Genomic DNA, 467600 nt, shown 5'->3' with positions numbered 1-467600 from the left:
AAGCTACTTTAATCTATGGTCCATATTCCAATTTTTTTTCAAATATTTTATTTATTTATTTGACACAGAGAGAGTTCACAAGTAGGCAGAGAGGCAGGCAGAAAGAGGGGGGAACCAGGCTCCCTGCTGAGCAGAAAGCCCGATGCAGGGCTTGATCCCAGGACCCTGAGATCATGACCCGAGCCGAAGGCAGAGGCTCAACCCACTGAGCCACCCAGGCGCCCCCATATTCCAATTTTGTCAATTGTTCCAATAAATCTTTTCTAGCATTTCCCTGCAACTGATACAACTTCTAGTTTAGGATCATGTATTAACTTCATAGTTAAGTTTTTATTCCCTTTCAACATGGAACAGTTAGTTCCTCAGACTTCTTCTTTTTCCCCCTTAGATGATGGTTATTTCAGAGAATGTTCCCAAGTATGGGTTTGGTTGATGTTTCCTCATGATTAGATTCAAGTGATAAGTCCTTCTCAGGGTATCACATCAGGAGGCACATGATCACTGATGAAAGTGTTGCCTAGTTTCTCTACTGTATTTTTCCCTCCCAGAGAATACAGTATGTAGGGAGATACTCTGAAAACAAAAATATGTTGCTTCTCCTCAAGGTTTCCCCCTGGATTTAGAATCGATTCTCCAAATCATTCACTTCTGATAGGTGCAGTGACAAATTTCCAACTCCACCACTCTCTCTGTATTTACCATGGACATTCTCCCTTTAGAGACATTTCTCTTTTTAGAGACATTTCTCCTCTTTCCCCCACTCATCTCTTTCTCATTAGTATAGACTCATGGATTTGTTTTTTATTCGATGGATCATAATTCATCATTGTTTTTATTTTGATACTCAAGTTATCCCAGTTATCTAAGTTATCTAAGAAGCCCTGGTTACTTTTCATGGGGACAGGTATTTAAAAATTAAGATCTGTGCAGGGAACCTTTAATTTTGAAGTTAGTTTTGATCATAAATCAAAAGGAATACATATAGATTTGTAGAAATCATATTTATGGCTGATTTAGCTATTTCCTTTTTTTCCCTTTGTGGTAAGAAAAAGAAGAAACTTAAGCTTGTTTTTTGGATTTTTCTTATTTACTTCAATTTAATCAATTCTGGCTGCAATTATTAGCAAAGAACACTCACTATAACAGCAACTATGGACCTTAGGTCTTTAGATAGCTATTGGAATATAATGTATCATCAGAATAAATTTGTGATGGAAGACTGCATAGGGTTTGAAATACTATAACATAATCTGTGAAACCCTGAAAAGAAGTGTAATGAAACATGAGATATCTCCCTGAATTCATTTTAAAGAAATTGAATCAAAGCTCTATAAAGTAACACTTTCTGCAGTCAGATGCTTGTTGCAAAAGATGTTTTGCTTTTTACAGTGGTGTGATGTGTGGAAAGCTGCTGTGCTAATATCTCACATTATTATTCTTATGTGATAAAGGCAAATGAACTATAAAATGTTTGAAATAAGTACATCAACTTCTATTTTAACTGAAATTAAATATGTACTGTCTTGATAACACAGATCTTTCAACAATGACATACTTTCGAAATACTGAAGATGAAATAAAGAGATCGTATTTTATGTGTGATAGCACTGGGGCGAAGACCAAATTCATTTGTTTGATGCATGTATTTCTCATTGCATGGGAACTACCTTGGTCACGTTTTAAAAATCCAAATTCCTGGGGCGCCTGGGTGGTTCAGTGGGTTAAGCCTCTGCCTTCAGCTCAGGTCATGGTCTCAGGGTCTTGGGATCAAGTCCCGCATCAGGCTCCCCACAATGGGGAGCCTACTTCTTTCTCTCTCTCTGCCTGCATTTCTGCCTACTTGCAATCTCGGTCTCTCTGTCAAATAAATAAATAAAATCTTTTTATAAATAAATAAATAAAAATTCCTGAGCCCCACCCTGGTCCACTTCAGTATTATCTCATGATCCAGGAATCTGTATTTTAAAAATCTCCCCAGATAATTCTGAGGCATTTGATCATTAAGCTGATTTGGGAACTTTTGGACATGGCAAAAAAATACCTTTATACCAGGATGTAAGTCTCATTATATAAATAAGCTGCCCAGGGACAGGAACTGTGCTTATAAATTTTTGTAAGCCCAGCACCTATTATGAGCCCCAGATATAGTAGGCATTTGATATATACTTATGAAAGGAATTTTGACTTCAAATTTTATTAGTCTTAATATCTAGTTTGTGCATGGAATGCAACCCACATTAGGGATATTCTATATTCATGTGAGAGGAAATACTTTGCACAGCAGGCTGAAAGACAATATTGGATCGTTGGGCTGATTTCTAATGCAGAAATGGCTGTGTTCAATTATAACCTTGAATTCTAATTTACTCTATGCTTCTGGAAAATGAAGAAAGAATGCTCACATTTATGATTGAGCTAGTCTACACATTTCTCTGTTTTTTCCCCTCTTTTCTCTAAATGTTCTACTTGTTGCCAATATGGCTAGACAAAAAGAAAATAGTAGCTAACGTTTGTATGGTATGACACAGTGGTTCTCAAAGCATAGTCCAAGGAGTCCTGGGGTTTCTAAAACACTTTCTGGTGATCCATAAGGTCAAGACTTTTTTTCCTCATAATATATTAAGCTGTTATTTGCCTTTATCACTCTCATTCTCTGAGTGTACAGTAGAGTTCTCCAGAGGCTACAGGATATGTGTACTGAAACAGATTAAGGGTGCTTGGGTAGCTCAGTCGGTTAAATGGCTGCCTTCAGCTCAGGTCATAATGCCAGAGTCCTGGATCAAGCCCCACATCGGGCTCTCTGCTCGGTAGGGAGTCTGCTTTCTCTCTCTTCCCAGCCTGTGCACTCTCTCGCTATCTCCATCTCTCTCTCTCAAAATCTTTTTTTTTTTAAATTTTTAAAAAGATTTTATTTATTTATTTGACAGAGAGAGAGATCACAAGTAGGCAGAGAGGACATGCTTCTCTTCTATGTTTTTTGGAAAATGTAGTTATTATTATTCATAAAAATGTTATTTTATGTCAGCATATAATGGGTTTACTATTTGTAATGACTAAATATTAATTCTAATTTCTAATATGTTAAATTTTAATTTCTAACATGTTAAGTATTGATATGTATAATACACATAAACAACAGTTGCTTGGGATCCTCAATCATTTATAGGAAAGTAAAGGGTTCTATAAAGACCAAAAAGTTTGAGAACCAGTGATTTATGTTTCTACATTCAGTTTTACATAGATAAATATCGCCTAAAAGTAGATTAAATTACACCAACCCTTATTAATGGATTTTTGTTCAACATTTATGTAATGATGATTTAACTTCCTTTTTTCCTTTTTCTGAGAAATGGTGGACTTAGCTACTACTTAAAATTCTATGGGACCTTCAGGATGTTCCATAGTAATCTGTAACACAACTTGAAATTTCCATTATGAGAGTTAACAGACATACTGTCTGGGAAGGATACCACTAAATGGGGAAGGATTTCTTTTTCTTCCTTCCTTCACTTCTTTTTTTAAGATTTTATTTATTGGGGTGCCTGGGTGGCTCAGTGGGTTAAGCTTCTGCCTTCCGCTCAGGTCATGATCCCAGGGTCCTGGGATGGAGCCCTGCATTGGGCTCTCTGCTCATCGGCGAGCCTGCTTCCCTCTCTCTCTGCCTCTCTGCCTACTTGTGATCTTTGTCAAGTAAATAAATAAAATCTTTAAAAAAAAAGATTTTATTTATTTATTTGAGAGAGAGAGTACTAGCAGAGGAGAGGGGCAGAGAGAGAGGGAGAAGCAGACTCCCCACTGAACAGGAAGCCCAAAGTGGGGCTTGATCCCAGAATCCCAGAACCATGACCTGAACCCAAGGCCCATGCTTAACCAACTGAGGGGCTGGTGTTCAGAAAGGATTTCTTTATCAGGTTTTTCATTTAACAGTGAGCAGGCTCTAAATGGAGAGAGAAACAGAAAAGGTTATTTTGGTGGTTGAGAAGCAAATAAGCAAAGATCTCTAAAACCCCTATGACAGGTAGATCCAGAGGACAACAGATAAGAATACTGTTACCAGTTCAGACTTTGGTGTCCTTCAGATCAGAACTGTGTCCCAGTTGCAGAATTTACTGCATTGCCTAGAGTCTTAGCCGGCTTCCCCACCTGCAATTGAATACAAACTATCCATCCCACAGGGTATTTGTAAATAAACACTGAGTTGTGAGTAAAGTGCTAGCACAGTGGCATGAACACAGTGATTTTTTTCTTAGGTTAGTGGGGAGGGAGGGTTCTTTGAAAAGAAATGGAGAAAAGAGTTAAACTTAATTTCACAATTCAACCCAGTTATAGTTGTCTGCTGCCTTTCGCTTCTATGGTTGTAGCCTTTTTCACAGCTCTGCTAAGGAAACTCCCGAAGAAGAATTTTTTATTTGAAAGCCCTCTGGTATCATAATCAAAATATTTTTATTCTATTTCTATAGCAAGAAAGACGATCCGTTTCCATCTCCACTTCTGACAGCAACAACTTCGGAGAAAAACACGTTATTAGTAGCTTAGGGGCTAAACTCTCCCACAGTGTTACTTTGCAAAGAGAACAGCTGAAAAACCCACAGCGTAGAGGAAGTGGGGAGGTTTCTAAATGCAAAGAAACTTCAAGGTCAGGAAACAGAAATTTTACTAGAAACCTAAACCTAAATACAGTTCAAAAGGAATAATTCCCAACTCACTGCGGTTGTTTTCTTTTCACTGACTCCTTTATGTTTAGTCAACAGGTAAACGTGTACAATAAAGTCGCAGCAGGCACAAAAAATTCAATTTAACAAACTTTTTGTGTACACTCATGTGTGTTGGAAGGAGTGGAGCACAGAGAAAGGCAGAGAGCTTCTACGAGCTCTCCCGCTTTCCCGCCTTAACGTTGAGGAGGCGGGGCCCGAGGCCGGGGCGGGGCCCGAGGCCGGGGCGGGGCCGGCGGGGCGGGTTCTCCGTGCCCCTCCCACACGTATTTCGCCACTATCCCGACAGGCTCAGCGGCCCGGAGAGTCACGTGAGGGTGGGCGGTGGAGGTGGAGGTTTTTCCTCCGCCGGTTTTTCATCTCTATGATTGTCAGAGGCGGGCTGCTTTGACCCGAGAGCGTTGGCAACCCTGCTGCGGACAGGTGAGTCCTGGACTCTGAAGGGTGTGAAGGTACAGCCTTTTAGGGAAGGCGAAAGGGAAGTCAGGGCGAAGCAGCTTAAGGGATCTGACCTCCCGCGTCGACCGTTTGCCGGCTCTGGGCTCCGGCGACTTTTCGGGTTTGGCGGCATGGCTCACACGCTCAGCTCAGGGGCCTGAGAAGAGTCCTTAGTCGTGTCTGCTTCCCGTCCTCCGCTTTCCTTCACCTCACCTCGTCCCTTTTCGCTGTCCCGGGAGATGTCAGTGCCAAGCTCCCAACCGCAGGGTTCACTTGGGCGCCGTCGTCTCTCGCTTCTCGGGCAACCAGAAGACGCACGGGTGGACTGGACTGGACTGGTTCCGCTGGGATTTGTGGATGTGGATGGAAGTGGGTGATCTTAGATCTCTGATGGGTAGAAATGTTAATCATTAAATCGGAAAAAAAAGAAGTAGAAAATCAGCGGGGACCCGAAGGAGCAAAACAAAGTGCAGCCTTCTTGGACTGTTCAGTTTTTATCTTTTCCACTGTCTTCTCGTTCTCAGTCTCGCTCAAGTTTCCTTCACCATCCCATCCTGGCCCACCGTAGGATTTTTGAGAATGAGCCGAGTGTTGCTCTGTGTGAATGTTGAGAGAAGAGTTTAAAACGGGCTGTTCTTAAGTTACTGTCTCTGCAATCTTAGGGTTTATTTCTTTTTCTTCCCTTTCAGATGCCTGAAGAGTAGGTATTTATAAACCTAAGCAGAATACCCGTTTTGTGGCTAAGGGACTAAAGTATTCCCCCTGTTGTATCTGGAAAGATCTATTTTCTTTGTTAATTTTATAAACGTGTTTATTTCAGTTTCTAAGGTGGTTTGGATATACCTTTGTTCATGTTAAAGCATACCTTGAGTCATGCAAGTGACCTAGCAGTAGAAGAGAAGAGTTTGTAGACAAAGTAAATCAATTTGGGGTTTGATAGATGTGGGAGGGTTAAGGTTTAGAGTTAAGTTAAACCATATGACCAATTAATAAAACATCTGCATCTTGAGACATAGGTATTGCCCAGGATGACGAACATGCTGTCTTTGTGGTATTGGACAAAGTAATGAGCTGGTTGAGTATCACCTTATCTTAAAAACTTTTTAGAATTTGCAACTTGTTTGTAAGAAGATGCCTGTGGCCTCCAGCTGTTCTCTGTGCTCACCCTTGTTAGGTGATTATCTCTCCAACCTAAGAACTTCACTCTTACTCTTAAAGAACCAACTGAGTGTTGGGGAAGTGGGTAGGGAATGGGCTAGATGAGCTACTTGTAATGATGAGGACTGGGTATTGTATGTAAGTGATAAATCTGAATTCTTCTCCTGAAACCAATACTGTAATATGTTAACTAATTAGAATTTAATTTAAAATTTGAAGAAAAAAAAAGAACATCACCCTGGCCATCTAATTATGTCAAGAAAGTGTCATTGGTGTCTTTTAAGTGTCCTTACTGAAGATTATAAAACAGAGTAATACTAACAAAAAGAGAAGATTCAGGAGTGGGTTCTGAGCTTGGGAAGAAAGGGAAAGAGTGATAGAAGCTAACAAAAGCAAGAGAACAAAAACATGTATTGCTATTTTCCTTTATAATTTATAGACTATTTACTATATTCAGTAGACCTTTTACATTCCCAGAGACTGACTTTCCTATATTTCAGAAGAAACAATGGTATGTAACTTCTCCTATAGTGCAATATTATGTAAAATAATTATAACTAAAATATTTCACTGACCTTTCAGGTTTTATATTATTTAGAATTATAGGACTAAACTAATTGATAAAGTTATTAAGCCTAATTTGGTCTCCTTCCTTCCTTCTGTAGGCTCCCTAATCAGTGTGGAGCCCAGCTCAGGGCTTGAACTCATGACCCTGAGATCAAGGCCTAAGCTGAGCTTAAGAGTCAGGAGCCTAACTGACTGAGCCACCCAGACCCCTCCTCCTAATTTGGTCACTTTTAATCTTTAGTTTTAGTGAGTAATTTTTATAGTGGCTGTAACACTTGCTGGATGTTAACCAATTTCTTCCCATATAGAATTGTTTAATATATTCCTTTTAAAAATAGAACCTTTTTTTTTTTTTTTGAAGATTTTATTTATTTATTTGACAGATAGAGATCACAAGTAGGCAGAGAGGCAGGCAAGAGAGAGGAAGTAAAGCAGGCTCCCGGCTGAGCAGAGAGCCTGATGTGGGCCGGATACTAGGACCCTGGGACCACAACCCGAGCCGAAGGCAGAGGCTTTAACCCACTGAGCCACCCAGGTGCCCCAAGAACCATTTTTTTAAGAGAACCAATTTTTTTTTTTTAAGTTTGACTTGCAACTACCCCCCCCCCAACACACTCAAAACAAAAATAGCTTGGTTTTGTGCCAACTGAAAAATCTATTCTTTTAAAATAGATATCCTCTACACTTTGAAAATTATGATAAAATTGTTAATGCTTTTAAGACATTAAATACTGATAGCTGAGCATATTTAAGAAGAAAACACAGGGGCAGTATTTTAATATATATTTCCTATTATAAGAGTGTTTGTGCCTGTTTTTGAAAAATGGAAACATTATGGAAAATATAACCCTGAAAGTCAAAATCCTAGTTTATCTTTTCCCCTACCAGCAGGTAACCACTAGTCCCCTTTGGATATTTGGGAATCAGTGTGGAAAAGTAGAGTCTCAAGTGAAACTCCTTGGGAGAGATGATACTAATAGCACCAGACTTACATCCTACAACCTTAGAAACTCCAAAAGAGAGAGAACGTCGTCTCTTTCTCTTTGATTCCAAGAGACTACTACAGGAATTTCATTAACCTGACTCTGTCATTGCCCATCCTAGAAGCAGTCTGTTATGTGATGGAATGCTTTGTGTGGTTAGGATTGGCTCTTGTTCTCACCGTGGTGTGATAGGAGCATACAGTTTTATTTTATTTTATTTTATCGTACAGTTTTATACTACATGAATTAAGAGTAAGCAACATCGGGGTGCTTGGCAGGCTCAGTTGGTAAAGTATCCCCCTCTCGTTGTGGTTGTGAGTTTGAGCCCATGTTGGGTATAGAGTTGACTTAAAAAAAAAAAAAAAGTAGGCAACTAAAGTATGGTTCCTCTTTACGAAAACTGAGGTGTCATTTCCTGGAGAGGAGAGAAAAGTTGCTGGACAGACAAAACCAACATATGTTCACTGATATAATTTTACGTGTATTTTTCTAATTTAGAGAACTTGCTTTCCTTTCCCAATATAAATTAATTGCATTTTACAGTTTGAGTGTTATTTTTTTTATTTTTATTTTTTTTTAAAAGATTTTATTTATTTGAGAGAGAGACAGTGAGAGAGAGCATGAGCAAGGAGAAGGTCAGAGGGAGAAGCAGACTCCCCATGGAGCTGGGAGCCCGATGCGGGACTCGATTCCGGGTCTCCAGGATCATGACCTGAGCCGAAAGCAGTTGTCCAACCAACTGAGCCACCCAGGCGCCCGAGTGTTATTTTTTTTAATGTCTATTTTTAAAAATGTCTATTAACTAATGGAACTTGGAAATTTAAACTCTTCAAGTAGCTTGTATTTGTTATATGTTTAGTACCTGTGCTCTGGAGTATTTGGCTTTTTTAACTTTAAATATATTGTGTATTTAGCCCATTTGTTAAAATCATTTATCGATAAGTATTTTTATTACTGTGGGTAAACTTGATTAACAAATTGCAATTTATAAAAATAGTAAATAAAAATGTTCTGAGTAATTTAAGTATACGTAGTTACTATGGTTGAACGCTTGATTCTTTTAATTATTATGTATTTTAAAATCTGTTTGTATAGAAAACCACTTCATTTTGAGTGTTTTATGAAAAATAAATCACGGTACTTGTCACAACTTGATGTCACTGGGTATTAACTTCAAAACTATAGTCGACATTATGCCTACTTTTGTATCTTTATGGATTATTCTGATGCTTCATTACATTTTAAGAGAAAATATAATTGAAGTAACATTGTTTACTCCACTGCCTTGATTTTGTTTAAAAGAAATGTTAGTAATTCAATTCATTGGGCATTAGAACTTAATTGCTAACACAAACTTTAGTTTAGACAGATTTATATTCTCAAACCAAATTCCATCACTACTCGATGTTGAGCAAGTTATTTAATCTCTCAGAATTTGAGTTTATTCCATCTGCAAAATAGAAATAATAATACTTATCTTATAGGGGTCTTGTGAGGAGTAACTTAATGTATGCCAAGTGCCTAGGATATAGTAGGTTCTTACTGAATGTAATTGTTAATAGTAACTACAACAAGAAATAGTGTCTAAAAAGATTTTATCTCCCCAGTTTCAGAATATTTAGCCCCAGGAATTTAAATGTATTGATAGGTGTTAAGGAATTAATCAGATTGTTCTTTCTTCAGATTTGTTTTTATTTTAGCAGGGTTGTGTTTTTGTTTTTGTTTTTTAAGTAGGCTTCACACCCCCAGCATGGAGCCCAGTGTGGGATTTGTACTCAAAATCCTGAGCTCAAGACCGGAGTTGAGATCAAGAGTCGGTCTCTTGGGCCTCTTGGTGGCTCAGTGGGTTAAGCCTCTGCCTTCCGCTCAGGTCATGATCTCCCAGGGTCCTGGGATTGAGTTCCACATCGGGCTCTCTGCTTGGCAGGGAGCCTGCTTCCTCCTCTCTCTCTCTGCCTGCCTCTCTGTCTGCTTGTGATCTCTCTCTCTCTCTCTCTCCCTCTCTGTCAAATAAATAAATAAATAAATCTTAAAAAGAAAAAGAAAAAGAGTTGGTCACTTAACTGACTAAGCCACAATTTTAGCAGATTTTTAATACCATGTTGCACATGTAGCAAAAACTTTGTTTAAATTACTTAATTATTGGTGGACTGCCCAAGTATTTGAAGATTGCCTGGCCCAAGTGTGACGACTATTAGCCTGGAGGAATGTATTGAGAGATTTTTGCACAAATGCTCAGAAAAGCTTAATATTAAGTAGAAGGTCTCACATTCCTTGACTATACAAGGGGAGTTAGGTGTTGAGTACCTTGGGTGTTCAGATCAGAATTTATGATGACTTGTGGTAGTAGGCAGAAATAATAAAAATGGATTTTTTTTTTTTAATTTTTTGGATTTGTTTTTATTTTTAAATATAAGTTCAGGGAGATACTTCTGTGAAGTAATGCTTTAAGAACATGTTATATTGGGCACCTGCAGGTAGAAGAGATAGATAGCAGTTTGGAATGTTACTTGAAAAAACAAAAAAAGTAACTGTGAAATTGAATAACTTTGAAAAGTGATAGACATTAAATATAGTTAATGTTCTGGCATTGGGAAGTTGGTAATTGCCATATTAGAAGGAGAGGTGTTTTAGCCCTATTTAGCTCTACTTTACCCTCTTTAGCCCCGAGAAAATAAATAGGTAGAAATGGATTTATCTTCTTCCCCTCCTCCCCCGCAACTAAGAATTAATTTTTTGCAAATTATAAACATTTCCTAGGCTGCTAATAAGTTCAAGGTAGGTTTTACTCACTATGAGAAGATTGAAACTTTAGTGTAGTCTTGGAGAAGTATATTCCCATAATTAATGTCAGATATACAAATAATGTTTACATTTCTCTTCAAGGTGGTTTAATGTTGGTCATTTAAAACTAAGTGCTAGGGGTGCCTGCATGGCTCAGTTGTTAAGCGTCTGCCTTCGACTCAGGTCATGATCCCAAGGTCCTGGGAATGAGTCCCGCATCGGGGTCCCTGCTTGGTGGGAAGTCTGCTTCTTCCTCTCCCACTCCCCCTGTCTGTGTTCCCTCTCTCGCTGTGTTTCTCTGTCAAATAAATAAAATTAAAAACAACAACAACAACAACAACAACAACAAAACTTAAAGGGCCTATCCTAATACCTTGCTTGGTCAGAGTTGAACAGTTACTTGGTATCTCTTATTAGTACTGCTTATAATTTTGCTTTTGCTTTTTGAAGTTTGTTCATTGAGTAATGGAATTAAATCTGTCTGCTATATTTTTCCCTTTAAAAAAAAAAAAACAAAAACATTAGTACTTTACTGTCCTGTTAGGATTCTATAACATGGCACATAAAGAGCATTAGAATTTGCTTTAATCCAGATCTTCCTTGACTTAAAATGGTTATATGTTTGATAAGGCCATTGTAAATTGAAAAAACAAGTGAAAAATGCATTTAATACGCCTAACCTACTGAATATCGTAGCTTAGCCTAGCCTACTTTAAACACACTTGGAACACTTACTTTAGCATACATTGGGCAAAACCATCTAACACAAAGCCTGTTTTATAATGAAGTGTTGAATATCTCATGTAACTTACTGAATCCTGAAAGTGAGAGAATGGTTGTTAAGGGTCCAGAATGGTTGTAAGTGCTGGTTGTTTATCGTCATGATTGCCTGGCTGACTGGGAGCTGCGGTTGCTGCCACTGCCTAGCATCAGGAGAAAGTATTGTACTGTGTATCATTAGCCTGGGAAAAGGTCACAATTCAAAATTAGAAGTACGATTTCTGCTGAATGTGTATTACTTTCACACCATTGTAATGTCACACCTTCATAATTTGTGGACCATCTGTGTATCTTTCTAGTTTAGTTCTTATGACTACCATGGCTTCCCTCATGTTCTAGTCATAGTGAACTACTTTTTGCTTCTCCCAACAAGCCATGCCTTTTTGTGTGTTTTTGTTTTGTTTTGTTTTTTATTTTTTTTTGCCTTTGCATAGGCTGTTTGTTGTGTGTGGAATGCCTAAACAGCATCCTACCATCTTTCGGCTGGTGAGCTGCTGTTCATCTTTAAACTAGATTGAGTTGTTCTTCAGTTTGTAAAACTTTCCTCTGCCTTCAAGTGGTTATTTTTTTTGGTGGTTCCCATAATAATTTTTTACCTTTTAAAAATATTCTTATTTTCTGGAACAGTTGCATTTATTTTCTGTGAGGTGGAGTGATTCTTGATGCCACAAACAAGTCTTATTCATCAAAATATCCTGAACATGGAACGGAGTGCCTGTAGTCTATATAAGTTCAGAACATGTTTAGTGAATATATGAGTAAGATATTTCATCTGCTTTAAAATCAGAATAGATATAATCCGATAGATTAAGCCTATACATTGTAACCTGTATCAGCCTGTAGCATTTAGAAAACTTATTTGGACACATCTAGTAAATTCCATCCACACATTCTACCACACATCAGTAAATGTGTTTTTCTAATATATACCAGTGCACTGGAGAGAGAGACAGGACAAACATTCCATTCATTAAGGAGCTCAGTCTAGTGGTGGAGACAGATGAGTTGATAATTACAACTTAGATTTATGCTAATTAAGACTCAGGTTGAAAAATCACTTTACCGGTTTCAGTAGACACATTTCAGATGGTCAGTAGCCACATGTGACTAGTGCTTTCTGTGTTGAACAGTAGATATAAAACATTTCTATCATTGCAACATATTCTGTTCGACAGAGCTGTTGTAGAACATACACTTGAACCTATATTCTCTAGTTTCAGATGATAGTTAATATTCATTTCAATCATACTCTTTATTCAAGTTAAACTTGCTTTTAGATTTGAAAGTTCTATTTTTAAAAAATTATCAAGTGAATTTTATTATAGTACACTTCAAATAAAGCAGCATTTCTCATTTTTTTCAGGTCTTGGATCTGTGATAGTATTTAAATTAAGTAATTTCAAAATTTGATTTTAACTTCAGCATTGATAACGTCTGACTTTCTATCCTACTAATTCCCGAGGTGGCAGTGAATCATAATGGTTAAGAACAATGGCTTTGGGACCAGAAAAGCTTTCGTCTGTCATCTGTTGGCTTTGACTATAGGCAGATTTCTTAAAAGCATTGAGCTATGGTATCCTTGGTGAAATAGGAGTAATAATATTTACTACAAGGGTTATAGAAGATTAAATAAGGTAACAGATATTAGGCATTTAACATAGTACCCCTCACAGAGTAGTGTTCATTAAATGCTAGCATTAGAGTTTTGAACAACCAGATGTTTAAAAGAAAACTACTTTTTGAGGCAGTTGGAGAAATTGGAATAGAGACTGGGTATTAGAACATACCAAAGAATTAAAGTGAAATTTGTTAAGTATAAAAGTGACATGATTGTGTGGAAGGAAAAGTCCATATTTTTGGAGACATACTAAAATATATAGCAGTGAAATGATAGAATGTCTGAGAGTTGCTTAAAAATAATTCACAAAGACATAAGAATGAAAGGGACAGAAAAACTAATAGCCATTTCTGGTGAAGAAGGAATAACAGGTACCATATTTACCCTCCTGCCTGAAACAGCTTAAAAGGCAGACAAAAGACACAAAACAGTGGTTTCCTAGATTTTGGACATTGTACAGCAAAGGAAAATGATCCCTGAGAGATGGGAAACAAACGAGGTAAGCTCCGTGACTGCTCTGTTTCGCTGCCTGGAAAGTTTCCCAGTGTAGAGCAGGGAGGGAGAGTCCATGCAGAGGGCACAGTGGTCTTCTTGAATTGAGTCAGTCTGGGGGAGGTCAAGGCAGGTGGAGTTTGTGGGGCAGAATACTAGAGATGAGAAAGTTAAAAGGAATCTTCCACTCAAGTATTCAGCGGAGAACTGATCAGTGAATACATGTGAGGAAACTATTGAAGTTAGGTAAAGAACCACCTGAAAAGAACATAGAACAGTTCTCAGAGTCTTTGCAAAGGCAGAAGTAGTGTTTTTTCCCACCAGCCTGAGTGGAAAATGTCTTAACAGGTCGTCATGTAGACTACTCAGGAGGGTTTTGTCTTAGTAGTGGGATAAAATTGGGTGTTCCAGTCCAACCTAGAAAGCTTAAAAGCAAGACCTGAAAGGGTCAAACTGTTCCCAAGAAACTTAATTATGTCCCAGAATTAAGCTCAAGAATACATATAGGAATACAAAAATAACCAACACCCAACAAGGTAGAATTCACAGTGTCTGGCATGCAATCAGAAATACTAGACATGCAAAGGAGGAGGAAAATATGACTGACCTATGATAAAAAAAAGTCGGTCAAAACCAAACAAGTGACAGGTGATAGAATTAGTAGAGAGGGATATTAAAACAGTTTTTATAATTGTATTTCATATACTTAAGAAATGAGAAGAAAGATTGAAAAAAACTTTTTTTTCTTTTTTTTTCTCTGAGAAAGTGTACAAACAGGGGTAGGGGGAGGGACAGAGGGAGAGAGAGAGAGAATCTCAAGCAGGCTTGTCGCTCACCGCAGGGCCTTACTTGGGGCTTGATCTTAGGACCCATATTAGATTATAACCTGAGCTAAAATTAAGAGTCAGACACTTAACTAACTGAGCCACCCCGGTGCCCCCAGAAACATTGAATATGGTAAATAGAAACATGGAAGATGAGGAAAAGACCAAAACGAAGTGGGCGTTCAGGGATGTGCAGGGATAGGCAGAAAGTGGGAAACTCCTTTTACCTTCCACTCAATTTTGCTGTGAACCTAGAAATGCTCTAAAAATTTTATTGGGGTGCCTGGGTGGCTCATTTGATTAAGCTTCTGGCTTTGGCTTGGGTCATGATCCCAGAATCCTGGGATTGAGCCCTGCATCTCTCCCCATGCTCCTGCTCTCTCTCTCTCAAATAAATAAAATCTTTTAAAAAAATAAAATTTATTAATTAAAAAGAAAAAAAAGAAAAAGACCAAAATGAAACTTTCAGAGATGGAAACTAAATTTTCTGAGATGAAAGATATGCTAGATGGTATTAGTGGCAAATTAGACATTGGGGGAGAAAATTTATGTCAAAGTTCATAAATATACAAAATAACCTATGAAGAATTCTTGCTAAAAGTACTTAACTTGACATTAATCATGCTTTTATTTTTTTTTTAAAGATTTATTCTTGAGAGAGCAAGGGAGCAAGTGGGTAGAGGAGCAGAGGGAGAGAGAATCTCCAGCAGACTCTGTGCTGAGTACAGAGCTCTACACCAGGCTCAGTCTCATGACCCTGAGATCACGACCTGAGCTGAAACCAGGAGTCAGACTCTTAACTGACTGAACCACCCAGGTGCCCCTGTAATCATGCTTTTAGATGTAATTTGAGAATATAGGAAATAAAGGGACTGGAGAAATGTTTAAACCATACTAGGAGGAAGCAACTAGATAAATCCAGAATTTGAGAAATGATGTACTGTAGTTGCCCCTGTTCTCTGAAAATTAGGGTTGTGTTGTGATTGCATGATGTGGTGGATATACTTAAAGTAATTAAATTGATACTAAAAAGTTGATAAAATGGTTAGTTTTATGTGTATTTTGTAACAGTTTTTAAAAATGTATCATTTTAATCATTTTTAGATGTACTGTTGGGAGGCATTAAGTATATATGCATTGTTGTGCAGCAGTGACCACCAGTCATTTCCAGATCTTTTTCTTCTACCCAAACAGAGATACTATACCCAGGAGATGGGAACTCTCCTTTTATTCTTCTCCCTGATCGCTGGCATCTTCAGTCTACTTTCCATTTCTATGATTTTACTACTATAGATTCCTCATCTAAATTGAATATTACATTATTTTTTTTGGGGGGGGGACTGGCTTATTTCACTTAACATAATGTCTTTAAAGATTGATCCCTTTTGTAGGATGTATCAGAATTTCCTTCCTTTTTTAAAAAATTGTTTTTATTGTGGTAGAACACACATAATATGAAATTAACCATCTTAACCATTTTTAAGTGTACAGTTCGGTGGTATTAAGTACATTCAGATTCTTGTGATACCATCACCAACATCCATCCCCAGAACTTGCAAACATATATTAAATACATCTATTAATTAGTAACTGTCTATTACCACTTTGCCCCAGCCTCTGGTAACCATGATTCTGCTTTCTGCCTCTGTGATTTTGACATTCTAGGTACCTTATATAAGTGGAATCATACAGTGTTTATTTTGTTGAAACTGCCTTTGTAAATTTAGCATAGTGTTCTTAAGATTCATCCATGTTGTATAGTTTGTCAGAATTTCCCACCTTTTAATGGCTGAATAATATCCCATTGTATGTATCAACTATTTTTTGTTTATCCATTCATCTGTTGAAGGGCGCTTTCTGGTTATTGTGAATAATGCTTCTATGAGTATGGGTGTACAAATAGCTGTTCAAAGTCTCTGGCTTTCAGTTCCTTTGGATATATTCTTCAAAGTAGAATTGCTGGATCATATGGTAATTCTGTGTTTAAGTTTTTGAGGACCTGCCATACTGTTTTCCATAGCAGCCGCACCATTTTACATTCCCATCAATGGTGTACGAAGATTTCAGTTTCTCTAATACTTGCTTTATTCTGTTCATTTCCTTGATTAGAATAGCAGGGTTTATGGTTAGAGTCTTACTGTGCATTTTAATTGTTCGCATTAAAAGGAAGATATTTAGGTGTAATGTATTTATATGATGTCTTACTGAAGTTTATGTTACATAATACAGTTTTTATTTGAATTATCACCATCAGCTGCACCTGTTAATTAACTTCCAAACAAATATTTGTTCATAATTTACTGTGTTAGACACTGTGCTCAACTTTATACAAGTGTTTTTCTCATTTAATCCTCCTTACAGTCATTTGCAGTGAGTGTTATTATCCCTGTTTTATGGAAGTGTAACAAACACAAATCTGACTGACAAATTAATGGCCAGTAAGAGGTCAAGTTAGTAAGTTCTAGTATCTAGAATTAATGAATTAGCTAGATTACCTTGACACAACTTTCTGGTCCTCAGCTTATAAAAACAAAAGAGAATAAAACAAAATACACAGCAACAATACAAACTTACCTATATGTTCAGTAAAGCTTTAATTTACAATTTGATTTTGCTTTAATTAAATCCTAAAGTTGAGGGGCGCCTGGGTGGCTCAGTGGGTCAAGCCTCTGCCTTCAGCTCAGGTCATAATCCCAGGGTCGTGGGATCGAGCCCCACATCGGGCTCTCTGCTCAGCGGGGAGCCTGCTTCCCCCTCTCTCTTTGCCTGCCTCTCTGACTACTTGTGATCTCTCTCTGTCAAATAAATGAATAAAATCTTAAAAAAAAAAATCCTAAAGTTGAAAATAACATCTCAAGTAAGCAAGGGAAAATCTTTGAAAAAAAAGAAGTACCTGGGGAAATAGAAATTTGAGTAAAGGTAAAAAAGGCAGGACAATATGCAGTGAAATATCTGATATTGCTGTCAGCCTGGCAGGTTCATTTCTAGAGAGAACATAAATACAGACATTGTTATAAAGGAATATCTATAAAGATGTCTGTTGCTGTGAAGACAAAAAAAATCCCACTGAAATTGTTATTTATGTAGAAACAGACTTCCTTTGGCAGAAATATATATTATTTTTACACATTGGTCCATAGCACTGATGAATTCTTTGCTGTTGAATGGGACTCTGAGTAACATATCGTGGACCCACAGTGGAGTTCTGACATGGAATTATTGTTCATTTTAATCCTGGTGTCCCATTTTCCATATCTGAAAATCAAATATAGTACAGATGAGAGAATATTCATTGGAGCACTTATAGAGTTCTCTGCAAATGCAAGGTAACATGGTTATTAAATATTGATTCCTTTGTTCTTCACATATCATTTCTATATCACAGTAGGATTTAGAGCTTTTAATTTAATGGCGAAGCCTGTAAAGTATCTGAACTCTGTGTTCTGTGGTGTTTATAATGCAGTATTGTTGATCAAAGTTTTATATTTTCCTTATTTAAAAAAATTTGCTCTTCAGTCAGTCTCTGACTTTTGTAGAGTTAGGCTTAGTCAACTGGTACTTTTATGATACATTCCCATGTTAAAGCTTTATGGACAAAGCAAAGAGATTCAGCAATGAATGAATTAGCTAATTAGCAGATTACAAATAGGGACATGGTTTCAATAAACCATTTAGGCTTATGCTTTTGTGTGATTAGATTATCTTGACCTAATAACAGGTTTTTGAATGGTTGCATGTCACTGAAAAATAATTTTATATTATCTATATTACATATAGATATTTGAAACATATATATATATATACTTTAAAGAATAATTATAAGAGTGAACCATGTAGGTAATCATCACTCAAGCCAAAAAACATCCCCATCATCCAGAAGTCACCTATCTGCTTTTTCCTAATCAGAACCCTCTTCAGCAGACAGTTCACTACCCATGATTAAGTGATAATCCTGATATATGTGTATCACTAATCGCCTTATTAGTTTTGCCTTTTTGGGGGCCATGTATAGTTGAAATCTTACTATATATATTCTTCATGATTTGCTTACTAACATTACATTTGTGAGACTTACCATTTGTTACTTGTAAAGCATTTCTGGAGGGATGCAAATTTTCCTAAAATTAATTTTGTGATTCTCTTTTTTTCTTCTAAGTTTATTTGTTTTTTAGTAGTCTCTGTATTCATTGTGGGGCTTGAACTCATGACCCCCAGATCAAAAATCACAAGCTCTTTGGGCTGAGCCAGCCAGATGTCCCTCAAATTTTTTTTTTCTTTTTTGGAACTATTAATAAAGTTCAGTTGTTAGTCCTTTGATGGTTTTATGTGTACCAACTGTTTTGTCCCTCTCTGGACTTAATAGTGTTTTTTTATGTTGTCTTTTATATTCTTTTTTTATGGTACCTTATGACACCTTATGTGTTGTTTTTATGGTTGTTTTTAATATGCCTTATCAGTCTTTTCTATTTTTTGTATTGTTTTAAGTTTTTTCCCCTACTATAATGTCATAGAGATGTTCTCTTATATCATCAGCTACAAACTTCACATTTTTTCTTTTTTTTTTTTTAACTTTACTTATTTGACAGACTAAGGTCACAAGTAGGCAGAGAAGCAGACAGAGAGAGGAGGAAGCAGGCTCCCCACTGAGCAGAGAGCTGGATGTGGGGCTCGATCCCAGGACCCTAACCACAACCCGAGCCGAAGGCAGAGGCTTTAACCCACTGAGCCACCCAGGCGCCCACATCTTTTCCTTTTATACTGAGTGTTTAATCCACTTAGAACTGATAACTTGTGTATTGTGAATTCATCTAATTCTTTCTCTATGTATATATACTCAATGTTCCAGGCCCATTTATTGGGAAGTCTTCCTTGTCCTGCTTATTATTGTATTTCTGTCATGCTTAAAGCCCTAAGTCTTTAAAATTTTTTCTTTTATTCTGTTTATACCTCTGTGGCAATATCACATTGTCTTAGATACTAAGATTTGTAATTAGTTTTAATGTTAGAGTAGGTTCTTCTGCCTTGTAGTTGGGTGTGTCATTCCCTTCCCCCACCCACCAGCATGTATTAGTTTTTCTTGGTCCTTTGTACTTCTTTATTCATTTTAGGGTCAGTTTGTTAAGGTCCACTAAAATCCCTTTGAGATTTTCATTGGGATTGCATTGACTGTGTAGTTTAGTTTGGGGAGAATTGCCATCTTTACAAAATTTTGTTTTTCAGTTTATTTTACATTTGATTTTACATTTACTTATTTACAAATGATTTTACATTTATTTAGGTCTCCTTTAAGGAGGTCTTTCAATGATGTCTAATATTTTCTCTATCAATATTTGCACATCTTTTTTTAGATTTATTCCTATGTACTTTATATTTTTGTTTTTCTTCTATTTTAATCTTATTTTTAAAATTTTATTTCTTTGTTTGAGAGAGAGAGTGGGAGAGAGAGCACAAGTTGGGGGGATAGTCAGAAGGAGAGGGAGAAGCAGACAGTCTGATGTGGGACTCAGTTCCAGGATCCTGGGGTCATGATGTGAGCCGAAGGCAGACACTTAACTGACTGAGCCACCCAGGCACCCTAAGCACCTTTTTAAAAGATTTATTTATTTATTTAATTTTAATTTTTTTTTTTAAGATTTTATTTATTTATTTGACAGAGATTGCAGGTAGGCAGAGAGGCAGGCAGAGAGAGAGGAGGAAGCAGGCTCCCTGCTGAGCAGAGAGCCCGATGTGGGGCTCCATCCCAGGACCCTGGGATCATGACCTGAGCTGAAGGCAGAGGCTTAACCCACTGAGCCACCCAGGTGCCCCTAAAAGATTTATTTAGTTTAGAGAGAGAGTGTGCATGTAAGCAAGGGGAAGGGCAAAGGAAGAGGGTAAAGGAGAGAATCCCAAGCAGACTTCCTGGTGAGCGTGAACCCCCATGTGGGACTGGATCTCATGACCCTGAGATCATGACCTGAGTCAAAATCAAGAGTTGGTCCCTTAACCAACTGAGCAACACGCACACCCCACTAAGTATTTCCTTTTAAATAGTGTGTCCCACAAGTATTTTATAAAAACAGCTATATTGAGATTTATTGAAGTATAGTTGACTTACAATAAAATTTACCCTTTTTTTGTATACTTGGAAGTTTCAGTAAACATAGTCATGTATTTATCACTATAATCAAAATATAGGGCTGTTCTGTTCACCCCCAGAAATTGTCTTATGTTCCTCTTTAGCCAACTTCCAACCTAACTTCCAACCTGGCAGCCAGTGAGCTGTTTCCTGTTGTTAGTGTTTTACCTTTCTTACAGTGTCATGCAAATGGAATCATACAGTATATAACTTGGCTTTTAAAACTGGTTTAAGGGGTACCTGGGTGACACAGTCAGTTGGGTAACCAGCTGTTGGCTTAGACTCAGGTTGTGATCTCAGGGTCCTGGGATAGAGTGGTCCTGCTCAGGAGGGAGTATGTTCCTCTCCCTCTGCCCTTCCTCCCAGCTCTTGCACACGTGCACGTGTGCTATCTCTCCCCCGACAAAATAAATTAAAAAATAAAATCTTTAAAACTGCTTTAAAATTTGTCATATAGTAAAATTAAGTTTTTTTCTCTTGGTGTACAGTTCTGTGAAATTTAATATATGAATTTTAATAATAGAGATTCATTTTACTACCACCACAATAGGATACAGAGAAGTTCTCAATCCATAATAAATATTTAATTTATTTATTAGAGAGAGAGAGAGTGTGAAAGAGAATGAGAGGGGAGAAGGTCAGAGGGAGAAGCAGACTCCCCATGGAGCTGGGAGCCTGATGCAGGACTCCATCCCGGCATTCCGGGATCCTGAGCTGAAGGCAGTCGCTTAACCAGCTGAGCCACCCAGGTGCCCTCATACTGTCTCTTTATAATCATATCCTCCACCTCTGTTTCTTGACAGCTTCCTATAAGTTCTCTATTGATAAGTTTTTTCTTTTTAAGAATGTATATACATGGAATCTTACAGTATGTAATCTTTGAGTATGGCTTCTTCCAGTATAATGCCTTTGAGATTCATCCAAGTTGTTGCATGTATCAAGACTTCATTCCTTTTTAAATGCAGTTATATCCCATTGTATTGTTATACCATGGTTTGTTTATCCATTCAGCTGATGAAAGATACTCAAGTTGTTTCTAGATTTTGGCAATTAAAATAAATGTAAAATTCAAATACAGGTTTATGTGAGCACAAGTTTTCATTTCTCCAAGGTAAATACCTATGAGTAGAATTTTTGGGTCATATGGTAAATATATGTTAAATGTTATGAGAAAATGTCAAACTGTTTTCCAGAGTGGAAGTACCATTTTGCATTCCCACCAGCAATGTATAAAAGTTTCACTTGTTTTACATTCTTCCTGAATGTAATATTGTTAGCAATTTTTCTTTTAACCAAATAGGTATATAATGGTATCTCATTGTGGTCTTAATTTGCATTTTCCTAATCGCTAATGATGTTGAATACCTTTTTATATGCTCATTTATTTAGGAATAGAGCTGCTAAGAACATTAATTTACAGGGTTTTTTGTGTGTGAACATGGTTTCATTCTCTGGGGTAATTACCTAAATTCAGCTAGAATTTTTCATACATTGCTAAAGATCAAGTTTGAGGTAGTGCTAGAGTATGGAATCTCTAGAAACCATAAGACACACAAAAGTTTACACCCACGTGCAGGCTCCTCTCAATAGATCTCACCCAGAGGTTTACCTATAACATTGGTGAAAGGGCAGGAGACAAAGTGCTTCCTAAGGATTTAGCCCGTATTAGGGGAGCATCCACCACTGGTGAGAAAAGCAAAAAGCTCCTTTCAGATCTAAATAACAAAAGGCTTAATCCAGCGGGGAAGGATAGCAAACCCTGTAACCTCGGGTGACAGTCCATTGAATCTAGAGGAGGGGAAAAGAAAAATAAATCCTTAATCCCTGAGGGAGGGGCAGAAAACTGTCAGGAGCCCAGAAGTCTGTATCTGAGGAGAGACAGGGCTTCTGAGAAGTCCCCATGCACAAGACCCAGAGACATAGTCTCTCCTGAAAATTGTGGTTGGACCAAGACAACGGAGAACCCATCACCGTGCTAGCACCCATCAAGTAACACTCATTCAGGGAAAATGACATCTACTAGCTACAAAGGAACAAAGATAAGAATGACAGCAAACTTCTTAGAAATGACAAAAGCCAGTTTCTGTTGCTCTTCCTATGTTCCTGAATTTCCAGGTTTCCTTCCAGTATTTGTTTTTTCCCATCTGAAGAATTTTTGTAGTTTTTTATTTTTATTTATTTATTTATTTTAAAGATTTTATTTAGGGTGCCTGGGTGGCTCAGTGGGTTAAGCCTCTGCCTTCGGCTCAGGTCATGGTCTCAGGGTCCTGGGATCGAGCTCCACATCAGGCTCTGCTCAGCAGGGAGCCTGCTTCCTCCTCTCTCTTTGCCTGCCGCTCTCCCTACTTGCCATTTCTCTCTCTGTGTCAAATAAATAAATAAAATCTTAAAAAAAAATTGTTAAAGATTTTATTGACATTTGGCAGAGATCACAAGTAGGCAGAGAAGCAGGCAGAGAGAGGGGGGAAGCAGGCTCCCTGCTGATCAGAGAGCCCGATGTGGGGCTCGACCCCAGGACCCTGAGATCATGACCTGAGCCGAAGGCAGAGGCTTTAACCCACTGAGCCACCTGGGCGCCCCACATTTTCACTTTTTAACAATAGCCATTGTAGTAGGTATGAAGTGGTATCCCAGTGTGGTTTTGATTTTTCTTTCCGTGAAGACTAATGATTTTGAACATCTTTTCATGCACTTATTAGCCATTTGTATATGTAATTGGAGAAACATATATTCACATCCTTTGTGCATTTTTAAATTGGATTGCTCTCTTTTTGTTGAGTTAAATCGGATTGCTCTCTCTTTGTTAAGTTAGGAATTCTTGATATATTCTGGATATTAATCCCTTACCAGGTACATGATGTGCAAATATTTTCTCCCTGTCGGTTGTCTTTTCATTCTCTTGATACTATTCTTTGATGCACAAAACTTTTTTATTTTGATGAAGCCAGTTTCTGTTTTCTTTTTGTTCCCAGTGCTTTTGGTGTTCAAGAAGTTTCTGCCAAATCCAATGACGTAATGATTTTCTTCTGTGTTTTCTTCTAGGAGTTTTTTAGTTTAGCTGTTATGTTTAGGTCTGTGGTCAATTTTGAGTTAATTTTAATATATGGTGTAAAGTAAGAGTCCACCTTCATTCTTTTAAATGTGGGCATACAGTTTTTCCAGCACTGTTTGTTGAAAAGAAGTCCTTTCCATGTTGAATGGACTTGGCACCCTTGCTGAAAATCAATTGATCATGTAAGTGGTTTATTTCTAGGCTCTCTATTCTATTGGGTTGTGTATTTGTCTTTATGCCAGTTCCACAGTGTTTTTCTTACTGTTGCTTTGTATTGAATTGTTTTTGTTTTTAAGATTTCATTTATTTGGGGCACCTGGGTGGCTCAGTGGGTTAAGTCTCTGCCTTTGGCTCAGGTCATGATCTCAGGGTTCTGGGATGGAGCCCAACATCAGGCTCTCTGCTCAGCAGAGAGCCTGCTCCTCCCCAGCCCCCCCATCCCCCACCTCCCTCTCTGCTTACTTGTGATCTCTCTCTCTGTCAAATAAGTAAAATCTTGAAAAAAAAAATTCATTTATTTCAGACAGAGAGCTTGGCAGGGTGGGTAGGGGAAGAGGAAGAAGTGGACTCCCCGCTGAGCAGGGAGCCGGACATGGGGTTTGATTCTAGGACCCTGAGATCATGACCTGAGTGGAAGGCAGGCAGTAAACTGCTCAACCGGCTGAGCCACTCAGGCACCCCTGTATTAAGTTTTGAAATCAGAAAGTGGGATCTTCTTTCTTAAGATTTTTTTGGGCTACTTGGGGCCCCTTGAGATTTCATATGAATTTTCTAAGAAATTTTCTTTTTTTTGAAGAGCCATTTTATATTCACAGCAAAATTGAAGAGAAGGTACCGAGATTTTCCATATACCCTCTGGCCTCACATGGGCATGGCCTCCTCCATTATCCACTTCCCCATAAGAGTGGCACATTTATTACAGTTGATAAACCTGCTGATACATCAAAATTGGCCATAGTTCATAGTTTACATTATGGTTTATTCTTGCTGTTGTACATTTTGTAGATTTGGAGAAATGTATAATGACATGTGTCCATCATTGTGGTATCATACAGAGTATTTTCACCTCATGAAAATCCTCTGCAGTTTGCTATTTGTCCTTCCTCCTCTCCCAGCCTTTGGCAACCTGTGATCTTTCTATTGTCCCCACAGTTTTGCCGCTTCCAGAATGTCATATAGTGGGAATCAACAGCGTGTAGCATTTTCAGATTGGCTTCTTTCACTTAGTAACATGCTTTTAAGGTTCCTCTATGTCTTTTCATGAACTGATAGCTCATTTATTTTTGGTGCTGAATAATATTCCATTGTCTAGATGTACCACATTTTATCAATCCATTCACCTGCAGAAGGATATTGGTTGTTTCCAGGTTTTGGCAGTTAGGAATAAAGCTGCTAGAAACATATATGTGCAGGGTTTTGCGTGGACTTAAGTTTTCAGCTCCTTTGAATAAATTCTAAGGAGTGCAGTGCTGGATTATATGGTAAGAGTGTGTTTGCTTTTGTGAGAAAACACAACTGTCTTGCACCGTTACTGTACTGCAGGAGTGCTGACAAGACTGACTCCATCTTTGGCCCTCCATTTTGTTCTCCCCTCTGGTGCACAGATGGCGCTACTGTAGATAATTAGTATAAAGCCTCTCTGGCTTACATGTGGCACCACTTTAGATAACTAGTGGATCTTCTAGCACACGGATGGCACCCCATTAGATTACTACCCTATGACATCACCACCATGCCCTTTGCTCCATAAAAAGCTGGGTATTAAGGTCCAGATAGGGGTGGAAGGTAGGGGCAGAGAACAGTGGTAAAGGATACCTATGTACTTCCTGGATTGTCTGTCCCCTGGTCCTCCCTGTCTTGTAAGTTACCCTGAGTAAAACTCTGTGTAAGCTGTATGTGGTGACTTTCTTCTTTTTTCCATATTGAAGTGTCTTCTCAGTCTGGAGGATCCATTTCTGACTCCCCTCCACCTTCTAACATTCACCTTTATGCATTCCTATCAGTAATGAATGAGAGTTCCTATAGCTCCACATCTCCTCCAGCATTTGGTATTGTCAGTGTTCCATATTTTGGTTACTATAACTGGTGGGTATTATATATCAGTATTTTAATATACATTTCCTTGAGGACATATAGGAAAAGATGGTGTGGAGCATCTTTCTATATGTTTATTTTCCATCTGTATATCTTCTTTGGGGAGGTGTCAGGCAATTCATTATAACTTTTAGGATTTATATGTTGTGTTTCTTTTAAATGGTAGAAGTTGAGGTTCTTTTTTTTTTTTCAAGATTTTATTTATTTATTTGACAGAGAGACAGATCACAAGTAGGCAGAGATGCAGGCAGAGAGAGGGGGGAAGCAGGCAGGCTCCCTGCCGAGCAGGGAGCCCAATGTGGTACTCGATCCCAGGACACTGGGATCATGACCTGAGCCAAAGGCAGAGGCTTTAACCCCCTGAGCCACACAGGCACCCTCCACCTTTTTTTTAAAGAAGAAACCACATATATCCCATTTCCTAGTTTTCTTCCTTATCTGCTGTAACGAAATCTTTTTGTCCCTGTTCAGTTTCTTTTTTTCATTGTCTGTCAGTTAACACCAGCATTTTAATGTTTTGATTCTTAAATAATTTTTTTATGTGGGGTATTTATTTTTGTAATGGATGAATTTCTGTTATATTGTTTGCTCTTCTAGTCTTTTGTTAAAAAATAACAAAGCGAGAAATACAGATTTCTAGAAAGACAAATAAAGGGATTTAATTGAGAGATTAAAGGGGAGAGACTAATGAAATTTACAAGTGCTTTTTCAGGTGACAGCAGAGGTCACCTGAAGTTACTAGGCAAGCAAATTGAAAGCAGAAGGAAAAAAAATTATGTGTCTTGCTTATTACACCTTAAATGTCAGCTGTTAAATTCAGAATCAGGGATTTTTGCTACTTTTAATATTTGAAATTTTATTAAAAAGTTAGAATGGGGAAGCCTCATTGTACTGTGTGGTTGATAAAATAAAGTGGAGTTATTTCAGGCAACAAAGATTGTAGGCTAGGAAAGTAGAATGTCATGGCTTTTTTTTTATTTTACTTTTTATTTTTATTTTTATTTTTTTTATTTTTTTTTTTTTTAAAGATTTTATTTATTTATTTGACAGAGAGAGAAATCACAAGTAGGCGGAGAGTCAGGCAGAGAGAGAGAGAGAAGCAGGCTCCCGCTGAGCAAAGAGCCCGATGCGGGGCTCGATCCCAGGACACTGAGATCATGACCTGAGCCGAAGGCAGCGGCTTAATCCACTGAGCCACCCAGGCGCCCCTATTTTACTTTTTATTTTTAAAGATTTTATTAGTGAGCAGGAGTAGGGGTGAGGGAGAGAGGGACAAGCAGACTTCCTGAGCAGGAGTCCGTTGCAGGGATTGATGCTAGCATCAGGAGATCATGATCTGAGCCCGAATCGAATCCAGTGCTTAACCAACTGAGCCACCCAGAAGTGCCTCTATTTTGGAGATTTCTAATGTGCATTTTTAAAAGATTATTCTAGAAAAAAGAAATTACTCTGGCTAATGTACAGAATGAAAGCAAGGAGTCGGTATAGGAGACGGTTGCAGAAATCCAAGATTGATAGGATTGTGGTATCGACTTAGCTGCTAACAGTGGAAATAGAAGTTTATGGATTAGCATACTGTTTAGAAAACTGTGACTTACAAAAATAGTTCGAAATAATTTCTTTTGATAGAATATTTAATATTTAAATATAGAGAGATCGTAATATACAAAGGAATGATTTTATTTTTAGTAAAAGGCTTCAGGTGCCACAAGGAAGGCCAGAAAAGCCTTACATCCAGTATATGAGGAAATGTTTATTAGTGGAATATGTATTGGGTTCTCACATCTCTGAAGCTTACATTGTTGTATGGCTTTACCTAGTTCAGATCAGATTGGGCCTGCTGTTAGAAAAGTACAAAGTGGTGAACTGTGTACTAGTTTATTTCTGTGTACTAGTTATTTCTTAAAACTAGACTATTTATTTTAATGGCTGATATCATTTATACTTCTTGGCTTTAGCAAGGTAGAACCAGCATTCAAGGTCAAAATAACATTTATGATTAAGAAATATATAAAGATTACCCTGTTTATAAGACTATCTGAAAATAATTTATTTTCTAAGTACCTTTTATTTATAATTATTTATAATAATAATAATTTTTAAAAGGTCTTTTGACTTAGATGTGGGATCCTATCTGGTTTTTACCTTTATTTACCTTCTTAGAGCTACTTAATGTTTCCTTAAGTACATTTTCATCACCTGAGATTGGTAGAAATAGATAATTTAAACCAATCACTAGGGGGAAAACAAACATTTTGTAGAGAACTGCCTCTCAAAATAAAAAACACAATGATCATTAAATGGTTTAACAGGAATGCCAAAGAAACAGTTTATTACTATTTTTAAAATATTTATTTATTTATTTTAGAGAGAACGAGTGAGCATGCACTGGTGCGGAAGGGACAGAAGGAGGGGGAGAGAGAAACTTGAGCAGACGGCTGAGTGTGGAGCCTGACACAGGACTTGATCTCACAACCCTGAGATCAGGACCTGAGCCGAAGCAGGAGTCCGATGTTTAACTGACTGTGCTCTCCAGGCGCCCCAGAAACATTTTTTTTAATACTATTTTAAACTGCCTAGAGCTTAGCAACCAAATTATTGCCTTACTACTTTATTTAAATTTGAACTTAAGCAAAACTTGATGGAGATGAGAAAAATAAAAGACTACTACTATCTATAGTAAATACAGATATAGAAAAATGAAATAGAATTTAAAAATCTTATATTTTAAAAAATTGTATATATAATAGCATTGACTTATATTTTGCTATGCATTTCTTTGAGCTTTAGCATGTGTTTAGATTTGTATGACCGTCCCACACAGAATATAGAATTTCCATCAGGATACAGGATATCCCCTCCAAAATTTCTTTGTGGTTTCATTGTAGTCAAATCTTCTACCTACCTGTAACCTCTGGTAGTCTGATCTGTTTTCCATCTCTACTGTTTTACTTTTCCAGAATCTCATATTAAAGTGTGGAACCTTTTGAAACTGATTATCTTTCATCATCAGCATAGTATCTTTCAGATTCTTGTTGAGCATGTCAGTAATTCATTCCTGATTACTGGGTAGTTTTCCATTGTATGGATGTACTGGAGTTTGTTCATTCAACTGTTGGAAATCATTTAGGTTATTTACAACTTTGGTAAGAATGAATAAAACTGCTGCAAACACTTCATGTACAGGTTTTTGTGCAAACCTGAGTTTTCATCTCTAGAGTGTCTTGGAGTGTATCATCTTTCATTCCCTCCAGCAGTGTGTGTGTTATAGTTGCTCTGCATCTTTGATATTGTCAGATACTGTTTCAGTTTTGTTTTTTTTTTTTAGCCATTCCAGTAGGTGTATAGTAGTATCTCATTGTGGTTTTCATTATCATTTTCCTAATAGCTAATGATGTTGAGTATCTTTTCAAGTGCGTATTTGCCATTTATGTATCTTCTTTGATGGAATGTCTGTTCAGATCACCTGCCCATTCTTTATTTGGGCTTTTTGTATATAATTTATGATGATAGAAAATTCTGGGAAGTGCAAATTCATCTATAAAGTAGTGGTGGCACTGGCACTATGTAGGTATCTAGAGTCTGAGAAGGGGAAACTCTTCTTTTTGACTAAGGATCCCAAGAATGTAGGGAAGATAGTCCTATTTTTTTTTTCCTTTTCTGTCCTCTGGCACAGTGGTTTTAATCTAGGCCTAATCCCTCGCCACCCTGCACTGTCCTGGGAACATTTGCCAATGTATGGAGACATTTTTGGTTCTCACAACCAAAATGGGGAAGACGGTGCTACTAGTGAGTAGTAGCACCTACCTGGATAGAAGTTGAGGTTTGGGCTAGAGGAGAAGAGTGAAGTATAGAAGAACTGAAGGGCTTTGGGAATTTGGGGCTTCTGAGAATTTGGGATAGGTAATGCGTTATTTTTGTGAATTTTCAACCTTTACATCACAGAATCACAGATTGTAGATAGACTTTTGGAGACTTTGTAACCTGATTCCCTTAATTGTATAGGTAAGAAAATTGAAACTGGATAATATCCAGAATTTAAATTGAATAGCTGGAGTTTGAATTTAAGACTAATAAGTTGAGGCGCCTGGATGGTTCAGTCAGTTGAGCACCTGACTTTTGATTTCAGCTCATGTCATGGAATCGGGGTCATGGGATAGAGCCTAGCGTCTTCAGGCTCCCTGCTCAGCGGGGAACCTGCTTCTCCCACTATCTCTGCTGGTCCCCCTTCTTGTGTTCTTTCTCTGTCAAATAAATAAAATCTTTTAGAAAAATCTTTAAAAGTAAGACTTGTAAGTCCAGTGCACTTTGTTTTTTTTACACACCATTGCTCCCTTCTCTCTTTTTCATTAAGGAATACTTTCTGTTTATCAGAAGGCCAAGATGATTGCTGCAAGGCAGGAAAAGATGAAGGGAGGCATTTAGATTACCATCTACTTTGGCTTACCTAGCAAAAGCTCTGTATAAGGGTGAAGATTGAGCATTTGATTTTTCCTTTGTGCTCTGACTTAGAAACCTGACCATGGATGATAGAACAGGAAACTCAATTTTTAGAATGTGTTAGTGTTGAGAACTGTAAGTGAGGCTAAAAGTTCCTTGGAAAGACTTGTAAGCTTAAGGTATGAATATGAGTAGGAGAGAAAAGAGAAGAAAATCAATAAGAAAAGAAAGAAGGAATAGGGTTGTATTTCTTTGGTAGAATGCACTGAGATTGTTTTTTAGACTCTAATTACAAATAAAATTTAAGGTGGTATTATTTTAATATTTCATTTTTAGGAGATTCCTGTGTTGAATTTGGTCAGACACTAATCTTGGCCTTTCCTTATAACTACCATCAGGATTTTAGTGTACTCTCTCTTGTAGTTATGTACATATCAGGAAAATCTTAATGGTTATTTTCTGTTTATGGCTATATTTGATTAAACTGATTAGTAGAGTTTAGCAGAGGCAACTTATTTTTTTTTTTTAAGATTTTTAAAGACTTATTTATTTGAGAGAGAGAGAGCACAAGCAGGGAGAGCAACTGAAGGAGAAGCAGGCTCCTCACTGAGTAGGGAGTCTGAGGTGGGGCTTGATCCCAGGACCCTGGGATATGACCTGAGCTGAAGGCAGATGGTTAACTGACTGATGCCATGCAGGCATCCCTTAAGATATTTTAAAAGATGTAGTTTAGGGGCACCTGGGTGGCTCAATCAGTTAAGCAACCAACTCTTAATTTTGGCTAGATGTCGTGATCTCAGGGTTGTGAGATTAAGCTCCATGTCAGGGGTCCACACTGAGCTCAGAGTTAGCTTGGGATTCTCCTTCTCACTCTTGCCCGTTGCCCTGCTTATTCATGAGTGCTGTCTCTCTTTAAGATAAATAAATCTGTAAAAAAATAAAAGATGAAGTTTAAGTAGCTCATTTACCTGTCTTATCCCAGTGTTAACATGTATGTTTTTATTTTGTTAGGTCTTCTATTCTCTGTACAAAATAAAGATGTAATGACTAATAATATTAGCTACTCCTAATGCTGTAAGTTAGTTCTGCATAGGTTTTCATAGCTCTAATGGTCTTTTGCAACCAGGGTTGCCCATCTGAACCACAGACCAAAGTAAATTATTTCAGTGACAATTTAGGATTGAGAAATCATAATCCTATTTGTACAAAACTACTGCCATTCTAGATTTATAGGAGAAAAGTTAAGTCATTGTCCAATGGATACATTAATTCTCTTGTGTAACACCTGTTGAGAAAAAGCTGCAAGAGGTCAGTAACTATGCTGTGTTGTTAACTCCATACCATTGCTATGTAGGGATAAAGTAGATCACAACTGGTGAAAGAGTGCAAGTAAGAAAGATTGTGCATATTTTTATCTATTTCATCCTGTTTGGAGAAATATTGTGAGCACTCATAAGTATAATTATTTCCTCAAGAAATATGGAACATGTGTAATCATTGTGATTGAATTCAGGTAAATGATGTTTATAAATGGCATATACCTTACATTAGGAAATACTTTTTTAATTAGTAGATTTTTTCCAGTGTCTTTTTTTAATTTAAATTCAGTTAATTAACATATAATGTATTATTACTTTCAGAGGTGGAGGCCAGTGACTCATCAGTCTTATATAATATGCAGTGCTCATTATATCATGTGCCCTCTTCTAATGTCCCTCACCCATTTATCCTATCCCCCCGCCACCCTCTGCTATAGCAATCCTCAGTTTGTTTCCTGTCATTGTCTCTTATTGTTTGTTTTCCTCTCTGATTTTGTCTTGTTTTATTTTTTCCTCTCCTCCCCTGTGATCCTGTTCTGTTTTTTAAATTTCCACATATGAGTGAGATCGTATGGATATTTGTCTTTCTCTGGTTGACTTATTTTGCTTAGCATAATACCTTCTGATTCCATCCGTGTCGCTGCAAATGGCAACATTTCATTTCTTTTCATGACTGAGTAGTAGTCTGTCACACACATGCACACACACACACACACACACACACACACACACCCCTTCTTTATCCATTCATCTGTTGATAGACATCTGGACTCTTTCCATAGTTTGGCTGTTTTAGACATTGTTGCTATAAACATGGGGTGCAGGTACCCCTTCAGATCCCTACATTTGTTTATTTGGGGTAAACACCCAATAGTGCAGTACTGGGTCTTAGGATAGCTCTATTTTCAGCATTTTCATACTGTTTTCCAGAGTGGCTACATTAACTTGTATTTCCACCAACAGTGTAGGAAGGTTCCCCTTTCTCCACATTCTCACCAACATCTGTTGTTTCCTGACTTATTAATTTTAGCCATTGTGAGATAGTATTTCATTGTGGTTTTGATTCATATTTCCCTCATGCCAAGTGATATTGAGCATTTTTTCATGTATCTCTTGGCAATTTGTATGTCTTCTTTAGAGAAATGCCTGTTCATGTCTTCTGCCCATTTCTTGACTGGATTATTTGTTCTTTGGGTGTTGAGTTTGATAAGTTCTTTATAGATTTTGGATACTAGTCCTTTATCTGATAAGACATTTGCATATATCTTCTCCCATTCGGTCAATTGTCTTTTGGTTTTTGTCTACTGTTTCCTTTGCTTTGTAAAAGCTTTTTAACTTGATGAAGTCCAAGTAGTTCATTTTTGCCTTTGTTTCCCTTGCCTTCGGAGACATTCTAGCAAGAAGTTGCTGTGGCCTGTGTTCTTCTGTAGGATTTTGATGGATTCCTGTCTCACATTTAGGTCTTTTATCCATTTTGAGTCTATTTTTGTGATTGGTGTAAGGAGGTGGTCCAGTTTCATTATGCAGGTGGCTGTCCAAAATTTTCCCAACACCATTTGTTGAAAAGATTGTCTTTTTCCATTGGAAATTCTTTCCTGCTTTCTTGAAGATTAGTTGACCATAGAGTTGAGGGTCTATTTCTGAGCTCTCTATTCTTTTCTGCTGATCTATGTTTCTGTTTTTATGCCAGTACCATACTATCTTGATGATTACAGCTTTGCAATAGATCTTGAAGTCTGGCATTGTGATGCCACCAGCTTTGGTTTTCTTTTTCAACATTCCTATGGCTATTTGGGATCATTTCTCATTCCATACGAATTTTAGGAATATTTGTTCCAGTTCTGTGAAAAAAGTTGATGGTATCTTGAGAGGGCAAATGTATATGGCAAATACACTGAATGTTTTGCTGTAGGTAGCATAGACATTTTAACAGTATTTGTTCTTTCCATCTGATCATTGAATGTTTTCCATTTCTTTATGTCTTTCTCAATTTCTTTCATTATTGTTCTATAGTTTTCTAAGTAGACTTTCTGAATATCTTCTGGTTTTGGGTGCATCTGTAAAGGGGATCAACTCCTTAATTTCTCTTTCTTCTGTCTCATTGTTAGTGTATAGGAATGCAACTGATTTCTCTGCATTGATTTTATATCCTATCACTTTGCTGAATACCTGTATGAGTTCTAGCAATTTTGGGGGTGGACTCTTTTGGGTTTTCTAGATAGGGTATCATGTCATCTGCAAAGAGTGAGAGTTTGACTTCTTTGTAGATTCGGATGCCATTTATTTCTTTCTGTTGTCTGATTGCTGGGGCTAGGGCTTCTAGTACTGTGTTGAACAACAGTGGTGATAGTGGATATCCCTGCCATTTTCCTGACCTTAGGGAAAAGCTCTTAGTTCTTCCCTGTTAGAATGATATTCGCTGTGGGCTTTTCATAGATGGCTTTTATGGTATTGAGGTATATTCCCTCTATCTGTAAACTATGGGGTTTTAATCAAGAAAGGATGCTGTACTTTGCCAAATGCTTTTTCTGCATCTATTGAGAGGATCATATGGTTCTTGTCCTTCCTTTTATTATGTGGTGTATCATGTTGATTGATTTGCATATGTTGAACCAACCTTGCAGGCCAGGAATAAATTCCACTTAATTGTGGTGAATAATCCTTTTAATGTACTGCTGGATCCTATTGGCTAGGTGAGAATTTTTACATTCATGTTCATCAGGGATATTGGTCTATAATTCTCCATTTTGGTAGGTTCTTTGTCTGGTTTTGGGATCCAGGTAATGCTGGTCTCATAGAGTTTGGAAGTTTTCTTTCTGTTTCTATTTTTGAAACAGCTTCAGGAGAATAGGTATTATTCTTCTTTAAATGTTAGGTTGAATTCCCCTGGGAAGCCATCTGGCCCTAGGCTCTTGTTTGCTGCAAGATTTTTGATTTCTGCTTCAATTTCCTTACTAGTTATGGGTCTGTTCAGGTTTTCTATTTCTTCCTTTCCACTTTTGGTAATTTATGTTTCTCAAGGAATGCAATCATTTGTTTCAGATTGCCTCATTGGTTGGCATATAGTTGCTCATACTATTTTCTTGTAATTGTTTTTCTTCAGTGTTGGTTGTGATCTCTCCTCTTTCATGATTTTATTTATTTGGGTCCTTTTACTCTGCTAAGCCCGGCTATGAGTTTATCAATCTTACTCTTCTAGAGAACCAGCTCCTAGTTTTGTTGATCTGTTCTACTGTTCTTTCGGTTTCTATTTCATTGATTTCTGCCCTGATCTTCATTATTTCTCTTCTCCTGCTTGGTTGAAGCTTTATTTGCTGTCCTTTATCCAGTTCCTTTAGGTGTAGGGTTAGGATGTGTATTTGAGACCTTTCTTGTTTCTTGAGAAAGGCTTGTATTGCTGTATACTTCCCTCTTAGGAACACCTTTGCTGCATCCCAAAGGTTTTGAACAGTTGTATTTTCATTTTCATTTGTTTTCATGAGTTTTTAAAATTCTTCTTTAATTTCCTGGTTGACCCATTCATTTTTTAGTAGGATGCTCTTTAGCCCCCATGTATTTCAGTTCTTTCCAAATTTTCTCTTGTGATTGAATTGAAGTTTCAAAGCATTGTGATCCAAAAATATGCAAGGAATGATCCCAGTCTTTTGGTACCAGTTAAGACCAAATTTATGACCCAGGATGTGATCTATTCTGGAGAATGTTCTATATGCACTCAAGAAGAATATGTATTCTGTTGCTTTAGGATGAAATGCTCTGAATATATCTGTGAAGTCCATCTGGTCTAGTGTGTCATTCAAAGCCCTTGTTTCCTTGTTGATTCTGCTTAGATGACCTGTCCATTGCTATGAGTGGGGTATTAAAGTCCTTTACTATTACTGTATTTTTGTCAGTATGTTTCTTTAATTTTGTTAATAATTGGTTTATATAATTGGCTGCTCCCATGTTAGGGACATAAATATTTACAGTTATTAGATCTTCTTGTTGGATAGACTCTAATTATTGATAAGGTATCCTTCCTTATCTCTTATTGCAGTCTTTGGTTTAAAATCTAATTTGTCTGATATAAGTATTGCTACCCCAGCTTTCTTTTGATGTCCAGTAGCATGATAAACAGTTTCCTGCTCTCTCACTTTAAATCTGGAGGAGTCTTTGGGTATGGATGTTGCTTTTTTATCCAGTCTGATACCCTGTGTCTTTTGTTGAGGGCATTTAGCCCATTACGTATTGAAAGATTTGAATTTAGTGCCATTGTATTACCTGTTTGTGTATATTGTCTCTGTTCCTACCTCTCAGTTATCCTATTTTTAATATCTTGCATTATTATGATACCTATATTATAATTGGTGATCCAATATCAAAACATTAACTAAAGCTGTTTGTTAATAATAATCAACATTCTTTGTTGATATTCTATTTTTTTTTATATTGTGGTGAAAAATACATAACACTGAATTTAACATTTTAAATATTTTTAACTTATAGTATAGTAGTTCTAAGTATATTCACTTTGTTGCACAACAAATCTCTATAACTTTTCATCTAGAAATAAAGATTCATTTATTTATTTGAGAGAGTGAGTGAATGAGGGAGAGAGAGACAAGCAGACTCCTTATTGAGCAGGGAGCCCAATGTGGGGTTTGATCCCAGGTTTCTGAGATCATGACCTCAGCTAAAATCAAGAATTAGATGCCTAACTGACTGAGCCACCCAAATGTGCCTAGAAATAATTTTTTAAATGTATTGCAGTTCTGATATATATGAGATTGATTAAATAATGAATTTATTTCCTTTTGTTTTTCCAATGTTCTGTATCATTAAAAAAAAAAGAGGAAGAATAATAAACCTCTGGAAGATTGCTGATTAGTGGTAGTGTTAGAGATCGTCTTTTCCGGAAATTGGGACTTTTTTTTTTTTTTTTTTTACCTTGACTAGTCCTGTGTGATCCTCCATGGGTAGTTAAAGATGACAGAAAGTTTAATGCCTCCTGTATCAGGAGCATGGACTTTGGTTTTGTGATCATAGTGGTGAGAAGTGGTTGGAACAAGTGATTGTTTAGATTGGTATGATCAAACAATAGTAGTCTTTGTCCAGATTCTGCCTGTATTTCTGCTAATCATCTTGGCATTATTCCTTTAAATACTGCTTTTATCCTAAATGTATGGTCTTATAAAATTGGAATGACTGTCATGATTCACGTCCCTAGATAACTCTCTATTCTTGGATTTGACAATGGAGAGAAACAGAATTTCAACTCTAAGAAGAGTGCTCATATTTTCAACAAACTGAGAGGGATGTACATCAGTATACATATGCCATATATGACAGGCCCACAGCTAACATCGTAGTGAACCGTGAAAAACTGGAAACCTTTTCTCTTCCCTTCTTCTTCTTCTTCTTCTTCTTTTTTTCTTTTTTAAGATTTTATTTACTTATTTGACAGAGAGAGACACAGCGAGAGAGGGAACACAAGCAAGGCACGGTGGAGAGGGGGAAGCAGGCTTTCTCTTGAGCAGGGGTCTGATGCAGGGATTGATCCCAGGACTCTGGGATTATGACCTGAGCTTAAGGCTTGAACCACCAAGGTGCCCCTGGAAACCTTTTCTTTAAGAAGAGGAATAAGACAAGAATCCCACTCCTGCCATTTTTCCCCAACATAGAATTGGAAGTACTAGCCAGAGCATTTGGGCAAGAAAGAGAAATAAAAGGCATTCAAAGTGTACTATTTGCAAATGACATGATATTATATATTGAAAACCCTAAGCACTCCACCAAAAAACTATTAGATATGGTTGTACATTTATATAGTTATATGCATTTATAGAACACATCCAGATTGGTAAGGAAGAAGTAAAACTCTCACTATTTGCAGATGACATGATACTGTATATAGAAAACATTAAAGATTTCACACATACACAACCAAAAAAAAAAAAAAAAAAAACCCACCAAAAACTAGAGCTGATAAAGGAATTCAGTAAAGTTGCAGGATACAAAATCAATGTATAGAAATTTGTTGCAAACCTGTATGCTAATGACAGAGCAGAAAGTGAAATTAAGGAAACAGTCCGATTTATATTTTCACCCAAGCCAATAAAATATCTAGAAATAAATAACCCAAGAAGTGGAATAACTAAGAAATAAATAATAAACCAAGAAATAAATAACCCAAGAAGAAATAACCAAAGAAGTGGCAAACTTGTAATCTGAAAACTATGAAACATTGAGAGAAATTGAAGTCAGATTCAAAAGAATGGGAAGACATTCCATAATCACTTTTGGAAGAACATTGGTGAAATGTCTGTAATATTGCCTAACTCAATCTACAGATTTAATGTAGTCCATATCAAGTTACCAAAATTTTTCACAGAACTAGAATGAACAAATCTTAAATTTGTATGGAACCACAAAAGCCCTCAGATAGCCAAAGTAATCTTGAAAAAGTAAAACAGAACAACTCCAGATACCAAGTTATATTATAAAGCAGTAGCAGTTAAAGCAGTATGTTACTGGCATCAAAAAGCAGAGAAATGAATCAATGGAATAGAATGGAAAACTCAGAAATAACACCACAATTATATGGTCAACTGATCTTCAACAAAGGAGGAATGAATATACAATCAGAGAAAGATAGTCTCTTCAACAAATAGTGTTGGGATCATTGGACAGCTACATGCAAAAGAATGAAACTGGACCACTTTCTTTTACCGTACACAAAAGTAATCTCAGAATAGATTAAAGACCTAAATGTGAGATCTGAAACCATAAAAATCCTTAAAGAGAGTACAGGCAGTAATCTCTCTGATACTGGCCATAGCAATATTTTTCTAGATATGTCTCCTTCAGCAAGGGAAATAAAAGTAAAAATAAACTATTGGGACTATATCAAAATAAACATTTTCTGCACAGTGTTAGAAATAGTCCACAAAACTAAAAGGCAACCTACTGAATGAGGGAAGATATTTGCAAATGACATATCTGATAAAGGCATCCGAAATTAGCATCCAAAATATAGGAAGAACTGATACAACTCAACACCCAAAAGCCAAATTATCCAATTTAAAAAGTGTGCAGAAGACACGAACAGACATTTCTCCAAAGAAGGCAGACAGATGGCCAACATGTGCATGAAAAAGATGGTCAGTATCACTCATCATCAGGGAAATCAAATCAAAACTACAGTGAGATATCACCTTATGCTTATTAGAATGGCTAAAGTAAAAAACAGAAGAAACAAGTATTGGTAAGGCTGTGAAAAAGAGCCCTTGCATTGTTATTGGGAAGTCAGACTGGTACAGAGACTGTGGAAAATGGTATGGAGTTTCTTCAAAATGGTAAGAATAGAACTACCCTAACAATCCAGTAATCACACTACTGGGTATTTACCCCCCAAATACAAAAACACTAATTCAGAGTGATACATGTACCCTTTTACTTGTAGTAGCATTATTTACAATATCCAAGATAGGGAAGCAGCCCAAGTGTCGATTGATTGATGAATGGATAAAGGCAATGTTTTATGTCTGTACAATGGAATATTACTCAGCGATAAAAAGAATGAAATATTGCCATGTTGTTTGCAGTAACATGGATGGAGCTAGTGAACTAAGTCAGAAAGACAAATACCATATGATTTTATTCTTATGTGGAATTTAAGAAACAAAACAAAGACTTAATGGAAAAAGAAACCAAAAAAACCAGACTCTTAACTGTAGGGAGCAAACTGATGGTTACCAGTATGGCAGTGGGTGTGGGTATAGGGGAAATAGAGGATGGGAATGAAAAGAGTACACTTACCATGATAAAAATAATTAAAATAATTAAAAAATATTTTAGATTTAGTGTGGACTTAGATCACCCTTTGAATTTTCAGATCAACCTTGGGCCCTATTCCTAGTTTCTCTCCTTCATTACTCCTGACATGCTTTCTCAGTCTACTGTTTTCACCCCAAAGCCTTGAGAAGGAAAAGTGATGGGGGAGGCACATGAGATAACACACCAAGATTTGGTTATTTTTCTCTTTTTACTTAGTATTATTTTAAAGTTTAGACTGTCTTCAAGTTATGCAGAGGACATGGTTTTAAGACAGCTCTTTTTTCCTTGTTTTTGTTCTGTATTGTTTATGGAGAAAATATTGTTAAACTGGGGTGTAAGCATCTACCATTGTCTTCACCTGCCCCTGTTGTCTTTAAATCATATATGCATCATAGCAGAAGTTAATCTAACACTTTATACTTTGGTTTAATGATAAAGATCAAGATTTATGCTCCATGGGAGTTTGGGCTTACAAAGTCTCAAGTGAATAATCAAATATTAATTAACAGCATCTTACTGGATTAACCCTATAATAAAAATTGTTTAAACAGAAACATTTTATTTATTTATTTACTTAGATTTTATTTATTTATTTATTTATTTGACAGAGAGAGAGAGTGAGTAAGAGAGGGAACACAAGTGAGGGGAGTGTGAGAGGGAGAAGCAACAGGCTCCCCGCCCCACTGAGCAGGGAGCCCGATGGCAGAACTTGATCCCAGAACCCTGGGATCATGACCTGAGCTGAAGGCAGATGTTTAACGGCTGAGCCACTCAGGTACCCCAAACAGAAACATTTTAAATGGAGTTTTATGTTATATGTTTAAATTTTGATGGCTGGTATCGCCATAAAATATAGCAAAATAGCCATAAAATGTGTGAGGCTTAGAGTGGCTTGAAACTGAAATATGTCTTCGTTTTTGATAAATTAATATAAACCTAAGAGTTTGGGGAGGATGGAGAGTAGATGGTTTTTTATGGGATCCCTGGATGGCTCAATTGGTTAAGCATCTGCTATCAGCTTAGGTCATGATTCCAGGGTCCTGGGATAGAGTCCTGCATCGGGCTCCTTGCTCAGAGGGTACCCCGCTTCTCCCTCTCCCCTCTCCCTCTGCCTGCTGCTCCCCATCTTGTGTTCTCTTTCTGTGTCAAATAGGTAAAATCTTAAAAAAAAGAAAAATGTTTTTCACAAAGCTTTTTCTAGACTATTCTGTATCGCCTTCACTTTTACACACCCTCACCTTTGCTTTATACAAGTTAATACTTTATTGACACTAATTTCTTTTATAGCAATGCTTAAACTTTCCTTATTGATAGCCATCCGGTATTTTTCTAATGGCGCTTAGGTACATTAAAAGTATTTATTAAATATTGAAACTCTATAGTTAACGTATTTTCTAAGACTTGAATTGAAACAAGGTGGAGATTTTGTTTTATGGAAATTTTAAATATTGAGAGCTTAATCATGATGTCAACACATTAGCACATCCTAGAGTTTTAGAAAATTTATATTGATCATCACTGTTTCTGTAGTTTTGGGGTAGGTTTGTTTTTAGTTTAAAGTATACTTTTTCTTTGGTTGAGTTATTTTTTCTTTTCCCTTTGTGCAGTTTGTTCTTCCATGCGGTTATTCAATAAGGGAAATTGTCACTCTTCACTAGACATAAGTTTATGTCTTTCTTTCTTCACCAGACATAAGTTTCAAGTGTGTGTATGTGTGTGTGTGTGTGCTTATGCACACAGAAAGTGGTCATGGAGGTACTCAATAGATGAAAGAATATTTCCCAGAGTATCAAAAGGATAGTGACATGCTTTTCTTTCCTTTTTCTTTTTTTTTTTTTTAAGATTTTATTCATTTATTTGACAGAGATCACGAGGCAGGCGGGGGGGCGGGTAGCAGTCTTGCCGCCGAGCAGAGAGCCCAATGTAGTGCTTAATCCCAGGACTCTGGGATCATGACCTGAGCCAAGGCGCCCAGTGACCTGCTTTTCCATAGCATCTTCATTTAGCAAGAATATGTACCAAAAATTTTTTGTCAAACCTAACACTTATGTTAGGTGATTCTTTTTCTTATGGTTATTTTTTTTTTTTTAACTCTTAGGGACTTATATAACTTAAATTAACTCTATTCTTACCTATATCATTTAAAATAGCTTTCTTTGCTGTTGGAAGATACTTCCCAGAACAGAGTTAGCTGAGGTGTGAGCTTTCCTCATTGAGTCTGTCAGTAATGTCACTTTGAGGTATGAAAATGCATCTTTTCTAGACATGAACGTTAATCTCTACTGTATTTTGGCAGTCATCCTGGTGTCTTCAATGCAGAACTTTAAAGCTGATTCATTTAATCTAAAAGAAATGTACAGAGATGTTTTCAAAATTATCCAGTATAATTAAAGTCTAATATATTGTTGCATTTTTAATAGTGCTATAGTTGTGCAGTGAAGATTATATTTCTAGTAGTTTAACCCATTTCTCAGATAATATGACAAAGGCTTCTAAGCTAGTGCATTCAGCCAAACTCTTTTATAAAGAATGCTTAGTCGTGGGGGGGGGGGGCGCCTGGGTGCCTTAGTCATTAAGCATCTGACTTCAGCTCAGGTCATGATCCCAGGGTCCTGGAATTGAGCCCCACATCAGGCTCCCTGCTCAGTGGGAAGCCTGCTTCTCCCTCTCTCACTACCCCTTCTTGTGTTCCCTCTCTCTCGCTGTGTCTCTTTGTCAAATAAGTAAATAAAATCTTTAAAAAAAAATGCAAGCTGGTGCAGCCACTTTGGAAAACAGTATGGAGGTTCCTAGAAAGTTGAAGTATGACCCAGCAATTGCACTACTGTGTATTTATCCCCAAAATACAAATGTGAGGATCCAAAGGGGCACCTGTACCCCAGTGTTTGTATCAGCAGTGTCTACTATAGTGAAACTATGGAGGGAGCCGAGATGCCCATCTACAGATGAATGGATAATGAAGACATGATATATAAATATATATATATGGAATATTATGCAGCCATCAAAAATGAACTCTTGCCATATGCAGTAACATGGATAGAACTAGAGGGTATTATGCTAAGTGAAATAAGTCAGTCAGAGAAAGACAATTATATGATCTCACTGATAGTGCAGAATTTAAGAAACAAAGCAGAGAATCATAGCGGAAGAGAGGAAAAAATGAAAGAAGATGAAACCGGAGAGGGAGACAAACCATAAAGGACTGAAGACTGTTGGAGGGGAGGGGGCTGGGGTGGCTGGGTGATGGATATTCAGAGGATATATGTTGTGCTGAGTGCTGGGTGTTGTGTGAGACTCATAAATCACAGACCTGTACCCCTGAAACAAATAATAACTGTATTTTAAAAAAATGGTTAGATTTCTCCTACCCTAAGTTAGTATTCCTCCTTGGAGCTTTTTTTGAGCCCTTTCTACTTACTAGCCTAATGTAATTTTTCCTTTTTTTGAACCCCTGTTAATATGTTCTTGTAGCCCGTACATTTTTTTGTCCTTTGCATAATGGATATTCAAATACTTGTTTTATGTCTACTACCAAATGATGAGGTGTTTGTGGGCAGACTGTGCCTTGCTCAATAAATACATAGCTAATGACTTGAATGAAATAATGGCAGTTAGACATTATGGATTATGCGTAATTTGCCTCAGCTATTGAGGCAAATGGTGATGTTGTCTCATTCATAACCACTCAAGGTGACTTTCTTCTTCCAGAAAGTTCAAAATACTTTTATATTTTGTTTTTCTGAAATGAACTCTTAAAGCCAGAAAAAAACTTAGAAATAAATACCACCTGTGCCCTTCATCTTCCAGAGTTCAGTCTCAGAGAGGATAAAACTTTTACTTGTCCCATAGCAAGCTGGAGCTAGAAAGAGAACCTAAGTTCCCTGTGTCTACTCGTGTAATTGAGCAGTAATACTTGTTACAACTGCTAATAATAACTTTAAATTCATTAATTGACACTGAGGATACTATGAAGCCTTTCGATTTGTAGTCTCCTGCATAAGTTGACAGGTATACATTAAAATTATTTCTCAAGTCAGGTACCAGAGTAGTGGTAGAGGATGTTAATTCTATAGGAATTTAGAGGAAGAAATCAAGAGCGATAATGGTTTTATGTAACTGTTACAGATGAGGTAAACCTTAAGAAGGGCTGGGCTGAGGAATAGTATACAAATAGTTTTTCATGTTAAGACATGTAGAACCAGGGGCACCTGAGTGGCTCAGTGGGTTAAGCCTCTGCCTTCGGCTCAGGTCATGATCTCAGGGTCCTGGGATCGAGCCCCGCATCGGGCTCTCTGCTCAGTGGAGAGCCTGCTTCCCCGTCTCTTTCTCTGCCTGCCTCTCTGCCTGCTTGTGATCTCTTGTCTGTCAAATAAATAAATAAAATCTTAAAAAAAAAAAAAAAAGACATGTAGAAACAGGGGTGCCTGGGTGGTTCAGTCGTTAAGTGTCTGCCTTTGGCTCAGGTTATGATTCCAGGGTCCTGGGATTGAGCCCTGCATCAGGTCTCTGCTTGGCGGGAAGCCTGCTTCTCTCTCTCCCATTCCCCCTGCTGGTGGTCCCTCTCTCACTGTCTCTCTCTCTGTCAAATAAATAAAATCTTGACACACACACACACACACACACAAAAAAAAAAGACATGTAGAAACAATGACAAAACTTAGCCAGAAACTTGAATCTCCTCATTTCTAGTCCAATAGCCTGTTATATAGTCATCATATTTATAATTATTTATGATTAGTGAACTTCAGTTTCCATTTAAATCAATAAATATTTAGATGTGTTTAATACCCAAAGTATTGTATTAGACTTTGTGGTTGTATTAGGCATAGGAATCACGTTCGGCATCCATGGAGATGCAGAAGCCCAATTTGGTGAGTTCTTTGAGTATATAAACTATGAATATGGAGTCCATTATGAAATTATATTCACTATAGTAATTCTTGTAGACTGCACAAGGAATAACTCAACTGGCTAAACTGAAACTACTTAAATCTGCTCTCAGAAGTCCATAAATCTTAAATCTAGCAGTAGCAGATGCTTATTTTTTCTGTTATTTATTATCCTATGTTCATGGCAACTATTGTTCATAGTTTGCACGTGTTTTGGGAATAACACACCCTTTGCAAAGAAGAAGTGCTATATATATCAGTGAAATAAATACATTTATTTATGTTTGCACTACTGCCTAATGTGTATTTAGTAAGTTTTAGGATGTAGCTTTAGTAAAAATAAGAAAAAGTGCATCCATCTGTGTTATGTCACTATACTACAGTTGAATTGGGCATACTGTAATTTTTTAGTATAGCTCTGGCATTCCTTTTTTTTTTTTTTACCATTTTAATTCAGTCAGAATTTCATTTGTCATCTCTTTTCTGTTTTCAAAAGGATAAATATGACAGCAGAATGATGTGTATTCTCACTTTCCAGTAGTGTGTAAAGATGAAACACTTGCTGAATATTTTTGAGACCTTTGTTGCTGTTTACATTAAATCATTCTTGAGGTGTTTGGGTGCCTCAATCGGTTAAGTATCCAACTTGATCTCAGCTCAGGTCTTGATGTCAGGGTTGTGGGTTCAAGCCCTACATTGGGCGTGGAAACTACTTAAAGAAAAAAAGAATAAAATATTCTTTTCAGCAGCGTAATGAATGCATAATCCATTCAAGTATTTTGAAAGTATAACTAGCCATTAGAAGACAAATGTTAAGGATGCCCGCATGGCTTAAGCATCTGCTTAAGCATCTGCCTTTGGCTCAGGTCATGATCCCAGGGTCCTGGGATCGAGTCCCACATCGGGCTCCCTGTTCACCAGGGAGCCTGCTTCTCCCTTTGCCTGCTCTGCCTGCTGCTCCCCCTGTTTGTGCTCTCTCTCTCTCTCTGACAAATAAATAAAATCTTAAAAAAAAAAAGAAAAGAGAAGAAAAAGAAAACAAATGTTAGATGGAAGAAATATTCCCAGTCAGTTCTGGTAGAGCTCAGTAAGATTGAATTGGAAAAGTATTGAAATGGTTCATATTGGGAAAGTTTTATCTTTTTTTTTGGTTAGTAAAAACATTCTACTAAAAAATAACGGTGGATGGATTGGTGTTAATATTGCATCTGACCTAAAAATATTTTATATCTAAAATAAATCTAGGTGGAAAATATGACTCCTTTTTAGAGGAAGGAAAGCTAAAACCTCAGGATTGGGGAATATGACTGGAACAAAAGAAAATAAATACAGTTTAGTATTCTAGTAGTCCTCAGAACAATAGGGATGAACTCTTGAGAACTAAGCAAAGATTATGAAACTCATTTATTATAGGTAAGGTACAAATTAAATTAGATGTCATTTTTAATCCACCATATAAATTGAAGAGATCAGCAATAGCAAATATAGGAAAAGAAGTACCCTGATAAACTGTTGGTGGTATATAAATTGGAATGTCAGTTTTGAAGGGTAATTTGACAGTATCTTTCAAAGTTAAAAGTGATCACGTGACATTGCCTTTCTTTCTTTCTTTCTTTCTTCTTTTTTTTTTTTTTTTTTGAGAGAGAGAGAGAGATCATGAGAAGGCTGGGGCGGAGAAAAGGGGAGAGAAAAGGGGAGAGACTCCATGCCCCCACTAGGGGCTCCATCTCACCACCCTGAGATCATGACCTGAACCGTAAATCAGCAGTCAGATGCTTAACCGACTGAGGTACCCAGGCACCGCATGAGTTACTTTGAAATAAGTGGTTTCATTTGTAGATGTCTGTCCCACAGATTTACTTGCATAAAAATAAATGCATAGGAAATGTCTCTGTAGCTAAGTTTGTAATGGCAAAGTATAGAAACATCTTTAATTAATTAAGGATTAATTGCCAGATAGTTGAATTGTGTATTAACTGCCAGTTAAATTGTGGCATAATCATAGAATGAAATACTCTGTTAGAGTTAAAAAGGCTATCTCCTGTTGGAATGATTTTTAAGTTGTATTTAAAAAGTTTTAAAGATTTGCAGATTTGTATGATATGACTTCATTATATAAAACAAAGAATAATGCAAAGCATTCAAATGCTGAATATTTGAGTATATACATACGTATATACATATGAATATTATTTATATGTAAACAAATAGAACGATTTCTGGAAAGATGCATACAGACTTCTTTCTGAGTTTACTTCTAGGGAGACTGGTGGGGTTTCAGAAAGATGAAGAATAAGACATAGTTTCTTTTTTATACTTTTGTACAGTGACTTTTTCCTTAAGATTTTATTTATTTGACAGCACACACGCGTGCACGAGTGAGAGAGAGAGTATACAAGCAGGGGCAAGGGCAGGCAAAGGGAGAGGGAGAAGTAGGTTCCCCTCTGAAGCAAGGATCCCAAAATGGGTCTCGATCCCAGGACCCTGGGATCATGACCTGAGCTGAAGACAGATGCTTAATTGACTAAGGCATCCAGGCACCTCTGCAGTGACTTCTTTCAAAAGATTTATTTGAGAGAGAGTGAGAGAGAGAGTGCTTGAGTGAGAAGGAGTAAGGGACGGGGCAAAGGGAGAGGGAGAGGGCAGCTTTATCCCTGCTGAGTGAATCCCAGCACCCTGAGATCCTGATCTGAGCCAAAATTGAGTCAGAGGCTTAATGGACTGAGCTACCTAGGCGCCCCCTACAATGACATTTTTGATAATAAAAATGTGCTCCTATCTTACTTATAAACAGAATGCAAGCAGTCTTGCTTATTCTATTCCAAATCAATATTCTTATAATTTTTCCATCTTTAGATTCTTCTTTTATTGCTGTCCTCTAACTTCAGTACCCACGGCAAAGGGGAGGTGAGTGTGGTTCCCTAGGTTCAGTGACTCTGGCCATCCAAAACTTTTAGGGCATTCTTACTGGCATCTGTTCCCAGGTGGAAATTTGAATGAAATGGCAAGGCAGGGTGTCAAGATGTCCCGATGGTGCAAGGTTGAAGGTTGGCCCTTGAACCTTGAAAAGTCACCAAATTATAACTTAAGTCTTAGAATTGATCAGATTCAGAGAAGCTTTTTTAGGCAAACTAGTATCATAGGAGATTAAACCAGATTGCTAATATATTAGTTTACCATGAGAAATACAGCTGGCGTGGAGATCTAGGATACTCTCATCTTCTGATCAGCATGTTCTCTTTTGAAGGCAGTCTAAACAGGAAGCTCTGTTAGAATCATAACATACTTAGTAAGCATGGTAACAGAATAAAGAGGAGTTAAATATATAATTTGGATACTTTTTTTTTTTTTTTAAGATTTTATTTATTTATTTGACAGAGAGAGAGAGATCACAAGTAGGCAGAGAGGCAGGCAGAGAGCGAGGGGGAAGCAGGCTCCCTGCTGGGCAGAGAGCCAGATGTGGGGCTTGATCCCAGGACTCTGAGATCATGACCTGAGCCGAAGGCAGAAGCTTAACTCACTGAGCCACCCAGGGATACTTAATGGCTGAGGCTCTGATGACCTTCAGTTCCAGTGTTAGTATATAGCTGCCACTGGGATGAATAAGGTGAATCTTAGTGGGCACTCTTGATCGTGCTGATTTTACAATGTGGTTCTCAAAGAACAATCCTATTTCAGTTTCTTAGAGTGTACTGAGCCATCACGTACATATATTATATACGCCAGATGTTGTATTAGATCATGGAAACACAGGAAGGACACTCGGTTCTTGTTTTCTCAAGCTCTTAGTTCATGTAAACTAAACACTTTGGAACCTTGAAGATTTATTTAACTGAGGTCTAAATTTTGTTGGTGGCCAAATTTGGGTAGGTCTCAGAAATTTGTCTTGGCCTCAGAATTAGTAGATGTTGCGCCTTTTTTTTTTTTTTTATGATGTTATTTATATACTTGAGAGAGAGACAGCATGAGCAAGAGAAGGGGCAGAGGGAGAGGAGAAGCAGGCTCCCCACTGAGCAAGGAGCCTGATGTGGGACTCAGTCCCAGGACCCCAGGATCATGGCTTGAGGTGAAGGCAGCTACTTAACTGACTGAGCCACCCAGACGCCCTGCAGATGTTGCTTTTAACAGTAGTGCTGTTGGTAATAGTATACACCAGAAGTTTATTTAGGCCAGTGTGAGGATTGGAAGAACTAAGCAGTCCTTCTTTAGATGTGCAATTGTCAGAGATCAGAAATAGAAGGCAATTAATCATATAGAAAAGTGCAAGCAGTTATTTTAAGTCAGGATCAGGATAAGGTGTAGAATTCTAGTAGTTTAATAAGTTAAATCAGGATGTGCCAATAATCAGGGTTTTAGGGAATGAATTTGATTCAGGTAAAACTTAACCTTAGTAGGGAACCCTGCCATGATATGGGTTGATTGCTAAGACATTATTGGGCCTCTGCCCACTGTTAGGGCTGGTAAATGATAGTCCCTAGCTGAGGAGATTGAAACACCAGTCTTCTGGACCCGCCTTTATTTTTCTTAAAATGTAAAGCATAAAGAGAATCTTTCCTCGAGTATCATTAAATTTTATTTGGATCACCTAATTTTTTTTATAATTAAAAAAAGCACATTTATTTTACTTTTTTTTTTTTAGCTGCATGTACATATTCTGCTTTTTAAAAAAAGTTTATAAGAGGGCAGCTGGGTGGCTCGGTTGGTTAAGTGTCTGCCTTTGGCTCAGGTCATGATCCCAGGGTCCTGGGACTGAGCCACCAGTTAGGCTCCTTGCTCAGTGGGGAGCCTGCTTCTCCCCCTCCTCCCAGCTTGTGCTCTCTCTGTCTCTCTCTCACTACCTCTGGTGTCTCTCTCTCTCCCAAATAAACAAATCTTTTTAAAAAAATGCTTAAAAATGAAGTAATACATTGTAGAAGTCTACCTCTTAATATCACTCATCTTCTACCCCAACCAGCCCCACCACTGTTAACTTTATTGTGTGTCCTTCCAGAGCTACTTACTAGAAACATGCACATATGCATTCTTCTTGCTCTTCATTTTACATAAAAGGGTAACATACCATATATGCTGTTCCACAGCTTAGTTTTTTTTAAGATAACAGTATGTCATGAAACTCTTCAAATCCATACACAGTTTTTTCAATCCCTGTTTATTGCTACATGGTATTGCCTTGTATATATTTATCATGGTTTAGCCAGTCCTCTCCTGGTGAACACTGAGGTGGATTTAATCTGTTGCTGTTACCAACCACGATAGGATGAATAACTGTGTTTGTGTGTATATAACTTCACAGGTGTTCAGGTATATCATTAGGAAATTTTATCAGAGGTACAATTGCTGGCTGGCTGGATGCAGTTTTATATTATGGGTGATTTTCATGGATATTTTAATGGATATTGCCAAATCGCCCTCCATAGATTGTACTATTTTTCTTTTAGGGAGTACTTTGTACCAGCTTAACAGATTCCTTAGCAGTGCCATTTCTATAGTATTGCCAACCAGTATGTTTTCAAACTTTTGGATTTTTTGATAGCTTGATGAGCGAAAAGCAGTATCTCAATATAGTTTTAATATGCATTCTCTTAGTATCTTTTCATAGTTCTCAGAGCCATTTTTACTTCTTTTTTCCAACTGTTTAAATTTCTTTAGCCCAACTTTCTTGGTTTGTGAAATGATTTAATAATATTTTATGATTAACATATTTAATATTTATATTACATTGTATTATGTTATACTATTGTTTTTTTTTTCTATGGTTGGGCATTTGATTTCTTTTTGGAATGTGGCTATTATATTTATTTTGCTGAGAACAGTTATTAAAAAGTGTTTTCCCCTTTAGGTTATTTATTTGGGAACAAGAATTCTAGGATTTAGTGTAGGTTTTTGTACTAATTAGCTGTGAGTAAACCACATAACTTATCTGGATCTCTTTTGTTTATCTCTAAAATAAAGATGCTGGGGCACCTGGGTGGCTCAGTGGGTTAAGCCGCTGCCTTCAGCTCAGGTCATGATCTCAGGGTCCTGGGATCGAGTCCCGCATTGGGCTCTCTGCTCAGCAGGGAGCCTGTTTCCCTCTCTCTCTCTCTCTGCCTGCCTCTCTGCCTACTTGTGATCTCTCTCTGTCAAATAAATAAATAAAATCTTTTTTAAAAAATAAATAAATAAAATGAAATAAAATAAAATAAAATAAATATGCAGAGTTAAATGATTTCCTGGTCCTGTGACCCTTTGAAAGTTATCAAAAGCAATATATATATTTTTAAATTTTTTTAATAAACATATAATGTATTATTAGCCCCAGAGGTACAGGTCTATGAATTGCCAGGTTTACACACTTCACAACACTCACCACATCACCTACCCTCCCCAATGTCCATAACCCCACCACCCTCTCCCTCCCCCTTTCCCCCCAGTCACCCTCAGTTTGTTTTGTGACGTTAAGAGTCTCTTATGGTTTGTTTTCCTCCTGATCCCATCTTGTTTCATTTATTCTTTTCCTACTCCCCAAACCCCCCACATTGCATCTCCACTTCCTCATATCAGGGAGATCATGATAGTTGTCTTTCTCTGACTGACTTATTTCGCTAAGCATAATACCCTCTAGTTCCATCCACGTCGCGAATGGCAAGATTTCATTTCTTTTGATGGCTGCATAGTATTCCATTGTGTGCACACCATCTTCTTTATCCATTCATCTGTTGATGGACATCTAGGTTCTTTCCATAGTTTGGCTATTGTGGACATTGCTGCTATATACATTTGGGTGCACATGCCCCTTCGGATCACTACGTTTGTATCTTTAGGGTAAATACCCAGTAGTACAATTGCTGGGTCATAAGGTAGCTCTATTTTCAACTTTTTGAGGAGCCTCCATGCTGTTTTCCAGAGTGGTTGCTCAAAAGCAATATATTAAGCTTAATAGTCTTATAATAGATATAGAAACAGCAATGTTATCTCGTTATAGGTTTTAAAAATCTTGTTCTGTTTCTTGTTGGATAGATAATGCTTTTCTTTGGTAACAAAATTATGTTTCCACTTGCTTCCCTTGACCTTTCTTGGATGGAAATATATCTTCATCTTTTTTTTGAATTCACATGAAAAAAAGGTATGCCTTTTTGAAGGGGGTAGGTAGTGTTGGGAAGAAAAATGTGCTCCTTTTGTTTTAATTTAATTCTTCTCATAAACATGCTTCATTACTGCATAACTGCTGCCAGTTGGTCTATTCAGTTTTCTAGACTCAGTTGGAAAGCTGATCTCCTTAAATCTGTTTACGTGATCTCGCATCAAAAATTAATACATTCAACTAGTTACACTCTTTCTTCACTACAAAGTTAGGAATGAAATTATAATAGTCTTTTTTCACTGTTTTTTTTTTTCTTTGTTGACTTGTCAACTGAAAATTGCACTAGAGAAGATGAATAGATACATCTTTTTTTTTTTTAAGATTTTAACAACTTTTGAGTAATGTCTACACCAAATGTGGGGCTTAAACTCATAACCCTGAGATCAAGAGTTGCATGTTCCACCAACTGAGCCAGCCAGTTACCCCTAGATATATCTTTTGACATGCACTTTGGGGAATGAGATTAAAACCAGTGGTGAAATGAGATATAGACAGTAATATTTGAATTACAACATCAAAATGTAAGTAGACTGTTAGTAGAATTCAGAACTTTCAAAATTTAAAATCTAGCACCAAAACATACAGACATGGATTCTCAACACTAATAAATCTTGATTGTATGATATAATCTTACTCCCCCCTCAACCTCAAATGAAATAGATTAAAACTCTGCCATATAGATTTTCACCATGGTTAGAGAGCATTAGGAGATAAAAGGAACCCTAAAGCTCAATTAGGCAGTTCTCTCATTTTCTCAAATTCTTCTTTAAGGAAGAATAAGCTTCCTTTGTGCACAGCTGTTTAGTACTAGAGTTGAGCCTAGGTCATTGGATCATTGGATTCCTATTCTATTTCACTTTCTGCTATCTGCTATTTAGTGTTGTTATTATTTTAATCTCTTTCTTCTTTCTGTCTTCCATATCTCCTTCACACTTACATATTAATGTGTGTTGGACAGTGATATCTGATGGTTTTGTCTCTCCTTAGACATTTTCACTTTATTTTTGGTTTCTGTACTTATCATCTAGGCATCCAGTACTTAGGTTACTAATTGCCTTCAGGCTGTATTCACTACTCCTATTAGCTTTCTCTGCCTTTATTGTTTGCAATTTATTCTTTTTTGTTTGTTTGTTTGCAGTTTATTCTGTTCACTACTGGTAAATAGCTATTCTTCAAGAAAAAATCTTCCATCATGTATTTTCCAATTTAAGGTATGTACTAGTTACCTGTTGTATATATGATCAGAATTCTCAGTCCAGAATTCAGATGACCTTCTCAAGTGATGATGCCTTACCTATTTGATCATTTGTGTATTTATTTATTCTTACTGAAAAATGTGTTTATTACACTGATGAGCATATTTCTATTTCTGAGATGTCTATTATTTGGACACATGTCTATTTATGGAGAATATCTGATTAATTGTGAATTTATCTTCCAGTCTTACTCCTTGTCTGTTCCAACTTTTGAACTGGTTAGGTTACTTGCCTTTCACAATTGGAAACTTCTGAGTACTCTTTTCTTTCTGTTGTCAGTGATGAATAATGTTTTCTCCAGATTGATGTTTTAGATGTGCTCATTTTTACTATAAGGAGAGATGTATTTGATCTGAAGAGAAACCAGAGTATTCATTTTTATTATAGACAAGAGAAGTGCTATGTATCTGAATGCACTGTGGGTTTAGAAAATGTTATTTTAGAAGTGTATCTGTTGTTGACAGGCAGGAAGAAAATATAGTGGACAGTCTCCTTGGTGCTATATTTTGCTAGAATATGTGCAGTAAAATGAAATGATTTCTGAGGTTGGAGAAGGTTATAAGAATTGTATTGCTGCAGGTCATAGGAAATAGGAGAGAAAAATAATTCTTTTCCTACTTTGTCCATAAAGTGGGAAAAAAGCAGGATTTAGCTTCAACTTTGAAATTGGGCCTAGGTTGAATGAAGAAGGCTATGGGAAAGGTTTACTTAAGAGATTATAGGTGTAGGTCCCAGAGAAGAGCTCATTACTGGTTCCGTGATCTTAAGAGAAAGCTAAATAATCTAACTTGATTTGAACCCAAATGGTAAAGGACATACTTTTCTTAGTGTATTGGGGCTTAGAAGTATACTTAAATGTTAGGAGCCAGTACTTGTGTGATTTGTACCTTTACCTTCATGTGAAAGTACGTTACATAGTCAGATATTTTAAACACCTATAATGTAACAGGCCCTGTACCAGACTGTATGTTTATGATGAGGAAAAAAAATAATTTTGGCCTTAAAGGAGGCTGAGAGGCAAGTGGGGAAAACAAACTTACATATATATTAATTGCCATAGAAAGATATGTATAAAGTGCAAGATAATTTAAATTAGGAAGCAGTGAACTGTGCTTTGGGACAGTCAACGGGGAAGAGAATGAATACTTCAAGTGATTTGAATGAATTGTCATTGTAAAAAAGTTATATAACCAGGTTGCCTGGGTGGTTTAGTTGGTTAAGCCTTTGGCTCAGGTCATGAACCCAGGGTCCTGGGATTGAGTCCCACATCGGCTCCTTGCTCAGCAGGGAACCTGCTTCTCCCTCTACCCTTCCCCCCCTGCTTGTGATCTCGCTCTCAATCAAATAAATAAATCTTAAAACAAAAAAAAGTCCTATAACCAGGATGAAATGCCCCTTTCTCTTTTAGTCTGCCTGGTAGAATAAAAGAATGAAGACTTTACTCTGTCCTCAAGATACTGTCTAGAGGAAGAAAATAATTTTCTATCAGTTCTCTGTATAGAGGCCAGAAATGATCCTGTCATTTTTTTGGTGTCCATGAAATTTCTGTGACTTGATCAAATTGTTTACCATTCTGAGTCTCAGAACTAAACAAAAGCCTTTGCTGACTAACCTAGTCTTACGCTGCTATTTAAAAAAAATTTTAATTCTCTAATATCTATACTTTCAATACTTCTTCAAGATACCAGCTTAAAAACATATCATTTAAAAAATGTTTCATATATATCTTCCCTAATTAGATTGTAAAATTCTTTTTGACCTTTCAAGTCTAATAAATAGTATGAACTTAAAACATTTTTGTTGAATGAGAACTTCCCAGTACTTCTCTTACATGCTGAATTAGTTAGCTTTTGCTGTGGCAGTAAACAACTCCCAATTTTAGTGGCTTACAATCAGAAACATTTATTTCTCACTAGCATTCTGTAGGTCGGTTGCGCTCTGCTGGCTCAGCTGGTCTTCACAGTGCCTGGCTCCAGGCTGAGATCTGTTCCTTAGAGAACCCAGCTTAAAGGATCAGGTCCATCTGGGGCATGATCTTCTCTTCATAGAGTGCAGGAGCACAAGAAGGCTAATAGCAATACTTCTTAAAAGTGCTTTGTGGAACTGGCCCACATTTTGTTGGTCAAAGGAAGGTCAATGGCAAAATACATACCCAAAATGAAGAGTGTGGAGAAAAATATTTGCCTTTGGGATAGGGAATGGGAGAGTGAATGTTTTTTGAACAATAATGTGACCTAATACAGGTACTTCTGAGTTAAACAGTGAGAGGTCCAGGTTAAGTTACAAGTATGAAACTAAAGAATTTAGTGGGTGGGAGGCCTTCCAAGGACCTGGGAATGGTCACCTGGGTGGCTCGGTTGGTTGAGTGACTGCCTTTGGGTTGGGTCGTGATCCTGGAGTCCTGGGATCTGGGATCGAGTCCCACATAGGGCTCCCCGCTGGGCAGGGAGTCTGCTTCTCCCACTGACTTCTCTCCTCTCATACTCTCTCTCTCTCATTCTCTCTCTCTTCCAAATAAATGAATAAAATCTTCAAAACAAAACCAAACCCCCTCAAAATTAAATTATTTTAACAAAAACTGTATTAGCATTACAAGGTGGTGGGGGGAGCAAAGTATCCTAGTTAAAAACCTGGATTCTGATGTTAGTCCATTTATATTAGATTCAGGATCTACTGCCTAGCTGCATACTCTAGAGCAAGTCACTGTATCTCAGTTTCCACATGTTTAAAATGGTTGTGCCACTTATAAATCTGTTGCTTTATAATTCTAAGTCCATATTTCATTGTCCTTTTTGTAATACTGGAAATTTCTCTCTTGCCACCTTTTGTTAAGGTTTGTCAGTGGAAGGGCTCAAGGGAGACTAGAGAGAGATGAAGTTTTTCTTCCTGATTCTTGTATGCACTGTAAGACACAGTGGCCTGTGGCATGTGGGACACCTTGGGGCTCTTAATCCCTAGGTAGTTTTAGAGGCGGTACTCCCAAACGCAGTTTTTTCAGTGAGTTCCATACTCTGACATCTCCCCATGGATACTTTCCTGAGTTCCACTGGCATACTGAGTTCTCCTACTAGATGACTTTATAGTAACTTCTGTTGGCCTGGCACTCTGGTAAATTTCTCAGACATCGATGGTCATGTCCTCACCACAGACCTGTATCTCAGCCCTGTTGAGAGTGACCCCTTCATAGATTTATTCTTCTGTTGTTCCGCATCAGTCCTTGCAATAGTAGCTGCTCCCTATATATGTTATCTCTTTAGCCCTTAGGATTTTACCCCTGTTAAAATTAATAATGCTTTACGTTAAACTTTCCCTGTTCAAATTATCATGTGGTTTTTTGGTCTTCCAATTACACTTTGACTGATATATCAGGTTTATAAGTAGTATTTTTCTCATACAACTGTTCTGAGGATTAAATAGGATACTGTATGGTATTGCAGAGTGTTTACTATCTGCCATTGAGTAAGTCCGTAATGATTATTGGTGACGTTGATACTTTCATCTTCATCATTTCAGCATCACTGTTGCCACCACTAGTTAGGAGTAACATTTCTCCTTTTTATCCACAGGATGTTTCGTCTTAACTCCCTTTCTGCATTGGCAGAACTGGCTCTGGGCTCTCGATGTTACCATGGGGGATCACAGCCCGCCCAGATGAGGCGACGACTCATGATGGTAGCTTTCCTGGGAGCATCTGCAGTCACTGCAAGTACTGGTCTCCTGTGGAAGAGGTTCGTGTTAGTTGGAGAATGTTAGAGTTAGTCTCCTGCACGTGCTTTCGTTTTTCTCATTGTCTCTGTTATGTCAAAGGATTGCATGGATTTCTGGCTTAACTTTGTGCCAAAATTTCTTGCACAAATCATTTGCCGTTGATAATAATTTGTCTATTGAGATAGGATGTTTCAAAGAATTCAGCTATTGTGTCAAAGCAACAAATAGGCAGTATTCCGTTTCAAGGTCTGCCTGTCTCCTCTGCTGAACTATTTCAACAATAAACCGATTTAATAATTTCAATAATTTTTAAATAAATGATATATAATAAGAAACAAATAAATTTCATAATTTACCAATTTAGCATGTACATCTTTTAGTATATTTACAAAGTTGTACAGCCATCACCACTATCTGATTCCAAAAATTTCCATCACTCCACAAAGAAACTCCATGCCATTTAGCACTTACTTCCCAATTTCTCCATCCCTCCTAACCCTAGGCAACCACTGATCTACTTTCTGTCAATAGACAGTACAATGGGGATAATGATAACACCAATCTCTAAAAAGAATAAATGAGTGATTATTTGGGGTTATTTATTTCTTTATTTACTTTTTTGTTTTCTATAGATTTTATTTATTTGACAGAATGCGAGAGAGCACAAGCAGGGGAACAGTAGGAGAGGGAGAAGCAGGCTTCCCACCGAACAGGGAGCTCGATGATGGGCTGGATCCCAGGAGCCTGGGATCATGACCTGAGGCGAAGGCAGATGCTTAACCATCTGAGCCACCAAGGTGCTCCCGGGGCTTTTTAAAATAGCATTTTATTTTATTTAATGTTAAAGTAGGCTTTTCACCCAGTGTAGGACTCCATTTCACAATCCTGAGAACAAGAGTTGCATACTCCACCAACTGAGCCAGCCAGGTGCCCCAAGTTATTATTTATTAAATGCTTTAAAAAGTGCCTGGCATATAGCTTTGTAAATAAAAAACATTTATGGAGAAAGTACTTGGTACATAGTAAGCTATCATTAAATGTTAACTGTTATTACTGGATATAATATGAAGATGGGAAGTGAAGGAGATAGAGTACTAGCAGAAAAGACAGTTTCCAAAAAAAGTTGGAGTTGTGATATAAAAGATCCTATATACCATGCCAAGAAGTTGCGATTTTTAAGTTTTGAAGGTTTTGAAGAAAGAGGCTGATCACAGACAAGTTTGAAGAGAGATTAATATAGCAACAACAGTGGAATAAACTGGAGTGGGAAGAAGCTACAGACAGACACTATTACTTGTTTGAGATGATGATGTGGGTACTGGAATCTTAGAAAGAAGTGTGTGAGTTTAAAAAATTTCCAGGTAAGAGATGCCTGGGTGGCTCAGTGGGTTAAAGCCTCTGCCTTCGGCTCAGGTCATGGTCTCGGGGTCCTGAGATCAAGCCCCGCATCGGGCTCTCTTCTCGGTGGAGAGCCTGCTTCCTCCTCTCTCTCTGCCTGCCTCTCTGACTACTTGTGATCTCTGTCTATCAAATAAATAAATAAAATCTTTAAAAAAAAAATTTCCAGGTAAAATGGACAGGAAGAGAGGGAGAGAAAGATCTAGACTGTGGGACACAGACAGAAGGAGGAAGAGAGGAAGGCAAAAGAAGGAAAGGAGGAAGAGGAAATACACCTTTTGTCCTTTCACTGTAATAAATAGTAAATGCTTAATTTCTTCAGGGATGCTTTCCTGCAGTGCAATTAGAGGACCCCATGCAGGTGCATATAGCATTGTCTTTGGCTTAGTCTAACATCGAAGGTGACAGCAGCTGTACCTTGAGAAGTTGTTTGATGATTTGAATGTTTAAGAAGTTACTTTAAGGGACGCCTGGGTGGCTCAGTTGGTTGGGCAACTGCCTTAGGCTCAGGTCATGATCCTGGACTTCCAGGATCGAGTCCCACATCAGGCTCCCAGCTCCTTGGGGAGTCTGCTTCTCCCTCTGACCTACTCCTCTCTCATGCTCCTCTCACTCATTCTCTCTCAAATAAATAAATAAAATCTTAAAAAAAAAAAAGTTACTTAAAGAAAGTTTTTTCTTTCTGAGTCACTTTGTTTATACTATTCAGGTTAAATGCTGATTAACAAGTTTAGGTTATTTTACTTTTATTAATTTATGGTATTTTTGGGTGATATCATCCCCAGAAAAAGAATAAGAAGACAATCTTATCTTCTAAAGCATCCAAAAGCAGAAAAATCTACGTATTGACAGTGTGTCTTCAATATGATGCTTCTTCTAAAGCATATGCTTTTACCACAGATTCTAATTTCATGAATGTTTCAAAATCATAAATATACCAAGTGCCGAGATTTTAGTGTTCAAAGATTGTTAGTTTTGTGCCTTTGCTATGGCATATAAGAAGCTATAAAGAGATGAACTTATAATTATTCTCAAGTTTTGAAATAAATATAAATGAAACTTGTTGCGATTTTCATGCTTATACTGAGCTCAAGATCAATAACAAAAACTCTCTAAAATGATTGTGAGTTATCTTGTTAGATTGCAGGCATACAATTTGCCATTTAATTTTATATCTTTTTTCCATCCTCTTAAAAAATTGGGAAATGAGCAGAAATTAAAATGTTTTCCTAAGAAGTGAGATTTAGAGTTCTTTTTGAAAGAGGGCGGGATATAATTTTAACCCTCAAAAAATTTTAAATTTATGAGTTTTAAATTTTTAAACTTCAAAATTCACTGATTTAAATTATAAAGAACAATATGATCTTTAAAAAAAAGTCTAATACAGAAGTAAAGAAAAAAACTTTTTTTTCATCTCCAGTTCCTGTTCCTGTACAAAAAATAATTAATAGCAATACAATACAGTACGATACAATACAAAAATACAGTTTTGAATCATGTAGGTGTATAACAAAGAATACAATTTGGAATGTTTGCCTTCAAACCCAAGTATGTTCTGGGATATATAATTAGGTATAGGTAAAGACCAGATATACTATTTAAATCTGCTAATGTAAATTAAGTATGATTTTTTAAAAAAGATTTTATTTATTTATTTAACAGATAAAGATCACAAGTAGGCAGAGGCAGGTGGGGAGGGCAGGCTCCCTGCTGAGCAGAGAGCCCGGTAAGGGGCTCAATCCCAGGACCCTGGGATCATGACCTGAGCTGAAGGCAGAGGCTTAACCTACTGAGCCACCCAGACGCCCCAAGTATGATCTTTAGAAACCATATTGTAGTATTGTTAGAGAAGGAACATTTGTCATTTTACTTTTTTTTTTTTTTTTTACTTCCTCAGTCTCAAAACAGATGCTGAGATACAGTGGTGAGGATTGAAGTCTGAGTATGTGGGTTTAAACTTGTTATATAATCTACCTAATGTCATTCTTCTACAGCCTAAAGTACTTCCTTCACTAGGAGTTCTTATCTGCTAGAGATAGATTCTGTCTGCTTTTGTCTGGAAATGTCTCTATTTTGCCCCCCCCCCCTTTTTTAAAAGATTTTATTTACTTATTTGACAGAGAGAGATTACAAGTAGGCAGAGAGAGGAAGGGAAACAGGCTCCCTGCTGAGGAGAGAGCCTAATGCGGAGCTCGATCCCAGGACCCTGGGATCATGACCTGAGCCGAACGAAGGCAGAGGCTTTAACCCACTGAGCCACGTAGGCGCCCTTTGCCTTCCCTTTTGAAGGATATTTTCACTGGATATAGAATTCCAGGTTGGCTTTTTTCTTTCCAGCACTTTAAGTCTGTGATTCTGTTGTGTTCAGTTTTGATTTTTGTTTTGTTTTCAGTATGGTATCCTCATTATATTCTAGCATTTTTTTTTTATTGTGGTAAGCTATATGTAGCATCAGATTTACCATTTTAACCATTTTTAACTTCATTATCTACATTCACAGTGTTGTGTGACCATCACCACGATTTATCTAGAATTTTTTCGTCATCTCAAACTGAAACTCTGGACCCATTTAACAGTAATTCCCCATTTCACATTGCCCTCCATCTGTGGTTATTCTGCTTTCTCATTGTATGAATTTGAGAATTCCAATATATGTAACCAACTGAAGCACCCAGGTGCCCTGAGCATGCACCTTGATCTCAGGGTTGTAAGTGCGAGCCCCACATTGGGTGTAGAGATTACTTAAAACAAACAAACAAAAAAGACAAAAATTTAAAAAAAGTACGGGACGCCTGGGTGGCTCAGCTGGTTAAGCGGCTGCCTTTGGCTCAGGTCATGATCCCAGCATCCTGGGATCGAGTCCCGCATCGGGCTCCTTGCTCAGCCGGGAGCCTGCTTCTCCCTCTGCCTACCACTCTGCTTGTGCTCACTCTCGCTCCTCTCTCTCTCTCTCTGACAAATAAATAAATAAAATCTTAAAAAAAAAAAAAATTAAAGAAAAAGTACCATTTAGAAAATATGTTAGAAAGTACCATTAATTGGAGGATCTGGAAAGATGGCAGCATAGGAAAATCCTGAACTTACCCTCTCTTAAACACATTAAATCTATGGATACATGTGGATAATTTCCCTTTGCGAAAGATCTAAAAACTATAGGAATTGGTGCCCATAACAAAGAATATAAGGACCACACCAAGATGAGTAGGAGAAGCAGAGACACAGTCCTACAAAAACCCCATCCCCAGAGTGGCAACATTCAATAGAGAGGGAATTTCACCAGGCAGTGCTTCTCCCAGAGGGGAGAGGGGTTGGTGCCTCACATTAGGCACCCTAAAAACTGGGATCTGTACTGGAGAGACAAGCCTGAGAATATTTGACTTGCAAAACCAATGGGTTTGACATCCAGGGGTCCCAGAATTCTATAGGAAAGTGAGATTCCCTTCTTAGAGGGCTCATGTGCAGTCTCGTTTGCCCTGAGACCCAGAAAAAAACAAAAACCAAAAAACCTCAGCAGTTTGAAAAGGACTTGGCAGTGATTCACAAACAGAAGGCATATAACAGGTATGGAGGTCCTTCCTGAGGAGCAAGGGATTCAAGTCCTGCACTGGGCACTCCCTGTACCACCCCTGTACTGGGAAGACAAGTCCCCATTTTGTCTGGCTTTGAAAATCAGCAGGGCTTAACTCTAGGAGAGGTAGAAGGCCTTGGGAAACCAAAACTGCTCTGCTATTTAAAGGCCCATCGGGATGCCTGGGTGGCTCAGTGGGTTAAAGCCTCTGCCTTCAGCTCGGGTCATGATCCCAGGGTCCTGGGATCGAGCCCCACATCGGGCTCTTGCTTGGCAGGGAGCCTGCTTCCTCCTCTCTCTGCCTGCCTCCACCTACTTGTGATCTCTGTCAAACAAACAAACAAACAAAAAATTAAAAAAAAATTTTTTTTAAAAGGCCCATCAACAATCTTACTCTGAGACCCAGCATATTGGAAGCAGTTTCAAAAGCACCTGGGCCGTATATGAGAGTTTATTTACTAGTTGTAGGGCTTTTGCCAGAAGGGCAGGGTTCCATAAGAACTTTCTCTGGAAATGGAACTGCTCGCAGCCACCTTTTCTTTTGCCTTCCTTCAGCCTAACTGGCCCACTGAAGGTGGGTAACTGGGGAGTTGTTGGTCAGAGTACAAACTACACTCAGAATATAATATGTTCTGGAGTCTAAGGCAGCACTGTGATTATAGTTAATAATACAGTATTGTATACGTGAAAATTGCTAAGAGACTGGATAGATTTTAAATGGTCTCAAAAAAAGTGATAATTATGTGATGTAATGGAGGTTTTAGCTAATGCAATGGTGGTAATTGGATTGATACACATAGGTGTATCAAATTAACACATTGTATACCTTAAACTTATAAAATGTTATCATCAATTATATCTCAATAAAAACTGCTTTGAAAATATGCTTATGTGTAAAATATACTTTCAGGTAAGGGTAAAGAAAACTAATTATAATAATAATTATAGAAATGAGTGCACAAAGCTTGTGGATATCTTGTGGAAAAAGACCTTATTAATTTGCTGACTATTCTAGTTGATGGCCAGTATAAAAAGTAAGGATAAATTAACAAAATGTGTGGGTTGTTTTTTTTTTTTAAAGATTTTATTTGAGAGAGAGAGAGAGTGTGAGAGTAAGTGAGCACAAGTAGAGGGGAAGGGCACAGAGCAGGGAAGAAGCAGACTCCCCGCTGAGCAGGGAACCCAATGTGGGGCTCGATCCCAGGACCTCAGGATCATGACCTGAGCTCAAGGCAGACACTTAATCAACTGAGCCACCCAGGTGCCCCCCAAATATATTATTTTTAGAAAGTACAAAACAAGTTAACTTCAGTCACATACAGATGTTCTGTACTGTTATTCCTTCCTTTTTCACCCTTTATTTTACTGATGTCACAAGTTAAATCTTTTATACTGTGTATCCATTAGCATATTTTTATACTTAAGATTTTTTTTTTTATGTTTGATCTTTGAACTTCTGTTACAGAATTTAAAGAGATTTACACATCATTATAGGACAACAGTATTCTGTATTTGTCTATATATTTGCCTTCACCAGTGAGCTTTATACTCTATGCTTTCATGTTGCAGTGTAGTTCATTTCAACTTGAAGTACTGCCTTTAGGGTGTTTTTGTTTTGTTTTTTTTGGTAATGCAGGTTTAGTGGTGTGAACTTCCTCAGCATTGTTTATCTGGGAACATTCTTTCTTCTTCATTTCTAAGGATAGTTTTACCAAATATAGCATCTTTGGTTGGTAATTTTTTCTTTCAGCGCCTTCCATCTTACATCCTATTTCTATATGGCCTACAAGGTCTTATAGTTTTATGGGTTCCCCTTGAACATGATGAATCAGTTTTCTCCTCCTGTTTTAAAAATTCTCTTTGACTTTGGCAATTTGATTATAATGTGTCTTAGTGTGGATTTCTTTGGGTTCCTCCTCTTGGACGTCTTGGACGTCTGTTCTTCATTCTGGATATCCATTAATTTCCCCAAATTTGAGTTTTCAAATTTTCAAGTTTATTGCCATATTTTCTTTAAATAAACTTTTTTTTTTTTTACCCTTTTTTTGTCTTCTTTCTCCTTCATGTATATATTGGTTTTCTGTAAGTCCCTTAAGGCTTTTTCCTTTGTGTTTTGTTTCTCTGACTGGATAATATCAAATGATTTATCTTTGAGTTTACCTTTGAGTTTATCTTTCTGCTTCATTGAGTCTGCTTTTAAGACACCCTAGTGAATTTTTCAGGTCTATAATTGTACTCATCAGCTCCAGAATTTGCTTTTTAAAAAAAACTCTCTTCAGGCTCCTGGGTGGCTCAGTGGGTTAAGCTTCTGCCTTTGGCTCAGGTCATGATCTCAGGGCCCTGGGATCAAGCCCCCACATCAGGCTCTCTGCTCAGTGGGGAGCCTACTCCCTACTCCCCCCACCCTTGCCTGCCTCTCTGCCTACTTGTGATCTGTCAATTAAATAAATAAAATCTAAAAAAACAATGCAAAAAACTCTCTTGATGGTAGTTTCTTTAGTGCAGTGTTTTCTTGAGCTTATAGAGCATCTTTATGATGGGTATTTTGAGTTCTTTTTCAAGTAGTAAATATTTCTGTTCAGTTTCTGGAGATATATTTTGTTCCTCTTCTTGGGCCACATTTCTGTTACTTCCATGTATCTTGCAACTTTATGTTAAGATTCACATTTTTGAAGAACCAACCACATATCCCAATCTTTATAGATTGACTTCATACAGCAATCAGCCCAGTTACAGATTCTGGTGCCTCTGAAGCTTTTTTGGGAGAGGATACAGCTTCTCTGGGTTTGTGAGGGCAGTTCTCAATTGCAAAGCTTGCCAATTTCTTTTTCAAGAGCTGTTCATCTCTTGTTCCCTCTGGTGTTTCTCTGCAGCAGTGCAAGTTCTCTGTGCATAGCAGCAAGGCACCTCCTGTCTCTTCTCATCACCTGCCAGGCAGGCAAAGTATGCCAGCTCCCCATTCCCACCCCAAGTCAGCTGAGGCACACACCAGTCTTTCAGACAGCTTTCTGAAAAACTGGAACACCAGACACACCTTCCACTTCTTTCCCTCCCTCCTGAGGGAGAAGGCTTGTTTCGCATCTTTTTCTGATTGTGCCAAGCTGTGCCAGCTCCACAAACCACCTCCCACTTTTCTTTTTCTTACCCACCCTCAGGAATGCAAACTATGCGACCTTCCATTAGCACTCCAAGTGAGGTGAACAGAAACCAGTCCCTTGAGCAGCCCTCTGAATTGATAGAATGTTGAACACACTTCCATTCTCATTTCTTCATGTAGGAGATGCTGAGCTGTTCCTGCCTGGGGGGAGGGGCTGACAAGGGTAAAGTGAAATTGCTCCTCATACGCATTTCGGCATTGTGTTTCTCCTGGTGTACTGCAGCTTCTTCATTGGATGTGGGGAATCTCATAAAGGTATTTTGATCTGTACATCGTTGTTAAATCAGTGTTTCTGGGGTCGTCAAAAGCCTAGGACTTGGTATTCTGCCATCCTGCTGACATCTGATAATTACTTTATTAGATATTTTTCATTGTGTATGTTAACATTTTTGAGTGCCTGAATTTTTTTGTTTTCCTTTAAAAGTATCTTGATTTTTGTATTGGTAGGCCATTAATTTATTGAAGACTCTGATCATCCATAGCTTGTTTTTAAGTTTTTTTGTTGTTGTTGTTGTTTGTTGCTGTTTTATTTTTGTCAGAATGGTTTAGATAGAGTATTCTTTGCTCTAGGGCTAATTTAGCCCTACTAATAAGACATGGCCCATCTGTTGTGTTTATTAAATGCTTTGAGTGTTCAATGATTTATCACATGTTGAACATTTTCTGCTTGTAAGTTCTGAAAAGTTTTGGCCTATAGCTCTTTGGTAATTGTTCTTTGCCCAACATTGAATATTTTAATCCTTAGAATGCACTACTTACTATTAACTTAAGGGAGACTCCATTAGGTTCATGGAACTTTGTCTTTGTGTAACTTCCTCCTCTGTGGTCCTCTTCCCCACACATTCCTGCCACCTCAGCCTCTCTAAACTGTGATCTGTCTCTTCTCAACTTAGCATGGTCACTCCATATTGCTTGGGATTCTGCTCCTGATCTGGAAAATGTCGCCAAATAGAACTTCAGGACAGTTATAAGTTTAATTTTTTTCAGAGAGTTGCTGTCTGTTATTTAGTGTCTAAACATGTTTTATATATTTTGTTAAATTTTCTGTATTTTTCCTTACACTGGGAAGGCAAGTCAGGTGTATTTACTCCATTGTAGTTGAAAGCAGAAGTCTTCTTTCTATAGATCATTATATGTCACCAACTCTATAATGTTTAAATCACTGTATTATTATATCTTTACCACTCTTGGAAATGTGCAGTTCCTAAGGTGGTAAAAGTTGTAGGGATGTAATAGGGTATAACCCACCTACTACACATGAGCAGCATTCAGGTCAGGTTTTTCAGAAGAGATTATGAATGCTGTTTAATGAAATGAACTGAATAAAGCAGTGTGGTTAGGAGATTATACCAGAATGTCTGTAGATTTTCTTTTCTAGAGCGTTAGGTTTTTGAGAAATCAGGTTATGACTCAACCTTTCCAGGAGACTTTCCCTGATCCTATTCTCTGTCTTTATATATTCTTTACCATTTGACTTATCTGTTTTCCCTATTTACTGTGACTCTCTTAAGGACAGACAGTCTTATTTATATTTATCTTAGCAACTAGTGTAGCTCTTATAGCATTTGAATGAAGAAATGAATGAACGCTGTCCCTTTTCTTTGTGAATAAATACCTTAGGTCTCCACTTTATCAGCCCCTAATCATTTGGTTCCACAAACTCTTCAGAGGGAAATAAACAGGAAAATGATCTAACCTTGATGAGTTAGGGTCAAGGTTGGAAGGAAATTTGAGCTATGATGAAAAGATTACTTTTGGGGGCACCTGGGTGGCTCTGCTCAGTCGTTAAGCATTTGCCTTCAGCTTAGGTCATGATCCAGGGTCTTGGGATCGAGCCCCGCATTGACCTCCCTGCTCGCCGGAAGCCTGCTTTTCCTTCTCCCACTCCCCCTGCTTGTGTTTCTTCTCTCGCTGTGTCTCTCTCTGTCAAATAATTAAATAAAATATTTTTTCAAAAAAAGATTGTTTTTGAACCAGGTGGGGAGTTAGTTTTTTGTTGCTTTTTAAAAATGTGTTTTTAAGGCTTAACCTTAAAAAAAAAGTTATTTTTCTTGCTTATAATTAAAATACTTCTTTGCCTTTGTTCGTATGCATAAAATATTATTTGTAAGTAAATGAAATAGCTATTGGTTTATATCTTATTTAAATAGTCATATGAAAGGAATGTGTTAAGAATTTTCTCATATTGGGCGCCTGGGTGGCTCAGTGGGTTAAGCCGCTGCCTTCAGCTCAGGTCATGATCTCAGGGTCCTGGGATCGAGTCCCGCATCGGGCTCTCTGCTCAGCAGAGAGCCTGCTTCCTCCTCTCTCTCTCTCTGCCTGCCTCTCTGCCTACTTGTGATCTCTCTCTGTCAAATAAATAAATAAAATCTTTAAAAAAAAAAAAAAAGAATTTTCTCATATTGCAGATTTTAATCCCAGTGTATATTTTCCAATCCCTTTTCTGATCAGTATAGATGAAGACTTTGATTTTTTTTCCTTAATCAGCCATAGACACATTGAATACTTTGTGTAAGGCACTGGGTTGGAAACTCTGGATGATTAAAAGAATAATGTCCATTCTCTTCTTATTTTTTTTTTAAGTTTTAATTAATTATTATTCCAGTATAATTTACATACAGTGCTATATTAGTTTCATGTTTACAATATAGTGATTCAGCAATTCTATGTGTTACTCAGTGCTCATCATAATAAATGAACTCTTAATCCCCTTTACCCATTTTACTCGGCCACCCACTCCCTTCCCCTCTGCCAAGCGCCAGTTGTTCTCTGTATTTAAGAGAATTTTTGTTGTTTTGTCTCTTTTTTCCTTTGTTCATTTGTTTCGTAAATTCCGTATGTGAGTGAAATCCTATGGTTTTTGTCTTTCTCTGACTGATTTCACTTAGCAGTACACCCTTTATATCCTCAAGATCGATCCATATTGTTGCAAATGGCAAGATTTCATTCTTTTGCATTGCTGAGAAGTATTCCATTGTGTGTGTGTGTGTGTGTGTACACAACACATCTTCCTTATGCATTCATCTATAGGTGGGCATTTGGGTTTCTTCCATATTTTGGTTATTGCAAATGATGCTGCAATAAACGTAGGGGTGCATCTGTTGTTTTAATTAGTATTTTCATATTCTTTGTGTAAATACCCACTAGTGGACTTACTGAATCATATGGTAATGCTAGTTTTAACTTTTTGAGCAACCTCCATGCTGTTTTCCACAGTGACTGCACAAGTTTGCATTCCCAACAGTGCACAACGGTTCTTTTTTTTCCACATCCTTACCAACATGAGTTGTTTTTTGTGTTTTTGATTTTAGCCAGTTTGACAGGTGTGAGGTGATACCTCATTGTGCTTTTGATTTGCGTTTCCCCAATGATTAGTGATGGTGGGCATCTTTTCAGGTGACTCTTGGTTGTCTGGATGTCTTCTTCAGAGAAATGTCCGTTGATGTCATCTGCTGATTTTTTAGTTGAATTATTTGTGTTTTGGGTGTTGAGTTGTGTAAGTTTTTTTATATTTGGATTCTGACCCTTTATTAGATATATTATTCTCTCGTTCAGTAGGTTGTCTTTTTTTTTTTAAATTTTAATTTATTTGTTAGAAAGAGAGAGCTCACAAGTTGGGGGAAGGAGTAGAGGGAGAAGGAGAAGCATATTTCCCACTCAGTGGGGAGCCCAATGTGGAACTCAATCCCAGGACCCTGGGATCATGACCTGAACCGAAGGCAGATGCTTAACCAACTGAGCCACCCAGGCGCCCCATGTCTTTTTTGTTCTGTTGTTTCCTTTGCTGTGCAGAAGCTTTTTATTTTGATATAGTGCCAGTAGTTACTAGGGTTTTTTTGTTTTTATTCCCTTGCCTCAGAGACATATCTAGAAAATATTGCTACCGCCAGTGTCAGAGAAATTATTGCCTGTGTTCTCTTCTAGGATTTTTATGGTGCCAGGTCTCATATTTAGGTGTCTGATCCATTTGGAGTTTATTTTTGTGTATAGTGTAAATGCTTTGGTTTCATTTTCTTGCATGGAGCTGTCTAGTTTTCCCAACACCATTTGTTGAAAAGACTTTTTCCCATTGCGTATTCTTTCCTTCTTTGTTGTAAATTAATTGACCATATAATTGTACGTTTATTTCTGTACTCTTTATTCTGTTCTCTTGATCTTTGTGTCTGTTTTTGTGTCAGTACCATATTTTTGGAATATTTTGAGAAAAATAGGTTTTAACTCTTCTTTAAATTTCTGGTATAATTCACCTATGAAGCCATCTGGTCCTGGACTTTTGTTGGTTGGAAGTCTTCTGATTACCAGTACCATTTCATTGCTGGTAATTAGTCTGTTCAAGTTTTCTGTTTCTTCCTGATTCCGTTTTGGGAGGTTTTATGTATGTTTCTAGGAATTTATCCATTTCTTCTAGGTTATCCAGTTTGTTGGCACATAATTTTTCATAATCCCTTAGAATCCTTTGCATTTCCCTGGTGTCAGTTGTTAATTCTCCACTTTCATTTCTGATTATGTTTCTTTGAGTTCTCTCCCTCCCTCCCTCTCTTTCTCTTTGTTTTTGATAAGTCTAGCTAAAGGTTTATCAATTTAGTTGATCTTCTCAAAGAACCAGCTTCTGGTTTCATTGATCTGTTGTTGTTTTTTTGTTTTTGTTTTTGTTTTTTAGTTTCTCTCTCTCTCTCTCGTCTGTATATATATAGATATACACACTCTAATTTTTATTCTTTCTTTCTTCTGGGTAGCCTGTTTCTTAATGATCATACTATGTTGAACCACATGACAGTGCTGATATTTGACAGTATTTGGTTGGTAAAAAGAACAGAGTCATTTGACCCTAATAGTTAAAGAGCAAGGTAGATTCTGGAAATATAAAATAACAAATTGTGTGATATGGTTTAGTCACTAAGTCATGTAGCAATTTGAAAAAATAGAGTCATTAGCTTGGATAAAGAAGTTAGGAAAAACTTTCATAGAATAAAGTTTCACTTTCAATCTCTAATCAGCTAGAGGGGCTTCTCCTGAACATTTCAGTCTTTTTCTTGCTATTAATAGTTGAATTAACCTGATAAGTCCATTCTGTCTTAATGTAGAATTTTTTTATGTATGTGTTTTTATTTAAATACCAATTTTTAAGTCTTTTGGCCCCACATTTATTCTTTCAATTCATTTTTTCATGTTTAAAAAAATAACAGACTTTATCATCCTAACCTTTTTTTTTTTTAAAGATTTTATTTGTTTATTTGACAGAGAGCAAGAGTTAGAGAGAGAATACAAGCAGGGGGAGTGGGAGAGGAAGAAGTAGGCTTTCTGTCGAGTGGGGAGCCCAACATGGGGCTCGATCCCAGAACCCTGGAATCATGACCTGAGCCAAAGGCAGATGCTTAATGACTGAGCTACCCAGGCACCCCATCCTAACTGTTTTTAAGTGTACAGTTCGGTTGTATTCACACTGTTGACAAACAGGTTTTTAGAATTTTATCATCTTACAGAAATGAAGTTCTTTATCCATTAAATACCTCTGTTCCCCCTCCCTGCAGCCCCTGATTACCATCATTCTATTTCCTGTCTCTTTGAAATAGACCATGTTAGATAACTCATATAAGTGGGATCATAGATTATTTTTCTTTTTGGCTCATTTCACTTGGGATAATGTCCTCAAGGTTCATCCATGTTGTAGCATGTGGTACAATTTCCTTTCCTTTTTTAGTTTCCTTTCAGAGAGTTACTTAAAAATTTTTTGACATACAAAAAGCTGTACATAACTAATGCAGACAAATTAAAGGAGTTAGAGATAAGTATACACCAGTGATCCATCATGGCAATCTGTGCCATAAATCTGTCCGTCACTTTTAGAAGTTTTCTCCCACCCTCTTATTTGTTATTATTATAGGCTGTTTTAGTGATAAAACACTTAGCATAAGGCCTATCCTCTTAGCAAATTTTTAAGAGAGTTTAATTATTTATTTACTAGAGAGAGAGAGAGAATGTGGAGGGCGGAGCAGAGGGAGAAAGACAAGCAGACTCCGCACTGAGCTCAGACAGCCACTGAACACAGAGCCTGACTCAGGGCTCAATCCCAGGACCCTAAGATCACTGCCTGGGCGGAAATCAACAGTGGACGCTTAACCCACTGAGCAACCCAGGCCCTCCACCCCCGCCCCCCACCCCTTGGCAAAGTTTTTAATATACAGTAGTTTTTTTTAACTATAGGCACTGTGCTGTTCAGTAGATCTCTAGGACTTATTTACTTAGTGTAATCGAAAATTTCTACCCTTTGATTAATATCTCCCCTTTCCCCTTCGCCCATCCTCTGGAAAGCACCATTCTACTCTTTGCCTCTATGAGTTTGACTGTTTTATATTCATAATGTAAGTGATATAATATAGTATTTGTTCTTCTGTGTCTGGCTTATTTCACTTACCATAATGTCCTCTAGGTTCATCTGTATTGTCATAAATGGCAAGATTTCCTTTTTTGATGCTGAATAGTATTCCTCTGTGTGTGTGTGTGTGTTGCACATATCACATTTTAATTTGTTGACTGATAGGCATTTAGGTTGCTTCCATGTCTGGGCTATGGTGAATAATGCTGCAATGAACGTGGGAATATCGATCTCTTTGAGATCCTGATTTCAGTTTCTTTGGATATATATCCAAAGTGGGATTGCTGAATGATATTGTACTTCTATTGTTAGTTTTTTTGAGAATCTTCCATCCTGTTTTCCAAGGTGGCTGTATCAATTTACATTCCCATCAACAGTGTACCAGGGATCCCTTTTCTGCACATCCTCACCAACACTTGTTATCTTTCTTGTTTCTTTTATCATATCTGTCCTAACAGGTGTGAGTGTAATATCCCATTGCAGTTTCAATTTGCATTTCCCTGATGATGTTGAGCACATTGTCATATATATGTTGGCTATTGATGTATCTTTTGTTCACTTCCTTTGCTCATTTTTACTCAGGTTATTTGGGGGGTTTTGCTATAATGTTGTAAGAGTTCTCTATATGTTTTGAATATTAGCCCTTTATTAAATATATTGTTTGCAGATATTTCCTCCCATGTCATAGGTTATCTTTTCATTTTGTAGATTGTTTCTTTTGTTGTCCTCAAGTTTTTTAGTTTCATGTAATCCTGCTTGTCTCTTCTTTTGTTGCCTGTGCTTTTAGTATCATATCCTTTGTTTTAGGCTGAATGTTACTCTTTTGTATGTAGATGCCACGTAATCCTTAATCCCTCATCTATCTGTGGACATCTCAGTCACTTCAAACATTTTAGCTGTTGTGAATAGTGTTGCTATTAACATGAATGTGTAAAAATCTCTTCATGACTCTGCTTTCAGTTCTTTTGGATATAAAACCAGAAGTGGGATTGTTGGATCATATGATTGTTCTATTGTTAACTTTTTGAGGAACCTCTTCATGTAGAAGTTTTCACAAATTTCATTGCTGTTGCTTCTGCTAAACTATCCGAAAATCTTTATTTCTTGATTAATGCAAATTTATCTTTTTGCATATCCAGGGCCCTTGCAGAATCTCCACCATCCATTAACAACCTGAAGAGTGAAGTTGGTGAAAAAGGGAAGAATAAGGATGAAGGAGAAGTTGGTAACAATGAAAAAAAAGCTGCAGATGTTTGTATTGAGTCTCATCCAGAAGAGAAAAAGAAGAAACGTTCTGGGTTCAGAGACAGAAAAGTATGGAACACAGTCTTATAAATTAGTCAAAGCTCTTGTTAATTCTAATTAGAATAATGCATTTGAGTATCTTTTATAGTTTATTTCAGATGGCTCATATTCTCCTTACAATGATAGTCACCTCTCTGCTTTTTTTTTTTTGTCATTTTCTTTTTTTTTATTAATTTTTAATTTTTTTATAAACATATAATGTATTTTTAGCCCCAAGGATACAGGTTTTTTCTGTCATTTTCTAAAAAGGCAAATATAGTCCTGGAATGTGAAGTTGATGGGCCTAGTGAAAAGATCTAGAATTGATCATCAGGATTTGCATATATTTTCTTCACTCTTTTAATGCTGCTATTTTAGTTGATTCTTGCTTTCCAGATCTTTCTGATGCTAAGTGTTCTTGGAAATGTTAAGTCTTTGGTACAATTGATTTATGATGCCAAATTTGTAAAGGCAGAATAACCTCTCTTTGGAAATACACAAATATTTCCAAAAATTCAACTAATTTTGATGATAGTATAAACGTTGAATGACTTCAGCTTTTAATATCTTTAATACAACTTGCTGTTACAGAGCTCTACCTCAGAAAAATTTCAATTCCAGTATAGTATTCCTATGATACTGAGCATTTGAATTCATCAGACATGAGTAATGAAAAGTCAAAAGGATGAATTTCTTAGACATCTGCATGTTAATGTTGAAATTCAGGGAATTGCTTCCTTTGATAAAATGTAGCTAATAAGTGTAGCACAATAATTTGAGTTATTTCTGTGTTGCATGCATGTTTGTGTGTGTGTGGGGTATATATTTGCAAGAAGAGTTCCTTTGAGAAATTTGGATTGTTTGTTTAGATGAAATTATTAAATATGTTTTTTCATTTCTCTAATCTGTTTCTGATTGAGGTGAATTTGAACAAAAATGATATGTTATAACTTACACAAAGTGATATAAGTCAACTCTCCCAGTGTTTCCACAATGATATATTTATTTGATCTTTTGCCCTGAGTGAATTTGAGTAAAGTTTCAATTTATCTTGTGCCAGCAGTTTCATTTATAGTTTTTACATTTTACAAAATAGAGCTAAAATTACCCAAATAAACATTTATTTTTGAACTTTCCGTTTTCTTCTCCTGCTTTCTGCTTAGCAGTGACCATATATCATACTTTGCAGATAAAAATGAAAGCTTGATCAATATAATTTACTTAATTTGTAACTCCCGTGGCTATAAAACCTTTCTAATCTATTTCTGAAATAATTCTTTTTTCACTATAGTCTCAGCGGAAGAGCTTAGTTTTCCATGTTCAAGGATAACCATTACACATGTCATCCTGTTTCCCCAAGAACCTGTTTCAACACTTATTTTTTCTTCTGTCCAGTTTCCTCAGTTACTCTTAGTCTTTTCATTTATTACATAGTTTACATAGACATGTTAAAGATTTTTCCACCTTTAATAAAATAATAAATTGCATTTTTGAGCTTTTTTTTTTTGCCATTCACCTTCTTTCCTACTGCACCAAACTGTTCCAGCCTCTACAGCTTCTCTTTGCCATCCTCACTTTTCTCTTAAGCTTTTTGGTTTTGTTCTTTTATATTGTTTTGATTTTTATGTAATATTTCAAATATTCAGTGAGGAAAAAAATAGGGACTACTATCATGATAATGTACATATCTGACACTTATTTTTGTCAAGTTTTAACATTTGACTATACTTGCTTCATTTATTTTTTAAAGAAACAAAATGAATATAAAAAATACATTGCTGTATACTTTCCCCAGTCCCATTTTTTCCCTCTTTTTCAGAGGTGAGTCATTTGCTTTAATTTGTGATTTATTAATATCACGTGTGGCCTGGTGGTTTTGTGTGTTTTAGTTTTAATTAAAAAAAAAAATTCCCAGGTCCAAAGAGTTAGGACAGCCCTGTCAATCAGTTTATGTTATACTGTTGTTATATGTGCTTCTCTTTCATTTAATATTTATATGATTTTATCTTCTTTCATTTTATTTTTGATTTTTAATTTTTAATTTTCAATTTTCTTGTCCCTTCTGACACATCAAGTCCTGAATTCTGAAAAATTCTCACACACTGCTTCAGTATTGTTTCATGGCCATTTCTTTTTTCTTGGAACTCTTACCTTACATCCTCATAACCTATACTGCATATCTTATAACTGTTCTTTATATTTTTTTTGAGTAGTTCTTCCCCTACTGCCCTGGGGCCTCTTTTCTTCCCACCCCCCCTTTTATTTTATGGTGGTAAAATAGTTAAAATGTCACATTTACTATGTTAACCATCTTTAAATGTACATTTTATCACAGAGTATCAGCATTTTCTTACCACCCATCTCCATAACTGTTTTCATGTTATAAAACTGAAAATCTATACTCATTAATCAGTAACTCTTTACTACCCCCTTCCCTAGCCCCTCGAAACCACCTTTCTGCTTTTTCTCCATGATTTTGAATGCTAAAAGAACCTCATACAAGTGGAATCATAGAGTATTTGTATTTTTGTGACTGGCTTGTTGCACTTCATGTAATGTCCTCAAGGTTCATCATGTTTTAGCATATGTTGGAATTTTCTTACTTTGGGGGATGTTACAGGGTATGAATATACTACATTTTGGTCATCCATTCAATCTCTTAATGGATATTTGTGTTGCTTCCACATTTTAGCTGTTTTGAAAAATGCTGGAGACCTTGCTTTCTCTTCTTTTGGGTATCTACCCAGAAGTGAAATTGCTAGATCGTATGGTAATCCTATTTTTAATTTTCTTATGGAACCACCATACTGTCTTCCACAGTGTTAAGCCATTTTGCATTCCCACCAGTGTTAAGCCATTTTGCATCCTATTTTTAATTTTCTTATGGAACCACCATACTGTCTTTCACAGTGTTAAGCCATTTTGCATTCCTACTTTGTCCATATCTTTGCCAACACTTGCTATGTTCTTATCTTAGATTAGCCATCCTAACAGATGTAAGGTGCTATCTCAGTACAGTTTTCATCTGCATTTCCATAATGTCAGTGAGGTTGAACAACTTTGCATGTGCCTAGTAGTCAGTTGTATGTCTTCTTTGTAGGAATGTTCATATCCTTTGCCCATTTCTCTGTTGTTGTTGTTTTTAATTGTTGAGTTTTAGGAGGTCTCTCTATAAAATCTGTTAACCACTTATCGGATATATGATATATGATTTGCAATTATTTCATCTCATTGTATGAACTTTTTTTTTTCTTTGTTGCTTATGCCTCTGGTGTCATATCTAAGAAATCATTACCAAATCTAATGTTGTGTTGCTTTCAACCTATGTTTTCTTCCATAAGTAAATAGTTTTAGGTCTTTCATTTTGGTCTTTGATCCATTTCAAGTTAGTTGTTTTAAAATATTTATTTATTTATTTTAGAGAGGTAGAGAATGCATGAGAGCAGGGATGGGATAGGATGGGTAGAGTGGAAGGGAGAGGGACAAGCAGATTCCACGCTGAGCATGGAGCCTGTTGCAGGCCTCAGTCCCACAACCCATGAGATCACAGTCTGAGTCGAAATCATGAGTTGGGCACTTATTAACCAACTGAGCCACCCAGGCACCCCCTTAGTTTATTTCTTATTATGGAGTTAGATCTTATCTACTGCAGCTTCATTCTTTTGTATGTGGATATGAATTTTCCTGGCACCATTTGTTGAAAAAGCTATCCTTTTTTCCATTAAATGGTTGTGGCTTCCTTGTCAAAAATCATTTAACCATGGATGTGAGGGTGTATTTTGGGTCTGTATTCTATTCCAGTGGTCTATATGTCTGTCTTTATGCCAGTACCACATTCTTTTGGTGACTGTAGTTTTACAAGATTTTATTTATTTGTTTGAGAGAGAGAGAGCGAGCGAGCAAGCAAGCACAAGCAGCAGGGATGGGTAGAAAGAGAGGGAGAAACAGACTCCCTGCCAAGGAGGGAGCCTGATGCGGAACTTGATCCCAGGACCCTGGGATCATGACCCTAGCTGAAGGCAGCTATTTAACTGACTGAGCCATTTAAGCACCCTGTAGTTTTATAATAAATTTTAAAATCAGGATGTGGTAGTCCTCAAACTTTGTTCTTCTTTTTCAAAATTTGTTTTGGCAGTTCAGAGTCCCAAGAGATCCCGTGACACATATTAGTTATTTCCATATATTGGCTCTTGTGAATCATGGTATATTGAACATGGGAGTACAGATATATCGTCAAGATACTGGTTTCACTGGACCATTTCCTTATACCACACACGAAAATGGACTCAAAATGGATGAAGGACCTCAATGTGAGAAAGGAATCCATCAAAATCCTTGAGGAGAACACAGGCAGCAACCTCTTTGACTTCAACCGCAGCAACTTCTTCCTAGGAACATCGCCAAAGGCAAGGGAAGCAAGAGCAAAAATGAACTATTGGGACTTCATCAAGATCAAAAGCTTTTCCACAGCAAAGGAAACAGTTAACAAAACCAAAAGACAATGGAAGAATGAGAGAAGATATTTGCAAATGATATATCAGATAAAGGGCTAGTATCTCAAAATCTATAAAGAGCTTAGCAAACTCAACACCCAAAGAATAAAAAATCCAATCAAGAAATGGGCAGAGGACGTGAACAGACATTTCTGCAAAGAAGACATCCAGATGGCCAACAGACACATGAAAAAGTGCTCCATATCACTCGGCATCAGGGAATTACAAATCAAAACCACAATGAGATACCACCTCCCACCAGTCAGAATGGCTAAAATTAACAAGTCAGGAAATGACAGATGCTGGTGAGGATGTGGAGAAAGGGGAACCCTCCTACACCGTTGGTGGGAATGCAAGCTCTTGCAACCACTCTGGAAAACAGCATGGAGATTCCTCAAAAAGTTGAAAATAGAGCTACCATATGACCCAGCAATTGCACTACTGGGTATTTACCCTAAAGATACAAACGTCGTGATCCGAAAGGGCACATGCACCTGAATGTTTATAGCAGCAATGTCCACAATAGTCAAACTATGGAAAGAACCTAGATGTCCATCAACAGATGAATGGATAAAGAAGATGTGGTATATATATACAGTGGAATACTATGCATCCATGAAAAGAAATGAAATCTTGCCATTTGTGACAACATGGATGGCACTAGAGGGTATTATGCTTAGTGAACTAAGTCAATCAGAGAAAGACAACTATCATATGATCTCCCTGAAATAAGGAAGTGGAGATGCAACGTGAGGGGTTTGGAGGGGGTAGGAAAAGAATAAACGAAACGAGATGGGATCGGGAGGGAGACATACCATAAGAGATTCTTAATGTCACAAAAACTGAGGGTGACGGGGGGGCGGTGGAGAGGGTGGTGGGGTTATGGACATTGGGGAGGATGTGTGTTATGGTGAGTGCTGTGAAGTGTGTAAACCTGGCAATTCATAGGCCTGTACCCCTGGGGCTAATAATACATTATATGTTTATTAAAAAAAAAAAAGATACCAGTTTGATTTTCCTTGCATATTACGCAGAAGTGAAATTTCTGGATGATGTGGTAGTTCTGTTTTTAATATGTTGAGGAACCTCCATACTGCTTTCCATAGAAGTTGAACCAATTTACATTCCCACCAACAGTGTAAAAAGTTCCCTTTTCTCCATATGCTCATGTACACTTGTTATCTTTCCTTTTTCTCTTTTTTGTTAAAGATTTTATGTATGTGTTTGAGAGAGACTATGGGAGAGAGCATGGTGGGGGGAGCAGAAAGAGAAGCGGTCAGGGAGCCTGACATGGCACTCAATCCCAGGACTCCAGGATCATAACCAGAGCTGAAGGCAGACACTTAGCCAACTCAGCCCCCCAGGTGCCCCTCTTTTCTCTTTTTTTTAACGTTAAAAGAAAAGAAAAACCTACCAGATTTATTTATTTATTTTGAAAGAGAGAGAGAGAGAGAGCACGCATGTGAGAGCATGCAAATGCACAGTTGCATTGGGGGAGGGGCAGAGGGAGTAAATCTTCAGGCATACTCCTTACTGGACATGGAACCTGATGCAGAGCTCAGTTTCATGACCCTGAGATCATGACCAGAGCTGAAACCAAGAGTCCGATTTCCAACCAGCTGAGCCACCCAGGTGCCCCATCTTTTCTCTTTTTGATGATAACCATCTAACAGGTGTGAGGTGGTATCTCTGTGGTTTTGATTTGCATTTTCCTGATGATTAGTGATGTTGAACACCTTTTCATGTATCTATTCACAATTTGGATGTGTTCCTTGGAAAAATTCCTATTGAGGTCATTCTGCCCATTTAATTGACTTGGTTTTTTTTTTTTTTTTTAAAGATTTTATTTATTAATTTGACAGAGAGAAATCACAAGTAGACGGAGAGGCAGCCAGAGAGAGAGAGAGAGGGAAGCAGGCTCTCGGCTGAGCAGAGAGCCCAATGCGGGACTCGATCCCAGGACTCTGAGATCATGACCTGAGCCGAAGGCAGCGGCTTAACCCACTGAGCCACCCAGGCGCCCTAATTGACTTGGTTTTTGTAGGGTTTTTGTTTCCCTTTTTAAAAATTTTTTTTTATTTTTTGGCTTTTAAAGTTTTCATTTTAATTCCAGTAAGTTAACGTAACAATGGTATATTGATTTCAGGTATGCAGTATAGTGATTCAGCAATTCCATACATCATCCAGTGCTCATCATGACATTTGCACTCCTTAATAATCCTACCACCTCTTTAACCCCTCTCCCACCCCCCTGTTCTGTGGTAACAATCAGTTCTCTATATTTAAGAGTCTGGTTTTTTTTGTTTGTTTGTTTGGTTCTTTGTAAATAGACTCCTTATGCAATGTGGAACCCATTGTGGGGCTTAAACTCACAAACCTGAGTTTGAGCTGAGATCAAGAGTCAGGCACTTAACTGACTGAGCTACCCAGATGCCTTAAGAGCCTGTTTTTTTTGTCTTTTTTCCCCCTTTGCTTGTTTGTTTTATTTTGTATATTCCACATGAGTGAAATCATATGGTGTTTGTCTTTCTCTAACTAACTTATTTTCATTTAGCCTTTTACCCTCTAGATCCATCCACGTTGTTGCAAATGACAAAATGTCACTTTTTCATGGCTGAGTAGTATTTTTGTCGCCTGCGCGTGCGCGCGTGTGTGTTTGTGTGTACACACACTTCTTTTTCCATTCATCTATTGATGGACACTTGGGTTGCTTCCATGTTTTGGCTTTTACAAATAATGCTGCAATAAATAGGGTGTTTATCTCTTCAAATTAGTGTTTTTGTATTCTTTGGGTAAATACCCTGTAGTGGAATTACTGGATCATATGGTAATTCTGTTTTTAATATTTTGAGGAGCCTCCATACCATGTTCCATAGTGGCTGCACTAAAAGTTTGCATTCCCACAAGCAGTGTACAAATGTTCCTTTTCGTCTATATTCTTGGCAACACTTGTTTCTTCTGTTGTTGATTTTAGCTAGTCTGACAGGAGTGAGGTGATACCTCACTCTGGTTTTTAAAAAAATATTTTTTAAGATTTTATTTATTAATTTGACAGAGAAAGATCACAAGTAGGCAGAGAGGTAGGCAGAGAGAGTGGGGGAAGCAGGCTCCCCACCGAGCAGAGTGCCTGATGCTGGGCTTTACCCCAGGACCTGAGACTATGACCTGGGCCAAAGGCAGAGGCCCAACCCACCAAGCCACCCAGGTGTCCCCCTCATTCTGGTTTTGATTTGCATTTTCCCGATTAGTGATGTTGAGCACTTTTCCTGTACCTGTAAGTCATCTCTATGTCTTCTTTCGAAAAACACCTTTTCAGATCTTGTGCCTATTTTTAAATCAGATTTTTTTTTAATTGTAGGAGCTCTTTAAATTTGACAAAATACAACAGCTTTTTGTGATAAAAGCCCTCAACAAATTGGGTTGAGAAGGAACTTAACTTCAACTTAAGAAAGGCAGTATATGACAAACCCACAGCTAACATATTGAACACTGAAAGGTTGAAACCTTTTCCTTTGTAATGAGGAAGAGGACCCACAGGGGTGCCCACTCTAAACAGTCTTTCACTAAATAGTACTGGAAGTTTCACGTAGATCAATTAGGAAAGACAAAGAAATATAAAGCATCCAAATAGGAAAGAAAGAAGGAAAATTATTGTTATCTGGAAATCATATGATCTTATATAATGATAATCCTAAAGACTCAATCAAAAAGCTATTGGAACTGATGAACAAACTCAGCAGAGTTGCAGGAAATAAACTGAATATACAGAATTGATCATACATGTTTGTATATACCAGCAATGAATTACCTGAAAAGGAAATAAAGATAATTATTCCACTCAGAATAGCATCAAGAACAAGAAAATACGTAGGAATAAATTTAACCAAGGTAATGAAAGATCTGTACAATGAAAACTTTGTCTTTGATGAAAGATACATAAGAAGACACACAAATGAAAAGATATCCTGTGTTCATGGATCAGAACAATAAATATCATTTAAATGTTTTTGCTACCCAAAGCTATCTGTACTTTCCTTGCAATATGTATAAAAATTCCATTCACATTTTTCACATGAAAATTTTTCACAGAAAAAGAAATGCTAAAATTTGTATAGAACTACAAAAGAACCGTAGAAAGAAGAGCTAAGCTCGAAGAATTCCACTTCCTGATATCAAATTATATAGTTATATTAAAACAGTGTATTCTGTCATTAAAATAGAACATATAGACCAGTGGCACAAAATGAAGATCCCAGAAATAAACCCCCCACTGGTACAGTCAGTCAGCATTTGAAAAGGGAGCCAGGAATACTGTAGGGGCAAAGGATAGTCTTTTCAATAAATGGTATTGGAAAGCTTCATAACCACATACAGAAAATGAAATTGAACCCTTATTTAAATCATTTGCCAGATTTAACTCAAAAGTATTAACTACTTTAACATAAGACCTAAAACAATAAAACTTGTAGACGTTTCCTTAGAAGGAAACTCAAAGAAGGGAATATAGAGGAAGAGCTCCTTATCTTTCGTCTTGCAATAAATTTTTTGGGCATGACACCAAAAACACAGCAAGAAAAAATCAACAAATGGAACCATTTCAAACTGACAAGCTTCCGCACAGCAAAGGCACCCCTCAACAAAATGAAAAGACAGCCTACAAAAAAGTATTTGCAAACCATATATTGAATATGGGGTTAATATCCCTTTTCTTTCTTTGTTGATGAGTCTAGTTAAACATCTGTTTTATCTTTTAAATAACTAGCTCTTATTATCACCAATCTTTTCTATTGTCTTTTTATTCCCTGTTTCCTTTTCTTAAACTCTCATCTTTGTTATCTCCTGCCTTTTGCTGGGGGCTTAGTTTGTTCTTTTTCTAGTTCCTTGAAGTATTTGAGATCTTTTTTTTTTTTTTAAAGATTTTTATTTATATATTTGAGATAGAAAGAGAGTGAGAGCGAGAGAGAGCATAAGCAGGGGGAGCAGCGGGCAGAAGGTGAAGCAGACTCCCTGCCAAGCAGGCAGCCTGATGCGGGGCTCGATCCCAGGACTCCAGGATCATCACCTGAGCTGAAGGCAGACCTTTAACCGACTGAGCCACTCAGGTGCCCCGAGATTTTTATTTTTTAAAATATAGATGTTTATTGGTATGAATTTCTCTCTTAGAAATGTTTTTTGCTATATTCTGTAAGGTTTGGTATGTTGTGTTTCCATTTTTTTTTTGTTTCAAGATGTTTTAAAATTTTTCTTTGTTGACCCATTGGTTTTTCAGGAGCATGTTGTTTAATCCCCATGCATTTTTTAATTTCGCAGTATTCTTCTTGTAATTGTGAGTTGCTTAGCATTATGGTCAGAAAATATGCTCAATATGATTTTAGTCTTCTTAAATTTATTATGACTTGTGGCCTAATGTGATCTCTCCTGGAGAACGTTCCATGTGTGCTTGAGAATAATATGTATCCTGCTGCAATTGAATGGAATATTCTGTAAATGTCTTTTAAAATTCATTTTCTTTAAGTCCAGTGTTTCCTCATTTATTTTCTGTCTGGGTGGTCTGTCCATTGTTCATAGTGGGATGTTCAAATCCCCTACTCTTATTGTATTGCTGTGTATTTTCCCCTTCAGTTCTGTTCACATTTGCTTTATATATTTAGGTGCATAACTACTTAGAAATGAATTGGTCTTGTATCATTATATTATTCTCTTCTTTGTCTCGTTATGGTTTTTGGCTTAAACTGTATTTTGTTTGGTAGTATAACTATTCCTGCTTTCTTTGGCTCCCATTTTCATAGAATAACTTTTCCCATCAACTTTGCTTCAGTTTGTGTGTGTCCCAAAATCTGAAATGAACAATAAAGTTGTTTTTGTTTTTTTGTGTTTTTTTTTTTTTTTTTTGTATTTTGGGGGGGATTTTTTTGCCATTTTGTTTCTTTGATTACATTACACTTAAAGTTGTTATTGACAGATATGGGTTTACTATTGCCATTTTGTTTTCTGAGTATTATCCTTTCTTTCTCTCTTGTTCTCTTCCTTTGTGATTTGATCATTTTCTTTCTTTTTTTTTTTTTTAAAGATTTTATTTATTAATTTGATAGAGAGAAATTACAAGTAAATGGAGAGGCAGGCGGAGAGAGAGAGATAGGGAAGCAGGCTCCCTGCTGAGCAGAGAGCCCGACGCGGGACTCGATCCCAGGACCCTGAGATCATGACCTGAGCCGAAGGCAGCGGCTTAACCCACTGAGCCACCCAGGCGCCCCTTGATTTGATCATTTTCTATAGCAGTGTGCTTAGGTTGTTTTTTTTTTCTTTTTACCTTTTGTGTATTTGGTATAGGTTTCTGCTTTGTAATTACCATGGGGCTTACATAACACTGTTAAACAGTGTATTTTAGGCTACTAACAGTTCAGCTTCTAATGTACACAAAAGCTCTACATTTGTTTGCCCCCAGTGTTTTATGTTTTTAATATCACAGTTTGTATGTTTTTACATTGTTTATTCAGTTACAGATCATTGTAATTCTTTTAATACTTTTTAAAAATCTTCATGCTAGAGTTAGAAGTGATTTATCCACCACCATTACAAAATTAGAGCATTCTTTTTTTCCTTTAACATTTATTTATTTATTTGTCAGAGAGAGAGGGCACTAACAAGTGGAGTGGTAGGCTGGGGGAGAAGCAGGCTCAAGGAGCCCAATGCTGGACTCGATCCCAGAATCCTGGCATCATGACCTGTGCTGAGAGCAGACACTTAACTGACTGAGCCACACAGGTGTCCCCCAAAATTAGAGCATTCTAAAGTTAACTATACATTTACCTTCACCAGTGAGTTTTACATTTTTGTTTTCCTGATACTGGTGTCTTTTGGTTTTAGGTTCAGGAATTACCTTCCTTTTTTTTTTTTTTTTTTTTAAAAGTAAGTTCATTTATTTAAGTAATCTAAGTAATCTCTACATCCAATATGTGATTCAAACTTAGGACCCCAAGATCAAGAGCCACATGCCGTACTGACTGAGTCAGCCTGGCTCTTCAGGCTCAGGAATTACCTTTAAAATTTCTTGTAAGATTAATCTAGAGTTGATGAATTCTTCAGCTTTTTGTTTTCCTGGAAAACTCTGAAGTGTCTCAATATGTGCTGCTTTGAATTCATTTTGTTTAGAACTCTTGGAGCTTCCTGCATCTGCATGTCTGTTTCTTTCCCCAGATTAGGAATGTTTTCAGTCATCGATTCTTTGAATAAGTGTTCTCCCTCATTCTTTCTCCTTCTGGGACCCCAGTGATGCACATTTTGGTCCATTTGATGCTGTAAGTCCCTTAAGCTATCTTCATTCTTTTTCATTCTCTTTTCTTTTTGTTCCTCTAATTAGGGAGTTTCCTTAATTTTGCTGCCCCAAAAATTGGCTTTTTATTTAACGAGACTGGTATCATTGGGCCTGGAATTTCATAGAACTTCAAGAAGTCATCTTATGATAGATTGTTATTATGGATGGCCCATAATTCACTAGGTGAAAAAGAGAGGGAGTTCCTAACATAAAGGACAGCTGTTGGGGGTACAAATTAGCTTTTATTAATCACATCTAGAGAGAAAGTGTGCCAGACACTAATTTATTTACGAAATCTTTCTGCCTGCTGCCTTTTCCAGGGTCTGGCTACAGTTAGCATTCATTCAAAGCCTGTGTAAGATTTCTATTATCAGGGCCCACAGGGATTCACTGTCACTTGCGTTCACTTGGCCCCAAGATATTATAGCCTTGATTTTCTTTAGGCATTATACCAAAATTGAACCATAGAACTGGTTTCAGGACCAGCAGTTTTATTGAAGAGAACTGACTTGACATCATGAAGTTCAAGAATGTTTTAAGTAAATGATAGAATGCAACTATTATAATTCTCTTAGTAAATCTTTTCCCCAAGCTAACCATTTCAGTCCTACAGTTTGCTGTATATCTTGGCTTCTGAGCCTTTGTTACCTTAGATGCTGTATTCTAAACCCTTTATAGTTTGCTAGCATTACTTTGAATATAACCACTCAGGGGCGCCTCGATGGCTTAGTCAGTAAGTGTCTGTCTTTGGCTCAGGTCATGATCCCAGGGTCCTGGGATTGAGCCTCACACCAGGCTCCCTGCTCAGAGGGAAGCCTGCTTCTCCCTCTCCAACTCCCCCTGCTTGTGTTCCCTCTTTTGCTTTGTCACTCTCTGTCAAATAAATAAATAAAATCTTAAAAAAAAAAAAAAGAAAAGAATATAACCACTTAAAAGGAGGCAGCTTTATATAATTTAATATGGTACAGTCTCCAATATACATTGTTAAGTGAAAAAAAGTAAAATATGTACTGCACAGTGTGTCTATATTAAACTTTAATATTGGGGAATGCAAAAAGTCTATTCTTTGGCCTATTGTTTTAAACTAAAACTAATAATATTCAGCAACATAATTTAGGGACTTTTAACAACCCAGGAATCTGAGGAGTCTGAAAATTACTGACTTTTAACGTGTTGTCTTTCTATCTTTATCTTGTATAGGATTGACTTAACTTTTTAGTTCAGAAAAACATCTTTTGCAGTAGCTATAGCTTATATCCTAAACATAGCAAACTGAATGTTTTTATTGCTGTTGTTCAAAAGAACAAGAATACAGATGTCCTAAAGTTTTTTCTTCTGTAGCCAGTATTATCCAGCAGGTAGTTGTAATATAATAAAAAAATGCCTTTGAGTTAAGACTTGTAGCTGAGTTTTAAAGCCGCTAAAGGGTTGAAAAGCTCCTTAGTGTATTTGCCACATACCAAATATTTTGATAAAATCTCTGAAGTCAGCACTCAGATTTTAATGCAAATTAGCACTGAAAGATTTCCTGTCATGTATAGTTACAAATTAGCAGTCCTTTCATTGTTACTGAATGTACATCTGGTAGTGGGATTAAGACCACCACAATTGCTGTTGTCAGTGACCTCAAAATGACCAATTAGCCAGGACTGGCAGTTATGGTGTTAGTACAACTAATATGGCAAATTAAAAACATTTTTTCATAATATTAGCAAATGACTTTTAGACATTGAACTATTAGATATTTAGATCATATTGCTTTGACACATTTCCCACCAGTTATCTATAATATATTATTTATTTTTGCCACCTCAATATCTAGAATTCAGGTACGAGAGAAATCTTTGCACCAGAATACTATGTAGTCAGTGTTCTGGTAAAAAAGATGTCTCTCATTCTTATATTTGGAAAAGAATATTATATAGAAGGTATAGTGTTTTGTATGTTCCATGCACAGAATCACAACTTGGATGCCAGGTTAAAAAATGGGCATATTAATATACTCTTTTAGTAAAATGTGTACCATATTCTATTTTGTTACTATTCAAGTACTATTCAAGTATTGTGTTCTTCCCAGCTCTGCTTTTTCCTAAATATGGTGTTTGTAAAATATTAATCTAATAGTCAAAAGTAAAAGTCTTCTTGCTTCAGACTTGTTAACCGTTTGCATGATATGTAATTTTATTTTTTAATACTATTACTTAATATATTTTGTGTTTGAAAGACTATTACCTATTTAAACCTATGAATTTCCGATTCTGCTTTGTTTTGGGATTTAAGAAATTGCATCAAAGTAAAAACTGTAAAATCAGTCCCTTTTTAAAAATTTGGTATTTAAGAATCTATAGGCTACCCTGTTCTTGTATAACACTTCTCATTTTTGTTTTTTTAAATGATTTAAGAAATTAGGAAATTATTTGCAGAAAATTCTGAACAAAAGTTACACAAGCATTGCCTCAACTGAAGTATGAATAGTATATTGGAGGGGAAAGGTTCATAAGTTTTTGAAATTCAAGTTTATATCTAATATAAAAAAATTCATTTATGGAAAGAATATATAATAGTATATTTCCAGAAATAAGATAGAAAATAAATGAAAATGAGAATTGCTTAATACAGTAATACTCTGTATTTCTAATTTTAGGTGATGGAATATGAGAATAGAATTAGAGCATATTCTACACCAGACAAAATCTTCCGATATTTTGCCACCTTGAAAGTAATCAATGAACCTGGTGAATCTGAAGTGTTCATGACTCCACAAGATTTTGTGCGATCCATAACACCAAATGAAAAACAACCAGAACGTAAGTGCTAAAGTGAAAATTGAGATTATGATATTAGTTTTGTTATATTATGTTTTGTTTCTTTCTTTGTATTGCCTAGCCATTGTAGTTACATGCAGTAATTATACTCATTGTGTAGGGACTGAATATCAGGCACTATTCCAATGTTTAGGAGTACAGAGGAGGAGTCAACAGTCAATGAGCCTATCCTCAACCAGAGTACTGAGTTGAGGAGATTGTACCCAGGTGTTATCTACTAGAAAAATTTAAAGTCATATACTTGTTGCCACTGGGCCAAGGGAGCACAGATGGGGTAACCTCCACACAGACCAAAAAGCCTGGAAGGGAGGAGACTGAGAAGGAAGACATTTCAAGGAATAGGAGCTTTGAAGGGCCACTGCACACACCTACCTGGAAATCCAGAGTATGCCCAGGGCCAGAGATGTTTGGAAAAGACATGAGTGGGCTTGTACCCCTTGTTGACCTTTGTGTTCCATGTGAGGAGGTAGTGAAAGTTAAAGCAGAGTCGTAGGAGGAGCTAAAAATCAAAGGAGGTTCCCAGCTTAGAGCCAGTCTGCAAATGTTAGGAGATATTGGGGTGTTTTTTTGTTTTGTTTTGTTTTGTTTTGTTTTCATTCTTTTCGTCTCCAATATTTAAAGAAGTCTCTGTCATGTCACTTGCTGACTGTGTGGATAATAGAATAGAAATTTCAGTAGTGGCACATGACAGAGAACACAATCTTTGCAAAAATATTTTTGGAAAAAAATTACTGAACATTGATGACTGTAGTCCTTAACAAGATACATAAATTAAACAGTGGAAATAGGGAGAATTGGTTTTAATGACCACATTGTAATATTCAAATATCCAGTTCTAATAAATTATATGACATACCAATAATCAGGAATAAATGACCCATCAACAGAAAGAAAAAGAAATTAACAGAAACTATCCCTGAGGAAGCCCAAGCATTGCATTTACTAATCAAACACTTAAAATCAACTGCCTTGAATATGCTAGATGAAACCGTTGACAGAGAACTGTAGGAAACAAGGTAAACAATGTGTTTAATAGAGAATACCCATTAAGGAATAGAAATGACAAAAAAGGAACCAAATAAGAATTCTTGAGCTTGAAAGGTACAGTAGCTGAAATAGAAGAATTCACTGGAACTGTTCAACAGTAGGTTTTGAGCAGGGAGATAGATTAATCACAGAATTTAGATTGATTGGTACTGTCTAGTCAGAGGAGCAGAATTCAGAAAGAGTGAATAAAAATGAACATAAGCTAAAATATATGAGAGGCACCATCAAATATACCAACCAATGTTTAATGGGAGTCTAAGAAAGAGAAATTAAGACATTTCCAGATAATCAAAAGTGACGAAAGTTTCATGTTTGTGGTTCTTCTATACAAGAAATGCTAAGTACAGTTCTTTAGGCTGAAATGAAAGGATGCTAGACAGTAACTTGATGCCATACAAAGAAATTAAAAAACAATAAAGACCATGTGGCGCCTGGATGGCTCAGTGGGTTAAAGCCTCTGCCTTTGGCTCAGGTCATGATGGGATCGAACCCGCGTCGGGCTCTCTGCTCAACAGGGAGCCTGCTTCCCTCTTTCTTTCTGCCTGCCTCTCTGCCTACTTGTGATCGCTCTCTCTCTCTATCAAATAAATAAATAAAATCTTTTAAAAATAATAATAATAATAATAAAGACCAGTAAAGCTAACTATGCAAGGAAATATAAAAGCCAGTATGCTTTATTTTTTGTTTGTAACTCCCTTTGGCTTCATTTATGATTTAAAACACAAATTCATAAAATAACAGTTATAATAAGTATGTTACTATTGAAGCAAACTACATTGTTTTCAATTTAAGATGTTATAATCCCCAAGTTAACCACTAAGAAAATAACTTTGAAATATACAGAAAAGAAAAATGAGGAGAAAAGAGGAATGGTACACTAGAAAAAATTAAACACAAAAGGGCAAGATCGGAGGATTCAAGGGACAAAAAATATGTAAGACATACAGAAAACAAATTACAACATGGCCAAAGCAGATCCTTTCTTATCAGAGTCACTTTCAAGATGGCGGAGAAGTAGCCAGCTGAGACTACTTAAGCTAGCAGGAGATCAGCTAGATAGCTTATCTAAAGATTGCAAACACCTGCAAATCCATCGGCAGATTGAAGAGAAGAAGAACAGCAATTCTAGAAACAGAAAAACAACCACTTTCTGAAAGGTAGGACTGGTGGAGAAGTGAATCCAAAGCGATGGGAAGATAGACCCCGGGGGGAGGGGCCGGCTCCCGGCAAGCGGCGGAGCAACGGAGCACAATATCAGGACTTTTAAAAGTCTGTTCCACTCACTCCAGAGGCTAAACCGGGGTGAAGCCCATGCGGAGTCAGCATGGCCTCAGGTCCCGCAGGATGACAGAAGGATCGGGGGTGTCTGAGTGTCGCAGAGTTTGCGGGTACTGGAACAGGAAAGCCAGCTACAGAGACAGAGCCAACAGTAAGCTCACAGCTGGGGGTTACCTTACACCGGTCGCAGGCTCGGTGAGCTTGGAGTGCAACCGGAGGTCAGGCAGACGGGAGTTACTGGGCGCTGTTCTCTGAGGGCGCACTGAGGAGTGGGGCCCCGGGCTCTCGGTTCCTCCAGGCTGGAGACCAGGAGGCCGCCATTTGTATTCCCGTCCTCCGGAACTCTACGGAAAGCGCTCAGGGAACAAAAGCTCCTGAAAGCAAAGCTGAGCGGATTACTCAGCCCGGCCCCTGGTAAGGGCAGTGCAATTCTGCCTGGGGCAAAGACACTTGAGAAGCACCACACCAGGCTCCTCCCCCAGAAGATCAACAAGAAATCCAGCCAAGACCAAGTTCACCTACCAAGGAGTGCAGTTTCAATACCAAGGAGAGCAGCAGAATTCCAGAGGAGAAAGCAAAGCATGGAACTCATGGCTTTCTCCCTGTGATTTTTTAGTCTTGCAGTTAATTTAATTTTTTTCTTTTTCATTTTTTTTCTCTTCTTCTGCTAAAATTTTTTTTAACTTTTACCCTTTACTTTTTTAACTAGTTTAATATATATATTTTTTCTTTTTTATACTTTTCTTTATTCATTTTCTTTTTTTAATTCTTTTCATTTTTTTTTCTTTTTTTCTTTCTTTCTTTTTGTACCTCTTTTTATCCCCTTTCTTCCCCCTCACAATTTGGGATCTCTTCTGATTTGGTTAAAGCATATTTTCCTGGGGTTGTTGCTACCCTTTTAGTATTTTACTTGCTCCTTCATATACTCTTATCTGGACAAAATGACAAGGCGGAAAAATTCACCACAAAAAAAAGAACAAGAGGCAGTACCGAAGGCTAGGGACCTAATCAATACAGACATTGGTAATATGTCAGATCTAGAGTTCAGAATGACAATTCTCAAGGTTCTAGCCGGGCTCGAAAAAGGCATGGAAGATATTAGAGAAACCCTCTCGGGAGATATAAAAGCCCTTTCTGGAGAAATAAAAGAACTAAAATCTAACCAAGTTGAAATTAAAAAAGCTATTAATGAGGAGCAATCAAAAATGGAGGCTCTCACTGCTAGGATAAATGAGGCAGAAGAAAGAATTAGCGATATAGAAGACCAAATGACAGAGAATAAAGAAGCTGAGCAAAAGAGGGACAAACAGCTACTGGACCACGAGGGGAGAATTCGAGAGATAAGTGACACCATAAGACAAAACAACATTAGAATAATTGGGATTCCAGAAGAAGAAGAAAGAGAGAGGGGAGCAGAAGGTATACTGGAGAGAATTATTGGGGAGAATTTCCCCAATATGGCAAAGGGAACGAGCATCAGAATTCAGGAGGTTCAGAGAAAGCCCCTCAAAATCAATAAGAATAGGTCCACACCTCGTCACCTAATAGTAAAATTTACAAGTCTTAGTGACAAAGAGAAAATCCTGAAAGCAGCCCGGGAAAAGAAGTCTGTAACATACAATGGTAAAAATATTAGATTGGCAGCTGACTTATCCACAGAGACCTGGCAGGCCAGAAAGAGCTGGCATGATATTTTCAGAGCACTAAACAAGAAAAACATGCAGCCAAGAATACTATATCCAGCTAGGCTATCATTGAAAATAGAAGGAGAGATTAAAAGCTTCCAGGACAAACAAAAACTGAATTTGCAAACACCAAACCAGCTCTACAGGAAATATTGAAAGGGGTCCTCTAAGCAAAGAGAGAGCCTACAAGTGGCAGATCAGAAAGGAACAGACCATATACAGTAACAGTCACCTTACAGGCAATACAATGGCACTAAATTCATATCTCTCAATAGTTACCCTAAATGTTAATGGGCTAAATGCCCCTGTCAAAAGACACAGGGTATCAGAATGGATAAAAAAACAAAACCCATCTATATGTTGCCTCCAAGAAACTCATTTTAAGCCCGAAGACACCTCCAGATTTAAAGTGAGGGGGTGGAAAGGAATTTACCATGCTAATGGACATCAGAAGAAAGCAGGAGTGGCAATCCTTATATCAGATAAATTAGATTTTAAGCCAAAGACTATAATAAGAGATGAGGAAGGACACTATATCATACTCAAAGGGTCTGTCCAACAAGAAGATCTAACAATTTTAAATATCTATGCCCCCAACGTGGGAGCAGCCAACTATATAAACCAATTAATAACAAAATCAAAGAAACACATCAACAATAATACAATAATAGTAGGGGACTTTAACACTCCCCTCACTGAAATGGACAGATCATCCAAGCAAAAGATCAACAAGGAAATAAAGGCCTTAAACGACACACTGGACCAGATGGACATCACAGATATATTCAGAAAATTTCATCCCAAAGCAACAGAATACACATTCTTCTCTAGTGCACATGGAACATTCTCCAGAATAGATCACATCCTCGGTCCTAAATCAGGACTCAACTGGTATCAAAAGATTGGGATCATTCGCTGCATATTTTCAGACCACAATGCTCTGAAGCCAGAACTCAAGCGCAAGAAGAAGTTTGGAAAGAACCCAAATACATGGAGACTACACAGCATCCTTCTAAAGAATGAATGGGTCAACCGGGAAATTAAAGAAGAGTTGAAAAAAATCATGGAAACAAATGATAATGAAAATACAACGGTTCAAAATCTGTGGGACACAACAAAGGCAGTCCTGAGAGGAAAATATATAGCGGTGTAAGCCTTTCTCAAGAAACAAGAAAGGTCTCAGGTACACAACCTAACCGTACACCTAAAGGAGCTGGAGAAAGAACAAGAAAGAAACCCTAAGCCCAGCAGGAGAAGAGAAATCATAAAGATCAGAGCAGAAATCAATGAAATAGAAACCAAAAAAACCCCAATAGAACAAATCAACAAAACTAGGAGCTGGTTCTTCGAAAGAATTAATAAAATTGATAAACCCCTGGCCAGACTTATCAAAAAGAAAAGAGAAAGGACCCAAATAAATAAAATCATGAATGAAAGAGGAGAGATCACAACTAACACCAAAGAAATACAAACTATTATAAGAACATACTATGAGCAACTCTACGCCAACAAATTTGACAATCTGGAAGAAATGGATGCATTCCTAGAACCATATAAACTACCAGAACTGATCCAGGAAGAAATAGAAAGACTGAACAGACCCATAACCAGTAAGGAGATTGAAACAGTCATTAAAAATCTCCAAACAAACAAAAGCCCAGGGCCAGACGGCTTCCCTGGGGAATCCTACCAAACATTTAAAGAAGAACTAATTCCTATTCTCCTGAATTCTTCCAAAAAATAGAAATGGAAGGAAAACTTCCAAACTCATTTTATGAGGCCAGCATCACCTTGATCACAAAACCAGACAAGGATCCCATCAAAAAAGAGAGCTATAGACCAATATCCTTGATGAACACAGATGCGAAAATTCTCACCAAAATACTAGCCAATAGGATTCAACAGTACATTAAAAGGATTATTCACCATGACCAAGTGGGATTTATTCCAGGGCTGCAAGATTGGTTCAACATCCACACATCAATTAATGTGATACAACACATCAATAAAAGAAAGAACAAGAACCATATGATACTCTCAGTGGATGCTGAAAAAGCATTTGACAAAGTACAGCATCCCTTCCTGATCAAAACTCTTCAAAGTGTAGGGATAGAGGGCACATACCTCAATATCATCAAAGCCATCTATGAAAAACCCACCACAAATATTCTCAATGGAGAAAAACTGAAAGCTTTTCCTCTAAGGTCAGGAACACAGCAGGGATGTCCATTATCACCACTGCTATTCAACATAGTACTAGAAGTCCTAGCCTCAGCAATCAGAGAACAAAAGGAAATTAAAGGCATCCAAATCAGCAAAGAAGAAGTCAAATTATCACTCTTCGCAGATGATATGATACTATATGTGGAAAACCCAAAAGACTCCACTCCAAAACTGCTAGAACTTGTACAGGAATTCAGTAAAGTGTCAGGATATAAAATCAATGCACAGAAATCAGTTGCATTTCTCTACACCAACAATAAGACAGAAGAAAGAGAAATTAAGGAGTCAATCCTATTTACAATTGTACCCCAAACCTTAAGATATCTAGGAATAAACCTAACCAAAGAGGTTAAGAATCTATACTCAGAAAACTATAAAGTACTCATGAAAGAAATTGAGGAAGACACAAAGAAATGGAAAAATGTTCCATGCTCCTGGATTGGAAGAATAAATATTGTGAAAATGTCTATGCTACCTAAAGCAATCTACACATTTAATGCAATTCCTATCAAAGTACCATCCATCTTTTTCAAAGAAATGGAACAAATAATTCTAAAATTTATATGGAACCAGAAAAGACCTCGAATAGCCAAAGGAATATTGAAAAAGAAAGCCAAAGTTGGTGGCATCACAATTCCGGACTTCAAGCTCTATTACAAAGCTGTCATCATCAAGACAGCATGGTACTGACACAAAAACAGACACATAGATCATTGGAACAGAATAGAAATCCCAGAAATAGACTCTCAACTCTATAGTCAACTAATCTTTGACAAAGCAGGAAAGAATGTCCAATGGAAAAAAGACAGCCTCTTCAATAAATGGTGTTGGGAAAATTGGACAGCCACATGCAGAAAAATGAAATTGGACCATTTCCTTACAGCACACACAAAAATAGACTCAAAATGGATGAAGGACCTCAATGTGAGAAAGGAATCCATCAAAATCCTTGAGGAGAACACAGGCAGCAACCTCTTCGACCTCAGCCGCAGCAACATCTTCCTAGGAACATTGCCAAAGGCAAAGGAAGCAAGGGCAAAAATGAACTACTGGGATTTCATCAAGATCAAAAGCTTTTGCATAGCAAAGGAAACAGTTAACAAAATCAAAAGACACCTGACAGAATGGGAGAAGATATTTGCAAACGACATATCAGATAAAGGACTAGTGTCCAAAATCTATAAAGAACTTAGCAAACTCAACACCCAAAGAACAAATAATCCAGTCAAGAAATGGGCAGAGGACATGAACAGACATTTCTGCAAAGAAGACATCCAGATGGCCAACAGACACATGAAAAAGTGCTCCAAATCACTCGGCATCAGGGAAATACAAATCAAAACCACAATGAGATATCACCTCACACCAGTCAGAATGGCTAAAATCAACAAGTCAGGAAATGACAGATGCTGGCGAGGATGCGGAGAAAGGAGAACCCTCCTACACTGTTGGTGGGAATGCAAGCTGGTGCAACCACTCTGGAAAACAGCATGGAGGTTCCTCAAAATGTTGAAAATAGAACTGCCCTATGACCTAGCAATTGCACTACTGGGTATTTACCCCAAAGATACAAACGTGGTGATCCAAAGGGGCACGTGCACCCGAATGTTTATAGCAGCAATGTCCACAATAGCCAAACTATGTAAAGAATCTAGATGTCCATCAACAGATGAATGGATCAAGAAGATGTGGTATATATGGGGCGCCTGGGTGGCTCAGTGGGTTAAGACGCTGCCTTTGGCTCAGGTCATGATCTCAGGGTCCTGGGATCGAGTCCTGTATCAGGCTTTCTGCTCAGCGGGGAGCCTGCTTCCCTATCTCTCTCTCTCTCTGGCTGCCTCTCCGTCTACTTGTGATTTCTGTCAAATTAATAAATAAAAAATCTTTAAAAAAAAAAAGAAGATGTGGTATATATACACAATGGAATACTATGCAGCCATCAAAAGAAATGAAATCTTGCCATTTGCGACAACATGGATGGAACTAGAGCGTATCATGCTTAGTGAAATAAGTCAAGCGGAGAAAGACAACTATCATATGATCTCCCTGATATGAGAAAGTGGTGATGCAACATGGGGGCTTAAGTGGGTAGGAGAAGAATAAATGAAACAAGATGGGATTGGGAGGGAGACAAACAATAAGTGACTCTTAATCTCACAAAACAAACTGAGGGTTGCTGGGGGGAGGGGGGTTGGGAGAAGGGGGTGGGGTTATGGACATTGGGGAGGGCATGTGCTTTGGTGAGTGCTGTGAAGTGTGTAAACCTGGCGATTCACAGACCTGTACCCGTGGGGATAAAAATATATGTTTATAAAAAATAAAAAATTAAAAAAAAAAGTCACTTTCAAGTGAGTTAAACTCACTAGTTAAAAAGAGAGTGAGAAGAGAAATATGATTTAACTTTTTGTCTACAGGGGACTTACTTTAGATCCAGAGACACAAGTATGTTGAAAATGAAAGTGTACAAATAGTAACCAAAAGAGAGCTGAGGTGATTTTACTCATTACAGAAAAAATAGATTTTTCTATGAAATTGTTATACAAGACCAAGCCATGGATAAAAGGGCCAGTTCATCAAGAAGATATAACCATCATCAATACATACCAAATGACAGACCCCAAAATATATGAAAGAAACATTGACAGAATTGAAGTGAGAAATAGGTCTTCAATAATAGTTGGGAGATGGGTGCCTGGTGGCTTAGTTGGTTAAGCACCCAACTCTTGCTTTTGGCTTAGGTCGTGATCTCATGGGTGATGAGATGGAACCCTGCATCAGGGTTCCTGCTCAGCAGGAAGTCTGCTTGAGGTTCTCTCCTCTCCCTCTGTGCCTCCCCCCTGCTCTCCTCTCACTCTCTCTCAAATAAATTAATCATTTTTAATGCTAAAAATGGTTAAATAAAATAATAAAAATAATAGTTGGGTGACTTCAGTGCTGCCATTTCAATAATGGATAGAATGTTTAGACAGAAGGTTAGTGAAGAAAGAGGACTTAATGCTATAAACCAGTTAGACCAAAGATATTTACAGAACATTCCACTCAAGAGCAGCAGAATTAATAGTGTTCTCAAGTGCAAATCAAATAGTCTCCAGAACAGACCATATAAACCATATGTTAGGTAATAAAATGAATCTTAAATTTTAAAAGATTAAAATCATACCAAGTATCTGTTCTGATTACAATAGAATGAAACTATCCATCAATAACAGAAGGATAACTAAAAAATGACAAATATGTGGAAAGTAAACCACCAATGGATTGGAGAAGAAATCACGAGAGAAGTTAGAAAATACTTTGAGATAAATGAAAGAGAAAACAGTATTTACCAAAATGTATGCGGTTCTCCAAAACCAAGGAAACTTAAAAATATAAACACCAAAATTTAAACAGAAGAAAGATCTCATATCAGTTTCCTAAAAACTGGTATTCGAATTAAAAAGAAAAGCAAACAAAGCAAAAACCAAAGGTGGTAAAATAAGGAAATAATGAAAGATAATACAGCAATAAATGAAATGGAAAATAGAAAAACAAGAGAGAGAACCAATAAAACAAAAAGTTCATTCTTTGAAATGAACAGCAAAAATGAGAAACCTTTAGCTAGACCAGGAAAAAAGAAAGAGAAGCAAAATAACTAAAATCAGAAACGCAGGTGGGGACATTACTACCTACTTAAAGAAATGAAAAGGATTATAAGAGAATACTATGAAGAATTTTATACCAACAAACTAGATTTTACCTAGATAAATATGGATAGAGTACTAGAAACATACGAACTATCAGAACCCCCCCTTTTTTTAAATTTATTAGAGAGCACATGCACTCTCTCACAAGTGGGGGTAGAGGAGTGGGGGTCAGAGGGAGAGGGAGAAGCAGACTCTCTTCAGCAGGGAGTCCCATACATGACTTCATCCCAGGACCCTGGGATTATGACCTAATCTGAAGGTAGATGCCTAACCTATTGAGCCATCCAGGTGCCCCCAAACTACCAGAACTCTTCCAATTCAACAAAAAGATAACTCAATTAACAAATGGGCAAAGGAATTGAATAAACATTTCTCCAAATAAATATGCAAAGGGCCAGTAAGCACATGAAAACATGCTTAATTTATTAATCATGAGGGAAATACAAATCAAAACCTTGATATAGGGGCACCTGGGTGGTTCAGTGGGTTAAAGTCTCTGCCTTCCGCTCAGGTCATGATCACGGGGTCCTGGGATCGAGCCCCGTGTTGGGCTCTCTGCTTGGCAGGGAGCCTGCTTCTTCCTTTCTCTCTGCCTGCCTCTCTGCCTACTTATGTGATCTCTGTCAAATAAATAAATAAAATCTTAAAAAAAAAAAAAAAAAACCTTGTTATACCACCGCACACCCACCAGATTGGCTATAATCTAAAACAAGTGTCAGTAAATACATGTAGAAATTAACTTGTTGTTGGTGAGAACGTAAAACATTGGTGCAAACACTGTGGAAAGCAATTTGGACATTTCTCAGAAACTTAAACGTAGAATTAACCATTTGACCCAGCAATTCCACTACTAATATACGCCAGAATGAATTGAAAACAGGACTCAGATGAGTACTTATATATGAATATACACAGCAACATTGTTAAATACCCCAATTGCTGCTTAAGAGCTGAATGGATAAACAGATTATAGTATATACATACAATGGAGTATTTTTCAGTGTGGATGACAACATCCTGCTAAGTGAAACAAGCTAAACACAAAATGCCACATACCATATGATTTTATTTACATGAAATATCTAATATAGGTAAATCCATAGAGATAGAAGGTGGGTTGTTAGTCGCCAGCAGCTGGGTTGGGGGAATGAGAACTGATTTCTAAATTGCTGTGGTGGTTTCTTTTTTGGAGTGGTGAAAATGTTTTGGAACTAGATAGAGAGGTAGTTACACAACACTGTGAATGTATTAAATGTCACTGAACCGCACACTTTGAAATGGGTATTTTATTTTAATTGAATTTCACCTCAGTTTTTAAAGGGGGAAAAAAGTGCATGTGCAGTCAGTCCTTATTTGCAGATTTTGTGTTTGCAAGGTGACACACTCGCTCAGATGTGCTCATAACCCCACGATCAGTACCTGCACGGCTTTTGGCGTCATCTGCAGATACGTGCAGAATGGCGAAAATTTGAGTCACCCCTTACATATGTTGCCTGCTGAAGTCAAGCAAGCTAAAGCTCTGCCTTTTTGTTTCAGCTTTCATTCTTTTTTTTTTTTCCTTAAGATTTTATATATTTATTTGCAAGAGAGACAATGAGAGAGAGAGCATGAGAAGGGGGAGGGTCAGAGGGAGAAGCAGACTCCCGCTGAACAGGCAGCCCAATTCGGGACTCAATGCCGTGACTCCAGGATCATGGCCTGAGCCAAAGGCAGTTGCTTAACCAACTGAGTCACCCAGGCGCCCCTCAGCTTTCATTCTTCAAACATGTGTCCTTGGAGGGAGGGCAGGAGAGAAAAGGGAGAGAGAATAAAATGTCTTTAAACAGAAACACACAAAAAACAAGGTTTTCTATATATTGATCAGCTAACAAAAGTGTTGTGACCAGACTCTCAAGGAACCTTACCCTGTATTTCCCCTAGGAGAAATTGGTCAGTATTTAGCAATTAATTTTTTGTGGCTATTTTATAGAACATAAGTACCACAATTAGCAAGAAATGATGATATGATGTCTTGACTGGCTTTAAAACAATATGGAGTGTGGAGAAGAAATAAGGTTATAAATAAATAGGTTTGGCAATGTGTTGACAATTGTTGAAGCTAAGTGATGAGTGTATATCTAGGTTGATTATATTATTTTGTGTATTTTAATATTTGAAAGCTTCCATAACAAAAAAATGTAAGCATACAGATTTCTCACACCTTTGAGGGGTGATAGTTCTACCTAGAGTTTTTGTTTGTCCTAAAAATGTGTTAACATTAATAAATATGAATGAAACATTATAAATTCCATGGTGTTACGGAGTGTAACACCTTTCTGGTTCCCCAACCTCATACTGCTATTTTTTTTTTTAAAGATTTTATTTATTTATTTGACAGAGAGAGACACAGAGATAGAAGGAACACAAGCATGGGGAGCAGGAGAGAGAGAAGCAGGCTTCCCGCTGAGCAGGGAGCCTGATGTGGGGCCTCGATCTCAGGACGCTGAGATCATGCCTGAGCTGAAGGCAGCTGCCTAATGACTGAGCCACCCAAGTGCCCTCACATGTTTTTAATATTTTTATTTAAGATTTTATTTATTTATTTGTCAGAGAGAGAGAGCACAGGCAGGCAAAGTGGCAGGCAGAAGCAGAGAGAGAAGCAGGTTTCCCACTGAGCAAGGAGCCCGATGTGGGACTCCATCCCAGGATGCTGGGATCATGACCTGAGCTGAAGGCAGCAGCCTAACCAACTGAGCCATCTAGGTATCCCCACGTTTGTAATTTGACCATATAATTTACTCACTCTGAGTAAAGCCCTTTCCCTCTCAAATACATGAAAAATACTCATTTTTCAAAATCCAACTTAAAGACTCAAATGCCACTCCTTATGATGCTTTCCTTAAACATATCCTCTAAAAGAGTAGTTTCGTTTTTAGATCGTACTCCTGTACAAAATATGTCTCTGAGCATCTCTGCTGCTATAGCACGTGGTCTCTGCAGGGGCCCAACCGACTGTACTGGCATCTGCACACTATGGAGGTACGATGGAGTTTACTCTTTGTTGAGATGTGGTGGATAAATATTCTTTTTTCCACAGTTTTGGGTGGTCAGTTCTGAGACATAAACTACATGGTTTCTTGGATGAGCCAAAGAGAAGTGAGCCCTAGTTGTCTAGAGCAGTAATCAGCTCAGTAACACACCCTTGAATTGGCTTTCCCTCCTTTCTTGTTTGCCTTTTCTTGATCCTCTCACCCTGGTTCCCTACTTTTTAGGAAACCCAATCTAGACATCATTTATTTGTGGAAAAAATACAAGTCATTTATATTCTAAAATTTCCCACATTTTGGATTTTATGGATTGTCTCCCTATGGTATTATTTAATATGTTCTTCCATACTTTGCATTTCACCCATGTAGAACATACATAGAAAGCAACTGAAAGAGACTATACCAAATGTATTCTCTAAATGCTGAAGTTATAAGGAATTATTTTATTCTTTTTTATATGTTCCTTTATTTTGTAATAGACTGCAAACACATTTATTCAACAAGTATTGATTGATTGACCTCTGCTATGAGTTAGACACTATTCTATATGGAATGGATGCAGTAATGAATAAAATAGACAAAAACCCCTGCTTTTACAGAGTATACGGTCTTTTATAATCAGAAAGAAGGTATATAAAGCTTCTACTAATTGCTTTGAATTTTAAATTAAGAACCTTTTAAATTAGTTTTAGCTCCTTGTTTTATGAGATACAGAAAGAGAGATTAAAGAAGGTTTCTGTTTTAAGATGGAGAAAAAAGGATTGTAAAATAGTTTCCTGGTTTTTGTGATAGTGTAAAATATTTTTGTAACTGTCAAATTATTTCTGAGTCTAATTTATATTAGTAACTTTAAATAAGAATGTGACAGTGAAAATGAAGCAATATTCTAGGCATGTCACTAAAGATCATTTGGTCATTTGAGGAAGCTTTTTTTTTCCCCTTTAGAAATTATATATTTTCATCACTTCTACACATTTTGATATTTCACTTTGTAATCTTTTGGTTTTTAATTATTTAAAAAAATTGTTACATGAACAGAGTAGTTACTAAATGTTTAATATGTCATGCACATTTCTGGTTTTCATAAAAAGCCAGAATAATGAATAATTGCTTTTCTTTTGAGATGATGATCATGAGGGAAAATTATAATATATTAAAATGAGATTCATTTGGAAAGTTTGGCTTCATTTCTGTTTGCTCATGAACAAGAATTTCCACAAATGTTAATGAAGCAGAAGTAAAATGTATATTATTCTTATATGGGTTGAAATAAAGAAAAGAATAAGGCTTTTTTTTATAGTTTGAATTTCTATCATCAGATGGCTGGACTCTAGCCAGTAGTTCATATTTCAACTTTGTTGTGTCATGTCTTTCACACATACCATATCCCAGGATACCTAACAGATCTAAATTTATAAGTTTTAGTTTTAGAACAGTTTAAAAATAATCAAAAAGCATACAAAGTCCTAAAAGTAAGCAGTTCTTTTCCCCAAAGATTTTATTTTAGAGAGAGATTGTAGGCAAGTGGTGGAGAGGGGGCAAAGGGGGAGAGAGAGAATCTTCAAGCAGACTCGCCACTGAGCAGGGAGCCTGACATAGGGCTAATCCCAGGACCCCAAGATCATGACCTGAGCTGAAATCAAGGGTCAGGCGCTCAACAGACTGAGCCACCCCTAAGCAGTTTTTAAATGAGTGGAGAGCTAGGGGTATGATCCCTGGGATCAAGCTGTGCATTGGGCTCCCTGCTCCATGGGGAACCTGCTTCTCCCTCTCCCTCTGCCTGCTTCTCCTTCTGCTTATAAGAAATAAAATCTTTTTTTTTTAATAAAATTTTTTTTAATCTTTTTTAAAAAAAAAAGATTTTATTTCTTTATTTATTGGAGAGAGAGAAGGAGAGTGCATAAGCAGGGGGAGCGGCAGGCAGAGGAAGAGAAAAAAGCTGGCTCCCCACTGAGCAGGGAACCTAATGTGGGGCTCTATCCTAGGACCCTGAGATCATGACCTGAGCAGAAGGCAGATTCTTAACCGACTGAGCCACCCAGGTGCCCCAAATAAATAAAATCTTTAAGAAAAAAAAAAGTGGAGAGCTAATGAATTTCAGTAAAAAGCTGATTAAGAATATTTCTGCATTGAATACCAAGAAAATTTAGAGTAGCAAAGTAGGAAATATATTAAATAGGGGGGAAAGTATAGTATATACTGGAATATGTCTCGTCTCTCTTTCTGGGCAATCTTCATGTCAGCACCATCCCTAAGTATGGTGGGTAAGGCAGTTGGCTTCAGGCTCTGGGCTTTGCATGACTCTTGCTACTGCAGTAACCAGTATTACATAGCCACCCAATGATTGGAAGAAGCAGCAGCAAAGGGAGGATTTTTAAAGAACTATGTAGACAAATTTGAGCTTTAGTCAAAGCAGAGAGGATCCCTCATTCCTTTCTACCATATCCCACTGGCTGACTGTATTTGTATTGACCTGATTTTGTCTCTGGAACGTGAAAAGAGTGTACAAAGGTAGACATAGATCATACTGTGATTTACTTGTCCTGGACCTCATATTCCCTCTGGGATGACCCTTCATGCTTTTCATAATCTTACATTTACTTTGAGACCGCATAATTTTATACTTGGTCCTATACAGTGGGCTCTGGTTCAAGATGGTGACGTAGGAGGATTTTGAACCTCCTCCCACAGACACAGCAAATCTGTAGCTACTTACAAAACAACTTCCTCTGAAAGAAACCCAAAAACTAGATGAGCAACTCCTACACATTGAGCAAATGAGAAAAAAACCCACATTGAAATAGGTAGGCGAGGCTGAGGCACATTCTTGCCATAAACCCCATCCCTGGCACAGCAAATCAGTAGTTGGGAGGGAATTCACAGCCCTGAGCTTCTGCTGGAGGATTGAGGGCACTGAACCCCACAGCTGGCACCCCAGTTTTTGAGACTTGCACCTGAGAGATGAGCTTCCTGAACATCTAGCTTTAAACCAGGAGGCCTTATATCTACAGCATCCAAGGGGCGCACATAGAGGCAGCTGCCTGAAAAACACCCAGTCTTTTTGTGAAAGAGGCCTGTGTTACTTAAAGCTTCAGCTGGAAGGGGCAAGCATATAATTTAATACACTTCTATGGCTCTGCTGAAACACTTTCCAAAGACCGAGACTGCTGGGCTCCATCTTTGAGCTTTCCCTCTGCTTTGCTCCAGGTGGCCAGTGTCTCCGAGAAAGGAGCTTGTGTTCATGTCTAGTTACTGGTTGTATCACTGCCACCCAGGACACACGTCTTGATTGCCTGCCTCTGGTGGCCAGCAGGGCTTGCATTTGTAGGTTCCATAAGACTGTAACAAACGGAGAAACAGTTCTTAACTGGGGCACAGTGCAAAGACAACAGACTGAAACACATCCCCAGTCTTTCTGTGAAAGAGGCCTTGTTGGCTTATTTTGAAGCTTTGCCCTGTGGAGCTGGCTTCTGGTTTCATGCACATCTGAAGGACTGCTGAATACTCTCCAAAGACCTTGTACTCTACCTTTGCCTCACTCCTGATCACCAAGATCTTCTGGAAAGGGAACTTAAGCAGATGTCTGGAGCTCTGGTTTGTGTCAGTGCCACCCAGGACACACCCCTTGGTCTGGCTGTTAGGGCTTATGTTTGCAGTTGCCATAGGACTATGACAAATGGAGAAAGAGTTCTTAATTGGCTACTCCCCCAGGGCACGGTGCAGCAACCTGAGACTGAAAAATACCTTGAGTTTTTCTGTGATACAGACTTATTGGCTTATCTTTATAGCTGTGGCCCAAGAACAGGCTCCTAATTAAACACATATATAGGGGCCAGCTATAAACCTCTCCAGAGACTGGGGAGAATGATGAGTATTATCTTCATCCTCTCTGCCTTGCCCCAAGTGGCAGGTTTCTGAGAAAGGAGCTTGTGTACATATTTTGCTTCCTAGCTGTTGCGGCTTCCACCCAGAGAACACATCTTTGAATAATTTGGCTCTGGTAGCAGTGGGGTTGTGTTTACAGATTCAGTGGAAAGTAAGAAACAGACAAAAACCAATTTTTAGCTGGCTGTCATTCCGGGCTCAGTGCAGAAGCAGCAAACAGAAACAGCCATCTCCTAGTCTTTCTCTGAAAGAGGCATATTTGCGTACTTTAAAAGCTGCTACCTGGGGCACCTGGGTGGCTCAGTTGGTTAAGTGTCCCAACTCTTGGTTGAGCCTATTTAGGATTCTCCCTCTCCCTCTTTTTCTGCCCCTCCCCCAATCCCCTGCCCCGCAAAATCTGCTTCTTGAGAGTCTGACTTCCAATTAGTCTGAATCTAGATGCTGAGATTCTCCTTTTTGGGATAGTGAGAGGTCTTGGCATATCCTCAACTACAAGGAGCCTCTAAGAGTAAAGTAGGCTGCTTAGACAATCAAAGGTTTGAGAGACAACCAAGAACTAGGGCAGAGTTGAACAGTTAAGTTCAATTTCTACATGAGGTTATTCCTTCAGGATTGAGAGAAGTGTCTGTTTTGTTCAATGTATAAAAACCCAACACAGAGAGTCAAGGAAAATGGAAATAGAGGAACATATTTCAAAGGAAAAAAGATAAAACCGCAGAAAAACACCTTAATGAAGTGGACATGAGTAGTTTACTTGATAAAGAGTTCAAAATAACAAAAATGCCTACCAAACTCAACAGAATGATGTGTGAATAAAGTAAGAATTTCAACAAAGAGAGAAAATATAAGAAAGTATCAAAAAGAAGTCACAGAGCTGAAGAATGCAATAACTGTACTGAAAAATACAGTAAAGGGGTTCAACCACAGGATAGGTGCATCAAAAGAAAGGATTAGTGAACGTGACGACATGGTAGTGGAACCTAATCAGTTGGTGTAACAAAGAAGAAAAGAAAGAATGAAGATAGCTTAAGGAACTTATGGAACAACATCAGTGGACCAACATCCACATTATAGGAGGCCTAGAAAGAGAAAGGAGAAAGAAGCAAAAATCTTATTTAAACAGTAATGTCTGAAAATTTCCCTGAGCTGGGGAAGAAAACAGACATCTAGATCCAGGAGCTCAGCTCTAAATAAGATGAATCCAAGGAGACCCACACCAGGACACATTAGAATTAAGTGTCAAAAGTCAAAGGCAAGGAGAGAATCTTAAAAGCAACAAGAGAAAAACAACCTGTTACGTATAAGGGAACCTCCATAAGACTGTAAGCAGACTTTCCAGCAGAAACTTTGCAAGTTGGAAAAAAAGACACCATTTACGGAAAGTCTTTTTTTTTTTTTAAAGATTTTATTTATTTATTTGACAGAGAGCGATCACAAGTAGGCAGAGAGGCAGGCAGAGAGAGAGAGGAGGAAGCAGGCTCCCCGCTGAGCAGAGAGCCCAATGTGGGACTCGATCCCAGGACCCTGAGATCATGACCTGAGCCGAAGGCAGCGGCTTAACCCACTGAGCCACCCAGGCGCCCTTACGGAAAGTCTTAAAGCAGAAAACTGCTAACCAAGAATACTCTACCCAACAAAGCTGTCCAGAACTGATGGAGAGATAGAGTTTTCCAAGACAAGCAAACATTAACAGAGTTCATCACCACTGGAATAGCTTATGAAATGTTAAAGGGAGTTCTTTAAGCTGAAATAAAAGAACACTAATTAGGAACAGGAAAACATAAGGAAGTACAGACAATGAACGTATTTTTGAAGCATTTTTGTATTGCTGTTTTCTCCCCAACAAGGCAAGTCACTTCAGTTGAAGAACCTTGTCTTCTACTTTTACTTTTGGTTCTTTGCAATGCTGCTGAGTGTAGAGCAGGTGTTGGTCAGCTGCAGTGAGCTGCCTGTTTCTATATAGCCTGTGAGCTGAGAAAGGTTTTTACTTTTTTAATTCATTTTAAAAAGAAGAGTTTTTGTGACACCTGAAAATTATATAGAATCCAAATTTTGGTGTTCATAAAAGAGTTTTATTGAAGTACATCCAAACTCATTGATTATGACAGCTTTCATGCAATAGCAGAGTTAAATAGTTACAGCAAAGACTATGTGTGGCCCACAAAGCCCAAGATACTTTCTATTGGACCTTATATGGAAAAAAAATTATGACCCCTTCCAGGACACATACGTATTGTTCTCTTCTTTGGTTTCTGACACAGAGCTCCTAAAGCCCTTGTAGTTAGGATGCCGGGAGCTACCCAGAATCTGTCTTCTCATATGGATGGCTGAGTTGTAAGAAGTTAAGCCAACATCAAAAGCTCATTCCAGGGGTGCTGTAAGGTGGATCAGTCAGTTAAGTGTCTGCTTTTGGCTCAGGTCATAATCTTGGTGTCCTGGGATTGAGCCCCATGTCCAGCTGCCTGCTCAGTGGGGTGTCTGCTTCTCCCTGTCTGCCTGCCTCTCCTCCCTCCCACCCCCGGTTGTGTACTCTCTGTCTCAAATAAATGGATGAAATCTTTTTTTTTTTTTAAAGTCCATTCCACTTCCCTCCCCTTACCTTATCTTTCCTTCCCTCTTTTATATTCTATCCCTGAGATAGAACCAATTTATTTTTTTTAGTGACACTGATTATATTCATTCCCCAGCATTGACTTTGGGCTTAGCCATGTGATTTCCTCTGACCAGTGATATACATTATGTTCAAGCAAAATCTTTTAAGAGTCAGTTTGTGGTTTGTTGTGTTCTCTTTTACTTCCTCCATGTTCTACAGAGAGGTTGCTATTAGCCTGGATCCCAGATTCAGTATTCTGTGGAGTAAAGCTGCACCCCATGAGTGATAGATATGTTGCATAAACAATATATAAGCCTTCCTTATTGTAAGCCACTGAGATTTTAAGATTATTACCGCAACATAACCTAGCTTATTCTGGCTGCTACATTTCCCCTGTTTTTTAGTATGTTAAATATATATTTATATATGCACGTTTGTATATTTGTTGATCCAGATAGCTGTTGTTCTCCTGTTTTCACTGCTGTATAATTGTGTTTATCATTTGCATAAATATGTTAGTATTTATCCATGTCCATGTAGATGAAACTTGTTTGCAATTTTATTAGTCATCTATTGCTTCGTAACAATTACCACATAAAGGGCATGAGCCCGTATCTAGTTTATGCATCTGCAGGTCATGTGAGGTATACTCTGTTGACCTCAGCAGGCCTTGCTCGGTAGATAGGCTCAGGTTTGGCTAATCCAGGCAAGGGCAGTTCTGCTTCATGGTTTTGTCAGGAGATTTGTCAAGCTGATCTATTATGTTTCTCATCTTTTTTTAGACCACTGCGCTACCCAGAATGTATTCTTCTTAAATTAAAGGGAGAGGTACAGGAAAGCAAGCCAACCTCAGAAGTCCATTCTGAGGATCTGTGATGTCATAATGCTAATATTCTGTTGACCAACACAAGTCATGTGGCTGAGCCCAAACTCAAGGGATTTTCCATGGTGGTCAAGGAAAAGAAAGTGAATATTTGAAAACTATAATATGCCAGTGTTTTTACTATCACAGACTGTACTGCAGTAAACCTTCTTCCATTATTGCCCTGGTGCATATTTACAAGAAGTTATTTTCAACATATCTAGAAATAGGCTTGCTGGCCTGTGGACCATTCCTCTTCAGATTTGCTAAACATTGCCAGCCTGGTTTCCAGAATAGATATAAGAATTTACATATTCTCCAAAAATGTTTGTGCTTTCTCTTCTGCATTCCTGTTAACACTTGGTATTGTCAGACTTAATTTTTTAGCAAACAATCATGATTGGAATGAATTATTGTATCTTTGTGGCTTTACTTTGCATTTCACTAGCAACTAATGAGGTTTATCATCTTTGAATGTTTATTGGCTACTCCTGTTGCCATTTCTACAAATTCTCTGTCTTGTCTGCTCACTTCTCTATTTGTTTTTGTTTGTTTTTTGTTTTTTGTTTTTTTGGGTGGGAGGAATTAACAAAAGTCCTTTATGGATTCTCTTTTGAAAGCTTCATATATATATTGCAGATACCTTCTCCTAGTCAATGGCCTTTTTATTTTGTTTATGGTAATTTTTAGTATACAGAAATGGCCAATATTTTCAGTTGTAGCCATCACTTCCTTGATGGTTTATACTATCTCTTTTTAACTACTTTATTGAGATGTAATTAACATAAATATATAGCACATATTGAAGTGTTTGATGAGTTTTGACATACTAGTCACATGTATGTACTAGTGAAGCCATCCATCATCAGCACAATCAATATAATGAACAAACTCATCACCCCCAAAAGTTTCTTCACACCCATTTGTAATTCTTCCTTTCTGTATTTTTCCTATCTCCTAGGTCCCAGGCAGCTAGTGATATGCTTAGTATCTTCTGTTTCCTACTGATTATCTGTCTACTTTCTCTGACAGTTATTGAGGGAAGGGTGTTGATCAACTTTAATTGTGGGTTTGTCTAACATCCTTTTAATCCTATCAGTTTTTGCCTCAAATATTTTGAAATTCGTATTAGGTGTATATATGTTCAAAATGTATTGTTCTGTCTTCTTCATGCATTGACCCTCTTATCATTATGTAACTGACCTTTATGCTAATATTTTTTTTGCTGTGAAGTCTACCTAGTCTGATATTTATGTAGCCACTCTTTTTTTATTTTTTAAAGATTTTATTTATTTATTTGACAGAGATCACAAGTAGGCAGAGAGGCAGGCAGAGAGAGGAGGAAGCAGGCTCCCTGCTGTGCAGAGAGCCCAATGTGGGGCTTGATCCCAGGACCCTGGGATCATGACCTGAGCCAAATGCAGAGGCTTTAACCCACTGAGCTACCCAGGCATCCCAACACTCTTTATTTTGATTCATTTTTCATGTTATATCTTTTTCCATCCTATCACATTTATTTTGTTGGTTTTTATGTATGTTTGTTTTGGGTGGGGAGGGCCAGAGGGGGAGACTGATTGATTGATTGATTGGTTGATTTAGGGTGGAGAGAGAGAGAGAAGCTTAAGCAGCCTCCATACCCAGTGCAAGCCCAATACAGGGTTCAGTCTCATAACCCGGAGATCCTGATGTGAGCTGAAAATCAGGAGTTGGATGCTTAACCCACTGAGCCACTCGGGTATCCCTTCATCCTATTACTTTTAATCTATCTAAATAAATATAGCAGTATCTTTAAAATGGGTTTCTGTGGACAACATATAATTGAGTCTTATTTTTTAATCCAATATGATAGTTTCTACCTTTTAACTAATGTGTTTAGAGGATTTGTATTAAATGCAATTTTTGATATGCTTAAATTTAGGTCTAACATTTTATTATTTGTTTTCTCTTTTTTTAATGATCATCATCCCTTGCCATCTTTTCAGATTATTCAGAGACTTTTTAATGGTTTTTACTTTTTGGTTTTTGACTGTATTTCTTTGTATATCTTAAATTTGGTGGTTGCTATGGAGATTATAACAATATTATATTCTATATATTATACTTAATTAACTTTTCACAGTTTACTTAGAATTTATATTTTACAGCTTCAAGTAGAATATAGATGTCTTGGGGTACCTGGGTGGCTCAGTGGGTTAAAGCCTCTGCCTTTGCCTCAGGTCATAATCTCAGGGTCCTCGGATCGAGCCCCACATCGGGCTCTCTGCTTAGCGGGGAGCCTGCTTTCCCTTCCTCTCTCTCTCTGCCTTTTTGCCTGCTTGTGATTCCTGTCTGTCAAATAAATAAATAAAATCTTTAAAAAAAAAAAAAGAATATAGATGTCTTACCCTTATATAGGTTCTTCCCCAATTTATGGTATAGTGTCATATGTATAACAACTACATACATTAAAAATGCCACCAGACATTGTTTTCATTTCAAGTTCCATTTCAGCTGTCATACATAAAGAGCTTAAGAGAAGAAAATAGTCTGCTACGCGTATCTAAATGTTAACTGTTTCTGTTATTGTTTATTTCTTAAATTCCAAATTTCCCTATAGTTTCATTTCCATTCCCCCTTGAAGGATAGAATGTGTTTTAGAGCAGGTCTACTGGTGGTAAATTCTTGGTTTACCTTCATAGGAGAACCTTTTTATTTTGTCCTTGCTCTTCAAGAATTTTTTTTTTTAAGATTTTATTTATTTATTTGACAGAGAGATCACAAGCAGGCAGAGAGGCAGGCAGAGAGAGGAGGAAGCAGTCTCCCTGCTGAGCAGAGAGCCCGATGCAGGGCTCGATCCCAGGACCCTGAGATTATGACCCAAGCCGAAGGCAGCGGCTTAATCCACTGAGCCACCCAGGCGCCCCAAGAGTATTTTGACTAAAGAATTCTGAGTTGAAATTCTTTCAACACTTTAAACTGGCTGTTAACAGAGATTTTTTTTTCCTTTGCCTTTGGTTTTAGCAGTTTGATTTTTTTTTTTTTAATGTACATTGTTTTGGGTTTAGTAGGCGTCTTTAATCTGTAATGAAATTGCTCAAAACAAAGTTGAGAAGAGATGGTGTCTAAGGAGGAAATTCTAAAACATACGTATATTTAGGGGACAGACAGAACAGCTACCAAAGGAATTTAAGAAGGAGTTAATAAGAATGAATGAAGATGATTAGAAGAAATAAATGTAGGTGTGATCTTGGGCAAGTTATTTAATATCTTTAAATCTTAATATTCTCATTTGTAAAATTGATATAATAGCAACTAATTTTGTAGGGTTATGAAAATTAAATGATAATGGAAAGTATGATACCTATAAAAATGCTCAATAAATGGTAACTTATTACAGTGATTATTAAGACAGAAGATAAAACCAAGTGAATACAGTACAGTATGTCACATCTGATTAATTAGAGCTATGCCTTTCTTTTTCTGTCCTACATTAGCTTGTATTACTGAAAAACATAATCATTTAAATAAATTTTTAGGATAATTTTAGGTATTAAAAATGAATCTCTAAATTTTTGAGAAATAGCTGAGACTTCTTAACTATAATTATTGAGAAATAGCTGAGACTTCTTAACTATAATTATTGAGAGTTTCTGATCTAATTTATGGAGCTTGAAATTATCTATTTGATTCAGTTTCACTTTTGTCTTTTGACAAAAGAGTTGCTATCTTCTTTAAAACAAGTCTTTTACCATCAACAGATGAATGGATAAAGATGTGGTACACACACACTCACAATGGAATACTACTCAGGGGCATCTGGGTGGCTCAGGTCACTTTTGTTCCCAGGGTCCTGGGATCAGGCCTCACACTGGGCTCTCTGCTCTGCGGGAGCCTGCCTTTCCCTCTCCCTCTTCCTCTCCCTGCTGCTGCTCCCCTGCTTGTTCTTGTTCTCTCTCTCTCCCTCTCTCTGTCAAATAAAAAATTAAATAAATAAATAAAATCTTTTTAAAAAATGGAATACTAAGCCATCAAAAAAATGAAATTTTACCATTTGCAGTGACATGGATGGTCAAACTAGAGGGTATTATGTATGCAAAATAAGTCAATCAGAGAAAGACAATTACCATATGATCCCACTAGTACATGGAATTTAAGAAACAAAACAGGATCATAGGGGAAGAGAGGAAAAGTTAAAACAAGATGAAATCAGAGAGAGACAAACCATGAGGCTCTTAATCATAGGGAAAAGACAGAGTTGCTGGAAGAGAGGGGGGTGGACATTAAGGACGGCACATGATATTATGAGCTCTGGATATTATATAACACTGATGACTCACTGACCTCTACCTCTGAAACTATTAGCACATATAAATTAGTTGAATTGGGGCGCCTGAGTGGCTCAGTGGGTTAAAGCCTCTGCCTTAGGCTCAGGTCATGATTCCAGGGTTCTAGGATTGAGCCCCACATCGGGCTCTCTGCTCAGCAGGGAGCCTGCTTCCCCCTCTCTCTGCCTGCCTCTCTGTCTACTTGTGATTTCTGTCATATAAATAAATAAAATGTTTGAAAAAATAAATTAGTTGAATTTAAATTAAAAACATTAAGAAAATAAAACAAGTCTTAAATTGTTCATTCTGAGGCTTAAACTTTGAGTTTTCTTTTTTTCTTTCTTTATAGTGAGTGAGGACAAGTGGTGGGGTTGGCGGGATTGAAAAGAGGGGGAAGCAGTCTCCCTGCCAAGCAGTGAGCCCTGTACAGGTCTCGTGCTTCATCCCAGGACCCTGGGATCATGACCTGAGCTGAAGGCAGATGCTTAACCAATTGAGCCACAAAGGCACCCTACTGAGAGTATTCTTACACTATTTCTGCACATTTATCCTATTTTTGTTGTGGATTCAGAAAGAGTGGCAATAGCCACAATTAAAAAGTTTTTAGACAAAATCAGAAAACATTCATTTAATCTTTCTGAGCTTTAGCTTTCTCATTATAAACAACAGTAAGATAGTGTTTACATCACACTAGGATCATTTAATGACTTTGAAATTTCGTTGGATAAAAGTTTAAGAGTCACAGGAAGCACCTTAAGGAAAACAGTGTAGGGACGCCTGTGTGGCTCAGTTGGTTGGACAACTGCCTTCGGCTCAGATCATGATCCTGGAGTCCCGGGATCGAGTCCCGCATCGGGCTCCCAGCTCCATGGGGAGTCTGCTTCTCTCTCTGCCCTTCTCCTCACTCATGCTCTCTCCCTGTCTCTCTCTCAAATAAATAAAATCTTTAAAAAAAAAAAAAAAAGGAAAACAGTGTAATGTCCAGTGTTTAAGCTGGGACAGAAAGAGTGAAAATGGAGAAATGGAAGGGAACAGTGTTATAGCGGAGTCACTCAAGTATCATTTTCATCCTACACAGGCTGTGTTTCCCCCACTTCCTTCTCCATACTCTCCTTCCTCCCAGTAATTGGACCTAATAGAATCTCTAGAGGAGTAGTGAGTAAGAATAACTTGAATTATTTCATCCATCCACATTTCCCATACTCCATCCAACCCAGTCATGTTAAGAACTGATCTAATCTGACCATCTGCGACATTAGGTAAAGAAATCTAAATATAAGAAGATGAAATAATCATTTTTTTCATTTTAAAAGTATTAATCTCTTGGCCTACTTTATGTATTTGCTTGTAAACGGCAGGAATTCTCAGTGTGTGCCAAGCTGTCCTTACATGCTATACCAAACCTTACATGGATACCAAAAATGTGAATGTACATGGTATAATATTTTCCAAACTATAACAAAGAGCATTCAGCGAAAACACAAATCTGTTCCATCTTTGCCGTCCTCCGATTCTATGTCACATAAACAATCACTTTTTAAGTTTTAAGTTAACTTTTTAGTTCTTTTAAGTGTTACTCTAGTAATTTGAAATGCAGCTGTTGAATTAAAATGTGCAAAAATTGTAAAATGCACACCAGATTTTGAAAACTTAGTATGAAAAAGGTAAAATGTCTCAATAATTTTTATATTGATTACATGTTGGAATGATGCAACTTTGAATGTATTTTGTTAAAGTAAATATATTAAAATTGATTTTCCTGGTTTCTTTGGTTTCTTTTGATTATTTTAAGAATAATTAAGATTGGTGGGCGCTTGGGTAGCTCAATGGGTTAAGCCACTGCCTTTGGCTCAGGTCATGATCTCAGGGTTCTGGGATCGAGGCCTGCTCTCTGCTCAGCAGGGAGCCTGCTTCTCCCTTTCTCTCTGCCTGACTCTCTGCCTACTTGTGACTTCTCTCTGTCAAATAAATAAATAAAATTTTTTTTAAAAAAGAATAATTAAGATCGTTAACTGTTAAAAAATTTTAAATTGTACGTGTGGCTCACATTTGTTGCTCACATTATATTTCTTTTGGACAGTGCCACTCTAATTATTAGTAAGCATTATTTCCCTTAGTTGATGTACCAAGTTTACTCATGAGATACCTGATTCTAGTCTAATTCTCATTCTTTTATAGAGGGCCAAGGTTTTTTCTGGAAAGTGTTAGGATTTTCTTATTTGGGGTATTCTGAAATTCCATAAGCATATACTGAATTGTACATAGTTTTTGTTTATTTTGCTTATTAGAAGACTTGGTAAGCCCTAGTAAGCCCTAGCTTGTGTTACTCTTTTTTTTTTTTTTTAAGATTTTATTTATTTATTTGACAGAGAGAGAGATCACAAGTAGGCAGAGAGGCAGGCAGAGAGAGGGGGAAGCTGACTCCCCACTGAGCAGAGAGCCCAATGTGGGACTTGATCCCAGGGTCCTGGGATCATGACCTGAGCCGAAGGCAGAGGCTTAACCCACTGCGCCACCTAGGCGCCCTAGCTTGTGTTACTCTTCAGCTCTGAGAAATTTTCTACTAATATTTTTGGATTATTTCCTCCATGTTCTTTTTCTTTTTTTAAAAAATTTCCTTCTGGTTTCTGAATGAGAAAAGGTTTTATATGATATTAGACCTATAGTATTTAAAGTCTCTGTTTTTCTATAATTCTCTTTTACATTTTCTATTTTCCATTCTGTGGTCTGATTGGCCATGGTCCTGGGAGGAAACCTTATCCTAACCTTTTGACAGTAATGAAAAAAAAAATGGGATGAGATGGGGCACCTGGTGGGCTCAGTCAGAGGAGCACGTGACTCTTGATCTAGGGTTGTGAATTCGAGCCCCACGTTGGGTGCAGAGATTACTTAAATAAATAAAACTTAAAAAAAAATAAAACCTAAACTAAACACAACCTTAGTTGTCTACAACTCTCTCTTGTTCTCTGTTCTTTTGTCATAGAAGTGTGTTCTGCCTTTATGGCAGTGCTCTTTTCTTGAATATATGTGAGGTTTCAAATTAGATTTGTGGGGTGCTTTGTTTTTTTTTTTAATTTATTTCCTGATTTACTTCTTTGTTTTACAGTCAGTGGTTTATTTTGTTCAGGGCAGGCTTCTAGAAGTGAAACACATTTTAAGATTTTATTTATTTATTTGACAAAGAGAGAGATCACAAGTAGGTAGAGTAGCTGGCAGAGAAAGGGGGGGAAGCAGGCTCCCCAATGAGCAGAGAGCCCGATGCGGGGCTCCATCCCAGGTCCCTGGGATCATGACTTGAGCCGAAGGCAGAGGCCTAACCCACTGAGCCACCTAGGTGCCCCGAAACACATTTTAGATAAGGAAAGTATCTAACCAAATGTGTAGAAGCAGAAATGCGGAAAGCTTCTTCTGGGAACAGTGATAATCTGATCATTGTAATACTGTGGACATAATAAGATAAGGGCCTAAACTAGCATGAATACAATGAGAACCAAAAGAAAAGAACTGGGTAATTATGGAAGAAACGCAAGTGTAATTATGAACTGATTTCTCCATTCTAAAAACTCCCACAGCACTGCTTCATTGAACTAGTTATATGTTCCCTTGTAGTGTTAATTATTATATGCGTATGTCTTTCTAACTAAATTGTGACTCTTCAGGGCAGGGATTATATCTGACTCATTAACTTATAAGTATTTATTGATCAAGCGCTATGCCAAGGGCTGGGAGAAAGCAGTAGTCAAAGACAAATAATCCCTGCCCTCAAGGATAGTTAATTACTTGTATCTTTCACAGTGCTTAGAATTAGATGCTAAGTATTCCCAGAGAAAATATTTGTTACTTAACCTTACTTTAAAAGATAATATTAAGGTGGTCTATTTGTATCTGTTTAGGTATATTGCAAAATTTGATATTAAACTGTTCTCATTTTAAATCAATACCAAAAAAAATTATTATGCATTCAGATAAAACCAATATTTTTCACTTTATTTAAAGGTGATATAACATATTGATATAATGAAAACAACCCACCCGTGAAAGAGTCCAACGTTCTAGTCATGAATTTTTATCCTCTTTATCTTCTCAGAGCCTCACTTTCTCATATGTAAAATGAAGATTAGATCTTTTCTCACTGACACTTTGAATCCCAAAGTGGAAAAATTTTTCATTCCCATAGCCTTTGAATATTGTTGTGGCTAAACCATTTAGTCTATTTAATTGAATGATTGGAAATGACAGAAAGCTGTCATTTCATGTTTTATTTGAGTTAGGATCATTGACTAATGGTTTTTTCTCTTTTACAGATTTGGGTCTTGATCAATATACAATAAAACGCTTTGATGGAAAGGTGAGCGAACTATGACACTAATATATATATCCTGTTGTTTACTAAGAAGATTTTTAAGTTCCTCTAAAATTATTTGTGAGAAATTTCTGAATGCCTGTTTATCTTATAAAAAGAGCGTGTTTCTTAAGTTGGAAGGCCTATAAGTGCCTTCAGATGCTTCTACAGAAAAAATCAAGCGGAAGGTTTTTCTACATTTTTCCATACAAGGTAACACTCGTGGGTACTTGCTGTATATAGTGAGGTCTAATTCAGTATATGTTGACATTTGCATTTTAATTCAATTGCCATCATAAAGTTTAACAAACCCCCCCAGTATTACATTTGCATTTCTTATAAAAATACTTATTTGATCTTCCTCAAACTTTGACACTATATAGCAGTAATCCTCACTAGAAAATTATATAAGTTTTTAGTAGTGCTTTTGTAATAATTATGAAGGCCACCCCAATTTGCACATACATTTGCATTATACTTTCAATTCTTATTTTATGCACAAATAAATCACATAATAAATTGTTCTTAAGTATAGAAAATGAAACTTTCAATTTTATTGTCTTAAAGCAGTCAGTTAAACATGTTTTTCCCTTTCAGGCTGAGTTCTACAAAAAGAAAAAGAAAGTATTGCACAGGGTCAGAAAGAAAAGTAAAAGGTCAATTTTAAAGAGGAGGAAGAAAGCACATCAGAAAGAAGAGAGAGCCCAGGATGGCTCTACAAAGCTTAAAGAGAAGGAAATCAGAAGGAAAATCATGCAGTGGCTGGAAAAGGCAGGATCTCAAAAGAGGGTCTAAATGGGTGGAGGTCAGGGTTAGTAGAAACTGATCTTGCAGGAATATGTCGATCCTGCATCGTTACATTAAACTGTATGTACTGGTAAGGTGAAGATACAAATGCTAAGAACTTTTGCACAGGTGGAAAGAATGAGTGGCCATCTTAAGAGTTGAGAGATCTCAGTCAAGCCTTCCAGCCTAACAATTTCCTTTCCCATTCATATGGCCCATTGTCTCCAGCTGGGTATCCTCTTTTTAAACTCACATATTCTAAAAGAAAAAATGTTCGAAAAGAGCATTGAACTAGAATATTAGGAGACAGGTTCAGAGCTGGCTCTGCTTTGGGGGAGCCACATCTTTGATTCTTGGTGTCCCTGCCTCATGTATAATCAAGTACCATATCCATGTGAAGGTTTACACCAGGCACTGACGTCAGGGTCTGATTTCAGAATCTCTGGCAAATCAGGCCCCTGTTTTTATCTGTCTGTGTGTCACTCAGGGTCCAGCATATGTCTGCCTTACAGGAGGGCACCAATAAGCATTTGACAACTTGGAAAAATCAACTAATCAATCACATAGTCTTGGGAGATATGACTCATTAAGTCAGCAATATGTTCTAGCAAGATCAGTCTAACAAATGACAGTTTTTGGTGACTGGAGGAATTCGGAGTGGTATGAGATTTTTGTCTTCCATCATATGTATATGTATATAAACCTAAAAACACGGAAAGAAGTTGAATACATGTAAGTTGAACAGCAAATTTACATGTTACAGGGGAATTTCCATTCCTAGAGGTCTCCCAAATGTAAAATCCCTGGTGGTCACTCATGTTTCATAAATGTCAATTAAATTTTTCATTTCAGCCTGTAACTGTGCACTTGAGGCTAAAAAGCTGCAGCTTTGGGCATGACCACTGAGCTCTGCTTTTGTTTCAGTCATATTCAATTTATGAGCTCTATATTTCCTCCCATTAGTGTCCTGTACATTTTTCTGATTTCTACTTTTTTCCATTTATTTTTATAAAATAACAGAAGTAAACTGCGATAAAGCATTATAAACATTTGAGTGCCCGCCTTGCTGTAGAGACCAAAACGGCAGTACTTCTTTGGAAGGCAGACTTTGTGACAGATTGTAGTGCAGATGTTTGGGCTCTGAAGTATAAAATTTTGAAATGGGAGTAGGAAAACAGGATTTAGGGATCTCAGCGTATAATGTTTGAAAGTATGACTTGTATGAAATTCAGGCAAATGAAAGTTGACTTTATGGTACCAGGGGAACAGGTTCTGCAAGAGAGTAGAGGAATGGCAGACTCGCATAGGGGTAGTATAGAACTGAGCCGGCTTCTCCCCTAGCAGAGAGCGCATGGATTTTCCTTTCATCCCTGTTATAATATGCATATTTAATCCCTTTGCCAGGTACTTCATTTAAATACTGTATTAATTTCCATCAAATAGATCCTGAAGGTTATGTTTCTAAAGTAGGGTTTTTAAATTGAGTTCATCTCTAGTTTACGTCTTTATAAATAGGCTTTTATTTCTTATGAATTTTAAGAGAATAGTTTCTCTGCTATTTTTAAACCTTGTATAATGAGGGATACAACATTCATTTAGGGTTGAATCAGTTTAGAAGTTTTTCCAGGGATTTTTGCCCTCTATCTGTGATATTTGTGATAAGGATCAGTGCTTATTCCACTGTCGATCTTATTATTTTCCTTTAGATCTTCATATCTCTCATTGTCTTAGTCAGAATATCTTAATTCTTTTTTTCTTTAAGAATATCTTAATTCTTAAGTAGCAGCTTCCAGAGTATATAAATCCTAAGAGAGTTTCCTCTTGAAAAAACAGATTTGTGTAGTAATTATAATAAATTTTATGCAGAATGCCCAGAAATTTAGTCCAAAGCTAATACCCTAGAAGAACTTCCTTTTAAGCTTGCTTTGATTTTTAAATGGGTCATTTTCTCTCTCTTGTTTTTAACTTGAAAGATAAACTAGTTATGAACTACTTAAAGATTTATTCCCGGCTTCTTATCACCTCCCATTGTTTTAACACACCATTTAATAAAGTGCATCATTTGACCAGTAAGTAACACTGCCTTATTTTATTATCTTTTAATTGAATTGCAGTTTAACCTTGTTGTCGTTGAAAGTAAGAACAAATGTAGAAATGTATCTACATGTAGAAATAGTATCATTTTGCAGTTTTCTCATTTGTATTTGAATTTCATATAACCTCTAAATGCAAAGTAGAAGGCCCAACTGATACTGAGAAATAATTGGACAGTTATTTCTTGTTTCAGTGCCTCTCATCTTTTCTCTTCTTTTGTTTGACTAGAAAATGCCCTTAAGTAAAATGAAACATTCCTGTTTCAGCTGATGGTGAAACTGGATTTGATGAAGCAGCTTTTGAATTCGGGAGAGGATCTTTTTTCAGAGCCCATCACTACCTATGTTAATGCACACTAATTCTTTACTCTCAGTAGCAGTTTCCTTTGTAGAAAAGTCATAAAATATGTTATTATTGGCACTTGCATCATTTATGCATTTCAAAACTATCTACTAACACAGGCCTTGTTTAAAGAGGCTATAGTGTCCCTTCATTTTAAGAAAATGCTTTGTAGATTGGTGATACTTTAAAAGACATTCGGACTAGGTTTTGAAAGTTCAAAAACCTCAAAGCTTGAAAGTTCAGATTTTCTCTTAAAGGGTATTTGACTATCACTATAGAGTACTAGCACTATTATACAGATGGTAATAGAAAATACAGTCTGGCTTTTGTTTTAGTGTCATATATCATAGATCTTTTTAAAAAAAAATCACCCTCCCCTTGTAATGTCTGTGCATTCTATGATTTGTTAATACAGTTACTTCATGAAGTTTAGGTTATTTCTTTAATGAAAACTATATTTTTTTCTGGGTTTAATTTTTTAATAACATAATAACTGGTCTATAAAATAAAGCATCATTTGTAAGTGGAGTCTTTATAATACATAATCATCAAATATTTCTTTAATTTAATGATTTAGTTGCATTTTTTATTGGTGTGGCTTATCTCAAGTTGTTATACCCTTTATTTTCCTGTTTTTCTTAGCCCTCCCTTTTTTTCCTTAGCATATCAAAGATAGAAATTGTTTTGGATTTTCTGTTCCTGTTGTATGTAATAGACAGCACTCTCTAGACAAGACACCACCATTTTTTTTTTAAGTTACAGCAGAAAACTACATAGTCGAGGTAAAATTGTTTCTTAAGCAACTAGTACCTGTATTCCAGAGTTCTGACTTCTCTCCTCTAAAAATTTTATAAAGCTCATACTCTTTGTCAAGTAACAATGAATTGCCCATTGAAACTAAATTGTTGAATGTTAACATTTTACCATGTATTTCTTTTTCAGAGATAGATTTTGTAATGCTTCCTTCTCTATCAAATTCCCTTTTCCCCCAACCACTCCCTGAACATGTCAGAAAGCTTGCCTCTAGTCTGCATTTTTCGTTACTCGTATTTACAGTACCTTTAGAAGCTCTCCAGTGTGGAAGAAAGAGTTAATGTGTGTTTCATTCCTCTCTCTTTTATGATATCTACAAGAATATTTGTATACATGGAACAGAAAAAGGTTTTACATCAAATTAAAATGACGTTATTTTTTAAAAATGACATTGTCCACATTCAGGTGAAAGAGATGAAATTATGGTCAAAGCCTAGAAAGGGAAGTACTGATTACAGTGTTTATAACAGAAAAAGTTACCAGCAGAAAAAAAAAAGGATGGGAGCCATAGTTAAACATCAAAGTTTTAATATGACCAAATGCTTTAATTGCTTACCAGGTAAAAGTTCTTTAAAAAATATTGATAAATGAACTTTAAAATGATAGTCCCCTAAGGGGAATGTGAGCATATTTTTCCTTATAAAATAATACTCTTAATGTTTTACTTAAGTTGTTTATTTACTTCATATCATAGATAAGATCTTAGTATAGAATAAGGGCAAATATATTACTTCTTGACATGCATAGTAATGTGAAATGTATTGTAGATCAAGGAAATGTAAATTAGGAAAGGGGAGGGACTGAAATTTCCTTGGGACAAGAGGTTGATGAATCTTCACATTTATTTGAACTGTTCTAATTCTGCTTACATTTATATAGCAGGTTATGATGTTATGAGTTCTGCATTGTACCCTAGGCACATCTTCCTTTCTCGCTTTCAGTTTCCAAAGATGAAACTAGTTAAGTCTAAATTCTTGTTGAATTCATGTATTTGTTAATGTTTTTCTATTAATAAATACAAATATATAGACAGAACTGTATTTTTTTCCACCATGTTTCTGTTTTTATTTGCACTACCAATTCCATCTTCACAATAGAGTATATCACCTCTGTTGTCTTTCTTTTATAGTAGGGAAATTCTTGTTTTAAAAAAAAGTATAGCAGATTCTAAGAGAATGCATAGGTTTCCCCCACTGTCTAAAAGTAGAGCATTTCTATGGAAGTTTTCATTAAGCTGAAACAGCATAAAGCAAAGGAACTATTATCATTTTCATAAAAGTAAAAATCTTCTTCGGATTTTTCTCAGCTAGCAAAAACACGTATCAGCATAGGTCTTTCATAAAAGAGAAGTGGTATAAAGCAACTTTCATATAGCAGAGAACCTGTAATTCCTGGAATCTTGACGTTCTCCATGTGAATTTCATATTCATGTATTTATTTTAAAGCTAAAGATTTAGCCCATTTTAAAAACCACATTAACATATTCACTCATTGGTTGTCAGTTGTTTATTTTTACAATTTAAAGTAAACTCTCTAAATGAAAAATACTTGACTCTATTTGCCCCTTCAGGAATTATTACTAATAATAACTATGAAGAAGAATAGTTGAAGCTTTCTGAGGGTTTATCACCTGCTACACTCTTTTTTTTTGTTTTGGCTCCATGTGCAATGTGGGGCTTGAACTCATGACCCCCAAGATCAAGATTCTCATGTTCTATACTGAGTCAGCCAGGTACTCCTACACACTGTTTTAAGTGCTTACATATAACTCATTTAATCCACACAGCCACTCTTTCAGATAGATTACTACTTTTATCATTATTTTACAAATAAGAAACTACATAATTAAGTAACTTGAATTTTTTTGTGTAAGCTAGTAGATAGTAGAGGTATGATTCCAGATTTGTAGTCTGGCTTCAGAGTTCACTGTCTTAAGTACTGTGATATCTTACTTGTATATCTAAGCAATTTGTCTATATGATCTATTTGTAAATAAGAATTTCTCTTGTTGAATAGTCATTTTAATACCTTAGTGCTATTTGTGCAAAAGAAAACTCCTTGGTATTTCACTTTCTTTTTGATAAGCATGTTGAAGTTAATTTTTTCTGCTTTAGTGAAGTACAACTAGAAACCCCTATTAACCTGAGAAACCACATAGTGTTTTAAAGAAAGAAAATATAAGGAATATATAAAATTTAATACTTAAATTTAAGAATCAGAATTTCAACTTCATTTTTATTTGCTCCATTATTTTCTTTTACACCACAAACACCACAGGACATTTTGAAAAATGCTTGTCTTTCCTTTTTATTGAAACAGTCTCTTAAAGTGTGCACTGTCATCTATATCTGAAAAATTGGATCCTGTCTCACTGTCATCAAGATATTAGAAAAAATAATGTTCCTGTTACAAACTATACTTTCAAATATTGATTGGTTGTATGTTGGATGTAACATCATTTGAATAGGGCCACTTACTGTAGTGAGTCTTTAAACAAGCAAAAGTTTAGAATGTAATTGCATTACCAAGGAACTCAACATTTCTGTTTCAGCATTTCAAGAAATCCTTGGACACCTGTTGCAGTTTTCTGTTTTCCTTTTAGTCTGTTTGCTCATCTTTCTTCTTTCTCATCCATAGTTCTCTAAATTATTTTTAAACCATCTTCTCAATTTTTTCTCTTACAAATTAGTAAATATAATTCTTTTTTAACACACTACAGCCCTAAGAAAATCTGGCTTTGGTGTCTCAAATATTTTCCAAAGGATTTCCATTTTGAGCATCTAAGTATTTGACAGATGTGTGAATTAGTAGATGTTGTAAATATGTTGAACTTGAGTATGAAAAATACAACATTATGGATTGCTGTACTTCTTAGTATGTAATAGCACAGGATGAAAAGAGTGTGACTTTGGATATGACAGTTCTGTATTCATAAATGGGCTCTGCCACGTACTTGATAGGTAATCTTGGATAAGAGACCATTTAACCTCTAGTATCAGTTATCTTCTCAGTAGAATCAGGACAATATGGTAAAGTATATGGCTTTACAAATTATAGCTACTTTCCATGACTTCGAGCCCTTTACTCAGTTTATAAAAGGAGTTTACTGCTGTCATACATATTATCCTCTTGGTTTATATGAAATGCTACAGAATAACATCTCCTCTGCCTAATTGCTCTCTCCATGCTAGTTAAATCAGCTATAAAAATCTCCTTGAGCTCTCTATAAGGAGCAGTTGGCTGGGATTAAATAGCTAGTCCATGAGCTAAAGAGAGATCTGTGGTTTGTTTTCTCATATCTGAGTGAGCTGTCATTTGTTCACAGTGATTCATCTCACCCTTGTGTTGTAAAATCCTCTGGGCCTCTGTCACATCAATGCCAGCCTTAAGTTTGTAAGTTGCTAATAGCACATATTTCTCAGTCAAGAACTTTTATCACTCTGCTAAGCTTGTTTTGAGAAGTATGGTAAGTTTGGGTTGAATTTTATTTCACAGTGAAATTCATTTGTTGAAAAAAAAATATTTAAACCCATTTGATAGATGATATTTTGGAGTGGTGTGCCCAGCTAAATCAGCTAACCTACACTGCTTAATCACATGCCATCCTCCATGGTGGCTGGCTTTTTATCACTAATGTGAATAGTAATTCATTTAGTGAACATAATTTTGCAGGAGTCCTGTTTCTAAGTAGTCATTCTGAACTCTTCGAGTAGTTACTAATCCTTTGAATTGATCGGAGTTTGGTTGCCTGTAATTTATTATGGGTGGTAAATCAATAAATTTGTCATGAAGTTTAAAAATATTATATCCATGAGACATCCTAGTAGGAAACCTTAATTAAAGAAATGCTTTTATTTCCCATGACAGAAAATGAAATGTTGCTTTCCCATTTCTTTTAGAAACAGATTATTATTCGTATGTTTCCTTTTTATAGTATTATGAAGTTTTTCTACTGTTGTGTGTTTCATTTGGGGGAAGTTAGGAATTGAGATGTTGAGGTTTTTGTTTTATTATACCTAGCAGATAATATATAAAACATTTCTATGTATTCTTCATTTCCTGTTTCTAGGTGTTCAGTGACTTTATTACAGATCTAAATTTGTCCTTATATGTTATAATACTTTGTGATATATATGTTTGATTTTTGGAGTTTTTGTTCATGTAATCAAATGATGTCCATTTTTTTTCTTTTTCTCATCTTCTGATCAGGATTTCTGGCAGGTACTGACTCAGCAGCATGTGCTTTAAATTAATTAATGTTCCAAAATCCATAGTAATGCTTCAGGGACAAAGGTTCAGTGCATGCTCATGTCTTTCCCTGCTCCTTTCAGAATGATTCAGTTCCTGTCACTTTAAATCAACATATTTTATATTTAATATGACAATTCCAACACTGCACTGGTCCTTGAGAATATAATACCTAGCATGATTTAAAAGGAAGTTTTAACAGTATGGGTTAGGAAGATCAAGGAACTGTTACCACTGTGTTATATAAGGGATACTCAGTTAATTGGGCCATTTGACTAGTCTTAGTTGGATGTCATGTTCTTAGTTAAACTGTAACAGAATGGTGAGGCAACAGTAATTTCAAGTGAAAATTAATCTTTCTTTTGAGATTTCTTCAGTGATACAATACAAATAAAGTAGCTCTTCGTTCAGTAAAATGTTCTTCATAGGAAATGGAACATTTAGAAAGACTGCATTATTTAGCTTTTGTGAGCTAATCAACAACTTTCCCTTGGAAAAGTAAGCAAATACATGAAGAAAATAATGAAAGAGAATATATAGATTGTAATCTAGCAAAGGAGAATTTCAAGGATTGGCCTAAGAAGTACTTTTTAAATTGATTGTTGAAGACTTAGACTCTTGAATTATAATTTATAAATTATTAAAATATTTATTTTTAAAAAGACATTACTCTTGTATTGCTTAATAGAAATAGAAACTAAAATAAATTAACATATCTTTGGTTTTAAAATAATTAATGATATAATTAACGATAACACAATGTGCTCTTTATTTTTATGTAACATTTTTCCTATGCTTCCTTTTTTAAAAATGGGATATATTTTTAGTAGTCTACTTACCAAACCCCAAACCAATTGTCCTATTGTTGGTGCAGTTGATGAACTTTTGCCTTTAACTGCAGTCTGAAACAAACCAATGAGTACTTGAATGATTATGTCAAAATAACTTATTGATAATCCCAGTATCAATGTTTCTAAACCTGGAGATTCCATTTTAGAATAGCTGTGGTACAACCAGTCTATGCGTAGTGCTAAGAAGAGTAAATCAGATAAGATACTTAATACCTGTGTTTAAGGAAGGCTGCTTCTGCTTCTGTAATTGTGGCAGGACAATTTGTAGAAGGCATTTAAAAACTCTTCCTTTCCTTTGATGGTTGTATGGCTTAAGGCTTGAAAATTTAAAATGACTTGCCTCACATAGATACCCCTATTAGAGAATGAGAAGAGAAAAGAGGTAGGAATTGATTAAGTGCTTGGAAGTCTTTGGAATCTACAGCATTGGGTAATCAGCCACCATAGTTGACAGAAGAGCACTGGTCTTTAAATTTTGCCTCTCGAAGGTGATATGATTTGTTGAGTAAGGATTCAAAGTCAAGTTTTACTATTTTATTAAGAATATCTTGTGAATAAGCTTTTTGTATTGAAAATAATAAACTTTTTAAAAATAGACTAGGTAATAGGGGATTGGTTATCTATATCACCATAATATCACTCATTTTGGTGACACTAACATAAATCCTTTAAGCTTCCAAAAGTCAATGAGCAGTTACTTTATAGAAAAGAGCTTTCTTGCTTGCTTCCTTAACAGGAATTTGTCCTTTGCATGCTAAGTTCCTATTGCCTGTGGAAAGGCTGGAATCATTTTGTTTTTCTGGTAGCATAGAGCTATTCTTCAGATGCAGCTTATGAATGGTGTGATATATTTATATTGCTGTGTGGAGTATTCATAATGTCTCTTTCCAGTCTCTGAGTTCCACCACTACTAAACTCTGTTGATTTAATTCATGTGTTTGATTATTCAAGTTAAAAAGAGAAATGATAGATAATCATTAAGTGCTCCTAAGGAGAGTGTAGTTTACTTGGTTGCCACAAATATTCAGACATCTATTGATTTGTCTTCTTATATTTTTATTTTACATTGTTTTGTTTGAACTTGGAGCCAACAACCCATTTGATTTCTCATTGTTGATTTCAAAGCATAACATGACTACACATTGTATTTCTAACACCTTCATGTTTCACTTTTCCATCATGAAACAAGATTTGAAATACACTTTGACATGGGAGGACTTGGTTCCAGGTAACTTCCTTTGTCTTATTATTTTAGCACAAATACGTAACATGTTCTGAGATTACAGAAAGGAAAGATACTCAGAACATTTTATTTCTCCTGTTCCAATAAAAATGGGTTCTCAACTCAGCCTAAACATCTGCTGATGATCTTTAATTGCAGAGAATGTGTGAGGATAGCTTTTGCTTTGCCTCTTTGTCTTTGTCATGATGCATTTTTTAAAATTCCAAACTTAAATAAAAAGATTTCCCAGTTATAGATTAGACTAACAACTATTAATTAAGAAGAGCATAAAGAGCCATTACATTTTTGAAATGATACTCATTTTCAAAATGATTAAAATACACATTTGAACAAGTCAAGGCATAAAAATACATTGTGTACCTACATTTCTAACTAGACTTGCCTCTTCAAGATAACTGAGCTGATACAAGCTAAGCCCCAGGATTAATATTTTACAATAGTGAACTCTTGTTTTGCTTTGAAAATATTCAGCCCCCATTAACAGTTTCAGAAGTTGGAAGTAATTCTCTTGCATTTGATACAATATAACATATAATGGTTCTAGAGTCAATCTATAACCTATCCTGCTATTTTATAGCATCGTGAGCTACCACTACTTATTTAATTTCTGTGTACTTCAGTTTTCTCTTCTGTGGAGTGCAGATAGTAGTATTATCTATCTCATAGGATTGCAGTGAGGGCTTAAAGAGGTGTATGTAATTCAAGTGCTTAGCACAGTGCCCAGCACAAAATATGCAAACTCTAATTTTTAAATTCTTAATATATCCTTGATGGTCAGTGGTGTTCAGGGGATACCTGTAAGTGTTCAAAGTGATGTAAAAATTCTTCATCTTAAGGCCGTCCTGGGAAATGGTAGTTATTAGAACAGTGTCGAATGGTTCGTGATCCTTGGAGGGAAACTCTCAGTTTTTATGAAGTGATTTTTTTCTTGTAATAATTTTTTCCAAATGGGAGAGAGTAGATGCTGCATTTACTGACTTTTCAAAATTTTTGAAGTGGTTTTTCCATGAATAGGGAAGCCTTTTATAACTTATGTGACTGAAACCAAGACTGCTGCTGAGTCCACGACACTTTTCTTCAGTACTGATTGATTTGAATGGCCAGAGTTCACAATTAAATTCTTAGATTTAGGTAGCAAATAATCAATAACAGTAAAACATAGATTCTCCCACCCGCTGCTGCTTTGAAGCAAGTATGTGGGCATAACAGGGTAGGAAATAATAGAGTTGACAGTTTTCCTTTTCTAAGGTTTTGCTAACACCTCATCAGATACCGAGGACTGAAATAAATCCGTTCGGTAATATTGTCTCACTTCCTTGAAGTGAGTGTTATTCCAGGAGACTTAAAATTTTTTAATCACTGCTTTAATCAAATCTTCTGCCATTCTTTTTTAAAGCATCTTCATTGTGTCCATTTTCTCTGTAGCCATCTAGTTTTAATGAACTAGGAAAACATTTGCATGATAGGTATTTGGAGTTGTTCTCAGAGCTAAAGTGGTTAGAATTGGGACTGAAAAGAGAATGGCTTTCTGGCAGCGTGAGGTTTACGGTATCTTAAGCATTCACCTTCCACAGTTTGTTGCACAGTCATTTCTGTTTGTCTGTCTCAAATGCTCTATGACTTTTGAAAAGGTTGCAGACTTTGAGTCAGGAGATAACAAACTGCTCTAAATTAGAAACTTCTTAATTTTATCTGACACATCCTCAACTCCTACCTTTCTGCAAGTTCAAGTATGGGAAGGGGAAGGAAGAATACACATTTTAACTGTGCAACATTTTCTGTTTGATTGGGAATAATGTGATTGTTTAAGATGGATATCTTACCGAGGCTTTGGCATCTATGCACCAACTAAATAATGAAGTATGAGCATTAATTGCATGGGGAGATTGCCAAATTTTCTAACATGCTTCCCCTCCCTGCCCCAACCCCAGCCTTGTGCAGAAATATTTTTTGTCATTTAGAAATGATAGGTCAAAATTGCATTTTCTGGAAGAAACATATTATTATTATTATTACCTTGCTTTCGAAGTACAACCTCAAGTAGTTCTTAAGGGATTTAGATAGACTTTGAAATGTATATCCATCATCTAGGGAAATGTTAATTTTAAAACAATTCAGTTTTCTCAGTCTCATAAAGGATGACATCTTAATTTAAATAGTAAAGCTGTGTTAACAGGTTTTTCTAGAAACCAGAGATGATTTGAGGTTCTAGATGATATATTAGCATCTGTTTTGCTGGCATAGTCCACCAACTACTATTTGATAGGAAGTTTATTTCAAACTGATTGAAATTTTGTCAAAATTGAAAAATGGGTTTTAAACTAGAATAAATAATGGGATTAAACTCCTAGATAGGATTTTTCTTTTTGGCTTCATCCCCTTGAGTCTTAAAAGGCAAAATTATTGGCCCTATTTTGGTCAGCCCTGTTAAAGTTAGGATTCACTGAGCATATTGAGTATTAATGAATTTGAATCATGATGGGAACTCCCAGTCCCAAGAAGGCTCCTGATGGCATCTTCAACTTTGGCAGTGTTATACAAGTTTATGCAATTAGTCAGAAACCAGAGCATGGATGCTTTAGCACAAAACCATCCTGGTAAAACAGTGCAGTTTTGTTTGTTTGTTTGTTTGTTTAACTTATTTATTTTAGAGCAACATGCACATGAGCAGGAGGGGGCGCGGAGAGAGAGGAAGCAGACTCCCACTGAGCAGTGAGCCCAGTGTGGGGCTCAGTCTCAACGACCCCAAGATCATGGCCTGAGCGAAACCAAGAGTTGTGTCCTTAACACACTGAGCCACCCAGGTGCTCCAAACAGTTCAGTTTTAGACTCATTGAGAGGTATAACAGTTATACATGTATAGGATATGATTTGCTTCAAGTTTCTAATTAAGTGTCTCTGTTTACCTAAATAATAAAAAGAATCAGGATATGATGCAGTTGAGGTCAATACCAAGACCCTTATGAGGTTCCTTATTTGTTTTTACTTAACTTCAGTAATTTGAATGTTTAAAGATAGTGAGTCTATAGTTGTGGTTTAAATTTTGAAACATAAGATTTTAGACTAGTTCATACAAGTGAAGAGTAAAACAGTTAAATTTCCCTTATTTGAGTCAGTGAGCACATTGCTTTGAAATATTTTTCATATTGTTCTTTAAAAGGAATAATATTTGTCAGTAAACTTAGTAGAAATGCTATTCTGATCAGTTGATCTGCATTTCTACATTTCAGCCTTAATTTCAGAGATTCAAGTGACTTGACTAGAATTTAATATGTAACTTTTAAGAAGCATGAAATATGATATATAGAATTGCTGAATCATGGTGTTGTACACCTGGAAGTAATATGACACTGTGTGTCAACTATAGTTTAAAAATAACAATAATAAAATAGCATAATGCTCTGGAAGGTATCTGCAATTACAGTCTTTTTAAAACACCTACTGCTCTTACATTTCAGCACATATACTGAAGAATTGGTAGAATCATACCTTAGGAACTTTAAGGTGAAAACAAGTTTCTCTTAGACTTTTACTATAAATTTTTTGGCTAAACTTGTATTTTAATATATTAATTTCACATTATGTGGCTTACAGTGGATTTGGAATATATTCTACTTATTTTGACTCTTTTATACAGAAATTTCTTCCTTTTAGTTTGTCTAATGTTTATTATTTACATTGAGTTTATTACTTATATTAAATACATATCGTTATGATAGATTTTCCTAGTAAAAATACATTATCTATGTTCATTACTATTATGTAAATGTTCATTAATAACAAAAGATAAAATAACTACCTCTGAGGTAGAGAAAGTGGACATTATTACCCATCTGCTAAGGAAGATTGTGTTTTCCTTGGACTATGCCCCCATTTCATCCCTGAAGTATAAATGATATTTGCTTAGGGGAAAAAGTGACTTAAAATTTAGCCATCTATTAAACATTATTCAAAAGAGTAAGTGAAGAAACATTTTATTTGACATTCTCAATGCGCAGAATTAAAGATTGATAAGACTTTGGAGTAAGAAAAAATAACTGAAACCTTCCCTTCACTTTCCTTCCTTGAATCTGAATTTTCCATTTTCACCACACTTTGGGACTTCTAAAATTTTATTCAATATCAAACTCAAATGTCTACATTTTTACAGATTCCCTATGTACTATGGCTAGATGGTTTGAGATTATTATTTATGGTAGAAACAGGCCTTTGATTTAATAAAGACCCCCTAAGAAGCTGTCATAAAAACCAAATAATCTAAAAATTCATATTGTAGTAACTCTCATTTCCTCCCAAATTTTAATGTATTTATTTGATTCTTCTCTTAGCTTTCAACAATTTGAGAGATCAAATTTGATAGTTTTATGGCATTTTTGGTGTTGTCAATTAATGTCATGAATTGCTTTTAAGAAACATCTTTGAAGTTATGAATACTTAACCCATTTATAAATTCTCTGAGTTAATTAATAGGTGTATAATCTTAAATGCACCTGAACCACTCTTTCACAAATGGGTGCCTTGAAAACCATACGTGTAACTTCCTTCCCCTCTCCTTCCAGACCCACCACAACTCTAGAAGCATGGAAGAACATTGTAGACCTTTAAGAAAGGATTAGAAGATTACATTGCTCGGGGCACACTGAAAAGTGTGGCTGATTTTAAAATCCTCTTTGAACATCTTTCTTTCTTTTTTTTTTTTTTTTTTAAAGATTTTATTTATTTTTTTGACAGGCAGAGATCACAGGTAGGCAGAGAGGCAGGCGGGGGTGGGGGAGCAGGCTCCCTGCAGAGCAGAGAGCCCGATATGGGGCTCGATCCCAGGACCCTGAGATCATGACCCAAGCCGAAGGCAAACGCTTAACCCACTCAGGCGCCCACATCTTTCCCATTTTTAAGGAGCTATTGCACAACATGAACATTCTCTGCTTTTTCTCTTAAACACATGCACATATATGTGCATATATGCTTTCCCTTTTCTCCACTTAGGAAAAGTGAGAAAAATGAGAGACTTTGATATGCTCCCCCCACACCTTTTTTTCCTTCACATTTCTAGGGTCCTTTTTCCTTCTATATCTTATCGTTCAGATGTTTTCAGCTTTTTTCTTTATGGAGCACATTGGCCTTCTTTTGGCCTCTTCTTCCTATCATTCTACTCAGTTCATCAGAGATCTCATATACAGCTGCACAAATAGAAATATTTTCTCCTCTCCTTTAGAGGACTGAGAGTTGCAGACATGGGCATATTCTATGTAAGGCAGTAGAGGAAGAGATGCTTTCCTGGAAAAACTCACACTAACTAAAGTATCATTGTAAGGTGTTTTTATTTAGCCCCTATGGAGATAGGTTCCAATAGTAATTCTCAATCAGTATACAATCAAAGGTATGTTCGCACACTTTACAGCTGTTTTGTAGTGGAGGTGGCTAAGTCTAAACCATAACCCCAAATGCATCTTGTGCAGAGTTTTAAGTTACCTTTTCAACCATTCACGTAATTTCATGTTTATTTCTACTTTGGAAAATAGTCATGCACTTTGTTAGTAATCAAAGAAGAAGGTGGCCTACTCATATCAGAAAGTGCTATAGAAAAAGAAGCCACACTTATATGGTAAATTAATTTTTAACAAAGGTGCCAAAGTAATTAAATGGGGAAAAGAAGGTATTTTCAACAAATAGTTTAGAAACAACTATATATCCATATTTTAAAAAAATAAACCCTACCCCTCCCCTCACTATACATACAATTTACTTGGAATAGATCATAGACCTAAATGTAAAATCTATGACTATAGACTTTTAAAGGAAAATATGAGACTATTTTAATGGGCTGAAGAGAGGCAAAATGTATTAGGATATAAAAAGCAATAACCATAAAGGAAAAAAAATTAGACTTAATGAAAATTAAAACTTTTCATTGTTAAAATAAAATAGAAATTATAAGCCAAAAACTAGCAGGAAATATTTTTAATGCATGTATTTGACTATATTTGTTATCTCTTGCTGAGTAGTAAATCCAAAGCTTAGTGGCTTAAAACAATAATAATAATTTCTTGTCACTTATGCTTTCTGTGAGTAAGGAATTTGGGAGCAATTTCTCTAGAAGGTTCTGTCTCAGCTTTTTCATAAGGTTGCAATCAGAGGTTGGCTAAAGTCTTCGCCATCTAGCTTGACTGAGGATGAAGATTTTCTCTAAGGTGACTCACCAAATATCTGATACTGACTGTTGTTGTGGAGAGCCTACAGGGAGAGGATCTGAGGCTCTGCAATAAAAATGAACTACTGAAAAATACAGTATGATTCTCCCCAACATTATGCTGAGCTGAGGAAGCTGTACACCAAAGAGTATATACTGGTGACTCCGCTTGAGGAATTTCTAGAAGAGGCAAAACCAGTCAATGGTATAAAAATATTTTGGGAATTAACTGTGAAAGAGCATAAAAGAAAATGTTTCCAGTGGCAATGTTCAGTATCTTGATGGGAATGTGGGGGTTACTCAGATAGATATATATTTATAAAACTCATTTTTTTGTATCATTAGATTTGTGCATCTCACCAAAAGTGTATTTTATTTAAAACAAAACAGGTACTGAAGTATAGATGATACGTTTGGTTTTTGCAGACATGATTAACAATTGTGAAGCTACTCTCTGTATATTCTAAGCTTAAGCAAATGAGTAAATATATTGAAGATAATGGGAACCAGGGTTCTCCCTGTTGGAGAAGGGAATAAAAAGTATGTATGGGGTAAGACTACTTTGTACCCCATTGTATTAGAATGAAATTAGAGATACCAATATAAATTCTTAGTTTATAATAGATATGAATGTAATCATGAAGACATATCAGTCTAATTTAAATTGAGGGATCTTCTTCAGTATAATTCACTTTTCAAATATTTCAAGGTAAAAAACTACAAAGAGATTTTTAAAAATTGCAGAGTAGGTAACTCCAAAGCTATATCTTTCCACTGAGACAGATGTACAAATCTAATGATACAAACTATCAATCAACTTTTTAGATCTCTGGAATCTAACTTATCAAAGACTTTAGGGGTATCTGGGTGGCTCAGTGGGTTAAAGCCTCCGCCTTTGGCTCAGGTCATGATTCAGGGTCCTGGGATCGAGCCCCGCATCAGGCTCTCTACTCAGCAAGGAGCCTGCTTCCCTTCCTCTCTCTCTCTGCCCTCCTCTCTGCCTACTTGTGATCTCTGTCTGTCAAATAAATAAAATCTTAAAAAAAAGAAGACTTTAAACAACGAGGGGAATGCTTAAAGAAGAAAGAAGATGCTGAAATTTGTTAAGATAAAGCTGTGGGGTTATTTTCTTGACAACCGTTTCCCTACTCACCAGCATAATGGCAGTGATAAACTATTCCTGGTACAGATTGCTTGTGCCAGAGGGAGCAGTGCAGAGAATGTGATTGTGGGCATTGACCTGTCTGGTCAATGAGGAATCAGCTTGTGGGCTTGCCTTTGTTTTGCCTACACTGGAACTTTCTTAGAGCTGGGGTGGCCTCCCAAGTGGCATTTGTCAAAAGCATTTAAAGTTAAATGTAGTAGCCACAGCAGCCCAAGACAAGCAGCAAACAAACCAAAAAACCTGGGAATGAAGAGGCTACAGCTGGAGATGGTGAGAGAACAAGGACTTTGAAATGTTCTCCCATATACTGAGGAATCTGGAAGGCCTTACATGGCCAGAGCTGAATGAATACTTAGAGGAAACCTTAAGAGACCCTAAGCTTTCACCTCTGGCTGCCTTTTAGCTTCTGTGCAAGCAAGAAGTGAAGGCAAAGGCAGATTTTTAAATAGTGGCTAAGCATTGAAATAACCTGGAGAGTACTGAAAGACCTAGAGAGTGTTCCAAACACATATTTTGGCTCCAAGAATTTAAGGAAATTTCTGTTAAATCACTAGCTGACCACTAAGTTAATGGAACAGAGACTTCTGTGATCATGCTTGACAAAGAATACAATATTTTTTTTAAAAGAATTTAGAAAAGTCACTAAAGAAATAGCTAACACCCACTCAAGCAGTAGCACCAAACCCTGAGAAGACAAATCTGATTTCCAGAGTTACCACATTATACTATACAAAATGTATAATTTTTTAAAAGATTTTATTTATTTATTTGAGAGAGAGAGCGCATGAGAGGGGAGAGGGTCAGAGGGAGAAGCAGACTCCCCGTGGAGCTGGGAGCCCAATGCAGGACTCGGTCCTGAGACTCCGGGATCATAACCTGAGCTGAAGGCAGTTGCTTAACCAACTGAGCCATCCAGGTGCCCAAAATGTCAGTTTTCAACAGTTCTCAACAAATTTTGCTTTCAGAGAACAATGTACGGTCCATTTCAAAGGAAAAAGAAATAGAAAAGCTCAGACATTACACTTAACTACAGACTTTAAATCAATTGTCTTAAATATACTCAATAACTTAAAAGGAACCATAGGAAAAGAACTCAAAGGAAATGAGAATGATGTATGAACTAATAGAGAATATCAACAAAGAGATAGAAATTTCAAAAAGTTATCAAGTAAAAATTCTGGATACTGAAAAGTACAATTGCCAAAAGGAGAATTTCACCAAAGAGGTCCAATAGCAGATTTGAACAGTCAGTAGAAAAAGAATCCATGAATTTGAAGATAGGTCAATTAATATTATCCAGTGTTAGAGAAAAAAGAATAAAGAGAAGTGAAGAGAGTTGAAGATATCCTTCTGACATTATTAAGTGCACCATCATATGTATGATAGGAATTCCAGAAGGCAAGGACGAAGAGAAGAAAGCAATATTTGAAGAAACAATGGCTGAGAACTTCATATATTAATGAAATATGTAAATCTACACTTGGATAAATTCACAGATAACCTACGCATTATAATCAAACTGTCAAAAACTAAGACAAAGAATCGTGAAAGTAAGTGTTGCTAGTAGTCTTACCCTATTTTAAAAAATGCTAATGAGAGGGACGTGTGGGTGGCTCAGTGAGTAAAGCGTATGCCTTCGACTCAGGTCATGATCTTGGGTCATGGGATCAAGCCCTGCATTGTGTTCCTTGTTCAGCAGGGAGCCTGCTTCTCCATTTGCCTGCTCTGCCTGCTGCTCCCCAACTTGTGTTCTCTTTCTCTCTCTCAGACAAATAAATAAAAATTTTTTAAAAGTTGGGGGGAGTCCTTAAGGCTGAAATGAAAGGACACTAGGTGGTGACATGAAGTTATATGAACAAATGACACCAGGAAATGTAACAACACTGGTAAATAAAAGCCAATGTGATTGTATTTTTGGGTTTCTAACTACTTTTTCCCCCCTGTGTAATTTAAAAGAGAAATGGCGTAAAATAATTATAAATCTGTGTTAAGGAGATAAAGTATAAAGATGTAATTTATGAAAATATTTAATGAGAGCCCTAGAGGAGTAGAATTTGTTTTAATATTACTGAAGCTAAGTTGGTATTAATTCAAACTAGATTGTTATAAATTTAAGATGTTAATTGTGATCTACAGAGTAGCCTACTGAGAAAATAGCTGTTTGGTTCCATTTAGATGAAATATCTAGATGACTCCGTAGAGACAGGAAGTAAATTAGGGGCTAGAAGAAGCAGGGCACTGGAGTGTGACTATTGAGTGGGGAAGGAGTTTTCAAATGGGATGATGAAAAAGTTCTGGAATTAGATAGTGGTTATGGTTATTTAACATTGTGACTGTACCTACTACCACTGAGTTGTATACTTTAAAAAATTTTATGTACAGGAGCACCTGGGTGTTTCACTTGTTAAGCAGCATGCCTCAGGTCATGATCCTGAGCAGGATCAGGGTCATGTCCCACATCGGGCTCCCTGCTCAGCAGGAAGTCTGCTTTTCCCTTCAACACTCCCCCATCTCATGCTCTCTCTCTCTCTTTCTCTCTCTCTCAAATAAATAAAATCCTTTAAAAAATAATAAAAATAGAGTAAAATAAAAAATTTTATGTACATTTTACCATAATTTTTTAAAAATTATATAAACAGAAAGAGTGTGGTATTGGCATAAAATGGACATAAATATCAATGGGATGAGATTGAGCACCCAGAAATAAACCCACAAATTTATAGTCAATTGATACTCAACAAGGTGTGAAGACCAGTCTGTGGTCAAAGAATAGTCTCTTCCACAAACTGTGTGTGGTCAACTGGATATTCACATGCAAAAGAATTAATTTGGATCCCTTCTTCACATTATATACAAAAATTAACTCAAAATGGATCAATAACTTAAATGTAAAAGCTAAAACTACCAAAGTGTTAGAAGAAACCTAGTAGTAAACCTTCATAACGTTGGATTTGGTGATGGAGTCTTAGATATGACATCAAAAGCACAAGCAAATTGAACTTCATCAGTATTTAAACCTTTTGTGTGTTAAAGCACATTATCGAGGTAGTAGAAAGACAGTGTGCAGAATGGAGAAAAATCATACCTGATACAGATTTTATATACAGAATATATGAAGAACTAAAAAAAAAAAAAAACAAAAAAAGCATATATGAAGAACTTTTACAACTCAATAACAAAAGGACAAATAATCCAATTCAAAAAATAGGGAAAGGATTTGAATAGACATTTCTCCAGAGAAGGTATATGAATGGCCAATAAACATATGAAACATGCACAACACAGCATTGTTAGGCACTAGGGAAATGTAAATCAAACCACAATGAAATACAACTTCACACTCACTAGAATGGCTATAGTTTTTTTTTGTTTTTGTTTTTGTTTAAGATCTTTTTACTTATTAGCGTGAGCAGAGGGAGAGGGAGAAGCAGATGCCCCGCTGAGCAGGGAGCCCATCACAGGGCTGATCCCAGGACCCTGAGATCATGACCTGGGTTGAAGGCATCCACTTACCAGACTGAGTCACCCAGGAGCCCTGGCTATAATTTTTTTTTTTTTTAAATAGGAAGATAAGTGTTGATGACTGTGTAGAGAAATTAGAACTTCTATACATTGGTAATAGTAATGTCAAATGTTGTAACTGCTTTGTGAAACACTTTGGCCATTCCTCAAAAACTTCAACACAGAGTTTTGATGTGACCCAGTAGTTCCACTCCTAAGCACGTACCCAAAAGAATTGAAAGCAGATAGTCAAACAAATACTTGAACATGAGTGTTCACAGTAGCACTGTTCTCAATAGCCGAAAGCTCAAAACAACACAGATATCTTTTAATGGATGAATGGATAAACAAATCATTATGTATTCAATGCAATATTGTTTGGTGATTAAAAGGAAGTATTAATTGATGCTTCAACATGGATGAACCTAGAAAACATGTTATGTGAAAGAAGCAAAACCCAAAGACCCACATATTTATATTGTATGGTTAAAATGGTGAATTGATGTTACATAAATTTTCCTACAATCAAAAATGATAAGAAAGTTCCATAGGAAAAAATAAAGAAGGGCAAAAAAAGCTGTTTTGGATTACAGAGGTTGAAGAGACAGTACAAGTAAGCACACTTATGATTGTGGATTGCATCTTGGGCTGGGGTAAATAGTTATAAAGGAAATTATTGGAATAGTTAACTAAATTTAAAAGAATAGATGAGATAATAGTATGTATCAGTATTAAATATCCTGGTTTTATTAAATTTGTACTCTTATATGTAAGAGAATGTCTTTGTTCATAAGAAGTATATAGTGAAGTATTTAAATGTAAAGGGATGTGCGTATTGAACTTTCAGAGGTATAAAAGAATGTTTATATAAAATGATAAAGCAATTAAGGTAATTGTAAACTGTTGGTGAGTGTAGGTAAAATGTATAATGAGGAAAAAAAGTATAATTTCTTATATTGATCTTTCCACTTTTCTGAGTTTGAAATTATATCAAAATTAAAAGTTGGCAACAGAATTAGATTTCTTTTTGTCATCTTTGGAACAGCAGCATAGTCCAGATGATTGTTAGAAAAAAATACTAGATATCCTCCTTTGTGTTAGTTGCCGCTTTAAAAGACTTTTTTTGTGTTTCTCAACTTCTGGATCCCAGTATTTATTTTATTGGCTTATAGCAATCTCTCTGTACGATCATTACATAATTAATGTAAAGTAGTCAGCTTTTATACGTATTTATTGTTCTAGCTAGTATTGTTATGCCTGTGGAGCCTGTTCTCATTTTATGTATTTTTTCTTATTCACATACTTTATTTTTATGGTATCTTGGGTCATGTAAAAATGTAACTGTTTGTTTCCCTTTTTTGAGAAATTAAAATGTTAAGTTCCCAGTGAAAGGCTTTGCTGCTCTAGTTCTCTTCCGGTAGCTTTTTTTTTTTTTTTTTGGTCTGAAATTTGTGTTCAGTCTCTTGGTAGAAGATCAAGTTGATATGAGATCTAACCTTAATTTGGACACATTGGACTGTGTTCATTTTTGTCAGTTCAAAGAAATCTCTCAATGTTGTCAAGCAGGACCATGCTTTCTGTCCACCACAGATGAGTCAGAGAAGTCCTTTCCTAACTAGAATGTACCATCAGAATCTCACTGCTTTGTTAGCATTCAGCTATGGACTTTTTAACCTGTTTAAGGTTATTGTTTCATATGAATAAGCGAATACCCAATAGAGCCTATTTTGGAAAGGTTTATTCAGAAGACCATGATGATTCATTTGGTCCTTGAATTTTCAATTGGTTAACTAGTTTTCTTTCTTTTGTGGTGTATGATGGGATCTTCACTAGACAGAGGTAACCTCTTGGATAGTTGTGTACCTGGATGCTGGTGTGGTGGTGCTTGTTGATTGAGTTTTCATGATACTCCTGCAGAGGTTGTGCTTGCAATGCTGCTGCTTATTTTGTGCTTGCATGACATTATTACTTTGATTGCTCTTTGTTGTTTTGGGTTCTTAAAACCTCCTATTTCTATTTTTGGTACCCAGAATAATTCCTTGACTATCTTTAGTTGGTCCAGAATTTATGGAAATTAGTTCCAAGTCTAACTCTTTGGTGGATCCTTTTCAGTTTTTGAAAATATCTTCAGTGTCACCACTCAGTTTATCATTTCGCTAGAAATTCAGAAAACAGAGTGGCTTTGCCTAAACATGCGGGAGACCACTTGCCAGACACACCATTACTAAGGCTAAGAATTAACTCTTTGTGTGTTTTATAGATTAAAGAAAATTAATATATACTTAGAATAAAATCTAAGTTTTAGGAGAGTTTCATCAAATAGCTAAAACTTAGGCGCCTCCAGCAAGGTATCAATAATACAATTAAATTAAGTCATGCCTAAATCTTAGCATGCATGTCTGATTTGCCATTATCTTTCAGAGGTGCTCTTTGCTCTGCAAACTGTCCTACATTCCAAACCTAAGATTCTTGGGGTCAAAAGGTAAAAATTAAAATTAGTATTTCAGAAATTAGTTTTATGAGCATTTATGTGGTCCTTGAAAATAGTTACTTACCCACCCATTTATGATCCCAAGTAGTATAGTTTTTCTTGGGCAGTTAGCTGACTTTGGGCAAATTGTACTGATTTCATTTTGTTTTGGTTTGGTTTTCCTACTTTATATGCCTCTACAGAAAAAAAGGTGGATTGTTTTTAATTTTTTAAGCTTTTATTTTTTTTTTAAAGATTTTATTTATTTATTTGACAGACAGAGATCACAAGTAGGCAGAGAGGCAGGCAGAGAGAGAGAGGGGGAAGCAGGCTCCCTGCTGAGCAGAGAGCCCAGTGCGGGGCTCGATCCCAGAACCCTGGGATCATGACCTGAGCCGAAGGCAGAGGCTTTAACCCACTGAGCCACCCAGGCGCCCCTAAGCTTTTATTTTAAATCCAGTATAGTTAACATACTGTGTTGTATTAGTTTCAGGTATAAAATATACTCATTCAACAATCCAGGTGGATTGTTTTTTGTTTGTTTGTTTTTAAGATTTTATTTATTTATTTGACAGACAGAGATTACAAAATAGGCAGAGAGAGAGAGAGAGGAGGAAGCAGGCTACACGCTGAGCAGAGAGCCCAAAGCAGGGCTCCATCCCAGGACCCTGGGATCATGAGCTGAGCCGAAGGCAGAGGCTTTAACCCACTGAGCCACCCAGGCGCCCCTAGGTGGATTGTTTTTAAACCCTAGAAACAAAACCAGTCCTGGAATGAGCCAGTATATGTCAAATAGTAGAAGTTCATAAAATTGAAAGTATTTTCTAGTGTTTATATTAAGTCAGTGTTGAAACAGACAAAATCATCTTTTGTCTTATAATTTTAAACTTCTTGAAAACTGTAAAGGATCCATTAATTTGGAATGGCCATCAGAGAATTGCTTATGATAAATAGCATAAAACTGTTACATAAAAGTGGTGACTGATCTCTGTATTCTCATTCTGCTATGTCTTCTTTTTCTCTTTTGGTGGGACCCATATATAATAGAAAATTGCCCAGGAACGAGAAAAATTTGCTGATGAAGGCAGTATATTTTACACACTTGGAGAATGTGGACTCATATCTTTTTCGGACTACATTTTCCTTACAACTGTTCTTTCCAGTAAGTATAAATTTTTCTTTTTATTCATTAATAGGGTGCTTACAGGACTATAAAAAAAAGTTGATGGAGGGGAAACAACATGTTTGTAGAGTTAATGAATTATATATAAGTTACATATAATTTCATATGTTTGAATTCTGTATAACTTATATATAGAACCACCTGAGAGAAAAGGAAGAAAAATAAAGTGTCAGTGTAAAGGTAAGGAAAAAAAACCCCTAAAAGTTAAATCTGCCTTTAAGTGATTGAAGCCCTGTTATTTGTAAAAATAGATTATACATTGGGGCACCTGGGTGGCTCAGTGGGTTAAAGCCTCTGCCTTCAGCTCAGGTCATGATCCCAGGGTCCTGGGATCAAGCCCCACGTGGGGCTCTTTGCTCAGCAGGGAGCCTGCTTCCTCCTCTCTCTCTGCCTGTCTCTGCCTACTTGTGATCTCTCTCTGTTAAATAAAAAAAAAAAAAAAAAAAAAATCTTTAAAAAAAAAAAATAGATTATACATTGCCTGGTGCTATATAGCCTTTATTAATGTTTCTACTTCCTCATTAAAACACATATTGATCTATCATTTCTCCACTGAAGAAGAAAATTGGCTCAGTTTTTGCAATTGGGTTGAATATTCACTTTTGAATCTTAGAGGATTACTTCTTAAAACACAAAATTTATATTTGACTCATTTAAAACACTGATGAATTGCTGATTTTTTTAAAACTAAACAATTTGTTTGATAAATATGCTACTCTATATGGCTTTTTTTTTTCCTAACCATTCAGAAAAACCAAAAAAGTATGTTTCTAGCTTTCTCTGTATACTTTATTAAAATCTGTCTAACTTGGGGCACCTGGGTGGCCCAGTCGGTTAAATGTCTGCCTTCACCTCAGGTAATAATCACATGGTCCTGTGTTTCAAACCTCGCCTTGGGTTCCCTGCTCAGCAAGAAGCCTGCTTCTCCCTCTCCCTGCTGCTCCCTCTGCTTGTGCACATGCTTAGTCTCTCTCTCTGTGTCAAATAAATAAATAAATAAAATCTTAAAAAAAATTTTAAAAATCTATCTAAATTGAACCAAAGAGATCTGATTCGTATGTTTGAAAGAGGCGATCCTGAAATTTTTTTCAGGTGTCACTTATCAAACAAAAATAACTGCCTCTTCCTCCCTTCTCTAGGCTAGTCATCTGTAAAGATAAAACTTTAAGGTAGTTTGTAATAAATGACATATGCAATAGACAGTTCCTGCCATAGCTCTTCTGCCTATTCTTACCCTTCTTCCCTCCACTGACAGAAAAATGAAGAAATATAGGCTAATATGCCTTACCACAGCTGTCTTTGGGATACCAAAGTGTCTGAATAAATTCATGTGGTGGACCAGTGCTCTAACAATGTAGCTATGTATCGATTTGTTACAAAGATCCAGAATAGTGAGCTAAAAAAAAAAAAAGAACACTTATGATCTGAAGTTGAGTATTGTTAAAGCTAGTTGTTATTTTGGTAGGGCATGGTTTTCCACAGTAGACTTCAGTTCAGATCTTAGCCCACCACTTCTTAGCTTTGTGATTAGGGGCAAGTCAGTGAATTTGTTCATCTGCTTTGTTTGCAAAGTGAAGGTGGCAATAATATCAAATGCAAATTAACTTATTTGAGGATTGTAATATCATGGATCTGAAGTACCTAGTTCAGTGCCCAATATTTTACAGTTTACAGTTCTGCCTGGATTTTTATTTTTATTTTTATTTTTTATATTTATTTATCTATTTGACAGAGATCACAAGTAGGCAGAGAGAGGGGGAAAGCAAGCTCCTCACTGAGCAGAGAGCCAGGTGCGGGGCTGGATCCCAGGACGCTGAGATCATGACCTGAGCCGGAGGCAGAGGCTTAATCCACTGAGCCACCCAGGTGCCCTTGCCTGGGTTTTTATTCTTGATATCCTATCACAGAATGCGATTTCATTCCTGATTTTGAAAGATCCATAAATCTTGTCATTTAAAAAAAAAAAAAACCAGCAGAATTGATAGGAGTTTTTAAGCCTTTTTTGAGACTTTGAATAGAATTTGCATTCAATAGGCATGATATGTCAGAAAATACTTCTTTAAATGAAGAGACCAGCTTGGAGAACTGTACTGATAATACTGTGTGCAGTGGCAGTAGTCCCTGTACAAATGTCTGTTGAGCTGAAATAAGATTTTAATTTATAGCTACTATTCAGTCCTATTACCTTCTTATCTTTCAAAGCGTCAGAAGAACTACAGAGCAGAACCTTCAGATTACCAAGCACACTGTGTAACTCCTTTAATTCAGCCGTTTAAGGCAGGTAAAATCGCACTGACCGGTAAATTCTGGAAACCACTCCAAGTACCTCTACTGGTCTAGGCACCTTTGCTTTTTGTGGCCAGCTCCTAGCTTAAATATAGTGGGTGATTTACAAAAAGTACTTAGTATTACAATGTCACATACAGTTGACCCTTGAACAACTCTGGGGTCAACAACTCCCCAACCCACACAGTTGAAAATCTATAAAAAACTTTGAATTCCCCCAAAACTAACTACTGATAGTCTACTGTTGACTGGAAACCTTACCGAAAACACAAATTCAATTAGCACATATTTTGTATGCTATATGTTTATATACTGTACTCTTACAATAATGTAAACTGGAAAAGAAAATGTTTTTAATACAGCCATAAGGAAGAGGAAATACATTTGCAGTACTGTACTGTATCAAAAAATTCACATGTAAGTGGACCCCCGTAGTTCAAGCCTGTGTTGTTCAAGGGTCAAGTGTGCTTTCTGTATTGTCAGGAATTAGAAAATATAAGGATATGATTTTGAGGTTTTCTCTTTATACCAATGGTTTTAAGCATTTTGATGATTATATACCTCTAGTGTTTCTTTTTTTTTTTTTAAGGTTTTGTTTATTTGACTGACAAAGATCACAAGCAGGCAGAGAGGCAGACAGAGAGAGTTGGGGAAGTAGACTCCCCGCAGAGCAGAGAGCCGGATTCGGGACTTGATTTCAGGACCCTTAGATCATGACCTGGGCTGAAGGCAGAGGCTTAACCCACTGAGCCACCCAGGTGCCCCACCTCTAGTGTTTCTTAACTTAGCACTATTGATGTTTGACGCAGGATTAATTTATTGCTTTGGGGCTATCCTGTGCATCGTAAGAGGTTTAGCAACATTCTGGGTTTCTACCAACTAGATTCCAGTAGCACACCTGTTCCCTCTCTCAATTGTGGCAATCAGAAATGTCTTCAGGATTGCAAAATACCCCTGGGGGTTGGGGATAGGAAGGAATCATTCCTGGTTGAGAGCCACTGCCCAATTTGGAACAAAGTTTTTGTTTGTTTCATTTATGTTATTATGTACATTGATTTAGTATTCTTCGTGTTTCCTGCCTCGGGGGTTCTTTAACTTTTTAGATCTGTGGGTTTATACATTTCATCCAATTTGGAAAAAATTCAGCCGTTATTTCTTGAGATACTTTTTCTTCTATTTTGGGGACTTCAGTTACACATATATTTTCCTCACATCAACCTTACAATATTTGTACTATTATTATCTTCATTTTACAGGTGAGGAAATTGAGGCATACAGAGGGTTATATACAAAAAAAATTTGTTCCAAGTTCCAGAGTAGGTAGATGATTCAGGGTTTGTACCCAGGCCAATTGCACCATCTAGGCTCCTGCTGATTGGCTTTATGTCTGTGGTCACATGTTTAGCAGTGATAAGCCATAACTTACATAGTGCCTCTTCTTTCTCTCAGGCTGTCAGAAGGTTGGTCATAAACTGTCCTGTAAGTAATGGGCAGTTCAAGCAGTCTTATAATCTGAACGTTGCACATTGCATTGTCCACTTACCTAGCTGACCACTGTGGGGGGAAATGTGCCATAGGGATTATACTGAGATCAGTTCTTTCCCATGTCCTAGCTTGCAGCTAGGATGATAGGAAATGAGGCTCTCAGGGGATCATCTTCCTTGTGGTTAACAAGATTTCATTACAGTCTAGACAAACTAAATGGTTCCCAAATCATCCTACAGGAGACAATGCAGTTCTTTAAACATCAGAAGATTTGCCAAGGAGTGGTTTGGGACAAGGAGACGTGAATTAGCGTTTTTATTAATCTATTAACTCTGGTGGACAACAAGGGCTGTTCTGATTTCTAGCAGAAAACCAGTGGAGCAATGTAAAACAGCATAACCCAGACAGTGCAGGACTGTCGTATTTCTAAATAGCTGGATTTTTTTCCAAAATTGATAGACTCAGTATTGTTCAAGAAATTGCCATCATTTTGAAGAATATGAACTCTGTGCCCAAATGGATTGACATTTAGACCTCCACATACTTTAAAAGCTCTACTATGTTGTCAAAAATAAAATTTGACAGCTATACATAGCAAGTCATTCATTTCCCTTCTTGATTTATAATTACTGCTGCTAAAAATAAGAACAAGAAAGCTGCTCTTCTAGGATGCTTGACTGGCTCAGTCAGGGAAGCATGCAGCTGTTGATCTCGAGGTCATGAGTTTGGGCCACACAATGGGCATAGAACTTTAAAAGAAAAAAAAGAGTAGGCAACGATGTAAAATAAAGTTAGATCCTTATTAAAGAAATGAAGAAAGAGAAGGGAGGAAGGGAGAAAAGAAAAGCTTTTCTTTAAAAAGCATATTATATAAATAAATATTTAAAAAGCATGTTATTGTAATTTGACCTATTAAATAGAGTCAGTTCTTCTTATTTAAACTTTTTTAGAAGTTTGATTTTTAGCTAAACAAGAATATCTTGGACACCCACCAAGAGTAACAACCAATTTGGCAGAAATATTGTGTACTTTTAATCACCAGTGGCATAATTTCTCACTCTAATCTGTATGTGCTTTGGATAATGGGAGCCCTCTTTGGCCAACTGAAATTTTTTAAACACTTTTAAAAGTTTTAAACACTGTCACACACACACACACACTTAAACCTATATACCTCATAAACCCCTTTCCTACTTTATTTTTTTCTCCTTGGCACTTAGCATTTAACGTTCTATAGAGTTGATTTCTTTTTCTTATTTATGTATGATTACCTGGAATGTAAACTGCATGACAGTGATCACAGGGTTATAATGCTATTCACTACAAATTTTTAATGGTATTCACTATAGATGTATCTATTCCACATAAAGCATTGATTGAGGCAAAGTGACAAAGCAAGACTATAACATTTTTTAAAAATTTTATCCAAAAGGAAGTTTAGCAAATGTAAGACGCATCTTTGCTGTTTATACCCTAACTTGAAAACAATACTTGTAGTTATTGTCTTTAGTCTGCATCCAGTACCACTGGAATGAAGGAAATGTGTTTTTCAATTAATCAATTTCCACACAAGCTTGACTTCTTATAATTCAGAATTTATGTATTTATATCTTCCCTTTACTCCTAATTCACGCATTCTGTTGCTTTATCACATATCTGTGTGATCAGGTTTGATGGATTAACTTGAAGAATTTTCTACATGAGCCTTAGCATCTGCATTATATAGAATATTAAGTATTTAGTAAAAAACTACTTAGCAATAAAGTCTAGATTCATTCTGGGCAAGATAAAGAGATTGTTAATAATTACTATTATTAAATAATTTCAAAAAGCCTCTGTTCCTTAAAATAGGTTAATAAGAATTAATGAGAATACAGAAGTATGATTATTAATGGCTTAATTATCTGCACTAACCAACTGCAACATTAGCTGATGGTCTTAAATCTAATTTTTTAATTTTTTTAATGAATTAATTAATTTTTTATTTTTTTCAACATATACTATTTGTTTCAGGGGTACGGATTTGTGATTCATCAGTCTTACACAATTTGCAGTGCTCTCCATAGCACATACCTACCCAGTGTCCCATCATCCAGCCACCCCATCCAACCCCCCACCACTTCAGCAACCCTCAGTTTATTTCCTGAGATTAAGAGTCTCTTACGGTTTGTCTCCCTCTCTGGTTTCATCTTGTTTCATTTTTTTCCCCTCTTTCCCTATGATCCTCTCCCTTCTCAGTTTCCACTTATCAATGAGATCATATAATAATTGTCTTTCTCTGATTGACTTATTTCACTTAGCATTATACCCTCTAATTCCATCCACGTTGTTGCAAATGACAAGATTTCATTATTTGATGACTGCATAATATTCCATATTGTGTGTGTGTGTGTGTCTAACCACATCTTTATCCATTCATCCGTTGGTGGCCTTCTAGGCTCTTTCCATAGTTGGACTATTGTGGACATTGCTGCTGTAAACGTTGGGGTCAAATCACTACATTTGTATCTTTGGGGTAAATACCTAGTAGTGCAATTGCTGAGTTGTATGGTAGCTTTACTTTCAAATTTTTGAGGAACCTTCATACTGTTTTCCAGAGTAGCTGTACTAGCTTGCATTCCCACCAACAATGTAAGAGGGTTCCTCTTTCTCCACATCCTCACCAACATCTGTTGTTTCCTGACTTGTTAATTTTAGCCATTCTGACTGGTGTGAGGTGGTATCCCATTGATGTTTTGATTCATATTTCCTTGATGCCAAGTGATATTGAGCTCTTTTTCATGTGTACAGTTGTCCTTTCATTTTCATTTGTTTCCATGAATTTTTTAAATTCTTTTATTTCCTGGTCGACCCATTCATTCTTTAGTAGGATGCTCTTTAGCTTCCACTTATTTTAGTTCTTTCCAACTTCCCTCTTGTGATTGAGTTCTAGTTTCAAAGCATTGTGGTCCAAAAATATACAGGGAATGATCCCAGTCTTTTGGTACCAGTTGAGACCTGATTTGTGACCCAGGATGTGATCTATTCTGGAGAATGTTCCATGTGCACTAGAGAAGAATGTGAATTCTGTTGCTTTGGGATGGAATGTTCTGAATATATCTGTGAAGTCCATCTGGTCCAGTGTGTCATTTAAAGCTCTTATTTCCTTGTTGATCTTTTTTTAGATGATCTGTCCATTTTAGTAAGGAGGGTGTTAAAGTACCCTACAATTATTGTATTATTGTCGATGTGTTTCTTTGATTTTTTTGTTAATTGGATTATATAATTGGCTGCTCCCATGTTATTGGCATAAATATTTACAATTGTTTTAACTTGTTGGACAGACTTTTAAGTATAATATAGTGTCCTTCCTCATTTCTTATTATAGTCTTTAGTTTAAAATCTAATTTTTCTAATATAAGGATTGCCACTCCAGCTTTCTTTTGATGTCCATTAGCATGGTAAATTGTTTTCCACCCCCTCACTTTGAATCTGGAGGTGTCTTTGGGTCTAAAATGAGTCCCTTACGGATGGTATATTGGTGGGTCTCTTGTTTTCTTATCCCATCTGATACCCCATGTCTTTTGATTGGGCATTTAGCCCATTTACATTCAGGGTAACTATTAAAAAATATGCATTTAGTGCCACTGTATTACCCGTAAGGTGACTGTTACTGTACATTGTCTCTGTTCCTTTCTGGTTTTTGTTACTTTTAGGCTCTCTCTTCGCTTAGAGGACCCCTTTCAATTATTTCTTCTATGGCTGGTTTGGGGATCACAAATTCTTTTAGTTTTTGTTTGTCCTGGAAGATTTTTATCTCTCCTATTTTCAGTTACAGCCTAGCTGGATATAGTATTCTTGGCTGTGTACTTTTCTTATTTAATACCCTGAATAAATCATGCCAGTTCTTTCTGGCCTGCTAAGTCTCTGTGGATAGGTATTCTGTGAATCTAATGTTTCTACTGTTGTAGGTTACAGACCTCTTGTACCGACATGCTTTCAGGATTTTCTTTGTCTCTAAGATTTGTAAATTTTACTATTAGATGTTGGGATGTTCACCTATTTTTTAATTGATTTTGAGGGGGATTCTCTGTGCTCCCTGGATTTTTATGCCTGTTTCCTTCCTCAAATTAGGGAAGTTCTCTGCTGTAATTTGCTCCAGTATACCTTTTGTCCCTCTCTTTCTTCTGGGATCCCAATTACTCCTAAATGTTATTCTAATATTGTTTGGTCTTATATCATTACTTATCTGTCGAATTCTCCCCTTTGTGATCCAATAGTTGTATCTAGTAGTTGTTTTCCCTCTTTTTCTCAGATCTTTATTTTTCATGATTTGGTCTTCTGTATCACTAATTCTTGCTTCTGGCTCATTTATCCTAGCAGTTAGAGCCTCCATTTTTTATTACAACTCATTAATAGCCTTCTTGATTTCAACTTGTTAGATTTTATTTCTCCGGAAAGGAATTTTCTAGTATTTTCTGTGTTTTTTTTCAAGTCCAGCTAGTATCTTTATAATTGTCATTCTGAACTTTAGTTCTGACATCTTACTAATGTCTGTATTGATAAGGTCCCTGGCAGTTGGACTGTCTCTTGTTCTTTTTTTTTTTTTTGAGGTGAGTTTTTCCTTTTTGTTATTTTGTCCAGAGAAGAATAGATGAATGAGAGAACAAAGTGCTTAAAGGGTAACAACAACCCCAGAAAATATACACTAAGCAAATCAGAAGAGACCTGAAACTTCAGGGAAAAGAAAGGGGGGGGAAAAAAATAATATTATCAGGTTGGTGAATAGAACAGAGCTAGATTTTGGGTGTATTTTGGTCTGTTAGAAGAAACTGCCTCAGGACGCCCGGGTGGCTCAGTTGGTTGAGCAGCTGCCTTTGGCTTGGGTCATGATCCTGGTGTCTTGGGATCGAGTCCCACATCAGGCTCCTTGCTCCACAGGGAGCCTGCTTCTGCCTCTGCCTCTGCCTGCCACTTTGCCTGCTTGTGCTCTCTCTCTTACTCAAATAAATAAATAAAATCTTAAAAAAAAAAAAAGGAAAAAACTGCCCCCCAAAATTTTAAAGAATGTATATGTATGTGTATATATGTGTATATACACACACACATATACACACATATATATGTATTTTTTTACATATATATATCTTACATATATATACACACACGCACACACACAAAATAAGGGTAAATATAATAAAGGGATGGAATATGACCGTAAAATGAAATTTTAAAAAGATTTTTAAAAAGGAATTGATAAGATGTTGGTTGAAAAGGAAAGAAAAAATTTTAAAAATACAGAAAAAAATTAAAGAAAATAAAAAGTAATTAACTTTGAAAGACTACAAACTTATGGGGGGGGAAAGCCATGAATTCTATGTACTGTATTTCCTTAGTGCTGGAATTTTGCTGTTCTCATTGATTGCTAAACTTGGCCTTGGCTGGATGTTCTTGCAGATCTTCTAGGGGAGGGGCCTGTTGCAGTGATTCTCAAGTGACTTTTCCCCAGGCGGAATTGCACCCCCCCCTTACAAGGGTCCAGGCTAAGTAACCTGCTCAGGTTTGCTCTCAGTAGCTTTTGTTCCCTGAAAGCTTTCCATACAGCTTTGGAGGATGAGAATGAAAATGGCAGCCTCCCAATCTCCAGTCCTAGAGGAGCAAGAGCTCGGGGCCCTACTCCTCAGTGCGCCCTCAGAGAAAAGCAGTCAATCCCTCCTATCTCCCTGGTCTCTGGCAGCGCTCTGTGCTACCCAGCCTGTGACCAAGCATTTCTATCTTTGGTGCACGATTCTGTTTGGAGTATCCAAACCCTGCAGATTCCTGCAGTGCACTCCTGTGCTGCTCCTCCCAGGGGAGAGAGGGGAGTCTCCCCAGATCTGCCACTTATATGGTCCCTGCTTGATGAGTAGTGGCCCGACTGTGCCTCAGATTACAGTTTATGACAACCCTGAACTAAGAGCCCACTCCTTCGGCTCAGTCCTTGCAGCCAGCTTCCCCACTCCGATACCTGGGAGCTCTGTCACACTCAGGTACCCCTGGTCTTTCTGTGACCCTGAGGGTCCTGAGACCATACTGTCCCAGCAAGGGTTCCACCCCCTACTTAGCCATTGAAGTGACATCCTTCAGCAGAGCAGACTTATAAAAGTTCTGATTTTGTGTTCCGCTGCTCTGTCATTTGCCCGTAGCTGGCTGATGGAGGCTCTGTCCTCCCAAATAACTCCTTTGATTGACTTTTCAGAAAATGGTAGCTTTTCTGTTCATAGAATCGCTGCTATTCTTTTCTTTGATCTTTTGAGTTCGTAAGTGTTCAGGATGGTTTGATAACTAATCTATCTGAATTCCTGAGATGAGACAAAATTTAGGTCTCCTACTCCTTCGCCATCTTACTCATCTCTTGGTCTTAAATCTTATAATAGAAGTCAGAGGTTTTTCTTATAACTAGGTGCAGAGAAAGATCATCCGGATTTTTCTAGAATGCTACACAGCATTTATTGATTTGGATCATTCTTGCTAATGCTAAGATTCATTAGGTAATGATCGTATGACTTAGAATCTGGATCTTGGCCACTGACAATTATGAAATATTTACTTTTGTGCTCTTTGTCTCCATATGTGTTCTAACTGAAGTTATTGGCATGGTGGGCTTGTGACATGAAAACCATTCTAGATAGCTTCAGTAAGTAGTAATAAAACAATTATAAAAGTTTATTATTAAGCATCTTTTTTACTAGTTACTTTTTTACTTTTTTAGTAATTATTAATCTTTAAAAAGCCACCAGAAAAATCAAAAGCCAAACATGCTACGGAATGTTCAGTACCCAGGAACAGACCTAATGAAAGTCAGGCATAATTCAATGTATTCTAATTTTGATTCCCTTTTCAGATTTTGAGCAATCAGTGCAGAAATTGAATTGATTTTCACTATAGCAGGATTTGATACACTGACAAGTAAACCACATTCTCATTGTGACACTTATTTCTCACAAATGTTTTGAGAAATTACAACAGCATTCAAGTGAAAGTTTGTATTTAATTTCTCTTGCTATCTAAACTCAGGAGCCAATCACAAAGTGTATGTGACTTGGAGATAATGGTGCTGATTAGTGCCATTCCATCTAATGAAAATGTTACAGAAGTTAGAGTGAAAATGTTTTTCAACCTAAGTGATCTGTTGAAAAATTCAGGCAAGGCAACATACTGAGACCTATCAACAGATATAAGGCAGCTACAAATCTTTTTTATTGGGACATCAGAGTTGGGGAAGTTACAGAAAAAATTTGGTTTAGCTATTAATCTGGGTAAGTTTCTTATGTCTAGGATTATCTACCATTGCTAAATTGACATTATGAGGAGTAAAACAAAGGAGGTGAAAGGCTGACCTTATTCCATTGTATTTCTCTGCCTGTAAGAGATGCATAGAATTTTAGAAATACTTATTTGCATGTTCTAAAGCCAAAAGTATCTCATTGTATTGATTACCAGTAACTACTTTCTCTGCCATTACCTGATCTTAAGATTAATTTGTCGATTTTATAATAATGCAGCTTTTTCAAAACAATAAAATAATATTTTTAAATGTATCAAATAATTAAAATGCTAAATTCATTTTCAGCCAGTTGTATCTGAGAACACTATGCCATTTCTCTAACAGCTAACCCTGCTGTTAGAGAAAGTTGAAACATTTTCATCTTTGTATCAACAATCACATAAGAATTTTAGCTCAGATGAGCAAGAAATAAGTGGTATTGTGTTTAACTCTCTTAGATCTGCATATGACTGAGAAGATTAAAATGTTTTCTTTATCTGCAAAAGGAAGTTAATATTTTGGGAACAATTGCTTAAGATTTCTTCTGTGGGATCACAAGGCTAGAGAAGAACAGAGACTAAAAAGAAGCAAATTATGGATTATAACAAAAATAAGACTGAAATGTAGTTTGACTGTATCTTGAGGATTTCATAATTTTACACTTTAAGAAAACTAGTTGTCTACCTTTTCGTACTTATGTTTTATTTGAATTGATCCATTTTCACTTTTTTAAAATTCTAATAAAATTCTAATATTGACTTAAAATGTTAGAGAAATCTGGTTAAGGGCACATGATGTCTGTAGCTCTCCTATTTCAGGAAAAATAATCAAGCTAGGGCTGTGTTCTAAAGAAGAGGATATGAGTGAGATAGTTAGCAGTGTTTTCTGTATGCTTAGTGGACTGATGCTACCACCACAGTTATGTCTGCACACACTTTGTCCACTCATGAATGGCTTATATTGGCTTTGTGCTGCTTTTCCAGGGAGTCAGTTCTCTCTGATATCTGAGATTCAGGTAGGGACTCCAGAAGACAAAAGAGAGGAGGTCTCTCCTGGTTCTGCATCTCTGCCTTTGGCGCTTGGAAACAGAAGCCTAACTGCTGCATTTATCAATGGGCTAAAGTTCATGGAACAAGAAAAATAAAACTTCAAAATAGACTAAATTCTCTGCTTTCAAGAAAGTGCCCTCAGGGACGCCTGGGTGGCTCAGTTGGTTGGACCACTGCCTTCGGCTCAGGTCATGATCCCGGAGTCCCGGGATCGAGTCCGGCATCGGGCTCCCAGCTCCATGGGGAGTCTGCTTCTCCCTCTGACCTTCTCCTCGCTCATGCTCTCTCTCACTGTCTCTCTCTCTCAAATAAATAAATAAAAATCTTTAAAAAAAAAAATAAAAAAAAAAAAGAAAGTGCCCTCACCTATAAGATTATTTCTTTTTCTCCTTCATTCTTAGATCAAAACTACCTTTCTCTTAGCATACCTCAATTAGGACTTTGTGTTTTTTAAAACAAACATTAGAATTAAAAAAAAAAAAAATTTTTTTTTTTGGACATTGCATTGTGACTCATTATGGCTTCAGAAATATTTGCAGGAAAATGCTTATTATTCAAAAGAATCTCTAATTAGTGAAAGTTTAGACAATGGATATGGTATCAATCAATAATAACTTGAAGTAGGAACTGTGTCATGTGGTTTTATATCTCCAAAATACCTAACACTATATCCTACTAATACTGTTCATTCTAAGAATATGTGAGCGAGGGCGCCTGGGTGGCTCAGTGGGTTGAGCCGCTGCCTTCGGCTCAGGTCATGATCTCAAGGTCCTGGGATCGAGTCCCGCATCGGGCTCTCTGCTCGGCAGGGAGCCTGCTTCCTCCTCTCTCTGCCTGCCTCTCTGCCTACTTGTGATCTCTCTCTGTCAAATAAATAAATAAAATCTTTAAAAAAAAAAAAAAAGAATATGTGAACGAAAGGACGTTTGGGATGTGGCTTCTCTGAGTCCCTTTAAGTAGAAAGGAGACCCAGCCCCCCACCCATCTGCATACCCTTTATTACAGTGTGAAATGGATCTCAGTTTACCTTTCTTTTGTCCCTAGAACAAATTATGCAAGTTTTCCAGATTTCAGCCTCTTCTAATTCTTCTATCCTATCTTCCTCAAGCTCCATCCTGTCCAGTTTTTGTTCTATTGGTAGTTGGGATGGCTGTATAAGAATTCAGTCCTTAATAATTGATGATCTTTAAAGATCTTCGTTTATGCCTCCCGAGCCCCACTTTTTCACATTGTTTGTCTCTTAGAAGTTGGACTGGAATCAAATATATCTGTCTACCTATATAGTTGACCTTTCCTTAAAACCACAACTTAATGGTATTTGGTATGCTTAGGCTTCATTCTGTGTTGTTTACCTGTTCCTGTAACAATTTCACAAAATGCTTATTTGTTGTGCTGGGGAATTTGAGGGTACACAAGGGAAATCAAGGCAATAATAGTGGTTGTCATGGAATGGTTTCCTTAATAACTACCTCTTTTTTTTTTTTTAAGATTTTATATGTTTCTTTGACATAGAGCGCAAGAGAGCACAAGCAGGGGGAAGGGCAGAAGGAGAGGGAGAAGCAGGCTGCCCACTGAGTAGGGAGCCGGACACAGGGTTCCATTCCAGGACCCTGGGATCATGACCTGAACCAAAGGCAGATGCTTAACCAACTGAGCCACCCAATCACACTGCTCCTTCTGAAGAGGTGTTCAACACAGTATCTGGCACATAATAAGTACTCCATGTATATTTTTTGGCTAAATAAGTATCTAAGAATTTTTCTGAAGATTTAATTTGGTATACAATACCAATGTATACTAGTAGTCCTGCCTGGTATTTAAAACTGCTTTAAAATAATAGCTGTTCTCCATGAATATATATATATATACATAATAAAATCTAGAAAATTAGAATAGCTTAATTTTTCTATTTAGACACTAAACTGAAAAAACAAGTAACTTTTGGGTGAATGCCAAACCAAGTCACATGTAAAGAGGGTCCTTCAAATTAGCATGAATTATGTGTCAAACATCCAGTTTCTTTATTAAAGCAGTTAATCCTAAGCATCTATGCAGTAAGTTGTATCTTGGCATAAGCTGTCACTGTGGCTATGATTGAGCATATGGAGTGGACAAAAAACACAAAGAATGAAACAAAAGTCAAGCAAGATAATCTTTTTTAAAAGATTTTATTTTGGGGCACCTGGGTGGCTCAGTGGGTTAAGCCTCTGCCTTCAGCTCAAGTCATGATCTCGGGGTCCTGGGATCAAGTCTCACATCAGCTCTCTGCTCAGCAGGGAGACTGCTTGCCCCTCTCTCTCTCTGCCTGCCTCTCTGCTTACTTGTAATCTCTCTCTCTGTCCAATAAAAGAATAAAAATCTTTTTTTTAATTTTTAAAAAAATAATAAAAAGATATTATTTTTAAGTAATCTCTACACCCATCGTGGGACTTGAATTTACAACCCCAGGATTAGGAGTCTCATGCTTTACCAACTGAGCCAGCCAGGCACCCCTGTAAGTGTTTATTCTTTAAGATCTTTCAAGACAGGAATGGGAATCTCTCTCATAGCATATGTAATTTGGACATAAAAATAGTAACATGCATTTGAAGAAAATATATTCCTAAAGTAGAGCATGACCTTAATCAAGAGTAAAGCACTGGCATGCCTTTCAGAATCTTGATCCCAGGAACGCTTGGGGAATCCAAGCTTTTTGACATCTCTGGCATTGAATACTCTCCTGTAACATAGCTGTCAAGCAACAGTGTAAGGAAGAGCAATTTAAATGACAGACTGTTTCTGGCAGCTCTCAGAAGGTCATCCAGTAACTGAGGCTGAGATGCAGCTCGAAGACAGTTATATACTATGAACTGGAGACAGCTATTTCTTCTCTTCAGATAGGATGTTATAAATCTTTTTTTGAGAATCAGGGCTGAAATGTATTTTCTAGAAAAATGTAAATGGAATAATTAGAAGAAATAAGTCTATACAGCTGAAGCCTTGCTGAAGGAATTCAGATAGTTTTCACAACCTTATGAATTTTTCAAATCCAGGTATTTAACATGTAATGTTTCATATTCTTCAAAAAAAAAAAAAAAAAAACCTTTCCAACTGACATTAAATAACTAAATCACACTGAGATGCAATAAAGAATAAAGAGGTCTCTTTATAGCCATTGCAGAGTCTATATGTCATGATGGTAAAGCTCATGTAGTTTCTTTCATTTTTAGGATTTCCAAATAAAAGCAAGACTAAGTAAATGTGAATTTTAAGTCTGTTCCAATATACATTACATTTCTAAATGATTTTTCATCATGGTCAGAATTTACTGGGCACTTGGGTGGCTCAGACAGTTTAAGTGTCTGACTTGTGATCTCAGCTCAGGTCTTGATCTCAGTATCATGAGATCGAGCTCCATGTTTGAAAAAAAATTTTTTTTATTAGAGTAAAAACATGGATCTTCTAATCAGATCCTTTCAGTAAGTGTTGCTAGGAAAAGCAGCCTAACTCCTGCCTCCTACACCCTGTAGTCATAATGTCCTGGCTATCCTGTGACTGACTCTAGACCAGGAAGTCAGAGATACTGTGGGTTTGTCTGGGAGCTATAAAAAAGAGTAGGCGCCATGGCTGTCCTTGCATCCTGGGCCGCTTTATCCTCCATCTGCCCTACAGTTAAACTAGCTTAGACTTGGGCTTAGTCCTCAAAACTGCATGAGGTGAATCAAATTTTTCCTAACCTCAGATCACTCTCAAAGGTGAAGTCCTTTAGACCTCTGAGAAACTGGGGTAAAGATGAGGGTTGATTACCTCTTTTAAAGGGGCAGTTGTGGGGCGCCTGGGTGGTTCAGTGGGTTAAGCCTCTGCCTTCGGCTCAGGTCATGATCTCAGGGTCCTGGGATTGAGCTCCACATCCGTCTCTCTGCTTAGCAGGGAGCCTGCTTCCCCCTCTCTCTGCCTACTTGTGATCTTTCTCTCTGTCAAATAAATAAATAAAATCTTTTAAAAAATAAATAAATAAAGGGGCAGTTGTTCCTCCTCTCATTTGACTATCAAGTTCATACTATACCCAAAACCATTTGTGCATCAGAATTAACTACTGGAATGATACTTAAATTTAATTGACAATATGTAGTATTGGTGAAAGCATGAATTATTGACATACCTTTTTAGAATCTTTTTTATTACTTTTTAATTTTTTTGGTAAACATATAATTTATTTTTATCCCCAGGGGTACAGGTCTGTGAATCGCCAGGTTTACACATTTCACAGCACTCACCATAGCACATACCCTCCCCAATGTCCATAACCATCTTGACAGTGTTTATCAAACACTTTCAAAAAGACTAATAAATAAATAAATAATATATAATAAATAAATAAAAGTGCTAAGCTTTAGCTTAGCGATCTCATTTGTACAAGTTTAGGCTAATAAGATGATCACATGTATAATGATGTTGGTGGTCAAAAAATATACTGGAAAGAACTCAAATATCAGATGGCTGAACAAATTACTATAAATTTGTGCAGTAATTTTCAGTACAGCACTTAATATTATGTATGTAACACAGATTTATTAGCATGGAAAAATGTTCATAAGGTGTTGATAAGTCAAAATATACATATTGCAGGAATCTATTTTGGGAAAAGAGAAAAGTGTGTGTGTGTTTGTGTTTAAAAAATAGTCTGAATATTTGTGTTTCTGATTTGTGGCAAATCCTGTCAGCTCTACCTTGAAATAGTCCAGAATCCCACTTTTTTCACTGTCCTCTCACGTCTCTTGGATTATGTTAGTACCTGCTGAATTGGTTATTCTTTTTTCACTCTTGCTTCTCTATAGTCCATTTTCAGTACAGAGGCCAGAATGATTTTGTTAATTCAACTGTTTCAGCACCCAGAGGTAAAAATATTCAAAGGAGAGCATTGTTTTATCTTAGCACCATTTTTTTCTCACAGATGGGGGTCATCTGTCTTCTTGTTTTCTGCAGAATTCATCAGGAAATCTTTCCCCAGCCTTTTGTAGGAGTAACCCTGCTCAGAAATGTTTTGTGCCTGGCTTTCTAGGCTTTCCAGTAGTGGAACATTATTAATTAGACACATAGAGCTTCCTTCTTGCCTAGGTTCTTTCCACAGATGGAAGGAAGCCCTTATATCTGTACCAGGACAAATGAGGTTTGTCTTCAGTGTCAAAAAGCTGGTCTTGGGATGCCTGGGTGGCTCAGTCAGTTAAACCACTGCCTTTGGCTCAAGTCATGATCCCAGGGTCCTGGGATCGAGTCCCACATTGGGCTCCTTGCTCAGCAGGGAGCCTGCTTCTGTCTCCGCCTTTGCCTGCTCCTCTGCCTGCTTGTGCATTTTCTCTCTCTCTCTCTCTCTATCTCTCTCTTTGACAAATAAATAAAACCTTTTAAAAATTTTAAAAAAGAAAAAAAGGCTGGTCTTCAGTGTCAAAGGAGACTAAATTCCTTGCCTTCTAGGGAATTCCTCATCCAAAAAAGTTACTTTCCCCCTTTGTTGTACAAAAGGAACACAGACACACATACTACTGGTACTATGTAGTCTAAATGTAATCTAAAATCGTGAAGCAGGGGCACCTGGGTGGCTCAGTCGGTTAAGCATCAGCCTTCAGCTCAGGTCTGATCTCAGGGTCCTGGTATGGAGCCCTGTGCTGAGCCCTGCTCAGCAGGGAACCTGCTTCTGCTCTCTCCCACCATGCCCCCACCCTATGCTCTCTCTCTCCTTCTCTCTGTCTCAAATAAATAAAATCTTTAAAATAAAATAATGAAGCAGTTCATGGGGAGAAAGGCAGCAAAATTACCCAGTCCCTATCTCTTTATCATTTAGCAGAAGAAAGTATGCTTAGTTATTTCAGACACAGCTGGAATGCATCATAGAAAGGACTCTAGGAAAAAGATACTGCCCCCATAACTCTCTGTAATTACAGAGATGGGAGGCAGAGAACATCCGAGAAGCTATATAACAACAAGAGCATCCTGGTTGACAAAGTGATCTTGTTAGAAAGAGGGAGCTTCCACTCCATTGGTGATATCAGCATCTTCTTTAATTGAGCTAATTCATACCTACTAAGCCAGCTTTGTGCTAAGCCACCAGAGGGATATCTATATTTGCCTCTCCTCATCTTGCATTCTAAAAGACAAATTTCCCTTTCTCACAACGAATTTAGGTTTTAAAAAAATTAAATCTGGGGCGCCTGGCTGGCTCAGTCAGAGCATGTTACTCTTGAAATTGGGTCATAGGTTCAAGCCCAACATTGGGTATAGAGATTACTGGGAAAGTAAATAAATTTAAAAAAAATTAAATCCTGATTAAATGAATTCATTCTAAATCATAAATTACTATAAATTCCCATAATCTAGAAATATTTTCAAGAAGATGTTTGTAGGTCCATAAGATTTTCTAAATGATTGGGTTTATACAGTGGGTGTAGTAGTAGTATAATAAGATCCATGAAAATAGGAATATGACCTTAATTTTAAATCCCAGAAACTTCTCTGAAGAAAATGGAGTTCCAGAAATGGAACCACCAGAGTGACGGTCCCACTTTGTGACGTCACAGAGACAAGGAAGCAGGAGAACCCAGCCTCCATCCCTCCCAGTAAAGATCAGCAATTAGGTGGCTATCCACAAACAGAAGCAGCCCTAGGAGAGCTCTGAAGTCTACTTGAAAAACTTCAGCAGGGGTGCCTGGATGGTACAGTCAGTTAAGCATACAACTCTTACTCTTGGTTTGGGCTCAGGCTGTGATCTCAGGGTGGTGAGATCAAGCCCCACCTTGGGCTGTGTGCTGAGGGTGTAATCTGCTTCAGATTCTCTCTCTCTGGCCCTCCTGCTCATGCGCTCTCTCTCTCAAATAAATCTTTTTTTTTTCTAAAAGATTTTATTTGTTTGAGAGAGAGTAAGCAAGAGAGAGAGAGAAGGAGCACGAGGAGAGCCAGAGGGAAAGGAAGAAGCCGACTCCCTGCTGAGCAGGGAGCCCAGCTTGGGGCTCCATCCCAAGATAACGGAATCATGACCTGACCCAGAGGCAGACACTTAACTGACTGAGCCACCTAGGTGCTCCTAAGATAAATAAATCTTAAAAAAGAAAAGAAACTTCAACACAGTGGAACAAATAATTTGTGAATAACCACACAAAAAGGAAGGGAAAACAGTTACATTTGCCTGTGCCATCCCATCCCTCAAATTAGCATTGCTCAACACCAAGAGGGAACTCCATCTCTAGGAAGATGTTTCAAGTATGCCTCATAGTAACCTCAAAATCAAAAGCTACAGTAGAGACCCACAAGATGAAGAGAAGGAAACTAAAGTGTGTGTGATGGGGTTTGAGAATATAAGCGAGGTTTGGTGGGTTGTGGTCCAGAGCTGATGACCAAGACAGAATTCTTGAGGCATCTTTGGTGCAACATGGTGGTTTGTTAGAGCACAGGGGCAGGACCTGCGGGCAGAAAGAGCTGCTGCTGCAGGGTTTGAGGGGTGGCTGGTTATATTCTATGGGGTTGGGAGAGGTAAGGAAAAAGGGAGGTTTTGAGAAAGAACTTTGATGTATGTTAAAGCTTTGACTCACAGGATACCAGAGGCCTTGCCATTGTCAAGTTAAGGTTGTTTATCCCTCAAGTAAGGCATTAACATAAGATAGTTGGGAACTTCCTGAAAGAAAGTTACACTCTGCCTACTTCAAGTATTTGTCACTGGGCTGCAAGTTATAAGGACATTTAATTGTATTTACTTTACCTTCTGGAAGCAAGTTATTGATAGAAATGCTTTATTCTTATAGATTGCTAAGATATTTATAAACTGAGGGAGACTCCTGTCTTGTAGGATTGTAATCTTTATAAGTTTAACTGTTTGTTTTTTCTTTCCTTAGCTTTAGGGCAGCCAAGAGTGCCTGAGGAATGTCACATATGTCCCATGGGCAGCCCCCCCCCAGATGGGGGGGTGCGAGTGTGTTATCTTCTGCTTTGTCTTCAGCTTGCCTTCTGTTCCCTTATCATACCCACTATAGAAAATCATAAATTCACCAAGGAAGACAGCAAGAAAAAAAAAAAAAGATCAAAGGAACTACAGAAAATCTAGAAAACTATAAGATAGCAACTCTAAGTCCTTACCAATCAATAATTACTTTAAATGAAGTGGATTAAATTCTTCAAACAAAGGGCAGAGAGGTGCTGAATTCATAGAAAACAAGACCCAACTATATATTCCCTGCAGCAGACTCCCTTTAGCTAAAGGAACATATAGCTTTAAAGTACTGGTATGCAGGAAGATTCTACACAAATGGAAACCCAGAAGGGAGCAGGAATAGCTATACTTGTATCAGACAAAGTAAACTTGAAGTCAAAAACAACCGAGACAAAGTCATCATGTAAGGATAAAGGGATTAATTCATCAATAACAATTTTAAATATACATGCTTCCAGCATTGGAACAATTAAGTATATTAAGCAAATACTAACAGATCTGAAGGGGTGACAATACATTAATATTAGGGGACTTCAATACTCCACTTTCAACAGCCTTTTTATCTTTATAATTTTTTGATATATGTCTTATAAGTAACATGGTTTGCTCCAATCTGAGAGCATTTGTCTTTTAGTAGAGGAATTTCATTCATTTAACTTTGTTGTGATTTTATTTGGTCTTCTTTCACCTCATGTTTCTATGCTTTCTTGCTGTTCTTTTCTGTTAAACTTTTGTTCTAGGCATTACAGTTTTCATGGAGCTTTTATATGGCAGTTTGTATTTTAGAAGGTGTCTTTCTCCTTTTTCTTTCTCTTAGCAGTATTTTGGTTACCCCCTGAGGTATTTACATTTCAAAGATGTGGTAAGATTTACTCTTCAAGGGACCTAGAAAGAAACTCTTGGGAATGTTAGTGTCTTTTGGATGGTTTTGGCAGTCCCAAGTAAAATGTAGTAGCATCACCTGTGATTGGAGGGAGTGCACTGAAAATAATTCTCTGGACTCGGGGTCAAATAGGGCCTCTCTGGGACGCCTGGGTGGCTCAGTTGGTTAGGGGGCTGCCTTCAGCTCAGGTCATGATCCCGGCGTCCTGGGATCGAGTCCCACATCAGGCTCCTTGCTCATCAGGGAGCCTGCTTCTTTCTCTGTCTCTTCCTGCCACTCTGTCTGCATGTGCTCGCTCACTCTCTCTTTGACAAATAAATAAAATCTTAAAAAAAAAAAAAAAATAGGGCCTCTCTAAGGGTTGGAAATGTAGGAGGAGGGTTATTTGGGTCACTAAGGTCATGGAAACAATAAACCCATTGCACCAGGCCAATTTTGCACAGCAGGACATGGGCTTTATCTTAATGTTTTCTATTCACTGTGAGCCTTAGCCTTAGCCATGATCACCATGATGGAAGGATGGGCACGGAGATCCAGGCAGCAAATAGGTGAGGAGAGGGAGGGCCCTGGTATGAGTATCAGTAGCTCTGGGGACTTATCCTTCCCCTTTCCTTCCTCCTTCTCACTTAGAGGCCTCAGGAACCTAGTCAGCTATTCCACTGGTGGCAGGAATGCCTCCTGAGGTGTGTTTCTCGCTTCTGCCCTGTTCAGGGAAAAACTGATGGGTCTCAGGATCTGTAGCATCTTGGAGAAAACAGGCATGTAGCCCAGATAGATCTTCAAAAAAGTTACAGATTTTAGGGTCATTAGAGATACTGTCCAGTTGACACATTTTGGCAGTTGTGACTAACAATCAAGAAAACAAATAAGAAGGGGCGCCTGGGTGGCTCAGTGGGTTAAGCCGCTGCCTTCGGCTCAGGTCATGATCCCAGGGTCCTGGGATCGAGTCCCGCATCGGGCTCTCTGCTCAGCAGGGAGCCTGCTTCCCTCTCTCTCTCTGCCTGCCTCTCTGCCTGCTTGTGATTTCTGTCAAATAAATAAAGAAAATCTTTAAAAAAAAAAAAAAAGAAAACAAATAAGAAAACCTGCAATAGCCAATTCGTTCCCTTCTTTGTGTCCTGCTACATAAAATCTGGTTTGAATTTAAGTCTAAGGTATAGTTAGTTTGTTTTTTTAATTTCTTTTCAGTGTAACAGAATTCATTGTTTATGCACCACACCCAGTGCTCCATGCAGTACATGCCCTCCATAATATCCACCACCAGGCTCACCCAACCTACTACCCCCCGCCCCTTCAAAACCCTCAGATTGTTTTTCAGAGTCCATAGTCTCATGGTTCACCTCCCTTTCCAATTTCCCTCAACACTCTTCTCCTCTCCATCTCCCCATGTCCTCCGTGTTATTTCTTATACTTCACAAATAAGTGAAACCATATGATAATTGACACTCTCTGCTTGACTTATTAAGGTATAGTAGTTTTGTTATCTCAGTTTCTACTTCTTAAGTTTTTTTCCTGTTACCTTAATCTTATGTGTTGTGTTTTGTTTTTAAAGATTTTATTTATTTGACAGAGAGTGAACACAAGCAGGGGGAGTGGGAGAGGGAGAAGCAGGCTTCCTGCTGAGCAGGGAGCCTGATCCAGGGCTTGATCCCAGGACCCTGGGATCATGACTCTAGCCAAAGGCAGATGTTTTACCCCTGAGACACCCAGGTACCCCAGTCTTACATGTTTTATAAGAAAATTTTGGATGACATCACTATGAGCCGTCTTCATAGGTGGCTGCTTCTTTTATCAGGGTGTCCCAAGAGACCTTTCCACAACTGAGGTCTGCCTCCACTCATGTGATATGTAGAGGGTCCTTAGGAAAAGTCCTGAGGCCTCTGGAGTGTGATACTAGAGTCTTGGCATGTTGGTATACATGAAATGAATGACATCTGGAAAGCATTCGTGGGGTTTTGCATTTATCAAAGAGCTGATGTACATTCTCAGGGTTCTTAGGAGACACTGGCTGGCACCAGATGTTCAGAACATTTATATTTATCTGTTAATTTTTTTAGCAACCTCACACCAGGAATTAGACTCATGATATCCCACTGGGTCAATGAATGAAGAACAGCAGTAGTAGTAAGTGAAGTAGTAATGCACAAAGACCATAAGCCTGTTTTGTTTTTCCTCTGTTGTATTCTTCCTCTGGTTGTGCCACTGGTTTCCATTTGCAAGGCTATTTCACTCTTCTGAGGAAGAACATATAGTGGAGGTATGACCCACGGGCTCCCTGGTCAAAGGTGGTCTCCTATGGCAATCTTTGCCTTGTGCCTTTAGCCTAGAGCCTCTCTGGAGACAGTGACAAAGCCTTGTGATCCAGTCAGCTCTCCTTAACTCGCCATGGCCTTGAGGCGCAGAATACCCTGACACACATTGATAGTCAATTAAGGCCTTGTAATTAGTAGTCTAATAGTCTTGTTATACCAGATGGCTTTGATCATGCTGCTCTATGGAGATAGTTAAAATTATTACAGCAGCCCTGCATTTTGGATTGGCTACCCCAGGCTATACAGAACAGAGGCAAGAGGAAGAGTGCGTGGGGCAGCCTGACAGACACCCCCCCCCCCCCCGCCGCCCCCAGCAAGCAAGCAGTGCTCATTTCTCTGATGGTGTTACCTCCTGAGTTAGGTAGTTTAGTAAGCAAGCTGCTGGGAAAGGGCATTCTCCTCAGTTAACTGCGCAGACAATCATGCATTTCTGCTGCCTGTGCCAGTTGCTTTGCCCAGGCTTTAGCTTCAGCCTTATAGAAAGTAACTCAGACACTTAGAAATGCCCTGGGGGCAGTCATCAGCCTGGTGAGCTTCCCACAGACATCTCCCCTTTCCAGAAACAATGTTATGACTGGACCAACCCTGTGGTTATAATTGCAATATGCCCTTCAGTAACAACCATCAGGAAACTTTGAAAAAATAAAGGCTTATTATTTAAAAGACCTGGAAATTACACAGCACACCTAGGCCTACACAGTGAGTACTGTCACATGTAGAGATTGCCCAAGGGTACACTGGCCTGAGGCTCTGCTTTTATTGGTCTTGAGGGTGGGGGCCTAGAGTTTCACAGGCTTACCATTCATTGGTGAATTTAAAACAGAAGAGCCAGGGGGCCGCCTGGGTGACTCAGTGGGTTAAGCTTCTGGCTTGGGTTTAGAATTATGATCTCAGGGTCCTGGGATTGAGCCCCATGATGGGTTCCCTGTTCAGTGGGGAGCCTGCTTCTCCCTCTGCCCCTCCAGCTCCCTCTGCTCTCTCTCTCTCCCTCTCTCTCTCTCGTAAATGTTCTAAAAATTTTTTAATTGAAAATAAATAAAACAGGGGTTCCTGGGTGGCTCAGTGGGTTAAAGCATCTGCCTTCGGCTCAGGTCATGATCCCAGAGTCCTGGGATCGAGCCCCGCATCGGGCTCTCTGCTCGGCAGGGAGCCTGTTTCCTCCTCTCTCTCTCTCTCTCTCTCTCTCTCTCTCTGCCTTTCTGCCTACTTGTGATCTCTGTCAAACAAATAAATAAAATCTTAAATAAATAAATAAAGGCCAGATTTAAAGTGTGGGGAAAAGATAAGTGACCCAAATGGTTAGTGAACACAATCACCCACCATCTCTAGAACAAAGGAGCCTCAGTGCAAGAAGGTGGCCCAGCTCTCTGTGGTTCGGTAGCTGGCAATATGTCTGTTTGAGATAGCTCTCTTTGAAGTGCATGCCTTGGCCACCAAAGCTTAATGCACTTGCATTACAAAAAAGAACACTGCTAAGGCTTAACAATACAGGTAGCATTTGAATTAAATTATGAGTGTGTGTGTATCTCTGGGAGTGTGGGGGCAACATGACTTTTATCCAGGATGAAGCCATCCATTTCTTTTGATGTTTTAGGAGTTGGAAATTTTAGCTTCCTTTCGCTTTCTTCTCCTACTCAGTTTTTACAATTTTAATAATCTGGCATTTTTTTTAATTCCATGTGATTTCTTTCTTTCTTTCTTTCTTTGACAGAGACACAGCAAGAGAGGGAACACAAACAGGGAGAGTGGGAGAGGGAGAAGCAGGCTTCCCGCTGAGTAGGGAGCCCCAGTGCAGGGCTTGATCCCAAGGCCCTGGGACCATGACCTGAGCCAAAGGCAGACGCTTAATGAGTGAGCCACCCAGGCACCTCCATGTTATTTCTTTAAATGACTTTACATTACATATTTTCTCTTTTAGGGATATTTCTTATACTTCATTATTATATATTTTACATTTTGGGAGAACAGCCAAGTGTGTATGTGTACTAGTGGCCCTCCTGGATTTGAATTCTGGCTCTTTGACCCTGGACATACTGTACCTTAGTTTACTCTTCTTTAACAAGGGATGGGTGTAATAGTGCAATGTCACAGAGCGTTTGGGAGGATTAAATAATTCATATAAAGTGCCTATACATAATAAATGACATTTAATAAATGTCATGCCAGTTGCCATGATTATTATTGTATTAATAACCACTATTTAAACTTAACTCTGTTATACTGATTTTATTACTCAATTTATTGCTCACTTCTTAATTGATTTCCTCTTCTCTGTCTTTCTTTGGTTGATTTTGGTTGTTGGCTAAAGAATTTCCTGAACTGGGGATTGTAAACTTTTTCTTAAAGGGCTTGATAAATATTTTAGGCTTGCTGGCCATGACAACTACTACTACTTAACTACTGAGGTCTCCATTGTTTTGAGCTCCAAAGCAGCCATAGGCAGTACATAAACCAGTGGCTCACCAGGAGGGCATAGTTTACCAACCCTTTTTTCTTTTTTGTGTAAACTTATTAAGGTATGTAGATTATACAGTTTCAAACCCTTGCATGTCTGAGAATATCTTCTGTCACTAGTGTAGATAAATGATGACTTCATGTGTATGTAACTCTGAAACGACAGCTGTTTTCCCTCAAGACTTTATAGAACTTGCTCTGTAATGTTCAGGTGTTGCAGACAATTATGATACAACCCAATTCTTCTTTTTTTATGACAACTAATTTTTTTTCCTCCTGGATGGCTGAGGATTTCTGTTTTCTTTATCCTTGGCATTTGTCATTTCACCAGGGGAACTATTTTTCTATTCTGTGTTAAAACAACAAGGCTAAAGAGAAGAACAGGATTGATGTACCATGAACTTGGCTATTTCGGATTGCAGTATTGTCTGTTTTTGTCCCCTAAGGACATTTTCCATATATACAGTATTCCAGAAGTTAACAATGAAAATTGCTTATCATTTTGAATTGCATATGGTATGATATGGTGTTTTAAGTGGCAGAATGTTCGCTATTTTGTATTCTATAGTTTGGTTCCTGTGTAATGGAAGCATACGGCTGAATAGCCACAGAAAACATTCAGGAGGGGCATCTGGGTGGCTCAGTCGGTTGAGCATCTACCTCTTGGTTTTGGCTCAGATCAAGAACTCAGGGTGTTGAGATTGAGCCCCGCAATCTTACTCTGTGCTCAGCAGGGAGTCTACTTGAGAGTCTCTCTCCCCCTCCCACTCACTCCCCTGCCACCATGCCCTCTCTCACTCTTTCAAATAAATAAGTAATTTTTTTTAAGTCAAGAAACAGTCTAATTGAATTACCCTTGCTTGAGCATATTAAATCACAAAATGATAAGGAACTAAAATTTATAATAAAGTCATTACAGTCTTTAAAATTATAATTCTAGCACAATCCACAGGGGGAAAAAACCCTTGATTTTAACTTTATTTCATAACACAGTGTCCATGTTATTTCCCGGTGACTGGCTATGAACCAGTTACACTCCAAGTGGATTTCTTAAATTTACCATTCCATATTTTGTATTTCAAGAACAACTGTTTGCCTAGTTTCAGAGCAGAATGCCATAGTTATTCTCATCATCCCGGTTAACTTCAGATGACAAGATTAATAATGGATATTTTGGTCAGTAGATAATTCTATAAGACAAAGATAAGGGAGGCTTGACAATGGGACTTCTGAGTGAGGCAGAAAGTATAATAGTTGAAGTTTTGAGCCACCGGTACTCTCATTATACCCTGCTTCACATAATGTGCCAGTTAACTGTGTATAAAAGTTAAATGTAAATTACATAACTTTATAAAAAAGTTTTTCTTGACTTTGTATGTATCTTTTGTCATTCTTTAAGTCTTTTATATTTTTCAAATATTTGCAGCCTTTTTTATTAGCTATAGTGTTAATGTGACACTTGCCATGAAACTATTAGAAAATGCTAAAAAAGCTAACATCATATTACTTCCTGTAAAATACTAAGAGAAATGAAATTAGGCTTACAAGGCAACTTACTGATGAAAAGAAAATCAATCTGCTGCTTTAAGTGTGTTTAAAATAATTCTTAGGATGTTTTAATTTTGTATAGCACTCTTCTTCTGAAGCTAAATCATCCCAAGGAAACGCACAGCTATAACATATTGTGCTATGAGAACTTTCCTTCTCTCCTCTGTATAAAAGGCAGAAAGATTTCTTTCAGTCTGCATATAACCATCATACATAGAAGAATTCAGGGAGGGGTATGTTTTGAAATCCAATCTTACAGGTTTTTTCCCCTCTTCCCCTCACCCCCAAAAAAAGCAAGACAGATAGAAAGCAAGACACTAAGCCTTCATAGAAAAGGAATGCTAGTACGTTAATCAGCAAAGAAGCAATCCTGTTGCTTCTAGAAAGGATAATGTCATTCCAGAATTAAGGAATTCCAGAATTAATCCTAAATTACATTTAGGATATTCTGCATTCGTGGGAGACATTGGCCATCTGAAGTACCCCAGGGGAGGGCTGTTGAGTGCTGAATTTGGAAGAAAGTTCTGAGAAACCCTAATAGAGATAAATAATATGTTTTTATGTATTTAGAAGACCATCGTAGAGATGAGGAAGCAGATTTATGTTTTTATCTCTGTAGAAAGTTAAGCTAGGGTAGCTTGCAGGAGCTACACAAAATTAGATTTGTATTCTGTATAAGAAGAAAAACTCAATACAGCCAGCAGTGCTTATTAGACTTCAGAAGTGTGTGACCTCTCTCTCTCAGAAATAATCAGAGGCTACGTGATTATCCTTACAAATTCAGTAGGCAAGTTTGTCATTAAATAGAGGTTGTTCATAATCTAAAGGGTTTTTTCCTAATTCAGAGTTCTCTGATACTGCATATTAATTACCTCATTTATCCTATAGCATCATTTTAAAACAAGAATAGTGCAGGTAGGAATTCTGTGGTAGGAGAATCAAGCCAACAGGAAATAAGAATCTAACCTATTCATGTTTTTGTTTATTCTGTCAGTACTACCAAAAAAAATTTTAAGGCATAATGACTCATGTTGTTGGAAGAGCCAGAATTAGAGCCCTGGTCTTGTGCCTTTTCTATTAAAAAACAGTGAAAACAGTCATGAAAGTATTGAGACACTTAGTGTTGTTGCTGTGATTATTTGACTTACTACACATAGACAAAGATGCTGCTTTTTTTCTTATTACTGAAAGGAAGCAGAAAAATCCACTGTGCTTCCAGGAACAATCTAGCGTCATTGTTATCACTACTGTTAATCATTGAATAATGTAAATACAGATTCTAGACTAGAACAGACCTAATGCATCTCCATTTCCTAGTAGCAGAGATGGTCATGGAATTCTGAGTTAAAATTGTACAGTAATGAACTTTGTATAGAATCTTGCTGTTTTAATCAGTTCCAACATATGCTATCATTTTGCAAATCATTGTACAGGAGGTAGATTATGTCGTTAACACAGTTGGGGAAAACTTCACTGTTCACTGTGTAAGTAGCCTGGGATTCAAAAGAATTCCTCTCTCAGTTCCTTTCTGTGGGAATAGTTTGTGAGTTAGCAGAAACCCTGGACACCTTAAAGCTTTCTAGAACAGCTAGATTTAAAAATTACACTGAGGGACACCTGGGTGGCTCAGTTGGTTAGCACCCAACTTTTTATTTTAGCTCAGGTCATGATCTCAGGTTTCCCGGGATCGAGCCCCACATCGGACTCCATGCTCAGTGGGGAGTCTGCTTTAGGATTCTCTCCCTCTGCCCTTCCCCCTGCTCTCTCCCTCTCTCTCAAATAAATAAATAAATCTTTGAAGAAAAAAGTGAATATATTTGTTATCCTGAAGCCTACATTTAAAGGGAGACAGGGAAGTACAAGAGAACATGATCAGCAGATGAAGACTGAATAGGCTGAGAGAACTACTCCTGTAAGGACCTTTCCTGATAGACTGGTTAAGGCCTAACTGAGAGTGCTCAAGGCCACTGCCCTGACTTGCCTTTTCATGGCCAGTGCTCTAGAAGCTCAGCCTCTGGAGTAGTGTCCATGCACATACTTCAGTGAACGCTCTGCAGAGCTCCATATAAAGCAAATCCTGTGTTTGCAAGTAAGCCAGGATCAAGAGATATAGAAAGCTCAAGAAAGTACAGGATGTGCTTTGTTTGGTAAAATGAATTTAACCTTCGTTGTAGGAAGCCATATAAACTATGATTTGCTGAAATAACTCATTCTGTCATTTAAATGATGACTGTGCCTTCACAAAATTCACAGGACAGTAAGAATGAAAGATGATGATAAAGCTAAAATTTTAAGCACTCTGCGCACCCTCTGTAATCAGTAGAGCTAGGGAATGGGAATGCTGCTTTAATTCTTGAGCTTTAATTCAACACAGTTACTGGCTCTCCCCAAGTTTTTCCCTATTGCTGTTCATTAGGTCTATATTCCTCCTGATGCCATGTTCTCTGTCACTGCTTCTTTCTCCTTCCTTTTACCTTAAATATTGGCATCCAACTGCACTCTATCCTTTCCTCCACTTTCTCCTCAACCCTCACTTCTCTGTGGGCACCCCCACTTCAGGCTCTTTGTGCCCGCAACTGCCAGCTTTCACCCCTCTTGTCGAACCTATAGACCCTTGTTTCCCACTCTCCCAGCGTTTTCATCTGAACAGGCTGTGGACCCCTTAATTCAGTGGGTGGGCTCTGAATTCCTTTTATTTCTCAAACCTTTTACATCTGTTTTAGCTCTTGGTTAATGACATGCAAGCTACCCAGTAGCCTAAGGCAGTCATGCTGTCAGCCTTTTTTACTCTCAACTCTTCACAGCTAATTAATCACTAAATTGCATAATTCCACCTCCTTATTCCAAATGTGTTTCTTCCTCTCGGATTACCACTGCCATCACCTCAGTTCACATTTTCAACCTTTACGAGAGCTTGCGTGATCTTCTCTGAAGCTGGTTCTTCTTTTCCAGCTCATCTTTCAATTCACGCTGTAGCCAGAGAAATCATTTATAATGCCTGTTTGGTGGTGCTACTCCCCCACTGAAAACTTGCAGCAGCTTCATATTTTCTGCAGTTGTTACAATGTCAGGTATCTACAAGGAATAGGCAAGTAATGTGTTTGAATGAAGTGGTCCACGTGTAAGACAATAAGGAAGAAGAGGAGAATACATACCTTCCTAAAGCAACTCATATTCAGAATCCTTAAAAACAGGTGACAAACCTGAGAATCCAATGTTGCCTGTGGGTTCCCAGTTAGTGCAGCCAATTCTAACATATGAACATGGCATATGCAATGTTTCTCTTCGGGCAGCTATGTCCTTGAAATAAACAGCTTGGAATTCAGCTATTGCAGAGACTGATGTAATCAGTGAGTCATGTTTTGTTTTTTGTTTTTCTAGGTTAAAATGTACCAGAATAGAGTGTGTGTTTGTTATTGTTCAGAACCACTGTCTTACTATTGGATGCCATGGAGCATAATGAAAAAGTGTATTGTCTTTGGAGTCATCATTGATCTAGGTTCACTTACCATTTCTGCCACATACTAGCTATGCAATGTTGAGCTAGTCACGTATGGCTTTTCAGGGTTGAGCATACAAAATCAGATAATTATCAAGCTTTAAATTATCGAGCTCAATGCTTGGCATAGTAACTCTTCAGTAAAAACACCAGACAAGTAGGAAAAATTAAAGAAGTGACAGTAAGTATACAAAAATATAATTCCCCCAGCTATATCCTTTGGAACAATTGTACTTGAGACATAAAGAAGTACAAACCCGTTGGAAGCCATTATCAAGTAAGGCAGGCAGTTGGAAGCTGACAAGCACATAATTCACCCAGGCCACTAAAAACCAGGAGCTCACCAGCCTAGCTGCTGGCTAGCTGGCTGAAAGTGGAATTTAACCCCACAAGGTATTACTACTGACAAGTTAATGAGCAAGATGGGACTATGGATTCTCTGTAACTATGGATAATGTGCTAAGCCTTTTTTAACTTTTTTTGTCTACATATAATCTTTAAATTTTTTAATAAAAGTTGTGTTAACTGAAAATTTAATTCAATAGTATTAGCATATATAGGATCTTTTATTTTGGTTTATTCTCCACAGCTATATAAATTTGAAGTACCAAAGGAAGGAAGTAAATAACTTTGTTTTCTTTACCAGAATATTTAGCATGGTAAGAAAGAAGAGACATTACATTTTATTCTAATATACAAGTATATTAATTGTATTTATAGTATACTGCTTGATCTAGGAACTCTAAGACATCTTGAAGAGCTTTTACTATTCAGTTAAGGGAAAGAAAATATATACATGCATCTTCTCAAAGCTTTGCATTTTTCACTTTGTTTTTAAACTCAGCTTTATTTTATCATTTACATATACTTTGCTCAGTGATTTGTATACCCAGCTGACATGGTTGAAGTAGGAGGCTGTATAGCTACCAGTATGCTTTTCTGCCTATAGATAGTAACCTGATGGCTGAATGACATCTGCTGAACTCCTGATTGCACTTAAAAATGGAGAGACTAGAAAGACCAAAGTAGAAATCTAGCTGGGTTTTTTTTTTTTTAAGGTATATTCATGTATTTTAGAAAGAGGGAGCATGTGTGTGAGAGAAAGAGAGGAGAGTGGGGAAAAAGAGGGAAAGGGAGAGAAGCAGACTCCCAACTGAGCCTGGAATCCGATGCAGTCCAGTCCCACAACCCAGAAATCACAATCTGAGCCAAAACCAAGAGCCGGATGCTCAACTGACTGAGCCATCCAGGTGCCCCCAAACCTAGCTGGTTTTATTTTTATTTTTTCTTTAATATTTTATTTATTTATTTGTCAGAGAGAGAGGGAGAGAGAGCGAGCACAGGCGGACAGAATGGCAGACAGAGGCAGAGGGAGAAGCAGGCTCCCTGCCAAGCAAGGAGCCCGATGTGGGACTCGATCCCAGGATGCTGGGATCATGACCTGAGCCGAAGGCAGCCGCTTAACCAACTGAGCCACCCAGGCGTCCCACCTAGCTGGTTTTAAAAAGGCAAGACAAAGACTTGGAATTTTAGCCTCTTTGCAGCAGTATGTCTCACTCCAAGCAGACTTTCATGCCCAGATAAATAAAGCTATATTTAAGTAACAGAGCAACATTAATACAGAGTTAAGAGGATGGTTTCTAATAAAGCAGAGCAGAAGTATTTAGGAGATTAGTGTTGAAACTCAAGAAACAAGTGCTGTCTTTATTGGCCATAGTCAAGTTTCTCTTTTGGTTTTAAGGAGTATCACTACATATTAATCTAGACAAATAGAGTGGCGTTCTGTGACTTGATAATACTTTGTGTCTAACCATCTGTTTTTCTTAAAGAGATGATTTTTTATTTTTAGTCAATGCCTTCTAAATACTTTCTGTCTCCCCCTCTCCTTCTTCTCCTTCCCTCCTGTCCTTTCCTTCCTTTCTACTTGCAGCTCCTCAGAGAAATTTTGAAATCGCCTTCAAGATGTTTGACTTGAATGGAGATGGAGAAGTGGACATGGAGGAATTTGAACAGGCAAGTTGTCCTGGAAAGTTTCTTTAAGTACAATAATATTTAATACATTTTCATGTGCCTTGAAGTTATTTTGGTCTTGGTCAGCATACTCGGATGCTATACAATTTTTGAAGTACCAAATATGTCATTTTAAAAAAAATCATCCTCACTTTTAACAAGCGGGTTTTGTTTGTTAGTTTTTACTCTAAATATAAGGAATTACTTGAGCACATGATTAAGGTCAAAGTTCTTCTGATTCTCTAACATGGATTAGACTATGATGCTGAGAGGAAAAATTATGGCTGTTCAGTCATGTGTTTAGTCAATGTTTATTAAATAGCTGCTTTGTGCCATAAGTTCAGAATATAAGGATGTTTTGAAAGAATTTCTGTAAGAGAAGGAAACATGATACCATGCCTTTGACTGCAGGAGGTCCATGCCAGAGATGTGTACAGTTTCTGATGAATCCTAGAAAGAGCTTACATTTCCATAAAACTTCTATCATTGGTGGGCCATGATACCTCTGTAGATGCAATGATTATGATTATCAGACTGGCTTCAAAACAAAATATGTATAGATATATGGGAGAAAGCATTTTGTATTTAAAATAAGGAATGTAACAAAAAGGAAATTGGAGAAGTACAGTACATCTTTAAGTAAGAAATCCACAGAGACAAATATTTTTGAATACCTGGAGACATTTATTCAAATCTGCACCCTGTTTCCATCGAATACCTTCACTTTCCCGTAATCCTGCACTTTACTGATATTGACAGGTCATGTCAAATGATTACACGTAGGGGCGCCTGGGTGGCTCAGTGGGTTAAGCCGCTGCCTTCGGCTCAGGTCATGGTCTCAGAGTCCTAGGATCGAGTCCCACATCGGGCTCTCTGCTCAGCAGGGAGCCTGCTTCCCTCTCTCTCTCTCTGCCAGCCTCTCTACCTACCTGTGATCTCTCTCTGTCAAATAAATAAATAAAATCCTTAAAAAAAAAATGATTACACGTAGAACTTATTTTGGTATTTTTAAAATTTTATTTTATCTAGGGGAGTATGGGGGATATTTTATATTCATTTTGACTTTGGAAACACTGAATTTCCTCCTACTGCCCCATTTTTCTTTTTTATCAAGTTTTTATTATTTATTTATTTATTTATTTTTAAAGATTTTATTTATTTATTTGACAGCGAGAGAGATCACAAGTAGGCAGAGAGACAGGCAGAGAGAGAGGAGGAAGCAGGCTCCCCGCCGAGCAGAGAGCCCGATGTGGGGCTCGATCCAGGACCCTGGGATCATGACCTGAGCCGAAGGCAGAGGCTTTAACCTGCTAACCCACCCAGGCACCCCCTCAAGTTTTTATTTTAATTCCAGTTAATGTACAATGTGGTATTAGTTTCAGGTGTACGGTATAGTGATTGAACACTTCTATATTTCACCCTGTGTTCATCACAAGTGCATTTTTTTTTTAAGATTTTATTTATTTATTTTTCAGAGAGAGCGAGAACTAGCACAGGCAGACAGAGTGGCAGGCAGAGTCAGAGGAAGAAGCAGGCTCCCTGCGAAGCAAGGAGCCCAGTGTGGGACTCGATCCCAGGATGCTGGGATCATGACCTGAGCCAAAGGCAGCTGCTCAACCAACTGAGCCACCCAGGCGTCCCACAAGTGCATCTTTAATCCCCATCACATATTCAACTCATCCCTGGATTTTATTTTATTTTATATAAAACTACTTAATATTATTTTTATTGAGGTATTATTGACATAACTTTGTATTAGTTTTAGGTGTACAACATAATGATGTGATCTGTGAATATGTTGCAAAGTGATTACCACAATAAGTTTAGTTAACATCCATCACCACACAGTTACAAATTTTTTCCTTTTGATGAAAATTTTTAAGATCTACTCTCAACTTTCAAATTTACAGTACAATACAGTGAACTATAATCACCATACTGTACATTACATCCCCAGGACTTATCTATCTTATAACTAGAAGTTTATACCTTTAGATGACCCTCATCCATGGGGACCCCCCCCCCACATCTGTCAACCAACAATCTTCTTTGTATGCATGAGTTCGGCCTTTTTTTTTTTTTTAAAGATTTCATATATAAATGAAATCATACAGTATTTGTCCTTTTCTTTCTGACTTATTTCATGTAGCATAATGCCCTTAAAGTCCATCCATGCTATCACAAATGGCAGAATTGTCTTTTTTGTGGCTGAATAATATTCTATCATATATTTACACATACATCCGTACATATATTTTCATCCATCCATCCATTGGTGGATACTGATGTTCCCATATCTTGGCTATTGTAAATAATATTGCAATGAACATGGATGGGTGCAGGTATCTCTTTACAGTAGTGATTTTGTTACCTTCTTATAAATACCCAGAAATGAAATTGCTGGATCATATGGTAGTTCTATTTTTAATTTTCAGGGGAACCTCCATACTGTTTTCCATAGTGGCCACATCAATTTACATTCCCAGCAATAGTGCACAAGTGTTCCCTTTTCTCCACATCCTATCCAACATTTGTTATTTTTTGTCCTTTTGATAATAAACATTCTACCAGGTATGAGGTGTTATTTTGTTGTAATTTTGATTTTCATTTTCCTGATGTTGAGTGACATTGAGCACTTTTCACATACCTGTTGATCATCTCTATGTCTTCTTTGGAAAAATGTCTATTCAGATGTTAGAGAAGGGAGTGCTATTTCATCTAATGTGATCCCTTGATAATTGGGCACCTTAAACTGATACAATGTCTAATATTGACCACAAAGAATCTTGATGTAAAAAGCCTTTTAGACCAAAAACAAAAAAATAATTATAAGGTAGCTAATGAACAAATGGCTCTCTTTAGAAGTTTCCTGCTTCATCTTTATACATTTTACATTCTTGGGAAATATAAGAATTTATTAAGTTGACGGTGCTCTAGGCTTCCAAACATTCAAACTTTGCACTTACTTCCCAGTTAAACAGGTGTTTTCTTGACAGTGTATTCATCAAGCTTATAAAAAAAAGTTAAACAGAAGCAGGAAGAAGACCTCACATATTTCAAAGTTAATGTTGCATGAAGCAAACTAATAGCTAATTCCTTGATTCATCTTTTTCTAAAATCACTTTGATCATGCATAAACACATTACTAAAAGGCATTAATCTACTGTTAATACTCTGTGTGAGTTTTCTCTGACCTTTCTATCACACAGATCCTTTCTCTAACCCATTTCATAGTAGATCGTAGCGAAAGATAATTTTAAAAAAAACAACCCTCATAATGGGGCGCCTGGGTGGCTCAGTGGGTTAAGCCGCTGCCTTCGGCTCAGGTCATGATCTCAGAGTCCTGGGATCGAGTCCCACATCGGGCTCCCTGCTCAGCAGAGAGCCTGCTTCCCTCTCTCTCTCTCTGCCTGCCTCTCCATCTACTTGTGATTTCTCTCTGTCAAATAAATAAATAAAATCTTTAAAAAAAAAAAAAAAAAAAAAAAAACAACCCTCATAACTGTTTGGGCTCCTTTCACCCAATGCCATGACAGAAATGATTTTTTAGTACGAAAGTATGAGAAATAATAACTCATTTTTGAGATAGAAGAATGAAATTTTCTTTCAGAAATCACGTTTTATATTTCTTTTGATTCTCTCCACAGCATAAAGCATGTAGTAAGCATTCACATGACTAGTTGAATTGATGTTTTGATTGATTCATATGTTATACCCTTAACAAATTATCTACATAAAATATTTTAAGAAAATATTGGGGTTCCTGGGTGACTCATTGGTTAAGCGTCTGCCTTTGGCTCAGGTCATGATCCCAGGTCTCAGAATTGAGCCCTTTGTCAGGCTCCCTGCTTCTCTATCACCCTCTGCTTCCTCCCCACTTGTGCTCATGCATGCTGTCTTTCTCTCAAATAATAAATAAAATCTTAAAAAAAAAAAAAAAAAGGGCACCTGTGTGGCTCAGTTTTTAAGCATCTGCCTTCAGCTCAGATCATGATCCCACTGTCCTGGGATCAAGCCCCACACCGGGCTCCCTGCTCAGGGGAAAGCCTGCTTCTCCCTCTCCAACTCCCCGCTGCTTGTGTACCCTCTCTTGTTCTCTCTCTCTGTGTCAAATAAATAAATAAAATCTTTTAAAAAAAAAGATTTTTCTCAAAGTTTTTAAAGAATGCTTATTATAAATAGTAGTTCCTATATAATGCAGAAGTATTGAGACTGTGTGATTATTAATCACGAATGAAGACCATACTGCATGAGTTAGTTAATTTTCCCTAAACTCTTTTTCCCAGTCACTTACCCACACACATTCCCAGCACCACACACTTGAAGCTTAACACACGGTTTCCACCACAGGAAGGATATAAGCTGCAATATTTACAGCCACAGGCGAAATATAAATCATGGTAGGTTCTCAGTACTGGTTCACTATTAGTGAAAATTCTTCAGTACTCACAGTTAAGCAGATAAAATGAATTGTGTATTGTGTTCAAAACAACAACAAAAAAAATGTTCTGGTTATCCTATATTCAATTTAATTATTAAAGTCCTTTTTTTTTTTTTAAGGATTTTTATTTATTTATTTATTTGTCAGAGAGAGAGAGAGGGAGAGAGACATACACAAATGGGAAGTGGCAGGCAGAGGGAGAAGCAGGCTCCCCGCTGAGCGAGGAGCCCAGTGTGGGACTCAATCCCAGGACCCTGGGATCATGACCTGAGCGGAAGGTAGAGGCTTAACCAACTGTGCCACCCAGGTGTCCCCTGTATTCAGTTTAAAGTCTAAAAATCCTCAACCTAAAGAATTAAAAAAATCCATTGAATATCTGTCTTCAAATCTCTGTGTACATAAGAAACAAATTCAGCTTATGTTATTACCACAATAAAATGTGGACCCCGAAGAAATCATGTCAAAACCAAGTATGATACTAACCTAGAGTTACAAGGAGATTTAAAGATAATATACTCTGTGAGACAAGTAAGGCCCATAGAGTTTCACTGACCTGCATAAATTCTGTTGTCATAAATTCTTTCTCAGAACAATAGTCAGACCTCATGTCTCCTGACCCCTTGTCTCATGTCTTTCCATTATACTACTCCACTGTTTGTACAGCCATAGACTTAAATCTTCTTTATGGTCACAGGTAAAAAAATGAAATACATAAGACATTTAACTAAGGTAAATCTGTTGTTATAGCTCTTAAATTCCTAAGTGTTATGCTTTTCTAATTTGGCAATTTAAAAATCATTACCTATAGGGGCGCCTGGGTGGCTCAGTGGGTTAAAGCCTCTGCCTTCGACTTGGGTCATGATTCCAGGGTCCTTGGATCGAGCCCCGCATCGGGCTCTCTGCTCAGCGGGGGTGCCTGCTTCCACCTCTCTCTCTGCCTGCCTCTCTGCCTACTTGTGACCTCTCTCTGTCAAATAAATAAATAAAATCTTTAAAAAAAAATCATTACCTACAAAGCTTTCTGTATTATTTATATAACAAACCTTCATTATTTATCTTTACATATCCCAATTTTAATTATTCTGAATAGTTGCTTTTTTAGCTTCTAAAGAGGTAGAAACGATTACAGGAACTAGTAAAAAAGAAAATGCTACAGGGGCGCCTGGGTGGCTCAGTGGGTTAAGCCGCTGCCTTCGGCTCAGGTCATGATCTCAGGGTCCTGGGATCGAGTCCCGCATCGGGCTCTCTGCTCGGCAGGGAGCCTGCTTCCCTCTCTCTCTCTCTCTCTGCCTGCCTCTCCATCTACTTGTGATTTCTCTCTGTCAAATAAATAAATAAAATCTTAAAAAAAAAAAAAAGAAAAAAAAAGAAAATGCTACAATAGTCATAGACTTGCTTCAAAAGCTCATTTGTATAGTTAGGCCATAGTTGCTAGTTCCAAAACTTATCCTTTCTCAAAAAGTTCATTTAAAAGTTCTCAGAAGGGGCCCCTAGGTGGCTCAGTGGGTTAAGCCTCTGCCTTCAACTCAGGTCATGATCTCAGGGTCCTGGGATTGAGCCCCACATCAGGCTCTCTGCTCAGCAGGGAGCCTGCTTCCTCCTCTCTCTCTGCCTGCCTCTCTGCCTACTTGTGATCTTTCTCTCTCTCTTTCACTGTCAAATAAATAAATAGTTCTCAAAGGCAGTGCCTGGGTGGCTTAGTCGGTTGAGTCTGATTCTTTATTTTGATTCAAATCATGATCTCATTGGTCCTGAGGTCAAGCCCAGTTTGGGGCTCCCCACTCATGGGGGAGTCTGCTTGAGATTCTCTCTCCTTCTGCTTCTCCCCTGACTTGTACTCATGCTCTTTCTCCCTCTCTCTCTCAAATAAATAAATTTTTTGTAAACTTTTTTTTAAAGATTTTTAAGATTTATTTTTGAGAAAGAGAGAGAATGAGCACTAGTGGCAGAGGAAGAAAGAGAAACAGGTTCCCCATTGAGCAGGGGGCCTGATGCAGGAATCAGTCCCAGGACGCCGGGATCATGACCTGAGCCAAAGGCAGACACTCAACCTCAACTGACTGAGTCACCCAGGCACCCTTCAAATAAATAAATCTTTTTTAAAAAAATAATAAAAATAAAACTTCTCAAGGACTAAATTAATTTCCCAACTTTTCTTGGGGAATTACTTCATACCAACTTTGTATTTAATTTATTATTCTAGGGGCACCTGGATGTCTCAGTCCATTGAGCATCTGCCTTGGGCTCAGTTCATGATCCCAGAATCCCTGGATCAAGCCCTGTGTCAGGCTCCTGGCTCAGCAGGAGTCTGCTTCTCCCTTTGCCCCTCCTCCCTCTCATGCTCTTTCTCTCTCTCTCTCAAATAAATAAATAAAATCTGTTTTAAAAATTTGTCATTCTAATAAATGTGTTATTTCTCTTAGATGTCAGTATTTGCCTATAGCTATGCTACCTCTTGTCATAACTAGATAGTCAGTAGTTAGAAGTATGAAAAGCATGAAGTCTCCTGAGACTCCTCAGAATGTATTACTGAGAGGTTGATGATTATTTTATTGTTTTGTGAGAGGTTTTGAGCCTCAAACACAAATGCGTGCTCTTTTCTGAAGAGAGATTTTTAAGAGCATCTCAGTTACAACGGTGTCAGGTGTCTCTGTTAAAATCCTGGTTCTGCTACTTGCTAGCTACTTGACCTTGAACAAGTTATTAAACACTCTGCCTCAAATTCCTCATCTGTAAAATGAGGACCATCATAAGACTTAATAGGATTGTGCGCATTAAAAGAGAATCGTAGCACCGTGTAGGCAAATAAATAATCAGTAGTCAGTTATTGTTGTTACTTTTTTATACTTTTGTACTTGGTAATGTTTTTTCTGAATGGGGCTTTGCTTTTCCTTCAGGTTCAGAGCATTATCCGCTCCCAAACCAGTATGGGTATGCGTCATAGAGATCGTCCTACTACTGGTAACACCCTCAAGTCTGGCTTGTGTTCAGCCCTCACGACCTACTTCTTTGGAGCTGATCTCAAGGGGAAGCTGACAATCAAAAACTTCCTTGAATTTCAGCGTAAACTTCAGCACGATGTTCTGAAACTAGAGGTAGGTATTCCTTGGACTTCAGGGGAACAGGGCATCATGGAAGCACATAGAGCCCCTGAATGGGGAGGGCATGCACTATAGACATTCTTTCAATCTATCTCCAGCTGTGAGAACTGATTGGTTTGAACCTGACAGCAGATAGGAAATACTGTATTCTGTGAAGATGTTTGGAGGTAGGTGGTTCTGGGACTGAAAACCAAAAAGGCCTAAATTGAAAATCTTAGTTGTCTTTGGATACTCAGTTTGAGGAAAAAGAAATTCAGGGGTAAGAGCAGTTCTCAACTTGAGCATGTATCCCCAGTTTTATGTTTATTTCATAGAAGGCACCGGGAGATAGAGTTGAGGGGGGATAATTAGATCTTTCCTTGAAAGCTTACAAAGCTAAAAACAACTGGAAACACAAAAATGGCAGAATAAAAATATCCGTGCTCAGAGTTGCAGAAATGTCATACTGTGTTTGGAGATTAACTTTTCCACCTACAGTTTAAACCATCATGCTGTTGACTTCCTAGACACAACTCTGTGAGAGCATTGCCTTTCCCTATGTGTATATTTAGTGAACTACGTGTATTTTGGGTTAATTGGCTACTAAGTCTATTATATTCAAAACATTCACTAAATGCCTCCTCAGGCACTTTTTTTCCTGGAAAAAATGAAATCTGATCTTCAGAGTTTTAAAAATTCCCATACCTTGGTGTTTCTCAACTTCTTTTTTTAAAACATTTTTAATATTATTTGAAACTTGAAAACATTAAAGTACTGGAGAAAAGCACTGCTTTGTTTTTTAAACTATGTATATTCTTTATCTGCTTTTCCATTTTTCTCCATGATTCTGATAAGGTACTCCCACCTCTTCCACCCACTTAACTCCATTGAGACAGTTTGAAAAATCACAACTGAATTCTCATTATTGGTAAGAACACCACTGAATGTTCCTACTCTAGGAAAGAAGTATGAATAATACTAAAAATCAAATCAAACTTTGAAATGTGCTTTTGTACTTGTTTTCTGAAAATGGTATAATTGATACCCAAAGAACTTACCTCAAAAAAAAAAAAATTTTATCAGACTTCTTGAGAGCAGTTCTTTGGCCCCTATAATAAATGGTTAGTGCTATGTATGTGTGTGTATGTATATGCATATGAGTGTGTGTACACACACACACACATACATTTACACATAGTCTAGCCTGACACTCATTCATGGACACACAGGTGGGACTCTTAAGAGACACAGCAGGGGACTTTTTTGTCTTTCACTTTGAGATGCTATAGAGTTGGAAGCCCCCTAAGATTGTCAATGAGGTAGTTTGTCAATGAGGTAGAATATTATAAAGCATATTAGGGGTTTCATACATGTGGACCAGTACAGAGCCTACACTCAAGTGCAGGGAAAAAAAGATCTGAAAGACAGTTGTGTGTAAGATAACTTACTACAGAAAGCTCTCTTGTATTTTGACATTGGCTTTGGTCCAAGACTACCAATAACTATTCCTTGCCATTCAGCAATTCCTCATGAAAGGCATCAGTAGACTCTTGTGAAAGAGCCCAGCCTAACATGTAATAAATATTCTATAATTGTCTGTTAGTCCTGAATCCATTCTTTCCATGTGATGGTACAAGTCCAATGAATAAATGCCTCTTCATCACTAACCCCCATATATTATAGTTTCATGAATTGGTGCTTTGTCTTTGCAGTCAGATTTGTAATTCTCTGAGGAGGTGTGACTAAAAGAAAAAAACATACCTTTGGTGCTCTCATAATGAGACCGGAGTTAAAATTTTGTTTCCACCACTTACTATGTGACATTTGTTGAGTTATTTACTCTCTTAGAGCCTAGCTCCACATTTGTAAAACAGGGCAGTGGTTAAGTGAGATCATGTTTTTTATGCACTGGATTCTTTTCCTTCAGAATTTTTATTTTGAAGCCCTTACCCCCAGTACTGCAGTATCTGACGGTATTTGGAAATAAAGTCCTAAAAGAGGTGATTGAGTTAAAATGAGTCCATTAGAGTGGGCCGTAACCCAGTTCTACCGGTGTCTTTGTAAGAAAAGGAAATTTAGGGACACAGAGACCAGTGGTGCCATGCACAAAGGGACAGCCATGTGAAGAGACAGCAAGAAGGTAGCCAACTGCACGGCAAGGAGAGAAGCCACAGAGGAAACCTGCTCTGCCTATCCCTTGATCTTAGACCTGCAGCCTCCAGAACTATGAAAAAATAAATTTCTGTTGTTTGTCACCAAGCTCTAGATATTTTGTTATGGCAGCCATAGAAGACTAATACAGTGATATGCCTGATGCCACATGACTTTAATAGTATTCTTTTTATCTTCTCTGTATATCCTCTGTCACTTAGTATGGCAGTTGGCATATATGATGCACATAAATGGGTCATCTCAAATGACTGAAAGGCCCTTTCTTGAAATACTTTTATCAATAAAACTTCTGTTAAATTGGAAGCAAATTTTTGTTTTTATGAAACACTTTTGATAACACTTTTCAAAGCTTGGTTAGTGTCTCCCTTCACTGAATATGAAACATAATCTCATAATCATAGCCAAGAGGAAAATGGAAATGATTAATAATATCTTAACTTTCATATGGGTTTTTATAATTCCATCATTCTATTTACCTCTTACTAATTTTTTTAAAGATTTTATTTATTTGTTTATTATTTATTTGACAGAGACAGCGAGAGAGGGAACACAAGCAGGGGGAATGGGAGAGGGAGGAGCAGGTTCCCGCCGAGCAGGGAGCCTAACGTGGGCTTGATCCCAGGACCCTGGGATCATAACCCGAGCCGAAGGCAGCTGCTTAACAATTGAGTCATCCAGGCAACCCGTTTACCTCTTACTAGTTTTATTTCATAACTTACTTACTTTAAAATTTCAGATCCAGGAAAGTTACTATTCCATTTCGTTTTTTTGTTTTTGTTTTTGTTTTTGTTTTTTTTTAAGATTTATTTATTTATTTTAGGGGTTGCAGCAGTAGAGGGAGAGAGAGAGAGAGTCTGAAGGAGACTCCATGCTGAGCACAGAGCCTAACACAGGGCCCAATGCCACGACCTGAGCCCAAACTCAAGAGTTGGGTGCTCAGTGGACTAGGCCACCCATTTAGTTATTTCTATCTTTTTCTCACTATAGTAACTTTGAGAGTGAAGAGAATACTACTTATCTGTCAAATTTAATTTCCAGCAGGGTCAGGGAAGAGGGGAAAAGACGGTCCATAAACATTTTTGAGGGCCTACTATGAGCCAGGCACCTTACAAATATTACATGCCTTTATTTTAAATCTTGCCAACCTGTTATGTTTAGTGGTGTTATACCTGTGTTTCAGATGTGGAAACTGAAACTCAGAAAGATGAAAGTTGTAGAGCTATCAAAGGATAAGAGTGAGAATTCAAACTCAGTCTTTCAGAACTATCATTTGTTCTTTATCTGATTATTATTAGTTTTAGTCTAATACGAGATTTTTTTGCCTGACTCATTTGGAACTGTAAAGAAAAAGGAAATGCTCTGAATTTTAGGAACATAAAAAGACCAAATTTCTTGAATATCTGTGGTCTACTTGCTTTAGCACCATCTTTTCCTAGTTCTTTTGCCCCTCAAATTGAGTCTTACGACTGAAAAGAAATGCACTGTTCTTTTGTGTTTATATTACCTAAGCTAGTTGTTTAATATCTTTTTATTATAATCATTAACTTGTTAGGTTTTTATAAATGTTTAAATGCTTTTAATTTTGGTCATTTTATTATATCCTTATTTCTGTATCTGGAAACTCAAAAAAACATGGGTTTGAAGGAATAACTTGAAGGTACACAGTTGGTTTTTTAAAAAAATACCTTGAAGTTATTAAAAATTCCATCTAAGGCTACAGAGAACTATTGAGTTGAGTTCCTTAGAGACAGGTGCCAAGTCTAATTCCAATTAATATATTCATTGATTTCTTGAAGACTACAGTTAAGTAGGATGTCAGTCAAAAATGAAAGGTAATAGAAAACTCTTTGAAAGAGTATAATTAATTTTAATTTGGGGGGAGGGGAAAAAGGAGCTGTCATGTCATCAAAGAAAAGTAAAAGCTAATTTATACAAGAAGGAAGAAGCCAACTCCAGAATATACAAGAAAACTGGAATAGCATCATCTAATAAAATTCTAGGCTGTAGCATGATCTTTTTTTTATAGGTTTTGGGGCTCACGTGCTTATTGCATAACCAATCAGATTATTACATTTTAGGAAGGCATGAGTATCAATTATTTGAAGGCAAACTGGATATAGTTCAAAGGATAACAGTGAGGGGTGCCTAGGTGGCTCAGTTGGTTAAGTGTTGGACTCTTGGTTTCAGCTCAGGTCGTGATCTCATGGGTCCTGAGATGGAGTCTTGCATCCAGCTTCCACTCCAAGCTCAGCCAGGAGTCCACTTGAGTCTCTCTGCGTCTGCCCCTCCCCCACTCACATGGGCGCGTACAGGTGCTCTTGGTGCATGTGCTATCTCTCTCTAAAATATATATATATTTTTTAAAGATTTTATCACAGAGAGAAAGAGCACAAGCAGGGGAGTGGCAGAGGGAGAGAAAGAAGCGGGCTCCCCACTGAGCTGGGAGCCTGATGGGGGACTTGACAGGACACTGGGATCATGACCTGAGCCGAAGGTGGCTGCTTAACCCATTGAGCCACTCTGGCGTCCCAAAAAAATAAATATTTTTTTCAAAAAGTTAAAAAGAATAACAGTGTCTGTCTTATATGCCCAGTCTTCAAGAAAAAAAAATTGAAGTTAACAGATCTGTTCAGTCAGGAAGATAAAAGGGAGGCATAAAAAACAGTGCTAATTATTTTCATTTGTCAATAAAAGTAGAGCAAAAAAAGAAAAGAGAAGGTTAAGTTAAATATTAAATTTTTAAAAAATTATATGACTATAGTATATAGTTATATAACAGTATAATTTATAGTTCTATAAGTATATATACCTTATATAATTCATATTTATATAGCTATAACTGCATGATTGAAAATGCCTAAGGAAATTCCAGATCACCTACTTTATATCATCAAGCTGACATCTTTGCACTCAACTCTCTAAAGTGTTAAAGCAGAATTAAATCTGTCTTGCTCCAATGCGGAGGACCATATTAAGAGACAAACCTCAGCTCTTTTCCTGGCCAAAAGATTTGAAGTAGGAGACCAGAAGGCAAGAAGGCTTTCAATCAAACACTTTCTGGAACTAGAACACCCTTGACAGAGCAGATTTCTTTTTATCCTAATACCAGTTTTGCTTCTTGTTCTTTCTTCTGAGAAACTCTTATGTAAACTCAAAGATTGATTTAATTAAGTCTAAGAAACTAAATGAGATATGTTCAGTGGTGTTTCTTTTAATTTTATTCTTCAGCTTTTGCCAATACAAAGAAGAATGTGAATAATAATAAATCTATAGTTTCTTATTTCATCCTTAGATGTTTTCAGCTTGAATTTCCAAAAATCATTAAATGGGTTATTAAACAGTACTTGTCTCTTTTAGGTATTTATAACTTAAGGAGCCAATAATACGTTTAAAGGTGAAAAATAAAAACTATTAAGGTAACAATCCCCACTATAGAAAAACTGTAACTTTGCTATTTGGTTGTAAAGATGAAATTATTTTACTAGTTCATGTTTTCTAAAAAAATTTAAAGTACTTAGCCAACATGAACTACTTCACCTTCTAAAATTCTGAGGAGAAAAAGCCATAGCAAGCATTATTTTCCCAGATACTTAAAAAAAGAGAGATCTATTACTTTAGCCATATAAAATGTTTTTATTTCTTCTTTCAAGTTATTTTTTTTATCCCTTTTCTTATTTCTTAAATCCAGGCATCTGTTTCTTTAATAAAAATACTAAGTTGGGGTGCCTGGGTGACTCAGTTAAGTGTCTGACTTGATTTCCTCTAAGTTCATGATCTCAGGGTCCTGGGATGGAGCCCTGCATCAGCCACGCTCAGCAGTAAGTCTGCTTGTCCCTCCCCTTCTGCCCCTCTCCTTATGCAAGAACGTGCATGTTCTCTCTCTCTCTCTCTCTCTCAAATAAATAAATAAAATCTTCAAAAAATTAAATTAGTACCATGATCCATCCAACCTACTAGTCTTTCTTTGCCTGGGACACCAAGGCATGTTTTAGGAAATGATCATTACTTTAAAAAAATAGAAATATATAAAAAATAACAGAATAAAAATTTAATTGCCTTCAACAATTATTTATAAGTCACCCATGACTGATGTCAGCACTTTTTAAAACTAATTATATTTTCTCTCTGTACCATACACATCATAAAGTAGGTCCAGTATTTTGCTCCGATGAGAACAAGGTAGCTCTCAGGATGAATTAATTTAACAAGAAGATATGCAAAACCCAAAACCAAGCTCTGATTTAATTTCCTGCAATTCCCTTAACATCCTGTAACTCAAGTTTGCTATCATTTGTGGCTTATAGGTTCTTCAGCTTTGAAATTAGACTAAAAATACTAGGTATGGTAAAATGTTCATGGTGATATAAAGCTCCCTTGATGTTGTAAATTTAACCTTGATAATTATTCTGTAAAAAGCATTCAAAATAGTGCTTTTTTTGTTTCATATCTTTTGGAGAAGGGAGGAAAATGTTTTAAGAGTGATACTTTGTTGCTTCCAATATATAATTCTAGACATGATGTTTAGATACTCTTTTTTTTTTTTTTAAGATTTTTTAATTTATTCATGAGAGACAGAGAAAGAGTCAGAGGCAGAAGGAGAAGCAGGGTCTGCACTGAGCAGAGCCCGATGCAGGACTTGATTCCGGAATCCCGGGATCATGACCTGAGTGGAAGGCATACACCTAACCAACTGAACCACCCAGGCACCCCTAGACATGACTTTTAAAAGGCATTGATTGGCACTTCTGAATCTGAACTTTTGGATTGGTAATCGAAGTGCAGAAAACTGTTAGAGATTGATATTTTTCTTTGATTTGCAGCTAGCTTTAGGATTCCAAAGTCAGTATGTTAGTGATACCTTTGCAGTGCTGGGAAATCTCCAGGATTTTTCTGTCATCAATATATATATGTATTTAAGATTTTATTTATTTATTTGACAGAGAGAGAGAGAGGTCACAAGTAGGCAGAGAGGCAAGTGGCAGGTGTGGGGGAACAGGCTCCCTGTTGAGCAGAGATCCGATGCGGGCTCAATCCCAGGACCCTGAGACCATGACCTGCCCACTGAGCCACTCAGGCGCCCCTATCATCAACATCTTTAACTTTATATTCTAAGTTAATTTTAAACTGGTTGCAAGACAAAGAGAGTTCAAATAAATCATGAAGATTTGTTCTTTCTCTGGAAATTGTTCCTCAATATGTCATTCATACAGTCTTATCAGCCATCTTTTAGTAGAACACAAATGCTTCTCAGTTTATGAATGAGCTGTGTACCAAGGTATCAAAAGTTCATAGGTCGGGCGCCTGGGTGGCTCAGTGGGTTAGGCCGCTGCCTTCGGCTCAGGTCATGATCTCAGGGTCCTGGGATCGAGTCCCGCATCGGGCTCTCTGCTCAGCAGGGAGCCTGCTTCCCTCTCTCTCTCTCTGCCTGCCTCTCTGACTACTTGTGATTTCTCTCTGTCAAATAAATAAATAAAATTAAAAAAAAAAAAAAGTTCATAGGTCAGTTATTTGGAATTGAGAATGCAGTGATACTCCCCCACCCCGTTTTGTACACAACAGAATTCTTAAAATAGTGTTGAATGCAATAATAGTGAAATGAGAAGTAGTGTGAAAGAAGATAATAGTGTGAATTGATAGTCACTGTTTAATCTGTATGTATCCTTCTAGCCACAGCACTCTTGGATATAGACCTCTAGCAATATGACGTACTTTAACCAAGGTTTGAGTACATACTACGTAAAGTGAAAATACTAGCGTACATTTCTTGAGAGGTTACCATTGAGCCAGACACTATTCTAAGTGCTTTATGTACACTATTTCATTTAATTTTCACAAGGTATGAGGTTGGTATTATAATTATCAATACTAAACAAACAAGGAACCTGAGGCACAAAGAGATTAAGTAACTTGCCCAAAGAGGAGCTGAGATTTTATTCCAGGCAGTCTGCTTTCAGAGTCTGCTCTTAAAACTTACATGAGCTTTCTAGGAGTTTTACTAAATGAGATGAACAAAACATTGTTCTCCCGAGAAGCTTACAAAGGTGAGACGAATGAACCACAGATTCTTGCAGTGTTATAAGTACAGGACCAGACGTATTTTTATGGTGCAGTGGGAGTATAAAAGGGGACATGTAGATCAGTCTGTGAAGAGCACAATATTTGAGTTCGCTCTAGTCAAAATTCATTCTCTAGGAAGAATAGGTTGGTTAATTTTTATTCATCCTTTGTTCTGGTTGTAGGGTAGATGAGAAGAGGCAGAGGAGCCCTGAGTCACACTGGGACTGGAGCCAGGAGAGGGTGAGAGAGAAAATGACCTTTCTTCTCAGGTCCGTCCCAAACCAGGCTGAAATTAATGTGTCTCCAGGGTGTTCTCATTTTGGGAAAGGGGCCTTGTGCCCTCAAGTCCAGGTCTCTAGAGATCATCCAGAAACAGAAAGCAGGATAAGAAAAGATGCTTTCTCCAGATTTCTCCAACAGTTAGCTGGACCCTAGGGCAGATTAAATTTGGCCTCTGACCCAGACTTAGAATGAAGAAATCTGGACTAAATGATGGGCAGGGTGTCTGAGTAGGCCTTTTCATTTTTCTTCCTCTTCGAGCCATCTTCAGCCACAAAGGCCTTTCAGAATTGCAGTCTTTGGGATTCATGAGCATTTAAATATAAAGAATTAGGGCTTTAAAGAATGACAGTTGTAGTCATGAGTAGAAAAAAAAAAAAAAGCTTTCTTTGTCCTTTTTCTCCACACTTCTTTAAAATAATTTCTCAGATGACTCTAATAGATCTTTTTCTCTTTCTTTTAGAGGAAAAGGAGATTTTTTAAAAATAACTTTAGCCTCTAGCCTGCCATTCAGCCTTAGAGGAGTCTAGACAATGTCTTAGGAACCAGAGCCAGCTTTGCAGTAATTTGTGAATAAATAATGCATTACAGCCTGTTGAATTCAGACTCCAAGCAAATGCCACTTTAGAGGGTCATATATATTACATCAGGTTATTATCCTCCGAATTCAGTTAACAGCATAGAAAAGTTTTTTCCTCAAGTCTCCTTTATTTCTCCTTTTTCCTATTATAATAGAATGCCTTTTTTCCCTCCCCACCCACATTCCCCTCATTTGTTTTATATCAAATCTACCACATTAGCATGAATGGTTTTCCTTATTAAAGCTTCTCGGACTAATGAAGTACAAGCTACGTCAATCATTTTTTTAGCATTAAAAAAAGCCTCCAAATAAAGTAATACCGAAACATCTTTTTTAGGATGCCCCTTTTCTTCACCAGTCTTTCCTTGAAATCTCATATCCTGTCTACTTAGCAGAAAAATAAAGCCAAAAAATGTAACACTTGGGGTTTGGGGGCTTGGGTTTTTTGTTTTTACTAATCACAAAATTAGCGAGTCCTTAAGTATGTGCCAGACATTAGGTTAGGTACAAAAGCAGATAGTTCCTGAATAGAAGGAGTTACAATCAGACTAGAAGTTAGACAGTTATTACAGCCCTGGAAGAAAAGTACAACAGTAGAGGTATGCACACAGTAGGTGCACAGTAAATATTTGTCCAAAGAATAATCAGTATACAGTGATGTCATTTGGATTTTAAATTTTACACTTTGACCTTGGGAGCCTTAATTTCTTCAAATGTACAGTCATAGTAATATCTACCTCACAAAGTTGTCAGGAAGTCTTCCTGAGATAAGGAAGCAGCCAGGGCAATGCCTGACACCCACCATGTGCTCTAGGGTGGTTGGTTCATGTCCTCATTCCTTCATGGCCGCCTGCTTCTGGCTGAGCTGTTTTGTGTCCAGCTACTTGACAGAGCACCTTCCCACAGACTGTCGGTGTCTCCTGCACTTCTTCCATTATCAGCACAGGAAGTAAGGGAAGACTGGTGACCTGTGCTTCCTGACATCTCTGGCCAGTGGCCCATCTTGATATTTTCTGCAGCTTCATTGCCGTCAAAGTTTGAAAAGATTCCAGGAAATTGCCAACTTCATAGTCATTGGGTTGATTAGATTTGTAATCCCAAATCAGTGATTTACATTGTATCCAACTAGAAAAATAAGTGAGGTGTGTTGAATTCATTGTGCTGGAAATATTGCTTAGTGAGATGTTTAATTATTTTTTTTATATTTATATGTAGATACATTTATGGAGCATGATGCCAGAAATTAAGGCAGAAACTGAAGTAGTTCCCTTGAATACAGGATTGGTCATTTTCTCTTTATTGAACATCCTATACAGAATTATATATCTCTGTCATCATTGTTAAGAGTACTAATATGCTATATTTTCCTTTTAGTGTAGAAATAGTTCTCACGGGGACACCTGGATGGCTCAGTCAGTTAAGCGTCTGCCTTTGGCTCAGGTCTTGATCTCAGGGTCCTGGGATCAAGTCCCATGTTGGGCTCCCTTCTCAGCGGGGAGTCTGCTTCTCTCTCTCCCCCTGACCCTCCCCTCTTATGTGCATGCATGCTCTCTCTCAAATAAAATCTTTAAAAACAGAGCAGTACTTTTCATGGATTTTCTGTACTGTTAAAGTTGGCAAAGTGAAAACTGAGACGTTCTGGAAGCATTTGCTGTAGTGGAATTACCTTCCCCATCTGGTAGCTTTTTTTGTTGTGGTAGTTGTTTCTCTTTCTCCCTCTCTGTCTCTCCCTCTCTCCCTCCCTTCCCCAACTCTCTCCCTCTTCCCTCTCTCTGTATAACAAAATGACATTTGGGATGAATTAATGGTCATAGGGCTAACTTAACGGTTGTTCTTGTCTGAGGTAACCTGTCTGATTCTGCAACTTCAGCTCTGGTGTCACTGCCACCGCTAGTGTAAACACCTGCTCAAGCTCTAGTGGTTTTGCAAAGTAAGAAGATAGTTTCTAACCCCTTCTCTCCAAAATTGGAACTTTACAGCTCTATTAGTTAGCTATTATTACCTAAAAAATTATCTCCAAATGTAGCAGCTTAAAACAAATATTCTATCACACAGTTTCTAAGGGACAGGAATCCGAGAGCAGCTTAGCTGGGTGGTTCTGGCCGTCTCTCCTGAGGGGCAGCCATGCCGTCAGCCCAAGCTCCAGTGCTCTAAAAGCCTGACTAGGCTAGAGGATCCTCTGCCAAGCTCACTCATACGGCTGTGGGCAAGAGGCTTCAGTTCCTCACTCTGTGGATGTTGTCAGAAAGGCTCCCATGACATGGCAGCTGGTGCCTTGCACAGCAGGTGATCCAAGAAAGAGAAAATGGAACCAAGATGTCTTTTCTTACCTACTCTCAGGAGTGACATCCCTTCTGCTGCATTGTTTTGGCCACAAAGGCCCATCCTGGATCTTTATGGGTGGAGACTACACAAGAGCATGATTCTGAAGACCTGGGGAGCTCAGGGGGACATCTTTATACAGACTACCACACGTATAAACTCACCACCTTCCCCAGAAGATAAGACTGGCCTTTGGAGGGCCAGACAAAAATAGTTCCAGTGACATGCTGTCAGCAGTCATGCTGTCTCATGGACACAGTGCCGTTGCACCCTTTTCCAGCAGTTGGCTCATTGTAGAGGCTGACCCCAGTTTATCTTTCAGCTCTGTGGTGATTTTATTTTCAGATGCCTTCCTGCCTGTCTGTACCACTTGGCACTGCTCAGGGTCACCCCAGTCTTCCCCGTATTTCATTAGCTTTGAATCTAGTGAACAGAGTGGCAGCCTCATTCCTTTCCCTTGCTTCATAGGAGTATTCAAGCACTGTATGTTAATAGTTTGTCTCTGCTTCACCACACACCCAGCCACATGTTCTTGCAATCCAGGCCATGCAAATGCTTGCAGTATTCCTATCCCAGGCTCCTCCATCCCCAGAGAAATGCTTCTTCTATGTAGCTTTTGAATTGATGAGGAGGGCTCCCTTAAAACTACAGGATTCAATTTTTTTTCCCCACAGAGTGGGGTTTAGTCCCTTTTATGCTATAAACCATGGTTTATTGCTCCCATTAGTGGCAGAAGTATTGAATATTTTAAATAAATTTCACTTTATGGCCAAAGCATTAGGATGTGTTTAGTTTCCATGCTTATAAATTTATTCCCTCAATTTAAGGAACATGTCTTTAAAGATCACTCTCTAATTCAGTATCTATTATGAGAATAAATTTTTTCCATGATATTTTATAATCAACTTGGGAAATTCCCACTGACATAATGGTGGTGTGTTAAAAGCCTAACAGATTACTTTTCCACTCAAGATGTAAGGAATTTCACTCTCTGGTACATAGAATATGATACACATAGAAACACTTTGATAATGTATCACTTAGTGTTAGCCTTCTGGGTGCCTGAAAATGTTCATTTCTTAAGTGTGATGAACTTTGAACTTTTTTTAAAATTCATTCATTTGTTCATTTATTTATTTAGAGAGTGAGTGACGGAGGACAGAGAGAGAGGGAGAGAGAGAATCTTAGGCAGGCTCCACACTGGGTGTGGAGCCTAATCCAGGGCTTGATCTCACGACCCTGAGATCATGACCTGAGCTGAAATCAAGAGTCAGACACTTAACTGACTGAGCCAGCCAGGCATCCCTGAACTTTTAAAGCAGGAAGTAGCTACTCTCTAGCTATGCTTTTACATAATTTCCAATTATTCACATAGGTATAATCTCTCATCTTACCCATCTGTGATACTAACTAAAGAAATGGGAACAAAGTCTGCTGTCCATCAGGAATTCCCCTATCACCTCAAATTGAGCTAGAGTTTTCACGGAACTTCTGGCATTTCGTGTTAAGTAAATGTGTATCAGGTTGAATCTGACTGAGACTCATTTTAAAATTTGGATCTAAAATAACGACTGGGATTCTTGTAATGCTCAGGAAATTATACTGGTTGGTTTACTGATTTTATCTCAGTCTGACTTCAGAAAGCCTATGAGGGATTTTTTTTTTTTTTCCTGTGGATTTGAATTAAGTTTTATAGTTCACTTTTAAATATATATCTTTATGCTCTGACAGGGTTATGGTAGCTGGGGGAGCAATCTCTTTGGTTTTCCTCACTTGTGTTAATGTACAACCTCAGGTGTGATGTTATTGTGGTTTTACATTCGATTTCTGCCCAAGAATAATAATAAATTGTGGGGTTGGTTGATCCAATGAGTATACTAAGTCCATTTGTTTGGATGTGCAATCATTAACTCACCAAAGCTAATCAGATTTTACATCTACTTTGTCAACTGTGCCTGGGAGCCTATTCTCTTAGTGAAACATAATTAATTTCAAACCAGCAAAATGGGGAATAGGTTTCCAGTCCCTTCTAAACCTGCTTTATAGAGGTCATCCAAAATGACTCCCCTTCCCACATAGATGTTTCAGTAGTCACCACATCCATCTGCCAGAGGGCTCAACAGGGCAGATCCTAGAGCAGAGTAAAAGCTACATCATCTTGATAAGTGAATACTGCTAAGCTATAATTAGTATATGTCCAGCCCTAGTTCCTAGATAGCTTCAAATATTTGAAATGCCTGCCTCTCTCTGCCAGTATTTGCTGGTAAATACACGATAGAACAATGTGCAGTTTTCCCCGTGATGTTACCATGGTGGCATAATTTTAGTGTATTCCGTGAGTTGGCTGTGATCGAAAATACCGGTTAACTTCCTCTCTGCCTCTATACTAAAAGCAGTGGAGTAACCTTGGCCTCTGGTTTATGATTGTAGTCTTTACTGGTACTGCAAAGCCAAGGACAACATGTATCCTCCATAGGTGATTTGGGGCTTGTTGTTGCCGCCCAGCTACGTGACAGCCAGAGGCAAGGAAGTAACTATTTGAATTATAGTAAAGGGATAGAATTGAGAATGACCAACTAATATTAGTATCTTTGTCTCCTGTGTTATGTCTAGCTCCTCAAGTTAAATACCCTTGAAAGTGGGGGATCTCTGCCATCTTGGGGAGCTGCAGGAGATGATAAGAGCAGCTTCTTTAATAGTTGCCTCGGCCCCTATTACTTTGCATTGGCCATTCACATTGATGTATTGGGTGTTTCAAATCTAATAGGACCCCAAGAAGGAAAGATATTAAAAGTAATTTAAATATTCAAGGGAGTATAATTTCAAATGTAAACATTCTGCCAGCACCAGCAAGAGCAAGACCTGCTGGACAGAAATGAGGAGTCATCTGACTTTCTTTCAGTGAAGGTTTAGGGTTAAGCAGCAAGAAAGTCAAGCCACCATAAGCTTTGCACATAGCTAGAATCACACACTTAGAAAAATGTGTGTGAAGCAAGAAAGAACCTAATTAGGCCCAGATCTCTTCATCAGGAAAGAACCTACTTAAGCCCATATCTCTTCATCACACCCACTCCTGAGTCACTGTCAATAACATCATCTCCTCCGACCACTTCTGTCCATCCCTGCCACCATTCAAGCCCAAACTGCACTCATCTTCTGCCTGGATTACTTCAGTTGCCTCCTTACGAGTCTTACGATAGCCACTCTCACTGTCCTTGTCCTTCTTAGAATAAAGACTTAAACCCATGCCTACAGTCTCGGTATTATTTGAGCTCTGCAGCTGCCTCCTCCAGATTTATCTCATTCCAATCAGTCTTCCACCTCAGGGCCTTTGTTACTACTGGTGATTTGCCTGGACAATCTCGTCCTCCTCTCCCTTCCGCTAGTTACCTCAGAGCTCAGTTACTCCTGACTCAATCGAGGAAGTCTTCCCTGCTTCACCATCTTCCAAACCCAAATTAGACCACATTTTTATATTAGCTGTTTCCAAAGCGCCCTGTACTTTTTCTTGACATCGCTTAAGAGTATAGTCATCTGATTTTTTTCATATCTTGTGTCTCTGGACGTTGTCCTTACAGAAAACATCAACTAATAACTATTTATGATGCTATCTCCTCTTGAGTATAATCTGGCAGTGTAACTTAAAATTACCTGTTTTGTTTTTTTCTATTTATTAAGAATATGTACACTTACGTGATCTTAATATCAGTCTCTAGTCATGGCTTTGTTAAATCATTTTTTTCTAGAAACAATATTACGCAATTTTGTCATGACTGTAATCATGCCAGTAATACACATCCTTGTAGAGTTATTTTATTTTATTATTTTTTTGTTTTCTTTTTTCTTTTATTTTATTTTGCAGGGGAGAGAGGGAGAATCCCAAGCAGACTCCACACCCACAGTACAACTCAATGTGGGACTTGATCTCATGACCCTGAGATCATGACCTTAGCTGAAATCAAGAGTTGAATGCTTAACCAACTGAGCCATCCAGGTGCCCCTCCATGCAGAGTAATTTTAAAATCTACTTGGCTGTGTTGTAGTCTTCACATCTCAGGTTCCTTTTACATAAATGGAGACTATAGCTAATATACCTATCTCAAGGGTAATTATGAGACTAAAGTAAGAGAATGAATAGGAAATATTTTGTACATTATTATCCCTAAGTCCATTTGTTTATATCCCATATGTAGTAACTATAGGACTTCTAATTTATTCTTACAGCTCCTATTTCCATAAATTTTTGTCTAAGTCCAGTTTCAATGGGAAAAGAGAGTTTATCATTTACCTTTCCATGCGCTAAACTTAGTTCCACTCCTGCTGCTTTTCCTCCTCATAAACATGCAAAATGTGAATATGAGAGTAGAAAGGAGAGTTAAGAGAATCACGAACTGTTTTTCTTTCCTTTTTCCATCTTTTCTATATGGTCTTTCTAGAGAATGAGGTTTGTTTCTCTTTAAGTAGAACTGAAGTTAACAGAAGCAAGTGTGACCCCCAATTATTATTTGTAGCTGACATTTATTGTTGCTAATAATACTATTACAAATAGCTGACGTTTATTCTGCTCTTAGTGTGTGCTAGGTGGGTGTGGTACTACCATATTTCATGGAATCTAAAACATAAACAGTGGAAAAAAGAAAAAACAAAAGTGGGAAGAGAGACCATGATTTTATGTGCCACTAAGAAAGGAAAAAAAAAAGCTGTCAAGTAAACCATGATAAAAATGCTCTCTTTACACCAAAAATATTGGTTAATATCCATTAAAGTGCTCCTGTAACTTAAGATATATTATGTGTCACTCTTGTACACACATTAAAAGGAATTATGAACAAAATAAAGTGGTCTGAAATTCATCATATTCAGGTCCAACACTTCTAAATTTCTCTTTGACTGAAAATCTGTGTTTTTCCACACAGTACTGTCCTTTGAGCTCTCAAGAGCATTAGTAATGCAGCATTTCTTAAAGGAACACTGCACTGCTACCTGGGATTTTCTTCTGAGCCGTGGGTCCCCATTCTACACACTGTAACGTACTCATACAGCCAGTGACAACATGACAGCTGCTGCCTAGCCAACATCAATTGTTAAAGTATACTGAGTTTAGAGATATTAAATGTAAAAAATATAAGTAAATGCATCTTCGGAAAGATAAGTTAGGGTGATTATTTCTCAAGCGTTATCTGACTTAACTCTCACAATAATCCCAAGAGAAAAGTACTTATTACACCAATCTTACAAATAAGGGAACCAAAGCTCGAAAGGTTACATAAATTGCCCAGGTGGTCACCAAGAAACACCAGACTCAAGTCAGTCTGCACAACCTAAGTTCCTTTTTTTTTTTTTTTTAAGATTTTTATTTATTTGAGAGAGAACACAAGCAGGTTAAGGGGCAGAGGGAGAAGCAGGCTCCTTGCTGAGCAGGGAACCAGACCTGGGGCTCGATCCCAGGACCCTGAGATCATGACCTGAGCCGAAGACAGAGGCTTAACCAACTGAGCCATCCAGGCACCCCACAACCTGAATTCTTGCCACTGAAACATACTGGCTTCATTTATATTCGCCATATAATTAAGATCTCTGATGTGGATACAGGAAAAATATCCTAATCCTTCCAGAACAGGGAGTAGGATGCCTGGATGGTACAAATGGTTGAGCGTCCAGCTCTTGGTTTCGGCTCTGGTTATGATCTCAGGGTCATGAGATTGAGCCCTACGTGGGGCTCCGTGCTTGGTGTGGAGACCACTTGGGATTCTCTCTCTGTGTCTTCCTCTGCCCTTCCCCTCTTCCATGTGCACATTCTCTCTGTCTCTTTCGCTTTCTGTAAAATAAGTCTTAAAAAACAACAACAACAGGGAGTATATAATGCTGCGTAAAGTATTTCTCAGAGGCTGTCAAACTAGAGTTTAGTGAATAAAGACTAAATGAAAAGATTCCTGCATGTCTTCAGCCGACTGTAGATACTATGATCTAATCTAATTCAGATTGGTGGATCTGTGTGTTTTAGTAAAAATATTCTTATTTTCTTAATAGACTGAACTGTGGCTATAATGATTTTTCAACATCTACCCTGGCTTGAATCTTATGCAAGCTGATGATATGGTAATTTTCTAATATAAGTGACAGAAGAAGGGAAAACTCACTGATGGGTTTTTGTGGTTTTCACTGGAACGAATAAATGTACCTGCCGCTCTCACCTCATTCATCATCCCAGCATAATTTCAAACTGAGTACAAGTTGTTTTGGCCTGTGGAGTCTGACATCCGCTGTCTTGTCTGCATCCTCCTGTGTGCTTAATTTACCTATTTTTATTGTTTCTTTTAGTTTGTTAGATGTGAACTAGTATTATAGAGAAATTTTATACAGTTGACCATCGAACATAGGGGTTAGGGATGGGGACCCCTCCCCGCACGCCATCAGAAATCGGCATATAACTTTTGATTCCCCAAAAACTTAACGACTGACAGCCTACTGTTGACTGGAAACCTTACCAGTAACATAAAGAGTCCATTAACACAAATTTTGTATGTTATACATATTATGACTGTACTTGGAGCAAAGTAAGCGAGAGAAAAGAAATGTTACTGAAAAAATCGTAAGGAAGAGCCTAGCTCAGTTGGTAGAGCATGTGATTCTAGATCTCAGGGTCATGAGTGCAAGCCACTGTTGGACGTGGAACCTACCTAGATAAAGAAAAAGAAAATCATAAGGAAGAGAAAATACATTTACAGTCTTGTACTGTATTTATCGAAAAATTCTGTGTATTAAATGGACATGTGCAGCTCAAACCCATATTGTCCAAGGGTCAGCTGTATATAACTGCGCTCAGGTAAAGAAGCAAATGAAGCTTCATGGTAGAGCCCGCATCTAATCATATCCTTCAAACTCTAAGGGCAACTTTAGGACTTTTTTTCCCCTAAATTACCCTAAATAGAATAATTACCAATTCTAAAGAAGTGGCACAGTCTCTCCTTAGGTATTCAAGAGCGTAGGCTGGAAAGCATGTCTTATGCTCCTACTAGATAATAAATACGAAACTGGTAAGTGACCTTATAAATGAGCACATGCTGTGTGCTCACAGATCTGGGTATGACACAGTAAATTTTCATTGAGCACATGCTGTGTGGCAATGACACAGTAAAATATACAAGGCATACGCTCCTTCAAAAAGTGTATAATGTTATGAGAGAGATAGAGGCTTGTTAAAAAATAAAGGATAGTATAATACAAAACATAATCTTCTATGAAATCTAGCCCTTACCTACTGTAGGAGCTCTGAAGACTCAGGAAAGTTGAGTATATTTTGGAATAATCAGCAGGGCGGTGAAGAGACTTTGAGTTCAGTGGAGGACAGCGTTTGTGTTGCTAGATAAGAAGCGGAACAACTTCCCAGGAAGGGAAAATAACATAAAGAAAAACCCAGTGCTGAACATAAAACAAGTCTTTTTCTGGAGCCAGGAGGGAGTCCAAGTCCTTTCACAGCTGATGAAAGTTTCCTTTGGAATATAGAAGGTCTGAAATTGATTGGATTCCCCTAGCTATAGAAAGGCTTTCATGTTTATATTTTATTGCTGTGAAAAAGCATTAGGCACATGATCGTCCCAGCTTGGGGGACATGTTACATATTTTAGTGAGTTGATGGCTAATTTACATCATGCTGGGGCCCACTAAAAATTAATATCCTCCTTGCCTCTGTTATACAAGTTTTGATATTCTGATCATTTGCCAGTGATTACTGCCTACCGACTTAGAGAGTTTTCTCCCATTATAATAATGGGAGAAATTACCCATATTCTCCTATGAAAATGTTAACATGAAGAAACTGATGCCTCTCTTCCCAAGATTGCTATTAGAAAGTATTTGATTTTGTTTTTTATTTTCCTTTCTTGCAGTTTCTTCATGAAATTTTTGTATCTTTATTCTTTTTTTTTTTTTAAGATCTTATTTATTTGTGAGAGAATGAGAGAGAGAGAGAGAGCATGGGGGGTGGGAGGGTCAGAGGGAGAAGCAGACTCCCTACCAAGCAGGGAGCCCAATGCAGAACTTGATCCCAGGACTCCACGATGACCTGAGCTTAAGGCACTCGCCCAACCAATTGAGCCACCCAGGCTCCCTGTGTCTTTATTCTATTGTATATTGATATATTACAGTAATTGATTTTCAGGTGTTAAACTACCTTCTCATTTATGGGATAAATTCCACTTGGTCATAGTATATAATCCTTTTTGTATCTTCCTAAGTTTGGTTTGCTGGTATTTTACGGAGATTCATTTTTCTTTATTCAGTCACTCACTGTGATGAGGAAATGATCAACTGTGAATACACCAAGGCCAAAGTAAATTGTTTATCTTAACTGTCATCATTATTTTTTAACAGCTTTTCACACTGGCTACTGTCTTCCACAGTTTGCCACACCTTTAGGTAAAGTCCCCACATCAAGGCTTGTAGAGCGGTCATTACATGTCAAGTTATGAACAAACCAAATCTCCAGCTGTCTTATGAATGTTGACATGCTGTCAGTAATGCTAGGACAAAAACAGTATGGAAAAATGTTGTATTTTTCACCTCGACAGTGGATCCCAGAGAGCTATCTAAGAAAGGATGAAGTCAGAGGAAAACAGTGACATGCAGGGAAAGGAAACAGCACTTTGCTTTCCTACTACAATTAGTCCTTGGTTCTTATCTTCTAAAATTGGAGCTTTTATATTTTTTTCCAACAGTCAGATTGTCTCCAAAGCTCTTGTGATCTCCTATGAAAAGAAGAATGTCCTTGAACTCTGAATAAATGCTGAGCGTCAACTCTCAAAGGAACACATTAACACAAGACAGACTTTTTTTTCTGCTGCTGTGACTTCGAGTAAAATGGTTATTTGAAAGCAGAAATTGGATATGATAAGATCTGCTTGCTGAAGGAGTTATCTTAAAGGAAAAATAACTTGAGACTAATCCTATATACCAATTCCATGTGGAACCGTTAACTTCATAGATTGATTGGAATATTAAATAGCAGTTAATTTTGCCAGAATCTCTTGTTCATATTGATCAAAGTCTTATCTTAGGGAAAAATAGCTACACAAATTTTGTGTAATTAAGAATTCCATGTGAGTTAATGTATAGAAAGCACTTAGAACAGGATCTGGCACACAGTAAGTACTATATAAATGTTTGTATTGTGGATGATAGAGTATGGATTATTTAACAACCTAAGAAATTTTTTCAAGTAAGGGTATTGGCCCTTTTATGCCTTCTTTTTCTCTGGTGCTGAACTATGATTTTTTTTCCCTGCTTTCTCCCTTGTTCAGTATTCGATTATAGGGGCGCGTGGGTGACTCAGTGGATTGGGGCCTCTGCCTTCGGCTCACGTCATGATCCCAGAGTCCTGGGATCGAACCCCACATCGGGCTCTCTGCTCTGTGGGGAGCCTGCTTCCTCTGGTCTCTCTCTCTCTGCCTGCCTCTCTGCCTACCTTTGATCTCTGTCTATTGAATAAATAAATAAAATCTTTAAAAAAAAATATATATATATATATATATGATTATATACCTTTAAACAAAACAAAGGAAGTTAACTGGACTGCATTTACTTGAGATTATTAGGCTTAAACCACCCCATGTTAGTCTAAATTCCCATTCAGACTAGTTTCAAAGTCAGCAGACTGGAGGATTTTTTTAAAACAAACTTAAGCTGATAATCTTTTTTTGTTCTGAGGATTTAATCCCTTTGGTTGGTATTGAGAGATATGTTTTAATATTTTGCTATTTTTTTTTAAGATTTATTTATTTTAGAGAGAGTACAAGGAGGAAGGGCGGAGGGAGAAAAATCTCAAGCAGACTCCACACTGAGCACAGAGGCCAACGTGGGGCTCAATCTCATCACGCTGATCTCATCACCTGAGATCACGACCTGAGCTGAAACCAAGAGTCAGACGCTCAACAGACTGTGCCATCCAGGCACCCCTGTTTTCTTTTTTTTTAAATGAAGAAATCATAAGTCAATACTTAGCTTCTTATCTCACAAGGAAAGAGTTGCTAGATATAAACCAGCAAAACAATTCATAAAGAAAAAGATCCAGGGGTGCCTGGGTGGCTCAGTGGGTTAAGCCTCTGCCTTCAGCTCAAGTCATGATCTCAGGGTTCTGGGATAGAGTCCCGCATCGGGCTCTCTGTTCAGCAGGGAGCCTGCTTCCTCCTCTCTCTCTCTCTCTCTGCTTGCCTCTCTGCCTACTTGTTATCTCTCTCTGTCAAATAAATAAAATCTTTAAAAAAAAAAAAAAGAAAGAAAAAGATCCATGCATTTCACTGCAATAAAGATTTAAAACATTTTAAAAAATAAATAAAACTTCTATGAATAAAACAAACTACATTAATAAAGCAAGTATTTTAATCTTATAAATTAATGAGACAAATATGAGCATTTCTACTAAAAAAAAAAAATAGGCAAGAACATACACAAAAAATTCAAAGGAAGAACTAGAAATGGCCAGTTCATGTGTTAGAAAAATTCTCATCAGCCTCACTAGTAATCAAAGAAATATTCATTAAGATAAGTTACCATTTGGGATGCCTGGGGGGTTCAGTAAGTTAAGTAACTGCCTTTGGCTCAGGTCATGATCTCAAGATCCTGGGATAGAGTCCTCCATTGGGCTCCTGGCTCAGCAGGGAGTCTGCTTCTTCCTCTCTCCCTTCCCCCTGACTCATGCTGTCTGTCTCTCTTTTTCTCTCTCTCAAATAAATGAAATCTTTACTATTTTTCCCCTAGTAATAATATTTTTTATTTTTATGCTTGATATTGTCAAGTATACCAAGAAATAGATATTCATGTATACTACTGGGACTGTAAATTGAAATATCTTCCGGGAAATTAATTTGGTAATATGAATTAAGAGCACTAAAGACTTTTTACCTACCACTTTTCAACACACTAGGTTGGGCAAAAAATTAAAATTCTGACAGTACTGGGACGCCTGGGTGGCTCAGTTGGTTAAGCAGCTGCCTTCGGCTCAGGTCATGATCCCAGCGTCCTGGGATCGAGTCCCACATCGGGCTCCTTGCTCCACAGGGAGCCTGCTTCTCCCTCTGACTCTGCCTGCCACTTTGCCTGTGCTCGCTCTTGCTCTCTCTCTCTCTCTGACAAATAAATAAATAAAATCTAAAAAAAAAAAAAAATTCTGACAGTACAAAGTGCTGAAGATGAGAAGCAATGGGAACTCTTATACATAGCTGATAAAAGTATTGGAGATTCCTTTGATATTTTATGTCAAAATTTATCATAATATATGATAAATAACAACATATATATTTTGTAATATCATATATAATGCATAGAGACCAAAAATATGACCAAAATAGTATAAAATTTAAAATTAATAAAATAAATATTTTAAAAGGAACATAATAATAATTGGATATTCATAACCTAGCAGTTCCATTTCCAGATCTATACCTTAGCCTAGGAAGTCTTCCTTTTTTTTTAAGGTTTTATTTATTTTGGAGAGAGAATGAGAGAGAAAGAGAGCATGAGAAGGGGGAAAGTCAGAGGGAGAAGCAGACTCCTCTGCTGAGCCGGAAGCCGGACATGGGACTCGATCTCAGGACCCCGAGATCGTGACCTGAGCTGGAGCAGCCGCTTAACCAACTAAGTCACCCAGCTGCCCCTTTACTAGGAACTCTTGTTCATGTTTCACAGACATTGATAGAAGAATATTCATAATAGCGTTGTTCATAATAGCAAAAAAGCTGATAATAACTCAGATATTCATATGTAGGAAAACATAGTAGTACTTTCAAACAAAAGAAATCTATAACAATAAAACTGAAAGAAGTACATGTAAATGTACTGACATTGATGAGTCTTAGAAATATAACACTGAAAAAATATATAGCACTGAAAAAAATTATGGAAGAATACACTCACTAAGATACCATTTTATGAAGTACAAAAGCAAGCATTGTTTGGGGAAACAAACGTATTTTGAACTAAGAAAAAGAACAAAAGAAAAAGAAATCCAGATGGTAGTTATTACTTACAGGAGGGAGAGAGATGAGCTTCCACTGTTGTGCTAATTCTTCCTCTCTCTGGTTAACTAGGAGATTCATGGTGTTTATTTTTATTATTATTATTTTTATAACTTGTCTATTATGTATATTATTTCATATATATAAAATATTTAATAATTTAAAAGAACTTGTAGAGTCTTACTTCATAATTCCATTTTTGGAGATCAATCCCAAAACAGTAACAAAAAATAAGTGCTAAAAAAGTTTATCCCAGTGGTGGTATTTACTGTGACCCCAAACTGAAAAACAAACTAGATATCCAGCACTATTATTTTTTTAAGTAATCTCTGCACTCAACATGGGGCTCAAACTCACAACTCTTAACATCAAAAGTCACGTGCTCTACTGCCTGAGCCAGCCAGGTGCCCCAAGAAAGGACTTTAAAAAGCCTTAAAAAACACATTAAGTGTGCAGTGCCTGGGTGGCTCAGTCGTTAAGCGTCTGCCTTTGGCTCTGGTCATGATCCCAGGGTCCTTGGATCAAGCTCTGCATCAGGTTCCTTGCTTGGCAGGAAGCCTGCTTCTCCCTCTCCCGCTCCCCCTGCTTGTGTTCCCCTGTCTCTCTCTCTCTCTTTCTCTATGTCAAATAAATAAATAAAACCTTTTAAAAGAAATTTTTTTAATAAAAAAATTTTAAAAATGCATTAAGTGAGATAAAAGTTAATTAGAATTTGCTGAGAAGTGAAAGTTAAAGGAGGAAGGTAAAAGAAAGCCAGGAGTAAGGTTATTCTGAACAAGACAAATTAAAACATCTCCTGTTCTTACTAGAGATAGGCCACAAATTTGACTCCAGGCTTCCAGTAACCAGGATAAAAAAAGAAAGATGATTCATGGTGCACTTAAGATAAGAGCAAATCAACTGTTCTGTTGGAGACCAAAGGGAAATTTCTCCTCAGATTAACTGTGCACACAAGTTACTTACATTCTTTTCTGCCTGTGTTTCCTCCTCAGTAAAACAGAGTAACAATACCTGTTAATACAGTGTTGTGCAGATTACGTAAGGTTACGTTCCTGGGATAGCACCTACCAGGTAATAATCACTCAAGTAGGTTACTGATTAGCCATAATGAATGGCATTCTCAAGGGTGGCTCAGTTGTTTAAGCGTCAGCCTTTGGCTTAGAGTGGGGGGGGGGGGGGTTCCTGCTCAGTGGGGAGTCTGTCAGCTCCTTCCCCCTGTGCATGCACTGGCTCACTCTCCGTCTCTCTCTCTCTCAAACAAACAAATAAATAAATAAATACCTTTTTTTAAAAAATAAAGTGTTCTTACAGAAAACACTGTCATGAAAGTGGATACCATTATGGGAGAAACGGAAAGGTCACCCTCATCTCAGGTAGGAAATCCTCCCAATTGTAGGACAGTGTTGTGAATTAATGTTCTGGTGTTCTTTCTGTGTTCACTTAATACATATTTATCAGGCACATCCTTTATGCACATTTTTCTGTCTGGTAATAGATGACCAGGATATATATTCAGCCAACTGTAAGTAGTCTAATCTTCAAATCGTTCTAATGGTTGAATAATAAATAAAATTTGTTGTGTTTGCTTTTTCTGCTTTCCAAATGTGAAAGTAATACTCTGCAGTCAAAGACTGGTCAAAAGCAATTATGAAAAGAACAGTGAGAAATAATAATTGAACTTAGTTAACACCTCCTAAGAACAGATTCATTGAGGCTTTTAGCTTCCTGGAAAGCAATATCATGGTGACAAAAATATTGCTATATTTATTGAACGATAACTATGCACCAAACTCTTTGCTTAATTCTTTACATATAATACCTCATTTAATCCTTACAGCACTTGGAGCTTGTGAATATTATCTCCATTTTTTTGGTAGGAAGATTTTGAAGCCTTATAGGAAGTAAGCCACTTAGCTCAAGTCTCAGCAGCAAATATGGGTTCAACCCAGGCCTTGCTGGTTCTAAAGCCCTTGTTCTAAGTCACTTCAATATATTACCTTTCGTAGAATGAAACCAAAACCCACCATATCTTGAAACCCCTTGTTCCAGATCTAAAGCATTTTTTCCCAGACACCCTCAGTCAGGTATACCTTGGTTTTTACTATCCTGTAATAAGTTCATGTATCAGTCTTGTTATCTTCTGGTTTTGATTGTCAGACTAAAAAGTTAACCTTCTGGTTTAACTATATGTGGTTGACACTCATGCCATTTAGTCACTTCATTTGATCACCACCCTGGACTTAAAAATAATTTTAAAATGGAAGATATCCTTGATTTTTAAATAGAAAAGTTCCTTAGTTTAGTTTGGTGTGATATTAGTATTGACAATGAAGATGCATCTTGTATTTGATCGTCAAGAAAATTCAGAATCCAGGCAGTTTGACCTGGGGCTCTCTGATGTCCCCTCCCAACTATAAAAACAGATTTCCCATTCAGACAGTGAAGTGTGTATGTCATGCTCTCCGAGTAGGTTTGCAGTAGACAACATGGCCTGTCATTGTTTTGCCTTTTTATGGACATAACAGTTGTCCTGAGACTCCTGGTAGGAGCAGCAATGGCATGATGAAAACCTCAAAAGACAAATACTTGGGGCACCTGGCTAGCTCAGTCGGTAGAGCAAGTGACTGTTGATCTCAGGGTCATAAGTTTGAGCCCCAGGTTGGGCGTAGAGATTACTTAAAAAAAAAAAAAATCAAAAGACAAATACAGTGAAGTTGAAAAACAGATGTATTCATCTCAGTGGCTTAAGATTACTCTACATTAATTGCATTGTGTGGTTCAGAAACTAGAATTAGAATAAGCCTATTAAGAAAATTATTCTGAAATACTTGTGTAAGGGCAGGTTTTACCATAGGAGATAGATAAAATCTCCTGAAAAATAACTGCACAAAAGAGAATACGGTTGAAGTTTACATTTGTTGAAATACATTAATGTCAAATGTCTTTAATAAATTAAGATCCACTTGCAGATACTGATTTCCTTTTATGATTTTTTTAAAATCTTTTTTTGGTTCATAATACATTTTCTTCTTTTTCTGGCTTCCCATATTCCTTAAATCATTTCATCTAGATATATAGACCATCTGTCCTTCCAAAGGCTATTCCTTTTCTCAACAAGGGGCAGAAGTGGAAATAAAAGGCACAATATGGAAAGAAAGCCAGGAAAAATCTTGTGGACAGTTTTTTGGCTCCTCTTCTCTGGCCCTTCTTTGCAACCCCCTAGGGAATGACAGGGAGCCAACAGCTTGTATCCATTTGAGAAAGTGATAGTGGCCACAGAAGAGAAAATGCTAAGCTGTTCAGCTCTCTTCCTAGACAGAAAAGCAATACAAATGGTGGATGGTGTGCTGGAATGCACACGTTCTGTGCCACAAGACCAAATAGATTGGGATTTCTTATTGAAGTGGAACATAAGAGGCTCTGTCAATGTTTGACTAAGTAAAATGAGGCTAGTCATTTGAATTGCTTCCAAATATACAGCTGGAAGCTCTCTAGCATTGTGATAATTTTGTAATAACCTCTCTCCCCAAAGACAGTCTCATGACCTGGGGAATTACATGCACACTGTGCTCCAGGAGTTGCTCCCCCAGGATTTTATAGGCTTAAGATACACAGTTCATCCTGAGAACCACACGGTATCTAGCGATAGCCTGTGAAAATGTAGCCCCAACAAAGGTCCTTGAGAAATTGCCCTTGAAGCTCCCGAGTCTCAGCGTAGGAGGTCTTCAGCTAATAAATGTTGAATGAATAGCACATTAGTTCAAGCCAGTTTCCATTAGCAGTTTTGTATGTGAAGAAAAAACCACTCTCTCCCACCTCCTCTAGCTGCATTAAGATCTCAGAAATAAGGTGCCTGGGTGGCTTAGTCATTAAGTGTCTGCCTTCGGCTCAGGTCATGATCTCAGGGTTCTGGGATCGAGCCCCGTGTCAGGCTTCCTGTTGAGCAGGAGTGGAAATAAAAGGCACTCCCTCTCCTACTCCCCCTGCTTGTGTTCCCTCTCTCATTCTCTCTCTCTGTCAAATAATTAATTAAAAAAAAAAAAAGACCTCAGAAATAAGGCAATCTTGCCTCAAACGAGCCTAAAAACCTAAAAGGAGAAGTGCTGACCGAAATCAAATTCCAGAGCAGGTAGTGACTCTGAAGTGGGCTTCATGGAGCTGAATTTTCTAGTTTTTAGGCCCTTTCAGGTTCCAGCCACACAAAAATAATGACAATAGTAGAACCCGTTGCCCAAAGTCAAGTCTTAAGTTCTCAGAAGAACATTAATAAAAATATTAATTTGAGTATTAGGATTGTCACTCAGAAATTTCTCCTGGAAATTGTCTTTGTTGTCTGAAAATCACAGAGGTGAGGCCTTATGCCTCTGTGGAGAGCAGATGAATACAGGCCTTTCATAAGCCTGGAGCAAGCCGCTTGCTGCTGCTGCTGCTGCTGCTGCTGCCGATATTAAAAACAAGAAGCATTTCACCCTTGAGTCTATCATGTAGGAGAAAGCCTCAGACTCATCTAATGCAGATAGATGGAATTCCTCCATAGTTGTCCAATCTCCCAGATGAAGGTAAAATGAACACCCTAAATTGTTAAAGCCTGCCTGGGGGACTGGGGACCACAGCTCCGTTTCTCTCGCCTCTCGAAGCCCCTCGATGACCTGTGCATCTCCAGCTTCTGCCTGGGTACCACCTTTCACTGATACCTGATGGAAACATGGCCTTGTAGAACTCTTACCAGCCCTCCCTTTTGTTTCACGGTGGTAAATTGAACCATAAATCAAACTTAAATTGAGCATTGAAAACTTTTGATACTGTCAAAACTTAATCAGAAAAATTAATCAGCTCTGTAGAAGTGAGGGGGGTAACAAAAATGAAGCATTGAGTAATTGAGTTAATAAAAAAAGAGGCCTTCCCTTAATATTGACAACGTTGATTTCTTTGGAAATAGTTTTGAAGTTTTGCTTCAAGAACAATGTCTCAATAGTTTTTTGGTTTTTTTTAATCATGAAAAAACTGTATTTAGATTTAGCCAGCTGGACTCAGTTTAGATGATCCCAATTTTGTTGGCAACATCCAAAGCATCATAGTCAGGGGCCAGCCGAACGTATGCCTTCTTCTCTCCATCAGGCCTGATTAAGGTGTTGACCTTGGCTACATCAATGTCATAGAGCTTCTTCACAGCCTGTTTGATCTGGTGCTTGTTGGCCTTGACATCCACAATGAACACAAGTGTGTTGTTGTCTTCTGTTTTCTTCATGGCTGACTCAGTAGTCGGGGAACTTGATGATGGCATAGTGGTCAAGCTTGTTTCTCCTGAGGGCGCTCTTTCGAGGGTATTTGGGTTGCCTTCGGAGACGCAGAGTCTTGGGTGGTCGGAACGTAGGTGATGTGCGGATCTTCTTTTTTTTGTGACTGTGGACGCCTTTCAGCACCGCTTTCTTGGCTTTCAAAGCCTTTGCTTTGGCTTCGGCTTTGGGAGGGGCAGGGGCTTCCTTCTTATCTTTCAGCGCCATCTTCGTAAAAGCCAATTTCTCAATAGTTTTAAATGTGACCAAGCCCCATGACTGTAGTTTATCTAAAACAGTGCACGGCTACCCCATAGAATGAATATGTACCATTGCTTGGAAGGGTGAGACTGTGATATTGAGAAAGAATCTTTGGATCAGTAATAGAGCTGGGTTATGAACAGTCCCAGCTCTGTCACAGGGAACTTCCTGTTGCCTCAATTTTCTCATCTGTAAAATGGAACTGATAATATCTACTCCATAGTGTTGTTAAATGATTAAATAAAGGCATATATGGCGAAGTTCCAGCCCATAGTACAGAAAATTGTTGTTGTTGTTGTTGTTGTTGTTAAAATGTAGTTCTTGGGTCCTGCTCACTGATACAGTCTCACTAGAGAGGGTATGAGTGTATATCAACTTACTGTGCTAAGGAAATAAGAATTGAAAGAGCATTTCACTCTTGACTGTGTATTTCCTTATTTTGTGTCTCATATATAAGTCTTATCTCCCTACTAGATGAAGTTCCTGAGGACAGAAGGTGAATCTTTTCTGTACTCCACAATGACTAACACAGTGCTAGATAACTAGTAGACATTCCAGAAATGTTTGTTGACATGACCTTACTTGGTAAATGTCTTATGTCTTTCTAATATCCCTTTTATGAGAATAGGATTATCCCCTGCCACATAAGAATCTTAAATTTCCTGGTAACGTATTTTCCAATAAAACTGTAGGGATAGTTTACCATCTTCAAATTGTTTTTCTTTCTAATTGGTTTCTGGGCTCATCCTTGGCCATTTTGTTATTTTTGCATTTATAAGTTTCATTAACCCTGCAGCTAGCACTGAAATAACTTTGCTGTCTCCTTTTTCTTTAAGAGGGCAGGAAGGGGCAGAGGGAAAGGGAGAGAAAATTGCAAGCAGACTTCACACCTGGCATAGAGCCTGACTTGGGGCCCAATCTCACAACCCTGAAATCATGACCTGAGTCGAAACCAAGAGTCAGATGCTTAACTGACTGTGCCACCCAGGCACCCTTTCCTGTCTCTATTTTTTAATGAAAATTTTAGTTTTCTGATATTACTGAAATTAGTTAGACGTCCTTTATACTTAACCTTTCCATCTGCATATCTAAATGTATTTAAAGATTTTTCAGTAGTTTTGTGGTAAATAAGCATGTCTAATTAAGGCATCCTACACTATGTATTTTTTTAAGCTCTGTTGATGTCTTAGTCTTTGATTGCCATTTTAGGGAAAACCTGGAAATGCATTACTTTCCTTTTAAATGTGTGAGTGTATAACAATATTAAGTACAGATTGAGGAACTGATAGGACTTTACATATATACAGTTGATCAAATTTATAATTAAATTTTTTTCAGAGTATTTTTTAATGGTAATTGGCATGTTCAGATTTTCTACTTCTTGACTCAATTGGAAGGGTGGGTAATTAATATTTTTCTTAAGAATCTTCCACTCTTGGGGCGCCTGGGCAGCTCGTTGGTTAACTGTCTGACTCTTGATTTTGGTTCAGGTCATGATCTCAGGGTTGTGGGATGAAGATCAAGCCCCATTGGTCTCTACGCTAGGCATGAAACCTGCTTAAGATTCTCACTCTCTCTCTCCCTCTGTCCCTCCCCACCCCAAATATCTTCCATTTCTTGAGATTTAAAATTATAAAATTATAGGGGTGCCTGAGTGGCTCAGTGGGTTAAGCCGCTACCTTCGGCTCAGGTCATGATCTCAGGGTCCTGGGATCGAGACCTGCATCGGGCTCTCTGCTCAACAGGGAGCCTGCTTCCCTTCCTCTCTCTCTGCCTGCCTCTCTGTCTGCTTGTGATCTCTCTCTGTCAAATAAATAAATAAAAATTTTTAAAAATCTAAAAAAAAAAATTATAAAATTATAAAGTGAATTCATCTTCAGTGTCTTTTTTTTTTTAATAATTTATCATTTCTGATTTTGTATGTTAGGATTTTCTTTTTTGATTAGGCAAACTGAAGTTTTATGGGGACATTTTGGGCAGTTGGAAGATCACCTTTGGCCATACCATCTAAGATTTGATTTATTGTGTTCCCATTACCATTCATTCATTCATTCCTAACCATATATAATTGCAGGTTTTGTGAAAGTTGTTTAAGAGTTTTGTGTCTGTGACTTCCATAGATATCCATCATTAACATCTTGTTTCTGGCATATTCCCCACTGTCTGACAGCACCTCCTTCCCACTGTGAGGAGCTTCTGCATGGCCCTCCTCACCTCTAGCACTCAGTGCTAGTGTTCCTGTCCAAGGGCTCAGTGAGCTTCTGTCAGTGTCCTCCACCATTTCCTGGGAGACTGCACTGATTTCCCAGAAGGCAGGGGGATTTGAGAATTGGTGTTTCCTACATTCCTTCAATCTGGTCCCATCTGCTCCATAATTAGCTGCCAGTATTCTAAGTCTGTGACAAGAAGATGGTCTTCCCTAGTTTGATTCCTGGGGGAGGATCCCCCTCCTTTGTCATTCCTTATTGATTATAATAAGTACTGGCAGGGGGCCATAATTAGCTTTGAAGTTATTTCTGAGTAGCAGGGACATGGGTGATCCAGAGAGCACTTATTACCAATAATATTACTCATGAACTGGAATGGAGTTTTAACATTGTTTTTATTCCCATAAGGATGCTCCTGCTCTGTAAGGTGTAAGGGGTTAGAGCAGCTCTGTTTTATCCGTGAGGATATTGAGGCCCAGAGAAGTTGAGTGACTTTCCTAAAGTCATAAATATTGACAAAGCTGGAATAAGAACCCAGATCTTCTGTTTCTGATTGTTTATTTTTCAAATCTTAGTGATAATTACAGTTCAAAAATAACAGTCTCTATGGCCACCAACTACTTTCTGGCATCCAGCTTGATCATTCCACATTCCATGTCAAAATACTTTGCATTTGACCCCAAGAACACTCTGTTTCTCTCCCAGTTTGAACGCCATGACCCTGTGGATGGGAAAATTACTGAGAGGCAGTTTGGTGGCATGCTGCTGGCCTACAGTGGGGTGCAGTCCAAGAAGTTGACCGCCATGCAGAAGCAGCTCAAGAAGCATTTCAAAGAAGGAAAGGTAGGTATCTTTGTTTATAGGAAGAAAAGGAACCATGGGAAGGTATGGTTATATTGCAAAGGTACTACCATAATGAGAGTGTCATGAAACAAAGGTTATAACTAATTCATCTCTGGTGCTTCAAAAAACACGAGCAGTGGAAGAGGAAGAAGGGAGATTGCACAATAAGCCCTTAAGGGTTCTTGTTCAAAGGGTGGCACTGTGAACTAGATTGAGAAATTTAAGAGGTACCTGTCTGGCTTTCGATTGAGCACGCAGCTCTTAGTCTCAGGGTTGTGAGTTCAAGCCCCACACTGGACTTAGAACTTAGAAAAAAAAAATTTCAGAAAGTCTGTCTAGAGAGAAATTAAAAAGAGAGACTGGTTCCCAGAGGAATATAAAGAGTTTAGTTACAGATACCTTGATTTAGGATGCCTATGTATGGGGCACCTGGGTGGCTCAGTCAGTTGGGCGTCTACCTTCAGCTCAGGTCATGATCCCAGGGTCCTGGGATTGAGCCCTGGGTCAGGCTCTCTGCTTGCCGGGGAGCCTGGTTCTCCCTTTCCCTCTGCTGCTCTTTCCCTGCTTGTGCTTTCTCTCTTTCCCTCAAAAAAATATATAAAATATTTTTTAAAAATGCCTGTGGACTCTCCAGTTAGAGATGATTAACAGGCCCTTGGATATTCACATCTACTTCAGATGACTGAGACAGGGTTGGGAATCATCAATACATTATTCAGGTTAAAGCCATAAGACATTTATTGTTCTTTTTCCCCCACCCTCAACCCCCTCCATGAGACGTTTAAACAGCATAGGAAGGAAGCAGTTAGAGAAAGCAGTGCAGCTGAAGCCAAGGAAGTAAAGAGTACAGGGACAGAGGGGATCTAGTAAAATAAGATGATAAACATCCATTGGCTTTGGTAAAATGGTAATAACTGATGACCTTTGGGAGCTGTTTATTAGAGTGGAGGACACATTAGAATGGGAAGTAAAGAAGTCGAGAAAGAGGATAGGAAGAAATTGAGGAAGAGGGAAGAGGGGCTCCAGAAAGAAGGAAAGAGAACTTTTTCAAAACTCTGAGGCAGTGTATTAGTCTGCTTGGGCTGCTACCACAAAACACCACAGGCTGGGTGGCTTCAACAACAGAAATTTATTTTCTCACAGTTCTGAACGCCAGGCATTGATGATCAAGGTGCAGGCAAGTTAAATTTCTAATAAAATTCTTCCTGGCCTTTGGACAGCTGCCTTCTTCCTATAGCCTCATAAGGCCTTTGCTTGGGTGTTTGCATGGCAAGAGACAGAAGGAGAGGGAGAGAGCAAGAGCAGGAAAGCACACATGCATACTAGCTCTCTTGTGTGTCTTCTTACAAGGACACTAATCCTGTCAGTTCAGGGCCCCGCCCTTCTGACCTCATTTAACCTTGGTTATTTGCTTAGAGGCCCTGCCTCCCAGTATGGCCACACTGGGGGTTAGGGCTTCAGTGTACGTATAAGTTCTGTGGATGGGGGGACACACGGATTCCACAACAGAGAAAACACAAAGGTCTAGCATGTGTGAGGAACTGAGAGGGGACTGTTGTGGTTGGAGCATATTAGCAAGGAGGAGAATGGCCCGAGATAAGGTCTGAGAGGGAGATGGGGCCAGCCCGTGCTGGCACGAGTTTAGATTATAGTCACAGTGCAATGGGGAGCTATTCAAGGGCTGTGAACAGGGAAATGCTTGTACATTTGTATGTATATTTAAATGAATGACTCTGGCTGTTTTATGAAAAATAGTTTGGAAAGGAGCAAACACAGAAGCCAAAAGACTGATACTCGGATGATGAGAGAATTCAGGAAGAGATGATGGAGAATTTTTTGAGCAGCACTGCGATTGGAAACCATGAGTTTGTGGCGGCACCAGCCAGCACTGCTCTCTGATAGCTTTGCACACCAGCTGCACCTGGTGCAGGAAGGGGCAGATGGTAGAACTGAGTCAGCACTGGGGTTTTGCCAGGGTGTGGGATGGACATACTGAAGCAGAGATCACTGAAGAGGCATACCTCTTAACCGTCACGCACACGCACACCCATATGCACATGCACACATGCCCCAGCTTGCCAGACCTTCTCATTCGCAGCCCAGTACCCTTTCCTCTGGACAGTGATTACCAGTTGGCCATGACCAAAGAAACTGACCTGGCACTAAAATTGTTCTGTCCCTACAGCAGGTGTTCTCTCGGTTATGGGGGGAGGACTCATCATTAACAGAAAGTGACAGAGAACAATCCTGTCTCTTAGAGACAGCTTTTACGGTGCTTAGTACCCAGCTCATATCTGTTAGAAATTATGATTTCCAAAAATTAGTGTTTAGGTGGAATTTTAGCCCTTAGGCCGAAAACATGGTGTTTGCATTAGGAAACACTCTTTTCTTTTTACCAGACTAATTTTTAAATAAGTTTGGTTCACACATTTATTTGACCTTAAAATAATTAACTGCCATAATAGGCTAATTTGTATTTTACTATTAATTCATATTTTAAAACAATAAATTGGTTGTTGGAGATATCTCCCTTGAAGGAATAAGGTGTCTTTGGCAGGAGTTAATTTAGGACCTGGAGACCTTACAGAAGAGCTGTGAAGTAAAAGGACAGTTTTTGTCAGATGATAAAAATCTGGGGTGCTAAATTACTTCTGGCCCAGAATTTCTAGGCTGTGTTAGCCAGGAAATTGAGATTGATTGCCCTCTCATGTTGATTAACTTTGTGAACATAGCAATTAACTAAAATGAGAGTTAATGAAGGGCCTTTGCTCCTGAGGTTACAAGTCCATCTCTCTAGGACCATGTCTCATTAAAGGGGAATCACCATCTGCTTCCTAATTGTTTCTTTTATTCCACTCTGGATTTGTTATCATGAAAATGTAACTTTTCATTTGGCTCATATTAATCATTTTCTGCGTGGGATTCTGCACAGATTATCAACCCAGACCTAAAGGACTGGCGGTCCTAGTGGTGATATTAAGTAAATATTTGCACATCACTTAATGACTCTGTGATGTTTCACTGCCTTTCACATTGTTCTTTCTCTGTCCTTCCAACAGCCTTGTTAGATCTCCTTTTGCCTTTAAAATCTAGAGACAGAAAGAGAAATGAATGACCCACCCAGAGTCTGGACTGTAATCCAAGGCTTTCTAGTCCAGATCTTGTCCTTTCTAGAGCAGAGTTCTCCATAGCCATACCCTTCGTCCAAAGCAGTGCTTCTCAAGCCCAGTTTCCTAGTATCTCTTGGGGAATTTTTCAGAAATGCGATTGTTGGGGCCCTCTTCAAACCAGTAAATCAGCAGCTCAGTGGGTGGGTCCAGCCATCAGTGTTTCTTAAAGGCTCCCGAGGTGATTCTTGGATGCAGTTTAGCTTGTGAGCCACTGGTCTGGAGGACTGTACTCTGTCCGTGTCTCTAGATCTTTTGCCCCTGAGTAATAATAGCTGGACAGACTGGGGGAACCTGGCATGCTGGACAGATTACTCTATTCATGCCCTGAGGAACTGCCGTGTTTCTTATTTAACAAAGACAGTTTGCATTTCTTCCTTTTTTTTTTTTTTTTTTTAATGGGGAGCATGTTTTTATGGCCTTTATTTTAAAAATCATTCCCTGTCCTCTACCAGATTTTTCCCATTCCGTTCACTATCCTTTTTCTTGTGAATAATTCTTCTAGGCCCAATCTGACTGAGCTCTAAAATTTGCCTATTTTCCTTCCTCCATATTGTCTTCTCATTAAAAGAATTTTCTGAGACTTTATAAATGTAATTCACAGGGATGGTTCTCTATGCACATAAGAGCACAGAAGCTGGGCGCCTGGGTGGCTCAGTGGGTTAAGCCGCTGCCTTCGGCTCAGGTCATGATCTCAGGGTCCTGGGATCGAGTCCCGCATCGGGCTCTCTGCTCGGCGGGGAGCCTGCTTCCTCCTCTTTCTCTCTGCCTGCCTCTCTGCCTACTTGTGATCTTTCTCTGTCAAATAAATAAATAAAATCTTAAAAAAAAAAAAAAAAGCACAGAAGCTGTAAGCTTTAATAATTTAGTGAATTCACTTAAGGCTGAATTGAAAATGATATTGAGTTCAATGTCAGACATGGCTATGTGCAAGAAACTAAGCTAGGTGCTGTGGGAAAGATAAAAGATAAACAGAAACCATCATCTATCCCCAAGAAATACATAGTCTGTAATAATTGAGTAAGAAAACATATATACACACACACGCACAAATAACTGTGTAATTTCATATCCAGTATTTACTGAGCATCCACTCCGTGCTAGGCACTCCTGTAAATATTAGGAATACAATAATGAGCAAAAACAAGTCTCTGCTTCAAAGAACTTGAACTTGACATTCCTAGTGCTGGGACACAGGTGATAAATAATATAATACAAGGCAACTCACTTGACTTTGAGCCTCTTGAGAGCATAGTCATACTCCTGTTTGCATGTCCCCAGTACAGTGAGTGTCCATAGGCAGATCTTTGTCAAACGCATTGGTGAATGTATCAAGTATACATATAAATCTCTGAAGCCTTTTGGGAACACCAACAAGAAAGATTAGAATCAACTGAACAGACTAAGATTTCTTGGCAGAGATACAATTTGAACTTGGTCTTGAGAGCAGAGTAGGATTTTGCAGGGTGTCAGCTTGTTCTTTGTCCTCAACTTGCCTTCTGCTCCCTCATCATTTCACCCCAAACAATGTTGACCCATCATCTTTAAGGTTGGTAAAGGCAGAAAGTCTCATCTTCTGTAATCCCTTCCTGCTGAAGAGGGGTGTAGAAATGTCCCTACCTGTGGGTCAGTATTGGTCAGCTGGGGAACATATAGGGGAGTTAGGAAAGGTGGAGGCATCTAGAGGGAAAACCCACCTTAGCTTGACAATAGGCAGGCCTCCAGTATCCTGAGAGTTTCTCTAGCATATGAAGGTCCTTTTGGACATCTCCCTTTTTCCTTACCTCCCCCAACTCTCAGGTATATAATCAGTCATTCCTCACAATTCCAAGGCAGCTCTTTCTGCCCAAGGGTCCAGTCCCCATGCTTTAATAGAATCACCTTTCTGCACAAAAAAAAAAAAAGAAAGAAAGAAAGGAAAAGAAAAAAAAAGTACAATTTTGACAAGCAAAAGTTATAAAGCAGTTTGCTTTTGTATCAGCATCACCATGTAGTAGAACATCTGAGGTGTGGCCATTAAAAGACTAGAACTCTCCTTTATTGACTAGCTTTGTTTTACTGATTAGCTTTGAAACTTGTACTTCCCCCAAAGTATTAAGCTGTGAATTACTAGTAAAAGAATTTGTGGATATTTCCCCTATTATATTTCTGTTTTGACTTCAAAGGTATGTGAGTGGTATACTTTCCCCTGTTATCTGTCCCTCAAGGTCCTACACATACCAGAAAAGAGTTTATTTCAGAGCTTAATTGAATAAAGTCATTGCCATTTGCTCTGTAGCAGTGGGCCCGCCGGCTTCCTGAAGACTCAGCCTACTTCTTACTGAGTACTTGCCAAGTACTAGGCATTTTACCTATCTTCTCCCTAATTACCACATCTGCATGATGGATAGAATCCCTGTTTTTCCGATGAAAAATACTTCTCTGAGCCTTAATTATTTGCCCAAGATCACACAGGGTGTTAAGAGGTGGCACCGGGAGTCAAAGCCAGGACTGTCATTGCACAGTCCACAATCTTCCCACTAATGAGCCCATTCACTGCCACTCCTCCTTCTCCATGATCTGAAGAAGCAGAAGGGTTTGGGGGAAACAAAACCACGTTGCTAGACCCTAGCCTATAGGGAGATGGCTAGAAAGTTAATTTATGGAAGCATTTGTGGAGGACCTTGAGTACTAGGCAAAAAGTTGAGTTTATCCAGTTGACAGTGAGAAATCACTGATATTTTTGTGAGTAGGAGGAAGAACCTAGGAAGAAAGTGATGTTGTGGGGTGATTAGGTACTTGTAGACATGTAAGTAATAGAAGTGGTGTACTTTCCCCCCAACTGCCAGGCAACAGTTGAAGACAAATGTGGGGTTTGCAATGGGAAGATGCTTTATTGGAGCAAGATCAGCATAGGTACACCCCTGAAAACGTACCCACAGAATTGGTGACAGTGGCCGCATGAAGGGTGGGAGACTGGAAGACAAGGGGAGAGGAAGAATTTGCTTTGTGCTGTTCATATATTACTCTTCCTATATTCATGTATTAAATGTTTTTTTAAAACTTGAAAAATAATTAAATGTTTTTAAAAACTAAGCAGAAGATGGAGCAGATGATAAGTGATAAGACTGGTACAAGACGTAGCATATATAGGAGAAGAAAGGAGGCTATTTTATCTTTTCAGTGAGCCACAGAGGGAATTCAGGCAGTGGGATTGATTCCTGGCAGGTGGATTTCCTGTGACTGATTAAAAGACAAGGGAAGGAGATCATGTGTGACAGTGTGTTGCCCTGTAATTAAGTGTCACCTTCACCCGTGCCAGTCAGCACTGGGTCCCTGGCATTATCGGACGACTCCAGAGGAAGCTGAATTTTCCTTATCCCTCTTTCTACTTCAGCTGCTTTTTATTTTGTTAACAGCTTTATTGAGGTATAATTTAGGCCATAAAAGTCACCGATTTTAAGTGAACAGTTCAATGATTTTTTGGTAAATTTACAGAGTTACGTAGTCATCGCTGCCATCCTGTTTCCGAATGTTGGCGTCACCCCAGAAAATCCCCATGCTAGCTTGCAGTCAGTCCCCATTTCCACCCCTGCCCCCAAACAGCCAGGCATCTTTCTTCTGTCTCTGCAGATCTGTCTCTTCTGGACATTTCATGGGAATGCATTCATAAAATAATGTAGCCTTTTGTGTCTAGCTTCTTTTACTTAGCATCCTGTTTTGAGGTTTATCCGTGTTGTTGCTTGTATTCATAGCTTACTGTTTTTATTGCTGAACACAGTGAACAGAATTCCACTGTATGGTTATATTGCTATGAACATTTGCCTACAGATCTTTATATGGACCTAACCGTTCCTTCTTCTTAAGAAAACTGCTAGGAGTAGGGGCGCCTGGGTGGCTCAGTGGGTTAAAGCTTCTGCCTTCAGCTCCGGTCATGACCCCAGGGTCCTGGGATCGAGCCCCACATCGGGCTCTCTCCTCTGAGGAAGGCCTGCTTCCTCCTCTCTCTCTGCCTGCCTCCCTGCCTACTTGTGATCTCTGTCTGTCAAATAAATAAATAATTAAAAATCTTAAGAAAAAAGAAAACTGCTAATAGTAGAATGGCTGGGTTATATGGAATAATTGAGTTTAATTTTTTTTTAAGATTTTATTTATTTATTTGACAGAGAGAGCACAAATAGGGGGAGTAGCAGAGGGAGAGGGAGAAGCACAGATTCCCCACTGACCAGGGAGCTCCATGTGGGGCTCTGTCCCAGGACCCCTGAGATCATGACCTGAGCTGAAGGCAGATGCTTAATCAACTGAGCCACCCAGGCACCCTAACTTTTTTTTTTTTTTTTTTTTTTTTTTTTAATGAAAGCACCAAACTGATTTCCACTGTGGGTACTACATTTCCACAACAATGTGAGAGTTCCAGTTTCTCTACATCTTTATTAAAACTTGTTATTGTCTGTCTTTTTTTATTATAGTCATTCTGATAGGTATGTAGTGGTTTCTTATTGTGGTTGAATTTGCCTTTCCCTAATGACTGATGATCCTGAGCATTGTTTCACGAACTTATTAACCATTAATATCTTATTTGGTGAGACATCTACTCAGATACTTCTTATAATTGTATTATTTTTTTCTCATGATTGAGTTGTAAGAGTTCTTTACGTAGTTCTGGACTCAAATCCTTTATCAGATAAATGATTTTTTTTTTAAAGATTTTATTTGTTTATTTGACAGAGAGAGATCACAAGTAGGCAGAGAGGCAGGCAGAGAGAGAGAGAGAGAGGAGGAGGAAACAGGCTCCCCGCTGAGCAGAGAGCCTGATGCGGGACTCAATCCCAGGACCCTGAGATCATGACCTGAGCCGAAGGCAGCGGCTTAACCCACTGAGCCACCCAGGCGCCCCAGATAAATGATTTTTAAATATTTTAAAATATTTCTCCCAGTCTGTGTTTTGTCTGTTCTCGCAGTAATTTTTTTTAAGATTTCTTTATTTATTTTAGAGCAAGCAAGGGGAGGGGCAGAGGGAGAGAGAGAGAATCCTGAAACAGACTCCACGCACGAAGCCCAATTTGGGACTTGATGCTAGGACCCCAAGATCATGACCTGAGCCAAAAAGAGTCAGCAGCTTAACTGACTGAGCCACCCAGGTGCCCCTGTTCTCTCAGTATTTTGAAGCACAAAAGGTTTTAATGTTGATGAAGTCTAATTTATCATTTTTTTTCTTTTATGGATTGTTCTTTTGGTGTCATATCTAAGAACTCTTTGTCTTACTCAAGGTTATGAAGTTTTTTTTTTTTATGTTTTCTTCAAACACTTTATCAGTTGCTTTTAGTTTTGAAAGACAACTCTAGGAGCACCTGCCTGGCTAAGTCAATAAGCACCTGCCTTGGCCCAGGTCATGATCCCGGGGTCCTCGAATTGAGCCCTACATCCGACGGGCTCCCTGCTCAACGGGGAGTCTGCTTCTAGCTCTCCCTCTGCCCCTCTGCCTGTTCATGCGCTCTCTCTCTCAAATAAATAAAGAAAGCCTTTAAATAAAAAAAGACAATTTTATTTGTTTGTTTAACAAACTCTTAGTGTTAATTGAATTCATGTTTTAATAAACATAGAGAAGTGTTTCCAGTGTTTCTACTGTCCACACTATGTATATATATATATTTTTTAATCACCTAGAGTCCAGTTTTATATAAGTCCATCTTTCCTAAGGTAGCTAGATAACCAGTTTGTTGAACATTTGGTCACAGGATAAAATAACTCCTCTTTCTTCCACTTCCCCCTAGGGTGTCAAGACATTCCCCTTGATGCCATGCTTAAGGGAAGGTTATTTCCTTTTGACCTCTATTCTGCAGGTCAGGTCACCTGCCAATGGCTGCGTGGAGCTAATGCCTTCCAGTCTGAGCACCTCAACTTGCAGAAAGCATGTTCTCTCACTTTCCATCCACAAACCTCATCTTATAGTCTTATGATAGCTTTCTTGCTGAAAACTCCTCTGGATTTTTTGCTAAGTTGTTACAAAGAAATAAGAATTTTGTGACTGGCATCATCTTTTCTTTAAGGACACCTTTCTAAATTGTAAGCTCTATAAAATGTCCAAGGCCCATGTCCAAAGCAATTTTATTTCCCTCACTGTTCCTAGCAGAGTGCTGAGTTGTTAGGAAGTGCTCAATAAATATTTTTTATTATATCTATATAATAAAAGGTAAAATGTTTTGTATTTCAATTTAATAATGGCATTAATGTGATTTGTATCCCACTGTTTTTCTAAGTCATCAAATGAATAGCCATTCAATTCAGATTTTTTGCTCTGTCCTTAAATAATTCTCAGCATGAGTACCGTGGCCTCTTGTATTTGATGTTTCACAATAAATTTACTAGCAAACGTTAGAGCTTATATGTCGGAGTAGGTAGCATTCCCTGTACCATGTGCTTTGTTTTAGGAATTTTATTTTAACCATTTTTAAGTGTATAGTTCGGTGGCATTAAGTACATTCATACTGTGTACAAGCATCACCACCATCCATCTTCCCAAATTGAAACTCTGTACCCATTAAACAACAATTCCTGGGACACCTAGCTAGCTCAGTCCATAGAGCATGGATCTTGGGGTCATGAGTTCAAGCCCCATGTTGGGCACAGAGCTTACTTTTAAAAAAAAAAAAAATGGGCGCCTGGGTGGCTCAGTTGGTTGGACGACTGCCTTCAGCTCAGGTCATGATCCTGGAGTCCCGGGATCGAGAAAAAAAAAGTCCCCATTCCTCCTCCCTCCCCCACCCAGCCCTGGCAACCACCATTCTACTTTCTGTCTCTGTACAGGTACCTCATATAAGTGGAATCATATAGTATGTCACCTTTTGTAAATGGCTTGTTTCACCTGGCATAATGTCTTTGAGGTTCATCCGTATTGTACCTTATGTCAAAATTTCCTTCCTTTTACAGGGTGAATCATATTCCATTTTGTTTATACATTCATCCATCAGTGGACACTGGGTTGAAATGTGAAATCCCTCACATTTCAACCACTGCATGTCTTTTGATGGAGGTGAGAGAAGATGGTATTAGTGTATCTATCCACAAGCAGGTGATATTATAGAGCCTGTACTTCTGGTCCAGGGGAATTCTCCTCTCTAAGGTTGATGCTAGCCTAGTGTTTCCATTAGATAGCATACTAAGGCATTCATATAAGGAATAAGTCCTATCTCCGGATGCTCTAAGTCAAGGCAAAGGAGAATGGCCTCAAGTTAGGGAAAAACTATTTACTATAAGCCTTCCAGTTCACTGCCAAAAATTATGGAACCTGGCACATAGCAGGTAGTCCATAAATGTTTGAATGCATAAATACAGATGTACCACTGTGCATAATTGCCAGAAACTGGTAACAGTCCAAACAGAATGGATAAAAAAAAATGTGGTATATTCACACAACAATAAAAATGAGTTAACTACAGAATACAAAACATAGACAAATATTAAATAGAGAAGCCATATATAATAGGATGCATACCGTGTGATTCCATTTACGACATTCAAAACAAGCGTAATTGAACTGTTTCTGTTTGAGGATGCATAAATAGATAACGCTATTTTTTTTTAAAGATTTTATTTATTTATTTATTTGACAGAGAGAGAGAACACAAGCAGGGGAAGCAGCAGGCAGAGGGAGAGGGAGAAGCAGGCTTCCTGCTAAGCAAGGAGCCCACCACAGGGCTCCATCCCAGGACCCCGGGACTGCAACCTGAGCCGAAGGCAGATGTTTAACCAACTGAGCCACCCAGGTGCCCCGATAGTAGCACAATTTTTAAAAAAGGCAAGGAAGGCAATGAATCCACTAAAAGTCAGAATAGTGATTAACACTGAGTAAAGGGGCTTAATGACTGAGACGGGTTATCTTGAGGGGAGACCCGAAGGCTTCAGGGATGCTGGTGATAGTCTGTTCCTTGACCTCAGTGGAGGTTCTATGGGTGTTCATTGTACAGCAGTTTCTTGTACATTTATATTTTATGCAGCTTCCTATATGGTCATCCTCGTTCACAATAAAAAGTTTTTTAGCTCCTATTATTCTTGGGAAAATTATAAAAGATAGTGTAACATAATCATACATACAGTGTTTTAGCTCTTCATTTGATTGATTAAATGAGAAAGAGACCATTGACCCAGTTTGGAGAGTACCAGAAAAGAAATGTATACTGTCATTAATGAAGTTTCCTTATTTGTAAGTTCCCCATGTGGATTGCAGGGCTCTCTAGTCTGGGGAAATGGAGATTGGAAGAGGGGCCGCTCTCAGTAGAGGCCAGTCAGCATGGGTAATGTTAAGGACCTGATGCTTCATTAAAAGCCATTCACCTCAGCTTCTTTCCAGTGTTACTCACCTCTTAGAAATTGTATTCATTTCCATCTCAGCGTGATGTGTGAGAAGTGGGAAATAGTCAAATAGGAGCAATCCTCACCCTGTAGGGAAACTCCCTTGCCCCTCGTTATACAGCTACTCTCTCCTGAGCCATCAGAGAAAGTCAAATTGGAGATCAGCAAATCCTAGGAGCAGCTTTTGAAAAGAGCTTCTTCATTCAGAAAATTTCATCCAATTAAAGTTAAGTGGCAAATTGCTTCATTAGTAGCTTTTAGATTGACATAATGAACAGCTTCCCAAGTCAAACCATTCGCCTGTGTATCACTGACTCTGGTGTTTTTTAATTAAGCCTCAGAAAGCTTAGCTGGCCTAAGGGTAGATTATTAAAATGGAAGTCCTGACTCCATTCCAACTTGTTAAGGTGTATAACGTGTAATAGATCAAGAGGCTGAAGCTCATCTAGGAAATGTCATAATAGATACTGTGACTAATTGGAGGGCACATTTAGAAATATTTTTATTAAAGATACCCAGCCATCACTGTAAACAGCTTCATGTCAGATTTTACATGGGAGGGGAAAGCATTTAGCCAGCTTGCCTTTCTCAGGGTAAAATTCTAGAGTTGTGTTCCCTTGTTGTATACAAATTGGGCATTTCTTGATGAATTTATGCAGTTTCTGTTCCAAACATAACATAAATTTCTGACTTATAGACATGAATAACTGCCTACTTCTTTGCATTTTGAGCTGCTTTTTGTTACAGGTTCCTGCCTGATCTTGCTGTCTCTTTTCTTTCAGGGTCTGACATTTCAGGAAGTGGAGAACTTCTTTACTTTCCTAAAGAATATTAATGATGTGGACACTGCATTAAGCTTTTACCATATGGCTGGGGCATCTCTTGATAAAGGTAATGAAACCCAAAAATGTTTTCTTGAGGGTATCAACATTGAATCTGTAATCTGTTACGTGACTACCCTTCCTTAACAGTAGTAGGAGTTTCTCTTGACATTATTTTTTATTTGTTTCCTTTCATTGCCATTGCATTTCACCCTGAGTGTCCAAGCTTAGCAGATGTATTTTCTTGTGTCAAAGGCTGTGGTCAAGGCAGACACCCATCTTTAGAAACTAGAACTTCTCTCATTGGAGCCAGAATCATGACATATTTAAGATGAAGCTAAAGTCAGTAGCATTTCAATTCATTCTTTGGTGGGAAGCAGTAGTTTGGTTTATTTCCTGTGTTCACGTGGTTTAACATGATTTTTTGCTTTGTTTTTTTAGATAAAATCATGGCTCAGAACAGCTATCCCCCTCCCCCAAACTGGCTTATTTCCTAGAAACTCAGCGTGACTTAGTACAGGCAATGTGAGAGAGCAGGGGAAGTGAAAACATTTTCCCCCCAACATTTTATTATGAAAAAGTTAAAACATTGAGAACAGTTGAAGTAATTATTCAGGGAACATCCATATAGCCACTTCAGTTAACATTTTTCTGTATTTCCTATAGTATCTCTGTGTATGTATTCATCCCTCTATCAGTCTTATTCTTTGATGTACTCTAAGTTGTAGACATCAGCATGTCTAAATACTTCAGCATGAATACTAACTGAAGTCCAGTATTTTGTTTAAAGTTCCTTTGTGCCCCCTTCATAGTCTTTTTCTGCCCCCATGCATGGAGACAACCTTAATCTGTGTATTTTTCCACCATAGATTAATTTTGTTTGTTCTAGAGCTTCTTACAAATGGAATTATCCGGGCACCTGGGTGGCTCAGTGGGTTAAGCCGCTGCCTTCGGCTCAGGTCATGATCTCAGGGTCCTGGGATCGAGTCCCACATCGGGCTCTCTGCTCATTAGGGAGCCTGCTTCCTCCTCTCTCTCTCTGCTTGCCTCTCTGCCTACTTGTGATCTCTCTCTGTCAAATAAATAAATAAATAAATCTTTTAAAAAAAAAAAAAAACAAATGGAATTATCCGATGTATAATCTTGTAAAGTTTCTCTCAGCGTGTTTTTGAGATCATCTATATTGTCATGGGCAGAATAGTTCGTCCCTTTTTTGAGTGGTAATTTGTTGGGAGGACTGCTCCACAGTCTGTCCATTCTTCCACTGGTTATCTTATCTGTTCCCAGTTACTGGCTCTCTTGAATCAAGCTGAGTATCCTTGTGTTAGTCTTTTTCAGGACATGTCTTGCCATTTCTCTCAGATAAATCCCTAGGAACGAATTGCTGGGTCCAGGGGAAGGTACTTAGTTGTTTTTTTTTTTTTTAACTGTCATTCCCTTTTTCACGGTGTTTCTATATTCCCACCAGCAGTGACAACAGTTCGTGCTGTTCCACATTCTTGTCCACAGGTTGGCAGTATTCTGGAGTGTAGAGAAAGACATCTCATTTTGTTTTTCTTTTGTATTTCCTTGATGACTTCTACTATTGAGCAGCTCTTCTGTGTTCTTATCATTCAGACATCTTCTTTGGTGATGTGTCTGTTGAAATCTTTTGCCCATTTTTATTAGTTGCTTGTCTTATGATTCACTTATTGAAATTTTTTTTTTTTTTTTAAGATTTATTTATTTATTTGACAGAGAGAGAAGGATCACTAGCAGGCAGAGAGGCAGGCCGGGTGGGCAGGGAGCAGGCTCCCTGCTGAGCTCGATGCGGGGCTCAATCCCAGGACATTGAGATCATGACCTGAAGGCAGAGGCTTAACCCACTGAGCCACCCAGGCGCCCCTATTGAAGTTTTTGATACATAATAGGATACTAGTGCTTTATCAGTTATATGTATTGTGAGTATTTTTCTAGACTGTGACTTGCCTATTCACTTTCTTTTTTTAAGATTTTATTTATTTGACAGAGATCACAGGTGGGGGGGGGAGCAGGCCCCCTGCTGAGCAGAGAGTCTGATGTGGGGCTCGATCCCAGGACCCTGAGATCATGACCTGAGCTAAAAGCAGAGGCTTAACCCACTGAGCCACCCAGGCGCCCCGCCTAGTCACTTTCTTAAAGGTCTCTTTTTCATTTGCAGAAGTTTTTGGTTTTGGTTTTTTTTTTTAATTTAATTATTTATTTGACAGACAGAGATCACAAATAGGCAAAGAGGCAGACAGAGAGAGAGGGCTAAGCAGGCTCCCTGCTGAGCAGAGAGCCGGATGCGGGGCTGGATCCCAGGGCCTTGGAATCATGACCTGAGCCGAAGGCAGAGGTTTAACCCACTGAACCACCCAGGTGCCTCGTTTGTAGAAGTTTTTGTCTGAAGTCTAATTTATTGAATTTTTATTTTTTAATCATTACTTTCTGCTCCTAATAAAACCTTTGTCTACCCCCAAACTGCGCAGATAGTCTCCTGTATTTTTTTCTACAAGCTTTAGTGCTTCAGTGCTTACGTGTCTTATATGATCCACTCAAATTAATCTCTATAGATGGTGTGAAGGAGAGTGTTCCACATAGATACCCAGTTGAACCAGCACCATTTGCTGAAAAAGACTTCCCTTGTTTTGCTTTGGCACCTTTATCAGAAATTAAATTACCTTTTAAGTGTAGATCTGTTTATGAGCTCTCTGTTCTGTTACACTTATCTATAATGCTCAGTCTGATTACTGTAGCTTTATAGGAAGTCTTAAAGTGTCAGGTATTATTAATCTCTCAACTTCCTTCTTTTTCAAGATTGCTGTAGATATTTTAGGTCCTTTGTATTACTACTTAAATTTTAGAGTCAGCTTGTCGCTTCCTTTGTAAAAAAGAGGTGGGATTGGGGCACCTGGGTGGCTCAGTCAGTTAAGCATCTGCCTTCAAGTCAGGCCATGATCTTGAGGTCCTGGGATCAAGCCCTATGTCGAACTTCTTGCTCAGTTGGGAGTCTACTTTCTCTCTCTCTCTCTCTCTTTCTGTCCCTCCCCGCAACTCGTGTACGGGCGCTTTCTCTCTCTCTCTCTCTCACACTCTCTCACACTTTCTAATAAAATCTTAAAAAAAACAAAAACAAAAAAGAGGTGGGCTTGTGATTACAATAACATTGAGTATATATTAATTTGGAGAGAATTCACGTATTAGTGATATTGAGTCTTCCGATTCATGAGCATATTATAATATCATCTCTCCGTTTTTTAGATCTTCGTAGATTTTTCTCAGCAATGGTTTTGTAGTATTAAGTAGACAGGTCTGGCACATATTTTTAGAAATTGATGCTTAAGCATGTTATGGTTTTGATACTATTATAAATGGAGTTTTGTTTCATTTTCCAATTATTTGTTACCGTTACAAAAATACAATTGGTTTTTGTATATTGATCTTGTACTCTGCGATCTTGCTAAATTCACTCACTGTTCTAGTTGTTTCATAGATCTATTACGTTTCTCTATATAGGCAGTTGTCACCTGCAAACAGATAGTTTCACTTCTTTTTTGAGATTTATGCCTTTTTTTCTTGCCTTGTTGCACTTCCTTCAACCACCAGTATGATGTTAAATACAAGTAGTAAGAGAAGGCATCCTTGATCCTTGACCCCTTCTAGATTTTAGGGGAAAAGCATTCAGTATTTTATCGTTGAGTTAGATATTAGACTGTGGATGCCCATTATCAAATTAAGGAAATTCCTTTCCCTTCCGAATTTTAAAAAAGGTTTTTATCTTCAGTGGCTATTGAGTTTTGTCAAATACTTTCCCTGTGTATATATATAAATGATTATTTGACTTTTCTCCTTTATTTTGTTAATATGATAGATTACCATAAGGGATATGATTATCCCTATTGTCCTGAAATAAACCCAGCTTTGTAATAATGTGTTATTAGGGTTTTTTTATTGTGAGATTTGATTTGCTAACATTTTATTAAATATTAAGGGATATTGGTCTGTAACTTTATTTTTTGTAATATCCTTTCAGGTTTTGTACTATTCTCATAAAATGAATGAGGGAGGGGCGCCTGGGTGGCTCAGTGGGTTAAAGTCTCTGCCTTTGGCTCAGGTCATGATACCAGGGATCGAGTCCCGCATCGGGCTCTCTGCTCCCCGGGAGCCTGCTTCCTCCTCTCTCTCTGCCTGCCTCTCTGCCTACTTGTGATCTCTGTCTGTCAAATAAATAAATAAAATCTTTTTAAAAAAAAAAATGAATCAAGGAAATTTTTCTTCTTTATTTTCAGAAAGTTTGTGAAAGATTACTGTTTCTTTCTGAATATTTTGATAGAATTTACCAATGAAACTATCTGGGCCTGCAGTTTTCTTTGTGAGAAGGTTTTGGTAACTTAATTTCTTTGATAAATACATAGGTATTCAGAGTTTGTGTTTTATCTTGTGTGAATTTTGATACGTTGTGGGGTTTTTTAGGAATTTTCACATTTCACCTAAATTATTGAATCTATTGACAAAAAGTTGCTCATAATATTCCATTATTATCCTTTTACCATCTAGAATCTGTAGAATCTGAAATCACCTTTTTCCCCTAACCTTCGTGAATTACAGCTTCTATCTTTTTTATTTTCTTTCTTTCTTAGTCTATCTAGGGGTTTGGCAATTTTGTTAAATTTTTCAAAGAACCAATTTTTGACTTTGCAGTATACATTATTTTGCTTTTCTTTTTCTAGCTTTTGATGGAACTTTATCTACTTTTTCTTTTTTTAAAGATTTTATTTATTTATTTGAGAGAGAAAGAACACAAGTGGGGGTGGGAGGGAAGGAGAGGGTGAAGCAGATCCCTGCTAAGCAGGAAGCCTGATGCGGGGCTTAATTCCAGGCAGACAGACTGAGCCACCCAGGCACCCTTTACCTACCTTTTCCAGCCTTTTCCAAGTTAAGCTTTTGAAGCTATAAATTTATTTATTTGCTTCATGAATTTTGAGCTCTGGTGTTAAGAGAATATATAGTTATTGGTTAGGATTATTTTGCTTTTCTTATGAATTGACCCTTTTATCATTATGAAATGTTCCCCCTTTATCTTTAGTAATATACCTTCCTAAAAAATCTATTTTATCTGATAGTGGTGTAATTACTTCAGCTTTGTTTATGGTTATTATTTGCATAGTATGTCTTTTTCTATTCTTTTATGTTCCGCCTATCTGTGTCTTTAGATAAGTGTATCTCTTCCAGACATATAGTTGGATCCGGTGGCCTGTTAGGTATATCTCTTTGCATTTCATATCTTAATGGTTTCTCTAGAAGTTATAACATTTTACAGTTCACTTAAAGTTAATAGTGTGCCACTTCCAGTGAAGTGTAAGAACCTTGCAGTCAAATAGTTCCATTTACCATCACCCTGTTTTTTATGCTATAGTTGTCATTTGTGTTTCTTCTGTGTATGTTAAAATCCCTACAATACAACATTAGGATTCTTGCTTCCAATAGTTTTTTAAGAAATAAAGAGGAAAAAAAAATAATATTTTATACTTACCCACATTTTCCATTTACTTGTATTTACCATTTTGAGTGCGTTTCATTTATTCCTGAATCTCCAAACTTTTTTTTTTTTTAAGATCTATTTACTTATTTATTTGACAGACATCACAAGTAGGCAGAGAGGCAGGCAGAGAGAGAAGAGGAAGCAGGCTCCCCGCTGAGCCGAAAGCCCGATGTGGGGCTCCATCCCAGGACCCTGGGATCATGACCCAAGCTAAAGGCAGAGGCTTTAACCCACTGAGCCACCCAGGCGCCCCTAAACTTTTATCTGGTATCATTTCTCATTGGTCTGAAGAACTTTTGTTATTCCTTATGGTACAGACCTGCTACCAATGAAATCTCTTAGATTTTGGTTGATCTGACAGTGTCTTTATTTCACTCTTGGGTACTGCAATGTGTAAGTTTTAAATCTCTCCTAAGCTCTGATAGCTTTTATAAACACAGTCTTGCTTATTCAGCACTTTTTGATAGATTCCTTAAGATTTCCTAATACAAGATGATGCCACCTGCAAATAGAAAATATTTTACTTCTTCCATTCCAAATTGGATGCCTTTTACTTCATTTTCTTAATTGACATAGGTTTTTTTAAAGAACAGTTGCTTGTTTGCTTGTTTCTTTATGTAAAAGAATACCTCCTCTGACCTTTGTAGAATCCCTCGAAAAAAACAAATGGTATCATAGAGGTTATGTATGTATGTGTAATACCACTGGGTTATTTCTCCAGAATAGCTTTGGTTCTATTGCTCCATTTCACAAAACGGATTTGACAGCATCTGAAAATCCAAAAATATAAGATAAAAATCCAAAGATAGGAGGTCGTCATTTATTGTAAAAATAAAATTAATAAGTTCCTCTTTATATTTGCATTTTTATTTTTAAAAAACTCAACTAAAGACATTGCTATAAAGCACAATTATCCTGGATGAATCACTGTCTGTGTTAAAATTACAGGGTGTATAAAATAGAATGATTCGGGGTAGTGGTGGCAAAGGAAAGTGCAACCTAGTGGTTAAAAAAAAAAAAAGACAATGATTCTTTCAAATGACTTCAGGCCATTTCCTGGGATGTTTCGTCTCCATATAATCCGTGCCTCATTATCTTTGCTAATAGAGGCAATGTTAAAAATTATACAGTCATATCTGATATCCAAATACATATTTGGCTTTAAGATGTATGATATTTAGCATTTGTTTTGACTTCTTGGTTTGTTTTATCTGTGTAACTTTGGATTCCCTGGGTGTAAAACGATAGACATCTAGGGGAAGCTGGCCTAGATTCATACTAAGTAGCAGGGAGAAGCCAAGTGTATTCCTTTCCTGGGGCTGCCGTTACAAATTACCACCAACATCGTGATTTTAAAAAAAAAAAAAACAAAAAAAAAAACCAGGAATTTATTCTCTCACAGTTCCGAAGGCCACAAATCTGAAATCAAGATGTTGGCAGGCCCATGCTCCCTCTGAAGGCTCTGGGGGAAAAATCCTTCCTTGCCTCTTCCAGCTTCTTGTGGCTCTAGTCACTCGTTGGCTCATGGCTGCAGAACTCCTGTCACTGCTTCTGTCTTTACATGGCCTTCGCCTTCTTCTCCCCATGTCTTTCTTCTGTGTATCTCTTAAAAGGACACTTATCGGGGTGCCTGGGTGGCTCAGTGGGTTAAAGCCTCTGCCTTCAGCTCAGGTCATGATCCCAGGGTCCTGGGATCGAGCCCCGCATTGGGCTCTCTGCTCTGCAGGGAGCCTGCTTCCTCCTCTCTCTCTCTCTCTCTCTGCCTCTCTGCCTACTTGTGATCTGTCAAATAAATAAATAAAATCTTTAAAAAAAAAAAAAAAAAGGACACTTATCATTGGATTTAGGGTCTGGCTGGGTAATCCTTAGCCCAGATCTCATCTCAATTTAATTACATCTGCAAAGACCCTTCTTCCAAACATAGTCACATTCACAAGTTCTAGGGGTTAAGATGTAGACATAGCTCTTAGGGGGCCACCATTAAACCCACCATAGCAACCAAGAACTAAATATCACCCATAAGTAGTCCACCAAGTAAGACTAAAATGTGGGGGGGAGAGCGAATTTAAATTACTTTGAGAATACTTGTATTGTCTGTTTAAAAGCTTAAATTTTTCTAGAAACCTAATTATGCTACTTACCTGGGTAACTTCTATTTATCTTTCAAGACTCAACTTCAAGAGCTGCTTCCTCAGAGAGGCCTTCCCTAACTACTCAATATGAATTATAAAAAACTAACTATATTGTCTATATTCTTAGAATTTTTTAAAAAGATACATTAACCTAAAATCCTCTGTCTTCATCATTGTCATCAACTCCTAGCATAAATTATGGACAAGGGCTTTAATGTCCACAAATGTGGCTAATCAGGCAGAGCAGAGACCACTAACAACAGTATTTTGTATGTAGTAGGCCCTCAGTAACTTACTGAGTTATCTACTACCTATCCAGGAGCTCAAAAAAAGTAGGCATTAGCCTTGATTTCTTGCTCCCTCACTCCCATATTCATTTCTTCAGTAAATCCTTCTCTCTACTTCCAAAATACACCCTGCATCTGACTCCCTTTCTGCATCTCCCCTGCTAAAGCCATAGTCTCTCTACACTGCCTTATGGAGTTCCATATGTCATGGCCCTGTATACTCTGAGTTCATCAAATACCACTTCCTTCCCAGTTCACTCCACCCCACACTTTCTGTGTTTCTATTCTAAATGTACCAAGTTCATTCCCACTTGAAAGCCTTTGTTCTAGCTGTGCCTTTACCTCAAGTGCTCTTTCCCATGAGGTCGGTGTATTTGGGCCCCTGGAATCTGGGTCACATATAAATCACTTCCTCAGAAAGACCTTCCCGTCCTAAAGTAACCCCATCACCCTGTGTGTCATAACATTTGTCACTACCCAATATTTTCTCATGTGTTTATTCTGACTCTGCATACTAGCATGCTTATTTGTCTTATTCATGGGTATATTCGCCGCGTTTGGACAATCCTCGGGATACAGTAGACACCAACAAATGAATAAGTGAATAAACATTTTGATGGATTAAATAAGACATTGGATCTCAAGCCAATAAACCCTCACCTTTCCCAGTAGACCCAGAGAACAGACTCATGCCATTAATTCACCACATTCTTCTGTGATCCCTATCTTTTAGACTTGACATTATGTCACCTTTTTGCATGCTTAAAAGGGTGATATCAATACTGTGAACTGTTCACACACTAGCACGTGCCTGGAAAGGCTGGCGTGTGTTCAGCTGTCCTCGCCGCTTTCCCTTACTCTGCCGGTTGTGCCTGTCCTCCGCAGCCTCTCCTTGCACTTTCCCCTTTGCTTTCAAACCTTCCTAATCCCGGCAGCCCTACTGGTGATTTTTCCACTGGGATGAGATCTACCCGAATTCTCCCTCTGCAGAATCCTGGGATTTTACTGCTAAGATGGAACTTGGAAGGGAGGGGGGAAAGTGTAGTAGTTAAGAACACAGGTTCCAAAGTCCTGATGTCTGGGTTGTTTTTTGGTTTTGTTTTTGTTTTTTTTTAAGATTTTATTTATTTATTTGATCACAAGTAGGCAGAGAGGCAGGCAGAAGGCGGGGGAAGCAGGCTCCCTGCTGACAGAGAGCCTGATGCGGGGCTCGATCCCAGACCCTAGGATCATGAACTGAGCCGAAGGCAGAGGCTTAACCCACTGAGCCAGGCACCCCTGTTGTCTGGGTTTTAAGCTTGGCTCTTATCATTTACTGGCTGATTTGCTTTGGGCCATTTCTGAATTTAGTCTCCATGTTTTTAAAATCAAGATCATGATCCCTATCTCATAGGGTATTAACCTTGTGCCTATCATTCTGCCGCTTTCAGTTCAGTAAATGTCAGCCACTTTCATTATGAAGTTGATGATGTAAACCGGATTTAGGGTGGTTCGTCCATTTGTTCAGCCAGCAGCATGGGTACTGTGCTGGGTTCTACCCTCAGAAGCTCGCAGTCTAACGGGAGAAAGAGGAGTATACACGCTGTTCCAGTTTGGTGTGGCAGAGATTAAAAGTGGAGCCTCTGCGCCATACTAGGGGTGGGGAAAGAGTGGGATGGGGATAGAATCAGAGTACTTCTGTCTGCCTTCTGCTCTCAGTCTTGGCTGTCTTCCTTTTTCCCCAAAAGGTTAGGACCTTCAGAAATTGGCACCTTTTAGAGGCCCTGGCACTGTCTCTTCCTTGGCTATTTTAGAACTCGCAAACCTGTCTTTAGACATAATTTAGCACAGAATTTCCCCAACAGCATTGTGAAGAACACTATTTACTGCAATATGTTAATGGTTCTGTGGGTTTTAAAAAAAAATGTTCCATGGTCCAAGTCAGTTTGGAAAATGCCAGGTTATACAGAATTTCTTCCTGTAGCTCTACTCCTGCCAACTTTTTAATATGCTAATGTGCGTTATTAATCTCCAAGAGAGCCTTTATAGTTCTCAAACTTGATTTGCCCCAAAATGTCTTTTAACAACTTATGGAGCTAATGAACAGTTTGAGAACCCAGGCAGGTGGCAGCTACAAATTTACCACACGACAGCATGATCCAATCCCTCCAGAGTAAAAATAACGAAGTTCATTAAGGCGCTTTCTTTAGTTCCTCCATGGCCCATGTGAGAATAACAAACTCCCAGGCAAATGAGAAATGTCCTTGGTGAATTCTGACCATTTGAAGAAAGAACCTTCCTCGGTGAAATAGTGTGCATTTCCCTTATAGGTCATCTCTTGTTTAGCACTTAAGAGGAATTGGTTCTCTTGCTTATTTGTACACATACGGGGCATAAACTTAGATATATAACCTTTCAAGTGCTGTCTAAATGATTTACCTGGTCTGAAGAAGGTAATGGAAAACAACATGACTTCCTCCCTGATGGCATCCTATGATGGAAAAGTTAAAAGTTCAATTGGAACTCTAGAATGGGCTATGGTTTGTATAACTTAGAATATTCTTTTTTTTTTTAAGATTGTATTTATTTATTTGACAGAGGGAGACACAGCAAGCAGAGGGAGTGGAAGAGGGAAAAGTGGGCTTCCCGCTGTGCAGGGAGCCAGATGCAGGGCTCAATCCCAGGACCCTGGGATCATGACCTGAGCTGAAGGCAGACACTTAACAACTGAGCCACCCAGGCTCCCCAGCTTAGAATAGTCTTGCTTTCATAAAGAGAATAAAAGATTTCCAGATATGGTGAGGCCCTGTTTTAAAGCGTCTCAGGATAGTACAGATTTGGTAAACTTGTAGGTCCAGTAATGTTCCCTGTGTCATTTGAATGGTAAGACAAGAAAATAATCACACAAATATAGCCTATGGCCTTTAATACTCATGCCCCCCATAATCCTGCTTAGATTGAAAAGCATCATTTATGAGATGGTTGTCCTTAATTTTTTATAGTCATTCTATATGTGCAGTTTACCTTCTTGTCTGACAAGTCAAGAGAATAACTAGTAAGGCCTGTGGCATAAGTCCTAAAGGATGCTCTTGTTACAACCCCAGGTATTTTTTCTAAAGTATCAGTCATATCAAATGGTCTGTGTTGCCTTTATTTCTGAAGTGACCTGGATAGCATAGATGATCTTTAAGAATCTTTGTGGCTTTGAAATTCTTTGAGTCTCTTATTTTGAATGAGTAAAGGGGTCTTATTCTTTCGGTATTTAGGTCCCTACTGGGTTGTTGGGGAAGTTAGAAATTAGTAATGGAGTAAATTCTAACACACAAAAAACTGCTGTATCCGCCACCTTCTCCTGAGCCATAAGAATCCCATAGCATTGTCATTTGGAGGACTGTGAGGCCATCACACATCTGGAACACTAACAGCGACTATCATTTCATAGCAACTTGCGTATGCAAAGCATAACTCTGAGTGCTTTATGGACATTATCTCTCTTAATCCTTGAAACCTGAAAAGTAGTTGGTATTATCCCCCACTTTGTGGACAAGGAAATATAAAATAAAGCAGCTTGCTCACAGTTACCCAGCTAAGCAGGTAGAGCCAGGATTCAGCCGCAAGCCTCTCTAATCCCAAAGTATGTGTATTCTTCCCACACCATTATGTTGCCTCTCAGTAGTTACCAAAATGCCGCTGGAACTTGGAAATATTTGCTGAAACACAATCCTGAAGGCAATGAAGGTTCACCATTTTGAACCATCCTTTTCAGTAGCTTAAGAATGACAGGTTCTAGGCTATTTCTTTCCAGTTCCCTTTGGCTAAGAGTAGACCTTCCTCAGGGTGAGAATAAAGGCCTTTTAGTAAACTGTGGTGTTTGGGATTTAGTGTCCTTCTCTTGAATATGAACTCTGGCATGACATTTTCCCCATGCAGTTGTCTCTTCTGTTCAGGACCAAGTTCTGCAGACATATTCTGACATCTGTAGTGAACATCTTACAGTGACATAGACTTGGAGTTACCTAATCTAGCTTCTTATCCCATATAGGAATGTCTTAGTAGGCACGTCTGTGTTCTTCACCTTTCTCTTCGTATTACTCTCTGTAAAGAAACCAATACACAGAAGCCTGAAGTCACTTAAAAAGGTCACATAACAAGAAAAGTTGGTATCCCTTTAAAAGATACCACAGAACAGAAAAATACTAAATGGTCCGTTTCTCAGTTGCAACATAGGATATACAGATGTGGACCTCTCAGATTCTAATAATCAAGATGTTCTTCACCACCTCTACTCACTGGTGTGGCAATGTTTTGTTACGCTTTGAGATATTGTCCTAACATCTAGCATTTATTCAGAGTTAACTATATGTATGAAATCTATATAAATTTTGGTTTCAAACTCAAATCTGAGTTTGAGTCCCTGCTACTCACTAGCTTTGTGGCCTTGAGCAGATCACGTAAGTTCTCAAAGCTTCAGTTTCCTGATCTGTAGAATGGTGATAAGAGAATATTGCTTCAGGGTTATTATGATAATTAATGAGAGAATACTATACTAATATACCAGATGGAAAGTATAACTATACCCAGATGCCTATTCTGGTTTTCAGTCCCTAGATACTGTCTTTCCTTTGCCCCCTTATCTTCTTAAGGAGCTTATAGACTGGAAGCAAGCTATACCAATGTGAGAACTTAGCAAAAAGATATTAAACAAAAGTAGAAAGATTACCCTAGGAACTAGTGGGCTTACTTTTGTTTTCTTAGGAAGTAGTACCTACTGCTTTTTTTCAGTCATTTTTGAGATTCATATTAGTTTAGAAATTACAAGTTGTTTGCACTTATTAATAAGGAGGATTGGAGCTTCAGGTCTCTCCTAAGTTTCATGATTCATCCAAAAATTCTTGAGATCATTGCTTTCAGAAGGCATTATCCTTATTTAAGTTCACTCTTCCTGGGAATATCTAACCCCTGTTAATATCTCTATAGTATCCTCAGCATTCAAGGGGGGGATTTCACTACACCATGAACTCTTGTGGAAAACATGGTTCATGTCCTCATCTTTTGTGTCCGACTCTGATCACAGAACAATTCTTTATATACAGTAGATGTTCATCTGATGTTGACTAAACGAGTGAATTAATTCTAGACATGCTCAGATCCTGGCAAGGATGGTGAAATGCCCTAATAAAAGCCTAGTGAGGGGGAAAATGATACAACTCTGTCACCTTCCCGTGTCATTAGTTTTCTTGACACCATGGGCAAGTCACAACTTCTCTGACCCTCAGGTTAGAGTGATACTAAATATCTCCAAAGATTCTTCCAGATTGGAAATTTTAGGACTATAATTATATCAGCTTTTTTACTCAATGTAGTAATGTTTTAAGGGACATGTTATAGCCTAAAGTTATATCCAAATTTGCATGAAAATGAACCAACTTATAATTATCAGATACATTTGAAATCAGAGCAGCACTGCTGAATTCCCAAAAGTAGGGTGGCAGTTTTAATTTATTTTCTTGTTAAGAAATGTAAAACTTAATTAGACTCTGGCCAGTGTATCTAAAGATCTCATTTGTGGAGTTTGGTATAGTAATTGCAGAAGGTCGACAGTTCTGTAAAATGTACCTAAAATGAGCGCAGCTGTATATGAAGTATGATTTCAGGAACCTCAGAAGGACATTCCCAACCATAAATACCTTCTCCACTTAGCTTTCTTGCTGCATAACAAATGACCACAAATTTAGCAGTTGAAAACACCTATGTGTTACCTCACGTTCTGTGAATCTGGGTTCAGCATAACTGGCTTCTCTGCTTGGGTCTTTTTTTTTTAAATTTGAGAATGAGAGAGAGACATTGAGAGCATGAGCAGGGGGGAAGAGCAGAAGCCGAAGCTTCTCTGCTCAGCTCATAACAATGTTTAAAGTATAACAGGTGTCAGAGGGCTGCATTCTCGTCTGCAGTTCAGGGTCCTCTTCCAAGCTCATTTAGGTTCCTGGCAGAATTCAGTTCCTTTCAGTTGTAGGACTTTTCCTTTCTGGCTGCCAGCCAGGGATCACTGTCAGCGGGCTGCCGCAGATCCTTGCCATGTGGCCCCCTCACAACGTGGCAGCTCACTTCCTCACAGCCAGCAGGAGACTCTCTTTCCCCGGTGTGCTGTGTTGCATTCTCTTATTACATAATTGTAATCACGGGAGTGACTATCCCATTACGTTTTTCTTATAAAGTAATCTTAACCACAAAAGTCTTATCCCATTATATTCACAGGTCCTGCCTGTGCTCAGGGAGAGGACGTTATAGAGGATACACACACACACACACACACACACACACACACACACATGAATGTTGGGGAACGTCTCAGAATTCTGCCCACCACACCAACCATAATTCCAGAAATTCACACCTTTATGTTTATTCTTTGAAGATTTCTGAAGATATGGACATTGTAACTGATTTTAAGCCTTGTTATCTAAATAATAACATGGCAGCCATAAAATTTTAGTGTGAGAAGGGAGCTTAGAAATAACTTTATTTAAACCCCTGCTTTATTGTTTTTAACCCCTTCATTTACACCTGAAGGAAATGACTTGCTCAAATCACCGGTAGTGTGACACAAAACTGAGACCAAAGACTGAGTTCACTGACTTCCACACCATTGTTTTCTTTGGTTCATGGCAGCCGCTGCTACTAGAAGAACCTGGAGAATTATATAAGGGATTCAGTGCGTGCATGTGAAAGCAGAAATGGGAAAAGTTCACAGCAAAAATGTATGAGAGGCCATCCCCCAGACAGCCATAGCATGAAGGCAGGAGTCAGACTATCATAAAGATGTGTGAGGAATAGGTTATATGGGGGGGAAGCTCCTATTTTATAAATTCTGTTAAAGTTTGTGGGAGGCAAGCCCCATGCTTCAGTTCATCATTGCATTTTGTAAAAACATTTATATGTCAAGAGGAGCGTTGGCCAGAATTCCTTTCATTTAAGACAAAGTCATCAGTGTTTAAAATGATTCATGATGAAGTCAAGGAAGCTCAAATTCTGAAAGAAATGTTTGTTTTATGAGGCAGTTTCTCTGCCGAGACCTCATTTGTTTTCCCAGATTTAAAGTCACTTAGCCATTCCAAAGATTGATTCTGAGTTAACTACATTACCTTGGCCATATTGTGATTTAGTAAAATTATATAAGTGCCCCAAGGTGGGAGAGAGCTGCTTTGGGGATTCATGATTACCAGTGGGAGAGAGAGGAGGGTCGGGGGGGGATAAACTGGCCAAAATCCACATAAATAGATACATAAGGACAAAGTAAGCCAATATTCCGTCTCACTGAGAAAAGGATCCTAAAGGAATTCCACCAGCTGGGGAAGTAGAGAGATTAGTGTTTATTGCAAGCCCTGTTTCTTTAGGGACTTCAAGGTTTACTGCCCTTGGAAGCCTCTGGGACTTTGATGAGACACTTGTAAAGCTGGAGAGTATTTAGTCTTTTACGTTATTTCAGTAAGCCAATTTTTAAATATATCCATGCCTCTCCCCTTAGCTATCAGAGATTCAAATTCTGTTGAGCCTGACAACTATAGGCCACCGAGGAAGTCGTGTTGTAAGGGAAGGGGGAATCAAAGGTACTTCCTCCTCAACACTGAGGTTGGATAAATTAGGAACTGGTTAAATAAATGATATATCCTGTCAGTGGAATACTATGGAGTTCTTTTTAAAAAAAGAAACTTTGGAGTGCCTGGGTGGCTCAGTTGTTAAGCATCTGCCTCTGGCTCAGGTCATGATCCCAGGGTCCTGGGATCGGGCTTCACCAGGCTCCCTGCTCAGTGGGGAGCCTGCTTCTCTTTCTTCTATTCCCCCTGCTTGTGTTCCCTCTCTTGCTTTCTCTCTCACTGTCAAATAAATAAATAAAATCTTTAAAAAAAAAAAAAAAAGCTTGTTTATGTACAGGTATGGAATGCTTTCTGAGATATGTTGTTAAATGAGTAAAGCAAAACCCATATATTTAGTATACTACCATTTTTCTGGGAAGAAATGAAGAACGAATATTTGATTTTATTTCCATATTTCTGGAGAAACTGGAGATATTGGTTGCCTCTGGACAAGTAGGGGACTGGGGAATAAGGTTGGGAACAGTACTTCAGCCCTTTGGTACCATTTGAATTTTCAAACAGATGCATGTATTACCTAATGAAAAACAGCTTTGTCAAGTAAAAGGAATGAGAATTTAAAGAGACAAGGAGACAAAAACAAGTGAATACAGGAAATTGGTCTCCAGATAAGAGTTGGCTTTGTTATCAGGGTTTCCTTGCAAAGGGCCTTGACTGGCCCTCTCTCAATACCCTCTACGCCTTCTATTGTAGTTCCCTAACCAGACGTTAGTATCCCTTCTGCTTTCAGGACTTTATTCAGACTGACTCCTCCACCCCCACCCCACATCACCCACTACTATCCTTGCCCAGATCTGGGGCGGTCCTCTCTTTAATCCTTTAGAATTCAGATCCAGAATGTGCCTCCTCCCCAGTACACACTATTCCACTATAGCCCATATGTGTCTGCTAGTATGTCTGACATTTCTCCTCCGTATTTCTCCATCTTCATGATACATATGGTCTCCCCCACTAAACTGATCATTCTCTGGGTGTGTCAGCTGAAATCAGTGCCTAATGGTGCTGGTAGAAACGATTGCCTTTTGTGGACAGAATGTGATGAGGATTTTTGATGAAGCCAGATGTAACATGGGTAATGGTAGTAAAACTTACTGTAAATGGGTTTGTACTAGATTAAGCGCATAACCCCATTGAAGCAGTCATCTGGGATGATGCTCTGAGTCCAGGAAACCTGACTGCAGGTTGTCTCTGTGGCTGGTACTGGTGTTCAGAAGCCAGAACCACCGGCATCACCTCTGACAAGTGGGCAGCCTGAGGGCACAGAGGGGGCCACTGGCCCGCATCTTAAAAGCCCCAGTCAGAACAAGAATTGTTACCATTTTCATTATTAGCATACTGCATTGCTCTTGGCTCCTTAAATTGCTAGTTGCCTTGAATGCTGTCCTGCCCACCTCCTCCGAACCCCAGGATCAGGTTGAAATGTGTGTGTTGTCTTACCCAGAGTGCCTTGGAAGAAGATACAAAAGAAAGGACAGGGGCTCTCCAAAGGAAAATCCTTCCCCCTCTCCCCACCCCACCCCACCCCCAAAGCCATCTCTGGATGGACTTAAGAAACGAAGACATCTGTATCATAAGCCTTTCCAGGGCCGAAGCAGAACTGTCTCCCCTCACTTAACCTTGGCAGTCACAAGCCAGCTTTTCATTTTCCCTGCTGCAGTCCAGGAAGGCAGGAATAATCACACGGCCACACAGCTAGAGGCTGTCAGCCCAACTTGGCGAATCATCTTTCCAAACACCTTTGCAATTAGGAGGAGACAGGCAGCTGCTAACTGGGTCAGGCCTGCTCTTCGGACCCTGCCTCTGGGCATCAGAGGCAACTGTGGGGAAGAGCTCCCAGGGCTGCCTCTGTTTCACATGTTTTTCATTCAGTTGCAGTTTAATAAGCCTTTTACGTTGTCCCCAAAATTGTTGGTGTAAGTTCCAAGGGAATGCTGATGGCTTCCAGCATATAGGGCGATCGGATCTGTGATCAAGCTGAAATGCTGACTCCTCACAGCCTCCAGCTGTCCAATCATTCACCCCTGCCCACCAGCTCAGAGTACTTGCCGATTCAGCCTTTCTTTCACCTGAGCTTTCTCTGTTGTTTAGGGGGATGGATTCATGGGGGAGCTAGTATTGTCTGTGTAAGGGTTCAGGGTGCCCCAGCATGCACAGGGAAAAGATCCTTGGAAGTCAGGAGACCTAGATTCTAGACCCAGCTCTGCTGCCAGCTAGCTGTGTGACCTGGGCAAGCTATTAACTTCTCTGGCTTTCACACTTTCTCTGAGGTCTCTTCTGGTTTTAATTAAGAGTATATCACTCCAAGTGGGTCTGTAGGCTTTTATCCCTCCAAAACTCTCCCTTCTTCTGTTTGACTACTGTGGTAAATAATTTTATGTCACGTAGCTTCTGACATTACAGACCCACAAACTCAGCGTATGTTCTTTCTCCTGTTATATTCTCCAGTTATGGACCGTATGCCAGAGAGTAAACGGGAGACCAGGCATGACTCAGATTCTGCCTGGACTTTTCAAAAGGCCTGGTGATATCACATTTTTAAAAGCCAGTTGCACCCATGTCTACAAATTCTTCCTTATCCAAATCTAGTAGAAATCTCCCAACCTCATGTGCCTCTGTTGTTCAGGCAGCCGGACCACATTTGTACCAAAGAAATACGCAGGCCTTGGGGTACCTAGACCTTCTTCGGGGTGACTTCATGCTTCAGGTGGATATCTTTCAGATTAGAAACTAGAATCCCAGCCATCAATCAATTAGCATCATCAAATGAGAGAGACCCAGACTCCAGTACCGATAACCTGGTCTATGTGGGGAGGTCAAGACCTGGGGGGGTTTTGGGGAATGAGCAGTGTTCTGCTTGCTATGATTTAATTATGATTTTCTGATTCAGGAACGTGGAAGCAACTATGAATAAGCCAGCTCTTAGGACCAACTGTCAAGCATGTGGCTTGTAATCTTCTGTCATCCTCCTTGTCCAAAAAGAGTTCACAGTTTGACAGCTCACCAGCTAGTGAAATATTTGTTTCCTCCACTGCTCTAATTCATACCCTGGGGACCTGAGGATCTTGGACAGGGAAAGGGCTCCCCCCAGCTAGGCTCTTTGCTGCTGGTAACTTCCCAGTGGTTTGAGTTACAATGACTCAGCTGCCCTCGTTTTTCTTCCCCTATAGAACAAATGGTGTAGAACCCTCTCCGACTGAAACAGAATATACTCTGTAATTACTCGGTCAAGAACTAGCATCTGTAATGAGGCATTCCTGCTGGTGGCCTCCAGAGGTCCCTATTCTATAACCACTAAGTACCACTTTAATGAACTTTTCCCTAAAAATTGTCAAGAGCTCTCACTGACATCCTTGGATATTATTTTAGTTAACATTTTATTTAGAGAAAAGGGCCCATCTTCACAGGGCGAAGGATGGGCACTTGGAATATCAAGAGGGATCAACAGTAGGCGCTCTGCCCCAAGAGAATGGAGGGAACTTGGAAGAGGAAAAAAAAAGGCTAGTTACCAGTTATGATGGAAATGTGAGACTGATGTGAAATGCAGAAAAAGGAATGGTTAATAACGGAGTGTTCCTATTTATCTAATACAAAACAGGTTTTAATTCATTTCTCAGAACATATCTCTGTGACTGCAGAGGGTAGCTCTGTCACAGTTTGAGAGCATCCAGTTTCTTCTGATCTGATTCTGTTTGCACTGAGCAATCTTCTGAGGTGAATTGAATTTCCTTAGTAGATTTTCCAGCTGAGAAGTATAATAACCAGCTGTTATCATTTTAGTTCTTGTAACAGTTACTATTCTTGCTGTAAATTGGTCTGCTGATTTCTGTTCCTTCCCTGGGCAGTTTAGTTAGCAAGAATCCGTTCTTCCTGGGCCAGCAAAAAAAAAAAAAAAAAAAAAAAAAAAAAAATCAAATGTCTAGACCAACAAGGCAAAGTTTTTTAAAACCCTAGAACTTCTACAGTCATGCAGATTCTCCAGCTGCCCATCAGCAGTTAACCACGTCTCCTGAACATCCGCTAAAATAATGTCTTCTGCTTAAGTCTTAAATGTCCAGGCGACATGGATTCCTCCTTCACCCCAACTCCCGTCCTGGGTGCGGGATGAGAAACCTGGCAGCCCTCCTGGGCAGCCGTCCCCCTCAAACTGTAGGCTGTGGACACCAAGGCATGGCCTAGCTTGTGGCCTGTACAACTTCCCTCTGCCCTTCTTCACACAGATCGTCAGCTGTTTCTGTACACCTCCACCCTCACATTCTAGAAAACACCAATCAACTCTTCTTCGTACTACTAAGCCACCGTAGTGGTTATCTTGTAGATCCATTCATATGAATAGGAAAAAAGTAAATTTTTAAAGAGATCAGGAGACTTGATCAGGGTCATACAGCAAGTGGGTGGTGGAACCAGGACCAGAGTGCGGGTCTGGTGACTCCAAGGGTTCTCTCTCCTGCACCCCTTTGCCCCCTGCCTGGCTCTAGTATTTGTATGTGCTGACCTCAGGGGCCCTGTGGTGAATACAGGGAGGTGACAGAGGCCAAGTGAAAGGCCAAATGCAGAACGGAGATTACAGGACTGAAATCAGCAGAGAAGGCACAATGACTCTAATTCAAGTTCCCACTGCTTCTGGATGAATCTAATCTGATACTTAGAACACTTCATTGCTAGGTGATTGATAAGTAAAAATCAATCCTTTTCTTTCCTCCAAGGTTCATCTCACTTAAGAGCATGTCTGTAAGCAATAACATAGTTTATACGTGCCCCTAGATCAGGTTGGAGGACAGAAGGGAGAAAAGGCAAAGGAAACAGCCCAGCCCTTCCTGGCTTGTTTTTCATGAGAACCCAATTCGCACATGATTGCCGGTGTTTAACAGTAAATGGCAGATAAAAAGAAAATGGTAAGAGAGGAGAGATTTTCTGTGGAGGTCTGGAAGAAGAAAAACAAAAAAGGCTGCAGACACTGAGCTAGTGAGATGGGGCCCACTGTTACCCCAGGGGGCATGGTTGGAAGAGACAAAGTGGTGGACGGGCAGCCTGTAGGGAGGAGGGGCAAGGAGCTCATCAGTGCAGGTAATTTTCTGGCACCCAGCAGTGGAAGGGTGATGTCCGAGGGTACTGCCACAGGCCTCCTCATTCCCCACCTCCCGTTGTTTCGCTGCCTACTTATTTCCTTGACTTTTTATTATCATATTCTTTTTTTTTTAAGATTTTATTTATTTACTTGACAGAGAGAGATCACGAGTAGGGACTCCATCAGAGGACCCTGAGATGGTGACCTCAGCTGCAGGCAAAGGCTTAACCCACTGAGCCACCCAGGCCCACCCCTTATTATCATATTCTTTCCTGTAGGTGGGAAATGCCAAGATGGAGACTATTGTAATATCAGGCATTCTTAGTTTTTTGGGTTTTTTTTCTAGGCACTCTTCTGGTGCTAATTTACCAGGAAAGCCACCAATGAATACTCTAGACCATTAGATTCCCATCCTTAAATTATGTGGACTTTCACCTTTTAAATTTTAACTGTGATGGAGGAGCCTGGTTGGGTCAGTGGGTTGAGCCTCAGACTCTTGGTTTTGGCTCAGGTCATAATTTATACAGGGTAGTGGGGGCGAGCCCCAGTCAGGCTCCCAGGCTCCGTGCTTGGCAGGGAGTCAACTGGAAATTCTCTCTCCCTTTCCATCTCCCTCTGCCCCTTTCCCTACACAGACTCACACACTCTCTCTCTCTAAAATAAATGGATGAATCTTTTAAAAAAATTTTTTTTAATTTTTACTATGGTAAAAATGTATATTAACATAAAGATGCCAATTAAACCATTTTTAGGTGGACAAGTTATCAGCATTCATTACACTCACTGTTGTACAACCATCACCACTACTTCCAAAGTGTTTCCATCACCCCAAACAGAAAATCTGTATCCGCTGACCACTAACTTCCCATTCCCAATACCGCCAGCCCCTAGTAACCGCTAATCCACCTTCTGTCTCTATGAACTTAATACCAGCCATTCTTACTTTTTTTTAAAAAAAGATTTTGTTTACTTATTTGACAGAGAGAGACACAGCAGCAGGGTGAGTGGGAGAAGGAGGAGCAGGCTTCCTCACTGAGCAGAGAGCCTGATGTGGGGCTCGATCCCAGGACCCTTGGGATCATGACCTGAGCCACCCAGGCGCCCTCCCCCCAGGCATTCTTACTTAACTGTATATACCTCCTAAAATGTAGCAGCAGTAGAAAAGAATGGAACCTGAGGTGAAAAGGAAAGGCTGTTGCGGGTTAAAAATCAAATTCTCATTCTCTTAAATATAGTTGAAAACTTTTTATTACAACTAAGTAGTTATATCCCACGTATTCAGAGAAAGCAGACTGAAAGTCCCTCTGCCATGTGCAAGTTCAGCATCTTTTTTCTTGCAGTGACCATGCAGCAGGTGGCCAGGACCGTGGCCAAAGTGGAACTCTCAGACCACGTGTGTGATGTGGTGTTTGCGCTCTTCGACTGCGACGGTGAGTGGGGCCCTCTGGAGTCTGGCGGGAAAATGGAGCCCGACCGTCCTTGAAGTGGACACTGTTGATACCAGAGGCTAGCAGAGTGCTCCAGTGCACTTGCCTGCGCCTCTTGAGCCTATGCCTTTCCCACAGCAGTAGCTCAGCCCTCAGCGCCGTGACACTGAGAGCTAGAACCCCCGGTCTGAGCTTGTGTTTTCCATTTCTTCTCGTAATTCCAATTTGCCTGTAGGCCTAAGTGAATGTATGACCATAAGGATCTTTAAAAAGGAAACAATTCAACTCTAGGGGTGATCTTAAAAGGGAAATAAACTCAAATATAAAAGCTCAGAAAAGGAGACAAAAATATTAGATCCAACTTGCTGCTCATAGACTAGGAGCATGTGATCATCTGTCTAGAAAGAAGGTGGTCCTGATCTTCCCTGCACGCCCCAGAGCACATCGCAGTCATTCACATCCCATTTCTGCCTCCAGCTCGCAGCGGCATGTCTGCGACCGCTCTGTAGCTTAGCCCACGTGAGAGGTCCTGGTTCCCCTGTGGCGTCGGTTCTCAGCTACCTTGCCTGATGCAATAGTGCTATTCACCGTGGAGGCTCACACCTTTTCTCAGTGCTTACTAAGATCCAGGCATTGTGCTAAGCTGCTCAGGTAACCCTCTGAGTAGGAGCCATTTTTCATGACATTTTCCAGATGAGGACGCTGAGACTCGGGTGAGGTCATTTCCCCAGGAGCACACAGATCGTGGTCAGGTATTTCCCAGGAAGTGAAGCTAATGGAATCCCGGAACCAGGTCAGAAGTTCCTGCCTTGGTGAAACCTTCGTTCTGGCCCCGGCATAATAATGAAACACTCTGGCTTTTTCATTCCTCAGCTTGTTTCAGTTTGTCTTCATTACTACAGGTTACACTCTCTCCGTGCACGTGACCTAACTTCCCTACTATACTGTGAGCTTTTTTAAGTTTTTACTTCAATTCCAATGAGGCGGGTGTTACATTAGTTTCAAGCGTACCAAGCGTACCAAGATTCAGTGACTCCATACATCCCCCCATCGGCCCCGCCCCATGCGCATCACAGCTCCCTCCTTACTCCCCTCACCCGCCTCCCCTCTGGTAACCAGCCACTTGTTCTCTACAGTTGAGAGTCTGTTTCTTGCTTTATCTTATTTTTTTTTCCCTTTGGCTTGTTTTGTTTCTTAAATTCCACGTGAGTAAAATCATACAGTATCTGTCTCTCTCTGATTTTGCTCAGCATTAGACTCTCTAGCTCCATCCATGTCATTACCAATGGCAAGATTTCATTCTTTTTATGGCCGAATAATATTCCGTTCTGTGTGTGTGTGTGTGTGTATGTGGACACACATACATACACACCCTACCTTTTTTATCCATTCAGCAGTCGATGGACACTTGGGCTGCTTCCGTATCTTGGCTATTGTAAATAATGCTGCTGTAAATAAATTGTGGGCTTTTTAAGGGTTATTGCAAATCCTTTATTCCGTTGGACCCCTCCATAGGACCTCGGGTAGTACTTTGCACATAACAGATGTCATTAACTTGAGTTATTGAAGTTACCTAGTTGAACTTGAGTTATTTAAACCTCCCACCTGCACCCACAACCAGGTCTGAGTGGAAGAAGACTGCAGGGTTAGGGCAAGAAGATGGCCTCACCCTCACATAGGGGTGGGTCATTTTCTAGTGCTGCTCTGTCTACATGATATTCTACTAGTTTCATGTGGGTATTACATTTAAATTAGCTAAAACTAAAAACAATTTAAAAGTCAGTTCCTTGGTCTCTGAAGCCACATTTTAAGTACTCAGTTGCTGCATGTGACCAGTGGCTACTGTCTTAAATAGCACAAATAAAAAAAATTCCCTCATCAAAGAAAGTTCTAAGGAACAACACTGCTCTAGAGAGGTTACCGTTTCTCAGATTTTGGTTTTTATCCTAATCACTTCTGGGTGGCTTGAGTTTTTTCCCAAAAACCACAATTTTATAATTTTTGAAGCCAGAGAGCTGGTCTGCAAAGTAAACACAGGAATAAAGGCAAGAAGCCTCACAGCTCCCCTCTTCTCCTAGGAAGGCCTGCGAAATGAAATTTTATTTTCCCACCTTTTTTTTTTTTTAATTTTTTTTTTTAAGATTTTATTTATTTGACAGACAGAGGTCACAAGTAGGCAGAGAGGCAGGCAGAGAGAAGAGGAAGCAGGCTCCCCGCTGAGCAGAGAGCCCGCTTCGGGGCTCAATCCCAGGACCCTGGGATCATGACCTGAGCCGAAGGTAGAGGCTTTAACCCACTAAGCCACCCAGGTGCCCCTATTTTCCCACCTTTTAGAAGGAGGTTCTGTCAGTATCTACTTGAATCCACCTTTTAAAAAATAATTTAACATCTCTGGGGCTTATTTTCTTAATCTATAGAAAAATGAAGTATATATTAAATTAAAAATCCATTGTTATTTTTACACATTAAATCTTAGGTCAGAATGCCAAAGGACATTGACTTTTCAGACTGGTTGACCTGAGAATTTAGAGTTGCACTCACAGATCACACGTGCACACAGATGACAATTGAGTCATGTACCTGCTTCATAAGTAAGCCATTCACCTTGATCAGCTCTGGCCCTAGGGAAGAAGGAAGCAAATCCCTTGGCAGTCTAAATGACCTCAGATTTTTTAAGCCTCTCTTTATAAAAATATTAAGAATCTCATTGGACCTTTTTAATACTTTTAATTATATTCCTTTTTTTTTAAGATTTTTTAAATTATTTATTTATTTATTTGAGAGAGAGTGTGTGCACAAGTTGGGGGAAGGGCAGAGAAGCAGACTCCCTGCTGAGCAGGGAGCCCTACCAGGACTCTACCACAGGACCCTGGGATCATGACCTGAGGCTGAAGGCAGTCACTTAACTGACTGAGTCACCCAGGTGCCCTTCTAATTATATTCTTTTATTTTTTTTAAGATTTTATTTATTTATTTGACAAACAGAGATCACAAGTAGGCAGAGAGGCAGGCAGAGAAAGAGAGAGAGAAGGAACCAGACTCCCCGTTGAGCAGAGAGACGGATGCGGGGCTTGATCCCAGGACCCTGAAATCATGACCTGAGCCGAAGGCAGAGGCTTTAACCAGCCCACTGAGCCACCCAGGCGCCCCCTTTTAATTACATTCTTAACAAGCCATATCACTGATCACTTTTCAGCCAGCCAGGCTACTTTTTAACTCTTCATGTTGAAGTACACACATACAGAAAAGTGCAAATACCATTAAGTATGCAGCTTACTAAATTTTTAAAAACTGAACACACCTGTGTAAGCAGTATTATCCAGAAACATCACTTTGGCAGGACCACAGAGGTCCAGAAGCAGGACTGGTGCCGCCTTCCCGCCACTTCCTCTCCCGCGGGCAGTCCCTCTCCTGACTTCCGGTACCACAGGTTAGGTCTCCCTGGGTTTGCTTGTTTGTTTGATCTTGCTGTGAGGTATCTTTGAGGCTGTCCATGTCCCCTTCAGCCAGAAAACATGAGCCAGTGTAGGTTTTCAGGTACTCTGTACAGAAGTACAGAAGTTCTTCTTTCCACTCTCTTCCCAGATCGATCAGTCGTTAGTAAAAGTCTGTTTTATGGTTTCCTATTGTCTTATCACCACCAGTCATGGCTGCCATTCTTTCAAGCAGACATTTACTCCTGGGCATGTAGTCAATGGGCACCTATCCTCGACTGCTGAAATGGTTACTCTTCCGTGTGGCTTGAGAGGTTGACCTTTGGTTAAATGAGATGTTCTCCAAGTTCCTCTCCAGACCTGAGAGTCTGTCACTGAAGAGGGTGGAATGCGAGGCCATGAGAAGATGGGCTTAACCCAAAACCAGATTTTAATTTGGGTTTTTACCATGAACCGCCCCCTCCCTCTCTCACCTGGACTATTCCTGACTGACTCCCTACTGCTGTTCTCCAGTCCCATCCCCATGTATCCAGCCAGAGGAATCCACCCAAAATGGAAATCCTTAATTCCATCTCACTTACTTGCAGTCCTTTCCTGGTGCTCCACTGCCTAGAAGATAAAGCACAAACCCTTTAGTGAAAATACAAGACCTCTGGGGACCTGTCTCCTGTCTGCCTCTTCTGTTTACTTCCCCACCTCTGTGTGCACTTCCTGACTACTCAGCAGTCGCCTTGCTCCCTGCCTGTGCCTTTGTTTATGCTACTGCCACTACCTGGAATGCCTCCCCATCCCACTGCCCTTTACTTGGCCAATTTCTGCTCATCCTTTGGGATTCAACTTCGGAGTCACCTCCAGGAAGCCTTTACGCCTCCGTACTGCGCCACCCGCGGCCCAGGTTCGATCCCTTCCTCTGGTCCCACAGAGCATCTTCTCTTTACCCCACGATGGCATTTACCGCACTGTTGAAATAATGTATTTGTCTCTCCCACAACCTGGGAGTATCTCAAGGGACAAAGTCCTATTTATCTCTTTATTCTCAATTCCTAGTACAGGATCTGACTTACGGTATATTCTTGTTCAACTTTTATCACACACACTAAACTGTCACTGAGTTGTAATCGGAAACATCAAGGAAGGAGCAAACCATTTGTTTGAATTTGGCTGTGAGAGTACACTGGGCTTCGGAACCCACGTTGCGTGAACGATGAAATTTTCTCAGTGTCTTTGTTCCAAGGCCTTCACTTATCCCTCTTGTGTTTGCCTCTTCCTCTAGGCAATGGGGAGCTGAGCAATAAGGAATTTGTTTCCATCATGAAGCAGCGGCTGATGAGAGGCCTTGAGAAGCCCAAAGACATGGGCTTCACCCGCCTCATGCAGGCCATGTGGAAATGTGCACAGGAAACTGCCTGGGACTTCGCTTTGCCTAAACAGTAACGCAAAACTGCAGGAGGGACCTCCTCCTCCACCCAGAGCACCCTGACCCCTGGGACAGAGCCTTGGCACAACCCTTCCGGCTGCTGCTTCTGGAAGTAGTGCTCTCTTCCTCTTGGGAATGATCTCAGGATTCAGCCAGTCTTCCCTCTCCCCCCCTTCCCCTGGCTTGGCGTTTCTTCTAGGCTCTGCTTCTGCCCAGTGATCATCCCCATAGGTTCTCAGAAACATGAACAAGTCGTAAAAAGTCGGACTTCTGGCACCTTCCTCAGCACTATGCCCTCAAGCACCCTATGGATAAAGAATGCAGGGAACCATCCACATACCTGCCAACCCTGGCGACTGCCCAGTTCTTTCGTCCTTTTTGCTGTGGATTTACATCGGGAGCATTCCTTGCTTTTCCTCCCGCTGGTGATTTTAAGCCACAGTTGGGCAGATGTCTGAAGGGCAGAAGGAAGACTGTGATAAAGGGTCATGGGGAGGGGCCAGGCGGCCTGAGCTGGCGGGAAGCCTGGAAACGATCCATGTCGGTCCCCAGGGTGGCTGTGAGGCCTGCTCTGGGCAAGTGATATGCGCAGTGGGAATGGAGCAGGGTTTGGAATTTCGAGCAGCTGCTTCACAGCTCTGAGGCTCCCTGAGAGAACTCCGCCAGTACTCGGTGCCTGACGAGCAGCAGTGATTGAGGCCGTGTTCCCTGCAAGTGCCATTTCCCTCTAGGAGTGCATCTCTGAAGCCGAGGCCTGGCTCACCGCTGGTCTGCCCGCTGTCTTAAACACTTGTAAAATATCACTTTAATTATAATAGTTTGCAGTAAACTCCCCCCCAACCCACCCAAGGCTCTTACGTCTTTTATTTTAGGATCCTCTGGGGTACTTCTCTTTTCATTTCTCCACTGGGTTTGAGATCCTGCTAGCAGCAGATGTGTTTTTCTACCAGTGTCTGGTTCTTTCTGTTGAAGGGCAACTGTGGACACAAAAGGTGAGGGCGTTAGGAGGTTAGCGGTCGTGCTGTCGCCACACAGTCTGGATGGCGTTTTATCTTGGGCCAGGTGCACGTTCCTTGATAACTCGGACCCCACGATTAGGAGCAAAGATGGGGCGGGAGAGTATATGAGCATCCCCCGGTGTGGTGGACCTCCATGTAAGAGGCCCAGCACCCAGTGTGTTATATGGACTCCACTCTTACGAACGCCGGTGGCCTTGAACAAGCAAGCAATTTCCCATCTGTTTCCTAACTCTAAAATGCCAGGGTTGAGTTTTAATGGGCTCTCAGATTTCCTCCAGGTCCAAAAGCCCCTTGTTCACTTCTCTTCCAGAATGCCTGCAGCTTCCAGAGCCTCCCAGTGATGCTCCCTGGCTTCAGAGCATCTCCAGTCCAGTGTAATAACCTCTACACTGAAACTCCAGTGCTTCCTGCGAGGCCTGCAAGTTGGCAGGGAGGGTTTATCTGCCAAATAAGAGCAGAGGCCTGGGTCTGTGCCCCTGTGACAGTATCAACCCCAGCATTTTCTCCAGAGCAAGCTAATAGCCTCATTTCCAACATCTTTCTGGGAGCAGATTCAATTCTCTCTCAAAGGAGTTTGCCACTCACCCACCTCGTCTACCCTCTGGTCTTTCTCTCCGTTCTTGGGATTGGAATTCCTGGCACCCAAGTGTAGCCTTTGCCTTGCTCATTGCTCCGGAGCTGAGGCATCAGCAAAATGTGAGCTTGTCTTAAATTGGTCCCAGGATCTCCAAATCACTGTTCTCCACAATCCTGGTTTCTCCAGCCGGAAAGAAAAATCCCATTCACAGCCTTCATGGGGCAGTCGTTTCCCTGCAAGAAGAGATCTGCTGATGGGCCTGGTTTCACTGAAGCTGAAAGGCAGAGCACGGTAGGGGAGGGTAAAGATCTTCCCTACATCTTGAAACCCAGCGTCAAGGGCCCTCACCCATCACAGATACACAGAATTCCAACCGAGCTCCTTTAGCTACCAGGAGTGGCCAAGGCAGCACCGGGGGGTCCAGGTGCTCAAGAAGACAGGATGGCCATACTTTGGCACAATTGGGTTAAAGGTGCAGGTGAGAGGTACCAGCTAAGTCACCCAGAGGAGGCCAGGGTCCCCCCAAAGGAGTCCTTGAGCAAGGCGGCATGGGAGCGGGCTTGAGAGGGTTCTATGAGGCAGCATTTGGGATAAGCTGGGAGCACCGGGGAACACAAAAGGCTGATAACGTGCTTCTCTGTTCATTCAGATTGTTGCTCTGCCTGCATAGAATAATCTACCCCCTCTTCCTTCAAGCCTCCACTCCAGCTGTCCCCTGCTTGAGAGACCCACCTGGGCCATCTTCCTGACAAGACGAGTTGCCCCTCCTCTGCCTCCCAAGGCTCAGGGCGCCCCCCAAAAACACTGCTGTCTGTAATCGATGTAATGTTTGTGAGATCGTCACCCCCCCAAAGTTCAGACTCAGAGCAGTGACATGGTCAAAGAAACGGTCCACCACCAAAAGCTGATGTTATAATAACTCCTGAACAATGTAAAAGCAGTATCAGCAATGCCTCCGTAAATTGCTCCCACCTACCCACAGCCATTCTCTGTTTGCTGCTGTTTTTCATTTCTTTAAAAAACAAAGAACAAAACATGAAGAATTGTCCAGCTCTAGCCCTTAGACTTCAGGGAGGGAAAGAAACTGAGTGGGGGACCCAGGCTGCTGCGCTTCCTTGCGGGCTGGGCCTGGGCTCAGCATCATCCGCAAGCACAAGCAGAGAGAATATGGAGAGAGAATTACTAAGGAGAATGGGCTTAAGGACATGTGTACTCTTCCAAAATTATCATATTAATAGCTTTTAGTGCCCCACCTAATTTCAGCTCTGGCTGAAGCATATGCACTTGAAATGAATTGGAGGCTAAGGAAGGAGAAGTCCAGACCGTGGCTGCTACCAGATAGGAAGGAAGGGACAGCAGCCAGGTCCCCCAGCTGGAGCATCCTCTCCAAGCGTTAGCGAGGCCCAAGCCAGATTATGTGCCCCCAAGAGGCTTATAGAAGGAAGGACGGACCAGAGGCGCGAGTTCAGCTTTCAGGCTTCAAATGCCACCTGCTGGCAAGAAGGCTTAGCACAGGGAGGCTGGTCTGGAGCCGGTGAGGGGAGGCTCCCTGAATCCAGCCTCGCCCCAGCCCTACTCCTGAGAGTAGGCCCCGCAGGGACCAGGGTGGCACGGTGGGGGGCGGGATGAACAGCCAGAGGTGGACCTAACCATGAAGAGAGACGGTATGGATAGGATTGTAATTGAGAAGCGGAAAGGAGCAATGCTTGGGGATTGTTCCTGAGGCTCTGGAAAAGGAATTTTTACCAGCAAATGAGAGGGTGTGAGTTACTCTGTTCACTCCACAACTCTTTCCTGCTCACCTACTATGTGCCAGGCACTGAGCAAGGTCTTCAAGGAGTTTTTGTTCTAGAGAAAGGAAACAACAAGGTTAAGTACATGCTGGTATGAGAGCACTTAGAACAGCAGAAGGGCCACCCAGTCCAGATTTGGGAGCTCAAGTCAGGCTTGCAGAGGAAATGATTTATTTTTAAGGTTAAAAAAAAAAAAAAAGTCACTAAGGTCTGTGAGTTGAGAAGGAGCTAACAACCGGGGACAGGGGTGGGGCGGGGGGACAGGCAGAGGCCACTGTGCTTGCAAAGATCCAAAGGCCAAAAAAGCATGTTACTGGGAACTGAGTTCTAAGGAGTATCCAGGACAGATTGGGGAGTGATTTTGTGACCTAAAAATGAATTAATATGGCAATCTTCACACACACACACACACACACACACACACACACACACACACACACACACAGATTAAAAATGCATTTGAGGATTATAGAACACACATAGGTTAGAGAAAAAAAATTATGATGGAAATGTTATTTTATTTTATTTGAAAGAAAGCAAAAAAGATCGGGGAGAGGGGTAGGACAGGGAGAAAAAGGCTCCCTGCTCAGCATGGGAGCTCAATCCCAGGACCCTGGGATCACGACCTGAGCCAAAGGCAAAACTGACTGAGCCATCCAGGCACCCCATGATGGAAATTCTAAAATGCTTAGAACTGAATATGATAATGAAAATACTAAATATTAAGACTTGTGGGACACAGCTAAAGGGAAACTTAAAACTTAACTTCCATACTTACAGATGATAGGCTGACAGTAACCTAAACATCTGCCTCAAGAATTTGGAAAAAGGGTGCCTGGGTGGCTCAGTTGGTTAAGCCTCTGCTTTCAGTTCAGGTCATGATCCCAGGGTCCTGGGATCGAGCCATGTGTCGAGCTCCCTGCTCAGTGGAGAGCCTGCTTCTCCCTCTCCTGCTCCCCCTACTCTCTCTCTCTCAAATAAATACATAAAATCTTTTGACAAATAAAGGAAAATTTTAGAAGTTCAAAAGTTTTAAAAGAAGTTGGAAAAAAAATCACCCAAAGAAATAAAAAGAGCAAAAATAAAAAAATATTAGACAATTTTAAATGTATATAACTAATACTACAGAAATTTAAAAACAATATTAGGAACAATTTTATGCCAATAAATTTGAAACGAATAGTTTCCTAGAAAATATAACACAAGAAAAAATTTAAAATCCAAATAGGCTATAATGAAGTGAATCAGTAGTTTAAAAATCCACTTACGACAAAAAATACCAAACCCAGATGGCTTTATGAGAGGAAAAAAATAGAACCAGCTCCTATAGGACCCTTAAAGCCCCATTAAGGAGTTGGGACTTTATCTTAATTATAATTATGAGCCACTGAAAGATTTTAAGCCGGAAGATGACGTAATGATGCTTTGCATTTTTGAATGATGACTTTGCATGCAAAGCTACAGATGGATTGGAGTGGGATCCAGGTTGGAGACTGCTATAATAATCCAGTTAGCAGATGCTGGGAGCCTGGATTAGGGCAATGGCTGCAGAGCTGGAGTCGCTAACAGAATTGGGAGATTTCTACGTCAGGCCGGGGTGGGGCGGGGGGGTCATGTAAGTTGGAGGAGGATGAGGGAGAGGGAATAATTAAGGATGACACCCAGATATCTGTTTAGGTAACGGAGTATATGGTAGTGCTCCTCTGTGGAAATGGGAAATAGAACCAGGTGTGGCTGGAGGAAGAAGAGGCTTCTTTGACATGCTCAGGTGCCTAAGACATCCTGGTAGAAATGTCTGATGGGTGCTCAGGTATATGAATCTGGGTGCCTGGGTGGTGCAGTCAGTTAAGCATCTGACTCTTGGTTTCGGCTCAGCTCATGATCTCAGAGTCGTGAGATTGAGCTCCGCATCGGTCAGTGCTCAGCCGGGAATCTACTTGAAGATTCTCTCCATCTGCCCCTCCCCCCCACTCACGTGCTTGCTCTCTCTCAAATAAATAAATCTTAAAAAAAAAAAAAAGAATATATGAAACATTAACTTAAAAAAAAGGAATCTGGACCCAGGAAGGGGATCTAGGGTGGAGATATGGTGTAGGAATCTATCCTAAAAACCGGGGTTCTCCCAGGTTCAAGGCCAACTAATCACAAACACCTAAAGTCTGACTTGTCTTCCCAACTATAAAATACTAACACCAGCTCCATGTCTTCCCCAGGAGAAATTAGGAGTGAAGATCATTCAAGTGAAAGGACTTTGAATCAAAGAACCTGTGCTTGTGGGTTACCTATGAGGAGACAGGTTTGGTAGAAAAGGCTGCCCGGAGTGCTTGGGTGGCTCAGTAGGTTAGGCCTCTGCCTTTGACTCAGGTCATGATCTCGGGGTCTGGGGATTGAGTCCCGAATCGGGCTATCTGCTCAACGGGGAGCCTGCTTCCCTCACTTGCCTGCCTCTCTGCCTACTTTTGATCTTTCTCTGTCAAGTAAAAAAAGTAAAATTTTTATTTTTATTTTTTATTTTTTTTAAAGATTTTATTTATTTATTTGACAGAGAGAAAGAGATCACAAGTAGGCAGAGAAAGGGGGAAGAAGGCTCCCTGCTGAGCAGAGAGCCCCATGCGGGGCTCGATCCCAGGACCCTGAGATCATGACCCAAGCTGAAGGCAGGGGCTTTAACCCACTGAGCCACCCAAGCACCCCAAAAAAGTAAAATTTTTAAAAGGAAAGGAAAGAAAGAAAGGAAGGAAGGAAGAAAGGGCTGCGTGTGCTCTGTGCTGTCCTCCAGTCTCCAGCCCCGCCTAGGTGTCAAGACCTCCTTTTTCTCTAGGGGAAGTGAGAAGCAAAAGACGACAGCAGAGATCCAAAGATGTGATGGGGAAATATTTATGCATTCATTCAACAATTTGTTGAAAATCAAACTGAATATTCAATCACCTGTCAGTCATTCACACACAGGTGAATTTCCACTATCTTCAGTGTGAGGTTTAGGTTTTCTTCTTTCTTTCCCCTTATGTGAACATTCATATGGTTCCAAGATCAACCCTAACATTAAAAGGTGTACAGGGGTGCCTGGGTGGCTCGGTCAGTTGAGCATTCCACTCTTGGTTTCCACCTGGGTCATGGTCTCAGGGTCGTGGGACCGGGCCATGCATCGGGTGTTAAGCTCAGCGCAGAGTCTGCTTGTCCCTCTCCCTCTTTTCTTCCCCTCCTCTCTCTCTCACACAGATAGATAGGTAGATAAAATCTTTAAAAACAAAAAAGGCATATGTTGGAAAGCCTCCCAGCCATTCCCACAGCTGCACAGTATTCCATTGTAAACCATGGTTTAATCAGTAAGAGTAGTTTCTCAGGGAAAGATTTTGGAGCCTGGATGGAGCTCTCTGAAGGGCTTGGTGGGTCACGTTTGGAGGCAGCAAGGGACACTGGGGAACCAGAGAGCAAAAGAGCAAAGGACAGGGAGTGGGGGATACTCCACTGACTCGGCAATTCCTTCTGAAGTTTTAGGCAGGAATTTAGCCCCTTGGCTAGTTCAGGGAAACTCTGAATAAAATGTTTAGAGAGAGAAAAACCTGTCTCTAGGATTCACTTACTATTCCTTTGTTTGAGCCCATAGTAGGTATCAGGCCCTGTGCTCAGGCCATGGGGAACATAAGGGCAAAATCCCCATCTTGATTTTCCTGGAGACAGGTGTGCCAGCGGTGGGGGGCAGTGAAGGTGAGGGTCCACGGAGAGGCCGGACTGACGGAGGAGGAGGTCCCTCCCCAGCCTCAGATCTTGCCTCAGATGTCATCGAGGATCCTACACACACAACTAGCAACTTCCCCTCCCGAGCCTTGTCTGTTTTACTTGCCACACTGTGCTCTCGTTAATATGGAGCTCCCCATTAGACTGTGAGCTCCCCGAGGTCGGGCGCTGTCCTTCAGTCATGGTGCATTCTGAATCCCTTAAGTTCTGGACAGTACCGGGTTTCCCATATACACATCTGGCTGTTAATTCTACTTTGGGGCGCCTGGGTGGCTTAGTCATTAAACATCGGCCTTCGGCTCAGGTCATGATCCCAAGGTCCTAGGATCGAGCCCCACACTGAGCTCCCTGCTCAAGGGAAAGCCTGCTTCTCCCTCTCCCTCTCCTCCCTGCTTGTGTTCCCTCTCTGTCAAATAAATAAATAAAATCTTTAAAAAAATTAATTCTACCTTTTCACAGAGATGGAGGTGAAGCTGAACCTGAAAGAGCAGGTTAGCTCGGCCAGATGGGAAAGATAACTTAGGAGGACGGGCAGATAGATAGGACTGGGGAGAACTGTCTTAGTAGAGATGGGGAGGGGATGATAGGAGATTAAAGCATGGTTAAGGTCGGACTGAATTCTTGGTGTCTGCAGAGGAGAGAAATATGGAGGCTGGTGGTCATCCAACACAAAGACGGTGTCCGCTCTAGAAGCAAAATGGGGAGACGCTGAGAGTCATTTGCAGATTGATTTCCCCGGTGTCTTCTCCTGGGTATCTGTGGAGGCAATTAAGGACTCCCCCCTGCCAATACTCTTTTTGAGCCTTATCCTCCCACAAATACCGGGATCCCAGCTAGTCAGGAGAGACATTTCCAATTTTTCCCTCAGATCAAAATCATGACATCTTGGCTTCAAGAACTATCAAGGAGAAACTGTAATTCCAATCTGGCAAACCAGTTCCATTTTTAAACAAAATCGATAGACCAAGGACCATAATGCTTAACTTGAACTGAGCAGGAGTGTGGCTCCCTTCCTGGCCTTTGGACTGAGAAGGACCCATAGAAAGTCAAATTGCCTCAAGACAAAAAACAATACACCCAGTTTGAGATCTAGAAGAAAGGTAAGGCTTAATAACATGGAGGCTAGTCAGATCAGCATTGAGGTGCAGCTTATAATCCTTCTGAAACAACAAAGGCTTCCTGAATTGAAACAATTCCGAACCCCCCTCAGCTGCAGAGAGGAAGGAAGGAGAGGAATGCAGAAAAGTCCGACCACATACACAGGCTCAGCCTGTCTCACCAGAGCCTTACTGCTCCAGACCCTGCCAACCAGGCCAAATTACCGACTACAGACTCAAAATTTAAGTAAGGTTTTGTCATTTATATGTGTTGCCGGAAAGGAGAAGACGGCTCACCAGCCAGTAGCTGGGCGATCATTCCTTAACACAATGAAATTGCAGGCCTCTTTCTCCACAAGTGCCCTCTTCACAGAGTGAAGGACCTGTGGTCAGCCAGAGAAGAGGGGCCTCGGGATACTCAGGAAAGGGAAGAGGAGACTTCAGGATACTTAGCGGAAGAGGGGAAGATGGGAAGATGGGCGTGGCGGTCCTAGATCAACACACCTCACAAAGGCCATCTGCGAGGGGTCCTAGTATTTATCCACTAACATATGTTAGGGACCTGTCAATCTGTGGAGGCCTTCTCTCCAAGGGTAGGGCTGTCTTCCGAAGGAGGGGCTGATTTCTTGCCACCAGGCTATTCTCTGGCAGGCCAGCTGGCAGTCCTAAGGGTTTGCCCTTAGAAAGGGAACTGAGGGGATGGAAAGGAAAGCTGGACGTGAAGAGATTTCCAAGGAATGAGCATGTGGAGCCAAGGATGCCCTGCTTCTTATGACACAGAGAGAATAAAACCTATTTGTAAAAAATGTCCTTATGTTCGGGGCGCCTGGATGGCTCAGTGGGTTAAAGCCTCTGCCTTTGGCTCAGGTCATGATCCCAGAGTCCTGGGATCGAGCCCCACATCGGGATCTCTGCTCTGTGGGGAGCCTGCTTCCTCCTCTCTCTCTGTATGCCTCTCTGCCTACCTGTGATCTCTGTCAAATAAATAAATAAAATCTTAAAAAAAAAAAAGAATGTCCTTATGTTCTCACTTCCAAATTTATCCGCTGCCCTGCGTGTACCCAGCATACTGCCTTCCCTGCCAAAAGCCAAAGAGGAGTCCACACAGCTGTCTAAGGCCATCCCCTCACGGGGGCCCCAGATCCCCCACCGACTGCTGTAATTGTCTCCCCTCTCCTCTGCATCACCAACATTTCTTGACCACTTACATGATTCCTATCCCAGATTTAAAAAAACAAAACCAAAAACTTCTCCGCGTTCCTCTCCACCACCAGTCCGCTTCTTCCTCACCCTCAGTCTCCCGAATTCATTCCTAGCAGGTTTTCACCTTTACCATCTGCTGACAGCAACCTTGTCAAGGTCACCACTGACCTCCACATGGTCACATCCAGGGGTTGTTTCTCAGTCATCCTGCTGCTTGGCCTCCGCACAGGGTTTGCCAAAGTTGGACCTCGCCCTCCCTCTTGAAACATTTGCTTCACTGGACTTCTGAGAACTCATTTTCTTACTTACAAGCTGCTTCTTCATTCTCCTTTCCTGGTTCCTCCTCCTCTCCCAGACCAATAAATAAGCGAGCCATAGGACTCAGTAATCAGACTAATATTCTTTCCTATCTACCCTCTCTTCCTCGATGCATCCATGGCCAGAACTGTAAATACCATTTACCTGCCCTGGTCCATTTGTCCCATAGCTTTAATACCATCTGTTATCTTCTAAAATTGTATTTTCATCCCCATCTTCTTCCCTAAACCCTACAAATATGCAGCTTCCTACTTGACATCTCCACTTGACTCTAAAAGGCATCAAAAACTTAACACACTCTAAATCAAACATCTAATATCCCCTCTACCAAACTGCTCCTCTCCAACTTACCCCAGTTTCTCCAGTTTCAGTAAAGGCAGCCTTTGTTCTCACACTGACCAGTCCAAAACCCTGAAATCTATTCTCAACTCCCCTCTTCCTCACATCCCACATCCAATCCACTGGCAAACTCGTTTGATTTGTGTCTTCAAAATACATCTAGAATTTGACTACTTCCCACCACCTCCACCATTGCCCTGCTCCGAGTTACCAGTAATTCTCACTTGGATTCTAGTAGTAGCCTCTTAACAAATCCCGCAGGAAAGTCCAGTAGAAGGACGAGAAGTGACCAGTGGAGTTGGCAATGTGGGTAACCTTGACAAGATTGCTTTCACTGGAGTAGCAGGCTTGAAAGAAAGCCTGATAGAATGGATTCCACTCTGCAGTGTAAATCTACATGCTCCTCGTTGATGCTGTAATAACTCACCAAGAAAATTTCCCTGTCAGAGCCTTTGCAAACTCTTCCTTCTGCCTGGACCATCGTCCCTCCAGAGAGTCGTATCTGGAGTACCTGCTCTTTCTCCTGAATTCAGATTTGTTAAAATGCCAGCTTCTCAGAGAGTTTTCTGATCAGCCTATTTAAAATATCACCCACTGGGGCGCCTGGATGGCTCAGTGGGTTAAGCCTCTGCCTTCCACTCAGGTCATGATCTCAGGGTGCTGGGATCGATCCCCCTATGGAGCCCCGCATCCAGCCTGAATGGGGCTCTCTGCTCAGCGGGGAGCCTGTTTCTCCCTCTCCGCCTACTTGTGATCTTTCAAATAATAAAATCTTTAAAAATAAAATAAAATATCACCTACCACTCTCTATTTCCTTTTTTCTTTATTTTCTTTATAGGATTTGTCACTATCTGAGTATTTCGGTCTCCCTCCTACCCCTCCCCCCAACACACACACTAGAATGTAAGTTCTATGAGGGCAGGGGCTTTGTTTTGTTCACCACTGTACACCCAACCTCGCAAGCATCTCTGGAACGGATAAATAAATGACCTTCGTCTCAAACTCACACAGTTACTACCAAGAACGTGCAAGCATATGCAACTTTAAGACCTCGTAACAGGACCCTCTGGAATCCAGGAATGTTGGGCGTGCACCTTCGTTAATACCTCTCCTAGCCGTCCCCCTCTTAGAAGACATACGGTAACACTTCCGCCCTCGCTCAACTCTTGCTCAAATCTCGGAAAAGGAGGGGCGAGGGGTTTGTGTCATCATCCTGCGCCCGCCTGCCCCGCGACGTGCCGGCTGCTGGCGCAGCCCTCCGCTCGCCCGGCCTCCCCCTCCCTGGTTCCGCGCTCTGGTTCCGCCATGGAATCCAACAAGGATGAAGCCGAGCGCTGTATTAGCATCGCCCTCAAGGCCATCCAGAGCAACCAGCCCGACCGGGCACTCCGCTTCCTGGAGAAGGCTCAGCGGCTGTACCCGACGCCGCGAGTTCGCGGTGAGTGTGAAGTGCCGGAGAGGCAGAGGGGACATTGGAACTGATGGGGGGAATACGGGAACGGACCGAAGGGAGCAGTTGGAGGAGGGGGAGGGGTAGCGAGGCGCGGCTACGCCTGCGCACTGAGACGCGCGGTGGCCGCTGGGAGGTGTAGTCTTTCGCTCCCACGCCTCTCCGGGACGCTGGACACCTGATGACAGGGACGGCCCCGACTTCAACTTTTTGGGCGCTTGTGGAACCCTCTAAAATTTGGAGTTACCGAGAATGAGAGGCGCTGGCGGGCGAGAGGAAGGGAACTTATCTGGAAGCGAAAGCGAACTACTTTTCCCAAGGGGCCATTCGGTGGCCCAGGGCCGGTTGCCGGCCTGGGAAGTATTATAGTTTAGGAAAATAAACATAACTCCTCTGAAGGAGAGAATGGGTTCTGGGGAGGGAAAGGGGACTTCTGACCTTCCCACGGCCTGGAAAGGCGTCTTCATATCTTCACTCTCTGGCATGTCTCCGGGCGAGGAGCAGGGAACACCCTCTCGAAACTAGAACCTGCCTTTTTCGCTCGCTCCACACCACCGCCCTGCACCCGCCGCCCTGAAGCCTGGCCCCTCACTCCTTCTTGGAACCTCTTCACCCGCCTGTGAGATTCTGGGCTTGTTGAAGACGCTGGCTCCGGGCACCCCACCCACCCCCGCCCACAAGAACCCAGCAGTGGCCCCCGTGTGGACAGCACAAGGCTGCTAAGTGTCCCCGAGCTGAGACTTCGAAACCCGGGAGGGATTCGTGAGGTTGTCTCAACTACTCAGCATTTCACTCTAGCCAGGAACCATCTTTTTCTTTAATCTAAGACTTAAGAAGTTTTTCTTAACACAAGCTGGAAGGGAGAAAGATAATCCAGGGGCACCAGGATGGCTCAGTGGGTTAAGCGTCGGTCTTTGGCTCGGTCGTGATCTCAGCGTCTTGCAATTGATCAGGCATGAAGCTCCCTACTCCCTCTGCTCCCCCTCCCCTGCTCCTGCGCGCTCTCTCTCAAGTAAATAAATAAAATCTTTAAAAAAAAAAAAAAAAAAGCCCATTAAAGATACTGGGGTGCCTGGGTGGCTCAGTGGGTTAAAGCCGCTGCCTTCGGCTCAGGTCATGGTCTCAGGGTCCTGGGATCGAGTCCCGCATCGGGCTCTCTGCTCAGGAGGGAGCCTGCTTCTCTCTCTCTCTCTCTGCCTGCCTCTCCATCTACTTGTGATCTCTCTCTGTCAAATAAATAAATAAAATCTTTAAAAAAAAAAAAAAAAGATACAGAGATCATACCAGCAGTTATGACACTGGTGTGTAACAGGTACTCCGAATCAGAAGATCTAAGTTCTTGTCCTGAGTGCTACCATGCGATCTTTCTGAGCTTGGGTTTTCTTAGCCAGGAAATTAGAGGGTTGGTGCAGATAATGTGAGTAACAATAATACCATAGGCCTTCTCTGATTAGAAAGCTCTTTTGAGGGATGCCTGGCTGGACCAGTCCGCAGAGCACGCAGCTCTTGATCTCGGGATTGTTAACTGCAAGCCCCATGTTGGATGTAGAGATGACTTAAAAAAATAAGTAAATAAATCTTAAAAAAAAAAAAAAAGAAAGAAAGAAAGAAAGCTTTTTCAAATACATTTTTTCACTTGAGCCTGCCCTATCAGGGAGGCAGAGCAAAGATCATTATCTTTGTTCTATAGATGAGGAAGTATCTCAGAGGCAAGGGACTTGCCCAAGAATACACAGCTAGAAATTGGAAAGTTCTGTGACTCTATAAATGTTTAATAGAGGAACAAAATGAGAGAGCAGTCAGCCTCCTAACCTTCTTTGCCCACATTTGGAATTGAAAAAGGTGAACACCGTCAGAAGAGGCCACCTGGAACACTTGGATTTTCCTCCTTCCTGACTACAGGTTGATCTTTGGCCTCTTTGCCTTCTTTTGGAGAGGGTTTCAGTCTGTATTTGCTAGGACTCCTGAGGTAACCTGCCCAAGGAGCTTCCCTGTGAAATAAATCACACTCTGTAAGAGGGGAGCCTGGGGGGTGGGCAGCTGGAGGCCCACCAGTCTCAGAATCCGTTTGATCCTGATGCTTCTGGGGACTCAGGAGCAGGTAGCCAAGGAGGGATGGTAACAACATAGCCTTTAGGGCTCTTCTTGTCAGCAGCCTCCTGGGCCAGTTTGGGGGCTTAGACTGGTGTTCTTCCCCGGGCTCAAGAAACGGAATTTGCTGAGGCAGAATAGTCACCTGCATGATTGTCATATTCCTGCTATTGTGGAGAGACTATGCCTCATGCCTCTCTGTAAACTTGACCTTTCACCCCCTGTAGCCCTGTACTGAACTGACAAGGACCTGGGGTTAATGTAGGCCTGGGATGGAGAAATCTTGGTTGAAAAAAATATTAGGTAGTTGTTTACACTTGCTCTTTGAGGTTTGAGCTCATTCCAGGTGCTTATTCAATGCTGCAGACTTTGTTTTATTTGCAAGGTGCTCTGCTTGGGGCTAAGTGCATATATGGCAGGATTGGTAAGACATGATCCTTCACCTCAAGGAGCCTGTCATTTAGCGAAGGAGACAAAGTTACAGAAAAAATAATACTGTGGTTAAAGAAAATTTTGGCACAGTGTTAGATACCGAGGCCTGAAGGATAGACATGAAAGATCCAGTCCCTGCCCTCCGTGGGTCTGTGAGCTGGCATGGAGGGCTGGGGATGGAGTGCTGAGCTCTGAACTACCAGCAGTCTCGTGAGAGACTTAAAAATAACGGCAGCACACAGGTGACGGAAAATAATGGTAGATCACAGTGAGGGAAAGCTTCAGGGAGGAAGACAGAGGCAGCATTTGAACTGCACTTTGGAGGAAGGGAGCAGACTTGGAGAAGGACATACTGGGGAAAAGACACGGAGGCTGGGAGCTGTGAGGTTTGTGGGAGAGGGTTGGGTGGAGCAAGATTTGGCAGCTGTGGAGGTGGTAATTTGAGTATAAAGAGGATTACGGCTGGAAAGTAGGATGGGGCCAGATTGTGGAATTCCTTTCCTGCCAGACCAGGATATTCACTTTATTCTGTAGCTGGTGAAGAGACCGTTGAAGATTTTGAAAGCAGGACTAAGACAAGGGTACCGTTCTTAAAAGAGAACAGCATGAAGGGTTCATGAAAGGGAAGAGAAACTGGAGTCGGAAACCATTTGGGAGCCCATTGATTGCAGTGAGTAGGTCAGGAGTTCCGAGCGCCTGAGAGAAGGCAGTCCAGGTGAGGATAAGGTCCTTGGGGAGGAGGCACCATGCCTTGTGTGAGAGAGGTATGCTGAGGAGAGGTGGGGGCACAGAATCCAAGCCCGTGTTCCCGGGGAGAACACAGGGCTGAGGATGGTGGGTGGGAAGAGACCGGCAGAGGGCAAGGCGCCAGTGGCTGTTGCAAAGGAGCTGTCAGCTTGGAGCTCGGGATAGAGATCTAGGTTCCAGCTGAAAGTCTGGTCGTGCCCATTTGGCGGTGCTCACTGGAGTCCCACCTGGCCGGGGTCACCGTGGGAAGGGGTAGAATGCGCACAGCAGTTTGCTGCAGACACCGCTCTGGGCCACATTTGTCCTTCACCAACGGACAGAGACTGGGGAAGCCACAGTGAGATGGAACAACAGGAAGAGGCGATCTCGGGAGAGGGAGTAGCCAGGTGGCCACGGAGTGGTGTTGGGCAGGTGGGGAGCAGCACCGTCAGGCCTCGTGGGAAAAGGGCAAGTTGGGAATTAGAGGGGAAGGATCAAGAGCATGGGTAGACGATGGGTCTAGGAGAGGTGGAAGGACAGACAGCAGGGGGAGAGGTTAGGGTGAAAGGAGACTCCACAGCCTTGAAGGGCCAAGGGACCTCACAGTGAAAAGGCCGTGAGGGGATTTCAAACTCGTGCTGTCGGAGGTGGGACCAATGGTGGGACGCTTGTATTGTGGAGTAGTAGCCGGCCCTAAGCGGGGAAGTCACAGGGAAGGGCTAGTGGGGCCGGTCAGTCCCTTTCTGGGAGTTTCTGTCCAGCAGCTGGCAGCACACTGGGCATGGCCTTTGCCTGAGGCTTAGCAGCAATGGTGGAAAGTACCGGGTTTTTCAGGGCGCCAATGGGAACCTTCTCAGTTTCCCCAGCATCCACAGAGAGGGGTATGCCAGGCGATGCTGCAGCTCGGGCTGCTTGAGGGTCCTGGGGGAGTCAGGACGGCCATGCTGAAAAGGCCAGCCTCTGGGGGACGGCTTTTGCTTTCTGGGTGTCAGCATGAGAGACGGTTTGGGGCTGGTGAGGTCCAGGGTGGGGCTGTCCGTGCAGGGTCCTCAGCCCTTCCGTTCATCGAACCATATTCACGCCTCAGAGCAGCCCCGGGAGGGCAGAGAGGGCACCCTCCCTGACAGATTCCATAACGTGGCTGCTTAGCAGAGGAGCCGCACTGTCCGGCTCTGCCCCCAGGCTGTTGCCCTATACCGGCCTCTCTCTCCCGGCTCGCTGTGAGCCCTGCAGGCACCTGGACAGAGCCTAGAAATGAAACGAACAGTAACAGAGAACACTGAACACTGGCTGAGTGTTGTGCTAAGTCCTTTATATGCACTTGCTCAGCTCCTTTTCTAGCTCCCTTGAGGGAGATACAGTTTGACATGAAGAAGCTAAATTGACTTGTCTGAGATGACCTTGCTAGCGAGCGACCAAGCCAGCTCTGAACCCAGGCAGCTTCACCCTACAGTCTGGCTTTGAGGAGGGGCCACCGCTGGTGGCTTTGGCCATAGAAATGCTCTCAGCCCTGCCTCAACTGCCACCTCTCCTGCTGCGGTTCTTATTTCTTCCACCAAGTTCCTGTCTTTTTAATAATATATGTATATTTTTAAAGATTTTATTTATTTGTCGGGGGGGTGCACAAGCAGGGGCAGCGGCAGGCAGAGGGAGAAGCAGGCTTCCCGCTGAGCAGGGGGCCAGATGTAGGACTTGATCTCAGGACCGTCGGATCATTACCCAAATCAGAGGCAGACGCTTAACCAACTGAGCCACCCAGGCGTCCTTACCAAGTTCCTGTCTTTTTAGATGTCTGGCTGCTTTACTGCAAGGGCAGGGGCAGGATCTAAACACAGCCTTGTCTGTCTAACTCCAGAGTCATGGTAGGCTGTTCTGTGTCATACTGTTTCGTGACATTTGCGAGGCAGTCACATCCCACAGCTCTGGCAGAGGCAGTGTCCAGGCCAGAAGAGAGACCTATTTGCCAGCAACCAGAAATCTTGATTTGCCAACCCACGCAGGAGACTTCTGTGTGTCCCCGAGCACATCCATTCCCCTTTGGGCTCCCTTTCCACAATGTAAGGATATTAGAGTGGCTGACTCCATGTAACTACCCTGAAAAGTTTCTAGAATCTTCCCTGAAAAATACTAGAGCGAGTCCATCCCATCTCCTGACTGATGTTCCAATGTATCTGTGGCAGTTGAACGGTTGGTTATGTTGTCCTTGGAGTACATTAGCTCAGCCTGGACCCCCGAGGCTTCCAGAGAAATGGAAATAAACAAGTTCTTTAAATGCCCTCCACACCCCGCAAGCCAGCTCCCCCCAACTGTCCCATCTTCATCAACATCTCTTCATCTTTTGTTCTCTTCTTTTGCTGTTCCTCACTGCCTGGATGGAACTGGCATCTGGGACAGCCTGAAATCTCACGGTTCCAGCTGGGTCCCAAGCCTGCTGAGTGCTGACACTGCTTTCCTAAGCCCTGGAGCTCCCCAGCCAGCCAGTTCATCAGCTGGTGTCATAATATCAGCAGCCACTTATTTTGAACTTTCACTCTGTCAGTTTCTGTGCCAGGTGCTTACACATTGTCTCATTTCCTCATCACACATCCCATTACCTGTGTATCCCTTGGGAAACTGAGGTTCAGACAGATTTTAGATTTTTTATCGGCCAGGGCCATACTGCTAGGATGTGAGATTCGAGATTTGAATCCTAGTCTTTCTGAATTTAACTTCTCTTCTCTATTTGGAATGACTGTGCTGGAAGGGGTTCCCCATGCCGAAAGCCAGACTCAGGCAGTCTGGGACAGCACAGTTAAGAACAGGGTTCTGGGAGCTGGGTATCCAGGGTTTAAGTGCTGCCTGCCCAGCTTGTGCAGCCAGGGGCCAATGCATCAGACACACAGCTCTTTTTTATAATGAGGATGGTGGTAGTGAGACAAACCTCTAAGGCCATTGTCAAGATTAAATGAACTAGTATACGCAGAGCACTGTGTCCAGGCCAGCCTCACACACAGCAAGCAGTCGGTATGAGTACTCCTCCCAGTGCGCACTCCTGGGCTTTACTGCAGGAGTCCTCCACCTCCCTCATGCAAGGCAGGCTGGACTGTCAGCTCCTTTCCCAGTGAGATCACCTAAGACAGCAGAGGCTCAGAACACAGTGGCCCCCTTGAGCCCTGCCGCTGACCCCTCATGTGAGGCCCGGGGATGTTGCTTTAGAGGGTGTCTGACACCCAGCCCAGCTCATTGAGTCCAGCCAGGGGCACTGCTGTCCCTCCTCAGCATGGTGTCCTGGGTCCCTACAGTGGCCCAGGTCCGCTTCCCAGGGGACTGCACTCTGGGCATGACTGAGGTTTCCAGAACTGGTTCTGTGCCTGGAATAAATGGGCACAGGGAGCTCCTACCAGAGATTTGGGCTCTTCCTGCTTGAGAAGCAGGAACCACGGAGCTGGGTTTTAGTAACTGGGACCCTGAGGGTGACGGCTGATGTCCTACTTAGACTCTGAACATAGAAGTAGGGTGTTTGACATGGCCAGCCACTTGAAAAATGTAAAGAATAGCAAGTAGCAGAGGTGATCTTTATCCCAAGTCTCCTACCATCTCTGGCCATCTGAGGCAAACTCATTGCCTCCATCCCCTTCACAGCTAAGTAATAGCCTCCAGGAGCCTTTCCCACCAATCCCAGCTGAAACAGATGGTCCTGCTGACTGGGGTCCCCACTAAGGTGGGCATCACACTTTGTCCATCTCAACAGAGTCTGTTAAACACACTACTTTGGGAGGTGCCTGCATGGCTCAGTCATTAAGCATCTGCCTTCGGCTCCGGTCGTGATCCCGGGGTCCTGGGGATCGAGCCCCACATCAGGCTCCCTGCTCAGTGGGGAGTCTGTTTCTCCCTCCCTCTCCCTCTACCCCTCCCCCAGCCTCATGTGCTCTCTCTCAAATAAATAAATCTTTTTTTTTTAAAGATTTTATTTATTAATTTGACAGAAAATCACAAGTAGACGGAGAGGCAGGCAGAGAGAGAGAGAGGGGGGAAGCAGGCTCTCTGCTCAGCAGAGAGCCCGATGCGGGACTTGATCCCAGGACTCTGAGATCATGACCTGAGCCGAAGGCAGCGGCTTAACCCACTGAGCCACCCAGGCGCCCCTAAATAAATCTTTTAATAAATAAATAAATAAATACACAAACACACACACTAATTTGGGATTTTTAAAACCTGAAGCATTTATGGTATGTTGTTGGTTTTTTTTTGCAGAGTTTTAAATTAACCCATACCCAGGAGCGCCTGCAGTCTCAGTCATTTTACAACCCTTGATCTCGGGGTTATGAGTTCGAGCTCCATACTGGGTGTAGAGATTACTTAAAAATAAAATCTTAAAAAAGATTTTAAATAACCCATACCCTGACAACTCTTGAGCTCTGTGGATCCTGCGAAAGCAGGCAGCTAGCCTACTAGTGCCCACTGCCTCCCCACCCCCCATGCCCAAGTCAGGGATGGAGCTAGTGGCTCTCCCGGAAGAAGCAGCAGGTGGGATGCGGGATGGGGGTGGGGTCCTGGTCGTCTCAAGACCAGGCCACACCTCAGTTGTGGCACATGGCCTTGCTGGAACGGGAGCCCTGAATGCTTTGCTTGCCTCACACAGCCCTGATCGAGTCCCTCAACCAGAAACCGCAGTCTGCCGGTGACCATCCCCAGCCCACAGACACAACCCACAGGAAACCAGGTGGGGCCGATGCCCCCTCGGCCAACGGAGAAGCTGGAGGAGGAGAGAGCACCAAAGGCTACACAGCAGAGCAAGTAGCAGCAGTGAAAAGGTAGAGGGGCCGGAGCCTGGTGCTGCTGGGAAGTTTCTAGCTCTAGAAAGCTTCCTGCAGTGTGTCCCCCACCTCACATCTGCCTGTGGTCCGGGTGGGCCCTGGGGGGTCCTGAGGATGGATGAGGTCCAGCTGGGCGGGCTCACTGGGCCCCGGGAATGTGGACTGTCCTGTCCCCTCCTGCCAAGACAGCCCACAGCAGGGGCTAGAAATGCTGCGTCTGCCGCCGGCTTCCTCTGCTGCAGGCCAGGCAAACCTCAGCCTTTTCACACAGCTCTGGTTATCAGAGATGGGGCTTGGGCTCCCCTTCCAGCTTCTGCCCCACCCCCAACAAAGACCCTTTCAGGCCAGAGCCTATGTGACCCAAAATGGAGACAGGAGACAGCCTTGAGCAGGCCCCGCACAGATACTGACAGGCCTTTTTGAGGTGGCCTCCAGTGAGAGTGCCTCTTAGCAAAAGGAAATGGTTCCTGGTCTGAAACACAGCAGCTGCCCCCTCTGAAATCCGAAATGTATTCTGCTGTTTCCCCTGGGCCCTACCTGGCTCCCCATCCAAGGTGGAGCTCACTGAGGCTCCCTTGTCCCCAAGGTTTGACAGCTGACCTAGAGGAGCTATCAGCCGAGCCCTGCTGGTCCCCCTGAGCTGAACACTGCCCGTGCCTCGCCCCCCTCACCTCATGGCCCTGGGCCCGCTCTACCCCTTCCCCCAGGGTCAAGCAGTGTAAAGATTACTATGAGATCCTGGGGGTGAGCAGAGGGGCCTCCGATGAGGACCTGAAGAAGGCCTACCGCAAGCTGGCCCTCAAGTTCCACCCAGACAAGAACCACGCACCGGGTGCCACTGAAGCTTTCAAAGGTAGGCCAGCCTTGGTTTCCGGCTATTTGGTGGTTCTTATCTCCTGCCCTTGCCCTTGGGAAGGAATAAGAGGTCAGGACAACTTTTCCAGGAAGTGGCCTTGGACCTGAGTCTCCTGGGCTCAGGAGCTGCTTCCTGGAAAGAAAGTCCTAGCAGCCACCTCTAGCCTACTGAGTCTGTCGGAGCTGAGAGAGCACCAGTCCTGACTCTCCTTCCTCCACGTTCCCCGGGAGTGACAGGAGGGTAGCTGAGGCAAGAGGGGACCAGCGGCTTCACGGTAACACAGCAATGGAGGGTCAGAAGCAGGCCTCCTGACTCACCCGTGTGCATGTTCCCGTCTTGGGATCTTGGTAACAGTTTCCCTGTGCTGAGGGGCAGAGTAGCCTCAGGTCAGTGTCCCGGTGGCCTCATCAGCAGCAGCCGCCACCAGCCCCGCACTACACACACACTCACATGTAACACACTCTTCCACGAGGTGGTGACCCAGCCAAGAAAAGGGCCTGTGGTGGAGCGGGTGACAGAAGGTTCCCCTGAGACCTGGTGTGCTGCTTCTCGGGCCCACCCTGGTTACTCCATTCAGGCTGCTTCGGGTTGGGCCTGCTTGGTTGGGGTAGTCTGCAGGCAGCATCCCCGTCAGCCAGCCCCAGGGGGAGAAGGTGAGTAGAATTAGGTAGGCAAGGTAGCCATGGTTAAGGTTGGGCCAGCCCAGACTTCTGCCTGCTGCCTGCATGACAGACACAGAGGCCGGAGCCAGCCCTGGGGCCTTGTGGGAACGAGAGGAGGGGGTTCTCCTTATTTCCCAGGGCTGCAAGTTGCAGACGCAGCTCTGACCCAATCCTTTGAGAGAGTGAGTCACTTGAGAAGGAGCAAGAGACTCAGGACGACCTGGAGCTGGGTCGCTTGAGGCACAGGTTTCCCACCTGGGGGAGATCTCATGGGGAGGCCTTGGGGCCCGGCCAAGGAACAGCAGCTGGGACCTAGACCCCAGATAGGAGAGGGCTCTGCAGGCCACACTACCAACAGTAGAAAAGTTTTGACTAGAACCTCGTGATCTGGCCCTTGCCAGCAGTTGCTGTAGGAGTAAGATAAGGCCCATAAAGGGCCCCGGAGCATAGAAGAGGCTGGGCCATCATCTTGAGGTGCAGAGTGGGGGCCTGAGTGTTAGTGTTAATTCTCCACCCGACGCAGACGGCCTCGATCCATTTCGAGGTACTCCTGCCTGCCCCCCTCCTCTCACGTGCCCAGCAGCCCAACTTCTGCCGACCTGGAGGACTCCCACTTCCTAAAATACCAGTTGAGTACCTAAAGGAAGGGAGCTCTTGGCTGCGGTGGGAGCCTTCCCTGCATGCCCCGGGTCTTCAGGCCTGACTTACACCTCCTTTCTAGCCATTGGCACAGCATATGCGGTACTTAGTAACCCAGAGAAAAGGAAGCAGTATGACCAGTTCGGTGACGACAAGAGCCAGGCAGCCCGACACGGCCATGGGCACGGGGACTTCCACCGTGGCTTTGAGGCTGACATCTCCCCTGAGGACCTCTTCAACATGTTCTTTGGCGGTGGCTTCCCATCTAGTAAGTACCTCGGCCTTCCCACAGCCAGGCCTCCCTGGGGGTGATGGTGGGAGACTGGATGCCGGCTGCTCCCTTCCCCAGCAGCCCCGCCCCCTGACTCGGTCCCTCTGACCTCCAGGTAATGTCCACGTCTACAGCAACGGCCGCATGCGCTATACCTACCAGCAAAGGCAGGACCGCAGGGAGAACCAGGGTGACGTGAGTGAGAAAGGCACCGGGGAGAGCAGGGGAGGGCACCAGGCCCCACCGCGGGTGCAGGGCCTGAAGGGGAAGTGACATTCCCAGATGTCGTTCTGGGAGGGCAGTGCCCCCACCATTCTCAGCCAAGGAGCCATCTTGGGCCCCCCCCTTGCCATTCTGCCAAGCGACACCAGAGGGAGCCACACTCCACAGTGCTGCCCAGAAGGAGTGGGGGTTTGGTGGCCGGTTGGGGAATGTCATGTAAAAACTTCTCCACCTACAGAAGGTTTGAGTGTGAAAGGCCTTTGTGCAGTCCATTTGTTCATAAGGCCACAGTGACATCTTCCAAGCAACGGGAAGTGAAACATGACGAGAGAAGTGTGAGGGATGACAAAGGTTGTTGACTCTTCTTCCTTCCTTCTAGCACTCATAAAAGATGGACACAAAAACTATAACCAGACAGTGCTTCAAAAGCATTTTGAATGCCACAGGTTAAAGAACAGCTAGCTGACCAACATTAAGATACTGTGGATAATTCTAGAGCATTTAAAATTATGGCAGACGGTGAGGGTCCCTCTGTTAGGTCAGTGTGGCCTTGTGTTTTTAGTTATTCGTGTTTTAAAACTGTGTGTGTGTGTGTTTTGAACATACAGAAGAATTTTTAAAATCACAAATTATCACACAGTAAACAAATCTGTTTTTATCTACAATTTTTTAATTGGCAGTTTTTGAACTGGTGTACAGTGAAGGCCTCCCTCCGGCCCTGCCTGCCAGTCTGCTGGAGGCGACCACTCTTGCTTATGTTTTTGGTAATCTCTGACGAGCAAGCACATGTAGGTGCCCTCTTCCTCTCCGTAACTCCAGTTGCCATTTTGTTTTCATCTGGGGGAGCTGGCAGGTGGAGGAGCTTCGTCTTTCGGGGGCCTGTGGAGGGGGAGGGGGAGAAAGTAATGTCATGGCCTGTTTGCGTGGCAGCTGCCTCCTGCCGCCGGGGCTCCTTTGCGCCTAGAAAGCCAGTGGTGGTTGTGGCTGATGCCACGTTCCCATGGACGACGTCCAGCTTGAGTGACCGCTGACTCTTCCCTCCAGGGCGGGCTGGGGGTGTTTGTTCAACTGATGCCTATCCTCATCCTGATCCTCGTGTCAGCTCTCAGCCAGCTCATGGTCTCCAGCCCCCCATACAGCCTGAGCCCAAGGCCGTGAGTACTTGCAGCCAGGGACGGGGCTGGGATGGTGGGCGGACAGGGACCTGGCATTCTCAGCCGCCATCAGGGGCCTGCCTTCCCGTCCTGCGGGTCCTTGATCACAATGCAGAAATCTGGCTTATGGTCAAGAAAACACACTTTATCTGTGGAGCTTAGGTTCTTGATCTTTTAGGATCATGGTCCGCTAAGAAAATGTCATGAAAATTGCAGATCTTCTCCCGCAGACAGTGTACGTGCACACAGCATTGTGCATGATTTCACAGGCTTCATGCTCCCCCCATCTGCTGACATAAGAACCTCTGCTCTTAAGTTCTGGTTGGGAGCCTTGGGGCCATGGAAGGAATAGGGGCCCTAGAATCAAACAGAGCAAAAGAGGCTTTGAATCCCAGCTACTCTACTAACTAAGCAGCTGTGTGACACTGGACGACGGTCTGAGCTTTGTTTCCCTCATCTGTGCAATGGGGATAGCATCTATCTGCTTGTGAAAATTAAATGAGTAATCTACGTAAGATGCTGGGCTCGGGCCGCCTGCTGCAGGCTCATTCGGTGGAGTGTGCAGCTCTTGATCTCGGGCTCTCGAGTTCGAGCCTCATGTTGAGTAGAGAGATTACTTTAAAATAAATGGGCAGAATGTTTGTTAAAAAATGCCACGCTTGCCAGAAATGTTCAACAGTGTTTGTTAAATGAATATATGGTGAACTAGGGCAAGTTATTTGGCCTTTTAAGGTATCAGCTCCCCTCATTTATTTCCAGCAGCTGGCCCCGTGTCAGATACATCCATTGTTACAGAGTGGGTGCTCAGCTTCTACTGGTGGAATCCCTCTGCTCCCAGAGGGGCCTTGCCCTATCTGGGAGCCTGGAGGCCTTCCTCTTGGCCAGCAGGGGGCAGAGTAGGGCCACTGGACCAACACAGGCGGCCCAGGCTCTGTGTGGCCTGTTGCCAGCCAGCCCTTTGCTGCTGGAGAGGCAAGAGAGGGCAGGTGTAGGGGCTGTGCTGCCCCCAGCGCTGACTTCTGTCTGTGGCGTGTCAAGGCTCTTCCCACAGCCTGCAGAGCCTGTGGGTAGAGCTGGAAGGTGAGATGAGAACTGCAAGGCCACAGCTCCTTGGAGTCCTTCTGTCATGTTGTTCCTAAGCCTCTTAACTCCAGACTGGGATCCCCAGGTAGGCAGGCAGGCCGGCCCTGGGCAACAGTCGCCTTAGGGGAGGAATGCGGAGATGGAGGCACGGGGAGCCCGACTCATACCCCTAATCAGAGGCCGAGGCCTGCCTCCCCTCCTGCGCCAACCAGGGCCTCTCATAAAGGGGCTTCTCCCCACAGGCCCCGGTCAGCAGTGTGGTAAGCAGACAGCCTGAGGAAGGGCTGGCCAGAGCCTGGATCACTTGCATGGTGGGGGACACCCTGCCATTCCTTCAGACCCTCATTTTGGGTGTTATGCGAGTCCCGCTCTGGTCAGGAAGGAAGCAGGTCCTCCCATGGCCTGTGCTGTATGTCCATTTGGGGAGCCATGTCATCCTTTAGAACTGTCCTGGGCCGGGGGCCTATGCCCACTCTGTGCCTGATGTATTTCTGGCCAGGTCGGTGGGCCACGTCCACAGGCGAGTCACTGACCACCTGAATGTCGTCTACTACGTGGCAGACACCTTCTCTAAGGAGTACACAGGCTCCAGCCTCAAAACAGTTGAACGGAACGTGGAAGACGATTATATCGCCAACCTCCGAAACAACTGCTGGAAGGAGAAGCAGCAGAGTGAGTGTGTGGGGGTCGTGGGGACAGAGCTTGAGAGCAGGGAAGAGAGGCCTGCCCGCCAGGGATTTGTGGACCCAGCACCTGGAACGGCCTTGTACCAGCCCCTCCCAGTCAGGAGCAGGACCACAGCCCTGTTTCGTGGGACCAGGAGCTGGGGGCCACCTGGAGATTTCCTCCAGGTTCCTGTAAATCACAGCCATCAGCCTCCATTTGGCTGCCAGAGGTAAGGATGTCAAGACAGACCGGAGCACATGTCCTAGCTGCTGAGTGATGGGGCCTCCGGCTCTGTCTGTGGGACCCAAGGGTGGTCAGACCAGGGTAACAGCTTCTTTCCCTCTCACAAGTTGGGACCAAAGTCCAGGGTCATTCCTAAAGGGAGGCCAGCTCTGCCCCAGCTCCAGGGCCTGTAACAGCCTTTCTCCTGCCCCCCAAAGGCTAGGCAGGTGCTCCGGTAGCCTTTGGGAGGACCCAGGTACATCCTAACTCTGTCCTCTTGCTTTGCAGAGGAAGGCTTGCTATACCGGGCCCGCTACTTCGGTGACACAGATATGTACCACAAAGCACAGAGGATGAGCACGCCGAGCTGTAACCGACTGTCAGAGGTGCAGGCCTCCCTGCATGGATAGTCCTGGGCCAGCCACGCCACCGAGGTCCAAGTATGAGCCAGGGCTTCCTCTGCCCTGCAATTCCTGGCAGCTCTGGCCCTGGTCTTGAGGCGGAGGCAGGTGGGAGGGAGGGGGGTAGGGGGATGGCCTGTTGATGACAACTCCTCGTCCCCAGCCTGACCTCCCGCCTGCAGTGTTGGGGTAGCTCTAGTGCGTGCTCAAAAAGCAAGGTCTGTTTCAGGCCTCTAGTACTACTGGGAATGTGGGGAGCCCAAGAGCCAGGCAGAAGGGGGAGCTCAGGACCATTGCTAAGGGCCATGAGTGCTTCCCTGTCTCATCCAGCCCCCCAAGTCACTGTGGCCCTTTCCCAAGTACAGCAGACTATTGTCTGTGCTCTGTTATTTAGACCTCCAAGTATCACTGGTCCCAAGATAGGCCCCCCCAACGCCCCCGCCTCCCAACACACACACACATACACTCACCACCTGACATCACGAAGAAACACGTGAGCATGGTGAGCCAAGATCCCATCCTCTTCCTCTGCCCTTCCTGACAGGAAGAGATGGAACAGGGTAGATGGGCAGCCTCACAGTGGGTCTGGGAGGGAGCCAGCAGGCTGGGAGCAGGAGAGACCACTCGCCCTCTGGTGGAATCACAGGCAGTCTTTCAGGTGCTAGTACAGCCTGGAAGCCCCAGGCATTCGGGCTGCGCAGGCATCTCACTTACGGTCTGAGGAAGAGAACAGAGGTCATGAGTTGAGGGTGGAACGCAGAGCCTTTAGTACTGAAGGGGGGTGGGGAGGGTATGCCATGTCACTGGTAGCAGGCTCCCGCCTCCTGCACCCCTGCATGTGGGTAAGTGAGCTCTGTTCCCAGCAGTTGCCGGCGGGGACAGATGGGACCAAGCCCAAAGGAGTGTAGGCAGAGCCAAGAAAGGTTCTTCTCTGTGTTGGTACCTGCCTATCCGTCCTCTGCCTGTGTCCCCCTCGGCAGCGGTCCAGCTCCAGACGCTGTGCTTAGAGGCCATCTGCTAGCGCCTCCGGGAGTGACAGTGCAGGAGGGAGACAGGTTGGGGCTGAGGTGGGCAGGCCAGCAGCCAGGAGGTTGGCTTGTTTGCGGAGGCTCCAGGCCACGTGATCACCAAGCTAACTGCTACCACTCTCCTCCGCAGACCATGAAATCCCTGGAGAATTTTTGGTGACATGCACTGAGCCAAGGTGATGGACTGTATATTTAAGGAAAGACATAAAAAGAAAAAAAAATTAAAATGGAATTGGAGGCCGAACACCACACAGCTGCCCTCTCTCTCACCCAGTAAATGCTGAAAGCTCTTAGGACAGGAAAACCTGCCACGGGGCTGCTTCCCTTCCTCCCAGAGCTGGCAGAGGCTCAGGCTCTACTTCGGCTCTCTCCTAGGATACGGAAACCATGGCAACGAAAGTAGAATGTAAAACTTGGAGCAAAGGGCTGGGGGAGGGGGTGCCCAACTGCCTTCCTCCCCCTCTGGGAGCCACCACCAGTCACCTCTCCGTGGAAGCCAGTCAGAGGCATTGGCCAAGGATAGGAGGAGGAGGAGCGAGAACTCTCCATAGAATGTAATTTTCAGAGCATGTATATGTACATATATATATATATCTATTTATATGTAAATAGCATATATAAAGATATATATATATACATATATATATACGGTCTACTTTTTAAACTATGCAGGGATTTGGTTATTTAGCTGATTTCCTCCCTGTTTTAGAAAATGAGGCCTGTGTGGGGAAGGTCACTTGGTCCTTCAAAGGCTAGACATTGGCCAGAGCTGACAGCCTGAAGGAAAATCCCCTCAACCCCAGCCTGCTGTTGATGGCAGCGGTAATCATGATAGTGTAAGTCTAGAGAACTCAGAGGGTGCCAGGGTCATGATGAAGCTGGAGGGGAACAGGCTTTGAGGGGAGGAAGTGCCCCTAGGGCCAGGTACCCTGTCAGGATCCAGTCGTCGTAGAGGCCCCCCGGCTGCCTGCGGGTGTGGTACCACCCACCACAAGCTTTGGTCAGCTCAGGTGGGCTCTTGGGCCTGGAGCCCAGGAGCCTTCTGCCACAGAGAGCAGGGTTAGAGAGGGGGACCAAGTTCTGCCTGGCCACCACCCCCACCTCGGTCCCAAAGTGGGTTTTGCCTTATAGATGCCATAGGGCACAGCTCCGTGTTGTTGCCACTGGTTTCCCAAGTCAGGCACCAAGGACTCCAGATGGTTCTTCCTCCAAGAATCAGCCAGGCGGTGCCCAAGACCCTGGGGCAGCAGCCACCTCCTGAAGAAAGTCCAGGCCTGTGGGCACCTCTGTCTCCGCCATCCATGGACGTGCTGCCACCCAGCCTTCTGTTGCACTTTGGACAAAGGCTACATCCGAACCTGAAGGGTTTCCTTCTACTCACCTTGAAGTGAGGATTTTTCTCACAACAGCAGTTGCTACCAAGGGAAGGGAGGGAAGTTTTATTTATTCCCACAGTTTATACTGAGCCTTTTGGAATTACCGTTTTTCCCAAATTTTCCTCTGGCAGTGGGTGTGTCCTGGAGTCTGCCATCGTCCAAAGCCTTACTTCCCTAAGCTGCCAGCCAGGAGGCCATAACCACCCTCCCAGAATTCCTCTTGGCTCTTTTTTTTTTCTTTTTCTTTCTTTTTTTTTTTTTTCTTAAGTAACCCCCAACGAATAAGATTCTTGCTGGGAAAGGAAGCTTGGTAAAGAAGTGTCAGATTGGATTTTTGAACGAGATCCCACCCTGTGATGCAACAGCCACCCCAGCCCGAGAGACACTAAGAACTGGACATGGGCAGGAGCGCCCCACCCTTGGTGGCCCCGGTGCTCTGCTGCCACCTCCCCTACCATCTGGTCTCGGTAGCCGTCCCCAGGTGGGCTGACCCATGTGCAATAAGAACATAGATCCTAAAGGATCCCCTGAGAAGCTGTATTTCTTGAATTAGAATTCTAAAATTGTACATCTATAAATATATGTTTATTATGTGATTGGCCTTGGTGGGTCTGCATTGAGTAGGGGAGCTGAGGTGGGACACAGCCCACAGCCCAGGCCGGACCACCAGCAGTCCTGGGTGACCAGCCCAAATGTCCTCACCCCTTGCCCCAGCTGACAGCCACTTCAGTCACAAGTGTTCTTCCAAGGCAGACTCCAGGCAAAGGGGAAAGGGCTCAGGCCAGGATTCTGGGGTCCCTGGCAACCTCTGCTTCCCCCAGTTCCTGCACCCTCTCCATCCCTCCTGTGAGTGAAACATTGAGAATCTTCCCTCCTCCCCAGTTGGGAGCTAGAGCCCACTCTGGATCCAGAGCAGGGGGAAAGTTCAAGTTTCTTTCCATCTCTGCCTGCAGAGTCTTTTAGACATACTTCCCAAGGCCCGCCCTCCTCCTCCAGAAGGTCAGAGAAGTTAAAAATGTGGCTGCCCGAGGAGAGCTTTCTGTGAATGGAGCCACCGATCTGCCTGGGCCTCCCAGAGACAGAACCCCGCGGCCCTGACTGGCGGCCTGAGGCCCCTCCCGCTGCCTCTCCAGCCAAAGACGGCCAGGCTGCCTGGTGGTGCCACTGCAGCCAGGGAGCTCATTGGCTGTCCCTGCCCAGGGTCACTGCCGCTGGCTCTGCCTGGTCTGCGAGCTGCCACTTGTTAGCGGCAGTTGGCAGAGGCATCGCCAGCCACCCCCTTTCACTCCTCCCATCCCCCTACCCTCGGCAGGCCAGAGGGGGCGGGCCAGACTCTAGCCGACTGTTGGCAACAAAAAAAGCCTCTGACAAGTGTCCCCACTCGCTGTCAGGTGGCAAAAAAACAAGCCACTGGTTTATCCAAGCTCCCGGGACTTGCCCACTTATCTCCTTGTCCCAGGCTGCCCTCAGCTTTCCAGAAGGGACCTGTTCCCTGGGGCAAGGAGCACGTGCCCTGGCCCACTGAGATCTCCTTGCCCCGAGTTCCCTGGGCAAAGTCACCCGGCTGCCCGGGGCAGGCACCCAGACGGCGGTGCCAGGACTCAGGTAAATAGACTGTTGACCCAGTGTCACTACTGGAGCAACTCAGAATCCTTACCAGATGTCACACCCAGAACAGGAAACTGAAGCCTGGGGAAAGGCAAGGTGATGCCTAAGGGTCCCCATGAAATTTGCATGTTTTCGGGGTCTATGTAGCAAAGCAATCATTCTGCAAACATTTGCTGAACTTGGATTCACTGTGCTCAAGAAGATTAACCCCACTTGTGTCAAGGTAAATGGTGGGAGGCCTGTCCAGAAGGGTGGAAAAGGGAAGGCGGTACTTAATCTGAGGGGCTCGGGCTGGGGTCAGGTTTCCCAGAGGGGCAGGGGCACCTTCCACAATTACAGATGTGTCTGCCGCATTGTGACGGCAGCTTCCCTCAGTTGACGACATCCCCAGGAGACCACATAATAGACCAGTTAGTTGTTGGTTTTCAGTGTGGACCCCACAGCTGCATCCATGTCCTAGCTGGGTGGCCCTGGGCAGGTCATTTAACCTCCCTCTGTCTCCGTTTCCTCATCTTCAAAACGAAGAGTCATAAAACCACCTACCTCACTGGGTTACAGTATGGAGTGAAAGCATTCTCACATGTACAGCCCTTAAATGCCGTCTGGGACACGAGAAGCTCTCAGTGCTGTTACATGTCCTCAGTTGCCAAAGATTAATATGGCAGCTCAAGCCCCATTCCAGGCCCTGAACCCACATGGCAACCAGGCAGGGGTTTGACAGAACCCAGAGGGCGGAGGACAGTGATGGAAACAAAGCTGGGAGTGCGGCAGGTGTGAGCAGCTCGACCAGGGGAGTCTGGGTAAAGGAACTGGCGCCTGTGACAGGGCGGGGAGTCCCACTGGGCTGGGGGCGGAGTGGGTGCTCCAAGCACCCTTCCCTGACATGCAATCGTGAGCCAAGTCCTGGAGCTGGGGAGGCATGGAGGTGACCACATTCGAGGGTGCTGGGTCCTACCCTCGGGGAGGTTGGCAGGCACACCTGAACCCTCTAAGGCTAGCCATGAGGGAGGCAGGTGGCGGGAACAAAGCTGGAGGCCTAGGTCGTGTGTGCTCGGTCACCCCGTCACCCAGCCTCTCGTGGAGGCCTGTTTCCCCAGCAACAAGGCCAGGGCCTCCTGTCGCTTGTATCACTCCACAGCTGTTTGGCTGGAAATAAAGGTCCAGGGCCCAGACACAACAAAGGGTATGAGAAAGGCAGCATACTCTCTAGGACCCCCATGACCAAGCAGCGCCCCCTCCAGAGCCCAAGAGTTGGGGCTTTGCTTGGGATGAGAGTGGGGTCCTGACTGCCACATGGTGTCCTTCTTTACCCCAGCTTCCCCTGCCATGGTTTGTTTCTGGGAAGGCAGGGATGCCCTCTGGCTGGGCTTGCCCTTGGGGACAGGCAGGGGGTACAGTTCTCCCCTGGGGAACTTGCCCCTGGGAGGGGCAAGGGGTCAGGCTCAGGACCTTCAGGGAGTCTGGTCAGCAACCCCACTCCTTTAACTGGACTCCTGCCATTTTTCTGACAGACACAGTGAGGGAGCCCAGGAGACAGATGTCTGAGCAGCACAGGAGGGTGCCAGTGGGCTCTTCTTACAGATGGAAACATGGAGGCCCGTTGGAGGGAGGCTGTTTTCAGGTTCCTGGTTCATGCCCATGGCCCTCCCGCTCTGACCCGGCTGCCTGCTGGAGCCTCCTCCAAGCACCTTTCCCTGACATGCTGCCCCAGTTCCTTCTGCCAGCGGCCTTCCCATTGCTCCGCCACCCCACTCCTCTGGGAGGCCTGCCATGTTCCCACAGCCTTGGCCCAGCCCCGCCCTCTCACCCCGTCAGTCCAGAGGTGTTTGTGCAGTTCTTGGATGAAGGCTCTGCGCCCTGGAGAGGCAAGGGGCTGTCTGGGGCCTGTCCGGCTGCTTCAGTGCTGCCGGCCTGGGCACCATGGGGTCTCCACGAACACAGCTGAAGGAAGAAAGGGGCCCTCCCCTCAACGTCCACACACCTTTCTGATGGCCACTCGTGGCTCTCCTTCCACTGCTTTCTCCACGCCAGCACTGCCCACAGTCACCCTGTAGGGCGCTTGGCAGCCATAAACCCACATACAGAACAAGGGACACTTCTCCAAGACCCGAGAAGGCTCGTGCAAGGTGTGCCACCTGCGTGCCGCTGGCCGGCGCTGGAAGATGAACAGTCTTGTGAGATAAGCACTGGGTAGGGCCTTTCTTTTTTTTCCTTAAGATTCATTTATCCATTTTAGAGAGAGAGAGAACACAAGCAGGAGGGGCAGATAGAGAGGGAGAGAGAATCTCAAGCAGACTCCGCACTAACTATGGAGCCCAAGGCGGGGCTTGATCCCATGACCCTGAGATCATGACCTGAGCCCAAACCAAGATTTAGGCGCTTAACCAACTGGGCCACCCCCGTGTTCCTGGAGGAGCGCCTTCTATCCACTTCCTGGGGAAAGCAGAGGCCTGCTGACAGTGCCCCATGTGCGCTCTCCCTTAGTGAGGACAGGCACACCAGAGGCTGGTGGGAGAGTCACCAACAGGGCTCGTCGCTGTGGGATGGGCACTGCGGGCTGTAGAGACACCCTCTCCAGCATTCAGGCCTGCACCTGTGGCACCAGCCATTCCTGGGCTCACAGCCACTTCCGGCCCTCAGCTGCCCCAGTACTGCCCCCATACTGCCCTGCCCACCCCTGGTAGGCCAACTGCTTGGCCCCGTGGGCAGAAACTGTGTCGGTGGCGTTCAGGCTGTGAGCGCCAGGCTGGAAGTGGCACATGGGCAAGAGTTCGGGCTGCTTCTGTCCGCACAGCTACAGGCCTCAGTCTCCCTCCCTCAGCAATGAAGCCGCTGGGCACCAAGTCTAGAGATCAGGTTTCAAGCCTCAGCTGTAAAGGACGGTTGTATCCTGTTTCACTTGTATCACTTAAAATTATTTGTTATAATTTTGAAAGCATACATAAGGAAGTGCTTTTCGCTTGTATCGTTTTAAAATATGTGGTCTAATTATTCCCCTGCTCCCACAGAACTCACCAGTTTTGTCCTTAATGTCAGCCTCCGTTTACTATGGAGTCGGGGCTGCTGGCCACACCAGGGTGAGCCTCGGACAAACAGGCCAACCCAGGGGCTGGGGTACCCCCCCAACCCAGCTTCGCCCCAGGACCCTAGGACTTGAGCCCAGCTCACGGGCAGCCTAGGGTGCTCATGGCAGGACTGGCTCTGAGCCACGGGATGGAGTGGCCTGACCCACATCTGTTCATATTATTAGCTCCGGAGCCGACTGGCCGAAGCTGTCACACGATTCGAGGAAATGTTGCCTGAGCTCGTGTTTCCAGCCCAGCTGGTTGGAGGGACACATGGGATGGGGGGCAGAGGGGCCTCTGGCTGCCCTTCCTCACCCCCCGCCTGTTGTCAAGAGAGCCAGAGAAGACCGCATGTCCTTCCAGGGTGCTGCTGATGTCAAGGCAGGGACCACCCCCTCCCCCAGAGGGCCCCTGGGTGACCCCGCGTCGGCTGCCTGGCGCCTGGCATTGTCCTGTACCTGTTTACGCAGTCTCTGCTTGTGAGACCTGGCCTCTCCCTCCCGCTGCCCTCCCTGCCCCTCTCTGAAGCAGGGAAGACAGTGGGTGGGAGGTTGGTTCTCTGGAAAGAATGCCTGCCCTAGACCCCCAGGGTGAGGAAGAGTGCCCTCTTTCCTGGCTCTCCTCCTTTTTCTGTTGTTGGTACCTTCGGGTGCCGGCATCCCAGGGGTAAGCTAGGGAAAGCCTGGGGAAAGGACCAGGGCTCCTGGCTGGGCGCCCAGCTCTGTGCCTCCAAGCAAAGGGATCTTGTGCCCCTCTCATTAAGATCCCTAAGGCCATTCCCTCTACTGTCAAATGGGAATCTCAGGTTTGTCCTGCAGGCTGGAGGGCAGGGGCACAGGACAGGGGGTATGTGGAGCCCAGAACTGCACCCCAGAAGCTTATCTGTGGCATATGTTTTGTTCCTGTAAGTTCCTTAAGAAGGGACAAATGGCCTCTGGCCCCACTGAACTCGGTAACAAGGGCCGAGACAGACCTCAGGGTCTGTCAGAAAATATGAGGATTTCTACATTGTATAGAAGGTGCCAGAAAGGACTAGGCTTGTGGTCTAATTACTGGGCTGCCTGGGGAGGGAAACAAGACATCCTTGCCTTGAGTCACAAATAAAAGAGTGTTACAGAGATGGCAGCCACCCTGAAGAGGGGTTCTCAAACAGTGTCCCCTCAAGTCCTTGCCACTAGGGGTGCGGGGGGAGCAGAGCACAGTGTTCCAGCCCCGCCTATGCTTCACATCGCCCACAGTTCTCTCTTTCTCTGAGTGCAGTTAGAGCTTTGATTGGACAAGAGGTTTCAATACTAAAGCAAATATTTAAAAACCAGAGAACTAATCTAACCCCACCATTTCACCAACGAAGAAACTGAGGCCCAGAAAAGAAAAGTGGCTTGCTCAAGTTCACTCAGCTCGGTTGTGACAGACCTGCTCCCTGGGCCACTCACCCCTGGTTCGGGTACAAGAAGCCTTCATCCTGAGGATGAAGAGGACAACCACCAAGTGTGTGTGCTGTGATACTTCCACCAAGGTCTGGGCCTCAGCCTCAGTTCCCCTGATGTGAGCCCAGACTGAAGTGAGGCCTCCAGGGCCAGGAGCCATGTTCTCCCAAGGCAGGCAGTCCAGAGGCTGACCTGGGATGACAGGAGGGCAGAGTCATCCTCTGCCTACCTCCCTGAGCAACAGAGAGCTTTTTTTTTTTTTTTTTTTTTTTTAAAGATTTTATTTATTTGAGAGAGAGAGATCACAAGTAGGCACAGAGGGCAGGCAGAGAGAGAGGAAGGGAAGCAGGCTCCCTGCTGAGCAGAGAGCCCGATGCGGGGCTCGATCCCAGGACCCTGAGATCACGACCTGAGCCGAAGGCAGCGGCTTAACCCACTGAGCCACCCAGGCGCCCCAACAGAGAGCTTTTTGAGTTGTCAGGCCTGACTAGGCCTCTCCAGCCAACAACCAGCGCAGCCCCTGCTCTCCAGTCTGCAGCCCAGCCCCAGAATCACCTCAGACTCCTCACTGCAGGTATTGGAGGCAGGCAGGTAGGCACCCCTCTCCCTTTTACAGGTGCGGACACTGAGGCACCGGCGGTAAGTGGGCCTGGCACAGCGTCTCCCTGACGCAAACCGTGTGCTTTCATCATCATCGCCTGCTCCTCTGTCCATGCTGGGGAGCTGCCCTCCTCCCCACAGAGCAGCTCTGATTACCCCCGCGCCTGGCCCTGTGCTGACGGGCCCACACTTCCCCTCACTGGCTTTAGCAAAGACAACCAAAGTGCCTCTCTGGTCCCTCCGGCGGCCCAGAGCTCTGGGCCTGGCCCCTCTCCCTTGAGGGTAAACAGAACCATACCCCAGCTGCAGAGAGGGCACAGACCCAGGAACTTGGTTCTCCCACCCCGACTAGGTGGGACTAGAACAGTAAATCCCAGGAGGCTCCTCACACCTGCCCCTTCCCTAAGATACAGCCTAGGACTCAGCACCAGGGTGACAAGGCAGATCAGAATTCTCCTAGTTAGTCCTGAAAGTCCCAGGTTCCAAGAAATTCCTCCTGCGCAAGCCAGGACAACTGGTCCCCCTACTCAGCGTACACAGAGGCAAGATCATCACCCCTTTCCCTTCCCCTCACTCAACAGGGTCTTTCTTTTTTCTGGAACTCTAGTCTCTGCTAAGGCTAAGGGAGAGGACCATAGTCAGTCCCTTCAACCTGTCTGGCCCCCTCAGACTGAGCTGGGGACTACCATAGGCCCACAGTAGGGTCAGAGGCCTAGAGTCTGCCCTAGGCCCTGTCAACGACCTGCTGGAGGCCCAGTCCTGCCTGAGGCCCTGTGAGATACATAGCAGAGAGAGCCCAAGAAAGGCCTAGTGGGGTCCTGTGCCTCGATCCCAAGTCAACTCTATCCTCAAGCTGGGGGGCACACCACTCCGGGTTACCCCAGGTAGGGAAACCCTAGGGCTGAAGCCAGGCAGAGTCTGCCAGGGACTCACTGAGGCTGCCTCTACCTGTCTGACTCCGAGGTGAGTCATTTCCTCCCTCAGCTGGTTAAGAGGCTGGGAAGGACAGGGAGGGGATGGCATCTAAAAATAGCAGGGCCTCCGCCAGGAGATACCCAAAGAGCTTCTCCTGGGGCAAGGGAGGAGCCAGCTTCTGCTCCGAGCTGACAGCTACTGCGGCCCCCCTCCCACTTCCGTGCCTGCCTTGGGGCCAGCAGCAGGATGGGCCGAGACCCCTGGCCTCCCCCTTCCCAGGCTCAGCAGAGAGCGCTGAGGTGCGGAGGAGGCATCCTGAAGGCTGAGACCCAGAAGCAGTGCTGGTGGGGTGGGAGCTTGAAAGAAGACGGAGCCTGGGGACGGGTGGGAGGATGCGTGGTGTGTGATTCGGAAGGCTTGGCCCTCACTGGGACTGGCAGAGGGAGCGGGGATGGATCAGCAGCGGGGATTCACCTCCCACATCATCTCCACAGAACCACCTCGGCTCCCCGCCCTACCCACACACCGAGACACACACAGGGACACGCAGACATGGCCCCACACTCAGGCGGCCTGTGAATCATTTCCTTCTAGAAAGCGCTCATCTATCTCCCTCGTCACCAGCACAGACTGAGGACCTACTGTGTGCGGGAGTCACGCCCTGGAAGGTCAGGAAATGGGGCTCATGACTTCCCTTGGGGACGTCTTAAGAGGCCCCTGAGGAGAAATACAAATCAAAACCGCAATGAGATACCACCTCACACCAGCCAGAATGGCTAAAATTAACCAGTCAGGAAACGACAGATGCTGGCAAGGATGCAGAGAAAGGGGAACCCTCCTACACTGTTGGTGGGAACGCAAGCTGGTGCAGCCACTCTGGAAAACAGCATGGAGGTTCCTCAAAAAGTTGAAAACAGAGCTACCTTATGACCCAGCAATTGCACTACTGGGTGTTTACCCTAAAGATACAAATGTAGTGATCTGAAGGGACCCATGCACCCCAATGTTTATAGCAGCAATGTCCACAATAGCCAAACTATGGAAAGAACCTAGATGTCCATCAACAGGTAATTGGATAAAGAAGATGTGATTGATACACACACACACACACTGGAATACTATGCAGCCATCCAAAGAAACAAAATCTTGCCATTTGCAACAATGTGAATGGAACTAGAGGGTATTATGATGAGTAAAATAAGTCAATCAGAGAAAGACAATTCTTATATGATCTCTCTGATATGAGGAATTTGAGAAGCAGTGGGGGGGGGGGCTTGCAGGGAAGGGAAGGAAAAAATAAAACAAGATGGGATCAGGAGGGAGACAAACCGTAGGAGACTCTAAATCTCACGAAACAAACAGCATTGCTGGGGGGAGGAGGGTAAGGAGAGGGTGTTGGGGTTATAGACATCGGGGAGGGTATGTGCTATGGTGAGTGCTGTGAAGTGTGTAAGCCTGATGATTCACAGACCTGTACCCCTGGGGCAAATAATACATTATATGTTAATAAAAATAATTAAAAAAAAAAAAAAAGAGAGAGAGGCCCCCAAGGAAAGGGCAGGCCAACAGCGAGGGCGGAAACACAAGACGCAGGGAGGACCCTGTGTGCTGGGACAGTCTGCCGTTGAGGAGGCTTTGGGTTAAGTCCTGGCACTGCCCCTTTCTGGCCATGGGAGCAAATACTCTCCTTGCCCAGCCTATGAGAGCTAGAGCTGGGGGTGGGGGGAGCTGCATGGTGTAACAGTGATGGCCACGATTGTGAACGTATTTACCTTGTTCCCTCCTATCCTCACAGCAGCCTAATAAAGCAGGCATTACTGTCTCCATTTTCCATGTGGAAAAATGGAGGCCCAAAGACACTAAGTAACTTGCTTAACATCATACAGCTAGCCGATGGGATTTGAACCCAAATCTGAGGCAAACTCATGTGCTTTATGGGGTGCAGCTGGGGGCCTGTTAAGTCTGGAGTTAGTTCAGGGGATGATGATCTCTGACGCTTCTGGGAGGGTCCTTGGACACCAGCCTGGGTGACTAGCAGGTGCCACACCTCTAACTGGGGGCCGGCCACCTTCCTTCTGTCTCACCTCCCTCACACTGAGTCCCCACCAGCCCTCAGGGTCCCCTCCCAGGAACACGGAATGTGCTACGCCCTCTCCTGGGGCTACCAGTGAGGGAAACAGCAACTCCCACTTGACAGAAAAGGCAGGCAGATCGAAGGGATCATGAACAGGCCAGTGGCCATAGAGTTGGAGAAAGCAGATCCTGGACCAAACCAAGCCTCACACACACACACCCTCCACGTTCCCCACAGCCCAGCTATGGGGGGGGGGGGGGCGGCAGCGGGAATGGGAACTCTGTGCTCTCCCTGCTTGATCACACTTTCCCTGAAGCATCTTACTGGATTACCAGCAAAACCCAAACCTTGCATCAGCCAGATGGGCCCTGGCTCTGGGAAGAGCCTCTTTTGTCTTCTCAGGGCTTCCCCCACCGTTATCTGACTCATCATCTGCTGGTCCCAAGAGACGGGAGAGAGGCAGCCTCTTATCCCTACAGTACAGATGGAGACACCCAGGCAGGAAGTGACCTCTGCCAATGAGTCAGGGGCCAGAGCCAGCAGCAGCTGAGGCTGGGAGGTCGCAGGTGGGGCTTCACAGCCTGGGTAATGCTCCTGGGGAGCCACACACTCAGTGGAAAGGGGACACCATATACTAGGCAAAAATAGCAAGAGATGCGTGTTGAATGAATGGATGAAGTTTGCGGGCCCTCCTTGGAGGGTAGAGGGATAAGCAGGGATATTGCAGAAAGGATGAATATGATGTAGAGGGAGGGGGGAAAAAACATCCTGGAAGCCGAGTCCTTGCCCCAGTCAAGGACTCCACCAGCCCAGCTGGGGCTTGTTCCTGCGGTTCTCCCATCTGTGAGCACCATCATGGCTATCCTTTACTGGGTGAGTCCTAACAACCGCGGGGATTTAACACGTTATAGCCATCATCTTATCTAATTCCTCCTTCAACGGGTGAGGCTGGTATGTACTATCATCATTCCCATTTGGCAGACGACTTATCTTGGGCTCAGAGAGGTTAAGCAAGTTCCCCAAGGACACACAGCTCAGCTCTTGTCCCAACAGGTATGGGACAACAAAGGCAAGAGCTGACTTAGAATAGCTCTCCACATCCAAAGGGGAGAGGGGCCCCTGTGTCTGCGGCTCCCACGTGGGACTACCCAGGTGTGCCTGCTGCTTGGCGCCAGGAACTCATGCGTCTGTCAGGTCAATGCAAGCGTGGAGGGACAAGCTCAAAACAGAACGGCCCATGTGTCCGGGACAATGAGCCAGGGCGCCTGGGCGGCAGGGAGACTTAAGGCAAGCCTGCCTGGGCACAGCGAGCCTCCGGCGTGGTGCCCTCAACGGAAACCTAGCCCGGCGAAGGGGGTGAACTGCTGCGTGCGGCCCCGCCGGCGCCCTTCTCCCCCAGCTGGCCCAGCGCCTGCGGATGGGCAGCGCAGCACGTTGCCGGCGATTGCCCCACCTGGCCGCGGCGCGGGCTGTCCCGCACGTTGCGCACAGAGCGCACCCGGCCGCCCCAGCCCTCACTCCCCGCCCCTACCCCTCCTCGCCCCGCCCCGGCCCCGGCCCCGGCCCCGGCCCCCGCCCCTGCGGCGGAGGTGCTGGAGACCCCGCCAGATGGAGCCCCCAGCGGCGCATTCCGCAGGCTGCCGTCGCCCCAGTGTCTCAGACACCTTTGATGGCTGCCCTTTGCTCCGTCTGCTCTGAGGGGACAAACGAGGGAAATTGAGTAACCCAGCTCGGCAAGGCAGGAAACTTCCTGGCCGCTTTGTTACTCACTATTTCACATCAACGTTTTTGTGGGGGAGGCGAAAGAAGGGGGAGGACTCCAGGGAGGATTTCTGGGGTTAAAGAGACTGGGCACAAATGCCGCCCTCTGGGGATGTGAGCACGTTCCAGCCTGTGGTCTCTGCCTCCCAGGCCAGACACAGTGCCAGACTGCTCCTCAGATTAAAATTCATCTCCTCACCGCCCTCCTTGCTTTGAGTGGCTGTCAGGTGAAAGGGGAGGGAGCTTTTAGGGCTGGAACTGAGGCCTGACCTTTGGGTCAAGGTTCTGCCTTTAGCGTGGGTTTGCTGTTTCACTTGGGCAAATCCCTTGACCTCTCTGGGCTGCATCTCTTCCTGGGGCATTAGTAATAATGTAATTTGCCGGTCCCTAAGGCTCAGGACAGGCTTTGAATTTATAGCAAGCAGGAGAAAGAAACTTCCAGTTGAAGCAGAGACTTCCTCTTGAACAGTCCTCCTCCTGGAGGCACAATATTCTGAGTCTACTCTGAGTGGCGGCAGTGAGTGGCTGCTCCTTGCTGGCACATCAAGTCTTGGCACTTGAGGCTTTCTGCCATTGAGTCTAAGGTTCCAAATACACCCCCACACTGTACCCTTTGGGGGAATCTCAGACTCCCCCCACACACACCACACACCACTAATGTTCATACTTCTATGCCCTTGCTCATGCTGTTCCCTCCCCCCAGAATGCTCTTCCCTGCACTCGTCAATGATTGGCTCCTTCTGAAACAGATCTCCACTATAAATGTTACCACCCTAGAGAGTTCATTCCGGAGTCCAGGTCTAGAGCAGGGGCCACGTTATTCCCTCTCCGAGTTTCCTCTTCCTTCCCTCCTCAGCTCTTAACTGTCCCTAGAAGCTTGTCCCTCCCCTGAACTGAAAGGTCCATGAGGGAGAGATCATCTCCATTTCTTCATCTCCATATACCAAGCACTTACCCAGGAGCCTGGCACACAGTAAGAGCTTAAAAAATGTTTGTAGAAAGGAAGAAAGAATGGATGGTTGACTGGCAAAGACCCCGAGAATAGGCAAAATGTCCACCAGGAGGAGGCCCGTGTTGTAAGATGATGTACAGGTGGGCGGGATGCTAGGTAGCCCATTAAGCAGGTACAGACCTCTACAGAAGAGTGTTCCTGCTACTGTGAGAAATAAACTCCCTTTCTTCTTTGGGGCGGGTGGTGGGGCAGGTGTTGGGGAGGGGCAGAGGCAGAGAATCTGAAGCAGGCTCCACGCCCAGCGCGAAGCCTGACGCCAGGCTCAATCTCACGACCTTAGTAGAAATCAAGAGTCGGATACATGGGGTGCCTGGGGGACCAGTTAGTTGAGCATCTGACCCTTGGTATCAGCTCAGGGTTGTGAGATCAGGATCGAGCCCCAAGTCAGGCTCTGCACTCAGTGGGGAGTTTGCTAGAGATTCTCTCCCTTCTCCCTTCACCCCTCCCATTCATGCTCTCTCTCTCTCTTTAACATAAATAAATAAATCTTAGAAAAATAACAACAGCTGGGCGCCTGGGTGGCTCAGTGGGTTAAAGCCTCTGCCTTCGGCTCAGGTCATGATCCCAGCGTCCTGGGATCGAGCCCCACATCGGGCTCTCTGCTCAGCAGGGAGCCTGCTTCCTCCTCACTCTCTGCCTGCCTCTCTGCTTACTTGTAATCTCTGTCTGTCAAATAAATAAATAAAATCTTTAAAAAAAAAAAAAAAGAGTTGAACACTTAACCAGCTAAGCCACCTAGGCGCCTCAATGAATGTCTCTTTCTTTCTTTTTTTTTGGACGAATGTCCCTTTCTAATGAGCAGGAAAAGGTAGTGGTGTGCAGGGTGAGTATGTATATGAAGGCATAGAAGTGCCTATAAACAGAAGAAAAGTCAAGATGGGATACACCAGACTAAATACCCCTGAGCAGTAGGATACAGACATCGTCATGGTTTAATATACACCTAAAACCTTGCTTGACCTCATCATCTCCTCTGGAAGGCTTCTCCACTCCTGCCCTCATGTTAGAAGAGCCCCCCCAGAGGCCATGAGTATGGGGGCAGCCGGACAGACCACAGCAGCTCCTCTGGGTGCGTGGGTTTGTCCACTCTGTGCAGAGGAAAGCAGTGCTTGTGAGGACAGTGGCAACGGGACGGCAGCAGGACCGACACTGAGAAGCCTACCTCCACCTGCCAGGCAACATCACGGCAGGTGGCCCCTGGCAATCTGGCAGAGCCAAAATGTGACAGGAAGTCTGGCCTTAGTGTGAGCTCACTTCCCGATTCAGGACACTCGGTCCCAGCTGTGGGAGGCACACAGGACAGCGTCTCACTGCCCTCAGGATGCCCGGAGCTGAGAAGGGTCAGACACGACTTGGCATGAACCGGAGGCCTCCTGCCTGCCAGCCCACTTGCCTGCCGTCTGTGCCCCAGTGGCTCCCGGGAGACCCGAGGCAACACAATTCAGACCAACTGGGCCAGGGGAGAGGAAGGAAGAGCGGCAAAGGGCTCAGGGTCAGATGTCTGAGCCTCTGTTCCCACGGGTGCCTCTCATTATGCTTGTCAGGAAGTACAAAAGAGTACGGCCCTTCGCCTTCATTTTCAGTTCCCATCTCAACCGGCCTCTCTTCCCCTGCCTGCCTCAAAACTGGTTCACCATCTGGAAAGTCATGGACTCCATCTGGAGTCACTCAGTTCCCCGTTGTTTCCGGTCCAACACCTTCTAGCCATGCGTGGGTCCCTGGACAACTGGCTTTGTCCCTCTATGTCTCAGTTTCCCTAGTAAACTCGTTAATGCATGGCAAGTGTCTATTTATTTATTTGTTTGTTGGTTTATTCAGAGATTTTATTTATTTATTTGAGAGAAAGAGGGAGAGCACAGAGGGGGAGGGAGAAGCAGGCTTCCCACTGAGCAGGGGGCCTGATGTGGGGACTCGATCCCAGGACCCCGAGATCATGACCTGAGCCAAAGGCAGACACTTAACTAACTGAGCCACCCAGGTGCCCCATAAAGAAACCTCAGTCGCACATTATGTGTTTAGAAGGAGCCCAATATGCGTAAGTGTATCTGTGATCTGTATGAATTAGCTGTTATCCATGTGGCTAGGATGGTAGCAGTACCTACTTCCTTGAGCTATTGTGAGGATTAAATTAGATAACGCATGCCAAGTGCTTACTGGGTTAAGTGTTTACTTGTCTCAGTAAAGACAATAAGATGAGAGTCTAGATCTTGTTCCCGAGATGCCAGGGGATTAGCATGGCGGCTGCTGGGGGCTTCCTGGGCGCTGGTTGCTTGGTGGCCCACGCTGCCATGCTGGTTCAACCCTGTTACCGAGCTGGCTGTTGCTGAGCTGTCTGGTTAGTCAACGGCCTGCTCCTTTAAACCCATTTAAACCAGCTCCTTCTGGCCTGGCTTTCCCAACATACCATCCTGGCGGCTGTCACAGGCCCAGAGTACTGGGCAAAGTGTCAGGCCTGCTGCAAAATACATTGGAACTTTATCTGACCCCTGGCTCCTGTCCCAACCAGAAATTCATTGGCTGGAACTTCCAGCCAAGCTTGAGCAAGCCTGGAGGCTGGAGGCTGGAGGAGGAAGGCAGCCGGGAATCACAGAGCAGATATTCCAAACCCCACCCCACCCCCATCGTCTTTGTTGGCACCCTTTTTATTCGCATCGTTCTATTAGCGCTATTCCTGACGATGAAACAGTTTTTGTGAAAGCGAAGGTTGAAACCTGAGCTCTGGATTTACAGAGAAAGGAGACCCCTCTCTTCCCTCAGTGTTGATTTGCAGCAGTCCTTTGGGGGGCCAGGACAATCCTCTGGGACCATAAGGAATTCCCCAGAAAGGGCCCTGCAGAAAGGCAGCAGGGACAACCATACCGGACTGGAATGTGGCCAGCTTCGGAGGCAGCGCAGCTTACCCCAGGGTCTCCACCCCAGGCAAGGGTGAGCTTCGCTCCTGGCTCGCTGCCTAAGGCCGCGCCCACAGGGAGGTCCCAGGCCACACAGGTTCTGGAGCAGTTACTCCTCGAAAGGCCATTGTCTTCGAATAAAAGGAATTCTCAAAGCGCCTCACCCCAATCGGGTTTGAGCATTCAAGGGGCACCTCGGTGGCTCAGGGGGTTAAGCCACTGCCTTTGGCTCAGGTCATGATCTCAGGTCCTGGGATCGAGCCCCACATTGGGCTCTCTGCTCAGCGGGGAGCCTGCTTCCTCCTCTCTCTCCCCCCTCTGCCTCTCTGCCTGCTTGTGATCTCTCTCTGCCTGCTTGTGATCTCTCTCTGTCAAATAAATAAAATCTTAAAAAAAGAGAGAGAGAGAGAGAGAGCTAGTTTGCCAGTGAAAGGGGAAAAAATTGTTCAATGTGTTGCCCAGATAAAGGTTTAGACGTTCAGTTAAAATTCAAGAGCTCCAAAATCTCTCATTACACAGGTAATATTGTCCAGATCCTAACTAAGCCTCACAGATGTGGAATTTATTAGATTCACGGTTTTTGGAAAATCAGCCTGATTAATCTGAGTGTGGACTGAATATGTGATCGCATTATGGAACTGTTGCTAGTTTTGTCAGATGAGAGAATCAAAAGGTCATCATTTAGTCGAAACCACAATGAGGTACCACCTCACCCCTGTCAGAATGGCTAAAATCAAAAACACGAGAAACAAGTGTTGGCGAGGATGTGGAGGAAAAGGAAACTTCACGCACCGTGGGTGGGAATGCCAACTGGTACAGCCACTATGGAAAACAATATGGAGATTCCTGAAAAAATTAAAAAAAGAACAACCATATATATGATCCAGTAATTCCATTATTGCGTATTTACCCATGGAATGGGAACAGACTAATCCAAAAAGTTATACGCACCCCTATGTTTATTTATTGAACAATTATTTACAATAGCCAAGATATGGAAGCAGCCTCAGTGTCCATCCATAGATAAATGGATAAAGAAGATGTGGTATAGGGGCGCCTGGGGGACTTAGTAGGTTAAGGGTCTGACTCTTGATTTTGGCTCGGGTCGTGATTTTGGGTCCTGGGATCAAGTCTTGCATCCTGCTCTGTGCTCAGTGGAGAGTATGCTTAAGAATCTTCTTTCTCCCTTGGGGCGCCTGGGTGGCTCAGTGGGTTGAGGCCTCTGCCTTCGGCTCAGGTCATGATCCCAGGGTCCTGGGATCGAGCCCCACATTGGGCTCTCTGCTTAGTGGGGAAGCCTGCTTCCTCTTCTCTCTCTCTCTCTCTCTGCCTGCTGGTGATCTCTGTCTGTCAAATAAATAAACAAAATCTTAAAAAAAAAAAAAAAAAGAAAAGAAAAAGAATCTTCTCTCTCCCTCTCCCTCTGGCCTCCCTACTCGCATTCTCTCTCTCTTTCTCTCAAATAAATAAATCTTATTTTTAAAAAGATTTTATTTTATTTTAAAGAGTGAGAAAGCAGGAGGAGAGAAAATGGCAGAGGGAGAGGGAGAGGGAGAAGCAGACTCCCCGCTGAGCAGGGAGCCCAAGGCGGGACTCGATCCCAGGACCCTGAGATCATGACCTGAGCTGAAGGCAGATGCTTAACCGACTGAGCCACCCAGGTGCCTTCAAATAAATAAATCTTAACAACAACAACAAAAAGAGTGGTATCTCTATACAATGGAATATTACTCAACCATGAAAAAGAATGAAATCTTGCCATTTTCAACAACATGGCTAGATCTAGAGGGTATGATGCTAGGTGAAACAAGTAAGTCAAAGAAAGACAACTGCCATATGATTTCACTCACGTGTGGAATTTTTGTTTTCACATGTGGAATTTAAGAAACAAAACAATCAAAAAAGAGACAAAAAAACAAAAACAAAAACAGACTCTCAAGCATAGAGAACAAACTGGTGGTTCCCAGAGGGGTGGTAGGTGGTGAAACAGGTGAGGGGGATTTAGAATACATTTATCATGATGAGCACTGAAAAATGGATGGAATTATTGAATCACTCTACTGTACAGCTGAAATAATATAGCATGTTATATGTTAATATGTTAATTATAGTGGCATTTCTTACATGAAATAAAATTACTTTTAAAAAATGTGATCATTTAGAAGAGCCTATCCCTAAGAAATTCCTATTGAAGTCTCTGAATGTGAACCATCATGATGCCAGCAACTCTTTTCAAATGGTTCGCCAAAAAAACGGTACAGATAAAGCAAATATGTCAAAAAGTTAGCAATATTGAATCTAGCCAGAGGGTATTTCTCTGTTTATTGTATCATTCTTGCAATTTTTAGTAAAACCTTATGGGGAAACACAAATAAAATAAGCTTATTAACATCCAAAACAAGACAATACAGAATTCATCTTGCACTAGAGGAATTTCACCTCTTCTGATAAGAGAAACAAGATGGCGTCCAAGACACCAACCAAAGAGAACAAACTATATTTATTTATTTGTCAAAGAGAGGGGACACAAGCAGGGGGAACAGCAGGCAGGGGGAGAAGCAGGACTTGATCCCAGGACCTCAGATCATGATCTGAGCTGAAGGCACATGCTCCACCATTTAAGCCATCCAGATGTCCTGAGAAACAATTATTTTTAAAGAGTTTAGTGAGTACTTGTTTGAAAACAGTACTGATCATTAAAGATCCTTTTAGGGGTACCTGGGTAGCTCAGCGGGTTAAGCCTCTGCCTTCGGCTCAGGTCGTGGTCTCAGGGTCCTGGGGATTAAGCCCTGCATCAGGCTCTCTGCTCGGCGGGGAGCCTGCTTCCCCTTCTCTCTCTGCCTGCCTCTCTGCCTACTTGTGATCTCTCTCTCTCTGTGTCAAATAAATAAATAAATAAATAAATAAATAAATAAATCTTTATAAAGATCCTTTTAGTTCAGGGCGAGGAGAGGACTTGTCTTGAAAACTGGGAGATTCCAGCCCTTTTAGCTGCTTGACATCAAATTTAACACCAGTTAAGAAATACATTTTGAAGACCTGCTATGAGCAAAGGCCTGAAACAAGTACTTAGCAATTATTATGTTACAGGACCCTGCTAAGGGCTTTACAAGGATTACCTCTTTTATTAATCACAATAACTTTATCACGGAGGTATCATTAGTTCCATTTTATAGATAGGGAAATTGAGCCTCAAAGGGATTATGTGCGCAATTTTGGCAGCCCTGGGATTTGGATGCAGGTCTTAACCACTGTGCATACTTTTTATATTCTCCGGTGTCCTGGGAGAAAATAAAAGGCAAAAAAAGGTGATTGATGAGGGGCACCTGGGTGGCTCAGTGGGTTAAAGCCTCTGCCTTCGGCTCAGGTCATGATCTCAGGATCCTGGGATCCAGCCCTGCATCGGGCTCTCTGCTCAGTGGGGAGCCTGCTTCCCTCCACCTCTCTGCCTGCCTCTCTGCCTACTTGTGATCTCTCTCTGTCAAATAAATAAATAAAATCTTAAAAAAAGAAAAAAAGGTGATTGATGAGTTTAAAGCATAGCATGTGTTTGTGCCACATCAGCCAGCTGACCTAGAGCCCCCAGTGCACATGGGGTTACCCTCCAGCCCGGATCTCCCATATGTCCCCACGTTCAGGGGAGGAACTCTGAAGAGTCCAAGAATTCTAAATTCAAACTTGACTCTCCAGGTCATTCTGACAGTGCACTCACGGAGGTAGAAAATACATTTGACTTGACAGCTTATTAGCTTGACTTATAAATGTTGAATATTTAGACACGTGGTATATAGGCTTCCATTTGCTCTCTTGCCCTGTGCCCCACTTGCCGTGATTTTCCCACCACCCTCCCAGTGGTGGTCAGGGTGGGGAAGTCCCTCTGAGTGACCAAGAGAAGCCACAAGCTCTGAGCAGGGACCAGGCCAGACACTGCCCTCTTGCAATTTCACCTAATTTCATCAAGGGTCAGGAAGTGAGTTGCTACAGTGTGGGGAGAAGCCCAGATCACCTACGTGGCCCCATGCGATGCTTGCCCCACCGCAGAACCCTCATCTCTGTAATGTGCTTACACCGGCTCAACACAGATCGCCCTCGGTCCACAAATCCCATCCGTTTTCCTCCCTTCTGCGTACACCTCCGTTTTCCGGGATAGAAAAGGCTGGAGGGGCTGTACTGACCAAGGAGAAGGAGAAACAGGATTGAGGGGACAAGACTGAAAGGGTCCCAGTGAAAGTGACGGGGTGGAGGGGAGCACAGGGCAGGGAGCATGGAGGTCCCTTAGGCTCCAAGGGGAAGTAGGGAGCGGGAGATGGGCAAGCAGGAGGGCTCAGCCCACAGAGCGGTGGGTGCTAGGAAGAGCAGCTGTGCCCGAGGGAGGCCCTGGTGGGGAGGGTCAGTGGAGGCTCAGGTGAGGCCCCCAGCTGAGGCAGAGATGGGCCAGCACAGCCTCTGGGGCAGAGGGCACCCGCACAGAGCCCAACTGGGACTCTTTTTTTTTTTTTTTTTAAAGATTTTATTTATTTGACAGAGAGAGATCACAAGTAGGCAGAGAGGCAGGCAGAGAGAGAGGAGGAAGCAGGCTCCCCGCCTGCCTAGCAGAGAGCTCGATGAGGAACTCGATCCCAGGACCCCGAGACCATGACCCGAGCCGAAGGCAGAGGCTCAACCCACTGAGCCACCCAGGCAGCCCCCAACTGGGACTCTTGACTCTGGCTTGAGGATTGACCGAGATGCAGAATGGTGAAAAACAACTTAAAATATCCAAGTTTGGTTGCTGCCTCGTTCAGATCCCTTTCTTCCACGATGCCCTGCGGCTGAGATCAGGACTAATGGCAGCTTCTCCCTCCCACCGCTCCCCTGCCATCCCATCCCAAAAGGCCTGTGGGCATGGCCAGGTCATCCTGACATGCATGTCACCAGCAAGGGCATGAGAAGTGGACAGGTGGCGTGCCTTACTCAAGGTCACAGCCAGGAAGGCGTGAACATGAGGTGAAGCCGACAGCCGGGCGTGGGAAAGGAAAGCCAATGGCCGGATTCCAGAAAGGATCCAACGTTGTCATCACCACCGCCAGAGCTCCCACTGATGTTGTCCTTTCTGGACACTTGCTCCCTTGCCTGACCCCACGCCTCTGGAAAGAGCCCTATATGGTAATTATGCCCATTCTGCAGCTGAGGCTTCCAATACACAGAGAGGCTAATTCAATGGCCCAAAGCCGCACAATAGCAAGTGAAGAGATGGATGACCCAGGTCAGGGCACAGAGTGTGTGAGGACCTGTGCACGCGTGTGAGCCTCCACTGTGAGCCCACACGAGAACCTTCCCATCCCCAGGGAACACGTGTATCGTGGGAGATGGGTTCTCCATCTTTCCAGCAGCAGGGAACAGCTGTGTTGGCAGGAGGGGTGAGAATGGGTGAGTGAGCACAGCTTTGACAGCGGCAAACAGTACGTGGGTGTGTGTTGACAGCAGGGCGTGGGATGGCAGTGCCATCACCATGTGTGTTTCTGCTGGCAGCGGAATGTTCTGGTCCGTGTTGATAAACAATTGTTTGGGCATCGCGAGGCTGGAGCCGGGACAGGAGTGGAGCGCTGGGGGCAGGTGGAGGCCGGAGGGAGGGGCGAGCCTAGGGGGCTGGTGGCCCAAGCCTGCAGCTCCCAGAACGAGGGGCAGCTGGCTGGCAGCTGCTGTTTTCCCAGCTGACCTCACTGGGTGCGAATGTCTGGGTGTGGATGGCTCTGCAAACCACCTGATGCCCATAAACACAAAAACAGGAGCAGGGACACGCTGTGAGGAAGACGGTGTTCTTCCTGAGCTGCTCTGCGCACGGAGGGAGGTTTAATCAACAGCTGAAGCCAGTGCAAGCACGTTGTGACTCCCGTGATGGAGCGGATTCCTCAAAAGTCGGCTTCTTGGAAGAGGTGGCAGCTCTGAGACCATCCCGACTCATGACTGTAATCGGAGCCCTTGAATCTTGCCCTCGCCTCCTGGCAGACACAGGTGCAAGCCTGCAAGGGCATCTCAACCTAGAAGTCCACCCATGAGTGACTTCCTGGGGCGCGGGCCCCACCCTGTCTCTTCCCCACAGGCCCTCCCCTCAGAATGTCCCTTCACCCGCTCCCTCTCCACTAGCTGCGCTCTATGCTACCCCCAAGACCCAGTGTGTTATTCCTCACCTCCTCCTGGAAGCCTTCCAAGCCGGTTCCAAGCTTAGAACTGTTTCCTCCCAAACCCCAACTGTTCTTGTTGCCAGGGCCCCTCCCACTGGCCTCCCCACGTGGATGTTGCCTGAACAGGTTCTCTATTCAGGGCACTGAACTGGAATTGGGAAGACTCAGTAGCAACTACCCTCGTGATCTTACGGCTTAGTTGGGGTGCACAGAGGGCCAATACACAAATGGGGCTGCAACAGAGGCTGAGTGAGGGCACATAAGAAATGTGGTGGGAGGGGTGCCTGGGTGGCTCAGTGGGTTAAAGCCTCTACCCAGAATCCTGGGATGGAGCCCCGAATCAGGTTCCTTCCTCAGTAGGGAACCTGTTTCTCCCCCTCTCCTGCTCATGCCCTCTCTCTCTCTCTCTCTCACGTGCTCTTTCTCTCAAATAAATTAAATCTTAAAAAAAAAAAAAAGAAATGTGGTGGGAGATAGACATGGAGAGGCATCCCTCCTGTTTGCAGACGAGGGGACAGTTAGCCCACGGGAGCAAGGGTGTGAGCCTACCCAGTTAGTTTCCGCTCCACAAGTTCAGGGATCTTTTGAAGCCAGCACACGGTATCTGCTAAATCAAAGTTTGTGGTTTCTAGGTTGAAAGTCTCCCAGGCACCTTCTGAAATCCTTGTCTGGGAACCGGAGGCTCCCCTGCCCTCCTGCCGTGTGCCCTCTGCTTTCCATGGGGTTGGCGGCAGGAAGCCTTGGTGCGGGTGGAGGAGCTTAGCGCTGCTGCTCCCGCCTTCCTGCCCACCGCTTGCCATTGGCGGGGGGGGGGGGGGGGGGGGGGGGGGGGGGGGGCCCGCAACCGACTGTCCAGGGTTCACAGCTTCTGCTCACCCCAAAGGCCAGGGCCAGGGGAAAACACCTTGGACCTATGCATAAGCACAGACACATCCCCCGGGGAGTGCTGGCCTCTCCCCTTCCTTGGCTCAGACTGATCTCTTGCAGAAGTTCAGCAAAACCATGGTCCTTGCTTCTCCTCATGAGGCCCTGCCAGGAGACAGATCACTCTCTTCCAGACGCTCAAATAGAGTCCTTCCCAGCTACCACATTTTAACAGGACTAACCTGAACATCCCACACAGTGGCTGGCTGCCTCTGTGTTTCCATATGAGCGATGTCCCAAGGACCCTCACCCCAAAACACCTTTCCCCGACGTGTGGAGTTGCACTATTAGCCCTTATAAAAATCTGATTCATGGGGCACCTGGGTGACTCAGTGGGTTAAGCCTCTGCCTTCAGCTCAAGTAATGATCTCAGGGTCCTGGGATCGAGTCCTGCATTGGGCTCTCTGCTCAACGGGAAGCCTGTATCCCCCCACCCCCGCCTGCCTCTCTGCTTACTTGTGATCTCTCTCTGTCAAATAAATAAAATCTTTTTTAAAAATCTGATTCATGGTTAAATCACACTATATGGTACACCTGAAACTAACATAACGCTGTATGTTAACTACACTGGAATGAAAATGGGAGATTCATGCACACTTAAAAATGGTGAAAATGATCAATTTGATGTTACGTGTATTTTACCATGAAAGCAAAAATTTTGAAAGGATGTGCATTGTTTTATGTCAAGATGTCAACAGCATTATCTTTCTAGATGACAGAAATTTGGGTAACTTCATTTTCATTTGTATACTTTTCTATATTTGATTTTTCTTGAGCAATTGGGCATATATCACCATTGGACAATTCTATTAAGCAGTTGGGCATGTATTGGCAAGATAACGTCCTTTCTGCTTTGAAAAATAAACACTTTGACTTTCAAAAGAATATATAATTTGCTCCTAGAGAAGCAGTATATGGCTCACTTCCTAAATCAGGGAATTTTGAGAAGAATCCCCTAGGGAGGTTCCCTGGCCCAGGTTGGGGAGCGGCCCCAGTGATTCTGAGGGCAGCCTGGTCTTCTAATCCCAGCCTTGGAGACCCCCTGGGTGGAGCGCACACATACACACACACACACACACACACCACACACACCCCACCCCAGTCTGGGAAGGAAAAGAGGGCTCCACCCACCCTGGCCTTCTGTTGCTGACCCCTCCCTCCCAGGAGCAGGACCAAGATGTGGGTTTTCCTGGTTCTCTTCCATGGGGGCCTCTGTGACCCTTTCCTTGTTTAACAGATCTTTTGGGGAAATGGCAGGAGGGCCACTTTGATGGCAGGGTGTGCCCAAGATGAGGCTGGTCGAGGCCTGGAGAGGTCATTCAGTCCAGTCCTCCGTCTCCAGGCAGCACTGGAATTTTCCCAGCTGGGCAAGCCTTTATCTTGTTTTGAGGACTTCGGAAGCTGGGCACTCCACACCCTTCCTTGGTCAGCCATTCTCATGTCTAAACATTTCTAGCCAGGAAGTCCTTCCTCATGTCTAATCCAAACTTTCTATGCTAAGAGTTTCCATCCTGTGGCCCTTGTGGTTGGAGACAGGGAAATGGCCCTTGCTTCCCTGCCATCATCCTAGGTCAGAAGCCGCTAGAGCCTTGAATCAGGACCAAAGTCCTAAGTCACGGTGAACCCAGACCGGTCGCTACTAGTCTTTGAACTTCAGTTTCCTCATCTGTCAAATGAGGCCGATGACATCCATGGTGCAGGAATTGAGAGGGTCAAATGAGATATGAGTGTGTGGACAAGGCATAAAACTCGCCAGCAACATGAGGCTGTAATTATCATTAATAAATAACAACCACCCATCCTTGCTGAACCACCTAAACCCAGGCGTCCTGAGAGCAAGTATTTTAAATTAAAATTTCATGTGTGGGGCACCTGGGTGGCTTACTCGTTAGGCATCTGCCTTTGGCTCAGGTCATGATCCCAGGGTCCTGGGATCACACCCCACATTGGACTCCCTGCTCAGCGGGAAGCCTGCTTCTCCCTCTCCCACTCCCCCTGCTTGTGTTCCCTCTCTCACTGTGTCTCTCTCTGTCAAATAAATAAACAAAATCTTTTTAAAAAATTAAAAGAAAATAAAATTTCACGTGTGTTAGAAAATAAAACTACCACATCAAATCCAGGATTTTATAAGCACTATTGCTTAGAACAAGGGCATGTTAAGACAACAACAGCAACAAAACTTACCATTGTTTTACAGAAAAAATGTTGAATAAATGAAACTCCAGGTAGCATGAGGCTAGGGCTGAAATTGTGAAGGTTCCTTCTAGGCATGGCAGCGGAGCAGAGCTGGCCAAGGGGAACCAAGCAGGTTGCTTCTACAGAGTGGGCAAGAGAGGCTCAGCCAGGGGAAGGATGAGAAGTGAAGTCCCAGAGGATAGGGGTGGGTGGGGAGACAACTGTTGAGTGTCCTGCCCCCAGATGCAGCTTCTCTGGGTTCTGGAACAGTCTCCCCCCAAAGTTGGGCTGTTACCAGCTTCAGCAAGCCTGGTGGGAAGGCAGGACTGGCATTTCATGTCCATCTTGTGGTCCCCAGGACTCAGAGAACCCCTTTCATCCAGGTCTCCCCTGCCAAGGGGAATCAGACAACCTGACCCTGAACCTTGAATCCCTCCAGCAAAATCGCCCCCGCTTTGGTTTGTAAGCTTGTGCTGCGGGACTCACAACTTTGCAGACAGGCCCCCCTCCTCCATTTTCAATGCGGTTCGGGCTACAAGGCCTGGCAGGAAAGGTCATCTGAGACCCTCTGTGTGCCAGGCCCCTTGCTGGGCACCAGGACATAGAAAGCTATTCAGGAGCTCACAGCAGCACCAGGGAAACCCCCCTCTCATGCCCATCCCAGCTATGACAGAGCTGTATCTGCCACTCGGGCGGTGGGAGAATTGGTCCCCTCTGTCTGAGGGTCCTTGGCCTCCTGGGACCAAGCATCTTATTGGAAAAGGAGCACCCCTTTGTGCTCCAAGTCCCTCATTTACCAGCAACATGAGGTTTTATAGCCACACCCAGCAATGAGCGTTGTTTTTTGGTTGGTTTTTTTTTTTTAAAGATTTTATTTATTTACTTGTCAGAGTGAGAGAGAGTACACAAGTAGGGGGAGCAGCAGGCAGGGTGAGAAGCAGGCTCCCTGCTGAGCAAGGAGCCAATGTCAAGATCAGATCTGAAGGCATCTGATCAGGCTTACCTGACTGAGCCATCCAGGCATCCCCGGCAGTGAGCATTGCTTGAGCTGAAGTTTCTCAAACCCTGGTGTCTATACAAGAGTTCTCTGGTGTTTGAGATGTCTCTACAAGACTTTAAGATGCCTATGTTCTCATTTTGGAATAATCTCAAAAAAGAAAAAAAGTCAGTATAAACAGATTCTACATCATCTGGATGCTTGGCTTACAGCCAATTATGTGATCACAAAATTTTAGCGTCTCCATTTGCACTAATGTTTATGGAAAGCAGTCAACTTGAGTTTTGTTTTTTATTTTTAATTTAAGGAGACGCTACATATGGAAAAATACGCAAACCTTAAGTAAAGAGCTGGATGAATTTTCACAAAGAGAACACATCTGTAAAACCAACAGGAAACTAAGATTATTACCATCTCCCCCAAGACCCTCTTCAAGAACTCCTACACCTCTCAGTGATAACCATTATCCTTCAAGCATAGATCGGTTTTGCCCATTTTTGAACTTGATACAACTGAGCCATATAGAGTGACTCTTTGGTCCCGGGCTTCTTTCTCCCAACATAACGCCCCTGAGGGTCATCCATGTTAGCTTCTGCCCAGTGCTTCTCAAAGTAGGATCCTCACAAGTCGTTCTTAGGGCTCCATTAATGTATCAGCTACAGAAAAGCAAATGTGGTGCCTCATGGTTCAGAAAGGGGTCGAAAGCACCCCACTGCAGGGAACACAGTCTTGCCCTGGGCCTTCACTCCACAGCCTAGACCCGGCCATAGTCCCACTCTGGACTCCCAGACTGTAGCTTCCCCAGCACACCCTGCTCAGCCTCCAGGTCTTTGCAAATGCTCCTCCCTCTGCCTGGGATGCCCTCCCCTTGTTTGTCTTCCTAGCAAAGGCTTCTGTGTTTTGTGTCACCTGAAAGACTGTCTGCCCTGTGAGGTCTCCACTGGTTCCCCTAGGCAGACTCAGGCACCCCTGTCCTTGAGCTTTATCCACATTTATCCAGCATTTATCATATCACTGCAGGTCTCTCTCCCCACTGGACTGTGGGCTTTGAGACCAGTCATGTGGGGTGACACTGGACTCCCTCCCAGAGTGACTGATCTGGGAGTCCTGCTGCACTGCACCCCCACCACCCAGGGCTATCAGAGGCAGGAGCAAAGTTCTCTGTCCTGGCTCACCTCATTTAACATGGGGTTCGGTTGGCTCCCACATCCCTGGGTCATTAGCAAGGATGGACAACATCAGATCTATGGCATGGGAGTCCTTGGCCAACCCACCACACCAGGGAATTAAAGGCCTGGAGAGCCCTGCTTGGGCCAATGCCAAGCCCTAGGGCCCAAGGGTGAGATACTTTACCAGACAGGCATCAGTTTCCTCATCTGTGAAATGGGAACAATGAACCTGGTCACCTTCCTCTTTCCTGGGAAGAGTGTGGAGTTAATGAATGCCCAAGACCGGATGTGACTATACCCAAGACACAGTGCAAGCTGCCTAGAGGCAAGAGAATGGCCTAGCTGACCCTAGGTTCTCTCCTCCCGCCAGGGACTGAAGGACAGTGCAGGACCAACAATTCTGCTGTAGCTGCTCATCTTGGTCCCCCACCCTTCCTTGGGTGGGTCTTGGCTTGGAAGCCCTAATCTGCTTGCTAAGCACCTGCTCCACTTATTCCAACCTAAATTTGTCCAGCCCTGTGGCTTGCCCCTGCAGGACTGTGTCCAGTCCACTGCAATACATTGGGTTTCTTTGTCCCTTCTCACAGAACCCTATTCATACCGTCCCTCCTCTAAGCAGCTTTCTTTTATTATCTTTCTTATTATTTCTCTTGTTATCCTTGGGCACGGCGGGCTCATCTACACTCTGGGCATTTGTGAAGGGTTCGTGTCCTAGCTTTCCCCCAACTTCCGACCCCCACTCTACCCTGAAGTAGAACTGGGACCAGAGAAAGCGGTTCTTGGAAAAGCGGGCTCCACCCAGTGGGAAGATGGAAGCAGCGCCCCGTTGCCATGGCAACCAAAAAGAATTTCCCACCCCCCACCGCGAGCTTCTTCATTGGCCACTGAGCTCGAGGTTCCGCCTCCGCCACCAGAAGAGACCAACTAGAGGCCGGCTGAGTGGACCCTGTTGGGGGATTAGCGGGGGGTGACACGTCTCTCTTTCTGTTCTGCCCGCGGGGAAAGCCAGCGGCACTTGATTCCACTTCTCGCAGCCATCGTGGCGTCGATGGAGCTGTGTCCGAGAGTCGGGGGCGGAGGATAGAGGGAGGTGGGGAGCCGAGGATATTTCCTCGGGCGGTTCTGGGTGGACGCAGAGCTGGGTTGTTGGACTGGGGAGGAAGCAGTTTTTCTTCCCAGCAATTCAGGTCGCCAGAGAGGGCGGGGGGCGACTCATTGGGACTGCAGCCGCGAGGTCCCTGAAGGCCGCCTGGCGAAGGCACAGGCGCAGGCGCTGCGCGGTGGGGAGGGGGGAGGCTGCGGTGAAAAGTATTATGGAAGGGGGTGGGGAGTATAGCATTATCAAAAGTAGGCTGGGGCTCCTGCAAGTGGCCGGAGTCTGGGCTTGCACTGGGAATCCTGGTTCGAATCCCCCCTCTACCCTCTTCCGCAGTGTGACCTTGCACTCACGTGACTTCCTCTCTCTGGTTCGGGGAGCGGTCGGATTGCCTTTTACTTGCTCCCGATCCCAGTGCTGAACACCGTAGGAGTTTTCTCTCCCAAATGCCTTCAAAAAGACCCTGAAATAGGTGGGGCTGTCTTTATCTGCATTTTACAGATAAGGAAACTGGCTACCTGGGGAAAGCCTCGGGTGAGCTCAGTTGGTGGGTGGTTGCCAGGGGGCAAGTAGGAGGTGCGTTCCCACCCCCACCCCCAGGCATCCTGGCCTGTCCGGAAGGAAGGGTCGTGCCAAGCTAGGAGACTTGCGTGGTTTCCTTTAGCAAAACTGCGTCAGACTCTGTCTGGGGTAAACCGCCACTAACTGGTGACAGCGCCTTGATTACAACAGATCAGAAAGGGGAAACCGAGTCGTCTCCGCCCTCTCCGGAAAGTTCTCTTTCCAGGAGACAACAGATTAAAGAGGATAGAGACTGCCTTCAGGAGAAGGAGGGAGAGAGTGGAACTACTTTTGCTCTCTCAAAACCGCCTAAAATTACCTCTGGAAGCCTCCACTTAGCAGTAACAGACCTATTCAACTTAGTCTGACTGGGGTTGAGACCCCCGCAAAGAGCGACCTTACTGGACAACACTGATGTGCTCCAACTGGAGGAGTGAGCCAGCAGAATGGGCACTGGATGTAGCGTGAGGCTGGACGCAGTCTCCGAGCCAGACATTCCTCATCTGTAAAATGGGTTTGATTGGAGTGTGAGGATTAGGAAAAATAATCATGACACCCACGAGAACCTTTCCTGGTGTTACCTGTGCTCTGGATGGGTGAGGTAGCCCTCCCTCCAGAGTGTCTCCCCAACCACACGCACCACCACCACCACCCCCGCCCCTGCCGCGGCTACGCACACCCCTACACAAAAACACCGGAGTTTCCAAAGACCTCACACTCAGAGAGAGGCTTCTGTGAAGATGCCCTTGCCTCTCACTTCCAGGGGTGAGAGTCAGAATCAGTAACACTTACGGGGCACCTAAAAATTGATGGTTTTTGAGTGCCTAACAATAGCCAGGTTCTATAAGAAGCTCTGAACCCTGGTGAGCCCTTTTAATCATCCCAGAACCACCCTTCTCTCCTAAAAAGATACTGTGGAGAGTTACCCATAAGTTAAGAAAGTTCACCATGGGGGCGGCGGCGGGGGGGGGGGGGGGGTGTCTGGGTGGCTCAGTCAGTAAAGTGTCTGACTTTGGCTTAGGTAGTGATCCTGGGGTCCTGGGATCAAGCCCCATGTTCAGCATCCTGCTCAGCAGGGAATCTGTTTCTTCCTCTGCCCCCTCACCCTGCTCCTCTCTCTCTCTCTCTCTCAAATAAATAAATAAATAAATAAATAAATTTTTAAAAAGATTTTATTTATTTATTTGACAGAGAGAGACACAGCAAGAGAGGGAACACAAGCAAGGAGAGTGGAAGAGGGAGAAGCAGGCCTCCTGCTGAGCAGGGACCTCTATGTGGGGATCCCATTAACTTGAGTCTAAGGCAGACACTTAACGACTGAGCCACCCAGGTGCCCCAATAAATAAAATCTTAAAAAAAAAAAAAAAAAAAGCTCACCATGTGAATTTCAGACTCTTTCTGATGCAAATGACAGAAAACCTGACTCAATCTGGTTTATGCTAAAAAGGGAATTTGCTGGCTCAGGCAACTGAAAAAATCCAGGCATGACTGGATCTGGAGACTCGAAAATGTCTGTTGTAAAGACTGAATCTCTCCCCTCTGCCTCTGCCATCTTGGCGCCATGTTTGGGCCTTATGAGTGGAGGTTCTTATCATCCCGAGTCCTAGCTCTGTATGAAAGACGGTCTTGGTAATTGTAGCACAATTCTCAGGATTTACTCTAATTACACGTGCAGGTGCTGGTTGGGGGGTTCATGCGACCACACTTAGAGAAGGCACAGGTGGGGAAGAGTCAGCATGGATTGGAGGCCTGGTCTGGCCTGTAGCAAGGGGCTGAAAGGGAAGGAGGAAGGAATATTTCTCCCAAGGAGGAACAGAAAAGATGGGCAATGGATGCTAGCAGCTAACTCGACCTGTGTCTTCCACACTGAGGTCTTCAGGTGAGAAGGTTGAGAAGAGTTGGGGCGGGGCTTGAACCCTGGGAGTCGGACTCCAGAACCCACGACCCTAAGTCATCTACACCTTCCACTACAGGTACCAGCCTGATACTAAGCACCTAGTAGAGAAAACGGTCATAAGGAAGGTAAGACCCTTGCCTTGGGAGAGAGCCCAGCCCTTCTGCATTGGTCCCAAGTCACTCCTCCCCACCTCCCACCCTGGCTGCTCTTCCTGCAGGGTCCCGGGAGCCTCTCTGGTAGCTGGGCCTGGGCTGCTGCCTGCCATGCTGCGGAAGGCCTTGCATTAGCTGGAGTTATGCACTGTTCTGGGGTCTAGCTGCTTGCCGTTTCTCCAAGCAGAGGGGAGATTCTTTGGGGACTAGAACGGTGTTCTCCCTTCTGGATGTGGTCCCTCTCTGGGACCAGCAGAATGTGTGCAGTAGACAGCAGAGGTGATTTTGAGAGGCCCTAAGAAGGTTCTTTTCTACTCCCTGTGTGCCTCCTTTGCTGTACAAAAATTCCAAGATTAGATGGGATTTCACTTCTTTAATTCCCCTTTAGATTCAGATTCCCCTGAGAAAGGCAGCGTAGTAGGTCCAACCCGCTCATTCACACTGGTGAGAAGCGCTCACAGAATCTTCCCTGAGGGCAAACTTTGTCATCCTGGCCACCATGGATTGAGGGCCTCCTACATGCTTTCCACAGATTGAAGCGCATCTCATGGATTATCTCATTTAATCCTCACAACTCTGTGAAGTAGATACTGTTAGTGACCCCGTTTTACAGATGAGGAAACTGAGGCCCAGAGAGGTTACCAATCATGCCCAAGGTCTGCAGACAGTGGAACAGGGATTTGAACACAGGAAGTCTGATTCCAAAACCTAGCCTCTCCATTCCTCCACTGAAATAATCCCTAACACTTTTCCGTGTTCTGAGAGGAGTTCTTCTCCCTGGACCCCACATGGCACCCAGTGAGAGGAGCCTGGGGTCAGCTCCCTGGTGTCCTGGGAACAGAGGGAGAGTGTGGGCGGCATGGAAGCTGGGAGCTGCCAAAACAAACCTGCTCCTTCTTCCCTTCCTCCTCTTCTCCCTCCTCTGTCCTTCTTTCCCTTCTCTTTCTTCCCTCCTTCCTCTGGCTCATTCATGCAGTCACCCGCACACATACTAGGGGTGAGGAGTATGGGTAAGCAGGGACCCAAACAAGTGTCCCTAGTGCTCTCACAGGGTCGACAGTCTAAAAAACCAACAGGGGTGCCCGGCTGGCTCAGTGGGTGGAGCACATGACTCTCCATCTTGGGGTCATGAGTTCAAGCCCCACATTGGGTGTAGAAATGACAATCAATAAAATAAAATAAAATTAAAATAAAATAAAATAAAATTAAAAAAGGTCTTGCTATTTGTTGAGGGTTTATGGTGAACAGGGCCCTGAGCTAGTTGCTGAAAACCTGCATCATTCCCAGAGCCCACTTTCTCAGGTAGGAGACTGATACTTAGAAAGACCTACAGGCATTATCTCTTTTTATGATTCCAGACCGACTCCAGAGTCCCAGCATCTCACCACTGGACTGGACTGCCCCCCTCTTGGGGTGTAGTGAGGATCCAGTGGATACTTAGAGTGAGGAGTGCACACACACACAACACACACACAACACACACACATACACACACACACACACCTGGCTCTGTGACTCCAACAGCCAGGCCCGAGGCAGCCGTTCCTGCTGTCTCCAGCACCTTCCTTCCCACCAGGAGCCAGGCCCCACCCCAAACAGGAGCTGAGTGGGTAAAGGCCATCTCCCAAGGAAAGGATAGGCTGGTACACTAAGACCTCTGAATGGAAAACCCCAGGGAAATTGAATGAGAGTGATCTAACCAGGGGTTCTGGAAGGAGACCTCACCTGCTATCCCGGGGCAGCTTTTGAGCGTGACTTCCTTGTGCCTTGCAAGGTTTCCTCTCCCTTAAGTTGATCTGCTCACAGGCTGTGTCTGAAGTGTTACCCACCAGCAACTTCCTAGCTCCAGCTGGATGGGGAAGCTCCGTGCATTCTGACTGGGTCCTTCCAGGTTCTTCATAGGGATTGGTGTTCCCATTTTACAAATACGGAAACGAGGCTCCGAGAGGCTGACCCACAGCCACCTAATGAGAGTTAGAAATGCAGTGAAAACCCATGCTCCCAAGTTTTGAATCTGTTGCCCCAAGAAGTGTCTGCTAAGCACCTAACTGAATGCCAGGGTCTGAGCTATGTCCAGGAGATACAGTAGTGGGCGAGGGAGGCTTGTCCTACCTCTAGGAGAGTCAATTTCAGTAGGGCTAACAGACCAGAGGAAATACTGGAAATGTTGGCAGGATGGTGACAAGAGCTAAAAGACTTTTGGCAGGGCAAAGGACAGAGGTCCCCTTGGGGCTCTCTCAGCTCCCACATTTGGGAGGACCCAGTAGAGAAAAGGGGGACTGGGGAGCTGAAGTGGGAAAGGCTGGGGTCTGGGATCAGTAGTCTTGGCTCAACTGAGGTGTTAACTGGGATGTTAACTGGGAGAAGGAGTTGGAGCTGCCCAGTCATCCTTCCCCACCCCCCCGCCCCAGCAAAATACCCAGACACCTCTCAGGCCATGCGCTGCCTGCCTGGAGTTTCCAGCCCAACAGTTTCCTAGTCTGGGGTGCTTTCCAGCCATACCTGCTTTCCTGGAGTCCAGTCCCGTCTCTCTCTCTCCTGCCAGGCATGTACTTGGTGCCTAGTGTCACTCTGAGTAATTCCAGAAACCCAGGTGCCCTCACCCACTCCTGATTCAGTTTGACTCACCCTCCCCAGTTCTGGAAGGTGACTCTTAGCTGTTCTTACCTCATGCTTGGGCACCTGGGGCTGGTGAGAGCAGCAGGTCCTCTTCCCCACTCTTTTATTTATTATTTTTTTAAGATTTTATTTATTTATTCATGAGAGGCAGAGAGAGAGGCAAGGGCAGAGGGAGAAGCAGCAGCTGAGCAGGGAGCCAGATGCAGGACGCCATCCCACGACCCTGGGATCATGACCCAAGCAAAAGGCAGATGCTTAACCATTTGAGCCACCCAGGGAACCACCTCTTCCCCACTCCCAAAGGTTAAACTGGTTGGTGTCTCGCAGGGGAAGTGGAGAAGCCCTGAGGAGGGAACCCTCATCCACCCAAGATTAACTTCCTCCCTCTACAGTCTTCAGACATCTCCTTTCCAGCAATCACCAAAGTTCTTCCTGTTCTTAACAGGAAAAGAACATTATCTAGGAAGAAGAGCTAACATTGATTGATTGTTTACTAGATACTAGACACTCTGTAGACATCATTAGAGCCAATATTAGAGCCAACATTCCATTCTTGGTGCTTATTTTCCAGATGAGAAAACTGAAGCTCTGAGACAGGACTCGTCTTGTCTCAGGTCACACAGCAAGGACTTGGTTGAAATGGCACTGGAACCCAGGTATACTAGACTTTTGAGTTGTTTCACCAGGGGCACACACACCTGACCCTCACTCCAGCTGCCCACAGCTGGGGGAGGGAAGATAGGACTCATTCCACCTGTCAGACTTGAGCCTGCTCATGTCTGACCTCATGCACCCCCAGGATCCTTTTGTGACGGTGCTAGGGGGATGGAAACTCTGAGAGGAGCCACCATTTGCTTAACCCAGGGACCTGAGGTCCATTAGTTCCTAGATGGGGAGAAGCCCAGCCCTATAAGAGGTGCCACCCCTTATGAGTGGGTCAGGTCTGTGCTGCCCGGTGAGAACCATGGAGGGCCCGCTAGGTGCCAGGCTCTGGGGCTCCCACGGAGAGCAAGCCCTCAGCTCTTCTGGACTCCCGGGGGTCTAGGAAGGAGACTGCTCCTGGAAGAAACAGAATAAGTGCAGTTGCCAGTACGTGCAGGAGCAAATGCAACGCCTAGCTTGCGGTAGGGGGACTCCAGCTGCTTCTGCGGGAGTGGCCGGGGAAGGCTTCCCTGAGGAGTGGGGGGCCTCGGAGCTAAACCTGACGACCGAGGAGCCCCTCAGGTGCCACTGAGGAGAGGGCGTCCCCGGCGGAGGGAGCAGCTACAGCGCCAGCGACCACAGCGGCTGTCCGCTCCCGGACTGCGCAATCTGCTTCACCAAATTTTCCATTTCTTGCATCCAGCTCCCTTCTAGCTCCGGCACCGTCCCCGTGTTCACTGCCACCCTCTTAAGGCTGTCCCACATCACTGTCCCTCTCGTCTCGTGGGTGCTCTCGCGTCTGCCTGTGGGAACCTCCTCCCTCCTTTGCCGCTCCAGCTCGGGTTCCCGAGTTTCCCCGGGGGGTAGTTCCTGTGTCCACACCCCGCCCCACCCCCTACCGCGATTCTTCTAAACTGACTACCTCATTCTACGCCATCCTGGTTCCCACCCACTCTCTGGGGCAGTCCTGACCACCCGCCCCCCCCCCCCAACAAACTTGCCCCTTTCTTAGGGCAGGAACCGGAACCAGCTCCTACCCACCTCTTAGCACTGGGCTGAGCCTTTAAGTAAGACCTGTGGATTGCCAGAGTCCCTCACTGGGGAAAAAGAGAGGCGAGTCGCCCAGGCACAGTGGAAAATCCCTGGCAGGGGGAAAGGCTATGGAAATTTCTTCTTAACGTTCTCTTTCCAGACTTGGACTTGCCCCAGAAAGCAGTCAAGCATTTGCCCATTGACCTGCAAGGCGGCTCTGCTCTTCCTCTCGCCTCCACCCCCACCCTGGCCTTGAACCCTGGGAGCAGTGATGGGCCTGAGAGAAGCCACAGTGGGCAGCTGAGTTCAGCCTCAGAGAGTGGCAGGTGATGTCCTCCAGTCCTACCTCCTTAGTTCAAATTTGGAGAAGCAAGGGTCAGTGGCAAAATGATACAAGGCTATGGATGTCTTCACTCCCATTTCAAGCTCTGCTGGTGCACTATGTTCCTGTTTCCTTATCTATAAAATGGGCATAATAGTCATAATCCCTACTTGATGGGATTGGTGATATGTCAAGTGAGTTCAAGATGTAGAGCATGCTATGAATGTACACTGTGCACCCCCTCTAACGCCGAGCCTGCTCCTCCTTGGATGTAGCCCAGACGGTGGAGGGTGTCCTTCTCATTGTGCCAGTGCCCGACCTCCAGGCTTTGAATGAGGCCTTGAAGTTATCACCAGGGGTGAGCAGGTTCCAGGGAGGCCTGGCCCCGTATTATTGCTAGACTGTGTCCACAGCATGTCTTGCCTGTATTTGTCCTGCTGCTTTTTAAATGTAGGTAGATGCCGTTTTTGGTGAATAAGGTACACATTCACTTAACAGTGTTAGTGAAGTCACAGGTTTGTCATATATGTGATAGCAAAAGTCCACTAAAGTGGTTGGGGGCCATTGGGATAGGTGCCCCAACCTCCGCCCTTTTCCCCTGAGGGGCCTGTGTTCCTCTCCTGCCCCCTAAGAATGTGCCAACCCAAGTCAGCTCCCCTACTTTGACCCTGGTCCCCAGGCAATCCCCAGAGGGGCTCTGACAGGAATCTGAGTTTGTGGCATAAAAGCCCATGCTGAAGAATGAAGAAGGCCACCCTCACGTCCTCAGAAAGTGTTATCCATCTCTCCTCCCACTTGTTAGAATGTACAGAATACTGCAGATTCCTAGCCCTCCTCTGGCCCTTTGCCACTTACCACCTTGGAGGCCTGAGTGCAGTGGGACTTGACTGTTGTGGTCACTGGGGTTCGGACTGGGATGTGGAGAGGCTTACAAGTGCTGGTAGTTGGTGGGAATATAACACAGTACAACCAAGGCTGAAAACAATGTGGCCATTCCTCAACAATTAAAAATAGAGTTACTATCTGGTTTGGCAATCCACTTCTAGGTATATACCCCAAAGAAGTGAAAGTAGGGTCTCCAAGAGATAGATGCACACCCATGTTCCTTGCAGCATGATTCACAGTAGCAAAAAGATGGAAGCCACTCCAGGGTCCATCAGTGGATGAAAGGATAAGCAAGTGTAGTATGTACATATAATGTAATAGTATTCAGCCTTAAAAAGGAAGAAAATCTGGGCTATAGGTAGTTTGCTATGAGTGAACCTTGAAGACACTGTGTTAAGTGAAGGAAGCCAGGCTCAATTAGATAAATACTGTGATTCCACTTACATGACATACCAAGAGAAGTCAAATTCATCAAGACACGAGGTAGAATGGGGGGGGGGGACTCCCAGGGGCTAGGAAGGGGACACATGGTATTGTTATTTTATTTTTTTTAAGATTTTGTTTATTTATTTGGTAGTGAGAGAGATCACAATTAGGCAGAGAGGCAGAGAGAGAGGGGGAAGCAGGCTCCCTGCTGAGCAGAGAGCCCAATGCAGGGCTCAACCCCAGGACCCTGAGACCATGACCTGAGCTGAAGGCAGAGGCTTAACCCAGTGAGCCAACCAGGCACCCCGGTATTGTTATTTAGTGGGTATAAAATTTCCGTTATGCAAGTTAAAGACTTCTGGAGAGCAGTTGCCTGACAACGTGAATATATTTTTAACACTATCAAACTGTACATTTAAAAATGGTTCAAATGCAGGATGCCTGGCTGGCTCAGTCAGTAGAGTGTGCAACTCTTGATCTTGGGATCATGAGTTTGAGCCCCACGTTTGAGGGGGGTGGGTAGATTGTACTTAAAATTTTTAAAAATGGTTCAAATGCCAAGTTTTATGTTATATGTATTTTACCACAATTTAAAAGAGAAGTATTGGAGATTGGCCCTAGTGGGCCTCTCAGGAGATGGCAGATTTGAAAAGTCATGGTACTTTTCACCTTTCTTCTCTTCCACACATGTTCATAGAGCACTTTCATGAGTCAGGCACTGTTTTAGGCTCACAAAAAACTGTGGGTTAATATTCTACTGGCAGAGACAGACAATAAATAAAATTTGAGGGGCACCTGGGTGGCTCAGTGGGTTAAGCTGCTGCCTTTAGCTCGGGTCATGATCTCAGGGTCCTGGGATCGAGTCCCACATCAGGCTCTCTGCTCAGTAAGGAGCCTGCTTCCCTCTCTCTCTCTCTCTCTCTGCCTGCCTGTCTACTGTGATCTCTCTCTGTCAAATAAATAAATAAAATCTTTAAAAAAATAAAAATAAAAAAAATAAAAATAAAAATAAAATAAAATTTGAACCAAAATGCTCATGGCTCCTCTGCACTTTTCTTTTCTTAATGAAAAATGTACCATATTTACACTAAGTGGAATCAAATTATGGAGCCATAATTTGTGTTTTAAAACTTCTAGAGCTCATCTTATATACTTTTTTGTGTGTGTTAGAAAATTTTTAAAGTGGGGGTGTAATTGACAAGCAGTGAACTATTCACCCTTTTTTAGGTGTTCAGTTGTATGTATTTTGAAAAATGTATACTAAAAAGACAACTCAGCTGATATGATTTATATACACTAAATTTCACCTGTTAAAAGTATACAGTGCAATGGTTTTTCATACATTCACAGAGTAATGCAACCACAATCAATTTTATAATAATATTTTCATCACCCCCTAAAAGAAACTACCTGTGAGCACTCACCCCTACTAATCAACCACTAATCTACTTTTATCTCAATGATTTGCCTATTCCTGACATTTTGGATAAATGGAATTGTGTAATATGCGGTTGGTTGTGACTTCTCTCACTTGGCATCATGTTTCTGAGGCTCATCCAAGTTGTAGCAAATATCAGTCCTTCCATTTCTTTGTACTAATGAACAATATTCCATTACATGGAGAGGCCACATTTTGTTTATCCATTCATCTGTGGATGGACATCTGTATTGTTTCCACTTTGATTTATGAATAATGCTGTCATGAGCATTCACATGTAAGTTTTTGTGTGGACATGTCTTCATCTCTCTGGAGTGTATGCCCAGAAGTGGGATCACTGGGTCATACAGTAGCTGCATAGTTCACACTACGACGAGGAGCTGCCAAGCTGTTTTCCAAAGCGCCTGCACCATTTTACAAACCCTGCGGCAGTGGACCAGGGGTCCTTTTTCTCCACATCCTTGCCACTCCCTGTGATTTTCCGTCTCTTTGGTGATAACCATGCTGGCAGTATGAAATCGCAGCTCACTGGAGTGCTGATTTACATTTCCCGAATGACCAAGAATGTTCGACATCTTTCTGTAAATAGCTTATAGGTCATTTGGACACGTTCTTTGGAGAAACACCATTCAGGTTCTTTGCTTTTTTTTTTAACTGAGTCGCAGAGTGCTTTATAGGGGCGCCTGGGTGGCTCACCTGGGTGAGTGGTGACTCTTGATTTCGGGTCAGGTCATGATTTCAGAGTTGTGAGATTGAGGCCTGCATCGGTCTCCGTGTTGGGCGTGGAGCCTGCTTAAGATTCTCCCTCTCTCTCTTCCTCTGCCCTTCCCCCCTCTTAAAGAGTTCCTTACAGATTCTAGATGCAAATCATTTATCATATATATGATTTGCAAAGTATTTTCTCCCAGTGTTATCTTTTTTTGATAAGATTTTTTTATTTATTTGATAGGGAGAGAATAAGCAGGGGGAGCAGCAGAGGGAGAAGCAGACTCCCCACTGAGCAAGGAGCCCAACTCAGGACTCAATCCCAGGATTCCAGGGATCATGACCTGAGCCAAAGGCAAACACTTAACTGACTGAGCCTCCCAGGTGCCCCCTTACAGTGTTGTCTTTTTTTACTTTCTTGATTGTGTCCTTTGAAGAACAAATGTTTCGAATATTTAGAAAGTCCAACTTGCTGACCTTCTTTTCTATCACTTGTAGTTTGGTTCCCTAAGAAATCATTGCCTAATCCAAGATTATGAAGATTTTCTCCTACATTTTCTTCTCAAAGCCTTATAGTTTAGTTCTTCCATTTAGGTCTGTGATCCACTTTGAGTTAATTCTTGTGTTTATACACTTTTTAAAAAAATGCAGGCATTAAGGTATAATTTACATTCAATAAAATTCACCAATTTTAAGTATACAGTTTAAATAGTTTCATCTTATATACTTTAATGATTCTATATTGCAGATATTTTTTCCTGGGAAGTCAGGGGGTAGGCAAAATTGAGTGTGGGCCTATTTTCTCTTCTCTTTATGCCCCACAGAAGTTTTCCCTGTAAATGTGTGTGTGATTATGTGAGAGAGAGAGAGTGTGTGTGTGTGTGTGTGTGCACGCGCATGTGTGTGTGAGAGAGAGAGAGAGAGATGTCTGCTTCTTGGGGGTTCCTGCTTACTGTGGCTTTCTCTTGCAGCCCCACAGAGTCACCTAATTATATACAGGCGGAATGAATGAATGCAGCCATCAAACGATGACCCCTCAGTGTCTGCCTTCAGAGCCATCAGGACCACCTGGCGACAGGTGTTTCTGTGCACTGCCCATGTGTGAGATCAAGATGGAGACTCCTTGCATGGACGTGTCTGAGTTTAATAGATGGCTTTCTAATTTGTGATTCGTTCATAAAGAGCCCCCCTTTCAGGATAATTACAGAGTCCTGTAACCATCTACTAATTGGGCCTGCTTTCTGGGCCTTCTGTTTCATCAGCCTTCTGCTGGGCTGTCTCAGTGGTGCTTGGCCCCCTCCAGCAGCCAAAGCAGATGTGGCTGAACCAGACCCCCTCCAGCAGGGAGCCAGGGACAGCTCAGAGGATGAGTGGAAAGCCCTGCAGGTAGGAGGCCACACTTCCCCTCTTAGCCCTAATACAGGGTGTGGGGTATGTGCCTGGATTGGAAGAAGACAGCTAGAAATGCAGCTGTCTAAGCACATTACCCCCAAATGATGGTTTTGTTTGTTCGAAGATTAAATTTTTTTTCTTTTTGCGGGGGGGGTTGCCTGGGTGGCTCAGTGGGTTAAGCAACTGCCTTGGGCTCAGGTCATGATCCCAGGGTCCTGGGATTGAGCCCCAAGTCGGGCTCCCTGCTCAAAAGGGAGGCTGCTTCTTCCTCTCCCTCTGCTGCTCCCTCTGCTTGTGCCCCCTACTATCTCTCTGCCAAATAAATAAATAAATAAATCTTAAAAAAAAGAGAGAGGGCTCGAGTACCCATGAGGAGGGGGGAGGGGCAGAGGGAGGTAGAGAGAGAATCTTAAGCAGGCTCCATGGCCAGTGTGAAGCCTGGTGTGGGGCTCAATCTCGTGACCCTGAGATCATCACCTGAACGGAAATCAGGAGTCAGACACTTAACTGACTGAGCCACCCAGGTGCTCCAAGATTTTATTTTTAGGTAATCTCTACACCCAATGTGGGGCTTGAACTCAGAACCTGGAGATGAAGAGTCACGTGCTCTACTGAGCCAGCCAGATACCCCCCGCAATGATGTTTTTTATAGTACGTTGTATGTTGACATGACTCTTAAGATGGCGACTTTTGAAAAGATGTTAGAAGAAAGCAGGACCAGTGAGGAAGGAGGTCAGAGCTTCTCCCTCCTGCAGGGTGTCTGCTCTGCGACCGGCTCTGCCACAGGTCAGGCCCCTATCTCTTGCCCAACCCCTGGCTTCCTCTACCAATGGTGGCCTCAGTTATGACTTTATATTCATGTTTCTTCACTGTTATCCCCATTTTACAGATGAGGTAACTCAGAGTGACTTGCTCAAGGTCATTGGCTAACCAAGGTCTGAGTCAGGATTCAAACCCAGATTTCACCACATCATGGTGGCCTTAACCACTGCTAAGAACACAACTTCCCTCCCGGACCTTAGCCTTTGATATTGCTCTCAACTGGGTGGCAGGGATAATAAAACAATGAAATGTTTCTGCCCTGCCCTCCTCTCTCCTCAGCCTGAGAGTCTGAGGCTGGTGGGGACATCTTGTGTGGTTTGAGCTAAGGGAGAGGGGGATGATCAAGCAATCACACAGCCGGGGGAACGTGGGGGTATCCCACAGAACTGGGGGATATGGAACAAGTACAGACACTGAGATCAGAATACTGCTAAGTTTTCAACTGTGATTATGAAGGAGGAGGCGGGTGGCGGGGAGTCATAAAAGGGCTGGATCTCACTCTGGGTCTTAAAAGAAGGGGAGGGCTTGCTGATAGGACAGAGGGATGACATCCCCAGTGAAGGGCACTGAAAAGAGCAAAATCTGGGATAAGAGAAGGGGGCAGTCCATATTGACCTGTACCTAAAGAAGGGAAGTTGTAGGGGGTGTGGTGGGCCATGAGCCTGGTGGGCCATGAGCCTCTTCCCCGGAAAGGGCACAACTGAGATTTGGGTCACACCCCCCGCCATTCCCGCGCATCTTTTCCCAAAACTAGGAAGCGTCTGTCGCCCTTTGCACCTCCCACTGTCCATCCCACCACCCTAAGGCTTTCCAGGGGGCCTCTGCCGGGACCTGAACCCATGAGGGCAGGGACTGCATCGATCCCAAGACCCACCAGATACAGCTGCTTAATAAATATGTGTTGAAATATTAAAAAAAAAAAAAAAGTAGGGCCCACCACCCAAGGTCTTGAAAGGCAGACAGTGGAATCTGACAATAGGGACCTAGTATAGGTTCTAGAGTAGTATTCTGGTGAGTTGGGAAATAGAAATAAAAGAAGTAGTCAGTACAAATTTTGTAAGCCAAACAGAACAATTTTGGGAAGCATTTTCCAAAGTTGGATTTTATTTGTGAGTCTAAAAGCTTTATTAGCTTTCACTCTTAGCAACAAAGGAGCCTTTCCTATCTTCTCTTCAAGAGCCCAAAACCTGAGACGAAGCTCCTTGCTTCATCTTAAGAAGCCAGCCAGCTCCCACCTGGGGGCCCTTTGGTCCAGCTGAGGGGCATTTTCAAGCATTGTGATGAGGAAAGCCAGGCTGGTTTCAGGAGGTGGTGACTCAACGGTGCTTTCTTGGGAGCTCAGGCTTTCCTCTGGCCTCAGTCTGACCATCTAAGAAAAGGAGCTGAGTTGAGTGTGCTCAGTGCCTCCTGGTCTTGGAGAGGAGTTCCTGCTCACCATTGTATCCAGTTCTTGCCTCTAAATACCAACAAGACCGTCTTGGAGCTAGACACTGTTGTTTTCCCTGTTCTTCTTTTGGGGCAGGGACATACAGCTGTGAACATTGGAGCTGATCGTAATTCTCAGGGTAGTATACCCAGACACTGCCCAGAGGCTGAGTGCCCTTCATTCCCAGCTCCCACCCTGAGGGGCTGAAAGTGGACAAGGTCAGGCACGGCCAGAAGATGGTCATTGAAGGGCTGGGACCTGTGTTTACTAGTCCATGGAACATTAGTAACCCACGTCCCACCCAGACCTCACAGGGTGGCTATTAGAAGGATGTGCTAAGAAAAATGAGGGTGAGGGCTCCCCTAAAACTACACTGGGCACCTTCTCATTTGCTTTCGGCATTTTCAGATCTAGCTCTAACCCAACTGCATTCATTTTGGGGAACAAGTCATTCGGTTCTACCAAAGAGATGTGAGTCTTCTAAGCCATCCAAGTTTAGGACCCTGCGGTCGGAATCACTGATGAAAATGCCAGGAGGGCCCCACAAGGCACTCAGCCAGAATCTCCACCAGAGCCCAGGGATCTGTGTTTTTAACCTGGGCCCCACATGCTCAAGTGGGAGAACTACTGTTTTAACATTGGGCAAACAAGGCCGGCCTGGGACCAGGAAGAGAAACAAGGGAGATAACAACTCTCCAAAGGCCAGAGTGGGAGGTCTGTTCTCCCCACCCTCCGCTGGCACAGGGAGGGAGAAGTGGAAGGGCCTTGGCCTTCATCTGGCTCAATCCCAACTTCACTGATAAGGAAACTGGGGCCCAGAGAGCACAATGAGTTCAAGTTACCCAAAGAATTTATGCAGACAGGCCTGTTATCCCCATGCTTGGAATCCCTCAGCTCTACTCCTTCCCTGCTTCCCGGGAGGGAGTGTGTGTGTGTGTGTTATTCTGCACCTGCCAAGGCCACACCTCCCGGTAGCACTTCAGGCCTCTCAGAGGCCTATGGTCCTGGTCTATAAGAGGCTGGGATCAACTCTGTTTCTTGATACCGCAGCTCCCTAGCCTTTTACAGAGATCAGCTTTTTAATTTTCATGACCGTGTTAACAATGACCTATAACTTTTTCACATTAAGAAAAAATGTCTCTTAAGAGTCCTTGTAGTTCCTAAGTGCCTTGGGCTCAGGGAGCCCTGTATCAAACTCAGGGCAACCAGGTGAGCTCTCCCTCCCCAGACTCTGGCTCAGTGGGAGGTCTGACTCACTCCTGGCCTTCCAGGGCTTTCCAGCGCCTTCCCCTGGTAGCATCAGCCCGCCCAGAGCCAAGGCAGCCAGGGTTCTTGGCACAGACCGCACACAATACACATACCTTCATTACCAGGCTGGCAGGCAGCCCCGGAAAAGGACAGAGAAACACACAGGTGGACCTGGGCCTGAGTGTGCTTAAACATGCCTCTTCCCAGCTCCCCTCCTCCTCCTCTTATTTCACAGCAACAAGGAGACTCAACCATTTTAACAAACATTTTTTTTATTAGAAAAGTAAAAAATATTGCATAGGTCTTAATACTTGAACATCAAGTGTATTCATGAACAGCGAGTATCTTCATGTAAACAGTTCTAGATGGAAGACCCAGATGGCACTCCTTAGGGGGAGGGGTTCCAGCCCCCAACCCCAATCCCACCCCATCCCCTCACAGCTCCACTCCTCAGTACACAGCAGGGGATGGGCAAACGCAGCTCCCAGTTGTAGTTTTTCTTCAGGTGTCCAAGATCCCCAAGTGATCCCCACACCACCCCTTCCTCCTTACATTCATGCGTCTGTAAGATAGCTGCCTAGGACAGGTCAGTAGTGAAGCTCCGATCAAAAAAAAAAAAAAAAAAACAAAAAAAAAACCAAAACAAAACAAAACAAAAAACCACCGAACAACAACAAAACAACCAAAAGCTACAAAAACCAAAAACACATTTGGCCCCTTCAGACCGTGAGTACACAAACCACCTTGACCCACCCCCCCAACCAGGGCCGTTACCAGGAGCACACTCCCCTCCCCCCAACCCTGCAGAGGCCAGTGCAGCCCAGCCGCTCTCCTGGCTCTGTCACACCCCTGTTGTCTTAACTGTCAGTAACAATAAAAATGGTAAAGTACATGCTACATACACATCCAGCCAGGGGCCCGGTTGGCCCCTGAGCCTTTGTTTCATGCTACAGTACTGAGGGGCCGGGAGCCACCTGCTCGCCTCAGCCAGCCTCCATGGAAACGCAATGTTCCCCACCACACCTCAACCTTCCTCCCCTTCAGGTGGCTGCTCTCAGTTTTCCAAGGACAGGCTTCAGTCCCTCAGCTCCTGCCTGCCAGGGTCCACCTCAAAAAGTTCAGCTGTCTTTCTGTCATGGGGGCAGGGTCGCTCCCCCCCACCCCCCCCAAAGACCCGAGTTCAACACTCCTCAATGAGCAGCTGCTCCGAGCTGTACAGCTTTTTCTTGATGACTCGGAAGCCCGTGCTCAGCGTCAGGGACTGGCTGAAGCCCGGCACGAAGGGAGAGTTGGCAGAGCTGAACAGCCCCTGGATCTTAGGCCAGAGGCGTGAGTCCAGGCGCAGCACGAGGGTCAGCTGGAAGGTAGGCACCAGGCTGGGGTCGAGGGCCAGTTGCCCGACGCTGTGGCAGCTCTTGCCTTGCTCGACGCAGACGTCCAGCAGCGCCCCCCGCAGGCCGCACGGCTCGCTGTAGGCCAGGCGCAGCAGTTCCTTGCCCACCTGGCTCACCAGCTGGCCTGGCATCAGCAGGCGCGCGGGGCGCCGCGAGCCCAGCCGCGCCTGGGACAGGCTCTCCTGCAGCAACTGCATCAGGCTGGCACACAAGTGCTCATCCTCAGGGTCGCTGAGCAGCTCGAAGTCGGGCAAGGACACCCCATCTAGGTATGTCGAGTCTGGCAGAAAGAAAACACAGGAGACGGGTGTAAAAGCAGCTCCGAAAGGGGGAGGTGCTGTTTCGTTAAAGAAACCAATACACTCCTTCGCACTCCGTGCCTCAGTGTCTGCCCCACACGCGTATCCCATACTCCAATCCCCGTTTCTCCATCCCGCCGCCCCTTCCGCAATCGGGGTTCCGATGGCTTAGGAAGCCAAGGCGGCGCTGACTCCTTCCCGAGCGGCGCGCTCTCACCTCCCCGGCCCCTGGAGTCGAACCCGGTCTCCGCCCACGGCTTACCTTCCTCCGGCCCAAAGCCACTGTTGCTGCTGTCCAGGGACTCGCAGTCCGAGCTCTCCAGGCTCGCGCACCGGCCAAGACCCTCTTCTCGGGCCGCCGACCCCCAGGCTGAGCGCGGCGGCTGATCCGAGGTGGGAGTTCTGGACAAGGACGACGATGAAGAGGACGACGATGAGAAGCGATCCCAAAGGCTAGGCATGATGAAGACGGACGCCAGGACGTTTGCAGATGAGCTTTGGATGCGGAACCGCAGAAAACCCTATTAAGACACGAGGGACACGGGCCCGGCGTCAGTCTGGGGGCTGAACCAGACGCTGGGGATCCGCAGGACTGAGGCCTTCCCACGCAAGGATCAGCACACACAGAAGGGACACTTACCAGTTAGCTCCGCTGGCGAGAACTGCTAGGACAAGTGCGTACTGCCGCTTGAATGGATGAGCGAACTGGGACCAACCCCCGAGCGCTGCCCAGACCTGTCCCTTCTACCCACCCGCACCTCCCCCTTGGCCTGCCGCGGTCCCTAGCACCAGCACCGAGAGGCCTATAAGGACTAGTGCGGAGAGGCCACACCCCCTCTGCTCCGCGGCCCAATCCAGATCCGGGAGTGTGGCTGCCCTCAGCCAATGGGCTCGGGGCGCACGTTCGCAACGTTCTCTCCTGCCTGGTGACAGTGGTCTGGCCCCGCCCCCGTTGAATCCCGGAACGCTCCCAGCCGAACCCCGAGCCGCGACCACGCCCCCTTTCTGGAAGGGATCCGCGGCGGCTGCAGCTGCCAAGGTCCCCGAGGGCGCTCGCGGCAGGGGAGGATCAAGGAAAGACTTGTTTATTATAGGGTCCTGTTGCTGGGGGAGGGGGTAGCCGTGACCGCGCGGGGGAAAAGCCGGGGGAACTTGAGGGGGCGGTGGGTCGGGAAAACGGTTGCCCCCAGCGTCTGGGAGCCTGCGACTGACTATAGGCACAAGTAGGCGCTCGGGCGGATGCCTGTGGGACGGCGGCGCGGGCAGCAAACGTTACCCGGCAGGCCCTCGCGCACGTCCCCCACGCTGACCCAGCCTTGCAAAGGGTCGAAATATGGAGGTGGCGTCCAGACTGGGCAGCTCTGGGCCCGGAGCTCTGTCTTCCTTGCAACCCCGCCCGCCTGATAACTCTACTGCCCCAGGGGTGGGTTAATGGGGAGGTCGATGCCCCGCAGGATCCCCGTCCCCAAATCATGTCCGCTCCCACCCCCAACTGCTTCCAAGGAGAGGGTTTGGGGAGGGTGGCAAGAAAAGTGTTGTTGAGCTCGCGTTCCTAGCGCCTGGACTTGGGGCTGAGAACGGGGATCCGTATCAGGACACACGGACCCTTAGCGGGTCCCACAAAACCGACCGCGGTGCGGTTCTGCCTTCCCCACCCGCTGTGCCCGAGAGTCCCCCGGGTGTCTGCCGGGTCCTAGCGCCCCTCCCTCCAGTGCGCTTTGTGTAAAAGACCCGGAGAGTTGCATCAGGACCAAGGACCAAGATCTCGGGAAAAGTCCAGGAGTGCAATGGCCATCCCCTGTTTCGTCATTCAGGCGGCGCTACAGGAAATCTGGCCTGACGGCGGTGGTCGAACACAAATAACGATTGCTGAGGAGGAGGTTCAGATGGACTCGAGCTTTACGTCTTTAAAGGCTTACGAATATGGGACACCGGGATCCCGAAGGAAGAGGAAATCAAATTTACATCAGGCTCTCGCACTCCAAAAGCCTAACCAGATCTGACCGGCAAGCCTCGCCTCGGGGGCGGGCTTGCGCGTGACAGATGACACTTGCCGGAGGTCGGCCCCTGCCATCCTCACCCCGACCTAATTGGAAAAAAAAAAAAAGAAAGAAAGAAAGAAAAGAAAGGCTGACCAGTGGGACTTTCATGCAAACCAACACTTGAGCTGGAAAGGACCAAAATTCAAGCCCTGCACCGCATCCCCATTTTCCAGAGGGAAGAACCGCCTCTGAAGACAAATTTATGGATAAAAAATAAATTAGGGGAATCAGATTAGAAGATAGTGTTAAGACTGCTGCACAATAGAATAATAGTCTCTCAGCCTCTGGGGCGCTGAAGGCCTGAACACTGGTCCCTTCTTCCTGTCCTCCGAACTCTGATCACTCCGCGGGGAGCCTCAAAGACCCCCAGGGTCAAGGTGGTTAGGGGAAGTGCTTGGAGGGCTGGTGGTAGATGACATTCTTTTGAAACTACCCTTTACTGAGGTGGGGCAATCCCCCTATGGATGTTCTTTTTGTCTCCCAGACAGAAGATCAGAGAATAAATGGGTCAGAGGACCACTTGCGCTTCCCACCAGGCAGACTGGGCTGGGGACACTTGAGACAGAAGGAGATAGATTTTGTATGTTTTCTTTCTCTCTCTCTCTCTGGCAGAAATTTAAAAAGGAAATATTTCAGAAAAATATGTGGAACACTAAGAAAAATAGAATTTTTTTTTTAAAGTGGATATTCATAAGCAAAAGAATCCGGAGCCAGTTTGGAAAGGTTGGTTCATTAGGAATCATTCATATTCAATAAACACCATCATGAAGTAATGTTCTAAACACCTTTTTTTATTCACTGTCTCATTCTGTTAATAAAACAGTTTTTCCAAATGGGAAGGGCTGTGTTAATGGGCACTGTGTAATTTTGTTTCTTTTCAAAAGAAATCCATTCATGTTGTCTCATTGTGTTTTTTAAAAGGTGATGAAAAGGGGCGCCTGGGTGGCTCAGTGGGTTAAAGCCTCTGCCTTTGGCTCAGGTCATGATCTCAGGGTCTTGGGATCGAGCCCTGCATTGGCTGTCTGCTCAGCAGGGAGCCTGCTTCCCTTCCTCTCTCTCTGCCTGCCTCTCTACCTACCTGTGATGGATCTCTCTTCTCTCTCTCTCTGTCAAATAAATAAATAAAATCTTAAAAAAAAAAAAAAAGTGATGAAAAAAGGACCCGCAGTCTTAACCCTGGAGGTTTTTCCCTGAGTAGGAGGGAGTGGGCTACAGGTTAAGGATAGACAATCACCTGCTAGGAGGCCTGTCTGGCTGGGGAGGCTCCAAATGGCTTTCTGCACTTAAACTTTTCATGTCTGTGAAGGAGAGGGCAAAGCCCCATACCATTGTCTGCCAGGAGAACCTTTGGACCGAGACCAGGGATTTCTTAACTGTTAGCCCCTCTGTGGAATCAGGGTGAAGGGCAGTGGTTCATTGTGTGAGATTAAGGATGGGATCCCTTCCACCTGGCTGGGGCTGGAAAGACTTCATTACCACCTCCCACTCTCCTCCCACACTGAAGCAGATGGGGGAGGTAGGAAACTCCTGGGGAGCAGGCAGCTCTGTCTCCTCGCCTCTGCCTCCCAGCCAGGCCTCTTTAGAAACCTCAAAGATACTATAAACCCTGCTTTTGGTGTTCTTCTCTTTCCCTACTCTTCTCCTTGAGCCTAAGCTGTCTGCCCGTCAGACATGCCTGATCATGCCCCCGCCCACAGCCTAGGAGACCCAGCTCTGTCACCTCTGCCTCCAAGAAGCCTTCCCAGCACATCCACTCCAACCCTCCCAACCCTCAGGCCGCCCCCCCCCCCTCCCCGCCTCATGTCATCCTTATACCCTGTGCAGATCTCTGTGAATAACTGTTTCCCCTTCAATCTTCCTGTTGGACTGCAAGTTTCTTAACTTCCAGTGGACAGCACATAGTAAAGGCTCAGCGAATATTCCTTGGATGAAGAGGTGAATGAACAAATGGATGGCTGGACAGAGCACGAAGGTGAATTTTCCCACAATTACAGACCTACATCCGGATTCCCAGGAACCTAGGTGGGCCTCAGGCAGGGGTAGGGTAGAGGGGTGGGGAGTGGGGTGGGGGCGGTGGGCTTTGGAATATCTGGATGCTATCTTTCTCTCCACCTTCTGACAAGGGCTGCCCAGAGCCTTAGATGTATCTGAACCCTTCCCCTCCTCCTCAGCACAGGTCTGGGAGTGGGACTTCTAAGGCAATTTAGTTCTCCAGTTGGAATATAGTGTGTGAGCCCAGGAAGCTAGGGAAAGAGGTTGACATTGTATAAAGGGCTGATGTGGGGAAGCTTTTAAAGCACTTAATACCTGACCCTCAAGTGCTTCAAAACACTTGAAAAAAAAAAACCACTTTTTTGGGATAAAATTCACATATAAAGGTAACATTAAGGTGAACAATTCAGTAGCATTAAATAGAGTCCCAATGTTGTGCCACCCCAACACCTTGACTTCCAAAACACCTTTATCATCCCAAAGGAGACCCCAGACCCAAGCATGTGGTCACTATCCTCAAAATACTTTTGAGGAGAGGAGCAGGGCTGCTCCTTTGCACAATTCCAGAGGGCACCATTCGCATTCAAGTCTATGCGTTTCCATGGGTCTTCTGGGAATTCTGCTCTAGGGAGTTCTGGTCCCATAGACACAATGCGCCACATGGAATTGGCATCAAGAGTGGCTGAATTCTGAGCAGGAGTGGCCTAGGGTCACATCCTGGCTGACTCAGGCCTCTGGAGCTAGTAACCCGGCCCCATGTCCCAGTCTCTGTGGCCAGGGCCCTCACCGCGCAGACACTGCCTCTTCCTGGGCTCTGTTCTATTCCCGTGGGACCGGCCACAATCTGCCACTGAAAGTCAATGAGCACTCACTCCTGGCCTCCTGCCTCTCCCTGGCGGGTTTTGTCCACCACACTGGTTCCCAGGGCCTCAGTCTGGCAAACTGCCCCAGTCGAGTTTGGGAAGTTAAACCAGATCTTGGGGTGGGAACCCTAGAATTCACGATGGGAACCCCCAAAGGCCAGCCAGCTTGCCTGCAAGGCTCTGCTTGGGTGCCTTTGCAGGTCTTTTGGAAACATCTCACGGAGTATAGTGGAGGTGGCAGGCGGAGCCTGTTGGTCAGGGCAGTGGGGAGAGGGTGGAGTGGTGTGATAGGAGGTGGGGACAATGAAGCCAGCAAAAGTGTTCCCAGGACTTCTGTGGCTTTTTTATTTGAAAAACAACAAACAACTTTATCAAAATAGCAAGATGGTTAAGTGCACCTGGTTTACTAGGAGGGCTGTGCAAAGCTGTTGGCAGCCCCAGGCTGCAGACAGGATTTTGACTGTGCTCTAGGATGAAGACCCTATAAACTCTGTGGGGAGGGGCACCTGTGTGGCTCAGTGGGTTAAAGCCTCTGCCTTCAGCTCAGGTCATGATCCTAGGGTCCGGGATCGATCCCCACATCGGGCTCTCTGCTCAGCAGGGAGCCTGCTTCCCTTCCTCTCTCTCTGCCTGCTTCTCTACTTGTAATCTGTCTGTCAAATAAAAAAAAAATAAAAAATAAAAAACTCTGTGGGGAGTCTTTTTGCAAATGGAAATACTAACAATACATTGTGTTGTGTAGGCTATCAAAGAAAAAGTTTTTGCAAGGTATTATCTCTACTTATACCCTGAGGAACTGAGGAAGGAATATAGTACCATTCTACAGAGGAAGAAACTGAGGCCCGGAGTGAGAGTCCAGCCATTTCAACCAAAGGCTTTCAAGCCCAAATGACAATTAGAATCATCTGAGGGAGTTTGTAACCATAGATTCTCATCCACAACCCCTGTTTTGATTTGGTAGGTCTGCATTGGGGCCCTTTTGTACAACTGTCTAAGTGATCCTTTTTTTTTTTTTAAAGGTTTTATTTTTTAAGCAATTTCCACACACAACGTGGGGCTCAACCCCACAACTGTGAGATCAAGAGCCAGGTGCTCTACTGACTGAACTGAGCCAGCCAGGTGCCTGCTCCTGCTCTGTTTTAGAGAGGTCTGCTGACCTCTCAGAAACAAAGGTAGGTCCTTTAAGGAATGCTGGGTTAGCTCCCCAGCCTATCAAATGGCTTGCCTGTGAGGTGGGGGTGGGTTAAGGGCGGTCAGGTGGCGTGCAACTGCAGAGACTAGGCCCATACCTGATGGAGGTGAGCCCACAGCCAGCCACTTCTGGGAATCCTACATTTCACAAGTCATTTCCTCAGGGAACAGGGCAAAGGCAGGGGGCACCCCACACCCCTGAGATCCTGACCTGAGCCAACATCAAAAGTCAGATCCTTAATCAACTGAGCCACCTAGGGTAGGGGCCCCTATTTATTTATTTTTTAAGTAACCTCTACCTCCAATGTGGGACTCAAACTCGTGACCCCCAAGCTCGAGAGTCATATGTACTATCAACTGAGCCAGCCAGGCACTCCTAGTAGCAAACTTTTCAATCACTAGTTAAATGACTTAATTCCTCCCTTCCCCACTCAAAACAAACAAGCAAACAAGAAAACCCCCCAAAAAACCTTTTAATAAAAAAAAAAAGACACACTGTGATTATCCTGTGGCTTCATGTAGTGTTGGGATTTCTATACCCCAGCTTTGAAAACCCAGAACTAGAGAATCTCAAAGGCCTCTTCAACCTCCACAAGGATTATAATGAAGGAAAAATCCTGTAAGTTCCATGGAGCTGCTTTTCTGAAAATCCCAGGCCTGGCCTGTAGGGGGATGGACCCTACCCGGGAAGGTAGAAACAGCCGTTCCAGGTCCAGCCCTTTCCGTGTTCTTGCCTTTTGAGGGTTTTCAATTGCCATCTATCAAAAGGGAGAGAGGGGTCAGAGTGGATTTGTTCATCCAGCTGGGGCTGGGGTGGAGGTGACAAGAATAGACAGGAGCTGCCACACAGAGAAGACAGCCTGAATCGGGGCTCACAACCTGCCCAGGCAGCAAAATGAGCTCACTTATTTTGACTTTCCAGAGAGAAGAGACCGGGAGGGATGTCAGGCTTCTGGGTATTCCAAGGGGCAGGGGTGACTGGGCCTGGATTAGAGTGCTCAGTAGAGATGGGGAGTTGGCCCTCTCACTGTCAGAGTTCTTCTTTTGGTGGAATGTACCTTAAAATCCTTGAATGTTGGGGGACCTGGGTGGCTCAGTTGGTTAAGCGTCTGTCTTCTGTTCAGGTCATGATCTTGGGGTCCTGGGATTAAGCCCCACATCAGGCACCCGGCTCAGCGGGGAGTCTACTTCTCCCTCTCCCTCTGCCCCTACCTCCACTCCTGCATACTCTCTCTCTCAAATAAATAAATAAAATCTTTTAAAAAAGTCCTTCAATGTTAGGGCCAGCAGGCCCCAGAAGAGCACCTCTTCCAGCCTTCCCACCTGCCCACTTTCTGGACAAGGAACTGAGCTGGAGGGTGAGGAGACTTACGTGGTGCCCTCCATCTCCCACTTAGTCTTCGGGAACTTTCTTTTCTCAGGCTTGCTCCACTTTGTCATCCCTCTGCCAAGCCTATAATGTCACTCAGAAGTGTTATGACCTCCTATGGCCTTAGTAGCCAAAGGCTTGGGAAATTCAGGTCCGTGCAGAAGGCAGCTTCCCAGGGTCTACTAAGGCCTTTTTCTGGAATTCCTGGGCTGACAGAAATGTGACCTGGCAACTTTGCCACCTGCTTACAAAGATCTGTGACCTTCCTGGAGCTCTTTATGATATGAAAAACACTTCCATGTTCTTTAGTATTTCCATAACACTGTCAATAAAAATAACTAATATTTGCAGACTGTAGGGAAGACAGGGCTCACCAGTGTCATTTTACAGATGAGAAAACTGAGGTTCAGATAGGTGCCGTGACTTGACTAAGGTCCTACAGTCATTGGTAGGCTGGAGCCATGACTCTGGATCTAGGCTCAATTTCCCAATTCCATGCTACCGACAGGCTTAGTTGTGAGCCAGAGGGGACGGCTGGCAATGTGGGACAGTACGTGTTGGGGAGTGATGGCAGGAACACGCAGAACTGAACGCACGGAGTTGCTGTGGAGTTGTTAACCAAAAAACTTTCTCTCCTGGGTTGGTCCTTGTTTGATCTGATCAGGTTCTTCCTCCCGCCGCAGAATTCAGCAGGTTCCAGCAGTGCTGATTTAGTAGCAAAGCAGAGTGCCACCCAAGGGGTGTCCCTTTAGCTAGATACTCTCAGACCCAGACATGACAGTAATTGTCACCGCAGCCCCCACTTCAGGTATCCTTCCACAGAGCTCTGGTCTCCCCTAGAAAGGCCAGTCTGGGAAGTGGTGCGCCCAAAGTGGGGCCTCTCCCTTCCCAGTGTCCCTTTCGTCACTCATAAAGGACAGACTGTAGCACAGGAATCCAGCAGCTAGTGCTGCATCTTTTTGTACTTAAAAAACAAACGCAGGGAAACACACAAAAAAATTCTAGACTTTTAGGCTCTGCTCTGGGAAGAGGTGCACACAAAAGCTGAACCCACTTGCCAGAGATATACAGTGGCAGTCTGCAGTGAGGCCACCCGGGATGGGGGATGGGAAGCCCCGCCCCCCCACCCCGCTGTCCCCTCCTTCCGTCACCCCACCTCCCGCAGAGGTGCGCCCTCAGGGGAGCCCGGCCAAGGAGGTGACAGATGCAGAGCAGCTGAATGGGGGTGGGGGTAGGGGGACTTGTCACAGTGGACCCCCTACCGGTGTGGGGGGGGAAGCGGGGGACGTGACTTGGAGAACGTGCATCTGGGGTACCCGTGGCGGATCAGTGTTGGACTGGGGAGAAGGGCGGGGGTGGCCCCCTGGAGGAACGAGACTCCTCCCACCGCCCGGGAGAAAAGCTGCCCCGCCGCAAATGCTGAGCTCAGCGCTCCGCTCGGGTCGCCTGGCTGCTGGGTGGGGGCAGGGCGGAGGGGCCGTCGCCGTTCTGTTGAGGGCAAAAGAGGGGGAAGTAGAGGAGGAGGGGAGGGAGGGAAAGGCTGAGGAGGCCCTCACAACCCTGAGGCTCTGACTCTCCTCCGACCGGGTCGCTAACAAAGCTTTCTCTGTTGGGGAAGGGGAGGGAGGCCTCTCGGGTGCACGCACAACCTTAGGGGGGCGGGCGGGGGAGTGTCTGTGAGTCATCACCCCAAACCCTGACTTAGCCCCAAGAACCGCGTCAGAGAGGCCAAGTCCTTGTGCCCTCTGACCCCAGGATTTGTCTGGTGGAGGAAGTGCAGGGTTGCAGGCCAGAACCACCGGCCACCTGCAGCTTGCCGGGGAAGGGAGTTTCATTTAGGGCAACCTTGAAAAGAGCAGGGAATGAACAGCCTGGGGAGGAGAAGGAAGAAAACCCTTTGTACCCACCCGGCATAAATGGTTACCCAGACCAAATGGGTGGGTGGCTATTTTTGAGGTGACCTACATACCTATTTGCCTCTTTATCTTTTTATTATCACACATGGTTATTAGGGGAGCTTTTCTTTAGCACTTGGTGCAGCTGCCGCATTTGCTGAGGGCTGCTCAATGAGGCATGTGGCCTCCCTCTCCCAGGAAGTTTTAAGGACATCAGCAGGCCTGTAGAAGCTTCACCAAGCTCTTTCCCCAGAAAACAGGATCCTAATCCTGTAACACCAGCTTCAGAGCTGATCAGCCCTGGAGGCAAGAAATGACCTCCAGACTTGACAGTGATGTCACTGCGTTTGCTGAGGCTGCCCTAAAGCCCCCCCCCACACACACACACACCCCTGGCCCCCAGCTGGGCCTCTGCTCCTGCCAAAGCTGATCTTGTGGTCCCATAGGCCCACACTATGGCAGGTGAGGTTTTCCTTCACAGGTAGAGCAAATGAGGCACAGAGCTGAGTTGTGACAGAACTGGTCTGGGATTTACTGCTGCAATTCTGGAGAAAACTCTTAAGTAGAAACAAGGACAGCCTGCCACTTTCACTTGATTTTACCTTTGCTCAGCCTCACTAAGGCCTCCCTCTCAAATCTTTTAATACCTCCCCACTGCCTTGAGAGCAAGTCTGGTTCCTTACCTAGGCCTAGGAAGCCTCTAGGGCAGCCCCTTGCTATCTCTAGATTCATCTTCCTCCCACAGCCCAGGAGGGGAAAAAAATCACATCTGGTTCTAATTACCTCTGAAACGCTCTTAAATTTTCCATAAAGTACAGTATGCATGGCTTTGTGTATACAACTTTGCACAGTAATATGTATGTAGATGTGCAAAATATATACACCCATGTACAGTAGATTATAAAGGAGGACATCAAAGTATAAGCATATAATTTACAGTATTTTTAATCACACTAAAGAGAAGCAGACACATAGATCTGGAAGTGAGACTGGCTGAGGTAACAGCAGATTTCTGTCTTCTCCTATCTGGTGCCTCTTGAGTATGAAATCTTTGGCCTGGGAGGAGAATGGGGGACACTTGCACTCCTTAAACTCTTCTTTGCTGGGGTTTTTCCTTTAATGCTACTATCATTGACTTTGCCCACATGCCCTGTGCTCTGTAAGAAGTCTTTCTTCTGTGGTGTTAAGTGTCTTCACACTGATTACTCTTCCCAGATGCCTTTTTAGCACCTTCTAGCTCTAAGAGCTGGTCTCAAGTTCAGGGCCGTTGAGGAGCCTACCTTGAACACCTGTGGGAAGCTCCATGTTCCCCTGTTAGGGTGTAAGAGCGGGGTGGGGGTGGGGGTCCACGCCAAAGCTGCCTGGGGTGGGGGTAAGTTGCTTAATTCTCACTTGACATTGTATGTTGAAATCATCCTATCTTTGGTCTGATACCACGTCCCATTGAAACTCCTTCACGCATTTTTTTTTTAAGATTTTATTTATTTATTTGAGAGAGAGAGTGAGAGAGAGCATGAGAGGGGACAAGGTCAGTGGGAGAAGCAGACTCCCCATGGAACTTGGAACCCGATGTGGGATTTGATCCTGGGACTCCAGGATCATGACCTGAGCTGAAAGCAGTTGCCCAACCAACTGAGCCCCCCAGGCACCCCATCCTTCATTTATTTTAAATCTTTAAACACCCACCAACACAGATGCCGTCACACACACACACACACACACCCCTCTGTATGTTAGCTACATACAGTATATGCTCAGAAAGTATTTGGCCCAGAACTGAATGGAACTAGAGCCCACATGGACTCAGGGTCAATGTGGAATCAGTGAGAAGTCTCCCCTGCCCCCTCGCAGGCAGTGGGGAGCTTGCTTCCTGTGAACCCTGATAGCATTTATTATTGTCACAGAAAGTTCAAACTGAAAGGGGGATTTCCCTTCTTGTCAGATGAGAAGACTAAAGGGGAAGTATCCAAAGCAGCCCAGAGTGGGAGCCAGATCCCACAGTCTACTGGCTCGCGCTGGCCCTCTTTCCCTTCACCTTGTCTCCTCTAAGGAGAGGTCTTCCCTGGTGGCCCAGTCCTTCTTTTCCTCTGTGGTTTCCTTTCAAGGCACTTGTTCTGTATGGAATTATATGTGTATCTATGTGGGCATCCAGTGCCTGTCTTTCCAAAGAAACTCCAAGCTCCGGGAGGCCGAGGGCTATATCTGTTTCATCCTGGAGCCCTAGTCCCCTGCAAAAAGCCAGGCCCACCGAGTTTCTAACAACTATATATGAGTAGAAAAAAATAGGCATCCATGTGGCCTGAGAACCTCCTCATATCTCCTAGGGCAGCACTGAGATGGGATCAAAAACTGGAGAGTTGACAGGCCTAGGGTGCCCCTTGCCGGAGCTTTGGGGGCAAACACCCTGTCTTGGGGAGCTTAAGGTCTAGGAAGGGGAGCTGAGGCTCCTAATGAATGACGTCACTAGAGTTGGAAGTAACCATCAGACTGGGTGCTGGAGTCAAGCCAAGGTGCAGAGGGCAGACTGGAGGCCTGAGCCCCAGGGCAGGGAACCAGTCAGAGAGCCATTGCAAAACCTGAAAACCACCCAAGTGTCCACGGCAGGAGAATGGTTAAATCAACTGGAGTACGGCCACGCCACGGAATATTATGTGGGTGTGCAAAAGAGTGAGGTAGATTTTAGAAAGAGGTCCAAGATATATTGTTCAATAAAGAGAACACGAGGCAGAACAATTTGTGCACTAGCTTCTCATTCTGAAGCGAAAACAAGACACTCCCCTGCAGACACACGTTCAACTGTGTGGAGAAAACATCTAGAAGGATACTGGGAAAACTGTTCACAGATGTTATCTCTGAGGGATGATGGGGAGGGCGAGGTTTTACTTTTTCACTTTACACCTTATGCACTGTTGGATTTTGACCATGAGCTCATAGTACTTTCACAAGAGTGTTTTGTTTTTGCGTTTCGCTGTTGCAGGACTGGGGTGGGGGGTGGTTGGGGGTGAATGTTGGTGAGATGTCCTGCAGAGTGAGGGGCCGCTGACAGGACCTAGGGAGGTGGAGGCAGGGGCTGAGAAGGTCCAAATGGGGAAAAAGTGAGGATGACTGTGGAGATGGGGGCCCCAGGTGGAGATGGGATGTGAGAAGCACACTGCAGGGCACCAGGGTTTCATTTGAGGGGACTGACCCGCCCCACAGTGCTGGTGGCCCTGGGCTGGGGACAAGGAGCCCAAGGCCTGGAAACCTTGACTTTTGGGAACAAGGGCAAGAAAAGGGAGAAGGTCGACCTTTAGGACCCTACGGATTCCTTGGCCGTTTCACCATCCTTAGGGTACAAACCGTTCTGGCTGCCGCACGGAAACAAACAGAGCGAGGAGGGGCCCAGCCCTAGCCGGCTGGCGGAGGTCTGCCTTCCACCGACTGCTGTGTGGTGTGCCGCCTGGGTCCCCGCCCTCCCCCTGCTTGCTCTTGTGGGCTGACGTCCAGGCCCTGGGTGAAAGGCCAGGACTTCTGGCCCCTTCTGGAGACAAAGCCCCTTCCCAGGACCAGGAGCAAAGGAAGCCAGAACAATGCTGTTCATGGAGATTTGGGGAGAGGGAGCTAAGTAGGGGCAGGAGAAGTTTCTTGGCTCAGATAAGCCAGTAAAAGCCTGGAGAAGGTCAAAGATGAGGAATGTTCTGTGATTTCTAAGACAGCAGCTCATTTATCTCATAAACACTTGCTCTAAGCCTGAGTCCAGTAATACTGGCCCCATGCAAACTGGGTAAGAGCCCTCCTGGGAGGGCCTGCGTTAGAAGGCTTGTTTCTAGGTCTCCTCCACAAAAGTCCCCCTGAAAGGAAGGAGGGAGATGTCCACCATGTGCCGTGAGGACTGTCACACATTTACTTTGCCCCACAACCTTCTGAAGGAGGTATTCTTCGACAAACCAGGAACCAGGCTGAGAGCATGGTGCTGTGTCCCTGACCACATGGGTAGGAAGTGTTAAAACTGGGATTTGAACCTGGGTGTGCCTGTGTCCCACTTATAATTTGGTTGCTTGGAGCTTAGAACACATTTTCCCATCAAAATAATGCTGTAAGTGGTGGTTTGGTTGCCATAATGGCCTCGCTCACCCAGGGTATAGCCGGAATTAATTCTATGTTTCTGTGTGGTTGTGGATGAATCAGGCTTCTGCGGGCTAGCCTGGAAACCCACTGGAGAGGGAAAATGCATCTGAGGGTGTGCCCAGCTGGGAACCCTTGCCCTTACTATAGTGTCTGACTCAGGGCAGGCAGGGAATAGGGCAGCCCAGAGAGCACTTGCCCCTTTCCAGAGCCCTGCCAGTAATCCCTGGTGAGTTCTATAGCTGCTCACAGGAGTGGGGCAGAGCCTTTGTGGGGTTTGGGGTTTAGAAGACAAGGAGTGCTACAGAAGAATGCGCATTCTATTTTCAGTCTCTGCACACCTGAGTCCTTTCTCTTTCTTCCTCACACTGCCTCTCCCCTCCGTGTGGTCATCTTGCAGCTTCCTCTAGACTGATGGGGCCCTGGAAGAAAGATCTAGGGTTCATTTTCCCCATGCAGTCTGGTGCCTGCCTGTGCAGCGGGCAGGTGCGTGCACAGGGTCAGGAGTGAAGGAGATCAAAGCTGCTGGTGGTGAGAGAAGCGAGAGCCCACCAGAGCTCTCAGAGAGTGACTTTAAGGAGATCATCTGCTCATTCATTCATTCAATTGTTTGCTAGTTCATTCAGCAGACAATCGCTGTGAATGTGCTGGGTACTGGGCTCCTTCCCTTCACAGTACTTCTGTGGCCCAAAGCATCCTGGGCGGGGCTGCCTGTGGGTCTCAGACCCAGAATCTTAGCATTCAAAGGAATTCGTTTCTACAGATGGAGACTGCTGTCCTTCCTCACTTCAGGAAGATCGGAGTGTCAGGCTAAACACTGGGAAGACTCAAAACCTGAAAATGGAGGTCCAGGGAGAGAGATGGGAAGTGAATTGCCCAATATCCCAGTCTGGGGCTCCTGTGCCTGGACCAGGACCTGCCGCTTGAGGCCCCACCCATGGCCTTCCCCACTCAAGACAGCCCCAGCCATCTTGGAGGAATTACTCTGGTTTCCCCAGCAGTGGAGTCTGGAGCCTGGGGGAAGGCCATGGAGAAGTAGTGGGATTCCTTACTCTTGGACAAGAACAATGCCTGGGCTCTCTCCTGAGGAGTTCAGAAGTCTGGAGGACTTTCCTCAGTTCTTTACTGAACCACCTGCTCTTGAAACTCCAGATCTTTGCAGGCACTATCGCCTCTGTGTGAAAACCCTCTTTCCCAACCTCTTCATTGGATGAACTCCTACTTCCCTTTGGGTCTCAGCTGAAAGATCCCTTCCTTGAGGATTTTTCTGGGCTCCCACCCGAGGCAGGGGTAGGCTTACAATCTAGTAGAAGAATTTATAATCCAGAACCCCTTTTAAAAACTGCCAGAGGGCCCCCAACTCTCCCTCTCTGCTGGTCTGTTGGTACTTGGCTACTTGCCTGGGGCCCCAGCGTGTGCCTCTGAGTTGGAAAAGGCACAGTGACACAGACTAATCTGAGGTCTGGGGCCTCGTGCTCTGCTGCCCGGAGGCTCATGGCAGCAGGTCCCAGGAGCTCATGCACAGCGCAGAGAAGATCACTGGTGCTCCCCAGGATCCAGGCAGCGCAGAAGTCGGGCTGTGGCTTCTCTGGATAGCTGTGCACCTCATGCATGAGCTTTTAGTTGTTTTGGAGGTTTATCAAGGAAGTACCTTATTCCTAAATTCATCTGGAGAGAAACATTGAAGGCAGAGGCTCACATTCATTTAGACGTTTGAAGGATGTCTCCAAATCAGATATCCCTAAAGTGTCAGGAGACCTGGGTCCAAAAACCTGACCACAGCTGTTCCTACCAGTTTTCTGGAGCCTCAGGTCTGTCATCCGAATGTCCCTCACGCTTTGTCACGAGGGACAGGAGAGGCTAATTGGAAAGGCTTTGGAAATGCAGGCTGAATGGGAAATGCAGTGCTCACAGTGGAGGATACAGTGGAAATGCTCTCCCAGGGGCCCTCCGGCGGCCCCCACGCAGGTGCTCGGGAGCTCACAAACGCCAAGCGTGTCTGCGGGGCAGCACTAGGACCCAGGGGCTGAGTGTGGAGCCGGCTCAGCCGGGTGAACTGACAGCCAGAACACAATGTTCTCAGTGTACCCGCAGGAAACCCTGAAGAGGAGAGCTGCACATGGCCCTCTGCTGGGTGTGTTCTGGTCCCAGCCTTTGATTCTTTTTCCTAACCTCAGCCCCCACTTTCACATCCTGCAACCGGCTGAGCGGCCGCCCCACCCTGCTGGGCTGGTCCCAGGCCCCAGGAGAGCAAGCAATGCAGGAAGCCCAAGGCCTTGCTGGCCTTCACCATTTTCAAATAAGACCGTTTGCTTCTAACCTTGGTTTCCTGAATCGACCCTCTGTGATGGAAACTTTTCACAGTGCGGAAGACAGACACAGGGGACAAAGCTGAGTTTCTAGCCCAGGCCAGGCTCTTGGCCCAGATGCAGGGAAACAGCTGATGCCTCTGAACCACCTCCTCCCTTCCTCCCCAAAGGCCGGACCCCACCTGGGGCAGGGCGAGGGCCACCAGGGCTGCTGCTGCCTACATTAGGAGGAGCTGGGAGATGCCCAGGGGAGCACGGCCAAGTTTGGAGCAGAACAGTTTGTGATGTGGTTCCCCGTTTTTATTTCCACGAATGCTAGAATATGCTGTCCCACCGGGCTGTTCCTATTGAATGAAAATTGTTTAAAAAAGCAAACCTCTGCAAAACCAGCAGCCCTCTGTTACATGGAAGGACAAGGCGAACTTTTCACTTCCTTCCCCGCAGCCTATCGGTTCATCTGTGGTTTGGTGTCGCCCACACTGCTGTGCTATATTCAATCTCAATGTTTGCCTCCTTGTTTTGGAAGCCACAAGAGCAAGCCTCCTAAACCCATGCACCTCCTGTATGTTGCATGAGACTTTCACAAAAGTCTCCGTGAGTTCCCACAACAGATTGCAAAATGGAAGCCTACCAGCCTCCTGGCAGGTATGGAGGCCAGATGCCAGCCTCTAGGCAGAGGCGGACCTGGAGAGAGAGCGCGTGAGAAGCCAGTATCACCCAGCACATTCTGGCTAATGAGGCTGTGGGGGCTGCAAGAAGGGAGTTCTGGGTGACACGCTCCGTGTCCGCCTCCTTAACAAGGGGCCTGGCCATTAAAAATAAACCCCAAGTGCTTGTCCTGAGCTCCGTTCATAGGACTTCCTCCACCCTGGCTTTTCAGTCTTTTTCCAAGTATTGGTTCATAAGAGAGTTTTAGGGGGTCCCTCCTCCCAGGCCTATGAAGAGATTCCACTGGGTGCCTCCCAGACCTGTCTAGGCTCAGGGACTGTGTTCTTGGAGAAGGGGCTTCCAAAAGCAGGTAATTCTGCTTTTCCTGGGGAAGGCTGCTTAAGGCTCAGACCCCCCAAAACATCTGGGTTCCAGTCTTAGTTTATTCTTTTTCTTCTCTTCCCATTTAAGGTTTTTAAAGTTTTTAAGTGATCTCAGCACCCAACGTGGGGCTCAAACTCGCAAACCCAAGGTCAGGAGTCGCACGCTCCACCGTACTACTGAGCCAGCCAGGTGCCCCTAGTCTTACCTTTTTCAGTTTGTTGTGTGACCCTGTGCACATTGCTTTCCCATTCGAGGCTTCATTAGCCTCACTGGTACAGGTGGAATTACGTCCCTCCCCCAAATTCACGTTTTAAGTTCCAACCCCAGTACCTTAAAATGTGATCTTATCTGGAGGAGATCTTGATAGAGGTAATCGAGTTAAAATGTGGTCAGAAGGGTGGGCCCTAAACCAAAATGACTGGTATTCTTATAAAAAGGGGAAATTTGGACACAGACCAGCAGAGAGGGAAGATGAGTAAAGATGCAGGGAGAAGACAGTCATCTGCAAGCCAAGGAGAGAGGCCTAGAACAGATCCCTTCCCTCACGGCCTCCAGAAGGAACAAAGCAAGTTGACATCTCGATCTTGGACTTCTAGCTTCCAGAATGGGATATGACTCAGTCTCTGTTGTTTAAACCTTTCAGCCTATGCTATTCTGTTCTGTTCTGGCAGCTCCATTGGGCTGTGGTAGCCCGAATGAATACAGCTGCTAAGGCCCGTCCATCAGCTCTTGGGCGATGGTATTCTTTCCTGCCACCCCTTGGTGGATTCCTCTGCTCCACATGGCCTTTCTCTTAGCCTCTCCCCATGAGTACAAGATGTCATGTGTGAGAGTGCTTAGCACAATACCTACATCCAAGAAAGCTCACTGCATACCAGCCACGATGACCACTGTCAGGGTTCCCAGTGTGCGCACACCACCCTGCTTCTACGCGGAGGTCTTCCTCCTTCTAAGCCTGGGGCCTCACGGTCACGCATGCTTTCAGTATGGAAGCCTTTCCCACCCCTCTCAGCAGATTTATTTTATTTTATTTTTTTTAAGATTTTATCCATTTATTTGACAGAGAGAGAGAGAGATCACAAGTAGGCAGAGAGGCAGGCAGAGAGAGGGGGAAGCAGGCTCACTGCTGAGCAGAGAGCCCGATGCGGGGCTCGATCCCAGGACCCTGAGATCATGACCCGAGCCGAAGGCAGAGGCTTTAACCCACTGAGCCACCCAGGCGCCCCCCTCAGCAGCTTTTAAATCTAAGAGTGTTAAACTGGCAACTTCCAGACCCTCTTTTTTTTTTTTTTAAAGATTTTATTTATTTGAGAGAGAGCGAGAGAGGTCGCAAGAGAGAGCATGAGCGGGGTGGGGGAGGGAAGAGGGAGAAAAGCAGGGTCCCTGCTAAGGAGGGACCCTGACGTGGGGCTCCATCCCAGGACCCCGGGTATCATGACCTGAGCTGAAGGCAGACGCTTCACTGACTGAGCCACCCAGATGCCTTTCTTGCTTCTTTTCTAGCTCTAGGAATGAATACTGTCGGTACCGAGAGATGGCCTGGGAATGATGTCCTGCTTTCTTCCTGGCTTTTGAGTCCTTTGGTCTCTGGAGGCCTTAGCACTTGGCATTCTAGCTGCAAACGCAGGCTGGCTGGGAGAGTCTGATTTCCCTTCTCATTATCAGGAGTGCTTTCAAAAAGCTTTGTAAGCTTGAATGTTGACATAGGATCATGGAATGAGCCTTGAGTCTTCTGTGAGCAGACACTGGTCCAGGATAGCAAAGTCTTAGGCTGTCTTTCAGGGAGTATGTGCTGAGAGCCACGTTGTCCTGACTTCATAGAATATTCCAGATTCACTAGATTTTGGAGACTCTGCAGAAAGTTAAGTGGGTAGAATCGGACTTCAACAGCCCCCAAACATAACCTTTGGTTTGCTACGAATGAAATGCCTGTGCTTGTGTGCTTTATCTTCAAATATATGCCTGGAGATTTCTGAGAATAAGGAGTGGGGCGGGGGTGGGGATGGGAAGAGGCGTGTGAGCTTACTTCAGGCTTTCTGGGTCAAGGAAAGGAGGAGAAACCATTTGGAGTGGAACATCTCTACACAATGTCCATATACTTTAAATTTGATCACTTCAGGCTGCTGCTTATTCTGGCTTTTGGCTCAGAGCCCAGAAGGGAGGCTCCTTGAATAATTCTCACTGAGCTTAGGACATCTGCCTTTCCCTACAAGTTAAGTAAATACAAATCTGAAAATGCTCAGTTTCTAGTCAGAGCAAAAATACCGTTCCCCACCTAGTGGCCTGCAAAGATCACATCGGACGCATTATACCAGCTCATCGAACCCTTCCAGGCTCGAGGAGCCTGCTTTCTAAATTATTTATTGTGAAAGCCAGGATTCTTGATCTCTTTCTTCTTCTTCTTCTTCTTCTTCTTCTTTTAATTAACATATAATGTATTGTTTGGCCCAGGGGTACACGTCTGTGGATCATCAGGCTTACACACTTCACAGCACTCACCACAGCACATACCCTCCCCAGTGTCCATAACCCAACCACCCCATTCCTACCCCCGCCCCCAGCAACCCTCAGTTTGTTTTGTGAGATTAAGAGCCTCTTATGGGGGTGCCTGGGTGGCTCAGTGGGTTAAGCCGCTGCCTTCAGCTCAGGTCATGATCTCAGGGTCCTGGGATCGAGTCCCGCATCGGGCTCTCTGCTCGGCGGGGAGCCTGCTTCCTCCTCTTTCTCTCTCCGCCTACTTGTGATCTCTCTCTGTCAAATAAATAAATAAAATCTTTAAAAAAAAAAAAAAAGAGCCTCTTATGGTTTGTCTCCCTCCTGATCCCATCTTGTTTCATTTTTTTCCTTCCCTATCCCCAACAACCCTCCTCCCTGCCTCTCAAATTCCTCATATCAGAAAGATCATATGATAATTGTCTTTCTCTGATTGACTTATTTCGCTCAGCATAATACCCTCTTGTTCCATCCATCCATCCTAGTTCTTGCCATTGCAAATGGCAAGATTTCATTTCTTTTGATGGCTGCATAGTATTTGTTGGCCTCTTTCTTTCTTTTTTTTTTTTTAAAGATTTATTTATTTATTTATTTATTTGATAGAGAGCACAAGTAGGCAGAGAGGCAGGCAGAGAGAGAGGGGGAAGCAGGCCCCCCGCTGAGCAGAGAGCCCGACGCGGGGCTCGATCCCAGGACCCTGAGATCATGACCTGAGCTGAAGGCAGAAGCATAAACCGCTGAGCCACCCAGGCGCCCCTTTGTTGGCCTCTTTCTTAAGTGCATGCTGGCTATGTTAGAGAAATGCTCTTTTGATGGACAACGGAGCACACTGAACGAGGCTCCCAACAATCTGGTCCTTGCTTCCTTCTCTTGAGAGATCTCACCACTCCCCTGTTTACAACCTTTGCTCCAGCCACACCAAATGACTAGGAGCTCCACCAATGGGGTGGGTGACTTCACGCTGCCCTGCCTTTGCACAGGCTGTTCCCTGTCCTTGGAATGCTTTAATTTGGCGTCTTCCCTACTTTGCTCAGCTAACTCTAGCTCACCAGAAGGCTCACCTTCTCTAGGAAAATTTCCTTGTCATTCCCTCTCCAAGCCCTCTTGGCTTCCACAGTACCCCAAAAGACCAGAGTCACGGAGTTATGGCATTGTATGTATTTCATAAGTCTATTTACTTGTCTGCTTTTCCCATTGGTCCAAGTGGTTCCCAAACCTGACAGTGGAAGGGTCACATGAAACCCCTGACCTTAGACCTCTCAGACCCCAGGAATGAGGCCAGGGAGCCTGCATTTTTATTAGGCTCGATTCTGGGGCACAAGCCAAGTTTGGGACTGTTGCTCTATCCTTGTATTTCTTTTTTCCCATACATATTACCAAAGACACAGTAGGCCCTAAGTAAATGTTTGGCCCTTCTAGTTTTTCTCTGGTGACCTCTTTTTGTTTTTACTTCCTTTCCTTGCTAGCCCTAGACTGACAATTTGCTTACCCTCTTGTCCTTACCATGCAAAACTATAACCACTAATTCTTCATTTATTCCCTATCTACTGCTGGGCTGCTACAGGGCTGCTGGTACACTTCCCCAAAGATTAGTGCCATTGCAAATTCAGGGACTCTAACTGCCACTGACCCCTGAGTGTGCTTGGCAATCCTCTGACCCTAGTTAGCTCTCTCCTGTTCTTTACAGGGACTCTTCCCAACCCACCTGTTGCCACTTCTTCCTGCCCCTTACCACAGGCAGTAGATCGACTTGTCTCCTCCTTCACAGAGAACATAGAAGCCATCTGATGGGAACTCCCTCAGCTTCCTGCCACCTCACCTACACATTTACCCACATCAGCACTATCCTTTTCGCCTGCCCTCCCTCCGAGAGTCATCACTTACCCTGGGCTCTGGATCCCATCCCCTCCCACTTCCCCAGGGACCTTGTATCCTCAATTATCCCCTCTTTCTCTTCGACCTCTCCCATTGGAGAAGAAAAAAACAAATGTCTTGACTATGCATCTTCCTTTGACTGTCACCCTCTCTGTCCTTCATTTTTATCTCCCCTTCCCCTTGAACTTTTTCTTTTTCTCACTGTTGATTTATTTGAAGGGGGAAGCGAAAGAGGGAGAGAATCTCAAGCAGACTCCCCATTGTGCGGAGCCCCACATGGGGCTCAATATGGGGCTAGACATGAGGCTCAATCTCATGACCCTGAGATCACTACCTGAGCCGAAAGCAAGAGTCGGAGGCTTAACCAACTGAGCCACCCAGGTGCCCCCTGTTGAACTTCTTAAAAGTGTTGCCTAGATGTGCCCCCACGTTTTCCCCTTCTGTTCACTTTCCCACCCACAGTTGTCTGGTTCGGCCTCCATTGTACCACACTGTTCTTGAGAGAAAGTCAGCAAAGATCTCCTTGGTAAAATCCATCTATCACTTCATTACTTAACTACACCAATATTGCTATTTGCAGTCTGCTCAGAATGTCCTCTCTCCTCAGTTTCCATGATGCCGCACTCTTCACTTTCTCTTTTTCTGGCGACTTCCTGCCTGTTACTTTCCTCGGTTTCTAGTCCTCTGTCTGTCCCTTATGTGTAGATGTTCCTCGGGGATCTCTCTTTGGTCTGATTCGCTTCTCGCTCCATGGGCTCTCTCCCTGGGCAGTTCCATCCACCACCCCTGCCAACCTTTTGGTTTCATAAATATCTCTAGGCTGGTGAGTCTCAAATCTAACTTCAGCCCAGCGCACTCTCCCACACTGTCAATCCATCGTCAACTGCCTATTGGACATCTTGAATCTGTTCTTCTTTCTATACCCTTATCTCAGTAAATAGTATCCCTGGTCCCTCAGCCACTGATTAAAGAAACCTGTGTCCTCCCTGAGTTTTCCAAGTTTGACCAGTCACCAAGCCCTGTATAGGATACTTCTTGAGTAACTCTCAAACCAAATCTATCCTTCCATCTCCCATCCCCAACAGGCTGCAGTCATCTCATCTGGATTTCTACAACAGCTTCCTAAAGGATCTGATCTTACAGCCATTGATTCGCCACCATTCCCTCCAACTCCAACTAAACTTCCGAAGTGAAACCAGATCTTGTCATTCAAACCCTTTAAGGATTCCCCAGTGTTCTCTGCTTGAAGTTCAAACTCCTTAGCAAAATCCTTCCAGTCTGATACGCTACGAACCAACCATAACAGACCCTACAGCCTCTTAAAAGCATGATGCCTTTTCTGCTCCTTGGGCCTTTGCATATTTTATTCCCTCCACCCAGACGTACTTCCTTCCCACCCCACTGACTTGTTCTTCAGGTCTCAGTCTAAAAACATCATCCTGGGAAATCTCTGACCCCTTGCTCAGCTGGATTAGCTCTCTCTGATTTTACAACATTTCATGCTTTCCCCCATCAGACAAGTTTTACACTTAAAATCGGGTCTTTTATCTCTCTTAATGTATTTATAACTTCAAGGTTAGTAACTGTGTCTTGTTTGACAGCATATCCTCAGCATCTAGCAGATGCTAGACCTACAGTAAGTGCTCAATAAATGTGTGTTGAATAATAAGACATTTGGAAAGGAACAGCCCCTCTGCTACTCCTGGTAATAAATTGTGTTGTTTTATTATTTGTCCTAAAGAGCTTATATTATAAAAATGAAACAAGCTGATTCTGAAAAATAAGCCCTCTACTAAGTATCTGGAGAGGTGGAGGTTAGCTCATGATGCTACTACCACTGGGTCCATGTGCAGGACAGGAGCCCATGAGGACAGGGAGGTACTAGCCTTCTTTACCTTGGCTCCTCACAAGGATGGGATCATGGGAGACATGGCTGCTTTGGTATACAGTTTCCATTTTCCCATAGCTTCCACCTGTCTGTGTAGCATTACTGAGACCTGCGGGCTGTGATCTGGGCTCTGCCCACTACCTTATCTCAATAACCTTAGGCATTACTCCATGATGGATGTTGCACTCTCAACAGCTACCATAGCTTCTACATCGGGGCAAACACACAGCAAACTCATCATTCATTCATTCATTCATTCAATATCTATAACGCACCTACTACATGCCAAGTAGTATTCTAGGTACTGAATATATAGCAGTGAATGAGCCAGACAAGATCTCAACATCCTAGCTGTAAACCCGGGGGGTGAACTAGATGGTCTTCAAGGTCTCTTTCAGCTCTACAATTCCGAGACTCCCTCTCCGACCAGATGCAAACAAACAAGGAAGGCTAGCGGTAAACTATCATGTTCCAGTCTCTTTCCCCCATTCTTCACCCATGGTGCTATCTCCATCCCAAAGTCAGCTCTGGGAAACAGGAAAAGATCTGGTATTATTGGTACTCTGCCTGCAACCCAAGATTTGACTTTCCCAAGTATGTTATTTTTTTTTTTTTTTTTTTTTTTTGCCCAAGTATGTTATTTAAAACTCTCTGCTGTGGCAAGGATTGTTGTGGTTGGAACTTCTGGCAATTACAAGGAGACCTGGCCAGATATTTTAGGCAGAGTTAGGTGCTTTGGCAAAAGGACAGGGAGAGGCAGCATGGCCCCCTCCATCAGTGTGGTATCTCTTAGGTTTGTCTGAAAGGGTACCACATCCTTGGCAGTTTCCTCCTCTTCCTTCTGGATGACAGACCTCTCCTGGTCCTATCTCCTTTCTTCTATTTCCGACTTGGCCTTAAGGTCCAAACTTTCTACCACCTTAGTACCTGGTGTTGTGGCTGGAAGCAAGGGACTAAAGGACTTCCAACCGTGTGGGGGAAGGGAAGCCATAGTCTGCAAATAGTTGGACAGAGTAGAGAAGTCCTTCATCGAGGAACTCAATTTAGAGTTCTACACCACGGTCGTTCATATCAGGTATGGGATGGCACTAGTAGATAAGACATTTAAGCAGATCAGTATAAAGTCAGGACTTAAATGCCGATCCTGGGTAATTAAATGCGAAGTTAAAAAGTAAAATTTTTGTTCAACGATGTAAGAGTAAAACCAGGTTTATTTAAGTTTCCGATTTCTATCTCATGAGATAGGACACTTGTATGGAATTATGTATCAGACTGACTTGAATCACTTTAATAACAGCAAATTCTGTCTTCAGATCTGACTTGAATCACTTTATTAACAGCAAATTCTGTCTTCAGATTTGCTCGTATCTTATGAACTAGAACCCACAGAGACAGATATTCAAAAGACTAGCTCCCTTGTTTATTAACTATAATCTTAGTTAATAATCTTGGTACCTCACCTTCTCAGTGCCTCTTTCCTCAATGGTAAAATAATACTTGCCTCATTTATCTCACAGGGATGATGTGAGAATCAACATATGGAAAAATGCTTTGGGATCAGCAAAACATTTAATTGAGGAGACACCCTTACTGTCAGCTTTCTTAGGATGGCTGGCTGTGCCGTCCTGGTCATTAGCTGCCATCTGCCCTCCTTGCTCACGGAGGTGTCTCTTGAGCATCCAACTACCTTTGTGCCATACTAAAGCGTAAAAAGTTATGTAGACATGAACATATAGCTAATTGTCTCAGCTCCTAAAGGAAGAGGCTGTTTCTTCATTTTGCTTGAGACCCCTTACCACTAATCATTGGGAAGAAGGGAGACTAGTGACAAAGCTTATTTCCTCCTGGTAGTTAATTCATTTTATGATTAAAAAAAAAAAAAAGGTCTTAGGATTTTTCTTTGTTCAAAGCACTCGGTCAGGGTCAGCGGGATGCAGCTTGGTGCATCTAAAATAATCTCGGCTTTGGAAGCTAACAGACTTTGAGTTCAAATCCAGGCTTGGCCATTTATTTAGCTGTGCAGACTTGGCAAGTAATGCTCACTCTGAGCTTTAAGTTCCTCTTCTGTATTGGGGGCATTACGTATCTTGCAGTGATGTTGAAAACATTATAATGAATGCCTGTGAGGGGCACACAGTGAGTGCGGGGGAGAGGACAGATACACAGCAAGGAGGCTTCAAGCTCAAAGCATGCTAGCAAGAGTTGTGTGGATGCTAAGAAGGAGGAGCAGCAGAAAAGGTGCCGGGTAGGGGGCGGGGTGGGTGCAATCTTCAAAAGATGGTGAGGGTTGTGTTCTGGCAGCACTCAAGGAGCCGCTGAAGGATCACTGTTAAAGGGGCTTCACAAAGCATTTCTGTTGAACTGTAGGATCTCTTCATCCTAAAGTCATAAAAAAGAAATGGCCAACTAAAGAGAAAAAAATCCTCTAAGTCCCAATACCAAAGGCTAAGATGAGGTAAGGAAGCGCCTGGGCTTCAGTTATGCAAATGAAACAAATGAGCACAAGTGAGCTCACTTCTCAACTGTCACTGGAAATGTCACCTCCAGGCTTACTGCAGTCCGGGTCTGTCTTATTTCCCTTTGGTAATTGTCGAGATGGTGGGTGCTAAAAAGTACATTAGGAAACTCAATGGCTTCCAAATATGGAATCTGATTGGGTTGAGTATTATTATTGTGGAAATGGGTGAGTTTGCAGGCTGGTCATCTGTGCTCTGACAGTGCTTTAGAGATAAGAGAGGTGGGCTGAATTATCAATCAAGTGAAATCTATTCCAAGTTCCAAGATTTCTTTCTGCCTGGGCTATGTGACCATGAATAGGTCTTCAACATCCCTGTGCTCAGATTCTGTGAGTCAGATTACTGACTCAATGGTCATCACCTCCTTATCAGGTAGTATGTGTTCAACATTTTGAACTCCCGAGATTAGGGCCAATTGCCATTGGGACTGTATGTATTCATAATTAAGCAACTGTAAGCAGGTCAGGTACAGGTTATCACCGAGGAGAAAGGCCAATGTTATCAAGGCAAAATTAGCATAGAATCTTAAATAAATGATTTTCCCAAGTATCCTGGGAGGGAGAACAAAGGCCATCCCTTAGCTTTCCAGGTTTTTCTGTATCATGGTGTGAAAACCTACTAAATTGATATAGTTCTGTAAAGACAACTATTCCTGAGATAAAGGAAATCTATCATTTGCTCAGGAGAAATGTTTTTAGATTCCCTTCTTATAAAAAGTAATTTGGCCTCTTCCCCCTATCCCAAATCCCTGAGACTTTCAAAGGATAAAGAAACCAATTTGGAGCTCTTTCAAAGGATTTATTTGCTACAGAATTGCTTGAGCCCACCCACATGATGAACTCAGGATTTCTGTGTTTAAAAGGATTTTGCTCACGGATTTATTTTTACAAGTGCTTCAACATTCAAAAAGTAATTCTTTTCGCCAGTATTTGGCATGTCTAGAAGAGGTTAGAAAAAGTTAGAATCTATAGAATTAGATGTCTAAAAATAGAAAAAAACCCGAACATTTTAAAATTCCTCATTTGGACAGGTCCTGAGTTGAAATCACATTCATCTGCATGAAGAACTGTTTTAGGTCAGAAACACTGTGTTTTGTACTCCCGATCTTGATCTTAGATTTGACTGGTGAGGATTCCAGGCACTGCATGAAATGACAGGAGAGACGTATGACAGGAGAGACGTCTCTCCTGTCATTCAGTGCGCCAATTCCGGTATGTGTCCTACTTGGCCTGTAAAATTTTATATATATTTCTTAAACTTAAACCTCCGGTTCTCTGATGCCGATTGTCTTAATCTGATTCTCAATACTTTTTTAAACAAATAAACAAAAAATTTCCCTGCAAGATCATACATTTAAGTATTTGTTGCTTGTGGACAGAAACAGGGAAACCACATATGGATGTGAATTAACAATTCAGCAATGGAGCTGTGACTCTCTGGATGGCTTCATATGCTGCAAGCAAAGTCCCTCGCTGGCCCTGCACTTGCTGTGCACCAGAGCTGATCATCCCGGCAAGGTCAACCCGAAGAGGGTGTGAACCCCAGCAGCTGCTCGATGGGTTTAAACCGCCACTCATCTGCCTCCAGCTCTTCTACCAAACCAGCTAATTTTTCCATCCGAGCAACTTGCTGATCTGTAAAGAGTCAAGGAGGTAATATATAATACAACATATTTCCCATGAGACAGTCACCAACCACCAAAGTGATCATTGGTTTAAAAATAATTTCTAAAAGGGGGCGCCTGGTTGGCTCAGTTGGTTGAGTGTCCAACTCTTGGTTTTGGCTGAGGTCATGATCTCAGGGTCATGAGACTGAGCCCCATGTCGGGCTCTGTGCTCAGCACAGAGTCTGCTTGAGATTCTTTCCCTCTCCCTATGCCCATCCCCTGGCTTGTGCTCTCTAAAATTAATAAATAAAATCTAAAAAAAAAAAAAAAAAAAAAAAAAAAAATAAACATCTAAAAAAAGTAACTTCTAGGTGTGCTTGGGTGGCTCAGTGGGTTAAACCTCTGCCTTCGGCTCAGGTCATGATCCCAGGGTCCTAGGATTGAGCCCCACCTCAGGCTCTCTGCTCAGCAGGGAGCCTGCTTCCCCCTCTCTCTGCCTGACTCTCTGCCTACTTGATCTCCCTCTCTCTGTCAAATAAATAAATAAAATCTTAAAGAAAAAAAAAAAAGTAACTTCTAGGAGGATTTTTCCCCCCTTAATATACAAGTGTTAGAGTCTTATTCTATGCTAGTCAGAAGATTAAATCTTAAAAAAAAAAAAAAGTATCCTCCATGCCATAATGATCTGTGTACTAAAGTCCTAGAGATCCAGGCAATTGCAGCTCTCCCTCCCACATTATGCCTTCAACGGAGAAATGGTCTGGTGGGAGAACATAGTGGCTACCAGGATCTCAGAGGCAGACAGACCATAAAGTATTACCTATATACCTGAGGAATGAAGATGATGGTAACCAGTAGGGGTCAACAACAAAAGGTTTCAGAAAGGGGAGGAAAAAGCAACACAAGAGGAGCAGGAAGCACTGCCTCCATTAGAAAACTAAACCTTCTGACTTCAGCCTTGAGCCTCAAGGTGGACCTTTTGTCTGGCTTAAGATCATAGAATGTTTTTGTCTACAGGTAATTTAGAAAGTTCACTTAAATAGCCTTGTTGAGTTCCAGGAGTTTTTGTCACAAAGCACACTGATCTTTCTGAATCATCCTCTCCCCACACCACCCCAACTTATTCTCATGGTTAATATACAAACACTCATGTGCTTACCATGTTTCACCTGTTTAAGTGTAGATGCCACTTGATAACTGAAAACGGATTCACAGAGGAATCTCTCCGAGCCATCTACAAACAGAAGAGGAAAAGTTTTAATGTGCTTGAAGGATTTTATGGCTTCTGATAAACCAGGTGAGCGTGCCTATTCTTTTCCCTGCTTTCACATTCAGGGTCCAGTTTTCAGTGTTTACAAAGAGGGCTTCTGTTTCATTGAGAACGAACAGTGCTCTGCTATAAAAGCTACTTCTTCTATACCTAGAATATTACAACAGTCCCTCTACTTGTTTCAGAGTTTAAAAATAATGTTTAAAAAAACAAAAATAAGAAACCTCAGTGTGATGTCCTGGTCAACAGTTCTCCCCTCCTAACCTGACAGTTTCTTAATGTTCTCTTATTCTGCATGTCAGGCAAACACTGACATCAGACACATTTGGCCACGTGGCTCTTGTGCTATCAAAATACAAGGCACGTCAAAACTCTGAATCACTTTCATTCTGAAAAGTAAAGCTGAGGGGGAAAGAGCTGTTGTTGATTTTTAATATATCAAATTACATCACTATGACCATCACAAAGCACTGCTGGGAAATTTTATTCTGTAAACGCAAATTGTAACCTTGATTTTCCAACTGAACCAAAACACTGCAATTTGCATGGCGATAAGAGTATGGTGCAATTTCAGAACATAGCATTGTACTGGTTCCAAGAACTGGCAACAAGAAGGTAGCTAATTCAGTCACAACAGCACTGGGAAGATGATTGTGAAACATCAGCTAGTTCATGTTCTTGTCAGACAAGGGCTGATATGGCAAATATACCCCATAAGATACAGAGCTCATATAGGAAAATGTGACTTTTAGAAACGTAGTAGAAACCATTTGGGGAAGGTGTCTTATTGCAAAAATCCTAAAACAAATGGAGGAAGAGGACACAGCTGTCTTTTTTTAGGTGGTAGTTCATGCCAGCACTACTAGGTGAAGAGCACTCACCCATCAATCATGGGCTGGCGTGTCAGCCAGCTATTAAGTGACAAGGAGATAGGAGTAACACTTTCTGGCTTCCTGCTGTGTTTCACACAAGGTTGACCTTATTTCAGAAGTCCTGGTTGTAGAAGTAAAGGAAACCTCATTTGAAATAGAGTCAGGAGGCCAGAAGGGGGAGCTCTTATGTCCTAACACTCTTGGTCAATCTCCGACTTCTAAGGTGCGGAGGCAAATTTTGCTTTCCCAGCAGGAAGAAGTCTTGTTATTTTGCTACCCCAGCAGCATGAAGAAAGGGTTTTCTCCTTGCCGGCAACAACCCAGCCAATGAGAAACTGTCACTACTCAGCCAATGAAGAGCCACTACACTTCACAAATGCCTAGTTTGTGCCAACGGCCTTTTTGTTTATAATATATAGTATCTCCCAACCCCCAATATATAGTCCTCTCCCAATCCTTTGTTCTCTGGACATGACTATGGTTTTGCCATTGCTTGCCTGGCTCCAGCTACAATTCCTTGCTACTGCTGAATAAACCCATTTTTGCTGGTAAAATAACATAAGTTATTTTTAGGATGATGAGGGGTGCTTGGCTGGATTAGTTGGCAGAGCATGTGACTCTTGATCTTGGGGTCCTGGGTTCAAATCAATGTTGGGCCTAGAGAGTACTTTAAAAAAAAAAAAAAAAAGGGCAGGGCACCTGGGTGGCTCAGTAGGTTGGGTGTCTGTCTTCGGTTTGGGTCATGGTCTTAGAGTCCTGGGATCAAGACCCATGTGAAGCCCCAAATTGGGTTCCCTGATCTCCCTGATCTGGCAGGGAGCCTGCTTCTCCCTCTCCTTCTGTCCCTCTCCACTGCTTGTGTGCTCTTGCTTGCTCTCTCTCAAATAAATAAAATCTTTAAAAAAAAAAAAAAATGGTAGTGTGCCTGAGCAGCCTAGTTGGTTAAGTGTCTGACTCTTGATCTCAGCTCAGGTCTTGATCTGAAGGTTTTGACTTCATGCCCCTGTCTCTCTCTCTAACAAAAAAATAAACAAAATCTTAAAAAAAAAAAAAAAAGATTAACTTGGTAAACAATAAAAGCATAGATGTTGTATCCAAATGGCTTGAATATACAACCAGGAGAGCTCCTGTCCAATATATATTTTTAAAATTTTACTTATTTATTTGACAGAGAGAGATCACAAGTAGGCAGAGAGGCAGGTAGAGAGAGGAGGAAGCAGGCTCCCTGCTGAGTGAAGAGGCCCGATGCAGGGCTCGATCCCAGGACCCTGAGATCATGACCTGAGCCGAAGGCAGAGGCTTTAACCCACTGAGCCACCCAGGTGCTCCTGTCCAAAATATTTTTTTAAACAACTTAATTTTCTCTAATTTTTTTATTTTAGAGAGAGAGCACAAACACAAGCAGGGGGAGTGGCAGGCAGAGGGAGAATCAGGCTCCCTGCTGAGCAAGGAGCCCAACATGGGACTCGATCCCAGGACCCTGGACCCAAGCCAAAGGCAGACATTTAATCGACTAAGCCACACAGGCATTCTGTTTCTGTCCAACATTATATTCAAAATTAATTTAAAAAAGAAATGAAAATGTACTTATTTTCATATATATTATGTATTAATGTATGCACACTACATTATGTATTATTTTAAAATACTATTTCACAAATTGCTATACACCTTAGAAAGAGTGTTACATTCTTTAAATTCAACCTCTTTTCTATATATTGTACTATATGGTATATGATCCTATCCCCTCTTCCCTCCCCCATTCTTCTGGCTGAATGGAAGCCATTTGTAAGCAGATCATCTAAACTGAGCAAAAAACTTTGATTTTCAATTAATTCAGTTTTATACTGACTGTCCAGTTTACTATGTAAATATGCCACTGTTCATTACCCTATTCATACCCTTGCTTCAAGAGTCAAATTATTTAATTCAAGTTTTATTTTAGAAAGAGCAAAGCATAAAGAATTAGAGCCCACTTCTCAGGTAGTTTGATCCTGAACTTTGGGATCTCATGCAAGGCAGTGGGGATTATGGGCTATAAGGATAAGGCCAGTATGTATTTGGAAGCTTCTAGAAGTGCTACCTCCCACTTACATTTAATCACAGGTGCTATATTAGGATAAAATGCTTAAGTTATAACATTTGCATATTTCCCTTGGCAATGAACTTCAAAGCAAAAAGATGTAAGCTAATCTTTCAAAAAGGTACCTGCATATCACTTTACCACTGTATGCCTATGGAACACACTTCCACTGATTTGCAGCTCTGTACTAACCACAAAGTTATATCCTATTAGATGTGGTATCTGCACCAATCTAAAGCCTGGAATTTCTCTAGAGAGGAGTCAGCGGGGGCAATCTATCTTCTATTTAGAAATTGTAATCAAGCCCTTTGTAAGACACCAAGCAACAATGCATCGCTTTCCTCTTACGAGACAAGCAAAGATTATTAAGTAGTGAAAAGTTCAGTAAGTTGCCCAAACCTAACATCATGCCAACTCCAATAAATAGGATGCTATCAAGTTCATTTAAAAGAATACTACCTCAAAAAAAAAAATTACCTCACAGCAGGAAATTAGACAATACCAGATAATTTATGTTTTAGTAGCCTACGATACCACTAAAGTTCAGCTACTTCTGGGCTGGAAGGCAGTCTCTAATTTGCTCACTACACTGGGGGAGGACAATCTTCGCCACGGGCTAAAAACTGCTGTACAGATCTTTGGTTTATGATGGAGTTATATCCTGATAAACCCACCCTAAGCTAAAAATACCAAGTTGAAAATGCATTTAATATACCTAACCAACAAACATCATAGCTTAGCCTAGCCTACCTTCAACATACTTGGAACACTTACATTAGCCTACAGTTGGGAAAAAATCATCTAACACAAAGCCTATTTTATAATAAAGTGTTGAATATCTCGGGCACCTGGGTGGCTCAGTGGGTTAAAGCCTCTGCCTTCGGCTCAGGTCATGATCCCAGGGTCCTGAGATCATGGGACCTGATCGGGCATCGGGCTCTGCTTGGCAGAGAGCCTGCTTCCTCCTCTCTCTCTCTCTGCCTGCCTCTCTGCCTATTTGTGATCTCTCTCTGTCAAATAAATAAATAAAATCTTTAAAAAAATAATAAAGTATCAAATATCTCATGTAAATTATTGAATACTGTACTGAAAGCGAAAACCAGGAATAGTTGTATGAGTACCGAATGGTTGTAAGTGTATCGGTTGTTTACCCTGGTGATCATGTGGCTGAGAACTGTGGCTCCCTGTCCCTGCCCAGCATCCCAAGGGAGTACTGTACCAAATGTCGCTAGCTCAGGAAAAGATCAAAATTCAAAACTCAGTATGCTCTCTACTAAATGCATATGGCTCGTGCATTATGGTAAGGTCAAAAAATCCCAAGTAGAAGCACTGGTAACCTGGGGGCTGTGTACACTTTGCTTAAGTGAGGGTGTCTGTTAGAGACTGGATGCATGATAAAGTTAAGTCATAAATAATAAAGTTAAGTACATTATCTGGGTTTCTTATCCTTAGACCTAGAAGGACGCAAGATCAAGTTGAATCTGTAAGATTAAAAACAGTATACAACCTTGGGGGCACCTGGGTGGCTCAGTGGGTTAAAGCCTCTGCCTTCGGCTCAGGTCATGGTCTCGGGGGCCTGGGATAGAGCCCCGAATCGGGCTCTCTGCTCAGCAGGGAGCCTGCTTGTTCCTCTCTCTCTGCCTGCCTCTCTGCCTGCTTGTGATCTCTGTCTGTCAAATAAATAAAATCTTAAAAAAATAAAAAATAAAAAATAAAAAAAAAATAAAAACAGTATCCAACCTTGGATCCTGATTGCTTTTCTTCCTTACTCTGAAAAGGCAACTTTTCTTACTTTGTTTTCATAGCTGGTTAAAGTACTCTAAGAAGGGGTACCTGAGTGGCTCAGTGGGTTAAAGCCTCTGCCTTCGGCTCAGGTCATGATCTCAGGGTCCTGGGATCGAACCCCACATCGGGCTCTCTGCTCGGTGGGGAGCCTGCTTCCCCCTCTCTCTCTGCCTGCCTCTCTGCCTACTTGTGATCTCTCTCTGTCAAATAAATACATAAAATCTTAAAAAAAAAAAAAAGTACTCTAAGAAAAATGGTCAGGTACATGTGCATTAGATTAACTGTATAAGAGCATCACCTATAAACATGATAGAAGATGCTTCCAAATCTAACATCCTTATTAAATTTCATTTAGGAGTACTCCTTTTCAATTTAACATTCTTTTTCTTTTAAAAGATTATTTATTTATTTATTTGACAGAGAGAAATCACAAGTAGATGGAGAGGCAGGCAGAGAGAGAGAGAGGGAAGCAGGCTCCCCGCTGAGCAGAGAGCCTGACACGGGACTCGATCCCAGGACCCTGAGATCATGACCTGAGCCGAAGGCAGCGGCTTAACCCACTGAGCCACCCAGGTGCCCCCAATTTAACATTCTTGATTGACCAGGATAGTTCAGGGAATACCATCTCTAATTTTTCATAGTCTGTCCTTAAGTAGCTTTAAAATATAGCTAAAACTTTAAACCTAAGAAAGGGAATGAAAACTGTGCATTTTTAATTTAAACCTTATATAAATTCATCCTACAACAGAAAGCCAACACATTCCGCCATGAAACACACTGGGATGGAATAAAAAGGGACAGAACTTATAATAACATCAACATTCAGACTAACCTCTGTAGCCTTTCTTCTTTAATGTTTCTAAGTAATCTGGTGTATACGGATACAGAATGCTTATAGCTTTGAGACTAAGGAGTACCTCCTGTATTAAATTTCTCCTGTAGCTAGAATTTAAATGACTTCAATCTTAGAGTCCATTGTTAAATACTGATTCCTCTTCTGCTGCTATCGGACTCATGAAGCAATTTAAGTGCCTCCAACTTTTGATTTTTGTGGGCAAGTTCCTTAACACCAGGTCTCTGCTGCATAAACTGAAGTTGTATTTTTAGTGCCACATATGGTAAAGGCTCCAATTGTTCACTATGTCCAGAGTCAATGATACAAACTCAAGTACTCAGTTAACACAACTGAAGAAAATGAAAAGGCAAAGACAGAAGTATGTACATCTCATTTTTATCACTGACTACACTACCTGATTGTCTATTCAATTGTGATTTGAACCAATTCTAGAGAGGCCTGTGGTCCCAGTCTTCCCATGTTTCTCTGTCACGAATGATTCTTCTGTTTGTCCTGGCTTAACCCAAAACTCTTTCCACCTGATAAAAATGAATAAAGTTCATCCTAAAAAGCTGACTCCTAACTATAGTTTGTATGTACCTTTCTCAGAGATTTCTGGATTAATTTTTAAATGTACTTACCAAAATTTGCAATTTAAAGTAAAAAAGATCAATATACACCTAAGCACAAAAGTGCTAGAATCAGGTAGACTTTGAATCCTTAATAGGTTCTTTGCTGACTTTTTTCAAAGCATGACAGTTTAATCCTTATGGACCAATTCTTCATGAGCATTCCCTGAATGTTAGTCAAAACACTCTGTGCTGCACCCTAGACCAATTAGGCATCTCTCAGATGGGCCAGAAATGTGCATTTTTAAATAAGCTCTTTAGGTGATTTTTATGCTCCCTATTAAGAGTTTACTGGTCTAGCTCCTAAAGTGACATGTATCCAATGAATTTCGTGTATCAATGCAGTGTTGTGCTTACAGCTTGTACTCTGATCTTGGCCAGCCAGTTTGCAAATGGGTGCTGAGTAAGATGGTGGATGATCTGATGCAAATCCAGCTCCAGTGCTAGGAAAATCACACAGCACTGTCCTGTAGTGAGCTAGGGGAGCCATCTTCTCATACAAGAGTGGTGTAAATAGTTTTTATTTCCACTTAGAACCTATTTGATGAGATTGATCTATCAGTAGATTAATTACAATAGAAAAAAATACATCAAACCTACTCATCATAGGGAGGCAGACTGGTGCCAGGATAAAGCAAACTGGAAAAGGAGGTCAAGAGAATTCCTGGTTCCAGTGCTGACTTTGTCTTTAATGTAGTCAAAGCACTTTAACTTTCCTGGGTCTCAGTAAGTCTAGATAACTTCCTTGATTTCCAAAGCCTTTTTCAGTTCCAAAATTATGAGTCTGGAGAAAGATTTGTGTTTCAAATAATATTTTGAAATGGGGACAAGAGATGAAATGTGGAGCTGAAATCAGGGCAAACTCGTCTCTAATCCACTTAATAGCTTCTTTACAATTAATATTCACTGCAGGTCAGAATCCAATTATTCAGCAAAAAGCAGCATGAGATCACCTTCTAACATCTCTCCAGCTCCTTTGGGGTAGGTGAAAAGGGCTTTCCGTGGTGGGGCAAGGTCTGAGACACTGAAACCAGATCCAGTGACAGAACTTCCACTGACCCCACCAGCTGAGGAGGATGATGAAGAGGCAGCCATTTCCTCTCTAGCAGAATTCTCACTTCACTACAGAGAAAGAAAAACAGCAATTGGCAAGTTTATGGAAGTGAGAGTGACAACATTTCATTCTAGCTGCCATAAAAATCAGCATACAGTTTAGTAAATAATTAGGTCCCCCCTTTTCTACCCTCTCTGTTCCCACAATCTTTTACTGATGCCTCAGACAAAAATGTTTCTCAGGATTTTAAGTGAAATATGTTTATTCTGTTTTTCTACTTAAAACACTACTTCCTATCATTAGCAAACTGCTTGTATCACTTGGGATCAACTGTGGGTGATTTGTGGGTTATGAAGGGGTGATACGGCAGTGCCAAGGTAACAGTGGACTGAGGAAATAAATTATGATAAAACAACATGCCTCATAGGACAGTTTGTCTTGGCTATATCCTGACAAAGCCATACCAAAAAATTCACTTATAAAATTTTCCAAATAAAATTCCAGAATAACACTGTGTTCTGTTCCCAAGGAAAGGGAATTGGTTAGGAAATACATATTTGTCCTTTCATGAAAAATGTTTTTTCCATCCAAATGTAATACCCAAATTGATCACTTGGTGGCATTCCCAAACTGGAAGAAAACGGCTCATGAAATGATCTTCGAATTCAAGGTTTATTAAGAATACAGCAGCTGAGTTTAACCCTATATCATATCAAAAAATCAAAAAGCCCAAACACAAATGAGAAGATCTGTACTGAATACATGATTCCTTACACAAGTTCATAACAAAAATATTATATTACACACTTACATAAGATTCTAAGACGTTTGTTTTCTAAAACGAATGGTCTAGAACTGTGCTAACAGAACTTTCTGCCATGATGGAAATGTTCTAACATTCTATTTCTGTGCTGTACAATATGGTAACCATTAACTTCATGTGGCTATTAGTGTGACTGAAGAACTGTGTTTTAATAAAAAAAAAAATTTTTTTTAAGTAATCTCTACACCGATATGGGGCTTGAACTCACTACTCCGAGATCAATAGTCGCATGCTCTACCAACTGAACCAGCCAGGTGCCCTTGAAGAACTGTATTTTAAATTTTATTTAATATATATATATTTTTAAAGATTTTATTTATTTATTTGACAGACAGAGATCACAAGTAGGCAGAGAGGCAGGCAGAGAGAGAGGGGAGGAAGCAGGCTCCCTGCTGAGCAGAGAACCCCATGCGGGGCTCGATCCCAGGACCCCAGGATCATGACCTGAGCTGAAGGCAGAGGCTTTAACCCACTGAGCCACCCATGCACCCCTTAAATTTTATTTAATATTAACTGAAACTGAAATACCCACATATGGCTAGTGGTTACTGTACTGGATAATATAACTCTAGTATTTAGACTAAAGAAATGACTTTATACTGAATAGTATGCTTTGAGATGGCTACTAGTTAATTTTACGTTATGTAAATTTTAGCTCAATTTAAAAAAGAAAGAGGGGTGCCTGGGTGGCTCAGTCATCAGGTGTCCACCTTTGGCTCAGGTTATAATCCCTGGGTCCTGCGATAGAGCCTTGCCTCTGGCTCCTTGCTTGGGCGGAAAGCCTGCTTCTCCCTTTCCCACTCCCCCTCCTTGTGTTCCCTCTCTTGCTGTCTCTCTCTCTCTGTGTCAATTAAATAAATAAATAAAATCTTAAAAAAGAAAAAAGAAAAAGAAAAAATGACTTTAAAAAGATTTAAAAAATGAATTTCCCTCTTTATTGGCCACCAAGAATTTTAGCTGATATTTTTCTCTTGTGCTAGTTGCAAAATAAAGACATTTGTTACAAAAGTTGGAACTTATGAAAAAATAGAAAAAATGAAGGAATGCTATGCAGATATAAATCCTATATATACATAATCCAGTTTCCTAGCAAGAAAAATCCTATACTGCACATTTCTGAAATGCCGGCTGTTCTGTTTCCTCAGTTTTGTGATGAGGATTTAAGGCTGTCAGGGAAGCAGAGTGTGATTTCCGATTTCATTATATGTCCATAAGTAATATGATTAAAACTGAAGTGAGATATGGGAACAGTAAAGCAACTGTTTTAAGTAGAATGTCAGCCTATTAAAATACAAACTGACTAAGGACATTGTTGATCTTGCTATTAGATTACCTTTTCTTTTTTCTCTGAGTTCTTTAACTTTCAACTAATATGCATAGAGACAACTCTTCAAGTTGGATTTATATCCAATCCTTTGGGCAACACTAGCTTAAAATATACTTTGACAGGTTCTTAAATGCTTTTTAAAACAAAAGTTAAAATATACTTTGACAGGTTCTTAAATGCTTTTTAAAACAGAACTTAAGCAGTAATGGACCTGGTCTAAATTTCTAAGTTTAAGTTTCTAAAATTAAAAACAAACAAACAAACTAAATTTCTAAGTGGATTCTTGCTCGGATTCAAAGTATACAGGTGATTTAGCCAGGCACTGAGGTACTCAGTCTTATTTCCCATCAGTTCAGAGCAGAACCTACTATGAATTGTTTATATATCTCACCTAAGACTTAAAACTCTAATCTTTTTCCTACACCTTGATAAATGCTCTATTCAGTTGCAAATGCAAGGGATACATTATATTTTGAAATCAGTTGCTCAGCAGAGCTCCCTAGGGACTGCCAGAGTGAGGACAGCTTCAAAGGCTGGACACAGTGTGACTTCTAAACTGGGTATAAATCAAAGGAATTCCCTTTCATCCCATTTTCTTTCAAACTCAGAACTACTATCATTCAATACACAAAACAGCCAGGGCTGAAAACTGGAGTGGGTAATTAGCACAAAGCTACAGTTACATAAATAAGCAGTTTACTGCTGAGGTAGAAAAATACACTTCAGTAATTTCTAGCCTTAAAGATTTAAGTTGAATTTTGCATGCTATCAGTAGATGGGAAAAGGAGATAAAGTGAAATTAACAATAAACCCTGCTTTGCAACTGCTTTATGAAGGCAGGCATTCTGATCATGAGAACCAAACGTAATGCTTGGCCTATTCTAAGTAGTTGCTGATTTAAATAAATGTTTGCTAAATGAATTAAAAACATTTCACAGGAACCACAAAATTCCTTAAAGGTCATCAAATCAAATTCTCTCATTTTATAGATAACCAAACAGAACAGAGCTATAGAAACATTAGCATACATGCTGTGATATTCTTCAAGCTATGGCTTTGTGTGCATGTATCATGTGCCATGGGAGAGAGGTAAAACAGCATAGACGTTAGAGTTTAGACTCTGAAGCTTCTTGGTCTGGGTTCATGTTGTGGTTTGGCTATTTAGCTTGCTGTATGACTCTGGACAAATCACTTAACCTTCCCGCTCCTCAGTTGCCTCATCTCCAAAATAGGGATAATAGTATTTCCCTCATAATGGTGTCACAAAGGTTAATATAACTAAAGCATTGAAAATAGTTACAGGCCTAGTAAACAATGATATCAGCTATCCAAAATTAGTAATGGTTATTTACTCCTCAATCTTTTTTTTCACCCTCTGCAGATTCCAGTTTTTCATCCACAGTATGTCCCAACACACTGATGGGAAAAATTTCAGTTCTCTCCATTTGACAGAATCGGCATGCTCCTAGAGGGGAAAGATCTGTTCAGGAAGAGGGGAAATGCCTCCCATTAATGCACTTCACACTTTCATTTTAAGGTTCCTGCGTTTAGGAAGGATTCTTTGATCTAGGAAAGGGGGAACAGGTTGTCTTTCTACCCTGGCGGCCTAGCACAGAACCTGGATGAGAATGTTTCATGAGCGAATACCCAAATGAAAGAACTAGTGGCTCAGCAAAGGTTACATGTATGGGACAGAGAAGTGGGGTGTCCTGAGGGCTGGTCCACTATTGGCTTTTTTCCCTTCCACATTCTGCAGATCTAAAGTATTAACACAAGTCTCTCACACACTAGGTTGCCGGCCTCAGTAAAATTCTGCTTTATGAGTACATAGTCATGATGGAATAGTCTGCGGTTGGGGCCTCTAAGGTAAAGGAGTCTACGGGCAGCTGAGATCCCCATAGAAGAGCAATGCTACTTTGGGGGTCCACAGCATGACTGTTTCCACAGTGACAGGTTGATCAAACATTTACTTCGCCTACGACAAGGATGACCTCGTATTCATAAACATTGCTTTTTATAGGATATATGCCTATTTTCTTTTTCTTTTTTTTTTTTTTAAGATTTTATCTACTTATTTGACTGAGAGAGAGATCTCAAGTACGCAGAGAGGCGGGGGGGGTGTGTGTGTGGGGGAAGCAGAAGCAGGCTCCCCGCGAAGCAGAGAGCCCGATGCGGGCCCCATCCCAGGACCCCGAGATCATGACCCAGGATGAAGGCGGAGGCTTAACCCACTAAGCCACCCAGGCGCCCTATGCCTATTTTCTTAAAAAGAATCTTCACTTTAGAAGTCGCCTTATGTGGGCGCCTGGGTGGCTCAGCGGGTTAACCCTCTGAGTTCCGCTCAGGCCATGATCCCAGGATCCTGGGAACAAGCCCCGCATCAGGCTCGTTGCTCAGCGGGGAGCCTGCTTCCTCCTCTCTCTCTGCCTGCCTCTCTAGCTATTTGTGATCTCTGTCTTTCTGTCAAATAAACAAAATCTTTAAAAAAAAAAAAAGAAGAAGAAGTCATCTCCATATGAAAAAGACGCAGAAGGAAGTACTCTGGCGCAACGGCAAATTATTACAAGCAATCGTTAAATTCCATCATCAACAAATCATTGCACTTGAGTGGCTGGACCACCACCCAAACGAAAGCGACAGCTAAAACCAGGTCGGGGGGTCAGAAAGGGGCTGGAAAGGGGAGGGGCAAAATGCCAGCGGTTTCCAAACTAACTCCAAAGCACGCTTCCTCCCCCGTCCCCCGCGTTGGTCTCCAGGGGGCGACGCCACCGGCACTGCCTCACTGCGCAGGCGCCAACCCTCCGCCCGCATGCGCACCCGGTCCGGCGCGGCCTGAGGAAATTTCCTCATACTCCCTCTGCAGCAGGCTCCAGTTTCTCCTCCTATCTTCTCCATTTTACTAGTCCCTGCAGGTAGGATCCCAGGGATCTACTCCCTTCCACTAAGCTCCCGGGGGTCCCTGAGTCCTCGGCCACTTACCTCAGCGGATTTGGCACTTTCCCCTACAGCCCCGCCCCCAGGGCCAGTCAGAGCGGCCGCCTTTACAACGACGAGAACGGCGGCGTGCGCGCGCCCGGGCGGAGGGAACCCGTGCCGGCGGCTGCGTGAAGGCGCCCGCGCGCTGGTGGGCGTGGCCAGGGCGGAGAAGGTCGGAGGACGCGCTCTGAGAGAGGACTTCCGGGTCCTGCACCCACCTGGTCTTACCGCAGTTTGCCTGCAGCCCCGGAGTTCCTCTTTAGTAGCTCGACTTGGTGGCGTCGGTTTTTTGCTTGCTTTTATGATTCAGGGCTTCACCTCTCCTCCTAGACATTGCAGGCCTTCCGCTTTCCTCCCTCTCTCTCCCCAGACTCCCACGAAGCAGGGTTAAACTGGTTATTCCCTCTTCCTTCATACAGTCTCGTACCCCAGTGGGATACGAGTGGGAAAGGCAGGTGAAGTTTGCTCTTATTCCAGAGCTCATGGTCTGAGGGCCCTACCTAAACATTGAAGTCTCCCTTTTCCCTTTTTAATTTTGTGAGGTCCTGGGGGAATAGGCCACGACGGTGTAGTGTCATTACACTGTTGCTAATTATGCCTGACATCGTTCAAGTCTGTTTACGTTCTATGTTGTTATTTCTCACAACGCAGGATCTCCTCTTGGTTCTGTAAGCAAATTGCCAATTAAAGGGACTCAGACTTGCTCAGGGTTGGATTGGGCCTTAGTGTATTTAGTAAGGATTAGTCAGGTTTTTGCGGGGGGAGCTCTTAATTTTGGACTTCTGAGACTATGTAACCTGTGTAGTACGAGCACTGGTTGAACTTAACCATACCTAGTCCATAAGGAACTCCTGTTTCCTTAATTCTTGATTCATTAAGTGGTGATTAGAAGCTTCTCAGTGAATGTTGCACATTTTTGAGTAGTGGCCTATAGAAATGGAGTCCTCTGCTCAGCAATGTGTTTTGAAGAACCACGTTGGTTAAGTCACATTTCAACTGGATCTAATTTTGAGGTATATATTTCTAGCACCTCTGAAGGTACTTAGGGCTTACCCTCCAGCCCCAGGATGGGTGTGCTAAGCATTCCTAATGCTCTAAATTATTGCTGGATAAAAGGAGTGAGCCCTTTAGCAAATGGTTAAACACAGAAGGTTGTATCTTACTTCTTTGAGGTTAAAATAATAAAGAGACATCTATTCTCTCCAGTCATGGACAGACTGTATAGAGAGGGCTGACTGTCTAAATTTTAATCACCTTTTCTTAAGAGTGCTGAAACAGTTTACAAATTACTGTCCAGGGGTGCCCAGCTGGCTCAATTGGTGGAGGCGGCAACTCTTGATCTGGAGATTGTGAGTTTGAGTCTGGTGTTGGTTGTAGAGATTACTTAAAAAGAAAACCTTTGAAAACAAAAATTACTCTCTAGAGTGAGCCAGGAATGGAATGCTGTTGTGGAAAATAAAGCAATTGATTTGAAACAACTTGCAGATAGGGGAAATCCAGTGGAAACAGTGCTGCTTTTAGGATGTGCTGTGAACTGATGTCACAAATACATAATGATCCATAAAACAGAGATAGAGTTTTTATTTCTGATTAAAAAAGGTAAGGTGATCATTTATTTTTCAGGATTTCGTTAGGGTATTATTTGGTGAAAGTATCATGGAAGTTCTGCGCCCACAGCTTGTAAGAATTGGCGGACGGATTTATAGAAAGAATCCCATCCAAGAACAGACCTATCAACATGAAGAAGAAGATGAAGATTTCTATCAAGGTAATCCTGGTTGCTCTTTGTGCAGATTAGTACAATGTTCTCTCCCATTGTGGAAGCAGTGCTTTGTTTTGTTTCAAAGTGTTTCTGTGTGAGCACTGAAATTTGAGATGTTTGGCCTCTGCCTAGCTCCATTGTGTTGATGACTAAGGGGACTGGTGGTTTTCAATTTGATGAGGCATTCTCATTTGCACTTTCAAATCATGTTTCATCTTTGTGCAGGGGTTTAAATGTAATAAGGGGTAATTTTAGTAAACTATTAGTGTTAACCGTGAATATTCTGTGACAAAATTAAGTTCTTTCATCTGTAAAGTTGTGAAATGTATATGTAAATTACTGAAATAAGTGAAATATGTATTTTGTCCAGTGCATCAAAATGTTAACTGTTAATACTGTTATGCTGTTATTTGTCTCTTCTTTGAACTCATACAGGCAGTTCCAAATATACAACTAACATAGCTTTATTATTACAGGGGGATAATTTTAAGAAGTGAGGATAATTTTAAGAAGTGAGCTTGACAGTGGAGATGGATGATGATTATTTTCAAGCCAATTAACTCGGGCTTGGGTTTAATGCGTAAATAGGGCCTTTCAGGTTCTCTGCTTCCTTTTCCTTTTAGTTTATACGTTCTTCCTTCAGGCCCTAAGCTTTGGGGGTTTGTCTTCCTTCTGGTTTTCCCCATGGTTTCCCTTTGGCCTTAGGAACTTGATCTTCTTCACTTGACCCTCCTGGCTCTTTGCCTGGTGAGATGGAGTAAGTGCTTCTGCTACCATTCCTGTCTCATTCACTGAAGTAATTTTGTGTCTTAATACTAAAAACTGCTTACTTGCACACTGTAAGAGGATACATTTGTTATATGTGAATTATATCTCTATAAAAAAATAGAAAAAGATCTTTATTGTGTCTTAGCTTTTTGGGAGAAAACAGTTAAATAGTGGTATTCCAAAGTTCTAAGACTGGAAGATTTAAAATAGTCATTTGGTTTTTTTCTTTTTCTTCTGAGAGCAAGTGAGAGGACTGTCAGAGCAGTGTTGTGCAATATAAAATGTTGGGCTGTTCTTCGTGTGTGTGTATTTTTTTAAACCTTGAGTGTGGTTGGCCAGTGGGGAGAAGACTGTTGTCCACAGAGCAACAATTGTGAGCGAGATGTTCTGGCTTCTCTGCAGGCTTCGTGGAGTGTGCAGAGGAGCCCTGTGATGCTTATGAGGTGGTGCAGACCCAGCAAGGTTTCCGGTGTACCGTGAAGGCCCCCAGCTTGCTCTACAAGTGAGTGAGTGTCTCTGCCCCCACCCCCCCACCAGCTTCATGGGACACACTTCCAGGAAACTCAGCAGGAACTGACTCTTTTCCAGTGCTTAATTACTAATGATCAAACAATTTAGTGTTTTATGTCCTCGAATTTTTAAGGACTGATTATGGATCAATGTCATCATTCCAAATGTATCACCAGGTCCTGTTGATTTTGCCTCTTAAATATTTTTTGAACCTACCGCTCATTCATTCTTTACTCAAAGACCAGAACCCTACTTCATCTTTGTGGATTACTTCAAATAGCCACCTTACTAGGCTGTCCACATTGATTATTATTCTCCTCCCAAACAGTTCTTCACATTGAGGGTGCAGTGATCTTTCTAGAAGGCAAATGTGATCACTTCCTCTGCTTAAATCTGTCAGCATTCCTCCATTGAAGATGGAATTGTTCCATTGGAGTGATGGAATCTTGAATGTGACTTAGCCAGCCCTGCATTTTTCAGTCACAACTCATATCACTCTTTTTCTGGTTTTGCCCTTAAGCCTGGCTAGTTTTCAGTTTGTGAAATGTGCTTTGTTCCTTCCTGCCATAGAGCTTTGTCATATGCTGTTCCCTTTGCCTTATATTCTCTCTTCTTTACCTGGTTTTTATTCTTCTTCCTTAGGGAACCTTGCTCACCACCATTATCCCTACCAACCACACTGACTACTATATGTTTTCATAACACCCTCTACCTTTCCTTTGTACAGTTTTTCAGCCATGTGGTTTACACTTATGTGCTTACTATTGGATGTCTTCTCCACAAGATGGGAGACTTCTAGAGGGCAGTAATGTATCTGTTCTATTAACCTCTGTCAAAGACTGGTATGCTTTCTCCACGGTTGTCGGTATGAATTTGCTCGGAAACTTTTTGATCTCTTTAGTCGGGGGTTGCATGTGTGATTGCCCACATTCTGTCTCATGGTTTAGCTTATCCTCTGCCTTCAGCTCAGGTCTTGACCTCCAGGCCCTGGTCAAGCCCCAAGTCTTTCTCTCCTTCTCCCTGTGATCATGCTCTATCTCTGTATCTCTCTGTCTCAAATGAATACGTAAAATCTTTTTTTAAAAAAATATTTTATTCTTTTAAAAGATATTTTGTTTATTTATTTATTTGACAGAGATCACAAGTAGGCAGAGAGGCAGGCAGAGAGAGAGGGGGAAGCAAGCTCCCTGCTGAGCAGAGAGCCTGACTCGGGGCTCAATTCCAGGACCCTGAGATCATGACCTGAGCCGAAGGCAGAGGCTTAACCCACTGAGCCACCCAGGTGCCCCAATAAATAGAATCTTAAAAAAAACAGATAAACATAGCTTATGTGGCTAACTGGCTTCTTTTGGGTTTACATCTCTGGAGACAGACTGGTCTAGGAAGCGTGTAAATTGTTTTTCTGTGTTGTATCAGGTGACTCAGGTCTGTTCAAGCTCTTCTGTTAAAGGAGATCTACAAATATGGAGTCATACACCTTTAAGCTCCACGAAGCAAATAATTTTATTTTCACCAATCTTGAAAATATTCTGCAACACCTATTGAGGATGAAATTCTTCTGTGGGAATGTGGCCAAATGGGAAACCAGATGCTAATTCTTTTTTTTTTTTTTTTTTTAAAGATTTTATTTATTTATTTGACATAGAGAGATCACAGTAGGCAGAGAGGCAGGCAGAGAGAGAGAGAGAGGAGGAAGCAGGCTCCCTGCTGAGCAGAGAGCCCGATGCGGGACTCGATCCCAGGACCCTGAGATCATGACCTGAGCCGAAGGCAGCGGCTTAACCCACTGAGCCACCCAGGCGCCCCCCAGATGCTAATTCTGATAGCTCATTTTCCTTTAAGGTTCCAGTGACATTTTCTTCTAAGAAACAAGATTTTAGAAAGTCACTGTTTAGTTTCTTGATGAAATCGGTGTAACCGTTTTCCTCACTGCGTATATTTGCCACCACTGAGGTGTGTAAAAATTCCTTAGATGTCTGATTCCAACTTGACGATCTTCTGAATTCTATATATTCTAAGTAGTCGTTGTATTCTGGATGACATGCTTGTTAGATTAGTATGATTCTGCTTAATTATAATTAATACACTGAATTTACTAGGACAGTTTCTTTCTTATTAATCATTTCTGTAAGTTCATTTGGATCTAGGAAGAAATTACTTGACCAAACTAATTTATAATCAAATCCTAATTGTTCCTGGTGATTCACAGACCTGTACCCCTGGGGATAAAAATATATGTTTATAAAAAATAAAAATAAAAAAAAATAAATTAAAAAAAATCCTAATTGTTGTAACTCTTATCCATGGACTAGATGTAACTCATTAGTTCTCGATGTCAGGTGCACATTAGAAGTACCTGGGTAACTTTTAAAATTCCCTATACTTAGGTGCACCCTAGGCCAATTAAATCAGAATCTCTGGGAGCTGGACTCAGGCATCATCGTCATCATTATTTTTTTAAAGATTTTATTTATTTATTTGACAGAGAGAGAGAGAGAGAGATCACAAGTAGGCAGAGAGGCAGGCAGAAGGAAGCAGGCTCCTTGCCGAGCAGAGAGCAAGATGCGGGGCTTGATCCCAGGACCCTGAGATCATGACCTGAGCCGAAGGCAGAGGCTTAACACACTGAGCCACCCAGGAGCCCAGGCATCATTATTTTTTGAATCACCCCAAGGTGATTCCAGTGTAGCTAAGATTGAGAACTACTTGATCAGGTAGGAATTTCTACTTAAATCTTTAATAAAAGAGTCACCTTTTCATGTGTATCTCCTATTACTGTAGTAAATATTTTCGACTGTGGCTATACTCTTAGTTGGAAGGATGCCATTATGGGCTTAATGAGGATAGTATGGACTGTACTGAGCTACGTGCCGGTCACCGGGAAGCCCTTTTATACATGATCACGTTTAATTCTTACAACAACATTCGGTGTTATTCACTCCATTTTTGTAAGTGAAGAAATAGACTTAGAGTGGTTAGATGACTTGCCCAAGACTTGAGTCTAAACTTCTGTAACCTCAACCACTTCCTTTCTAAGATGCCTAGACTATTAATAACACCTTAAGCCAGCTACTTGTGTGTATGTGTGTGTTTATAAAGATCTTATTTTTAGGGGTACCTGGGTGGCTCAGTGGGTTTAAACCTCTGCCTCAGGCTCAGGTCATGATCCCAGCATCCTGGGATCAAGCCCCGCATCAGGCTCTCTGCTCAGCAGGGAGCCTGCTCCTCCCTCCCCCCCGACTCTCTGCCTTCCTCTCTGCCTACTTGTGATCTCTGTCTATCAAATAAATAGATAAAATCTTTTAAAAAAAAATAAAGATCTTATTTTTTTTTTAATTTTATTTATTTATTCGACAGAGAGAGATCACAAGTAGGCATAGAGGCAGGCAGAGAGAGAGAGAGGAGGAAGCAGGCTCCCTGCTGAGCAGAGAGCCCGATGCGGGACTCGATCCCAGGACCCTGAGATCATGACCTGAGCCAAAGGCAGCAGCTTAACCCACTGAGCCACCCAGGCGCCCTAAAGATCTTATTTTTAAGCAGTCTCCACACACCAGCTTGGGACTTGAGTTCACAACCCCCAGATCAAGAGTCGCAGGCTCTATGGACTGAGGCAGCCGGGTGTCCCAAGTCCGCTGCTTTTTGTAAGGGGCTTCTCTACTAGCCACATGCTAACCAACAGTAGCCTGGGTGAAAGTACCCCTTATTGATAAGGCCTGGAAAGACAAGAGCCTGACAAAGTGGATGCCATAGAATCTCTAGTCCAAGTCCAACACAGAGAAAAATTAGAGGGAAATTGTTGTGTTTCTTTTTTTTTTAATTATTATTATTTTTTTAAATTGTGTTTCAATCCTCTTCTAAACATCCTATTTTTGTTTTTGTTTTTTCAAACTGGCTTACTACAGTAGATCTTAATGGAAAGAATTGGACTGGTTATTCCAGGTAAAACAAATGCACAGTTTTAGACCTAGTCATCCATGTAGTTGGGCACTGTAATTGAAATCAGAGAAGCCGAAATATGGTTGATAATGGGAGAGTTTTATTCTCTTTATAGTCCTGTGTTTGAGTCTTTAGTGCTTTATGGACTCAAACTTTTCTCCTGGGATCCAGTAGTCTCATTTACTGTAGCACATCTTATTACTGTGGGTTCCAGAAGATAACCTTGGATTGTCAGAATTATTTATTCTAGGAGGGCCCGGCAATTAATGTAAATGAGTCACAAGATGGTCGAAGCGGAGTAGATGAAAGGCAGTAGGGAGTGATGGGGATTGCGATGAGCTCATATTCAATTTTTAGGGACAAGAGCTTACTCCAGCCAATTATTGCCATGAGTTGTCAGATCTTCTGATTTTTCTAAAGAACCTGGAAATCTACATTTTGGGGTGAAATTTCCCAATGTTTTGGTGAAATCTCCTGAACAAAATGTGTAGGTGCTGAATGCAGCTTTAGGGTTACCTGTTTACTGTTGTTGCTTTCAAAGCTGTTCTGAATAGTCTGTCCTAAATGGTGGACCTTTCTCTTTGCTAAGCTTTTTACCCTTAGTTTATTAATCAGGGATAATTCTTTTAGGATGAACTCCTACTATAGTCAATTTGCTCCCCAAAGGACAATGTTTTCCCCAAACTGTAGACCCACTGGTTGCTGGAAGTGCCTTTTGAGACGATGCCAGCTTTCTTTTCAAAGAATGGCAGACCCAGATTTTGAATCTAATATTGAAGACCAAGCAGGTGTTGGGCATGGCCTGGTTATTTCTGTTTATTCATTAAATTGACTGTAGGGCATCATTTTGCCAGTGAGTGCAATGCAGCACATTCTATAAAGCTATATGACTTGTAATTTCCTCTACAAATATTGAGCCTTTACTGAAGCACTTTTCTTTAAGGGAGTGGCCACATATGATTTAAACATGAAATTTAAATAATTTCATTTATCCATTTTAATCATTTCATTTTTTTTTTTTTTTAAGATTTTATTTATTTATTCGACAGAGAGAGATCACAAGTGGGCAGAGAGGCAGGCAGAGAGAGAGGAAGGGAAGCAGGCTCTCCGCTGAGCAGAGAGCCCGATGAGGGACTCGATCCCAGGACCCTGAGATCATGACCTGAGCCGAAGGCAGCGGCTTAACCCACTGAGCCACCCAGGCACCCTAATCATTTCATTTTAACCATGAAATGATTTAAACATGGAATTCTTTATTCTCATACATTTGACTTAATATTCTTCCGTTAATTTTTCTTTATATTATAGGCATATAGTCGGAAAAAGAGGGGACACTAGGAAGAAACTGGAAGTGGAAACCAAAACTTCTATTAGCATTCCTAAGCCTGGACAAGATGGAGAAATTGGTGAGACTCGGTATATATGATATTTAGTTATATTTGCAATCACTTTTGCATGAGTATGGAATAGTGTGACCCAAAGGAGGTATTTAGTGGTTGTATTCTTTCTTTCTTTCTTTCAGGCATTCCTGGGTAGGATTGAATAGTGACTATATTCTTTTTGGGGTTCTGTAGCAATTGGCCTTTTTATATCAGCATCAATCTCCTAAATGAAAAAAGATGTAGTTATACAACCTTATCTTGAAATTGAGTATCTGGGCCTTCACTGTGTACTTTACTGTGTACTGATGTTATAAAGCTTCCAGATTTTGTTGTGTATTAGGAGAATAATTTTATGCTTTACTAGCTTGAAATGGTGTTTGTGAATTGTTTCAAGTTAGAATTAGAGAAAACCAGTAAGGTCAACAAATTTGCGATAAAATACAGCCCTTTCCAGAAGGGTTCTCTTGTTTTTACCTGCTTTGTAGACTGGGAAGGATATTATAAAAGTAACGATTAAAATAACAACCCGAAATGTGAAATGTGTTAGCCTGGTGATTCACAGACCTGTCCCCCTGGGGCAAATAATACGTTATATGTTAAAATTAAAAAAAAAAAAAACTAAAAACAAACAAACAAATCAACCTGAATCAAGTAATTGCTCAAGTGAGGAAAAATAGTTCAATATAAATCAAGTCAGAAAGTGTGTGTACCAAGCACCACTGTGGACCAAGGGCACAGGCTTGTGTTGTAAAAGGGCTGTGAGTGAAGGGCACTATAGGGACAAAATTTGAGGAAACTCATTCTAAAATGATAGGACTTTTTCAAAGTCAAGTAAGTACAACAGCCTCCAATAATACATTTATTATAAATACCCATAGGTTTTATTAAGTTTTAGGGTAAGAAAAATTACAAGTGTTCTCATTTTGTGCTGTGTAAGAATCATAACAGATACGATGCAGTTGAGTGTAGACCAGTGCTGTCCAAAAGGACTTTCTGTGATAACGGGAATGTTCTCTACCTCCACTGTCCAGTACGGACGTCACTAGCACGTGTGATTGTGAGTACCGGAAATATGGCTAGTATGACTGGGGAATTGAACTTTTAATTCCATTTCTTTCTAATTCATGTAACTTTTCATTTAACTGCTTGCATGTGGACTCTTGTATTGGCTAGCAAATGCTAGAGTTTTCTCCAGCCCTTTAGTAATATTAGCAGACACTAATGTAAGAACTTCAATGACATTTTTGAAGGACTTTCATTAAAATATTTAGCTCTTTAGACTCACAGATAGAAAAACCCAGGTCTTTCCTTAAGTTTTAAAGTTCAAGCTACCATGGTGCCTGAGTGGCTCAGATGGTTACATGTCTGCCTTTGGCTCAGGTCATATCTCAGGGTCCTGGGATCATGCTCCATATCAGGCTCCCTGATCAGCAGATCAGCAGAGAGTCTGCTTCTCCCACTCCTTCTCCCTCTGCCTCTCCCTGCTGCTTGTATGTTTTTCTCTCAAATGAATAAATAAAATCTTAAAAAAATAAAAAAAGTTCAAGCTACAAGTATTGAAGTAATTATAATTGCAGTAAAGCTTATTTCATCATTAGTTTTTTTTTCTGATTGTAAATTGATACATGCTTTCAAAAAAACCCCAAAGTTTTTACAGAAATTATATGTAAGATATAAAGGGGAGTCTTGTAATACAAACCTCAGACATAATCACTATTAATAGTTAAATAGAGTCTTCCTTTTTTGTATCCATAGAGTAACTATAATAATTTTTATTGCAGTAAAAATTGTAACATGCTATAAATGTGGAGATTTTAGCCATTTTAAGATGCCAGAGTCATTCCAAAACCTTTCCAAAAAAAGGTAGGCAGGCTGTAAAGATTCCATTTTGACTTAGAAAGTACAAATATTTCAGTGTGAAACCCAGGGTGTCTAATCATTAAAAGTAAGAATTTAGTGGAACTAATTTAATTGAAAAACAAGAGGATAAATGGGCCTAATGGTCTTTTAGGGAGGTAATATATAGAAAAATCAAATTTGTTGTTTAGAGTGAATTGAGTTGTAATGTGGGACTAAGACAGGTTGTGGCATTTGTTGCCATTTATTCATTTTCTTTTGCCTCTCCCAAATTAAAGCTAATAAGGGTGGAAATGATGTAGTAGGTTTTAATTTGTCCTCTCAACAAGGATCTGGTTATCTAGTCTGTTTGAAGTCTAACAAAATAATACTGTTATTGTAGTTAGAGTATTGGTTTTTAGAAGTTTAATGTTAATGCCTTTAATTCTCTTTTTCCTATCTATCTCTTGTTATAGTCCCTAGACCCTTGCCTCACAAATTCTGGTCTTCTCAGGCATTAGTGTTTGTAGAATATTTCTTTTTCTTTTTTTTAAATTTTTTTATTTTTTAAGATTTTATTTATTTATTTGACAGACCGAGATCACAAGTAGGCAGAGAAGCAGGCAGAGAGAGAGAGGGGATAGCAGCTCCCTGCTGAGCAGAGAGCCCGATGTGGGGCTTGATCCCAGGACCCTGGGATCACAACCCAAGCTGAAGGCAGAGACTTTAACCCACTGAGCCACCCAGGCGCCCCTTGTAGAATATTTCTAACCTCATTTTATTTGCTCTTTAGTCATTAACTGATCAACTTTGAATCTTTTCTGGAAATCAGTCTGAGCACCTTTCAGTGAGTGCCCTTTTCAGTTTACTGTGTTACAGAGACGAAACCAACCTCTTAATGAAAAAGAATAGATTTAGCATTTTGTACCAGACTTTTACAGAAATAAAACATAAACATAAGTTTTAAGCTTCCTTCCCTTCTGTTCCTTTTCGTTTTAGTTTCTGAGCAAATTTTTCATCTTTGGCAGAGATAATTTTTTTTTTAAAGATTTTATTCATTTATTTGACAGACAGAGATCACAAGTAGGCAGAGAGAGAGGAGGAAGCAGGCTCCCCGCTGAGCAGAGAGCCTGATGCAGAGAGCCTGATGCAGGGTCCTCAATCCCAGGAGCCTGGAATCATGACCTGAGCTGAAGGCAGAGGCTTTAACCCACTCTGCCACCCAGGTGCCCCTCGTGTTGTTTTTAAAAATCTATTCTTTTTTTTTTTCTTTAAGTAAACTCTGCTCCTAATGTGGGGTTCAGACTCATGACCCTGAGATCAAGAGTCACATGCTCTACTAACTGAGCCACCAGGCAGCCCTGAATCCTGCTTTTACTCCTTTTGGATTTCTATCTAGGAGTGGAATTCCTGGTCATAAGGTAGTTCTCTTTTTAACTTTTTAAGGAACTGCCATACTTTTCCATAGCTGCTGCACCATTTTATATTCCCACCCACAAGGTATGAGGGTTTGCTAGGAAGCTACATAGCGTTTTTAACTCATTTTTTAATTTAAAGGTTTTTATTTATTTATTCGACAGAGAGAGACAAAGTGAGAGAGGGAACATAAGCAGGGGGAGTTAGAGAGGGAGAAGCAGGCTTCCCGCCAAGCAGGGAACCCGATGTGGGGCTTGATCCCAGGACCCTGGGATCATTACCTGAGCCAAAGGCAGACGCTTAATGCCTGAGCCACCTAGGCACCCCTTAACTCATTTTTCTACTTCATGAGGTGTTCTTAAGGGTATTCTGGTTTTCTTGCTTGTTTTGTTTTTTAGAGGTTGGGGGGAGGAGCAGAGGGAGAGGGAGAGAGAGAATCTTAAGCAGTTTCCACCTCCAGCAAGAACCCATCGACATGTGGGGCTCGATCTCACAATCCTGAGATCATGATGTGAAATGAAATCAAGAGTTGGACAATTTTTTTTAAGATTTTATTTATTTGACAGAGAGACACAGCAAGAGAGGGAACACAAGCAGGGGGAGTGGGAAAGGGAGAAGCAGACCTCCTGCTGAGCAGGGAGCCCAATGCAGGGCACGATCCCAGGACTCTGGGATCATGACCTGAGCCAAAGGCAGCCGCTTAACAGACTGAGCCACCCAGGCGCCCTAAGAGTTGGACAATTGACTAGGCCACCCAGACACCCTAAGGATATTTTGTTTTTAAACTTTATTCTGCTTAGATTGAATTCTTTAGTAATTTTCTTACCCTTGGTACTGTTCCGTGTTCAGAAATTATGTACACATTCAGGACTGTTTGAGCTTTGCAGAGATGACAGAATTAAGGTCACTCACTTTACAGGCATTGGATTGTCATGTTAAACATCCCTCCCTTTTTTTTCTTTTTTTTGCTTGCAGTAATCACTGGACAGCATCGAGGTGGTGTAATTTCAGCTCGGACTCGGATTGATGTTCTTTTGCTCACTTTTAGAAGAAAGCAACCCTTTACTCACTTCCTTGCCTTTTTCCTCAATGAAGTTGAGGTTCAGGAGCGATTCCTAAAGTTCCAGGAGGAAGTACTGGAGAAGTGCTCCATGGTAAGCAGCAAACAAAACAAGAAATTAAAACGTAAAGAAAAAGTACAAAAACTGGTGGTTCATAATTCAAACAGTAGAAAGATACACATTTCTTCTCCCACTGAAAAGAGTAACCATTTCTGTAGCTTTCTTCTGATTCTGAACTGAAAAAAAAAGTATTGACATATTGGCACATAAGCCTCTATATATTATGGAGATGTTCTTTAAAAATGTCAAGACATACAAGTAGTATCTCAATATACATATTATTCTGCACCTTGCAAGTGGCAGTGTTCATGGGATGCCTTTATCTGTAGATCTTCTGCCTTGGGCGGTAATGGCTTATTTGGGGTTAGGAAGTAGAAGAAATTTGTGCATAGAACTGTCATTTGTTTGTGACCAGGATAACAGCAGATAATCTAGATTAGAAAACAAGGTGTTTTGTTTTGTTTTGTTTTTTTAAATATTTATTTGGGGGAGAGTACACAAGCAGGGGGAGAGGGAGAGGGAGAATCAGATTCTCTGATGAATGGGGAGCCCGATATGGTGCTTGATCCCAGGAGGGTGAGATCATATCCTGAGCTGAAGTCAGATGCTTAACCGGCTGAGCAACCCAGGCGCCCCCTAGAAAACAAGTTTGAAAACTCCTCTTGGGGATAATTTTGGGAGATTTAAAGAGACATTGATTTAAAAAAATTTATGAACATAACATTCATTTTTTGTTGTTTTTCTTCTTTTAATAAATGTTTTTCATAGAAAGTTTATAAAATAAAGAAAAGATGAATAAAAAGTCACCCCTAATCTCACCACTAGGAAATAATATTGTGGCACATGCATAGATGTTTAAAAAAATAGAGTTTGGCATATATATGCTTTTATATCCGGCTTTCTTTGAAATTTTGCATTATACCATGATCATTGTTTTGTCATTGAACAAAAATCTTTCCTTTTGCTTTGGAGACAAGAAGGGAGTTACAGCAGTGATGACTAAAATAAAATAATCTTATTTCGGTAACAGTTCAGATAACTTGATTTTTAATGGCTGCTTAGTATTCTAGTATATGGATGTATAATGGTGTGGTTTGAAGTGGTAGGGTTTGGAGTCAACAGCCAAGAAAGTATTCTTGAGACATTGTGGGTGCAAAAAGGTGGTTTTATGAAAGCACGGGGACAGGACCTCTGGGCAGAAAGAGCTGCAGTGGGGTCATGAGGAAAGGCTGATTATATATTTTCAAGTTGGGAGGGGGTTAGGGATAGCATAAGTTTCTAAGGAATTTTGGGAGCAAGGTTTCTAGGACCTCAAGGGGTAGCTGTTAGAAAAAGGTCATTTATTACTGTCTAGTTAAAACCCTACTCATGAGACCCTTTAGAAGTATATCAGGGGGCTATAAGCTTGTGGGATGATTACTAACATATATCTTGGGGGATAAAGATAAAGGAAGTTTCTAAAGGAATTTTTTTTTTAAGATTTTATTTATTTGTCAGAGAGACAGAGAGTACAGGCAGGCAGAGGCAGAGGGAGAAGCAAGCTCCCCACGGAGCAAGGAGCCTGATGTGGGACTTGATCCCAGGACACTGGGATCGTGACCTGAGCCGAAGGCAGCCGCTTAACCGACTGAGCCACCCAGGTGTCCCTCTAAAGGAATTTTAATGTGTTAAAGTAGATTTATAAGATCCTGGGGGGTTGGGATAATGTTAAGCTAAGATTGCCTTTTGCCCTTAACAAAGTATCAAATCTAGGCAGCCAAGTTCCTAAGGGAGTGTCACTCTGCCTGTTTGAAGGATTTGTCAATGGGCTGTAAGTAGTAAGGAAATTTAATTTTTCTTTTGCCTTTGCTTCCCATATCATATGATAATAATTTATTTTATCTTTTTAAAGTATTTGTTTTTCATTATTATAAGTAATGATGTTATGACTCTTCTGCGAACATTTTTCTGCACTAGTCTGGTTAGTTTCTTAGTAAATTCTTGAAATGGAAAAAGAGTATGTGTGTGTGAGTTGAGGGTTTTGATATATATTCCAAATTACCTTCAGGAAATGTTACAACACTTAACATATCAGACTATAGTTTTTTGGGGGGTTCTTTTTCCCACCCTTGCCAGTATTGGTGTTATTATTCTTTTAAGGTTTTTTATTTTCATTTTGTTTTGTTTTTATAATGCAGTTGCCAAAAAATATTAGCTCGTTGCTTGATTGTCCATTTATTTGATTATTGGTGAGATAAGACTTTTTCATATGTTCAGTTCTTGTTTCGTCATGTCTTGGCCCATTTTTCTGCGAAAGTGTCTATATTTTTTTATTTATTTGTAAGAGCTTCATGTATATTAAGAGATCAGTATTACTTCATAATTTATATTTAACTTTTTAGATTATTTGAAATGTGTTTTGATATATAACAAGAGGTAAGGTTGTAACTTTTTTTTAGCCCCTATTTAGTTAACCAGTTATCTGCCGAAGAATTAGAGTCTTTTATTTTACCTTAAAAATTATCGTGCAGTAAAATGGACTTTTTGGGAATGAGTTTAGTTTTTTTTTAATGTTTTATTTTTAAGTGATCTTAAAAATAAAGTGTGGGGCTTGAACTCATAACCCTGAGATCAAGAGTTGCATGCTGTACCAACTGAGCCAGCCTGGTGTGCTGTGGGATGTGTATAGATTTTTGTAAGCAACTACTACAGTAGGATAGAGAATAGTTTGACCACCCCACAAGATTGCCTCTTGCTGTCCCTCTGTGGCAATCTACCCCACCCCAGACTGTGGCAATCACTGATCTCTTCGTGGTGACTACAGTTTTGTCTTTCTGAGAATATCCTATGAATAGAATCGTGTAGTAGGTAACCTTTTGAAACTGGCTTCTTTCATTCAGCATCATGCCTTTGAGATTCAGCCAAGTTGTTGTGTCTATCAGTAGTGTATTCCTTTTGGTTGCTGAGTAGTAGCACTGTTTTGACGCACCTCAGTTCGTTTGGGCATCCACCCAATGGAGGACATTTGGGTTGTTTCCAGTTTGGGCCAGTTATGAATAGAATTGGTGTAAACATTTATGTATATATTTTTATGTGAACATAGTTTTCCTCTTTTTTTTTTTTTTTAAGATTTTATTTATTCATTTGACAGAAACACAGCAAGAGAGGGAACACAAGCAGGGGGAGTGGCAGAGGGAGAAACAGGCTTCCTGCTGAGCAGGGAGCCCAATGTGGGACTTGATCCCAGGACCCTGGAATCAGGACCCGAGCATAAGGCAGCCACTTAGACTAAGCCACCCAGGTGCCCCATAATTTCCCCTTCTTTAAAGTAAATACTCAGGGGGCACCTGGGTAGCTCAGTCCATTAAGCGGCTACCTTCAGCTCAGGTCATGATCCCAGGGTCCTGGGAATGGGCCCTGCATTGGGCTTCTTGCTCTGTGGGGAGCCTGCTTCTCCCTCCTCCTCTGCCTGCAGCTCTTCATTTTTACATGCATATGGAAGTCCATCCATGCTGTGTTTTTTCAATCATGTAATAAAGAGAGGGATAAAAACATATGGAATGAAATAGAATAGTGGTTAATATCTTTGGTTCTCAAAAACAGATGAACCTGGGTATGATTGTGGGTTCCTCAGTCTGTGTAGATTTGGGCAAGTGAACCTCTCCAGATTTTATTTATTTATTTATTTTTAGTATGCTCCACTCCCAGCGTGGAGCCCAACACGGGGCTTGAACTCAGAATCCTGAGATCAAGACCTGAGCAGAGATCAAGAGTCAGATACTTAACCAGCGGACCCACCCAGGTACCCCTCAGGCTGGGTCTTAATATAGTGAAATATAGATACACATATATAGAAGTATTAGAATCCAAGTCCTCTTGTGGGGCCCAGAATGAGAATTGATAAAAATGATTATTTAAGTAGGAGACTACAGCATGGCATAAGGTATAAAGAAGTTGAATCATTGTGTTGTACACCTGAGACTGATCTAACGTTGTGTGTCAGCTCTACTCAAATTAAAAAAATATTTTTTTTTTTCAAAGGAGGTTACAAAGGTGAGTAGATTCAGACTGGAAAGTATGGTAGACAGCATAGAATTATATAACCCATTTTTAAGTGACTAACTTGCATTTCTGTGCTTGAACTAAGGTACATCTGTAAGTCAAATGCCATATATATATATATAGATAGATAGATAGATAGTAAGCCATCAGAGTATTTTTTTTTCTCTTAGCACTTCATAGCAAGATGATTTCATTCTCAGTGAAGGGTGGGGTAGGAGTAGATCAGGAGCACTGACGTTTCAATATGGGCTGGTAAATTTGGGGCTGGGGTGCTGATAAGTTTTGAAATTATTTTACCTTGTAAATACCAACTTATTGAAGCTCTGTAGTTATGTATTTTTAGAAATGTTACAAATATTTGGCATGTGACAAGCAGCTCGTAATAAGTTAGCTTTTTTTCTGTGTGTATGTATGTGTGTGTACACTTTCTCACCTTTCTTTTGCTCCTGACTTGGGTTGACAGGGAACAAATATTGGAGAAAGATTACTTTAACTCAGCTGGAATGAGATTGGCTCATTCACTGTGAATGTCATGCTGACCTTTATCAGTCCAGAGTACTTCCTTCCTATTTTCAGAGACTTCATAGTGACATTGCTTCCTTCCTGCTTTTAAATCACATTCTCATAACAGCAGGGGAATAAGCATAGCATAAAAGAGTAATTAAGTATTAAGAGACCATTATCTGCCTATTCTCTGGAAGAAATTTTGAGTGAATTTCATTTTTATGTTAGAACAACAGGTAGAGGTGGCTATAAAAGCCTTTGGGCACTTTCCACTAGTACTCTGCATTTATTACCCCTACCTAGGTGAGTTCCCTTCTAGTACCTTTTTTTTTTTTTTTTTTTTTTAAGACTGTATTTTTAGGTAATCTCTGCAACCAACATGGGGCTCAAATTTACAACCTCATGGTCAGGAGTTGCATGTTTTACCAGCTGAGCCAGCCAGGTGCCGCACCCCTCACCCACTTCTAGTAGCTTTGAAGGGCATATACCTGTTCATTGAGATAAGAGTTGTTTCATGATAGACTGTGGCATTCAGTCTTGTTTTGATTTCTCTGATCCTCATTTGATATCTCTGATCATTTCTTCATGTCTAAAATAAGGATGGGCTCAACATTCTCCTGTTTATAGGAAAAGGATGACACCGGTTGCTATAAATTTGGCTTACAGATTTTTAGAGTTTACATATGTATTTGTTATATACATTTATTAAAATAAAGTTTGTCATACATGGTGTTTTGTAACAACTTTTTGATTTAACATGTTGCACATAAATACATATAATAACTATTTTAAAGATTTTATTTATTTATTTATTTGAAAGTGAGCAAGTGCAAGCTGGGGGAGGAGAAGCAGGAAGGAGCAGAGAGGAGGGAGAGGGAGGGGGAAAGAATCTAAAGCAGATTCTGCACTGAGTGCAGATCCCAACTCAGGGCTCTATCCCACAACCCTTAGATCGCAACCCCAGCTGAAACCAAGAATTGATCCGACAACCGACTGAGCCACCCAGGTGCCCTAATTACTATTTTAAATTGCTGTAAAGTATTCTATGAATGTACCCTAACATTTAAAAAAATTATTTATTAATTTTTAGGGAGAGATATACACGGATGAGTGGGAGGGACAGAGGAAGAGGGTGAGAAAATTTCAGGCAGATCCACACTGAGCGTGAGTCCGACGTAGAGCTCAGTCTCATAACCCTGAGATCACCACCTGAGCCAAATCCAAGAGTTGGGTGCTCAACCAGCTGCACCAGGTGTCTCAGTACCCTAACTTATTTAATTAGTCCTCTATTAATGGACCATTAAAGGAAATTACTTCTATTAATAATGCTGTAATAAGGGGCACTTGGGTGGCTCAGTGGGTTAAGCCTCTGCCTTTGGCTCAGATCATGGTCTCAGGGTCCTGAGATCGAACCCCTCATTGGGCTCTCTGCTCAGCAGGGAGCCTGCTTCCCCCTCTCTCTCTGCCTGCCTTTCTGCCTATTTTTGATTTCTCTCTCTGTCAAATAAATAAATAAAATCTTAAAAAAAATAATGCTGGGGGCGCCTGGGTGGCTCAGTGGGTTAAGCCGCTGCCTTCGGCTCAGGTCATGATCTCGAGGTCCTGGGATCGAGTCCCGCATCGGGCTCTCTGCTCAGCAGGGAGCCTGCTTCCCTCTCTCTCTCTCTGCCTGCCTCTCTGCCTACTTGTGATTTCTCTCTGTCAAATAAATAAATAAAATCTTTAAAAAAAAAAAAATAATGCTGTAATGAAAATTTTTGTATGTGCATCTTTATGTCCTTGGATTATCATTTCTTTGGTATACATTTTGGGGTAAATTCTTAGAAGTAGACTATGAGGATTAAAGGAATATAAACTTTAAATTTTTTATTCTATTTTAAAAATCAACTTTTTTTGAGTTATAACTTACATATAATGCCCCAGTTATGATGAGTTTTGACAAACATATATAGTAGCATTGTAACAGCCATTAAAGACAAGATGTGGAACATTTCTGTCACCCAAAAATGTTCCCTGTACTTCTCTGCAGTCCCATAATAGTTTTGAGAGTCATTCACGTTGGCATGTTTACAGTAGTTCATTTCTTTTTATTCTGGAGTAGTAGTCCTCTGCATGTGTATACCAAAATTGCTTCATCTATTCAAGTGATGATCATTTGGGTGGTTTCTAGTCTTTGGCTGTAATAAGCAAAGCTATTATGATCATTTGTGTAGAAGCCTTTGTGTTAAGTATTTTTATTCCTCTTGGGAAAATACTTAGGGGTATAATTCAAAGTATGAGAAATTGTGCCTCTTCCACCACAAATAATGTGTGGGCCTTCAGGTTGCTACCCAGTTTTGTCAGCATTTGGTGGTGTCTGTCTTTAGATTTTGGCCATTCTGGTGGGCATGTTTTGGACCTGTGGGTTTTTTTTTTTGTTTTTTTGTTTTTTGTTTTAATCAAGTATAGTTAACATACAGTGTTACATTAATTTCAGATGTACAGTACAGTAATTCAACAATTCTTTATGTTGCTTAGTGCTCATCACAGTAGGTGTACCCTTAATCCCCTTCATCCATTTTATCCATCCTCCCACCTATCTCCCCTCTGATAACCATTAATTTGTTCTCTATTGGTAAGAGTCTGTTTTTTGATTTGTCTCTTTTTTTCCTTTGTTTTGTTCCTTAAATTCCACATATGAGTGAAATCATATGGTATTTGTATTTCTCTGACTGGCTTATTTGAGTTAGCATTGTATTCTCTAGATCCACCCATGTTACTGCAAATGACATAATTTCATTTTTTAGGGCTGAGTAATATTCCATTGTATATACATACCACATCTTCTTCATCCATTTATCTACTGATGGACAGTGGGGCTGCTTTCATATTTCAGCTTTCGTAAATAATACTGCGGTAAACATAGGGGTTACATGTATCTTTTCAAATTAGTGTTTTTGTATTCTTTAGGTAAATACCCAGTATTGGAATTACTAGATCATATGGTAGCTCTGTTTTATTATTTGACGAACCTTCATTCTGTTTTCCACAGTGGCTTAACCAGTTTGCATTCCCAACTGCCATGCAGGAGGGCTCGTTTTTCTCCATATCCTTGCTAACACTTGTTTCTTTTGTTTCTGATTTTAGCCAGTCTGACCGGTGTGACGGGGTTTTGGTCATTCTGGTGTTGATTTGCATTTCCTTGATGATGAGTGATGAGCATCTTTTCAGTATCTGTTGGCTAATTGTATGTCTACTTTGGAGAAATGTCTGTTCATGTTTTCTGCCCATTCTTAATGGAATTATTTGGTTTTTGGTGTTGAGTTGTATAAATTCTTTATATAATTTTTAAAAAAAGGTTTATTTGTGGGGTAGGGAGGAGGAGAAGAGGGAGGGGAAAACAGAGAATCTCAAGCAGACTCCCCACTGACTGTGGAGCCTGACATGGGCTTCATCCCATGACCCCGAGATCATGACCTGAGCAGAAATCAGGAGTTGGAGCACTTAACAGATGGAGCCATCCAGGTGCACCTCTTTATATAATTTTGGATACTAACCCTTTCTCAGAGACGTCTTTTGCAAATACCTTCTCTCATTCTATAGGTTGTCTTGCTGTGATTTTAATATACATTTTCCTGATGCTTGATGTTGCTGAATATCTTTTTATGTTTATTAGCCATTTTTATATCTGCCTTTGTGACCTGCCTTTTTTTTGTTGGTGGTGGTGCTTTAGCTTTTCTCTCTTTTTATTTTATTGTGGTAAAGTGTACATAACATAAAATTTACCATTTTAACTCTTTTTGAGTGTATGCTTTGGTCTATTTTCAAGTGTTTTTTGTTTTCTTTTTTTTTTTTTTTTTTAAAGATTTTATTTATTTATTTGACAGAGAGAGAAATCACAAGTAGGCGGAGAGTTAGGCAGAGAGAGAGAGAGAAGCAGGCTCCCGCTGAGCAAAGAGCCCGATGCGGGGCTCGATCCCAGGACACTGAGATCATGACCTGAGCCGAAGGCAGCGGCTTAATCCACTGAGCCACCCAGGCGCCCCTGTTTTTTGTTTTCTTACTATTGAATTATAAGAGTGCTTATATAGGGTAAGTGCTTGTCCTTTATCAGATACATGTTTTACGTCTATTTTTTTCTCGATCTGTGGTTTATATTTTCATTTTATTGGTGTTTTTTGAGGAGCAGAAATTTTTAATTTGATGGAGTCCAATTTCTTTTATGGTCTATACTTTTTATGTTGCCTCTGAAAAATCTCTGCCTTTTCGGGGACACCTGTGTGGCTCAGTTGGTTAAAAGTCTCCCTTCCCAGGATCCTGGTGTCAAATTCTGCATCAGGCTTCTTGCTCAGCGGGGAGCCTGCTTTTCCTTCTCTGCCTGCTTGTGCTCTCTCTCTTTCTCCCTCTGACAAATAAATAAATAAAATCTTAAAAAAAAAAAAAAATCCCTGCCAGGGCACCTAGTAACTCAGTCGGTTAAACCTCAGCCTTCGGCTTAGGTCATGATCCTGGGGTCCTGCATTCGAGCCCCATGTCAGGCTCTCTGCTCAGTGGGGAGCCTGCTTCTTCCTCTCTTTCCCACCTGTGTGTTCTGTCACTGTCTCTCTCATTCTCAAATAAATAAAATCTTAAAAACAACAACAACAAAATCCTTGTCTTTGCTATGATGTCAGAGTTTTCTTCTTTAAGCAACAAAGTGTAAAACTATGTTTTATGTTCTGGCTTTTACGTTTAGGTCAATAGTTCATTTTAAGTTAAATTGTGTATAGTGAGAGGTAAAGGTTGAGGTTCATTTTTCCCATGTAGATGTCTAGTTCAAGTACCATTTGTTGAAAAGACTGTCCTTTTCCTGTGGGGTGGCCTTGATACCTTCGTTGAAAATCAAATGACCTTCTGTCTTTGAGTCTGTTGCTGGCTTCTATTCTGTGTATTTATCTACACGTGTATGTTTCCACCAATACTATACAGTCGTCATTACTATAGCTTTATAATAAGTCTTCTAATTAGATCATGTACCTTGTCCAATTTTGTTCTTTTTCAAGATTGTTTTCTCTAGTTATAATCTTTGGATTTCCATATAAGTTTTTTTTTTTTTTTTTAAAGATTTTATTTATTTATTTGACTGGCAGAGATCACAAGTAGGCAGAGAGGCAGGCAGAGAGAGGAGGAAGCAGGCTCCCTGCTGAGCAGAGAGCCCGATGTAGGGCTTGATCCCAGGACGCTGGGATCATGACCTGAGCCGAAGGCAGAGGCTTTAACCCACTGAGCCACCCAGGTGCCCTTCCATATAAGTTTTTTATCCATTTATTTATTTTTAAATTTTTTTAGTTATTTGCACCCCCAACATGGGGCTCAAACTCAAAAGCCTGAGATCAAGAGTCTCATGCTCTACCAACTGACTCAGCCAGGCACCCTCAATTTCCATATAAATTTTATTTTATTTATCTTTTAAAAGATTTATTTATTAGAGAGCATGTTTGCACATGTAGGGGGAGGGGCAGAGGGAGAAGGAGAGAGATTCTTTTTTTTTTTTTTTAAAGATTTTTATCTATTTATTTGACAGGTAGAGATCACAAGTAGGCAGAGAGAGGGGGAAGCAGTCACCCTGCTGAGCAGAGAGCCCGATTCGGGGCTCGATCCCAGGACCCAGGATCCCAGGGATCATGACCTGAGCCAAAGGCAGAGGCTTTAATCCACTGAGCCACCCAGGCACCCCTAGGAGAGAGATTCTTAAGCAGACTCCACACTGAGCCCAGAGGCTAACACTGGGCTGGATCTCAAGACCCTGAGATCATGACCTGAGCTGAAACAAAGAATTAGATTCTGAACTGACTGTGCTACTCAGGTGCCCCTCCATATAAATTTTAGAATTATCTGTTAATGCTACAAAATGCCTGTTGGAATTGTGTTGAATATATAGATCAATTTGGGGACAATTAATATTTTAACAGTATTGAGTCTTCTAGTCCATAAGCATGGTATATATTTATTGTTTAGGTCATCGTTAATTTCACTTAGTAATATTTTATGGTTTTCATTGGATAGTTTCACATATATCTTGTTAAATTTTATTTCTAATTTTTGTTTTTTGATGCTATTATAAATAAGAAACTGCTTCTTAATTTCATTTTCTTTTTTTTTTAAAGATTTTATTTTATTTGACAGAGAGATCACAAGTAGGCAGAGCAGCAGGCAGAGGGAGAGGGGGAAGCAGGCTCCCCGCCGAGCAGAGAGTCTGATGTGGGGCGTGGGGCTCAATCCCAGGACCCTGAGATCATGACGTGAGCTGAAGGCAGAGGCTTAGCCTACGGAGCCACCCAGGTGCCCCTTAATTTCATTTTCTAATTTTATGCTATTGTATTAAAATTGTCCTAAGTTTTTCTTTTCTTTTCTTTTTTTAAGATTTTATTTATTTCTCAGAGTGAACACAGGCAGAGCACAGGCGGACAGAGTGGCAGGCAGAGGCAGAGGGAGAAGCAGGCTCCTCGCTGAGCAAGGAGCACGATGTGGGACTCATCCCAGGACGCTGGGATGATGACCTGAGCCGAAGGCAGCCACTTAACTAACTGAGCCACCCAGGTGTCCCCTAAGTTTTTCATGTTTTGTGATGCTTTTGTAAATGGTTTCTTTTTTTTTTTTAATAAATGTATCTTTTATTTATGTTATTATTATTATTTTTAAAGATTTTATTTATTTATTTGAGAGAGAGAGCATGAGTGGGGGCAGGTCAGAGGGAGAAGCATATTCCCTGCGGAGAAGGGAGCCTGATGCGGAACTCGATCCCAGGGCTCTGGGATCATGACCTGAGCCAAAGGCAGATGCTTAAGGACTGAGCAACCCAAGTGCCCCTCCTCTTTTTATCAAGTGCCCTTCCTCTTTTCATAAGGACAGTCATCATACTGGATTAGGGCCCAACTGTATGACCTCACTTTACCTTACTTAAGTTCTTTCAAGGCCCTGTGTACAATTATAGTCACATTCTGAGTTATTGGGAGTCAGGACTTCCTATGAATTTTAAGGGGACACAGTTCAGCCCATAACAAATTGTCTTGTTGTATCCTTAGAATTTTCTTTTTTCCTTTTTTTAGATTTATTTATTTATTTATATTTGAGATAGAGAGAGAGAGTGAGAGAGAGAGAGAGAAGTGGGGGAGAAGCATACTCCTTGCTGAGCAGAGAGCCCAAAGTGGGGCTTGATCCCAGGATCCTGAGATCATGATTTAGCCAAAGGCAGACACTTTATCTACTGAGCCACCCAGGCACCCCTCCTTAGAATTTTCTATGTATCTAATCATATCATCTATGAATAAAGATAGTTTTACTTCTTCTATGTGCCTAGTATTTCTTTTTCTTGACTTACTACATTGGATAGGACCTCTAGTATTGTGCTGAATAGAAAAGGTGAGAGGGGACTTTTTCCTTTGTTATTTATTTATTTTTTTTAGATTTTATTTATTTATTTGGCAGAGAGCGATCACAAGTAGGTAGGCAGGTGGAGAGGAGGGGGACACAGACTCCTTGCTGAGCAGAGAGCCCGTTGCGGGGGGCTCAGGGCTCAATCCCAGGACCCTGAGACAATGACCTGAGCCAAAGGCAGAGGCTTAACTCACTGAGCCTCTCAGGTGCTCTCTTTCCTTGTTCTTGATCATGGGGGAAAGTAGTCAGTCTTTTATTATTAAGTTTAGTGTAAGCTGTGGTTTTTCATGGATGTCTTTTATGTGGTTGAGGAAATTCCATTCTGTTCCTAGTTTGCTGAGAATTAAAAAAAAAAAAAATCATGCCTGGATGTTAAACTTTGTCAATTGCTTTTTCAATATGATGAGATCTTTTTTTTTGAGATTTATATTTTTTCATAGTATAAATATGCTTACATTAATTGGCTTTTTAATGTTAAACCAGTCTTGCTCCTTAACAGATCTTTTATTTTATTTTTTTTAATATTTTATTTTTAAATAATCTCTACACCCAGTGTTGAGCTCAGACTTTAAAACCCTGAGATCAAGAGTCGCATGGTCCACCAGGTACTCCACTGTATCTGGTTTTGATGTATTACCACTTTTATGTATTGCTAGATTTGATTTACTAGAACTTTGTTAAGGAGTTTTATATCTATGTTCATGAAGAGTGTTCTGTTTATTCTTTTGTGATGTCTTCATCTGGTTTTGATGTCAGTGTAAACTGTGATTCAAAGCCAGATGACTAAAATGAGCAGGGAGCATTCCCTTCTTTATTTTCTGAGTTTGAATAGTTTTATGCAGGTATTATTTCCTCCTTAAATGTTTAATAGAATTTCCCAATGATGCTACTTAAATCTGGAGTTTTCTGAGAGATGGTTTTATTTATTTATTTAAAGATTTTATTTATTTGAGAGAGAGAGAGAGCATGAGCAGAGGGGAGAGGCAGAGGGAGAGGGAGAAGGAGGCTCCCAGCTGAGCAGAGAGCCCCATGTCGGGCTCCATCCCAGGACCCTAGGATCATGCCATGAGCCGAAGGCAGTCACTTAACTGACTGAGCCACCCAGATGCTCCTCTGAGATGGTTTTAAATTATGAATTCAGTTTCTTTCGTCTGATTAGGACTATTCATGTTCTGTACTTCTTCTTGAGTGTGCTTTGTCAGTTTGTGTCTTTCAAGGGATTTGTCAATTTCATCTTGTTTTTTAATTTTATTGGAATAAAGATGCTCATAATGTTTTATTATCCTTTTAATGTCTATAATCTCTGTAGTAATAGTCCCTCTTTAAAGCTGTTATTAGGAATTTATGTCATTTCTCTTTTGTTTCTGATTTGTCTGGCTAGAGGTCTGTCACCTGTATTGGTCCTTGAAAAAATAAAACATCTTTTGGTTCTACTGATTTTTCTCTGTTGTTTATCCATTTTCTTTCTTCTTTTTTTTTTTTTAAGATTTTATTTATTTATTTGACCGACAGAGATCACATGTAGGCAGAGAGGCAGGCGGGGGTGGGGGGGGAGCTGGCTCCCTATTGACTAGAGAGCCTGATCCCAGGGGCTCGATCCCAGGACCTTAAGATCATGACCTTAGACACAGGCAGAGGCTTAACCCACTGAGCCACCCAGGCTCCCCATTTATCCATTTTCATTTTTTAATTTTTTTTAAATTTTTTATTAACATATAATGTATTATTAGCCCCAGGGGTACAGGTCTGTGAATCGCCAGGTTTACACACTTCACAGCACTCACCATAGCACATACCCTCTCCAATGTCCGTAACCCCACCACCCTCTCCCTGCTCCCCTCCCCCCGGCAACCCTCAGTTTGTTTTGTGAGATTAGGAGTCTCTTTTGGTGTGTCTCCCTCCCGATCCCATCTTGTTTCATTTATTCTTTTCCTACCCCTCAAACCGCCCCACATTGCATCTCCACTTCCTCATATCAGGGAGATCATATGACAGTTGTCTTTCTCCGGTTGACTTATTTTGCTAAGCATAATACCCTCTAGTTCCATTCATGTCATCGCAAATGATAGGATTTCATTTCTTTTGATGGCTGCATAGTATTCCAGTGTGTGTGTGTGTGTGTGTGTGTGTGTGTGTGTGTGTGCGCGCGCGCGCGCGCGCACACACACATATATATACCACATCTTTATCCATTCATCTGTTGATTATCCATTTCCTATTTCATCAGTTTCTAATTTTATCCTTTTTATTGAACTTATGCATAGCTTTTGGTTTAATTTGCTATTTTTTCATTTCTTAATTTAGAAACTTAAAAATCATTAATAGAAGACTTTTTTCTTTTCTAGTATAAGCACTTAAAGATGTTAATTTCCCTTTACACATTACTCTAGCTGTATTTCCTCAAATTTGATATGTGTTCTTCCATTTTCATTTAGTTTGAAGTAAATGTGGGGTTTTTTTAGTATTTTAGTTAAAGTTTTACTTTGAGATAATTATAAATTAACATACAATTATAAGCATTACTTGACCTTCTGTTACTTACAAGTGTGTTGCTTACTTTTCTACATTTGCGGATTTTCCAGATACCTTTTTGTTACTGATTTCTAATTTAATTCTCTTGATGAGATAACATAATCTGATTCTATTCTTTTTTTTTTTTTTAAAGATTTATTTATTTATTTGACAGAGAGAGATTACAAGTAGGCAGAGAGGCAGGCAGAGAGAGAGAGGAGGAAGCAGGCTCCCTGCTGAGCAGAGAGCCCGATGCGGGACTCGATCCCAGGACCCTGAGATCATGACCCGAGCCGAAGGCAGCGGCTTAACCCACTGAGCCACCCAGGCACCCTGATTCTATTCTTTTGAATGCATTTATGTCTGTTTTCTGTTCTAGAATATACTCTGGTTGGTAAATGTTATGTGTACATTTGAGAAAGATGTATATTTGGGGTTGATTGTTCTGTAAACATTATGTATATCATCTAGTTGTTAGTGATCTTTATGTCTTCTATAACCTTTTTCATTTTCTATCCTGTTAATTTCAGAGAGGGGGACTGTTGAGATCTCCAACATGATTATTGACTCATCTCTTTCTCCTTTCACTTTGGAGTGAATTTTCATTTTTAAACATTGTTGTGAAGGTCAGATTTTTTTTTTTTTTTTGTAAGATTTTATTTATTTATTTGACAGACAGAGTAGGCAGAGAGGTAGGCAGAGAGAGAGAGAGAGGGAAGCAGGCTCCCTGCTGAGCAGAGAGCCTGATGCGGGACTTGATCCCAGGACCCTGAGATCATGACCTGAGCCGAAGGCAGCGACTTAACCCACTGAGCCACCCAGGTGCCCCCTTGAAGGTCAGATTTTTGATACAGCAGATGACCTTTCTACTTCCAGGTCATGGCCTTTCTCTCACCCTTCCTTGAACTTTTCTTTTATTATTTTAAAATAGTTGGCTTCTTTTGTCTTTCTATTTGGTAGCATGCTTGTCCTTGACCTCACCCTTGACTTTCCAAGGAAACTGTGAATTTACCTTTTAGAAGAGCATTTTCTGAAATCACCTTCCTTTGTGCTGATCAGTTTATAAGAAATGTTATTTCACTCCAGACATTATCACTATCATCCCTGTGCTTCAGCTCTCTAAGCCTGAGTATTTAATGTAGGATTTAGCTGCCCACAGACATTGGCAAGGTATTTTTCATCTGTGTGATTTGCAGATAAACTGCGCCTTACTTTTTTACTCTTTCCTCTTTTACATTAAGATTCAAAGATGTCTTAGTGCCTGTGAGTTCAAGAAGTATATTAAAACCCTGTATATCTCTCAGTCATTCTATAGCTGGAAATGCTGCTATAATTCCATTTTATCTCACAGCAGGGTCCAGTAGAAAGCACATCAGTAATGAAAAACAGTAATTCAAAACTGTGTTTGGTGGAGCATTCTGCGGGCTTGTGGCAACAGGGGATTTCTCAGGCTGCCTGGAGAATCTGAATAGGTTATAGCTCCAGAAACTACATAATTCTGCTCACATTGTAGGCTGACACTGGGCAAAAATGACTAATGGATCTGGGTTTTCTCCCTCGACTGGGATTATTTTTCCATTTAGTAGTATTCACTGAAGAAGAAAATTACATGTAAAAGCTTTTGTGTATAATTTAGGATTCTTCGTATATAAAGGGAGTTGTGGGATTTCTAATTATCTTATGAACTAATTTAGGATGGAGATGGAATAGTTGTCTTTGGTTGTAAGAAAAGTTGTAAATTCCTGAGTCCTGCTGTTGATTAGGAAAGTAAGAAGTGTTTACAAGATTCTTATATTGCACCATTTGGATTGAAACTGTTATTAACAAATATTTATGTTTTATTCATTCATTCACTATTTATTAAATGTCTGCCATTTGCCAGTCTGTATTATGTACTAACAGTGGGCTCTACTCTTACGCATGTCCGGGGGCGGGGGGTGTCGGGGAATAGTGTTCTTATGGATACAGTTATGGTAATGTGAGATAGGTGCCATTAGAGGGGACTGCAGTGGGTACTCACAGAAGAGATTCTCCAGTGGCTGGAAAAGGCTTATATAAGGGAGGTGACACTTGAGCAGAGTCTTAATGGAAGAACAAAAGCTTGTGGCAAGTTTGCAAATTGGGCATGAGCATTCTACATGGGGGAAATGGCGCTTGCAAGGTATGGCAGTGTTCTAGTCCGCTGTGTTCAGGGGAGAGTGCGGAGGTTAAGACTGGAATCTAGAAAGTGGGTAGCATAGGGAAGAGAGAGGCAAGGTGAGTGGAATCCAGGTGGTAGAAGGTCTTGTATGGGTTAAGAATTTTGAGTCTATCTTAGAGTCAAGAATTACTAAAGAATTTAATTAGGGACTCATGTGGTTAACTCACATTGTGGAAAAATAATTCTGAAGGCAGCGTGGAGAATGGATTGAGAGTTAAGGAGTCGGTTACCAGAGGCAGATAGCAGTTAGAGATAGATAGAGTCTGTTGAAAATAAAGACTAGGATGGGGCGCCTGGGTAGCTCAGTGGGTTAAAGCCTCTACTTTCCGCTCAGGTCATGATCCTAGGGTCCTTGGATCGAGCCCCAGATCGGGCTCTCTGCCCTGAGGGAGCCTGCTTCCTCCTCTCTCTCTCTGCCTGCCTCTCTGCCTACTTGTGATCTCTGTCAAATAAATAAATAAAATCTTTAAAAAAAAAAGAAAAGAAAAGAAAGACTAGGAATACCTGGGTGACTCAGTGGGTCAACCGGCTGCCTTTAGCTCAGGTCACGATCCCAGCATCCTGGGATTGAGCCCTGTATCAGGCTCCCTGCTTATCAGGGAATCTGTTCTCCCTCCCCCTGCTCTTATGCTCTCTCTCTCTCTCAAATAAATAAATAAAATCTCAAGGAAAAAAAGGCTAAATCTGTGGTGTATTATTCAGAAGGGGATGTACTGCAGAAAAATTTCAGAGGTCTTCTCTAAGATGGGGATAATAATAGTACTCATCTTTACTGTTGAAGAGTAAGTGAGTTAATAAATTAAGATATTTAAGCTATGTGCAGAACATGGCACGTAGGTAGTACTGTAGTAGCTGTTTTTGTAGTAACAACAAAGGTGACAGTAGGGAGATGAGGGAAAGCAGGGTATCCAGAAGAAGCTAAGGGTCTGGCTTGAGGAGGTGGCGTACTGTTAACCCATTACTGATGTTTGAGTGATCAGTGTCTATCTTTGGGAATAAGTGTCGGTTGGTATATGGATTGTTAATTAGTGCTTACAACTTACTTACAGAGGAATACTGAAGCTTTTAGAAAAGTAGGTTTAACTCTTCCCTGTTCTCATCAAAGATAAAAGGGATATATTCTTTTGTGAAGGGGAGATACTCTTTGCTCCTTTTTCATGGGTAAGGCTATTTAGACAGTGCATTCTTTTTTTCTAGTCCCGGTAAAATCTTATGTTTAAATGTTCGTCCTTTGTGTTTAAGAACTTGCACTCTGCTATAATTATGTCTGTATAGAATTTGTAAGCCAGAAGCATCCAAACTCTGTTTTCTGAAGCTTATTCAACTTAAGGTATTTTATTAATAACATATAGAGATTCAAACTCCACTTTTGTGAACATTCTTAAGGAATAATAGAAATGACTCAGCAGAGCCTAATTTAGCTTGATGGAGCTTTACAAAGGCATGCAAGGATGGTATTTGCTTAGAGTGGTACATGGTCACATAAGAAGCAGGAAGCCGGGGAAGCCTGTATTTATTCCACACTGGTATGTACCAGAGGCGTCACATATGTCTCTTTTAATCCTCAGAACAACTCCAAGAGGGAAATGTTGTCCTTTTTATAGATAATGAAATTGGAGTTTCTGGACAATTGAGTAACTCATTTCAGGTCACCCTGCTGATAGGTGGCAGAATTAGAATTTGAACATAGGCCTGTCTGGTTGCAGAGCCAAATGCTCTTTTCACCAGTCTGCCTTGTTTGAATAGCTTTCCTGTGTGAATGAGATTTATGTCACTTGCCCCAGAAGTGATTTCATGGGATTTGGCCATAAAAAAGGAAAGAAAATATGATGAGCATAGGGAAGGCTCTCAAGTTTATTTCCTCTCTTTCTTTGCTTGGAAGATCAGGAAGTGAATTGGTAGATCCCTCACAAACATCTGTTTCATACTAAATTACGGGATTTGTGGGAGCATGTAAAAAAATTTACAGGACCTTTGACTTAGAGGTAAACTAGACCATCTCCCTTATGTCACAGAGGAGGAAACCAAGGTCCAGAGAAGTGAAATGGCTTGCCTAATCACAGCTGGTTTGTAACAGAGTTGAAATTAAAACCCTAGACTCTGTATTCCAGATTTAAAGGCTTTTTATAGCTAAATCACAAACCTTTGTTATGCTTGGAGCTCCTAGAAGGTGATAACTGTGAATATAATCTGAGGAAGTTTTGGTTTGTTTTGTTTTGTCTCTGGCTCTCAGCATGTACTGTCAAGTCAGAGTGCTTCTGAGTGGTATAGGTCTGGGTTAGATTCCTAGGTGTTCTTATAACTCTTATGTAATGGCACAGAGACTACCCTTCTGCTAGCTGACAGCTCTGGCGGGTGCACTTGCATTCTGTCCTATCTGTGTGGAGAGAATGATTGAGTTCTACCTGGGGCTTTAAGGAAGCAGAGAGAATGAATGAATGCGCCATGGTGGGTTAATCCATACTTCCCTCTCCTGGCTTTTCCCCCAAGCTTGACATTTTTAGATTTCGCTATTCCTTGTTAATTGTTCATGCTGATAGCTAGCAGTTCTGCCCTAGTGGATCCCAAATGGTGGATTAAAAGTACAATCAATGAAGGGCCTGTGAGACCGTGATGATTGCTAGTAGTAGATCACAGAGCTGCCGTTTGAATGACAGGGGTAAAGTTTTGCACCTAGGACTGCTGAGTTAGGATGCAACTTGGAACTCTGAACACAGTTTAGGCCCTCTCACAAGCTTTCTGGAGAGGTAGCTGGTTCATCATTTTCTCCTTGGAGGAGACCTTATTTAACAAATACAGAAACACCTTAGATGTGACTTAGCCGTAAAGAAACACTTTCTTTTTTTTTCATCTAGACAAAACTGACCTATAGGGAATTCTGTTACTTTACCTTTTGCTGCTGCTTGTTGGGTGGAAAGTCACCACCATCAGAAATTTCAGGCGCCAGTCTGGTTGTCCAACCTAATGGAGTAAAATAGTTCTAGCTCCGAGTAATGGTGAACTTGGAGCCAGGCCCAGTGTAATTAAAACCCCTCGAGTAAAGAAATTGCTGTTGGTCTTTCTTTATTTCAGTCAAGAGGCTTGTAGGTGGGAATATGATATATTCTAAGCAAAGAACAGTAGTGGCTCTAGAGATTTATGCCATTGTCTTGAAGATTGTTTGGTTCCACAGTAAATTTAGATAATTCAGTAAGAGAAAAGGCTTTCTTCATAGATGGCATTTCTAAAATTGAGGGTGTTTCTCCATTTATTAAAGGACTGTCCAGTAGGATCACATGTAAGTTATATAACTTCCAGCACAGATAAAGACTGAAGGCTTATGACTCAAGGTTCTCCAAAAGAATTCAGTTTGTGTGGCCTTAAGTTATCCCATCTGTTCTTTTTCCTGCTCCTTTGTGTTCTCTGTGTTTTGTTTCCCAGTATTCAGTGTTTTCTTGGCAAGTGACCTCAGGTTGACTGAAGGGATAGGCTCTCAAAGAATAAGGTTAGGAAGGAAAAGAGCTTTCTTTTGCTAGGTAGTAAGACAGTAAATTTGTGTTGTTTTAAACCATGAAATTTGTGGTAATTTGTTACAATAGCAACAGGATGCTAATAATTTTTAACTCATGGAAAAGTTGTAAGACTAAGGATAGCATCCTTTACTCATATTTACCTATTGTTAGAATTTTACTGTTTTATCATTCTTCCTCTTTTTTCTTTCTTTCTGAACCAGTTTAGAATGCATTGTTTATATCATGGCCTTTTACCCCACCAGTGTGTGAGCAGTTCAGTTTCCCCAGGTCCTTATTGTCTGTCTTTTTGATTATAGTCATTCTGATGGGGCATGAAGCAATATCTCATTTTGGTTTTGATGTGCATTTTCTTTTTTCTTTCTTTTTTTTTTTAAAGATTTTATTTATTTATTTGACAGAGAGAGAGAAAGAGAGAGAGAGAGAGAGAGAGGGAAGCAGGCTCCCCGCTGAGCAGAGAGCCCGACGTGGGACTCGATCCCAGGACCCTGAGATCATGACCTGAGCCGAAGGCAGCGGCTTAACCCACTGAGCCACCCAGGCGCCCCTGATGTGCATTTTCTTTTTTTTTTTTTTTAAAGATTTTATTTATTTATTTGACAGAGAGAGATCACAAGCAGGCAGAGAGGCAGGCAGAGAGGAGGAAGCAGGCTCCCTGCTGAGCAGAGAGCCCGATGTGGGACTCTATCCCAGGACTCTGAGATCATGACCTGAGCCGAAGGCAGTGGCTTAACCCACTGAGCCACCCAGGCGCCCCCTCTGATGTGCATTTTCTTGATGACTAATGATATTAGCATCTTTTCACATGTTTCTTAGTCATTATTATATCTTCTTTGGTGAAATATCTATTCAGTTTCTTTGGTCATTTTTTTTTTTTTTAAGATTTTATTTGTTTATTTGACAGACAGAGATCACAAGTAGGCAGAGAGGCAGGCAGAAAGAGAGAGAGGAGGAAGCAGGCTCCCCGTGGAGGAGAGAGCCTGACTCGGGGCTCGATCCCAGGACCCTGAGATCATGACCTGAGCCGAAAGCAGAGGCTTTAACCCACTGAGCCACCCAGGTGCCCCTCTTTGGTCATTTTTAAATGGAATTACATATCTTTTTATTGTTGAATTTTAAGAATTTTTATATATTTATATTTATCAGATAAATGATTTGTTGTTTTTGTTTTGTTTTAATTTTAATTCTATTTTATTTTATTTCTTATTATTTTTAAAAGATTTTATTTATTCGTTTGACATACAGAGATCTCAAGTAGGCAGAGAGGCAGGCAGAGAGAGAAGAAGGGAAGCAGGCTTCCTGCTGAGCAGAGAGCCCAATGCGGGGCTCGATCCCAGGACCTTGAGATCATGACCCGAGCTGAAGGCAGAAGCTTTAACCCACTGAGCCACCCAGGCGCCCCCAGATAGGTGATTTGTAAATATTTTTCTCCCAGGTATTTTTCTCTGTGGCTTGTCTTTTCATTTTCTTAATGGGGTTTTTTGAAGTGAAAGTTTTAAATTTTGATAAAATTTAATTCGTCCTTTTTTATTTCTTTTATAGATCATGCTTTTATGGTGTCACGTCGAGGAAAGACAAAAATCACTTTCAGAGAATTATGAGATTTGCTTTATTCTCTGGTGATCAGATCCATTTATTGTGTGAGCTTTGTTGAAATGTGTAAGGACTTGCCTCTGGGTGATGATCACATTTGTTCCATCCTCCTCTAGGTGGCTGTTACAAGTGAGGCGATATATATTGATCAAAAGTGTAGGCTCTGTGGCCTGACTGCTTGGGTTTGAATTTTGGCTTCATCCCTTTACTAGCAGTGTTACTTTGGGAAGTGATTTTATTCTCTGTGCCTCAGTTTCCTCATCTGTAAAATGGGGATAAGATCTCTCTTCATAGGCTGTTTTCTATGTAAAGTGCATAGGAGATGCCTGGAACAGAATAAGGGTTAAAAAAAGATTAGCTCTTATTACTAGGGGAGCAATTCTCAACTGTAGTTTGGGATGGAGTTGTGCATATTGGAATCATTTGGGGACTTTTTAACACTTTGCATGCCCTTTCTAAAGTGACAGGTTCTGCCATGGGTTAGAGCAGCTGGGGTGATAAACATTACGCTTAGCCTTCCTTGACACATTTAAAAGCTGATTGTTCCTCAAAATCACTTTCATTAAATGAGGCAATTTGGGTTGGTGTGTAGAATCACAAAACTCTTCATCAGATATAAAAATAGCTTGAGCTCCATTAACACTTAGAAAATGAATAATCTATTAACTCCCGCTGCCGAGGCAAAAATTAGGCAGTCTTAGGCAAGCCAAGAACAGAATGTAAGCTATCTGTGTTTGATAGTCACATTTCTCTGCCTTTGGGGTGGTTTATTAGCCCAAGAATCAGATTATGGGATCAGAACTTACAATTCAGAGATAGAATTCCTGCTTTGCTCTTGTTGAGGGGAGAAGATTCTCGACTCTTTTTCTTGTCTTCATTTGCAGGGTGAATATATAGAAACCTGAGACCTGTTTACCTTCATGATCTGACATGGATTCATGATCTGACATGGGACTAGTATCAGGATATTTAAAGAATTCATATAACTCAACAATAAAAAATAGGAAATGGGCAAAGAAATTGTATAGCAGTTTCTCCAGAGGGGGTGTCCAGCAAGGACATGAGAAGATATTCAACATCATAGGTCAACAGGGAAATGCAAATAAAAATACAATGAAATACTATTTCATACCCATTAGGGTGGCTATAATAAAATTTTAAAAGAAAAGTGGTAAATGTTGGCAAAGGTGGAGAGAAATAGGAACCCTTCTACAGTGCTGCTAAGAACGTAAAACGATTCCGCTGTTGTGGCATACAGTTTGGTGGTTCCTCAAAAGATTAAGCATTAGAATTACTATATAACCCAGCAGTTCCACTCTTAGGTTTATACCCAAAAGAACTGAAAACATGGTAACACAGAAACTTGTACATGAATGTTTATAGCAGCATTATTCATAATAGCCATAAGATGGGAACAACCCAAATTGGCCATTAAGGGATGAATGAATAAACAAGTTATGTTATATACATACAATGGAATATAATTCAGCCATAAAAAGGAATGAAGTACCAGTACATGGTAAAATTTGGATGAACTTTGAATACATGCTAAGTGAAAAAAGCCAGACACAGCAGTCATATATATATATAGGCAAATCCAAAGAGGCGAAAAGCAAATTAGAGGTTACCAGGGGGTGAGTGATTGGGAATGAAGAGTGATTATTTAATGATTATGAAGTGTTTTTATGGGATGAAAAAAAGTTTGGGAACTAAGAAGGGCTGATGGTTGCACAATATTGTAAATACAGTACACATCACTGAATTGTACACTTTAGAATGGTTAATTGTGTATTAAGTGAATTTCACTTCAGTTTTTTTAAAAAGGGAGATTTATGAGTATATTTATATTTTTTAAAAAGATGTACTTATTTGACAGAGAAAGAAGGAGTACAAGTAGGCAGAGCAGCAGGGAGAAGAAGAGGGAAAGCAGGCTCCCCACAGAACAGGGAGCCCAGTGCAGGGCTCGATCCCAGGACCCTGGGATCATGACCTGAGCCGAAGGCAGAGGCTTTAACCCACTGAGCCACCCAGGCACTCCACTACCAGTTCCTTCCTAAAAAATTTCTTTTATTGAGGTGAATTTCCCATAACACAAAATTAACCATTTTAAGTTTTTTTTTTTTTTTTAAGATTTTATTTATTTATTTGACAGACAGAGATCACAAGTAGGCAGAGAGGCAGGCAGAGAGAGAGGTGGGGGAAGCACTCTCCCTGCTGAGCAGAGGGCCTGACTTGAGGCTTGATCCCAGGACCCTGGGATCATGACCTGAACTGAAGGCAGAGGCTTTAATCCACTGAGCCACCCAGGCGCCCCCAAATTAACCATTTTAAAGTGAATGATTCAGTGGCATTTATGCATTCAGAGTTGTGCAACTATCAGCGCTGTATTATTCTGAAACATTTTCATCACCCCAAAAGGAAATTCTGTACCCATTAAGCATATCCTTGTCAGAATTTGTTATTTTCTGCCTTTATTTTTATTATAGCCAGCCTAATGGATATGAAATGATACCTTATTGTGGTTTTGATTTGCATTCTTCTAATGAATAATAAAGTTGAACCATCTTCATATGCTTCTTGGCCATTTGTATTTTTTCTTTGGAAAAATGTCTATTCAAGTTCATTTTCTTTTTCTTTTTTCTTCTGAGTGTGGAGAGGGGCAGAGGGAGAGAGAGACTCTTACGCAGGCTCCATGCTCAGGATGAAGCCCAAGGTGGGACTTAATCTCATGACCCTGAGATTATGACCTGAGCCGAAATCAAGAGTCAGATGCTTAGTTGACTGAGCCACCCAGACATCCCTCAAGTTCATTTTCTATTTTAAAAATTGGGTTCTTTAGGGGTGCCTGGGTGGCTCAGTGGGTTAAAGCCTCTGCCTTCGGCTCAGGTCATGATTCCCAGGGTCCTGTGATCGAGCCCCGCATTGGGCTCTCTTGCTCCGAAAGGAGCCTGCTTCCCCCTCTCTCTCTGCCTGCCTCTCTGCCTACTTGTGATCTCTGTCAAATAAATAAATAAAATATTAAAAAAAAAAAAAGAAATCTCTTTCTTCTATGAGTTTTATGATTTTAGCTCTAATATTTAGGTCACCGATCCATTTTGATGTAATTTTTGTATATGGTATGAGGTGTGGGTCCAACTTCATTTTTTTGCGAGTGGTCATTCAGTTGTCCCAGCACCATTTGTTGAGGAGACTTTTTTCTCCATTAAATTGTCTTGGCATCTGGTTGAAAATCAGTAAGTCATAGATATCTGGGCTTATCTCTGAGCTCTAAATTCTGTTCCTGCCATTTTCTTTAATGTGGACTGAGTGTTTTTGTTTTTCTGTCTTTGACCATAGGATCATGGGGTTGATAGCACCATTTTCCAGAATCCCAAAAAGCTTCACCTAACCATTGGGATGTTGGTGCTTTTGAGTGAGCAAGAGATCCAGCAGACGTGTGAGATGCTACAGCAGTGTAAAGAGGACTTCATTGAGTGAGTGATCTGCAGGAATGGGGAAGGGTGGTCCTCTTGTACTGGCTTCTCTTTGGTATCACAGACTTGTTTTTGCACTTGGGCGAACTTGTTGTCACATGGCAGCAAGGTCTGTTGACTCACCCACTTGTAACACTTAATATTGGACCATTGTCTGAAAGGGTTAACATGAGTTTAAAGGATATATTATAAATTTTTATGGAAAGACTCTACCTTAAATTATACTAATTCAGTAGGCAAGTTTTGTTCTTAACAGGACATCCCATCATTCTCTCCAAAAGGAAATTCTTTTCATTACCTACTGAACAGTATAGAGTACTGTACTAGTTTCTTAAGCTGGTGAACACATTACCACAAGCTTGGTGGCTTAGAACAGTGAAAATTCATTATCTTATAGTTCTGTGGGGTAGTCTGATACGGGTTTCAGTGGGCTAAAATCAAAGTATCAGCAGGACTGTGTTCCTTTCTGGGGGCTCAAAGGAAGAGTTTATTTCCTTGTTTTTAAAGCCCATCTTCTAGAGGCCACACCCACATTCTTTGGCTAGTGACCCCTTTCTTCCATCTTCAGCAATAGCAGCTTTCCTTCTCTCTGACCCTTCTGTTACCTCATCTCTGTCTCTGGCCATAGTCGGGGGAGGTTCACTGCTTTTAAGGACTGGTGATTTGATTGAGCCCACCCAGGTAATCCAGGGTCCTTAACCTTAATCACATCTGCAAAAGTCTGTCTGCCATGTAAGGCAGCATATTTACAAATTCCAGAAAATAAGATGTGAGCCTCCCTGGAGGGCCATTATTCTATTACCACAGTAACTCAAACATTATATAGGATTCCTTACAAAGGTCTTCATTGTATTTCAAGACTTTAATTTTCTTTTTAAAATACAGGTAGTTGTGTAAGAATACCAAAAACTGTCTAAGCAGTCTGTTTTGGTTCAGGGAAAACATTGCTATTCTGGGGGCAGACTTGTTATTCTTTTCATTATAAAATTTTAATTTACATGTACATCTGACCTAACAGTTTTATTTTAAAGAATCATCTCTTCCCTACCCTTTGCCCTTTTTCTTAAGATTGATGAAGAATAAGAGAAATTTGAAAACTGACTCACTTGAAGAGGTGTTGTTTTTTAAAATTCAGTTATAATATTCAGGTCCCATACTATTTTAATGTGGCCTTGTAGAAATGGGTCCCCTAGTTCATTGGATAAGACAAGGTAAAAGGATTAAATTTTTTTTCATTTATATGAAACTGTGTAGTATAGTGACTTATATGTGGGCCAGTTCTCCTTTTCCTTTGTTTTGAAGGCAAGATATTTTTCTTGAGCAAAATCATAAGCTGATTGGGTTTGCGGTCTGCAAAGAATACTTCTTTGTCTTGATCTTTGCTCACTGATGGACATAACCGTTTCTCTCCTAACCTGTCTTAACCTAAAATTCAAAATAATTGGGTATTTGTAATTAAGTATTTACAACTTCCCTGCCTAAGATAAAGCTTTATGCTTTACCTTACAAAGTGGAGCAATGTTACCTGATTTAAGCATTAGTCCTGATACCTTAACTTATTTCCAGGTCACTTTTTTGTTAAATGAAAATGAAATGAAACTGCATTTTCTTGGCTGCCATTAGGATAATTTTGCTAAGAAGAAATTTAAAGGTAGATATTTGTTTAGGAAGGTGTTTGTTTTTTACCTACAAAAATAAGGTCACAGGTTTTTAATCACTGAATCTTTATCCTGAGCTATGGGAGGATTTAGCTGAGTTCCTCCCTTTTATGTCTCTTGGTGCCTTTTGTGACTAAACGCCAAATCTGAGCACTTTAAGCATGTCAGGGTTGGTGTGCATAGGAAATGAAGAGCAGCCTTAATAGTTCCTAAGAATTTTTGACATGACAGGATGAAAACAGTAATTGTAGTTTTTCAAATTCAGCAAAGCTTTTGAAATAGGACAAAGTTACATTGCCAAAAATCTGCAGTGCAGGCAGAAATTTTTTTGAAGATGTTTTTTCAAAAAGCTGGAAAGATTTAAAACCAGCAAGTAAAGTAAGCCTCCCCAGCCCTCTTCTCCCACCTTTTCCTCTGCTGCATATACTTGTTTAAAAAGTACATAGTGCAAAATTAATTTATTTCTGAGGAGAGTGAGAATCAGATTGGCTGTTTAGATTGGCTAGAAGTGCCTAGTTTCCCTAAAAGGAAAAAATGTTTGCTAAAAAAAAGTACGTGTACACACACACACACACACACACACTTACACAATAGCCTTGGTGAGTAAAATTTATCATTTAACTTTTTTCCCTTCCTTATTCTTACTCTTTGATCTCAGCCTTTGTACTTGGTATACTTAGACTGATAGTAAATAACGGCATTTGTAATCTGAACCTTTTTATGATGTGAAGATACCAAATTAAAATATAAGAAAGGAAAACACTGCAATTGAACAGACTAATATATAACATGCTGTAGTACTTTGATGGCTTTTTAAGTGGAGACATTAAATAGGGGTGTCCGGGTGGCTCTGTTGGTTAACTGTCTGCCTTCAGCTCAGGTAATGATCCTGAGGTCCTGGAATTGAGTCCCACATCAGTTTCCCTGCTCAGTGGGGAGTCTGCTTCTATCTTCCTTTGTCTCCCCCCCTGCTTGTGCTCTCTTTCCCTCTCTCTCTCTCAAATAAATAAATACAAATTTTTTAAAAAGATATTAAATAAATAGGGCTCGACTCAGACTGAATTAAAACTGTGCTGCTATATAGATATTTTAAAGAAATGGGTAGTTGAATATTTGTTTTAAATTTGGGGGTTTTTTTGAGTTTAAGGGTTGTTACCTGACCAGAAACATAACTTTGATTTCACTTCTTAAGCTAACGGCTCATGTAGCTCTATCGATTCCAGATGAATTATTCAGTGTTCAGTAAACGCCGAAGCTTTAAATGTCTCCCTTGTGACTTTTCTTTGCGAGATGTAGAGCACAAACAGCATAGTGGCTCAGAGTGTATAGTCTGACAAATCTGCAGTACTTTCAAATTCCAGTATCACTCTTCCTGTACCTAAGTGTTCCCCGTAGGCCTGAGGTAACACCAAATAATAAGGTAAAAAGGGACAAGAGCAAGGAGAGAAGAGGAAAAACACCCACAGACAAATGTTGCTTCCTAATCATTGCCTCAGATGTCACTCAGTTGAAAAGTATGCTCCCTGGTGTTGAGGGTGGGATAGTTTTGTCACCAAGACAAAGAGCCATTTATCAGGCAAACCACCGAATTTCTGTCTTGGTAAATCCTAGGGAAGGTCAGAAGAGTTTCTGATCCTAAAGGGCAGGCTTTAGGTCCTGTTTCATTGTTTCATTTTTTGTTGTTCCTGGTACCCCAGCTCATTATAAAGATTTGAGGTGGTTCGTGAGTGAGGACATACATACAAAACAAATGTTAAAGTCGGAATGGGAGAAAATGTTTACCAGAAAACCAAGGAAAGGTTATAATTGTACTTGAGCAATAGAATTCGATAGTTTTTAAGCACTGGTATACTTGAACTACATTCCAGAAGGAAACACATCGATTATCATCATTCTTAACTGATGAAAAGGAGCGTAACAGTTTTTTAGAAGAGAATCCTTTGCTTGTTCTCAATCTGAGAAAAACTTGTCATGTAAATATTAACCCAAAATGATGATGAGCAGTGTCTTCAACAGCAATTTTGCAGAAGATACAACAACATTGGTCACATGGTTCTCTCTTGTATTGATCCCTAGAATTTGAGAGTGTAACATTAGACATAATCCAGTAAAAACATTTTAGTGGGAAACTAAACCAATGGTTTGGTGCTTTTGGGTGATCTAATGGTTTCATGCAGGGTTAGAGCTGAAATCAGCAGAGGAAAGTATAGTTAGTATTAAACTGTTTTTCTCCTGTAAGTTTGGTTGACTACACTTTGAAAGGATTGAATGGCAGTCTTTCATATTGAATTCTTTGGCTATTACTTGGAATGGAGATACACTGTGTTGTTCATTGAAGCTACAGGCCTTAGGTAATAGTTCAGAGCTTGACTTGTGTTTTGGAATACCCCACTTACTAGAGCATGAAGGCAATAATTTTTCTCGAATATCTGGCCAAATTAGTAATTTGTTTCTTACTGAAAGAGATCATGGTCTTGTACAGTAATATGGTCTTCAAGTTTTAAGGGAATCTTTTTTTTTTTTTTAAGATTTTATTTGAGGAGGAGAGAGCACAAGCGGGGTAGTGGGGAGGCAGAGAGGGAGGGAGAAGCTGACTCTCCACTGAGCGGGGAGCCCAATTTGGGGCTCAATCCCAGGACCCTGGGGTCATGACCTGCGTTGAAGGCAGACACTTAACCGACTCAGCCGCTCAGGTTCCCCTAAGAGAATCTTTACCATGAAGATTCCTGGCTCCAGAGGGTTTCCCTATGACCTTGGTTCAGTATTAAGAGAACTTTCTTCGATAGCTTTTTTGAGAATTGCCTTTTGGTGGATCCCAACATCCTTTTGCCTTTGATTAGTGCCACATGGTTTTCAGTGACATTATAGGGATGTGTCCACATTCTTCTCAAAATCGACCAGAAAAGCCTCTCTTTTTAGAGTAGAATATCTGCTCAGTGTTTACCAGAGATTTATGGAGTACCAGGTGCCGGGGATCTAGTAGAAAAGATGGATCGACTTCCTGGCCTTGGGGGGCTTGCAGAAGACTGTGCTGCTGAGTTGATTTTTAGCTGGCTTTCAGCTTGGCACTGCAAGGCCATTTCTGGTTGAAGTACAAGTCTGTGTAAGGGGTCTGGGAAGAAGCAGGATGGTGAGGTTTTACTTAACACAAAAGTAATACATGCACATGTAAAACTAATATAATATTGTATATCAGTTATTCTTGAATTAAAATAAAATAATACATACTAGTTTTGGAAAAGTCAAAGTTGCAGATAAAAAAAAATACCACTTTTAATCTTATTACCTAAAGATAATTACTATTAATGCTCTCACACTTTTTTATATGCATGTGTGTATTTTTTCAAGGTGTAATTGACTTACAGCAAAATGCACAGATCTTAAGTGTAGTTGATGAATTTTAACAAATGCATAGACTTATGTAATTTCAGCCAAATCAAAATGTACATTGTCATCACTCTGTGAAGTTCCTTCATGACCTTTTCCAGTAAATTCACTTCTTCCAGAAATAACTGTTGTTCTGATTTCTAGTTCCATAGATTAATTTAGCTTGTTCTTGAATGTCACATAACAAATCATTCAGTATATACATTTTTGTGTTTGACTTCTTTTGCATATATGTGTAATAGATAAACTTGTGTTTGACTTCTTTTGCATCTGTATTTTTATATTAATTTTTTAATGGGTAATACATTTATGTGGTTCAAAATTTTAAAGATTCAAAGGATATGCGGTGAAGAGTTTCTTTTCCACTGCTATTCCCACCAAGTACCCTGCTCTCCTGTCTAAAGGCAAGAGATTTTAAGAGATTTTAGCAGCTTCTTTGTATCCTTCCAGAGATTTTATGTATGTACAAGGAAATGTATATGTGTGTGTACATAGATTTTTCTTACTCTGTCTTTTGCACAAATAGTAACATGCAGCATGCACATTGTCGTGCACATTTTATTAAAACCCTAATGAGTGTTTAATCTGTTTCCAGTCTTTGGCTGCTCCAAACAATGCCTCAGTCAAACCCTATGCATAAATTATTTTTCATGAGTATGAGTATGACCTATTACATCATATCAGGAAGTATGTATTGTCTGGTTCTTTTTTGTATGTGTGATAAGCCTGATCAGTGGGTTCAGGTGTGGTTAGCCCTCCGTAAGGATCTCTTTATATTTTCTCCCACCTTCTGCTGTTAAGTTCTAGAAGCCATTGCTAATCATTGTCTCCATCCATTATTTTGTCAGGGGTTGCAAAATGGTGATATTATATAATTTCATCATTACTTCTGCATCTATCACTTGGAATTCTTCTGTATTTGTCAGTTGGAATTCTGTAAAGAGCTTTCCTTTATCAGCTATGGTTGGATATGTAGCTGAAATTCATAATTATTTCCTTCGGTTTTGCTCCTAGAAATTGAATTGCTTGGACAAAAAAGGGTTTCTATTCTTGAAGGCTTTTTATAAATATTGCCAAATTGCTGTTAAAGATTAGTACTACTTTATGCTTCCACCATTGTTAGATGAGTAAAATGGTGTTTGCAGCTTGTAGAAATAATGAAATAAAACCCAGGAGATGAGCAACAATGTCTTTGTCAATCAGAGCTGTCATTCCTTGGATTTTTTCCTCTCAGTATAATAAACTGGTATTGACATAACTGTAGTGTGACTTTGGAAATACTTGTGTTTCTAGTTGGTGTGCATAGAATGTGTTAATTTTGAAATTAGAAGGATGGTTAGATAATACTGTTAGTAAAGAAATCTCAACAATTTCATTTTTGTAATATTTGACTCTGTATAATAACCATGTTTAAAATGGCCCTTTCAGATTAAACAGTTAGAAAAATCTAATGTTTTTTCCTTTGCAGTGACATTTCTGGGGGCAAACCCTTAGAAGTAGAGATGGCAGGGATAGAATACATGAACGATGATCCTGGCATGGTGGACGTTCTTTATGCCAAAGTTCATATGAAAGATGGCTCTAACAGGTATGTTTCTGTAATGCTTCTTTGCTTCTACCAAGAAGTTCCTAAAAGCATTCCTAGAAGTTCAACAAGTTTTGATTCCTTTTCTTTGAGATCTTATTATTGTAGAATGTGTCAGTTCTTTCTTTTTTTAAAAAATAGGTAGCTAATATCTTAAAAGAGGAATTTGTTGCAGGAAAAAGTATCAGATAATTAATCTGATAATTATTGAGTTACTTGGATGATATATATTGATTATAGCAATCTAGTTTTTATGAGCTCAGTGCTTTCTTCATGTTTTTTGGGTTATAGGAGGTGGGAAGGATGGCATTTTAGGATGGTGGTTATAAAAGTGACACAATGCAGGTCTAGTGGATACCAGGACAAAATGGGGATAACTATACAAACTCTGTAGGATTATTAGGGTTAAGTTAATTTATATGAGTCTTAGAACAGTGCTTAGCACATGTGGACATCATCAAAACACACGTCAACAAATGTTTACTGTTTTTTACTAGTGTTACTATCACACTTAGATCATGCTAGGGATTCTCGGTCTGCAACCCAGGTTATTTCTGAGGCTAGCCTAGGCATCTAGAGCCATTTCCAATGTTAACACCATTTATTAGTCTAGTCAAGGTCTTCAGTGAGCAGAGGAACCAAACTTGAATTGGAAGTTTGTTTTTGTGGTCTCTTCATTAAGGCAGGATAGAACAGAACTCATACTGAACCAAAAACCCTCTAGAGAAGATCGAAATCTCTAGGCAAGCCCCCAAATTGATTTGCTTTTGTAGAGGATCCCTTGTAAGGTTTCAGTTATCTCAATTCAAATTGATAATCTCAATTATCTCCTATCTCAATTCAATTGGAAGTGAATGGAGGAAGGCAGGAAAAGACAATAGAATCAGGTGTTGTATGTGTTTGGACCAGATTTGTCTTTCAGATACTTAACATATGCCTAAACAAACATACTAATGACCTTACCTTAAAAAGTTAGGGGCACGTTGTTCCTTTAGGACATCCCAAAACATTTCTGCCAGGTTGGAGTTTGATATCTGGTATGGATCATTCACTTTGTGTTATAAGCTATAACTATCCAAACATTTTCACTGTGTTGTAGGGCTGCTGTATATGGGGTAGATTACTTTTCAGTTTTATGAACAAAAAACAGTGAATGATGAGGTAGTAGTTCTCAAGCTTTTGGGGCATATAATCACTTTAATTTCTTAAAAATTACTGAAGGTACCAAAGAGCCTTTCTTTATATGGGTTATAGTTATCAATGTTTACCTTATTGGAAGTTAAAACTGCAAAATTTAACATTTGATAGTTCATTAAAAATAGAAACAAGATATTTTTTGTTTATGTAAATAAAATTTTTCATGAGAATTCTGTTTCCCAAACAAAAAATATTTAGTGAGAAGGTAGGCATTGTTTTACATTTTTTTAAGTTTCCATAATAGAATAGACCGCTGTGTTCTCAGATCTGCTTCTCTCTTCAGTCTGTTGCAGTATGTTGTTTTGATTGAAGTATATAAGAAAATCTGGACTCACATAGAAATGTATTTGGGAACATGAAGAGTACTTTAATGGTATTTTCGGATAATTCTGGATATTTAGTACTACACTAAAACTTGACAAGTTATAGTTTTGAAAAGGTCATTTGCAATGGTGAACCTATCATACTCTTGCATTAAAATCCATTGGTCTCTTTTGGATTTTTTAAAAAATATTTTATTTATTTATTTCATAGAGATCGCAAGTAGGCAGAGAGGCAGGCAGAGAGAGAGAGGGAGAAGCAGGCTCCCTGCTGACCAGAGGGCCCGATGTGGGGCTCGATCCCAGGACCCTGAGATCATGACCTGAGTCAAAGGCAGAGGCTTTAACCCACTGAGCCTCCCAGGTCCCCCTCTGTCTTTTGCATTTTGACTGGATCTTTAACCTATGCTTGTATTGGTCATTTAGAAAACATTGGTTCACTGAGTTATACAGCTGTTCCAAATGTTGAGACATTTCATTATGCAATATTAAAAATGAATTAATAACGCTACTAATTTCATCACAGTCTTTAAGTATTAGGAAGCTGCCGTCAAGCTCATGGTAGCTGATACACATTTTCTAAAATTCTAATTTTCACTTGAGAGCTTGAATTTTATTATTGGCCAAAAATACTGTTTTCCTTGAAGTTCTTTTTTGAGAAAATGTCTGTCAAATAACCAAGTCTGAATAACCATAATTTGTCTGTCAGTTGTTCTTTCAAATACAAATGGTGTTCATGGACAAAGAAACTAGCTCAGCTCTAGCTCTGACAGCCTCACACAAGTGCTTTTCCTCCCGACAGCCATCTACTTCGGTATATAGCCCAACTGCTTTATACGTACTGCCAGTTTATCCCACAGGGATATTAAAAAGGCATGTATTTGAGGCCCCTGGGTGGCTCAGTCGGTTAAGCGTCTGCCTTCGTCTCAGGTCCTGTTGGGCACCTTGGTCACTGCGGAGCCTGCTTCTCCCTCTGCCCCTCCCCTGCTCATGCTCTCACTCTCTCTCAAACAAATAAATAGAATCTTAAAAAAAAAAAACAGATACTCAAGGCCTGAGCTTTAATAAAATTGATCATTTTTACTGTTTCATCAAGGATAAATGAAACTAGATTTTTTTTTGGACGTATAATGAAAATGTACTCCTGCTAGTACAGTTTGGTGCTGCTGTCTTCCTTCATGCTGAGGTGCTGACAGTTTACCCAGCATTTTTGCACCATCCCTGTAAATGCCATTGCAATGAAAAAGGCAAATAATGTCCTACAATTATTATAAATATAGTTTTAGCCTCATAGACTCCCCTCAAATAGTTTTGGGGACCTCCAAAGGTCCACAAATGATAGTGCAACAATCTTTGATCTAGGTAAGGGTTTTTGTTTTTGTTTCTGTTTTTTAAAAGATTTTACTTATTTGAGAGAAAGATAGCACAAGTAGGCAGAGTGGCAGGCGGAGGAAGAGGGAAAAGCAGGTTCCCTGTTGAGCCCCATGAGCCCCATGTCGGAGCTGTATACCAACCAGGACCCTGGGATCACGACCCCAGCCTAAGGCAGAGGCTTTAACCCACTGAGCCACCCAGGCGCCCTGTGTATTATCTCTGTTTTATCTTTGCAACGTATTAGTGTGCCCATTTTATAGATAGGGAGGTTCACAGAGTTTAAGTAGTTTGGCCAAGGAAAGCCTAGACAGCAAAACCATACTCTCAATCCCTAGGCCAGAATAAAGGTTTTCAGTGTGTGTATGCTAGGTTAAGTAGGATAGACTGTCTTCCAATTCTTACTTCTAGAGTAAAATGGAAAGTTGTGACCCACTTTTTTTTTGAAAGTGGTAAAATTCGCATAACATAAAAATCACCATTTCAGCCATTTTAAAGTATATGATTCCGTGGCATTAAGGACATCAATAACATTGTGCAGCCATCACCACTTTTAGTTCCAGAGCATTTTAATCACCCCAAAAGGAAATCCTATACCTTTCAAACAGTCATTCCCCACTGTTCCATACCCCCCTATTCTCCTCTCCCCAGCTCCTGGCACTAAATCCACTAATCCACTGACTGTCTCTCTCTTTTTGTTCATAGTAATTTAAACCTTACTGTTGTGGAACTGAAATCTGTGCTAGCCTATAGACATACAGTTAACATGGTGCTATATGGAAAATTTAGATGGGATTGTAGCATTTCATTAAATAATACAGTGAGTTTTTCCTAATCTATAGCTTCAAGTCTGTTTTAACATACAGATGTCATAGGCTCCATAGTTTTAATTTACTCTATTCTTGGTGGCCCTAGAAGGAAAAGAGAGGTCACTGAAAGAGATAATAAAATCATTACTTTGAGTTTTTCCATTGGATATCTTTACCTTTTGCTTTAATGGTTAGACCCTTCATTCTATAGGAGGTCTTCAAGTGTAAAGAATATAGGGTTTTGAGATTGGAAGAAAATAAGAGCTGTAGAAGCTAGATGGCTTTTGAAGACAGTGCTCAGACATAATTGGTATCCACATGAATGGAACAGTGGGTACTTCAAAGGTAAATACACCCATTATTTTCCCGTAGATCCAGCCCTTACAAATTTTGCACACTTACTGTTGTCAGGGCTTTGTAAATTGAAAGGTCTGAAGACATAGCCACTGAATCCAATGGTGTAATCCACAAAGAACATTTTTTAGTAATTCCCATCTCTCTTACTGCCCATTTTCCCCCTATTATACATTCCTCTTTCACAAGGAGAGACATGTTTATGTTATTTAAAAAAGATTTGTGAATTTCCATCCTCAAATTTGTGGGAATTACTAAGAGACTTAAACACCTCTTATTTAATTCAGTTTTAAAACAATTTGAATGCCTCCTTTGTGCAAGGTGTTTGGGGAGGCTGTGCAAATTGGTACAGAAAGGAGCATCAAATCTTTTTGCTTGTTTATATGAAGAGATACTACTCAGTGCAGGAGGCATGGGAGAGAGGCCATGTATTAAAGATACATTCAGCTTTCTTTGTATGATTTCATGTAGTTTAATCAGAGATTCCTTCCCTTAAACTGACTGAATGTGAAGCCTGACATTTATTTATTTATTTTTTTATTATTTTTTTTTAAAGATTTTATTTATTTATTTGACAGACAGAGATCACAAGTAGGCAGAGAGGCAGGCAGAGAGAGAGAGAGAGAGAGAGGGAAGCAGGCTTCCTGCGGAGCAGGGAGCCCGATGCGGGGCTCGATCCCAGGACCCTGAGATCACGACCCGAGCCGAAGGCAGCAGCCCAAACCACTGAGCCACCCAGGCGCCCCAAGCCTGACATTTAAAAGGATGGAACCACTTAGATCAGATTTTTCTTCTGGAGACTTTGAGCTGGGGCACTGTAGGTTCACTTAGTAATGCATTCTTGGGTTTGGTAAAGCATGACTGGGTGAGGAATTTGCGGCAATGTTGTACTCATTACTTAGTAGTCAGCTGTTGCTAAGATTTAAGTATTGAAGAAAGTGGCTCTTCTGTTCTGTCTGGTACCGTCACATGAGCTTCCATCCTTGCCCCTCGAAGAAGAATGGCTTCCTCACATTTTGCTGAGAACACAAAAGCAACTCAGCGGCTTCCTTCCTTTTTCCCCTCACAGTCTACCTGCTCTCATGACCATGCCCCACTCAATTTCATTCTCTTTCTGAAGAATGGCATACATTATCTCTGATGAGGCTATAATCTCTTGTTCTGCTCTCATTCCTTCTTACCTCCTCAAAGACCTGCCTCCACCAGCTATTCCCCCTTGCAGTGCATTGCTAGTCTTCTTTTCCCTCAGGCATTTTTCAGATGCCCTGCCTATGAGGCATAGTAGACTCCTAGGGCTTCCATCTTGAGGAGGCAGATCTCAGAGTACACTGGGGTGAGTTTGAGGGCTGTGGTTGAGATTCTAGGGGCGCGTAGACAGGCAGCAAAACTCTGCTCATGTGTGGGCAAGTTCTGTAAAGGAAGGCTTCACAGAGGAAGTTTCTCTGCTGAACAAGGAGTTGGCAGGCCAAGAGAGTAGCATTTTAGGAAAAGGGAATAAGTAGCAAGTGCAGATCTAGAAGCACTATTATATGCCATGTAAAGGAAGCTGGATTTTCATTGGTTATTTGTTTATTCAGCATGAATTTATTGAGTGCCTGTTGTTTGCCAGGCACTGTGGTAAGGCTGTGAATACAGAATGGTGAATAAAGCCAGGCGTGGTCATTATCCCTATGTTGTATACAGACTGATGGAGGAACATTTGCTAACAAATAACACACAAATGTATAGTAAACCCTTGAACAACATGGGTTTGAACTCCACTAGTCTACTTATATGCACCTTTTTCTTTCTTTTTTCTTTAAAGATTTTATTTATTTATTTATTTGACAGACAGAGATCACAAGTAGGCAGAGAAGTGGGCGGAGAGAGAGGAGGAAGCAAGCTCCCCTCTGAGCCCGATGCAGGGCTCCATCCCAGGACCCTGAGATCATGACCTGAGTCAAAGGCAGAGGCTGTAACCCACTGACCCACTCAGGCGCCCCCATTTTTTCAATAAATACAGTATAGTACTATCAATCTATTTTCCTTAGGATTTTCTTAATATTTTCTTTTCTCTAGCTTAGTTTATTGTAGGAATACAGTATATAATACATATAACATACAAAATACGTGTTAATGAACTCTTTATGTTCTCAGTAAGGCTTCCCATCAACTGTAGTCTGTCAATAGTTAAGTTTTAGGGGACTCAAAAGTTAGCCATGGATTTTCAACTGCGCAGGGGTCGGTGCCTTTAACCCTTGCATTGTTCAAGGGTCAACTATAATTGCAAACTGTGATAAATATGAAGCAGAGGGAAAATGATGCTCTGTTACAAGAACTATCATAGCAGTGTTGACTGGGGGAAGGGCAGGGTCAAGAAAAGCCTTTCCCAGGAATCAATATTGAATTGAGATCAAAGAAGTGAGAGTTTGCCAGCAAAGGAGAGGTGGGAACCCACCTGTTTGTTGTTCTAGGCAAAAGAAAATACAGAGCAAAAGCTCTGAGGCAAGAAAAAGTCCAGCAGATCACAGCTATGGGTGAGGTTTAACGAGGAAGAGGTAGGGTAACCTGAGAGGGCCACATGAAGGAATTAGAGGGGCTTGGACTGATAGTGGCACTAGATAAAAGAATGAAGATTAAACAAGAGATCCATATCAAGGTAAATCTGAAATGGAAATGCAGAGCACCAAAGACAGAAGATCTTAAAAAGAAGTTACACGCAAAGGGGTTACAGTTATAAGGAACTCTCAGTAGTAATAGTGGAAGTCAAAAGATAGCAGAATATTTTCTACAGAAAATAATGGTGAACCTGGAATTGTGTACTCAGAAAAAAACAGTCTTTAAGAACAAAGGTGAGGGGCGCCTGGGTGGCTCAGTGGGTTAAAGCCTCTGCCTTCGGCTCGGGTCATGATCCCAGGGTTCTCTGCTCAGCGGGGGGCCTGCTTCCTCCTCTCTCTCTGTCTGCCTCTCTGACTGCTTGTGACCTCTGTCTGTCAAATAAATAAATAAATAAAATCTTTAAAAAAAAATAAAAAAGAACAAAGGTGAAATGTGGGCACCTGGGTGGTACAGTCAGTTAAGCATCCAACTCTTGGTTTTGGCTCAGGTCAGTCCTGAGATTGAGCACCGCATCCGGCTCTGTTCTCAGTGTGGAATCTGTTGGAGATTTTCTCCCCCTCTCCCCGGCCTGTTCATGCTCTCTCTCTCTCAAATCTTTTAAAAAATGAACAAAGGTGAAATGAAGACTGTTACAGATGAACAAAAACTCCGAGAATTTATCACTGTGAGATGTCTACAGTTAAATAATGTATAAAGGATATATTTCAAGAAAAGGAAAATGAATCCAGAGTGTTTGAGGTGCAGGAAGGTTAGTTTGAGATGTAGAAAAGAATGGTAAATACATAAAATGCAGACATCGTCTATACAAAATAATTATTTTATAGTGGGGAGAGTTTTTTTAAAAGATAGAGCTAAAAATAAATAAAAATTTAAAAAAGAGAACATTAGTCAGTTAACATAAGTGTCAGCTAAGAGCACTGCAAGTCAAGACTGAGGAGAATTCTGGAGTTAACATATTCTAGTTTTTTTTAATTATTTGGGGGGATGGTATTAAGATATTTCTTAACTTTGTTAAGCTAACTGCATACAGTAAAAATTTAAAAAGTAAACCTAAAAGAACAAAGGAGCAAATATTAATTTATAAAAGGAGCAAGAAGCATAGGAAAAAGTGGGATGAATATTTAAATATAAGATGATAAGAAGTCCAGATATATGTATACATATATATATATAATATTTTAATGATACATGTTAATGAATAAACTCACTGGTTAAGAAAGATATATTAAACAAAATTCAGTTATATGCTCTTTACCAGAGATACACCCATTCATGAAGTTGCAGTAGAGAAAGGTAAAAGATAGAGTAGGCAAATACCAAAAGGAAGTTTGCATAGCAGAATTAATATCAAGCACGTTAGGCTTAGCAGTAGAGAGGACCGTTATATAATAATAAACAATTTACGAAGATGGTATAATTTTTAACTTGTATGAATACATTAGAGCCACCTCAAAGTTGATTTAACCAAATTTGTGTAATTAATTTTTTATTGGGGAGAAATTACAGATTTCTATTACCTACTTCAGATGCAGTGGCCAGGGGAGGCATCTCTAAGGAGTTGACATTGGAGTTTAGACTTAAAAGATGCAAAGGAATGGTAGTAAGAGTATTTTGGGTAGAGGGAAGAGCAAGTGCAAAGACCTCGAGAAAGAGCATGGTGTGTTTCAGCACTTAAAGACCAGGGGAGATAAACAAGGGAGATGAGGCCAGAGAGGTAGACAGAGACTTGATTACGCAAAATCTAGACAGTTGGTAAAGAATTTGTATTGTTTTCCTAGGTGCTTCGAAGGGTTTTAAGCAATCTAGTGACATGATCTTTCATTTTAGTATATGTGCTGCCGAAGTGAGCACATGATCTTTCATTTTAAAAAGGTAATGTGTGGTAGAATGGATTAGAGGGGGATAGAATGCAAGTGGAAAAATCAGGTCATACTGCAATCCAGGCTAGAGTTGAAAGTAAGTAGCCAAGTTAGAGTGATGACAATGATGAAAAAAAATAAAAAGACACCATCCATTACAGTAGCACCAAAACCCATAAGGTACTTAGGAAATAACTCTAACAAAGTGTGTGTAAGACCTTTTTGCACAAAATTATAAATTGTAAATAAATTGAGACATTGTTCAAGTTCATTGATAGACTTAGTTCCATAAAGATAGTAGTTTTCCTCAAATGGTTCTATATAAATTTAATGCAACTATGAGACTACATATATAATTGAAATGAAGAGGCAGGAATGGGAGGGGTAAGTATTTAAAAGTCATTATAGGAATCCAGGTGAGAAGTAAGACCTGAACTAGAATAGTAGTGACAAGAACTGATATGTAGATTAAAAAAGAGTGAACTTGGGGCACCTGGGTGGTGGGTTAAGTCTCTACCTTCGGCTCAGGTCATAATCTCGGAGCCTGCTTCTCCCTCCCCCTCTGCCTGCCTCTCTGCCTACTTGGGATCTCTCTCTCTTCAAATAAATAAATTCTTTAAAAAAAAAAAATAGTAAACTGCTTGATTGGGCAGTTTTCTGAAGGTGGAGTGTAGGAGTTATGAATATGATCCATTGCGACTAAGCTGTTAATCTCAGGAATACAAAGATGAATTCAGACCAGGAAATCTAATAACATCCAACTCAATAGATCATATTTTAAAATGATATCTAAATACATGTCTAAGAGGTTTTGATGAAATTCAGCCTACTCTTTTTCATTAAAAACTTTCAGAAAATAGAAACATATTGCCTAAAATAATAAATATCTATCTTAAGGCAGAAGCTAGCAATCCTATTGAATGGTTATTCGTTGGGTTTATCATTGCCATTATAATCAGAAATAAAGCATGATTGCCTGTAATAACCATTACTCTTAAACACATTGTTCAGAAAGTTCACATTAAATCCTAAACCATAAAACAGCAGTTGAAGACAAAAATTGCCGTTGAGGATAACATTACAGTCTACTGAAAAAGCTCTACAATTGATAAGACATCAGTTAAAGTGCTAATAAGTGGTTGGGCAAAAATAAATACCCCAAAATAAATAATTTAGTACTGACAAAGTAAACACCATAAGAGATACACAAATGGGTAAAATGACCCTTGCCTGAAGGACCTTAAATCTCCCTCAGCACTATATTAAGAGAAAACACACAAATTTTAAAAATAGAAGAAAACTAAGTAGATGTTTGATTAGTGACATGAGGAGTTCCCTGCTAATAAAGCTATAAATTAGGACAAAATTTCCAGAAAGCAAACTGGCACTTTTATTTTATACTTCTTGCACTTGCTTATTTTCCCTATAGGAATTTTTGTAGTGGAATTTAATCAGATCTATGGACAGATCTCTCTATGTGGGAGATATCCATTCCAGTATTGCATGTAGCAGTATATGCAGGAAACATTCTAGAGATACGTCACGATGGGGCACCTGGGTGATTCAGTGGGTTCGGCCTCTGCCTTTGGCTCGGGTCATGATCTCAGGGTCCTGGGATCAAGTCCCGTATTAGGCTCTCTGCTCAGCAGGGAGCCTGCTTCCTCCTCTCTCTCTCTGCCTGCCTCTCTGCCTACTTGTGATCTCTGTCTGTCAAATAAATAAATAAAATCTTAAAAAAAAAAATCACAATGAGAGGAGTGGGAAATAAACTATGATCTATAGAATAGAGAATACTGGGGATCAGCTGGGAATGATGTCTGGAAAAATGGGAAATATTCACTGTAGAGTATTATCTGATGAAAACAGTTTACAAAACAATTTGTAGATATACATTTACTTTTCTCTCAAATGTGGGAAAAGAGAGCAAAAGAGAAATAAATCATTTAATGTCAGTACATAAAACTCTTATCAGTGGTTCTTTCCAGATAGCAAGTGATTTTTTTTTTTTAAGCTTATCTGTTTTTTGTTTTTGTTTTTGTTTTTGTTTTCAATAATATTGGTATAATAGCCAAGTGTTACTCTTGCTCTGGTTTACTTGGTCAGGTCAGTGTCAGTAGTAATTAGCATGTGTGGGAAGTGGTAGCATTACAGTTGACCTCGCTCTGACTGTGAAGCCTTTGCTCATGCTGGGGCTAAGAGGGGATTAAGGACAACTGGAGACAGACCACTCTTGAGAAGTTTGCTGAAAAGATGAGAGAAGTATACGTGTATGTGTGCACCTAGAGATAAATTGCACAGCAGTGCAGCCTGACGTATCTCTGTACCATCTTTTAGTTTGCCATCTTCCTTTCACACCCAAGCTGCTGCTGCTTCCTTTTTTTTTTTTTAAGATTTTATTTTTAAATAATCTCAACACCCGATATAGGGCTCGAACTCACAACTCCCGAGATCAAGAGTTGCACGCTGTACCGAGTGAGCCCGCTAGGCGCCCCCCGAAGCTGCTGCTTTTTGCTTTGTTTTCTTTTGCAAAATTTTAGGCTTCCTTGGGTTAAGTGAAAGTCAGCTGGCTCCCTTTCCCCTGCATTGCCCCTCTCTGTGTTCCTCCCTAGTAGATGGTAAGCAGAACAGACGCTGCTGAGAGTCATTGTCTGCTATGCATATGATTTTATACAAATAGGACCCACATGGGTTAACAGTCCATTCATCTTATGACATGTAACCTAGAAGTTACTTTTATGTCTTTGTGTGTAGATCTCATCAAGTACAGCTACATTTGTCCTTCTAAGCTGTAGCCTGTATGCTGTAGGACTTACTTGCTTAAAAATCTCCCACCAGAAATACAAATCAAAACTGCAATGAGATATCACCTTACACTTGTCAGAATGGCTAAAATCAACAACACAAGAAACGGCAGGTGTTGGCAAGCATGTGGAGAAAGGGGAATCTTCTTGCATTGTTGGTGGGAATGCAAACTGGTGCAGCCACTCTGGAAAACAGTATGGAGGTTCCTCAAAAAGGTAAAAATAGAACTACCCTACGATCTAGTAATTGCACTATTTCCCCAAAGAAATACAAAGGTATTTTTCCTAAAGAATGCAAAAATACTAATTCAAAGGGGTACATGCACCTTGTTGTTTGTAGCAGCATTACCAACAACAGCCAAATTCTGGAAACAGCCTAGTTATCCGCTGATTAATGATGCATGGATAAAGAAGTTGTGTGTGTGGGGAAAGTGGGTGAGGGGATTAATGAGTGCACTTGTGATGAGCACCAGGTGTCATATGGAAATATTGAATCACTGTATTTACACTAATATTACACTGTAAAGTGACTGGAATTTAAATAAAAACTTAAAAAAGGAGTGAGAAGAAAATCTCCCAACCTTTCATATCATCTTATGAATTAATTCATAGTCCCTAGTCGGCATTCAAGGTCTTCCAGTATGAGATAATCTTCCAGTAAGACCAACTTAATATTTCAATTTGATCTTCTACTACCTTGCACTTGGCCCAAGCCCAGGCCAACTTCACCACTTATTGATGATTCTTTGTGTCTTTGTTAATATTGTTTCTTGTGACTAAAACTTCTCTTCTGTTACTTCTTATCTTTTTGTGTTCACCTGCTGTCTTTCCTTTCTTTTTTTTTTTTTTTGGCCCCCTGCTGAGCAGAGAGCTGGATGCGGGGCTCAATCCCAGAAGCCTGAGATCTTGACCTTAGCCGAAGACAGAGGCTTAACCCACTGAGCCACCCAGATACCCCTCTTTTTCCTTTTCTTAAGTAGACTATAAGATTCTTCATGGAAGAATCTTATGGTGTGCTCTTATTCAGCATTCTATATCCAGCGCCTTTTATAATTCAGGCTCATAGATGTTTAATGAATGCTTGCTATGTACTTAATTCACTCATTCTGTACATACACAAAATGACTTGGGTGCGGTTAGCTTTCTGTCCTAAGCCCATCCTCCTAATAGCCTGTTCTGGTCCCAACCCAGCTATGCTCTCTTCCATGTTTATATTACCAGAAGCACCTTGTATCGTTATGTCATTCCCAAAGTCTTCCTTTATAGTTACCTTAATAGATTGCAATCTCCATAGTAACAGGGACTATGTTTGCTTAGTTCTTTATTTTCGTAGTGACTAGCACAATGCCTGTATATGGTAAGCAGTTAGGAAATATTACTAGTATGGAACTGAATTAAGATGGGAAAAAAAATCCTAAACAAAAGCCTGAAATTTGCACTTTCTAGGGAGTCAGTGATCTTTCTGCAGCACAAATCCATATCTGGAAAGATGGCTCTGGGTTGCTTGAGCTTTGGAACACTTACAGACCTTTTAAGAGCTTTGATTTAAGGCATGAATAACTGGCTTCTGTTTCCAAACTCTAAGCACTATCTAAATAATAAAGCTGCTTTAGAATAATTTATAATTTTTCTCATAGCAACCCTACCTTATTTTTAAATCACTTGTAAGGAAACAAAGGCGTAGAAGCGTTTTGTGACTCATAAATAGTCAAACAGGAAAGGATCAATGAAGTAAGAGTTGAAGGATGGTACTGTTCGAAATATACGGACATATTGTTAAATGTAGTATCTGTGACATCAACCAGCTATTTAGGGACTGTACCCCAGTACCCTTAAGTTCTTTTAATAGAACCCCACAATATTTGTCATCTATGAATCATGCGTGCATGCAACAACTGTTTATTGAGAACTGATCATGTGTCAGGTATTAATTGAGGTGCCAAGATAAAGCAGTGAATAAGATAAGAGCCAACTTTTGAGGAATGCACGGAGAATCATTAACACAAAACTCTCTCGGATTCTGGTCTCTTTGCCCTGACTTTGAGCAGCTCATCCTGTCTGTATTTCATTTGAGGTTAGTGTAGAACTTTCTAAAGGACTTAGTTTCTTCAAAGTCATAAGTCTGCGAATTGAACAGAAGTCTTAATTTTCCTGAAAGAGCTGGAAATTGGTTTCTTTATTTAGTTTATTTAATTTCCTTCGTCTAATATTTCTTGTTCCTGTTTCAATATAGTTGAACTCCCTGCTCACTTCCTTTTCTTTAATGGGGGAGAGAGAAAAAAGAGGCTTCATTCTGCTGTGATTTATGTGGTTTTTTTTTTTTTTAAGATTTTTAAAATTTATCTGAGAGAGAGAGATCACGCTCATGAGTCGGGGGGAGGAGCAGATGGGGAGGGAGAAGTAGACTCTGCCCTAAGCCTGTTGCGGGGCTTGATCCCACAAAGCCAAGTTCACTTCCTAAGCCAAAATCAAAAGTTGGGTGCTCGACTGACTGAGCCTTTCAGGTGTCCCTCTGCTGTGATTTGTAATTGAGGTGGATTTTGCAGTGCTTATGTTCAGACTTAGGTTGTAATGCTTAGAAGTGTTTCAAAATTTTGTGGTTCTGTCGTGGTGTTAATCAGAAACTTCAGCATCAATATAATATAGATCTTTGCTTGGAGGTCCATGTGCACAATTAATTAAATCCATTAACTATAAAATCAGAATGATGTGCTGCATGAATATATTTCATTTTCCCCATAGGAAAGTAAGGACAAAGCTGTTTCCATGAGTCATCCCTTTTTCCGTCCTTACTGATATTTTATTGGCTAGCCTTTCTCAATGCTCCTCTAAAAGGTATCTAAGATGATATTGCAAAAAAAATACTCTATGATATAGAAAAATATTCGGGGTACATTAAGGGAAATAAGTTTAGAAAAATGTTTTTGTCTTTTTAAAATTGATGTATATCTGTAGAAAAAGAATTAAAAATTATATAACAAAAGCTTCAGTGTTTCTGTGTGCTTGGACAGGTTATGATCTCCTTTTTATGCTTCTCTTCATTTTCCAGTTTTTCTATAATGAACATTTTTTTTTTAAAGATTTTCTTTATTCGACAGAGAGACACAGCGAGAGAGGGAACACAAGCAGGGGGAGTGGGAGAGGGAGAAGGAGGCTTCCCACAGAGCAGGGAGCCCAATGCAGGGCTTGATCCCAAGACCCTGGGATCATAACCTGAACTGAAGGCAGATGCTTAACTACTGAGCCACCCAGGTACCCCTATAGTGAACATGTATTATTTTGTAATCAGAGAAAAAATTGAGACCCCGATGTCAGAAAGCACACCTCTCTTCAGTGACTTTCCACACCTTTGCTTTTGTCTGTGTCTCTTGCTTCTTACTGGCCGTCCTTGGTTTCCTGCAGCCTACCCAGTAAGATTCCAACCTGCTCTGGCCCCAGGAGCCCCCACAGCCTGGCTTTGTTCAGCCTGCCTTTCCATTTCATCTCTGCCCTTCCCTTTCTACAGATGTCTCACGAATCCTTGGATGTGTTGTTCTCTTTGATATTCAGTCTTTCAGATGTTGAGGACAAAAATTCTTCTAGAATCACCTTTCACTCATGTCACCAGTATATCAGAAAAGCATCCACTTCTCACCACCTCCCCCCGCCATCCCAGCCAACTGGTTGTTGTGAAGGCCTCCTGGAGGCCTTCCTCCTTCATCCTTGCCTCCACTGCTGTCCTCTGAATGGCAGCCAGAGGTTTCTTTTTAAAATGTCAGCCGGGTCATGTCATTCTTCTGCTGAAAACACTCCCAAAGCTCCCACCTTACTCTGTGAAAACCAGTCTTTACAGGGGTCTACAAGCCCTATGTAAGCCCCATGGGACGTGACCTCCCCACCTCTCTGTCCTCAGCTCCTCTTCCCTCAGCTGCACTCCATACACTGGCTTTTAACTCTTCCTCAGTCATACCTCACACATGCTGCCTCGTAGGTCTGCCTTTGCTGTTCCTTTTCTGTGCAGTGCTGATCCCTGCTTGAGTCTCTGCTCACATATCAGTGTGTCAGGGAGGCCTTCCCCAACCACCCTGTATAAAATGGCACATGTACGCCCAGTGGTGTTCTCTATCCCTCTTTCCTGCTCCATTTTCTTTATGGCATGTAACATCACCTGACGTAGTGTGTGTGTGTGTGTGTGTGTGTGTGTGTCTGCTGTCCGTCTGTCTCCTTCCAGTAGCACATAAGCTGCTGAGGGCAGGGGCTTGTTCACCTCTGTATTCCCATCACCTGGAGCACATCAGCCCTTCCTGTCTCCTTCGAGATCTTATTCTGTAGTTCCCTCTACTAAGTTTCGTCTTCCTTCTCTATTGGATAATTTGTCGTCAGTAGCATTTTCAGTTCTTTCTCCTCATCGAAAACAAACACAAACAACCTGTCCTCAGTTCTGTATGTTCTGATTATCAAGACATTGGTTTCTGGGCTTCCTTTCAAGTTTCTAGAAAGAGTTGATGTGTGCTTACCCCCTTCCCCTCCCTCTCTGGTTTCTGCCTTGGTCCTCTGTACCAAGGTTTCCATCTTGTTGTGCTGGCATGACTGCTTCTGGGGAGGTTTCCAGGATGCTCTGACTGTGAGAAGTAAATAGGCCTTGTTTTGTTCCTTTTCTTACCTTACTTTTCTGTGGTATTGTACTGTGCTGATTTTTTTTTCCTCCTGTAATTCTCCTTTCAGCCTTTTTGAGGTCCTCTTCTGAAGTCTTTTCCTATTCCTCCTTACTGATGATTTTTGCTTGATCCTTCTCTGCCCCTGCCTTAGGAGTGTCCCTTAAGGCTCTGTCTTTAGCTCTCTCTATGGCTTACTATGAATCCTTCCCAGCATGACTGCATCTATCCCATGCTTTTTTTTTTTTTTTTTTTTTAAGATTTTATTTATGTATTTGACACAGAGAGACACAGCAAGAGAGGAACACAAGCAGGGGGAGTGGGAAAGGGAGAAGCAGGCATTGTACCTATTGAGCAGGGAGCCCGATGTGGGGTTCAATCCCTGGATGCTGGGATCATGACCTGAGCTGAAGGCAGATGCTTAATGACTGAGCCACCTAGGTGCCCCTATCCCGTGCTTTTAACTACTGCACTCCTGACTCCCAAATCTCTTTTTTAAAAAAGATTTTATTAATTTGGATGGCAGAGGGCAGAGATTGTATGGAGGGAGGGGCAGAAGGAGAGAGAGAATCTCAAGCAGACTCAGTGCTGAGCATAGCCTGGCACGGGGCTCAGTCTCATGACCTGAACTGAAATCAAGAGGACACGGGGTGGGACCAAAGTGAGGCGGCTGGGTAAGGGCTGGTAGCTCCGGCGGCAACCATGGTGTATAATGGCCTCATTGTGCCTCTTATCGTGATGAGCGTGTTCTGGGGCTTCGTCGGCTTCTGCGTGCCCTGGTTTATCCCTAAGGGTCCCAACCGGGGAGTTATCATCACCATGCTGGTAACGTGTTCAGTTTGCTGCTCTCTCTTTTGGCTGATTGCAATTCTGGCCCAACTCAACCCTCTCTTTGGACCACAGTTGAAAAATGAAACCATCTGGTACCTCAAGTATCATTGGCCTTAAGGAGGAAGACCTGCTCGCCAGTGCTCCATCATTGAGGTCACAAAGAGAATTCCTCTAGATGCAAAGTCAACTCCAAACCCAGACCACCTTCTTTGACTCACCTGTTTCGGCCATCAGCTGCCTTAAATACTCACACCACATTTGAATATCTTACTCTATAATGCAGTATTTTTTCCTGTCACCTTTTTTACATTTCGACAAATTATGTGCCTACTTAAACCTAAACTGTGCTGACTCTCTACAGCGTTCATGCACTCTTCTGAGCTAGAAGGTGCTGTTCTTCTGGGAAATATATTGCTCTCTCCTGGGAACCTGTGAATTCGAAGATGACTCCTGCATGGTCACAGCAAGGGACTCAGCGAAGTGTTTAACTGTCACAAGACAGAATCCAGTGGGGCAGTCAGTAGGAGAGCAGGGAGCTTATTCAGAGGCAATATCTGTTCTAACAGAATTACACCAAAGTATATTTTCAGGATGACTTTCTTATTTCTCTCATCTACTGGAATAAATTATTTTTCTGCTTTCTGTGGAAAAAAAAAAAGAGGATGCTTACCCAGATCTATGTTTTGTCCAGATTTTTCTCTTGTGTTTCAGGCTTGTATTTTCATCCTTCTCTTGGACCTGTCCTACTTGATTTCCCATGTCCCATATTCAAAAGCATACACAGTATACTTGGAACGACATAGCCTAACAGTAGCAGTTGCTTCTCCACAGCCGCCCACCTTGGTCAGTGGCCCACTTGGTCATGAAAGGCACTCTTGTGAGTCACCTCAGCCGCTCTCTGTTTGAATGCCGCCATGTCTGAGGGCACCAGCTTCTCTCTCACGTGGCTCCCGTGAAGCCGTAATCTGGTCTCGGTTCTCATTGCCCCTGCCACAGTTTAGATGTCCCTCCTCTCCCCCTTTATAGAACAGTCCTTAAAGCATGTACTCTGAAGCCAGACAGCATGGGTTCTGATTTTGGATGTGCCACGGATCACTTATGTGACTTTGGTCCATGCCTCAGTTCCCTCATTGGTAAAATAGGGATAACAAGTCATGGTGAGGATGAAATATCGAGTGTTGAAAATAATGGCCAACACTGTTCTGGCTGACCTCTGTATTGCTGGTCTGTTCTTCTAAAGTGTTTTGACTTGTGCTCGCTTTGGCAGCATATATACTAAAGTGTTTTCGACTCTTCTACAACGTCAGCTTTCAGAAATGGACATCTGACCACATCATTCTCTTGTTAAGATCTCTGTGGCTTCTGATGGTCCGACCACCACTTCTTTCCAGCTCGTCTCCGTTGTCCCTTTCCCCTCACTCACTGCTACAGCTATATTCACTAATCAGCAGTTTTCCAAAGAAGATGTGATCATGCATGCCTTGGCATCTTTGTACATGCTGTTTCTTCTGCTCGAAGTGTCCTTCCTTACCAGTTTTATCTGTGAATCTTCAGCAATCCTTCAAGACCGTGTTTATTTTTTACATTCACTTCCCACTTTTTTTTTTAAAAAAGTATTTATTTGAGAGAGAGAGTGTGTGTGCAAGTTGGGGGGAATGGCAGAGGGCGAGAACCTCAGGCAGACTCCCCCACCAAGCACGTAGCACGACTCAGGCCTCGAACTCACAACCCATGAGATCATGACCTGAGCTGAAACCACGAGTCGGATGCCCAGCTGACTAAATCACCCATGCCCTCCTCACTTGTTACTTTTTAACTAGTCACATTCATCAATTAAGCAGTCATAGCCAGCAGTTACTGAAACCCAAGTATAATGGTGTTCTGGAAGATAGAAGAAAATATAACATGTTTTTCAGGGGCATGCAGTCTAGTAGGGGAACAGGAAAGAGAGATGTGCAGCAGCAAGGGACTGTCCCTGAGAATGCTAAGGGGATCGGCATTCCAGAGAAGGACAGAATCACCGCTCACAGATACAGGGGAGTGCAGGGTGTTAGGGTGGTTAGAAAGGCTTCATGGAAGAGTTGCGGTTTGAGGATGGTAAGATCTGCACAGGTGGAGGGAGGGGGTAGATCCTGTGGCTCAGGGAACAGAAGGCACAGAGGTAGCAGTTGCCAAGCTGAGTGGAAGAAGCCTGATGAGAAGACGTGTGTTGAGTGCCAAGGTCATAAGCCACGCAGAGTCACGGGGGTCTCCAGAGCCCAGAGCATCTTGAGGGATGAGTGTGTTCTCGTGTTCTGCCCTGTGCCAGGCCACACTGGAGCCTGATGCAAAGGGAGAGCTCAGCAACACCGATCTCATCTTCATTCAAAATTTTGATATTCTGTTCATCATGGGATTTTTTTGGCATTAATTTTGATTTTTTAAAATATTGCATTAAAACATGATTTATTTTGGTTACTGCATTTTTTTGGCACTCCCTTAAATTTTGTGCCCGAGGTCATTTCCTCTCTTACTTCATTCAGCCCTAGTCCCTGTCCTGTGCTCTGGTTCTGAAGTTTGGTGGAGGGGACATGGGTATTTACTTTATTGTTACTATTATTAATTATGGTTTATTCATTTTGTACATGTTCTTTGATTAGTAGACAGTATTTCGTAAAAAGCAATTAAGGTAAATTAGAATTTTAAGAAGATTAATTTGGAACTTTGGAGCCTGAAAACCATGAAAGGGAAAATAATCATTTGTGCTTCCAAGTCAATTTCTGGAGGACAATAACTTCTTGCTGCAGTGCATGCAGTGCAAGCAAAAGGAGTTGTTTTGCTCACATCTAAATGGGGGAAGGATCACTGGAGGATCGGGGTATTAGAGGCTGTTGTCCACTTGGAGACAGACATTAAGCAACTGAGTTGCTGTAGCCAGAATGTTCTGCCCAAGGCAAGCTCCCACAAATGGGCCACAAGGGCTAGGCTTGGCCCACATCTCACATAAAGCAAACCTGTCTAGCCCTGCTCAAGGAGCAGCTGCTCTCTGGTCACTGTGCTTACACTGTGGGCCATCACACAGGGGCCATGGCCCAAGAAGCAGTGGAAGATTCATGAACTCTCTAAACTTCTCAGGGCTACTTGTATCCAGGAAAGAGGTGATGTTTCACACAAAGAGTATTGCTAGTACATCTAAAAACGTGAAGTCTTTTGTTCATTAGCACACTCGTGACTCATGGAAGATGACTTGGCACCAGGAAGTCAATGAGCATTGGCACAAATCTCAGAGAAGGTTGAGGGGAAGGTGGAAAGGGGCAAGCTGCCCCCAAGAGTGCCACCAGGCACACTGCCCTGTCATTTGATGGGGACTGTCCACATATCCAGCATGAGCTGCTTCAGTCTCACGGTAGACATTTGGCATGATATGGAGAAGCCACAGGCTGCATTTTACCATCAGAGGACTGGGTGGTCAGAGAAGATGGCTCCTTCCTGAGGCCCCAGACCATGATCTGCTCGACTCACCCCTGCTGGGTTGCTGACCCCTCTTGTTGGCACAGCCAGCAAAGTTGTTCTTCAGAACTGAAGGAGAAATCGAAGAGTTTCCCAGACAGTCAAAAGCTGGTGGAGTTCATCACCACCACAACGGCCTTAAAGAAATGGTAAAGGGAGTTCTTCAGGCCCTTGAGCAAAACACCTGAACAGGATGAAAACTTCTGTGCAAGAACTGCTTCTGGGAGAAGTTCTAGAGTGAAGACTGTCGTCAAGCCAGAACTCAGTCACTGCAGAACTCTTACTGCTTAGAGCTACATGGAGTCCACATGGGAAGGAATCACACAGCCTGTGGATTTGCCCATCGTTTTCTTCATCGGTACTCCACTTCAGCCTCTGTGAAACACTGGGGTAGTGTCCAAGGATCTTCTCAGGTTCCTTCCCAGGGAGCAAATGTCTTAGAATCATACCAGACCTCCTTTAGCCTGGCAGAAACATATCGACCACATGGTAGCTCTAGGTTCTCTGACTGGATGAAGCAATAAGGCACTTCCTTTGAGGCAACTCTGTTGAGCCTGGCTTCTCGAGCACTGTCGTGAGATGTTCTAAGCTTCTGTGTTCCTTAAAGATCATGTTTTAACCTCCTGTGAAAACCTGGCCCTCGTCATGTACAGTTGATCCCGCCCTTCCCACTCCCATGATGGATTTCAGTGACTGGTTTCCATGACCGTCTGCTCCACAAGGCTGTGAACCCCGGGGAGGTGGTAGGAACTGTAGCCTTTCCTCTCCCTCCCCTCGTGCAGGGTCTTTACAGTGAGTGGCCCAGAATAGATACTCCATAAACATTGAATCAATAATCAGGGGTTCAGAGTGTACTGAGATTTTTATACTTCTTCCTTCAATTTCTTCAGGCTGCAAGAATTAGTCGATCGAGTGCTGGAACGCTTTCAGGCATCTGGACTAATAGTGAAAGAGTGGAATAGTGTGAAACTCCACGCGACGGTGATGAACACTCTATTTAGGAAGGACCCCAATGGTAAGTCCCGCATAGAACTGTAGCATAGTTTATGATCAGCAAGGCCTTGTGATATTCCTGGGGTTCAAACAAGACTGGCTACCCAAGACTCTCTGGTAATCTTCTTCCTTTGAATCTCTAACTTGTTTTGATGAGCACAGTGGAAGTGGACAGGGAACGTATCTTGTGTGGGACCGTGACATTCCAGATCCTTGATTTTTGTTGCACATAGGGTTGGCAGATTTAGTGAAAAGAAATACAAGAGGCCCAGATAAATTTTAGGTAAACAGTGAAAAATTATTTTAGTATAAGTGTGTCCCCTGCAATACTTGGTGTCTTCTTGGAAAAAAGAAATAAGGAGGGCGCCTGGGTGGCTCAGTGGGTTAAAGCCTCTGCCTTCAGCTCAGGTCATGATCCCAGGGTCCTGGGATTGAGCATCACATCCGGCTCTCTGCTCGGCCAGGAGCCTGCTTCCTCCTCTTTCTCTCTCTGCCCGCCTCTCTGCCTACTTGTGATCTCTGTGAAATAAATAAATAAATAATCTTTAAAGAAAAAAAAAAAAAGATAAAGAAAGAAGGAGAGAAGATTAGGTTAGTCCAGTGGTTCTCAACTACAGACAACTCTGCCCTGTGCCCTCTTCCCCCCACCCCAGGACATTTGGTTGTCACACTTATGGGCTTGAGGGTATGTTGCTACTCCTGGAATCTAGTGGGAAGAGGCTGCTTATTAACTCTCTACAATGCACAGGCCAGCCTACCCTAACAAAGAAGTATCTAGAAATGTCAATATCACCAAGGTTGAGAAACCTGGTGTTAAGAGTAATAATGTTTCCTCTCATGGACTCTGAGCCTTATGTAAGAATGCCTTGCTTTAACCCTTCATTTGGGATGGTTACCTACATTTCAGAAAGGATTCTTCTTTTTTTTCCCATTGCCTTTCCCACCCTACCCCCAAGTGAAAGCTTTTCCAGCACAGTCAGCATCATCTGATCAGGAGCCACATATTCAAATTACATGCAGCTTCTTCTAAAACTTGCTTGAAATATACCAGCACCAAAAATCTCATGTTCAGGTTTTATTTCCTTTGTTTAGGACCTGACCTTGGTTTTAGGAAGTTTAGGTTGGAAGAGGACTCCATCAGGACTTTAACCCATAAACTCTTTGTAGATTTATATTTTAGGACAGGTTGTGTGTCCCTCTTGTCAAAGTACAGTTGACCCTGAAACAACAGTTTGCACTGTGCCGGTCCACTTATACCAGGAATTCTTTCAGTAACTACAACATAGTACTATAAACGTATTTTCTGTTCCTTACAATTTTTTTTTTAAAGAATTAATTTATTTATTTGACAGACAGAGATCACAAGTAGGCAGAGAGGCAGGCAGAGAGAGAGGAAGGGAAGCAGACCCCTTACTGTGCAGAGAGCCCGATGGATGCGGGGCTCGATCCCAGGACCTGAGCCAAAGGCAGAGGCTTTAACCCACTGAGCCACCCAGACACCTCTATTCCTTCCAATTTTCTTTTTTGGGGGGACACCTTGATGGCTGTCAGTTAAACATCTGCCTTTGGCTCAGGTCATGATTCCTGAGTCCCAAGATTGAGCCCCACATTGAGCTCCCCACTCAGTGGGGAGTCTGACCTCCCCCTTCTTGTGCTCTCTCTCACTCTCACTCTCTCAAACAAATAAAGTCAAGCAAAAAATATTTTCTTTTTTCTTGTTTACGTTATTGTAAGGATGCAGTATATAATACATATAATTTACAAAATATGTATTATTTGGCTGGTTGTATCATCAATAAGGGTTTTGGCCAACAGTAGTTTGATTTTAGGGGAGTCAGAAGTTATACACGAACTTCAACTGCATGGGGGTTGGTGCCCCTAATCCCCATTGTTCAAGGGTCAGCTGTACATCTTTTTCTTTCTCTCAGACATGTACCAAAGATCCCAACTGGAAGTCACTTGCCATTGTAGGACTAAGAGATATGTAGTTGTCCACATTTTAGTTATAGTGTTAATGTTTTGTGATGTTAGATTATATTTTATTTAAGATTTTTCTTTTTCTTTTTTTATTTTTCTTTTATTTTTTTTTAAGACTTTATTTTTATTTATTTGTGTGACAGAGAGATCACAAGTAAGCAGAGAGGCAGGCAGAGAGAGAGGAAGGGAAGCAGGCTCCCTGCTGAGCAGAAAGCCCGATGTGGGGCTCGATCCCAGGACCCTGGGATCATGACCTGAGCTGAAGGCAGAGGCTTTAACCCACTGAGCCACCCAGGTGCCCTATTTAAGATTTTTCTAAATAAATCACTATTTTACCTTCAGGAGCACTGAGATCAAAATTGGTTCAAATGACTCAGTCAAAGCATATAGACTGTTGTTTGGGTACTTAATAGAATCCAAAACTCTATACTTGTTCTGATGCAATACTTTTTTAAATTTTTTTTTTTTTTTTTTTTTGCATTTGGGTAGTAGTATTGCAGAAGAATATTTGGAATTTCAGAAAATATATTTTCCGGAATATTTCACATTTATATGTGCATATATATATATGTATGTATATTTATGTATGCTTGTATATACATATACATTTATAGGTATCTTGTCCACTGGGAACATTTAAAGGAGTCTGTGGTATTTATTTTGTTCTGGGTGGTCAGTTTTAAGTTTGGAAGCATAGTCAGATCCTCTGAGATGAGGTACTTTTTAACATCTCTATGTAAAGACATAGTTCTAGAACTCTAGAATATACACTCAATTCTTTGGTTCAGAAGACATATCGTATCCAGTATCATACAGTAGAACTCCCTGTGATGATAGAAATATTCTCTACCTGATGTCCAGTATGGTAGCCACTATCCACATGTAGTTATTGAGCACTTAGAGGTTGCTACAAGGCTGAGAAAGTGAACTTTTCATTTTAATTAATTTAAATTATTTAAATTTAAATAATCACATGTGCTAGAGGCTACTAATTTGGACAGTGCAGGTATAGACAGTATTTTATTAGACATTTAATGCTATCAGCAATACATTCTGAAAATGCCCTAGTCCTTAAATCTTGCTTGAGAACTCTTACCATACTCCATTATTAACCACATTTTGACATAGAAGAGTTGAATTATAAAGGAATCTGTATCTACTAAATTGTGTGGTTCCAGATTTATATTCAGTTAGCACTAGAGCTCCATGTAAGAAAACCTTCTAGTTCACAGTCTAGTTATCCTTTCCTTCTAGAGATAGTTTGAATATAACACCTTTATTGAGATATAATTCACATACTGTATGATTCACTCATTTAAAATACATAATTCAGGGGCGCCTGGGTGGCTCAGTTGGTTAAGCATCCAGCTCTTGATTTTGGCTCAGGTCATGATCTAAGAGTTGTGAGATTGAGCCCCGCCATGGGGCCCTGCACTGGGCATGGAGGCTACCTGAGATTCTCTCTCCCTCTACGCCCCTACCCCTCAAAACCCATTTCAATCTTCAGATATCATTACTGTTTTTTATTTCTTTTTCTTTTTCTTTTTCTTTTTTTCTTTTCCAACACGGAGCTTGAACTCAGGACCCCAAGATCAAGACCTGAGCCGAGATCAAGGGTTGGACACTTAACTGACCAAGCCACCCAGTCACTCCTCATTACTGCTTTGTAATTGATATTTGCTTAGTATGAATTTAAAGTTTCACATCACTTCTTGGGGCACCGGCATGTGGGTGGTGCAGTCAGTTGAGTGTCCAGCTCTTGGTTTCTGTTCAGCTCCTGATCTCAGGGTCATGAGATCGAGCCCCACTTCGGACTCTGTGCTCAGTGTGGAGTCTGCTTAGAATTCTCTCTCTCTCTCCCTCTGCCCCACCGCCCCAGGGGCACATGCATGTGCATGTTCTCTCTGTCTCTCTAAATTAAATAAATATATCTTTAAAGTTTCACATCTCCTCTTAACAGGGGACCGGTTTTTAATTTGGGAAATATACATGGTTTTGGGATCTTTGATTAAGAGTACTTTTTCTGCAAAAAAAAAAAAAAAAAAAAAAAAGAGTGTACTTTTTCATTAGAAGTTACCAAAGTGTAATTCCGGTGGACTAGTTAACATATGTTATGCTTATGGAGTTACCGACCTGGACATATTTTACCAATTCTGACTTGGTAGTCTCCATATCTATATATAATAAAAGAGCATATTCCAGAATTGGAAGTACAGATATTTTTGAGGGTCTTTTGGTGGGCAGGAAAGGGGTTGATGTTTTAGAAAATATTCTGAGAGTTAAATAATTCTTAAGGATGCTTTGAATTTTTTTTTTTTAAAGATTTTATTTATTTATTTGACAGAGAGAGATCACAAGTAGATGGAGAGGCAGGCAAAGAGAGAGAGAGAGAGGGAAGCAGCCTCCCCGCCAAGTAGAGAGCCTGATACTGGACTTGATCCCAGGACCCTGAGATCATGACCTGAGCCGAAGACAGCAGCGTAACCCACTGAGCCACCCAGGCACTCGATGCTTTGAATTTTCTATACCTTAGGTTCTTCTGTGGTTGAATTTTTACTTGAAAAGGACATAGAATATGGTGTTTCACTCTTTTTGACCTGCCATCCCTCTCCTTTGAAATCCTTTTTCCTGTTATACTTTACGGATGTCTTTTGGGATTAGCAAGCTAAATTAACACAAGGTCATAGATTCGCTGCATTTCTGTGTAGAATGTCTGTAAAGACACCTTTGATTGCAACTGAAAGGGGCTCTCTCATTTTGGGGAAGTCCTTAAACCAGCCCACTTAATGTTGGTTGCAACCCAAATTAATGTTGCCAGCATTTTTTACTACAAATGTGTGAATTTTTAAATATTTTTACATATTTAAAAATGCATGTAGATTATACAAAAGCTTGGGTTTTTAGACCATAGGGAACCTTTGGAGATCACCTAGTCTTAACCTGGAACTGCGTAAGTGAACTGAAGTCCATAGAGGAGACATAATTTATCTAATAATATGGCTCATTTTACAGGCACAAACACACCCCCCATATCTTCTTTATCCATTCATCTATCAATGGACACTTAGGTTGCTTCCATATCTTGGCTATTGTAAATACTGTTGCAATAAATATAGGGGTACATAAATCTTTTGGAATTAGTGTTTCCATTTTCTTTTAAAACAGAAGTGGAATTACAGGATTATGTGGTATTTCTATTTCACTTTTCTTTTTTTTTTTTTTTAAATATTTTATTTATTTATTTGACAGAGAGAAATCACAAGTAGATGGAGAGGCAGGCAGAGAGAGAGAGAGGGAAGCAGGCTCCCTGCTGAGCAGAGAGCCCGATGCGGGACTCGATCCCAGGACCCTGAGATCATGACCTGAGCCGAAGGCAGCGGCTTAACCCACTGAGCCACCCAGGCGCCCTATTTCACTTTTCTTTAAGGAACCTCCATACTGTTGCTCCAGTTTGTGTTCCCACCAACAGGGCATGAGGGTTCCTTTTTCTCTGTGTCCTTGCCAACACTTGTTATTTCTTGTATTTCTGATGAGTGGGTGAAGAAGATGTGTGTGGGGGTGTGTGTACATGTGTATACATACACAACGGACTACAACTCAGCCATAAAAAAGAATGAACTTTGCCACTGTGACAACATGGATGGACTAAGAGCATATTATGCAGAGTGAAATAAATCAGACAGAGAAAGACAAATACCAAATGGTTGTATGTATATGTAGAATCTATACATTTTTTTTAAAGTGTATTTGTTTATTATTAGAGAGAGAATGCATAGAGGGAAAGGAGAATGAGAAGCAGACTCCCTGCTGGGCAGAGAGCCTGACCTGGGGCTTGATCCCAGGACCCTGAGGTTATGACCTGAACCAAAGGCTTAACTGACTGAGCCACCCAGGCACCCCTTTGCTTTCATGTAGAATCTAAAAAAACAAACAAATAGAAGCACATTCATAAATATAGAGAACAAACTGGTGGTTGCCAGAGAGGACGTGGGGATGGGGTTGGCAAAATAGGTAAAGGGATTAAGAGGTACAAATTTCCAGTTATAAAATAAATAAGTTACAGAGCTGTAAAGTACAGCATAGGGGATACAGCCAGTAATATTGTAATAACATTGCATGACAGATGGTGAGTGGCAGATGGTGGCTACAGTGAGTAATGTATAGAATTGTCAAATCACTACGTTGTACACCTGAAATTAATATAACATTGTATGTCCACTATACTTTAAAAAAAAGAATATGGTTAATTACATAGGTAACATACCTTGAGTACTTGGACAGTGTTGAATGAATAAATGTGTACTGAATTAATGACCGCACTGAGACTGGACGCCAGGCCTCTTGACTCAGACTGATGTTTTTCCCTCCTATTATGCCACAGTCCCAGTAGTACATGAGGATTTTGCTTGTTGTACCTATAGAAACCCAAAAGAAAACAAATGTGAATAACCCAAGCATCTCTTCTAACATTATCTTTGAAATATTTACAGCTGAAGGCAGGTACAATCTCTATACAGCTGATGGCAAATACATCTTCAAGGAAAGAGAATCATTTGATGGGCGAAACATTTTAAAGGTCAGTATATAACAGGGTGAATTGGAAAGCCTTTGGCATGTGTCCTAAGATAAGAGTAGAAAACAAGTTGTTCTCCTTTTAACAGTAAAATATATTTTTCTCATTCTTCTCATGAGGATCATTGATCCAAAGGTCTGGCAAAACAAACACACACACACACAGACACACACACACACCCTACGCAAAACACACACACACACACACACACCCTACGTGTGTGTGTGTGTGTGTGTGTGTGTGTGTGTGTTAATGTCCTAAAGGAAAAGAAATCTTTTTGAATCTGCTGAGGTTGTGATGTCTCTTAGAACCCTGACTACTTGAACTCATAGGAATACGTTGATTTTAACCTAGGGAGTTTTACTCTTTATTTTACCTCTGTAGGACTGGGTCTGCATTTTTTTTAAGTCAAAAAGAATTATTTATTTTGTTCTAGTAGACTTTTCACCTATAGTCCCTCTCTAAAGTTGTTTTATAATATGTTTTTATTCAGGAATAGCCCATGTTCTGAAAAGTAGGTGGTCTCTGACTGTTGAGGCTTTGCTTCTTGAGTGTTAAATTAACCTATGAAATTTCCATAAAAAGGGTTCTTCAGGGTGGCATTTATCTTTCTCCTACAGACCACATTCTGTAACAACCACAATTTATGCCGTCTCTGTCAGGTTAGCATGTCATTGTGCCTCTGGGCAAACGGAAACAGAAGTTGATACAACGGAGAGGTTTTGGATTCTTCATTTCACTTGTTCTGTAATGATTAGGTCATACATTTTCAAGGCCATACATTTTTGGGAGCTGGGAGGAGAGTGTGTGTATATAACTTCAAAATAATCTTTAGCTTTAAAAAAATGCTTTTTCTTTTTCCTTCCCCCCTCATCCTCTGTTGCCTTATCTGGGTACTGGGCACTTTTCTTGCCAAATGCCTAGTGTGACCCCATTACCTTTAATTGATGACATCATTTCAGCAGCTGCAAAGTTCTTACTGCAGAGCCCGACATGGCAGTGACCAGATTCCCTCTTAGGCATTCAGGCTCCTACCCTGCAGAGCTATGTCAATTTCTTATTTTCCTTGATACCTTTCCTCTTTTTTGAGTGGTATTCTTGTTGTCAGAGTAACTGTGGTAGCTTTGGTTTGAGTGGCAAGCTGCTAATTAATTCAGCTGTAGTTTACTTATTTTCCCAGTCCCCAGCTTCAGTGTGATATGATTCTTTTTCCTCCGCCATCTCATTTCCTGGGGCTTTTCCAATAATAGCATTAATCACTTTGCTTTTTTGTTGTTGTTGTTAGTTTGATTAAGAAAGAAAGTAGACTGAACAGGGAAATAAATCTGTAGGAATGACTCAAGCCAACTTGATTCTTTTGGAATTAGGATTACAGCTCCAGAGGTGTGTGGATGAAAGTCAAGTTGGGGGTGCTGCACCCTCTGGAAGAGGGGGGTGATGGCAGAGAGAATGTGCCGTGGCTGGAGAGCCAGTCTTCCAATTTCAAGATGCTTTGCCTCTAAGTCTTCCTCACCACCCCAGTGGTGACATGGATGTAGCTCCCTCTAGTGTTAACAAGGGCTTGCTATGTTGGTAGTACCCTTACTGGTTCATGCCTCCTAGGAGTTTTAAGAGCTGTAACCACACTGTAAACCAGTGTGGTTAAAGCAACTTGCCAAAGGTCACAGGTAGTTAGTAGCCAAGTCTGAATTAACAGAAAGATTCAAGTCACGGGGTTAGCATTGTTTCTGCTGCCTCCCATAAAAATGCTCAGTGTTTAGGTAGAGATGATTAGGTATTTGAAGTTGGGCATACCTGTTTGAACTGTGATGAAATCTGATTAGAAGTCACTCCATGAATGTTGGGGCAATGGTGTGTGCCAACTAGTCTAAAATTGTGGCTAATTAAGAATTAGACTTTGAATTGAATGCAGTACTAACACATCAACAGAAATACTTACGAGGGTATAACATCTGCCAGACCGTGTGCCCTGCAGATAAAAGCAGCCATTATGATGCAGTCCCTGCCTTCTAGGGGCTTCCTGTCTTTGAGGCATACAGATGGTTAATAGGCAATTATAGTACAGAACGATGGGGGTGAATTAAGAACATGGAGAAGTACCTTTGAACACAGATAGTTAGAATAAAGTGTCCTTTGATTCAGTGTCCAATATTTTACTTTTCAGTCATTAGCTGCAGAAAATGTAATCTTTCACCTATATTCAGTCAAGGGAATTCACTTTGAAAATAAAGGTAAAACGTGGCCTCCCACAATTACCTATGCCCAAATGCACAAGAGGTAATAATTGTGTTTGTGAAGTAGCTATAGTAGCCTACTTTTTGGAATTACCATGAATGAACATGCTTCTCTCAGAACATGAGAACCCACAGGCCCAGAAACCCTTGGGGAGAAAAAGATTCATAAAAACCAATGAATTATACCAGATAAGATTATTATGTTTAGAAGGAAAAAACATCAATTTCACTAACAAGATAGGAACTGACTTGGAGAAAACCGAAAGGTTAACTGCACTGGCTGTTCAGGGGCCCGAGCATATGTGTGTAGCATATTAACAGCTGCATAGGTCAAGGATCAGGAATGCTGGTGATGAGAAGCAGCCTTGGAAAAAAATCAACTTCATCTACTATTCAAAGAGAAACAAAACGAGAAAGCAAGTCATTGCTCATTGCCGTAAGAATTTAATAAGTAACGGCCAATTGCTATTCTACTCCATGAAGAGAATTGGTCCTTTTGGCTTGGTGTAATATTGTGTGTTCTGGGTGCCTTAATAAGAAAGAGAAAAAGTCTTTAATGACTTTGGGAGGTAGAAGCCACATTTTTCTTTTGTATGGCCCTTTCGAGAGTTGTTACCGCAGTAATAGACCAGCATTGGGTTATTCCTAGCTAAAATAAGAATGTTCTTACCTTAAGAAGGACTTTGTAAGAACTGACAACTAAAGAACCACTGTACTGTGTTTTTTGAAACAGAAAAGGAACCTATTTAGTTACGGTGGGTTGTGAGGGAAGCCTGACAGCTCTGAAAGGAGAATGTGCAAGGGAAGAAGACCTAGGCCAAACGCAGAGGGTAGTCACTGCTCAGAGAGTTTCTGTTTCTGATCTAAGAGATAAAAACAAAGATGTTGTTTGTTCATCCCTGAGGCAGTTATAAACTTGTGATTGGAGAAACCACGATGACCTAGAGACATACTGCCAGAGATAACTGCCCCATTGCAAGCAGGCCACCAGTGACTGCCAGCTTTGCAAAGAAAAGTGGTCTTAGTGGCGGTCTGTTTGGGGGGCCTCTGAGCTGGCCTTAAGCCATAGAGTCACTTTGCCAGAACTGTGCTGCAGCACATGGAATAGGGGTACGGTATTACCTGTTCGAAAGCATGGCGTCTAACTGCAGAGTGAAGAGGAGATATCCGAGCCCGAGCTGGTGCTCACCAGAGGAGGTGGTGTCATGCAAACAAACATACAGGTGATGTATTTGGGAAGGAATAGAAAGAAAGTGCTCTCAGTCCAGAATCAAAGGCCACCATGAAAGTGCAATTTCTTGAGCACCTGGGTGGCTCAGGGGGCTAAGCCACTTTCTTTGGCTCAGGTCATGATCTCAGGGTTCTAGGATCGAGGCCTGCTCTCTGCTCAATAGGGAGCCTGCTTCTCCCTTTCTCTCTGCCTGTCTCTGCTTACTTGTGATCTCTCTTTCTGTCAAATAAATAAATACAGTCTTAGAAAGAAAGAAAGAAAGTGCCGTTTCTTTAGACACTTAAAAATTCTGGAAAATATAAACTAAGTAAAAAGGAGATGGATGTGTGCCTTTTCCACTTTATATACAGGAATCTTTAAATTTAGAGAAAGAGGGAACCGTATTAAGTTTTTTTTTTTTTTTAAGATTTATTTATTCATTTGGGGCGGAGGGGCAGAGGGAGAGGGACAGCAGAAGCCAACTCCCTGCTAAGTATGGATCCCCAGTATAGGCTGATTCTAGCACCCTAAAATCATGCCCTGAGCTGAAACCAAGAGTCCAGTTCTTTTTAAAAATAAAAAAATTTTTTAAAGATTTTATTTATTTATTTGACAGAGAGAGATCACAAGTAGGCAGAGAGACAGGCAGAGAAAGAGGAGGAAGCAGGCTCCCAGCTGAGCAGAGAGCCTGATGCTGTGCTCAATCCCAGGACCCTGGGATCATGACCTGAGCCAAAGGCAGAGGCTTAACCCACTGAGCCACCCAGGCGCCACCCCAAGAGTCCAATTCTTAACTGACTGAGCCACCCAGGCTTCCTGAACTGTATTAATTTTTAATAATTTACTTGGAGGGGCGCCTGGGTGGCTCAGTTGGTTGAGCAACTGCCTTCGGCTCAGGTCATGATCCCAGACTTCCAAGATCGAGTCCCGCATTGGGCTCCCAGCTCCTTGGGGAGTCTGCTTCTTCCTCTGACCTTCTCCTCTCTCATGCTCTCTCTCACTCATTCTCCCTCAAATAAATAAATAAAATCTTTTTTTTTTTAAATACTTTACTTGGAAATAGGTTTTATTTTTTTTAAGATTGTATTTATTTGACAGAGATCACAAATAGGCAGAGAGGCAGGCAGAGACAGAGAGAGGGGGAAACAGCTCCCTGCTGAGTAGAGAGCGCTCGATCCCAGGACCCTGGGATCATGACCCGAGCCAAAGGCAAAGGCTTTAACCCACTGAGCCACCCAGGCGCCCCTGGAAATAGGTGTTTTTTTTTTTTTTTTTGAAATAGGTTTTAATCTATCTAGCCACATTGAGACTAATCTTGAAAGATGTAAATGACAGTAACTCAAAAATTTCATTCATTTTTGCTTTTGTTCTATTTCTGCCCCTTAACATCTTTACAAAAGGACAGGTCGAATAAGTGAATTTAAATGAGATCTTTATTTAATTTGCTTAAGGAAGCTATTTAAAAATATGTACTATTTTATCTTTTTTGATAAAACATATACATAGAAAATTACATGAAATACATGAAATACACACACACACACACACACACACTGTTTAACAAATAATCATGAAGTGAACAGTGTAACTACTACCAAGGTCAAAAAGGAGAACATACCTCCCATGTCCCTCCCTGGCCAATTCCAGTTTGTCCTAAGGTAACAAAGTCACAATTAAATTCTTCAAACACCAGTAAAGATGCTTGTTTTGAATGATTACTTTTGTTTCACAGTATTAGAAGAGTATTGAACAACTGAATTCATTTTTGTTGTTTTCTAGGGAAGATAAGTGAGATTGAGAGCTATATAGTAGTTAAAAAAAAAAAAAGATATTAAGAGCACCTGGCTGTTTCAGTCAGTAGAGCATGGGACTCTTGATTTTTCGGTCATGAGTTCGAACCCCACCCCCCAATTGGGTGTGGAGCCTACCTAAAAAAAAACCCAGACATTAATTACTATAAAGGGAGACTGGCATTTAGAAACTATATTATTTCTTCTTTAAAAAAATTTTTATTGATCTTAGAGAGTGCTCCAGCATGCTCACGCAAGAGTGGGGGAAGGGCAGAGGAGAGGGAGAAAGAGAATCTCCTGCAGATTCCCTGTGGATGTCTCAGTCTCAGCACCTTGAGATCGTGACCTGAGCCGAAATCAAGAGTTGGATACTCAACCATCTGATCCACCCAGTCACCCCAGAAACTATATTATCACTAAGGAAGAAAACATTGTGTCTTTTGTTATCCATTATCCAATTCAATTTTCAGCTGTATTATATATTGTTATTGAAAATTACTTCTTGGGTACGTGGCTCTTTAGAATTCTTTCCCCACCCCCCAAAAAACTCAACTCTTTCAGAAAGGCTTTCTTTGAAAGTCTATCACTAAGTGTTCCATTGCACTGTTATATCAGAATAAACAACAGCAAATCAAATGTAGAATAAAATTCTTGTCTCTCCTTACAGCCATAGCTATGGTGTCGTTTTTACTGCCTGATATTTCTGTGACTTGAAATTTTTTTTCCTGTGATGTGAAACTCAAATCTTGATGTAAAATCAGTAAACAGGTGTCACTTCCTCTCTAAGCTATAAGCAATAAGACATATTGACACTATTGACACTTAAACAAATTCAGTTCCCTCAGACATACTAGTATTTTGGGTTTTTTTGTTTTTTGTTTTTAAAGAAATCCTAGGGTCAGATTATTTCACTGAATTCTACTGAACATTTAAAGATTTATTTATTTGACAGACAGATCACAAGTAGACAGAGAGGCAGGCAGAGAGAGAGAAAGGGAAGCAGGCTCCCTGCTGAGCAGAGAGCCTGATGGGGGGCTGGATCCCAGGACCCTGGGATCATGACCCCAGCCGAAGGCAGAGGCTTTAACCCACTGAGCCACCCAGGTGCCCCATATACTAGTATTTTGTAATAGCTTTTCTCCATAACAAAAGCAGTCACATTATTCTTGATAATCATATGAAGTAGGAAATGTGTTAGAGGAGTGAACATACAACTTTCTGAAGATTTTCATTTATTAAGTTAAGATGTTGTAGAAAAGGTCAATTGGAGAATAAGAGACTCCATGGAAATTACATATATATATATATTCAAATGTACATATATTCAATTAAGGATTAGAAGATAAAGTTAGAGATAAAGATCTCTGGCAAAGGTGAAGACATGGAAAATATAAGGGGAAAATATGAGAAGGAGGATCCTTAAGCAGTATAAAAATTAACCGTTAAGATTCTAAGCGGAGAAGAAAAAGATTCTCAAAGGAGAATTACAGGTGAAAAAACAAAAAGAGTCTCAAAGGAAAAAGTAGAAAGAGAGAGAATGAGTTCTTGAAGTTGGATGAAGGAGGCTCTGGATTGGGAGTGCCCCGAGGCACCCAGCAGTTGCAAAGAAAAATCCTCTCCAGGAGATAGTTTCATCACCCTCTGCCTAATAATATTCCTTCAAGGAACTTTCTCCCCAACATGGCCAGTACACAGAGACAGCTGGGCCTGTAAGGAGACCGCTCCCCATAAGCAAACATCCCAGACTCAAAGACACGAGATACTGGAGTCATGAGACTCCGGCTGAAAACAGCTATGTTTAGTGTGTTCAGAGAAATTAAAAGCCAAGCTTCAAATTGTTACCAGGTAATTGGGAACTGTTAAAAAGCATTGTGACATTGCAGTTACATTGCAGTTTTAAAAACCAGATCGAAATGCTTGAACTGTAAAATGCAGTAACTGAAATGAGGAGCTCAGTGGATGGTTTAGCAGCAAAGTAGACATAGCTAAAGAGAAGGAGTGGGCTGGAAGTTAGGTCAGACGAAATCATCCAGAATGTTGCATGGACAGAGGAAAAGGCAAAAATTGGAGCTGAGAGTAAGAGACCTAAAGGACAGAGTGAGAATATCTTTTTTTTTTTTTTTTAAAGATTTTATTTATTTATCAGAGAGAGAGAGAGCGAGCACAGGCAGACAGAATGGCAGGCAGAGGCAGAGGGAGAAGCAGGCTCCCCGCTGAGCAAGGAGCCCGATGTGGGACTCGATCCCAGGACGCTGGGATCATGACCTGAGCCGAAGGCAGCTGCTTAACCAACTGAGCCACCCAGGCATCCCAGAGTGAGAATATCTTAACTGACCTGCGTTTAGTCAGTCCCCGAAGGAGAGGAGAAAGAACAGGGCAGAGCTGATGGAAAGACCTCAGCTCACTGATAAAGGAGCACAGGCGTTCTAGGAAGTGAGCTTATATTAGATTTTTCTTCCCTATAGCTCGTGACTGCATCACAGACAACTTAATGAAACTACTTGGCCCCCAGCACTTTTTAAACTGAGTTGGGGCACCTGGATGGCTCAGTCGGTTAGCATCTGCCTCAGGTCATGATCTCAGGGTCCTGGCATCAAGCCCCCACATCAGGCTCCCTCTCCCGCTGTGATCTCTCTTGCTCTCACTCACAAATAAATAAATAAAAATCTTTTTTTAAAAAAAGATTTATTAGAGTGTGCGTGCATGAGGCTAAGAGAGGACAGGATTGGGGCAGTGGGAGAAGGACAGTCGACACTCCCCACTGAGCAGGGAGCCCTATGTGGGGCTTGATCCCAGGACCCTGGGATCATGACCTGAGCTGAAACCAGATGCTTAACTGAGCCACCCAGGCACACCTAAGTAAATAAAAATCTTAAGGAAAAAATAAACTGAATGGCTGAAATTTGTTTTCCAATTCATTACAAAGAACAAAAAACAGGAAATTCAGCTAAATAATGTTTCTTAAAGTAGACAGTAAACCTACTTTTAAACAAAAAAGAAGGATAAAAGTTATCCAGGAATTCTTTTTACTATTCTTATAACTTCTCTGTAAGTCTGAAACTGTCAAAATAAAATTTTCTAAAAGAAGGAAAAACAGACGTGCACTTAGGAGGGGGATAGGACACTAGCCATTTGTTGTGTATACACGTATTTTTTGATATCTTCCTTCCAGAAGAGTTTATTGAAGTCTTGGCTATGTTTTGTTTCAGTGTTTAAAATAGATGCAGCTTTTATTAATTGTTGATCTTACCGTAAAAATTGGGCCATTTGATTTCAAAGGGTATAAAAGTTTAATGTAAGGAACCATTTTCTAATTAGAATGTTTCATATTAGAGTAAGCTACTAGGAAGTTAGCCAGCATCTTTCATTAGAATGTTTGTTGTTCGAAGAAATGAGAGTTCATTTCTCTAAAAAGCCATTCTTCTTGCTGTCATCCTTTTCAAACTATTCCCTATTTAATTCCCTGCAACCTAGCTCTCACCTCTATTGTTGAACTGAAACAATACTGTAAAAGGTCACCAGTGGCCCCTGTTTGTTTAGTGCCTTGACCTACTTTTACTTTTTCCCCAGTAACCACACTGAGAGTATTAAGCCCTTTTCTCCTTCAAATGTTCTCTTTTCTTGGCTTCAGTGGCTGTTGGCTCTCCTGGTTTTTTCCTTGCCACTAAATCTACTTATTTATTTATTTTTAAAAAATTCACTGCCATGTAGGGCTACTTTTTAAGGTTTTGTCCATATCTCTCTGTTTCTCTTTTACTGCAGTTTTGTTATGCGCAAATTCTACTTATCTTCAAATACAGATAGTACTTCTGTCTGTATTGGTAAGGCCCATCCCAGGCAATGGCACTCTTCCCTTCTCGCCTCACCTTGATCATGCAGAGACCTGTCTTGTGCTCTCCAGTGTTTAGCAATGTTTTTGCACCCAACAGACACTCAGCTAGCTTTTCTGGATTGACTGACTAAAACTGCCTTTTACAGAAATCAGATTTTGGAGGAGGAGAAGAAAAAGATTTTCTCTTTGCCAAAGGGGTTGGTTTTTAACCCCGTACTTGAGATTGTAAACTCTTAGAGCAGGGGCCCGCAAGCTGTAGTCTGAGGGCCGGCTGTGTCCTGCCTGCCCCCTTGCCTGGCATATGGCCCCGCAAACTGTGAAGGTTTTTAATGGTTGGAAAAAAATAATCAAAAGAAGAGTCATACTTTAGGACATGTAAAAATCATGTAAAATTCAAATGCCACGGTCTATAAAGTTTTATTGGAACACGGCCACCCTCATTTGGCTATGCACATCTGCCTGCTTTGGTGCTACAGTGCCAGGGTTGAGAAGTTGTGACAGACACCACATGGACACCTCGCCCTTTATGGGAAAAGTCTGCTGACACCTAAATGGTTAGAGTTTAGTTTAGTTTTCTTTTATTTCACCCAACACAACTTTATTTTTTTTTAAGATTTTATTTATTCATTTGTCAGAGAGAGAAGGAGAGAATACAAATAGGCAGAGTGGCAGTCAGAGGCAGAGAGAGAAGCAGGCTCCCCACTGAGCAAGGAGCCCAAAGTGGGACTTGATCCCAGGACCCCAGGATCATGACCTGTGCCAAAGGCAGCCACCCAACCGACTGAGCAACCTAGGCATCCCCCAACAGAACTTTATGATTAGCTATGATGCTCATATTTAATAGACTTTCAAGATATACTAGGCATATCATATTTAGTTAACAGTCAATCTTATTGAATTGTTATTTACTTGAATCTTTTCTAGCAAATTTTTATTTATTTTCATTTTTAAAGATCTTATTTATTTATTTGAGAGAGGGCATGGGTCGGGGGGAGGGGCAGAGGGAGAAGCAGACTCTCCACTGAGCAGGGAATCCTAGGCAGGGCTGCACTCCGGGACTCATGACCTGAGCCAAAGGCAGACACTTAATCAACTGAGCCACCCAAGTGCCTCTGTTTATTTCTTTTTCTTTTTTTTTTAAAAGATTTTATTTATTTATTTGACAGAGAGAGAGATCACAAGTAGGCAGAGAGAGGCAGAGAGAGGAAGGGAAGCAGGCTCCCTGCCTAGCAGAGAGCCCGATGTGGGGCTCGATCCCAGGACCCTGGGATCATGACCTGAGCTGAAGGCAGAGGCTTTAACCCACTGAGCCACCCAGGTGCCCCTGTTTATTTCTTTCTTTAAATGAGTTTACTAAATTCAAGAAAAAGAGAGCCCCACATTAAATATATCTATAGCTCATAACTCACAATCCTCTGTTAATAAGTGAAGTTCATTTTTCAATTAAATTTGATTGCAACTTCAATATTCCACATAGCAAGATTCAGCTGATATGGATCATAATGAACTTGAATTTACACTTAACCTCTTTTTATTTCAGAATATAGCCAAGACTAATTTTATGTTTCTCTGTGGTACACATTCATTAACTTGAAAGATGAACAATGATTTCTTTTGCCATATCATTTATGCCTTATTACAGAATATATTAATAAAAATTATTGAATGAGGGGCGCCTGGGTGGCTCAGTGGGTTAAGCCTCTGCCTTTGGCTCAGGTTGTGATCTCAGGGTCCTGGGATCGAGCCCCACATTGGGCTCTCTGCTCAGCAGGGAGCCCGCTTCCCCCTCTCTACCTGCCTCTCTGCCTATTTGTGATCTCTGTCAAATAAATAAATAAAAATCTTTTAAAAAAATTATTGAATGAGAAATAACACTGCTCTTGTAAATAAATTGTGCAAATTTTATAATTAGCGTGAAGATCAGAAAAACGTGGAGTTTAAGAACAAACCTGGGACAAGACCTTTTGTCAAAATGCGGCCACTATTATTTTGCTGTTAGTAATAAAATATGGCTCCTCCTCCATTCTTGATGGTTGAAAAACAAAACTCATGACAGTGGGAGATTTCAGGAAATCATTAGGGGCTTTTTCATATTTTGCTAGTAATAAATATACCATATAAGAAAAGAAATAAAATACTCTTGTCAGGTGATTGGGCAGTTTATTCAAGCATCAGAGATAAAAGTGCAGTTTAAAATGCTTCAGTTTGGTTTTATAGGGTCTTATTTTAGGCTCTTGGGTCGGGGTGGGAGCCAGGAGGAAGATTCATATTTATTTGAGTATTTTACCAAAACTTTTCCTCTGCTTTTGCTCTATGTGTCACTTTGCCTGGAAAGTGAAGTCTTAAAACACTAATGAGGGCAACCTAAGACATGAATGTTAGCGAGGTGAAACCATCGTTAAATTGAAACTGGAAAACGAGCACTCGGCTGATCTTTTGACAAAGCCAACATCCATTCCAGAATGATGCTCCTTCTCTGGCCTGTTGCTGTCTGTTCATACACGATGTTTTTGTTTTTGGTTTTTTTTTTCCCCTCCCTTTACTCTCTTTTGAATTTATGTTTATTGGTTACTCATCTTTGTGGTGGTTCTGGAATACGTGTATGTGTTGTCTTGGCTGAGGCAGGGGATGACGGCTTTGGAAGGGTCTAACCTGCAGAGCAACGAGATAGAGGCCATGGTTTGGCAAAGATGGTGACAACAGGAAATACATATTTCCTTGACTGTCTGCTGCACATAAAACACTAAACTAGAGTGTTGGCATATTTGGGGAAGGGAGAATAAATACTCCGTTGTCTTTGGTCTGTCTGATTACATTTCCATGAACTCGGAACAGAATGCCTGTTACAGTTGTGGGAAATACTCATCTCTCTTGTGTAGTCATTTCTGGGGATCCAGTCATATCATTTGGGGTACAGTTCACAAATGAAGTGAGTCGGATTATGGTTCATTTGGGGTCCATTATGTTTTTTTTTTAATTGTGATAAAATATAAGATTTCCCATTTTAACCGATTTTAAGTGTATAATTCAGTGGCATTAAAGTGAAGTTCACACCGTTGTCCAAGAGGCCCCTGGAGCAGCCTGGCCTCAGCCCAGGGCAGGTGCCCAGACATGTGGGAGAGGGACAGTGGGCTCTCCGCAGATGGGAGGCCATGTGCTTGGACTGACTGGACCTGATTTTCAGGCTGGTTTCTTGTGATGCTATCCACCACCCCTCCCTATTCCTAAGGATGGCATCCTGGCCTCTCTGGGTCTTCCAAGCCTGGAAGAGTAAGACTGGGATAAAAAGGTACCTGACTGGCATTTCTGATTACAGAGCAATCAAGTTCAAGGCTTTCAGAGCCCAGTGATGCACTTCAGACCCCCAGGGGGCCCAACAACCCCACCTCACCTCCAGTCCCTGCCCACAAGCACACCGCCAAGGTCACACCAGCCATCTCCAGAACTTTTTATCATCCCAGATTGAAACTCTGCACCCATTAAGTAGTGACTGCTCATTCTCTCCTCCCCTCAGCCCCTAGCACCCACTGATCTGATTTCTGGCTCGATGAATCTGACTACTGTAGGTATCTCCTATAAGTGGAATCATACAGTATTTCGTCCTTTTTTTCTGGCTTATTTCAAGATTCATCAGTGTTGTAGCATGTATCAGAATTTTGTTTCTTTTTAAGACTGAATAATAGCTCATTGTGTATGTATATTCCATTTGTGTGTTTTTGGCTACAGTGTAGACAAACCAGGAGCCGAATATAAATCTGTACCCAGCGACGGGAACAGGGCACTGTCTTCTTTAAAGCAGCCTGTTGTCTAGAGACCAGACCAAGTGGAACCAGGTTCGATTGGGTGGCTTGGTGCCAACAATGTCTAAGTGTTATTAGAGGACATTGGTGTGATGAGATCAAAGAAACAAGAGTGAAGTCCTTTATGCCAGGAAACTTATTAAGCTGATGACTAATTAAGAAATAATGTTCTCTTTCCTCTATCCCAGTGATGAAACAATTTTATAGTTTGTGCTCAAATGCGAGCATTGTTATTACAAATTAAAAGTGAAAACACAGGATATAAATCAACCAGAACACCAATTCAAAGTTTACTCTTTCAGTTGTAGGTTAAAACACTGAAACCACTTTCTTAAATCGTAGGCGTCTTGTTCTTGTAATCCCCGAGGTGTGGCGAGGGATGATAATCGCATCCCACTTCCAAGGCCTTTTGCTTATTTGACCTGTAGCCCTTTGCAGAGGGGAAGGAGGCCATGTGGACTGGCTTATAGACAACCAGGTGTGTGTCTTCATATGTAATGCTGCCATGGTGTTACTGGGGCCGGTTCCCTGGGGTTCTAACAGAGGACACAGTATCTCTTGTCTGTAATCAGGTGACTTTGTTGAGAATCCAGGATCCAGGTGTCCCTGTCTCTCCCATCCTCCCGGGAGCTGTCACCACCTTAGCCATTATTTGGACGATTGTTATCTCTATGTGTGGATACTCTTGCCGCTGTCAAATGTTGCCAACAGGTATCTGATTTGCTCTTTAACTTCTGGAAGCTGTTCTCACGTAGGAAAAGTTGGAATGGAGCTGGGCCGAGCCTAATGGCCTTGTTCTCTCCCCTCTTACTTTGTTCTCTCTCTGAATTTGTTGCTTGGCACTGTAGTCAGCCCCTTTATGCCCAGCCTCCCTCAAGCTGTGTTCCTAGAGACCGCCAGGCCCAGAAGAAATTGTCTCTGCTCCTGTCCCCGGTTCTCCGTTTCTGGGGTTTCTTTCTGCTGACTTGCACTTCCTGTCGGATACATAATACGAGATCCAACACCTTCTGTTGCCTGTGTGTGAGGGACAGTTCTGAATGATACCTGAGGGAAGACGACCAGACTGAAAATACAAGAGTGCTGACCTATTTGAGCATGAAGGGGCCTTCTGAGGGAAAGGATTTCTCTGCAGAAACAGTCTCTGCATTCGTCCTGAAAAGGCCTCTACTGGGGGGCACTGAAAGGTGTCGGCTAGCCCAGAGCCACCAGGGGCAGTTTTGCCCTGCCGAAGCAGTAATATCCATGCCCGGAGGCGAGGCTGCTGCCAGAACCAATCTGTTGGCAAACCCAGCTCCCAGGCGCCCATCTCTGCAGCGAGTTCTCCCTGCTGCCGGGGAGCGGGGCAGAGCGTGCTGTGGTTTGCGAGCTTTGGTCTAGGCTCAGCAGCCCTGTCAGCACGGCCTCTTCCGTCCTCCTGCCTCTGCCCCTCATTTTTTTCTTGCTGCTTTTTAAAATTAAGCAGCCCTGCAGGGAGGGGAAGTCCCTTGGCATTTTGAGTATTGAGGTACTCAGCAGAACTGCCTGGCGTCCTGTTTGTATGGAGCTGTTTTAATTCACTCTCTAATAGGTCATTTGGCCTTACCAGCAGAGTCTTAAACTATACTTGATAATCCTTACGTCAGCAGTGAGGCTCAGGCCAAGCATCCAAAAGTGCAGCCCTGAGTGATTATCTGAGGGAAGTTTTGAAGCCTTTATTCCCCCGGCTCTGTTCGTCTGGCTTGTGCCTGGCGCCTCCTTGGGTCATGCTGTTAGCATGCCTCCTGTTCACTGCAGCTAAGACAGGCAGGGGTTTTGGGAGAGCAGAATGAATGAAGGACTTCCAGGTTCGTGTCCCCATTCCGTGTAAGGAGCCTCAGAGTGTTTGTGTGCTGTGGCAGTCACTGGAGATGGGGCTTGTGCTCCGGGGACAGGCAAGCTTTTGGTCCACCTTTCATGGAGATGCACGGAGCATCTTCCTGCTGCTTCCCTGATGCAGTCAACTGATGATGTCAGGGGCTACTCCTCCCCCAGTCTGGCCTTTACCTTGCTCCTTGGAGGCACAGTGCCCCAGACCTTTCTGGAAGTACATTTTGTCCTTTTTTTATTGGCTATTATTAGCTATTATTATTGGCACTCTCGCCACTTGATCACTGCAACTTGAGGTTTCAGATTAAAAACCTTGGGCAGAGTTAGAGCTGTATTTGGAGACAATTCTAGGATAGGAAGTACCTGCCAGCTTCATTGGCTTTTATTCTGAAGTAGGTATTCCTGTTCCAGTCTTTCTTTATTCTGAAGGCAGTGTTCCTATGCCAGTCTTTAAAAATACTACAGCCCTGTGAGACCAGATGATGACCGCAGAGACTCGAAGCTGTCAGAGTTCTACAAAACCTTTGCCTTTTTATCTTTAAAGGAAACTTTGCTTTTTGCTTCCTCTCATGAGGAATTAATGGTTATAGGCCATAAGTGACAATCATACCCAGAGCTCAGAATTCCATCTTACAATTTATCTTGTTCCAGCACAGCACAGGCTTGTAAAGCATTGTCCTTGTTTAAAGATAGAGAACTTGGGGGAAGGAGTGGCTCTGTGGTTATTGACAAGAAAGCATTAAACGTCTAGTTTGCCCTAAGAACCATCTAGACCTCTCTCTCAAAAGAAAAGAAGTTCCTTTCTCTGGTTTTCAGATGAAGTTGTGTGTGTTTTGTCTTTGTGTAGAGGGACATGGCTTAGTATGAATAGGCTCAATTGTGTTCTTTTGCGATCTTTAGAAAGAATCCATAGGAGTACAGTCTTTGTTAATATCTTAAAAGCAGATGGGAGTCCTTTTTTTTGACCCCTGGATGTGTTGGATCTTCGTTTTCCTTCTTGTCTTCATATCTCCCACATTTACTCTCTTCAGAAGTGATGGCACATGTAGCTAGAGGAAACATGCAAAGTACAGAAAGTCTTGAGAATTTGAATTGCATGGCACCTTGGCAGAAATTCATAATCATTTTTTTAGGTTAGGGGAATTTTAACCAAACTTTGAAACAGAACTTAGTTGTGGGGAAAAAAAAAAACACCTGATTTGTGATCCTAATTCTAAGTGAGATTAGTACTGTGATATATATGGAGCTCTGATATTGTTCAAACCTATTGTAGTTTTAGTCTGATGTCCATTACTTTCTGTCTACGCCCCAAAGTCTTCATCTTGTGCGTGGAGGCCAATTTCATGAAGAACACATCTGAAATATGACATTATTTGTTTTGTTGCTTCTCAGGATCTCCCAAGGTCTGTGAGGATTGCTTTTCCCATTATTTATTTTTCATTCTTGGCCATAGAACCCCATGAACAGATTCTTTGCAGAGTGATTGCATACACATGGCGCAAGAATGGAACTGCCCCTCTTGGCATTCTCTGGCACAGATGTGTTACTCAAATTGTGGCACGCATAGCACAGTGCCTTGTGGATATGGTCTTCTACCGGCCTGTGTTCTGGGCCTGATCCTGGGATCTCCTAAATTTGTATCAGGATGTTAGTGGTCTTAGCCTGTCTGGTTCTTTTCTTTTAAATAATAAAGCTCAGCTCTGGTGTATGTCACAGCAGTTTGTTTGAAGGGTTAATGAGCTTTGTGAGATACTTTTAGATCCTTAGAGGAAAGGTGTTATTTAACCACAGCAAGGCTTCATGCTGGGAATGCCTTCCTACAGAGCTCTGAGTGCCTGTCAGACTCTCTTCCATTCATCCTCATCCCTGGTAGGGAGGTAGGTGGGTAAGCATTGTTATTAAGTACAAAATAGTGTTATTTACTGTTACTTTCATCTGTAGCCTGGGAGGTAATTGTAAGAAATAGAACTTGTAAAACAGATAATAGAAGAAAAACACTGGGAAAATCTCAAAAGTATCATGCACTTGATACTTTTGTTTCTTCTACTTGAGTCTAAAGTCTGAGTGCCACACATGAAAACGATAGAAAGCATCCCTACCTCTGGAGAACTGGGACCCAGTACATTATAGTATATACATTATAGTATTATGTACCAGTACATTACTTGGATTAACTGAACACCAGTACTTATTTTCAGTTGTACTACTTTACGTTCTGAGGGTCAGTTTAACTCAGATAGACCAGGAATCATCGTATATTTCACAGGACTTCGATACTTGGTGAAGTCATGTTGGGCAGCAGATAGTTTGCTGTGGCCTCCCAGTATAAGAATTAGGTTTTTGTAAAGGAGAGATCTTTGGAGAGAGGAGCCACTACCTTGTCTAAGAAGAAAGAGAACAAACCTCATTTGGGAAGCCACGTGGGCGGAGATCCCCAACAGGTTTGTCATTATGCTCTTGAGGACTGACCATTCATTTGGTTTCGTGGCTTGAGGTCACAAATAGGAGAAGGCTCCTCTCCACCCTCTTTCCACCTATGTCTGAGATTAATTACACATGGAGTTACTTCTGGTCTTCGATGGTCATGCCATAGGGCCTAGAAGGAAGAAGTAGAAGGTCTGAAATGAATGCAAGGAAAAATGACCACAGTTAGCCTTTAAGTCTCACTATTTGTTTTCTTTCAGTGTATACCACGACATTACTAGAAATCAATAATTCCCTCTGTGTTCTCCCTAGGAAACAACCATGAACAAACTAAGAAATGATAGGCTTCACAGATCATGTGAACAAGGGACAGCAGGATGGTTGGATTTTCTCTCGTACTTCTCTGTCAGGGAAGCCTTGGTTTTGATCTGTTAAAAAACCAAAATTCAGGGACGCCTGGGTGGCTCAGTTGGTTAGACGACTGCCTTCAGCTCAGGTCATGATCCCGGAGTCCCGAGATCGAGTCCCACATTGGACTCCCAGCTCCATGGGGAGTCTGCTTCACTCTCTGACCTTCTCCTCGCTCATGCTCTCTCTCACTGTCTCTCTCTCAAATAAATAAATAAAATCTTTAAAAAAACAAAACAAAACAAAATTCAACTGAGTAAATTTGAAGATCTGATTGATTTTATTTAATGATTCGTGAATCCAGCAGCATCCCATCTTAGCAGATAGAAGGGAGCTGGAAGGAGCTGTACCAAATGAAAGGCTTTTTATAGGAAGAACAGGGCAGAAAAAGGAAGTTTCCAGCCAAAAGTGGTTTATTTCAGGCAAGGTCACCTTCCTTTAGGGGAGGGCAGGGGTCTGTCAGGCAGATGAGCTCTCTGGTGCTGACCCTGGAATTCTAGATTGACTGGTGAAAGGTCACATTCCTGGAAGAGGCTGAAACTCCAATTAGGTTAAATATTAAGTCTTGGTTTGCTGATGTGGGTCTTAGCACAGGGGACTCCATTTGGGGCCTGTTTTTATTTTATTTTTAACAGACCAAAACCTTCATCTTGGTGGTCCACATTTCTCTCTTTACTTGGTGAAAGGGAAAGTTTATTCCATTTCTAAAGATACTGTGAGTATTCAGTAAAGGACAGCAGCTGTGTGCACAACAGTTTTCAAATGTCATATTTATACTTAAAAAAAAAATTTTATTAATTTATTTGAGAGAGAGAGAGAGAGCACAAGCAGGGAGGAGAGGAAGAAACAGGTTCCCTGCAAGCAGGGAGCCTGATGCCAGGCTTGATCACAGGACCCTGCCCAAAGGCAGACACTAACTGACTGAGCCACCCAGGTGCCCCTCAAACATCATATTTATATACTTAGATTTCAATTTTTTTTTCCCAAATGATTCGTTTTTTTAGATTTTATTTATTTATTTGACAGAGACAGCGAGAGAGGGAACACAAGCATGAGGAGTGGGAGAGGGAGAAGCAGGCTTCCCGCTGAGCAGGAAGCCTGATGCGGGACTTGATCCCAGGACCAAAGGATCAATCCTGGGATCATGACCTGAGCCAAAGGCAGACGCTTAACGACTGAGCCACCCAGGTGCCCCTAAAATTTTCCTTTTAAATTGTCCAAATTGGTACTTATTGCTTGCACGTAGTATCCCAAATATTTGAAGTTTTAAATCCTAATTTTATTTCCTTATCAAATATTTGTAGTTTTGTGTAGCTGTTCATTGTTATGTTCCTTTACAGCAGGCTTTTTAAAAAATGCTGGCTTCCAGCACAACAGGACTGCGTGTGTGTGTGTGTGTGTGTGTGTGTGTGTGTGAGAGAGAGAGAGAGAGAGAGAGAGAGAGAGATGTTTTCAGAAAGAAAATGGTTTAGGTTTCAAAAATCCCAAGGGAGTTGTTATAAAACAACAGTGAGGAGAAAAAACTCGCACGATTTAAATACCTTGACGTGATTCTTTTTTAATTTAAATTTTTCCTGCTAGGTCTTTTATTTCCCAAACAATAGACTGCTCTGCTCTTCGTGAACTACTTTAGGCTGGAGAACACAACCAAGTTTCTTTTTTCTTTTGTAGTTTAAGCTTTTTTTTTTTTTTTTTTTTTGTCTTCTTTCCCCTTTCAGGTACCTAATTAAATAGAGCCCCTCGAGTTCATTTTCATCAGGGATTCAAGTAAAACTCTACCAGCCATCTGATTCTTATACCAGGTCCCAGATAAGAAGTGGCAGGGAAAGTAGGAGTAAGCAGTGGAAGAATGTGTTCATCTCTGTCTCAAGGTGGTGCTGGGCGGAGAGCCCTCCCTGTGGCTTAAGCAGGGATGTGGGAAGGGATTGGGGGTGCTGGGGTTCAAGAGCCCAGACTCCAGGTAGGCTTCCCGGGTTTAAATCTCTGCTTTGTTTTCCTTTTCCAGCTTTATGAATCTCAGTTTCACACCCTTTATTTGCTATGTACCCGTGGGCAAGTCACCTAAGCCCTTTAAACTTCAGGTTCAGCTGTACAATGGGAATTAAGAATTAGTATCTGCTGCTTGGGGTTTTGAGGGTGCAGTCAGAAGGTCACGTGGAGCCCACAGCAGGACGCCAGGCACACAGGCTTGCCGGGTCAGGTGGCCAGTAACAATCTTTATTTTATTAGCGTTATCAGTACTTATGTATGTATGACTCACTCTGCTCTTTTTTTTTTTTTTTAATTTTATTTATTTATTTGACAGAGATCACAAGTAGGCAGAGAGGCAGGCGGAGAGAGAGGGGGAAGCAACCTCCCCACTGAGCAGAGAGCCCAATGTGGGGCACGGGACCCCAAGATCATGACCTGAGCCAAAGGCAGAGGTTTAACCCACTGAGCCACCCAGGCACCCCACTCTGCTCTTTTAATATACATTTAGTAGCGCTGGCATTAGCTGTGTTAAAACTCCCCTTTACTATATATTTGAGCTTGCAAAAATTTAAATCGACCTGGTAAAAACCACCATAAACAAAGTCAAATGACAAATGGGTGAAGGGCTGTATTTGCAATGCATAATGTAGACAAAGGGCTCATTTCCTAATATATAAAGAACTACTCAATTAAAAAAATGAACATTTATAAGGCTTTTTATGGTGATATTTTTCCATTTAACGGTGCTACAGATTTCGTGTCATGAATACATACACTCAGAGCAAAACAGGAAAACCCTAGGTTGGAGGGGGGCTCGGGACACATATATCCAAAGAAATGTCCATGAGTGTGTAAACAGACCTGAAATTTTTGTTTGTGTTTCCCCATAAAAGTAGCTCGCTCTCAGAAATGTTCTGTTGCTGTCTACAGTACCCTCCTGTGTATCCTGTCATCCATGATTTTCTCATCTCCTTTTCCTGGCTCCCCTGCACCCAGAAAGTCACAGAGTCTTTTCTGGGTTTCATTCAGAGTAGTTCACAACCGCTTCAATCTTTTCAGGCATGCAACTACTATCTTAGTCAAAAAGTGATTCAGTACCTTTCTGGACTGCTGGTTTCCCTTACTTTCCCTCGTCCCTCCTTCAGGCACCACAGTATACCACACCCAGGTCAGTTTTCCGTAAGACGGTTTTTGTGTCAGCCCACCAACCTGCTCAGAATCCTTCGGTGGTTCCCTACCATCTAGAATGGAGTCTGCCTTCTGAACCTGACCCTCAGGGTCCTTTCTTGTGATTCACTGTTCTTCTGTCTCTAGCCTTACTGAATCTTTTTCACTGTGACTCTTTAGGGACCCTCTAAACACTTAACCTGGTCGGCATGGACTGGCGCACTGTGCCCATTTCTGCCTTTATGCTGCCCAGCTCGGCTCCCGTCTCCTCCAGCCCGCTGGCTGTCCTCTGTGCCTTCCGCGCCCATTGTTTTCTTGCCTCGCTGCATGTATTAGCTGTCTGGACCTCCCCTCTCACGTTTAACTTCTGGCCCCTATGTTGTTTTAGGTAAATCTTTTTTTTTTTTTCTTTTTTTTTTTTAAGGTATACCTTTTCATTGAAGTAGAACATAATCCAGAGGTGCCCAGATCACAGAGTAGATCAGTAACTTTTCACAAGGTGAACACACCCATGTCATCCACATTCCTCTCTTCTGATTCATACCCTGCCTCCCTAACTAGATGGTAAGCCCTTGAGAGACAGAACTACATCATGTGCCTTTGTGTGAAAAACGCATGGAATCGGGTGCTCAGTGACATTCCACATCAGGAATTTGAGCTAAGAAAGGGATCTAGGGGGGTGCCTGGGTGGCTCAGTGTCTTGGCCCTCTGCCTTCGGCTCAGGTCGTGATCTCAGGATCCTGGGATCAGGCCTTGCATCAGGGAGCCTGCTTCTCCCTTTCCCACTCCCCCTGCTTGTCTCTCTCTCTGTAAATTAAGTCAATAAAGTCTTCAAAAAAAAAATTAAAAAAAAAAAAAAGGGATCTAGACTTTAACAGATAAGAAACACATAGAAGGGGTGCCTGAGTGTCTCAGTCAGTCAAGCGTCTGCCTTCTGCTCAGGTCATGATCAGGGTCCTGGGATCAAGTCCCACATGGGCTTCTTGCTCAGTGGGGAGGCTGCCTCTCCCTCTGCGTGCTGTTCCCTCTGCTTATGCTGTCTCTCTCTCTCTCTCTCTGACAAACTAAAAAAAAAATTTTTTTAAAAGAAACAAATTTAAAGGAGTATGTGAAATTTCCATTACTAACAGCAAATTCTTTCTTGACAACTAGTTACAATTGAGATATGATTAGAGAGAATATAATTTGGTGAGTCTGTTCAAGGGTTTCTAGGTGGTAATCTGTAAGTAAGACCTTCAAATCCAATCTGAACAAGCCCATGTCATAGCTTTCACTTTTCAGATAAGGTACACAGACATGTACAACGTTAGTTTTCATTGTCATTCTCTCTGGCAAGTATTTATTGACCATACACAGTCTACTAGGTATGGTTCCAGCGTATGTTAGTATTCAGCTGTGAATAACACCCAAGATTGTTCCTCTGAATAACACCCAAGATTGTTCCTCTATATAGAGCTTGTATTTTAATGAGTCACTAGAAATAATTGATAGAACTGAAAGAAAGGCTTTAAGACTGAAGGTACACAACAAGTCCTAAATAGGAGGATGGTGAAAAATGGTTACGAAATCCTCATCAACATACAGAGGGAATAAGAGCATGGAGATAGGAGGGGCCCAAGGACGATCAGCCCCGCTCTAGGGATATCTGGTAAGAAATCCGTTTGTTTAAGGTACGAAAGACGGCAGCAACTCAGAAAGGTAAAATAAGTCCAGAGGTAAGGAGAGCAGAGAGATTTCAAAAACATCATAGGAAATACTTTATTTTCAGCAGAGCCTTACAGTGTACAAGGCAGGGACTTTGACTCGTTCATCCCCCTGGATCTTGGCCACTCTGCTCACGTTCGCACTGTCATGCAGCTCCTGTGGGCCGGCCGTGAGTGTAGACCGACTGCAGAACTCTTCCCCAGGCTGCTCTTATCACCGTTTTTGGAAACAGGGGATGGACGGTAGAGGACCCCTAGGCTGCTAAGCCTGAAACAGTAACTCGTTGAAAGTATTATGAGTTCCCTTTTTGTTCTGTTTTGTCTTGTCTTTTATTGCCCCTTTGGTTATATCTTTTTTGAACCTAAATGGCTTCAGTTTGCAAAGCTATCAATCTGCCAGTCTTGTTGACGTGGCTTTCACTTCGAATTAAGGTTCAACAAAGGGATTAGCAGATAACCATTCCAGGCTGTGTTTCTTTACACAAAAGGGTGGATATGGTTTGAACAGGCTGCCAAAGCCAGGAAGAGAAGTTAATTGCGTAAATCAATGCAGCCAAGAGCTGATCACCTTTATGAAAGACAAGACCATGCAGCATACAACCTCTAAATAGATCTTTGGGGTCAAGTTGATGTCATGTGGAAGAATCAATATTTACTGGGCTTTATAAAGTTAGCCTTAATGAACCCCAGGCATTTTGCTAGGCCGCTAATTGCAGGAAGAGGGAAGGCGACAGTGGCTGAAGTCCATGGCTATGGAGCTTATGCAAAAATAAGTGTAGAGACAGTCACTTGCTTTTGTGCAAAGGGCCCACCCTAGATTCCACCCAAGCTTTTCTTGGGTATGTGTATGGAAAGGCTGGCTTTCTTGGGATTTTACTGACATTTTAAGAAACAGCAGTTCTTGCATCGACTTTACACTTCAACACCGTTATCTAAGCAGTTAACTTTCTGAGATGAGTTTGGTTTTTTTTTAAAGATTTTATTTATTTATTTGACAGAGAGCACAAGCAGGGAGAGGGGCAGGCAGAGGGAGAGGGAAAAGCAGACTTCCTTCTGAGCAAGGAGTCCGAATCAGGACTCGATCCAAGGACCCTGGGATCATGACCTGAACTGAAGGCAGATGCCTGACCAACTGAGTCACCCAGGCGCCCATCTGAGATGCGCCCTGATGTCATTTTGGATTGTGCCTTATAAATGTGCTAATCACGAGGGCAGGTCCCTGTCAGAGTGTAGCTCATTCTTCCGTCTGACACACTTTAAAGTTTTTAAAGTAAAGAATTGTAGTAAAGAGCGTTTACTTTAGGATGCTGGCTTCAGTTCAAGTTGAGTAAAAGTTTTTTTGATAAATATTATCATTTGCATGTGTGATATCGTCCAGTAGAAGGCTGTTTGGTATGCCTGAATGTTCTGGATTCCTCTCGGGGTTGGCAGGATCACTGGTGGGTTAGGAACCTTATCTTCTATTTATTTTAATGGGTGCTTCTACTACATGTTGTTGACTAGGTAGAGGAATGCAATCAGATTTTGTCCTGTCTGTAACAAAATACTGACGCTGTAGAGTCAGGAACTGAAAGTCCAAGCAGCTTTGTTAGGTGCTGTGACTCAGAATGTAGCCCCAGGATGTTTGTTACAAGTTCTTGGTCATGGGTGCTTAGTAGAGAAATTTTGGAATTGACCTTTCAGCCCTCTTTCTTTAGTGTCTTTCATCAGTGGAGGTTTTAAAATGCACCAGAGAGAAGAGCTTCTCTTCTCTTCCCTCTGCCACTCCTGTCCCTTCTCTCCAGGATGGTTTTTCAGAACAAACACTGAAAAAAAGCACGAGAGGTTTGTTGGGATTGTTGTAGTGTTTTTACGAGAGAATCTGATGGCTGCTATTTTCATCTGTAGTTTCCTCTGGATATTCATTGTGGGTTTGTATTCTTTCTTTTCAGCTCTTTGAGAACTTCTACTTTGGAACCCTGAAGCTCAATTCAATTCACATCTCTCAGAGGTTCACGGTAGACAGCTTTGGAAACTACGCTTCCTGTGGGCAAATTGACTTCTCCTGAGGTGGATCTTGGGAAGTGCTAGAGGTTGAACATCCTCACCGGGTACTGAGGGAAAATACCTCTGTTTGAATTACTGAAGAGGGAGGGAGAAATTTGGATGGTGACTTTCGTGGGTGGCTCCCCACACAAACCATGGTCTCTCATGGTTGTCCCCAGTCCTCAAACTGTCAGTTAAGGTGGCTGTGGGCACAAGGTAGTGTAACCCGTGGTTTGTTCATCTTTCACAGGGTCTGCCTTTCTTTCTGAAGCTCTCCTCTGGAAATGTACATCTCAAGCCCATTGGAGCTGAGATTCACGTTATTTCTTAAACACCTATGGATTTTGCTACAGCCATTAAAGTCTTTCATAGTAGTACTTTACTTTAAAAAGAGAATTAAAGACTGGTTTTGTTATTCTCTCCACCTAAATCAAATGTCTGCAGTTCTTAGAAGGTTTGATTTTTACTTCCCTTTAGACCTAAACTTTTTTTTAAGATTTTATTTATTTATTTTTTAAAAAGATTTTATTTGTTTACTTGACCAAGAGAGATCACAAGTAGGCAGAGAGGCGGGCAGAGAGATAGAGAAAGGGGAAGCAGGCTCCCCACGGAACAGAGAGCCCGATGCGGGGCTCAATCCCAGGACCCTGGGATCATGACCTGAGCCAAAGGCAGGGGCTTAACCCACTGAGCCACCCAGGTGCCCGGAAGAATTTATTTTTTTAGAGAGAAAGCGAGCAGAGCAGGGACAGAGGGATAGGGAGAGAGAAAACCCAAGTAGACTCTGCACTGAGCATGAAGTCCAGTCTCAACGACCCTGAGATCATGACCTGAGGTGCAATCAGAAGTCGGACACTTAATCCACTGAGCTACCCTGGCGTCCCTGTACCTTTTTTTTTTTTTAACATTTTATTTATTTATTGGACAGAAAGAGAGACCGCGAGAAAGGGAACACAGGCAAGGGGAGTGGGAGAGGGAGAAGCAGACTTGCTGCTGAGCAGCGAGCCTGACGCGGGGCTCAATCCCAGGACCCCAGGATCACGACCCGAGCCGAAGGCAGATGCTCAACTAGTTGGGCCACCCAGGTTCCCCTGTACCTTAACTTTTAATCACGACCCGGAAGTTCTTTTTTAATATGGTAAAAACCACACGACATATAGTTTACCATTTTAACCATTTGTTACTGTCCAGTTCTGCGCTGTTACGTGTCTTTTTTTTTTTTTTTAAAGATTTTATTTATTTATTTGACAGAGAGAAATCACAAGCAGATGGAGAGGCAGGCAGAGAGAGAGGCAGGCAGAGAGAGGGGAAGGGAAGCAGGCTCCCTGCTGAGCAGAGAGCCCGATGCGGGACTCGATCCCAGGACCCTGAGATCATGACCTGAGCCGAAGGCAGCAGCTTAACCCACTGAGCCACCCAGGCGCCCCTGTTACGTGTCTTCTTGATGAAGTTCTGGAACCTAGGTGAGACTTGGTGGGCTGAGGTCCGGAGCCGATGACCAAGAAAGAATTCTTGGGACACCTTTGGTGCAAAATGGTGGTTTATTAAAGCATGGGGACAGGACCCGTGGGCAGGAAGAGCTGCTGCCCCGGGTTCTGAGGGATGGCAGGTTATGTACCCTGCGGTTGGGGGAAGGGGAGGGGGAAGGAAGGTTTCAATGGAGTTTTCATATGCTAAAGAGGGCCTATCTGAGGCCTTGCCCTTGCAATGTTGTCTTTAGACCGGCCATTAACATTAAGATAGTCGGGAGACTTTTTGGTGGGATGTCGCAATCCTGCTATCAGTCGTCTTTGTTAATGAGATTTAGGACATTGCAAACCAAGGGAGACTACTGTCTAGCAGGATTGTGAGCTCTGCAAGTTAATTACTTGCTTATTGTTCATGGCGCTCAGGGCTGCCTGAGGGATGCTACACACAGGACTGAGGGGGAGTGGATGGAAGGGGGGTGCAAGGCGGGTGCAAGGCGCCAGCTTTTGCTTTGTTTTCAGCCAGCCTCGTGCTCCCTCATTATTCTCATTGTTCTGAAACATCTCCAGAACTTTCCTATCTTGCAAATCTGAAACTATACCCATTTAACAACTCTCCATTTCCTTCTCCCCCAGGTCCCTGGCAACCACCCTTCTATTTTCTCTATGAATTTGATTACTTTGGATGCCCCATGGAAGTAGGATCATACAGTATTTGTCTTTTTGTGACTGGCTTACTGCACTTTAGCAAAACATCCTCAAGGTTTATCCATATTGTAGCACTTGTCAGAATTCCCTCCCTTTTAAAAAGGCCGAATGATATTCCTCTGTACATGCACACCGCATTTGGTTTATCTCTTCAGCCACGACTGGGCTCTTGGGTTCCTTGACCCCTTGGCTGTTGTGGATGTAGTGCTCAGTGAACATGGGTGTAGAGGGATCTCTTGGCGATTCTGCTGTTAGTTCCTTTACTGCTCAGAATTTTATCTTTAGCAAAATAACTGGAAGTTTTTATCTTTTACTTTGGTCTGTCCTCTTCTGAACTTGGCACCCTTTTATGTGTGTTAGGTTCCCATTCCTTACCTTCCCCTACCCTCCAGGCTTCCCACGCCCCAGATGGCATTATGGCATCATGGCTCTTTTATATTTCCTTCAAGGCAGCAGCAGAAGAAACAGTGAGGATAGGGGCAGGAGGATATGGGGTTCCCTGGGATAAGGGCAGCTGCAGAAGCTCCTTCCTCCTTGCTGGGGACTGTTGGGTGGAGGGGGCTTGCAGCACAGCTTCCCTGTGCTGCCACGTGCTCTTCTGGGGCGCTCCGGCCTCAGGCTCACCCTCATCTCCTCCTTTTCACATCCCTCTTCCTCCATGTCCCCTCTTTGTCTTCCCTTCATTCCTTACTCTCACTTTGATTCTCTCTGTTTGAGAAGTCTCCTTCTGAACCCTGTGCATTAAGGCCGCCTTGGATTTGTTCCTCAGTGTGACTGCACAGATCATTGGTGAATAAATGAATTTCCAAAGCCACTGTGTTTGTGCTCGCTTCGGCAGCACATATACCAAAGCTACTGTGTTTTTCTCTAGTATTATCGCACAGTTTTAGCTTGACCCCCTTTGTCGGGGCGTGTTGGGACACCATGCTGCCCTCACGGACGCCCTAGCATCACTGTATCATTCATCTGGAGCTTACATAGGAGTGCCTGCAGGTGGTTTCTCCCCCAGATGCTTTCTTCTAGGAACGTTCGTTTTTTATTTTTGAGGTTGTACCTCGTTTACTGCCAGAGGTTAGATGGCACGTGAGAAGGAGTGCTCCAAGGGATAACACTGAAAAGTGGAGCTTGGTGTCCTCATCTCATCCCAGCACTTCTCTCCTATTGGTTTCTTTCCGACACCTGCCGCCCGGCAGCCTTGGCCCCCAGGAAGTAAAAAATGTCTTATTTTCAATGTCAGAGATGTATGACCTGTGTTTCCAGTAAATCTTTTTTTTTAAGTTTTATCTTTGGAAGATGTAACCTTGTATATCCTAAATTCTTTTTTTTTTTTTAAGATTTTATTTATTTATTTGATAGAGAGATCACAAATAGGCAGAGAGGCAGGCAGAGGGAGAGGGAGAAGTGGGCTCTCCACCAAGCAGGGAGCCCGACGTGGGGTTCGATCCCAGGACCCTGAGATCATGACCTGAACCGAAGGCAGAGGCTTAACCCACTAAGCTAACCAGGCATCCCCAAAATCCTAAATTCTGCATTTAAGGACCTATTGTATTACTAAGTAATTTTTCACAAGTAATTTACCTTTTTCACTCTCCTTCTCTCACGACTCTACAGTGGATTTTTCCAGAGGCTACATGACTTAGCGACATCTTCACTCTAATGGTTAATAAAGCATGTACTTCGGTATTTTTCTGTTTCCTAGAACCTTGTAAGTTGTAATTATCCAAGATTCGGGATCCCCTCCTGCCAACTTGTAGTGGGGTACATGTTGGAAGATTTGCTACTTGTGTTTATAAACAAATCTCCTTTAATAATAATCACGTAGCAATTCATTCTGCACTAGAATAAAATTAAATCGCAGCTCCCATCATTCTCAGGCAGTTTTTTGAGACACTGACTTCACCATCAGATCCTTGAAGAGCAGGAGGGAAAACGGTCTCTCACTGCAGTTATCGCACAAGATCTGTGTTGTTACAGAAGAGACTTCATCACGGGAGAATAATCTTGATTTTTGGGGAGGGGACACAAGGAGTTAGTCCCGGACAAACTCCATAGCCATGGTGGAAACATGTGGAAGTCACTTTTTGTGGTGGTTATGTTTAAGTGAGCTCCAGAATTTACTAGAGTGGACACTGCTGAGAATTCAGCTTCGTAAAAACCCAAAGCTTGTTCTGATTCACTCCTGCGCCGTGCGCTCTCCCTGGAGTGGAAGGGAACCCCACAGCACCAGGGTGCTGAGGGAGGAACACCTCTCAGATGCTCCCTTGATGCCTCCAGGGAACCTGGATACTCCAGGACACCACAGACGAGAGGATGGGCTGCCGTCGGGGCTGTTTTTATTGATGGCTTTCTTGTTGTTAATAAAATGTTCCTTTTTTTTTTTTTTTTTTTTAATTTAAAAAATGTATTTGACAGAGATCACATGTAGGCAGAAAAGCAGGCAGGGGTGGGGGGCGGGTGGGGGGAGGGTGGCTGGGAAGCAGGCTCCCTGCTGAGCAGAGAGCCCAATGTAGGCCTCTATCCCAGGACCCTGAGACCATGACCTGAGCC

General features: G+C 41.5%; 6 protein-coding genes and 1 long non-coding RNA gene across 17 annotated transcripts; 4 read left to right on the top strand and 3 right to left on the bottom strand.

The window, feature by feature from the left end:
• Window positions 1-4997: 4997 nt before the first annotated feature.
• MICU1 (mitochondrial calcium uptake 1) lies at window positions 4998-252795 on the top strand. 4 transcript variants are annotated; one of them, XM_032313601.1, is made up of 14 exons: window positions 4998-5135; window positions 56029-56190; window positions 71809-71983; window positions 86406-86568; window positions 115477-115520; window positions 123759-123770; window positions 138581-138586; window positions 140265-140379; window positions 173089-173171; window positions 180507-180704; window positions 212560-212697; window positions 224978-225086; window positions 247014-247103; window positions 251808-252795. In XM_032313601.1, exons 2-14 carry the CDS (start codon window positions 56030-56032, stop codon window positions 251966-251968), a joined length of 1455 nt encoding a protein of 484 aa, XP_032169492.1. In that variant the 5' UTR covers window positions 4998-5135; window position 56029; the 3' UTR covers window positions 251969-252795. The 4 variants fall into 4 exon arrangements, with proteins under 4 accessions (XP_032169492.1, XP_032169494.1, XP_032169493.1 ...); XM_032313603.1 differs by lacking the exon at window positions 123759-123770; XM_032313602.1 differs by lacking the exon at window positions 138581-138586.
• A 10456-nt stretch (window positions 252796-263251) lies between these two features.
• On the top strand, window positions 263252-280388 carry DNAJB12 (DnaJ heat shock protein family (Hsp40) member B12). 3 transcript variants are annotated; one of them, XM_032313607.1, is made up of 9 exons: window positions 263252-263473; window positions 271356-271527; window positions 272238-272383; window positions 273770-273955; window positions 274074-274153; window positions 275225-275334; window positions 276917-277089; window positions 277594-277691; window positions 278865-280388. In XM_032313607.1, exons 1-9 carry the CDS (start codon window positions 263341-263343, stop codon window positions 278892-278894), a joined length of 1128 nt encoding a protein of 375 aa, XP_032169498.1. In that variant the 5' UTR covers window positions 263252-263340; the 3' UTR covers window positions 278895-280388. The 3 variants fall into 3 exon arrangements, with proteins under 3 accessions (XP_032169498.1, XP_032169497.1, XP_032169499.1); XM_032313606.1 differs by having other exon boundaries at window positions 277594-277739; XM_032313608.1 differs by having other exon boundaries at window positions 277594-277745.
• On the bottom strand, window positions 274831-278865 carry LOC116573455. Its single transcript, XR_004278797.1, has 3 exons — window positions 278650-278865; window positions 278177-278423; window positions 274831-275059 (listed from the first exon to the last, which is right to left on the bottom strand). It is a non-coding gene; the product is annotated as an uncharacterized LOC116573455 (long non-coding RNA).
• Window positions 280389-324396: 44008 nt separating the features above from the next.
• DDIT4 (DNA damage inducible transcript 4) lies at window positions 324397-326049 on the bottom strand. Its single transcript, XM_032312772.1, has 3 exons — window positions 325889-326049; window positions 325511-325769; window positions 324397-325229 (listed from the first exon to the last, which is right to left on the bottom strand). The coding sequence occupies exons 2-3, from the start codon at window positions 325707-325709 to the stop codon at window positions 324736-324738; spliced, it is 693 nt and encodes a 230-aa protein (XP_032168663.1). The 5' UTR covers window positions 325710-325769; window positions 325889-326049; the 3' UTR covers window positions 324397-324735.
• A 25545-nt stretch (window positions 326050-351594) lies between these two features.
• On the bottom strand, window positions 351595-366203 carry ANAPC16 (anaphase promoting complex subunit 16). Its single transcript, XM_032312786.1, has 4 exons — window positions 366081-366203; window positions 360851-361019; window positions 353583-353657; window positions 351595-352451 (listed from the first exon to the last, which is right to left on the bottom strand). Exons 2-4 carry the CDS (start codon window positions 360990-360992, stop codon window positions 352336-352338), a joined length of 333 nt encoding a protein of 110 aa, XP_032168677.1. The 5' UTR covers window positions 360993-361019; window positions 366081-366203; the 3' UTR covers window positions 351595-352335.
• ASCC1 (activating signal cointegrator 1 complex subunit 1) lies at window positions 365572-463309 on the top strand. Of its 6 annotated transcripts, none has more exons than XM_032312782.1 (11): window positions 366238-367090; window positions 367701-367845; window positions 369010-369109; window positions 374362-374459; window positions 378663-378841; window positions 403898-404034; window positions 410548-410667; window positions 431818-431942; window positions 438388-438473; window positions 462786-462903; window positions 463130-463309. In XM_032312782.1, the coding sequence occupies exons 1-10, from the start codon at window positions 367034-367036 to the stop codon at window positions 462900-462902; spliced, it is 1164 nt and encodes a 387-aa protein (XP_032168673.1). In that variant the 5' UTR covers window positions 366238-367033; the 3' UTR covers window position 462903; window positions 463130-463309. The 6 variants fall into 6 exon arrangements, with proteins under 6 accessions (XP_032168675.1, XP_032168674.1, XP_032168673.1 ...); XM_032312781.1 differs by having other exon boundaries at window positions 462786-462944; XM_032312784.1 differs by lacking the exons at window positions 366238-367090; window positions 462786-462903; window positions 463130-463309 and adding exons at window positions 365572-365751; window positions 455918-456055.
• Window positions 427295-427665, top strand: LOC116573103 (V-type proton ATPase subunit e 1-like). The gene has a single exon (XM_032312788.1). The coding sequence runs from the start codon at window positions 427310-427312 to the stop codon at window positions 427553-427555; it is 246 nt and encodes an 81-aa protein (XP_032168679.1). The 5' UTR covers window positions 427295-427309; the 3' UTR covers window positions 427556-427665.
• Window positions 463310-467600: the final 4291 nt, after the last annotated feature.

This window comes from Mustela erminea, chromosome 14, assembly GCF_009829155.1.
Source record: "Mustela erminea isolate mMusErm1 chromosome 14, mMusErm1.Pri, whole genome shotgun sequence".
Classification (NCBI taxonomy): domain Eukaryota; kingdom Metazoa; phylum Chordata; class Mammalia; order Carnivora; family Mustelidae; genus Mustela; species Mustela erminea.
Note: the sequence above shows the minus strand (reverse complement) of the source record. Positions and strands in the feature narration are given on the sequence as shown.

Coding starts and splice junctions, on each gene's coding strand:
- ANAPC16 (XM_032312786.1), bottom strand. CDS start 360,992: ATGGCTGCCTCTTCATCATCCTCCTCAGCTGGTGGGGTCAGTGGAAGT. Junction 353,658..360,850: donor AGCTGGAGAGATGTTAGAAG/GTGATCTCATGC, acceptor TTCTGTTTGTAG/ATGGCTCGGAGAGATTCCTC. Junction 352,452..353,582: donor ACTTAAACAGGTGAAACATG/GTAAGCACATGA, acceptor GACTCTTTACAG/ATCAGCAAGTTGCTCGGATG.
- DNAJB12 (XM_032313607.1), top strand. CDS start 263,341: ATGGAATCCAACAAGGATGAAGCCGAGCGCTGTATTAGCATCGCCCTC. Junction 263,474..271,355: donor CCCGACGCCGCGAGTTCGCG/GTGAGTGTGAAG, acceptor TGCCTCACACAG/CCCTGATCGAGTCCCTCAAC. Junction 272,384..273,769: donor TGCCACTGAAGCTTTCAAAG/GTAGGCCAGCCT, acceptor CCTCCTTTCTAG/CCATTGGCACAGCATATGCG.
- MICU1 (XM_032313601.1), top strand. CDS start 56,030: ATGTTTCGTCTTAACTCCCTTTCTGCATTGGCAGAACTGGCTCTGGGC. Junction 71,984..86,405: donor CTGGGTTCAGAGACAGAAAA/GTATGGAACACA, acceptor TTCTAATTTTAG/GTGATGGAATATGAGAATAG. Junction 86,569..115,476: donor AAATGAAAAACAACCAGAAC/GTAAGTGCTAAA, acceptor TCTCTTTTACAG/ATTTGGGTCTTGATCAATAT.
- DDIT4 (XM_032312772.1), bottom strand. CDS start 325,709: ATGCCTAGCCTTTGGGATCGCTTCTCATCGTCGTCCTCTTCATCGTCG. Junction 325,230..325,510: donor TGGCTTTGGGCCGGAGGAAG/GTAAGCCGTGGG, acceptor TCTTTCTGCCAG/ACTCGACATACCTAGATGGG.
- LOC116573103 (XM_032312788.1), top strand. CDS start 427,310: ATGGTGTATAATGGCCTCATTGTGCCTCTTATCGTGATGAGCGTGTTC.
- ASCC1 (XM_032312780.1), top strand. CDS start 367,034: ATGTGTTTTGAAGAACCACGTTGGTTAAGTCACATTTCAACTGGATCT. Junction 374,460..378,662: donor TGGACAAGATGGAGAAATTG/GTGAGACTCGGT, acceptor TTTTGCTTGCAG/TAATCACTGGACAGCATCGA. Junction 431,943..438,387: donor ATTTAGGAAGGACCCCAATG/GTAAGTCCCGCA, acceptor AAATATTTACAG/CTGAAGGCAGGTACAATCTC.